This window comes from Lytechinus variegatus, chromosome 10 (assembly GCF_018143015.1).
Source record: "Lytechinus variegatus isolate NC3 chromosome 10, Lvar_3.0, whole genome shotgun sequence".
Taxonomy (NCBI): domain Eukaryota; kingdom Metazoa; phylum Echinodermata; class Echinoidea; order Temnopleuroida; family Toxopneustidae; genus Lytechinus; species Lytechinus variegatus.
In genome coordinates this window covers 13,424,049-13,922,183 of record NC_054749.1, presented here as the reverse complement: position 1 = coordinate 13,922,183, position 498,135 = coordinate 13,424,049, and the positions used below count along the sequence as shown (strand labels likewise).

The 498,135-nt window shown below is 36.7% G+C and overlaps 10 protein-coding genes across 25 annotated transcripts; 4 read left to right on the top strand and 6 right to left on the bottom strand.

Moving 5' to 3' along the window:
* The first annotated feature begins 10,141 nt into the window (after positions 1 to 10,141).
* On the top strand, positions 10,142 to 26,718 carry LOC121422958 (mucin-2-like). The gene is made up of 7 exons (XM_041618208.1): positions 10,142 to 10,486; positions 11,986 to 12,210; positions 16,536 to 17,831; positions 19,905 to 20,135; positions 21,867 to 22,029; positions 25,982 to 26,106; positions 26,442 to 26,718. The coding sequence occupies exons 1-7, from the start codon at positions 10,447 to 10,449 to the stop codon at positions 26,711 to 26,713; spliced, it is 2,352 nt and encodes a 783-aa protein (XP_041474142.1). The 5' UTR covers positions 10,142 to 10,446; the 3' UTR covers positions 26,714 to 26,718.
* Positions 26,719 to 44,774: 18,056 nt separating this feature from the next.
* LOC121423058 (solute carrier family 35 member E3-like) lies at positions 44,775 to 52,604 on the top strand. 2 transcript variants are annotated; one of them, XM_041618334.1, is made up of 6 exons: positions 44,775 to 45,364; positions 47,009 to 47,119; positions 48,179 to 48,337; positions 49,448 to 49,530; positions 50,352 to 50,528; positions 51,566 to 52,604. In XM_041618334.1, the coding sequence occupies exons 1-6, from the start codon at positions 44,969 to 44,971 to the stop codon at positions 51,573 to 51,575; spliced, it is 936 nt and encodes a 311-aa protein (XP_041474268.1). In that variant the 5' UTR covers positions 44,775 to 44,968; the 3' UTR covers positions 51,576 to 52,604. The 2 variants fall into 2 exon arrangements, with proteins under 2 accessions (XP_041474268.1, XP_041474266.1); XM_041618332.1 differs by lacking the exon at positions 51,566 to 52,604 and adding an exon at positions 51,048 to 51,558.
* Positions 52,605 to 64,290: 11,686 nt separating this feature from the next.
* On the bottom strand, positions 64,291 to 71,995 carry LOC121422831 (germ cell-specific gene 1 protein-like). The gene is made up of 3 exons (XM_041618044.1): positions 71,930 to 71,995; positions 68,225 to 68,362; positions 64,291 to 65,518 (listed from the first exon to the last, which is right to left on the bottom strand). The coding sequence occupies exons 1-3, from the start codon at positions 71,961 to 71,963 to the stop codon at positions 65,241 to 65,243; spliced, it is 450 nt and encodes a 149-aa protein (XP_041473978.1). The 5' UTR covers positions 71,964 to 71,995; the 3' UTR covers positions 64,291 to 65,240.
* A 79,125-nt stretch (positions 71,996 to 151,120) lies between these two features.
* LOC121422412 (WASH complex subunit 2-like) lies at positions 151,121 to 302,747 on the bottom strand. Of its 11 annotated transcripts, XM_041617435.1 has the most exons (34): positions 302,599 to 302,746; positions 277,424 to 277,585; positions 272,571 to 272,735; positions 268,255 to 268,320; positions 265,819 to 265,998; positions 253,947 to 254,040; positions 252,502 to 252,572; positions 250,651 to 250,734; positions 248,040 to 248,111; positions 246,618 to 246,705; positions 245,776 to 245,919; positions 243,470 to 243,591; positions 236,949 to 237,024; positions 217,208 to 217,329; positions 213,302 to 213,349; positions 211,784 to 211,837; positions 207,154 to 207,189; positions 204,574 to 204,673; positions 202,646 to 202,749; positions 199,669 to 199,883; positions 199,058 to 199,169; positions 198,303 to 198,317; positions 195,390 to 195,481; positions 194,684 to 194,777; positions 193,571 to 193,732; positions 189,462 to 189,587; positions 185,474 to 185,917; positions 182,950 to 183,096; positions 181,948 to 182,136; positions 170,059 to 170,187; positions 162,969 to 163,686; positions 160,457 to 160,584; positions 154,467 to 154,650; positions 151,121 to 152,307 (listed from the first exon to the last, which is right to left on the bottom strand). In XM_041617435.1, the coding sequence occupies exons 1-34, from the start codon at positions 302,704 to 302,706 to the stop codon at positions 152,162 to 152,164; spliced, it is 4,797 nt and encodes a 1,598-aa protein (XP_041473369.1). In that variant the 5' UTR covers positions 302,707 to 302,746; the 3' UTR covers positions 151,121 to 152,161. The 11 variants fall into 11 exon arrangements, with proteins under 11 accessions (XP_041473369.1, XP_041473372.1, XP_041473360.1 ...); XM_041617438.1 differs by lacking the exon at positions 181,948 to 182,136; XM_041617426.1 differs by lacking the exons at positions 181,948 to 182,136; positions 182,950 to 183,096; positions 185,474 to 185,917 and adding an exon at positions 175,900 to 179,028 and having other exon boundaries at positions 302,599 to 302,747.
* Positions 302,748 to 308,579: 5,832 nt separating this feature from the next.
* On the top strand, positions 308,580 to 315,176 carry LOC121423014 (18S rRNA aminocarboxypropyltransferase-like). Of its 2 annotated transcripts, none has more exons than XM_041618283.1 (5): positions 308,580 to 308,778; positions 311,293 to 311,521; positions 312,466 to 312,659; positions 313,151 to 313,330; positions 314,331 to 315,176. In XM_041618283.1, the coding sequence occupies exons 1-5, from the start codon at positions 308,670 to 308,672 to the stop codon at positions 314,810 to 314,812; spliced, it is 1,194 nt and encodes a 397-aa protein (XP_041474217.1). In that variant the 5' UTR covers positions 308,580 to 308,669; the 3' UTR covers positions 314,813 to 315,176. The 2 variants fall into 2 exon arrangements, with proteins under 2 accessions (XP_041474217.1, XP_041474218.1); XM_041618284.1 differs by lacking the exon at positions 308,580 to 308,778 and adding an exon at positions 308,857 to 308,877.
* A 5,047-nt stretch (positions 315,177 to 320,223) lies between these two features.
* On the bottom strand, positions 320,224 to 335,412 carry LOC121422209 (DNA excision repair protein ERCC-1-like). Its single transcript, XM_041617113.1, has 10 exons — positions 335,228 to 335,412; positions 332,353 to 332,924; positions 331,915 to 332,002; positions 329,995 to 330,098; positions 328,415 to 328,514; positions 326,607 to 326,683; positions 324,964 to 325,063; positions 321,929 to 322,000; positions 320,951 to 321,019; positions 320,224 to 320,543 (listed from the first exon to the last, which is right to left on the bottom strand). The coding sequence occupies exons 1-10, from the start codon at positions 335,318 to 335,320 to the stop codon at positions 320,448 to 320,450; spliced, it is 1,371 nt and encodes a 456-aa protein (XP_041473047.1). The 5' UTR covers positions 335,321 to 335,412; the 3' UTR covers positions 320,224 to 320,447.
* An 86-nt stretch (positions 335,413 to 335,498) lies between these two features.
* On the top strand, positions 335,499 to 384,865 carry LOC121422211. The gene is made up of 4 exons (XM_041617117.1): positions 335,499 to 336,028; positions 351,470 to 351,553; positions 353,728 to 353,865; positions 381,958 to 384,865. Exons 1-4 carry the CDS (start codon positions 335,731 to 335,733, stop codon positions 382,248 to 382,250), a joined length of 813 nt encoding a protein of 270 aa, XP_041473051.1. The 5' UTR covers positions 335,499 to 335,730; the 3' UTR covers positions 382,251 to 384,865.
* On the bottom strand, positions 355,189 to 363,177 carry LOC121422210 (thiosulfate sulfurtransferase-like). Of its 2 annotated transcripts, XM_041617114.1 has the most exons (3): positions 362,648 to 363,177; positions 358,117 to 358,715; positions 355,189 to 356,418 (listed from the first exon to the last, which is right to left on the bottom strand). In XM_041617114.1, the coding sequence occupies exons 2-3, from the start codon at positions 358,697 to 358,699 to the stop codon at positions 356,120 to 356,122; spliced, it is 882 nt and encodes a 293-aa protein (XP_041473048.1). In that variant the 5' UTR covers positions 358,700 to 358,715; positions 362,648 to 363,177; the 3' UTR covers positions 355,189 to 356,119. The 2 variants fall into 2 exon arrangements, with proteins under 2 accessions (XP_041473048.1, XP_041473049.1); XM_041617115.1 differs by lacking the exon at positions 362,648 to 363,177 and having other exon boundaries at positions 358,117 to 358,746.
* Positions 384,866 to 396,389: 11,524 nt separating the features above from the next.
* On the bottom strand, positions 396,390 to 404,861 carry LOC121422630. The gene is made up of 7 exons (XM_041617792.1): positions 404,852 to 404,861; positions 403,397 to 403,624; positions 401,158 to 402,006; positions 399,345 to 399,575; positions 398,689 to 398,851; positions 397,509 to 397,645; positions 396,390 to 397,071 (listed from the first exon to the last, which is right to left on the bottom strand). The coding sequence occupies exons 1-7, from the start codon at positions 404,859 to 404,861 to the stop codon at positions 396,782 to 396,784; spliced, it is 1,908 nt and encodes a 635-aa protein (XP_041473726.1). The 3' UTR covers positions 396,390 to 396,781.
* A 9,207-nt stretch (positions 404,862 to 414,068) lies between these two features.
* On the bottom strand, positions 414,069 to 455,575 carry LOC121422428 (trinucleotide repeat-containing gene 18 protein-like). 3 transcript variants are annotated; one of them, XM_041617464.1, is made up of 23 exons: positions 454,796 to 455,575; positions 448,658 to 448,783; positions 447,616 to 447,744; positions 445,275 to 446,288; positions 432,971 to 434,284; positions 432,539 to 432,707; positions 431,321 to 431,409; positions 430,713 to 431,009; positions 428,705 to 430,174; positions 428,068 to 428,274; positions 426,349 to 426,505; positions 425,481 to 425,648; positions 424,604 to 424,802; positions 423,420 to 423,591; positions 423,090 to 423,224; positions 421,971 to 422,291; positions 421,248 to 421,580; positions 419,419 to 420,681; positions 418,483 to 419,066; positions 417,408 to 417,486; positions 416,802 to 416,926; positions 415,956 to 416,120; positions 414,069 to 414,826 (listed from the first exon to the last, which is right to left on the bottom strand). In XM_041617464.1, exons 1-23 carry the CDS (start codon positions 455,358 to 455,360, stop codon positions 414,626 to 414,628), a joined length of 9,282 nt encoding a protein of 3,093 aa, XP_041473398.1. In that variant the 5' UTR covers positions 455,361 to 455,575; the 3' UTR covers positions 414,069 to 414,625. The 3 variants fall into 3 exon arrangements, with proteins under 3 accessions (XP_041473398.1, XP_041473399.1, XP_041473400.1); XM_041617465.1 differs by having other exon boundaries at positions 419,431 to 420,681; XM_041617466.1 differs by lacking the exon at positions 447,616 to 447,744.
* Positions 455,576 to 498,135: the final 42,560 nt, after the last annotated feature.

Here is a 498,135-nt window from a genome sequence, read left to right as displayed (position 1 = left end):
AGATGTAGAAGAAATAGACATAAATGTAGAAGTAGAAGTAGACGTAGAAGTATAGAAGTAGAAGTAGATGTAAGAAAATAGATGTAAAATGTAGAAGTAGATGTAGAATGTATAGAATCATATGAAGCCTAGATGTAGAAGTAGATGTCAATGTAGCTGTAGAAATATAGGAGTAGATGTAGAAGAAAATTGACGTAAATGTAGAAGTATATGTAGCCTAGATATAGATATAGAAGTAGAGGTAGAAATAGATGTAGAATTAACTGTAGATGTAGAAGTATATAATAGAACAAGGAGTAGAAATGTAGAAAGAAGTAAGAAATATAAAGAACTAAAAGAAGAACTATAAAAGTAGCTAGAAGCTTAAAAGTAGAAATAATAGAAGTTGAAGCTAGTGTAGATATAAATCAAAGTGAATGTAGGCATACAGAAGTACAAGCAACATAATTGAGAAAGTAAAAGTAGACATAAATTAAGTAGAATTAGTATTAAAAGTGCAATTAATAGAAACATGCAGAAGTAGATGTACAAGGAGATGTAAAAGTAGAAGTATAAAAGTAGATGTATAGAAATAGATGTTAAAGTAAAAGTAGAAGTAGATATACAAGTCAATGTAGAAGTAGATGTAAAAGTAGGAGTAGATGTAGAAGTATATGTATATAGGAGTAGATGTAGAAGTAGATGCATATAGGAGTAGATGTAGAAGTACATGTATATAGGAGTAGATGTAGAAGTAGATGTATATAGGAGTAGATGTAGAGGCAGATGTATATAGGAGTAAATGTAAAAGTAGAAGTAGATGTATATAGATGTAGATATAGATGTAGATGTAGAAGTAGATGTATATAGGAGTAAATGTAGATATAGATGTATATAGATGTAGATGTAGAAGCAGATGTAGAAGTAGATGTATATAGGAGTAGATGTAGAAGTAGATGTAGATGTATATAGATGTAGATGTAGAAGTAGATGTAAAAGTAGATGTAGAAGTAGGAGTAGATGTAGAAGTAGATGTATAGAGGAGTAGATGTAGATGTAGAAGTAGCTGTAGAAGTAGAAGTAGATGTAGATGTATATAGGAGTAGATGTAGAAGTAGATGTAGATGTATATAGATGTAGCTGTAGAAGTAGATGTATATAGATGTAGAAATAGATGTATATAGATGTAGATGTAGATGTAGAAGTAGATGTAGAAGTAGATGTATATAGATATAGATGTAGAAGTAGATGTAGAAGTAGATGTATATAGATGTAGATGTAGGAGCAAATGTAGGAGTAGATGTAGAAGTAGATGTATATAGGAGTAGATGTAGAAGTAGATGTATATAGATGTAGATGTAGAAGTAGATGTAGATGTATATAGGAGTAGATGTAGATGTAGATGTATATAGATGTAGATGTAGAAGTAGATGTATATATGAGTAGCTGTAGAATTAGATGTATATAGATGTAGAAGTAGGAGTAGATGTAGAAGTAGATGTATATAGATGTAGATGTAAAAGTAGATGTATATAGATGTAGGAGTAGATGTACAAGTAGATGTAGAAGTAGATGTAGAAGTTGATGTATATAGATGTAGATGTAGATATATATATAGACGTAGATGTAGAAATAGATGTATATAGGTGTAGATGTAGAAGTATATAGGAGTAGATGTAGAAGTAGATGTAGATGTATATAGATGTAGATGTAGATGAAGATGTATATAGGAGTAGGCCTAGCTGTAGAATTAGATGTATATAGATGTAGAAGTATGAGTAGATGTAGAAGTAGATGTAGATGTATATAGATGTAGATGTAGAAGTAATTGTATATAGATGTAGATGTAGAAATAGATGTATATAGATGTAGATGTAGAAGTAAATATAGATGTAGAAGTAGAGGTATATAGATGTAGATGTAGAAGTAGATGTATATAGGAGTATGATGTAGAAGTAGATGTAGAAGTAGATGTATATAGATGTAGATGTAGAAGTAGATGTATATATGAGTAGCTGTAGAATTAGATGTATATAGATGTAGAAGGAGTAGATGTAGAAGTAGATGTAGAAGTAGATGTATATAGATGTAGATGTAAAAGTAGATGTAGATGTATATAGATGTAGGAGTAGATGTAGAAGTAGATGTAGAAGTAGATGTATATAGATGTAGATGTAAAAGTAGATGTAGATGTATATAGATGTATATAGATGTAGGAGTAGATGTAGAAGTAGATGTAGAAGTAGATGTATATAGATGTAGATGTAGAGGTAGATATATTATCTGGACGTAGATGTAGAAATAGATGTATATAGATGTATATAGGAGTAGATGTAGATGTAGAAGTAGATGTAGATGTATATAGATTTATATAGAAGAAGATGTAGAAGTAGATGTAGATGTAGAAGTAGATGTAGATGTACCTGGGTTGAGTGCAGCGCATTGTGGATCAATTTCTTGCTGAAGGAAATTACGCCATGGTTGGGATTCGAACCCATGACCCTGTGTTTCATAGACCGGAGACTAATCTACTGGGCCACAACGCTCCTCGTATATGTATATGTAAATAGGAGTACATGTAGAAGTAGATGTATATAGGAGTAGATGTAGAAGTAAATTTAGAAGTAGATGTAGAAGTAAATGTAGAAGTAGATTTATATAGGAGTAAATGTAGATGTAGAAGTAGATGTATATAGGAGTAGATGTAGAAGTAGATATATATAGATGTAGAAATAGATGTTTATAGGAGTAGATGTAGAAGTAGATTTATATAGGAGTAGATGTAGAAGTAGATGTATATAGGAGTCGATGTATATAGATGTAGATGTAGAAGTAGACGTATATAGATGTAGATATGGAAGTAGATGTAGATGTATATAGGAGTAGATGTATATAGATGTAGATGTAGAAGTAGACGTATTTAGATGTAGATGTAGAAGTAGATGTATATAGATGTAGATGTAGAAGTAGATGTATATAGATGTAGATGTAGAAGTAGATGTAGATAGATGTAGATGTATATAGATGTAGATGTAGAAGTAGATGTATATAGATGTAGATGTAGATGTATATAGATGTAGAAGTAGATGTATAATTACCCTGGCTTTAGCAGTGCAGCTGTTACGCGCGCTGCGTTTCAAGGAATAAATACCCATTTACCTCACCTGGGTTGAGTGCAGCGCATCGTGGATCAATTTCTTGCTGAAGGAAATTACGCCATGGTTGGGATTCGAACCCATGACCCTGTGTTTCATAGACCGGAGACTAATCTACTGGGCCACAACGCTCCTCGTTTATGTATATGTAAATAGGAGTACATGTAGAAGTAGATGTATATAGGAGTAGATGTAGAAGTAGATGTATATAGGAGTAGATGTAGAAGTAAATTTAGAAGTATATTTAAATGTATATTTCTATATACACCTACATCTACTTCTACATATACTTCTACATCTACTCCTATATACATCTACGTTTACATCTATATACATCTACTTCTACATCAAAATACATCAACTTCTACATGTACTCCTATATACATCTACTTCTACATCTATATACATCTATTCTACATCTACTTCTACATCTACATCTTCTCCTATATACATGTATATACATCTATTTCTACATTTACTTCTACATCTAAATCTATATATCTATTTTTACATCTACTTCTACATCTACATATACTTCTATATACATCTATTTCTACATCTACATCTATATATATCTACCTCTACATCTATTTCTACATCTACGTCTATATATATCTACCTCTACATCTACATCTATATACATCTACTTCTACATCTACTTCTACATCTACTCCTACTTCTACATCTATATACATCTACTTCTACATCTACTTCTACATCTACTCTTACTTCTACATCTATCTACATCTACTTTTACTTCTACATCTATATACATCTATATCTACTTTTACATCTACATCTATATACATCTACTTCTACATCTACCCCTACTTCTACATCTATATACATCTAATTCTACAGCTACTCCTATATACATCTACTTCTACATCTACATACATCTACATCTACTTCTACATCTACTCCTATATACATCTACATCTACTTCTACATCTACTCCTATATACATCTATATACATCTACTTCTACATCTACTCCTATATACATCTATATACATCTATTTCTACATCTACGTCTATATATATCTACCTCTACATCTACATCTATATACATCTACTTCCACATCTACTCCTACTTCTACATCTACATCTATATACATCTACTCCTATATACATCCCCTTCTACATCTACTTCTACATCTATATACATCTAAATCTACTTCTACATCTATATACATCTAAATCTACTTCTACATCTACTTTTATATACATCTACATCTACTTCTATATACATCTACTTCTACATCTACATCTATATACATCTACTTCTACATCTACTTCTATATACATCTACTTCTACATCTACTCCTATATACATCTACGTTTACATCTACATCTATATACATCTACTTCTACATCTACTCCTACTTCTACATCTATATACATCTACTTCTACAGCTACTCTTATATACATCTACTTCTACATCTACATCTATATACATCTTCATCTACTTCTACATCTACTTCTACATCTACATCTATATCTACTTCTACATCTACTCCTATATACATCTACTTCTACATCTATATACATCTTTTCTACATCTACTTCTACATCTACATCTACTCCTATATACATCTTTTCTACATCTATTTCTACATCTACGTCTATACATGTCTTCATCTACATCTATATACATCTACATCTACTTCTCTATCTACTCATACTTCTACATCTATATACATCTAATTCTACAGCTAGGCCTACTCCTATAAACATCTATTTCTACATCTACGTCTATATATATCTACCTCTACATCTACATCTATATACATCTACTTCTACATCTACTTCTACATCTACTCCTACATCTTATACATCTACATCTTCTTTTACATCTATAAACATCGACTTCTACATCTACTTCTACATCTACCTCTGTTTCTACATCTATATACATCTACTTCTACATCTACTCCTATATACATCTACTTCTACATCTACATCTCCTATATACATCTATATACATCTAATTCTACATCTACATCTACTCCTATAAACATCTATATACATCTATTTCTACATCTACGTCTATATATATCTACCTCTACATCTACATCTATATACATCTACTTCTACATCTACTTCTACATCTACTCCTACATCTTATACATCTACATCTTCTTTTACATCTATAAACATCTACTTCTACATCTACTTCTACATCTACTCCTACTTCTACATCTATATACATCTAATTCTACAGCTACTCATATATACATCTACTTCTACATCTACATCTATATACATCTACTTCTACATCTACTTCTACATCTACTTCTATATACATCTACTTCTACATCTAAATCTACATCTTCTCCTACATTTGCTTCTACATTTATATACATCTACTTCTTCATCTACTTCTACATCATACTCCTATATACATCTACTTCTACATCTATATCTACTTCTACATCTATATCTACATACATCTACTTCTACATCTACATCTATATACATCTATTTCTACATCTATATACATCTACTTCTACATCTATATACATCTACTTCTACATCTACTCATACTTCTATAGCTATATACATCTAATTCTACAGCTAGGCCTACTCCTATATACATCTACTTCTACATCTACATCTATATACATCTACATCTACTTCTACATCTACTCCTATATACATCCACATCTACTTCTATACATCTTTATACATCTACTTCTACATATACTTCTACATCTACATCTTCTCCTATATACATCTACATCTACATCTACTCCTATATACATCTATATACATCTATTTCTACATCTACGTCTATATATATCTACCTCTACATCTACATCTATATACATCTACTTCTACATCTACTCCTACCTCTACATCTACATCTATATACATCTACTTCCACATCTACTCCTACTTCTACATCTACATCTATATACATCTACTCCTATATATACATCCCCTTCTACATCTACTTCTACATCTATATACATCTACTCCTATATACATCTACTTCTACACCTACTTCTACATCTATATACATCTAAATCTACTTCTACATCTTCTTCTATATACATCTACATCTACTCCTATATACATCTACTTCTACATCTACTTCTATATACATCTACTTCTACATCTACTTCTATATACATCTACTTCTACATCTACTCCTATATACATCTACGTTTACATCTACATCTATATACATCTACTTCTACATCTACTCCTACTTCTACATCTATATACATCTACTTCTACATCTACATCTTTATACATCTACTTCTACATCTACTTCTACATCTATATACATCTACTTCTACATCTACTTCTACATCTATATACATCTATTTCTTCATCTACGTCTACATCTACTCCTATATACATCTACTCCTACTTCTACATCTACATACATCTACATTTACTTCTACATCTACTCCTATATACATCTACTTCTACATCTACTTCTACACCTACATCTACTCCTTTATACATCTACTTCTACATCTACTCCTACATCTATATACATCTACATCTACTTTTACATCTACTTCTAGAAGTAGATGTAGATGTATATAGGAGTAGATGTAGAAGTAGATGTAGATGTATATAGATGTAGATGTAGAAGTATATGTATATAGGAGTAGGCCTAGCTGTAGAATTAGATGTATATATATATATATATGTAGAAGTATGAGTTGATGTAGAAGTAGATGTAGATGTATATAGATGTAGATGTAGACATATATAGACGTAGATGTAGAAATAGATGTATATAGGAGAAGATATAGATGTATAAGTAGATGTATATAAGAGTAGCTGTAGAAGTAGATATAGATGTATATAGATGTAGATGTAGAAGTAGATGTATATATAGATGTAGATGTAGAAGGGGATGTATATAGATGTAGATGTAGAAGTAGATGTATAAAGATGTAGATGTAGAAGTAGATGTAGATGTATGTAGATGTAGAAGTAGGAGTAGATGTATATAGGAGTAGATGTATATAGATATAGATGTAGAAGTAGATGTATATAGATGTAGAAGGGGATGTATATAGATGTAGATGTAGAAGTAGATGTATATAGATGTAGATGTAGAAGTAGAAGAGAATGTATACAGATGTAGAAGAAGATGTAGAAGGGGATGTAGATGTAGACGTAGATAAGACTAGCAGTAGAAGTATTGTAAAAGTAAATAAAGTATAGAAGTAGATGTAGAAGTAGATGTAGAAGTAGAAGTAGTAGTAGATGTAGAAGTAGATGTAGATGTAGAAGTAGATGTAGAAGTAGATGTAGAAGTAGATGTAGAAGTAGATGTAGATGTAGAAGTAGATGTAGAAGTAGATGTAGATGTAGATGTAGAAGTAGATGTAGTAGTAGATGTAGAAGTAGATGTAGATGTAGAAGTAGATGTAGAAGGATGTAGTAGTAGATGTAGAAGTAGATGTAGATGTAGAAGTAGATGTAGAAGTAGAAGTAGGAGTAGATGTAGAAGTAGGAGTAGATGTAGAAGTAGGAGTAGATGTAGTAGTAGATGTAGAAGTAGAAGAGGTAGAAGTAGATGTAAAAGTATAGATATTAAAGTAGATGTATATAGAAGCATATAGATGTAAATGTAGAAGTAGATGTAGAAAAATGGATGCAAATGTATAGAAATAGAATGTAGAAGTAGAGGTAGAAGTAGAGGTCGATGTAGAAGTATAGAGGTAGAGGTAGAAATAGATGTAAATGCAAAAGTTGATGTAGAAATAGATGCAGACGTCAGGCACTGAAAAAAATGTTATTTTTACACAAAGAACATCCCCCTCGCGAACGTGTACTGTGCCCCTTTCATCGAAAGAGGACCCTATTTAGGTGTTACCAAGTGCCCTTTCTCGTAAATAAGTGCCATTTGTTTTTCAAAAATGCCCCCTCACGGACATGTTTTGCGCCTTTTTCAACTGAGAATGACCCGTTTTATGTGTTAGCGACTGCCATATCTCGCATCATAGCCATAGGCGGCGGAAGCAGGGGGGGACCGGGGGGACACTGGTCCCCCCTAAATTTGGAGTGGGGGACGGCCCCCCCCCTAAATTTTTAGTTGATAAACTTTTTTTTCTTGTCAAATTTTTTACCTGTGTCCATCACAAAATTTCAAGTGGACCCCTCCCTAAATTTTTTGGCTTCCGCCGCCAATAATCAGTGCCAACTTTTACCCACCAAAAAAATTTCCTCACGCACGTGTTCTGTGCCCCTTTCACATGAGAATGATCCGTTTTATGCCGTTAGCAAGTTCCCCTTTGCCATCTTATAGGTGCCTGTTCTTCATGTCAGATAAGTTGTCCTGAAAAAACCCATTCTTTTCGTGGCCGACGAGCGCCCGGTTTCTTTATTTATCGTCGTTCTGCTTCCTTCTGTAAGTGCATAATGAATAAAAAAAAACTTGTTAAAATAATCCTATGTGTCTTAAGTTTCATGAGTCATGTGAGTTGGGTAGATAAGTATTTTTTTTCTTTGTTTTAACATCATGGCCGTACGCAGCGGGGGAAGGGGAGTTGACCCCCACCGAAATTTTGAAAACTCATATTATTTTACTGCAGATTTTCACAAAATTCACCAAAAGTATGCACAAAATACATTTTCACTTAAAAAAATGCAAAAGCCCCTCAATTATAAGCTTGGTCGCTTTGTTGAATCGCTTTCGATTTTTTTCTCCAAAAAATGCTTGCTCCGCCTCCCCTCCCCTGCAAAAAAAATCTGCATAAGGCCATATTTACGATAGTGCTCTTACGAAAGAAAAGGTGCCCTTTTTTCTTGTGCCTTCCCTTTTAACTTCGTTCCGCCGCCCCCCCCCCTAGAAGTATATGTAGAAGGAAGTAGATATAGATGTAGAAGAAGATGTAGAAGTAGAAGTAGTTGTAAATGTAGGCCTAGTAGATGTAGATACAGAATTAGATGTCAAAATAGACGTACACGTGGAAGAAAAAGTAAAAGTAGAAGTGCATGTGGTGTAGATGTAGTAGAGTAGTAGTTTAAAAAAATGTTAAAAAGGAGGTAGAATAATAAGCAGATGAATAGATTGAGAAGCAGAAATCAATATAGAAGTAGAAGTAGGAATAAAAGTAGAAATAGAAGCAGATGTATTATAAGAGGAAGAGGAATTATCAATCAATCAATATTGCTATTTAGTAAACGTCTATGTAGCAGAATAAAGAGGCATAATGGTTTTTAATGTATTCTTGATGATATATCGCATCTGTCAATCATGTCAATGTCTTTCTGTTTATTCACTCTTTTGAAACATTCGAGAGAAAAAAGAACATGAAATGGATATATGATGACACGATCAATATTTGAGGTATAATTCCCGCTCTTTTAATTAAAACAGCAATCAAAATCACTTACGTTCACCAGGGAGCGTAATCGCAATTTATGACATGTCTTTGAAATAAAAAGAAATGAGGACGTATTTCGTGATTTTGTTTCCTTTTGCCCAACCTATATTATTTCATGAAATATTCATAACAGGTTTTTCGTTGCTATGACGACTGTCATAGAATCGACCATTACCAGCGATTTTGCCAGACAGATACGACGCTGTCAATAATACGCCATCCATTATACGTTATTATAATTCTGCCATTTTCATTTTCTGAATATATAAACAAAATAAAAGCATGTAAATTCTTCTACGTTGTTTCTCTCAAGCAAGGCTGAAACCAGGGCTGGCAGAAAAAAAATCGCTAAAATTTTCCTTAATTGCTCGCTTATGCATCATTAATAACTTTCTGATCGTACTTTTTTGGGGCATAAAAGAAAACAGGGATAAAAATCATACATCTTTGATGTATTTGATTTGTGTATTCACTCTCTTTTTTCGCTCTTTCCTATTAAAAAAAAAGGTTTACTCTCATTTTCATTTTCAAACGGAGGTGGTGACTCCTCGACCGGGATTTGTTCGTCTTCTGAGATATCTGCTTTAGGTGTTTTGGCGATCTAGTCTTCATTTTCAAAGATTTCACCTTTTTAGAATTCAGATCCTTATATGAAATTCATCGTGAGTATAGGGATATAGGCCTATATATAATCCTGAAGTTTTATTATCTGATTATAGGACTTAACTAAAAAACAGATTTTTTTTCCATGAAGGGAGACGAATTACAAGCCCGACGAACGGTTAATATCAATACAAATTCCTTTTGATTATCTTATGGATGTTTTCGACAAGCAACATTGTCGAGTTTGTTAACCTGTATACGATTCGTCATCATCGTTATTGCTGTTGTTTTTGTCGTCGTCGTCTTCGTCACCAAGCTCTGATTTATGAGAGAAAATCCGACCTTACACAATGAAAACTTTTTCTGAGACTTGCACCATCCTTATAATGGGTACGTATCGCTCCTTTTTTAAAGGTTTATATTCTAACAGGCGGATCCAGGGGAGGGGCACAGTCGGCCCGTGCCTGCCCCCCCCCCCTTTGAGATGCACAATTAAAATTTGGAATGTAAAACAAAATTTTACTCGGCAAAATATGTCCCCCTCCCTTTGAAAAATCCTGGATTCGCCCCTGGATATAGGCCTATTCTGTACTTTGTTTCTGTGATTTTTTTCTATTTCATGAATTAATATTCTTTGACAGGTAGAGAATACAAGAATGAAGTAGGGAGGGATAGAGAAATAATCTATATGAAAATGTCAGGGGAAATGGGGCGAGGAGGGGGCATGTGACTTAAATAGACAGATAGATGGAGTGAGGAAGATGCTACTGTTCCCGCCGCGTAGCCAGAAGCGATGGGGCGGTCGTCCCCCCAAAACAAAAGGAAGTAAAAGGAGAAGGGAAAACCAAAGTGAAATTTTGAATGTAAAAATGGCGTTAAAACAGAAGTGTGCCCTCCCCCCTTTTGAAACTGAAGACTTTTCTTTTGCTTGTCAAACTTTTTCGTGGACGAAATACCCTCAATTTTTGGTTTCCCCCGTCCCCTTTTTTTTTGCTTGTCAATTATTTCCGTGGACGAAATCCCCTTAATTTTTGGTTAAACATTTTTTTGCTTGTCAAAATTTTCATCGGGAAAATGTGCCCTCACCTTTTGAAAAATCCTGAATCCGCCCCTGGATATAAATCTATTCTGTACTTTGTTTCTGTGATTTTTTTTGCAGAAACCGCAGCCATCAAAGTGGTAGGCAATAGATGATACTTTTGAGTACAAATCATGTATTGATATAAATTGTTATTATTGCTAGGTTTGATTTTTGACCTTTAGTGTTCTTTGATTGATACTATTCACCCTATAAATCAGAATGATTCCTGTTTCTAACCTTCACCTCAGTGGAAGATCCAGGGGCACATCCGGCCTCTGCCCCCTTTTGAGAGCCATAATCAATTTTTTAAATGTAAATATGGTGTTTCTTAAACAAGCGTCCCCCTTCTTTGAAAGTCGCAGCGGCTTATATGTCGTTCATGCAAAGCCGAGGACCCTTTTTTTTTGCTTGTCAAATTAAAAAAAAAAATCCTCGGGAAAATGTGCCCCCTTTTTAAAAAAAATCCTGGATCCGCCCCTGGTTCTACTTCTTAGATATCAAACACATGTCGATAATGCTCATTGTTCAATGGAGGAGGAGAAGAAGGTACACTGGAAAAGGAGGAGGAGGGAAATATAAGAAAACATATATGTTCATATACCCTGACGTAGAAATTAGAATATGCCTGCACTTTCTTGTATTTCTTTGTTCCATAGGACAATGCAGAGACAATTACGCAGCTACGCTTTTTTTTAAAGAGATCAACCAATAACAGAATGAATGCAAAAATAGTGATAAAAGCACAATATTAAACCTAAACTCCTCTTGGATAATACTCTTGCCAATTTCTTTTTTCAAACATTTTCAGTTGGAACTGCATTCATTAACCCCTCGGATGGGACGCATACGAGTTGCAACAAAGAGCTTACGATACCAACATTTTCCCCGTGCGGTCATGTGAAGGACGGTCGCGGTGAACTCGTCCAGACCATCCAGGTTCTAGTCCCCATCTCATCGTACATGACTAGCAGGTGCGGAGGGGGGCGGAGAATGTTTGGCGTTGAATGGGGGCATAGAATTTGCCGATTTAAAGGTGCGTAAAATAACTTCATTTCATATACATTATGTTTTGAACGGTATCATTGATTTGCGCAATTTATATGAAAATATCAATATTGGAAGGAAAAAAAATAAATGCTTTCTTGGATCACGTGGATTGAAGTGAATTAAATAAAGTGATTCAGTAATAATGGGAGTTTATGAGAATAATTTGTTACGAAATTTCCAGAGAAGATTATTACTATTTTTTTTTAATGGGGGCGGAGACGACAAAGCACTCAATTGATTTTGTATTGTAGTAGTTCAAGGCGAAGTTTTTAGGGGAAATTGGGAAGAGAAATGGAGTGATAGGGGGCTGGGGTTGGATCACTATAAATGAATTAGGAGGGAGATATCCATGCCCATGCAGACAGGAAGAGAATACAAGAATAAAGTAGGGAGGGATAGAAAAAAAGTATTTATATGAAAATGTCAGGGGGCGAGGAGGGGGCATATGACTGAAATAGATGGAGTGAGGGGTGGAATGAAGGAGGAGATGTTAATATTCCCAGCGCGTAGCCAGAAACGGTAGGGCGGTCGCCCCCCCCAAAAAAAAAGGAAGGAAGAAAAGAAAGAAGGGGGTAGCTTTGTGGGTGTTCCTATTTTCCTCAAAAGCGTAAAACCAAAGTGAAATGTTCCCACTGTCTGTACGTTCATTTAAAAAAATAGCTTCTGCGCTTCGCGTGAGAAGAAGTAATCATCATACATCTTATCCCTTGTTTGCTCATTTATAACTTCGAACACGAGTTTCATTATCACAGCACGTCAAATGAATTCGAGATATAGCTACGTGTACTAGAAATGCGCTCTTCTTTTGTTTAAAGTTTCATGAAACATGACAAATTCGCATTTCGTGCTTCGCCCAGAGGTTGGGGGAGAACCTCTACCCCCCTATACCTCCCTTCACCTTCTTAAATTGTATGCATTTATAACTTCAAACACGAGTTTCATTATCACAGCAAGTCAATCGAATTCGAGATATAGGTACATGTACTAGAAATGCGCTCTTCTTTTGTTTAAAGTTTGATGGAATATGACAAAATTCGCATTTCGTGCTTCGCCCAGAGGTTGGGGGAGAACCTCCACCCCACCTCCACCTCCCTACACCTTCTAAAATTGTATCCTGGCTACGCGGTTGACATGCACCATTGCTATATCGGTACTATTGTGTTTAGCCAAATAGAAAAAAATATATGAATATGATGAGAAATCAATTTTTAATTAATTTTCATAACATTTTTTGTGGTCTGCTGTTTTTTTATTATGATGTCACGTAGAGAGTTCGATAGTAGAAACTATCGCTTCATGAAAACAAAAGAAAAATCAATTGCATGAGGCCTTTTTAAAAAGGTATTTTTGTCATCGAATGTCTATATTATATCAACATCATTTGCGGAAAATGTGATATAGCAATACATCACTTGACATTGATGACAATTGAAAACTAAAACGCAAAGGGAAAGGTCTGTCATATCAAAATATTTATTGATAGTAGTTGTCAGTAGTTACAACAGGTCTACGTTTTGTTACCTTTTTTGTAAATTAAAACGACACACCAAACTACACAATCTCAGTGAGGTTTGGCCTGTAAATATCCCCAACAATATATATTCTTATCAAGAATTAAATATTACCTTGTTAATTTTGATGGAATTTTAAATTCATTTTATTGTGATGCTGTATAGAAAAAAAATCTTAAATGTTTTAGATGTTTTCTGAAAAAAAAAAAATTCATTGACATTTAAAGATCTTACATCAATGTTTATTATTCCCGTTTTTTCACGGGTTCGGATGATCATTATACGCCTATCCACCCCAGTTTATTTAATGGATAATAAGGAGCATTTAACGGAAGTAACATACTAAAAAAATTACGAGTACGAAATTCAAATGAATAGATGGATAAATCAGATAAGAGAGTAAATGGAATTACAAAGTCCAGAGCTGCACATTTTCATAATTTTCACCGATAGACGAGTATATACTCCTTGTTTTAACTGTAAAAATAAATTTCAATTTGAATGTGAAAACAATTAAACTAATTATATATCTCTTTATTTATTTAAAGAGGATTCTTAATGCAGGGAACACACACATAGTTTCTGTCGTGTCATGCTCGTGTATTTATAATCTAGGCTATTGGTGCAAAAAATAGCCAATTTTGTTAATTCAGTTCCAACCTTTTAGCACTTTTCTTAGCAACGGTTACTAGGTAACAAATTTACCCTAACAACGGGCATTTTGAGGGCAGCTTCTACCCTGGAAACCCCTATACCTCTGTTTGCCACTTTAGAAATAAACCAGACACAACAAAAATGCCCCTACAAAAAATATAAAGTATTTCCTTTTACATGTTTTAAATGCATTATTGCAACATAAATATCAGTGGTGAACTCCGGATGAGCAGTAGGCGATAACAGCATTATATAGAACTGAAATTACAAATATCGGGGGCACCCACACATCAAGTTCCATGTATACGGTGGTGATCAAATACGTACATAGGACCTAAAGCTATTATCTGTCATATTTGTGGTGACATTGAATACGTGAGCGCGAAGCGCGAGCTGAATTTTTTTCATTTTCAGACCTAAAAAGGTACGTTTTTGAAGGTTACACTTCGTAATTCCAAAGGTTCTTTATTCCGAAAGTTCGTAGTTCCGGAACACGTAAATTACCTATACCTCGATGTTCGTTTATCCGAAAACGTAAAAGGGTTCATTAATCCGAACATTTGTGGCGTTATTCCGAAGGCTCGTTATTCCGAAGGTTCGATAATCCGAAAACGAAATAAGGTTCGATGTTCCGAAGGTTCGATAGTCCGAAAACGAAATAAGGTTCATTAATCATTTAGTTATCGGACAAACAAACCTTCGGAATTACGAACCTTGTTTCGTTTTCGGATTAACAAACCTTCGGAATTACGAACCTCACTTCGTTTTCGGACTAAGGAACCTTCAGAGTTACGACTAATTTCGTTCGTTTTCGGACTGAACCTTCGGGATTACGAACCTTCGGAAATACGAACCTTCGGAATAAGGAACCTTCGGAATATCCGAAGCTTCGGAATAACCGAAGCTTCGGAATAACGAATGTATGCGGTTTTTTAAATGGATCTATTTCATGGAATTTAGACATACATGTAGAATCGATGAAGATACTACCCGAGAGTGAGGTCACACGATCAAGGTAAAATGTCATTTCGGCTCGGTGAACTTTGAACATGTTTGACGAGTCAACATCGGAATGTTAACCTAAATTAAAGGTTAAGTTTTTGAATTGCCGTCATTACTCTCAAGGTATATAGAAGACAAAAGGGAAATCAAGATTCACTGATTGTCTTGCATGAAATTCAGGTCACATGACCAAGGTCGAATTCATTTAAGGTTCGATGAAGTTTTTTTTTATTATCATATGAATGGTGCTATTTGTGAATAATAACTCATCTTATCAAAGACAGTGTTGAATGATGTAATACAGACAAGACTGTCAGAGGCGTTCCACTTGTCTCCTTGTCACCTTGGTCGTAACTCCACCCCCCCATATGTACTCCAGTGTCTAGGCCCAATCTCATTGTAAATTTCACTTGAAGTATGGGATAGGCCCTTGTACAAAATATCCCCCTCCCCAAAGGTGCGCGGTTGCAAAGGAAACTGGAAACACTATCAATAACAACATCAAAGAATACCCAAGCTTGAACTCCTTTATATTTAAATTCAAATAGTTTCTCCAAGATAATCACTAATCGATTTAACTCTTCATCACTCAAACACCAATACTTTGGATACCCTTATCGTACGCCAAGCATTCCCTTTGTTTTCCTGTAGATTCCTGCTGATCAGCGGGTTCCGTTGTGAGTGCCGGAGCATGATTCTGGAGACCTTTCATCTGTCTCTTTACCATTTCCTATTTCTATTTTAATATTTTTTATTCCTAATTTTCCCTTTTAACTGGTTTTATGCTCAAGTTTTCATGGAAATATAACGTGATTTAGAGGGGGTAGCCTGGCCTGGGAAAGAAACCGGGGCTCCCTTTTGAGTAATCTAGGACCAGTATATACAGCTGACTAAATGGATGTAATTAGTAAAGAAGTGGAAAGTTGACTGTATGACTAACTTTTTAGGGTAATTTTTTTTTTCTCTTCCTCTCTTTCTTTGGTTCTTTCTTTCTTTCTTTCCTTTCGTTCTTTCTTTCTTTCTTTTCTTCTTTAATCTTCTTCTCCTCCTCCTCCTCCTTCTTCTTCTTCTTCTCCTCCTCCTTCTTCTTCTTCTTGTCCTTCTTCTTCCTTTTCTTTTTCTTCTTCTTTTACTGTGTTTTCAGGCAAATCAGAAGAAAACACTACCATGCAAATGACATCAACCGATTCTTCTTCGGCAGAATCGGTGACATTTGTCGTTGGATCAACCACAGCAGAAACAACACCTGCAACATCAAATATTCTGGACACCGATAAACCACAGACAAAAAGTTCAAATGTTACCGAATTCACCTCTGGAAAAGACGTTGCATCGGCAACCCCACTCCCCAATTCAGCGCAGGCAACATCTCGATCTGTGTCATCAACCCACTCTAAGATGATTTCATCTGCCGCAAACAAAATAACTGGGGACTTTGCTACAACTGAAATATCCACACCAACTCCAACCTCTCAACAACAAATACCAAAATCCACCGGTCCAAAGTTGACAGGAGCAGACACGTCGCAAACTCCTGACGGATTTACCACAAATGGAACACCGATAATTACAACCGAAAAACCATCAACTACAGCCACTGATACACCAGTTACAGCTCAAACAACAGCGCTAACATCAGAAACTGCAACTGATGCGCCGATAATGACTGTGACAGCACAAACGCCAACAACAGTTTCAAATCAAATATCATCGGTCATTACAACTGAAGAATCGTTATCAACCACAACTGAAGCATCTACAGCACTAGCCACAACTACAATACCTACAGTGTTGACAACTCCAACACACAAAACAACCACCACCACTACCAAAAGTGAATCACTTACAACTGTCACTACTCCAACACAGATAGCAACAACCACAACCGAACCATCTATAACACCAGTCACAACTCCAATACCTACAGCTGACACAAATCCTACAACGGCAACAGCAGCTACAACAACCACAACAAAACCACCTACAATTGTCACAACTCCAACACAAATAGCAACAACCACAACTGAATCTCCTACAGCACCAGTCACAACTCCAATACCTACAGCTGACACAAATCCTACAACGGCAACAGCAGCTACAACAACCACAACAAAACCACCTACAATTGTCACAACTCCAACACAAATAGCAACAACCACAACTGAATCTCCTACAGCACCAGTCACAACTCCAATACCTACAGCTGACACAAGTCCTACAAGAGCAACCACAACAAAACCACCTACAACTGTCACGACTCCAACACATATAGCAACAACCACAACTGTATCCCCTACAACACCTGTCACAACTCCAATACCTACAGCTGCCACAAGTCCTACAACGCCAACTACGCCAACTACAATGACTGGAACAACCCAAATAACAACGGTGGGCTCAACTGAGATGAAATGTGCAACAGTACACGACAATTGTAAAGGTAAGTACATCTATCCAACGCCACCCGCCCTTGATTCGTCTTAAAGTCTGGTGACGCTCTTCACAGTGTTGAATTGTTTAATCAGGGACTTCCCTGGTTTAATATTCCCGAATTCCTAGAGTTTTGTTTTTCAACAATTATCTGGGGTGGACTTGACCTTTAAAGAGATTGTCTCCTTTTAAAGTCTTAATATAAAACATTCCGAGACAGTGCTTACGTTCACATCAGTGGATTGGTGAGATAGGTATGCTCTTTATGAATTCCTGAAAACGGTCCTTAAAATTTTCCCTTTACTGGTCTGAATACTTTATCAGAAATTTTCAGCTTGCGCTTCGCGCTCGCATCATTTAGTAAGTGAAATGCGTATGGTCTTAGTAAATTTTTACAAACAAGCCTGAGAATGCCCCTCTTCAGGTCTGAACTTCAAAAATTTCAGCTCACGCTTCGCGCTCGCAGTATTTGTTTAGTGAGATATATATATATCATGTTCATGGTTACAATGAGTACAAAAAGTGCTTCATGTGTTTAAGGTGTAATTCTTACAAAATCAGCAAGCGCTTGACGCACGCAAAAGATGACTGGTGAGATATGTATGCTCTTCATTAATTCCTAAAAATTAGTCCTTTTGTCCCTGTTTGGGTTAATATCTACAAAAATTTTACCTCACGCTTCGCGCTCGCATTGTTGGTTAAGTGAGACAGGTACGTATCATGATTACAAAAAATGCTTATCTCCTTTTTTAGGTCTGAATTTCAAAACTTTTCAGCTTGCGCTTCGTGCTCGCATTATTTAATAAGTGAGATGCATATCTGTTTAATGACACAGTCCTTAAAATACTTCTATCAGTATACCTGGCAATTGAGCGCCAAATGCCGTGCCCCACGGTACGCCACTGTTTCCGGATAAACCAAATAAATGGATATGCTATATACATTTTGCTATACTTGATTGTATAACAACAAAAACAAACAAACAAACAACCAAAGCAGTTACACGACCTGCGAGTCAAGTTACTTTGCTATCTCGTGGTCGTGTCTCACGCCTTGTAATCAAGGGATCATTTCATGAAAGGACATATCAGACGTTTTATCCGACATCCGACAGTTACCATAGCTACAGTGCTTCTCAGCCAATCAAAATCAAGGAAAGATGTCAGATCTGACAACTTGTCGGACAAAATATGTTGATGAAACGCCCCCGAGATGGTCGTGTGATCGATTTCCCATCGAGGCCAAGCGTCCTTTGACAAATAAGGCATTAATCCTTCCTTTGTCAATCTCCCGGGGGGGGGGGCCACTTCCATTCACGAGTGGATACCATGCGCGACCATGAGGTCTCGAAAAGCACCCTAAAAACGTAATTACCATATTCTCAAAATGCACCCCTTAACAAGTATTGGCGTGTGAAACACTACCCTTAACAAGTATTGGAAACAAAACGATGCTCTTCAGTTGGCAAATATTCCCTGAAATGAACCCCTAAACAAGTACAGGAATGTTTTATTGTTACGGGTCCTTCGGTCGTCGGCTTTACCTTATAGTGGTTTAGTACGACCCCACCTTCTACACCTCGCGCAAATCGGACTCTAAACACGAAGTTTTGGGGCAAAAAAAGTCATTCTTTATAAAACATTTTAATTTTGTTTAATCATCCCCGCAAATTCGACCCTAAACACGTAATTTTCCAAGCGAAATAGATACCCTTTTTTCATTATTTTTGTGTTTTTGACACCCTTATCACGTTACGTACGTAACGTGCCCTATCGTGAAAAAGACATCCTTTTTACGTGTTTTTTTGGTCGCGCGTGGTATCCACTCGCCAATGTAAGTGGCCCCCCCGGGGTCAATCTCCACCCAGCCTCGAGACTGGTTGGTATACTCCCCGGGGAGTGGATGGTGTGCATGCATCGTGTGCGAGGATGGCTGAATGAATCCGATGATGCACATGTCTAATGCACTTTATTAACCGGAATATGAAGCAAATTTTCAGCCTACCCCCAAATATCAAAATTCCCAATTTAAAAGATGTATTTATAAATACCTCCTTCAACCATTTCATTTTGTTTTATCTCAGTGTTCGTTACTGACCATCAAGACAAGCGTATCCTCTGGGCCGATCTACACGGACTACAGAGACTCAAGTTTTCGGTCTTCAAGACTCTTTCTGGAAAACCTTCGGATGTTAATTTTGACACGGTAGAACAAAAGTTGTACTGGTCGGACAACGATAATAAAAGGATCTGGCGTGCTGATCCTCTACCAGACTCCATTCCGGAACACGTTACTATGGAAAATACGGATGATAGTAAGTAGAATGCGACGAGCGAGTTTTCGCACGGCTACGCAAAACGCTTTCAAGAACTCAGAAAATGTATTGTCAAATTCTCTTCATGACAATGGGCAACCAAGAAATCTTTGTCGAAAATTGCTGAATTAAAACAGATCAGTTTTGTCCTGGACTGTAGACATACGACATATTTGAAACTTTTCGTCATCTCCAAAATTAAGGACGAACTGCTGTTACGGTTTACCTATTTTCGACAAAGACCACGACAGTTCTTATTAGACAGGCATTTTCATTATATTTACTGTGTTCTAGACTTCGTTCTTCGTGGCGGTGAGAAAACTAGTTTTATCTCTTCCTCGTTTTCAATTACTACGATCGTCGTACGATGGGTTTTGGGTTGCATTGTAAGAGGCTGTGGGGTAGAAGTTTTGTGTTCACATTGTTCACGGTCATCATACGGATATCTTTCGTTAAAGCGACCACACACCTTACGATTGGTCTGCGATCCGATTTCAAAATAAAATGTAGAATTCGATGGAATATCTACTGTGTATTGTTTTAAATCATCGTACGAATACCCATGTTCAAATCTGTGACTATGCTATCATCCTTCTTAGAATAAAAGCGAAATTAATATCTAGTCGTAATGACGTTATAGCAGTCGTACGATTGGCTACGATTTGAAACTAATTTGGCCTTATATTCCAAAATAAACGCTTGGAATCTTTAAAAATGGTTATATTAGTATTCTTTCAATTAATTTTAACCTCAAATAAAATGATATGTTAAATTCACATTTTCAGAAAATGAGCAAAATGCGATTTGTTCCAAAATCGGATCGCGAACAGTCGTAAGGTGTGCGGTGGCCTTTAGGCATCGTGGAGGGCAAAGAGAAATACACACAGAGGCACGCACTGCGGAGTTTTTACGATGACCGTATGCTGATCGTATGGTAACCCTGCGCTGATTTTCATTCAGTATACACCGTTTCATGCCCCTTCATTGATCATACGAATTCTGTATATTGAACGACATGATATAATGGGGGCCGACAAAATCAAGTCCTAATTTCTGTACGAGAATACAGGCTTACAAACGGCAATGCATGCAGTCATATTTGATAAGATTGATGATAATGATGATGATGAGGAGGAGGAAGACGATCAGCACCTGGGATATCGTACAATGTATGGGCATTATTATGATTAGCACGAAAAAAAAAGATTATTGTACGGACATCCCACTATCACCGCAAGAACATCGTACGGCATCTTCATCTTTGGCCCTCTTTGATGACCGATCAACACATATTGTCATACGATGGTCTCTAATAACGAAAACACAACCATGCGTCTACGATAGATACCAAAAGCCGTACACTACTCCATCGATGATCGTGTCGTGATGCCACATGGCTACTTACGGTACCTCCGGATGCTAATACTGCATGGTTCCCTCTGTCATGCACGATTGACGCCACGATTAAAACGGCGGTCTTGATCGTGGAGTAATCGTAGTGATCCTATCAGATCACTCGTGGCAATCGTGTTAATCGTAGAAAAAATTTCAAAGGTTCAAAAATTTTCGCGGTCAGCTACGAAAGGCAAATCAATCGTCGGAAAATCGTAACAGCGGGAACTAGGTATTAGCATGCGCAGCTACCGTAAGTAACCGCATGGCCGAAGCATAAACGAAGCATTACATGCGGACAGTTTCATACAATATATCACCCTGGATCCCTTTTCACAGAACCTCTTGGGATTGTTATCGCTGAGCAGGCCCGTTATTTGTACTGCACCTACGAGAGCAAAGGATGGATTCATCGTGTGACGCTTGGAGATCCGAACAGTGAGACACCATTTGAGGAAAATATAGACAAAGCCAGGGCCTTGGCCATCGACGAAGTTAACGGGTATGCTGGCTATTGTAGGCCGGGGGGGGGCGCACTTCCATTGACGAGTGGATCGTGACCATGGGGTTTCAAAAAGCACCCTAAATGAGTATTTACCATGTTCTGAAAATGCAATCCTTCGCAAGTATTGGCGTGTGAAACCCTACCCTCAGGGGCCGCGGAACGATTTTCAAAGTGTGTGTGTGTGTGTGTGTGGGGAGGGGGCTGAGCATTAAAAAAAATCACAATTATAATCATTTTTACGTTTTTGTACACGGTTTTGAAAAAGAGGGGGGCTTGCTTCCACGGCCCCTGACCCTTAACAAGTATTGGATACAAAACGGAACCCTTGACAAGTTTTCCCTGAAATGACACCCTATAAACAGCATCTTCGCTGCGATCTGCTGAAACTAATCCTTCGATCCGAGGGATTTGTCAAAATGAGGGAAACAAGTACAACGATATCTTAATTGTTATGTGATCACGGACGTCGGCTTTACTTTTACTTTCATTGGGTTTAGTACCACCCCTGGCCATACACCTCGCTCAAATCGGACCATAAACACTTATATCCGTTATAAAGTATTTCAGTATTTTTTTACCCTCGCAAATTGCCCGTAAATACATAGTTTTCCTAAATACACCCTGCTTACGTTACGTACGAAACGTGCCCTATATCGTGAAAAGAGATAATTTTTACGTTTTTTTTTTTTTGGGGGGGGGGTCACGCATTGTTATTGCATCCACTCGTCAATGGAAGTGGCCCCCTGGTATTCTAAGCATATTTTTTCTCGTTCAAAAGTTATTCACCAGGTTATTTTACAAAATTAAATAATGTCTGATAAACAATTGTTTTGTGCAATGGTTATAGCCAATAAAGTGTATTTTCCATTTTTATTACCAAACACACTTCTCACATTTATATTAGAAATGCAAAAAGTTGCTGTAGTTTTATATAATCAATCAATCAACCATGGTACCAATCAATATATATCAATCAATCAATCTAGCAATTAATCAAGCAATCAACGAATCAATCGATTCAGGCAAAATTTAACTAATCTTATAACTTGCTTGTCAGTAATTGTATTCACACATTTCAACATGCATTAGAAAAACCGGAGTATTTGGATCAACACTCGGTGCTCAGTGAAAATCTGAACTATTTTTGAACTAATCTTTACTAGTTTTTATTCGCACACTTAAATGTTTTGAAAACCCATCCAGAATATGCGTAAACATACAATTCTTGTTTAACATACGATGATAAAATATCAATTAATCTAGCAATAGTCAAGCTCAAGCTTTCATTCAAAAAATCATTCAATCAATCAATGAATCAGTCAATTATTTAGTCATCCATTCAATAAATAAATAAATCTAGCAATCATTCATTCTTTCATTCATTAAATCAATCAATCAAGCAAGCAATAAATTCAGCAATCAATCAATCAGGCAATCAGTCAATTAATTAATTAATCTATCAATCAATCATTCATGCATTCATTCATTCAATCAATCAATCAATAAATCAACCAATCAATCACTCATCCATTCATTCATTCATTCAATCAATCAATCTAGCAAACAAGCAAGCAATTAATCAATCTAGCAATCAAGCAAGCAAGCAAGCAGTCAATCAAGCAATAAATCTAGAAAATCAATCAATCAGGCAATCAATTAATTAATCAATCAATCATTCATTCATGCATTTATTCAATCAATCAATCAACCAATCAATCACTCATCCATTCATTCAATTAATCTAGGAATCAGCCAATCAACCAACCAGTCAATCAATTAATCATTCATTCTTTCATTCATTAAATCAATCAATCAATCTAGCAAGCAAGCAGGCAAGCAATAAATCTAGCAATCAATTAATCAATCAATCAATCAATCTAAGCAATAAATCAAACAATCAATGAATGAATGAATATATTAATTAGTTAATCAATCAATCAATCAATCAATCTAGCAATCAATCAAGCTTTCATTCAATCAATCATTCAATGAATCAATGAATCAGTCAATCATTTAGTCATCCATTTATTCAATAAATAAATCAATAATCAATCAATTAATTATTCAATCAATCAATCTAGCAATCAGTCAATTAAGCAAGCAATCAATCAATCAAGCAAGCAAGCAATCAATCAATCTAGCAATCGATCAATCAATCAATCTAGCAATCAATCAAGCATTCAATCAATCAATCAATCAATAAATCAGGCAATCAATCAGTCAATTTATCATTCATCCTTTCATTCATTAAATCAATCAAGCAAGCAAGCAATAAATCTAGCAATTAATCAATCAGACAATCAATCAATTAATCTATCTATCACTCAATCAATCATTCAATCATTCATTCATGCATTCATTCAATCAATCTAGTAATCAGCCAATCAACCAATCAATCAATCAATTAATCATTCATTCTTTCTTTCATTCATTAACTCAATCAATCAATCAATCAATTAATCATTCATTCTTTCATTCATTAAATCAATCTAGCAATTAAACAATCCATCAAGCAATCAATCATCCAGGCAATATTCAACCAATATCATAATTTCTTTGTCAGTAACTGTATTCACACATTTTAATATACATTAGAAATGACGGAGTATGGTGGATTAAGACTCGGCGCTCAGTGAAAATCTAACTATTCTTAATTAATTTTAAGTCGCAAACTTTAATGCTTTGATAAACCGTCTAGAATATGCGTACTCTCACAATTCTTTTTAACATACAAGTATAAAATATAAATTGAATGAAATGTCATGCGGTCAATCTTCTGCTGTTTAAGTTAATCCAAGGAGTAATTAATTTTAAATTGCAGATAGGCCTTCGTTCGCTTCCTCAACTTTTCCTTCATTCTCATCCCACAAGGATTAGTCTTACTTCGTCTACTAACCATTTGGTCTAATTTCAAATTTAAGACATTTGCCATTTTGATTCACAATTTCGTCTGATATTCATCAGGGGCCCGTTTCATTATACTGTTGTAACTTTGCTATAAAGGCAACTACCATGGAATCCTTGATTCTGATTGGCTGCTGAGCCCTGCTGCCATGGTAGTTGCCATTATGGCAAAGTTACAACTATTGCAAGTACTTTATGAAACCGAACGGGCCCCTGATCTATCATCACTCGGTTTATACACTGTAAAAAAAATATTGGGTAAAATTTTAACCAGCATGGGGGTAATATGTGTCCATCCAATTTGGGGCAGTATTTTACCCAATGCGGAAGCATCTTGTCCAGTAAGGTTAAAAAATAAGCAGCAATTACTTTAGAATGGGCAAATTTTTCATCACGCTGGATAAATAAAAATTCCCAAAAGAAATGCCCAATTTTGGCTGGACATAATAATTACCTCATAGAACATTTTTACCCAATACTTTTTACAGTGTATGGTTAAATGAACAGTTATGAACAAAGTTTTACAAGGTTGAAAAAAATAATGATAAGGTAAACGAAATGGAAATTAGGCAAATTAGACTAATTGGAAATAAGACTGTGGGGATATTTTTAGACTACGTGTAAAGTAGACTAAACGATAACTAGACTAAATTGATACGAGGCTAATGGCTGCCAAAGCAGTATTAGATGATAATTGAGAAATAAACCAACTTAAAAAGCAAGTGAATATAGTAGGGGTAATAAGAATACTAGCATGTTTGGCAGGGTCCACAGGGAGAATAATTTACGGAACTCAAGTGGCTACCCTTGGTAAATCATTTTTATTATTATTATTTTTATTATCATTATTATTGTTTTTATTATCATTATCATGATTATTATATTATATTATTATCATTATCATGATTATTATCATTATCCATATTATTATTATTATCATTATCATCATTATTATTAGTAGTAGCAGCAGCAGTAGTAGTATATTATCATCATCATTTTTATTAGTATTAACCGTAATTAATTGATTAATCGGTATTAATGACAGGTACCTCTATTGGAGCCGACATGAAGGAATTGATCGAAAACGATTGGATGGTTCTGGTAGCAAACAAGTGGTTTTAGCATTGCCAGAATTCTCCAAGTTATTTGGACTAACGATCAACACTGAAGGTAATATTAAGCATTTGCCAGTTTTTGTATGTAAAAAAATATTATTTTGATGAAGGGGCGGAAGGGCTTAGCAATGAAACAAATCACCAACGTTATCATGCACAAATAGGGTGAACAAAAAAGCTTTGCTTTTTAGTGGATCCCCTCATTTCCATTTATGCTCTATCTTATACTGTTTTTTTCTGTTTTACGAAGTAAGAATGCCCTATAAAATTGTACTTGATTTGTATTGCTTTATATTACTTTGTATTATGTTTTGAATTGAAATGAAATAAAAGAATTGAAAAAAAAAATGAAATTGAAAACATTAAACTTTCCTTTCTCTCTCGCGATAGGATCTCGACTTTTCTTCTGCGATGAAAATTCGAAAAAAGCTCTGTATGTGGATCTGTGGACTAGTGATCCCCCCGTCTTACTGATTGGTTCCCAGCATAGCATGGTCTTACGTGACGTCAGCATGGACGGCAATGGAGTTCTCTACTGGCTGCAGTCTGGCTATAAACGTATTGTTGTGATGGTTGACTATCTAACGAGCACGGAATTGCTTTTTGATGCACTGGATGCATTTGTCAACCCGCAACGAATGCATATCGCCCGTATCGCATAGGCAGATCAAGGGGGGGGGCGTGCCCTTAAAAAGAAGAAGAAGAAAAAGAAGAAGGGGGAATAAAAATGAGAAAAACTCGAAAACATTCATAGGGATGGAACTTTATACCTTTATACATTCCCGGGGGGGGGGGGCACTTCCATTGACGAGATACCATGCGCGACCATGGGGTCTCGAAAAGCCGCATACATTCGTAATTCCGAAGCTTCATAATTCCGAAGGTTCGGATATTCCGTAGATTCGTTTTTCCGATGGTTCGTATTGCCGAAGTTTCGTAATTCCGAAGGTTCGTCATAGGCGGCGGAAGCGGGGGGGGGGGGACGTGCCCCCCTAAAATTTTTTTTGATAACCTTTTTTTTTTTTTTTTTTTTGCTTGTCAACTTTTTTTCCTGCGTCCCCCCTAAATTCACGTGGACCCCCCCTGAAACGTGTGCTGTCCCCCCTAAAATGTAGGTTGATGACCTTTTTGGGGGGCGCTTGTCAAATTTTTTACCTGTGTCCATCCCAAAATTTCAGGTGGACACCCCCTAAATTTTTTGGCTTCCGCCGCCAATGAGATTCGTAATTCCGAAGGTTTGTTAATCCGAAAACGAATTGAGGTTCGTTAGTCCGAAATTGTAATGATTAACGAACCTTATTCGTTTTCAGAGTAACGAGTCTTCAGAACAACGAACCTTATTTCGTTTTCGGATTAACGAACCTTCGGAACAACCTTATTTCGTTTTCGGACTAACGAACCTTCGGAACCTCGATTCTTATTTCGTTTTCGGATTATTGAAGCTTTGGAATAACGAACCTTCGGAATAACCCCACAAATGTTCGAATTAACGAACCCTTCTACGTTTTCGGATTAACGAACATCGAGGTATAGGCAATATACGTGTTTTTTTTTGGAATTACGAACCTTCGGAATAAAGAATCTTCGAAATTACGAACCTTCGGAATTACGAAGTGTAACCTCGAAAAGCACCCTAAACACGTATTTTCCATATTCTGAAAATGCACCCCTTAACAAGTATGGCATGTTAAACCCTACCCTTAACAAGTATTGGAAACAAAACGATACTCTTGGCAAGTATTCCCTGAAATGAACCCCTTAACAAGAAAAGCGATATATGTCACGAGTCCGTCGGTCGTCGGTTTTACCTTTACACATTATGGTTTAGTACGGCTCCACCTTCTACACCTCGCGCAAATCGGACTCTAAACACGAAGTGTTGGCGCAAAAAGGACATCCTTTATAAAATATTTTAATTTTGTTTTATCATCCCCGCAAATCTGGCCCTAAAAACGTATATTTCCTAGCGAAATAGATACACCTTTTTCCACTATTTTTCGTGTTTTTGACACCCTTATCACGTTACATACGTAACGTGCCCTATCTTGAAAAACACATCCTTTTATACGTGTTTTTTTTTTGTCGCGCATGGTATCCACTCGTCAATGTAAGTGGCCCCCGGAACGAGCGAGCCAATTTTCAGTAATTGGAAGACTGATTGGTGTCCAAAAATGTCTTTCAAGGATGTGTAGTATGGGAGAGCCTTATAGATTGCGTCGAATATGCATAGTGGGTGAGCCTCGATAAAGTTGCACCAGATGTTAAAAAGTATAAGGGTCATTTTTCGATAATAGGAAAATTCAACTTCAGAAGAAAATGAAAGTTTTCAGAGTGTGTCACGCCTGAATATTTTGTTTAGCTAGCGAGTGTCGACGTACATTGCACGGAAAGTCATTAGTGTAAAGATGAGGGGGGGGGGGCTCAGGGAGCCAGACATGGGTTCCATGACATTTACTCCGGCGACAATAACTCCGCTCCACATTCAACACACAAATGGAATGACCAACTTCAACCCTGGAATGCCCGGAGCAATTGTCACCGGAGAAAATATCGCGTTACCCAGGACATGGCATAATGAGGCAACACAAAAAAAAACAAGCGGAATGCCTCTGGCCGTCTCACCTGCATCACGCGGTTCAATATAGTAGCAGTGCTGACTTTGAAAACTACTCTTATTCGCACAAGATGTTCAGTGATACATGGTTACTCTTATGTCCACTTTTTATGAACTAAACCAATAAACTTACAGAGATATGGTTATTCAACAAAAAAACAAACAACATGGCCAAAGTTCATTGACCTTACATGACCTTTGACCTTGATCATGTGACCTGAAACTCGCGCAGGATGTTCAGTGATACATGGTTACTCTTATATCCAAGTTTCATGAATCAGATCCATAAACATTCAAAGTTATGATGGGAATTCAACAGATACCCCCAATTCGGCCAAAGTTCATTGACCCTAAATGACCTTTGACCTTGATCATGTGACATAAAACTCATGCAGGATGTTCAGTGATACTTGATTAACCTTATGTTTAATTTTTATGAACTAGGTCTATATATTTTCTAAGTTATGATGACATTTCAAAAACTTAACCTCAGGTTAGGATTTTGATGTTGATTCCTCCAACATGGTCTAAGTTCATTGACCCTAAATGACCTTTGACCTTGGTCATGTGACATGAATGTCTAATAGCATGTTCAGTAATACTTGATTAATTTTATGGCCAAGTTTCATGAACTAGGTCCATATACTTTCTAAGTTATGATATCATTTCAAAAACTTAACCATAGGTTAAGATTTGATGTTGACGCCGCCGCCGCCGCCGCGGCGTCGGAAAAGCAGCGCCTATAGTCTCACTCTGCTATGCAAAAACTTCCTTTAAAAAATAATTTTGTGATAACATTACCCTTTCCTTTTATTTCCGTTCCTTTTCACTTTTTTCTCGGTCTGGGTTTTGTTTTCGACCGAAAAAAGATGAGTATGGATACTAAACATTGCAACTTTCCTCTGTTAACGGGTTTCAATTTCTGATTTGGAGGAATGTCAAGGCTGGCCTTTAAACGCTTTAACTTAAAGGGGAATGAAACCTTTGGAACAAGTATGCTTGTTTCGAAACAGCAAAATCGAATAATAAGAAAAAAGAAAGTTTGAGAAATATCTGACAAATAATGAGAAAGATATGAGCATTTGAATATTGCAATCACTAATGCCATGGAGATCCTCCCATTGACAATGCAACAAGAATGTGTGATGTCCATAGAGATATATACTTAATAATTAGTATACATCTCTATGGTGATGTCACATATGAACAACTTTCCCTTTGATGGACTACAAAATACCGTCAAAATGTCTCTTTTTGCTATTTCTTATTTGTATTTGTATTTGTATTTATTTAGACAAGTAAAACATACAAAGTAAAACATGTCAAGGGATACAAAAAAAGGTTTGAAAAACCCGTACAAGTTTGGATCCCAAATATAAAGTAACATCAAGATAAAAACATAAATTAAACAATCGGAAAAGTAAAATGTGAATTACCATAGAAAAGGACATAGAAATCAATAATAGATTTATGTAACGTTAAAAATATTTAAAAATGTGATACAAGAACCAAATAATAAAATATGGATAAGATAACATAATATAACAAGTATAGTAAAATATAATACAATAAAAAAATTGATGAAAAATCTTAATGAGTTGTGGTGTGATTCAAAATTATACATAATATGGAAAGAATGATAATAATTAGTTGTGAGGCATCATCATAGAAAGGAAAAGTGAAATTATTTAGTATCATAGAAATTACATAAGAAGGTGAGCCTTGAGTAGGTTTTTAAAAGTCGAGATAGATGTGCTATTTGTTACATTACTAGGGAGCATGTTCCAATCTTTGGAGGTTCTAACATAAAAAGAGTTTTTGAAGTAATCTGTTTTTGCAAAGGGCGTGATTACCTTCTTATCGTGATCGTTTCTACCTATTCTGTGGGCTACTTTAATCATTACATTGACATGAGCTAAATTATTAGTGAGCTTATAAAACATAACAAGTCTATGGTACTTTCGTCTTGTTTCCAAAGTTGGCATATTCAAATTTTGTAAAAGTACGTTGTAACTTGTTTGCCAATCCCGGCACATCATTCTCACGTATCTATTCTGTATACGCTCGAGTAATTTTATATGGGCTGCCCGATACGGGTCCCATGCTATACAGCAATACTCTAAGCATGGTCGAATGAGTGACTCGTAAAGGGTCTTAAAAACTGATCTTTGACAGTTCATAAAGTTTCTTTTTACAATACCGATAATTTTATTACATTTAGTATATGTTTCTTCACAATGATCTTTCCAATTTAATGTGTCATTAATTAAAATGCCTAAATACCTTTCAGACTTAGTTATGGTTAAGTCGTTCCCATCCATTTTGTATGCATAGTCTATTTTTGAAACTTTTCGGGACATTTTCATTATTTTACATTTTGACACATTAAAATCAAGAAACCATTTATTTGACCATTTCTTTAACGTGTCGAGATCATTTTGCAGAATTTCACAATCTTGCGTAGAATTTACTGGTCTATATAAGATACAATCATCGGCATAGAGTTTCATTTCAGAGACAATTCCATCGGATATGTCACATATAAAACATAGAAAAAGTATGGGGCCAAGGATGGTCCCTTGAGGCACACCTGATTTCACGTCAATCCATTTTGAATATTCTCCATTTAATACCACTCGTTGTGTTCGCAATTTCAAAAAATTCATTATCCATTTCAAATTTGAGCCCTTAATACCACAGCGTTTGAGCTTGAACTCTAAATGTGCGTGTGACACGCTATCAAAGGCTTTAGCGAAGTCTAAAAACGCTATGTGAACATTGCTACCCGAGTCCATCCATTTACTCCAGTCTTGAATGACCTCAATCAATTGAGTTTCGCATGATCGCTTTTCACGAAACCCATGTTGATTGTCGTGTAAGATATTGTTATCATTTAAATGACGAACAAGTTGTTTACAAACTATTCTTTCTAGGAGCTTACAAACGTGCGAAGTTAGGGATATGGGTCGATAATTACTTGGGTCTTCTTTATTTCCCCTTTTAAAAATGGGACACACATTAGCACAGCGCCAATCTAAAGGCAAATCTCCAGTTGAAAGAGATCTATTAAAGAGATCACAAAGCGACGGTGCGAGTTCAACGGCACCTTCTTTAAGAATACATGGGGCTAATCCGTCTGGACCAACAGACTTTGTAGAATCAATATTCTTGAGTAATTTTCGTACATTTTCGACATCACAGTTAATATCGTCCATATCAAATATATTACTGTTTTCTGTGCATTCAGGAATATGTATGTTACTGGGCAATCGAAACACGGATTCAAATTGTCTATTCAAAGCATCTGCCTTTTCCTTGTCGTCAGTTAAAACACCATCCTTTACCCGTAAACACGGGATTGGATTGTGACTTTTCTTCTTTGTTTTCACAAAATTCCAACAAGTGGAATGCCTCTGGCCGTCTCACCTGCATCACGCGGTTCAATATAGCAGCAGTGCTGACTTTGAATACTACTCTAACTCGCACAAGATGTTCAGTGATACATGGTTACTCTTATGTCCACTTTTTATGAACTAGACCAATAAACTTACAGAGATATGATGGTTATTCAACAAAAAACCCAACATGGCCAAAGTTCATTGACCTTACATGACCTTTGACCTTGATCATGTGACCTGAAACTCGCACAGGATGTTCAGTGATACTTGATTACTCTTATGTACAAGTTTCATGAATGAGATCCATAAACTTTCAAAGTTATGATGGTAATTCAACAGATACACCCAATTCGGCCAAAGTTCATTGACCTTTGACCTTGGTCATGTGACCTGAAACTCGCACAGGATGTTCAGTGATACTTAATTACTCTAATGTCCAAGTTTAATGAACTAGACCAATAAACTTTCAAAGTTATGATGGTAATTCAACAGATACCCCCGATTCGGCCAAAGTTCATTGACCCTAAATGACCTTTGACCTTAATCATGAGACCTGAAACTTGCACAAAATGTTCAGCGATGCTTGATTACTATTATGTCCAAGTTTCATGAATCAGATCCATAAACTTTTAAAGTTATGATGGGAATTCAACAGATATCCCCAATTCGGCCAAAGTTCATTGACCCTAAATGACCTTTGACCTTGGTCATGTGACGTGAAACTCATGCAGGATGTTCAGTGATACTTTATTAACCTTATGTCCAAGTTTCATGAACTAGGTCCATATATTTTCTAAGTTATGATGACATTTCAAAAACTTAACCTCAGGTTAAGATTTCGATGTTGATTCCTCCAACATGGTCTAAGTTCATTGACCCTAAATGACCTTTGACCTTGGTCATGTGACATGAAACTCTAATAGGATGTTCAGTAATACTTGATTAACCTTATGGCCAAGTTTTATTAACTAGGTCCATATACTTTCTAAGTTATGACGTCATTTCAAAAACTTAACCTCAGGTTAAGATTTGATGTTGACGCCGCCGCCGCCGCCGCCGTCGGAAAAGCGGCGCCTATAGTCTCACTTTGCTTCGCAGGTGAGACAAAAACGTTTAGGATTTCTTTTAATATCTTTACAAACGTTATTTTCCAAGTAATTTTTATATTTTACCTTCAGCATCTTTTTTATATTCCGTCTCAGATTACGGAATTTGTACCATTGAGCCTTAGAATTAGACTTCTTTGCCAAGTTAAATATACTATTTCTTTTGCGCAGTTGGTTTCTAGTTTCCCTATCGACCCATGGAAGGTGAGAAAATTTGACAACTTTACGACGTGGTACATTTTTATTTACAATATCGATTACAATGCTTTTCCAGGACTGCCATGAAACCTCCATATTCTCGCCCCAACAAGAATCCATTAGTGGAGCATTTGTAAAATCACGTCTTATTTTATCAAAATTTGCTTTTGAATATAGATAGGACATTTTCGGTTTACATGTTATTTTCTTAAGACTATCAATCGTAAAAGCAATTGCATTATGGTCGCTTATACCAGGAATGGTGTGTACGTCATCAACTATAGAGGGGTCTGATGAAAATAACAAATCTAAAGTTGTACTTGTGGTGTCGGTTACTCTTGTTGCTTCTGATACATGTTGGTATAACGAATTCTCTTCTATTATAGAAAGCATAATTTGTGTTAGAGAAGAGTCATCAATTTCTTTGATATAGCCATCGCACCACTTTAATTTAGGAAGATTGAAATCGCCAGTTAAGATAATACTTCTACTTTTCTTACCTTTTTTTGATAACAACGACATAGATTTCTTTAATTCATTCATAATTTCGAATTTACTATTTGGTGGTCTATAAAACACCCCAATAAACAAAACTTTATCATTGGGACACAATACTTCTGTCCAGAGAATTTCACAACTGGTCTCAAGATCGGGCCTATATAATACAGAGTAAGTATTCTTATGGGCTATCAAAAGACCTCCACCGTGCCTATTCCTGTCTTTCCTAAGAACACAATAGTTTTGGGGGAAAATTTCATTTGATTTAATGTCACCATCTAAATGTGTTTCCGTACATAATATGAAATCAGGATCTTCAACAGAAATAATTGTTTGGATATCCACGATTTTGTTGACAACACTCCTTGCATTCAGAGATATACATTTGATAATTTTTTGAGCACCATGGACGAAAGACTGAGGGTTAGATGCTTTACAAAGATTAGGATCAGGTAATTCTGTAGACTGTTTTGTACTGTCCTCATTAATTTTTAAATCTTCAAAAAAGCTTTCAGTAGCAGAACTTTCGGTAGTCTTTGTTAGGCTTTCTTCAGAAAGGCTTTTCAGTCGGGCACTCTCTTCTTGGCCAAGTTGCTAATAGTAGAAGGGACATGATTTAGCTTTGTGGCCATACTGCATGCAGTACCGACATTGTAGCTGCATTCCGTGTCGACAAGATCGAGATCTGTGGTTTGCTTCGCCACAATTTTCACAACCAAAGAAATATGCATCATCATTGAGTGGGGGGTAAGGTTCGGGTGGGGCACGAAGAACAGATGCATATGAGGGCCTTTCACTCATATTCATTGATTGATAGTAAGGGTAATTTTCCATAGGGTAGGCCGTTCGGGGCTGTGGGTCAGCTGATGTGTACATAGAAGAAAATTGGTATGGCCGACTTGCGGGAAGGAAAGTTTGCCGAGGTTGGAGGGGGGTTTAGGTGGGAGGGGGCGTTGGGGTAGGGGAGGACGTTGGTACTGGGGCTGTGGATTTGATGAAGCCATCTGGTAGCGAGGTACGTCAGAGCGTTGCTGGACCAATGATGGAGTAGGCGTCTGTTGACGATTGACCGACTGCTGACGAGTAACTGGTTGGAGTTGGGATGGTAGAGGGCGTTGGTACTGGGTCTGCGGCTGAAGAAGACCTGGGACCGTCTGGTAGCGAGGGACGTCTGTCCGTTTCTGGTTCGGTGGTGGTGTATACACCTGCGCCGACTGCTGACGATCGACCTGATGAAATTGAGAGGTCCCATCCAAACGAGGGCGCCGAGATGGGGCACGAGTTGTCCCAGGTGGGGTAGGCTGTAAACCAGGTGAAGCATTATCCTTTTGTGTCTGGGGCTTAGCAGACAAAGAGGACTTAGAGGACAAAGGGTGATCATCATTTGGGAAGTCTGACAAAGCTTTAATTACATTTTGGATCTTCTTCACATCCCTTGATAGCTCATCCAGACGTATAGGAATGCATTTACATTGCATACAAACGTTTCCACTGGCGTCACACTTGAGATCACAAAGTACACATTGATTGGTAGAACCATTGTTTGAAGGTACTTGACTGACAATGGATTCACCATCGTTATCACTGTCACTGACATTGACATGACCTGCGTTACGTATGCAGACAAAATGGCGACAAATTTCAGGGTTCAAACTAGGGTAAATAAGGATGAGATTGTTTTTAATATCGTCATTTTCAAGATCAGTATCCTTATGTAAGATGTGGGATGTGCAGATGATATTAATAGCGTGACGAATACTGGTTACAGTGATACCTTTAGGGAGTTTGTAACGAAAATTGTCAGTTCCGGGTGTCCCCTTATATTTATTACATCTTACAGACATTGTTCAGACGCTAAGAAAATAGCAAAACGTACAGAATATGAAGGAAAATGATTTGTACGTATATAAAATGTTCAAGAAATGGACTCACGCTAAAGTTCATTGGTATTGAAGATGAACACAAATACTGATAAATACATGTATCACCGATGCGCTTGTACTATATATGTTCCGGTAGTATATGGGACTAATCATTCTACACGTAGAAGGAATGATGACGATGTTCGCTCACATATTGTGGAAGAGAGTCACATCAAATCCATTCACAATTGACGAAAAATAAACAGTAATGTAGACAAAACACAACATGCACATGAAAATGTGATAATATGATCAGGAATAACAGGATTCACTGTCAGAAAAGCAGGAAAACCATAAATTTCTTGAGATAGATCTTGAGATAAATCAGCGGGGGTCGTATCGTATGGCGATACAAACTCTTTGTCGACGATGTATTCTTTAAAAATGTGTATTACATGACCTCCTATAGAAAGAACACATAATCTACTGATAGATGTGATAAAAGAGGCAGTTTAAGTGAAATATATACTAAAGTAATGGGGAGAGTTGTTCACAAGTGACACCACACATCTTTGTCGCATTCCCAACATGAGGATCTCTACAGCATTAGTGCTCGCAATATTCAAATGCTCATAACTTTCTCATTATTTGTCTGATTTTTCTCAAACTTTCGTTGATCTCTTTCTTTGATTTTTCTGTTTTCACACAGGCTATCTTGTTCCAAATGTTTCATTCTCCTTTAACCTAATAATCTGGGGAGCGTTTCATGAAAGGACTTGTCGGACGTTTTATCCGACAAGTCCCATTTCATCCGACGGTTACCATAGGAACAGTGCCTCTCAGCCAATCAAAATCATGGAAAGATGTCAGATCTGACAACTTGTCAGATGAAAATAATGATGAAACGCTCCCCAGGAGTGGCGCTATATGGGGTGGGGCATGGGGTGACTCCCAACCATTTAGTGTGTTTATGAAGTGGGGGACATAATGGGTGATTTCAAGTCCGGTGTTGGCCTCGGTGTTGGTGTTGGCGTTGAAATTTGGATTGCTTCCCCTGGCTCCAAAACTTATTCAGAGTTTACAAAACTGATCCAGTTCACATTATTAACACCTCAACAACTAGTGACTTACTTTTCAGGACCATCTTCATTTTATGTTTGGAGTTATAAACGTGTAAAAATTGACCTAACACCAACACCAAAAGGTCAACACCGTACTTGATATCACCCAATGTGCTCGATCCCAGTGATCTCATATATAGATTTCTCAAAGACTGACAACTGCAAAATGGCGAACAGCCCCATCTCCTCTAATCCTCTTTTTCACTTACTCATGTTCGTTTATACATGTATTGCATATGACTATGAAAATAATGTTTTCACTTTGCATGTTTGTTTTGAATGAATATTTTGTGCATGTATATGTATATGGTTCTCTGGTAGAAATGTGAACAAATGGGGACGGAGTTATATGAAATACGAAATGTTATCAGGCACCCCCCCCCCCCCGAAGTCGCACTGTGTGAGTTTCCATTGGAGCCAGTTTAAAGTATTTGGGTCGGAATTTTGATGTTTTCCGACAGAGTATACTCTCCCCTATTTACTATAGAAATTTGGATGTACCAATCAAACCCTAAGTTTAGATTTTTAGTGTTTCTATTTGACATATTTTTGTCTTTTTGAGTTAACTGTAATCATGTTTTGTTTTCACAAAAACCTGAATATTCATCTCTTTTTAAACTATCAATTTAAAATTGATACTTCTTCGAACTAATGGACAGGATGTACCTAATTAGTGTGTGAACTTTGGAGGCAATCTGATAATTCCTTCTATCGAAATTCTATTGACTTAATCTTCCTCATATTTTGTCTACAATGGAAGAGTAAGCGTGTTGGCTCAGTTGGTAGAGCGTCTGTCTCACAGCCGGGAGGTCGGGGGTTCAAACCCCGGCCACGTCAGACCAAAAGACTTTTAAAGATGGGAGTTGCTGCTACCCTGTTTGGCGTTCAACGATTTAAAGGGATTAGAGCCTCGTCGATCGGGCGCTGCACAGTGGCTGCCGGGCCCACGATCAATAGGGTAAAGCAAATTTTCGGAGTATTTCATATGTCTATTCCGAACAATGAAATATGGATTTTCATCATTTTCATCACTAGTAATTCTTAACCCCCCCCCCCCTTTGTCAACAGGAGTGTTCCGTGGTAGTGAATATTCTTCTATACTTGAATGGGTTTAGATCAATCATTGTTAACGTATCAAAAAAGTTTACACTTTGAAAAAGCCCTATATATAGGAAAAAAGAAATTTATACAACATGTGGGTAAATTTTTGCACCTATATTTTTGGGTTTAGGTCTCATCTATCCAATTAAAGTAAAAGGTATGACAGAATGTTACACTTGACATGCTTGAGTGTGCACTGTCCATTTTTGTAAAGCTCGCAGAGATCTGTTTGCGCAGAAATGCTCGTTTTCATGCTGTGTCAAGGGGAAAAGGCGAAATCAAACTTACCCTACGAAAGATTTATCATACATTTCCCTTGCACTTTTAGTCCATTGAAACGGATACATTCAAGCATTTTGTAAAGCAAATTGACATTTCAACACTTAGACAGCACAACCTTTACCCTGTTTGTGCCAGTTGGATCCGAGGACATAACCAAATCTGAACATAAGTTTATGTCAGACATCACTAGCATTTTTTCACTAAGTTTTTATCATTTAAAGTGGGTTTACATTTCATTTTTAATTTAATGCTTGTTTCTCCACACTTTTCTCAATCTTGACAATGATTAACAAAATGAAAAATTAATCCTAAACAATTTCATGCAAATCACAGCTCAATGTAAAGCAAATATCGTCACGATGGCCTCGGTGTGTGGGGGAGTGGGGTGAGGCGCAATGCACTCTTCGAAGTGTTTTGGGCAAGGAAACGAGTTAAAAAATGTAAAAGATATCTTCAAATCAATTTTACTAGCTAAATTCCACATGTTCTTCATGATTAAGGTCTAATTTTATTCGCATAACTATTTCAAAGTTCTGCGCAAATCATTTTTCACTAATTTTTCAAAAGTAAGCGGTGCTCACTCAAGCAGAAATATTTTTCGACGCTTACAATATTGTCATTTGCTTAAATGGATCTGTACCAATGTTAAAATGTGGCAAAATCTTCAGGATAATACATATGTATAATGTTACAGGATTTTTTTTCTAAGCGTAAACTTTTTTTTGATACGCACTGCCTCATTAGCTTTTCTTAGAATCTCCTATTTAACTAACATTTCCTTTCTGGCGACTTTTTGTGAGTTTTGTGGTGCCTGGTCACAAAAAGTCTGAAATTATATTTCGTAATAATCGGAAATTGATGCTAAACAATATGTAATTTGAATTTATAGAAAATTCTGGCGCATAGGCCTATTTTTTCTCGACTGCATTATTTTTCAAAAAACTGCTGAATAGGCCTATACATAGAGCCTATTAATTGGACATATCTGTGTCACATTTTGTATTATTATTTTTTAATTACCTACATGTATTTGATATGGACAGAGGTTAGCCTATCAGATAAAAGAAAATCGTCAACATAATATTTCTATCTCGTTTCGGGGCGGTAAAATTAGTAAATCTGAAAGAACTTATTCAAGGTGGTATGTGGAGGTGTCGTGGTTTAGTGGTTCGGTCACTTGACTCTTAAACCAAGGGTCGAGGGTTCGAATCCCATGCACCCGGCGCTAATGTCCTTTGGCAAGCACTTATCCACGTTTGTCACTCTCCACCCAGGTGTTCAATGGGGACCCGGTAGGATGTGAAGGTAAATGTGATTAGATTGGCACCTGTGCCGCTGACCGATAAACGGTTGCCTGGCCAGGATACTCCCAGGGAGTGGAGATGGTGTACTTTATGTGTGGAACAGTGATGGATCCTACCGACCGGGGTGGTAGTAATTACAATGTAAAGCACTGACAAACCAATACTATGAAGCGCTGTATAATGTAACTATTAGTATATTATTATCGTTATTATTATTATGTAAAAAGAACAGCTAGATTCAAACGAAAACTTTTATTTAAAAGTACCACAGATTTGTGATACATTCATCCAAAAATGAGCAAAACTTTTTTTTTTAATATACGATGGAGGCCTATATATTGTTTAAATTTGTTGTGTCGAATTCAAACCTTTAAAGTCCAGTGTTTTTTCTTTATATGAACCATCTTCTGCTAAATAAAAGCATGTGATGCGATTGTCCCCATCACTTTGTTTCGTTTGATTCTTTATCATCGTGTACAAACAGTAGCATAAGACTAAAAAAAAGAAATTTGGGAACCAGACATGACGTATGGGGCAACAATTTTTATCAAGCTGTGAGAGAGTTAAGCGAGTGAGCACAAAAATTGTTATTTTTCAATTCATCTAATTTTGAGATATATTTTGACAAAATATTCGGAAAATAATATATTCCCCCCTTTTCTCTCCCTTCCCCATTTTTTTCGTCGTGAAATTTTTGGGGTCAATGGGCCCAATTGCAAGCCCCCCGCCCTCCCCCAATCAGATCTGTACGCCACTGGTGTAAAACACACATTGGCATTACATAATTGTCGATCGGCAAATACTCTCTACTTTTATCTCATCTGAAATGGTGTTTTTCACTTCTATCATAAGCAGTTCGTCTACTACAAGCATTATTTGGTCAAACTGCCATTTAGTTAGTCCATTCACCGATTCGTCTAATTTTCAGTTGTACGATGTTGGTCCGTTTCGTTTAATATATAGTCACTTGGTCTATCACCACTTATATACCTATATGGATTAGATGACTTTTCATGATTCATTATACCACGGTCACATTTGCTCTATGGCCGCGGCCGTACGGCGAGTCGAAAAGAGTCGTTTTAATATGTTAATTGTGTACCTGCTACATAATAGACATGATATATGGTTTGAATAAGAATTAATAAAACGGTTCACGGTTTTCGACTCGCCGTACGGCCGCTGTAGAGCAAATGTGTCCGAGGTTTTATAAAACAAAGTAGAAATTTTGACCAACTGGCCAACTGGGTATCACACTAAATAAGGGTTAGCCTTGGATAGGGACCACATCAGCCCGCACATCAGTGATCGTAGGCCTACGCCAATTATTGGGCTGGGTTGGCTCATGTGGTGTCAGTCCCGACCTTTCGTTTGAGGACGCGTACGCTTATTTAGAACGGTAGTTCATTGTGGAAGAGACTTTTGGGCCCGTCGTCATGGTCGTAAAACTCCGTCCTGTAATGCAAATTGTGTGACATGAGATTTTTTTTTCGTTTCGCATCTGGAACGGAAACATTCAATTTGCGTTTCGTGTGCAAAATTCTGGTTGCTACTATGGTAACAGCGATATATCTGATTTAGCACGACTTTCCAAATCCAAATTTGGTTCCTCCCAGAGCTAGAGGCCGCCCGGGGGACCCACTTCCATTGAATGGTGGATACCAGGCGCGACCACACGTAAAAGCGAAAGAGTGGGTATACGTATAGGCCTATATTATGTAGCTTTATGAGGGTGTGAGAAACAATGATTAAACTACTGAAAAGGGATATATTTCCACTAGCTTGTAGGGTGTCACAACCCAAATACTTCTAGAGAGATTCATTTTCATAATCTGGAAAAGACCTTCCTTTGTTTAGGCCCGGTGTTTAGGGTGCTTTTCGAAACCCCACGGTCGCGCCTGGTATCCACTCATCAATGGAAGTGTACCCCCCGGCAAACCCCCCATTTCTGCGGAAAAGTAAAACATACTGCCCATTACATTGTGCGCTAGAGGCATATTGTTTATGTAGAAGGTGCTGGCAAAGGAAAAAAAAACTCCGCAAATTTAGACGGTTTATGGCCTGTTGCATGCTGTGTACATGCCAACGCATGGGAAATGATTCGGCTTGAGAGGTGATTGGACCGATGGAATCAATTGCCAGTGATCCACAAATAATGCACATTAAATGCAATATTGATTCGATCGACTGTAATGATCTATATCTAAGCCTTAATTCGGTAAGTTTTTCCTTACTGAATATGTACTCGATTTGTTTGAAAAACCACTTTCTTATCCATGTCATAATCTACATTTCGCGTATCACCCGCCAGCTGGAGTCATAGCCATGATACAGGTACAGTCCCGCCGCGAGCTTAGGCAGGCGAATGGCATGGCATGCTGGTATCGTATGAAAGAGCTTTGCACACGAAAAGCAAGATCTATAGGGCCTGTAACACAAAGCTTGGCAATGATTGTAAAACAGTTTTCTACGTTTGATTGGCATTGACTGTAATGTATAATCAATCTAGAAATTCGAGTCTATGATTAATCGTTTAACTTTTGAGTTACCCGACTCTAATCTCGCGTTGTAGAGATTTGCGAAAGGTGCCTATTATCTCGGGAGCCGAACCTGTCCGACCGTGACTATTATACACACGGGTGAAAGAATAAGAAAAATTCCAGTTTTGATAATTTATGGGTGCAGAGGCGTCGATCCTTGGGGCAGGGGGGAGGGGGCGATCGCCCCACCAATGAAAATTCGGGAGGCAAACATATCGTCCCCCCCAATAATTCCACATGTGCAAAAATAAAATAAGATTGTAAAGTTACACAGAAATCGGCAAGTGAGATTGAGATACACAACTGGTTCTTTATTAAAAATCGTGCTCAAAATGTCCGCTTTTCAGATAGGAATATAACAATTTTCAGCTCGCGCTTCGCGCTCGCATCATTTCTGTAGCAATAACCCATATGTTTCATGATTAAATAGCTCAATAGAATGTCCCATTTTCAGTTCTAAACCCCAAAAGAACTCCTGCTTCGATTTGCAATAATCTTTTATTGGATCTTGTTCTTATTAAAAATGTCCATTAAAATGTCATTTTTTTTCAGATCGAAATAGCAAAATTTTAAAGCTTCGCTCTCGCATGTATTGTTCTTTTAGATACCCATCCAAAATGCTTAGAATATCAAGCTCTCAGGTCAGAATATAAAAAAAAATTAAGCTAGCTCTCGGCACTCGCATTATCTGTGTAGTGAGATGTGTATCCTCATGAGTTACTACAAACAGGAAGGAACCCTTTTCCTGTTTTCAGGTCAGTATACTAAAAAATTTGAGCTCGCGCTTCGCGCTCGCTTTTATTTGTTGGTGTAATATGTGTCTCTTTCTCATGAGTCATATATATACATATGCCTATGTGTGTGTGTGGGTGAGTTTGTTTATTTTGTGTGATCGAGCGCCTTTGGAACGTTGATTTTGCCCCCCCCCCATCTGAAAAATGGATCGACGCCTCTGGATGGTGTATCAATTATGGGTCTGCACCACAGCCGTCTCTGCCCCGGATCTCCGCTTTGCCCCAATAAAATAAAATATGGGACGAAAATGTACAAAGCACGGTGGCGTAATATGACGGGGGGGGGGGGGGGGCGGCATGCCATTCTACAAATTTGTCAGTTTTGTGTGTAGGGTGTGTGAGTCAGGATGGTGGCGGTGGTGGTACTGGTGTGTGCACATGGCTAAACTTTGTGTTAAAAAAAGAAAGATGTCTTTTCACTATTCATGATCTTTTTACTTCATAATTACGTGATGGGGGGGGGGAGATTACCATCCCTAAATCCCCCATCAATGGCGTACCGTGGGTCACGGCATTTGGGGGGCACCACTAACCAGCAACAAATTTGAGTCACTTAATGAGCGCGCGAAGCGCGCTTAGTTGCCAGGTATACTGACCTAATAGATACATTTTAAGGACAGTGCCATTAAACGGATATGTATCTCACTGGTCAAATAATGCGAGCGCGAATCGCGAGCTAAAAATGTTTGATATTCAGAGCTGAATAGGGATATTATAATCAAATTTTTGGAATCATAATACGTACCTGTCTCGCTAAATAATGCGAGCGCGAGCTGAATTTTTTGTATACATTGACCCCAAACAAGAACATTTTAAGGAAGATATTTTAGGAATCCATTAAGAGTATACACGTACATATCTCACGATAGTCATCTAATGCGAGTGCCAAGTGCTTGCTGATTTTGTAAAAATTACAACTAAACACATGAAGCACTTGTAGTCATTGTGATCATAATTAATGCATATCACTAATCAAATATTGCGAGAGCAAAACGCGAGCTGAAAATTTAGGAAATTCAAACCCGAAGATGGTCATTCTAAGGCTTGTTTGCAGGAATTCACCAAGGCAAATTCACTAACCAAATAATGCGAGAGCGAAACGCGAGCTGAAAAAAAAATTGATACTCAGATTTTAGGAATTCATGGAGAGCAGACATATCTCACCAATTCACTAATGCGAACGTAAGCACGGACAGGAAACAGGAAATGTTTTATATTAGGACCTTAAAATGGGGCATTAAGCAGTCATGAAAAAGAAGCATATGTCACTATACAAGTGGGAGGAAATACATTTGATGTATATTGACTAGAAAACGGGAGGTTTATAGTACAACAGGACTATATATCTCCTTAAACAGACAATGCGAGCACCAGGAACATTGAAGACATAGGCCCCAAACAAATTATATTTCATAAAGTTATGAAAAAAAAATGTTTCTTATGTAATATAAAATATCATAATATAATATAACATTATAATGAACAATAATTTCTTTTTCCCACTACGTTCCTCTTCCTTTCTTCTTTTTTCTCCTTTTCCCCCGTTTTTTTTGTCAGCCGATGGGGGGGGGGACGTGCCCCCCATGCCACTGTCACGCATTCCCCAATATGATCTTGCCCTCCGAAATTTCGATGTGCCACTCTCGATCCCGCACAAAACCAATTGGCGTTCCATAAGCATTGTTTTGTTTGGGATTTTTTACATCTTGTCATCCAATCAGATAAACAAATTATCTGATACCTTTTTTTATTCCATCATGAAGCAATGAACAAAGGATGCCCCATCCCACTAATTTAAGTTAAAAGCGTCCCCCCCCCCCCCCCCTCCGTCCATATTGAGATGCTATTTGAAGATCACGTACAACTTGGCGTTCCATAAACAAAGTTTTTGTTTGGATAGCCAAGGATGCCCATCCCATTTCGATGTGTACGTGGCGCGTGGTGTACAGGTACGCGAACTAGGGTCGAGTACAGTACACAGCGATATACTTCGCCGAAACTCCGGGGGCGAAGAATCATAGAAGTCCGCTAATATCCATATTATATAGTCAGCAGCAGTACTACAACTCTCTTCCTGACGTTACGATAACATCTTCAAGATGTTGGACTCTAGCAAGCCAAGTCGAACTCTCGTCATAATTTCACTCGTCATCAACCTCTGCTCGTCAATTCTCATCGTTTTCCTGAACAAGTGGCTGTATCGAAATTATGGATTTCCAAATATCACGCTAACTTTCCTGCATTTTCTCATGACGGGCCTCGGCCTGGCTGCCTGCCTGAGATTCGGCTTGTTCAACAGGAAGAGCATCCCCATCATGAACGTATTGCCTCTCAGCTTGACTTTCTGTGGGTTTGTCGTGTTCACGAACTTATCTTTGCAGAATAATACCGTAGGCACGTACCAGTTGGCCAAGTCAATGACAACACCTTGCATTCTCCTCATTCAAACTGTAATGTACCAGAAAACATATTCAACAAGAGTAAAATTTACATTGGTGAGTATGATTTGCATGATTCATGTTGGGTAAACAGGAATACAATTTGAGACTTTGGCTGGGGTGCTGTTTGGGGATTTATTTTTAGGATCTGTTTAATCTGTTTATATCGGTACAGAGAGAATGAAGATTTTGGTCAAACGTAGACACTAAGGAATAACCGTCGTTCCTGAGGATTTCAACAATTTTTGACATTTTACTATCATCCCCATTGTATTGGTGAGTGAGCCAACGCAGTTCAGTGGAACAACCAAAATACAGAGACTGAAGCTTTTGGTCTAGGTCTAACGTTCCTTTTAGTTTTCCCAAGTATGAGAGTATTTTTATGATTTTATAATTGATACTAATATAATGTAGTTTTATAATTTGTCGAGAGCTCTATACAATGCCAATCATGCTAAAAAAATTTGAAGTTTAAGAATAGATCTGTTACTGAAAAATAATATTAGCTCCCCTTTTCTTTGATTACTTTCTTTTCTTTGTTTTCTATTCTGAGCTATAGCAATAATTAATCATTCATGCATGAATGCATTGTTTTGCCCTCTCCCTCGTTTATTTTTACAGAACTTTGAGATTACAGATAAAAATATTTTCCCAACAATTAGAGATTAAACAACCAACACAAAAAGTCATTAAAATATTTTAGTAATGGGAAAAATCTTTACTGCGATAATAATGATGGGAGTTAAAATTTGCTTTTTCATTCAGTTGAGATTTAGATATATTGTGGTGATTATTATTTTTTTTACCTGATCGCTAAGTGCTGAGAAAACATGAATGCTTTATGGGTGTCGATTTGTGTTGTGAATCTTTCGTTCAAGGACTGAAGGCTTAAAGGGGAATGAAACCTTTGGAACAAAGAGGCTTGTGTAGAAACAGAAAAATCAAAGTATAAAGAAAGTTTGAGAAAAATCGGACAAATAATGAGAAAGTTATGAGCATTTGAATATTGCAATCACTAATGCTATGGAGATCCTCCCATTGGCAATGCGACAAGGATGTGTGATGTCACTGATGAACAACTTTCACATTGGTGGACTATAAAATACCCTCAAAATGTCTCTTTTTACTTTTTCTTATGATGATACAAACTCTTTATCCAAGATGTATTCTTAAAAAATATGTATTACATGCCCTCATGTAGAAAGAACACATGATCTATGGATAGATGTGATAAAAGAGGCAATTCAAGTGAAATATATATACTAAAGTAATGGGGAGAGTTGTTCACAAGTGACATCACACATCTTTGTCGCATTGCCAATTTGCTATCTCCATAGCATTAGTGATCGCAATATTCAAATGCTCATAACTTTCTCATTATTTGTCCGATTTTTCTCAAACTTTTGTTCATCTTTTTCTTTGATTTTTCTGTTTTCACACAAGCTATCTTGTTCCAGTTGTTTCATTCTCCTTTAAGGTCCTATGAATGACCAGGTATTTGTAATGAGGATAAACACCTTAGCACTTGCACACCATGTGGCAATCGAATAGGATGAACCTGGGTCGCTGGTTTGTCAAACCGCTGCTTTACCGACTGAGCTATCATGCCTCCATATTGGCTCATTGCCTGGGTGAATACACTTTCTCATAGAACCTTGAAGCTTTAATTTCTTTTATTTTTTTATTTCCTTTCTTCCCCAGATTCCCATTACTATCGGAGTCATTGTGAATTCAGTTTATGATGTCAAGTTCAACATAATAGGAACACTTTTTGCTACTGCTGGAGTGCTTGTAACATCGGTGTACCAAGTTGTAAGTTGCATGAATATGTTTGGTATATGAACAGAGAAGTTAATTTGTTCAGTTATCTTTTGGTAATCAGTATACTGATCAAGCCAGAGATTTATATTTTAAATTTCCCATGCAGATGGTCAAAGCCTGCTCTAGTTCCACCTGTACTGTTATGTGATGATAAGACATATCATTCTCACGTATTCAATTATATATCAATACATAATTTCAATTTTCAATTTCAATTTACACCATTATTGCATTATTACGTTTTCTTCATTTGACTGGTTGAAAATTAAGTGCAATAGATCCCAACGAAAACATAACCGTACATTCCAAATAATTTGCTTGGAAAATCCCAAGGGTCAATATAAATTCTGTTCAACCCCCCTCCAAAAAAAAAGAAAAAGAAAGGAAAACCTGGTAATTATAAGTGGAATTGTGGAAATAAAGTTTTTGGCACGAGTGATGCCGAAATGTGTTTTATGATTGTTTAAACTGGAAATAGCTTTGGATCTGGCATTATGAATTTTCATATGAATGACATGAATTTCAATATAAATATACTTAATATATTTATAAAATGGTATCGAGTTTCGTGAATCACTGTGTCCGTTTTTAGAGAAAATATCTTCTGAAATATAATAGGGAAGAAGAATGAATTGTGAGAATATGATTAGAGCATTTAGAAATATATTGGTTGGTAGCCTAATACACAGTAATAATTTTTTTACCAAACTTTGGCTCAATTATCAGTGTCTGCTAGTTGTAGCAGTTTCCTAATCAAAGTGGCTACTCTGGATGACTAAAATTATTTTTTTTTTGTTATGATTAGTAGAAAAATTACCATGATGTATAAAAGACCTATTCAATAGTTTTCTTCTTTTCTTTTGTATTCCTTTGTTTCATTTTGTGCATTTCATATAAGACAGTGGTCTCACAAGTACAGATATACATGATTAGTCGTCCTTGGTCATTAATTTTTCAAGATAATGAAATATAAACTAAACATTCTTTTTAATCTCATGTTTGTTTGTTTCCCTATTTACATTGATCGCTATCTTTTCTATTCTCGTCCAGTGGGTAGGGAGGAAGCAGCATGAATTTCAGGTGAACTCGATGCAGCTCCTTTATTTTCAGGCGCCTCTATCAGCCTTCCTGCTCTTATTCATTATCCCATTCCTAGAACCGGTCATTGGGGAAGGGGGTTTGTTTAGCAGCTGGCCTCCTCAAGTATACGTAAGTTGTGCTCTCACATGGTTACACGGCATTTCGTCGTGTCGGTGCAGGAACTTCCGTAACACCACATTTTTGGCGCGCCACCTGCACGCAAAAACTCCCTAAGCAGCATGGATGAGTGTATTGCGTAAGGGTGTTCCTCCACTGATGCGGTGTGTGAAAGTGTTTCGTTAAAGGCATTCTTGCACCGACACAATAATTTGTTCTTGTGACGATTGCTCCTACTGAACATCCACGTATTAAGCCAAACCCAAATCTGACCTTCAACTCTTACTTTAAACTTAATCTTCAAATGATTCCGAACCAAAAACCATAAACCTTATCCTAACCCTCACCTTACTTCTTGGATATTTTCAGGTATTGCCCAGGGGGGTGTTTCACAAAGATTTAAGTATGACTTAGGTCGCACTTAAATGTCGACGCGTACATGATATGCAACGCGCAATCTTATTGATCAATACGCAGTTGTGCGCGTCCTCTTGGCATGATCTGACCAATGCTGTCATGCCTTTTATACTGCGCGTAACTAGACATTTAAGTGCGACTCTAAGTCATACTTAAATCTTTGTGAAACACCCCCCAGGTGTTTCTCAAGCATAATCTAGCATTTCCTTTGTACCTCCCTGTAACCCTACTTCCCAGCATTTACAATTATTTTTCCCCCAGTATTTTCCTGGGAAATTGTCAGTCCTGTGGGGGAATCATATGGGGGGGGGGTCATTCCACGAGGCAGGGGGTTACACTCGTCTGGATCAAACTTATTTTCTGCTTTGCCTCATCATCTTATGGCCCTTGCTTTTTTGGGGTTTTGTGCATGGTTAGAGTGACTGCATCGTTTTCTTGGGATAAACCATCGAAGATCAGGCTGGGCAGAAAACCATGTGATGTAATGTATAGGTCGACATACGTAACTGTCGCACCCTCCCTGTTTATGGTCAGTACGAGAAGCTCCATCTCGGAGGAATTGTCTTCATTCTTTCGATTCCCAAAAGAGAGAGAGAGAGGGAATTTCTTTAATTTCCATTCACTATCCCTGATGTAGTTTCCATGGAAGTAAGTTTTATTATTTTTTAAAAATTCAGAGTTCTCTACATTTTTTCTCCTTTGCAGGCCCTTGTATTAGCATCCTGCTGTGTGGCTTTCTCTGTAAATCTATCAATCTACTGGATTATAGGAAATACATCTCCAATAACGTATCCTTTGTATGATATCGATTGTGGTGTACATGTAGTCAGAACTTTTCGGGCAATTGGTATTAAAGATAAATACCAGTTGTGGAAAAGATATCAAATGATTTCAGACAGAATCTAATAAATTGACCAATGACCCAAGTGTTTGTATGTATAAATTAAAAATATTTAAAATAGAGGGTCATGGGGTATGATTCCCAGCCATGGCGTAATTCCCTTCTGCAAGAAATTGATCCACAATGTGCTGCCCTTAACGCAGGTGAGGTAAATGGGTACCAGGCGGGATTTAATTCTTGAAACGCAGTACATTAAATAGCTGCTCTGCTAAAGCCAGGAAAATTATTCTCTATTGGAGAGCGCTTATTAACAGATTAATATCAGATTGAAGGATTTCGGTAGCTTTTTGACTGTTATTGCAAACTTGTGATTATTATTATTTGTTTGGCATCACCTGTGCCTGGGAGGCGAAAAGCGAACTGAATCACTATGACCCGTAGGTCTCTCCTCCCGATATAACTGATTGGGGGGAATGCAGGTGGACCACTACACCGGGGTTTCCCTCTACTCTTATACGAATAGTGCAGTTGGTTCTTAACGTGCAAAAGTGGCGACTCTCCTCTACACGGGGCCTCCATTTAACGTCCTATCCGAGGGATGGAGTGTTTTCCATTGTAACATAGCCTGCATCTATGAAATATGGGAGAGACGTTTACACACAACGCACTGGCTTCAGTCATCCGCCCGGGGTGGACTCAAACCCACGAGTATAGTATAATGATTATTTGTTATCATGTTTGCATTCCTTAATTATTGTAATGTCATAGATACAATATGGTAGGCCACGGGAAGTTTTGTTTCACACTCCTTGGGGGGTACTTTCTGTTCCAAGATCCTCTATCAATTTTTCAGCTTGGTGGAATCGTTCTGACACTAGGTGGTATCATCCTTTATACACACTTCAAAGTGAAGGAACAAGAAAAACCAACTCCTGGTAAATCAGTGTAAGTATTCATGACATAGATCATTTTCCCGGAGAAGTGGTGGGGGCGGCATTGCCACCTTCATCATACATGTAATTCAAAATAAAATTCATGTTTCTTTATGTAGCTTAAAAAGCCAAGTCATGACTTAATTGCAGAATAAACTAGAATATCTCTTTCATATAAGCTAATTTTCTTACTTTTCAGTTTTGAAATCCAAAAATGACTCTTCTAGAGTATTGCAGAGAACAAATCCTGACAACTTGTCTCCACTTTTAGCTAAAATGAAATGTTGAATATTTTGTTTTTATATGAAACGACCATTGGCCAAACTTCTGGAATGTCTCCCTCACTTGTTTATATTTTATATAATTATTTTCTGATACGTATGCACTGTATTTTGATACCACAGATTGACTCTATGAGCATTGGACTTATTTTGAAATATCTGAGATTTTATATGATTTCTGTTTATTGCTATTCAATGATTGATTTTCATATATTTGCATGATTTTTATTAACTTATCGATTCATTTACAGAGAGGAGAACTCAGCGAACAGCCTTGCTGTGACATGTCCGGCCCCAAATAAAGTCCCTAATGAAGTCTAAACAATAACGATGATGTAGAACTTTATATGTGTGGTGGGTTTCGTGGTACACCATGTATCTTTCTTGGGCAATGGGCATTCTCCTGAAGACAACAAGAACACACTTGTCGAAATGTCGAGTTTTGATGGTCCTTTTCAGGACCAATAATTGCCCAAGAAAGATACATGATGTACCGTGAAATGCACTACACATCTTTTTTCTTTACCATGGAAACCTTCAAAGTTACATCATCATGAGAATTTTAATATTCACCCCACATTTTCTTCTCGAACAAATCAGCTTAAGAATTATCATTGCCAATTTCCAAAAAATTCCATGTTTTACATTTTCCTTGTTTCTTTTCCCACATTTAGCTTAGAGCATCATAATTGTCTTCAGATTTCCTGTAATAGCATCAATTTATAGCCACATCCATCTTTCTCTTGTCTTTCTTTTATATGCTATATAGGTCTGCCTAAATCATAGAGATGTTCTTACCAATCCTTCTCCACATCACTTCCTTTTTCAAGATTTTTTCTCTTCACTACGCAAGCATCATATATCATATTTACATATACAACAGTATTGCCTTCTCTTCTTCAGATGACATTTTCAAAATGAAACCAAAATCATTGCTTTATATTGTATGTTATGACATAGGTTATGTAGATTTGACTCAATGATAGGTTAATATGCCATCACGTGATCATAGCCGCAAGGTCCGCATTTGTTATATTCTAGGTTTTTACGTCACCTCAGTGAATGTTACTGTGTTGGATTATGAACTGCGACGTTATTATGCCCTGAGGTGACGTCACTCGCTGCTTATAAGTTGCATAGTCGGGTAGTTTACCTGTTGTACACGCTCTACGCGTTGATTGCATAAAGCATGCGCTTGCTGTATTTCCCTAAACTTTTCTATTATGACGTAGATGGATCAGAGCTGCATTTTGAGTTTATCATAAAGCCAAATTACAAACGAAGACTCTGATGGTTAATCCACATAGACTATATAATATAATAGATATTGCCTGATCTATCTTTTTAACTCCCCTCCGAAGCTATATTTTTCCCTCGAGACAATATTTTCTCTCATAGCTTTGGGTAAAATACAAACCACTTGGGAAAACTATAACTCCGTTTTGGGAAATGAATTGTTAAATTCAAACTCTAGTTAGGTAAAAAAAAAATATCTGTATAATATCGCATCTTTGTAGCAGTAATTTATTATAGACTTCTATGAGTCAGACAGTACTGCGCTTGACTGGCTCTATGTAGATGCCGCGACATTTTGACAGTTTCAGTGATTGGTTTGTTTCATTATAAAGACTGCTTTGGCCGAGGTTCATGGGTTATTAAGAATAAGCCACGGTTTTGAAACCCTAATTTGTATGTATGTATATGTCATTGTTCTTATGCAAAAGAGGCTGGTTTTTTAAATTTTATTTATTCATATCATGATTTTTCTCCTTTTCCTTCTTCTTCCTATTGTTCTCATCATCTCTTCTTCCTCTGTATTTTTTCTTTCTCCTCTTTTCTCTTCTCTCCTCATCTTCTTCCTCCTCATCATCTCTTTTTCTTCATCTCATTTTTCTCCTTTTCCTTATTGAATAAAGAGAATCATTATTGTCTCAATTGATATTATAATTATTTAGGAAAAAAAGCAAAATGGACTATGAATTCCTTCAAGTGCAGGTGGTAATGAAATTTAATTCGCTAAATCCAATGTCCAACAAGGTTTGTTAGCATGCAGGGTAACTCCAAACTATAGCAGATTGTCTTGGGTGATTGACATTTATATTAATTTACAGTCAAACCTTACATACCGTAATCACTGTTTTTTTTAGACCAGGGGGTGTTTCACAAAGATTTAAGTATGACTAAGTGTCACACTTAAATGCATACAATACAATACATGCAACGCACATCTCATTGATCAATCTCATTGATCAATATGCAGTAGTACCATGATCTGACCAATGCGGTCATGCCTTTAATAAATCCAAACTAGGCATTTAAGTCTTAAATCTTTGTGAAACACCCCCCAGATTATACAAAGCATGTGTTGTTACTTACCTTCTGCTAGTCAAAATTTCTCCTAAAGGGGGTTTCACAATCCCTCTTGCGATCGTTGGGAATCGTTTGGTCACAATATATGTTGCACACAATTGCAACGGTTGTTAGCAGTTGCACCACCAATTGTGAAAGGGGCTTAAGTCGAACAGATTCCTATGGCCCATATTCTGAAGTCAGTTTTAACTTAAACTCAGGTTTAAACTTTTGGTTTAAGTATGGGAAGCCTAAAGTATCAAAATTTTCATTAAGTCGTCCGTTTCATATGTTTACTCTGCTCTTTCCTGATTCATTGATGGTGAAGACAATCATCTATTTATCCTTCCTAGATAATTATGAATGATTTAAGAGCCAAATGAGCTGAAATATGATATCTCTACTGTTGGTGATTTATGTAACAATTGGCTGTCCATACTTAAACCACAACTTTAAACCTGAGTTTAAGTTAAACCCGACTTCAGAATAGGGGCCTATGATTCCAAGTGATTCTACTTGGGCAGAGTTTCCTGAATATTTCTTGTGGAATCCATAGAAAGCTGAAAGCACAAGTGAGAATGTTGCGCTTATTTTTTTATTTTTTATTTTTGGTGGTGGTTGGAGGGTGATGGGAGGGGTGGTAGTGTTCCCACAGTCCTGGAAAAAACTTGTAGACATGGAAAGTCAGGGAATTTGAAAAATTTGTAAAAAGGCATGAAAAAAGTATTGGAATTGCTTTTTTCCAGTTTGTTGTGTCTCACAACTCTCATACCCTGTGATCATACTCTGCTGTTATGATTGGTGTTCATGATTTCCATTTCTCCCAGTTTTGTGACATCCCAACTCCCTGGACGTCATGGGAAGTCATGGAAAGCAGCAATTCAGTCGTGGAAAAGTCATGGAATTCTGTTTTCAGATTTGTGTGGGAACCCTGGGGTGGTATAATGATATCTCTTTTATGCCCATGAGTTTATTTCTCTGCTGTATGAGCTGAACAGCTATATGGGCAATAGACACTCAATCTTACAATAGATTAGTTTTTTTTAGTGGATCGATTTCCACACACTTTTTGATTGTCACTGACTGTATGTTACAAGCTACTGAAATCCTTGCATCTGATTGGCTTAGAGGAAGTGTGTCAGGGGAAATCACCAACAAGACCATTCATGAAACATTCCCCTGGCTGGGTTTCCCTTTCAATAATTAGAGGGGGAGAAAGTTCATAAAAGGTATTTATAGTCAAATAAAAATATTGATTTAATTGTGCAATGAACAACCAAATTAGCTTATGGTATTACAAGTTTGAAAAAATGACTTTAAATCTTCAGTGTTCAGTGATGGGAGGGGTACAATTTTTAGCACTTGCCCCCCCCACACCAAAATATTTTGCTTTATACAGGTAAACTTTAATAAGTCGACCTTCATGAGTCAAATATTTACCCAATCAAAGCTATTTTTCATACCACATTATGCAAAACTTACTAAATACCTCTTCTAAATCAAATTCCTTTTGTCAAACAAATTTCTGTAGCCCTTAAAGAATCTACTTGGGTTTTTTTGGTTTTGGAGGGCATTGGTAAATATATATTTTAAGGGTCCATTTCTGTGTGATGCCCTTTGAAGTATAAAGTAAATAGTAAAGTACTTACAAAGCTGGTGCTGATGAAATTTTTCACAATATTTATGACTGAAGGTCCAACAAGAATAGTGTATTTATTTTAGATAGAGAATAGTTATGAGCCCACCATATTTTGATAGTATGATAATTAAGTATCATGTATTTCATTATCTTTTTTCAAAGTACGGTACAAATGATTTTGTAATTGGACAATATGCAGGTCACAAAGGAGGTCTATTAATGCCAATTTCTGTAAAGTCCCTGTTTATGACCCATTAGAATTTATTGTATTTTTAAAGTAATTTATTTTATATGTTTCTATTTCTCATTTTAAATGGAACACTAATATATAAGTAAGTATTTATATGTAAAGAGAAGTTCAGCATTAGTGGCAGGACAAAAGGTCTGTGTGTTGTGATGGTGCGAGTGGGTGTGTGTATGTGTGAGTGCGAGGGTATAGTCACTGATCAAGTGTCTGTTTCTATGTTTTTGCAGTATTATATTAGGAAAACGCCCAAGATATCTTTCAGTAATATATTAAATAAGGTTATAGGCCTTAATAACTACTGCAGCAGAAAATGCTGTTGCATATAGGGTTACAGAGGTTTGCCATTTATAAATAACATTGAATAAATATATACCGGTAGTCAATGTTTAGAGTAGACACCTTGCAAACATATTTTCTATGAATTTTGCAGAAAATAGTAAAAAGATTTGTAGTTGAAGTTATAATGAGTTATGTATTTTTTTTCTAGATTTGATGCAAGTATATCTTTAAAAAAATGAGTAAAATATTTACCCAATATTAGGTAAAAAGAAACGTGTGTATAATGGGTAGGATTTTGTCTTATATTTGGCAAAAGCAGGGTTCATGGGTAAATTTTAACACAACATTGGGTAAAATTTACACAATATTTGGTATCATTTTACCCAACAAACCTACATTTTCCTTTGTTTATCCAATATTGTGTAAACTTATTAAAGAGTGCTTTGGAACTTTTTTTTAATTTGTATATTGTCTCATTGCCGATATCCTTCATAAAAGATTTCTTTCTCTCTGTTCATTAGAAAGCAAAGAATAAAATGAATATTTGACGGCGAGTCCTTATACCTCAGTCACATTTTTTTCCGCGGCGAAAACAGCTGTTTCAACATTTTTTAATAGCTACATACATGTAGAGTTGGTTTGAATAAAATCTTGATAAAACGGCCCTTTAGACTCGCCGTACGGCCACCTTAGAACAAATGTGACTGAGATATTTAAGGTTTCATCTGGTTCCACTTTATTGAAAGCCAAGTGAGTATAAATCAGATGTTTATTATGCAACATATCGTAACCATGTCTCATGATGATTTCAAATGCATACTGTTCTCAAATGCATGAATTAATGACAGAGCACAAATTAGAAAAGTATGTATTGGGTTCTCCCAAAATCATCTTACCTCTAAAATGTTATCGAATGTGAAGAAAAAAAGAGTATTGTATGTAATGACAATGATTATGTACAGTATGACACCACATGTATTAATTTTGTAATAAATATTTGCACTATTAAAATGTGATGCAATGCATAAGTATTCGTCTTGGGTTTTTTGTGTGTGTGATGTAGTATTAGATCTCTTGTTATCATTTGCATGTAAATTGTACATGCACTTTGCGGGGGGGGGGGGGGTTACCAAGTCTAAAGATAAGATTTAAAAGTAAAGTCCCCTGATGCCCATTTTACACAGGATTTTCTTAACCCCGGACTATCGCTAACCCCGTACTATCCTTAACCCCGTACTATTTTTTTTCCTTTTCACGCATGCCAAATTGTTAATGCTAACCCCGGATAAGGAATGTTGCTTTTTACACACGAAACTCGCTAACCCGGACTATTGCTTTTTGTCGATCATTCGTAGTACAAGTGCTTCACTCGTACACTTTTTACACACGCTACAATTTCCTTAACACCGTACTATAGGTGGGGCCAAATTGCCATTTAGCCCCACCTATAGTACGGGGTTAAGCTTAGCCCACTTTCGTTTTACACATGCGATCTTAACCCCGTACTATTGCTCTTAGCACCGCAATTGGTGGGATAACCCTGCTTTTTTGCAGGGCCAAATAATCCCGTACTATAGGTGGGGTTAGCCCACTTTGCAAAAACGCTGTGTAAAACGAAAGTGGGCTAAGCTTAACCCCGTACTATAGGTGGGGCTAAATTGCCATTTAGCCCCACCAATAGTACGGGGTTAAGGAAATTTTAGCCTGTCTAAAAAGGGTATGAATGTACATGCCCAAGAGCAAGCCAATATTTTTTGATTGCCCAAATCATGTTGCACCCATTACGCTACCTGGTCGCCCTGACAAGGCCATTGGGTTGTCTGGTGGCCCCTTCAAAAAAAATACTTATTTTTCAAAAAAAAATGTATTTTATGTCATTAATAATTTGGGCCCTCTCAAATGTGGATACACCGGGACAAGCCAATTAATGTTTTTCTTCATGTCCGAGTCGTGCACTACCCGTCAGTCTACCTGGTTTCCCCGGTTAAGCCGTCGGAATATCAATGGGGGCCTCTTGAGGATTTTTTTTTCTCAAAAAAGTTAATATTTGTCCTTTTAATTTTAACAGTCAAGCTAGTGTTTTTTCTGGTCGCCCGAGTAGCGCTCTACCCGCTACGCTATCTGGTTGCCTCGGATATGCCATCGGTCTATCCCGGGGGCCACATAAATATACCTATTTTGCAAAAAAAAGAATATACATTAAAATGTCCTTTTGATTTTTATGATTTGGGGCTTCTGAACATATGCATGCGCCGGAACAAGCCAGTGTTTATCTGGTTGCCCGGGTTGTGCTACACCCTTCAGGTTGCCTGGTTGCCCCGGCTAGGACGTTTATCTCTCATTCTCTGGCTCCATACCCCTCTCTCTTCCCCCCCCCCCCGCTTCCTCTCACCAGCTCTCCCTCTCTCTCTCTTTCCCTATTTCTCTTCTGCCTTTCATCTTGATTTTATTTTCATTACTTCTTCTTTTATCCTATAATCCTATTCCCCTATACAATTCCATCTTATCCCTTTTTCTCTACAGGTGTAATTCTCGAGACACAAACTTCAAATTTGGACTAAAATAAACCCTTTTATCATGAATAATGTGATTTTAATGTAATATTCATCATCTTTCGTAACATGTCATCACTTTCCACAATAATAACCATTTTTGTTTAGTAACATCACGACTCAATTATAAAAACAAAATTACTTGTACGTTCATAACTACTGAGAAGGGAAATATCTTTTCGCACTTTTTACTAGTATTTTCTTTAAAAAAAAAAAATTGACTCTATGACGTCACAGATGAGCAGCTCTTACATATGCCATGTGATATGAATTTCCCAAAATGCAAATTTCTCCAAAAAAAATCGAGAATGGTTTTGTTTGTGCTGTTCATGATTAAACTCATAATAACCATTCACTATCAAAACTATTCACGTTCATAAAATTCTATTGCAAAAATTTAATTTATGGAAATATAATTACTGAGAAGCTGCTTGCATTATGACGTCATGAATTGAAAACTTTAAATATTCATAACCCTCTTATTCTTTGATGGATTTTCAGAAAACCTTGACTAAAGATCTTCTTAAGATTTCTCCTTACAAAAATAGATAAATAAAAACGCTGGGGTGAACTTCCCCTTTAAAAGTCCTAAGGTTTAAAAAAGAAAATAACAGTCAAATATTTGAGCCATAATGTATCATAAGCTACCGGATATAACATATCATAAATCACATTTAAAAAATAATCAATGTTTATTTACTCCAGAAAAATGAGATTGATATATTCAAGTAACGTCGATGACTTAGACACACAATATTCAATTTTTTTTCAATGTTGCAGAAAGAAATGAACTCACGCCCTCAACGAGTGGATAAATACAATTCGACATGACCAGAAGACAAGTTATAAACGATCAACATTCATTGTATTGTATATACAATGACAGTAATAATACACCTGTATCAAAAATATAAATAATACATTTCTGTGCGCTATATACTATAATAATTTGTGTGATGTAATTACAGCGGTGCTACAATATAAGAAAATCCCAAATTAGACAAGGATGAAAACATTTAGATAATTATATATATACAGGAAAGAAGTACTTTGAAGGACCAGAATAAAGGCAAAAATTTACATTCGTTGCCTTTTAAGATATTCATGTAAAAAAAGGCCACAAACTGTACAACGGGAAAATATCGAAATATAAAACACACGATCTTATTTAAGTATCGTTCTTCATGCGAACGGTCATAAAATGTCTCGTGAATGATGCGCGGAGAGAAATTACGACAAATGCGATTTCACTTTCCCGCCGATTTTGGAGAATGCTACATTCTTATTTACTCCCCCCCCCCACCAACCAACCCTTCCATCTCCACAAAAAATTGCAGTCGTCATATCGATCAAATGTCGTACTCTTAATTATTCATTCATGTTTGCGTACACGCATGGCATCAAGGGCGCCGGAAGCGTGGGGGCACTTGCCCCCCCAAGTAAAATTTTGGGGGGGCAAAACGAGATTTTACCCCCCCCATGTGCCCCCCTGAAAGTAGAAAAATGATAAATTATTTAAGGACAAAAGTAAACGAAGGCACTTTTCTGCCTGAAAATTGTCATTTCCATTGTCAAAAATAAAAAAAATTTGCCCCTGACGGGGCAAATACATTATCATAGTAAGCCTCGCGTCTTTTGACGAACAGTTCCTCTGTGAAACATACCTTTGATAAGCCCCTTTTCCATCTTATTACAGTGTGAAAACGTTTAACCTTTAATGAATACATTTCAGACTAAAAGCGAATGGCCAATTGATAGTGGTCCACCAATTATAAGGTTTATAACTATGATGCTGGCTGTGTCGTCTAACAAACGCGCGGTCGCCCAGAAACGCTCAGACCGGACCCGATATCACTAACGCGCGTGAACACTAGTTACTCGAGCAACATATGGAATCTATGTGATTGGTGATTGATTGGTGGTGATTTTTACCTGATTGCTAAGAAAGCATGAATGCTTGTAAGCAAGAAACCAGAGGACCGACGGCTTAAGGTCCTCTCCGAAGGACCTGGTACTGAGGATTAATGCCTTACCAAAGGGCACTAGCGCACCAAGTGGGAATCGAACCGGGTCACCGGAATACGAATCCCCCGCTCTACCGACTGAGCTATCGCGCCTCCATATGTCATATAGCTGTCAAGACCAGAAACCATAACATCTCGAGAAACTTGTTTCAAAAATTCTATTAATACAGTGATTACAAGTCAGTGCCCTAAAGAAAACATCAAGGTCATTTCAACTCAATATAGACATGTTATCAGAAAATTACACACAGAATAATTATGTGTAGAGAATTATAATTTATAATTTGTGAAAATGGTGAATCCCACTCGAAAGCAACTTTGAGATAATGTTTAGACATGATAAAACTAAAATCATCTGTAAAAGTGTCTTCTTGACCGGACTCATATTATCCGAGATATGAATAAAAATGTAAATAAAGACTATAAAAGAAAAAAATAAGCGTTACAGTACTGCTCTACTATAAAAAATATCTTAAGATATTTTCACAGCCCCGTATTTTCCTCTATTCGATCCTTTTCATTGGCATGATTGGAAGGCGTTTTGTCTGATACTATTTCAGCTCATATGATATAGCACTTATATGTATTTTAGATTCCAAAACTTCTTCGCTATGTTCTCTGGTTCATCCCAGCTTTTGCTATTCATGGACGTTTGCAAAAAAAAATACAATCCGGGAGTGGGTGGGGCTGCAAGACCTAAATTTTCGAAGAAACTTAAGAGCGAGGGGGTTTGTGATGGGGGAGCTTTTGCATTTTAGAATAAAATTGAAGGATTTCGTTCACACTTTTGGTGGTGAATTTTGCCCTCTCGATCGGCGGCCCCCGGCTGCGTACGGTCATGTTTGTCATAAGTCTTTAAAAGGCCTACATTACATTGGATTTGAAACAATTTCGTTTGCAATAAGGCTCGTCATTTGCTGGAACTGGGACCCTGATCATGAAGAAACACCATTCTGGGTCAGAAGGGAGGAAACAGAATGAGCAAAAAACTCCAAGACTGTTTAATTCTCAAGAAATTTATTTTTGGATGCTCTTAGAAATGCAACTTTTATACTCCATTTTTACACAAAGTCCTTACCGGGGGGGGGGGTCCCACAGCCTCTCCCGCTCGATCGCTTCGGTATCTCACGCTGTCAAAAATATTGTGCCCCCTTCGGGATTTTGCCCCCCCAAAACTGAAAGTGTTCCGGCGCGCCTGCATGGCATTCAATATTGAACGCATATCAGAGAGAAAGGAAGGGGAAAGAGAGGAGGGAGAGAGGAAGAAAAGAAGGTCGGGAGAGGAGGATGTGGAAGAAGAAGAGGATAAGGAAAAGGAAGGGGGGGTTGCAAATGTTCATGGTGAATCAGGCCAGTACTCAGCACGACCACTTGGGGATATTTTCACATCCGCTCTTTAAAAAATCAGTTTTTGAAATGGGAATGATCACGCTATATTTCCCGCCGCCCAAAATAATTGCTTTCGTTACACCCAAACCGAATTCTCCCGAATAAATTCGGACCTATTGTGCCCGTATATGGCCTAATTTGGATTGATTCGGGTGGATTCAGAACCGACAGGTTCGTCTCCGATTCGGGAAGCTCCCCGAATAGGTCCCAAAGACAGAGCAGAATCACCAAGAATTGACTGCCAAGAATAGCCGAATGCGAATACATCCCGAATGTGACCCGAATGAAATTTGTCATGGTCTCATTCGGAAGTATTTTGGAGGGTATTCGGTTGAGTTTGAACAAAACAAAACGAGCCGAACCCCTCCACGAATTTTCCCGAATCCTTTCCAATTTTTTTTTTCGCATTCGGGGAGATTCTCCCGAAATCCCCCCCCCCCCCGATTACGTGTATTCGGATGGATTCGCATTGCTGATTCGCATCCGGTGTAAAATAGGCTTTACAAGCCAACCCCCAACAGATAGTTGATTTGAATATAAAAAGAGAAAAATCCAACAAACATAACACTAAAAATTCATTAAATCGGATGTAAAATAAGAAAGTTATGACAATTTTAAATCTCACTTAATTTCATCAATCAGTCATATGCACATCCCGATCGGTGTGCAAATGAGGCGACTGATGATAATGTTCCCCTCACTATCTCTTTTGTATTTTATTATATGAAATGTGAAATATTCTATTTTTCTCCTCATTGTCAAGTAAAATAACGATTGATTCCTCCATGAACATGTGGAATTACCATTGTTTTTAACATTTTTTGGTTCAGTCAAGTTGGTTGTTTTTGTCAAATTTGTAAAAAAAAATATTGTATAATTCAAACAATAAAAATTTGGAATAAACATGCCTGACAAGATGAGTCAAGATCCGATACTAATTTTTAGAGCACATATTTAGCCTTCGCGTTATTTATTTACACATTTTGTTTGAGTGCAACTGTACCAACGGCCAACGCAGCGCAGTAAATATTTAGCATTACATGTAGCTCGACAGGCCTAAAGCGAGAGTAGGACTAGGTTCGGCAACGTTAGATTTAGTCATAGGCGGCGGAAGCGGGGGATGGGGGGGGGACAGTTCCCCCCAAAAAAAATTGAGGTGGGGGGGGGGGGACGGTCCCCCTAAATTTTTAGTTGATAACCTTTTTTTTTTTGCTTGTCAATTTTGTTTCCTGTGTCCCCCCTAAATTCTGGTAGACCCCCCTTAAAATGTCTCTTGTCCCCCCTTGGAATTTAGGTCGATGACCTTTTTTTGTTTTTTGCTTGTCAATTTTTTTTACATGTGTCCATCCCGGTGTCCATCACCAAATTACAGGTAGACCCCCCTATTTTTCTTGGCTTCCGCCGCCAATGGATTTGGTCTAGATTGGTTAAACATCAGAAAGGACTAGATCCACAAGTTAAAGAGGGATATAAAATAAATACATCAGGCGTTTCTTTCGAAACCATAGTGGCAATTATCAATCCTCGGTTGGACTTGCAATGTAACTATTTCCCCCTCGAGGAAAAAAAGGCAGTCCAACAGAGGATAAATACTGTCCACTATATTTTCTCAAAGCCTGATGTATATTATTATGGGCGGTTGGTTCGCGGGCGGTGCCACAAAAGTGCATGGGGGCTTGGTTGCCCCGCCCCCCCCAAAAAAAAGTGAAAAGGGGTGGGGTGGAAGAAGATGATAGCAAGAAGGGAGAATGGTACAGAAAAGAGAGGTCTGGTCTTGTAATCCTAAAACGGCCATAATACCCATGTAAGCGAGTCGCCCTGCCCCCACCTCACATGCCGCCGCTCCTGGGATGGCATGCAGTATAAAAACTCTATTATGTGGAAAGTTGCAAGAATATTATTTTTTATTCAATCTCATTATCAGATTAACCCGTTTCCTTGTTATACACCATGATATTCATTATATCAATTTTTACTTTATTCCCAATTTACTATCGCCTTTATACCCTTTTGTCCCATTCATGCACTATTTTCGTCGCGGAGATTATATACATGCCAAGTCCCTTGCTAATTTGATGAGACGCGGGAAGAGGGGTTTCCATGACAACCCTTATGCTCCCCCACCCCCCTTCAGGAAGTAATTGTCGCCTGGCGTGATATTGTTATTGATTGCCAATTAAAGGATAGTTTGGACGTGTTGAAATTCCCGCTGGAAATGTATCAATGGTTCATTTTCTTTCCAGAGCTGTGTCTACCCCAGTTTCTCCCCTTCTCGAATCTGATCTTCTCGTCTCTTACTTTTCGCAATTCACCCCCCCCCCCTCCTTACTTAAGTCTTCAATCCCCTCTCATCTTCTTTGTCTTCTTATTAACAGAGCAGGAGCCGCAATTCACATTGCAGATCAGATTTCACTAAAGTGCCGGGTTACACCAAAACCAAATTCTCTCGAATAAATTCGGACCGATTCTGCTCGAATACGGCCCGATTCGGTGGATTTGAATGTTGCCGAATCCCTCCCGAATTTTCTCGCAGGGAGAACATAATACTCCCGAAAACACCCGAATACGTGTATTCGGGTGGATTCGCAGTCGATTCGGTTCCGGTGTAACCCAGGCCTAATTCAAATTGATTAAGAGGGGGAGGGAGAATGTCTGACCAGAATAACAAAATGAAAATAATTATGAGGTCAATTTGGGCAGTTTGAGAGTTGACACACTTACTTAATTGATCGATCGATGTATAAGGTGGCAAGTTAATAGTGTATCTCCCCTACCATAATCCCCCTTCATAGCGTGGAGTGTTGTGACCCAGCAGATTAGTCTTCTGACAATGAAACAGAGGGTCGTGAGTTCGAATCCCAGCCATGGCGTAATTTCCTTAAGTAAGAAATTTATCCACACATTGTGCTGCACTCAACCCAGGTGAGGTACATGGGTACCCGGCAGGATTAATTCCTTGAATGCGCTGAGCGCTGAAAGGCAGCTCGAGCTAAAGTCGGGGTAATAAAAATAATAAACACTGTGCCTCGGAATAGATTATTTCTAGATAGATGGCGCTATATAAAATGCCTATTATTATTAATCGTTACTATAGCCAACCATACCAACACCTTCAAGCTTGGGAAACTGGTTTTGACAATCACATATTTTTAAGGGATTACGTTCAGCTTCATCTTCCTGCATGCATATACTATTTGAATATATCTATTTGAATTATGATTTATGATACCAACATATTCCGTTTCGATATGAGCATATGGAGCGGGGGTATAGAGTTTAGCGTGCAAAGTGTTTTTTTCTGGGGGATTTATGTTATTATTAGGAAGGTCCCCCCAAATATTTATATTTAGAAAGGTCCCCAAATAATAATTATATTGAATAAATTTTTATTCTGACATCCATATTCTTTCATGTTTTAATTTGCCCAGTAACTTATGGTAAGGCACTTAAGTTTCAGTCTCACTATCCGGTCAACCTGTATCACAATAAACCACCAACACTCAGTGAGGACTTAGATTGCTTTTTAAAGAAAACCCTTATCTAAAATCATTAATACTTTACTCTACAGTCTGAACGATTTCTACATTTAATGTCTTAAAAAAATATTTCAATTCATATATTCAGTATCCTTCAAGCAATATTTATTTGTTAACCATCTCCTTTCATTTCATAAACTAAAAAATGCTGCTCTTCCTCAAGTTATATGGCGTCTTTATCGAAGATAATTATGTTTTCAGAGATTCAATATCATATATACACAAAATTTCTCATAAAAAACTTTGCACATAATCCATATTCAAAAAGGATTGTTTGCACAAGATCATGGTATCTCTCAATTACCATGAGAATCGTTTGGGTCAATCTGATTTTATAAAAAATACAAAGGTCGGCCTATCTCATAAAAAATACCGACCATGCATGGCTCTACATTCCTATATAAACAACGAATATTCTGGTGTAACATTTCATATCGTTGGACCGATGTTGACGGGTGTTTGTCTTTGCATGTACTTGACGCGAGAGGGCGTGTTGTGAAGCTCATCCGTGATCTTCCGGAAGTTGCGGTAGACGAGGAAGTCGGTGATGCCGGCCGTGACGCACAGGATGAAGGATATCCAGGCGACCACGAAGGACCAACCGTAGCGGGACGAGGAGACGTCCTTGAAGAGGGATACGTTGTCCATGTCGCCCGTTTCTTGGTGGGCTGTCAACATCATCAGATGCCCCACCAGCATAAAGAGACCTGCAACGATCAGAAATTGATTGATTGCATTTATTCTTTTTCATTCCAAAATTTAACAAAAGTTACAATGTAAAGCATGACACAGAAATATCATATACAGAAATGAAAAAAAAAACACTGGAAAGCAAAGCTTGTTAGTATGGGTTCCCTGCAATAAATAGTTAATTAAAGTATATCTTTGATCAATGAAATTCAATTCGTAAATTAAAAAGGGTTGTTCAATGAAAAAGAATACCAATGGGGTCAAGCTTTTCATGTTCACTCACTAAGTTACAATTAACAGAAAAAAATATTATATCATACCCCTGCTGTATAAAAATATCCCAAACAAACCTGAGTTCAGGAGTGTGTGAACAGACAATCACTAATCTTGGACAAGACAGGACGAATACTAAAAACAAAACAAATACAAAAACAAAAACGGCGCACACACACAAACAAAAACAAATAGAACAGGACAAGACAGCAAAAAAGAAAGGAAAAGAAACAAAACAAAACACACTACAAAACGTAGACGGACAGAAAGATTATAAAATCAATAGAACTAGACATTAAAATGATAGGAAGAGAGAGAGAAAAAAAAAGAAATGTGAGAGGAGAGGGAGAATGAGAAGAAGGAAGAAAATAAGAAGGGAAGAAGAACAAAAGAGGTGGTAGCTGCTTACACAGAAATGTTTGAGTTCTGGGGTTTATACCCAAGGATAAAAATTTTCTTTGACCCTCGAATGAAACTTAAATGTGTTGGTTTGTTACGTAATGATTCTATAAGGGAGTTCCATAGTTTGATACCTGTAAAAATAAATGTTTTATTCAAGAGGATGGTTCTAGCTCTTGGTGGATGAAAGAGCCCGGCGGACCTAGATGGATAATGATGAATATCGACATTTTTAGTAAACATGGAATAAAACATATTTGGAAGTTCATTTTTATCTAAACTATACATGAGTTTCCCGAGTTTCCGAGATTGTATCGATACAAGTCACCAATCTTCCAAATATTATATTGATAGAAAAGTTCGTCAGTGTGTGAACGAAAATCAGCATGACAAATAATACGAATAGCCTTTTTCTGCAAAAGTAAAATTCTGTTCAGGTGGCAGTCAGCACAATACCTCCATGCAGTTATACCATAGTTTAAATGAGGCAGGATCAAAGTTGAATACAAATTAAATAGTATATGAGTGGGGAAAGAAAAAATTTACTTTGTTTATGATACCAATGTTTCTCGAAATAATTTTACAAATGTGATCTACGTGTTATTTCCAGGAGAGATTATCATCAATAGTTACCCCAAGAAATTTAGTACTGCCAAATCTTTGTTAATTAGTATTTTTGAAAATTATATTACCTGGAAGTTCATCTATGATATTACTAAAGAGCATATAAGCTGTTTTTTAGATTAAGGGATAATTTATTAGCTTTGATCCATTCAGAGACATGGACTAGTTCGTGATTAATGGTGGCAAGCAAATTGCGTGGATCCTTACGGGAGAAAAAATATTAAAATCGTCAGCAAACAGAATAAAGGATAAATTATTGGAGGACTTACAAAAATCATTTATGTATATAAGAAAAGGTAGGGGACACAAAATAGAGCCTTGCGGAACCCCACAAGTAACAAGTTTTGTTTCGGAGTTAAAGTTTTCGACAGAGACAAATTGTTTTCTATTGTCTAGGTAGTTCCTGAACCACTCCAAGGCTATTCCCCTGATTCCATATTAATTAATTTTGTGTAATAAAATTTCATGATTAATGGTATCAAAAGCCTCGGAGAAGTCCAGGAACACTCCAACAGTATGATGAAACTTGTCGATTCCGCTGGCAATCTTATCAACTATTGTTAACAATGCATGTGTAGTATTATGATTTTCATGAAAACCAAATTGCAAGGGATAAAATAAGTCATGCAAATTAAAGAATTTAGTCGTCCAAACAAATATCAATTTTTCAAGTACTTTAGACAAACAGGTCAGCAGTGATATGGGTCGATAATTACCTAACGCATGCAGTACTGTCACCTTTTTTAAATACAGGTATAACCCGAGCTAGTTTCAGAGTTGAAGGAACAATCCCAGTAGACATACATAAATTATAGATATATGCCAAGGGTTTAACAATGGTATTACAATTTTTGTTTAACAAAATGTTATTGATGCCATCATGCCCCGAGCTTTGCTTATTTTAAAGCCATGAATTATATCCGCAATTTCTGCCTCATCTGTAGTAGAAAAATATAATGAATTTGGGTTGGGGTCATGAAGAAAATCAGTAAAGTGTTTTGTATAGTCTGGAATGAGTCCGGCAAGATTTGGGCCTATACTGGAAAAATAATTATTGAAAATGTTTGCCAAAGTAAGTGGATTTCTATAAATTCGCCATCAACATTTATTTTTGAAACAATAGATTTTTTTGAATTACCATGCAAAACATTCTTAATTATTTTCCAGGAATTTTGTATATCATTTTTGAATAATTGAAACTGATTATAAAAATACTTTTTTTTACTTCTCCTAATGTTCTTGTAATCTTTGGACTTTTTCTTGTTGTTATCACATGGTCTAACAATTTCTCTCTTTTTTTCCCGTCATCCAACAAGTTAGTCATCACATATTAGAAGCTTTAGGAAACGAGGCCCCGAAGACATGTATACCCCCCCCCCAGGTCACACGCTCGCATCCACGGTGTAAATAACAGAAAATATACAAACCTGAAAATAGCATGGTAAATCCCGCGACTAACATAGCTAAGGGTTGCTGGTGTAACATGGCTATTATGGCTACCGTGCATCCAGTAAACGTTGCTGCTGTACTTATAACTTCAAATGCTCCTAGCGATTGGAAGAAGGCTAGATAATACAAAGAAAAAACAAAGAATAAAATTAAATCAGACAAAAACAAGGCAAAAGCGATTTTGTGTCTCGCCCACTTAACCAGAAATGCGAGGGCACGCAACAGAATTGTATTAAAACTTCATTGTAAAATGACTGGGATGGAATAACACTTGACATAAGAGCCTTGCACATAAACTTTAATGTTGACCTGAAAATGACCTTTGACCTTACCATGTGACCTCCAACTGCAGCATAACATGCAGGAACCCAAGTTCATCTACCATCCAAGTTTGGTTGAAAAGAGACTTACGGTTGCGGAGTTATGTGTCATAAGAGAGTCTTGCATGTAAACTTTAACGTTAACCTTAAAATGACCTTTGACCTTATCATGTGATATCCGACTGCAGCATAACATGCGAATCCCCCATCTACCTTCCAAGTTTGGTTGAAAAGCGACTTACGGTTGCGGAGTTAGGTGTCATAAGAGAATCTTGCGTGAAAAATTTAACGTTGACCTGAAAATTGACCTTACTATGTGATATCCGACTGCAGCATAATTTGCAGGTCCCCCAAATCCATCTACCATCCAAGTTTGGTTGAAAAGCGGCTTACGGTTGTGGAGTTATGTGTCACTCCCGACCTTTCGTTTGAGGACGCGCACGCTTATTTACGACGGGAGTTGATTTTGGAAGAGACTTTTTGGGCCCGTCATCATGGTCGTAAAACTCTGTCCTGCAATGCAACTTGTGTGACATGAGATTTTTTTTCGTTTCGCATCTGCGACGGAAACATTCAATATGCGTTTCGTGTAAAAAATTCTAGTTGCTACTATGGTGACAGCGATATATCCGATTGAGGACGACTTTCCAAAGCCACATTTTACTCCTCTCTTAGAGCTCGAGAGGCCGCCCGGGGGCTTACTTCCATTGATTGGTGGATACCAGGGGCGACCACGCGTAAAAGGGGACAGAGTGGGCAGGTACGTTACGTATAGGCCTATGTAACGTTATAAGGGTGTCAAAACGATGATTAAAATGCTGAAAAAGGGGATATGAAATATCCAATACTTGTAGGGCTTCACAAGCCAAATACTTGTTAAGAGATGCATTTTCATAATCTGGAAAAGAATTGCTTCCCTTGTTTAGGGTACTTTTCAAAGCCCCATGGTCGTGCCTCAATGGAAGTGGTCGCCCGGAATTTGAATCTAATCCCCCATTTCTGGGGAGAGTAAAACATAATGCCCATTACATCGTGTGCGAGAGGCATATCGTTTGTGTAGAAGGAGCTAACAAAAGAAACAAAAAGAAACGAGTTCAAACGTATTGTATATGCTGTATACATATCAACGCATGCGAAATGTTCGGCTGGAGAGGTTGCTCTGACCCATGAAATCAATTGCCAGTGATCCACCAATAATCCACATTAAATGCAATATCGATTCGATGGACTGTAATGATCTAAATCTAAGCCTTCATTCAGTAAGTTTTTCCTCATTCAATATGTACTCGATTTGTTTGAAAAACCACTTTCTTATCCGTGTCATAATCTATTTTAGGTCCTGCATTTCGAATATCTCCAGCCATCAGTCGTAATATACATGCATGTATGGTGCGGGTGTCGCGGAAAAGGATTTTGCACACGAAAAACAGCTCTGTAGGGCCTGTAACCCCCCCCTGTAACACAACACATTGATTGTTGAGCAGTTTTTTTTTTCTATTGATTATAATGCACAATCAATCTTAAAAATCAAGTGTATGATTAAGCGTTAACTTTTGTGTTAGGGGACCCTAATATTAGCGTCCGTGAGGATTGCGAAAGGTCCCAATTATGTTTGTGACGGACGGACGACGAACGGATGACATTTGGATCCCTAAGTCTCGCCTTCACCTCCTTTGGGCGAGACAATAAGCATTATTTTACCCAACTGTTTATATTAGGAAGCATCTGCATAGAACTTGATATCCATTTTACATAACGCAATAGAATTCACACCGACTTGTAACCCTAAAGTTCCAAAGAAATATGAAATTTACTATACGTAGGTGATAATACTATTTTGATAACTTAAATTAAGTATGTCATTTTGATAACTTACATAAAAAATTTGCTCTTCGTTATTGCCTCCAAGTTACCTTTGATACTGTGATGTACAGATGCGAGTGCATCGGTATGTTTTGTGAGCATAAGGTAACTATGGATCTGTTTGTTAAACCCACGAGGCGCAGCCGATTGAGTTTAGACTAGTTTCCATAGTTACCGCATGCTCACTAGTCCTACCGATGCACGAACAAACCTGTGTATCATTTGTTTTATAGAATGGTGGAATTCTTTTTGCTAAACATCAATTTGTTTACAACCATGAATGAGTAATTACCGACGCATGGCTAGCCACGCATCCGGTAAATTTGCCATACATAAGTATTAATACCGGACGCATGGCATATTTACCGGATGCATAGCCAGTCATGCGTTAGTAATAATTCAATATAATGATGAGTGCATGATAAAAGAAATTAGAAAATAAAGAGGGAATCCGGTCAGAATTAAGAATTGAATAAATGTACATCTTAAGTCAGTTGCCATTGAAAGTAATCTTCCCTTAAATAATGCGTTATTGTGATTGTACTCTGTTCAGAATCGTATGTACATGGCTTGAGAAGAGCATTAAGCATTTTGAATTTCAAAATGAATGTACATGTAGTTGTTGCAATGGAACTTTTATATGAAGTTTATGTCAAGCCACAGCCAGTCGTGTAGAATATTATTTCAATAGCTTATATCTTGACATAAGAGACATAATGGTAGAGATGGGGGGGGGGAGTAGGAAGACTTGGAGGGAAAAGAAAGGGAAGTAGAGAGGATTGGGAGGCAGAGGGAAGGAACACGAGAAAGATAAAGATAGATAGATAGACATATAGATAGATAGATAGACAGACAAGTAGATAGATAGACAGACAGGCAGATATATAGATAGATAGAGATAGAGAGACAGACAGATAGATACAAACAGACAGACAGATAGATAGATATATAGATAGATGCAGACAGACAGACAGACAGATAGATAGATGGTTGGATGGATGGAGATAGATATATTGATGGATGGATAGGTGTATAGAGAGGCACAGAAACCCAAGGGAGGGAGAAAGAGAGGAGTAGAATTCAAAGAGAGGAAGAGAGTAGTGTGTGTTTGGATGGGTGTGTGTGTGTGTGAGAGAGAGAGAGAGGGGGGGTGGTGGGGGGAGAGAGTGAGAAAAGAGAGAGCGAGGGTGAGAAAGATTCAAACAAGAACGGACAGAGGAGAGAGAGAGATGAAAAGTAGGCAAGTTTGCATCTTTTGTAAATGAAAGAAGATATAACAATCGGTGAGAGAATGCAGAGAGGAATTAAAGTGATTATAGCCCAAAGAAAAACTAAACTACAATGTGTGTTGCAGTTTTCATGCAACGACGCCTATTTCATCTATTTCGATATTTATAACAAGAATTATGTTTTAGAGTGTGGGGCGATTTATAAAGGTGAGTTAAGAGCTAAAACAAAACAAAAAACCCTGGTTATTATTAATTTTGATCGTATACTTACTTCTGTGAGTTTCATCCTGTAGAGCTCGTAACATATTATTTATCGAATGACACCCGGCCTCTGCTGTATATAGGAAAGGATGGTAGAAAGAAAACAGAGAAAGAACGATATTGTAACTTGGAATATCCTGAATAACTTAATGATCAGAGGCTGTATGAACGCACAAATCAATCACTAAATTGTTTTCACATTTTCTATGACTATAGACCCCGTACACGCAATCGAACTTATGAACATGAATACAATTCTTATGAAAAAAGGTGAGCAAATCTTTGAAAATACAATGATTTTTACACTGTGTATTTTGAACAACAACATCAATTTTAAAGATTTTTTCCCGATAGAACAAATTGGTGAAGTCTGTGTTTAAAGGGCAAGACGATCATGCCATGTCGTCATCCCCTTCACAAAAATCCTATTTAAATATATTTCTCAATCCTCTCCCCTTTCCCTTATTTTTCTTCCTCTCCCTCTCCCCTACTTTCGCTCTCTTTTTTCTCTCATATCTCTTTCTTTCCTCTGTAATCTTCGATTTTTATTTCTATATGTTATTTTCAAATCTCTTTCTCTATACAGACCGACATAGAGAAATGTCATTATTTCCAAATCATCCTCTAATCAAAAAGTTGTGCGTAAAAAAATCATCGTCTTTTCACTCTGCATTTTGCAATGATGGAATCAGTCGGTGTTTGGCTCTTTCTTCAAACAAAATCGATATTTTTCTCTAACAATGATGCAGGCAGTTTTCGAATTTCCTTTCACATTTCATTTGATTTCTTGTGGGTATAGGTTTTTATGAATAAATGCATTTCGTAATATTTAAGAAAAGCTTTTGTAAAACACTGCAGTAGGTTTTAAATCACGAACAGTCGCTCATGGCGATTTTTGCTACTGATATCTTACATAATTATTTTGAATATTTGGGTAATATGATGATGAACGTATAAAGTGACATAAGGATGATTATAGTAGTGATAATGGTAGCGGTATAATTGTAGTAGTAGCATAATCAGTAGCAGCAGCTGCTTTTTATAAAAATATGGAAAATAAACTTTGAACTTCTACTTTTTTCTATCATTCCCTATACCCACCCCCCTCTCTCTCTCACACACAAACACACACACCCACGCTTTTTGCGTAAAATACAGGCATTAAATAGATTTTTTTTTATATATAAGTTGTCTCTTTCTGTAGGTTGTTTGTGTTCGTTATAAGCAGTTTATGGAAGTGAGTCCAAGTTTTGACATTTCAAGGAATATCTCATATTCAGAGTATTAGCAGTACTTTTGTTCGATATACAAATTCAAACCATGGGTACATTAATTCTTCTAAATGGGGTAATTCCTGGTCAAGGCTTCCAGCCGATGTTAATTGCAATCATTGTTTGCAAGTCACGTCGTCCATGATAAACATCGTGAAACACACATGAAGTTTATCGTCAACTAAATAAAAGAAAACGTGATTTAATGTGCGTTCTCTCCAATTACAAATATATACTCGGGCTAAAGAAGAAAGAAATCGTATATTGAATTACAAAATGCCCGTTTCAAACACTCAACATAAAGAAGTTTGCGACCCCCCCCCCCCGTCCCGAAAACAAAAACAAAACACCCACACACAATTTATGTATATAATAACAGTTGAATTCCACCGCGGTCTGGCGTCCTTTGGTAAGGCGTTAAATCACATTTTACCACTCTCGACCAGGTGCCAAATGGGTACCCGGTAGGATGTGAAAGTCGTTGTAGCTTGTTCAGTATTGTGTGCGCCTCAACGGCGACTGACTGGAATATTCCACAGGGAGTGGAGGATGTGCACACATTGTGTGCGGGAATGACTTATTGAATCTGATGACCGGGGTAATGATGTATCTGTAAAGCGCTTTGACACGTCGCTCTGATGTATCTAGCGCAATAATATAATTAACATTGTTAAATCAACGCCAATTTCTATACTGATAGGCGATGATCAGTAATGATATACAGTTGGTATTCGTTAATTCATCATCCTAATTCCTGCAGTGTTCGATACGAATATGACTGAAATGTAGCAGAATTCAAGGTCATTATTTTGAATGAAGCTACTATATTTGCAAGTCTATTTCTTTCTGCGGTAGACTACATAACAAATTACCATCAGCCTATTATATTACATCTTTACGGCCTCGGGTGAGATCATTTTGACCATCTATCTCGTTTTTTTAATTCCGGCGGGAAAACCATCCCAATTATCTGCCATGGAGGAAATCGCTTTATCTTTAAGTAGGAAAGAAGATATCCCTTTATAATTACAGGATTTGAATTGAGAAGTGAAATTATACGCGAACTCGGAATAATATTGTGATACGTTCAATACAATCACAGAAATGAACATTGTGTTCGTGGGTAATGTACACAAAAATAAGTTTTTGTCTCCTTCAAATACCGAATCGTACATGTTTTTATCCTCCATGGTATCCGTAGTGACCTTCAGAAATTGAATACAAAATATATATTCATTAATAAAGGTTTTACTCGTGTTTTCTTTCTATTAAATGTATCATAATTCGTTCTCTCGAAAATGGAAGCAGAAAACGGTTGTATGATATAGGTATGGGTTTCTTGTAGGGACTTCAAATATTCGTCATGAAAAAAAAAAACGCCCCTAACCAACATTCTCTTCAAAACACTGACACATCAATTTCGTAACGAAAACTGCTTATCGCATTATGGCGTCTTATAAATTTATGGTAATTGAAAACAATATCAAGGAATTTTCCTTCCAAAGTTTACATTATAATTCACAGGTAATCGGGTGACACTTTCAAAAACCACAATTTCTCGCGGTAGAATAGAAATTATTACGGATAGATGAATTATGGAGGAGGCAAAAAGTATGCTAGAATTCATTTAATCTATTAGCCGTATCATAATCATTGTATACCATAATACAAAGTTTTAAGTAGACTATATTCAAACCGCATCTTAAACCACGCTTTTGATTGGTTTAAATTCATAAGGAAAATATAATCATGCTTCAAAAACAAATTAACTTAAAGGGAATGTGATTTTTTTAGTGCAGGAATTAAAGATATAAGAAAATACAGAATTTACTGTAGAGTAGATGACATTTTATGTTGTGCAGTCATTCGTTATCATTGAACTATATAAAAATTATATATATTTATGTAAACAAAAAAATATGGAATATGGAAATATTATCTCGGGCTTCTTAACACACAATACAATTAAGCTCTTTTTAAATTAAAGAAGTATAGAAGTAAAAAGAAAGAAATGAATATAAATTAAACTTATTTCATCAAAATGATATCAAAAGAAACAAGATATCGTTTAAACTGCCGATCATAAACACGTTTCTTTGTCATCAAAATTAGCAGTTATGTAACAAAAATGTCATAGATAGTTGTCACTTTTGATGTTCACAATGACCATTCACATAAATACACACACGCACACACACACACACACACACACACATATATATATATATATATATATATAGCATCGCCTTCAGAACAGAGAGGGTCAAGTTTCAATTAAAAATCATAAAATAAAAACAACGCTTGGCTCATATTTTCCTGAACTTGCGGTAAATGGATGGATAAAACGGCTTCTTGGCTTATTAACAGTCAAGTCTAAATCGTACATTTAAATACTAACACGGCCCATTTAACATCGAACCACAGAATATGGCTCACGGTCGTGAGCGCATAATTGAGTGGATTTAATCGTCAAAACCCGTCATTATAGCCGAACCCTTCCGCAAATTCTATTTCATGGTCAAGTTCATTAGTTTCTACCATTCAAATAAAAGACCGATAAGGAAAAGGTGTTTTTTAAATATATATTGTGAAATGATTGAATATACACATGCTAGATAACATATTATTTGGGGCAATTAGATTTATGTTGCAGATTCTACATTTAAATTAAACTATGGATTTAAACATTTACAGGAAAATTCTCTAGTAAAAAAAAGGGCAAATGCAGTACAGAAAAATAATAATAAAATCAAGGAGAATAAATTCGAGGGAAAAAAATATAACATAAAAATATTACTTAAGTGATACAGCAGGACGAAGAATAAAAGGGAAAAGGTAGGAGATATGAAGAAGGGGGAAAAGGAAGAACGGTAGGAGGAAAAACAAAATGAAGGACTAGAAAAAGAGAAAGGAGTAATATGAGATCTCAAAGTGATGTCGTAATCCTGAAAAATAATGTTTTTTTAATGCAATGGCCTTTTCAGAATAAAATCGACTACACAATCTGTTTTCAAATGCTAACCTACTCATTCGGCAAAGTTTCTGTCTTAAAAGAAATAAAATTATGGTGAAAAAATAAATGCCAGGGAAAATTGATCGTTGACAAGTTCTGGAGAAAAAAAATATTTTGCTGTCGTTTGCGTAATATTATTTCATATATTTATCATGTTTGCAAGGCAACATCATCACCTCTCTCCCTGTCTTCCCCTTTCTTTACTGTTTCCTCCCTCTTTCTTTTTTTATTCAAAATCGTCAGGACACGTTCAACTGTACTTCACATAAAAGCTGTCTGTGACCTTTAAGTGATGACACCTAAACAATTCGTAAACATAGAAATTTTCTTCCTGTTTAACTTTTTTACCCGCCTTTTCCGTTTCCCTTCAATGTGTGCATTGTCTCGATCGTCTCCACGCTAATTTTTAAATAAAATAATGATGGAATAAGCACCTGCTATGAAAATGCTTAGAAAACAAAAAATAAATCGGTTAAAACGCTTTATCTTGGGAGGAAGGAACGGGCTACGTGCGCAGATGTTAAACATCACACATTATAAACAAAGAAAATCAAAATCGACGCCTTTTAGGTTTGGAGATCAGAACAAATAAAATATCAATATTTTCACGCATATTTGTTCTACTTTCATTTCGAGTGCTCTTTGCCATTACTGGCACTACAAACCCCCCATCGTGCCGACTACTCATCATCATCGTCGTCATCTCTCCCTCTCACTCATACGCACCCACACACTCTCTCTCACCTACCAAGGCCGGATGCGATTGATTTTACACACCATTTCTTCTCTGAAAGTTCTTGATGTAATAAGTTTTGAAAGACAAATAAGTTTGATCAAAGTGACCTCGAAGGCCTCCCGAATCAATCATTATTCTTACAGGTGTTTTGAAAGGTAACTTCCCACACTTTCTCTCTGCAAATAGTTTATTTTTTATCTTTATTTTCTTTATTTGACGTTTTGTTCACAAATCTCAAAGTCATGATTAATATCTTCTCATCGTTCTCCATCCAAACTCTTTATTTTTATTCTTTCTCTCCTTCACACACACACACGCACACACACCCACCAATACAATTTCGTTTTCGCAGTTTTCTTTTTTTCACTCTCCCCATCTTAAGTCTTTATGATTCATTGCAGAAGTGTTTGCAAGTGAAGCATTAGATTTAACGTGAAATGAAGTGAACATGGTGAAAGTTCGTCTCATCTTCGAATCTTTCAAGAACACGCAAAACTTTCAAATTTAATCGCCTTTTATCTTTCATGCTTATTAAGCAACGGAAACACAGAGAAAAAATATAATGGGGAGGCAAGACGACCTAACTTTCATTTATTTTCAATTAAAGTACAGTGGTAATATAAAGTTACAGGCATAAATACCTTGTTACAGCATATTTTTGGCAAATCACCCAAATGCGTAGTTACCAAAATCTGCCGCAACATACCTTTTTTTATCTTGTATACTTCCTTTTCTCTCATTTTCTTCTTTTTGACTCCTCGATTTTTCCCCACTGTCTGAAAACTCAAAGGGATTTCCGCAACCCTTCCCCCTCTTGTTATTTGATTTTTATTTAATCAAACAATGCAACAAGAATAAAACTTTCCGATCTATATTTCCAAAGCACGTTTACTAATTATCCATCGATTTGCATTTAGGTATGATGCTGACCTGTTTCATTAGATACTGTTAGTTTTTAACTGCATTTCGTGGGATAGGAGCATGATATTTCCAATGCATTAGAAACATCCCGACTACATGCTGCGGCACATATTCGTATGTAGGAAATGCTAAATCACAGATAAACCTCAGCTCCTGGTTTGGAAATCAAACTACCGAGGCGATAAGAAATTACCTCTTGTCTTCTGAGTCTCACATTGCGCACAGAAATGAATGGATGTGACTAATGATCGACTTAAAAAAAAACTGTTTGGGGCTATGCATGGTTTCAATGTAGAATGTCCTAAGAAGATGTAATATTATTACATTATTAAAATAAAAATACATGGTTTTCATGTTCTCTCCATTTTTAGAGAAATAATGCTTAGGTACACAAAAAATACAACCCATATTTATCAACCCAAATATCATCTGTACTTTTTAGACTGTACAACTAATTTATTGAAACGATTAATATGTTTCATTGGTTTTCTTTTTTGTACTATATATTTTGTTTACGTCGTTAAAAAAAATGCAGGGCTCTCTGAATAAGAGAGTAAAAAGAGAAGTGGAGACGACCTCATGCCTTAGCAATTATTCCAGTAGAAACACACAAAAAGTCAGTTAAATAACGATGAAATCATACACACCGCTGATCTTGTCATCTGGGCCCTGTCTTACAAAGAGTTACGATTGATCCGATCAACCTCAAGTATATGGAAATCCATCAATGTCATATTTTTTTTTAAAGGAAACTTTCACTATATCCCTTGAAAACAAAGAGAAGCATACTAAATTTGTCAAGAAAACAGTGAATGTATGAATATACATCATATCTAGAAATATATTTTGAAGAAACGTGTATTTCAGATGTTGACGTTGCTGGCTTTCCATAGTTGTGATTGATTGGTTCAATCGTAACCCTTTGTAAGGCGGGCCCCTGATCTTTATGGTGTAAGACCATACTCGTAATTCGTTCTTCTGCAATAATGATGCATATACTCTTGGTTGACCAATACACAGCTTCGTAAATAAGCGGTTAGAGCCTTAAAGAGAAATGCCAGTAGTTGCAGTAAACACTAATTTCATGAGAAAGTCTGTAAAACCAGGCTTAATTGTCAGTGCGAGGATCTAGATCTGGTAAAGTTACATAAACTGAACTTTCTGAAATTTTGAAATCTACGCTGAAAATGTTCACACTGAAGATCACCAACACAGATAGGCACACGTGGGACAGTGTATTATTATTGCTGGAATATAGACCCGACGGAAGTGACCGAATCCGCGCTTATTTCTCAGCAATTACACAATTTATTCCAGAATCCTTAGACACATATTCTTATTCATACAAACAGACACTTGGGTGGTCATTATATTAGATTCTGTAAAAAGTAATTTTGAGATCGTTACCAATACTGGAATTTATCTTTAAAATATCATTATTTGTCTACTCCCCCCCCCCCCCACCCCTCCTTCAACCTTAAATATCAATGAAATCGATAACACAGAGGAAGGAGCATTTTTCAAGCACGGGTCGTATTTTGCGCTGGAAAAGGTTTCTATATGTCGTTGCTTTGCTGTCGATTTTTTTATATATTTTTTTTTGCAGCATTTAGTTGCCATGGCGAATGTATTTAATATTTCATTGATCCAATACTGTGTAGGGCGAGAGAGAGAGAAAAAAGAGGGGGAGAGACCGAGAGAGTTTGGCGATGAAAGGTTATTCGTCATTTTGTTTGCCAGAGCTTCAGAGCATTATAGCGTGGATGAAAATGCCTTGTATAGTATCGAACAATTACATTGAGCAAAGAATTAAGCAGTGCTGCAGGGGGTAACGAAACAGCGATAAATATGAAGACACTTAATATAGTGAACATGTGAAAAAAAAATGACGACAACGACGGCGGCGATGATGAACTTGAACATGATGACGGTGATTATACGTTGAGGAGCTACGGGTTAAAAGTGATAATAATGAAAAGCGCATGTCTTATTTCGCTTACAAGGTGCACTTTTAAAATACAAAAGCGGAAAGGATGGAAAAGAGCAGAGAGGGTAAGGGGTAACAGAGTGGCCAACCCCTTTTTTTAAACAAGTGCACACCTAGTTACCAATAATGCATATAGCATTTCCATTTATTTGAAAGCAGGATAAAATAGCATTGCAGATTAAATGCCTTGCTCACGGGCATAGGTGCCGCGGCCGGGGATCGAACCCCGGACTTTCCATGTCATAGCCAGGCGCCTTAGACCACTCGGCCACGGCACCTTTTTAGGATGCTTTGAATCCTACGAAGGGCGATTCACCCCTTTCCACCCTTCCATTTCAGAATACATAGAGGCCTTCACCTAGAGAATGAAAATACCCCGGTAAAAGTCCCGCTCAAAATGCCAACATCTATAATAAAGCAATGTACATTATTTTGTAAGCACCTGTAAGAAATAGAAGGGATTCTAAAAAAAATTGAAATTTATGAATTATGAATTGAACTAGATTGATGTATTTGATTTCCCGTTTTGCCAGGTAATCTGTCTTTGACAGTGTGAATTATTCAATTAAATGCTACTTCGGGAAATGGATTGTTTTTCATAACACGTCACCCACGCTCTGTATATCATAAATACATGCTGCATCGCTGCATGCTTTGAATATAAATGCGACATTAAAGAAATTATGTTCAAGCATCAATAAAAATAAAAGTATCGGCAGTATAACAAAGGAGTAAACAATCGTTCTTTGGCATGCCGTCAGGAAGTGACATAATAACAAGTTTGAACCAAACATTTTCTCAAATTATGAAAGTAAAGCGTTTGGCATTCAGACATTGGAATATTAATCAACGTATAGCACAACTAGGAGGAATGAAACATACCTTGCTTTTACAATAACTTAGATAAAATGACGGAAAGGGGGAGGTGGGTGTTTGATTTGAATTAAATCCATCAATTTAGTGAAGACTTGAAAATTTAGTGAAGAGTTGAAATGATGTATCAACCAAAATAGTGTCAGATTAGACGTATCTGCTTATTCCTCCAGAACGAAAAAGGGAACATGTATAATGTGAAATTCTGATCCTAATCATTATAGATCAACGTCAACGTAACGTAACAAAAACTTCTTTGAATAAACGACACCTGTGGCTTAAAATTGTTACTCCAAACCCTCTTCTTCTTGCATGCCTATCTGTTTCTCTCTCTCTCTTGCTATTATTTTCACGCCATCTAAATGTCCCGAAGGACAACTCTGTTCCGTTTAGACAGATTCCATTACTCAGTTGGTCTTCTCAGGTAACTCAGACGTAAGACAATACGCAAGTGTCGTTTTTGTAATGCTAACAATCATGCAGCATTCCACGTTTGTTTGCAGAAACAACGGAAGAGAATCCTCTGACATCGACGATTTCCGACTTATCTAATCATTTAAAATCACCCTCTTTTCCGATTCTAAAACATAAAATATAAGATTTTTTTGGTAAAAAGTCATGATATTGCAGGCTGTATACACTGCAAAAACGCCGGTGTTAATTCAACACCAGACTGGTATCTATATCGGAACACACCAAAAAGGTGTTGAAACAGCACCGGTTTGGCGTCAGGCCAACGCCAATTCAGCATGTTATAAGCAACACAAATTAGTGTTAAGCCAACATCGGTTTGATTCTAAAGTGGTGTTGTTTCAAGACTTCTCTTGTGCGTTCCCATAGATACCGTGTTGGTATTAAATTGACACCGTTTAGCAGTGTATGACACATAATACATAATTCAATTCAGATTCGGAATCGCAGGTACGTACTACCCCCCCTCCCCACGCACACACACATACATAATAACGTATCGTTATTTGAAAATCGGGGATTAATTTGACATTAATAACCAAAGTTGGGACGTGTGTTTGCGATCTCATACACTCGAAATATTTAATTCAATCTACTAACCGCGTTAATTTTCTGACATATATACCTAATAAAAAACATCACACATATTATTCGTAAAACAGGGAATCTCCCCTACCGCCTACACAATGTGACACACAACTCTCGAGTTTAATGGGCTTAACAGGATCTTTTTTCTACAAACAGTCAGTTTACTATAAATATTAAACGACTTAATGTGATGAGAATTTTATTGGCATCGTCATCTCAACCAAGGACGTCCTCAGTGGTCGGACGTCCCCGATTGGCGGGTAAAATGTATATTAATGTCCCCAGAAGTAGCTCACTACAAACACACATAGCAACAAACTTTTTATCATCCTTCATTCCAACTCTCTATCACAGTAATCCCTCTTATTTCCTACTCCCTCCGGAACTTCTTCCCTATACCTGCATGTGTGTTTCACTCAATCAGATTAATATTGATATCACGAACTGATATCTTATGAAGATGTTAAACGTATTGACTTGTATAAACAGATTCTCACTTTCTCTCTCTTCCTGACTCCATCCATCACTGTCTTTCTCTTTCTTTCTCTCTCGTTTTCTCTCATCTACATGCCTCTCTGCTCTCCTTTGTTGTATTGAATCTTTTTTGTATGTTTAACAATCATATCGAAACAAGTGTTATCTTATGAAGATGTAAAAGTATTGACCTGTATCATCATCCTTTTTCTCTGTCACCTTCCATCATTTTCTCTTCCCCACTCTCTCTATATATCTCTTTCTCTCCTCTGTTAGGTCTCTTTGCTCTCCTTGTTGTTTCGATTAATCTTTTTACTTTTAACATCGTATAGCGGCAAATGATATCTTATGAAGATGTGAAAGTATTATTGCTGCCATTCCCCTCTTTCTCTCTCTTACTCTCAGTCCTCCGCCCCTTTCTCTCCCAAAATGTTCCTATCTTCTCTCTATATCTCTTTGCTCCCTGGTGCATTTCTTTATCAACCTTTTGACTTTTATCAATCAAATTGCGACAAATGATATCTTATGAAGATGTAAAAGTATTGGTCTTGTTCTACCCCTCTCTCTCTCTTTCTTCCGTCTCTATATCCTTTTCTCTCCCTCTTTTCTTAACACCCATACGATTGCATCAATCTTGTTATTTTTTTAATATAATGGAGTAATTTCATGTGGAGATGTGAAAGTATTGGTTTTTAATTCTCTCCATTCCCCTTTCTGTCTTCCTTTCCTCTTGTTCTCTCATAATACCTTTCAGAGTTTTTCTCTAAGTAATCTTTTCATACATAACTAGGATCTAGGCCCTGTCCTACAGAGAGTTGGGATTGATTGATTCAATTTTAACTCTACGGAAATCCATCAGTGTCATAATTTTTGCTACTAAAAACAATGACCTTTATATGCAAGAAGCACATCGAATTTTCAAGAAAAGAACAATGAATGCATGAATATACACCATAGAAAATATTTTGAACAGGCATATAAATGTTGATGTTCCTGGCTTTCCATAGTTGCGATTGATTGGATCAATCGCAACTCTTTGTAAGACGGGGCCTTGGTGGGTGTTTCATAAAGCTGTTCGTAATTTAAGAGTGACTCTGAGAACGACTGGTGATCCGAGCTTTGTAGGTTTGCATGGTGGTAAGACTGGATGGTGGGATTTGCGGTTACACCCTGTAAGTTAGTCCTGAAAAGGACTGTTGGTTTATATTTCTGATAATAGCTCTTAAAAAAAGAACTATTATCCTCGACATTCCGGCGACTGGTGATGCCTTTTTTGTGGTGAATGATATTCAACTTGACATGTTCATCGGTGATTATTTAGCGCGTAGGAAAGGATCAGTCGTTCTTAAGGTCAAACGTTGAATACGAACAGCTTTATGAAACGGCCCCCTGGTCAGTATTCAGAGGGAGTGGGGGTGGGGTAATCATTTTCGGGATTCAAATGTAATGAAAACAGGAATGAAGAGAGACAGGTACAAAGAAAGAGCAAGTATTGATATATTGTAAACGAAATCGTGGTTGATATTGATGCATTTAGAGGGATTTACCTTTGTGAGGGGGAGGGGTATTTGAAAGCAACCTATAGGGAAAATTGTAAATGAATAAAGGAAAGAAATACGGGGAGAATGCTGGGGAAAGAATATCAAGAAACTCGTCAAAGTCACTACTTTATCTATTCACTCCTTATAAAGTTATGATTAAAATATGAGGAAATAAAATGGGACTGATAGGCAAATTATGTGCCCACAAACCGTACCTGAAACCTGAAACTGGAGCGAAAAAGACGGATTGATAGAAGAGGTGCAAAGAAGAAGCGGACGACCTAAAACCCGTTTAAATGATCAAAGTCTGAGAAATTAAAATACCTAACTATTCTGCTTTTCATGGCAAGGGTGGCCTTGGGGATATCAGGTTAATACTCTGGCAAATTGCCCCGATTGCGAGAACCAGGTATCAAATATTTATCTTCATAACTTGATTTGCTACTCATCTTTTTCCTTCATCTCTTTTACTGCCCAGACAGCATTTTATATTTCTTGTACTCTTCAGACTTTCAAAGGACACTTAGTGAAGACGAGTCCTCGAAATTTGAGATCATCGCACTGTTCGTTGCACTTTCCATAGCTGTTACCACGGTGACGACCTATTTGTTATCAAGTGACCTAAGACGTAAGGTCACCAAGCAATCCAAAAGGACGTAAGGATATCTTCAAATATCTTCTTCAAAGGAATCGTCTTACCTTGCGTTGGATATCAAGAGGCGATTGCAAGGAAATTGTGCTTTTTGAGAGATAATATCATACAGGAAATCCCTAATACCTCGTTATCAGAGTTTGTTGAAGTAGTCAAGGTTTCACTTAGAAGTGGCTCTGATGCAGTGGGATGTCGTTACAGATTGGTCCTCCAATTGTCCTCCAGGATAATTAAAACTCGATCCATTATACTACAGTCACACCAACTCGACCGCCCCCAACTCGACCGATCGTGTACTCTTAAAACGGTTGGACAAATAATGCCCAACTTTTAACCATCCCTGGGCAACATGCTGTCCACACAACTATTAGTCAAAATCTATCCAAATTGGGTAATAAAAATAATAATTCAGTAATCAATTGGTTCAATAGGATAATAATTGCCCAGAATATATTTACGTATATATTTTTACCAGTGGCGTACCTAGGATTTTCAAGGTCTTCAAGCTCGTCGGGGGGGGGGGGGCAGGGATACGTCCTTTGCATGGGTTGTGACTCGTTAGGGGGGCAGACTGCCCCCCTGCCCCTCCCAGTAGGTCTATTTTTACCAACATACATTATCCACCACAGAGGACAGTATGTTGCTCAACATTTTAAGTGTGAGTGTAACTGGTGATAACGTAAAAGCTTCAATGGTTCAGGGGCCAGTTTCACTGGAGGTGGTGTCATTTTAGCTATCACTTCTCAGACGGTTTGTATAACGCTAATAATCTATTGTCACTAACCATTCATCACCAAGCAGCCTTTGTCGAAAATCGGTGAATTAAAAAAAAAAGCAGTGTCGTCTTGGATTCTGGACTAACGACAAAATTTGCAATTTTTCGTCCGGTCCGAATTTTAAAGACACAATGTGCGCTCCCGGTCCACCAATGATTTTCGATAATGACCTCATAGCTGTCCACAATGTTGTGATGGGCGATTTCAATACTAGTCGCTTTTGAACGTTCCGGAAAGCACTTGCAAAGTGGATGATAAAACACTATAGTTACACCAATGAAACCGACTCCAGACCGATCAAAGCTAATATGGCATTTCCAAGGGTATATTATTTGTTTGGAATCGGGTTTGTTCGTGGACTTTAATACAATGAATCTTTTACGGATTGAGGTTCCATTAGCAGATCCAGGGTGTATTTTGAATATTCAATAAATAAGGGGAGGTGATAAGTTCACAAAAAAGGCCCCTAAAAACAACCCTAAATCAATCGAATATGAATTATGAGGACTGCAGTACTGCTAAGTCAATATCAAAACATTTGTCTGAGCGAGTCCTGAAACTCAGTAATTTATTTCTTACATTCAACTTTATTTCTCCCTTTTTTTTGCTTGTAAGGTAGTGCTGTATGGTGCTGGTGTAACAAGTATGCATGCACACGACGATCAATGATGCAGTTGTTTGTTGTCTGTCTACACTCTAATCAAATAGCAAACGACTATTGGGTATTGTATCAGCTCTTCGTAGAAGAACGAATTTTATGATGACAGAGGTACATGTACGGTAAACGATTCAGGTTGGTACAATAAATTTAATCACATTTACAATCGACCAATTAATATAAAAAAAACATTAAACCGGAAAAAATAATGGCTGAAATTAAGAGTACGTAACACTAATAATTGTAATTTTCAGTGCAATTTACAAAGTATCGGGCACAACTTTTGGTTCTCATTCTGGTATTCCAATCTCTCATACATGTACATCAATCACTTGGAACTTAAAAAAATATAGTAATGAAATAGACCCAGACTACCTTTTCGCTAGTCTTATTACCCAAGTTACCGATAATGATTACTTTGATAAACTACAAGCAAAATGCACTTTCTTCCTAACAGTATTTTTAGAACGAATTATGCTTATTATATCTGATTAAGGATTACAGAACCTTACATTTGTTTTAAGTTTTTATATTCGTAACTATTTGTTAAATTTGTATACAAAAAATACAATACTAACGCATAAAAGCCTTACATCGGATTATACGAGCATCACGGCAATACACGCTGTTTTACGTGTTCTACCATAAAATCCACTTTGGATTAAATATAGCAATCGATACCGACTTGGATTCGTTTCTGGGCTATTGCCAGATTACAGTTTATTTATCAGCGATAAAAAATACATTTCAAAATTCTTTTTTTCGAAGGTAATTCAAATTAATCTAACACTTATTCAAGAGGAAATTAATATCGAGGCTTGATTGTTTATGAAGGCTCAATCCATGATTAAACAATGCGAGCGACAACAGCGATTTATTTTTTTCATTTTTTCCCCAAAAGCCGAGAATTCGGTGTCATGATTTGTGTGTGTGTAATTTTGGTGAGTATAGACCTTTGGTAGTGACCTACTTCATAATTACAAGAAGCGATGATTTACAAACCACTTTTCACTCTCAGAAAAGGGATACGTGTTGGAACTTTTGTGTCAACTATTTTCCCCAAAAGGATTTTGAAAGGGTCTGGTATTACTGTTCTGACTAATCACAATCTACCTACTTACCTGTATATTTATCACTCCACCTCTTTATCTACCAACTTATATATCCACCTAAGTATCTATCTATCTATCTATTTACATTTATCTATATATCTGTCTGTCATATACATCTATCTATTCATCCGTCTTTCTTTCTTTTTTCTCTCCATCTTTCTCTCTTTCTTTCTATCTATCTACATGTATCTAGGCCTATATATCTGTCTGTCTGTACCTCTATCTACCTATCCATCCGTCTTTCTTTCTTTCTTTCTTTCCTTCTTTCTTTCTTTCTATCTCTCTCTTTCCTTCTTTCTTTACTTCTTTTCTTCTTTCTTTATTTCTTTCTCTTTACTACACCCTCCCCCCTCTATAATGCAGCAGCACGAGCGTATATCCACAACGATACCTTCCTCCTGGCAATGGTGACGTCATGGATATCTGCAGGTAAGCCTCACTCTTCTTGGACGACAAAAGGAAGTCGGATTCACATCAAATTATCTCGCCTAATCCCTCACCTGGAGATGTAAGGGACACGGTGGGAGATCAGAGCCGTCTTCGACTCGTGATTCGAGATTTATCCCCCCGTTACGACACAATGTAAAATGCCGCCTTTACTGCATCGTCGCGAGCACTTGTATAATACTGTACGCGAGGGTCGCGATCGTGATGGGTAGGTTCTCTTTTCACCTCAGATCTACATTTTTTTAAAAACGATTTCACGTTTGTTTTATTATTCTCTCTCTCTCTCGTTCGTTGTACGCAGCATAAGTAATATTATGTCCTTTTTTAATCTCCTATGCTTTGATAAAAATCGAAATTTCAGAGAGAGTGAGAGGAGAGACACAGTGGGACAGAGAGCGAGAGAGAGGGGGGGGGGGGTGAATCAGTTTTATTCCAGAAGAAAAACATGCATATAAAGAAACTACAAATTAACCCGAGCAATAAATACATGCATACGCATTACACAATGTAATGAGTATCCAAGCAACAATGAAACAACTGTTTTCTGTACACTTTATATAGGGCCTAGATGGCGGTAATGATGTCTTACCCAGTCACATCCGCAAAACAGACACCTGACCAACGAATATCATTACGTTATTACCAATGACAATCCATCGGTCGGTTAGAAGTCGGTTGTGTTAAGTGTGACTGTGACTACAGCATTGAGATGAAATTAGATACCGAATCAAGATGTTATTTTGATCATTCTGAATTGTATCTTGATCTATTTCCATCCGTTCTTTCCCTCGCGTGTTTATCACTCATCCATGAATGTTCCAATAATCTTTTGTTTTCTCCGACGAACCTCCGGGCTGCCACACCCGAGGGCCTGTATCATGAAACTTGTTACGGATGGGAAGAAATTGGCAACATCAGTTTAAAGTTACTGAAATAATTTGATTTGATTGGCTGATAGCTTGTCGTTATAACAAGTCTTCATGATTATTCCTCGGGGTCGTTTTTAGCTTAATCAAATCCTATTCAAAACGGGCATAGATTAATTATATCCTATCAGTCTAAGATGGACATACATAGGCATACAGTAGTTTTACCTCCCATTTTTAAAATAAATCTTACGGCATATACTAATACATGTGAAAGTTTCATGCTTTAGTCAAAATTTGCACAATTGTTGTGATTTTTGGAGCTTATCCGCTCTACTAACAGTAGTTTAATCAAAATGCTATCAGTTCACTGCAAAAATAATGGTGTTAATTTAACACCAGCTCGGTATTTACACAGGAAACACCGGGATGGTGTTGAAACAACACCACTTCGGCTTTAGGCTAACACCAGATAGGCATTTCCAACAACTCTGCGGGTGTTTTCCGATATAGACACCGGACCGGCTGCTTACAACATGATCGCAAACGATCGTACGAGCAATTTTGAAAGCCCCTTAACATTGCTATGAGTTCGAATTGGTCTATACCAATCACACGAACACTCACACTGGTTTCATTCAAACCTACGAGCAATCTCATTGTCTCATGTCGACTCTCAGGATTATGCAATCAGTCGTGCAGCTATTGAGACTGATATGAAACCACTCGCAATCCCTCGTGCAACACTCGCATGTGATCGCACGAGCACAATGCGAACATAATTTTATGTGACTTACTCGTGCACGGGGTTTACTGGTTGCTTTTGTTGTATTTGTAAAAGCCTCTGAGCGATCTTATGCATGAATAGCGATTGATGCCTGTTGCAGCCTGTCGCGCGACCAAAAGGTCGCAAATTGTCGTATGTCCATTGTGAAAGGGGCTTAAAGTGCATGCAGTTCCTAGCTATATGAAAATCCAAAGAAACTGAGATGGATGTTGATGAAAATACACAAATGGGTTGATGAAAATTAGGTTTCCATTTTGCTTTGCATCAGTTATCAAATCAAATAACTCAAGTAGGGTGCGGGTGATTTTCAAGATGCTATCGCGGTGTTACGTCACGGACCGCGTCGCTTAGAAACTGTCTTGATTATTTTGCGATAGCTCTCCCATATCACGAGTTACCTGAAAAGATGCATGATTTATTCATCAAGTAAAATATCAAATACGAAAACCCATGTTTATGGAATTCGTGCCAGTGAGTTCGAAGAGGTGAGTATAGGCCGACTGGTTGTGCAAATACCGTGAGAGAATTGTTATAGCTATGCATGATAATTGATAGCAATATAATTTACAAGGGTGGGGTCGTACTATAATTGTCTCCAAGATGCATTCGTGTGAGCTTTTTGTTGCTAGAATATTATCACGAGCATGATCAATAATAAGTCACCGAATCGACAAAAAAAGCGCACACATAATCATCAAGAGCATATAGCATTTCATATATTAATTCTATTAATTTTCATTCATTTTGATACGATAAAAGAGCAATGTCGATTGAATACCTTGACCACAGGCACAATGTGTCGTGACCGGGAATTGAACCCCGAGATTTCAAGCGTCCCGCCAGTCAGGCGCCCTAGTCCATTTGGCTACGGCACCTCTACAATGTCTGAGATAAAAAAAAAGTTCTCTCTCCTCCTCTCTTCCAAACACAGATACACACACCCACACCAATGCATCCTTTCTCTCTCTCTTTCAAACAAAGACACACACGCACACCCACACTCCCCTTCACTCTATTTCTCTCTCTCCCCCTCTCTTTCTCTGCTTAGTAATTTGATTAGGCTTCATTACTGCCATTATCATCCTGAAAACTTGTGGTAGGGGTATCGATTTATCACAAAGCACGTATACCACAAGAATGATATGGTGGAATGTTTAAGCCTAACTGCATGAAATAATTCTCATCCCCGCTGTTACCCCTCCCCTCCCCTCTCTCCTCTTTCCTCTACTCTCCATTGGAAACATTAAACAAATGGAATGCCTCTGCGGTCTCACCTGCATCACGCGATTTAATATAGCAGCAGTGCTACTATAAAATAATTAATCACAAAAACACAATTCATATAATGATACAATACTACGTTCATTGATATTTGACCTTGATCATGTGATCTAAAACTTGTCAGTGATACCTGATTACCCCTAAAACCACATTTTATACACTATATATATAGATTTTGAAAGTTATGACAGCAATCTAATAATTATCTCTAAAATGACCAAAGTTCAATGACCTTAAATGACCTTTGACTTTCGTCATGTGACCTGAAACTCCCATGAGATGTTTAGTGATACTTGATGACTCTTATGTCCAAGTTTTATGAACTAGACCAATATACTTACAGAGTTATGATGGTAATTCAACAAATACCCCCAACATGGCCAATGTCCATTGACCTTTGACCTTGGTCATATGACCTGAAACTCGCACAAGATGTTCAGTGTACTCGGTTACTCTTATGTCCACGTTTTATGAACTAGACCAATACACTTACACGGATATGATGGTAATTCAACAAATACCCCCAACATGACCAAAGTTCATTGACCTTAAATGACATTTGACCTTGATCATGTGACCTGAAACTCGGACGGGATGTTCAAAGATACTTGATTACTCTTTTGTCCAAGTTTCATGAATCAGATTCATAAACTTTTGAAGTTATGATGGTAAATCAACAGATACCAAAGTTCATTGACATTTGACGTAGGTCATGTGACCTGAAATTCCCACATGATGTTAAGTGATATTTGATTACTCTTATGTCTAATTTTCATGAATCAGATCTATAAACATTCAAAGTTATGATGGTAATTCAAAAGATACCCCCAATTTGGCCAAAGTTCATTGACCCTAAATGACCTTTGACCTTGGTTATGTGACGTAAAAGGATGTTTAGTAATACTTGATTAACCTTATGTGCAGGTTTCATGAACTAGGTTCATATATTTTCTAAGATATGATGACATTTCAAAAACTTAACCTTAGGTTAAGTTTTTGATGTTGATTCCCCACATGGTCTAAGTTCATTGACCCCAAATGAAGTTTGACCTTGGTCATGTGACCTGAAACTAAGACAAGATGTTCAGTAATACTTGATTAAGCTTATGGTCAAGTTTCATGAACTAGGTCCATATAATTTCTACGTTATGCTGTCATTTCAAAAACTTTACCTTCGGCTAAGATTTGGTGTTGACGCCGCCGCCGCCGTCGGAAAGTGGCGCCTATACAGTATAGTCTCACTCTGCTTCGCAGGTGAGACAAAAAATTATTCCAATATGTTCTGGGATTTGTATTTGAAATCTATATTGAATGCCGTTAAATAGTTTAAGTCCATCTATCTTGCCCCCCCCCCCCCCCCTCTCTCTCTCTCTCTATATATATATATGTTTGTTTCCCTATAGCGCTATAATTTTTTTGTCGATCTAGAGTCTGTGTCATATGTGTGACTGTCCCATAACTCTACCATCCTTTTTCTCTCCTTTATTATTTTTTGTTATACCGAGTGATAAAACACTTGACACCTCACAAATCCCCAATTCAATGGAAAAATACGTCATGAACGCATAGTCATTATATGAGGCTGGAAAGATTATCTTCTCCAAAATAATTTGATACCATATTTATGATTATGTCTTCAAGCTTGGATGATCAGCACGTATTCTTTGCAGGAAGGTAAATTTTGATTTGCGCCAAAGTAAGGCATGACTGCAGCTAATGAAACCAGATGCCAATGATGTCTTAATCATACATCATGATAATAAACGTATTTGGAAATCCATTTTAATGAAATTAAGTTGAGAATTGATACTAAAAAGTATTTATTATTAAACAATTATAATGTAAATTATTGTAAAGGTATTTGAAATGGATTTTAATGCCACCGCTGGAGGATTTTCACATCACGGACATCTGGAGCCCGTTGCAGAAAGAGTTGAAATCAATTGCAACTCTAAAAATCACGCGTAATTTGATTTTCGACCAATCAACAACGCGCATTCGGGACTTGCGCATGATTTTTAGAGTTGCGATTGATTGCAACTCTTTCTGCAACGGGCCCCAGGATTCATTCATTACAGCCATGTCTTACTTTGGCACAAATCAAACTTTACGTCACTGCTAAGGATACCTCCTGATCATCCAAGCGCTAACACATACCAATATGGTATCAAACTATTCGGCAGAACATACTCTTTCAAGTCATATATAATAATTATGTGTTCATGATATACATTTCCCTTAAATTGGAGATTTGTGAGGTGTCAAGTTTTTTTTTGTATTACTCACACGGCATATACATGTATATATCTGAAGGACCAACTTATCGGTAAAGATGTTCCAATGAATGTCATAGCTGTCAGGGAGTAACGGCAATACGGCTGCGGTGGCGACTCCAGAAAATGTCGAAATTGCTTGCACTCAAGACGGCGACACGTCTTCAGAAAAGGAGGCAACAGCAAATTAAAGAAGAGATTCTAAAGGATGCCTCTTCCAAATGGGAATATGCATATAAAAGTAATTTATGAACACCACATCGTTATCAAAACTTCATCTATCAATAACATCTATATCATTACATTCAGTAGTAAATTACGGATTGCGAAATGGAGAATTTATTATGATATAATTTGTTCTCAGCTTACATTAAATGGGCAAAATCATCACAGGCATACATACATGAATGTCATTTTGATTTAAGCTCTGAACGACGCCCTGATCTGGTTATTATGTTTCATGAACTTGGCTGGCGAGTACGTTTCCAGACTTGGATTTCATTCTAAAGTAGGTCTTAAGCAGTCTATGAAACCTTCTCCTGTGAGAAGTTAATGCTGTAGATTTGTGATTGCTGATCAGTTACGGGGCCGTGTCGAGGGGCTGGATTCTTTAAAGACTTGAACTAGACTGGCGAGTGTTTCAAATAGGCCAACGATATCTGACAGTAGAAATCATCATGGAATCTATTACATGAAGTTATTTCAAAGAAGTATTTACTCATTATACAGGTTCATATAATAGGGTCAATAATAATATGCATTTGCTCCTCAAATCGGAAACGATCCTTACTTAAGTTTTCAATTCATTTTCCTACTCTGAAAAAACAACGATACAACAAGAGTGAAAATAGATGTTGATAGCAAGAATCAACGCAAAATTTATAATTTGCATTTTTAAAGGGATATGTTTTCAATATGAGGTCAATTTTGTGTGTGTAATGATAACCTTAAGGGTTAAATGCTTTTGAAATTATACCAAAATGTTCAGTGTATATATTTTTTGCAATTCATATTTTATGTGTGATTGTCATCATTCATAATGCAAAGACACTTCAAAGGTGTCGCCTAAGTGCGATAATGCATATAGGTTAAATATGGACAGTGGGTTTGAAATCAGACAAAATAATCATGACAAGACACTTATCAGGATTTCAATCGATCTATTCTTTTTTACTGAATCAAGAATGATACATTGGCCTGATTTATCTTAGGGCTTAACAAACATGTACCAGGCATCGAAAATGGTAATCAATTCTGGCACTAAGGATCTCTTGCAGACACAATAATTGTAAGCATTAATTTCAAGGTGTTTTGTCTAATGCGATGCTCAGTGGAGATCGTAAAGAGGATATTATCTGAGTCTCATGTCGTATATTTCCCATTTCTAGTTTCCTTTTTTTTGGGGGGGGGGGGGGGGTATCTTCTCGTACCCCTACCCGCTTCGCAATCGCACTAAAACAGCTCGCCCTTGCTCAGTCTGACCAGCGAAACCTACGGAAGACCGATAAAAAGATATTGTGTTGTTGCCGACGGAACGCTATCGGTCGGTTCGGAATAGTGTCCGTTTTGTGACTGGAGCAAATGCAGGTTGCTGATGTTTTAATTCCCGCGGGGTTAAACAGCGAATAGGCTCAACCGATGCACATCACCGGTTGTCGACATCACCAAAACAATATCGCCTCAAGACCCAGAGCCCCAGGGAGGACAAGTGCGATTCGAGAGCGATACACCCAGGCCTATATGCGATACTTCATCCCGATGAAGTCCTGCATGGTGTTTTCCCTGCTTAAACTCTTTGTAAAGCAACGGTTATAGTCTCCGGGGCAATTCCATATCAGGTTCGACTTTGCGATGAAGATAAACTCCACTAAGCCGATAGTTTTGGCAATAAATGCCAAAATCTCGATACAGTATCAAAACCAAGAGATCACAAATGCTTCTTTTGACATTCTTTAACATAAAAGCCTCTCTGAAAAACAAGGTCTATCAAAAATATAAACGTTGTCAGATTTAAAACTGTTATAGTAAAAGGTTTATTTATAAACCATTTCGCGTGAATATAATAATTCATTAGCAATGTTTTTTTTAAAAGAACAATGAACTTTCCTCAATTCTCGACAACAATGTATCCCATCATTATTCATACTGTGTGTAATAATCATGTCATGTTGTATCCATAACGACGGCACCTCTTTTTATAGCTATCGAGATCCCATATTCATTTCATTAACAAAATAATACAAAAAAATCTTTTCATAACAGACAGGCATACCATTCTCCGCAGAGGTACGAGCTCAGCAACTGGTAGAGCACAAGAAAAGTTTTAGGGTGTGTGTGCGTGAGACCAAGGAGTACTCCTTGGTGAGACAGAGAGAGAGAAGACGAATGCAGGTTTGTACTTTACTGGCAACCGAGGAATTACACAATAACTTAACACTTTAAAACGAGAATACCCAGCAAGCTGACGATGTCCTTTGTATGCATATGGTATATATTGACCATTGGAAATAGTCTAAACTCGTATATCGTTTGGCATTTGGAGCTACTTTAAGAACAATCAAGTCCTCGGCTGAATAGCGAAATTTCATGTTGTCCCAAGTTCATCACATTTCTACAGATTTTGGAAAAAAAGGTCCCCGATTTCCACAGTAGGGGAGTAGGTGTGTGCGCGCGAGTGTATGTGGGGCCATGTATTTACAATGTGCAATTTACAAACCGATGTGCATGGGAGATATTTTTCAAGACATGAATTAATAGGCCTTCAATGCTGTAGGGGACGTATGAATTTATTTGTACAACCTTCTTTTCAACATGCCAAAACTTAACAAAAAGATATGTCGAGATTATAATAAAAAAGGAATTATGGGTGGGCGCGTCGTGGTCTAGTGGTTCTGACTCTCGCCTTTCAAACAGAGGGTCGTGGGTTTGAATCCTAGCCTTGGCGTGTTTTCCTTCAGCAAGAAATTTATCCACACTGTGCTGCACTCGACCCAGGTGAGGTAAATGAGTACCGGCAGGAAATAATTCCTCAAAAAGCTAAGCGCACCAGAATCGGTAGACTAGCTTAGCCGGGGTAACATAGGAGCGCCTCGAGCACCTAGCAAGGTGGATACGTGCGCTATACAAATCCTATATTATTTATTATCATTGATTATATAAAAACAGGTAATTGAATGCTAAAGGAAATAAGCCAATAGATACATAAATCAAAGAGGATATTAATTAAAATGTTTATGAATATATTACAGATTAAAGTGTCACTTTTGATATTCTATAATTAGTTTTAGTTCTTATATTTTACACATTGATCAGAGAATTAACATAATACACTGAATGTATTTGTCGCAGTGCCGACCAGTTCTTGGCCCCGTTGCAGAAAGAGTTGCGTTTAAACGCAAGCCAAAAAACAATCGTAAGTCCCGAATGCGCGCTGTTGATTGGTTGAAAATGTAGTTGCGCATGATTTTTAGAGTTGCAATCGATTGCAACTCTTTCTGCAACAGGCCCCTTACCATTTTCTCTCTTAAATTGAAATTCTTCCGATTTTACCCCTTGAAGGTATGTACTATATTCTTATAAGCTAATCATTCTACAATGGGTGCAGCTGCTAAAATTGTGGGGGCAACGGATAGCGATTTATAAAGGATTTGTGGACAGATTTAGGATAGAATGTATGAATATGAATCATGGATGACATATTGCATAAAGGAATTTTTTGAATGATAAATTAATGAGATGGGGTGAAAAGTTTAACATCAATCATGTTATCACAAGATCAATTCCTGTAATTATACACTTCAAATCTCTCTCTCTCTCTAACTTGTAGGGATGATCCGGGCTGAAAATATTTATATCTTAGTACATAGAGTAGAATTCACTGAGCAGAAATGCTGAATATTTCATCAAAATCGGATAACAAATAATTAAGTTATTGAAATTTAAAGTTTAGCAATATTTTGTGAAAACAGTCGTCATGAATATTCATTAGGTGGGCTGATGATGTCACATCTCCACTTTTCGTTTTCTTATGTAATTACATAAAATCACATTTTTTTTCATTATTTCATACTTGTGTGAATATTGTCTCCCTTATAATGAAATAAGTTGCAGCAATAAATATCTAATGCACTAAATTAGTTGTCGATCCAGTTTTTCTAGTTCTTGGAGGAAAAAATTGAATAAACCTAATATCATATAGTAAAATACAAAAGAACAAGTGGAGATGATTGTGACATCATCAGCCCTTCTAATGAATATTCATGACGACTGTTTTCACAAAATATTGCACTTTGTCATCTGTTATCCGATTTTGATGAAATTTTCGGCATTTTGCTCAGTGAATTCTACTCTATTTAATACGCTAGAAATACTTTCAGCCCGGACCATCCCTTTAAGAGTTTGAGGGATGATGAACTACGTATTGAATAGAAGATGACGCTTCAATGATTTGCCCTTTGGAAAAGAGTATGATTTACGTCATCCATATTGATTATTATATCAATTCATTAAATAATTCATCAGAAATAATTTACAGGAGGATAAGTGTACACAAAACATTCCACGTTGAGTTTTTAATTCATCTTTGGACTACTCTGTGCCTCATTCAGGCATTATGGAAGTGATACCAGTACTCTTTCTTTTTACTACTAATAATTGGTTATTTCTTATTGATTTTAATATCCTCTTGCTTACTTTCCAATGTTTGATAAAATCAGCTCCAGTCTATCTTCAACAATTAATATCAGAATACTCACCCTCCCGCAACTTGCGCTCATGCAAAAATATCAATCTTAGAAGTTCCTGCCATCAAAACCCAGTCTTATGGTTCCCGATCTTTTTGTTCAGCATCCCCTCAACTTTGGAACAACCTACCTCAGAGCATAAAACAGGCAGACTCAACTGACAAATTCAAATCTATGTTAAAAACTCACCTTTTCGTTAGATAGATCGTCCTTAGCATATGCAGCTTCAACTGAATACTTTCAACTGTCAACATGTATAATTTTAGCTGAAATTTCTTGTCTTCCTATTTATTATCCTTAAGCGCTTAGAGACATTCTTTGTGATAAGCGCTATATAAATGATGTTAATTATTATATCATTAATATTCGTTTAAAGATAAAGGGATATGACCGATTTCCATCAATCGATGTGATAACAAATAATTCCGGATGTAACCAAGAACACAATTTTTATCTAAAAATTAATTTTACTACGCATCTTTAAAATTGTTATCTTATTACACAGTCTATACAACTTCTTTTAAGAACTGAAAAGAACTGGGAAATTCCTTATTTTCTAGCGGAGCGACATGTTGTTTTGCATATATAGAGCATATTCTATTTTTCACGCACCACTTAAGAATGGCTTAGGGTGACAAAGGATCTACAATGCAAGTTAATTTCCGAAACTTAAGGTGAAACTTAGTTCCCAAAAAAGGTCGCTCCATCTAATTTGGCGGTCACACCGACGAAATCGGTTTCAAGATGATCGATATTGCATAATTCTTAACAACACAATCGCTTCGTTCGGCTAGAGGTCGGCTCGCTTGGTGTGGCAACGATATCAATCATGATCGAGTTTCATTATTCGATACCTAATGTTCATCGATCGACGTTTAACTGGGGCAAAAGTCATTATCTGTGCGTACGGGAGTTGAAACAAGCGAGAAAAAAAACATGAACAGGGGTGCAGCCAGAAAAAAGAGGTGGAAGGGTTGCAGCCCTGGCACGCCCCCCTTCGATCCTGACATGTTCTTTGCATTAAACTGTACGAATCTTCAGCAAATATTGACCTCTGGAATGCATGAGCATGTCTGATAAATTCGATTATGATGCCGGTTTTGTCTTTTTATATATTTTTCTCTTTTCGTTCAGTCCTCCTCAAATGCTATAGTTAATTTACACCAACGAAACTGACTCTAAACTGAACGATATTCGCAAGCACCCAACAAGAGAGAATTGTAAAAAGGTGACGGAAAAGATGACAGAATGCATTTACTGAAAAAGAAAAAAAAAAAAAAAAAAACCACTCGTACTCTTTGGAATAGTCAATACTGTCTAGAACACCCCTTGCATAACAGTTTCTATTATTGGACCTTTGACATCCAATGGCAACTGCCAAGGTTGCGATGATCAATAGCTAATCAAATCAAGGATCCCATTAAAGTTACAATTGGATGGTAAAGTAACCACACTGTCAGAAACTTTATCCTTAAAATAAAAGAAGTTCCTGCACCAGAGTCTCGAGAGCACCTGCAATCTTACCAGATTGCGTAATCTTACAGGAAATTGCATGTATTTGGTGTATGGAACCTTACAAATTTCCTTTAATAAAACACCTATTTCCCCTTTTTAAACAGACCTGTTCTATATATGAATTTACAGAATGATTCTGTTATTGCTTTTTGCTAAATCTTCTTTCTTTTTTTTCTGAAAAATCAGGGATTTTAACAGTGCATGATGGTAATTTTTTTTGCAACGGGGCCCTGCCTTTACCTTTTCTTAACATACTGATATATACGTCAAAACGTCAAAATGTAAACAATGACAATTTCTAGTTCATTAGCGCATCTGTTTATTCGACTCACATAATTTTTGTCAACTTCATCTGGTGATATTCTGATCAATCAAATAACAGTAACACACCGTTGGTCAATGACCGTAAATTTATTGATCTACAAAAGTGACATCACTTTATAGCTGTCATTCTGACCTAGGATGACAAAATAGATTATATCGAACAAGTTTATTTTTTCATAATCTAATATTTCACCAGGAACGCAATTTTGTTGCAGGACACTATATCGTACTATCCACACTAAGAAAAAGAAGGTTCAAGTGTGCACCCCAAAACTAGTAGCCGTTGCTGGATGCAATTATGCACCCTATCTATTGAAAAGAGTGCCGATATGTTTAATCTTGTGTTTGAACCAAGAAATGCCGTTTACATCATAAAAGGAGCAACTTTGCATCTTTTACCCTAAAGTGGTGAAAATTGTATAGGTAACTAAGCCTTTGAATATGGAAAACCTATCTCAGGGTGCATGCTTGCACCCAGTGTTGCATTCAAAAGGGTGCAAAATTGTTTTTTCTTACTGTGATCCTTCGGGTGAAAATATGGCATTGCATTGGCATCAACGATCCGTTTGAGTGACAGACATGTTTGCTCTTTTTCACAAATAGATAATGTGTTATATCGACCAAGTTTACTTTTTCATAATCTAATATTTCACCAGGTACTTTTTTTGCAGGGCACTATATATCGTACTATCCACACTAAGAAAACTAAGATGCAAAAGAGGATTCAAGTATGCACCCTCAAAAGATGTAGCCGCTATTTGGGAGCAATCCTGCACCCTATAGAGTGAAAAGGGTGCCAATAAGTTTAATCTTGTGTGTTTGAACCCAGAAATGCCAGTTTACATCATGAAATGTGCAACTTTGTATCTTTTAGGATGCATGAATTTACCCTAGAGGGTGCAAAATATATAGATAAATGAGCCCTGGAAGATGCGAAAACTATCTCAGGGTGCATGCTTGCACCTAGTATCTTGCATTTAAAAGGGTGCAAAATTGATTTTTTTTTTCTTACTGTGATCCTTCGGGTGGGAATTTGGCATTGTACTGACATCGGCGATCCGTTTGAGTGACTGACAGAAAGACAGACATATTTGTTCTTTTCTGAATTTATTTCTTTTAAAAAAAAAAACAAGTTCACACCTAGTTACCATTAATGCATATAGCATTTCCATTTATTTGAAAGCAGGATAAAAGAGCATTGTAGATTAAATGTCTTGCTCACGGGCATAGCTGCCGCGGCCGGGAATCGAACCCGGACTTTTTGATGTATAGCCAGGTGCCTTAGACCACCCGGCCACGGCACCTCCTGAAAATGCACTGTAAAATATCGATCAATTGCATTACCTTAAAATATGTCTGTATACTTAAATAAGAAGGCCCACCGAGATTTCCATTCCTCATTTCTCTTTAAACTTAGTTTGTAAACATCCTGTTCTGGGCATTCTCAGAACATAAGAACCAAACATCCTATAAAAAGTAGAGAACTGGAATGACCGACGCCCTTAAATGTCACCATTACCCCTCCCCTCCCTGGCATATCCCTCTGAAAATGATCATTATCAGTCTTGATCCTATTTCTTATCGAATATGCATTCCAGGATGTGAGGTACATATCCCTGCTCCTCACCCCCACAGAAACAAAAACAAACAAAACAACAACAAAATGGATGGGCTAGTGTCTTTCTTCAAGCCAATAAAAATGTCAATGACCATTATGACGTCAATGTACGTAATAAATGATTATAATCATAGTGTGAGTGATCAATATGATTGTGTTAGTGCGATGCCATATGGATGCATACCCCAAGCATGCTAATGAGGCGCCTTCTAATGAGAGAGAAAACACAAAACAATTCGTGTTATCACATAAAACAGGCGTGGAGCATGCATGTCTGAAAGACAGAGCCAGACAAATTAATGAATAAACGGAAGACCCCTAACAACATTGGAGAAGACATTGGTGCATACTAATGAAGGTGCATCATACGCATTGGCGCACAATGGGGGGGGGGTTCCATCGACCAATAAGCGTTCAGCCGTAGGGGCCATGGACCCCCCCCCCCAGAAAGCGAGGAATAAAGGTAATGATACTATCTTTTTCTTCAAATCATGTCAAAAATAATGTACAACAAAATTTGTTGTGTTAAAAAGTCAAAATCATTGCTCTTTCGCATTTTAAAAAGAATCCTTCAATACCCCATGCCTGGCCCCTCAAAATTTTGAATCATTACGTCGCTAATTATAATTATGTACATTCTAAAACAAGAAATCGGGTGAATAATACAATCATTGAATGAATTCACTAGATTAAGAATGACTTTCACTTCTTGTTGATTTTTACTCCTTTTAAGGTGAGATTTGTGTGAAATGTTTGTGCTTCTAATAAAATTTCAATTCGGATTGAGTCACCCGTGACGTCACCACCATGGGAAGGGGGGGGGGGTGAAAAAATCCATTCAATTTATAAGCGAGTGGGTTCAGGGTTATTGTATAGTTCGACGACATATTCAAGATCTTTTCGTATCATGATTTGGATATCACATTAAGAGCTTAACCCCAGGGGTTGGTTTTATTTTATTGCACTTTAATTTCAGCATGTTCAGAATAAGTAATGAGATACATCAGTTCAAATCATTTCACTTGTGCGACGGTTGGTATACATAAATGGATGTGAAATGACACATCTCCTCTGTATCTTGATTCAATGGAAAATATTATATTAAATTTAAAACGAATCAATCAATATTAAATAATAGGTAAATAAATTCAAAATGTATTGAATTTAAGAAAATTATCATAGGTAGCATACTAAAAAAAGGACAGATGATAGAGAAAAAAAATCAAATTATAAATCAAATGACAAACGAATGCCGCTTCAGCGTGTATTATGGTAAATTACCCTCCGTCGCTTTAAATCAATTACTAACATGATCATGGAAAAGAAATAATGAAAAGATAGAAAGGAGAACAATTAATTCATTCTTTCTATAGTTATTTATCGATAAATTAAAAGGATAAAGGATAATATAGAAAGAGAAGAATAACAAAGTGGAAATAACATTGCATTCAAGAAAATTTCACCTTTATTTCATCCATGAATTAAAAAACGTACACCCTCATAATAATAATAACAATAATAATGATAATAATAATAATCAGATTTTATAAATAGCGCTTAATACATCGCAACGACGTGTCTAAGCGCTTTATAGGTATATCATTACCCCGTCATCGGATTCAATCAGTCATTCACGCACACAATGTGTGCACATCCTCCACTCCCGGGGGAGCATTCCAGTCAGTCGCTGGTGAGGCACACACAGTACTGGACAAGCTACAATGACTTTCAGATCCTATACCGGGTACCCATTTAGCGCCTGGGTCGAGACTCGAGAGTGGATTATCGCCTTGCCAAAGGGCGCCAGGCCATGGTGGGATTCGAACACACGACCCTCTATTTTACAATGCGAGAGTCAGAACCACTACACCACGGATCTTCCACTCCTATAGCATCAACATCCCTCTCAATGCCTGCAAATAATCATCAATATCCCCTAATCGCTGATACTGCTTGCCTTTAATCAAATCAACACGGAATCGGTAAAAAAGACATCAATTTATTCATGCGTTGGAGTTGATCGCGAATCCACTTCTTAACGTGTGATGAATGAATTCAATCCATTAATTCTACATTTCCACCTCCTTTGCGATTTATTCAAGGAGACAGACGATCAATTCTATTTACAGAAAATGAGCCCCCGCAGGGGTGACTGTCACGTCGGAATGTTGCTTAAAAATTATACTTGTTTTTTTTTTTAAACATCTGCGTCTTATTTTTGTCAGTCGATAGGGAATTTTAGCAACCACTATACATGCTATACAGACACCTTCTATAACGTAAATAATCTTTTGTCAAAAGCCCTTCGTGACAAAGCAGTCTTTGTCGAAATTCGGTGAATCAAATCAGCAGTATCTTCCTGGACTATGGGCAAACGACATACGGTTTTTTTTCCAGTCCGAATCTTAAGACGAAATGCTGTCCCGGTCCACCAACTTTCGACAATGGCCTCTTATCTGTCCATTGTGGTTTGACGAGAATTTTCAATAGATTCTCAAAGTTGCAGAAAGTGTCTGTGAAATAGATGCTAAATACGCTTATGCTGTCCCTTATACCTTGGTCACATTTGATCTACGGCGGCCGTACGGCGAGTCGACAACAGCCGTTTTATCAACTTTATTTCAAACCACCTATATATAATTGGTACAAAAAATGTTGAAACGGCTGTTTTCGACTCGCCGTACGGCCGCCGTAGATCAAATGTGACCATGGTATTACTCACTTGACTGATTCACGTTACAATAGTCCATATACATTATTTTGATAAATGATGACACAGGTGCGAAAGAAAATACTGTGTTGTGACACAGTCACCTAGTCTTAGATGGATCGCTTGCATCATGATTGCGTATATACACTCATTCTGTTGTATTCCAATAATTGTTATGGTAATGTGATAAGCCATTTCTAAACATCATTGCACGCATCTGCATTCATCCTATCTGTCTGTCTTAACCAACCATTTTTTTAACTCTACCAATAATTCCAAATTGACTTATGATATATATGTATGTATGCGTGACTAATATGTTCAATTGTTTTCTTATATATATATATATATATATATATATATATATATATATATTGTAAAGAAATGGATGAAGAGAACAATGGTATATAGGCGTAGCTTAAATCAAGGTTCCCCAGAGCTATCTACCCTTTGGAAAAATTGATGATGCCGAAAAAATGTCTCTGCCGGGAATCGAACCCGGGCCCCCAGCTTTGAACGCCGGTGCCTTAACCACTAGACCACAGAGACGGTTAGTAGCTAGGGCGAGCCCGATCCGATTGACCGTCAGATAGACAGATTTTCGACACTATTATATATTCCTCTGTCGGGTGAAGGTGAGTTTTGAACAATGACAAGCCGCCATATATATATATATATATATATATATATAAACAATTGAATAGTAGTTTCTCTTTAGGCCAGAAAATATTATTTTACAATATGTTTAATGCAACCGATATCATAGGTCTGAACAAAGTATTCGAACTATGAACTTCAAGAAACTTTTTTAACTTTTCTGATTTTTGACCTTCACAAGTGACATCTGACACCAGTATGATGGTTCCCCTGATACCCAAGTTTAGTTGAAAACGAGCAAGTAAACTGTAACATTTGACCTCAAATGACCTTTGACCTCTCTTTCTGATATTCCTGTCGACCAAGTTTGATAGCAACTGGACCATGTTGCGAAGTTATGTGTCATAAGGAAGACTTGTAGGTATACTTGAACGTTTGAAACAAAATGACCTTTGACCTTACTATGTGACATCCGATGCCACTGTTATATAACGGTCTCTCATGCAAGCGCATCTATGACAAAGGTTCAGTTAAAAACAAAGGAGCAAAGGTTGAAAAGTTACTGTTATAAGAGTGTTTTGCCAGTGACTTAAATTGACCTTTGCCCTCACCATGTGACCTCCGACAGTACGGGGATGTGAGTCAAAACTAATTAACAGGAAGTGAAGTTCGAGAATGGCGCCGCAGGAACATCATGTTTTCTTTCCACAAAATACCTGTTTATTTTCCAGTAAATCGCGTCTTAATCATGAGCAAATTTGAAATTAAAATGCATTTGAATTTTCTTCATAATAAGCGGAGCACGTCGTAATAAAAAGACATGATAGTAAAAAGAATTTAGAGAGACGGTGTCAGTAATAGTTTCTGTGAAATAAACATCTCTTCTTTTATCATGATATACATAAATGTTAATGAGAATCAAAAGATAAACAAAGAAAAAGAACAATCAAGGGATGTACGAAGGGGCAAACAAAAATTGCTGTTCAGTACTTCTACGATATAATTCATAGGCAAAATAACAACCGGAGCTACTGATCAACATCATTTGTCTCAACAAATTACTTTTCTTGTCATTTTAGAGCCACTGCTGAACAGTAATTTGTCTTAACAAATTACGTCTCTTCCATTTTCAGAACATGAAAATGTCATAACTGTCGATATTAAACATTTCGTAGACAGATATATTGGTTTAAAAAATGACAAGTTCGTCCAATATTCTCTTTTGTGAACAATAATTCTTAGCTCTCCACTGAAACCAAATTAGAGCGTGCTACAACACAGTCGTGCGTGATTAATAATAATAATAGTCAAAAGGAAACAAAACACACGCTAAATTATATTGACATGTAATTTGGTTGTTACAAATTACTCTCTATTTTTGAACGATAGGTCAGTATGTCAGGTTTCATTCCTAAAATAGTTAATATTATATTCATATAATACAGATTAACATTATCACGTACTAGCATTAGAAGAAAATACAGAGACATATCATGCATTCATTTACATTTAAGTAATTCTGGAAAATCAAGCTCGTTTGAGTTTGGTGCTTGCAACTGTCATAAAACAAAAAAAATGTATTGCTTTCGACTATATGTGTTTATGTATTACCTTTTTTAGCTTAAATACATGACAATGAATTAATTGAGGGAATATTTTGGAAATGAAGAACTAAATGCAAGAGGAGAACATGCTGATCTTATTCAACTCTGGCTCAAAAACAGAATAGTTGAAAATCTTCTAATATTTCATTAAAAGAATACTTCTAAATATAGATTGATCTTTTTAAGAATACAAATACAGCATAAACTGCTAGTACGTCCCCTGAATATCATATTGACTGTCATAAAACACAAATGCATTTCTTTCGACTATCTGTGTCTTTGTATTGCTTGTTGTATATTGTTTTTAGCTTAATATATATGACAATAAATAAAGAGGGTTCAACTCTGGCTCAGAATTGAATAGATTAAAAAAAACTATTTCAGTAAAAGAATACTTCCGAATATAACTTGAGTGTGTTAAAATAATACAAACACATACAGCAGAAATGGCTAGCACGTCCCCTGAATATCATAATGACTGTCATAAAACACAAATGTCTTACTTTCGACTATCTGTGTCTGTGTATTACTTGTTTCATATTGCTTTTAGCTTAAATACATGATAATAAATGAAGAGGATTCAAATTTGTCTGAAAACTCAGTAGATGAACATTTTCTAATATTTCAGTTAAAAAATACCTCCAATTATAACTCGAGTGTTCTAAAAGAATGCAAATACAGCATAAATTACTAGCACGTCCTCTGATATCATAATGACTTTGCACTTTTGATGCTTAATGGGTAGAAAAAAATGATCGATTACTGTGGTAACCATTAATAAGACGCCATGATCGCGTAAATGAACCATGTTGCATTCTCTGTGAGCTCGCTTTTAAAATAATCATGTAATTATGTAGAACGCCATCGATGCGTCCTCATAATAATGTACCCAAGAAATTGCTTCGAATCGATTGCTAGATTCGTTCGATAGCAAACCCATGTCGCGTTGGCGACCGGGGAGAAAGGTCTATTTCAAAGGCGGACTCTTCGAAGACCTAAGTGAAAATTTGCAGTATAAGACATGATAGCGAAAGAGGCCTACGTGTATATCGAGAAAAAAATACGAATACATAAATGTACAAAAAAAATATCTGTAATAAGAATTGAAATGAAATAAAAGGGCCTCTACAGAACATTTCAAATTTTGTTACAAAAAACATGAAAATTTACTTTATATCATTGAGTTTTTCCAGACGTATATCAATCATGATATCTGAATAACAAATATATATCTAAATAATGTAAAACATGACCCCCACATTATTCAATAATAATGCGATTTATTTACCTGAATGTTAGTACTTGTTAGAGAGTGTGCAGCGAAGAGCTACCAAGCTAATCCCTCGACTGAGGAACTTGTCCTATTCAGAGCGAATGCAACACCTGAAACTACCATCGCTTCTTCGCAGACGTAGAAGAAGAGATATGATAGATGTCTATAAGTTTATGCATGGTGTATATGACACTAGCACAGATCTGCTTGTACAAAGATTGGAAGGAAGGACTAGAGGCCACTCACAGAAACTTGAGAAACAGTATGCAAGGCTTGATGTAAGGAAGTTCTTCTTTTCATATCGAGTTATTAGTTCTTTGAACAGTCTAATAGTAATAATAATAATTGGCATTTATATAGCGCTTTATCAATCTACGACTGTTCAAAGCGCTTCACAATTATTATTACCCGGTCACTGGATTCATAGCATTCCAAGCAGCCTGTTAGGCGCAAACTTGCTAAACCAACCACAATGACGGTTGTTTCCTATATACCGGTACCCAATTAGCACCTGGGTGAGAGTGGCAAAGTGTGGATTGACGCCTTGCCAAAGGGCGCTAGGCCATGGTGGGATTCGAACACACGACCCTCTGATTACAAGGCGAGAGTCAGAACCGCTACACCACGGCGAATTCTACGGCAGAAGCAGTCTACCAGAAGATGCGATTTCAGCACCAGCTGGAAATTCCTTCAAGAATCGGCTTGATAATCACTGGAAGGGTATTGCTGTTGTGTACAACTACGGGTAGTGGATTTTATATCTTGCCACATGTAACTACTTGCCACATGCAACCACTTGCCACTTGCAACTAATTGAAACTGATAGTGTGGAGCGTACAGTTCATTCCCTTGCACCGATGATCAGGGGGGCGTTTCATCAATATTTTTGTCCGACAAGTTGTCAGATCTGACAACTTTCCTGGATTGTGATTGGTTGAGAAGCACTGTTACTATAGTAACTGTCGGATAAAACAGGACTTGTCGGATAAAACGTCTGACAAGTCCTTTCATGAAACGCTCCCCAGGCATAAAATGTAGTCCTACTAAAAATAAGTGAGTGATTTGTTAAGTTTGAAAGACGAAGGGGCTCATACTTCTTGTTCAACCATGATATTGATTTTGACCAGGGTACTGTGAATATCAATCATTTCAAAGTGCATTAAATTAATATAAAGAAAAAATACATAGGCCTTTTCACACGTAAATCTTGAATCATCACTGTAATGATGATTGCTATTGTAATCGTGACTGTGATTAGCGTTTGTGATTCGAATCCATTGGCGGCGGAAGCCAAAAAATTTAGGGGGTGTCCAATTTTGGGATGGACACAGGTAAAAAATTTGACAAGTGCCCCAAAAAAAGGTTATCTACCTAAATTTTAGGAGTTGCTATCCAAAAATTTTGACAAGCAAAAAAAAAAAAAAAAGGTCAACCTAAATTTTAGGGGGGGACAACACACGTTTCAGGGGGGTCCACGTGAATTTAGGGGGGACGCAGGAAAAAAATTGACAAGCAAAAAAAAAAAAAAGAAGGTTATCAAAAAAAAAATTTAGGGCAGATAAACATGTTAATGGATGGATGAATGAAGGGGTAGCCTCATTTCATGCCAGATATCAAAGGGGACGGGTACACGATTGTTACCTTTCTGAACTGAAAAAAAATACGAAAACAATTGTTTTAATGGGAGTTATGCATGATGCTTCGCCATTTTAATTCCTACATGACTTCATCCACCACGCCCCTTCGTCCACTATCAGGCTTCAGTCAAACCATCATAACCGACTACATTATCGATCAAAGCTATCACGTTTATTTCGAATAACATATCGGACGGTTTCGTTTTTGCGACCGACTGTAGCACCGGATCGATGCTTTTCGACCCGCTCATATGCAGATCATAGGGCGTTTTGCTAGTGTGCGATGTTAATGAGGCAATTGCAAAAAAATCGATCGCGATATATCATCGGATACTCATAAAATAAGCAGCGAATAACGTGTTATGACCTTCTCACCAGACTATGGTCCCGAAGGACGCCATATTTTGCTGAATTTCTACATTAATTACCATGGAAACCATCAAGTTCATCACACTGAAAAGCAGCAAAGTTTGCTTTAAGATTTTTTTAATGGAATATGTTCCTCCTTAATTTGAGTTGTCAAGGTAACAGAGTGACATAGGTTCCACAACATAAAACAAATAAATCAATAAAATAGTTTCTTTTGTTTGAATAAAAAACGCACAGAACAATCTCAACATTATGAATATTTTTCATCAAGACAAAAGATCTAAAATAAGAAAGACTTCAAATTATCATTACGTCAATGCCCGATTTGCTTCATGACCAAAACTCATTTTCTCCTTCCCTCTAATTATTGTCGATCCAAGCATTTTTTTTTTAATATCATGTAATAATTTCTTTCCAGCCATCAAACGTTATTAAGCGGCATCCGTTCTTCCTGACGAGAACAATGGCTAATGTTGAATAAAGAATTATTGGTAAATGGCTTACTTCAAAAGATAATAGGCGGTATCCCTTTGCCCTTAATCAGGAGAGAAAAGAATATTCATCTGTGTCTGGTAATTTTCTCCGAATCTTATTTTAAGAAAATTATTGCAACAATCAATTTTTTGTCTCCATATTAAACGTACTTAACTGCGATTGCAATTTTTATTATATTGATTTGATTGATTGCCTTCACATGTAAAAAGTAACGAAATTATCCATACAAATTCTGATATGAAAAAAAGCCTGTGGAGTTTTGAGGGAATATTTTGGAAAATGAAGAACTAAATGCAAGAGGGGAACATGTTGTTATTTAAGTGTAAACAATACATTGAACAACGGCCACATCACACCATGATCCATCATCATTATTGTTTGATAATTAGCAAACTAATCACACGAGATACACGGTATACATTAGAGGTATTGTTAGTGCAAATAATTTGATAACGACATGACAACATGAGTGAACGCTTCTTCCTAATTACATAGCTAATTACAGAAAATGAACGATTCGATCTGTTGGCAAACAGACGCCATGGTTGTGAATGATTGATGATGGAAGTGAAACATATGTATTATGTGTCACTGCATTCAATAATTTCGATATGATTATAAATTAATATGAAATAATATACAGTTTGATATTTAAATGGTGAATTATGCATAATTTCAAACACTACTAGCCAAAACCGGATCTATTTAAAAAGGCCAAATAAATATATGTTAACCAATATGGAATCTAATTTGTACATGTAATCTTAATGTTATTGATCATCATAATAATCACGATTATTCATTACATCTGCTATTTTTGTCGCAATTACTTCAAAATCACTGTAATCATCGTTATTATCACCATCATCGATACCATTATCATTACTATCATTATTGGAAATTGATTTTCTTAATGTCAGTGTTATCATTATATTTCCCCGTTCTCCTTATCTTTTCTTTTCTCTTTTCTGTTTTTTAGGGGTCGTTGGACCACCTCCCCCAATCTGAACGCCAAAGCTCCCAACATGACGATAAATGCAGAATAATACATTTTGATTGGTAAAACAAGATAGCATATAATAGACCTCTCATACATTTAGTGGTTTTTATAAATCGCCATGGGCCCATTGTGGTTGTGGTACTGAGATGTATGGAGTAATCCCACGACTACAAGGGCCGTCCACGAATCCTTTTAAAAAGAAATTTGATACAAAACATACCGATCATTAAACAAGGCATAATATTTTTTTAAAGGAAATTTATTCCCGAACTGACTGAAAGATTGTGATTTCAAATTCAACAAAATTTATCGTTCTTTTAATATTTTGTGTATAAAAGCTTCGGGAAAATTATCACGAGCTTTTAGAGTGTTTTTATTTGCAAAGATATCGTCTTGAAGCAATGAAAGTATTTGACCCTAGTATTGTAATTTAGATAAGCACCGGTTGTTATTCAACAACTACTTTGATTTCCTCTTCATTTTGGAAGAAAATGAAAATCTCCCATTTCTTCTCGTTCAAACAAGCTGTAATGGATTGTTTACATGAGAGAGAAAATAATTCTGATGGGGTTATGACTATAATATTCTATTACACATGCCACTGTCGCCACTTACATTAGTAATGATTCGATAAGGTCATTAAGAGCTAAGTTTGATAGATATCCGAAAATAAAACATTCTGCTCGTGTAATGAAGTGAAAAGTTATAAAACCGGAAGGAAAACCACGTTCGGCAACCAAGTTTTCTTTTTAACATTTACATGTAACTAAATCAGAATGCAAATCTAAGACCGTGCTGAGCATATTTCAAGTTTAGAAGGAGAAAAAACATTTCAACATAGAAATCCTGAGCTGAAAGTGAATACAGAAGTGTGTAAGCTCTTCCATTGTACAAGTCTCTGGACAAGGTTTGTTTCAATGTTTCTTCGTTGATATAACATTCAATTCGCTTGGCTGCCTTGGCAACGAGAGAATAAGAACATTCGCAAATAATCAAGGTGTTTCTCACTATCGTTTGCCCTTTTCATTAGCTCCCTTGAAACAAAAATTATCTTGAAGAATCGAAAGCAACAAAATCGCTCGGGAGTAATAAAGATTGTATAACAAACGATTTCACTGGGGGGCAATAAAGAATGTGTAAATAAATTGAGTGTTATTTTGAGAGAATGGAAGTGGGAGCTATCTGGTTAAATCCAGATATTTGATAATGCGATATAAAAAAAATCCTAGAAGTTTAAATTTTACCAGTTGGTTCCCATGTAAGGGAATACATCCTATCTTAAATTATACATTATAAAGTTTGCATATAACACCAAAGATAGCTAAAATGATAACTAACGGTTTTAAACACCATCGGATGTTTGAGTAAAGTAGCTGATGTGGCTATCGATGGACACCGGTTAACACAACAGTTTTTGGAGAATTAAAATGCAGTTTAATTCCATACATTTCCCCTTTATTTATAATTTCATTAAGATAATTTTTTAAAAGCATTCACCCACCGTAATGACAGTAGCTACATGTAAGATTCTGTTATATGATTTACGATGAAAATATGTTCTATTTGGGGCATCGTGGTCTAATGCTAAGGACTCCCTTCTTTCAGTCTGAGGGACATGGATTCGATTCCAAGCCACGGCGCGCTTTTCTTCAGCATGAAATTTACTCACATCGTGCTGCACTCAACACAGGTGAGGTGAATGGGTACATCGTAGGAATTCATTCCTTGAAACGCAGCGCGCGTAAGTTTTGCTGCTCTGCTAAAGCCATGCAGGGCAATTATGCTGCATTGCTGTATAGAGCGCTTATAGAGACTTCAGATAATGTGTGTGTATTTGAGTTTTGTCAGACGTGTATCAATCATATATGATTTTTTTACGTCTGGGACCGACCTTTAACGTCACCATCCGAAAGACGTGACCAGGGCTTGAACCTCGAACTTCTGCATCAATTTGTAACTTCCCCACATAGCTCAGCTTGGATTCCAGGCGCACGCCACAACGCCTAGTTGACTTCAGATAAACCATGTGTTAAGCACTATATAATCAAATATAATTATGATGATGGTGATGGTGATTATTATTATAGGTTTTCCCGTCCAATTTCATCAGAGTTGCATTTTGATTAATGGAAGGACGTTCAAATTCGATATATTTTGTCCACCCTCTGCACACATGGTTAATTTTCATTTATTTTGCATTCAATTCCATTCTATATCATTCCTTTGAATTTTGAAGAAATTCAAATTAGAGAGAAATACGTTCCAATTAATGTCCCAAGGTGTCATTTCATTTCGCGACGACGAACTGATCATTTAATTTCGCCTAAAATACCATTTTCAATTTCATATATCGGCACACATAATCCAAATTTAGATAGCATGTTTCTGTGTTAATTTTTTTTCATTACGTTACACAATTTTTTTTATTAAAATAATTTTATTCCATTATGTTTGATAAAGACGTAATTCATGTAACACTTATAGGATATGGTTGTAAACGCTTATTCTTTTAGTGATTGATGAGTGGGTGCAGGGGTGGACTCAGGATTTCCCAAAAAGGGGGAGGCACATTTTCCCGAGGAATTTGACGAGCAAGATTAAAAACGTTTTTAACCAAAGAATAAGGGTATTTCCTCCACGAAAAAATTAATTGTGCCAAAAAGGGGGAGGGGCACGAGTCGGCTTTGCGACTCTCCCCCCTCCCCCTGGATCCGTCAGTGAGTAGGTGGATGACCTATGCCAATGGCAGGTATTTTTCTTACATAATTGTAATTTATATCGTTTTGGGGAAGGGATAAGAAACATGGTATTGAAAGTGGCACATAAACGAGTTGTTGTTCTGATGATGGTTTGTCAGATGGATGATACATTTCAGTAAAATTGTGAACATCCAATCTAGGAGTAAAATCCATTTCTATATTAATTCAAAAAAGTAAACCACAACAACAACGAAAAACACTGTCCATAAAGTGATTGCATATTAATGATTTCGAATTCCTAAACGTTCGCAAGGTACCGGTGCGAATTTGAAAACACTTCTTCAGCTATCTTAATTTGATCGTGATTTATACATGTTTCAGTGAGATAACCATGAAATCGCGTGCTAATAGAATTAAATTGAATCAAGTATTTGGATATTTAAATGCTGATCTCATAGTTCGTTCACATTAGTTGCAAATTGAATTATTACATCATTAATTAGAGGTGCTGTGGCTCAGTGGATAAGTCTCCGGACTGTGAACCACAAGGTCCGGGGTTCAAATCCCATCACAGCAGTAGCGTCCTTTGGCAAGGCGTTTATCTACATTTGCCACTCTCGACCCAGGTGTAGTAAATGGGTACCCGGTAGGAAATAATTCCTTGAATGCTTGATGCGCCCAATCAGGGTAGCCGTGCTAAAGCCGGGGTAATAGTATGCAGCGCTTAGAAACATTTGTATTAAGCGCTATATAAAAAATGCATATTATTATTATTATTAATTCGGTTGAAATTTTGACGAAATTGGACGGGAAAACTTATATTATTATCATTATCCCGATACCATCCAAACCCATTATACATTTACGTAAAAAGGGTTTTTCTTGCAATGATATGATCGTAATGGATGATATAGGCCACTAAAATCATACTTTTATTTTCATATTTAATTATGTTAGCGCATAAATTGAAAATATTGTACTGACCAGTGTGGATTCTCCATTCGGGGTAAATCGTCTTATGTTTTTCCCAAAATATATTTTCTCGATTGACGGTGAAATATAAATCTGGTGAATAACATGGATTACTATTCGATGAAATGCATTGTGAGAAGAGTTCTGGAAATCTAGAACAACGAGATTGTTTGTGCTTTTTAGGGTAATGGATTCTCGTTAACAATCTATACTGCCCTAGGGCAATTCTATCGATCGGAAATAAGATATATGATTCCACCAAGCATGGCTATAACGCAAGTATACTATCGATTTCCGTGTTATGGTTCTGTCTAATGCGGTCTGCAATGACTTAAATCAACCGTACTCATTTCAATTTGTAATTCAAGGAAGACGACCATGTCAGGAAGTAAACGATATATCATCATCCTCATCAATTCGCCTTTTCTATGATGATTTTTCACAAATATCATCCTGTGTAAACATCACTTTGATGAAATCTAACCTTCTTTAACTATACCTTTATATTCAATGATTATTATTCGCATGGAATCGGAATAGAGAAATTAGGTAATCGGCATCGTCCGATATGGGTGTAAGCTACAAATGGTATATGCTTGTGAAATAAGACTGATATATTTAATATATATATAGGAAATTATAATTGGTATAGTGTCGAAAATCTGTCTATCTGACGGTCAATCGGATCGGGGTCGCTCTAGCCACTAACCCGTCTCTGTGGTCTAGTGGTTAAGGCACCTGTGTTCAAAGCTGGGGCCCCGGGTTCGATTCCAGGCAGAGACATTTTTTCGGCATCTCCAAAGGGTAAATAGCTCTGGGGAACCTTTAATTAAGCTACGCCTACCATTGTTCTCTTCATCCATTTCTTTACAATATTTAAATAAAAGAGTTGCTACATGTATAACTTCACACATTGATATATTTATTTGAACACTTGAAAGTATGTTCATTTTCTGGTGGGATTCGCAAACTTTATAGCACCACTGTAATCCCTTTTTTGCTCCCTCCATTGTCTCTCCTCCTACATTTTTCTGTCCTTCTTCCCCCTCCCTCTTGTTCTTATAATTTGTTCTTCTTCTACTGGTTCGACCTCTTCATCTTATTCTAATCCCCCTTTTCTTTTTCCTCACTCTACTGAACCATTAGTCTGTTTCGCATCCCCCCCCCCCCCCTTTTGCCTGTCCCTTCATCACTCCCTTTCTCGCCATGATGCTACCACACTCTAAAGATAGAGAGTAAAAATTACCAAATATTGAGTAGAAAGGGAACGTGCATGTTTGCTGGGTCAATTTCAACGCAACATTGCGTAAAATGTACATATTTTTACCCAACAAAATTGCATGTTCCCATTTTACCCAATATTGGGTAAACTTTTTCTTAGAGTGCAAGTATATAAGTGGGTGCGTTTAATATATGCTTCAACGTCTTACAATAATGTTAAGTAAGGTACGACGAGTTGTTTGTTCTTACACTATTCGTTTCTCTAGAAGCTCTCTCTCTCTTTGACAATGTGTCCTTGTTTTGTTTCGGGGAATACAAAATATGTGTTTGTGCTTAGTGACTGAGCTGCTCTACTCAGTTATAGCAGCACTCACAGTCTAGCTTCCATTATACCAATATCAGTCTTGATTTTCCTCAGAAGTTCTCTAACAAACATTTCCGGAAAGCTACATACTTATTACGAAGGTTGGTCACTGTTTTTTGCCCTGTGTTTGACCAAGCTGAATAAATACTCTCGAGAAACCTGCATCAAAAGTTGTCTTCATTTTCTTCTCTTACATAATTCTCCTCCTCGGTCTCCTCTCCTCTTCTTCTTCTTCTTCAACATCATCATCATCTTCTTTATCTACTCCTACTTCCCCCCCTCTCTCTCTCTCTCTCTAACGCATCCTCTTTTTCATGGAAATCCTATGATATGCCTTCGCCTGGTGTTTGAGCATCCAATACCAGGGGATCGGTAGGAGGGGAACATTAAACACTTTTATGTAGACGGTTCCCGGGCGGCTCGGTGCAGCCTGGTCAAGAGGCCACTGAGAGCATGTCTTCATTACACAGACAAGAAATTGTCCTTGAGCACTTAAGAGAGACAGAAACACGAGAAACGAAGAAATTAGAAAACAGACACCGTCAGCATCTATGATTTTTGCATTATTTTCGATATTTCGCTTTCTTCGTCACCACCTTCTTTATAATCTTATAAGACATTTTGGAATGACTTTTTTTTATTCCCCCACTGCCTTTCTTTATTTTTGAAAGAAATTAATGAGACAGTCATGAAAACCAAGAGGAAAAAAGTACAGTAGGTTTGCATATAAAGATGGAAAAAGAACAAGGTTAATTAGATATTATCGAGTCATACGCGTCAGATACATGTACATCGACATCTTGCGATGATCACGCTTTATATGATTTTTTTTTAATTCAAGAAATTCCTACTTTTTACTTTATCGAGGAAAGATAGAACTCCATCAATCTAAACCGAGTGCCAACGACCCATCTTGTTTTTAAAGATATAATTTGAGCAAAAGATAGAATAGCAGTATCAAAACCTTTTAAATGTGCATATTTTCCGGAAGATGACTTCTCAATTACGTCTATTATCTGGACTTAACTCTGATAGGCAGCATGAGAAGCATAGAATTCCCTACCGATTTGTTAGACCTATATACTTCTTTTTGATTGTTGCCATATGCAGATGCTTCTGAGTATCACATCGCCGCTTATCTCTTGTAAGATACGAAAGTTTGGATTGGCATTGCTATTAAAAGGAATAACATTATTTTAATCCAAACCCTGATCTTACGAGACTGAATCATGCCTTAATATCTGGTACCTAAATCTCAACCAATCTCTCGGCATCGAAAAGAACTTCCAAAAACTTTTTTTCCTCATAACGAATTGAGAGCCCGTTTAAAAGTCGAATTCCCCTTTCTCCAATGTGACATTTACACAGCGCATCGCACAAGCCCGCTACCCGGCATCTATGCTAATTAGACAATGCCACGCTCAACTTCCCTGAATCGTCCCTCGTGGAGTCGGGATAGGACGAGAGATGGGTCACGTGACGAGAGAGGGGTCACGTGGTGGCATCTAATGACGTCAAATCAAAGTCATGTATATTATACATCCACTAAAGGGTAACGATATTTGAAAGTTTGATGTGGAGTCCTCCACCAAGGGACCATCCCTTTGGGGGTTCATCAAGGGTGTATCGTTGCACCATTCTACTTTATTAGGAGATCTTCGGATGATAACCGGAGAAGATGAGTTAGGCTTGCGATGTTAGGTTTGCCATCGGCTCATTTTACAATTACCTCTGTACTTGTAACTTATTGATGGATTGAGTTGGTAATAGTGGACAGGAAATATTCGGTGGTGTCACATTTCTTCGACATCGTGTAAAAATCTCTTGCCAAGCTTTATGGATGAATGTAGTTTTAAGAATGACATTTCACCAGCAAAAAAGTCACTCCCAGGTAATGCCACTGTAAAAACTGAGGTGTTAAAACTAACACCAGTTGGTGTCATTAGAGGACCACATTCTAAAGTGTTAAAATTACACTATAGAGTTTGAAAATAATAGTAAATAGTCTTGCCTCAGCTTGAATAAGGGTTTCAGACGTACCCTAACACTATCAACAGAATAATTTTTACTTCTTGCAGCGTGCTAGAGAGATAACTCTACTTCCAGAATACCACAATCATCAAATATTTCATAATACCCCACCCCGTCCCCAGTGGCATACTTTACATTACTCCATTCATCAAGGACATCCCGAAGGAACGTAAGACGTGAAACCACCCCCGGCGATCGGTAAGGGTAACCGCTAATAGCCCTATAATGGATATCGTGCGATGTCAGTCACATTAATATTGCAACGATAATGTACTAAATGTACTCTCAAATGTCACCCATTACGTTAAGTACATCATAAGTAATGTGTCATTTTTAATGGTGTTATCAAAATATTCTAATGGAAGTGTATCATTAATTGAGTAAGCCAAACAATTACTCTGCCCTCTTTTCACCACTTGATGTTTAAGTGGCACTTCTTACAATCTTCCTCGAAACGCGCAAGCGACACTTAGTTCACGTAGGGTAACTTACAAAATGATTTATATTGTGTACACTCAGCAAGGGAAATTTGATTCTTATCGTTGTTTTATATTTTGGAGATAGGACCCCATTTTATGAAGTCTTTTTTTAATACTTTTTATCACAGGCGTAAACAGATGGGGGCTGTGGCACCGGATACCCGAAGTTTCACGACCGAAAGAAAGAAAAGAAGGGACTAGAAAGAACAGGAAAGAAAGTGTGAAAGAACATTTCCTTTTCTAAATATAAAGCAAAACTCTATCACAAGATTAGAGTCTTTTAAAAAAAGGGTAAACATTTTCGCTCGATCGCAACTTTTTACAAGTATTGTTCGATACCCAACGTTTTCACTTCTCATTTTGTTTTGCTATTTGGCCGCTGCCTTATTGATCAACCTTCTTTTCTTAATGTTTTCCTTGAGACGCCATTAGTGGTTCTGAAAACGGTTTCTGAAAAGGTTAAAGCTAAAAACGAACTTAATATGCATTATCCGAGCTTCAAAAGTTAAATTAAGAATGTATCTTGAGTATAACCATCCACTCTAAATATAGATGTGAAATTCACAAGTGACGAACTATCAGGGATGCTCCTTACCTGGGCCCATTTTAGAAAGAGTTACGTTTAAACGCAACTAAAAAAATCAAGTGCAAGTCCCCAATAAGCGTGTTGAATTGGTCCTACCGTTTGATTTTTCCAGTAGCGTTTGAACGCCACATTTCTGCAACGGACCACTGAAGAAATGGTAACTTGCCGATTCGTCCACTCACCACATTGTCTACCTTCATTTAGTCTATTGTCATTCCGTTCATCAACATTTCGTCTAACAACCATTTGGTATAACCATTTGGTCCAATCATCACCTCGTCTAATCACTAGTTCGTCTCTGATCATTTCGTCTCACAACCAGTTGGTGTAATATTCGTTTTATTTTCATTCATTTTGCCTAATTAATGGTGTATATGGACTAAATGGCTATTGGACCAACTGCTTATTAGACGAAAAGGTGAATGAACGAAATGGCAATTAGACCAATTGGATATTGGACGAACTGATGGTAGACCAAATGACAGTATACGAGAAGAATTTGTATTGGACAAAATGAAATAAACCGAATAAACATCTTTGTTCATCTTGTGAAGATGTGAACACACCGCCCGTCTCAAGTTATACCTTCTAATGGCGAACGAGAAATGAATCCGTTATCCGATTCCTTAGCGCTGCAGTCACACTGGTTGGATCGACTCCAAACCGACCGATAATCTGTCATTGGTGATAGCGTAATAACTTTGGTCGGACTGGGGTCGGTATCGTTGGTGTGACTGAGCATTAATCAAGTATCAGTTGGGATATGTAGACTCGCCTTCATCACTATCATCATCATCCACTAGCAAATCGATCCGGTGGTTACATGCTGCAAGCATCGTGTCTCAGACAAGCAAGAGGTCACTCAAGGTCACGTCACCTTCTTGTAATGTGCTCCAAGTGAAATACATCGTGGAGCGGAATGTGTAGACACGGGTAATTCATCACTTTCTTCATTATCACGTCGACGGACCGACTTCAGACTGTTAATTGAACCGACAGAAAATAGCAAGTCGGCAAAGAGATAAATTTTGTTTGATTGTTTTTACAGCACTTTAATCCGAATTCCCCATCTTCTCGGTTTGCTTTATCTTGTCGACGCTTCTTTTCTTCATTTTTCTTCATGTAATTCATTTCATATTCGTTTTGCTCGCATTCACTTTCTTCTGAACCTTAAACACTTGAACTTCTCTGATTCCAGTACATATCACTTAATTTCTAGTCCCATCTCTTTAGGTGTGAATTAATGGGGGATTATTATCGTAAGGATGCAAACTTCAGTTCACTTTACAATGAAATAATCTAAAGATAAATACACAAAAAACTAAGGGGTGATCCAATAAAAGGCCCTACACAACTCTATTATCTAAAATTACTTATTAACAACAACAACAAAGACTCCATCAACTTTTAAATTACAGTGATGCGGGGGGGGGGGGGTCCATGCCACTACCAACACTGCAGAGAATTTGAAATGCAACACCACAACTATACGTCTTCGTCTGATTGTAAGATTTTAGGTTTCAAAATAAGACCGCATTTCCAAAATGAAGAATAACTCCGCAGGCAGTATACTTGTTTGTTATATTGTAACTGATTTGTGTGATCAAGGTTTCGCATCGGAAGAGGAAACTATTGGAAAGGGTCTTTTGTTTCCTTGGAGTGGAAGATAGTCCACCCTGGTCGAGTTTCCCTCTCGTAAGACTTCCTGATTCCTCGACTATCATTACTCTAGTCCGGGAATGCCGGGGAGCGTTTCATGAAAGGACTTTTCGGATGTTTTATCCGGCAAAGACTGGTTTATCCGACAGTTACTATAGTAACAGCCAGAAAACTGTGCTTCTCAGCCAATCAAAATCAAGAAAAGTGGTCAGATCCGATAACCGGTCAGACGAGAAATTTTGGTGAAACGCTTTACTGATGTAACAAGCATTAAGCCATCACACTGTGCGATTCGTTGCGATTTGATTTTCAAAGAAATAATAACATTTGACAAGAACATTCCAACCAATAAAATCTCAGTGATCCAGGTTAGAATAGTTGTAGGACTACTGAATAAAAAAAAAACAGTGTAGGCCTAGTTTGAGCCTCAATGTAGGAATAAAAGCAAATTCAATTCAAAATCGTAATGACGTCATCATCGGCTGCGACATGAAGCCGATTTCGACTTTACTCCGACAACGGGACTTGCCGCAAAGGAAAATCACGATTTTATTATTCCTAACACTATGTCGAACTTCAAATAAAGTAATTTTTCTTTTTGGAACTTTTATTCTTAATGCAAACTGTGATTTATTAAAAGTAGTGTCGCACTGTGTGAGACGGGCTATATTCATGTTAGTGGCGCCACACAAGGAACACTGACCCTTTAATTATCTTCATCTTCCTTTCTATATACCTCCCCCCCTCTCCTCTGTTCCCATCAATTTCTCTCTCACACTCTCTCTTCTTCTTTTTTTAACACCCGTAGGAACTCGGCAGGACAGCATTTTGCTGGTATATGCCAAGCTGGTACATAATTACCTAGGAAACGTTTTACGTCTAGGTTAATCAGTCATAATGGCTGACCTTATGGACGACATATATTACTCTCGGGCCTTTTTATCAAAGTGGAGACATTGGCAGAGTGGGAAATTGAACTCACAACCTTGCGATTATAATTCATGCTCTAACCACTGGACCACATGATCCCTCCTTCTCCCCCTCCCTGCAGCTCTCTCCCCCCCCCCCCTCTCTCTTGTTCTGGAATACGGAAAATACACGTCTTTTTGGCGACCATGCTTGTGATCATCATATTTCAGGAAATGATGGAGAAAAAACATCAAACTTCAGAACCAAGTCATATTTTCCAGAAAGTGTGGGGGGATAAGTTTTAGTAGGTGATACAAAACTTTCGATATCCATTCAGAGCCAAGGGTTGGAGAAAATGAGGTCAGATTAAATGGGTCTCAATAAGAATTGCGTAAAAACACAACCCAAATGAAGCTAGATTGAGACAGCATTAATCCTTTAAGTTACTGAAGACAAGACTCACTCCCTCCAAACGAGGGGAAAGGTGAAAGGGAATGGTCGTCACAATTTTTCTTGATTTCAAAATCTGAAGGACATTATTAACGAATTATAGTAAAGAAGATCAAAGTGGAATATTCTGAAAGGAAAGATCTCCATGGGGCTCCTTCCCAGTCGCATAATGGACGAGATATAGAAGGGAGCACGCATTCTATTCAGTCTCTGTCATCATTTCCTGCCTCTGTCTCAGCGGGCTTGGGAAGAAGAAAAGCCAAAGATAATTACGTCATATGACCAGAGGTGATCTATTTTATCTGACCTGCTTTTTTTTTCTTCTCCACCACCGCCTTTTCATTCTCATCATTTGTGGCTCTTACAAAATGAGATCTTATCCTGGAAAATCTGATCTTCTGTTAACCGACGCCAAACCCGCATCTTCCGTTGCTATTGGGGTCCGACCGCAGCAAATGGTGAGGTCTTTCGTCATTGACAGCATTGTGGGATAGAAGATCCCCAAAACAGAAAGAAGATTCGCATTGTGCAGTGACAATTCATTATGGTCTGCAACAATATCATCAAATTGCACTAATTCCCCCCTCCCCCAACTCGCGCCATAACCATCAGTCTACAGACAAAAAAATGAAGTTCGTCATCATACAATCTTCCCAAACATTTTCAGGAATGACAGAGACAAAGCCAACATGAAAATGCCTAATGGTATCCTCGATGATACATGTTTCCTTCGGGCGAACAAGAAATCTTCAACCTTGATGCGAAATATTTTGCCTATAGGTTTGTTTACTCATCTTCTAAGTTATGGAATAGCCTCCCTCAAAACATCAAAAAGTGCTTGACCTCAGAGTGGATTTGGCGCGATATAAGTCGAATTATTATTATTATTAAGTGAAAGCAGTAGCTGTTTTGACAAAGACATATGAACGAATCGGGAAAATGACATGGGGAGCGTTTCATAAAAGGACTTGTCAGACGTTTTATCCGACAAGTCCCATTTTATCCGAAAGTTACTGTAGTAACAGTGCCTCTCAGCCAATCAGAATCAAGGAAAGATGTCAGATCTGACAACTTGTCTGACAAAAATGTTGAGGAAACAGTCCCCTGTTCTGTAGAGAATGCGTCGGCCGCACTGAACAGGCCGTAGTTCACATGTGACGCGCTTGCCGTCTTTATTTGATAGGCCGACCCAGAGAGAGTGACAAGTACAATGCGAGAATTCTCTTTCTAATTAGTGTAAATTGATTAATCCGACGCATTCTTGTCGACGGCAGAAGTGAGAGTGGAAAGTGCATATTTAATCGATGTCAGTGTTTGATAGATTACACGTGGGTGATGCTGAATGTGAGGTGTCGCTGTTGTTCACTGTTGTGAACACTGCACTGTTAGAAAAAAATAAAAGAAGTTCCTGCAGCAGAGTCTCGAGAACACCTGTAATCTTACCGAATTGCGTAATAATCATTCTGTAAATTCATAAAACAAGAATTTTTCTGCAATTTAACAGAACAGGTCTGTTTAAAAAGGGGAAAAGGGTGTTTTATTCAAGGAAATTTGTAAGATTCCATACATCAAATACCAATTTCCTGTAAGATTACGCAATTCGGTAAGATTACAGGTGTTCTCGAGACTCTGCTGCAGGAACTTCTTTTATTTTTTCTAACAGTGTGAACAGACCCTTTCATATCAATGCTGAGCTTTCTATGGCCAGGTAGCATAAAGATGGGTGATTGGGGATGATTTTACGTTTAATCGTACACAACAACGTATGTAGTTATTCGTCTTTGGCATGACTCGACCGGGGCTCGAACCCATGACCTCCCGTTCGTGCGGACACTCTACCAATGAGCAATCGTGCCCGGTAGAGCAATAAAAATTAATTTGTTTAAATGCCAATTATTTCACAAAATTTTATTGATATACCAATCAGTAGGGTATTTCCGAACAAAAGCTGCCAATCTTATGCAGCCTAAAATGGCAAAAAAGGGATTCCCAACGAAAATGGGAATGGTTAACACGATCCTTTAAACCAGATTTACCATCTGTTTTTGGATCCCCCAAATAAAATAGTTTTGTGGATCACCAAATACTGACCCCAAATGACCATTGACCTTGATCAAGTTACCTGGAATTGAATTCATTCAGCTGCCTCGACCTGTGTATTTTTAAAATAGAAATATAAAGAGGTGATAAATCTAAATTTATGCTATATTTTAATATGTTTCTTTTTAAATTTGAGAAAATCGTAAGTTATGAAGTAAAACCGTAGCGCCGAAATTAGGTCGCAACAACGTAATAATTACGCAAAAACCTACTGGTTAGTAGCTCTCTTTCTATACAGTACGTTTTTTGATTATTTGAAAATGAAAACAAAAATTTATTGATTTGAATTGAAATGAGAAAATAAGGGAACAAAGAACGGGAAACAGATATATATAGAGAGAGGGGGAATATCTAAGAGGGCATATATTGTACAAGTTAATGCCAGTCATTCATCATGTTGATAAAAGTGAAAATGCTTTGCTGACTTGGGGCTATTTCATAAACCTGTTCGTAAATTAAGCGCGACTTTAGGAACGACTGGTGAACCTTTCTTACGCGCTATTTATCGTCAATAATCCATTTTGTACATATCATTTACCCCAAGAAAGGATCACCAGTCGTTCTTAACTTACGAACAGCTTTATGAAACACCCGCCTGGTATGACATTGGTAATGGAATATGTGATCAAATAATATAGCACTCGGAGGCGGCAATTGTTCCCAACCCCTAAAGAGCTTTTTATGTCATCCATAACGAAAAGGAACACACCATTAGCAAATACACCGAGCATATAGCCAACTTAACACTCGCAATAAGGGATCAGCTAATAGATGGAATTATTTTCCACGAGGACTGGGCTAATTGACAGAAGATTAAATGCCAGTGGGCATAGGATAATACTTAAGTCTCTCTCTCACACACACACACACGAACACACTCTCACTCATTCACTCACTTACACACACACACACCCCATCTCTCTCTATTTCCCTCTTTCTTTTTCAACCTTCGCCTCGTCGCTACTCGATATCGGCTTATTGACTCCAGTCTGTCGGGGAATATGTTCATTATGCGTTTATTGTGTAATTTTCTTTTTTAAAAAAAAAAACAAGGAATTGCAAAACGAAGAGCTCTTTTCTTCCCAAGGCTCAAGCCATCTATATTTAAATATACATGTTAACAAAATGTTCTTTATAACCAGTAGGAAATCGCTTTCTTTTCCGTAAAATAAAGCTGGTATTTCGTAGGCCTACAATCATCATAATCAAAGATGAACTTTGAATTCTGAGATGAGACGCGGGAAAATCTTGAATTTTACCTATCAAAAATATCCTGAAATTCACAACAATGCACAACGTCGTATAGACGTCTATCGAATGTGGACTTTTTAATGTTTTTTTGAGAATCAAACTCCGCACTAGATGAGAAAGATATGCTCCAGTCACAATAATGAAACCGTCTCCAATTCGACCGATAGTATGCCATTCGGAGTAATGTAATAGCATTGACTGGTATGGAGTCGGTTTTGTAGTGTGACTGAGTACAAGCCTAACGATAAGTAAATGCACCACGAAATCAATCCCCTAACATGGCTGAGAATCTCGTCTTACATTTATTTTGGAGGGAACACAATATAACGATACCCTAGCAAGTAATGATATCGTCTGCCCGCCGGTGAGGCACTGCAATGACCTCGCATGAGGCGCACTGACCTAGTCATTGTTTGGAATGCAGCAAGTGTTTCTGACCTAAGATTCTTTGTTCCAAATCAGTATACCTCGGGCAATGTGTTTCATTTGTCTTCACGATATGTTACAGTCACACCAACGAAACCGACTCCAGACCGATCAAATCTATATCGAATGTCATATCACCGGTCGGTTTGAGGTTCTTTTCTTTGATGTGTATCTAGTGATGCTTCATACCATCTGCAGACATCCACACCAACCCCAGGTCATGCGCCGAGGCTACCACCACGGCTTAACTTTTCACCCTCTAAAAACCGCAGAAAGATCCTGAAGGGTGTGATAATCAACTGCAACGGCCTCAAAAGCCCTGCCAAGTACACTCAGTTCCAAGCCACAATCAATCAAAACAAACCAGATGTAATTCTTGGCTGCGAATCCAAGCTTGATGAAGCAACTTCGACATATAGTGTATTCCCATGTAACTACATGATATTTAGAAAGGATCGAAATGAACATGGAGGTGGTGTTTTCGTAGCGGTCCACGAGTCTCTCATATTGTCCAGCTGCCCTGAATTTGACTCTCAAAGTGAAATCATTTGGTGTAATTTGCAGTTCACAAATGCAAAGCCGCTTTTCATCGCAAGTTTCTATCGTCCTCCAACAAATGGAAGGCGGGATCTTGAGGAACTCCAACTCTCTATATCTAAGGTGGTTTCCAAACACAGGAGAAGTCATCCTAATATCATCATTGGAGGAGACTTCAACCTTTCGGATATTGATTGGGAATCCTGCATATTGAGCAGTATGAACCTTGCAAGCATCTACCAACTCCTGCTCGATACACTTTTGGAATTTTCGCAGGTGTAACTTGTTATGGATGTAAATCACCCCTGCATCGGGTAACACCCTGGATCTTCTCCTGACATCTAACCCAAGTCTTATTACAGATGTACAAGTACTTCCAGGCATATCTGACCACAATGTTGTATCTTTTGTCTTCTCGGGTAACCCTAAGACAGGCTGCACCCCTTCCAGGAAGATTTACCAATTCAACAGAGCAGATGAGGAAGCCATCAAAGATGCTGTTGCAAAGATCTGTTCATATTTCCTCCTTTCAAATCCAGAGCTTGAATCTGTTGATGAGAACTGGAAGAAGATAGCTGTCTTCCTCAAGAAATGCATGGAAGATCTGATATATCATCCAAGTTCAGCAAGTCCCGAAGACACCTTCCATGGATCACCACTGACCTGAAAAGGAAAACGGGACAGGCTCTTCAAGAAAGCCGTAGGAGCCCTAGTACGATAAGATGTAAGGCCTACAGACATCACCGAAATTTGGTTGCGAAGCTTGTTCACCAGGCACACCACAATTATGTTAACAACATCATAGGAGACAGCCTACAAGAAAATCCTAAGATGTTCTGGTCTTACGTCAAATGCTGCAGGTCTGAAAACATCAGCATTCCATCTCTGAAATCTGGCAGGGATATCCACATGACTAGCAATGTCACTACTCACCAACCGACAAAAAGCAGTTGTTAATCAGGGATCACGGTCATCCTAGATGCCAGTGACATCTGGGGTGCCTCAAGGATCAGTGATCGGCCCTGCCCTTTTCTTGCTTTACATCAACGACATCAATGCACATATCCAGTCCAGGATGCGCCTCTTTGCATACGACACAGTGGCTTATGGCTTTTGATGTCAAGAAGTGTGCTTCCCTTACCATTACTAGGAAGCGAGCTCCCATACAGCACAGCTTCAGGCTTTCCAATGAGGTAATAGCAAAGGTCGACCGATACAAATACCTTGGAGTCATCAACTCCAAAGACCTCCGATGGAACACGCACTGTCAACTTATTGCGAACAATGCCAGCAAAACCCTTGGATAGTGCTGAGAACTCTCTCACCTTGTTCTGAAAAGGCCAAATCAAATGCGTATATGGCCTTGGTTCGACCGCAGTTTGAGTATGGTGCTGAAGCCAGGAATCCCCACACCTCTACTACGGCTGCAAGCCTGGAAAGGATACAGAAAACAGCTGCTCGCTTTGTCACCCGCCACTATAGAAAATCTACATCAGCCTCAGGACTTGTCCCAAAGTTGGGATGGGACCAGCTGCACACACGTCGTCTCCTTGCACAAAGCACCATGCTCTATCAAATACACCACCAGCTTGTGAATATCCAGCTTCCACACTTCATAACCAAGGCTCCATACACCAGTAGAAGAGATCTATGCTAAAACTCTCTGTACCACAAGCAACGATTGATGCATAAAAATTCTCACATTATCCCCGTACCATTCGTATCTGGAATCATCTACTAGCTAAAGCACTTACTGCCCCGTCAGTTGCTGTCTTCCGGGGGCTGCATGTCCTTCCTGTCATCAGAGGGTTAAAGCCTCCTGTAGGTTCCAGGATGCTGTAAGCACTAGGAGCATGATTTTTACTTGCACTTCACCAATTTTATTGTAAATAGAATTCCAACAAAATTGTCTGCACCATCACCTTCTATCACAGCACATCCCATCTCAATTTAGCTTGGAAGAGCATGCTTAAGGGATTATTCTTTCAAGGTTCAAGGTAGCATAATGTTGATTGTAACCCCTCCCCTGCCCGCTTCATTTTGATTCGAAGGTCAACTCTAGATTTCCTCGAATCTCTCTCATTTTCCATCAACACTTTCATTTTCATTTTGTATCTCTTCCTTTGTTTTCTTCTGTCACCCATTCTGGATAACCAAAGAGAAATTATTACTTTTTTCTGATGTTATCTCCCGTCAAAAGAATGCAAAATCACAGGAAGGTTACTGCCCGTAACTGTCATGTGATTTTTTAAATATTGTTTTAACATTCCTCTATTTTATGTCCAGCATTTTGACAGTTTGTCACGTATCAGTTGTAATCTTTATAAAAATAGCTTCACACAGTTGTATATTTCATTGTTACGATTCACATTTCTTTTCAACCGCAGGAAAAAAAAACATTGATAGCTGGATATATTAACCTCCTGTCCTATAAGGAATTATTTCTCTCAAAAGAGAATAAACAAACATGCAAATAATAAGGATTGAATTTTTAAAGGTATATTTTCTGCTTACGTCATAATCCTAAAACTTAAGTATAAGAGCGAGACCAGCGGTGACCATGGAGATACTCCCGCAATAGCCAAAATGGCGATATTCTCAAGTTCTTAAATATTTGATTAAAAAAAAAAGAAAATAATTCCAAAGACATATCATTATAGGGCTTCTTACTGCACGACAGACTATCATTAACACAATTTCCACCCAATAAAGTACAGAACAGGTCGTTAATATTAGTTGCTCGTTTTCAGTGATCTTGTCATAGTACAGTAGTTATGGTAGTAGTAGTAGTAGTAGTAGTACTACTCATAGGCGGATCCTCGGCCGCCCCCTATTGGCGAAGCAAAAAAAAAGAAGGGGAAAGAAAGGAAAAGAATGAAAACGAGAGGAGAAAAAGAAGGGGAAACATAAGAGGAGGAAGACGAGTGAATAAGATGAGGGGAAGACTTGTAAAATTTTTTTTTAATCTTTCATGTCACTATACAGTATATATTCCACGCTCGCATTTCCTTTTAGGTGATTTATGTATCTTGCTCTATATGGAGCTTAAATATCAAATTTTGAAGTCAATATACATAACATATTTCAGCTCGGAAATCGAACTTTCAATTTTTTGTTTGATTTACATATTGATTTGTAATATCATTTGAATATTAATATTTTCTGCTCGCGCTGCGCGCTCGCAAACTTTGATTATTTTGTCAGGTACCTATTATTTTCCTGTATTCCATAAAGTTTTTATTTTGCGGGGGGGGAGGGGAGGGGCAGGACGCGTAAACTAAACTAAAAAAAAAACTTCGAAAGCAATCTATTGATTTCGTGTATTACTCTTTGTGAATTTCGTAAAAAAAATTCAGTAAACAAATTAGATTTTCAACAGTTCTGGGGGCAATTGACCCCTGACAGCTGGTACGTACGGCCATGGGTAGCGTGTAAAAATCTAGCAGTAGGCATGGTAGGCCTACGGCATATTGTGCATCATACTCTAGTCTAAGCTACAAACGAATGATAAACATTTATAGAACAATGAATTATCTACAAATGCTAAATAATCGAAATGATACAAAGTTCAAACAGATTAGTAAAAAATACAGACAGGTGTTCACATCCACTCTAGATCATACTCTCTTAAAGAGACATATTAGTCAAAGTGACTAGATTATGTAGTCAGGTAGGTGCAAGATATATTTCTAGTCATATTCCTTAATCTATTCTAGTCAGAAACGAATTTTCTGGTCAAATTTGACCAGAAATAGTTTAATGTGACTGAAATGACTGTTGCATCCGGCGGAGCCTGTCATTTTAAACTAGCTGGTTTTAAAGAGTACATAAAAAACCTTACTTTACAAATCAAATTGTTCTCTTCATCTTCGTTTTACACTAGATTCTGGTCGTCGCCAGTTTTTGTTTGTTCCTCAGAAACAGTGAAAATCGATCCTTCCTTGGGCAAAGCTCTTGTATTACCCCCCAGTTTGGAATCCGTTCATAATTGATAAAAGTACTTCCTCGACTGCAGTGGCACAAAACAAGGTGTTTGTGATATCACCATAGCAACGCGGAGGCAGTGAAATGGCGTGAACTGATGAAACAAACTTGGTATGAATGGAAGGGTTGATATCCGTAATTACAGTACACGGAACAAATAAATAGGCAATGGATAAGTACCTTTACGATATAAATCCAACATGAATCAGATTACACAATAATGTATAATCGCAATCAGCAAGAAATATGACAAAAAAGACTGGCAATAAAATACAACCAATGAACTCCAAAAACATAGGCAATGATAAAGGAGAAAAGATCGAGTATGGCATACAAATCATGACATTTTGTAGAGATATGTCACTAATAACCATCTAGTATCTGAATAAATATCGAAATCACAGGTTATGTTCCAGTATTCCCTTGAAGTATGTTAATCATAAGTGCCCTCCCGACATTGACTGTTTGCAAAAATAACATGAAATAATCTCGAGTGCGACAAGCGGTTGCTGAATCACATTTTTAATTCCATTAGTGCTAACCTCGTAACTCCATATCTCTCTATTCCATTCCTCACCCTTTACCCATGTCTCTCTGTCTCATATACGTCTCCATCTCTACGTATTACATTCCTGTGATTTCATTCTTTGCCTCTTTCTCTTCATGTATCTACCGGTACACCGATTCTTAAGGGACAAGTCCACCCCAACAAAAAAGTTGATTTGAATGAAAAGAGAACAATCCAACGAGCATGACACTGAAAATTTCATCAAAATCGGATGTAAAATAAGAAAGTTATGATATTTAAACATATCGCTTAATTTAACAAAACGGGTATATATTTCATCCTGGTCGGTGTGCATATGAGGAGGCTGATGACGTCATGCACTCACTATTTTTTGTAATTTTATTATAATATGAAATATTCTCATTTTCTCCTAATTTTCAAGTGAAACAAAGATTAATTCTTCCCTGAACATGTCATGGAATTGGCATTATTTCAATACTATATGGTTCAGTCAAGTTGGCCCCTATTGTCAAATCTGTAAGAAATTAAATATTTCATAATTCAATAAGAAACGGTGAGGGAATTCATCGTCTTTCTCATTTGCATGTCACTGAGTTGTGCATATAATTGTTTTGTGAAAATAAACGAACCTTTAAAATGTCATGACTTTCTTATTTTACATCCGATTTTGATGAAAAAATTGTCAGTATTATGCTTGTTGGATTTTTCTCTTTTTATCCAAATCATTCTGTTGGGGTGGACTTGTCTTAAGTTTAAACTCACGGTAACATCACGCTTCTGAGACTCTCTTCGTATTAATTTATTTGTTCCTATTTTACACACATCTATTATACACTCGGAAAAATAAAGTGCTATATCAACATAAAACACTTTTCCAGTAGTCTATTTGCTACTAGTACACAGCACCAGTATATACTTATCACTATGACACATCAGGTGTTGTTTTTATCACCAGAAGTCAAAATGTAAAAATAAGCATCCAGAAGTGTTCTCTCGGATCTTATAAAGTGCCGAATTTAGCACTTTATATTTTAAAATGCATTTTATACATCTCTCACACCTTTATCTATCTGTCTATCTATCTATTTATCTATCTATTTATCTTTCAACCTATTTAGTGACACGACACTGCTCCTACCACAATTGCTACGGGATTTATTTCGTTTTAGATGTAGGGTTAAGTTAAGGTGAGGGTTGCAATAGGGTTTCAGGTCTGGGGTTGGTTTTCGGGTAGGGTGTAGTTTTAAATCCAGGACGGAAGTTACTCTTTGAATCAAATTAGTGTGTGGATTTCAAAGCACATGCAGTAATTGCCGGCAGACTAGAATAATGTCTTGGAACCATCTATCGATTTACTTAAATCTGTATTATCTCTGTTAGGCCTATACCTGCTTTTCTAATCCCCTTTATTTTCACCTCACCCCTCTCTCTCTCTCTCTCGGTGATTCATCATGTAGTCAATAATCAACTAACACCTTATTTTGATCTATCATCATGATCATCCATGATTTTACTTTTTGTAAACTCCTCAAAATAATCTGCATTATTTCCATGGACATGCATAGTCGGGTCTTGCCCCAATACACTGTAAACACTGTGGTGTTAAAACTGACGCCAGTTGGTGTTAATAGAGGACTACACCCTGAGGTGTTAAAATTACACCCTAGAGATTGAACGTAACACCAAAGAGTAATAATGTAACAACCAAAGGTGTTGTAATGTCAGACACCTATAAGTGTTAAACTAGCACCGTCTAATGAACACCGGAGTAAAATAACTGGTGTGGTCCAATATTTACACCGGTTAACACCACAGTTTTTGCTGTGTATATACTACCGACTATGTCTCAAGGTGACCTAATTCACATGCAGACAAGCAGACAGGCATAACATAGTAAGAGTGATCGGTGACGTAATAGAATCAGATCATGACAGTAAGCTTTCTGCGTGGTCAGAAGCCTCCGTCTAGACTTTTATTAAAAATCCCAGATTATCATAAAAAAAGTGTGAATCTATCGAGCAAATGATTGATAGTTGTTTTCATTTCAACGCCTTGAACTCCAAAATCATATTCAATAAACCGTAAGAAAAAAAATGACGTACGCTTTTACATTTTCCGCGAAGATGGAGCGACGTATACATAGTAACAGACATCGGTAAGATTTTGACAGAAGACTTTCATAACTGATGCATAATAGTGCTGAATCATGCATAGGGAGTCATGTAAAGGGCGTTGGTACGAAGGAGTGAACTAAATTCTTGAAAAGATCGTCGAATTAATGAAGGCGTATTATTCTTGCTCTAAAAGCATTCTATTCCACTCAAAGAGGCATACTTATAGTCCAGGATAGGCCCCATAGAAAATTGACCAAACCTTGTTTTTTTATATATACAATGTTTTTTTATGGTTTCTTGTCAATTCGAGGGTGCTGATTACGAATCTGGATGATGCCACTCGTGCAACCTTGAGCATTTTCCGCAAATTGGCAAAATCCAATATGGCCGCCAAAATATGCAAATTACCCATGAAAATCATAAAATTGTCCACACATTGGCTGTGAAATGCATGAAATTGCATGGCAGGAGTGAAATACAATCTTAAGAAATAATTTTTGAAGAAATATTTATTTTCCTGACATTCAAAATGGCCGCCATAGGCCATTGTATACACTATCATGTACAATACGAATGGGGAATCTAACTTTCACAAAAATTAGCACTAAACTGCAAAAATCGCGATGTAAGAACGAAGTAATATATGCAAATCATCATTACTAATGAGATATATTATTTATTATGTCAAATATGGGAACATTGCTGTATTTTGATATCTAAAATAGCCGCCACTGGCCCAAAGAGTATTATGTACAATGGCAATGGCCGGGGCCAAAAAATGACAAGATTGAGCATTAAAATGCTTATTATTAAGATAAACGAGTGGAATACGGACTAAAAACATTATTGTAAATATGCCATTTATGTGATAAATGGTGTATTTTGAAATTCAAAATGGCCGCCATAGCCCCTATATTCATCATGTACAATGCGAATTGAGAAACTAATTTTCACACGAGTAAGAAACATAAAATGCATGTAATTGTGATCTATGAGTAAAATATTGCCTGACAACATGTTTTATAGCAAGATATATCATTTCTTTAGTCATACATGAGATAAATACTGTATTATGAAATTCAAAATGGCCCATATATGCCCTAACAGTATTATTTACAATGTGAATTGGGACATATAATTTGGATTATGCTAGACTATGACATCCATATAATCCTGTTGTATGAGTAACACGTTATTTGAAAACCTTTTTTTTTAATCATCGCATTTCTTCTTCCATATAGATGATAAATACTTTTTTGACATTCAAAATAACCTCTACTAGCCCTAACTAAATTACGTAACATGCGAACAGGGAAACTAATTTTCACAAGAGTGAGAATCATTAAATGCATATAACTGTGATGTACGAGTAAAGATATTGTCTTAAACATTATTTCTAACTAAAAACATCACATATGGGTCGTGGACATGGTGGAGGTATGATAAATTCTGTACTTTGAAATCCAAAATGCCTGCCATAGGTCCTAAAAGTATTACATTGTAACATGGGACATATAATTTTGACAGAATTTGGCTTTGCTCGACTCTAAATATTGCATATAATTGTTCATTGTGATGTAAGGTGAATTATTGTCTAAAACCATGGTTTCTAACGAGATATATCATAATGTTGTGTAATTAAGCTGATAAATGCTGCATTTTTAAAATTGAAAATGGCCACCATATGCACTTATCGTATAATATACAATTTGGGTGGAGACAAATAATGTTCACAAAATGGGCATATGGCAGCCATTTTGAATGTTGAAATACAGTATTTATCACCTAAATTACATAAGATATGATATATTTTGTTATAAATCATGTTTTCAGACAACATTCCACTCATACATCACCATTTGACCAAGCAAAGCTAAATTCTGTTGAAATGATTTGTTCCCATTCATATTGTGCATAAAAACGTAAGGGACTGTAGCGGCCATTTTGACTTTAAAATAACCGTATTTATCAGCTAACTGGCAGAATAAATGATATATCTTAATAGGAATTATGCTTTCAGACAATATTTTACTCATAGATCACTGTTACGTGCATTATGGTGCTCACTCCTGTGAATATTGGTTTCCCACTTTGCATTGTACATAATACAGTTAATGTCGATGGCGGCCATTTTGAAAGTCGAAATACAGTATTTTACACAAACTTGAAACCTGAATGATATATTTCGTTAGAAAATACGTTTTTAGACAGTATCCAGTTAATTTATCACATATATATGCATTTTAGCGCTCACTCTTGTGATTTCCTTTTTACCATTTCTCAGTGTGCATTATACTTTTAGGGCCTTTGGCAGCCATTTTGAATATCAAAATACAACATTCACCACATACATGGCATATAAATAATATATTTCGTTAATAATTATGTTTATAGTCAGTATTCCACCTGTTTAATCTTTATAATAAGCATTTCAGTGATCACTCTTGTGAATTTTTTGGCCCCCATTACCATTGTGCGCAATACTGTTTGGGCCAGTGGCGGCTATTTTAGATATCAAAATACAGCAATGTTCTCATATATGACATTATAAATGATATATCTCGTTAGTAATAATGATATGCATATATTACTCTGTTCATACATCGCGATTTTTTGGAGTTTAGTGCTCATTTTTGTGAAAATTCGTTTTCCCTATTCATATTGTACAAAATAAGGTATACAATGACCTATTATTAATATTATAAATTATTTTTTCAGAGAGTATTTCACTCCTGCCACACAATTGCATGCATTTCACAGCCAATGTGCGGACAATTTTATGATTTTCATGGGTAATTTGCATATTTTGGCGGCCATATTGGATTTTGCCAATTTGCGGAAAATGCTCAAGGTTACACGAGTGGCATCATCCAGATTCGTAATCAGCACCCTCGAATTGACACGAAATCATAAAAAAATATTGTATATATAAAAAAACAAGGTTATGCCTCTTCTATCCTGGACTATTATTTTTTTTCTTAAAAAGAAGGACTCAAAAAAAAAAGAAAAAAGATTAGATTCTACACTCTGTTGTTGGTTTGTTACCAGCCCGAAATCTATATATGTCCACACCAGAGAAGTATTGAAACAACATCAGCTTTGGAATCGAACTGATACACTTATTAGTATCAAAACAGCATCGGTTCGATTAAAAACTGGTGTTGTTTCAATATTTCTCTGGTGTGGACATAATATATAGATTACGGGCTGGTGTTAAATCAACACCGGAGTTTTTGCAGTGTCTTTTTTTTCAATGAAAATCTGGCTTTTCGTTTTGACAAGAAACTATTCATAATTTATGTAATTTTATAAAGTTCCTGGTAAGGCAGGTCTGTTGTAGAAATAGACTCATTATTATCGGAAAGTTGGACGAATGACAAGCTGTTCTAAATGTTGCATTTCCACTTAATGGTTCAACCTAACTCTTAAATTGTTGGATTGAGTTTTATGCAAGGTTAGACACAGCATTTGGAAAGGTTGTCACTCACCCAATTAACCTTTCAATTATTGATTTAACATTCCAATTTTTTTAGATTGCACAATAAATTACAGACTGATGAAGAAATACCTATCAAAAGAAAGAGGGGGGGGGGGGGGGTTTCGTGAAACAAAATAACAGTCAGCGATTTTTTACTAACAAACTCAAATCCCTAAACCTGCGTAGCTCAGTAAGAGCAAAATTACCAGTGAAAAGTAGGTTTTGATATAGAATACTGTAATTACCTTTTCGTGCATGTTCTTTACTGTTTGGTTGTATCGTGCTTCATGATTATTTTTGGTGTAAATTGACCCTTTCAGCATGTACTGCTGGTACTTTTTTTAAATCTAGATACCAATGAATAAATAAATGAAAATATATAAAAATCGCATGGATGGTCGCCCATCCCCCCCCCCCCACACCCCCGCTGTGCTACCAAACCATACAAACTTAGGACTTGCCCAAGTTTGTGTTTGACAGCCTGAAACGCGCCTGCTATACCAACAAAAACAAAAATAAACAAACTAACATCGATAATTTGATATTGTAGCTCGCTTCCATTGATATACAATCTAGTAGTAAGCCTATTCTTTCATACAGAATGAATACAATCCAAAATCCGTTTCACCCCAAAATGCAATATTCATAGTGATCTTCCCTCCTTCCGTATTGCATCGTGAAATGAATATAAAATGCTGCAATTATACATCTGATACATGTTCATATCCCCTGACAACCTGGTGGTGTAACTTTATATATATATATATATATATATATATATATATATATATATATATATATGAAAACATTTTGTTCTTGACGGCCACTCATATACAGACACGAAGGCTGTTGTAAATTCAAAGCCTTTCCGAAATGTTATTAATAACCATCGTATAAAAAGGGGAAACCGATGCGATTGGATTAATTTTCCATCACTCAAAGAAGGGATCACAATTCTAGCATTACTATGAGAACAAGAGGATATATGTTCTGCTCAGGTAAAAAAAATACTTTGGGAGATGAATCTTGAACCGAGCTCCGGCTATGCGCTTCATCATGAATTACATGAATTATCACATAAACATTCATGCATCAACCTTTTCCCTTTGTCCATTTTCTTAACATCACCATACTCTATCATCAGTTCTGTATGTCTCTTTCCTCTTATTTTCTTTCTAAAAATAATACTTAACAATTCCCCCCTCTCTCTCATTCCCTCTCTCCTCTTATGCTTTCGATTTTTTTATATTCAATTCCATGCACTGTTTTTTTTAATACAACACCGCCCCCCCCCCCCGCCTCGTTCCCCCTCTTTCTTCATTTCCCTCCCTCTCTCTCTCTCTCTTTATTTCATCGTCGAAAATGATCATGACTTTGTAATTGATACCTTTTCCCCAACATTCCCACCGTTAAATGGATTGCATGATTTAGTACTGAGTCCAGCATCACGGGTAAATTAGGAGATGATTACATTACAAAATTCATGGTGGGGGAAAGTCAGCCATGTTAACGTCTATGGCATTGGAAATGATAATCCGAAGGCCATTATTACTGTATTCATTTTCTCCTGTTCATGGCGGAGTTGAAACGGAGCTGCGATAAATGCGTGTGGATCAAGACATAATACTGAGCTTAACTATCAACTCCAATTAAAAATATTGCGCAGATTATTGTGTAATATATAGAAAAGTGGTTAAATAATGTATATAAATATCAAGTTTGCTTAAATAACAGTGGAATTTACTTTTTAAAGTATTCACAAATATTTCAGGGCAGTATCACTCTTTCAACTTTTTGAGTGGGTAGATTCACTCGATCAACCTTTTAAGAATGGAAATCCATTCCCAAAAAGTTTCGACATAATTACATTATTTCACTCTTAATTTCAAGGATTTGAGAAAAATCATGGTCAGCTATGAATAGTTACCAGCCGAACCTTCGATTTAAATTCAAACCCTTTAGATTTGAATTAAAAGCTAAAACGTTTTGAATTCAAATGTTTTTAGATTTAAAAGTTAATCCTTATACGATTAGAAATATGTCAAAATATTCAGCCGGTCACTATCAACGGTGGATCTGAATTTATTTTAAATCCTTGACATTAAGAATGAAGGCCTGCCCATGCAATCTTCTTGGAGTGATTTTCATTTTTAAAGCATAATATTGATTGTTGTTTTAAATTCAAAAGTGGTTGTTGAACCTCCTGAGAGAGCATATCCCCCCCCCCCCATTTCGTATATCATATCGGATCATTCTATACCCCATGCAAACGCTTGAGAATGATTTCTACTACTTTAATATATCAAGAATCAAATACTGTTACACTTCTTGACCATTGGGTGATATCAAGTCCGGTGTTGGCCTTGCTGTTGGTGTTGAAATTTGGATTCCCCTAGCTCCAAAACTTATTCAGAGTTTGTAAAACTGATCCAGATCACATTATTGACATTATTGACCAAAAGGTCAACACTGAACTTGAAATCACCCCTTGTGTAATCAGTAATTTTTTCAATCAATAGTATTTTTGAGGGCGCTGTCAAGCAGTGCCGAAGAAAGAAAAGTGCTCCTAAAATTCCTATATTAGAAGCAACACTTTGGAGTTAGAATGTCGTTTTCTTCACTGACCATATTGAGAATTTTGATAGTTTTGACAGTGATTGAATGCATGCTTCAGTTTTGATCATTACATGCAGTATAGGATTGTCATAATTTCATGTAAAGTATATTTTGGGTCATTTTCGCGGTGCTCTTTGGATGAATATATTAAGGTTCGGGTCCCCCCCCCCCCCCCCCCCTCTTGATGGAAGCCTGGATTCCTGAATGCACCACGGAAGTGACCTTATGCCTTAAAATGGTATTGGTATATTCAACAATATCTGATTCATATTCAATTCAGTTTTGTACTACTACAAGACGTGGTGTGTTTAATACAATCCATTTATCTATAGATCTATCTTATCTATCTGGTTCATAAGCGGGCAATAGTCCAAATACAGGAAGTTTTACCAATTATTCTCAGTGAAATAATATTCATTTTTCTTTCAAGATCTTTTCTTTACAAGTGCATGTGGTTCCATCCCAAATTAAGAGTTCCCAGTATACATGGTACATTACAGAGTCCTATTACATGGAGAATTGTATTGAAAGAAGTGAATGCATTTGCAAATGGAAACATAAAATCGCGATTTGTGTACTTACTTATAACTCCTTCCTCGAACTTCTCAAAGCAAAAGTTCCATATTCCCGTTGACATTCTTTCACCTCGGGTGATTGTACTGTTTTCTCCTCGAGTATCATTCACGTTTACATTAGGCACTTCATAGATGAGTTCAGTCTGTAGCCACTGGTCCGTTGCTATGGCAATTATACTGAGAATAAAAGAAATCGTTCCAAGGAGGACGCCGGCGCCGCACAAGAATTTGAAGTATCTAGCGGCGAAGAGTTTGATAGCGGTCGGGCACCTGTCTCGACTTCCGCCCCCACTTCCGTTGCTGTTGCTGCCGCTGGTGCCTGGACCGGATCCATCCGCGGTACTTCCATTGATGGTGGTCCCACCGCCACCACCACCACCTGTTCCGCCGCTGCTCTCCGGCATGTCTTGCGGCTCTAGGACGGGGTCTTCGCTGTCTCGTGTTCGGCCAAGACGACCGTTCATTTGTCGCCTTCCCGCCTCCTTTTCGTCTCGCCTGTAGCGTCTACTCCGGCGGAGCCTTCGCAGATAACCCACCACACTGCTGAGCGAGATGGTAATACCGTGGCGCTGATCGTGAGCTGACATCGAGGCGACCGTCACAATACCAACCGCGTTCAGTCAGGCATGTATTCCAAACTGGAATTGTTCTAAAAACGTTAGTGATCGACTAATCCCCTAATGGAAGAATTGATTGGATTTTCTCTCTCATCCACTCTCTTGTTAGTCTCTGATTCCACGCACGAGCCTATTGATTCCGCGGTGAAGTTAATTACTCTCAATCGAGATGAAACAACACCAGAACAGTTGGACGGAATCCACTCACTGCTGTAACCCCGAAAAAGAGATGCACGAGATTAGATGTCCATTATAAAAATTGGTGTAATTTATGACAGGCATCCACGCTCCACTGATCCGCCAAGGAAGGAAAATGAAATACAAATCTAATCAGACAAATTATGATTACGAAACTGCGTGCAGCTTGTCATTCATCTGGCCGCGGTAAATATTTAAAAAAAGATGTTCAATGACAATGCAATGTTTCTTCCAGTTCCACTGTCACTTCCATTCCATTTACATTCAGATACATCACCCTGTTCGTCGATTTTACAAGGCAACTTTTTCCCTCCACTGCCTGCCACGCTCTTTCTCGCTATCCTCGACTTAATGTGATGATGGTTTGATCAATTACACACTGTTTGCTTGCTTTATGGACTCTCTAGCTTGTAACCTAGCCCGGTGAAACTTGTCCGCTATAATGATTTATGAAGTCGCCATGAAATCTACAAACACAGACGTTTGTACGCGATCACTGTGTGCGAATCTAACACCTGTTGCGTTCAAATGCAAACTAAAACTTTGCTAAAGATAGGCCGACCACACGACACTCGAGTAATAAAATTATTCATCCTATGGAAACAGTGTCAATAAAGAAGAAACGTGAACGCAACACGACCTCAATCGATAGAATAATTTAAAGAAAAACCTGCATATATTTCATTCTTCAAATCTATCACGAAACCCTCATTTTGTCTCGACAAACCCACTAAGCTCATTCATGAGGTAGATGTCTGGAGTGAACTCCAATCTCACGGCGCCGTCAGGTGAGTGCTAGACTGACACGGTGATTGTCCGGCCCACGCTGTTTCTCAGAGATGACAGACGACTCATTCAAGTTTTGAGCAAATTGGCGGCAAATTATCGTCATTTTCGCACCTCGGCACCCGCGCAAGTTCGCCAGCGAACTCGCGCGACAGGAGCGCATTAATTTCCACTTACCCCCATTGACGATGCCGTACCATCTCGTACCGGTGATCATTGTATACAATACACACACATAGCGTGTCGAGCATGGATGACCGTACGCACATTTTGCTCCTTTCTCTCATCTCTCTTTTAAACCCTTATTTCTCAGGATGCAGCGCACTACTAGAGATGGCAAACCCCCGCCATGCATACTTACTCGTATTTGCCGAGCAGTCGTTATTGCATTCATCAAGGCTATCAAAAGCACTACAAAAAGAAATTACACTCACACCACTTATCCCCTTAGCGGAAGACTTATGTAATTCAAATGAATTTTGAAGACCACGACAAACACACCACGCCCATACTCTGCTTGATTATATAAAATGCTATGATAAATATTCTGTATGGAGTTAGGATATCGCTTCAAATCCATCGACTTCATTATGCATTCTATGAATAGACATATCCAGGGTTTGCAAATTTTCTTAAGATAGTGGAAGAGTCTGTCTACTCCTCACAATGATTCGAATATTAGCGTAGGAGATGATCTGACGCCAAAGCAAGACGGGGGGGGGGGGGGCGTTGTAAGAAAAAAGTAAACACTATGATTCATGCACTAAGCCAGGTGCGTTGCGATGACAGTACACGACTTATTACGAATAATACATAGGATATTCATATTCCAGTATACGAAAACTTGATTTAACAGTAAGATTAGTGAGATAAGACCCTTTAGCTATAATGCTTAACAAAAATTCGTTTGGCATGTCGTAGCCAAGCTGATAGTCGTTCTTACTGCAATAGTAATACTCTGCTTTGTGAACGGGACGTGGAGTCTGTTTCATACAAAGACTTGCGATTGTGGTAAATTTGCCATTATTTTATGATCTACTGTGGTAAAAGGCTCAGTAACCCACCCCCCCCAAAAAATATGTGAATTAATAAATAGATTATAAATAAATAAGTAAACAATAATACTACTGCTATTAATAATAAAATTAACAATAAATAGAAAAATCAAGGTTTACATGGTTGTTACCGCAATGGCAAAGTCATCGTAATTCTGTATATGAAACGGGTCACTGAATGAAATCGCACTACCTCCCCCCCATCCCTCTATAGTACTTTAAAGGACACCAGCAATAAAGCACATTACCATTCTAAATTGAGGGGGAGTCCCATACTGGAAGACTTCTCTCCAGAAAAGATGCAATTCGCGATCGACGATCTTCGTTTATATTATTCACATTGTTTTGGTAAATAAACAATGCACTTCGGGTGTAGTGGGGAAGTCGGGGTTTCTTTGGGGAATTATTCATCATCGGTCGGTCGTCTCTCCGTAATTTCTCCCTCACCTTCCTCAAGTAAGAAATATGAATGATTTATATTCCCTGTCCTACCACGTTAACACTCAACCGCATACAGCCCCTCCGTCCGTGTATGTCAAATAACACACAAAGTTGAATAGATTGGTCACAGGTGCCCAGATGATATTTTTGGCGCGCTTTTCCTTTCTTTCTGTGCAGTATTAAAAACAAAAACATAAAGCACAACACCCATAGATGATGGTGTTATACCATGGCATATATAATCCTACAGACGTACGAAAAATATTGTCAAAATCGGAAATGATTATAACCAATTATTCTATCAAAACACGGTTCCAAAACACTTTTTACTTTCAATTGTGTACGATTCCCTAAACACTAGCGTACCTACGGGCTTTTTTTTTGCTTGTCATTTTTTTCTGGTACGAAATCCTATATTTGTGGTTGAAGACCTTTTTTTTGCTTGTAGAATTTTTTGGGCGGACGAATTAACCCCTCCCCCCCCCTGTGAATAATCCTAGGTACGCAACTGTCCCCAACCCACTTAGTCTCATTCTCATTTTGTCTAATGCTCAGTTGTTATAATTCCACTTTCTCTACTTTTTATATATTATCATTATCTTTATTTCTTTTCAAACTAAATTTGTTTCATAATCTATTGATCTAACCTATACAGAATAAGTAGCATTCTGAAGTCGGATTTAACTTAGACCATGGTCTAACTCTGTACTAAAATTATGGGAAGCCAAACGTTTCAAAATTTTGTTTACAGTGAATGCTTTTCATGTTTACTGTGCTCTTTACTAATTCTTTAACGGTGAAGATAACTGCCATACTTATCCTTCCCAGGCAGTTAATGATGTTTTGGGAGTCAAGTGAGCTGATACATTGAACTTATACTGTTAGAGATTTATGTAAGAACTGGCTTTTAATAGTTATAAACCACAACTTAAAACCAGAGTTTAAACATAGAGTTATAACTCACTGGCCCGTAATCTGAAGTCGGGTTAAAGTTAAACTCAGGTTTAAAGTTGTGCTTTAAGTATGGATGGCCAATTGTTACATAAATCACTAACATTAGATATTTCAGCTCATTTTGCTCTTAAATCATTCATAATTATCTAGGAAGTATAAATATATGATTGTTTTCACCATCGATGAATCAGGAAAGAGCAGAATAAACATAAGAAAAGTACAACTTAATAAAAACTTTGATACTTTTGGCTACCCATACTTAAACCACAACTTACAACCAGAGTTTAAATTAAACCCGACTTAAGAATACGGGACTAAGGGATAACACACAAATGGAAATTAGACAAAGTGGATGTAGACCAATCAGCAATTACCCTTTTAAACACCTCTAACGATGATCATGAGCCTTAATGCATTGTCTATGTGTGTGTCAGACTGCACCATCTAAAGAAGATATGAACACATTATATAAGTTAGTCTAATGTTATGGTCTGGGGAGCGTTTCATGAAAGGACTTGTCCGACGTTTTATCCGACAAGTCCTGTTTTATCCGACATTTACTATAGTAACATGTCGGCCAAAATGTTGATGAAACGCTCCCCAGATCTTGATAAGCCATTGGATATAATGACTACTTCTTGCCAGTAGCGTAAACCCCCCCCCTAATAAAATTGAGGGGGCCAGTCATGGCATTACGGGCCAAAATTTTTCACATTGCTGCAAGCGAGCATATCCAGCAAGGAATTTTTTTTTTAATAACAAAAATCATAATTTTGTGATAGATTTTAACATAAAATTCAGAAAAGATATCATATTTCACACCTCTTCCTTTCATTGCCTTTCTTTTTTATTACGAAGGTCGAATTTTCCTTTTTAAAATAATAAAAAGGTATATTTTTTATTTATTTTATTTATTAATTTTATTTAATTCATTTTCTATTCATTTTTTTTTTTGGGGGGGGTCTTTAGGCTACTAGAAATAAGTAGTCACTATCAAGATCACACTATATAATATTATATCAACCAGTGAGAGCAGTTTCTTCTTTTTTTTTCTTTGTCGTGAAATTTGTTTGGGTTCATGGGGTCAGTTTAGTAGGTGCCAGGTAAAAATGGCAATGGCAGAAGTAAATATGGCAGAGATAAAAATGGCAGAGGAAAGAAATTACAGAGGCCGTAAAAATGGCAGAAGTATAGGTGACAAACTAAGAATCTCAAACATTTTCTTGCCAAACCGACTTCAAAAAGACAAACGTCAAACCACTTTCACGAGTTCCATTTATGACATTTTTACCTCTGCCATTTTTACCTTTGCCATTTTTACCTCTGCCATTTTTACACTGAACCGTTTAGTACGTGTGATGTAGCGGCATAACAAGGGCGTAGGTCGAAGGGGGGGGGTGCACGTGCAACCTCCCGCCGAGGCAGAGGAGTTCCGACACTGGCAGGAAAAACGAAATTGGTATACCCCTTCTTCTGCTTTCCACACACGATTTTCAAAACTTTAGTTCCACCTCCCAAGATGTGCACCCCCATACGAATTTAGTTCCACCTCCCCAGCATGCTCAAACCAGTCTACGCCCTTGCATAAGCTTTAAAAATGAAATGAAATTTAAATGCTACAAAGAATGACTCGATCAGGGATTATTGTAGTAAGAATTACGTTTAAATACAACTTAAAAAAAGAAGAGCTTTCATTGTTTGAAAATCAAGTAGTGAATGATTTTTTGAAGTTGGGTTAGATCACAAATCTTCCTTCAAGGGGGCCTTGTATCGTATATTCCAATTTTACATCATGGAAAATGAGTGATTATACAGATAATTATGTTCATTGTATAAACGGGGCCAGGGAACGATTTGGGAATATAGGGGGTGCTGGTTTGGAAACAAATTTTTCGCTCTAATGCGATTATGATCGTATGATTGTCGCTTTTATCCTTCATAAAGATCAAACCATTAAATTGGCATTGTAATTATACTTTAGTCCAGAATTTCCACTCCAATTTCTAATATTTCATCAGTATTCTGTTTACAAAATATTGTTTTATAGCGGAAAACGTAATAGATGCAATATAACATCACGTTTTCATGGAAAAAGAACAAAATATAGACGTAATTTTGATAAGAAATCGTGAAATAAATGTCAAACATGATATATATTTCCTGTCGAAAGCGAGAAGCTGTGATTATATTAGGATATGTCGTGGTCAGTAAACTCTGGAATGGAACTCCGCCTTGTTTAACAAGGTATTTAAACCGAGAAGAAGCATTATAACATGTTTAAAGATAAAGTTCGCCTCAGAAAATTTTGATTTGAGTAAATAGAAAAAATCAAACTAGCATAATACTGAGGATGTCATCAAAATCTGATGTAAAATAAGAAAGTTATGACAGAAAGCTTTTTTCCCCCACCAAACAGTGATATACACAATGCAGTGACATGCAAATCAGACAGTCGATGATGTCCTTCACTCACTGTTCTTTTTTATTGTTTGAATTATACAATATTTCATTCTATGCAGACAGACAATAAGGACCAACTTGACGGAAACATATATAATAGTATTAAACAATGCTATTATAATTCCACATGTTCAGGGAGGAATCAATTGTTGTTTCACTTGACAATGAAGAGAAAATTAGAATATTTCATATAATAAAATACAAAAGAAATAGTTACTGGATGACGTCATCAGTCTCCTCATTTGCATACCGACCAGGATGTGCATATAGCTATTTTGTGAAATTAGGCAAAATTTTAAAATGTCATAACTTTCTTATTTTACATCCGATTTTGATGAAATTTTCAGTATTTACTTGTTGGATTTTCTCTCTCTTTTCAATCAATTTTTTTTTTGTTGAGGTGGACTTGTCCATGAAAGCTTTGAAAGATTGTTTTATGATGATAATCGAGAAATCAAACTCATCGATAACCCTTTATACTGTCTTCCTCGTTTCCCCCTCCCCCTCTCTGTAATACTTCAAATATCATACAGGGGAAGTCGCTCTATGCCCCCCCCCCCCATTTCATGATAGGCATTGTGTTTCTTTTACAGTGAAATGTTACATTTTAGAAGCAAGAGTATAAGAGGTAAGAAAAATACACCGGAACATTGCTTTTATTCACGTGGGTGATCATTTCCTCGGGTGCTCTCCGCGCCTGACCAAGTCTTTCGGCATATAAGGCAGTGAATACATTGGAAGTGAACAAAATGTAAAAAAAAGTTATATGAAAATGAGGGAGGGGGGAGGGAATCATATGATAAAAGGAACAGACTTAAAGTTGTCATGGTAACGTTGCCTTTCACCTCTTTGTCATGACGTGACGTCGAAGCGAGAATAAGAGTCAATAATGTTTTATTTGCACATCAATTTACAGTGGAGATGAACACCTATCGCTACCTATTTTCTAATAGAGACAGCCATTCAGGATGCGAGCAGGAAGAAGAGGAGGGGGAAAGTGGGGGAAATGGTAACTTGCGCGACGGGACGTGAGGATGCGTAGGAAGGTAGGTTTAAGTTGGGATAACGTGAGTTTGGGAGCGTATAAGCATAGAATCGAAGCTAATTGGAATAAACGATGACGACGGGAACGTGTTGGTGGTGGTAGGGTGGGGAGGGGCCGGCTGAACAACTTTTCGAGGGCGGAAGTATACCCCGAGCAAAAATGATTTCTTGTTTCTCTATTTTCCTTTGTATTCTAAACACTTCTTGTGTGTGCCACACAGGGGCTTTTTCAGGGGTTTGAAAGGACCCGATGTCTTTTTTTCTTTCGATTTTCACTTTAAAAAAAAATGTTATATGGGGGTGATTTTCGACCTCTTTTTTGTCTACCTCTGGTTAATCCTGGACCCACTTCTGATGTCATAATGGTGGCCCACCCTTTCAGACAAAGGGCGATTATAAAGGCATTTCCACTCTCCTTCCTCAGTACTTATGCATTTTTCTCCTCAACACATGCAACTTGTAACAAATGTTGGATCACTTTTACTAAAATAGCTTTAAAAGGGAATTTAAATGAAAAAAAAATTTAGCTTGTTTGTAGAAATCGTGTCACATAGGCTTCAAAATATACAGATGAAGTACAGCATATTTTACTATAATCATTGGTAAACTGTCATTAGGGATATTAATTCATTCCAAGTGTCAAATTTATCTAAAGAATGTGCAGTCTTAGGGCCTTTTCACACGTGAATCTTGAATTGTAATTGTGACTGTGGTTAGCGTTCGTGATTCTAATCATGTTCTAGTTTGGGTTCACACGTGCTAAATATTCGTCATTAGCCTTATTTTATACTGGAATCATTAAAATTACGATTTTTTTACCATACGAAAGGGTGGTAAGAGGATGCTTGGAATTAGTTAGAAATCAAATACAAATATCATTTACAAGTTTTTAATTGTTTATAAGTCTGTTCCAAATATCAAGAGTAAATCAGCCTTCTTGCAAGAATCAAACCAATAATAGTAATCATTTCTAAATTTGCAGTTAATAGACCAGTTCGTAGTTACCTCAGGGACAATTTTGGTCAAATGACCTTTAATTTCTTTCATGATGATGATCGATATTACGTCAGCATGCCTTACATAGCAGGACGAAGAAATTGAATGGACCAGGTGACTAGAATAGCACACCAATGAACACTTTATGAAGGTATTTGTTGTATTCCTATTTTGAATGCATATCATAGCATGTTGCACAATGTACTTGGCAAACTGTGAAATACCAGTCGTTCGTGGACGCAGTTGTTTTTTGTGGATGTACATGAAAAAACAAAATTCAAAAGAATATATGCATAATCCAGACATCAAAGTTGGTGCTTATCTCATTAGATTTTAAACCACCATGTCACTTTAGTACAAATGACCTTCCTCTGATTATGCGCAGAATCTTTTGATCATGCGCAGAAAGGAACTACGAACTGGCTTATTGCCAGACGTATAAAGGTAAGGTTGATTTTGAGACATAAAAATCAACTTGAGATTGAATACAAATTTCTTTCATTCTTCAGCCTCGAGACACGACCAAGCCATTGACACGACAAGGCCTTTGTTACTTGCAGGTGTGTGAGTGGTCACAAATAAAAAGATCTGAAAAAAAAGATGAAGAGAGTTGGAAAAAACTGAAACAGAAAGAGCTCCCACAGTTTTTGTACAGAGGAAAACAAAAATTTGAAATCAAACTGAAAACAATCTGAAATCAGCTAAAAAGCTGAACTCTCACATCCCTGTACTTGTAAATATCATCAGTGTATATTTCTTCAACAAACAGGTAACGAAAATATATTTCATTTTAAAGATCTTTTCAAATCAGTTCAAAACCCTACTCAAAACCTACCTGTTTAACAGATAATTCACAGTTGTGGGTCGGTCAATTGAGGTGCACACCAGTTTTGAGTTTTGATTATTACAATAGTTGTATTACCTGTTTCATTATCCCCTGCCACTCTTTTTTTTTTTTTTTTTTTTAAACCCAAGTACAAACCATAAAGAGAACACAGTGCGCTTAGAAACAACAGTAGTAAGCGCGTTGTAAATGTTATGTATTATTATTATTATTATTATCACAGATGTTTTTTAACAAACAGGAAAAAAACAGATCTTTCAACCGCAGATCTTTTATTTTCTAACAGATCTTTTTATCACAGATCGTCTTCTTTATCAAACGGGAAAAGCAGATATCTTTTTTTAAAAACAAACTTTCAATCGGAGATCTTTCAACCACTCATCACAAATGAATATGAAACTCATACAAATCGGATTCAGATATACCAATCAATAGTTTTCTTTATTAATATAGAACCTTTAGATCTCTTTTATCTTATCAAAACATCAATAACTATTCCAAGACACATTATGAATCTATACATCAAACTTGGCTGCATTGAAAATGCAAAGAAAGAATTAGAAAAAAAAATCAAGTTTGCCACATTCACATTGCATAATAGCAGCTTATTGTGAAAGGAATGCGAGAGAGAAGATACAAGGTAAAATTTAGCAGGAAATAACATGTATACCATGCACAAATTTCTTTTGATGTAAATGTCATGTGAATTTTTTATAGCCAAAACTAAACAAATTTCCCCCACTTTTTGATATCCCTTGTCTGGGTTGAACTGCATTGTCTGAGAGGATTGCGTGAGAAAATTCCAGTACAAGACTGAAAGCACTGTCCTTATACTATCTACAAAGGGGTTTATGTGCATTATTGTTACACTGGAAAGCTCTTTTATTCAAGAAGTAAGGAGAAGAAATATGCATTGCTTACGAAAACTGGAGAGTTATGGTGTATATATACGTATATATATATATATACATATATATATATATGTATATATATATATATATATATATATATATATATATATATATATATATATATATATACATATATATATATATATATATAATATAAATACCAGGTGGGTGTTTCATAAAGCTGTTCGTAAGTTAAGAGCGACTTTAAGAACAACTGGTGATCTTTTTTATGCTAAAATGGTATATTCAATGGCGATGGTCTAGCGCGTAAAAAAGGATCACCAATCGTTCTTAAAGTCGCTCTTACGAACAACTTTATGAAACGGCCCCCAGTTGTGGTAACAATCTCAAAATGAGTTCGAACAGAATCCAATAAAATTACCACCGAAGGGTTTGTATGTATGAATAAAAAAATGTGACAAAGTGGCTCTGGAAGAAAATGCGTAATTGCTGAGAAATCAGCAAAATAAGCATGGAATTCCATCAAATGTCGGGTATTTTTCCGAGCAATAATTGTCCCACATATGCTTTTCTGTGCTTTTCAGAATTATCGATTTTTGAGCTAAGATTTCATGATTTCCCATTAAAGACTTTCTCATGAAATAACTACTATCTGTTACCTTTAAGTGTGGAAATATCTTCTTGGCATGCATGTGGAGATTACATGAATGCCCCTTTCCAATTCATTATATATGGAAAACTGATGAAGGGATTAAAATATGAGAGAGCTGGATAAAGATGGAGAGAGAGAGGGGGTAGATGGAGAGGGGGAGAATGATAAAGAAAGGGAAAGAGAGAGGGAGAGAAGTGGAATGAGAGAGAAAGGGAAGGATTAAAGAGAAAGAGAGGGAAAGAGGAAAAAAATGTAAAGAAATAAAAGCATAAGAAAAGTATTATAGATGAAATGAGCAGAAACTGAAATGAAAAGATTAGATTTCTACCAAATTTAAGGCCCATTCTACAATACACATTATGGGAGAAATTGATTTTATCCAAGTATTATCATGTGAGAAAACATCTGACAGAAATCAATATCAACGCAAAGAATATATCCAGATTTTGTGAGTAAACATAATCTTCATAACAGAGTGAAACCACGGACTATACCTTTAATTATCAAGAACATTTTAGATTTGGTCAGTTACACGAAACATGATACAATGCATACAAAAACAAAACAAGTAAAATACACAAACAAAATGGAATTTGTGATGATTAAAGACTAACTGCATCTAAAAAAAATATTTTCGCTTGCTGCTAGAACAGATAGAAATAGTAGTCATTTCACACTGCCATCTTCAAAAGAAAATGGAAATAAAATTTATTTCATGACAATTCGAAAAGTTACAATAAACTTTTAATTTCTAACTCTTGTATGTACATTATTCTATCCTCTTTACTATACATGGAATCATATACATATTGCATTTCAAGGACATCAAGTAGCCAAACGATTTCTGTACATTTGTACAACATTTTGTTTGATAATTTTCATAGTATTGATGTAAAAATTTAGAATGAATAAAGAAAGAACAGAGTATATAATTGATATTTCCCAGATGTTCATCTGACCAAGTTATTCTCATTTAAAAACTTGGATATTTACATGCTTCTAAATCATAGTAAAGCTCATGATCCATATAAAGTGTTCATACACACATATATCCAATAACTGAAAATATATTGACAAAATTAGATACATTTTCACTACTTATATAAATAAATCTTCTTACTATTAAGATCATCACAGATTTAAGGTTAATACAAGAGAATCAATTCTAATTTACAGTAAATATTTGCTACAAAAGGGAAGCTTTACCTTCAAAAAGGTTACATACTGTACAAATAGTAAATATTTTACATCTTATAAAGCACTATGTCATACACATCTAAAGTAAAGTAAAGTAAATAAAATTAACATTTCAAATGATTCACAAATCTATCAGTACAGGTATAATGATATCTGATTTAATTTTTTTTCTTGAAAATAACTACATAAACATAATCTTTTTATAATCTGTATTTCAGCTTTGAACAGTCATGGGTGCCAAAATATTTGTGACCAAAAGGCAGAGTTTAAGCACCTAGAATTAATATAACATTCTTATCTTCACCAAGTTATAGCATTCCTGATAAACATTACAATTCAATGTTTATAGTTTCTAAGGTGAAAGGCAACACTTTCCCTCACTGTGCAAATTCCTAATAAGGGGTTTGGAGTAAATACATCATATTGTATGCACAGTCGAACTGCAATTAAAAGCACACACGTATATATGGAATGAGTTGTATTCAAGCTGAAGAAGCCTTTGTAATCAGAGACATGAATCCAAGGCTTTGGGTCTTTAATTATTCATCGCGTTCAGAGGATCGTCAAATATATTTGGTGCGTCGGTGTCGAATATGGAATCGGAAGCCTCCTTTGTTGTCTTTTTCTTGGCTTTCGTCTTTTTGGGTTTACTCGAGGGTGAGGGCTCGGCGAAAATGTCATCTATTCAAGAGAATTGATTCAAAACATGAAAAAAAAGAACATTCAGTGTAAAAAACGATGGTTGATCTCATGATATTGGTATAGTACCACCTGATTAGAATGAGTGATTTATTTGCTCACATTGTAATTGGCAGTCAATCAATATTAATGAGTGTATTAAGGCCATGTGAAAATGAAATAACTAAATAATGAACCAATGAAAGGCTCAATAGCTTCAGATCACAATAATGTCAATTGCATTATTTCTTGGTGTTAATTAGACAAGCAATAGCATCCTGAAAATTATGTAATGCTTGTAAAATGGACGGGACTTCAATGACCAACAAAATCAAGATCAGCTTTAAAAAAAAAATGGTGAAATCTGTGGTATACTGGCCGCCAAATGTTTCATGAAAATTTAACAAAAAATAATTTTTATTTGCATGTTGGTATGTGATCAAGATATTTATTTTAAATATGAAGAACAAAAGCAATATTTTACCATTCAAAGCATGAAACCAGACATCCAGTTTGAGGCTTACAAATAAAATACTAATCTACAGAATACAAGTTTTAAATCAAACTGTTTTTTCAGAATTCAATGCATATATTAAGTTTAAACCACACTGTAATGGCTGTTATTAATATTGTGATTTGACAGTTTTAAGGAACATGGTTTCTACTACCTCATCGACGATATCAAATTCTTGATGAATACCATAAAAGCTTTACATGGAAGGACCAATTAAAAACAATTAGAGGTGGGAAAAAACAGGCAAGAAACAATTTGAACATTAATGTTGTTCTAGCATGCCTGCAGACTACAGATGCATGAAGTGAATACTTCATAATTGTGAGGGAGATCACAACATAATATACAAATTGAAGAGAACAAATTCACATGGTGACCTACATCTGCATTTACTGGTTCATATAAAGGCCATTTCAAACTTGAAAAATTATGCATGTCACTTTATGATCGAGCATTTACCCCATAAAGATGAAATACATTCTTCCCACTTTAGATTTTTGTTAAAAGCCCCCAAATGCTCTGCTGCAATCAGACCGGATCGTATTTATGTGATCCCACTGTGGGAGACAGGCATGTATCAAAAGAAAGAGGAGAGATGTGAAAATAAGGAGACTTTGCAGACCCGTTAACACAAGCTCAGTGATTGTTCACCAAGCTAAAACTTGCGATTGATTGTACACAATGACCGATGCAATCAATCGTAGAAATCAGACTCATGATGAATCGCTGGGGTTTATGACACCGAGCCCTGGAAGCAACCAGAGCAAGGTTCTGAAGCACCTTGGGTGATGTATGTGTATATAGATAGAAGTAACTGGTGCATCATTTATTGACATGCAATGCATGATGTCGTTTCGAGCCTTCGGAGGAGAGCCATTTAGGAGCATTTAGAGTCCGCCAGGGACAGAGCGAGACACATTTATACCTTGGAGGGGAGGATTGGGGATCCTGGTAAATATTATATGATGTTTCTTTTTCATAACTGCAATGAAGTTAAAGTGAATGGGAAGAGGGGTGAGAGGGAGAGAGAGAAATAGATGGATGATTAGGGAATGAGAGGGGGGGGGTTGAGGGAAAGGTGTGGAAGAGGAGAGAGAGATTAAGAGAGAGATAGACAAAGTAAAAGACAAAGAGAGGGAGAGAGAAATACATGGATGATAAGGGAATGAGGGGAGGGAGTGTGGAAGAGGAGAAATAGACAGAGAGGGAGAAAGAAATAAAAAAAGATAGAGACATAAAGACAGCCCGAGAGAGAGAGAAACAGAGATAGGGAAAGAAACAGACAGAGAAGGAAAGAGAAGGGAAGACAGAGATTGACGACAGGGAACAATAGAGAGAGACAGACAGAGGTGCGATATAGTGAGAGAGACGGGAAAAGACTGACAGAGAGAAAGGGAAAGAGAGAGAGATGAACAGGCGACGACAGAAAAAGAGAGCAATACATAGACTGAGAGACAAGTAAACAGAGAGAAAGAGACTGAGACAAGGAAAGAGAAACATACAGAGAGACAGACAATGACAAAAAAAAGAAAGAGGTGTAGGATGACAGGATTCAAGACAAACAGACAGAGCCACACATACACACACACACAAATATGAAGAGGGATTAACGAACCTGACATGCGTCAAGTCTTTCCAATTAACCTACCTCCTCCGATATCTTTGAAGATGGCATCTTGAGCATGTGCTGTGGTCTTCTTCTTTTTCTCCTTAGGCTTGGAGGCAGGAAGATCAGAGAAGATATCAGAATTGCCAAAGAGATCATCATCGGTGGCCTTTACAGGTTTGGATTTTGTTTTCTTTGGCTTCTCTGCAAACAGATCATCATCATCCTGTTAATTAGAAAGACAATGATACTATTAAATAACAAGTGGAATGCCTCTGGCGGTCTCACCTGCATCACGCGATTCAATATAGCAGCAGTGCTGACTTTGCAAAAAAACTATAAAATAATTATTCACAAAAAACACCATTCATATAATGATACAATACTACGTTCATTGATATTTGACCTTGATCATGTGACCTAAAACCTGTCAGTGATACTTGATTACCCCTATATCAGCAATCAGCAAAGTTATGACAGCAATCTACCTCTAAAATGGCCAAAGTTCAATGACTTTAAATGGCCTTTGACTTTCGGAACAATGTGACACCATCTTAATATTAAACATTGTCATCTCGTTCATCTAATATGTCATAATCATAATGACCAAACTGACTCCAGACCATCCAAAGCTTGATTTTTGTTTGTGTGTGTAGCTGTAGCATACAGAAGAAGAGTCTTCACCAATTTCACCATCCCAAAGGGCACTCATTCCTCTTCTCATGAGCAAATACTGTGAGCCAATTATTGACAATCGACTTGTGCAATGGCATGAAGGAGCAGTGTTGGTTATGTGGTACTTGTTCACTTTAGGTTCATTCTTGTTTTGCCAATTAGGAGGAACAATCACGGTATCCACATTCTCCAAAAGGGTTCTGAATCCACTCTCTTTGAGCAAATATTGCTAATCCACCAGTGCAATGGCATAATAGAACAGACGGTTTTGTTGGAATTGCTTTTGTTTCTATTCACTGTGTTCAATTACTAGTTTCATTCTTGTCAAGTCAATTAGGAGGAACGATCGCCATATCCGCATTCTCCGAGAGGATTCTCATTTTTCTCTCGTGAGTAAATAGTGTAGGGGATATTGACTATCTACCTGTGCTATGGCATAACAAAAACAGTGAGTTTGTCATAGCTGTTGTTGCGATCAAAGGGGAATCCACCCTCATGTAAAGTTTGATTTAATAAAAGCAGAAAAACAACACAAACAATTGTAGTAAAGGTTTGGGGAAGAAACTATTAAGGAGTTTAGTCATGCCATATTTGAGCTCCATAAAATGCCATTTTCTCAAAAAATTGAATTTAAATTTATGTGAACATTCAATGTATCAAAAAATGCATCATTGCATATCCAGTGAGCTTCTGTAATAAATATTTTTTAGTCCTCAAAAACCAACAAAGAATAGGAATTCATGGCTTTTATATTAAATGACATACGGAGCAGCTGCTCTCACATAAAGTCACAATTCTAAACAAAAAAGTTATAAATATCTCACTCATTGATAGATTTGTCATCAAACCTACATCAATATTTTTCTATTTTTTTATACCTAATCAAAACTAAATAATCGTTTTGGTGAACTCCCTCTTCAACAATGTTCAGTAAGTTTCATTCTTGTGTGGGTAGCCTATCATGATTGCAGATTCCAACAGGTCTCCAAAAGGGCTCTTGCTCTAATGAGTCAATGTTTACAAATGTAAGCAAGCCTCAAAGGGCACACAAGTTGTTTTCATCTGCTTCAAGGAAGATTGATCTGTTTTCCTCGGTGACTACTTCCACCCCAAGTTCAAATTTCACCAGAGCACTTCAGGTTCTACTCTTGCAAAGAGTTACGATTGATCAAATCAATCGCAACTATGGATGGCCAGCAATGTCAACATCTATTATGCGTGCTTGTTCAAAATATTTTCTAGCTTTAAGTATATTCATGCATTAAGTGTTTTTCTTGAAAATTCACTGTGCTTCTCTTTGTTTATGATTGATTGGATCAATCGTAACTCTTTTTAAGACGGTTCCTGGGCCCTGTCTTACAAAGTTATGATTTACAAGTTATGATTTGTCCTCTCAACCTCAACTATATATAACAATCCATCATTGTCATAATTTTTTTAAACAGAAATTTGCACAATGTCCTTTGCAAACAAAGAGGAAGCACACTGAATTGTCAAGACAGCAATGAAAGCAATGAGGATACATCATATCCAGAAAACATTTTGCACAAACATGCATTCTAGATGTTGGTGTTGCTGGCTTTCGCAACTCTTTGTAAGACAGGGCCCAATTATCATTACCAGCAGCAACAATAGTGTTATGCTACAGCTACTCCGATGGAACCGACTCCAAACCTGAGGGGGTAGTTTCATGGAAGGACTTATCAGACGTCTCATCCAACACCACCATAGTAACAGTGCTTCTAAGCAAGTAACAAGGCATAAGCAATTTTGTGTGTCGCCCACTTATGAAAATCTCATCATCCCATGACTCAAATATTGTGATATGCGAGGGCACGCAACAGAATTGTACCAAAACTTCATTGTGAAATAACTGGGATGGAATAACATTTGTCATAAGAGTCTTGCATATAACATTTTTTTACCTCAAAATAAACTTTGACCTTACTATGTGACCTCCGCTCCGAACACAATAACGTGCATGTCCCCTAAGTACACCTCCAACCCAAGTTTGGTTTAAAAGTGACTTACAGTTGCATAGTGATGTGTCTGAACATTGATCTCTAATGACCTTTGACCTTACCATGTGACCTCTAATTGCGTCATGACATGCAGGTCTCCTCAGTACATCTACAACCCAAGTTTGGGTGAAAAGTGACTTACGGTTGCGTAGTTATGTGTCATAATGTTTGTGACGGACAGACAACGGACGACATTGGGATCCCTAAGTCTCGCCTTCACCTCTGGTGGGCGAGACAAAAATCAAGGAACGTTCTTGGATCAGATAACTTTTCAGACAACAAATGTGGATTAAATGCTATTCAAGGTGAAAAATTAAATAAAATCTTTGGTAAGTCTGGGGCTAGGATTCGTTAGTATGACTCTGGCTCCCATTTCACAAAGGCTTGTTATAACAAATGCACAATTTCTATAACAAATTAACTTTTGACCAGCCCCCCAAAATCGAATAATATCAGTAGGTTCAAGCTGTCTACTGCAAATTTGTTATCATTAGGATTTATGAAACGGGGGCCCCTGGATGGGAGAATAGGAGTCAAACACACCTCTGAGAGTGAGTGGTCTCATGAAAATTGGAGAAGAAAGCAGCCTGGAAACCTGTTAATTTATGACTGGACTGTGATCCTGGCCAAGAAGATGGATAGGGAGTTCCATGGGAATACAGCAGAATGTGCGATAGTGATCGCTTCATGTGAAATTTACAAATGACTAATATGCTTTTCACACTGCACTTTTTTTCCCTTGACCCCAGGAAATTGGTGGGGCTAAGGGGGAGGGGTCTTAGCCCCACCAATTTCCCGGGGTTAAGCTTAGCCCACTTTGTTTTCACACTACGTTTTAGCAAAGTGGGTTAGCACGGTAAATAGTCGGTACAATCTGGCCCTGCCAGCTTATCGTTGTGCTAGCACAATTGCGGTGCTAAGAGATGCAGTGTGAAACAAAGCTGGGCTAAGGAAAAGTAGGGCTAAGCATTAGCCAATCACAGAAGTAAAAACTGCACGTTAATTGCGCTCTGTATGGTAAAATCAATATTCATGAGCTGTGTTTTAGTCCGGGGTTAAGGCGTTAAGCAAATAGTATGGGGTTAAGAAAGACAGTGTGAATCCAAAAATAGATAGTATGGGGTTAAGGATAGTCCGGGTTAAGGAAATACAGTGTGAAAAGCATAGTGATGTGGCAAGAAATACCATCAATCCCAAATACTCGAGGCTGTGCAAACGGAGGGGCATGGGGATCCGTCCCTGTGGGAATGCTAATACCCCCAAAGAGGAAAAGATCAACTGTTCTTGACTTTAATAAAGAAACAAAAACAACACAGGGTACTTATACTACACATACATGTACAAGGCACTCCTATACAAATAATGATAATAATAATAACATGATCCACTTACATAGCCCAGCTACTATAATTGCATATACTCTACTGTGCTTGATGCCTGGTATCACTATCATTTTATTACCCCGGCTGTAGCTGAGCCGCCATATAGGTGCTAAAGCATTCAAGGAATTAATCCTGCCGGGTACCCATTCACCTCACCTGGGTCAAGTGCAGCACAGTGTGGGTAAATTTATTGCTGAAGGAAAACATGCCATGGCTGGGATTCGAACCCACGTCCCTCTGATTGAAAGACAAGAGTCATAACAACTAGACCTCAAATACCACATCCACCCTTATGTAAATTTCTTGAGGAACATGTTAAAAGTTTCTGTATATTGCAACCTTTTATTTCTCACTAGAGCCATGTTGTTGTTGTTTTTTTTTGCTTGTCAAATTCACAAGGAGGTAAATGAAGATCCATTCTATCTGCATGGTCGACCACTTTTGTCAACAAGAATCACATTTTTGACAATATGATTCCCCATAGAAAAGCTATTACAGGCTTAAAGAGAAATTCCAGTAGTTGCAGTGAACACTGATTTCATGAGAAAGTCTGTAAAACAAGGCTTAATTGTCAATTTATCATCGAGGATCTAGATCTGGTACAGTTACATAAACTGAACTTTGTGAAATCTTGAAATCTACGCTGAAAAATGTTCAGACTGAAGATCCCCAACACAGATAAGCGCACGTGGGACAGTGTATAATTATTGCTTTGAATGTCGGGCCCGACGCTCTACCCTGTTCTATCCTGTGCTTATTTGCTGATTTCTCAGCAATTACACTATTTCTTCCAGAATCCTTTGGCACAAACGTTTCATTTATACAAACAGACACTTTGGTGGTCATTTCATTGGATTCTGTATGAACTCATTTTGATATCGTTACCAAAACTAGCATTTACCTTTAATACTGACCCTCTTTATAGTAAATACCACTTCCGTACCTCACAAAAATAAAAATCTTAAACAAAGTAAAGAGTTGTAGATATATACAGTTGTATAAATTTGCATGTCATTTCCTTGTGATCAGTTAAAAATTAAATTAAATATTAATATCCTGCTTTTTAACAACAAAAAAAAACTTTTTTTATTTTGAATAAGTATATCTCTTGGACTTGTTCCATGGGATTTATTCCTTGAATGCTTTAGTGCCTATACGGCAGCTCAGCTACAGCCAGGGTACTAATATGATACCAGGTATCAAGCGCAGTAGCGTACATGCAATTATAGTAGCTGTGCTATATACATGGAACATATTACTATTGTTATCATACAAAAAGTTATGCCAAACCTACTGAAATACTGTTGTGTACATGGCAATTCAAGACTACAAAACATAATAATTCCTTCCAATTTCACTTCTATAGCTTCTATAGGGTAGGAATAATGAATGTGATATGATAGGTAGGAACAAATATATATTATTAAATGTCATGTTTTTCTGCTTTTAAAAATTAATTCATTAATAATTATATATCTATATAACTTGTATCCATTCATTCTCTATTCTATTTGTGAATGGCCAGCCAGACTTTGGATAGACACTAGGCAGGGGGGGGGGGGGGGGCGGCATCACTGCATCTCAAGATGAGAATCAACTGACATAGGAAAAAAAAAAAAAAAACAATCATGCTCACCAGTTATTTAATATCATTTCCTATAGCAACTCTAAAAGCCAAATTCTCCAAAATATAACAAACAATGTGTATGGGTCTTTTAGATGGGGTAATAATTTTATTTCATTTACAGAAGTACATATAGGTACTCATAATTATAGAAAACTAACTATCCGTACATTGAAAATAATCATCTATACAATATTATTGTAAATACATATCAAAAGACAAAGAAAATACACACAGACAGAAACAAACCAAGAAACTACCAATTACTCTTTGATTCAGTTGATAATGAAAAGGCATGATAAATAATTGATGGCTGTGAAATGGGCTTACCTCTATGACATGTGTCTTCTTGGCTGATTTCTTCTTCTTTGGTTTTGTGGTGGTTGCGGTGGCTGGTGCGGCTGAGGATGATAAAGGCCCGCTAAACAGATCTTCATCAATAGACACAGCACTCGTATCTAGACAGGGAGAAACGCCACAGAATGAATTTACAACTCCATCTTTGTTTATTCCTGGTGGGTGCTTCATGAAGCTGTAGGTTACCGGTACTGGGCGCCGTAATACAAAGGTTAGCGATTAATCGCTAAATGAAATGACCGATCAAGATCCTTGTTGCATGCGCAATTTGCTAAGTACACTGACTATGAACCAATCAGAACTATTCTATGAAATTAGCGATCAATCGCTAACCTTTGTGTTACAGGACCCAGGTGAACCTTTTATAAGGCCCTATCACATCGTTCCGTGCAAGCCTCGTGTGTGACTATTTTTTATACCTGCAGGTCGTTCACATTGACAGTATCTCTCACGCATCTCACATGCAGAAGCGCACGCAAGTCTGAGTCTGGTTTGCACGCAGAAAAGTTTTGAACATGCTCAAGACTTCCTTGCAGGCAGTCACCCGCAACTCGCCGCAAGGCTTGCATGGAACGATGTGACAGGGCTTTCAGGAACTACATCAACACCCATGAATGTCTGGGGCCCGTAACACAAAGCTTAGCAATCATCGTAGAACATTTTCTATAATTGATTCCATTGACTACAATGTACAATCAATCGTGAAAATCAAGCGTATGATCAATCACTATCCTTTGTGTTACGTGACCCTGGTGAGTATCATTTTACCACAAGAAAGGGTCACCAGTCGTTCATAAAGTTGCTCGTAACTTACGAAACAGCTTTATGAAATACACAAGTGAAGGAAAACTGGAGGTGTTTCACAAAGATTTAAGTACGTTTTAGAGTCGGACTTAAATACCAAATTGCGTGCGGTATGAAAGGCTTGACTGCATTGGTTAGATCGTGTTATAAGGACGTGCACTTCTGTGTATCTATCAATAAGATCGCGCGTTGCATATCATATACGCATCGGCATTTAAGTGCAACTTAAGTCATACTTGAATTTTTGTGAAAGACCCCCCAGAAGGAAGTTAATCAAATTGATGGATGCTTCTTTTGAAGGACAGCAAAACATTCAGTTAAAGGTAAAGTCAACCCCAGAAAAATGTTGATTTGAATCAATAGAGAAATATCAAACTAGCATAACTTTGAAAATTTCATCAAAATCGGATGTAGAATAAGAAATTTATGACATTTTTAAGTTTCGTTTATTTTTCACAAAGCAGTGATATACACAACTCAGTGACACGCACATGAGACGGTGACGGTCGATGATGTCCCTCACTCGCAATTTCTTTTGTTTTCTATTGTTTGAATGATTCTATATTTCATTTTTTACAGATTTTAAGGAGCGACTTCACTGAATCATATGGTATAAAACAAGGCTAATTCCACATAATCATGAAGGAATAAATCTTTGTTTCACTTCACAATGAGAAATTATAATATTTCAGATAATAGAAATAGAAAGAAATAGTAAGTGGATGATGTCAGTCTCCTCATTTGCATACCGACCAGGATTGTAGTATAGCTTTTTTGTGAAATTATACAAAAACTTTAAAATGTCATAACTTTATTTTACAACTGATTTTGATGACATTTTCAGTGTTATGCTTGATGGACTTTTCTCTTTTTATTAAAACAACTTTTTGTTGAGGTGGACTTGTCCTTCATCCGAAATAAAAGATATCTATGAAATTTAGGGGAGTGTGTTAAAAAGGATCACATCAATGATTTTCACTGAGAAACTTGTTCTGAGCCAATCAGATGCAAGGATTTCAATAGCTTGTAATAACACATGCCAGTTGAAATCACAGACCATTTGTATTCATCTAATGCTCCCCAGTACCATCATTCCATATGGTATGTCCATATTAAAACTTTTCCCTTTGTATTCACCTACTTTCATATTTCCTGCAAAACTTCAAAAAATAAATAGTATTGGGACCAACATTTTATTCCTTGTACATTTAAACCCCAAAATATATTTTCAAGATAATATTTAAGCTATTTGTGCTACATTCTGATTACTGCCCCAGGGGAATATGTACTTGTGTGAAACAAGAATTTTCCAAAGGGAGGGGGGGGGCAATTTTCCCTAGATTTGACAAGCAAAAAAAAGGCCCTTGCTTTCAAAGGGGGGGGGGCACACTTGTTTACAACAGCAAATTGACATTCAAAATGTTTATACCCCTTAAAAGGGGGGCACAGACTGGATGTGTCCCCCCCCCTTGGTTCACCAAGCGCAAAACAAAAAAATCCCTGGGACACCCCCCCCCCTCTTTAATAGCAAAAAAGCTAGATCCACTAATGACTAGTAATCCCATTTTGTGCAACAGCCATACTTCCCATTATCAGCCCAGGCCAATAGAATAATTTCACTGTAATAATGATTTTAGCTGAGGGTGGGCCTTCTTTCAAACAGAATTAGACTAAATCTTACCTTTTGACTTTTTATTTCCTAGGTCTCCGAATAAGTCCTCATCAACAGCAAGATCAGTCAAAGTCGACCTTTTATTGTTCGTGTTTGCTTTTGAGGCAAAGATATCCTCGTACGTTGGATCTGCTTCCAAGGAGCTTTGCTTGCTACTATGTCCAAGAACAGGAGGGGTGGCAAAAATATCATCGATGGAGGCATCAAGATCCACCTTCAGAGGTTTGTTAAATAAATCATCCCCATTGTCATGAGTCCTACTTGGTTGCTTCTTAGCAGCAGCAGCAAATAATTCACTATCACCTTCTATCGAGAATGGCCGTTCCTCTTTTGAGTTACTGACAGTCCGATTGGAAGAGGCACTGCTGGAGCCATTGGTCATTCCTGAAAAGGGATCATCACCAAAGATATCATCCGAAGGTGTTGGTTTCTTTGGTTTGACTCCCGCTGCTGGAGGAAGCGGCGGTGGTCCATCCATGTGGTCTTCACGCATCCTGGACGTAGGTTTCTTGGCGGGTGGAGGGGCTGCAGTGGAAGCAGCTGCAAGAGCAGCAGGTGCTGAAGCAGATGCCCCAAGGTCGGGTTGGTCGCTGGCTATGTTTTGGTAAACCTCATCGGCCCCTTTGGAGTTGTCACTCAGAAGGGCAGGGTTGGAAGCGGATGCTGCGGCTGCTTGAAGGCTTCTCCTTGAGGGAGGTCTTCGTTTGGCAGATATTCTTGCTCTTGTCTGCAGGGAATAAAGAGGAAGGCTCTCCTTATTGAACAAATTCAGAGACGTAATGTACCATTATCAGAATATTTCCTTAAAACACTTTAATGATTGACAATATTAATTTCCCAAATCACAATCATCTCATCCTTTACAACAAATAGAGTAATAACAGATCTAAATAAATCTATAGGCATGTTTTTTTCATTGTAAATATTTCAAGCTTTGTTAAATCAAATGTACTGAATTAATGTTTTATTATAAAATCAGGCAAATGCTTCAAGAATGATATTCAATCTATCCAATCCATATATACACTCAAGGTCTTCCTGTGGCCTGTCACTTCAATTTGCCAGGACACACCATAGTATCTTGCAAAGGAGGTTATGAGGACAGAATGCTTCTGGAAGAGATTATCCATCGCCACGGATGTCTCCAACCCTATGAACTCAATGTATCATTCCACTCATTTCGTCTGACGTAGGTATTTTCTTTTACTTTCTTTCCTTGTCTTTCTTTCCTTTTCTTTTTCTTTCTTTCTTTTTCTGTCTCCCTATCTCCCTCCTTCTCACCCGCTCTCTCATTCTTTCTTTGTCTCACGCGCTCTCTCTCTCTTCCTCACTTTCTCATTTTCTCTCTATCTACCTCTCCTATTGTTTTCTTTTGTTTCCTCTTTATGACGTATCCTTTTCGTCATCCTTTGTGTGATTTGCTCAGTTTTGGATACGCGCATCTTTATCATGCATTATTTTGACGCAATCTAATAAATTTGTCATAACTTGACAAAGCCCTATGGGCAAAAATCTATCAAAATATTATTGTCCACAGGGTTTTGATACTTTTCTTTGTTTAAACCAATCCATATTATGTAAGTCTAGTTTTACATAGCCACAGAATATCACAGTAATCAGGCCGTCTTGAATCAACAAGAAAAATAGAATCACTCTAACACACAAATATAAACATATATTTTTTCAATAAAATTAACAACAAAAACTTGGGGAAGCTCCATCGCAAGGAGAGAATGAGAGCACTAGACAAATCTGGGCCCCTTCTTACAAAGAGTTATGATTGATCCAATCAATCGTAACTCTATGGAAATCCATCAGTATCACAATTTTGTCTAGAAAAAATTTGCACACTGTCCTTTGTAAAGAAAGAGAAGGACAATGAATTTTCATGAAAACAATGAATGCTTGAATATACATCATAGTTCGAAAATATTTTGAATTAACATGCATAATAGATGTTGACGTTGCTGGCCGTCCATAGCTGTGATTGATGGGATCAATCGCAATTCTTTGTAAGACGGGGCCATGAAGTTATATAAGTAGACCAGTTCGTAGTTACTTCATGGGCAATTTTGGTCAAATGACCTTTCATTTCTTTCATCATGATAGGCATATTTCAAAGCAAGATATTACGTAAGCTTGCCTTACATAGCAGGATGAAGAAATTGAATAGACCAGGTGACTAGAATAGCACACCAATGAACACTTAATGAAGGTATTTGTTGCATTCCTACTTTGAATGCATATCTATAGCATGTTGCACAATGTACTTGACAAACTGTGAAATACCAGTCGTTCATGGAAGCATTGTTGTTTTTTTTTTTATGTAAATGAAAACGACAATTCAAAAGAATACATGAATAATCAAGATATCAAAATTGGTGCTTATCTCATTAGATCTTAAAGCACCATGTCACTTTAATACAAATGACCTTCTTCTGATCATGCGTAGAATCTTTTGATCATGCGCAGAAAGGAACTACGAACTGGCTTATTATGAGACCTAGACAGATCTCAAGCTATGACAATGAGATGAAAAATACCATATAACAGAGCAAAGAAGGTCACAGAACAATACAGGTCATATCTTTTACCTTCATCTCTATCAAAATAAAAGAATAATTGGGAAGACTTGAAAATGGGAGAGGTTGTTATCCAGATCTAGGTCTCTGTCTAATGATGGCAATCATCACTCCTCCATTTCGTAGCCAGAGGAATACTTAATTGCCCTTCTAGCCACTTACTTTTGTATTGCAGACTGAAGATGTACTTTGTGACTATTAGTTTGTCACATTTTCTGGGGCAAGTATGATGACTTTTCCACAATTAAATGGGAAGGTCACCATGAAGATGAGCTTGGTTCTGATAAAAGCAGAAAATTAATTTGAGAAAATATTGAAAGTTTTGTGGAATTATATCAAAGAAGAGCCAGGATATGAATTTTTGAATGCTTGTTTTTAGGACGTCATGTACGAGCAACTCGTCCATACATTGTGTGATATAATTCCACAAAATCCATTTCTTCCCGGAAATTTTAAAGTTGACTTTCTTAATGCGGTGAAAATATAATAAAATCATTCCATAGCTAGTACCCCCTTTTGTAAGAAAAATATCTTTAATTCATCAAATTAGAATGCATGGAATTTATATTACATGATACAGAGGGGAGCTGAGTGCAAACAACGTCACAAATTAAAAACTTTAAAAATTCATAACTCTTCCAATTCTTTTATGGATTTTCAACAAACCTTCACTTTTATTTTTCTTTAATTTTTCTGGTTTGATTAGAGCTAACTTATCTTAAGAGCAATTTTCCCCTATAATGTGAAGCTACACTGATGGTAATGTACATCTTCTTCTTAGACAGAAATGTACTTTAGTTGGATAATTCAAATTGTCCTTCATAAATCATTTATTTTATTTCCAGGCAAAAGACAAAAAGAATATGTACAAGAGGAAGAAATTACCACCGACTAGTGCCTGAGGATGACTCAAAGAAAAACTATTTTTTATTATGAAGCTCTCCTCACTAGTCGGGGTTTACAAATATACAAAAATAAAATCAATAAATTTTTAAAATGGCAATATATGTTTAGATGCATTACATATTAAAACAAAGAACTTAATAATAGAGTGTTTGTGTTCATGTGTAATTATAATATACCGTCAATATGAAACGTTCATGTATTTAAATAAACGACGTTATGCTATCATCAGATAGTAAAGCCTGAGGAGATGGAGTTACATATATTGTGAGAACTTAAATGTTACTATATCAGAGAATACGCAATAGACAAATTTGACATCAGGGTTTTGTTGCATAAAATATCCTGTTACATTAAGTGTGCCATCCAATAATGATTCCAATAAAATATATTATTTTGAATTTTTGACAGACTGTTGAGCACTGTTAACATGGTAGTTACAATAAGCCAGTTCGTAGTTCTTTTCTGCGCATGATAAATGATTCTACGCATGATCAGAGGAAGGTCATTTGTATTCAAGTGACATGGTGGTTTAAAATCTAATGGAATAAGCACCAACTTTGATGTCTTGATTATTCATATATTCTTTTGAATAGTGGTTTTCATTTACATCCACAAAAAAAACAATGCGTCCATCAACGACTGGTATTTCACAGTTTGCCAAGCATATTGTGCAACATGCTATGATATGCATTTAAAGTAGGAATGCAACAAATACCTTCATAAATTGTTCATTGGTGTGCTATTCTAGTCACCTGGTCTATCCAATTTCTTTATCCTGCTATGTAAACAAGCTTACGTAATATCTTGCTTTGAAATCTGCCTATCATAAAGAAAGAAATGAAAGGTCATTTGACCAAAATTGTCCATGAAGTAACTACGAACTGGTCTATTGGATTGCAAAATCATCAAATTGTTACTGTACAGCTATTGAAGTTTCTAAATTACGTTTTTCACTTTAACAAATTCATGTTACTTCGTTCAGGATCTAAAAATATATTTTCTCTTGTCGCCAATGACGTAATCATAATTGCACACCACTAAGGTCGACAGGAATCACCCGAGGTTTTGGGGGCTAATCGGTCTTGTAATTGCTGTGGTAATAATGACTACAGTCATAAGCGTCCATATGGTCGTCAAAGTTATTACTGTAGGCTATGGAGGGAAAATAATTATTTTTTTCTCTACTTATTCAGAGCTGCCAACCTGTAAAGGAACATTTCAGTATTTTTTAAGCTGACAATCACTATTTCGGTGAGGAAATCAGTATTTTCAAAAACTACCATAGGACCACACATACAACAGAAACTTTAGAAATCAGTATTTTACCTGAAACTATCAGTATTCTTCTCACTATTCAGTACTAAATACTGAAAATCAGTACTACTTGGCAGCTCTGCTTATTATGAAGTATGTAATGATGCTCAGTGATGGACCGTGACCCGGAGGAGACAAAGCATTGGAGGGGCACAGCATTGTTCTCAAACAATACAGTGCCCCTCCAATGCGTTGTCTCCTCCGGGTCACTGTCCGCCACTGATGAAGCTCATGAAATGACATCAATGCTTGCACTGATGAAGCTCATGAAATGACATCAATGCTTGCACTGATGAAGCTCATGAAATGACATCAATGCTTGCACTGATGAAGCTCATGAAATGACATCAATGCTTGCACTGACATCATGAAGGGCCTTCATAGTTCTTATTTTTTTTGTAAACCTCCCTTTCAGCCTCTTCCCAAAGATTGTTATTCTGGGAATACAGACTCTACTGCAATAGTGACATAGGTGATGTCTTGAAGCATTTCACATATTGTAATAATGAAATGTCATACATTTTATTGTCAAATATATACAAAACAAGAGAAAATGATCCCAAAATAATATTTTTTGCATGAGAAATTGTACCAAATGTCTTTTCATATGCACATGATGGGAATGAGAGAAATACAGATGTGAGGTCAAAGGTCACCAGTCAGACCGCAGGTCCCTATGCTAATGAGCAAAAAGGCCAGATTCATCCAAATCATCTCGTGGCTGAATCCTCCTCCTTGCAAAATCTCGTGATTCGTGAGATTTTCTTTCTCTAAGAATTTACCTGTTTTAACCTCAAGTTAAATGAAAATATTATTGCACCATCAGATAGATTAAAGTTACTCTTTCATAATAGTCAATTATTTTGTATACAATATTTTGTTAAATAAGTAAATTTCTGGCCTGAAAGTGTGCCTCAAAACTGAATTTTCTTCCTCTGTTTTCTTTTGCAAATTGTGCAAAACTTTTTATTTTGAGCCTCAATGATATCAATATCACCATAAAGCTGAACTTCTGTACTTTCTCACAATGCCACTCTTGATATGCGGCACCTTTTAATCGGGTCAAGATCACACTTTTCCCACCAAGGTACAAGACGAGATTTCTGAAATTTTGTACTTGCATGAAATCCAGAGTCCTGATTGGCTGGATAAGGTTCACAGAACAACAGGCGCGGGGTATTTCAGGAGATTACCACATGGGAAGTGTGACCTTCCCACGAACCCAGGCACTGGAACAGTTGGAATTTGCCACGGGGTGGTCTCTTTGACCAATCAGAATGCAGTATTCTCGTTTTCAAACTGCTTTATGTATATGGCAAATGAAAAGTGTGATCTTGACCCGATTAAACCAATTCTTATTTTGAAACCTATATCATTTTAAAGCATAAATATTCAGCTTTATCATGATATAAAAATCTTTTGGGCTCAAACATAAATAAAGTGTGAAAATAGCAGCTTTTGTCAGGTGAAAATATTTATTTTGTAGCATATTTTAGATCAAAATTTTAACCTATATTACAAAATCTTTGAATAAATCCAAACACATGACCTAAAGGAATGATTCTTCTTCTTCGCAATGGTACCAAATTCATGAAATTCGATGCACAATTAGAGCAGCAATGACCGAATGAAAAGAGGTGTTTTGGTCCGCATCAAGCTCATTAAATATGCAAAACAACTCAAGTCATGAATATCACTTGGATGAAAGAAGCCACTTTCTTGGGACCTGCAGTCTGACTGTCACCAAACAAAGATATCTTCCATGAAAGATCTGACAATACAATCTTACAATTTCTAGAATATATTCTGTGCTCAGTAATTCCATGTTGGATAAACAATGGAAAGGTATAATCAGCTAATGGAATCTCTCAATTCGTCCATACAAAACTGAATTTGCAGTCTTATATTTCAAGCTGGGCAATTACATCAAACATGTATATCTGATTCCCCCTACATGTATATTTGGCACCTTCCTGAATGATTTCTCTCTGCTTTCTGGTGACATAAGAAAGTGGATGATCTCCTGAAATTGTACCAGCTTTTTAATAAACAAAAATACAATGTCCTGCACTGGGAAAATATTACATAAAGGCTCAGGGCAATTTCGCCCCGAGCCCTGGGGAAAAACAACTTCTGAAACTCCTCATTCACTGCAATGTTAAAACTTATCCAAAGAGAAAGATTTAGGCAGTATGTTGAGAAAAGCAGCATCCCCCAGGAAAAATATTTTAAAAATAAAGATAAAAAATTAAAACTTTATTTTTGAAGACGTCTATGATTATGGCAGTTTGAATTACCTTTGTTGGATTGACATCTAACGTCTTGGCGACAGCGGGTTGGTCGAAGCCAACGGCCGGTGAGTCTACCACCCTCTCTGGCGGAGCTGCACCAGGTCTGAGCGTCTTTGGGTCAATATTCATACTAGCCTGCAAAATAAAAATGACATTTTTTTTTTAATTAGAGACGAATAACAAGTTTAAAACTATAATTATATTTGGATATCAAGATGTAGTTAATGTACTTTTATGGAGAGACATGACATTTGTTACGGCAACAATTGCACTAGGCTTTATTTCATCTAAGATGTAGGGTTTAGGGTTGCAATCGGGTTCTATGTTGGGTTGATGGTTAGGTTTAGGGTAGGGTATATAGTGGTTAATCCAGGGTTGAAGTGAGTCATAAGATTAGTGTGTGGAATTTACAGCGGAGCAATTAATGCCGGTGCAAATGTCATGGTATCGCTTAGGGAGCTCATGTACCCAGATCAGCCCACTTTCTGAACTCTGATGGGCGTTTCATAAAGCTGTTCGTAAAGTTACGAAAGACTTGAACATATTTTTGACCATAACTCAATTACATAGGGACATTACATGGCAAAGGGAAGGATCACCAGTCGTGCGGAAAGTCATTCTTATCTTACAATCAGCTTTATGAAACACCCAACAAGTGCATAGAACATGCAGTAATTTTAGCCCAGAGTTACACCATGGTTCAACCATGGTTGAGAATATGGTCCATTGAAGGTTTATAATTTTATTTAGACACCTTTCCCACGTCTTTCTTTTACAATACTAGTTTCACTGGCGGGGGGGGGGGGGATCCTTGTGTAACACCTATTGTTGGGGGGTGATCTATTATTCCACCCCCCCCAAACAATAGGTGTGACGCAAGGATCGACGTCAGTGACTTGTTTCAGGAGGCTTTTCTTCATAAACAGGGAGTGAAAATCATGATAAATTTATGAACACATGCATCAAACCACAAAAATAAAAAGCAGAGATTTTTCACTTCTCATACACTAAAATGAGGCTTTGGGCAAAGTATCCTGAAGGAAAATAAACATAAAAACCATAGAGAAATTCTTTAGCTGAGTTAACTGTATGTTGACCGAGAACAAAAAATACCTTTTGTCCTTTCTACACAGACACTGGTAAGAAACAAATGATACTGGGATAACAATGGCATTGTTATGGGAGAAAAGGTATGGAGATTAATGGCATGGACACTAATAGTTAATTGATTAATTAGTTGGTTTCAAGTCGTACAGAATATAAACAGGAGATGTGCAACAGGCGTCAAGCACACAATAACAGACAAGTTTCTTTCTTTGACAGCAAGACAATCAGGCAATGCTTAGGCATCAGTCACACTTATCCCACGGCGGCGATATAGCAAGTCGCAAACAGCTGTTTCAACATATAGGTGGTTTGAATAAAAATGAATGAAAGGGCTGTTCTCGACTCACCGTACGACCGCCGTAGGGGAAATGTGACTGGGGTATTATTCTGCCTTCCAATGAAAAAGGAAACAACTCTGTGATTTTTTCTTCGAAATTGATGTTTTCCTTGCTTAGGGATATCTTTTTTATTCTCTACATGATGCTAAAGGAATTAGAGTCACGTAGCCCCCAATTTCTGGAAATATAGATGTTTCAAAAGGCAAGTAACTCTATGTATTTCCATATAAAACGATGACACATTTTCTTCGTTTACTCTCATTTCACAGAGCTGCTTCATTTTGTCATGGGATGACAGTAGCGTTGTTAGAATTGCAAACTGATTAGAGTATGAAGGACTATATACTGAATGAATAAGAAACATGAAACAAATCAGACTACAATTACGATAATCATATTATTACACACAGAATAAGAAAGCAATAATAATTGAAAAGACAATAACCAAAAGGAAGAAAATCAAACAAAATTATTAAGTCTTTTCAAGCAATGATGATGCAAAGCCTCTTTCCAAGTATGTGTCTTGTAATAGATAAGAAGTGATGATAAAGAAAAGGCTAAGAATAAATCAAGATGAAAAAATTATATACATACAATTGAGACCAAAAGTTTACATAAACCCATAGAATTCAGTGAAATTTGTTTGCTTGCCACACATCGTAAAAATTTACTATATCTTCAAAAACATAAATGCTACCATGACGAATTTGGTATCAAATGAAAGAGTGGAATTAGGCTCTTCCACATGATTGGGATGCCATTGGGATTAAAGTATACTTCAGGTGGAATTTTCTTTAGAGGAAAAAAGTAATATTCGTGCCAAATGTATTCTATTGTTTGTTATTATATTTTAAAACACTGTTTCATAGAAATAGATAAGTGTCATATCTATAATTAATATTACATTTTCTATCATATGTCACCACTGAACAAAAAAGTGTAATCTGAAATGTCTGTGTTGAGAAGCAACTAGCACAGATATGAAATGTTTTGATTTTTAATTAATCTAAAATATGAAGATTTTTTTGGGGAAAATGACACATAAATATTTTTGGCTCCTGATGATAATAAAGCAATGCGATGGACGGGCATGAATATACTCATTTGTTTGATATCAAATTCATCATGATAGCAAATTCATCATGATAGCACAAATATTTTATAAGATACAGTAAATTTTATGTTTGGCAAGTGTCAACTTTTGTTTGAATTTCCTAGGTGTATGTAAACTTCTGGCCTCAACTGTATATATTATCCTTAACCCCCCCCCAACAAAAAATAATAATTGCAGGAGAGAATCAAATGGTTCTTTTCCACTGCTCAAGAAGGATTTTGCTACATAATAAAAAAAACTTTCTTTGTCATCTCGTTTCACGAAACAGGTATTTGAAAGACCAGAATTTTAGTTATTTTAGGTTCTTTAAAACAAAGACTGACTGATATCATTATAAAAGCAAATGTTGTGTATCAAAGTAAAAAAAAATGGGTGAAAATACCCTTTGGTATAAAACGTAACTACTTCAAAAGCATAAAGTACAGGACACAGACTATAAATTACTTGAAGTAAGCAAAACATATAAAAGTCTCAAACAGTCTTGTTCAATAAGCAACCTAACATACCAGGGTAGACATTTGTGTCTTTCCCACTAGATGTCACTGTATGGTAGAAAATCATTCTTGTATCACATAATACATCTCTTTTAAAGGACAAGTCCACCCCAACAAAAAATTGATTTGAATAAAAAGAGAAAAATTCAACAAGCATAACACTGAAAATTTCATCAAAATTTGATGTAAACTAAGAAAGTGACGACGTTTTAAAGTTTCGCTTCATTTCACAAAACAGTGTTATGCACATCTCGGTTGGTATGCAAATGAGAAACTGATGACATCACTCACTATTTCTTTGGTATTTTATTATATGAAATATTTTTGTTTTCTTGTCATTGTCATGTGAAATGAAGTTTCATTCCTCCCTGAACACGTGGAATTCCATTATTTTGACATTTTATGCTTCAGGCAAGGAGGTCCTAATCGTCAAATTCGTAAAATTGAAATATTGTACAATTCAAACAATAAAAAACAAAAGAAATAGTGAGTGAGTGACATCATTGACTCTCTCATTTGGATGTAACTGGCTCGTTCATATAAGTTCTATTTTGTTATAAATAAGCGAAACTTTGAAATGTCATAACTTTTTTATTTTACATCCGATTTTGATGAAATTTTCAGCATTGTGCTTGTCTGATTTTTCTTTATTGATTCAAATCAACATTTTTCTGAGGTGGACCTGACCTTTAAAAGGATAATAATGCATTCACCTCCAATTATTCATTGTTTTCATAATACAGTCTCAATGTTAAGCTATCTTTGCCTCATGTTGGAGAGTGCAATTGCATGTTAATTCCGGCATGATGGCTTACGCCACGATGCATATATTTACTATTGTGGACTGTAATTGAATTTGAAGCTATTTTAGTTTTCTATTTTTACCCCGCATCTATGCAGTCCCTTCGTGCCCAGATAATAGAAATCTTTTCTTTCACCTAAAATCAATCTATATGCAGGGGAAATTCAAGGCTCTCTGATGTCAATCTCTGAAATAATCTACATTTGAAGTATTATATCAATGTTATACATATACGTTTAGGAAAAGGGCAAATGGGGGAAGGAACTCTCTGGAATTTTTCATGAAGCACCTTGACACTGATTTTGACTATTTCGCTCTGAGCCAATCAAATGCAAGGATTTCAGTAGCTTATAACAGCTGCCGGTGAAAATCAACGACTACATATAAAACTTATCATGCCTGAGACTTGCTGTTGGGGTAACTACAGCCAACACTATTGTATACGCACACATTGAAAGGGCAAGTGTTAAAAAGCAATCACGTTTGAGGAAAAATTGCTGCCAGAGTTTGGGTCCACTTGGCGTGTCACATTTGGCCTTTTCACACATGAATATTGAATCATCATTGTAATGATGATTGCAGTTTCGTCTTTACATGTAGAATCAATGGACCTTTTACACTGAAAATTTGTAACGTAAATTTGAGTGAAAATTAACTGGATTTCACCTCCGGAATAGAATTTGAATTCGTGATTGTGATTAGCATTCGTGATTCTAGTTTGAATTCACACGTGCTAAAATTTATCATTATCCTTATTTTTCACCGGAATCATCATTAAATTACAAAAAACATTTGCCGTGTGAAAAGGTGGTAAATCAATGCAATGAAAAAAAAAAGTTGGTTGTTTTCTTTCTTTGCCAAATTAAGCACTACCGTATGTTTTGGCCGCTGGACCTGGTTGCATAAAACTTACTGTTAGTCAACTTAGTCATGATTCTACCACAATGCTATATTACAATGGTGTTTGTGAAAACAGTCATTATCAATGTTAAGCGTTGAATGAAGGGGTATAGGTTTAATATGAATCAAGAGCAGAAATAAATATTATGAACCTTCTACAATCAACATGTCATAGTCACAAACAACATTCAAACATTCATGCAATGATGATAATGAAAGCATTCCTTTAAAAACATACGCATTCTGGTCAAGAATAAATGAAGTTTAGGAGAAAAAAAGAATCAATAATGATATCATAAAATCACGTTTTTCTCAGGAAGTCATACATTCCAATTTTTAGAGTGTCGTACTGACCCTTTAAAAAGAAAGCAATGAGTATCTTTGCTTGAAAGCAAATATTCCAGCTATAGAGATTGCATCTGATACATTTTATGGACAAAAAAGAAATCACATTGCAAGTATGCAATCTTATCCTATGAAACACAAAATAGAACATCTTCAATTTTGTTTAACAAATACCTAGGCCCGTATTCTGAAGTCGGGTTTAACTTAAACTCAGGTTTAAAGATGTGGTTTAAGTATGGATAGCCAATTGTTAAATAAATCACTAACAGTAGAGATATCATATTTCGGCTGATTTGGCTCTCAAATTATTCATAATTGTCTAGGAAGTATAAATAGATGACTACCTTTGCCATCGATGAATCAGGAAGAGCACAGTAAACCTATGAAACATACAACTTGATAAAAATTTTGACACATTTGGCTTCCCATAATTTTAGCACAGAGTTAGACCATGGTCTTAGTTGAACCTGACTTCAGAATACGGGCCCTATCTGAGATGCAATTAATCTGGGTCACATCATCTACAGTCGATTCAATTTTGCAATTTAATCTAGATTTTCTGCGGAGTTTAGAATATACTATCATTTACTGTCACAACCTCAAATATAATAATGAAATAAAAGTAAGGTTTATTAATACACAAAATCATAAGAAACTATCTCAGATCAAGTTGGACATGCGAGTCATGCAGGCAGGTTCCTTGATGCACCCAAGAGGCTTCATCATGCAGAGCATACCACACCACACCTTGAAAAGCTCTGCCTTCCGCCAAACTGATCCTACGGAGGATGACGCCATGCCTGACGGGGTGTACGATATCGATGATGAAGCGGATGATGATGGACATGATGATGATGATGTGGGTGGTGGAGCGTCTGGGAGCCTGGCTGGCACTTTTTGAGGATTCTTGGAAGGTTTTGGAAGAGGCTTTGGAGGTTCTTTGATACTGCGCTTAGACACCAATCCCCTGGTACCCACAGGATGAGGGGGTGAGTTGGATGAGTTGGAGTTAGAGTTGGTGTTCTCATGGGGTAAGGGTACCCTCCCCTTCTGTTTCTTGATCTTACTTGGCCTGGGGAAGGTGAACCCTCCAGAGAAGGACGTTTCAGAGTCACTCTTCTCTGTGGAGGAGGAGGATGGTGTCCGACTGACGGTCCTCTTGCAGGAAAAGGAATAGGATGGTGTCCGTCGGATGCAAGCTTCGAACTGTTCCGAGACAGCAGCAACAGGAGGCCTCTTCCATTCTACATCACTGGTTCCTCTGGGACTGGAGGGACGCTGGATGAGTGGGGTGTCATGGTAGTGCTGATCGGCAGGGGGTGTCTTCATGGAAGGGATGGGCGAAGCAGCTTTACGGCCCCATTTGGGACTGACTGGTTGCTTCTGATTGTTCTCAGCCTCAAGATTTGACAGGCTGATATTGGATTTTGCGTCAGTGTTCTTTGGGAATTTGTGCTGTGGTCCTGGACTACCCTTTCTAGAGGATTTAGGAGATGATGGGGGTGAGGGACGATCTTTCTTATGGCTAAAGAGAGCTATCTTTTGAATAAGAGACATTTTGCACAACTCATTGGGTGGGCAGTGGTCATTTTGATTGGAATCTTCCTTGGTTGTTTTCGAATGACCGTTCTCGGTGCTATTCTCAAAGGAAGCTATTTTCTGAGAAGTTACCGACGAGTTTGAATTTGAGGAGTTGGAGGAGATCATAGAGATATTATGGGGATTGTAAGTGTTGGTAGAACTGACAGTGGTGAAAGAATCGTGGGAATTGGCAGAGATGTTGGAGAGATTGAGGGAATTCATTGAGAATTGAGAGCATGTTGAGGAGTTGGAGATGATGGACATGTGTGCATTGATCATGACATTGTTAGAGTTGGTGGTGTTGGACGATTTTGGATAGGTAGGAGGTGATGATGAGAATCTGGATGCTATATGACCATTTTGTTCTCTGGAAGGTGTACTTCTACCAGGGCAATGGGATCCCTTTGGGGGCTTGGCAAGGACAGGGGGTGGTATGGGGGCCTTTGCTGGTTTCTGCGCAGGTGCAGGAGGTTGTTTCTTACCAGCTTTAGATTTCCGTGCCAGCATGGGTGATATTGGTGGGGCATGGGGAGGAGCTTGCTTGGTACCACTCTCATGGTTTCCATTAACATGGATGTTATTTTCATGTGTTACTTTAGGTGCATGTCTTAGGTGATGATCTCTAATTTTATCAATTACCAAGTTATCATCATAGCCATCAACTTCAGCCTCAATATCTCTAGCAAAATTTACCTCACTATCAATACCATTGCCTGTTCGATGATTCCCGTTGACCCTTTGCCCATTTGTTCGATACGATGGAGGAGGAGGGGGCGGTGGTAAATCTGCATCCCATCTGTAATGCCCGTCCCGGTGATGATGGGACGGACTACCAGCTGGAGAATCCCTTCTTGGACTCTGCCTGTTTGCATGCAAGACATCGTGTGACTTGCCAATTGCTCTTGGAGACGTTTGCTTCCTGTAGCCGTTCTTCAGGACTTGAGCACTAAAGATGGGCATATCGTCCTTCTCAAAGTCAAGGGACTTGTCAGACAAAGGGCTTCCTACAGGAGAGGCACCCGGGGATACATGTCTCCTGTCCCCATGAACAACAAAGGCAGACTGACCATTGGCTTTCAGAGCCCCTGAGTGGAGACCTTTGGGGCTTAGTGGTTCTGAAATGATAGGTCTGCTCTTGGAGTTTGGTGGAGAGGAAGAAACTTTGGATGTCAGGAATTTGAGTGGCGGTGGTCTTGCTGGCACCCTCTTCATTGGCTTGTCTTCACGCATTAGTTTATTGCTGATGCCATTCTTGGCTGTAGTCTTGTTCTCACTAGCATGGTTCACTGTCCATTCTGCACCGTTTGAATTTGTCTTCCTGATCGGGGCAAACCGGGATTGAAAGACACCGTTGGGAACACTGGATCCATCCTCAGTACTGTGAGATCGTAACCGCCTAAGCAGCTTTGGGCTGGATGATGAAGGAATGTTGTTGTTCATGTTGGATGGGTATCCATTCTGAACTTTGGCAGGAGGGCTTGGGTATCGTTGAGAGTTGTCCGATGCAGGATGCTCTTCAGCTTTGGACTTTTTTGAGAGAACATCCGGAGGTGGAGGAGGGAAGCCTTCCTGGTTGGGATTATCTAGAAAGGAAGGTGGTCTTGGGAATTCTGCAGGACTGGGTAGTCTACCGACGGAAGGGGGAGGAGGGGGAGGAAGGTCATTGTTTTGGTGGGTGCTTCTTGGGAGAGTAGGTGGTCCCTTCGCTTTGTGAGTCTTGGGTTCAAAGTCGGGAGGAGGAACATTTGGTGGACTTGGAAACTTGGGTAATGTTGGAGGTGGGATGGTGTTGAATACCTTAGGAGGCGGAGGAGGGTCGCTCGGAGGACTCGGAAATTTGGGGAAGGTAGGCGGTGGTTCATGGGAATTTGTGTGATACTTTGGGTATGTGGGTGGGGGAGGATCTTGGGGTGGACTCGGGAACCGAGGGAAAGTCGGAGGTGGTTCTTTAGGTGGGCTGGGGAACTTCGGAAGTGTTGGGGGAGGTTCTTGGTGGAACTTGTCAGTGTTGTGATTTCTATAATTTTGCTGAGGAGGTTTGAGAGCTTTCTGAGGAATTCTGTTCATAATGTTTGAAGAGACACCACCTTCATCTCCAATGGGTGAGTTAGGTCTGTAACGCCGCGGTTGACTCCGAAGCTCATTATTCTTCTGAATGGCGATAGGTGGGCTGGGCTTCGCTTTAGTCTGTGGAGGCTGCTTGCCAGGGCTAGCTTTAGTTGGTATTGGGCTCAAGTCGGGGAAAGACGACTTGACTGGCATAATGACCTCTATACAATTTGGAAGGAATCCAGCCTAGACGTGATAATCGGAAGTGAAACAAGCACAAGTTTCCATTACAATTTCACAAAAAGATCACAGGAAATCATTGAGCAAAAAACTATCAAGTTTCATTCAATGTGAATACTTAATTGGCATAAGCACTTTAATTAATGATACACAGATACTTTCAAGCAACAAATACAGAATCACCTATACTGATCTGAATACAAAGAACAAAAGAAAAAATTACCAAAAAGTAAATACCATTGAGTAAAATGATTTCTGACATACCATCTACTTTTAAAAGATCATGCACTGCCAACATGCATAGATTACTTAAAGCTTTACTATCCAATCCTTAATAATAATGGAAACAGTTCTGACAGAAATCCAAATAAAGTAAATGAAATCATCAGAGACTATTCTCATGCACTACAGATACAGTAAAACATATAGAATGAGCAATTTATCATAATAAATCCTAACTATGACATGCATGCCATGCAAATTGTATCATAAAAATAATCACATATCTATGCTCAGTATACCTCATCGACGTTGATTCTTACACAAAATTTCTTAATGTGAGAGGATTAAACAGCACCAATATTCCTGAAATCTCATAGAACAATTAGGAAAGAGAAGATCTATCAACATATCAATAATCAACAGCGGTACACTAAAAATGTCATTACACACAAACATCATTTACCATTTACGCATTTGAAATATAACATTTATTGGGGAATTTCCCTTATATTTCAGATAGCATAATTCATTTACAGGGATTCAGTGTCTTGCGTTTTCCACAGTTCAATACACCCTAGCATGCTTTATACCGGTAGTTTAATCTTCAAAGCTTATCAACTACACATGTACAATACAGGCACATACTTCTTAAAATGCTACCTCGAGATAATAAAAACTCACATATTCACGTTAAAGTCAACTGGTTTATTCATAGAACAACTTTCATACATGCAAACATACCATGATCAACTTTACATCATACCTATAACATCTTAAACATCATTTGATTAAAAGCATACATGTATATCTACTTAAAAAATTTATGACATCAAATTACTTCATAGAGCTTTTCATTTGGGAAAACCCTTCTCTTTGAAGAGCTCTTTTCCCTTGAACCAATTCACAGCACCTACTTTAATACTACAAGCAGCAACGCTCAGGGTGCAAGTTACTTTTATTCCCTACAAAATCTAAACTTAATGGTCCGAATTCACAACGGTGATTTTAAAAACCCACGGTTGAGTCCATGGTTTCGATAAACTATTTCATTCATGAGTCCACTGTTTGGAAGAATGGACTCATGAATAAACACAGTGGACTCATGAATAAAATAGCGTTGCTAACCACGCCAACAGGCCTCAATTCGGCGCACTGTGACAAAACCGTGCATCGGAATTGGAATTATTTATACACAAGCCAGATACGCGCTAAATTAAGCATAATTTATACAGGAAATCTGCATAAACCATGGACTCATTCGTGGGTTTTCACAACCACCTTTGTGAATTCGGGCCAATGAGCTTGATACATCAAAATACAATTACAATATAATCAGATCCTCGTGAACAATGATTGTGAATTCATACTAGCCCAATGAAAGAATGTGAAAATATATCACAACATGGACAAATAGACCATTTTTTCCAAATGCAAAAAATATGTAAATGCATTTCAATATTAGGATTTCAAAATAATATATATATCCACATATAGGATGGAAAAGTCACCTCAGCAGAAAAATGTGTATTTTTAAAGAATGAGATCATATATAAAATTGTATACATTCGCACAATCAAGCATCAACTCAAGGCACACATAGAATGGAATATAATGAAAGAGATAGTAAATACACTTTTCTGCATGCTTCAATTAAAATTGCATATCGAATACATGGATTATTGAACAAAATGGCTAAATAAATGGCTGAGAAAATACTGTGATGGTGCAGAAACACAGCAGTGTTCATATTGAATATATATCTTACACATTTTTTTACACATAAATGTCAGCATGTCACACACGAACTTGTGTTTATATTTTGAATAAAGACATAACATACAAAAACAAAATCAAGAACTCAGCGAACCCACAAGCAAAATGGTGATTATTAAATACTGAAAGGGAATTAAGATGAATACTAGAAAAAATGATAAGTAAAAAAATAAAATACCATAAAGATATAGAAGTGATTTAAGGTGAGTTGCGCTTTACATTATATTTAGAACAATTGAGCAGAGAAGGACGTGAAAGTGAATGGAAAGGACTGAGAAGGGAGTTAATGGGTTAAGTGATGAAAAAAGCTACACTCCACCAAAACACAAAATCTGAAAAGGAATCATTAGAGAACATTATCATGTCACATTAAACAGAGAACACAAACACAACGTGAAGATGAGAATTATATTGAAAAAAAGGCACAGCAGAGCACACTAAAATGTGGTGAGTTGCAAATGTATATACACATAAGAGTAATATACATGAATTTCAATTATTTATTATTATTTTTCTTTTAAGATGGAGGTATATTTGAAAATGAAAAAGAAAATCACCCCCAGCAGTTAAGTAAAAAGATAATTGTTTTAATTTTTCTTTTAAATTTCTTGGAGGGGAGGGGGGCAAAGTCACCCTGCTTCCCTTCATGCTGCGTGTGGTAATTTATATTTTAGAAATCTTAAAAGATACCATAACATGCAGATTCTTTCCAAAAATATGAAATGCATATAAATAAGTGAGAATGTCTTTAGAAATTCAAACTGACATATTGAAAATATGGGAAATTTGGTATGAAATTTCTTGATCTGCAAGGCAAAATAAAATTATGATGAAAGTTTCTTGAAAATATATAAAGCTAGACGCACAAACACATACACACACACAACGGCATGAAATCAGACTAAATGACGTAAACATTGAAAATGGCACCTTAAGTTTGCCGACCGCAGACGTGCTCTTGCCTTTCGGTGCAGCTACCGGTTTGAAGCGTGGCTTCACCGAGGCGTAGTCGGGCGTGTCCTCCGAAGGGGGAGGCGCAGAACCAAAGAGAGGAGTAGGGGTAACGTAGGAGGCAGAAGAGGAGGAAGATGAGGTAAGAGGATTTGGAGGGGTGGGGGACTATTTGAGTAGAAAAAAATAAACATTATGTTGGTATTTTTCAGATGATATATAATATATGCAATGGAAAGAATGGGAATAAAAGTAAAAAAAATTATGAGCAAAAAATCAACAAAAGTGAACATGATCAATAAAAGAAATAAAATGATAAATTCATGAACAAAACTATTACATATATGGGAAGAATAAATCAGCAAGGAAGATGATCATTTGGTACATACATGTAAATGTACTTACAGTTGATTGGACAAATACAACTCATACTTAAAATGAACTTTATTACATAAGCAGAAACAGACAGCATAATGTGTACATATGATATTCAATGAAATAAGGACTTTGGAAAATATTGATGGGACAATAAGCTTTCAGGTGTTTTCTTCATTATTATCATTGAGCCTTACAATTGAGAAGGCAAGCTCTTGAAATATCCCAATGATGACAATGACATCATAGCCTCCCTAGTGAAATTATGTGTCAATGTAGAATGACACAAAATCATATACAATGCTTCTTTTTCATAATTCGAAACAAAAAAAGGACAATAAAACAAATATAACTTTTGGGATGATGTGTAAAATGAGAGACAAAAATACACAGTGGATTTCAAATTTCAATAATGGATAGTAGAATACATACATATATTTTAAACATTACTGTCCATTTCATGAGTATGATATAGCAAAGAAGTGTTGAATTAATTACGCTCATTCATAGGATCATTTTGAAACGAAAGATATTGCCGGATGTCGTTCGATAAATGCCCATTCACAGGTCATTTATCATCCCGTTCACGTCGCCGTAAATTCCTACCTTGCTCTCGAAGGCGAGGTCGTCGTCGACCTCCGGTTCCTTTTTCTTTTTCTTGGTGAGTTTGGATGGATCCATGCCCCCGAACATGGAGACGGCTCCTGCAGGAGGCTTCTTGCTTGATCTGGTGGCCGCCAGCGAGGGTGGATCCTGGTGGAGTTGAAAGGAGAGAGAAAAAGAAAGAAAAAAAAAGAGGGACATTGGAAATGGGGATGGACATATTAGTGGGGATAGAAATCTACGACACTGTCATGAAATAACTTGCAGTAACGTATCAAGGTAAGCACTATCAAAAGACATATTGGCCCCGATTCACAAAGGTGGTGATGAAAACCCACGGTTGAATCCATGGTTTATGCAGATTTATTGTATAAATTACGCTTAATTTTGCGCGTATCGGGCGAGCGTATAAAAATTGTCCAATGCCGATGCAAGCTTTGGCCACAGAGTTCCAAATTGATGCCTGTTACCATGGTCAGATACGCTATATTATTCATGAGTCCACTGTTTGAGGAGTGGACTCATGAATAAAAATGGTGGACTCGAATAAAATAGCGTGGATAACCATGGCAACAGGCGTCAACTTGGCACACTGTGACAAAACCCCGCATCAGCATTGGACAATTTTTAGTATACGCAGTAAATTAAGCGTATTTCATACAGGATATCTGCATAAACCATGGACTCAACCGTGGGTTTCCAAAACCACCTTTGTGAATTCGGGCCAGTATGTTTTCATTCTACCTACACAAAATCATCGCTTTTATGTAGTAAAAAAAAACAACCTGTGAAATAATGGCAGATTCTAGGACTGCTTCATGAAAATTGTCAGCAGTGAAAAGGACAAATGTAATCATTACCAAACAGACACCTGTGCTTCTAAGCCAATAAAATCAAAGGTAGCTGTCGATCTGAAAATATGTCAGATAACAAATGGTGATAACAACACCCTCCCCCCCCCTGGTTCATCAAAAAGATGGTGCTATTCACCAGGCGACAAAAGACACATTTGAAAATGAAATCTATGTGGGTTGATGTGACATTATAATTGACATTACTGACCAAACTCTACAACATGAACTCTCAGCTGCTCATCTGCAAATTGCACACAAATCAATCAGACTGAAATGTAACAATTTTTTACAACTAAGTAATTTAATGAAATAATCCTTTCATTACTAACTGCAAGTCAAAGAAAGGCTATTTTCAACTGCTTCTATAATAACAGATTATAGACCAACATGATTTTGGACAATGTGATACATTTTGTTTTCTTTGCTAATGCAGATGATATCATGAGATATCAATGATACACGCATGCATCTTCACGTTCTGCTAAACCAATAATAATACTAATATTGGGTATTTGTATAGCGCACATATTAACCATGTAATGCAGTCAAGGCGCTAATATATTACCCCGGCTATTAAGCTAGTCTACCGATTCCGGTGCTCACAGCTTTTTGAGGATTTCCTTCATGCCAGTACCCGTTTACCTCACCTTGGTTGAGTGCAGCAAAATGTGGGTCAATTTCTTGCTGAAGGGAATTACGCTGTGGCTGGGACTTGAACCCACGACCCTGTTTCGAAGTCCTGAGACTAATCCAGTGGGCCACAATGCTACATGCATGCAGATATGTTAGGCCTCAGTCATGCCAGTGAAGCTGACTCTAGGGCCCGTCTTACAAAGAGTTACGATTGATCCAATCAACCACAACTATGGAAAGCCAGCAATGTCACCATCTAAAATGCATGTTTGTTCAAAATGTTTTCTAGATCGGATGTATATTCATACATTCATAGTTTTCTTGAAAATTCAGTGTGCTTCTTTTGGTTTTCCAAGGACATTGTGTGTATTTCCTAAAGAAAAAATTATGACACTGATGGATTTCCATATACTTGAGATTGATCGGATCAATCTTGATTCTTTGTAAAACGGGGCCCAGATCAACCAAATCTATTACATTATTTCCAGTGACATTTGGAGTTGGTTTTATTGGTGTTGACTGAAGCATAAGCGGGATATACAATCCCCTTTATAATACCATAAACAAGAAAGCCTGCTGGTTACTGGGGCAACCTATACATTCTGTGCATGAGTTCTTGAGTTTGCAAATAACAACTCAATGAAAAACTATTATGTGTAGTGCCTTTGTTTGTTTTTTTCAGGTGGGGGGGGGGGGCATTCAAGAAATTTAAAAAAAAGTTAAAATTCAACTTGGATCGACTTTAATGGGTGAGTACCCTTTTGAGTTACCCCCTCTCCCCAAAAAGAGAATAACAATTAATAAATGAAAACAACAACAATAACAACACATGTGAAGACAGTACATTTATGAATAAAAATATATGACAAACAAAATTCAAGGAAATAAAGTTTTTTTGTGTGTGGATGAGTTGTTTTTAGTTTTATATTTGTTTGTAGATTTCGGGTGGTTAAAGGTTAATCCCAGAACTAATGAATGAAAGAAAATTTTGAATTCTAACAATAAGATAAAATCAAATATGATGGCAAAAACTGACTTACCTCTTTAGGTGGTTCTGGAGGGGTATCAGTCTCAGCTCCTTGTGCTGCAAGACCGACGCCACCCAATGGATCCACCGCACCAGACGACTCCTCAACCACCTTCTTCTCCGCATCTTTCTTTTCCTCCTTCTCTTCCTTCTTCTTCTCCTTCTTCTTCTCTTCTTTCTTCTTCTCCTTCTTTGGCTTTGACTCTCCAAAGAGATCGTCCTCATCGTCGTCATCGAAGAGACCTCCTTTGGGGGGCACAGCAGGCTGCTGCTTCTTCTTCTTCTCCTTCTTGGAGGCAACGGCGGCCTTGACGCCGGAGGAGCGGGATGTTGTTTTGCTGGCGGTGGAGGCGAAGAGGTCATCCTCCCCCTCGTCCTCCTCCCCGAATAGCCCCTTGCTCCCCGAGGTAGCTCGTTTGCGGGGTGTTCCTGACTTTTCGTCCGTTTCTGACTGATCCTGATGTGATGAGGCATAAGAGAAGTTAATGCCTGTTCATATAACAAAGCTAGAAAAACCTCCGGAGCCCTACTCCATAGCGGAGAGTGCACATTGCATAATATACTAACATGTCTTCAGCCATATGTGACCTGCCACCGGAAAACCAACAATAAGTCATCCAAAATTAATTTTGAGATTTTCATTGACCCTGAAAAGCACATCCTAAGCTTTAAAATTAAATATACCTTGACAAAACTGATCAAAAAATAATCATAACCAGTACAATCAAAGTAAAAGAAATCCAAAAAATATAAAGGGACAAACAAGGTTTGGAATTCGGGTTCACTCAAACATGAGAATTGAACACAGTGCAAGCTCGGTGAAACTTCCATTTCGTCCAGAAAAGGGGTGTTAAAAATCATTTATCTTGTCTATAATTGAAAAATTCAAATTTTATAATATGTAGTAGTGTTACTCTACCTGATCAAATCATTTTCTAAGTATTGCTTTTTGGAGACAAAATTATGATTTTAGCTATATACAGAGAACCTTACCTAGCAACTCATTGTTGGTTTGGGTGGCGGGTCACATACTAGTATAACTATTCATTTATATTCAAGTACATAGGGGACGATACAGATTATAACATCAGGAAAATCAAGTCTGGAGAGAAACAAATTTTTGAATTCATTTGGAGAAAACAATGTCACATTAACAAGGGATCGAAAGTACAAATTCACAGATACATCATGTCTTTGAAAACTAATTTCCCGTTTGAAAAATCTGTAAATATATCTAGACATGAATAATCAGTCTCACTTACTTGAGATATTTTCCTTGAAAATGGGAATATTAAAGGATCCATTACCATATACAGGGGTGAGTTCATGAAAGTGCAATGGTTTTCCTTTATGCATTATGTGGGAGGTATTGCCCTCATATATCTGAGGCAAATATCGGAACAAAGCATTATCTCATGGTCCTGTTGTGTAGCGAATTTATTTCTCTCCAGTTCTTTTTAAGTCGTTTACATCAATGTAAATAGCAACAACAACTAGCAAACTGTAAACATGTATTGAATCTACTAACACATAGCTTATTAAAAAAATTCATCAAAATTTGTGATTTCTTACAAAATATTATTATAATCACAGGCATTATACAACACACAAGGTCTTTGAAAACGATGTTGTGTAATTCTAGAAACTTTGAACTATATCTGCAGTAATTACATGTTCAAGGATCTGAAGAACACTTGAAAAGTTGTTGAAAATGTTATGTGATGAGGTATACTGAACGACGTACAAAACAAAATCTCTGTTTTCTTTTTTCTCATGCAATGTCATCATCAAAATAGCAGAAATCATACTTGTTTTGCCTGTGGCATCATAATATCTCAGCAATCCTCAAACACATAATGACCTCATAAAGACTTACATGAAGCAGATATTCAATAGATAAAATCGACTTGAAATTTTCGAATTTCACAGAGTACAAGACTGAAGGACTATTTTTTTCTTTAAGCTTTGGAGGTGCTTCATTTCACTGTATTTCTATCCATCCAAAAGACAGTGTAGCTCTTATGATTGAGTATGAATTTTCATTCAAACCAAGTACTTATCAAACAATCATTAAAAATCTAATAAATCATGAATTACGAGCCATCTCCACTCAACGTAACATCAAAAGATTTTCCTTATTCCAACTATGAATATCCAAAAATAACCACCCATAATATTTCTCAAACCCATTCCTGCAATACGATTATAAAAGATTAACACCCAATAGAAGAATTTATGTCATGACCACAGTGGTTTGAGCCATGCAATAGTTTATACTATCGCACTGCAACAAGTAAGCACAGACGGTAGCAGATAACACAGGAAAGACAAGTATGATTATCTCGAGTGCATTTGACACAAGAAAGAACAGGCCCCCATCCATACAAAAACTGCCTCACGTAATCACCCTAATTTGCTATCAGTGCGTCTATAATCAGAAATAGAAATGGACAAACCAAAATACACTCTCATTCCGCCCACTCCCAAATTCAAATCAAATTACGCTAAAGAGAGCATGGTTGCATGACTAGGGGCTGGGAATGTCCGGCAATTCCCACTTGCTACCCCTTCCCAAGTTGCGTATTGAGCCCCCGTCTCGAAGATAAGCCCGAGGCTTTAATACAGCAGACGCAAAGTACATTGTACATGTAAGACAAATCAGGGAATATTACAGAAGACAATCTTAATGAGCAACCTGGTTCTATCTTGTTTCATCTCTCTCTAGCAAACATCATCTTCACCACAGAAAACCTAGTCTGTAAATCACACCTCAAGGTTTTTCCACAGCATTATAATACCCCATTTGTTCTTTCCATTGTTATAACAAACGTATTGAGCAATCAAAGCTTTTATGCTGGAAAACCCCAAAACCACCCGATTGCTAGATGTACCTTCCCATTCGGCCTTGGGACAATGCAGAATACAAAATTTTCAGCCAGCCCTTGCAGTAATCCCTCGCAGGTACACCCCTCAGTGGAGCACTGCAATTGTTTGAAAAATCACCTAAGAACCACTGTCAGTTAAAGGGGAATTTAGAGGACACCAAGTCACTGCCTTGGGTTAAGTCTAGCCCTGTTTAACTGACATGCTTCAAACCATTATGAAGTCTATGAAAAAGAGGAAATACGAGCCAATTGTACTACATCATAAGTGTTTTATCAGAATGAATTTTCTTCTTTTTTTTTAATCTTCCCTAAAAGAGGAAAACTAGCCTCATTTGTGTGAAATGCAACATTTAGGAATTCTGTGTTGAATAGACAATAGTGCTCTTTGTCTGCTAAGGTATAGTAACATACATGCATTACAAGGAACACAGCTGATACATCCTTCATACATGTAATGACCACAAAATAAAATATACACTATGGCTTTTAACAGGCCAAATCTATTCTTTCTTGTATGATTGATCAATGAAATATGAAAAAAAAATGACACACAGAGCATCATTTAAAGTATTATAAATACTTCTTATATGTACTATTTTTTTAAATTACATTGAATATATATGTTTCTCATGAATTTGAATACAATTTCTGTAATTTCAAATATGAAAGTGTAATCTACTGTTCAAGTCAACTTATTTTGAGAAAAAAAAGATGCTACATGAACTTCATGGTAACTTCAACTTTTTCATTCAGTTTATTTTTCCTTCTGATTTTATAATTGTTACCAATCAAAATAACTTTGTTGTCGTGACAACAAGAAGCACCCCTGAAAGTGTACCAGCTCTGAACCTTGGGCGATATCATCCAGGCAGATGCAACAACGAAGAAGGCATGCTTTTTCTTTAACCCACTGACCACCAAACTCCTGAATTACCATAGGGTTAATACAGGAGGAACCAGGGTTCAGAAGTCTATGGGTTATGCTGCAAGTCACACCAACAAAGCTGACTCCAGACCGATCAAAGCTGCTACATTATTACCATTTACATATTATTGATTGATCTGTGAGTTGGTTTCGTCGGCATGACTGGAGCATCAGGAGGAACGGTTTCTTACCTTTGTCTGAGGGACCGGTGTGTCGGAGCCGAAGAGATCTACCCCGGGATTCTCCTCGTTCTTGAGACCAAACAGGATGGCTTCATCATCAAAGATACTCTTGCTCTTGGTTCTCCTTCTTGACATCTGGTGTTTTTCAGAGAGAAATGGGAGAGTGGTGTTGGAAAAGGTCAAACTGCCCCTAGGTCAACCTCTGGGGCCCGTTTCATAAAGAGTTTCAACTGTTGTTACTTTGCCATTATGGCAACTACCAAGGCAACCTTGATTTTGATTGCCTGCTGGGCCCTGTTGCCATGGTAGTTGCCATTATGGCAAAGTTAAAACAGTTGGCAAGTCCTTTATGAAACAAGCCACTGGTGTTGTCCAATGAGAAGAGAGTGTTAGAAAAAAAAGGTAAATTGCCATATGGTCTAAACATGATGTGATAGAAATGGAACTATTGTCATAATTGATATTAATTGCTAACCAATATCAATTGAACGCACTTACCTCAACAGGTAACCTGCCAGGCATTGTGTACTCATATGGTCAGGTAGTAATAGAAACAATATCAACTTTGACTTCCCAGGTGGCTGAGAATGCAAGAGCAAGTTGTGTAACTCCATACACTCTTCAAAACAAAATTCTGACACTACAGCCTGGTGTAGCACTCTACTGACCAATCAACATGCATACATCTTGTGAGATTAAAAACTAAGGGATTTCCCCTAATTCATTGTGCTTCGGGTGGAGTAACTTTATCTCTTATTTCCTCCCCAGCATGGAGCAAAGTCTTTTTGGACGATATTACCCTCTGAATAACCCTTAGGGATATCCTACCAAACATACATATATCCTGATTCAAATAGAGGCAGGAACATGTGTTATGATTAAGTGCAGCAGGTCTTAAATCAAGATATAAAGGAAAAGGCCATTTTTCTTCAGGCCGGCCACATGGACACGAATCTCTATGCCTAATGAACGGGGGAAGTGAGGTCAGTGAACTATGGCCTTCCGTTATTGTAAGATCAGGGGGGTGTTTCACAAAGATTTAAGTGTGACTTAGAGTCGCAGTTAAATGCCTAGTCGCGTTGTGTGGTATATATGGCATGCATGGATTGGTCAGTCATATCATGCCAAGAGAACGCGCACTGCAGCGTATTGATCAATAAGATTGCGCATTTCATATCATGTTCGCGCCGGCATTTAAGTGCAACTCTAAGTTATACTTAAATCTTTGTTTAACACCCCCCCCACAGGATGAGTATATTTCAAAGTTGGAGGGCAAGTGTTCAAACATTAGCTCTGAATCAATAGTCATTGCTTTCCATAAGTATATGTAATGTCTAAGCCTGAGTCATATCGATTATTTTGAAAACCGGTGTTCGACAGCTCTAATTCGATCGAACATCGATGCATCGAATACAGTATTAAAGGCGGGGAAAATGTAATCTTGTTTTTGCGTCGATGCGATGCGCTTTGCATATGCACTACTACGCACTGACGGTATGCGCTGCTATGCTGGCGTTGGCCGGGTGAGCGTTGCACAAGCAGATGACAGCTAGAGCAAAGTTCGTTTGTATTTTCCATGATCACAAAACACACAAAAAAGGCCGGGACCAAAGCAGAATTCTTCCCAAAATATCTTCAACAATGATATTTGCAGATGACAACATATAAGTTTAAAATGAAACAATAATAAAGACATGAATCACGCAGAGTCGATCCGAATGATTTTCGGTCAACTAGCATTCGCAGTCCATTCACCAGCCCCGTCCGCAGCTAGCTAGCTCCGTACACTCACTCACCCGAAACGACAGGCGTGCTTGACGTCAGCGCCAGCAAACAAGTGCAATCAACGGAGAGCGCTGTAACTTGCCTGAGATTGTGTAGTTGGATCCAAAATGAGCTCCAAATAAATTTATGGGAATAAATATGTAATTTTCTCTGGATGGTCATTTGAATTGCTATTCAATGCTGATATAACGATTGTGAGGAAAGATTGTGGAATATGAGTTATGACGATGTTCGAGAATTAATCCTGATAATGACAATCCAGTTTTTTAGACGCAATTGAGCATGCGATCAAAATAAATACGAATGTTTCGAATCGAGCCCTAAATTCATCTAAATTATTACGATTTAACAAGATTTTATGGTCATACTAAGAATATTGACGATGTCAGCAAAGTATGTTATGTTCATATGGAAGAATTAATACTGGGATTATTTCTATTGTTATTCCATCTCTGGACGTCTCTCCATAAAGCTCCGAGAAAATAAGCACAATGCGCATGCGTGTTCGATGACGTATGACATATTTTCCCATTCATGAAATCAGAGCCCAAAGTTGGGCACAAACTAGCTTCAAATTGATGGGAAAAAAATCAAACGCAATTTTCTCTTTTTTGTCATGTAAAATGTTATTATATGGTGATATTACGAACTTGAACAGAGTTTTTGCATGTAGACAATGTTCGAGAATCAATCCTGACGTGATGATTATTTTTTTTAGACAAGTGCACTAGCTCGACTCAAGAAGTCAAGTCGATCGTCATGAGATGTCCGCCATTGAAAATTGAAACGAAATACAAACGTTTCACATTAAGCTCTAAATTCATATTAATGATTATCATATGCAAATTATTGTTAAATATTACGATTAAATAATGTTCTATGGTCATGATATTAATATTGTTCATGAAAGCAAGATTTATTTTACGTTGATCGCGTCAATTTCCGGCCATTTTCTGGTTTGATTAAAGAACAGTACTGCGCATGCACGATCGATGGCCATGACTTCCATTCATGAATTCATCGTGCATAAATTATCTCGGCACGAGCAGACGAGTAAGACTCGAACTATGATCGAAATAAACTTCAAATTAATGGTGAATAGCATCATAATTACTCAATCGGTTTCATTTTGGGGGCAATAGAAATCAAGTAGTAGTAAAGTTGGACATTACTGATATTTTGATGATTGATTGTGTAAACCAAACGAATCGGCCGGCCGACGTATTTTTTATTATTTTTTTCGATGCACCGATTTTGCAAAATCTGCACCGGTGTTCGATGACATCGATCGAACACCGATTTTAAAATCGATTCGGCTCAGGCTTAGTAATGTCACATAGACAAATTTTGTTTCATCTTTAGAGATTACATGTTACGTGTAACTTTTTCACAGATTTGTATGCATTTATGCATTTTTTAAGAAGATTCTCTTGTTCAAGGGGTGAAACTTTCAATTTTCAATAAAGCTTGCAAAAATGCTTGAACAGGGTTTAAATGAGACCAATTGATCAAATGCATTTTGCGGGAGTTTAAAAACCCAAACATCTGTCTGTTCAGCAAGTCTATGAAAGACATAGGGTTCTTATTTGTTCTTCTTTGCTTGGATTTAGGTACAACTAATCTTTGTAAGGGGGAAAGGTAGGGGGTGACAAAGACATCCTTGTTCTTACTACCTATATAAAGACAAATGCGCTTTGGGGTTGTTATAAAAAAAAAATGTGACCAAGCCTGTTATCACCTGTGTGTATTTTACTAAATTTGAGAGGTCTTTTGGGAAAACGACTCCCTATTTTTGGAAGACAAGGGTATTCACCTGTTATTCTTTGCTTGGATTGAGGTCCAACTAATATTTTTAAGGGGGTAAGGTCGGGGCAAGGTAAACACATCCCTGTCCTTATTAACTAGATGGTGAATGTGCTTTAGGGTGGTTTGGAAAACCTGTGATCACATGTGTGTACAGCAATAAAGTTTAGTGATCCCTAGGCAAAATAACTCCTTATTTTTTTAAGACCAGGGCTACTCTTGTTCTTCTTTGCTTGGGTTGAAGTCCAACTAATCCTTCTAAGGGGGAAAGGTAGGGGGCATGACAAACAGATCCCTATCCTTATTAATATCTAATAGATAAATGTGCTTTGGGGAAAACAGCTCCTTATTCTTTTAACATTAAGGGGTACTCATTTGTTCTTTCCTTGGGTTGAAGTCCAACTGATCTTTCTTACGGGGTAAGGTGGGGGCAGGACAAATATATTCTTGTCATTATTCTCATGATCTAATATATAAATGTGCTTGTGGGAAAGCGATTCCCTCTTCTAATAAGAGGAAGGGGTACTCACTTGTTCTTCTTTGCTTGGATTGGGGTCAAGCTGATCTTTCTTAGGGGGTAAGGCAGGGGGCGTGGCAAAGAGATTCTCGTCCTTATCCTCCTCATCGTGGAAGAGACTAAGGGTGTTCTGAGACCGGTTGGCCTTCGCTTGTGGCGACAACTGCTCCGGCTTCTGATGATCAGATTTAATGGGACAGAGCATAAGAGACAGGGAAGAGAGATGGAGAAAGGAATCACAAAATTTACAATAAAAAAAATAACCTGAAAATTGACACATTATATTTCATGAGATAAACAAAAAATAGTTTTCAAACAAGAATTTCCTTCTTGAAAAATCTAAAAAAAAAAACACAAACTTATTCCATTTCCTATACGACGAACAACAAAAAGAAAAATGAGTGTAGGACATCATCAGTTCTCTCACTTGCATACCAACTAGGCTGTGCACCTAGTTCTCTTGTGATATTTTATTTTTTTAATGCCATGACAATGCTTCCCGAAATCTGAATATGACTAAATATTATACTTAAAGTTGAGTCTTGCAAACAACAAATCACTATATTAGTCAGATTACACAGAGTTGCGATTGATCCGATCAATCGCAACTATGGAAAGCAAGCAAAGTCAACATATAAAATGCATGTTTGTTCATTTTTTTTCTATGATGTATATTCATAAATTCATTGTTTTCTTGACAATTTGGTGTGTTCTCCTTTGTTTTCAAAGGACATGTTGCAAATTTCCTTTAAAAAAAAATTATGACACTGATGGATTTCCATCGAGGTACGATTGATTTGACCAATCGTAAGTCTTTGTTAGAATGGCCCCTGGGGCCCGTTGCAGAATGAGTTGCAATCGATCGCAACTCTAAAAATCATGCGCAACTTGATTTTCAACCAATCAACAGCGCGCATTCGGGACTTACAATTGATTTTTTGGCTTGCGTTTAAACGCAACCCTTTCTGCAACGGGCCCCTGATGTGTTGTACCATGTCTTATTGATTAATGAAATGACGCTTAATATAACATTTAATACTTAAGTTGGATGTAAGCCAGTCTTTGTAAAACAACCCCCCCCCCCCATTTAGTAAGCAATTTATGACAAGTCATCATTAAATGTTACCTTTTGTGGGGGCTCTGCCTCTGTCTTAGGGGGGCTTCCAAATATATCTGCCCCTTCAAAGAGGGCTACGCCACCAGGGGGCTTCTTTTTAGGTCTGCGAATAAAAAGTAGATATAAAATGATAATTTAGATATGAAAAACATCCACTTCATAGACAAGAACAAAAAAAAACAAGGAGGGATTTCACTTCGAATTAGCCATTGGGGGCAAGCTTCCTTAAAAAATAGAATTCAAAGGGGTCCAATCAAGTTGGACTATTAATATTTTTAGCAATTTGCAGATGCATACTATAGACAGGGCTACAAAATGGTTTTGAAAGTGGGGTCCTTGCTAAAATCCATATTTTTGGGAGGGTACACGATTGAAAAAAACTCCCCCCCCCCCCCCCTTCATTACGCAGCCCCCGATAGATTGTATTGTTTCAAGTACTGCACAAAAATGACATATTATCATAACAACTGCTATTGTTCTTAAGGTTTTTACATCAAGTAACAATAAGGGATATTTATACACTTTCATATCACAAATTGAATTACTGTATGAATAACTCAATCATTATTGTCATAATCCCTTAATCTATTTTTATTTCTCTCTTATATCTACCCATCCATCCATCCATCTACCCATCTTTAAATTATTATATCACTACCAGTAATCCATTCGCAGCATCATATGTATATTATAAAAGTCAATGGAAGGCACTCACTGTTCTTTGGGTTTGGCTTCACCTCCAAAGAAATCTTCTTCTCCTTCTCCTTCGATATCATCAAACAATCCTTGATTCTTCTTTGCAGCAGCCTTTCAAATAGATAAATGAATAAATAAACTATCATTCATGTTTCCCAAACATCATACATGTAATACATTTCACTTTTAAAGGCACTGCTCAGCACTGATTTGACTTTTAAAAATTTGAGCAATATATATAATAATATAGGATATTTATATTGCGCACATATCCAGTGCTCAAGGCGCTCCTATATTACCCGGCTAAGCTGGGGCTTCACAGCGCACACAGCTTCTTGAGGAATTGTTTCCTACCAGTACCCATTTACCTCACCTGGGTTGAGTGCAGCACATTGTGGATCAGTTTCTTGCTGAAGGAAACTACGCCATGGCTGGGATTCGAACCCAGGACCCTCTGTTTCAAAGTCCGGAGACTAATCCACTGGGCCACAATGCTCCACCATGTCAACAAGCAATGTGTTGTTACCCATGTAGTGAGATGTAAAAATGAAGCCCTGAAAATATGCTACTGAAAAATCCATATTTAGTGCTTTAAGAAGTGAAAATGCACAACTGGCAGAAACACCATCCCAAATTTATTTGGTAATAATACTTGTATATAAGTTACCTTCCTTTTTTGTGTGTATATGAACAATACATGTACAACACATATAAAAATTTTAAGATTTTCAGCAAGGCATGCACACCCTTAACCAATGTCTTTTAGGTCAAATTCAGTTGCCTCAGCCAAAATAAATTAGTCTTACTGCAGAAAAGTTTACATACTATAAATGATTATATGGTGCGAAGGGCATTCCTGCACTGATGCAACGCGCTCCAGCGCTGATGCAAAAGTTTCATATGATTTTAAGGTTATTTGTAAGAGATTCCGTATAAAATTACATTGGCAGTGAATGCAAACATTGCGAAAAAAATTGAGAGGAAGAATGGAGATAATGGGCAAAAAGACAATTACAGTCTATTTAGAGATAAAGGCGATTCATCATTACTCATGCATGCTTTCATAACATTTAATAGTGCAAAATTTGCCATCAATATATTTGTTAGCAGTTAAATCACTCCATACACAAACATACGTTTCTTCACCAATAGTTGTCTTTCCTGTAATTATTAAATGTTGATTAATATCATGAGCCAATTAATGGATGTTTTTGTTTTACACAGGCGGATTCTTTTGAAACAAACAAAAAATAACAAAGGATACAAATAACTTTGGAAGTGATTACTGAAAATGTTTAAAGCCTGTGTATAGCTTTGGTAAAGAGTCAATAATGTGATTGATAATCGAATATCATCTAATATGACAGTCTTACTGAAGTGTAGAGACCGTTAGATATTTTTCCAACTGCACTTCTCTGAGAAAATTTCAAATATTCAAATCTTGGATATATAGCGCCCTCTCTCGGCGATGCTTGTTTTAAATTTAAAAAATGGGCATTCAAGCACTTATCTTATAAATTTAGTGATTAGATATCCAAAAGTTACAAAGAACATATCTTGAAAGTTTCAGCCCATTCCATGATTTGAAATAGGATTTAATTGAAAGACAAAAACACACAGATATTTTAATTTGATCGGGTGACCCGATAGAGTTAAATTTCCATGTAAAATTGCAAAATTTATCCTGTAAAAACACATTTTCATTTCATATCCTCCACATCTTAACTGTTATAGGGCATATCCATTCATATTAGCTAGCAATGAATTGGGATAGTGATAAGTGCATTTTGGTGGATTTACCAAAACTATACACAAGCTTTAAAGTTAGCAATATCAAGTGTTAAATAACGTACATATTCATGCATTTTGGTAAATCATACTCTTTGCCTTCCAACATTATAGAATAAATACTTAGTGTAAGCCTCAACAAACCCAACAGCAGAAAAACATAAATAACATTAACAGATAATTGTTGAAATAGAAAAGTTACGATTACAGTGTGAGATGGTAAATATTCTATTTTTGGAGATGTGTTAGCTTGTAAATGACTCCGTACAAAACCTTGTGTCATTAAACATGTTTGAAAATTTTAATCTAAATTTTTCCTCAGAGAAACTTGCAATTAATGCAAGTCAATTAGAGGTCCTAAAATTGATCACAAGTACTGAAATAAATTGCAAGTTTGAACCTAATCACTTGTTTGCTTCTTGAAACCGAAATGACAAAGTGATTGGTTATAGATCTACACATACATATGTGTCAACCATAAATTTACAACCCAAAGTCGCAACTGATGGCTTATAATTTTTAAGCAAACCCCCCATAGAATTATACGATGATATCACTAAAAAATTATGGAACACTATTTACAGAAAGTTCTAATAATATCTCTGGATTTCATGTACTAGTAATTGGTGACAGTTTTCTATTAGTATGTGACAGAAATAGACTTCACATTGCAAAGTATGTGGTGTAATTACATTCCTATGTGCAGTGCACAATTACTGAAATAAAATACATGTCCAATATTGAAGATTTCTACTGCTGTACTGTGGCAAAAGGAGGCAAGTTACAAAAGTATAATTTGTTGTAAATAAGCAATGTGTGTTCGTCATTTACATAGGCGTCAATGCAATTTAACGGCATATCATATCTTCCCCAAATTTTGCCTGAACGTGCAACATACAAAGGGTGTTTCAGAAACAACAATAACTCAAATTTGACTGATGTGTCACTTGCTTCCTTTTGCAAAGTTGGGCAGTCTAGTATTGAAACTGGTTAATATAAAATGTTAGTGAACTGTCATCAACACCCACAACTGACAGAAAACAAGACAGACCAAAACAAAACAAAAACAAAAAAAAAAAAAGAACAACAAAAATAGTCTTGCTTAACACCAAGTCATAATAGGTTCTATGAATTAATATCTTACCTTTTTAGGTTTTGTCTTTGAAAGCATTAGAATGAAAGCCAAGAAATACAATTTCATACGTAATTATCAAACATGAAGCAGCATGCAGGGTACATTAGTCATACTATTTCATTTAAGACTTAAATTGGTCATGAATTTGCCACGGAACTATCAAGTACACAGCTTATTCAAAACTTGAAAGTGATTACGCTGGAAATAATTTCACATCAAAATGAATGATTGGTATGATGCAATTCAATCTACTTTTAAAGCTTTGTTTACATAAACAAAGAGTAAGTGGAAGGGAAATTTTAAAATTAATCATCTTTTTCAAAGGAACATCAAAACAAAATGAATACACTTTTATTTGACATACAATGGTATAAAGGCTTAATAACACATTGATTCAGATTTATTTATATAAAAACACTCATAACAATAACTACAATTTACTGCTACAAAATGTCATAATGATAATATACCATGTAGGATTTGTAGAGCGCACGTATCCACCTTGCTAGGGGCTCAAGGTGCTCCTATATTACCCCGGCTAAGCTACTGATTCCGGTGCGCACAGCTTTTTGAGAAATTACTTCCTGCCGGTACCCAATTATATCACCTGGATTGAGTGCAGCACAGTGTGGATAAATTTCTTGCTGAAGGAAAACATGCCATGGCTAGGATTCGAACTCACGACCCTCTGTTTGAAAGGCGAGAGTCAGAACCACTAGACCACGACGCGCCCACATATCATCAAAATATTGAAATAATAATACCTTAGTTCCGTCTTTCGGCAATGGTGGTGGTGCTGCGAACAAGTCGTTATCATCGTCGTCATCTGCAAACAGCTTGTCGCCATCCACTTTAATGGTGGGCTTCTCCACAGGCCTGTGGTCATGAAAAAACCACGGAAAGGACAGCATTTTTAAAAATAAAATCCTGAAGCATTTTTCTTCCAAAAATTAAAAGGTATCGGCAGATGCACTCTAGATTGTAATAAGCACTAAACTAAGAATACATGTATGTATGATTACAATTCTTTTACAATCTTTAGAAACAAAGTATTTTCAGTTATTTGGCTGCTTTGCAAGGAGGTTAAACATACTATGGTTTGATAAAATGCCATGAAATCAATAACAGATGTGGAAATAAACAAAGTGAGTCATTCTTTTAATCTACATGTAAATAGCCTTGAAAATAAGAACAAAAATATGAAATATTCATGGCCCTGCAATATCAAGTGAAGGTTATCAATGGGCAGCAAGGGAGAAAAGAAAAATTAGGAATATTATTCACACAACGCGATCCTTTTTAGATACGAGTACAAGGGTTAAATGAAATGTTAATCACATCTTTGGTCAAACCACCGATCAGAATTGTCAATTACCTTGGAGGTGGTGCACCGAACAGATCCTCATCAACATTATCAAAGAGGCCTCCTCCTCCTCCTAACCCAGCCTGCTTGCTCCTCCCTGCTCCCGCTGCTCCCACCATAGTGTTAACATACATGCCTTCATCCCCGCCGTCGTCAAGGGGAGGGGGTTCCGTCTGACCTCCGACGGGCCCAGCGTTACCAAAAACATTCACAGCACCGGCCGGAATCTGCAAAGGATTCGTGGTAGTCGACGCGTCAATGTCCAATGTCGCCATCACACATTGATAAATCTTTGATGTGGAATGGAATCTACTCGAGGTATGTATGATTTTCCTGACAGATTTTCAAAACATCGGGGCCCTGTTTCACCAGCTTAGCGATTGATCGTAAAGCTGATTTTTTACAATTGATCATACACAATGATCAATGAACTCAATCATAGAAATAGCCCCTGTGATCAATTACTTAAGCTTTATGAAAACAGGGTCATGGTCTACATTGAAATGGGAAGTAATGAAGATATATGTATCCATTCATCTTGTACCTTTAGAAGAGATATTTTATAACATCCTAAATAAATATTCAAGGATATTAAATCCAGTAATCAATACGTTATTTTTTGTCTTGTAACTGGCGCTGCATGAATCTATGTTCAAGTTCCTCATCAGAGTTCCAAAGGTCCTATACTTCCCCCTTTATTCGTACCTAGTCAAACTATCCACATCTCAATTTGTTTATCCTATCAACAAAATTAAAGGGCACTCCAAGTAGAAAATTATGTCAATTAAAGAGATGAAGTAAAATCAGGCAAAAAGAAAAAACACAATTTCATCAAACTTGGATGAGGAATAAAAAGTTTTGACAATTCAGAATTTTGGTGAAACAGTTCGATGCATGTATTTGTGAATATGCAATGAGCAAGATCATGATGGAATCTCTCTGTTTATACTTTTGAATGTCATTATATGAAATTATGATTCATATTTTTTCCTAAAAGAATGTAAAAATATAATTGGCAACTGATTGAGGTAAAGATAATCATTGCTGAAACTTATCTTTGTTAGGCAGACATGCTTTTTATGAATGAAAAAAAAATGATTTGGTGAAACAGTTCTATGCATGTCTTCATGAATATGAAATAAGCAAGCTGATGATTTCATATCCCAACTTATACTTTTTTATGTTTTAGTATGAAATTATGTTTCACATTTTGTCCTTAAAGAATGTAAAAAATTCAATTTAAAACTGATTTATATAAGCGAATACTTATCTTATTACAAGGGAGACATGGTTTTATACAATTGTATGAAAAAAATTGATTCAGTGAACAGTTCTATGCATGTCTTATGAATATGCAATAAGCATGCTGATGATGGAATCTCCGTATTTAAACTTTTGAATGTCATTATATGAAATTATGTTTCACATTTTGTCCTCAAGTGTAAAAATATATTTGACAACTGATTTAAATAAGCTTAATCATTGATGAAACTTATCTTGTTACAAGTGAGACATGCTTTTATACAATTGTATGAAAAAAAATTGATTAAAGGTAACAAAGTATCGAAGAAAAAGGAAAGTGGGGACATGACATCATCAGCCCACCTAATGAATATTCATGATGGCGTGCATGTAACTATTAGCACAGATTATTACTGAAATTCAAAATTCAATAGCTTCATTATTTCTAATCAGATTTTGTTGAAATTTTCATCATTTTGCCCACTGAAATTTACTCTATTTAAATAGACATTTATAATTTTTAGCCTGGAGTACCCCTTCAATAATTAACAATTGTCTAGGAGTTGACACATCACACAACAGTCCATTTACACGCAAGTTACCAGATCACGCAAAGCCATATTTTCTATCAATTTGGCAGTTATTCAAAAATATGAGATTTATTTTTCATGAAAGGTTTTTGTGGAAAGTCACAGCTAATCTGTTCTAAAATTAGCCCACGTCTACGGCCGAAAGCTGTGAGTTTGCCGGTGTTGGTGAGTGCGATGAAGGAAATGAGGAAATTAAAATTGGAAAGGGTCTGGGTGAAAGAAGCTGGTCAGAGGAAGGGAGGGAGAGAGGATGTAGTGAAGGAAAAAACAACTCTTCAAATTTTCAGGTCTATGAAAAGAGCACTGGTTTGCAACAAGGTACAATGCTTACACTGCATAACAGCAAGATATGTAAGTATAATGTCAATGGAAAGAGATTGTAACATTAAGAATTGTTAGGAGAGAGGAATTTTACTTCCAAAATTAGATATGTAAACATCATTCATTCCTAAATCTAACATCAAGTTAATTGTGATCATACATTTCATTTTTTGTTGACTTTAAATTTCATTAAAAAAGGAGAAAAACAGACTTAAATCAAACTTCTTTATCACATTATCGAACATTGTAGAATTACTATCATTATCATTACAACAACCCCATTGTCTTTACATACACTCCCTATATATCTAGTACAGTATGGTCGCACGGCTGTCAGTAGGGCGCACACACTAAATTCCATCTATCCTATAATTCATTAACTTACTTCAGATCAAATTTACTATGCATGTTCCATTTCATCCCTATATTCAGTCATTTAAGTTTGGACAGAAACAAGTTGATGTTTTATAGGTTAGATGGGAGTTAGCGTGTGCACCCTCTGCCAGCCATGCAACAATATTTGGTCTCTATTGTCTAATTCATATGAAATTTTACATCCTGGCTTGAAGAGTTCTTTAAGAGAAGTTGAAGTTAAGAAAATTGGGGGAAAATGTACAAGGTTGATCATTTCATTTCTGGAAGTGCTCATTATCAGAGGTGTGAGCAAAGAACAAATTAAAATAGCTGAAATTACAAAAGCTCCTATACTTTTGTACAGACAAAAAACAAAGAATGCTGAAATAAGCTGAAAATTAAGAATAAATATAGCTCAAATCAGCTAAACAGCTGAACTCTCACACCTCTGTTTTAATGTTATTAGATTGTGGTTTCCTTACCTTCTTCTTGGGCTGCTGCTGAGGTTTGTTCTCTCCAAACAGGTCACTGTCATTCTCTCCACCAAACAGATCCACCTGCTTCTTAGCCTTGGGCTTGCCTGTTTCTATAGTAACAATAATCAAAATAATAATTTTATTTTATTCTATTTATTTCTGCATTCAAGGTAATATATGCATTTAAGTATTACAAAGCAATAATCATAATAAAGCAATGAAAAATAAATATCAACAAGAAGCAATATTCAATTAAAAGAAAATAACACTTTAAATGAATGCAGGAGACCGTCATCATGAGCAGTTAAGCTTGAAAATGATGGCAGCCTCGTAAAATAATAACAATACTACTACTTCTAATAATAATAACAATAATATTACTAATAGTAATAATAATGATAATACAAAAATTATAACAATAACATCAACAATAATAAGAGTAATTATGATAATAAAAATACTATTAATGATAACACAGACAACAACAATAATAGTAATAATAATAATGATAATGATAACGATAATGGTAGCAATAATAATAATAATAATAATGATCATCATCACAATAATAATCATCATTGATCATCATCATCACCATCATATTCATCATCTTCATCATCAAAATTAGATACTCAAGCATTAGAATCTATGGAATAAAAATGCAATGCTACATGTATAATATTGCCAAATCGTGTAGTAAATTGTGTTAAAAAGTGGGGAATTACTATTAACTAACATATGACTGTAAAGACAATTTTCATATAACTTTAACAGGTTTTGAAGATTGATAGTAGGCATTCTTTTTTCGTAAATTGTTATTATACATGATGGTTTAAAATTACAGGAACCTTACCACTCATAGTTGGGAGCGTCTATCTTATTGTGTCACAAAGGCAGTCCAAAAACACACGCATCGCAGATGGTGCATTTAAGGCGCACTAGATAACTTACGTAACTTACCTCATGCGTACCTCCGCCTATGGGAATTTATGTGCAACAAACCATGCCTATGAAAATATTTGTATATCCCATGGTTGTGGCCATAGAATGAATTGCGCAATGAACGGAGAGAGAGAGCGTATGTGACCAGATATCTTGTTTCATATGACCTGTATTGCATGAATTCATACAGGGTTCCAAGCATTTCAAGGAAACACAATTCCTTGATTTTCCAGGAATGTTCCCCTTATAAAGTCTCAAAATTCCATGAAAAGTATTCTTCGTTTTCAGTTTCACATGTGTGGCACTACTCTCTTTTCGCTTATTAGCGTGCACAATCATGTCTAAAGTTAGGGGCATTATCAGTTTAGGTCACGCGCTACAGCTACTTGTACTGCAGTCTATGGCCCGTATTCTGAAGTCAGATTTAACTTAGACCACGGTCTAACTCTGCTAAAATCATGGGGAGCCAAAAATTAAAAAAATCTGTTAATATTGTAAATTTCTTATGTTTACTATTTTGTTTCCTTTTGCTTTCATTATGAAGAAAAATACTTCAGTTATCATTTAGACAATTTGAATGTCACATGAGCAACTAAATTGAATGTGTATTGTGAGGGAATTGTGCTCCCATTGGCTCTCCATAGATAAACCACAACTTTAAACCAGGGTTTAATTTAAACCCGAGTTCAGAATACGGGCCAAAAGGCTACATTAAAAATAAAAAAAATTGAAAAAATAAAAATAAACACAAGCCCTCATCCAATGGATGTTACTTTGATATGCAACAAATAGCTGAGTCTGACCGATTACTCTCCCTTTTTGGGCCATTCAAAGTTTCTCTGACTTCTCCATGGTTAGAGGTTTTTCATCAAATTCCATGACCTTTTCCCTGACTGGAAAAAAAAGGAAAATAATCTTCCCCCATTTCTTTGATGAGCTGAAAACCCTTGTATAGAAGTTCTTGATAGGCCTATATGAGGTTTTGAAGGTACCTTTCTTGGGAGCTGGTTTAGAAGACTCTGAGAACAGTTTATCGTCTCCCTGGCTATCAAACAAACCACCGGAAGATGAATCGTCTTGTTTAGAAGATTCCTGCCAAGAAAACAGAAAAAAACACATTTCTCATAAAATTGGGAATTCGATCATACTTGAGCGGGTTTTGTAATTTTCCGGGAAGTTTAGGTATTTCCTGTCCAGGTGGGAAATACTAGGAAAAACTTGTAAATGTGGTAAAGTACTAAAGACGAACAGGGAGGTATAGGGAAATGCTAGAATATGCTTGAGAATCACCTGGACAATACAGGAAAATATTCAAGAAGTATTTTTTTGGTGGTATTTTCCAGTATTTCCAAGTATTTCACATTTTTATAGAAAATTATTGACAAGGTATATACAGGCATTAACCACCAGTATTTCCCATTCCGTCCAACCCTGTTAAAGTAGTAAAAATAACAATTTTGCAACAATTGCAAGTTCTTGCGAGCTCGATCAGCAAGGAGCCCTTACGTCGGCCTGCCGAAGCTCCCCGCTCCCGCAGCTAGCTTGCGCTGGCCCGATATGAACCTAGCAAGAAGCATGCAAGTTTTTTACATTGCCGCTATACCAATTACCCCTTCGATCTATTGAGTTCCGGCAACCCCCTCCCCCCTTTTTATGTGGTCCGTTCCAGAGCATTGCATTTTTAGCAATCATTGATCCAAGAGCCGCTCCAGAGACCCTCATTTTAAAGGGATGGTCCGGGCTGAAAGTATTTATGGCTTAATAAATAGAGTAGAATTCACTGAGCAAAATGCCGAAAATTTTTATCAAAATTGGATAACAAATAACAAAGTTATTGAATTTTAAAGTTTAGCAAAATTTTGTGAAAACAGTCATCATGAATATTCATTAGGTGGGTTGATGATGTCACATCCCAACTTGTTCTTTTGTATTATTATATGAAATAAGGTTTATTCAAATTTCTTCCTCCAAGAACTAGAAAAATTGGATTGAAAACTGATTTAGTGCACTAGATATTTATTGCTGCAACTTATTTCATTATAAGGGAGGCATATTATTCACACAAGTACGAAATAGTGAAAATATTATGATTTTAAGTATAATGTAAGTAAACGGAAAGTGGAGATGTGACATCATCAGCCAACCAATTGAATATTGATGACGACTGTTTTCACAAAATATTGCTTAACTTTAAACTTCAATAACTTCATTATTTATCTGATTTTGATGAAATTTTTGGCATTTTGCTCAGTGAATTCTACTCTATGTATTAAGATATAAATATTTTCAGCCCCGACCATCCCTTTAAGAGCAAGATTTAGTTCCAGAGCCCCCTATTTTCGAGTTGGCGTGGCACATAGGTATCGTGTTAGAATTCAAGTACACTTGTGACAACAGGCCTGCTGCTCAGACCACTATACCCCTTATGTGAAAAGGAATCTTAAACCAAAAGTTTTTGAGAAAATTTAAAGGGGGGAGGGGGGCTTGTTGCTCGCTTTTCATATTTTCCGTGGACAATATGACCTTCAAATTTTTTTGCTTGTCAAATTTTCATCAGGAAAATGTGCCCCCCCCATGGGAAAATCCTGGATCCGCCCCTGAATCAGATGAATTTTGATGTACCGTACCACCCGCAAAGCTTTCTGCTTCTTAGTACTTCATCTTTTTCAATTTTCAGTTATCAAAGGGTCAGCTTTAATATTTTCATCACAGATGAAATGTATACTTTAACAAATATCTAACATGGTATACATACGTGTAATTGTAAAGCACAGAGAACTACATATATACTAGGTATTATGCTCTTAATCAAAATCCTGTATTAGTATCAATACGGACAAATAACCATATATCCAAATGCCACAAATGCTGTACTGTACATGTTTCTCAACAAACACACATATTTCTTTGTCAATTGTTTCTTTTTCAAATCTTTCCCCTTTTCTACGGTTCCTTTACATTAAATCATTCAAAAAAATCCTAATAAAAAAAATCTATCACTACCTATAGAGTCATAATACAGATGAGGAGGTTGTGTGTCAATTTTGGGGGCAAAATCTGCCCAAATTGACAACCATTTTCCTTGTGACGCACGCCCTTGTGAGAGGCGATGATGATCCATGGACTAATTACTCCGGCTCAGAATTTAATCCTAGTCTAATTAGGGATTAGAGAATTCTTCTACTTTTAATAAAAAAAAGTTCCCCCTAAATGATGGAAGGGGGGAAATATCCAATAGTGAAGTTGAATTCCTGAAAGTTTCTATGCCAATGTGGACATTAACCAAAAAAAAATTATTCCAAGTAGTAGTATATTATATATCTATCTATATCTATAGTATCTATATTGTCATTATAGTACTGAGTACTTAATGTCTGGGAAAACAATTTTGAAGAAAAAAAACACGATTTACTTTTGAGTGATAGTTAATTTCATTATTCACATTTTTTATACTTGAAGGATTAAAATTGTAATAATTTTCTCTTCACAATTATGGTTTTATTCTAATTAGATGTATATATTCAAATGATATTATTCATGATTTAAGAGAAGTCAAATAAGGAAATGCAAACCTTTTGGCCTATATCTTCAGCAATAGCATCTTCGGGCTGTTAAAGTAGAAATATATTGAAAATCGTAAAACTGGAGAATCATATATCACAATAAAGGAGAAAATAAGGAGAACACGATGGTGTACATCATTTATCATAGAGACGGATGAAACTCAGTTAATTGATAGTTTAAAGTTCTCTCTCTGAATGCTTCAAACACGCAGAATTACGTCCGCGAAATTGGGGATTTTTTATGACGTCACTGTCTGTACGAGAGGCGTGATTGGCTCTCCCACGTGAAGCTCCACTTGCATGCAAAACCTGTTGCAAGGGTACATTTTCTCCACATTGTCACTGAATACTTCGATCCCGAAATGATCGAAAGAAAACCCAGAATTTTATCTAGATTTGGATTCTCAAATTGATGATTTTGAGATGAAGAGAATGATGATGAAGTGAAACAACACAGTGACGTAGTTGGAGGTAAATTGGGGGAATTACGCCGATGATGATGATGATGAAAATTCAACTTGCAACACAATCACAAGTAAAGTCATGTACATACCGATTCGCTACCAATTAATGCTGCTGGAAGTGCTAGCTATACACCGCGCGGGCCAAATTGAATTCATGCTGAACATGAATAACCACATCCAGACAGTCTATCATAAGAAGGAAAATGATGTAACTGTACTTACAAACATGTGAATAATCCGAACCTGAAGGCAAATCAACTCAACGAATAGTACCAGACGATATGGCATATACACTGACGATAAACTTCATGTGACTGGATAGATTGTCACTCGTTCTGTTAGATGTAACTTTTATCTCATTAATTTGACAAAATTACGAAACTCGGGGAATTATTATTCTATATAAAAATATAGTAACATCTCTTATCATTTTTTGAATTATGATAAAACCTGTTTGGAAGGAAAACGTCGGGGTAAATTAAAATTAGATGTAAAAGATCATCCCATCATGCGTAGCATTATGTGATCGTAAACAAACCATCACAACAACACATGCCGTATTGTTTGCTCGCCTTGGCTGAGACTGAGAGAATAGATCTATGCACGTGTTGCACAGCTCTCAATCAGCAAGGAAGGAATACGTGCATGTTTGCGATGGTTTGTTTGCAATGACATACAAGCTACGCATGTTGGGGGGGGGGATTTAAAAGTAATTTTAGTTTATCTCAACGTTTTCCTTCAAAAGAGGTTTTATCGTAATACAAAAAATAATAAGAGATGTTACTATATTTTTATATATATAAATGATTCCCCGAGTTTCGTAATTTTGTCAAATTAATGAGTTACAAATTACATCTAACAGAACGAGTGACAATCTATCCCAGCCACATGAAGTTTATGGTCGGTGCATATCGTCTGCTGCTATTCGTTGAGTTGATTTGCTTTCAGGTTAATTCGGATTATTCACTTGTTTGTAAGTACAGTTATATCATTATTTTCCTTCTTATGATAGACTCTCTCTGATGTGGTTATTCATTTTCATGGATTTAATTTGGCCCGCGCGGTGTACGTATAGCTACCACTTGTAGCAGCAGCTGCATGAGTTGGTAGCGAATCGGCATGTACATGACTTTACTTGTGATCGTCAGGCAAGTTGAATTTTCATCATAATCATCGGAATTGTTCCCCCATTATTTACCTCCAACTACCTCACTGTGTTGTTCACTGATCTCTTCATCTTTAAAATCATCAATTTGAAAATCCAAATCTAGATAAAATTCTGGGTTTTCTTTCATTTCGTGATAGAAGTATTCAGTGACAGTGTGGAGAAAACGTACCCACGCAACAGGTTTTGCATGCAAGTGGAGCTTCACGTGGGAGAGCCAATCACGCCTCTCGTACAGACAGTGACGTCATCAAATTCCAGTCAATTCAGAGACCGATGCGAGGCATATTTCGGAGGGGCATTTTAGCGTTTTTTAATCGGCGATTTTCACCTTTTTGTATTATTTTCGGTATTTTTGAATGACCCACTGATGATCCCCACATCATTACCTTTCCATTGATATATAATAAGACCACATTCATAATCAATATATTTCTCCTTTAAGTATACATAGCGCAAGAAAAAGCCATGTAGGGTATTGATTTGATAAAAAAACAAAAACCAATGTGCATGTATACAGAGAAAATGAAGAGTAGACAAATGAATGGAAGTGTGGCTTGAGAGAGAAAAGGGATTACAATCGAGAGAGTTATGGTAGAAAGCAATGTTAAATTGAGGGCACATTGTAAAGAAAACAAGAAAGGAAAGAAGGAAAGATAACAGAGAGAAGAGGGGAGAAAAAGACAATGGGAGAGGCAGAGAGATATGAAAGAAGGAAGCAAAGAAGGAAAGAAAGAAGAAAAGAAAGAAAAAGAAAGAAAGAAAGAAATAGAAGAAAGAAAGAACAGAAGAAAGGAAGGGGAAAAGGAATAAAAAGAAAAGAAGGGAAGGAAGAAAGGAAGGGAAAAAGTTGGAAATATAAGAAATGAAAAGAAGGAAAGGTAGAAAGGGAGAGAAAGGTTAGAAATAAAAGAAAACAAAACAAAGAAATAAAAAATTAACGATCACAAACAGTGAATGAAAAGATCAAGAGGTTTATAACATCAAAGAATTATGATTGAAGTGAAAATACACCAATCATGGACAAGTTACATAAATAGAATCAAGAAGTAGATATTGAAGGAAAATTTGAACAATTATGGATTAAAGATATCAAGAGGATGAATGTTGGAAAGAGGTTTATTATCATAAAGGAATGACATGATATGCAATATTTGATGAGAAAGAAAAAGAGAGAAAAAGGAAAAGGGGGAAGGAGAGAAAAACAAAAATAGATTAATATTCCAGGAAGCCCACAAATCATGCTCATGCATACTAAAACAAAATCATCGAATTGTATAGCTTTCTGTTGTAATATTACAACTTCTTTCCTCAAAAAAAAAAGCGGGCATACTCAAATCTTTCAAAATCACAATAAATTGGACAAGTCTTTTTTAATACTGAATTTCTGTTAATTCATTGCCAAACAACAAGATCCTTTGTGATTACAGGAAAAATCCAAATCAGCTTGACTGAATATCTTTTCATAAAAATAAAATGGTGGTATTCATCGAACCATGGTTAAACGGCTATAAAAGACATAGTACATGCAAGTACACATGTCTAATTGGAACAATGACTACAAGTATTCATCATGCAAACTCACACACCAAGTTACATGTAAGATGCTATTACAATGTACATGAACTAAAAAAAAAAGAAATCTAGGTATTTGTTAAATGAACATTTCCCTTCCCTGATTTAGAATCCCTCGACTGACAACTTGATACTGTTAACCAGTAATCAAAATCGCAGGCCTTTCTTTTTCATTTTGCATTCTATTCAAAACATCTCATCATTATCAAGATATCATTTTGGATTTTGTGAGGGTTTATTTTCCTACAAACTAAAAATCATGCAAAAATTGAAAATATAAGTTAAAACCCATCTGAAAATGCCAATAATAAAAAAGAGATTGAAGAAGAAAAGAAAAAAAATAATTACGTTAAGATTGGTATGAGAGGTTTAATATAAAAAAGGGGAAGATCTAAAACTAAAAGTAACTGTTACGGTGGCTAGACAGCATAAGTGAAAAGATGATCAACCATTAAGAAACATCTTGAAGTTTTGAAAGAATAATGTCAATTTTTAAGCACTTTAAACTTTCCTTAACAGATATTGTCATTAACTATCTCAATTATTAAGATAAATAAGATTGAGTTTACCACAACTTAAATCTTTCATTGAAATGTAACTTCTGTTAAATATTGTTTATAGGGGGATTATGAATTTTAATTTGATAATATATGTGATTAAAATTGAAATGGATATTAACATGCAAATTTGATTTTTATGATTAATGAATCAAGATTGCCAATTCAGGTGAGCTCATGACTGCCCAGCCATGCAAGAGATTAATAATAATAAACATGAATATTAATGTCATGAATATTTAGCGGTTAATGAGGATGATTTGTAATGAGTCAATTTTTGTGACAAGTGCAATATAGGCAGATGGCATCAGGTCTTAGGGTGCGTTAATGCGCCACTTTTCTTACCCTACAATCATGATTCGAATCATGATTAAAATCACGATTCTGCAGAATCACAATTGGATTTAGTCAGAAGTGAAAATAAATGCCTTTCAAATCACAAACATGAAACACGGAAAAAGGGGCATTTGGAAAGACGTTTCTGTAGAATCATGAACGAAAAAGGTCGTATAAACGCAATCGTGATTTGAATCATGATTCTATGATGTCACTGTGTCGGGCTACTTTCGGCTTGACTCTTGCCAAGCTCAAGGCGTGCGCTGGATCGGCCCGAATCCGAGGAGAAACAGCACTAAAATGAAGGTCGTCTAAACGCTGATTCTGTGGTATTGTGATTCATGTTTGTGTATTGATTCACGATTCAAATCATGATTCTGGCTTGTGGTCGCATAAACGCATCCATAAAAACGATCCTTCCCAGACCTTGGCGATTGGTAAAGAATTCAGTACTTGTAGGAGCGACAAAATACTGCGTGAGGTTGCATGTGTGATGGCGTGCTTCGTTCATGTCATCCACATGCCAAGATACGTGAACTCACCGCACTGCCTCTGCGGGTCATAGCCGCGGAGCAAGCGCGCAGCAAAAGGGTTTTCTGGAAGAGGGGAAATGGTATGATTTTGATAGACGGTATATTAACATTTGAAATTTACAACTTTTGCTCATTTTAATACATATCACCAATCGCACTGTGCATAAAGTATCTTCGCAATAGCATCTGTATACAAAATAATGACATGATCTGCTATTCCTATTGCTGGAAACTACAAATTAATTGCTTTTCTATTTGACAACCTTAGGGTATATTACTTTCATTGAAAGTATACAAAAGCACAAGTTTGCTGATGCCCAGTACGGGAGTGGTTTGTAAATGAGATCGGTTAGTATTCTTCAAGAACTCTTTGATTTCAGTATTTTCACGAAAAACTTCAGACCCTAGAAATTTCATATCAATTATTCAGCCTGTCATTCCTTTGTCTTTTCAATTGAAAGCCAATCTGAACAATTCTTCGGCTTTATATCTAAATCCAAGAAATCTGGTAACAATGACTACTCAAGATTTCCCAAGAGAACATCATGATTGCACAAATCTCAGGAGAAAATTCCTAGTAGGCATTGTATTTAAAATAAAAAAAAACATATTGAAAGTCACCATAAAATCCAAAACCTAATAAAAAATTATAGTTAAGAGTCATTTCAACTTGGTGGTTTTAATACTTAAGTTTGGGTTGACTATGAAGTAGGAGTCTTCCGTAAAATTAAACTTATTTCTAGTAGTTCTACTGCTAATATCTCTTATTTTATAAAGTATATATTTTATCACAAAATATTCCAATATGAATAGAAATTTTTGTTTGAATCATTAATGGTGAATAATAAAAGAAAATTTTACGGATTCACATATCATGCACATTTAGAATACCCGAGGGAGTGGAGTGACATGAGAGGACTGATCACTATCATGTTTGAAATTAATTCAGAAAAAAAGGTCTACAATCCCCCCCCCCTCCCACCGGCCCAAAAAATGAAAAGAAAGTGAACAATCATAAGTAAATTTAGTGTCATTTCTCTTTGGGATACAAGTTGGAGGGGGGGGATTCATCTTTATCGTTTGAAAGGACCAGACAATAATATCCAAACCATTGATAATTTCTCACAGTTGGATGTCTGTTTCTAGGCTATTTTACAGATTATGTGGTACCAAACATCTATTTTAATACAGTTGGATTTCTAAAAGTTGAATTTCTTGGGACCAGAGAAATCTGTTTGACTTAGGGAAAATTTGAATTAAAAGAGGACTATAACACACGTTTTGAATAATCTGGTCTCAAAAAATGCTTCGACTTATGGAAGGTCGACTTAGGCAGAGTAAACTGTATGAAATATTTTTTTTTAATGACCACAAACTTCTGGCAAAAATCAACACTTGTTTTAAAAATGGTTTTCTGGATAAACTAAACTGAATATCCCTAGCTAATCAATGATAGATCAGATATTCTCATTCTCTGCCACTCTGGTGTCCCACAGGGTTACATCTTGTCATCTCTAGAATCCATACCTGGGTATCTCGTTTACAGTTGCCACGGTTACGCACTAGACTTCTTTGCTATTGGTTGAGAAGGGGATAAAGGAGGAGAGGTGGGGGAGCAAGTGAAATGTGAATGAGTGGAATAGGAGTGGGTGACAGATATATTATGCAATGCAAGAGTAATTTTGATTAGTATAGGAGTTTAAAGCAAAGATAACAAGAGAAAGATCTAAATACAGGACTACAAATGAGGAGGTGGGCATATATTCCATGATTTTGATGCCAAATAAAGTTAAAGTTCTTGGTAAATAGATCAGGAAAGAGAACATGAAGAAAAAAGGAATAGCGAGAAAACACTACATGAGAAGTTCTCTTGGGCAATTACCAAAATCATTTACATATGTACAATGTATTCCTAGCATTCTTTTTTTATCAATATGACTGTAAAATTGGAATACAAGTCTTACACTTTAAATACACATTGACAAGAAAACTTCAGCCGGGGGGGGGGGGATTTCATAAATCTGTTTGTAAGTTAAGAGCGACTTTAAGGACGATTGGAGATCCATTCTTGTGTTAAATGGTATACACCAAAATGTTCATTGGTTTAGCACGTAAGAAAGGGTCACCAGTCCTTCTTAAAGTCGCTCTTAACTTACATGTACATGTATGAACAGCTGTGTGAAATGGCCCCCAGGATTTCCTAATAAAATTCCTATCTTCACATGGGACCATAGACAAAGAATCATGCAACAAGGGACCCGTTTCATAATACAACTATTGTAACTTGCCCTTAAGGTAATTGTCATAGAATCCTTGATTGTGATTGGCTGCTGAGTCATGTTTCCATGATAGTTGCCACAATGGCAAAGTTACAACAGTTCTAACTCCTTTATGAAATGGCCCCAGGGCTGCTATTCTCATGATCAGTATTCTGTATCTCTCGAATAAGCATTATTCTATCAATATTGTGTTTCTCAACTGATCCCCATCCCCAAAATATATATAAACATTTTTTTTGCTAGATCTACCACCCCACCCCTCCCCCCAAAAAAAAATTAAACAGTGGAAGAGGGTGTTTCATTTTCTTCATATTTTAAAGAAAATGAGGCAATACTGGTGAACTGTATATTTAAATAACGCAGATGTACATGTATATGCATTCAATAGCTTTGACAGTACCCTTGCAATTTTAAGCGTTTTAAACTCTTCAGTCCAAATGCACAGAGGTGGTCTTGAAAGCCATCGGTTGAACCCATGGTTTATGTAGATTTCTTGTATAAATCACACTTAAAAAATATACTGCATAAACTGAAAAGTTTCCAATAATGATGCGCGCCTTTGTCAGTGTACCATATTGACGCCTGTTGCCATGGTTAAGTATGCTATTTTATTCACTGTTCACTGTTTTTAAAGAGTGGACTCATTAATTCAAAGCAGTGGACTCATGAATAAAATAGCGTACTTAACCGGGTTCATATGGTTCACTGTGACAGAGGAGCACATCAGTATATAAGACACTTATCAGTATACGCGGTAAATTAGGCGTAATTTATACAAGAAATCTGCACAAACCATGGATTCAATTGACGGTTTTCAAAACCACCTTCGTGAATTTTCGGGCCTATGGGTTCAGCAAGAAATGTGTCAAAGCATATGCTCTAGGTGACTGCATTACCCTGGCCATACAACAATGGGTTCCACCTAGCCTACACCTGGACCATCTACTGGAGTCACAAGGGCATCATACAGATGATCCAGGCGAACGTTTCATGAATCTGACAACTGTTATAAGCTACTGAAATCCTTGCATCCCATTGGCCCAGAACAAGTCAGAAAGTGAAAATCACTGACTAAACATTTTCATGAAATGCTTCCCAGGTGTCCATTGTCCAGCTATAAGCTCGACAGACAAACCTTCCCAACAGATACCGAATCAGAGCTTACAAGAGCAGCCTTCATCTATCTTTCTAGAAAGGCCTAATGATGCCTTTGAGCATGTTTCCCTGGGTAATTGGTTTGTAAGCCTCTGCCTGATGCGAATCTCAAGCCTCCATGTGAAAGACAAGCCTGAATCGTAAGCCATGTCTCATCAATACCAGGGCCCTGTCACATGAAGCTTAGCAATTGATCGTAATGCTGATTTTTTTACAATTGATTATACATAACCACTGTAATCAATCATAGAAATTGGTCCTATGATCGATTGTTAAGTTTTGTGTTACAGGGCCCTGACCAATCCTATGGCTATGATTTCAGATGAACAAATACAAGGGACCTTTAAACCCAGAAGTTAATGGAATTTTTTACTTGTCATACATGTATGATAAACGGTCACGTGCTGCCTTCTCTAACATGCTCATACATGTGATTTGCCCGTTGCTTGATAAGTACATGCATCTGATATAAATCTTAATAGGCAGTTGTGTTAAGGAGGTGCCTGGATGTGACCACAATTCGTCGGAGTGTCTTTAAGAGATTAGAATATTAGCGTTCTCTGGGTAGCATTTCATAAAACAAGTAATGTAGTCAGTGATTTTCAATTAACAAATGTTACAAGCTACTGAATTCCTTGCATCTGATTGGCTCAGATCAAAAAGATAAGTGATATTCAATGACAAATGTATCAAGAAACACTCCTGATAATGATCATAGTTGCATTTGTTGCTCATTGCTAAACAAAGCAGTTGACTAAATTTAACATCGAATATTGGTGCATGTTCGCACATAGCAGTTCAACACGAGAAATTGTATACTAGGCAAGACGCAAGAAACTGTCTTCTACTTCTACCAAGAAAGGTAAAGAGGCCCCTTCACAAAATTTTAATTGCAGCTTCCTGGAGTTCGCACTGGCTACATGACTCGATTGCACCAATTTGTTTCTCCTATACAGAAATAAAGTAACTGGTTCCTTGTAAAGCCTTATTAGACTATTACCAATGTATCTCATAGAAAGATGGTAGCAATTAATAGCATATGATGTGTTTATCTGAGGAGCAATTTGTGAATCACTTTGTAACCACAATGAAGAGCTACATATAAAGCAGTTACAGATTGCTCGCATGATGTTGGCGTGATTGATGTCGGACCAATGCTGTTCCTAAGTTATGCAAGACGTAATGTACATCTGATGATGTGCTTGAGAAAGGTTTCAGATCAAATTATATATTTTCTAAAATTCCAATGAAACATCTCATCGACAACCATGGGCCTGTTGCAGAAAGAGTTGCATTCACACGCAAGTGAAAATATCAAGTGCAAGTCCTGAATACGGGTGCTTCGTTCGCTGAAAATCAAGTTGCGCAAGATTTTTTGAGTTGCGTTTGATAGCAACTCTTTTTTGCAACGGGCCCCATGTCAAGCACCTTACATATTACAAGGACCTTTCCTGAGTGTTCTGTAAATGGATCTTAAACAAGAGATGGACTTGCACTGCAAAGTATAATAGCTTCATGACAGTTTAGAATGATACATGTATGGGGTGTCTGTAGATGTAGATGTACAAATGACAGTGTTGTACTCCTCAAGGCCAGCCTTGGAGACAGTTCAGCACTCTGGGCCCCATTGCACAAAAGTAACTGTTGTGGTAACTTCAACATCCAATGGTAGGGTGAGTAGCGGCACTACTACCATGGTAACGCTGATCAATAGCCAATCAAAATCAAGGATTCCATGCAAGTTACCATTAGATGGCAAGGTTACTACAATGGTAACTTTTATGCAATGGGATACTCTGCAGCCGGAGCTTTGGAGGTTTGAAGTCCTTGACCTTGGCCTTGGATCAGTAGTCTGACCTACAACCTTAACATTGGCTTTCTGGCCTTAAGCACAGCATTGAGAAATTACAATATTTCTGAGGAAAAATGAAAGCACCAGATTTCCATAAGGACAAGGAGGAGAGAACCTTGCATTTTTTCTGATCAATGTTCAACTTACCGCGTCTTGACTCGATTTAGAAGAGCTTCCAAAGAGCTCGTCCTCGTTGGCAACACCAGCACCGAAGAGAGGCACGCCTCCTGGAGGTGCTTTTCTGCTAGGCTTGACTTCTTCAGGGTTGGCTGTAGAAAATGAAAGAAAAAAGGAGGAACAAAGGGTAAGAAAATATAGGGCTGGTCTTTCTCAAAAGTTTCCACGGCGGAAAAAATATGGTAATGTTTTAAGTACAAAATTTAATATTTGAACTGGGAAAATAAGTGGTCCTTTAAAGAGGATTGTAGTATGTAGACTTTGATCTTCAAGAGGATAGTGGATGGTGAAAACATGTTACCAAGAGTTGAGATGGAGCAGACCTACATAGTAAATTGCCAATTTGTCTACTGCCAACTCGTCCACTCACCACATGGTCTACCTTCAGTCTAATGCCATTTGGTCCAGCAACATTTCGTCTTACAACCATTTGGTCCAATCATCACTTCATCTAATCACCAGTTCGTTTATGACCATTTCGTCTCATAACCAGTTGGTCTAATATCCGATATATTTTCATTCATTTTGCCCAATTAACACTTAGTCCAATTAGACCAAATGGTATGGACGAAATGGCTATTGGACCAACTGGTAATTAGACGAAATGGTGAATGGACAAAAAAGTGAATGGCAATTTGACCATGTGGATATTGGACGAACTGATGGTAGACCAAATGATAGTGGACGAGTTGGCAATTGGACGAAATGGCATTAGACCAAATGAAAATAAACTGACCTACACCACTCAATTTCCAAGTCCTAGGAATTTTGTAGTGTACCATACAAGTCCTTTACCTTAATACTAATGAAGATTAACTAGATCAACCATCCTCCAAGTTTTAAACTGGCAATTCCGTAGCTTACATGAATTATGTCTACAATCCTAGAATATAAAACTAATCACCTACAGAGCATCTCAAAGTTACTTTCAAATCCAGAATTATAGTTGCATGATGCTCCGATGGCACCGATGGACCAAAGAGAATTCAATTCATGTAAACTGCAAGTTCTGCAGTTGCTGCCACAAAAAATAACTGGAACAACCTAGATTTATGCCATGTTTTACAGACTCTTTGGTGCAATATTCTATTAACTGTTTTACAGAGCCAAGGGGTTGATAACTATAATTTTCATATGACATGTAAGTCTTAGACACCATTAAAAAAAATTAAATTAAAGTTCAGAGTTGAAAGAAAATCACCAAAGAATTATTTTTAATAATTACACTTCATGATATAGAACAATGTTTATGAGATATGAATAAGGAAGAAAAAAAAGACTTCCACGTCTTCAGTAGAAAGTAAAACATCCTGCTCAAGAAGGTCCAAGAAATTATTATGATTCAAATGATAGAGAGACAGAGAAAGAGACGGAGGAAAGAGTAAAGACCTGAGTAGATTCTTACGATAACGGTAAGGGAATTCACAATAGAATGAGGACGTCGAGAAGCGTTCCAGGGGAACAGTTTTCTTCCGAAGGTTCAGATTCCCCATTGCCCATGCAAGCAGAGAAACCATTTACATCCAAGAATTGAAAGAAAACTGAGAGAAGACTGAAACATGAGATATTGGAAGCTAGTTTCTTCCTCAACAAGCTAGTGTCTGAGGCACCATCCAAAGATGAAAATGGTTCATTACAAAGCGTAAAGTAATATTCTCAAGGGTGGTTCTATGATATGATCCATGGTGATGTGGCGATAAGTGGCCAACCCAGTGTGAGATACATCCTAAGGTGACAGAGAATCCTAGGGTACTTCCACTTCTCCTTGGAAGCGACGACGGTGACAGACGACCCAGTCCAGGACAAACTTGTCACTCAAATGTTCCACCAAAAAGGATTCACCCAAAATTACACTCTTCCTGACTGAAACGCATGAATATCAGCAAGAGAGTTCTCCTAAATACATCAGTCGTTTGTTTAACTGAAAGATAATACAATGACATGTCAGTATGTCATTGGGAAACCATGAAACGCTAGTCAGAAACATGATCATGAGCATGCATATGATTGAATTTGAGACACCGATGTGTTTAGGCATTAAAGAGTTCATGGTGCAGAGTTTCATCAAGGGACATTACGACAAAACTAATCCCAGATTTCGTCGCTTCTCATATCTCGTCTATCAATCAACGACCCTCCCACAATTCGCTTATGCTCTCTTTAACACTAACCCCCTGGTATGTATTCATGAACCTTAAAGGCCACTAGTTGGAAATCACAGGTTCATAGCCCTTCTTCAGTGAGTCTAGGAGAGGGGGGTTGTTCAGGGATTAAGGAACATGGCTACTCAATTTGGTATCCTATTCTTAGGAGTTATACATGATCTTCAGCAATTATGAGTCATTAGAAATGTCAGGTTTTATTGTCCAAATGTCAGCTGATTCTTCAGGGATCGATGCACAATGTAAGAAGCTAAACTGGAAGCTTCTGGTAACATGAATGGGTCATATTTATATCTTGGCAAGTAAGTGTGACATTACTCAGTCTGTAAGTATTCCACTTGCTATAAAGAAACTATAGTCATCAGGATTTCAAGACAGGGCTGTTTAGTGAGTTATCATTTGGATGCCTTTAACAGCTAGGATATCAACCAGAATTAGACAAGTTATCTCACATATCATCTATTGAGATGAGAGTAATCCTTGGTAAGATTTGCACAGCGTTATTCCTTTAATCTAGATTACTTCAACTCAGCCTTCACTTTTTTTAATAAGTGGTAACATCATTTCCCCTTCCTCCTAATTCCTACAATGTTAGTTTTTGAAGAATGTTAATTCTTTGAATATTTAAACAAAACAACAAACTAACTGAATGCATATGTAAGAACATTTCTTATACTTTTAACATAAAATGATTATCTGAAAAAATAAAATAGTTTCTTAATACAGGTAAGCTCTATATCAGTCAGTTAAATTCATATTATTGCATTCATGCTATCTAACCCGATCTATCCAATAAACTACACTTAAATGTTGATCAAAAAGTATAATATACTGTACTCCAAATTCCATCAATATATATAATTTAAAAAATTTCAATTTAAGTTGAAATAAAAATGAAAATAAAAGTTTGAAACAAAGGAAGGGGAAAAAAATCTTAAAGACAAAGGGCCTACATGTATCACTGTAAATTAATGACAGGGCAGTCATAACCTATCTGCCAACTACAGAGATGTCCCCAATTTTCTTAAACTCATTTCACGAAAGTATCCTAGATATGCTTGATGATAATCTTAAATTACTTAAACTGGTACTAATGGAGCAGGGATACACCAATTTATGCCCTCTTCTCTATTAAGTTTCTCCTTAGAAATAATATAAAGAAATAATTATAACTTTTTTGACACTATTACCAAACATTTTTTTATATGTTGAATTACATTAACTGGTTCCTACATGTATGTAGCAATATACACCTTTTCTCTACATTTTCCTATGAAAGGAAATTACAACCTTTTGAACGCCAAATCTGTGTAATAATTTTCAATTACTTAACATACATAAATTATGCAGGAATACTTTTTATATACAAATTTACGAAAGATAATGATAAATATAAGAAAATGAGAAATGTATAAAAGAAAATGAGACATATAAAAGAAAATAAGATATATAAGACAGAAAATAATGATAAACTTTGGAGTTCTGCGAATACAAGCAATGACTAATATAGGAAATGAGTGAAGCAGTATGCCAGCTGGCTGCTGACAAACTCACCTCCAGAGCTTGCATTGAATCTCGCACGCTATGGTGTGAGAGGGGAGATCGATTAATATCTGGGGTAAAAGACAGAGGGGAAATTAGGGCAAGAACTATGGGGATCTTGCAACAGGTTTAGAGGAGCAGCAAAGGGTATGCACTAATTGAATTGGACATGAATGTTCACAGAGGAATTCACTGCTGAGATTACCTATCAAAAATTAGAACCCCCCCCAAAAAAAAAAAATCACCATTTCAAGAACAATGGTTTGACAAATAATTGGCAGGCAAAGTTTTCTTTAAAATGGAAAAATACATTGTTTTATAATAAAAAATAATAATAGTTACATTCATATCTATACAGTATAGCACTTATTACACTTTGTTTTTAAGCACTTGACATCGCAATTATTATCCCCCCGGTCATCGCATCCTGATATGCCCTAACACAATGTACATGTATGCACTTTCTCCACTCCCTGGGGAGCATTCCAAAATGAGTTCCAAGACTCAATCGCTAGGCATACTAGGCTTTTACATCTTACCGGGTACCCATTTAACTCCTGGGTGGAGAGTGGCAAAGTATGGATTAACGCCTTGCTAAAGGACGTTAGGCCGTAGTGGGATTCGAACACACGACCCTCTAATTGCAAGGCGAGAGTCAGAACCGCTACATATTTATGCACTGATTAATGACCTTATATGTGCTGTTATATTTATTGTTTTATGATTTTGTATTGTGAGGAAAAATAAGAATAAAATATCAGCATGAATTACTGACAATGATTCACCTATTTTCAACATTCAAAATTTCCTAAAATCTGTGAGTTAGTGGTGATTGCCATGTTTCATAGAACTGCACTCAACAGTGTGTTGTTTTATTGTAGCAGGTGTCATTCAAATGAGTCAAACACTGCCCAATTAATCAATACACATGGGGCATCAATCTGATTCCACACTGACAAGTAATAAGAATGTTTTACACTTTTAAGAGCTACATCAACATTAAAGGAAAAGTTTTAAACAAGAGGGAGAACCTAGGCATTGTCTTAGGAGGAAAGTGCGCTTTTCCTTGAATGATCCAATACTTCAACAAGATCGAGTGCAGCTTTCAAGAGGCTGCATCGATTATCCTAATTCCTGTTGCTCCCTGGGAAATCCGAGCCAAGTCCCCGCAACCCTCGCACACTACTCCCACAGGTGAGCCAAGGGCTTTGAATCAGCCTTCCATAGGAAGACGCCAAAGCCTTCACGTGGGACTACGCTCTGCACGTGCCACTGACGGACATGGACTAGCATCTCACGTTGTGTGAAGGGCCTCCCAGGTCCTCCTTCTTTTCTCGATCTCATCGAGCTCATTATCAGTGCAGGACATTTGCTTGATGGGAGATCACAAGATAAGCAAACTAATTGGCACATATATATAAATCTATATAGATGTTCAAGATAACAACTTACACAGAAATTCCTTAGAAGATCTCTTAATTGACAATGTCTCATGTGAGATATAAATGGTTTAGTTTGGAGTCATCAAGAGCATATTACATTTTGTTCTTTTCCTCTGATAAGAGATGATATACAAGAGTACACTCAACCTTGGCCAATATCATCAATATTTGTAAGGTCATCATCAGAAATGACTCGTAATATGATCCTCTTCTCAAAAAGTTTGGCAGTATATACACTATGGACTATAACAGACCAAGTTTGTGCACTGAATATAAGCTTAAATTGGAAAAGAAAGGAAAGCCCCCTACATCTACAGGACATCTAAATCATATCCTTTACGTACATGTATCTCATCGAACTAAAGCAAAGCTGTGCAGAAATGAAACATCAGTCTGCTTCATTGATTTGAGTCAATGAGTTGATGCGGTTGTGTCATTGTGCCGGAGTCCACTGCATCGTGGCAGTATGGGGAATAGCCCCCTGCATGCACAGGATACATAACTCATATCCTTTACGTATATCTCCTTAAAAATAAAAAACTATTCTTTTAGAAAACACTACATGATTGCAAAGACAGAATAACATTTTCAGAAAATTTTTGAAAATTTCATTATTGTTGATTCAGCAGCAAACTACTGGGCAATGTCAATGTCATTTTACAGGAACACACAGCAGCTGCTCTCCTAAAGCCATGGTCATTATATGGCATTATTTTAGAGAGCTTTGGAGAGACCAGTGGTAAAGTGACAATAAATTGAATTGTCACTTATCATGATTGCGCTCAATCCAAACTGCACAACTGGGAATGCAAGAAAACCCTTGATTTTGTGGGAAGCTGTAAAGCCCTATTACTCTGGCAGTTATTATTAACAGAAAACCCCTACAGAAATTTTCAAGCTTGCGGCAAGTGTGCGACTAGCTTGCGCAAGCTTGCAGCATGCTGGTGACTAGCATGCGGCTAGCTTAATAAGCGTGTAATATGCGTGCAGAGTAATAGTTAAGCGATCTTTTAGCGAGCAGGGACTGTTCGCTAGCATGCACTCGCTTATTAAGCGAGCGCCCTGCTAGTCGCATGCTAGTTACTAGCAAGTGGCATGCTTCAAATATCTGTAGGGGAAGTTACAGTTTCCATAGTAGTCAGTCCTTGTATGAAACGAGCCCTTGGTATGAAATTCTAAAGCATTGTAAGAGTGACATCAGAAACAAGGCTCTACAATGTTGCGTAGCCGATTTCTATTCAAGCAAAATTCTGGTCTGAATAGTGAACTTACACTGAAATGAGAGAGGGTCTATCCCTAATATCAATCGATAAAATGACTTTGGGCCTTTACACATGTGAATCTTGAATCATCATTGTCATAATGATTGCTATTGTAATCGTGACTGTAATTAACGTTTGTGATTCTAATCATGTTCTAGTTTGGTTTCACACATGCTAAATCTTCGTCATTAGCCTTATTTTTCACTGGAATCATTCAAACCACTGTAAATCACTGTAGATGAGCAGCATAGGCACCAAAGTTTTTAACGAATCAATCCTAAAGGGCACCCATTCACTTCACCTGGGTCGAGTGCAGCACAATTTGAGAAATTTCAGCAATTCTATTGACATGAATGGACTTTTTGGGGGGACATACATATTAAATCTCCTGGAAAAAAGGGGGGTACTAACCCCCTACAGATAAATGTTTTCTAATTTCACATCCTCTCCACATATCCCTGTCAATCAATGAAATATTACAATATGACATCTTGAAATATTGTTCCTAAATATAAACGAGAGTTGAACTAGGGCATGCTGGGAAGGGGAAGAGCCCCCTGCAGACACAGGATCTTGAATTCATATCCTCCAAGGGGATATCTCTTTCAACCTCAAAAACCTTTCAAAACACTGGCTTCGCTACAGGATATCAGCTCAAAGACAGGGCTTTATTCCATACAGAAGTTAAAAAACTATGAAAAACGATCATGAGGATATATCATTATAAAGGGATATGATTGATATTACAAGTAATTGTATATTTTGCAGTAAATCTTTACATACTGTTTTCCATAAATGTCAAGTTGTGCTAAATGGCGACAATTGATTGTGTTTTTACACAATTACACTTAATAATTGCATAATTGCTTGTATATTTTATATTACAGGGCTCACATTTATTTTGAAGGATTTCTTTTGCATGGGACTGATACTTAAACTCAATACAACTTTGCAATTTAAGAAACAATGCATTGGTTTGCTAGAATATGGACGTGTTTCTGTGACCATCAAGTGATAATTTACACACCAAGCACTGAGGTTTTCACAAAAAATAAAGAGCTGAAAAAATATCAACAGCCACTTAACTTTGGTTGAATTTAAATGATACTAGAGTATAATTATATAATATTGACTGGCCTTGAGGGTAACGTTAAATCTATTACCAGCAAAAGAATCATATTGGCCCGAGTCTTTAAGACGAGGGCAATATGGTTATTTTAAGGGCAATATATTTGATGTTCCACGAAAATGGAGCCCGTCAATATTTTTATCATCATCCAAATCAGATATCCAGAGCAAAAATCATGAATATTGAGATATTTCTTTGAAGAATAGATTTCTATTGTGTCATGTTTATATTAGGGTCTAGGCTCAGCACTTCACCATTATAATGTACTTGTAAGTGCCCGGATCTAGCATTGTCTTTATTATGACGTAAATTGATGGTGCACGGATCATTATAAAGCGTTATCTATTTACACGCAACGTCAAATGCCTGGATGCGAGACCAGGGAAAAAACAAAGGTACATTTTGCGCCGTCTCTGCATGCAAAGTCAATACGCGGATAGAGACCGAGTAAAATCCCTTCCCGATATTCAGAAAATCTTGGGCAATACAGTTTTATAAATGACCAGCCAGACTTCTGATATGGGTGATTATTCAAAATATTGACCAAAGCTTAAGATGGGCTACAAGGAATCTGATAGGTCAAAAATGCAAAATGGAAACTGCTACTGGGCAGTATAACAAAAACTAAACTGACATTACATTTCATTAATCATTAAGTGCAATTACTAGCTATGCCTTGTGATAAAGCACCAGAAAACTTTAAAGCACATTTTGAACTTCACCCCTGTCAACTACAAATGACAATTAGCTCAAAGATGCATATAGTTATAAAACAGTAAACTTAGAAAACTCAAAATCAAATTTGGAATTACATGTATTGTTATCAAATTACTTGACAGTCATATGAAATATTAATGGTAAGTCTCTATTGAAAGATAATATCAACATACGAATCATGCTTACCTGAAAAGCGAATTTGTATCTTTACCTTGAACACGCAGGAAATATGAATGTATGAAATATTCCTCTAATTACAAGCCAGATAGTACTTGAACAAAAACGGAAAGATATCTTCCAATGGTAAAACCATAAACATCTGCGAGGGAAGATCGAGTTGGGAGTGAGACGCCCCTGACAAGTCTTTGACGGGCCTTGCCCCGGCTTTGGAACTGGCTTTGGAACACTTGTAATCCTCCGCACAGCCACGAAGAACCTCACCCCAAATAGATCCCCCTCAAACCAGAGCTATGCCATGGACAGGTTGCCAAGACCACAAATGCCGGCTCTGTCATCGGAGCAAAGTTTCACCTCTCTATATCCCCCCTCTCTCTCTCTCTCTCTCTTCTCTTCTCTCAATCCGACTTGCCGAAAGTTTCCTCCCTTTCTCTCTCACTCTTTTCTTTCTCTCCCTAAACTCTTAATCGATTTCCTCTCCTCATTTGGCGGTCAATATTTTTTCAGTTCTCAAGTCTGACAAGAGTAAATATGGTCTTCCTCCCAGTTTAATGGTATAATTTTTATTGTACACAAATGTCCATATATCTTCCACACTATTGTTTAAAGTTGAAAACATACTATTTTGTTTCAGTAACTTATCTCATTAAAAAAATCCTATAAAGTTTTTCGAATTTTCCCAGGTACCTGGCAAATCCTTGATCCTCTTAACCCTTTCCGCACTAATGTCGCAATTTTGCACATTCGTACAATTAAATTCAACAATCGTAATAATTACTTTTCTCCCCTACCTTCAAATTAGATAAGCTAATAAAAGGCAACAGTTCTTGGATTACATCTATATATAATAATAATAATTATCAATGGTCCAATATGGATATCTTCAACTGAAGAAAATAACATGGAAACAATTAATTCAGTTTGCAAAGAGTTAATATATTCATCAGAAAACTCTTGTTAATATCACATTCTATAAAATGATTTCATGATTTTAATTACCCCTTAATTTCATCTTGATAATGTTCCATCTCTCTCCCTTTTTCTCTCTCTTTTTGTCTCTCTCCCTCTCTCATATCTTCTCTCACTCCCCCTCTCCCTCTCCCCATTCCTAGACCCCCTTTGTCCCCTCCATCTGTTGTGCCTTTACCCCCTTCCCGGCCGGCTGACTCACCCTATTCATTTCCATGGGCAATGTTTTTTCATGACTACATTCACACCTAGACGCTGCAGTCACACGGGCAAAATCGACTCCAGATTGACAAAAGCAAAGACACCGTTCTCACTACCTTCCTAAAACTAGTTTAGTGGAAACTAGTTTAACGTGTAATGAGAACGGTCGAAGCGATCTTCCAAACCGGTTCATAAAGCCACCTCGCTAGTGGTGAGGACACAACTGTTCTTCGGGAAGCGATCTTTGCACATTTTGAGCGCGCTACTCCACATACTCATGTAGAAAGCCTACGCTGCAATTCCGAATTTCCGGCGAAAAGTGTCACCCCACTAAGAGCATTCCCATAGCAACAAGATCACTTTACGTGAAGTGATTTTGAAAAACCACTTGAAAAAACTAGTTTTTTTAATCGGTTTCCAGTAAACTAGTTTTAAAAAGTGTTATGAGAACGGGGTCTAATACACTATCAGCAATGACAGACCATCGGTCCGTTTTGGAACCAGCTTCATCGATGTGACTGTGTACCCCAACAAACATTGAAACATTCCAAAACCTCTCACCCTTCTCGCCTCTGATCCTGTCAAAGCTGCAGACAGAATGTATAAATCTAATATTTTAATGTTTGCATGACAATGTACGGAGCAAATTGAGTTGTCCATTGTCTCTGTTGTTTTGTTCTTTGATACTTCACCAATTTACAGTGCGTCCCACAAAAAAAAGGAAACCTGTTTTGAGAGATAGATTTCACAACTATTGAACATGTTTTTGCTATGAAGTTGATACTCATGGTAGGCGTGGAATCTCAACTTTAATTTGAGACCAACAGATAAGCAAATCATTCACGCATGGCAGATTAGAGACAATAAATAAAAAGGCCTATCAGAAACGATTTGCACAGAAACTCATGTGTTAATCTGAATCCACTCTCATATCGGGGATCAGTGAGAGAAACATGGTACTACAGAAATGCTAATGAGCCAATCGTCGAATAAGCATGGTTGTCGTATCACGAACCAATCTTGTCCAATTTTTCTGCGCAAACCGATATTGACATTTAAATTTCAAACTCGTCTTGCTCATTACTGCGTGAAGTATTCGTCACAGATTATTGTAGGTATAAAAATGAAGAGGACTAAATGGATTGTATGATGGTTTGAATGAAATATCATAATTAATTTGCCTTTGAAGAAAAAAGATGCATCCCGGTTTCCTTTTTTTCTTGGACACACTGTATATAAACAGGCAAAGGCAAGGACGTTTGGTTCCCATATCTCATCTATATGTATGTTCCTTTGGTGATGTGTAGGTGTACATGTACATCTGTATCTCCTGCACAATAATCATCATTATCATCTATATAGACCATTTTAGCAAATGCCTATTTTTTGAGCGTATCCTCTGAAAAGAACCAAAATCCGACCAATATCCCATAGGCTCCTGTACAGATTTTGCCATTGAATTTAAAGGTCAAGTCCACCTCAGAAAAATGTTGATTTGAATCAATAGAGAAAAATCAGACAAGCAAAATGCTGAAGATTTCATCAAAATCGGATGTAAAATAAGAAAGTTATGACATTTCAAAGTTTTGCTTATTATTAACAAAATAGTTATATGAACGAGCCAGTTACATCCAAATGAGAGAGTTGATGATGTCACTCACTCACTATTTCTTTAGCTTTTTATTGTTTGAATTATACAATATTTCAATTTTTACGAATTTGACAATTAGGACTTCCTTGCCTGAAGCACAAAATGTTAAAATAATGGAATTCCACGTGTTCAGGGAGGAATGAAACTTCATTTCACATGACAATGACGAGAAAATCAAAATATTTCATATTTCAAACAATAAAAAACAAAAGAAATAGTGAGTGAATGACATCATCGACTCTCTCATTTGGATGTAGCTGACTCATTCATATTTACTTTTTTTGTGAAATGAAGCGAAATTTTGAAATGTCATAACTTTCTTATTTTACATCCGATTTTGATGAAATTTTCAGTGTTATGCTTGTTGAATTTTTCTCTTTTTATTCAAATCAAGTTTTTGTTGGGGTGGACTTGTCCTTTAAGACCGTTTTCAACAGTTTAATGCACATGTGAGAATGCGTGAAATATGCAACACGTACAACAATGAAAGCAATGTGATGCGCAACATAGAGCGCAATAACACTCACTGACATCATAATGTGATAAGTGATATGACTTGTTCAATCAAAGTTCTCCCTCTTTTTTTGGGGGGGGGGGGAGAGGGGTGGGATAGATAATAATGATTATATCGGATGGCTTTATTTCATGGAATACCAAAAATATTCCACGCGTTAGGGCCAATATTCCACGAATCGCAGATGAGTGGAATATTTGCCCAAACTCTTGGAATATTTCTGGTATTCCATTCTGAGCCATCTAATATAATACAATTATCATTAATTATCATTAATCATTAATGAAATCATCAATGTTATCATAAACATCAGCGAGATCTTCACAATGTACTGAATAAACAAATGCAAGTAAAAAAAAAATCAGCTCATAAAAGAGCAGGGAATATTGATACCGGCAACACTTCGACTTATTTCAGATAAAGTTTGTTGCTTCTTTGTTTGTAATAAAAGTTTTCATTTCTTATTTAGTTACCAAGACCTACACAATATACTGAATAAACAAATGCAAGTAAAAAAATCAACTCATAAAAGAGCAAGGAATATTAATACCAGCAACACTTTAACTTATTTCAGATAAAGTTTGTTGCTTCTTTGTTTGTAATAAAAGTTTGCATTTCTTATTTAGTGACCAAGACCTACACAAAATAAAAAGATGCTAGTAAAAAAAATATCAACTGATAAAAGAGCAAGGAATATTAATACCAGGAACACTTTAACTTATTTCAGATAAAGTTTGTTGTTTCTTTGTTTGTAATAAAAGTTTGCATTTCTTATTTAGTGACCAAGACCTACACAATTACTGAATAAACAAATGCTAGTAAAAAAAAATCAACTCATAAAAGAGCAAGGAATATTAATACCAGGAACACTTTAACTTATTTCAGATAAATTTTTGTGTTTCTTTGTTTGTAATAAAAGTTTGCATTTCTTATATAGTAACATGACTCACATCAGCATGATGTGGACATGTGACATATTAATAGTCACCCATGGTTTACTTGTTAATATAACAGGGCTTGCAATTAATTTGATTTCAAACATTGGTTAATACTTTGACCAAGTCCTTGTATCGAGTCCACATTTGGTTGAATGCCAAGAGATGCCAATGTGCTCTTCTACAGAAAGTGATCTAGTGATCACCATTATGAGGGATAAAATGTTAATCATTTTTCGCTGGCTTGCCAATTCTTATCTCTCTGATTCTCATATGAAAGCAGTTGCAAGCTCTCTTTTATAAGTTTATTTACTGAATTCATCTGATGTAAAGCATTTAGAGAATCTCTATGATCTCTAAAAATGAAATGTATCATCTTTAATATTCTAAATCCATTGGTTTTAATGAAAAGTTGGAAACTTTACTTTTGAATGAAGGCTACTTTCAAAACTGATGTTATTCATTTAAAATGTTCACTTTTCACCTTCAAAATCTAAGTCGAAGCACTTAACTAAGTAGTAAAGGTAATGAGAGGAAGTACAATAGTATATAAATTTTGCTCATGAGAGCATTAATTAGTAAAAAAATTTAACCTAAAGTGATCTTGGTACGAAAGGCCTACTATTTTCCTAAGACCGAAGGTTGAGGGAAAATAGTCGGTATATAAAGATTCTTGAAGGGTGACAGTTCTTATTACAACCTGAATAAAAGAGCAGTCAATACTTGTTTTATATCAATAGTAATTTGAGCAGGGCAATAGTAAAAATCATTGCCCCGCTCGCTCAAATCGTTGCAATTGTTATATAATCATAACTAGTACTGCAACATTTTAACTGAAAAGACAACAAACTGTTAATCCTTGGAGGTTCAGAAAGCGGAGGTGGAGGCGAAGAAGGACCATTCACAACAGCAATAAACTATTGAAGTACTGGTATTCATTTTGCAAAATACATCTTTGAGCTTTAGAGAAAGCGGCCTTTGAGCATCCAGAATCTCCTGTTTTTGTTTCTCTGACAGGATGGGTTTATGAGAGAGGGAATTAGATGGGAAATGGGGGTAAAGAGAGGAGTTTCCTGCGCGAGACCTGAGAACCTCCTGACAAGGGCAGTTCAACATCAAGGTTGGTGCTTCTCCCAGGGAAGTCGTCAATTGACAATGATGGTAGGTTTGTGATGGGGAAGAAGAGGATGAGGAGGACATTGACTCATACATGGTGTAAAGGGGGGTGGGGGAATATGGGGGAGGGGGTGTGATCAGTAATTGTACCAATGGGGATGAGACAGACAGACAGGCAGATAGACAGACAGACAGACAGATAAACAAACATGTATACAGTCAGAAAGACAGACACATACATGTTTGTCAAGTTGACACACAGTGAGAGGAGAGAGAGAGAGAAAAAAAAGGCTCTGAGGAAGTAGGGCAGAAATAACATGAGAAAAAAATTGAAATACACATCTTTACATTAGGGTAAATGAACAAAAATATTAATATGACAAATATTTTGTCAGGAGAATTATCCACAACGACTCTACACATTCAAACCTCTATCAAAACCAAACAATAATCAAAGTATGATGTATGAGGACTAGGCATTTATATCACTGTCTGATGAAGTCTGATAGAGATCAATCAAGTCATCAATTAGCATTAAGAGATTAAAGACGAACCTCCAGATAATCCCCTTGTGCACTGTTCTCAAAATAAGAGTAACATCACAATGTGAACATAGTTATATCTAATGACCACTCATTACGTCAAACAAATACCGACTTCCAACTCAATCAGGAAGCACTCAATACAACCAATTTCCTGATAATCATGTTCTCAGTGTTCATTACATTCATGTGTGCAGTCTATGTAAATCTCTATCACTTTCATGACCACCATGGTTAGCATTATCTTCATAATCATAATATTAATATCAAAATCAATAGTATTAGCATTATCATCACCATCATCATCATCACCATCGCCATCATTATCATCATCATGATCATCATTGGCATTGTCAGCATCAACATCATCATCATCATCATTATTGGCATTGTCAGCATCATCATCATCATCATTGGCATTGTCAGCATCATCATCATCTATTGTGATTGTAGTTGACATCATCGTCATCACTATCTCCAAAGTCGTCATCATAATAGAATTATTACCAACATCATCATCACTGTCACCACAATCATCATCATAATCCTCAAGAAGAATAAAATGTTTTGAATGAGAATTGTTTTTATTACAAACCAATAAACAGATTACTATGATCAAATACTGACTTTCAAACTTAATCTGGAAGCATTCCTTCTGCTCATATTTACTTATGAATCGAATTCCCTGCAAGAAGATCAATGGTTCCACATTTTATATAAAAAACAATTTCATTAAAGTGGAGAGATTTAGAGCAAAAAATCAGATTTCTTGAAGACAGATATTGTTCTCTTAGATGAAGGTAGTGAAAAACCTTGCCCAAAACAACATTTAATTCATTGAGGTCAAAAATAATAAACAATGAATTTGAGTATATGCAGCGCATTATACGAATGGTTCTTTTAAAGTCAGTGCTACATCTTGGCATTAGCCAACATGCATCTTGCTCACTGACAACAGGATGGTCTAACATTTTGTCATTCTAACCACTTAGGAAAGATAACTAAAGACCTGTCAAACTATAGTACAAGAATAAATTGACTTATGTGTCTAAACAACAGTAAATCTACATTTTTCTTTTAAGAGGAAATTATCTTTCTTCAAACACCTTTCCGCATTTCCTTCCTAATAGTGTCCCCGTTCCACTAAGGACAACTATTCGTGGCACATGAATCATAAGCTATTTCTGGCAGTTCTTCCTAAAAATCTAACCTCCTTTACTTCAGACCCACATATAGTAATATCTGTGGGCGCTTAGGAAACCTTGGCACACCCTAGCAAGTAGTCTGTCAGGGTCATTGTGTATTATATGGAGCACATTCACCTACACATTGGAAAGGAAAGGTAGCCAAAAATCATTGATGTCATCATTTCAAAAAGAGGAACTTGATACTACCGATTCTTAAACTGGCAATGCTTGAACAAATTTGAAATAAAATTTTATATGAAAAGGGGTAATTCATACAATTTCATGATATATTTTTTTGCAATAGCAGAGAAATAAGTTACCACTGTACATGCAGTGAAGGGATTACATATGTTCATTGCCGATATGATTGGACATCCCCCCAAAAAAATGTCTTCTATAATTATAAATAAATCTTGTTGGGAAAGAGGTTAATGGGAATTGAATAGACCCTAGAGCATCTAGAGGTTTGTGTGGTGAATGATTAATTCTCCAGTGATTGCTTTTATGACACACCATGTGAAGAGTCTTCAGATTATTTGGATATAGGTGGTTTGAAAATAAAATTTGAGAGGAAAAGATGGAAATATTTATATCTTGAATAAATCCACCAAGGAGAAAGTCATTAAGAAATTCTCTTTTCATCATTCCCTCAGATGCAAAAGATGACCTTAAGTTGCTAATGCTATGTCTTTGTTTTTTATTTTTGTTTTGTCTTTTGTCATAAATGTCTAATTTTACTTTGATTTTTAAAATTTCATTCCCATTCTTTTTTACGACTAGTTCTTTATGTTTCAAGGGTGCACTCGTTACAAGCTGAACTTTCAGAGTTGACATTCTATTGTTACTTCTATAAATGTCCTAATGTGAACAATACTGGAAATAAATGTTGATGAACTGATAGGACTTGATGGATAGATGGTTGGACAAACGTGTATGATCCGCATATCAGCGTGGGCGCATTGTGTTTCTGACTCTCGCCTTTCAAACAGAGGGTCGTGGGTTTGAATCCTAGCCATGGCATGTTTTCCTTCAGCAAGGAATTTATCCACACTGTGCTGCCCTCGACCCAGGTGAGACGAATGGGTACCCGGCAGGATGAATTCCTTGAATGCAAGAGCGCTGAAAGGCAGCTCAAGCTAAAGCCGGGGTAATGATAATAATAACAATGCGCCTCGGAATAGATTGTTTCTAGAAAGATGGCGCTGTAGAAATGGCTATCATTATCATATTGCATAATCCTTAAAACATTTGCATAGAATCTGAACAAAATGATCTAACCTGATTCCTGGGGCCTGTTGCGTAAAAGACACCATAATGGTAACTTTGCCATCCAATGGTTATTACCATGGTAACAATGCTCCATATCCAATCAGAATCAAGGATTTCAGGCAAGTTACATGCAATATTGGATGGCTGAGGTATCGTAAGAGTAACTTTTAAGCAACAGGACCAAGGGGGGGGGGGGCATTTAATAAATTTGTAATAATACCAACTTACCAACGAGAGTTAAAAGCTATTGAAATCCTTCAATCTGATCGGCTAAAAATAAAACTGAGCATTTATTCATGCACAAGGACCTAAGTTTTTGAAGCACGTTTGTCATCAAGGAATCCCCTAGCTGCCTTCACAAGGAAAGCAAGACCCTTTTCTGCTAACAGCTATTTCATCAACAAGAGCACAGCTCTGTCACCCACCATAAAAATAAATAATGACTGGAAAGAAGATGAAAGAAATCTTAATCCCTGCAGGATATGAATTTATGATTGGGTGTGATTCACATCGTGAAAGTTTGCTCTTAAAGAAATACAAATCACTCTACCATAGAAACCAGGAGCACAGGCAGAAGATAGAGATAAATCAAAGGAAAGGGATAACTCCAAGGGGGGCATTCCCCGCACCCCCCATGTACAGAAGAAAGGAGAGATAAAGAGAGAAAGATACAATATGGGATACGGCAGGAAATTTGAGCTCAGCTCCTTCCGGAAGTATGTCATGAAACAAGACCTCTACAGAGATTACTTCCAACTTGCTACCTGATATCTTGTCACTGTTCCACAATATTAATATCTTTCATTGTTTTTGTATTTTTTTCTAACAGACCTCTTGAATTCTCCCAAGTCGCATGGCATTGGTTTGTAGCGCAAGAAAAGCGATACTTTCTCTCCTGTACTTCCTACTTGTAGTGCGCAATACAGGAAGGAAATGAAGTTATTCTTTGGATGGGATTTTTCTTAAACTGGCCTAATATCCAGGATTTCATTATTTATTTACATATGAATATTGATTACCGTAAGTAACGGTGTATTAACCGCACCCGTGTATTAACCGCACCCCCAACTTTGGACTAAAAAACAAAAAACAAAAAAAATTCTCACATTTACATGCATATTTGAGGTACATGTACGAAGAAACAAAATCTAAGTTTTTAAGATTTCAAAGTATCCAAAGAGATTACCGGTATGCGGAAATAATATGCTGTTCTTGATCAATTCATCTACAAATGTTAGAAAGAAAGAACGGTCCCCGGCCGACAATATTGGCAACTTATACACTCACTCACCTCACAGTCACAGTGTACACACACAGCACTGCCATTACATTGCAAACTACGATACAGTACCAGTCATGCCAGTACATCTTATCAAATTATGATCTGTGTCTTTCCCAGCGTAGGAGGAAGAAACATTCACATTTCTTGCATCACAATCTCACAATCACTTTCAGAAATTTGATGTCTTAGCATGAATTTTGGATACCGGATTACAGGAAGGTTCAAGAAACAAAGAAATTGACATTTTTTCCAGTTGTTTTTTACGGCTTCGTGTCGTCTCTCTCACTGCGTGGTTTACATGGTATCTTATGAAAAGCAAACAGGAAGGAAAAAAAACAAGCTGGCGCGAAATCGAAAAGGGACTTTGAATAGCGCCAGCTTAAGTCGCACTACAACCACATTACAACGCAATAATTAAGCTCACTCAACTCTCGCTCAGCAGTGACAAAATATTACCGAGTATGCTTGGCGTCTCTTTTAAATTAGCCAGGGAACTTCACTACTTTGAATCAAGAATAAAGTCAAAATTAGTGTCATGAAGGTGGGTGCGTTTGTTATGGACAATATTTGATTAAGATCATAATAATTGCTTCCCATTACCCTCGGCTCATACCCCTCTAAACGACATTGCCTGGGCGGCTACGCCCGGCCACTCGATGTGTTGTGATCTGGCAGACATCGTACATGTACGGGAGGGGTTACGGCGGGCTGGCTCAGACCCGTCACCGTGTATAAACCGCACCCCCGACTTTTGCTTCTATCCCGCCGAGAAAAAGGTGCGGTTAATACACCGTTACTTACGGTATTGCATAAGGACATTAGTAATCAATATGAGTAAATTGGAAATTCTATCATTTGAAATAGATATACTTCATAAACAAACTAATAAGTTTGAAATCTAAATAATTTTCCTGTCAACCCAAATGATAAAGAATTAAAATTGATGACATATGATGAAAGATATCTAGACCGATCATTCCGAGGTGTAGAACAGTTGTTTTAGTGGCCAAAACAAATATGGAGTAGTGTGTGTGCACAGCGCTTTGTAACCGAAAGGAAAAGGCGCTATATCAAATGACTTTTGGATTGGATGGATTGGATACAAGATTCTTAAACTTTTAATACATGTACATTAAATTTATGAATATCTACATTGTAAAGTTGGATTATTGATTTCAAGAACATTCATGGTTAGATATCTACCAGGCATGCTTACATCCTATCAAATCAAACATCAAATAACAAAACAAATTTTGGGGTAGAGTGGAAATGAGCAAAAAAAATGACAGAGAAAGATGAAACAAGAAGAGGGCAATAGAGTAGTAGAGTGGAATGGGGGAAAGGATGAATAAGGAACAATGGAATCAACAAGGAGGAGAATCACATTAGTATAAAGTCATGGTGTACATTTCAGTTGGCCTACCTGACCAAATTTCTCATATAAAGAAAAGACTAAGAGAAGTGAAGATAATTAGAAAACGTAGTAACTGACAAAGTCTTTAATTTTTTTTAATATCATATTTGCCTCTATATGTGCAAACATTTGCAAATCATGGATAATTGTTACTGTTTCATTTTGATTTATGAATAAATCAAACTTAAAGGTTGACTTACCGACTATGTCCTCGTAAACATGGTCTGATGTAACGTCCCTCCTGACAGCTGATGGCTTCTCATCAAACAAACCTCCCTGGATTTGAAAATAAGAAACAGAAATACAATGACCTGGATGCATGGCAGATATCCAACTCATTTCAAGATCATATACATTTCTTCGCATGAATACTGTCCTTCCAAACCTGCGAAACCTGAGCAGTTGCAGGAAAATGCATATCTTGGCAGAGCAGTTAGGACTAACACTTCATGTGACAGTGATGTGATACCTTTGAAGGATGTTTCTAAGGGGAAGGACTTTCCAAGGGAACATTCATGATCACATTAGGTTAATCATCTTGATGATGACGGCAGCAATGGTTGACGACACCGTCAAGGTCTTGACGCCCTTCAGGTAGCTGATCGCCTGTTGATACCCTGGAAGGCACTATGCGTCATCCATCAAACAATCATTTTGTCATGATTCCACTTGTGCACACAGGTGATATATCACTTTATAACAACATGAACCACATCATAGCTGAACTAGGCTCTATTAAAAAGCTTGTTTGAAACCACTGATACTGCATCAAGTCATACCTGTTCACAAGATCATTTCATGTAAACCCTATGTGTTGTCAAATTCAATGAATCATGACCGATGATACAGCCTTACGTAGATTTGGAAAGACCGTTCCACATAGACCTAATTCACTTCTTCCCATTTAATGATTACATCTTCAAGATTATTATCTTGTTAACTGACCGAAATGCGAGTGCCCTTCAGGCGTTTGATGGCACCAGGCACACTCCTGCAAGACTTGGACAACCACTTGCGGATAGGCGAGACGTTCTTGTACCCTTCGACCGTCAGAGAGAAATTCCCTTGGTCCAGTCTCATGATGGCGCGACTGTCACCATACGTGGCCAAGCACACAAAAATGTCATCCTTACTGGCATCAGGGGGGAAGGCTATTGCCATATCCCCATAAAGGTGAAAACCCTTCACCAAGAAATTCTTCAGGGTACCGCCCAAGGGGTGTAAGAGAGGTAAAAAAAAATGGCCACACCTAGATGTTAGCACCCATGCTGATGTCTCCACTCCAGAGCTGCTCCGTGGTTTTGACGATGGACGGGGGGCAAGAATGGCGTGCCACGACAAAAGAGACGTCTGTTGGAGCCATGTTTGGATCTTGGTGGAGTCGCACAAAGCTTCTTGCGATCATCATGGAAACCTGGTATATTATCTCTCTCAACACCTCTGAAGATGCATTGGGTAGTCTCATATATTTCATACCCTATAGTAGGTTGCAAAACCATTATTGACAAATCTGTAGGGTTTAACTCTCTTCATATCAACACGAAGAACTCTGAAGGGTTAGTCACACCTGCTTGCTGGTCAAAATATATTTCCCCTCCTTTATCTTGCTGGGGCAATGGTGAAATAAAGCCATAATACAGAAAAAAAGGAAAGTTCCCATTCAATCCTTGCAATGCTTCAGTCACTAGAGTAATCAATCTCTGCGATATGATCAAGAATTTGGTGACCTTGGTTGGAACCACGATAAACTATATACAGCAACCCTCAATAAAACTATCATAACTATTGTTCAACGAGTCTGAAACCGGAGACTAATAAGCGTGGCACCCCAGTAGACAAAGTTCTCTTCTTTCATTCTAACTAAGAACTTACATCCTCTAATCCCTATCAACAACAAGCTTACCCTACTGAGGCTCGTATCATAAAACTTGTTATTACAACTTTGTAATAACATTTAAAAGCTACTGAAATCCTGCAATATGATTGGCTGATGGTAAATTTGTAATAGATGTTGTGCATTTGTTACTATAACAAGTCTTTATGAAACGTGGCCCTGGAGAATATTATTCCTACTACTGTCTAACTTTGAAAGTGTGCACTTGTTTTCTGATGTGTGGACTATTTTTTATCGTACACACAGTATACAAGTACTTGTATTACACCCGACTGGAAAAGACGTAGATTTCCTGAATTTAACACAAATTTCCATTTATTAACTTGAAACTCTCAAGGTAATCAAGGTAAATTCTTACCGAGAACTGTCAATTTTTGGATGACCTGCATGCAGAAAGATGCGTTTTTATTGCATGTTCCCTAGGTTACACTGAAGAAATATTTATGTAACAGACTCACTGAATAGCATGACTTCCAGCCCTGCCCCCATAGAGGTTACACCAGAAACATAATGCTTAATCAGAATTCTTTGAGATATCCCCCCCCCCCTTAAGGATGGAAATCGCAGTTGTTTAAAAGTAAACCTAGCAAAATCAACCCTTAAGGATTGCTTTGTAAAAAAATTCTACAATATTCCTCAGTACAAATATTTCAGGAAGACCTTTTCAATGATTTTTCAAGAATTTTTTTGTTTTTAAAGCCAAGTCCCTAAAAGACAATTCAATTTTTAAAAACTAGAAACGTGCAAATGGTAGAGAATAGATGACCATTTGAGTGGGATGATGGGGGGGGGGGGCTCAAAGCACTCAGATGAATTTAAAATAAAGAGCAAAGAGGAATCTTCACTCGACACTAAAATGTGAACCCTCTTCAGACTCCCTTTGCTATCCACCCAATACAATGCTTTCATGAACTTGATTTTCTTCCAGTGTGAACAGAGCTCGGTAGCTCCTGTGCTACCCAAGTGACACGATACTACCAGATGCAACCAAGAAACAATCATAAACAAGCCCCTCTACAACTTATTTTACAAAGTCGATAATTTCACTTGTCTCTTCATGCCTAATCGAGTTGAATCAGCAACATGAATCACTCCGAGTGGGACTACAGTGAATGCTATACATAGAAGAGTATGTAGAGTAGAGATGGGAGGGAGGGAAGTTATGTCTTAACCGCATTACCAACGGATACAGTCATAGCTCATGTTATTTCACTATTTGTTTATATTTTGTTGGGTATGGTTCAGCCTGGTCGGTATATTTTACTTTCTCATTGGTGTATGCATTGAGAGTCCACAAAATAGCAAAGTAAGTCAAAGTGTATTTGATATTGCAAATCTAGCAACTTTTATATACACATCTTTCATGGAGAAGGTATAAAGAAGGGAAATATATTAATACAGAAAATATTATACAGATATTGACTAATTGGGTGTGTAATATAAACATTCTTTGGACCGCCGGATTTGTATTTTCCAGAGGGGTTATATTTTCCCGAAGCGCGCAGCGCTGAGGGAAAATATGATCACGAGGGAAAATATTAATCCTTTAGGTGGTCCAAAGAATGTTTTTTTTACACATCCCATCAGTCAATATCTGTTATATTAGATAGCCTCTAATTAAAGTTAGGCCTAACGATGCATGCAGCATGTATATGATATTCACAGTGATTGATTGAACTGGTATAGATCTAACGTTAGATCTTGATCTATAGATATCTATAAATAACGTTAGTGTAACCCTTTTCTATTCAAATCAACTTTGTTTAGGCCTAGCCCTAGATTTAAATCCAAGTTCGAGCCCAGGACCCAAGGCAGGCCGATAATGCATGGTAACATCTAATCCACAAGAGGGCGCCATACACGTAGAAAAATATATTCATGGACCGGTTGGTCAATATATTCATCGAAGGTGGACCGGCTGGGAAAATACATTGATTTTGATCATATCACGTGACGCGTAATGGACCAATCGCGCTCGGCTATCTGTCTTGGCTATCTAATATAGTCAATAAATGAAATAATCATGAGAAAACTGAACATCTTGTGGGCGCATTATGGTCGAGTGGTTCTGACTCTCACCTTCCAAACAGAGGGTCGTGGGTTCAAATCATATCCATGGTAGGATTAGGTATGTTTTTCTTCAGCAAGAAATCAACACTGTGCTGCACTTGACCCAGGTTAGGTGAATGGGTGCCAGGCAGGATTAATTCCTCGCATGCACTAATGGTAACTCAAGCTAAAACCGGGTAATAATAGCAGCGCTCTAATCCCCCTATTATTATTATTCATTATAATCTTTCTCCCAATGAATAATAAGTTTTCATTCATCAGGTTACTCTTAAAAGAAGTAATGGTGTCTTTGTATGGTAAAATGACAATGTGTTAAAGAAACACTACTAAAGCTATTTACTTGTAAGTAAGCATACAAAATATGCAATTATCTAATGGACACAAAAAAATGTGAAATATTGAACAGGGGGAGATGGGAGAAAAATAGATGAGTAGGCCTACAGACTAAAACAGAATCCGCAAATGCAAAGTATGTAAATAATCAGAGCGTGAGAGAAACTGACAAACAGACAAAAACAGATTGACAGAGAAAAACAACGAAACACAGAGACAAAGAGACAAACAGTAATAAAATAAATAAATTGTTGGACTTGACTTGTTTTCCAATAGAAAAAAGTGCAGTCTTTAAGTACGTAAAACATACCACATTGAATAATAAATTTCACCTAGAAAATAATTAACCTTCTAAACGATTCACTACAATTTTAAACAATACATATTTGGCACAGGCGCCAATGCATTTTTCAAAGAAATTTCTTAGGTTTTCTATCAGATCAAGGTGTCAAATGCGGCGCCCATTACACCCAAATTGATCCAAATTACTAGAGCACTTTTTATAGATCACAAAGTAAATGTCAAACCTCAACAAACATCCATCAAGTGAAATGTCAACATGGTAATCAAATCTTGAAATGATATCATTCCAATCGTAAACAAAGACTACTCATGCTTACTAAATAACATCTCAATACAGAATTCATAGAAGGGCTATAATAAGGGTGCTTCCATCACGCCATGACGTTGCTTTCTGATCTTGTCATTGAAGTGTTCTGTTCATATGGAAACAACGTATATTTTTAAATTAACTCATGACGCATCCAGTCTCAAACAATAACCCACCAGCAATAAAGGAACTTTTATTTTTGATGACGGCCGTTTCTACGACGATGAAATCTGCGCGCGCATCAAATCAGGATCCCGTTTCATAAAGACTATATATAATAAATGCAAATTTTATATAACAAATTTAATATCAGCGAATCATATTGAAATATTTCAGTAGCTTTTAATTGTTACCACTAAATGGGGCCCTAAGGTTTGGTCCTTCCTCCTCTGTTTTTTTGGGGGGTAGATCATCGTTGTACTATAAACGACAACGTGACCCTAGTCACACTGGTCACATGATATTTCACAGTACTTCATGGTCAATAATATCTTAACCCTTTCCATGCATCTTCCCACCAATGCACACTTGGTGCCGCGCAAACCTCGCGTTTCAAGCTTGAAAAAACACTGCATTGTTTGTAGGGCACGTCATGGTCTAGTGGTTCTGACTCTCGCCTTTCAAACAGAGGGTCATGGGTTCAAATCCTAGCCGTGGCGTGTTTTCCTTTAGCAATGAATTTATCCACAATGTGCTGCACTCAACCCAGGGGAGGTAAATGGGTACCGGCAGGAAATAATTCCTCAAAAAGCTGTGTGCACCTGAATAGGTAGCCTAGCTTAGCCGGGTAATAATAGCAGGGCCCGCTGGGAGAACAGTTTTTGGAACTGAAGTGTAAATATACCGTTATTATTATTATTTCTATTATCATTACTATTATTATTCCCTCCCTGAAAATAATACAGCACAGAGGGGCTCATGGCCTTGCAAATAAAGATTTAAAAATCAAAACTCTCAATTCACTGGACAGAAACACCCTGACAGCACAATTAGAGTTTCGAAAAACCGTAGTTGAAGCATCAACTGTCAAAAGAATTAACTAATAATTCAAGTGCATTAAGACATTCACGCTTGATACAAGGAGGGTAAAATGTCATATCACGAGGCTCGTGTGAACTAAGCCTTTGTTTCATCAAGACCACACAAGGTGACGGTGGAAGATGAGATTATAAGAGTGTCAGACTGGATTGTATTTACCATGATAGAAGGGTCGAACCTTCATTGGTATTGGCAGTTTTCTACTTGTTCTGGTAAATTAAGCTTTTGGCATTCATCCGGAACTAATAATATAAAACCTAGGTTCACACTTTTTTTGTGTTTTGGGTCGTTTTGAAGAGTTATATTTACCAGACGGCTTCACATGTGTCACATCATGGGGGGGTAGAGAGAGATAGAGACAGGAGAAGAAAGAAGAGGAGAAGGATAGGAAAGAGAAGGAGGAGGAAAATGGGAGAAGAGAAAGCGAAGCTTTTATTTTGCTTTTCATCCATATTTTCAATGGAAAAAAAAAAAAATAGTATTGTGCAGGTATCCACCTTGTTAGGTGCTCAAGGCACTCCTATATTACCCCAGCAAGGCTAGTATACTGATCCTGGTGCTCACAGCTTTTTGAGAAATTCCTGCCAGTACCCATTTACCTCAACTGGGTTGAGTGCAGCACAATGTGGGTAAATTTCTTGCTCAAGGAAACACAACATGGTTTGGAATCGAACCCACATCCCTCAGATTAAAGACAAGAGTCTTAACCACTAGGTCACGATGCACCCTGAAATAGCAGGGATTAAAATTATAACCAAATTTAAGACATTTCTTACATCATCTTCCTTGTCATCGTCAAAGAGTCCTCCTCCTGAACTACTGAAAAGTCCTTTTCTTCCAAATGGAGAATCGTCTGCTTCTCCATCTTGGCCAGCCTGCTCACTAAATAGATTATCATCTGAAGATAAAAAAATAATTAAATTATTCTCATTTAAGAGGATTATTGAAGAAAATGTATTTATCTCAATCTCCATAATTTTTCTTCTTGTCTTGCAATGATTTCCATTTTTCTATCGAGAATGTTGACCTTAAAAGCCTGTATTGGTTATCTTTTCATTTTAAAACGACAAATGAAATGGCAACCAAATATCTTAATAAAACAACTGCATTCATGACTAAGAATGCAAAACTTCAAATTATACATTACATATTGTAAATCATAAAGAATAAAACCTTTAAGTTTACAAGGACCTTTAAGTAAGGAAAAGTGTCAGTCACTACAACTACTATGATAAAAATTAAAATAGGTATTACTTTTCAAATTAAACTTATCGACAAATTTTGATATGTAATTGCAATGAAATTTTTCATATTCCTGTATTTCAATATCAACATATACACCATTGCTTTTTTCAAAAATATACTCATTTCCCTCAACATCATAATCCCAACTCTACACTTTCCAAGCTTAATCCAGCTTAATCCCATGGGGTCAGATAGCATGACACACTAACAAATAGATAGCTTCCTCCAGCTGAGGGGGACTGAACCGCTCCCCTCTAAATCCCCTTCCAATGGCCACGCCCACAAAATGTTGTTACTCACACAACATATATCACTGCCAATGAAGCGTTGCTTTAATAGATTCATTCCAGCCTTTATCTCAAGCCAGCAGGTTACTGCTCCTGCTTTTTCCTTCATTAATCCCCCTTAATCCATATTGATATTTCTGGATTAATCCCAACTGAGATTAAGAGGTTTGGATTGTCAGAGTACAGGAGTGCTGCAGTCATTTCTTATCTTCTTCAAAAACTAATTATTGCAGGCAAATACAGCACTATTGTTTGAAGGGAAACAGTAAGCTGAATCCTTATACTTCAGTACCTACTGTATAAGTCCATGAAGCATTAAATTAGAGTTGTAGTATCTTTATTACAGGCTTTTCTGTTGACAACTTTGAAACTATATTGGCAAGCCAATAAATAAAAATTATGATAACCAACTGTTTGTCAGAGCAAAACACTTCTCATCAAACTTGAAATTGACATTTGTATAATTGTGTATATTTACCGTGACAAGACAATTGCTCCGGTCTCAATATCTTAGAGTGCAAAGGGTAAGAGCTAAGACTGTAATCAAGTTTTTAATTCAGAATAATGTAAAGATAAGAATTAGGGTTTGCTTAGTTTTGAAGTTTAGGTTTTGTGTTTGGCTTTAATAACATGCAGATTTTTCATCGGAGCAATAGTCGCTGGAGCAATTGTCATGGAAACCTATTTACGACAGGTCAGATCTGTCAAACCCTCCCCTAACTTCCTCCGTCAACAGGGGGAAGAATGGGAGGAGGGGGCGTCGTCTTCCCCAAGTTCACGTTCATATAATGTACAAATACATGATTAAAGAACAAGCGAGGCAAAAAAAAAAAAGCATTTTTGTGGGGTGTTATAAACTTTGACAGATCCTAACCTTTAAGTGATAAATAACTGATAATTTTTTTTCTCTCTGATACCAGGCTTTGCCTCCAGCTGGCGTCCCTCACTAATTCAATAACTGCTACCAAATTAACCACAGATGTGACTCCTGATAACTCAATCACAGATTAAGAAGAACTTTGTAAAGCTCCCTCTCCAGTTCAAAACACAGCAGATAGAATGCAGTGTTTTCTTCTGTATTAGTCCACGCTCAAAATTTGTAATTTCTTTCCTTTCTGCAGGGTGGTCTACAAATTTAGTAAATTTTGATCCCTAAAAGTTAAAATATTTCTTAGGGTTTTAGAGTTGTGGGTTTTTTTTTGTTGATGTTTTTTATTAATTGTTGGGTAGACATTGGCAATTACAAACATCATCAAATTAAATCAATTCTATCAAGTTGGGGAAAAACATATTATATTTTTAGTCACTATATTTTGTACAAATCTGAAGCTGCAAACATGGAGATTGTGAAATTGGTTTAAAAAGAAAGAAAGGTCACAACTGTTCAGAGCTTTTTACATAAATCCCCTGGAAAAACTCCACCCCTCCTCAGTCTGATTATGCTATAAAAAAAAACCATCTAAAATCTATCTTAACATTGATGAGACTGTTGACTGTAATCATGAGTTTATCTCTAATGAAATGAAGGGGTGATATCATTCAATACATACCTTCAGTCTTAGATGTCGATCTCTTCTTTTTGCTCTTCTTTTCTCTATCCAGGGGAAGTTTCTTTCTTCTCGTTCCTTTCTTGGAGCTTTCCTGAGATGATGCCTTGCTATCTTCTGAGATGGATCGATTCCTGTTAGATTCATCTACAGAGAAAGAAAATATAAAGGGGGTATCACTGTCTGTGGGGGCATCGAGGTCTAGTGGTTAAGACTCTCATCTTTCAATCTGAAGGACAGGGGTTCGATTCCAAGCCATGGCGTATTTTTCTTCAGCAAGAAATTTACCCACATTATGCAGTACTCAACCCAGGTGAGGTAAATGGGTACCGGCAGGAAGTAATTCCTCAAAAGCTATGCGCACCGGAATCGGTAGACTAGCTTAGCCGCGGTATAGGAGTGCCTTGAGCACCTACTAGCAAAGGTGGATACGTGCGCTATACAAATCTTATATTATTAAACCATAACTTAAGAGTTTAAATAAAAATGAGTTCAGAATACTGGTGACAAGGTCCTGTACATTTGCCCCAGCTGTGAGACCCTGTTGTGGTATTCACTTGTAATCCAAGCTTACAAGTTGTAAGTTACATTGATGCAGAGGATGGAGAGCAGAGCCCTGGTAACTTTTTTTTTTTGGATGGTGACATCAATGGTCCTTCTCAGACGTAAATAATGATATTTCATTGATATAAGCCTGTAGAACTTGATTACGCACACATGCTCCATATATGGAAATACAAGTTCGTGTGTGAAACATTCATTTTTTATTCTGTTCAGATATCATCAACAGTAAATCCATGCCATTGGAGGAGAGGGTCAGAAAGAAAAAGGGCGTGGTCGCTCACCTGTCGTCTCCCCTGGTTCCTGGTTGGGTGCACCCCTCTGCATACCACCTCCTAGCTTGGCGGACAACTCATCTTGGAAGTTCATTGGCTGAACAGTAAACAGAGAGGGGAAAAGATTCATGTAAGAACTCTGTAAGCATACATTATCACCAGCACAGGTTGATAAAAAACTGATCCTTGGTGGTATTTCACACAGGGGTGTGAGCGGTCACAAATAAAAAGATCTGAAAAAAGCTGAAGAGTGTTGAAAAATTCTGAAATAGAAAGAGCTCCCATACTTTTGTACAGAGGAAAGCCCAAAATAAGCTGAAATTAAGCTGAAATCAGCTAAAAATTTGAACTCTCACCCCTGTTCACAAACACGAAAATGTGATTAAAATCACATAAATTTCCAATTGCTTGCAAACTGATCAAACACGTGTTTCACCAATATCACTCAACTTAACCCATTGGCTACTGACTTCTAATAACTCCCATAGGCATATTACAAGAGCCACCCGATTTTCGCAGTTGATGTAACCTAAGCTAAACCATGATGAGACGACTACAGATACCTACATCCCATCCCACTAACATCAACAGCTGAATGTATGTACTTGAACATAGCTCATAATAAACAAGGATATGGCATAAAATGACTGAAATAACAAGGATACTGGTACATTGCACATATCATTTTCATTCTATCGTTCTTATGAAGATATCATTGAACTGTATCTAATACAAATGTAAATGTGTAATCAAATTGCATTTTATTGAAATTTGAATCATTGTCAATATTATTATTATTCCATGTAATTCAGCCTTTGGGTGCCATGTGTTTGGTTGTTGAATACATACCATTTTACTACTAAATACCACTTTACTACTACTACTACTACTACTACTACTACTACTACTACTACTACTACTACTACTACTAATATTACTACTACTACTACTGACTACGACTATACTACACCATGCAAGGACTAATGCAGTAAAAACAAAAGGGTATCTGTATAAACAGATGGAGGATATAAAGATGATTTCATGTTCAGTGTTGGTGCTCGATGTCACTGTTGGTGTTGGTGTTAGGAGTAACAATATAACGCAATATTTATATACCAATGTATATAAACCCTACATACTATTACCCTGATGTGGCTTTCAAGCATTCAAGGAATTCCTTCCCACCCAGTACCCATTGGGAATTATTCTGATTCTTGTCCTGAGGTTCAACAACACATTTGTGTTTCCAAAGGTGATCCAAACTCCAAAGCATAAGATTCATCCAAGAACCAACTTGATTTTGGTGTTGGGTGCTGTGCAGATGTACAAAACTAACCAAACACCAACATCATATGGTCGACACCAACACCAAAGGTCAATGCCAACACCGAAGGGTCAACACGGAAATTGAAATCAACCATTGTATTATACCTGTGCTGCGGCCTCCTGGTCCGACGGTTCGTCATCATCAAACAGCCCGGTATCGGACTCCTCGGAATCGCTCTGTTAGTCAAAACGGGGGTCAGGGTTAAGGTCAGGTTAATAACATCATGCAGTACATAACAACACGATCGTGCCTACTGCGTCCCAACACCTTTTTGACACCCTCCCAAAACATATAATAGGGCTTTACGTTAAATGGTGGGTGGTCTGGTGGGTGTTTCATAAAGCTGCTCGGAAGTTACCAGAGACTTTACTTTTGACTGGTGAGCTAAATCCACAGCAATGAAAATTTGGTGCACATGATTCATCACAAGAAAAGATCACCAGTCATTTGCAAAGTCTCTTGTAAATTCCGAACAGCTTTATGAAACTCCCACCTGTTTATACAGAGAATGCCGAATACTGCAATTGCCAGATCGATTCCCTGTCCATGCACTCGGCACAGATGCTTCTGTCTTCTGCATTTTCATGGCGCTTTCCAGAAAAAAAATAACGCAGAAAAAGAGGCAACGCAACCCTTGCCGACCTTCGTACAGGAAATTTTGCATATATATCCTGCATCTGCATGTATGACTGAATTCTACTGCAGTATTCAGCATTCTCTGTAACATTCCTTTCAGGTAATGTAAAATAAGGGACTCAGATTTCAATGCTGAGCAAATATGATTGATAATATGAGTTATAATCGCATGTAATCAGGAATATAAACTTTATAATGTTCAATGATTTTGCATTTATAGCAGGGTGTTACTGTTAATGTATCCAAATTCTATAAACTTTATTGATATATAAAATGCAAAAACTTGTTGTCCCTATATGTATCTACTCAACTCTTATGCAAATGGGGGATCTAATAATCACTAGTCTTCAAATGATGATTTCACTATTGAATAAGGATAATTAAATTCCAACCCCGTCTATTGCTCGTCGGGTGGACTTGATGATAAAAATCACTCTTCAAAAATGCTGTAATTACTGTCCTAGACCATGGGCGGAGAGAGAGAGCGAGCATTGGAGATTTCAGTAATTGCATAATTATAATAGGTCAAGTGTTGATTAGGATCGCATTATTTCAGTCAGACTTGTTAAAAACCCTGTCTCCTTCTGGTATGAAAACCAGAGGTAAATGAACTTTTGGGAAAATGTTCCTGGTAAATCGTAATGCTGCCCTCTATAGTTTGAAATGGTAATTACTGTAGCTAGCATTGTTTTCAGGATAGTTTCCCTCACTTTGAGACTTCGGGAGCATTTCATGAAAAGTTTTATCAGTGATTTTTCTCTGACTTATTGGCTCTTAACCAATTAGGCACAAGGATTTGCAGTAGCTTAAAGGAAACCAAAACCCGAGAAGAGAAGTAATCTTATTGGAAAGAGTAAAATGAGAGGAAAAAATTTAAAAAAAGTTTCATCAAAATCGGTTATGAAATAAGCAAGTTATGGACGTTTAAAAAGTCTTGTTGTACTTACTACGTGGATCCTCAAATTGGCAAACGTGCTTCAAAATGGCTGATTTTGTGGACAACTCTCCTTTTGTTTCGTACACATATTTTCAGATTTTCCCCTTTATTTTACATATTTCATATTATCTCCTCCTGACCTTGGCATATATGGTGTAGATTATATTTTCCCATGACATATGTTGTGCTCAGGAGGCAAGATGCAATTTGAAAGATAATGAGAAAAATCTGAAAATTTGTGTACAAAACAAATGGAGAGTTGTCCACAAAATCAGCAATTTTGAAGCACATTTGCCAATTTGAGGATGCCCATAGAAAGTACAACAAGAGTTTTCAAACTCCCATAACTGCTAATTTCATACCCGATTTTGATGAAACTTTTTTAAATTGTTCCTCTCATTTTACTCTTTCCAATAAGATTACTTCTCTTCTTGGGTTTTGGTTTCCTTTAAAACATCTGTTGATGAAAATCAATGATAAAAATCTTTATGGAATGCTCCCCAGTATATTGAGTTACCTCTACCTGGGACATTCATCAAAGGTGTTATGGGTGGGGCGGGGGGGAGGAGGGGGGACCTCTACTCTATAGACAAGTGCATACTGTGAAGATACGGGTGTTCAACATGCTAATTCAGATCCCATTGATTCTGTGTGGAAGATTCCATAGGAAACCATGGAAAGAGTTCTACCCCCCCCCAAAAAAAAAAAAATTATAAAAATTATAAAAAAATGACAATAATAATTAAATATTTGAATCATTATTATGAAGTCTGTGCTTGACTTTTTTTCAAAATCAAATTAAATCACTTAATTATTTAAAACAATCTTACAGTTTAAATGTTGAGGGTGATAATGAAACGTAAAGCACTTTGAGGATTATTTGCACCATATTAAATTACCACGTTATATATATATATTTGTTCACCCAATTGTTCCTAAAACGATTGTGCAATAAATTGACATGCTAAAAAGGTGGTTTATTTTAAAGAATAGCTCCCATTTTCACCCATTTTTGTCAGTCAATTTATGCAGTTATAATTCTCTACTCAACAGAAAAAGTACAAACCCCTTTCATCTGAATTGTATTTTTGTAATCACTTGTGGGAAACCTAAATGGTTTAATGTAAGTAATGCTAATTTACCCTATTGGTGGATGTTGCGGTTGTATCAGCCGTCATCTTCTGCCTTCCCCCGGTGAACTCAGACTCTGTCTCTGTGTCAGTATACTAAAATAGAATTTTTAAAAAAATCATCAATTAATGACATTTGAAATTTATCAATCCACACTTTATTATATAAGTCCCTAGAACATGATTTTCATGTTTGTCAATAAATATGAAAATCGTTAACATAAAAAGACTAAATTTAGTGAGTCCTTGAAAAAATTACATCATAAGCAGTTATATACTGCTTGATATGGAGGGACTATGAAATGTGTTTAGCAATGTTTCATAAAAATTATTTTATTTTTATTATTATTATTTTAAGTATTTTTTAGTGTTAATGCAAGTTCACCTATTCAGTTTTATTGTATGATTGCTTTTTGTTTGCAATCAATATCTTATGTCTCTGTAATTTTACTTTTTTATGTACATTTCAACCTGCCTTGAACCAGTATAGGTTCATGGACCTGGTTTTGCTTGTTACTCTTTCATAGTTTCACTTTGTTCATTTGTATACTGCTTTTCTATGAAATAAAGAAATGATTACAATCATATAGAATTTCCATTTTAACAGTTTAAAACAACTGAAATCATTTGATTTGATTGGCTGATAATAAACCTATCATAGAAATTGTCCATTTGTTTTCATAACAAGTCTTGTTGAAACATGACAGTTGTCTTTATGGAATTCAACAATTTTTTTATTTTCTAGAATTCAAATGTGAATCATACGAATGATTAAGATATGAGTCTGTGGAATTAAAATATCAACACCCACAAAAGGAGGGATTTTATTTCAAATTACGGTACAAAAGCAAACACGATGTCAACATCTGTCGCTGAACTGATGAAGTTTATAATGAACCCACATAGACTTCACAGTCTCCGCCTTCCTCGGGGGTATACCCAAGATAATTCATCATATAATCACATGAATGATAAATTCATATGATAGACAGCTGGGGTACCCTTCAGAATTAATCAATTAGTGGGATCCATGGGGGGAGACTGCAAAAGGGTTCTAATGACAATGGGCATGGCTCTAATTTCCACTTTAATTGGAAACGAACCGTACGGACGCAACGTCCCTCTCCCATGCACTGCAGGAGGGGGGAAAACTTCAATTAAGACTGTCGCTCGTAATTAAGCATTTGACCCAATGAGAAAATGGACTATTTCCTCGAAGAGGAACCCAACGACCTAGAAGATGACATAGCAGGTTGTCATGGCAATGTATGGCCTTTACCGGTACTTTCAAGAAAGGTAACATTAGAATAAGAGGAAATAATGATGTCCGCTATTATCTCTTTCATAGTAAGACACTTGTCAAATTTTCGGGACGGGAGATATGGCTGGTTGTCACGGCAACTTATGACCTTTATTTAACATATATTTTTGAGAAACAAACATTAAAGAAGAGGTCATTATGAAAGTTATGACCCTCTTCATATCAAAAACTTGTCAAATGTTCAGAGTGAGTTTGAATCTTGTTTCAGCGTGAACAAAACATTACTGCTTAGTCCCAGACCATTCGTACCATGTTTTAATTATGCGAGAGCCTTAAAACCCCATTCCACAGAGTAAAAACTCTGAAAGGCCACTGTATGAAACTTGCTTGATCTTGATCTTTCAAAAGGTCTTTCAAGCAACTTTCAAAGATCTCCAAGGTCTTTCAAGATTTCTGATGGATCTTTCAGTGGTCTTTGTGGTCCTCTTGAGTCCGAAAACTCTTTTGAAACGGTTCAAAACAGTCTTTTAAAGGTCTCCCCTCTGTGGAATGGGGACCTTATAATACAACCACAAAGAAAGGCAATCACAATACTTCCATACCTCAGAATCTGACAACTCCGACTTCTCTGAATCACTGATAGTTTCCACACTTGATTCGTCATCTTCTTCTTCTAGAAGATAAAAAAGAAAAAAAAAGAAAGCAAAATGAGAACTACATTTCAAAGATTACTTCCCAACCTTAACATAATAAGAGAGGAAACAAACAGCTTAAAATCAAAGTTGCTTCTGGGCAATTCCATAAAAAAAGTACACCCGACCCATTATACGTGGGACCTTCATGAAATTTTCTGTCTCTTATTTCTGGTTCTTATGACAGTCTGTAATGTTCATCTGGTAAACCATAAAATGTCTTTTTTAAAAATCAAGGCCTACATTTTATTCTGGCAAAAACAAACATCAACAATTGTTTAATGGAAACAATCATTACTCAGAATTTTTATTGGCAAATACATGTACAACTTTAATTCAAAGCATTATATAAACCAAATACTTGATCAAAATCATTATTTACTCATCCATGCCAACACTATCAACAACTCAGGCCATACAGACGAGAGTAGCAACTATGGAAGAAACAAGCTTTGTGACATTACTAAGCCATTCAGATGGTAGCTTAATCCAAACCTTAATCTTGTGGATTAGCCATGAATGGAGAATATTTTCTCTATTTTGTAGCAAATTTGACATTTTCTTGAGCATGACGGATTAGAATTTCTGTATTCCTGCCGAACAAGAATATTCTTTCTGGAAACCAAGTTAATTCAAGACTTGCCATTAATAGTGTACATGTATACACTCCACTGCGCATTACAATAATAAAAGGTAAAATAGTTAACAAGATAAATACGAAAAACACGTAAGTACGATTAAGTTCAAAATTCTGGAAAAGGGAAGCCTACTATCTCTACAAATTATACAACAAAAAGTGAAATTGCTACGCTCTTGAAAAAGGTAGGTTTTTAGTTTAGTTTTGAAGAAGGTAATAGATAAAGCATTTCTTATTGAGGAAGGGAGACTATTCCAGAAGACAGAATAAAGACAGAATCCCAGCCATGGCGTAATTTCCTTCAGCAAGAAATTTATCCACATTGTGCTGCACTCAACCCAGGTGAGGTGAATGGGTACCTGGCAGGAATTTATTCCTTGAAATGCATGTGCCCTGTAATCATAGTAATTACGGCAGCCAAGCTACAGCTGGGGTAATAATATCCAAGTCCTTTGGAAGCGCATACATGTAGAGACATTATTCATAATTGTAATATGCGCTATACAAGAACTGTTTAATATTATTATTATTATTATTAAGACACATATCATGCACTGATATCTATAGTACTACACCACTACTATTTGTCAATAAAAAACATCTAAAATGTAAATTCAGTTTCTGTCAAAAAAAGAGAAATATTATTATATTTGTATAAAACAAAGCTTTTTGTAGATTTTTCAGGTAATTTTTAGAAAATAACTTTTAAGATACCTACCTTCTTCACTTAAGTCCATCAGCCCGACATCATCGTCTTGCATGAAGGCTGGCGTTCCAATGATGTACGGAAGTGATCTATGGCCATACATGTCCTGTAAGTATAGAACACATGGAAAACAAATTGAGCAAACTGAAAATAAACAATGTTTCATCATTGTTATTAGAAAGTGCAATATAATAATAATGTGATATTTTACCCAGGGTAGCCACTTCAGTTCTGAAAATTGTTCTTGCAGCGGGCCCTGCTTAACACTATAAGGTTATTATCATGTTGCAGATCATTCTGTTTCAGAGTCTTGGAATATTTGGGTTGGCTTGCTATATAATGTATTAATCTATGCACATTCATGTACATGTACAGTATACATGTACATGTATGTATACATGGCAAGGCGTTTATCTACATTTGCCAATCTCAACCCAGAAGTAGTGAATGGGTACCCGGTAGGAAGGAATTCCTTGAATGCTTGTTGCGCCCGATCAGGGTAGCCGTGCTAAAGCCGGGCTAATAGTATACAGCGCTTAGAAACATAAATTTGTATTAAGCGCTATATAAATGTTGTATATTATCATTATTATTATGTTTCAGAAATTTCAATGTCATCAATGTCATGATAACATAAGATCTTCACATTAAACATCAGAGTAGTGCTGTCATCATCATGATTTTGCATTCAATTAGAATACAATCATCATCTTTATCATCATTTTGATTATTCGGATTCACATTGTTTTATTTCATTTTCAATAGACCAAAATTACAATGACATTTGCAAATGAAACTTATACAAACATTATAAATTGAGGTAGGTAAAATATACAATTTTTTTCCATAAGTAAACAAATTATTATATAATCTAGCAAATTATCATAAACAATAATCATTATAAAGATCTGAGAAAATGGATTATCATCAGTCATCAAAACATCCTAATGATCAAGAAGTTGGACCATCGATATTGAGGTCTAGCCAGAATTATACTAATTTGTCCTGGACCCCATGTACTCTAATGCAAGATTGAACTTAATGACCTTTAACGAGACAGGAGAAGGGGGATCAACTGTAAAATAAACAGGTCACAAGACTTCATCCTCGTCTTAAGATTGTCCGATATCTTCAGACCACATCCTAACAACATCAAGGACAATGACAGACTTCCTTTCTGCTCGACTTCCAGACTATTATGACTAGACCTTAAAACACACAATGATCCATCGTTTAAGATCCCAATCGGTCTGTGTACACCGGAGATGAATCCATAGAACCAGTGTCACATAAAGAGTTGTGATCGATCTGATCAATCTCAAGTATGGGAATTTGCCAATGGCAAAATTCTTCATCAAGAACATGTACCTAATGTCAATTTGAAGCTTAGAGCAGCACTAAAACGCTGATACATCTATTTACAAAAAAAATTTGAACAGACAAACTCATTCTTCAAGCACTTGGTGTCCCTGAGCCCCGTCTTACTATGAGTTGCGATATATTCAAATCAAACTCAAATTGAAATGAATCTAATATAGGAGTAAAATTAAAGACATAAAGCTTCAGTTCAGCTTAGATCAATCGCAAAATCTTTGTATAACAGGGCACAGTCACGATTGATCGGATCAATCATAACTATGGACGGTCAGAAACTTCAACATCTATTATGCATTTTTGTTCAAAATATTTTCTATGATGCATATTTCATGCATTCATTTTCTTGAAAATTCACTGCACTTCTCTTTGTTTACAAACAAAATTGTGAAATATCCTGGAGAAAAAATTATGACACTGATTGATTTCCATAGAGTTATGATTGATCGGATCAATCGTAACTCTTTGTAAGACGGGGCCCAGGTCTACATGTACATGTAGTTTACATCCATCAGTAAAATGAAGATCTTTATCCTCAGAGGAGGGTTACATACATGTACTATCAACATTCATCACACATGAACATCCTTTGTATTCTCAAAGTTTCAGATGAGTCAGGATAATCAATCATGGTTGGGTTTTTATTTCAGGAGGAAAGGGGGGCGGGTGCATCGCTGTAACTGAAGATCAAATTAGCAATGTAAGTAGCAATTTTTAAATATTTTTTTTCAAACAAATTCAGTTTCTTTTAGCATGAAACAATTTTCTTTAATGATATTCTTCCCTTCATCTTGAGAAACAATTTTTTTTAATAATGAAGAAAACATCTATTTTGAATAAAGCTATTTTCATGAAAAGTTACAGTGTAGAACATTTCTTCAAAGTTGTTTTGTGCATTCTTCAAGTCATATGCATGGATGATGTACAAATCGACAGTAATTAAAAGACCATAATATATGGGAGCTTAGTAGAAAAGTGGTTTAATAATTATTTCTCAATATGCACACTCAATTATGTTTTGATTTTTCTTTAACGGAAACATTTTGAGCCTAATATAAACAAGTAATTCATCTCCTAATTTCCGTTGAGTCACATAATTATCAAAATTATGGGTTCTTCCTTAATAAAGCCAGAGTTCTCAAGCAATGACTGCACAGGCAATCTTTATATTGCTACGTCTGACACATAAACAAAAAAGGATATCAAAACCTTGACTCCTTGAATAACCTTGACACATATTTCCTCTTAATCATCTTCTCCACTATGAAAGATCCACGGATATGGAATAGCATCTTCAATACAAAATTTGACAATTTTGTTTCAGTGCCAACAATTTCATCAATGCCTGGATGATGAGTTGATTTAATAGCAGTGGTTCGCATAATTTAATAAATCTATTCAGTCTATGTCTGATGGCAAATGAGATGGGGAGGGGCAGTTACAGGAAAGATTTTTTTAAACATAAGCCCTATAACAATTTTTCCCTCTCGCTATGACTCCCCTTGGGGCCCCCACTGCATAAAAGTCACCATCATGGTAACTTTGCGATCAATGCGTTAAATCTTTCATCTTGATTGGTTGTTGAGCATCATTAACATGGTAGTTACCGTTGAAAGACACAGTTACCATAAAAGTAAATTTCACGCTATAAGGCCCAGGACTAGAATAGTCGTATCCAATTTTGAAAACCGTTTATCAAGTCAGTTTTTATGTAGACAGAAATATCAAACAATATATTGAAACATCTCTTTTTGCTATTTCTTATGTCAGTACACACTCTTCATGCATGACACATTTTATGAAGAAAAAAAAAGCTGATCTGTGGATATACTCGAAAAAAGTGGCAATTTTTTTGTTTTGGGGGGGGGGTGACATTACACATATTGGCAACATTGCCAGAGGGAAGATTTCCATATCAATAGTGATGTCAATACTCCTGAATTTCTTATTTTCTGTTTGATTGTTCTCAGAACTTTCACTGATTTGTTTCTTTGAATTTTCTATCTTCACACAAGCCAACTTATTCCCAGGGTTTCTTTCTCAGGGTGTTCATGCAGTAGCCCAGTGCGTCTGATCCTGCATCCTTACTAAGCATTACAAGCAAGAATTTCTTGGTGCAGATTCGACAAAGTTGAAAACCTGGAGGAAAATTTCAAGGTCAAGCAACGAAGATAAGGTTCCGATGAAAAAACATCCATCTTCACCTTCTAAAAAGGGTTTCCAATATTATGATCATGCCAAGTCAGAGAACAGGAAGCCCAGGTGAATGGGCAGTTTTGCTTCTCTGCCGACAAACATTTTTCCCCCATGACGATACGACAATTGCAGGTATGACACCTCCACCCCCAAACAAATATAATGACGATAATGATACTGACAACTACAACAACAAAAATAAACAAACAAATAAGTATATAACTATCAAAAAGGAATAAATTTACAAATAAATACATTTTAAACATTGGTCAAAGAAAGATGCGAACAATAACAAAGAAGATGAAGGAGGGGGAGGAGAAGGGAGGGTTGGAGGAGAAAGAGAAGGTAGGGAAGAAAAGGAAGAGAACAAGGGGTAGGAGGAGAAGGAGAAGAAGAAATAAAGATGACATTAGAGTGAATAATAAGCATAATACATGAATAAAATCTTGAGATTTACAAGTGATACCTGGCTCAAGAGACTGAGAATCCAAAAAGGTACACAAGGCTTTGACGACGAGGAGCAAGCAAAGCTAATAAGTGTCAAAAGGAAGAGAGATAGGGGAATCTAATGCCAAGAAACCCAACTTATATCAAGCTGGAGATCTTGAGGTGTTTACTTGGATTACAGGTTGAAAGCTCGCAAATACATCCTGTAATCCAAGATGAGACTCAACACGAAACAACGATTAGTGGTATATTCAACAAAAATTGACAAGGAACAAGTCCTTTTCAAATCCTTAAAATTCACTGTGTTGACAACCATTTACTAGTAAGAATGAAAATTTTAAAAGGCATGGATCCTTTTATTCTCTTTAACACTCGTTAATTGGAAAATCACACAACTAGCGCTGCAAGAGAGTGATGATGTACACCCAGTTAACAACATTTGAGGTTTTTTCCAGTGAAATAACATCCCGAAATAGTCCAGAAATGTCATCACGTGACGCGAGAGGAAACCGAAGCAGGAAGGGGGGCATCTCTAGTGTTGCCAAGGCTCCCTCTCATCACCCGCTCGTATCGCTCTCAATGGAGACATTCATGGCACAGAAATGAAGAGTCAAGTTTTGTATGATCATCCGTTAATTGATGCTCTTAATGAATTGACGATGGATGCTGTTCTTGGATACCTTTAGTGTGTTATGTGAATGCATCCTTGCAGCATGGCACGACCTTGTGGGTGTACATAGCAGTGCATATAGAATTCTACTGACTTAGTAACATAGTAACATTCTTTAAAGATTCAGGGAGCTCTGTACATGAGATTATATGATTTATATGACTTTTAATGTAAACAAATATGGTACACCCTGTACATGTAAGATAGGACATAAGATGTACGTTGACAATACAAGAACACATCGTTATCCTCTGAAATTTTGTATAAAGTTTAGAGGATAGCACTGATACTGATACCTGCGCCTTGGAATAGTTTACTAGATAGATGGCACATAATAAATGTTGTTTATTACTTTGAAATGCCCTCTATAAAAGAGTCTGTGTCAAAAACTAGCAGAATAATTTCCAGATACAAATACGGTAGGCAATCTATTAAGAATCTGGGTAAAATGACTTTGCTCTGATCGGCATCTTCAACATATCTGCATTCCTTACACTCCTACCATGAATTAATGATGATAACGATCAAGAAGAAAATGGAGATTCTTAACTGAAGGTGAAGGATGTAATAGTCAAGCATTTCACAAAACCAATAGTCAGTGATTTTCATCAACTATTGTTATAAGCTACTGCAAATCCTTGCATGTGATTGGCTGAGTGTAAATATGTCGGTGAAAATCACCTACAAGACTCTTCATGAAACACTCCCTTGATCTTATCTAGCAAGAAGGATGAGATTGAGGATCATGGCGGATATCAGGAGTGGTAAGAGATTCATTCGGAGGAAGTGTAGGTGTATTCCTCAAGTTGATTTTAATTATCATCGAGAGCCTCAGAGGATTTCAGTCAAGAGAACTTGAACTCTTTGAACAAGTCATGGTGATTGGAAATGAAAAGATGAAGAGGAATCACTGATGTGAATCTATCAACACTTTTTCTTCTAACCAATCAGTATGACAACAAATCATTCTCAAGATGATCATCTATCTTTTGATTGCTAAGAATGAATGTTTGTAAAGGAAGCAACTTGAGGACGTAAGGCTGAAAGTCCTCTCCAAGGGACTTGGTAATGATGGTAAATGATCGACCACGGGCACTTGTGCACCAAGTGAAAATTGAACCCGGGTCACCGGAATCCAAAATCCCTGCTCTAACAACTGAGATATCACGCCTTGGTGCTGTCCTCAAGAAAATGACCAGGACCCATGATTGGAAGCTTAGAATTTGATTGTGAAAATTATTTATAAGATTGATCATACATGTACATAATAATCAATGCAACCAATCATAGAAATCAGTCCAATTGTCAATCGCTAAGCTTAATGAAATGGGGCCCAGATCAGAGAGGAAAGGACAGGCTGCAGATCATGTCTGAGTCCCAACAACTGAGGAGCGTATTATGAAGCACTAGGTCAGTGATTTACACTTTTGTTTTGTTCTGAGCCAATCAAATGCAAAGATTTCAGTAGCTTATAACAGTTGTGATGACTATGATTCTGTTTGGTAAATCTCTCCCCAGATTTGCAGAATGTCATCGGCTTCCAACCGTTGGTCAGTCTGATCAGAAGCATCAAATTTCCTGCATGGGAAAGTCTCTAATTTGTCCCTATCAATGGACGAGAATTCTTACAAGGGCAAGGGGTAGTGAATGAAACCTAATGAAAACCATGACTAGTTGCCTGACACGGCTGGGGGAAAGTGCTTCGATTCCCGTGGCTGGATAGCTACAGTTTCGAGTTAGGTGATACAAACAGGAAATTGGGGTGACGTCAAGAATATCTGACCTTTTGGGGGGTTTCTAACCCCCTGGATATCATGTCCCTCTTCATTTGATAGTGGAACAGATGGGTGTCTGTACTGTGTCTTCAGTTTGAGCTCCAATTCTCAAAGAAGAATACATAACAATGGAAGCTCAAATACAGTAGAGACTGAAGATAGTCTATAGACACCCACAGTTCTTGCCTTCTTTCTGCAGGAAATTTCATTCTCTCTTTCTCCTAGGAATTTCACATCTTGTGTTGATTTGCTTTCCACATCGTCAGAAGCTACAGATCAACTTATGAACAAAAGACCTTTGGCAGACATAGACTGAAGAAACCTTGGCTTCAGGATCCTTAAATCCTTCCTGAAGCAGATGGTTTCCTCCGAAGAATATAACAGATTCGGATCCTTCTAAAAGCTGAAAACTGGGGAGCATTTCATGAAAGGAGTTGTCTGATGTTTTATCCAAGTCCTATTTTATCCGACAGTTTATATGTACATGTACCATAGAAATTGCACTTCTCAGCCTGTCAACTTCAAGGAAAGAATAAATTATACAACTGTACATAGAAGTCTGCATTTGTACACACATTTGGACCTGTCAACCACTGATTCAATTCTGAAAATTTGCTTTAATTCAATGAGAACAATTTATTCAGGCTTTATCAAATGAATAATAGCTAATCATATAAACATTGATTCACATACTTACAACAGTTTATGATAATATCACGAACCATGCCCCACATATATACAAGCAACAAGTACTTGATAACTGCCAATTACATCGATCCTCAGGGATCAAGATCATAGAGGTTTCTGAAGTTTGTTGATGATATTCATCTCAGTGAAACTGGAAATGAGATTGCCTTAACTTGTATATCAAGAATGAGTCTTTGAGATCATCAGAATGAGGAAGGCAACGCTGCAATCGCTTTCCTATCAACCTGTTTATTTTCAAACACATCCTCTATGTCCGACACCCTACTTGTGGATTTAGGAATGGGTGGGATTGGGGGAGTGTTTCATGAAGCGAATAGTCAGTGATTTTCAATGACAAATGTTATAAGCTACTGGAATCCTTGCAGCTGATTGGCTGAGAGCAAATTAGTTGTTGAAAATCACTGATGAAACTCTTCGTGAAACTCTCCCCTGGAAGAGGAAGAAGACAAGTATATCACAACAAGAGAAAGAAAAGATCTAAGATCAATATCACTCTACATATTTTAAGGACTTGAAAAAACATTGGTCTGGTAATGCTGGTGTGAAAAAAAACATGGCTCTGGAACAGCATATCAGGATATGACTACATATGTAATGATAATAAACATGATGTTAGATGTCAAAAATGGTAATTAATTCACAAATGATTCTAATATAAAAACAATGTTTTGATAACAAATATCATCTCTAGACGTTCCTTAAAAATCTCAACATACATTTGATTGTCAGGTGCTCTGGAAATTCATAGAAATATGAATGTAAATTGTGATAGAGCTTAATATGCAATAACTGTGTATTATTACAATACTGTCCTTTTAATACAAGTTCTGGGAGTGCACATACATGTGCACTTAACCTATTGCAATTCAATAGTCTCCTTTTTGTGAAGTCTGCAAAAATTGAAACATTAAAAATACGAAGGAAATATTAAGTGTGTGACATCAGTAGCTCAATCATCTGTATACCACCCATGATGTACATGTAACTATTTGGTATCGTGAAATGAAACTTCAAAATGTCCTAAATTTCCTATTTTACATTCGATCATAATCAAAATTTCCAGCATTATGCCGGATTTTTATTTTTTATTTATTCACATTAACTTCTCGCTGGGGTGGAGTTGATCTTCAATTTCTGTAAAGAGCTTTGACAGTCCTTGCAGGTCTGAAATGTGCTATATAAGAACTTCATTATTATTATTAAATAAAGACTTAGATTGCTCAAACAGGCTATACATACATGTATGTGTATCAATGATATCATTAACAGCAAATTTATGCACTAACTTGAGACTATAATTCATCTTCTATGACGTCAAAAGCACAAAAAGAAGATTGAACGTCAGGAGAAGAGGAGAAAGAAGTTGAATTTTCTCCATTTTTCTCTTGAATATATACACAGAACTATCCTCGGGTCTTGAAACTCCAGACACTGCGGAGGAATATGAATTTTGTATACAGCTGCACCCCGACACACATTTCCCCCTTTTTAGTCGATTTAGGAGCAAAACTGATGCATAGATTTATTAAGCCATTAAGCCCTACGCCCACAATAACTGGGCAATGGTCTATGGGAAATGTGTATTAGAGTGATATCGACTTTTGTTCAAAGGGTTAAGGTCAAGGAGAGAAAGAGTGAAAGCTGTGATTGCTGCTGATCTTATCCTAAACAATCTAAGAGGAAATTAATATTGGAGTAGAGATTTTTCCTCAGCTGAGATGAGGAAATGAGATACCTATTCTGCTTTCCATTCAGAGACTGTACAATAACAAGAGAAGATGCCCATACAATATATGTAACTTCAAAATAACGGCTGAGTACAGCAAAAATCAAATTTTGGGGACTTGCTGTCTTTTATATCAAAAGCAATCTTGAGAATGAAAAGACAAATTAAAAATAAGGAAAATGGAAGCTATAGACATTTGCTTTTGATATGTAAATGCAAGACACAAATTTTCATGCAGTCTTTTATTAAACATAACTTTTAGAATGTAAAAAAGAGCTCTTTTCAAATGTATCTTTTAGGATTTTACTCCATAAAATCAAAATACAGCAAGAGAAATACAAAACGACTATTATATTCAATCCCCTTCCCCTATATGATTTCAGAAACAACTAATGAATAAAATCTTACTGGGAGTTTTATCACCTACTTTTGGTATATGATCATGAGTTTGACAATATTAGCAATGTCCTTAAAATTCAGTTATTGATTGTCAATGAATGTGTAATCATCAAAGACCCAACAGAAGTTGTGCTTACACTAAAAGATAATAAAAACCATCCATGAACAGTGTTCAAGTTTGTGCTGGAATGTAGATCTTACAGCCTGAATTGGTGTAATTTTCTGAGCACCTCATTGGATAAATGCACCCCCTCCCCTTCCCATTTAGGAATCTGGGACAGAAAATTGCTAAAATTAAAAAAATAAATGCATTGAATGATGAGTTTATTATTCAAAGCACATTCATGAACCAGCTGGTTTCAGTACAGGCATATTGATAAACCACAGATTTTATCAAAAGGAACAAACAGGCTCCAGTGCATGGCATTTGCATCTGGGGAACACATCCTGGAACAATTTTTCATTTGTTATAAGCTACTGAAATCCTCACGTCCGATTGGCTCAGAGCAGATTTGACAGCAAAAATCAATGACAAGCTGCTTCGTGAGATGCTATGCTGACTTGGACATTTTTATGATCAGTATCAATTCTTGCCCAAAAAGAAAATTATGAGTAGAGCATTGTGAAGTGGGTGTTGAGGGAGACCTTGTATGAATGTAAAGCAGGAAATAGCATTCAGCTGAGCATTTGAGGCAAAGGGGATCATATGAAGTAAAATTTATCACTTTGAAAATCTTCAATAGCAAATACATGTATGTGTTTCTTGCATTGTATCACATGAATGTAAAAAATACTATTTTCGGCTGTATTTTCCATTTGCCAATGCTTTCACATCTAAAGGCCTGGTCACACCGCCCGAGCGTTGTTGGAGCGGTCGTGGAGCGGAGAGAAAAAAATCATCACCGCTCGCTACCGTTCACCATTTTCGATTTCGATTGTTTTTTTTTTTCTTTTTCCCCAATTTTGTGAGCAAAATTCGACCCTCTCTCCCTACCGCTCCACGACAACTCCAACAACGCCCGGGCAGTGTGACCAGGCCTTAAATCTAACCACTCCATAGCACTATTAACTAGTAATACTTTTGTGTACGGTATTTCTTTTTTAGTTCAGCATTATACTCATGTTGCCCTTACAACACAGTGGTTTTTATAATCTTGCTCTTTGCTTTGTTCTTGTTAGAGCTAGTTAGTGTACTTGTCTCTCCTGTTCTAATAGAGCGCTAGCACTCTAAACTCCAATATTATATATTTTGGTAATTGGAAAGCTGTTTTAACAGGACAAGTCAAGGAAAGGATCAGCGACCTTTGAAGTTTGATTTGATTTTAATTTAATCTCAGTAAATATTGCAGTCCCATGTAGTCCCATATGTAGATTTTCATGGCAACACCATGGAAGTCTACATGTGGGACTACAATATTTACCGAGGTAAGTTCAAATCAGAGTCGGGAAAGTGGTGAATATTCTTCATTTTTCTGATAGTTCTCAACTAAATCAAAGTAATTTCAAGGAATTATGGAAAAAAGAAGGCCATTTCATGGATTTAAAGATGTAAAATGTGAAATTTTAGCAATTTTTTTTATTTATTTTTTTATTTTTTTTTAATTATTTTTTTTAGCAGGAGCGCGTACGACATCTTGTAAACGTATTGACGTGACCCAGGCCTAGTTTCACCACAGATTAATTAATAGCTAACACAGCTATTGCATATATACAATGTTAAGAAAAATCTACAATCTATCATACATGTATTGTAATGAATTGATTTGAGCTCCTCACAGAGAGCGATTCTGAGGAGCTCAATTGAGCTCCTCAAAAAAATAAGGAGAGCGATTTATTGAGCTCCACGAAATTATAAACGTGAAGGTCTGATACAGGAAACCAGGGGAATACAGGAGTCAAGTAGCATTTGGCATCAATCAAGAGCTACATCACGAACCAGTTGGTGCCAAGAATATCAAGCCAACGTACTTAACCCTATTCTGTTAAATCTCTTGAAGTTGTCTTCAAGCCATCTTTGACATCCTCAGCCTGCAAGAGATCACTTTTGGCAGTAGCATTCAAAGGAATTCACAAGGAGTACCAGTGTTGTCACATGGTTGAAGCTGATCATCACTGACCACCTCTCAAGATTTCTGACCAGCAATATTACACCCCAAAAAGCAAGCACTAATATCCCCACTGACAAGAAAAATGATAAAACTGACTAGCTTTCATCCCCTTGGGGAGCATTTCATCAACTCTTTCTGCAATGGGCCCCAGATCTGACAACTTTCCCTGATTTTGAATGGCTGAGAAACACAGTTCCTACGGTAACTGTAAGATCAAACAGGACATTTCGGATAAAACGTCCCCACTGACAAAACCATTCACGAAACGCTCCCGAGAACCTGTGACAAGGTGTTGGGTGATTTTCTGGCCACAACGTGAAAACGCTAATAAAGTACAAAGATTTAAAATTTATTATAATAATGATTGTTTTGTCAGCTGTAATTTTAACCCATTTGAAACTGAATACCTTTGCTATAACACATGTTTTCCACAGACTGCAGTCTCCAACAGGTTAAACAGTAAATATTGAAAGATAAATACCTTGGCCTCGAGTATAGGATCGACAGCCTTGTAGGTCGGGTCTTCATCTTCGGAATCCGAGTTTCCGGCGTTAGCGTCCAGGTGCTCAAAGCCGGTGTCCAGGACATTGATGCCTAGCGTCAATGCCTTGATGACACGCGGAATGACCTCTGCTTCCCTCTGCTCCCTCGACTTGGTGGACTGACGGTGACATTGAGATTAAAAGAATACAATGAAGTTATGAAACATTGAATGCATTGGTGTTGAGAGGAACAATCATTGACCTCAGGGCAAAAAACACTTTTTCTCATCTTCACATATTTCCTTGTTTATTTCCTTCCATAACAGCTGGAAATTTAGATGAGATAAGAATTGTTGAATATATTCTCAATAGGTGTGTTCTCGCATCGATGTACATCATGGAACATACAAAAAATCTAGTATGGACTTTAGGGTTGATAAAGCATTATCGACATCTATAGTTTCATACCGCTATTTTCATTTGATTATTTTTCATTTTTGAAAATATATGAAAATAAATGGACATTTATTACCTCCTCCAAAATCACAAGGAAATAATTTTTCTGCAAGCACTATTAAAATAAAAATTCAAATTTTCATGCATAATGTCAATCAAAGTCCTAGAAAATCTTTAGGTGCTTGTTGCATAGTATTACATTAGGTTCTAATGCCTTGTTCATGTTGCTGTTGGCAAAGAGCCAAAACAATCAAATGGTGATGAATGAAGTTCAAAGGCTAATACTGTATTCTCTCCAATACACCTGTTGAACTGTTACGATTGACTGGGGCAGTAAGGTCAAAACTAATGTCAAATCTAACCAAGTTGATTTTTTACTCTGTCTTTGTGGTGAGCACCTGTTTTGTCCAATGCATTGGAGGTGATGTCATCTTAGCCTTGCACCTGAAATCATCTTTTTGTTTGCAGGTCAAATGACAAGACTCAGTAACAAGTGTCCACCTTCCCCCCATTCATTTCCCTAAACCCGATTGTAATACGTCACCAAACCAAGATCTGTTCTTATGAATGAACAATTAATTCTGTTTTAATTAATCCATCGACTTATTCATTGCAAAAGAGATAAAGAAAGAGAAAGATATAGAGAGGGAGGGGGGAGAGAGGCAGAATGAGAAAGAGAGAGAGAAATAATCAACAAAAAGACCACTGATAGTAGACAAAATGACAGAACCTAGGAACATATAAAGAGATACGATCTACATACTGTACCATTCAATGTTGAGTAGCTGTATTGTCAATGGTATACCATGTACACAAAGATATAGTCATTGTAAGTATTACCGGTAATCATATATCTTTATGTGTACACCCCAGAGACGTGTTTCATAAAGCTGTTTGTACATTACAAGTGACTTTACGAAGGACTGGTGATCCTTTCTTGGGCATGAAGCCAACATCAATGACAATTTGGTGTTTATCATTTACCACAAGTCATTTTTACAGTAACTAATACACACAGCTTTAAAAAAAAAACACCCTTCAAATTTGATGGAAATGAAAACAATTAGTAGAAGACAAAGAGAAAGGTTAAAATGACAATGAGTGAAGTTGGGGGTGAACTTCTGAGACTGATATTTGACTCAATTGCTCCTGCACTTTAGATGAAGAACGGAAAAGTAACAGTCGGAATTTGCGTCAAATTGAAACTTTCAACACTAGACCTTATGACATTTCCTCCAAAGACGAGGGGAAATGGAGAAATATGTCATGATAATCTTATTGATTTATTTTCTCCCAATAGAGAGTGGGTTGATACAATGTCTTTGTAAACTGAAAGAAATCATCATTTCAAGAGCCGGAAGATGTGTAACTGGAATTTTTTTTCTTCAAAAATCTATTCAATTTAAAGGGCTGTTTAACTGTCCATGCACGTTTTTTGTTATTCATCTTTATGCAAATACTTAATATTTTACTGCTAAATTACATAATGATCCAAAATTAATTTGTGAAGCAAGAATTCTCTCTTGGTTGTTGATCTTGCACTTTCATTAATAACATTAAAAACTTTGGTCCTGCTAAATTGTGTATCGGAAATTGAAATAAATGATTTGAACTTAATGCAACTCCTTGTAAGATGGGGCCTCATGAGACACACCAGGGCCCAGTCTTACAAAGAGTTACGATTGATCCGATCAATCGCAACTATGGACGGCCAGCAATGTCAACATCTATTATGCATGTTTGTTCATAGTATTTTCTAGCTTTAATGTATATTCATGCATTCATTGTTTTCTTGAAAATTCACTGCGCTTCTCTTTGCATACAATGGACATGGTGCAAATTTTGGAAGAAAAAAATGATGACACTGATGGATTTCCTTAGAGTTACGATTGATCAGATCAATCGTAACTGTTTGTAAGATGGGGGCCCAAACAAACACATGCCATGCATAATACATGGTAAAAGTTCAAAATACCGACCTGTTCTTTCTTATCTTTATCTGATTGTGAGCCTCCGTCTACATCTTCTGAATCATCATACACTCTCTGGGGAAAAAAAATGAAAACTATTGTTTAATTTTTGACATAATGCAACATGTGATATAAGTATCAATATATCTAGGTTATTAACAATTGTAAAGTATAAATATAACAGAGAAAAGGGAGAATGAGGAAATCTGGGGAGAGTTTCATGAAAAGACTTGTCCGTCGTTTTATCGGACAAGTCCCGTTTTATCCGACAATTACCATAGTGACAGTGCTTCTCAGCCAATCAAAATCAAGGAAAGTTGTCAGATCTAACAACTTGTCAATGAAACGCTCCCCAAAAGTGAAAGGTATCTTGACAAGATTATGGGGGGGTGTTTAAGGAGTCAGGGGGAAGGGGGAGAGGGTAAAAAAGGGCGGCACACACATACATGTTGCAACAGAGAGAAAGAGATAATATGCAACATTATACTAAGCACTGCACATTATTACTCCAGCCTTAAAGCTAAATGAAAGTAGTTGCAGTAAAACACTGATTTTGTGAGAAAGTCTGTAAAACCAAGGATAAGTCTTACTATACCATAGTGGATCTAGATCTGGTACAGTTACATAAACTGAACTTTGTGAAATCATAATATCTAAGCTAAAAACAGATCACACTGAAGATCACCAACACAGATAGGCACACGTGGGACAGTGTATTATTATTGCTGGAATAAAGACCCGACGGAAGTGACAGAATCTGCGCTTATTTTGCTTATTTCTCAGCAATTACACAATTTCTTCCAGAATCCTTTGGCACATTTATGAATTTTTATTCATACAAACAGACACTTTGGTGATCATTATATTAAATTCTGTAAAAAGTCATTTTGAGATCGTTCCCACAACTGGAATTTATCTTTAACATGGCTACCCTGGTCAGGCTCTTCAGCATTCATGGAATTCCTTCCACTAGCTTCCCATTTACTACACCTGGGTGGAAAGAGGCAAATGTCAATAAATGAGCTTTGTTGCCGAGTACTGTTGCTTAGCATTGTTGCTGAGCTTCTTAGTGGACCTTTGTCACACCTTGTCTGAATGGCGCTTAAATGTCTCAGACTAAACATCATGAATGACGCACAGGTGAAGACCCTGGATAAACAGGTGTATCACTGATGACAGTAGTCTGGGACCCCGTTCTCATTACAGTTCTAAAACTATTTTAGTGGAAACTAAATTAACGTGTAATAGGAACACTCAAGTTTGGAAAACGACCTTGCAACATGGTTTTGAAGATCGCCACATTAAACTAGTTTAGGTGAGGACACAACTATCCTTCGGGAAGCAATCTTCGCACATGTACAATGTATGTTAGGCGCACTAACCCCACACACTGGCCCGTATTCTGAAGTCAGGTTTAACTTAGACCATGGTCTAACTCTGTGCTAAAATTATTGGAAGCCAAAAGTGTCAAAATTTTTATTATTCTTACTGTACAGTATGTTTAATGTGCTCTCTTCTGATTCATTGATGATGAAGACAATCATCTATGTATACTTCCTAGACAATTATGAATGATTTGAGAGCCAAATGAGCTGAAATATGATATCTCTACCGTTAGTGATTTATGCAACAATTGGCTATCTATACTTAAACCACAAGTTTAAACCTGAGTTTAAGTTAAACCAGACTTCAGAATATGGGACACTGTGTCCAGAATGGCTGCGCTGCTGTTCCAAAGTTTGTGCAAGACATGTGACTCCACTGAGTGCTTCAAATGGGAACGCTAGCAAAGCGAATTTCCAAACTGGTTTCCTGAACCGGTTTCCACTCAACTATTTTTTGGGTTGTAATGAGAACAGGGTCTACGTTCTTATCTTGAAACCTTTCATCTGTCAACACCATCGTCACCTGATATAATAGGCAGAACAATGGAAAGTCAAAATCAAGATTGGTGTCATCGGAGAAGAAACATGATTTGGTGTGTGGTGACTGTCATCGGAGAAGAAACATGATTTGGTGATATCGGCACATAACATTGAAGGTTTGTGTCTGAAACAATTGTGTCCATAAATTGCAGATTGGTCTGTATACGGTACGTCAACTTTCCATTTGGTCTTATCCCACATGGTCTAAGGGTGTGTTAATGCGCCACTTTTTCACCCTAGAATTATGATTTGGAACACATTTAGAAAGACGTTCCTGCAAAATCGCAGTTGCGTTTAGTCAAAAGAAAACGTAAATAGACTAAATCCCTATTCTGCAGTTACTGTGATGTATGTTTGTGTTTTGAATCATGATTCACGTTTGTGAGTCTAGCTTATGAGGTTACATAAACGCAGCCTATTCCTACTTTGTCAACAACTAGTTTGTCTACTTAATAGTAAGAGTTTTGCCTAATTACCATTTAGACTGTTTATGTCTACGCCCCAACAATAAACTTGTCAAAGTACTTACATTTACCCAAAGTTTTGAACGGAAAAGAAACATAATTCCTTTGGTAATCCACATGGTAATAATTATCACGATTAAATCCACTATGTTTATCATCCTCAATGCATACCGGACACCTCTTGCACTTGCACAGTAATCATTTCAATTGATATTGGGCATACACGTACTCCACAGTTTGTTTCACATTAATGAATCAGTTATAGTATTCACTATTATCGGGGTGTTTTTTTATAAAGACGGTCATGTTTACAAAAGAAATAGTAACATGATGGCAGCTTCCCAGCTAAGATATGATAACAAGTTTCTGATATACAGCAACACAAAAATACCGCTGTCTACATGTATTTCTCATCAATACCAATGGCTATTCCATGATAATTTATAACTGACTATTCCATTATAATCCACTAAACTATTCCGCACTACTTCCTATACACTGTACACCAGTATGTACATGTATAGTATCCAGCTATTGCACCACATGCAGTGTATACAGAATGTTACCAAAGTTATACATATACATGTAATTGTGTGATGAATAAATATGATTAATCCATGGATCAGCCTGTTTAAGATGTCTGACAATTTTCTCGATGGTGACCAAGAAATAGGAAGGGGGCGGTAGGAGAGGCCTCCCCCTGGCCACTCCCATAGTGACATGTAAGGCTTTAACATATATACATGACTTGTCTCAATAAAACTGATTGACCGTCCTCGAAAGTGAAAGTTTGATTAGCTCATCAAGCATTCTAATCCCACAATAAACGAGGCTTCACAAAACATGAATTGATGGGAAATAGAGTGTGATTCATCAATGTAATATGATATGTTTCTCAAAGTATGTGACAACCTGAACGTGGATCATTTTGCAGTACATCTATTAGAAGTTTTAGCAGAACACTGCCATTGCCGTAGAGCAATTTCCTTGAGCAAGACATTGATCCACATTGTGCTGCACTCATCCTACGTGTAGGTGAGGTAAATGTGTACCTAGCAGGACTGATTCCCCGAAATTCTTGTGTGCTGTAAAAAGGTTAAAAGGGGTAATAATATCCAAGTCTTTTGGAAGCACATGTACATGCTTTACATCATAGTGTTACATACCCTATACAAGAGCTTTACAAGATCTTCATGTCTTATCATTCATGCTAAAATCATCTCTTCAACCAAGGTTCATGTTGCAACCCTATAAACGATTACCTACTACAAGGTGTTCTGAGGGCCGTTTCACAAAGCTGTAATTTTAAGTTATGCCTGGCTCTACATACGACTGGTGCTCCTTTTTTGTGCTATACGAGATACTGCAAATTTATCCCATTTTAATATAACAGGTTTGAACAATCCATGATTCTCATAAATTCTTGAAAACATCACAAAATTTGCATTCAAACACTTGTCAACAAGAATTCTAATCCAAAGAAATTGGATGAATTTAGGCTACAAAATTGCTGACAATACCAACTAGCTCAAGAAAGGGTCACTAGTCATGCAACAGCTTCATCAAACACCATCGGGATGGGTGTTTCATAATGCTGTTCTTAAAAGTAATACACATCTTTATGCACGACTGGAATATGTTCTCACGTGCAAAGTCAACCACAAATGGATGCATTTTAGCACAAGAAAGAGTCACCAGTCGAGTGTACAGTCTTTAATTTAAGAACAGCTTTATGAAACGGCATCCAGGGAGGTATGCTGTTTCATAAAGCTGTTCGTAAAGTTACGCACAACTTTACGCACGACTGGAACCTGTTCTTGACGCTAAATCAGTTACATAGGGATATCATTTAGAACAAGAAATGGTCACCAGTCGTGCGTAAAGTCATTCGTAAGTTACGAACAGCTTTATGAAACGGGCCCCAGGGCATACGTACGTTTTCAATGAACTGTGTATTGGCAAGCATCAGGAAGTCGTTGAAGGTGTTGTGCACCCTGGAATCGGCGCTCTTGGCGTCGTGGACCAGGCTTTCCATCCTCTTCTCAAGGTCACTTGTCTTTCCCATCATCTTTTTGGAGAAATCCTGCAGATACAGGAGAAGCTGGACAGGAGAGAGAATGAATGAAAGAAGGTTTGAAAGTGTTAGCATCATTTTGGATTTACAAATTAGAGGGGTGTTTCACTGAGAGGACTTAAAATCATGCTTAAAGGTCAAGTCCACCCCAGAAAAATGTTGATTTGAATAAATAGAGAAAAATCAAACTAGCATTACGCTGAAAATTTCATCAAAATCGGATGTAAGATAAGTTATGACATTTTAAAGTTTCGCTTATTTTGAACAAATCAGTGTTATGCACAACTTAGTGACGTGCAAATGAGAGTGTCGATGATGCCCCTCACTCTCTATTTCTTTTGTTTTTTAGCGTTTAAATCATAAAATATTTCATTTTTTACAGAATTGGCGATAATGACCAAGTTGACTGAACCATATAGTATTAAACAATGCTGATTCCACATGTTCAGGGTGAAATTAATTGTTTCACTTGGTAATGAGGAGAAAATTAGAATATTTCATAGTTAGCGAATGATGTAATCAGTCTCCTCACTTGCATACATACCAGGATAGGCATATAGCTTTTATGTAAAATTAAGAAAAACTTTAAAATTTCATAACTTTCCTCTTTTATATCTAATTTTGATTATATTTTCAATATCCTCATCAGATTTTTCTCCTTTTATTCCAATCAATTTTTTGTTGGGATGGATTTGTCCTTTAAGAGCCAAATTCCCAATGCAGGTATAATATTTTCCATTCTGATAAAACTGCAGCACATACATGTATAATAATGCATAATCTCATTAATAAATACAGTATGTGATGTGTAACTTTTGTGTGTTATGTGACTGTGACTGATGTGTTTATATACATGTACCAAACACAAAATTTAGAAATTTTAGTTCTTTTCTGTCAGACATCTTGTGAAATTCTCCTAATCACCAGTGCTAAAAACTGTCTGCACTGTTGTAGAAAGTACTCAAATCAATGAGCTAAAATATTCTTTGACTCAGTTTGTTTTGATCAATATGTTCTAATGATTACACTGAAACTCAAAAAAGATTTGAACACACTTGCCACTGGAAGAGATTGTAAATATCAATTAAGAAACATAAATATAATTCCTTTTATTTAGAGTTCTATAGAGATGACAAGCATTAAAAACAAATAAAATTCCTCTTCAAATAATGTTTACAAAATAATCTGAAGAGTAATATTTTTCTTCAAAATCTAGATTATATGCCAGGGACATGTTTGTTTATAACATAATAATTATTTGATGTCACAAAATGTGATTAAATCCTAGGGTGTTCAGGGCAAAAAAGGCTTCATGCACTTGAAAAGTCTAACTGAGGTCAATGATATGATCTTTTACATCTATGTAAACCCCAATCTCAAATCAGTCGGACCTCAAGCAGATCCTACAATGTATCAAAGGGATTCTGGCAAAGCTCAGGTCTTTGTCAAATCTCATGAATCATGGATTCTGAACTCGATGACACACAAATATGGGAGGGAAAACACACAAAATGGGAGGAAATATCGTCAATAGACGTCAATGTTCTTTAAAAGTTATGTGTCATAATGAAGAGGGAGGATGGGGTTAGGGCTAGACGACAAATACAGAAGCTCACAAGTTAACATGGTTTACAGGAAAATGTGAATTAATATTGTAGTTGTCTCTAAACATGATTTATTCAACCATTACACATACTGTATTAAAGTAATTCTTCCATTTGTCTACTGTAGTCAACATCATCAAAAACTTTTACATATTATTCATGTTAAAAACCATAAATGCACATTGAGATTTGAAAATAAACACAAGGGAAGGACTGAAACATTGCAGAGATCACATGACATCTGATTTACATAAATCACTCGCTGCTTTGTAAGGTCTAGTAAAGTTGATATCAATTAGATAGGTATTAATAGCATACTGGTGAGAAAACATAGTAGCACGTCTCCCATTAAGAAATGGCATAATTCCCCTTGTGCGGTGTATTCACCCCCAAACACACCCCTCATGTGATACACGCCTTGACAATGTGCATGTGATGATAGGACCACATGGTTAATGTCATATGCCATGATGTCAGGAGAAAAGTGGCAATGATTCACCTTCAAGCAGGCAGCAGCCATTAATTTGCCAATTTATCTCAACTTTTCAGGATGGGCTTTGGAATGCCAATAAAAAGTGTTCGTTTAGCGCAATCTAGCCAGCCATTTCCTTCGGTTTTACCTGATAAGAAATGCTCTGATGTTGTATTGTCTACTAGACGTGTACAGAAATGCGTAACATTTAGGTACCTTAATAAAATATATCCTCCTATTCAGCAGCTGAAGGCAAAAAACAAATATTCCAAACACAAACTTTGTGCTTTTGACCATTTTCTGCATTCTTGAAGAGTGTTAAATATTCTAGACCATTCCGTGATTTTAAGTTTGGTGCCGAGTTGTGGTGTTTGGTCTAAAGAAAAAAACACTGGCAACAGCACCAAACTTGAAGGACAAACATTTGGTTTTCAACCTTGCTATACCTTTGTTTATTCTACACCCTAATATTTTTTTAGGATTGTGTTAAATATTATCAGAAAGGATTCTTTGCAAAACACCCCTGATACTCTAAGCACCAAAACAGACTCTCAGAGTGAGCACTTGAAATCAACAAATATAGATTAACATTTTTTCTGAATACCCTGACAGTTAGGAGTTCTTCATTTCATTCTTCATCTGCTATACCTTCTCCAGATTTCAAGTAATAATGTAGGCATAACTTTTGCTTGTTTTGAAGCATAATATATCTGACTTATGAGTTATTCTTGAATCACATCTCTGAGGATGCAGGATAACATACAAGTACCCAAATTCATGTGCCTATTCCTGCTATTGTATAATGCTATACAATTTAACTGTTTCCCCAGGAAAGCACATATACAGGACCAGAAAGATTGTACATTGGCACAGAATCTAAGAAATATGGTCCATCTTGGGAGAAAAGCAAAGCAGTACACTTTCATAACCTAACCAATGTCTTTGACTTCGCAGCATCTGCTTCCAATAATGACTCATGATGTCAAAGCAGAAATTGAGCATGGGATGCCAAGTTACGGTTTGGAAGCATCCTGCACTGGTCCTTCTAAAATCAGCTTTAAAGAGGCTTTTAATTATAGTCAGGGTTTCAAGTCATTTGTTTTGACTGTGACGTGAAATACATACAATATTATTTACTGTACTTACAAGAATACACCAGACAATGGCCTGTATTTATCAAGGAGGAGAGGAGTCCGAAAAGGTGCCAATTGGGGTCAATGGAATGGAAAATGCCAATAATCAGTCAGTCTTCACCAAGGGGGGGGGGGTTTCATGCAAAGTTTTCTCCAGTGATTTTCACTATCAATTTCTTATCAGCCAATCAGAAGCAAGGGCAGCTTTCAACAACACCCAGTGAAAATCACTGATCATTTGCTTCATGAAATGAATTCTCCCAAGGTTAATGAAGTCAAAAATTGTTGACAGCCTGCAATGTCATGAAAGTGTGACAACGGAATGGGCTTAGACTTTGCAAATGTCGAAGGTGACTTTTGGGAAAGCTATATTATCCTTGATCCTTACGAGTACATTTCACACGCTTTAAATCTTTAATGCCTGGGATTATCATTTCTTTGCACATTAGCCAATCCATTTCACAGTTGTTGTTTTTTTTCACACATGACATTGAAAACTAGGTCAACAACAATGTACTTCACATCACCGCCAATTCCATTTTCTACAAAAGCACCAACACCCTTTTTTCGGTCTGTTCATGTGTTTTAAACTTTGATGGTGTACATCGATGGAAGTGGTTACTGTAATATCGATGATGAAATGTAATTGTAAACACTTTAAAGCTGTCTCAGAACCTATACTTTCTTAGACCAGGGCCCTATCTTACAAAGAGTTTCATGATCCAATCAACCACAACTACGGATGGCCAGCAACGTCAACATCTAAAATGCAAATTTGTTCAAAATATGATGTATATTCATACATTCATTGTTCTCTTGAAGACTGTGCAATTCTCCTTGGAAAACAAAAAGCATACTGAACTGTCAAGAATATATGAATCTACATCATATCTAGAAAATATTATGAACAAGCATGTCTTTCATATGTTGATGTTGCTGGCTTTCCATAATTTTGGTTGATTGGATCAATCGTAACTCTTTGTACAATAGGGCCCTGATGTTTTTGTGCACATTCTTGCAAAATTTAGATATCAACAAACCTTGCAAGCTACTTACTCCTGCATCTGATGCGAGAAACCAGTTCTGGCTACCCTGCACATTCTTGCAAATTTTGACGTCAACAAATAAACCTTGCAAGCTACTTATTCCTGCTTCTGATGCAAGAGACCAGTTCTGGCTACTCTGCACATTCTTGCAAATTTTGACGTCAACAAATAAACCTTGCAAGCTACTTATTCCTGCATCTGATGCGAGAGACCAGTTCTGGCTACTCTGCACATTCTTGCAAATTTTGACGTCAACAAATAAACCTTGTGGGCTACTTACTCCTGCATCTGATGCAAGTGACCAGTTCTGGCTACTCTGCACATTCTTGCAAATTTTGATATCAATAAATGAACCTTGTGGGCTACTTACTCCTGCATCTGATGCAAGTGACCAGTTCTGGCTACTCTGCACATTCTTGCAAATTTTGATATCAATAAATGAACCTTGTGGGCTACTTACTCCTGCATCTGATGCAAGTGACCAGTTCTGGCTGCTCTTCCTGATCTCTGGAATGGTCAGCGGTTTCTCCCATGGCTTCTGTTGAGGTGTCTCCACCAATGCTAGCTGACCGTTAGCATCCATTCCATTGCTCTCCGCTGCAAAGGAAGGCAGCCCTGCAGACTGTATGGAAGCGAGACAAGAATAAAATACAGATTTTTAATGGATAAAATAGGAGCGCCTTGAGCACCAACAAGGGGAATATGTCGCTATTCAAATACCTTATAATATTGTAGTTGTTATTGTTGTTGTTGTTATTATCATTATTGCTAAATTATTTTATTTAAAACTCATTCTCTATATCTCTCTTTCTCTTCATTTTTTTCTCTGATTCCCTTCAATAGCATGTTCTTGATGACTCATGAATTCAGCAAGGCTCCACACTAACTACTTTTCTTGGTGGCCTGATCAAAATCATCAATTTCATATTTTGAATGGCCCATAAAGCAAATTTAGTGGCCCTATTAATAGAAAACAAGAGAATTTATAGAACTTTGGTAGCCAAACGGGCCACCAAGTGTTGGCTTTTACAGAATTTTCGTGACCCGACTCTCACTTTTGGTTGCCCCGGGCCACTGCTAATGTCGAGCCATGAATTCAGTCACTCTCTCTATTTATTCTCCACCCTCTTCTCTCGCCTTCATCTACCACACTCTCTCTCCCTTTCTCACCTTTCCCTCCCTCTCTCTCTCTTTCTTTCTTTCCCCCTCACCTTCCCACCCCTAGATGATGATTCACCCTCTTCCAAACACCCAGAATCCAAGATAAACATGTCAAATCCCATGATCTACCTCCTTAAACCTACATCATAAGACACATATCAAGGGAGCATTTCTCTGACAAATATGTTAAAAGCTACCACAATCCTTGGATCTGATTGGCTCGGAACAAATTTTTCAGTGAAAAATCACAGGCTATTCGCTTCATGAAACACTCTCCCCAGACTTTAGTGGATGGGAGGACTTTCAATCTCCTATCCTAAGACCCTTGTAGATTTCTCTTTCCCCAGGGCAGTGATACTCCCAGGTCAGCCTCTGACATTGACATTCACCCTTCCTTGTTGAGGTACTGCACTTTTTTGCACTCACCTTCCTTCATGAATATGTACTGGAATAATAAAAGAGGAAATTGTCTCAAATTGATTTTAAAAAGATGTCTGTGATGTTGGTCAGACACAATTTAAATTGTTTATAGGGGTTATTTTTTTTCTCACGTTGGGGCAATTACTTAATTTGGAGGATTTTTTTTATGTCAGAGCGTGGAACTGGTTAGAGGCTATTTTGGGGCAAAGAACAATGCAAAATCATTATTCTGTCATATGCATTATACTGATTTTCTTTGGGGAAGATCTTGGGGTGACTCTAGAAAAAATGGTCACCCAAATTATTCCATTTGGGAAATCTTAGGGGCAATTCGTGCTGTGATGGGGGGGGGGTCGCCCTCATGCGTTTTCTATGCTGTTAAAAATACACCTGAGAACTAGTGTTTGCTGAATAGCAATTAAATCATCAAAATGATGACAAATTATCTTTCTTCATCTGAAGTTCGTATGCACATGTCAATTTATGGACCACACTCAAATCATCTGCAAAATGTTTCAGCTGTTGATATTTTTAATGTGAAGGCACAGGAAGAAATATTCTTCATTTCAATGTAATGAAAGAAATTTAATAGGTCACGATGATTTGTCTATTTCGATCTTCACCACACCATATGTTTATATTCAAAAGGTAAATACCAGATGTGGTAACAATCTCAAAATGAGTTCAACAGAATCCAATAAAATGACCACCCAAGTGTTTGTACAGTATAGATTAAAAACATACATGTATGTGCCAACTGGCTCTGGAAGAAAAGTGTAATTGCTGAGAAATTAGCAAAATAAGCAAAGTTCCATAAAATGTTGGGTATTTTTCCAAACAATATTAATACACTGTCCCACATATGCCTTTTTGTGTTAGTGATCATCAGAATTATCGGTTTTCAGCTGAGATTTCATGATTTCACAAAAAATGTACCAGAACTAGTAAAGATCTAAATTGCACGATAATAATATGGTGGCATTTCATCTCGATTTGAAAGACTTTCTCATGAAAAAAATTGTTTGCTGCAACTACTTTCTTTTACCTTCAAACATGCATGTATTTTTTTTTCATTTTGATAATGATTTGCAGCTTTTGTTTGTTATGTCCTGTAATTCATTACAACTCTAATCAATCACACTGAACTTAATTGATGCATTTCCTAACAATTTGCTCATGTCCAAATCAAAGCATCTGCCAAAAGATAATACTAGTCAATCCAATATAAATCCTGCTATATTAACAATCTAGGTGAGATTCGTATACATGCCAATTGCTATGACTGTATTACTACACAATTTTCTTATCAACATTCACCAAAGGTAATAAAAACGAAAAATTAGAGCTAAGGTTCTGAACAGTGACCATAAAATTTGGCATTTATCACTCTTGGCAAAGCATTAATACATTAAGGCATGAAAACTGCCATCTAATGTAATAATGTCTCATAATTTCATCGACAAAATGACAAATGACATGTGACAAGTAACTCGTAGCCCTCGCTGTATTAATCATGTTTCAAGATATTTCCAGGCTCTTATCCAAAGTTCAATCTTATGTAGGTCATAGCTGATCTAAGCTTTACACATCAATTAATGGCCTCACAGGTGATATAAGAAGGAAATGGGAGCAAATAAATTTGGCATTATTTTTTTTTAATTATATAAAAAGAATCATGAATGTTTATGTTGTTGGTCATGAAAACATATAAAGCCACAATGATATAACAAACAATGAGTATTGTTATACAAATCTATTGTTAAGTTTAGTGTGGAGCCCCCCCCCCCCCCCCCCTCCCCCTTCAAATTAAATAGGTTCATTTTTAAGTAGGACCTGCAGTGACACCACAGACACTTTAAAATTGATAAAACATATGAATTCCATCCAATAATATTTTGTGCAATCAATTTTCTGACACAGTATATTAAATATTTAAACCACTGTTGACTGTTTTTTAACCTAGATATCACATGGTCAGAAATAGCTTTGCCCCCAAATCAGAATAATTTCTAATTCTGGATCAGGTGGTCTGAGGCATCTGACCACATGCATGAGCAGATGACTGATGAGTGAATGGTGAGAAATGATTCATTTTATAGCTGTGGCTTATATCTCAAAGGCTAAAGTTAACTGTATCTCTGAGCAATTTCTAAAACGTCAGGCACTGTATGAACTATTAAATGTAGAATGGGCCTCCATAAGAATTCAATTTTATAATTACGAGGTCAAGGATCAACATTATATGTTACAACTTCAGTATTTTCATCCTTTGATCCTAGTATTATGTTTAATAATAATAATAATAATCCGCTTTCATATAGCGCTTAATACATCAGAATGACATGTCTAAGCGCTTTACAGATATATTATTACCCCGGTCATCAGATTCAATCAGTCATTCCTGCACACAATGTATGCACATCCTCCACTCCCTGGGGAGCATTCCAGTCAGTCGCCTGTGAGGCGCACACAGTACTGGACAAGCTACAATGACTTTCACATCCTACCGGGTACCCATTTAGTACCTGGGTACAGAGTGTCAAAGTGTGGATTAATGCCTTACCAAAGGACACCAGACCGCGGTGGGATTCAAACACACAACCCTCTGTTTACAAGGCAAGAGGCAGAACCACTACACCAGGGCTCCTCCATGTTTAATCAAATTCTTAACAACAATTCAAACATTGTTTTACTGTCATTTTTTTATGTACAATGGACAATGTATATTATTAAAAGAGATTAATAAATCAACAAAAGCATTTATTAGAGCACATTATTACACACAAAACTGAATATGTTGGGGAGGGTTGGGGTACTTGTAAACTAGAGAGAATTAGATTAATGAAAAGAACATGGAAAATTTCTGAAGTATCACATTGTGGAATCAATGAAATATGATTTCAAAGTATTGGTTTTTGGAAGTTTTAAATTGAATACCGGTACTTTAAAGAATTCATAATAAAGGAATTGCTACATCCGAAACTCATCCGTATCAATTTCTGCATCTGTATCACTTTTCATCACCTCTCCAATATCAACCATCTTTGTGTAACAGTTTCACTCCTCTCCGCTATTATATCCTTCTTCTAAATTTCCTGCACACCAGCAGTATAATTTTACAGAATTTTGATCTGCCATCGGTCCTATTAAAATACATGTCTCAAGCATCCGGTATCATCCGTACTATAGCCTAAGATTGGAAGGCCGTATACAGAGGGACTACACAGAATAGGAGGCATGAATATGGAATACATGTAGCAGATGAAGACGAGAATGAATGGCGTTGATGATGCTGTAGATGATGATGATGGGGGAGGAGGAGGAGGTTGACGAATGATGATCTTAAGGCCTGGTCACACCGCCCAAGTGTTGTTGGAGCGGTCGTGGAGAGGAGAGAAAAAAAAATCATCACCGCTCGCTACCGTTCACCATTTTTTATTTCGATTATTTTTTTTTGTTTTCCCCCCAATTTTGTGAGCGAACTTCGACCCTCTCTCCCTACCGCTCCACGACCGCTCTTACAACGCTCGGGCGGTGTGACCATGCCTTTAATGGTGGTGGTGGTAGTGGTGATAGTACATCCTCAAGACACTTGGATTAATAGATTGATTGATTTGTCCCTTTTATAGTGAATAACACAGAGTCTGAAAGTACATGAGACTACGGTAAAGCTCAATCATAGTGCCCATAGAAACTAAAAACTAGTCTCAGAATCCAACCTTTCCATAATTTACAAGAGGATCTTTAAGATGATTTTGAAGTGCATACGTACTATCATTTCAGCAGTGCTTTACGTGATATTGTGTTTGAAATATAAAAAAAATTCACAACACCGAGAGAGTAATCACTTAACATCTAATGAAGAAAGTACATTGAAGTTCCTTGCCTTGACAAGAACCTGAACAAGATCATATACAGACAAGAGCTACATAGTGTAAATCTATTAAACATGTATGTACCTCCTGGAACAAACTATAAACCCAGGGTAGCATAATTTCATGAAACAAATAGCCAGTGCTTGTCACTGACAATTGTTACAAGCTACTGAAATCCTTGCATATGATTGGTTCAGAACAAATAAGTCAGTGAAACTCATGGACAAAATGCTTTGTGAAACACTCCCCAGCCTGGAAGCATTTCATGATAAAAACAACCAGTGATTTTCATTGACAACTGTTACAAGCTACTGAAATCCAAGCATGTGATTGGCTCAGAGAGTAGTTGTCAGCAAAAGTCACTGACAAGATGCCTTAAAGAAACACCCCCCTGATCTATATCATCTGTCTATCCCTTTAATCTTCCCTTATGTTGATCCACAACTTCCCTTCAAACCGGGGGACCTAGACTCGCCCCTGACAGGCTACCTCATGGTCTACAGTCATGATAGATTATGATGTCCAAGGAAAGTACTCAACGCAAACTCCACATTAAAAATACAAGGTACATCCGGATAAGTTGTTTTTCTGTTTCAGCCATGAAAAAATAAAAAACAGAATTCAGCTCTGTAGTTCTGTTTTTAAAAATGCGAAAAGCAAATCGCAACACGCTTGCTGCTCTGTGATTTTGTTTTCGCATCACAAACATCAAACTTGACGTTGCCTCTCTTTAGTTTTGTTTGGGCGGAGGTCAGTGGCATAATGAGTCTAAAACTTTAGGGGCAAGACACGACATGAAAGGCAAAATCAATTTTAAAATACTGTGAGTGAGCGAAGTGAGTGAGTCAAAAATGACCTTTTTAGTACAAAAATCAATTTTTATATGACATATTTTAACACATTCCAGAGAAACATATTTCATGACAAAATCTCTACTTCTGATCATAGATGAATTCGACTTTTGAGCAATGTAGGCTATGATGGCCAGAACAGGGGGTTCATCAGAAGTACACAACAAGTTTCTATGGATTAACGTATGCAATGAGGTAGGTGAATGATATGTCAGTTCATTAATCATTTTGTTAGGCATATTTGAAGCCTTCCGTTAAAAAAATGACATAAACACACTGCAATTTGTGCAGAAGAAGATACACTTTATAAAATTTCAAACAATGATATATACAAAGCAAAGAAAAAACATCAACACAACATACCTTTAAGATGTACACACAGAGTTTAAACTCAAATATGAAGAGTATTCAAAGCCTTTCTAGGAAAGTGCTTTGTACGCAGGTTTAAATAATCCTCAACAAATAATGAATTTTGACTTCTAATAACAATAACCCTCTTTTAATATAGCACTTTATAATGCATCGGGAAGACGTGTCTAAGGGCTTTACAGATATACCCCGGTCATCGGATTCAATCCGTCATTCCCGCACACAATGTATGCACATCCTCCATTCCCTGGGGAGTATTCCAGTCAGTCGCCGGTGAGGCGCGCACAGTACTGGACAAGCTACCAGGTTGCAAGCTTCAATGACGTTCTGATCCTATCGGGTACCCAAACACAAATGCCATTTAAGTAGGTGGCAAGGATTGCAAATAAAATAAGAAAGCCTTGTCATCCACACGAGTCTTTGCATGGTCACAGTTCTTAGAAACCTTTCAAGACAACTCCCAAAATAAGACAATTTTCATGTGACATCATTTCATAGTTCAAAAATAGCTGTATGGCGATGGATTGCTTTGTCTGATCATATAGACCTCATGACCATCCTTCACAATGATCCGGGATTTACAACAGTGCCTTATCATTTTTAATTATCATAGTTTTCTTGGGGTTTTGTGGCAAGATCATGCAGAAATGTCTTTCAAGAGATGTGCAACCGCCACACTTGTTTTCCCTTTCCTTAATACACATCACATGAATCTAATTGATATTTAGACATAGTTCAGTGAGTATTTACCTTGTGTTCAAGAGAGAGAGAAAAAAAATTAATGAGAATTTGACTAATAGTCAAGTAAAAAAATAAATTTAGGTAAATATACTATGTACATAATACGTACATGTTATAAACATTTCCATTTACATCTTAAATCTTTAGTGCTTCTAAATTTTCAAATATAAAAGCGGTGTCTTGGTAATGACGACAATGACGAGGAGGATGGTGATGGTCATGATATATGGTGATCATGATGATGATGGTGATCATGTCGATGATGACAGACAATAACAATAATGATAATAATCATAAGTTATGATTATTATCATTATTGTTATTGTACAATGAATAAGAATTTGTTAATGCCAAATTAATTTTTCCAAACATACTTTTTACCTGTTTGAATAAATTACTGTATAATCAGTAAGAAAATAATAACTCTACAAACACATTCAGCATTTTACCCCCCAAAAAAAAAAAAAAAACATACATGTAACCTACATTAGGCAAATGCAATGTTAATCACAAAAGTTTAGTTTCAGGAACTTCAATGAGAAAAAAAATGAAAATAAAAATAAACAAATGTGAAAGGGATGTGCATTACTGAAAGGATATTGGGCAATATATTAATTGCTGAGGCAATGGATTGGCATGCATTTAAGTAGAGGCCAAGGCTAACAGCTGACAAACCAAACAAGCAAATCCTTCAAACGAATCTGACTTTATTATTGCTCACAGCTTTTTTAGTAACGAGCGATTGGGGGAATTAATGAGAGGGTGAAAACAATTGAGCTTAATATACAGTGACTAGTTTCTAAATCTGTGACATATTTATAGATCACTGATTGTAAACATGCGGTAGGGTGCAAATACTTTCATATCCAAGCGTACATTCCTACTCCAATACTTCGTAATTTGTTTCATGTGCTAGTAGTAGAAATGAATACAAACTATACAAACATGTCCAGACAGGCACTCTGGCATTTGAGGAATTTCTTCCTACCGGCTACCCATTCACCTCACCTGGGTTGAGTGCAGCACAATGTGGGTCAATTTCTTGCTGAAGGAAAACATGCCATGGTTGGGAATCGGACCCACGTCCCTCAGATTGAAAGACGAGAGTCATTACCACTAGACCACGACGCCCCTACGAGACCACAATACCCACCCCATTGTAGTTTCCATTGGTTGGCAATGTCATATAACAGGGGCCAGCTGATTTGTCATCTGTGTTATCATTTTAATCTCTGAGTCTGTTTATCCCATACAAATCTATTGGCAGAGTTTTCCTTTTCAAAGTTTTGCTGTTGTTTCATAAGGGGGTGTAAGAGAGGTTCAGTGACATTTGCTCTGGACAGCAACAAATGTTACGCTTCCACACACTAATCAAATGACCAACTTCAACCCTGGGTGTTACTCTACAATGTATACCCCACCCTAAACCTAACCCACAGCCAAACATAAAACCTATTGGAACCGTAACCTTACATCTTTTTGATGAAATTAAGCCAGGAGCAGTTGTGTCGCCGTTTTATCTTCTCAAAGGGGTCATTCCATTTGGATTCACCCAGTGGTTGCACCCGACCGTCTCAGAATTAGTTGTAATTTGGTATAAATTAAAGTCGGCATTTTATGATTCAGCAATATATATCATACACATATATATATATACATGTATATATTTTGATGATAAAAGTGAAGACTTTACTACCATGAATATATATGATATATATTGCCGAACATCAAAATGAATATATATTGATGAACATCAAAATGCCTAAACAGATACCTATTCATGAGCATAAAGGTTTAATCTTTTATTTGTGAACTGATTAAGCTTAATTTCTTTTCATGTGCTTGCATACTGTAACTTAAGATGGGAAGAAATCATGTAACTGGTAAACACTTTACTAACATGAATATCAGTGTGTGGGACTAGAGTGAAATTTCATGGTATCTTTGGAAGAGTTTTTAAAGGTGAAGAAATAAAATATCATCATTGATTTTAACATATTTTGTCAATATCATACCAATAATTAACATACATGAAAATCAAGTTAAAAAATTATTTGTCCGGGGGTCAAACTCAAGGTCAAAGTTAAGGTCAAAGGTCATAAATTGCTCCAATACATTATTCGATGCATGTTTTGGATTCCTCTCTGAATTTCCTATCAAATGGTACCAGTTTCATGAAAATTGGTCAACATGTAACGACGCAGTGGCCATTGAAAGTTGAAGGTCATGCCCATTTTTGTCAAAACAAGGAGAAAAGGGCGGGCCGTAGCGCGAGAACCGACGGACCGATTGGACTAATTTTTTTTGTTTTGTGCTTGGGCCATGCTGAATTTTATGTATACCAAATTACAACGAATTCTGAGACGGTCGGGTGCAAAATTGCACATTCATTGGGTGAACTGGCATGGAATGACCCAAAGACTATAAAAAGTACACATGACTGATGTGGAAGACAAGTAATCGCACCCTTTATAGCCATCACCCCCCCCCTCCCCCCAACCCTTGGTCTTGAAAGGCTATGTTGAGAAGGGAGTGGCACGTTAGAATGAGCACAACCATTAGAGACAAGCAGGGGGGGGGCTTTTCTTGAAGCATTGTGTTCGCTGCCAACACAACACTTCAAGATTAAGCCAGAGATACCCACCGTAGAGAATCTGATTCTGTGAATAGAGAGTTTTAGGAGCAGCGAACGAGAACAGAGTAGCAGTCGTCTCATCGTTCGAGTCAATGTCATCTGCCATGGTTCACTACAGATGCGAATACTTTAGATTTCACTCGACTTGTACGTACGTTCACATGAAACAGCGCGATAACCAGAGGGGTCATGACACGCTGCCCGACCGGGAAGATTTGGTGTACCATCGCCTGGCAACCTGGTCGGGTGATGCAAAGGTGCAACTTGTGCACACTTGCCCTTTCACTTGCTCTGATTCCTTTTTACGCGAGTTAAGATATATATCGATATATATTTTGGAGATCAGAAAGCAATTTCAAATATGATAAACATAATAATTATAATAATATTCCGCATTTATATAGCGCTTATTACATCGGAACGACGTCTCTAAGCGCTTTACAGATATATTATTACCCCGGTCATCGGATCCTTGCATGCCCGCATACTATGTATGCACATTCTCCACTCCCTGGGGAGCAATCCAACAAGAGTTCCAAGACTCAATTGCTAGGCATACTACATAGGCTTTCACATCCTATCGGGTACCCATTTAACACCTGGGTCGAGAGTGGCAAAGTGTGGATTAACGCCTTGCCAAAGGACGTTAGGCCATGGTGGGATTCAAACACACGACCCTCTGATTACAAGGCGAGAGTCAGAACTGCTACACCACGGTGCTTCCAGTTGTACAACTTACATTAATTTTGTGAAAAGTCACTGAAAACTGTGTTTTAGTAGGGAAAGATTGATCTTCATACTGAGCTTGAGCGGTTAAAATGACGTCCCTCACGTGCACATCGACTATGATTTAGGAGAAACGCAAAATGGATGTGGCGAGGTTCTTGATTCTGATAGTGGATTTGTGTGAGGACCTGAGGCATATGGCAGGCCAAAAGATAACGTCATCTCATACCTGTCGTCTAATACCCCTTTCATAAACCCAATTAAAATGAATTAGGCGGCTAATAGCAGCATAATTTGGTCGTAAAATTGGAGGAGGACAAGAGTTATCCGCATTACTCTGATGCTGCTATTATCCGCATAATAGCGGCATCGGGATAAGATTTTGAGTTTATGAACGCATTTCCAAATAATGCGGATAATTGCCATGGTGCGGTCACAAGGTCACCCTTTTCCAACACAACCACATCGGAGGGGGCGTGTCCAGTTGTCATGGCGATTATCCACCTTTTTCAGGACGGGCGCTCGTAAAAATAATGCGGCTTATTTTCAGAGTTTATGAACGCAATTTTTATTGAATTATCCGCATTACTCTTAGGCGGCTAATTGGAGGATAAGTTTATGAAAAGGGTATCTGTCGACATACGTATCTAAAAGTGCTCAATATTAGATCTAGGCCTACATGTATGCAACTATGGTTGTTCCATGGTAAGGAAGGAACAGTTGCTGAGCGAAAACCAGTAAAAGGCAAGGGCGACAGTGATGATGATGATGATGGTGACAGTATCATTATAGTCATTAATGGAAAGTCTCATATCTTTGAACTGATGAATACATTAAAACAATAGACCTTTGAACACCTGCTTGGACTCTCCCTAGAAGATGATATCCTCAGTCTGGAGAGATAGATATTGATATCCTAATGGACACCAATTACCACTGCTAGCCTTTTAGTGCTAGGTAATGACCATTTCCTCTCAAGTTCTCTCAGTGTTTCCCCCATCTGGTCACCCGTAGGCTCAACATTGTACATGTATATCAGATTGAACTACCGGGTAAGTTAAAGCATGGACCTACTAGCTAGTAGGTCCATGGTTAAAGTGACCGTATTACAACAAATATCCTTGTTAGTTCTAAAACATTTAAAATGGCAAACCAAATGTCTACTCTTTCATTGTTTCCGAGAAAGAATTGATTTGTTCGCGAAACTTTGAGCTACATTTGAATAGCATCATAATGATATTTATCCTGCCAATAAAATAGAGTTCATCAAACTTTTTATAATGCAGCAGCATTTATAATTTCATTTTTATTTTTATACTGTAGTGATTTTTGTGAACATGTAAAGCAATCTACATGTACATGTAATATGTGACCAAATACGAAATTCATGATACTTAGCAAATGTTCCCGCGACCACCTTGAATGTAACAATATGAGAAATCACTTCACACAAATAGCTGTGCTCATATCCTGGTCCAAACTTACAAAGAACTATAAACCCTAATTTTTTTCAACACTTTGAAGTTCTTAAGGCATGTGTGCTTTTTTGCACTTATTTTAATATGCTTTGCAAATATAGTCGAGAATTTGTTTCCTTGATATTGAAATCATTTTGTTGATTAAAATCGCAATTCTGTCATTTTCAGTTGCAAATATGTAACATAATTTAATTAATATACCAGTCGCTTGGCCCCAATGCCTTATTGCTGGCTTCCAAAGGTTCCCCCTTCCCCCAATAAGTCTGGCATGGAGATGGCAAACTTACATTTGGATGTTTGGATATTAGCAATGTGATTCCAACATGATGTATCATTTAAAAAAGGACAGGCTAAAATAGACTGAAGCATATAGCTGGAAATCATTTGGACTATGGCTACTGGCCAGAAGTTGAACTAAATTTAGGCATGATTTGCTACAGTGTCTGTACATTCAGTCTTTAAAGGAAATTGGTATTGGAGTTTGTTTATTGGCATCAATTTTCTCCTTGTTTGGATTCTCTTTTTTAACATTTCCGTAGGTCTTTGTATTTGTATGCCAAGTTATCATTACATCTCAGTTTCGCAGCTTTTAATATACTGTAAACATATTGCACTATATTTTTTAGCAATCATCAAATAAAACACTTGACGTTACAACTAGTTACAAGCATTATAAATAAACAGTTGCTTCTACAACAAATGAATTACCAAAGAGAAATACAGTTAGAAAAGAGAACTCCCAGCTGAAAAAGAGGCAACCAAAGACATTTCAACAAAGTCAGAAAAGGAATAGATAAGTTGGAGCATATTGGCCCGATTAACAAAGGTGGCTTTGAAATGATTTATGCAGATTTCATGTACAAATTATGCTTAATTTTTAAATACCTGTAATGTCCAATACTGAAGCACTTTTGTCACAGTGCACGAAATTCACGCTTGTTGCCATGATTGAGCATGCTATTTTATTCATGAGTCTACCATTTTGAATTAATGAGTCCACACCTGGGTGGAGAGCAACAAACATGGATAGGTGCCTTGCCAAAGAATATTAGAACTGGACGGAATTTGAACCCTCGACCAATGGTATAAGAGTCAAGTGACTGAACCTCTATACTACGACACCTCCATTCATACAGGAGTGTACTTTTGTCACAATAACCTTTCCAGAACTTTGCAAACCCTGGACCGTTTATAGGCATCTATGAATGCTGAATCTAAAAGGGAACATACGCAGTCATGTGCCATGATAAAGCACAAATGTTAAGACTAAAGAGCAGGTGGGTCTTTGTGAGCCGCTCACAAGAAGAGTTCCAGAAAGGCCTTAACTTGAACCATGGTTAAAACTTGTACCACGGTGAGTGGAACTTGCGCCCTTTTGCTTCTTATCAACATGCACAGGTGTGCATGTACATGGATTAATGATTTAAATAGTGCAACCACACCCATTACTAAGTAGATTATTAGTTTCTTAAAGGTACAGAGAAAACTGAAAATCTCATAACCCTTATTTACACATTAGATAAATTTTAAAGCATATTACTATTTGACTTTGATAAAAAAAAGAAGTAAAAATAACGACATAAATGGATACTGACTGTAAAAATTGCTTTCTAACATTTTAAAGTTGTAGGAAAATTTCCAAAGTTTTTAACCATGTACCTGGACAGTGCAAAGTTGGTCTCAGAAGATCCACTTATACTTAAAGACTTGGAAAAAAAACATGTCTGGACACACTGCAGTTGCCACCTTTTGCACTGAAAAAATATTTCACAATAGCCCCCCCCCCTCCTGGTGGGTGTTTCATAAAGCTGTTCGTAAAGTTACGAACAACTTTACGCACGACTGGAACATGTTCTTAGGTCATACATCAATTACACAGGTATATCATTAAAGCACAAGGGATCACCAGTCGTGCGTAAAGTCATTCGTATCTTACAAACAGCTCTATGAAACATCCACCTGGCCTATCAGGATTTGGTTTTTGATCTGAGAAAAGCACCCATTTTATACTTTGAAGAGGTGAAGTATAGTGGCCTTGCCCTAAAAATATTGAGATCTTATTCATTATAGCATTTTACGCAACATCACTGTGACATCGTACATACATGCTAAAAAATACTTGCATTGGGTTTGTTTGGGAGTTTTTTTGGGGGGTGGTGATGTTAAACATACTTTTAAACTTTTGAACTACATGTATGTTTACCATGATTCAGATCAACTGTTGGGTAGCTGCTCAATAAAGGCAAAGTCACTCAGCATGTTATCAACATCATTACAGTGAACTAATTTTCTCACTCATGCACATTTCTCTCATTACCCCTTTTTCTAGGAGACCTGGGCTCCGTAACACAAAGATTAGCGATCAATCGCTAAATTAACTGACCAATCAACATCAATGTTTCACGCGCAATTGGTTCAAAATACTGACCAGGGACCAATCAGTGTGGTTCTTACACATTTGCAATCCATCGCAAACGTTTGTGTTACTGAGCCCAGGTGGGTGTTTCATAAAGCTGTTCGTAAATTAAGAGCCACTTTAAGAACGACTGGTGATCCTTTCTTATGCGTATAATGGTGAACATCATCTACCACAAGAAAGGATCACCAGTCTTTCTTAAAGTCGCTCTTTACTTACGAACAGCTTTATGAAATGGGCCCCTGTTCATTGCCACAGATTCATTATCAACGGTTCCCCAGGCTTTTATTCCTGTTGAGCAAAGTAACCTCAGTAGTTATATCATGCTAAGTTTCAACACGGACCCGGGGGCCATTTCATAAAGCTGTTCATATAAAGTTAAGAGCGACTTTAAGAACTGGTGATCCTTTCTTACGCACTTAACCATCACCAATGAACATTTTTGTACACCATTTACCACAAGAAATGATAACCTGTCGTTCTTAAAGACACTCTTAACTTATACGAACAGCTTTATGAAACACTCACCTGCTCTAGATCACCAATGAATTTAATCAGGGACCTGGGGGTGTTTCACAAAGATTAAAGATGGCTTAAAGTCGCACTTAAATGCCTAATTATGTGCAGTATAAAAGAAATGACCGCATTGGTCAGAACATGCAAAGAGGTCGCGCACTACTGCGTATCAATCAATAAGATTGTGCGTTGTATATCATGTACGCGTCAGCATTTAAGTGTAACTCTATAAAGTCATACTTATATCTTTGTGAAACACCCTCCTGCTCTAGTCCATCCATGAGATCAATAAGGGACCTGGGGCCCGTTTCATAAAGCACTTGCAAACTGTTGTAACTTTGCCATAATGGTAACTACCATGGCAAGAGGGCTCAGCAGCCAATCAGAATCAAGGTTGCCATGGTAGTTGCCATAATGGCAAAGTTACAACACTTGTAACTCTTTATGAAATGGGTCAAAGGTCCTTGTGAAATAAATCTTTAATTGATCACAGGGATTCAATTGGTCATTGTGTATGACCAACTGTAAAACCAGCCCCACAATCGATCACTAATCGTAATGCGACAGGGCCCTGATCGCTTTTGTCACAATTTCATCTTCTATGTTATTTCTCAGAATCAACATTGATAATTTGTATGGCCATTGAAGATCATGATCAAGCAGAAATCAAAGTACATGTATCTTTAGTTTTGACACTACAAACTATAAAACTGCTTGAAGTCCAATCTCGATATTGTATGTAAAATGTACTAAAATGTACGACATTCTTCTCCGCTAAGTACAGGTCTGATGTCAGGACAGACAACTGGTAGGCATACAGATAGAAAAGAGGAATCCCTGTACATGACAGTAGACTTGCTTTGCAGGGGAAAAATTGGCAACAATTGTTTTTTTCTAATTCTATGGCTCCTTTTTTTCAGCTCACCAGCTGAAATGTGCTACATTGTATTGCAGTTGACAATAGAATGAAAATTTCAGTTTTTAAAAATTTTCAGTGCTTTGGGGGTATTTCAGGCCAAATTCTACCTGTATAACATAGATTTCTTTTTTTTGTGATCAATAATGGACTACAATATACTGTACACACAAACTATTATTTGAGGTTTTATAGCATAATGTAGAATTCAATACAGGTCGACTTACCAAAAAATCAAGACTCATTTTGCTGCTAATTCCCTTGGTCTTGATGCTTCCACAAAATGACACTTTAACTACTCAGGCCTAGATCCAAATCTGATTAACCCACAAACATGTACATATCATTCACTTATCATCCTTTCCTCTCATCCGGGTACTCTCTCTGACGGGCAAAGACCACAGGAATCAAAGGAACATACACTCCCCACGTAAAGAAAACAGTTAAAACAGCACCTAATAGGATTCCTCGACATCACTCGCAGAGTAGGAACAACACGGGCATGTGCGTTTACAAGGGGTACACATGACAAGCTATGAAAGCCGATACGCTTTGGCCTAACAATGCAGGGCTCAACGGCCGACTTTCGTAGTTGCATGCAGAGTCTCTATAGGAGGATGTACGTTAAGCTGGGTGCTGTACACAAGCTTGTGCGTGAGAACTGCGATGGGGTGACTGTGGCGGGGGTACGGGGAGGGGGGCCAGGGAGACGGTCCAAGTGAGTCATTGATGAATAGTGGAAGGGGGACAGCTCCCTGCTTGCCAAGGGGGCACATCCTGTTTCACATGCTAATCACCCATTAAGCTCACTTCCTTACACAGCGTCTACAGCCTATCCCTAATTCTTATTAGTAAATAATTTTTCCATCCCTCTTTCTTTTTTATTTCTCTCACTCCAAAAATTAATGTAATGAACATCTCTCTCTATCCTTATCTAGAACTTCTTTTTTTCAATATGAAATAGTCCAACTCAAAATTTTTCACGATTATTTACTGCTCTTTTTGTTACTACTCCAAACATGTACATGTACATCTCTCTCCTAACTTTATGCAGAATATAGTTTTACCTAAGATTTGATAGCCAAATTGAAGATGGTTCACTTAATAAAAGCAACATTAATAGCACACAAAAAGTGAGGAGATAAATGTATTTTGTTTACTATATTTTATAGTTGACTCCTTTTCTTTTATCCCCTTCACTAACCTGATTGGTCATCTCTACTCACTAATGCCCCTTTTGTCTCCTTGTTTTTAGTGTTGCTGTTGAATGTCTGTGGTCTATATTATGGTTGTTCCACTTTATATGTTTGTCATTTTGCCTCCATAGAAGATTCTGCTAGGATCGAAAGCTTAGGCCCCTTTTGACTCTTTATATTTTATACTCTCTCCATCCATCCATCTATTCTTCAACTGATCTATTTATCTCAATCACCTGTTGTAAGAGTGATATAATGAGTATGATTATGTGTTTAGAGAGGGGATATGATGAATATGATTTATGTGTTTATGTTGACCAGTAGAAGTGCAAAATGAAGAGTGAAAAGATAACTCATCCCTATCCAAAATGAGGAAATGACTATGCGCCCCTGGTCAAGTTCACAAGACTTGGAAATACAAGCTAAATTTTTAAGGCCTACAGTATCAGAGACTACACAGTCACAGAGACATCTCTTTAAAGGTCAAGTCCACCTCAGAAAATTGTTGATTTGAATCAATAGAGAAAAATAAGACAAGCACAATGCTGAAAATTTCATCAAAATCGGATGTACAATAAGAAAATTATGACATTTCAAAGTTCGCTTATTTTCAACAAAATAGTTATATGAACGAGCCAGTTACATCCAAATGAGGCGATGATGTCACTCACTCACTATTTCTTTTGTTTTTTTATTGTCTGAATAATCAATTTTTACGAATTTGACGATTAGGACCTCCTTGCCTGAAGCACAAAATGTTAAAATAATGGAATTCCACGTGTTCAGGGAGGAATGAAACTTCATTTCACATGACAATGATGAGAAAATAAAAGTATTTCATATAATAAAATACAAAAGAAATAGTGAGTGATGTCATCAACTCTCTCATTTGGATGTAACTGGCTCGTTCATGTAACTATTTTGTTGAAAATAAGCGAAACTTTAAAATGCCATAACTTTCTTATTTTACATCCGATTTTGATGAAATTTTCAGAATTATGCATGTTGAATTTTTCTCTTTTTATTCAAATCAAGTTTTTGCTAGGGTGGACTTGTCCTTTAATAACAGTTCCACGGTCTAAAAGGAGACATCTCTGCAACTTCTCAAGACAAGATGGCAAGCACTGTGCCCTACAGTCACAGGGGTGTCGTTGCAGCGTCTCAGAGACTTTTCTTAGTAGCAGCAACTGCCCAGAAATATCTATGAGATGTCCCTTACATCTAACGTTGTACTTGGAGGGTTCCCTGACATTTGCTGCAGCAACAATTGCTCTGCTAGAAAATCTGGACATTAAGCTAAACTAATAAAGCTCAACCTAAAACACTAAATAAACCCCAATACTTATCTCTACATTATTCCGAGCAAGAGAACTATTATTAACACTAACCATATATGCCCTCTGATATATTAACACCGGAGCAAATGTCGAAGGAGCATATGTCGTGTCCCTACTTGAAGACTTTACAGCAAAATCTCCCAACTGTCAGGCAACATGCCTATCACCTTGTCTGGAACATCACTGAGATGTCTCCTTGATTGGTGAACAATATTTGTATTAGTGATTTTTCTGATTTTGATGTATTGAATTCTTTATTTGTATAGAACCTGAAGTTACTCTAACTTTTATGTATATATTGTAATTTTATGTTGAGAGGACCATGCTGGAAAACAGTCAATCTGAGCTTATAATATCCTGTATAAAGATATTTTAATAGATGAATAAATGAATAAATTAGACCAAAGAATTGTTTTGTTTGAGACACTCCCCATATTTTAATATATGAATAAATTAATTAATTACACCAAAGAAACTTGTTTGTTTGAGACATCCCATGACTATAGTCTCTGAGATGTCTCTTCTGGTGAGAAAGGGCCTTTTCTGGTATCCTGGAGGTCTGTGTGAGATCTCTGAGAGGTCTCTCACACTTGCAGCTCTAGACATTGCGGAGAGGTCTCAGCAGTGTGGGGGTTTAATAGTCTCTGCAACTGATGGAGTTGTCTCTGAGACATTGCAGAGACTGGGGAAAAATCCAAAATGTCTTAAAAATTGAGCAGTTTTGATTATCTAGCACCACTTTTTAAAGGAATACATCTACTGTATATGAACCTAAAATATACAAACTAGCATTATTGTTATTTAGAGTACTTTATCCTTTGCGAGTTAGCTCAAGAGTTTGAGATTGTTGCTTCAATATTGTTTCATGGCGAGTTTACCTAGATTTAATTACTAATTGTCTAAACGAAGAAAAACTACATGAGGAACTTAGGATAATATTGATATATGGTTAAGACCTGAAGAAAACAAGCCTCTCACATGTGGAAACACACGAAGATATCAAACATACGAGGAAATACATGTAATTGTAAATGAGGCTTTTTGTCAGATACGGAAATGATTCAATGACAAAAAGCACTGTAGCATAGAGCCGCGTAGTTGGGTGAATGAAACCCCTGAATAGCCTACTTCAAGAACTTGGAATTAACTGATAAACAATAATTGAAATAAAGATAAAAATTAATTCTATCTCCTAGAAATATCACACAGCTGAATGTAACATAATGTTTGTTTTGCTTCTTTACATGTATACAACTGAAAATCAATTTTGCAGAGTGGGATATGAACTCATATGACCCTCTCGATTAAAGGGGAAGTTCACCCTGAAGAAAAGTTTGTGGTAAAAATAGCAGAAAATAATTTTTAAAAAATATTGGTACTCATGACACTACTGATCAACTAGTTCATTCAAAAGATCAGCAATGATCACTCATTCTATCCAAGACTACTCTTGATGCAACCTTTTCAAAATGGACTGTGGATATTAAAAAGACCACTGAGAATTGAACAACTTATAATGTAGTGGTTCGGATTGCACCATGTCATCTGAACAGGGGGACCCATTCATTTGACCTTGTTGGAATGCTCAATGAACAACTTCCTCTTGTTACTCCATCCCTTTCCTCTTGAAAATAGATATCCTTTGGACAGATCCTTTTCTACCTCGACTATGGACAGTCTGAGTCTTGAAGGGAAAGACGGATTCCCGAGAGTTCACTTCAATGTTCCCACATCCACAGGAATTTCATGTGATGCATGACTTGCAAGTCAAAGGCTGCAAAACATAACATTGGCTACATCCACATCATGACAAAGCCATAAGCAAAGTCCTCCCCAGGTTGACATTCAATGGTTAATTGGATTTAAATATTCTTTACATAAATCCTTTTGGTCATTGTCAGTCTAACCAAATAAATTATAAAACTTTTGTCTATTATTACTCATTCAATTTTAGAAGTGACAACACTGACAATTACAAACAGGGGGCCTATCGCAATGCAAATATAACTGAGAAATATGTTTCGTGAAAATCCATCTTGCAGAAAATTCTAATAAATCACAATCAAACTGTTTAAAAGGGCATTTAAATGAAAAGAGAAATGAAAGGGAATTTCAATCAAATAACAATATATAACCCACAGATAAGTGTATAAAGCACAATAGGTTGATCTTTTTTTAATTTTCCTGCTCACTATCATGATCATCATCATAATTACAATTACAATTATTATTACCATTACTATTATCATCATCATCATCATCATCATCATCCATCATCATCATCATCATTATAGCTGTTAGTGCTGTAACATGAAAATTTTGGTTGTAGAGGGTAGGCCTACACAACCTACCATATTATGCTTCTAGTCAAAAGTGTGCTTTTGAAGCTAGACTCTACAATGAGCCCAACACTAATGATTTCCAATTGGTTCCTAATTCAATTGTCATTTCATATTGTTACATCAAAAAAGCCATGTTTACACCACTCCAGGTATCTATTCTATCTCTATTCCCTTTAAAGATCAAATATCAGTTGTGGTAAACATCTCAAAATGAGTTCGAACAGAATCCAATGAAATTACCACCAAAGGGTTTGTATGTATAAATCGAAATCGAAAATATGTGTCAAATGGTTGTGGATAAAATGCATACATGTAATTGCTGAAAAATGAGCAAAATAAGCATGGAATTCAATCAAATGTCAGGTATTTTTCAAAACAACACTGTCTCCCATATGCCTCTTTGTGTTAGTGGTCATCAGAATTATAAGTTCTCAGCTAAGATTTCATGATTTCACAAAGATGAATTTACAATATACCAGAACTTGATCTTTAATAATATGGTGAGATTCAACCATGACTTTAAAGACTTTCTCATGATTAGTTTGTTGCAACTACTTTATTTTACCTTTAACCTGGAGCAGAAGGCAATAGTACATGCCACCTGTTTCTCCAGTGAGTATAAGAAAGTTAATCTCAACATGGCAAGGCAAGGTCCCAGGATTTAAAGGACGAAATCCAGGAAACAATTCCTAAATTATAACATTTCACTATACTTATGAGGAAGTTTGTTTATTAAATCAAAATTGTCATAGGGATTTTTTTTTTAAAAAGGCTGTGACTAAATCTCTCTAACCATTAACTGTATTTGACAAATAATTACTTGAAATTTTCAAATCTTGATGCTGTAATTAAATATAATTTTGTCTAATATAGATTGCAATCCTTTGAAATAAAATGTGTTTTTCTTTTAGTTTAAAGTCATTCAGATAACAGAATTTGAGAATATTCAAATAATTGCAAAGCTTACTGCATTTTTACAAAATATTTTAAATTCACAATAAACTAGATTAATCTAGACCCCAGTGTATTTATTGTAATCAAATCTAAATGTGATTTTTTTTTTATTTACAGTTGATTGATCTATAGGTCAATCTGGAATTAGTGATTTTTTTCTAAATCACAAATTGTGATTTTGAAATCTATGTCAGAAGAGTTCAATAACATACTGAGCAATGTGGCAATTCCATCTACATACAATACAGTATACAAATAATGAATGTTTACGAGTGCAATGGACAGAAAACTTTGTGAGGGGAAAGATGAAATGATCCATTCAACGAGGCGTACATGTAGCCGAGATGAATGGATCATTTCATCTTTCAACGAATGAAGTATTCTGTCCATTGCACAAATAACATTCACAATTTGGTTTAAATGATACCTTAAAATACGTTCTTTTTCATTTGAAATTTATGAATTTTAATGCAAAATATACTCATGCAGTGCGAGCTTGGTCTGTTGACTAATCGCGTACATACAAAATGCACACTGCAAACACAAGTGGTTTTACTTGAGGTGCCTGCAGTCTCGGTGCGCGCATGCAATGGACAAAATCGTTTGGATCCAAAATTACATGATGAATGGATCCAAAATTGCAGTTGATGCCAATATAAAATGGGCTAAATGATTGATATCGAACAACCAATCAAATGACAAGGATCTGTCTACATTGTAGGTGTCTTATGATAGAAAGTGCTTCATAAGACCCTTAGACTGGGTGAATCAGTGAGTACCCCATGGCAGACAGGGCTCTGTACTAATGGGAAGTCCCTCAAGGAGCCCTTCACGATCCCAGGAACCAAATGACTGTCGCAAGGAAGTCCCTTGAAATAGCACAAGGTTGTCTTCAGTTTATCTCATGGTAATGCAGCTAATTCCATTAAAGATGCCGTAAACAACAAAATGTCTGCTTGATTCAGATTCATGAATCAGACTAGAAGCAATTGTAACTTGATATTATCAGGACTACTTGTAGCATTAAAGATAAAAAAAATAATGCACAAATGTTTACTATTGATCATTGCTCCATTTATAGGCAATTAAGCATCAAGACCTTGGATCTATTCCAAGATTTCTATGATTTCATCATCACTTTTATCATCATCATTCATCATCATCATCGTCACACTTGACATTGTCGTAATTGTTTTACATCATGCTTATCAATATCATTGCAACTGATCTGATTTTCTATTTTTTAAAGTTAATACTTTAATCATTCTTTGTCATCCATTCTGCTTATTCAACATGATTATATTATGCAACATATGTTTTGGTTTGTCATATTCTCAAGCATGTTTGCTTACAATAACAATCTGTCATCTGCAAATGATTTCATGTTCAATGATGTATATTTTCTGGTTTACTGTCAAACTATCTGCTATATTTGTAATACCATATTACATTGTTATGCAAAACAATTTTTAATATATCAAATCAAATGAAAGATTAGAATTCTAAATGATCAATTCCAAAAGGCAATCACTGACTTAAGTGTTGAAACTTGAAAGTTAAATGAACAATGTACAAGTGATAACGGGTGAGGGCAGTATTCATGTTTTATGTTATACACCATCAGCCTAACATCAGCAAAAGGGCATCCCATAGCGTGCAATAACTATCACATTTAAACATATGTCTCCTCCTGGATGAAAGAAAAATATATTCACTGTTTCAACCCAAACTGACTTATCACCCTAACAGTGACCCCCTGTATCAAAATTAGTTAACTGTGACTAATATGGTATCAGAAGAGCTACAGATTTTTTTTACGAATGAGCAATATATTGGCGAGAGGAACACACCAGTATATTTTATAGCCTCAGCTAATAAATGAATCATACAGATAGCAATCAAAATCATTAAAATTACAAGTTTTCACCAATTTTTCACAATCTTAATTTGGGAGGGAAGGGGGAGCTATATTTTCCATCCAAGTTAAACAAATAAACTATTCATGTGAGTACTGAAGTATGTAAAAAAATGAGGAGCAGAAAATTTTGTTATTCTTCGTGGGAAATGAACGGTCCCTATCATTTCCCACAATGAAACTACCAAAGTGCAAATTCAATATTGCATAGACTTTATAGTGATCTAATTTTTTGAAATATGATTTTTGAAATTCCATGTCTACCTATATAAAACATAACATTGGTATTGTTGGTATTAGGCATAATGAGGGGGTGGGAGGGTAAAATAATGTCAGTAGACATTATTGATAAAGTAATGGGAAGACTTGTTTTCAGAAAACAAACTTCATTCTGGAAATAGAGAGTATGACACTAAAAAATATTGTCTCATGACATGGACCACAATTAATGAATCTCACTTTATTTTAATTAGTCAAGACTGTGCCAATCAAAAAAATTAAACCTAGAATACACAGTGGCAAATTGTCCATAGGCTGTGTACAACAGATAGACCGTCTCTCACTCTCTGCTCAGCGAATTGGAGACCCTTGATTGGTCAATCGCGCAGATCACGTCACGACTATGTGGTCGCCAAAATAATTCCTTTGGACTGCATGCGGAAGTATCGATAGCGATAACGATATCTGGTCACATTGTCTACACGGAAAATTGTTATGGTTCGTGATTGGATCGCTCTAGTATCGATCAAAAATCGAGATTTGGCAATTTCATGCATATTCAATAATCAATTGACTTTGTGCACGTAGCAAGAGACTCAACAAACTCCAACTAACACGATGCCATATCGACGCTAATTCATAAGATTTTGACGAAAAAGCAAGAAGTAATCGAAATTTACTGTGCAGTATCGGTGAGAAAATAGATCCTCCGAAAATACATTTCATTATTCATATAAAATATAGAAAAGTGAAATTCTTGGTTGATTTTGGTACGAGGTGATAGAGAATTGCACACATGTTTTGGTGGAATATTGTGTGGGACAATGGAAGGCTTGCACTGCGCATGCTTACTATATTTTCATTCATAAATTGGATCTTAGCAGAGGCTGGACGACAACATGTAATAAGCAAAATGTACACGCCCGCTAGCATTGAACGCACTGCTATCTGTTCTATACAGTTTGCCACTGTGATCTAGGCTAACTCACCCAGGCCCACACGGACAAAAATAAAAATCATTGGCAGCTTTGAATAATAAAGATTAAAAGATGGACAAACATGATAATGAGAAATTACTAAGATATGAATTTCATACATCACCCAGAATAATACCACCTTTTAAAAATAATCTTTGTTTGAAAGTTGAACACAAATAAATAAAATACGGAATGAATACGGTGCACCACCCATCATCAGTTGCAACGCCACCGGCGCGGACAGGCCGAAATTTGCAATGCCTCATATATCATCAGCTCATGCCAGGCATGGGAAATGAAGAGATGACTGAGAGACTTTTCATGGCATTTGTGAACAGGTATTGATGATGAGGAATGCTGGTAAACGGCGGGTGCGAAACTGCATAAACGCCGCGACGGGCCCAGGCCCAGAGCTGAGACAGTGCGACAGTTGACGGGTCCATGACCATGGTGCGACCGACCAGGCAGCGCAGGGCGATGGTTCATCGCAGATACGCCTCCCCACCACCAGGGCACTGCGATGCAACTGGCTCCAGCTACTCCACATCTGGCCTGGCGAGCTACACATTAAAAACTTCAATTTTCACAAACCTTATTTCCATCAGAGGCTCCATTAGACAGTCCATCAAGAATTGCATCAAATCCAATCTCATCTGGCAAAGGAGGAGGAGGCGAAGGAGGCGGTGGTGCTGGTGCCATCTTGACAAACTTTAGCTATTGCCAATTTGTTTAGATAAATTGAAATGGAAATTAATAGAAACTCTTTTCAGTTTATAGTGAGAAAAAAATACTATTTTATAATATATATTCATTTATTATCTTTTATATTTACTATTTTCTCTATAAATGACATTTAATTGAATACTTTGACAAATATTCTCCTCTTTGTGACAGATCAAATTGGTTTCACAATCACGAGATTTTGAGTTCATTGACCGCGAATGTATACATCGTTCAAAAGAGATGCACTGTCTCACTCGGGTTAAGAACCCTGTCTCCATCAGTTAAATCTGAAAGTTTGTGAAACCATAAAGGCCAAGCATGAGGCAATGGGCAACTGGTGCAGGCCCATGGCATCGATGAGTTCATTTGAATGGCGAGAGATAAATCCGAACAAACTTAAATCCAATTGCGCTAAAACGTAGAATAGATCTTCCACGTAGTACAGCACTGTACATACCGGTACTCCTGCACAATAATATTCTACAAGTACGATGATACACCAACCTGGTGGACTTACTTTAACGGATGATGATGATGAAATTTCCAAATTATGTTTAATTAAAACTAACAGGCCCTGGGTCGGGGCCAACTTGTCGAACTAAGAGTTCCCAGAAAATAAGACCCAATAGGCCAATTATATTATATAAATAGTGTACAATCTATTGTACAATATACTGGATTATATGTACGACAAATATAAAATTATCCCGAGTGCAGGTTTATTTCACCGAGGCCGAAGGCCGAGGTGAAATAGGCTTGCACGAGGGATAATTTTATATTTGGAGTTCATGTAGTCCAGTAATATTGTATGATAGAAGTTCACTATTTATTATAGTAAATAGATCCCTCAATCTAAGCCCCCCATCATGGATTTTACCATAGTCTAGATCTAGATGGCATACGTTCTTCTTACCTTATATTTGTGAAATTCCAATTGAACACGATGTTCAATTTGTCGTCTGCTGCAAGGGGTTAAACCACGTAAATTTGTATTTCTATCTGCTATCGGAAATTATAAAAATGCTACTTTGGGAAATCGATATACAAATATATCGATTGAAAACAAATTAATCGATATTCTCCCCATTCATTTATATCACGGGTTTTGCCATCCAAAAATCGAAAGTTATATTGTACATATGTACAATATAACTTTTTGAAGGGAGGTCACGTGGTACCAATCCAGCCAATCACAGCTCGTATTTTACTACCACTATTTACTATATAGGCATATTCCCCTCCCGGATTCCCCTTTAGGGAAATACAATAAAGACTGAAGTTGAAATGCCATATAGACTGAAAAAGAGAAGAAGTTCAATAAATTTTTATTTTATAATAAATCTTTGCCTAATTATCTAATTCAAGAGTGAAGTGCGGGCTAGATCATAATCATAAACAATAAAAACGATGCCTGTGAATATTTTATAGTATAGGTCATGTATTTTTCTTTAATGTAGACGATGTGGGGAGTGTTTCATCCAGTGGCGTAGCTACGGGGAGGGGCAGGGGACACCCCCCCCTGAGGTTTGGTCAGTGCCCCCCCCCCCCTGCTGAAAAAAAATGGGGAAAAATAAAAAAAAAAGCCTGAAGAGGAAAATAAGAGGAAGAAAGTGAATGAAATAAGGTGAGGGAAAGACTAAACAAAAAATCTTTCATGTCACTATATAAATTTTTCGCACTCGCTTCGCGCCAGTCTATTCGATGGGATTCATATCTTGATCATTATAGGCTGGTGTGGAGCTTAAAATATCAAGTCATGAAGTCAGTCGAGCTTTCATTATTATTTTTTTAATAAATTGATTTAAGTGCTCTTTAAAATATCCCTTTTCAGATGTGATTGTCAAAACGTATGCCTATCAGCTAGCGTTGCGCCCTCGCATTTTGATTGGTGAATGTATAGGCCTATCTCTATATATTTATTGTATTTTGTAGACCAAGCTACAATTAAAATCCCATTTTCATTACAGTTTATTTTTTTAAAAAATCGGCTCGCAGTTTGCGCTCGCATTAATGTTAAAAATGTATTAACCCATGTGTCCTATTCATAACTACAAAATGCTTAAAATGTCCAGTTTTCAAGCCTTAGTAATCAACAAATTCCACGCTCTCATTAAGTATGATAGACTAATATATAAGCAAATAACATTTTCATGAATTCCTAATGACTAAATATTGTTCATCATGGAATATCGACAAGTTTCATCTCGCGCTTATAAATAATAGGAAGATTGTCATATAGGCCTATGATTACAAAATGTCCTTATATAGAATGTCCCGGTCCTATAGGTTAAAATGATAATAAACTTCAGCTAGCGCTTCGCGCTCCGGCGTCAAGTATGATCCACATCCACTAAAAAATTGTCCTGCACAGTGCTTGAAATAGTGCTTAAATTTACATTTTTTTCAAATTTGAATATAATTTTTTTCCAGCTTGCGCTTCGAGCTGGCATTATTGATCTTCATAAGTAAAAAATGTATACAGAATGTCCAGATCCTACAGTCTAAATCTAAAACAGGTGCACGCATATTCATTGATATAGGCAGCTTGTTTTTTTTATTTAAAACGTGCTCATAATACCCAGTTTCAGATCAGAATATCAATAATTTTCCGCTTCACGCTCGCATTAATAATGTAGGAAGATACTTAATTACCATCCTTTCATGATTTACAAAACATGAATAGAGTTTCCCTTTGAAGGTCTAAAATATAAATTGTCTTCCGCTCGCGCTTCACGCTGGCATCAATTGTTTACATACATATCCCTTTCATGATTACAAAAAGTGCTAAGAATGACAATTTTTTAGGTCGGAATGTCAAAAAATTTCAGCTTCGTGCTCTTATTATTGCTGAGTGTGTAGGCTTGAAAAATTCTGCTCGCGCTTGGCGTTCGCGGAAATTATCTAGTTGCATACGCTTCTTGTTCAAGATCACAAACATTTCCCAGAATGTTAAATTTTCGGGACAAATTGCCTGAAAATTAAAAAAAAATCAGCTCGGCGCACTTCACACTTATTTTACTAGGGCTCATGTGAGATTATTTTAGTCATAGTTTAGTCCGGGAGTTTAGTTTTGTTGTTTTATAAGAATAAAGCTAAGAAGTGACTGTGAGGACTACCCCTTCAAAAAAAAAAAACTTGAGCGGCCGATCAGCCCCACCCCTCTCATTGGCGAAAGTTGGATGCCCCCCACCTGTGACACATACACACACATAAAAAATGTTGCCCCCCCCCCTTAAAAAGCAAGGACTCCATCCCACTGCCCCCCGGAAAAAAATCCTGTTGCTACGTATGTATACCCAACTGGTTTCAAGCTTGGGGTGTTTCATCAATATTTTGGTCCGACAACTATCAGATCCATAGTTCTGATTGGCTGAGAGGCTCCAGCTGCTAAAGGCACGTACTTGCATGGCGCATTCAAGGAATAAATCCCGCCGGCTATCACCTTACCTGGGTTGAGTGCAGCCATGCAAGGCAGTTGCTCTGATTGAAAGGGATCGCAAAATGACATCAGAAGCAGAAGAAAAAAAATTAGTGAAAATAGAACAGTCAAGTGATTTTGTCCCGGGGGCCACTTCCATTGACGAGTGGATACCCACCATGCGCGACCATGAGGTCTCAAAAAGCACCCTATAAACACGTATTTTCATACTCTGAAAATGCACCCCTTAACAAGTCATGAATGGCGTGTGAAACCCTACCCTTATACAAGTATTGGAAAACAAAACGATACTATTGGCAAATATTCCTTGAAATGAACCCCTAAACAAGTACAGGAATGTTTTATTGTTACGGGTCCTTCGGTCGTCGGCTTTACCTTATGTGGTTTAGTACGACCCCACCTTCTACACTTCGCGCAGATCGGACTCTAAATACGAAGTGTTGGGGCATAAAGGACATCTTTTATAAAACATTTTATTTTTGTATTATCATCCCCGCAAATTCGACCATAAACACGTAATTTTCCTAGCGAAATATAAATACCTTTTTTTCATTATTTTTGTGTTTTTGACACCCTTATCACTTTACGTACGTAACGTGCCCGATCGTCACGGTGAAAAAGACACCCTTAATAAGTTTTGTGGTCGCGCATGGTGTGCCCCCCCGGGTGAATGTATTGTCATAGACATAGTTATCCTCTGAAAGGGGACTTTGTGAAATCTAAAGACACCGTGATTGATGCAAATGAAATATTACTACCCTGTTGAAAGGCAAATATGTACAGGCGCGGATCCGGCCAGGAGGCGGGGGGGGGGGGGTGCTCAGTGGCGCGAACCATGACCCTGATTAGACAATGATGGAAGGGCACTGTATTGTTTGTAAACAATGATGTGCCCCTCCAATGCTTTGTCTCCTCCGCTCCTCCGGGTCATGCACGGTCCGCCACTGGAGGTGCTTAATTGTCCGTTAAGCGACTGGCCTAATACTGTACAACCATATGAGCCTGGAGAATACCGCATTTATAATACCCCCCCTACTTGGCGTTGTTTTGATACTTTGATTTGATCAACTTCACATCATCAGTATCTCATTGTCCGGGCTACGGGCTCATATTTTTTTTTGTAGATTTGTACAGGCGCGGATCCAGGAGGGGCCGGGTGCTTGTATTTTTTTTAATAGAGACCCGGTGCGACTGGCCTATATTGTACAAACTAGGAAGAGCATAAACCATATAATTTTCAGCCAGGAAAATATTATGTTGTAATTTTGCAACTGATAGATCAACGTTAGCTGTAGCAAATCAGATAAAACTTCTTGTTTGAAGGAGCAAATTAGCAATCAATCAATAATTTGCAATTAACTGCAAGACATCATGTTTGATTTAGGGACCAAAAATTGACTTGCAATTGATGGCAAGTTTTTTGCAATACCCCATTAGAAACTAGGGTCACAGATAACCGGAAATGATATGACAGATCGATATCGTCTCGGAATCTCGGATATATACATGTATGTGATGACAATAAAATGAATGGTATATATCTGATAAAAAAACTCCAAAACATTAAAATTGAATCATATTAGTCGTATCATGATCAATTAGAAATTAGAAGTTTACCAGCAAAAATTACCATAAACAGAATTAGAAATTCATAAATTTGATTCAAATCGTGAAAGTTGATTTTCAAATGAAGTTTATGAACATAAATCGCGAGGATCGATACCAATTTTTCTTAGAACATGGTTGCATACCTTTTTTGTCTCAACATATTGGTTAGTATTTTTGTATTATCTTGATAATTACTTGACTACTTTTCTTTTTGTTTTTATGGGGTTTGCTTTTGGGGGAATGTTAACATGCAGGGGCAGATCCAGCTCCCGCCAATGGGGGGGGGGGGCGAATTTTTTTAAACCCATGTTTCCCCTGATCGGCCGCTCAAAGTTGATATTTTTTTTTTCTTTGAAAGGGGTTGTCTCAATGGCGTAATGAGCAAAAAAATGAGGGGGCTTTATCCGGCATCACATAAAATTAATAAGAAGTTGGGAGAGAGCAAACATTTTGATATTTTAATTAAAAAATCTAAGTCTATGATAAATTTTGACATAACATTTGAAAAATTCTAGGTCTACATTGTACATTTATCCCTTTTCCTTTTCTCCCCATGTTCTTGGTCATTAATTTTTTTTTTGGGGGGGGGGCAAAACGCCGATGTCCTAGTCTTTTTTTAGCTTTATTCTTATAAAGCAACATAAAAAATATAAAAATCTTAAAGCCCTATTTGAATAATGCTAGCGCGAAGCGCAAGCTAAATTTTTTTTTTGTAATTTCATGTCCTGAAAAATGAAAACTCAGCTGCTGCCAGTACCGTACCGTCGGTTCCAATTCCGTATCGTAGCGATATGATACCGGTGTGCCGAACAGAAATGGTACCGTACTAATACCGTATTTAATAAGCGCGGAGCGAGCTTGGACATCGGGGGATAGTTAATTGTTTGCTGTTATGGGAAAGAAAAAAGGACAAGGAAAGAAGGATCATGGAAAAGGTGGAAAGCAGAAACACGGCAAACAACACAAATTCTTCAAAATCGGCGGCGGTACAGATGAAGGAGGTAAAGTACCGATAATATTAAAGTCTAAACGAGCTCAGCTCAGTTGAGTCCTTATCTATATAGTGTTGTGTGCACAGTTTTACCCACGCAAGTCAATGGGTAATGGCACGTTTCTTTGATTCTTGTATTCGAATAGCACATGAATGAAATTTCATAATGTAATATGCAGGTGGAAAATAAGTATCACAGGGGTGTGAGAGTTCAGCTGTTTAGCTGATTTCAGCTATATTTGTTCTTAATTGTCAGCTTATTTCAGCATTCTTTGTTTTTTGTTTGTACAAAAGTATAGGAGCTTTGTAATTTCAGCTATTTTAATTTGTTCTTGCTCACAGTCACACCCCTGAATTGGTATCGACAAATTTATTTCACTCGTCTCTGGCTGGGTCTGACGTCTGGGAGTGGGAGTAAATGAGCATGCCTAGCGCGGATTGATTGTATTGATCTTATTTTAATGTTCTACTTCTAAGTTCTAGGACCTATGAAATTTTGCATTTTATGACTGTACATGACGAAAGGTATTCAGACTGAATATAATTTTTATAAATAAGGCCTATTATTTTTTTGAATACTTTCCATTCATCGGCTGCCTAGACTAGGCTCAGTATAGTTTATTTGCCTCTCCTTTAAGTTTTGAATTGTTTAAATCATCTATTCAATTTCGATATAAAGTTATTTATTTCCCATTGTCATTTTCTTATGCATTTTAATTCAATAATTTCTTTACTTATAATTTAATACCTCCGTGCTCTGCAGGCAGTCACATTGCTGGAGGCATTTACAGTTTGTCCAATCCATCCATCCTGTTTTTATTTGTGCTAGTATTACTAGATTTATAGTAAAAGAGGATTGTAGTACTCTACACAAGAAGAAGATAAACAAAGAACCGTTTGATGAATTAACTTCAGACATGCTAAAGTGACAGTGATCTGAATAGGCTCTGGGGCTCAATGTCAAAGGTTACAGTGGTCATTATGTATGGTCAGTTCCCCCATGTCTGCGCGGTCTCCCAAGTCTGCGCACCCACGTATCTGCACGATTCTAGTAAAAAAAGATACGCAATGAGCATGAACTTTACACATGCAATACATAGACAGGTATTCATAAAAAAATCTGACTCAAAATGGTGGAAAAATAATGAATTCAGGGCATTTCATGCGAAAGCCTCAAAATGTAGCCTTTGTCATCAAAATCCCCGAAAGGTGTGCAAAGTGAATGAGTGCGCAGACATGGGGTACCATTTTTTTTTTTCAATCTGAAAATGACAGCCCAAGGTTTTTTCCAGGAAAATCATATATTTCTTTCAAATTTTAATGAGATATTTGGCACACTAACTCATGATGTAAGGAATATTATCAACTGAAAGATTTTGTGAAATAAAAAGAAATTCATTTTAAATCTTAACTCAAATCGTTAGGTGCGCAGACTTGGCGCCCATCATATACCCAGTTATTGTGTGTCCGGACGATTTTAGAAAGTCATTTGGAAAAATTTACAAGTGAAGTTTTAACGATATTTGTTACAAAATGTCAGGAAATATTACAGAAAACAAAATAGAAGATGATTTCAATTATTGAATTCGCATTTTTAGTGTAATCTAAAGACAAAAAAGAAGGCTTCAAAAATATAAAGTGTTCGGACACCCGACCCCCCATCCTACCTAAAAATATATTGTTTTCATGATAACTAAAGAACTGTTTGAGTATTCAGCTTCAAACGTGGGTCATGTATGCGCATGGGAAGGTAGATGGTCTGATGGTTAACTGCCGACTCGACTATTGCCAACTTCTCCAATCGTCATATGGTCTGCCTTCATTCAGTCTAATGCCATTCCGTCCGTCAATATTTTATCTAACAGCCATTTGGTCCAATAATCACTTCGCTTAATCACCAGTGTTCGTCTATGACCATTTCGTTTCATATAAACCAGTTGGTCTAATACCAATTTTCTTTTCATTCATTTCGCCCAATTAACACTTCGTCCAATTTATTAGACCAAATGGTATATGGACTAAGTGGCCATTGGACCAACTGGTTATTAGATGAAATGGTGAGTGGACGAAATGGCACTTAGACCATGTGGATAGTGGATTAACTGATGGTAGACCAAATGATAGTAGATAAGTCGGCTATTGGACGAAATGGCATTGGACAAATTGGAAATAGATCAATTTTAGGGCCTTGAGGTCAAAGGTCACAGAGGTTATTATTTGACAAGTTTAGAAGTTACTGATCTGGTATTTGCAGAGGCATAAAGTGAAATCTATAATCCGTCAAGTTTTATTTTAGAAAATGGATTAATATATCAAGGAAGGCTGAAAATATTCTGTAAACAGATTGGAAGAAATTACAATTTTGTACATTACATGTAGGCTTTCTTTCTTTCACCTGTTTGAGGCTGAATGATTTCCATAGACTCCAGCCTGCATAATACAGCCTGGAGACACCGGGTTAACTACCACAATCTGTTGACGTAACTATAATTTGCCTAAAACCCCCTGAATTGTTGATTTTCAGCATCTCTACCAGGGGCGTTCAACGAAGGAGATGATGTTGAGGAAGAGCCAGATCATCTGAAGATCCCCATTCCTCTGGCAATGTGGGACCTAATGCACTGCGACCCCAAGAAGTGTACGGGTCGCAAGCTGGCAAGGAAACGTCTTCTTCGTACTCTGAAGCTCTCCCAGCGCTTTGATGGGATCATCCTATCTCCAATGGGTACCAACTGTGTCTCGCCACAAGATAGGTAAAAGAGTGAAACAAAAGTTGAACCTAGGTCCTGTTATTACATAGATCACTATAAATGGCCTGGGGGTCATTTCATTAAGGTGATTGAATTAAGTTACATGACTATTCGCACAACTGGCACCCGTTTCTTGTACTAAATTTGATCCCAAATTTTCCAAGTATTATTATAAAAAGAGTGCATTCCGTATAACCTCAAATCAATTAAACATTGATAAATACAAAATTTTCCGTTCAGATTGAAAATGAAATGTTTATCTACAAAGTTCGCATTTCAACCACAGCTAATGGGAATCAAATTGATTGAGAAACTGATTGAGAATCTGATTAAGCACCCAACAAAGGTTTACCAACATGTGTAAAGTCATGTGCAACTTATGAACAGCTGTGTGAACCTCCATCCAAAACCTTAATTTTTAAGCAAAAGTTCTGTCAACTTTTACAATAATGGGAAAAGTTCTGAAAGTCTGGAAATCCAAGTCCAAACAGGAGCAATCACTTCAAAATATCAACATTTGTGAAGGTTTAATGCCGAGTGTCAAATTCATAATACTCATTATCGATAGCAATGTAAAAACAAATTGCTGTCAGCCAATCATTTTTTTTTCAGTAGATTTTAAAAGTTTGTGTAAGTTTGATATATTAACATTTTAAATGAGAAAAAGTAATCCCCTTTTTCATCCAGCATCCAATTACAATAGTTATTAAATAATGCATAGGGAAGGGGATGTCTTTAAAGTTCAGTGCTAAGAGATTTTGATTGCAGATGTAGTTGGGTTTCCAATCATGGGGCTTGCTCTAGATGAAGTTAATGATAGTACTTAGTGAAGTACATTTAGTTCAAATTACCACTAAATTAAGTGTTTTTTTCCAAAATGTCTTTGATGAAGTGATTGTATGTCTTGCTGAATTGAACATTTGTCTTTAATAATTTGATGTTGATAGATCAATAGTTGAGAATAACGGTGTGGCTGTGATAGACTGTTCATGGGCGCGGCTGGACGAGACACCTTTCTCCAGGATGAGGGGGAGTTATCCACGTCTCCTGCCGTACCTTGTGGCTGCCAACCCTGTCAACTATGGCAAACCTTGTCAGCTGAGCTGTGTTGAAGCACTGGCTGCCACCCTCTATATCACGGGTGAGATCAGTATGAATTCAACCATTGTTCATGTAGTAATTTGATGTTGCTCTTAACTATGATTGACTCTCTGAGCATTAGAACATCGCAGTAAATGTAGGGGATGGAGGATCCACAAGGATTAGGTACATTTGTTTACATCAAAACTTTTCCGCCGAGCCGGATCTTCGATGTAAACTGAAATTTACACTCAAGAAAACACCATAGATATTTTTTAAATGTAGAAGTCAACTATGTACGATCAGGGCATGTTTTGAAACTGAAAGCAAGGTTTTAATAAGGCTAAGCAGGAAACGGCTTTGATGTAGACAAACGTAACGCTCGACCTTGTGCACACATTGCCTCGTATGTAGACCACTCTCAACAATCGTATTTCTTATAAATTCTGTCTCATACATCTTTTTTGGTTCCGGTTATGATCTCTGACTCATTTTTGCTAAGTTGATTATACACAGGAATCAGCCAACCAATATCTATGTTGCAATTGTCAGGTTTCCAGGAATATTCGCTTCGTCTTCTCAAGCGTTTCAAGTGGGGTCCCGTCTTCATTGACATCAACCATGAACTCCTGGACATCTATGCTGCTTGCAAGACGGGTGCTGACGTGGTCAAGGCCCAGCAAAAATGGATGACCCAACTCAAGCAGGAACAAGAGAGAAGAAATCTTGTTGGTGAGTTCAGGGTTAAGGTGACATTACATTAATATGTCGTGTAATTCATTTTAAAATACCATCATTTGCAAAACGCCACTTGAAAGTTGGGTTTGTATGACTTTCAACTTATTTTACAATGTCTCATGTAGTAATTACATAATTTAATGATTCGGAAGTAAATAAGATATAAAGCAATTGGTAGTGAATTGAAAGTACTATATGAGGTTGAGTTAGGTTATCATCATCCAGAAATATGTCATATTTCTTCATATGCATCATCGTGTTCGGATAGAGTAAAATACCAATCGTAGAATGATTGTCAGGATCACGAAAGACAGTAACATTCCTATTCATTGATTTTGCTCCTTTCATCTTTTCCCTCTTCCACCTCTACTGTTTTTCAGACCCATACAGAAACTGTCAGAATTAATGATGATCATTGGAAATATTCTGTATATGAGTGAATGCAATGAATCTCTTTTACATTGAAAATATAGTGGGGTCATTGGTATCACATTTCTCCATGCATTGTATATACATGTACAAGAAACTCTATTTGAGCGTCCATAAGTGGAATGATGTGTTATGCACCTGTTATAAGTCAAATTCCTCCTATACAGTCGAACTGATTTCTGTTTTACCTGAAGATTCGATGTTGGCAGAGTTACTGGTATTTTTGTATTTATTATTCTGTCGAAATAAAATACCATTGGATTGTTATGTTATTATCATCTTCGACTTTATCTTCCTCATTCACAAATCCTATGATATTGGTATTACATTTCTCCATGCATTGTATATACAAGTAACTCTGACTATTTGAGCTTCCGTGAATGGAATAAGGTGTCATGTACCTGTTATAAGTCAAATTCCATCTATGAAGTCTGATTTCTGTTTTACCTGAAGATTCGATGTTGGCAGAGTTACTGGTATTTTTGTATTTATTATTCTTTCGAAATAAAATACCATTGGATTGTTATGTCATCATAATCTTCGACTTTATCTTCCTCATTCACAGATCCTATGGATATTGACATGAACAGGACAACGTACAACATGAATCGCCAGCCAGAGTATGACATGCCTTCCTCTGAAGGTGAAGATTCTGAAGACTCCGATGATGGGGCGGAGGGAGAAGGTGGCAAGGTTGAAAGCGAAGAGGAAGAAGAGTCCGAGGAAGTGCTTCAGCAGCGTAATTACGACATGCCAGATTTGGAATCATCAAGTGAAAGTGACTGTGAAGACGCTTTGGAAACGAACTTGATGAATGGAGAAGCTACGTCAGAAACAAATATCTCGTTTGGACAAGGTTCCAGTGGCCACAAGGACGGTCTTGATGTAGCTTTAGGGGAAACAGGATTACCTAAGAATGTCAAAGATGTGAATGAGATGGATCAAAGGACTCGTGCAGAGGATGATCTTATATGTAATGGAGATGATGTTCCTGTAGAATGCGACAAGGTCAGCACTGGACTCCAGAAACTTCATATAGACAGTTGATGTTCAAACCAATATTTAAAAAGAACTTATTTAGAGTTTTACAGGTGCCTTTATTATTTAAAGTTTTATTGCTATGATCTCACCTCTCTTTTCCTTAATTGCTTCTTTTTTCTCTCCCTCTCCCCTCTCTTTCTGTCTGTCCTTTTCTCTCTCTCCATCTCTCTCCCTTCCTCCTTTCTATGTTTCTGTCCATTTCTCATTTACTTTCTATTGTGTATCTGTCTTTCTCTCTTATACCTTTCTATATCTTCCAATACTTTACTGTTACCTTACATTTAATCATTTTCCCTCTTAAAACTATCAATGATGGATGCAAATAAAATTCATCACACTTAGAATTAAAAATTAACTTAGAATTAAAAAACAGATTGTTCGATCCTCATTATACGTATACTTATACTTCATAGAGTGAAAATGAGAGATTAACATACTGCAAGTCTGCAAGAATAGTTGGAAGTTTGATTCTAAAGACCCAGACCTGAGCTAAAAGTGAAAATGACAAATAGTGAATATATAAGATATATAGTACAACAATGTAAGTTTTATACATATTCACCCAGTGGCGTACCTAGGATTTTTCACAGGGGGGGGAACAAATTAGTCCGCCCAAAAAATTTGACAAGCAAAAAAAAAGTATTTAAGCTCGTCAGGGGGGGGCAAACTGCCCCCCTCCCCCCCCGTAGGTACGCTAGTGTATTCACCTAAGTATTGTATTTATTAATGGGTGTCGACATGAGGCTTTCTTGTGCTTTTCTCTGGCCTGAATACCATGATTTCATATTGTGTTAAAAGTGCTGTGATTCCATAGAAATTTGTTCACAGGAAACTGGGCGATTATTTTTTTCTGTATTTCAGATTATAAATTTTTTTCTCTTTCACTTTGCAGAAGAAAATAGCAGCTATTTACTGCTCAAGTGGATGAAACCTACAACCCTTAGCTATTTTTTTGGGGGGGGATTTTTTTGTATAGCTCTTACTGGGCCTGAACTGATATGACTTAAATTTTTTTTACACATAATCCGAATGCATACAGAATTGAAAAGCTGCACCAAATAAACAGGAAATAAATTATGGTAAAAACTAGTCTAAATCTGTAGATTTCATCCATTCAAGCTTGTATCAGAATATATTTTTGATATCTCTTTGTGATAAAGGTGAAAAAAATAAAATGCATAATTCGAACAGCAGAAAAATCACCCAGTTTTTCTCTGTATAAACTTGTGGAATCACAACACTCTTTATAGTACAACATGATGACACGGTCTTGGCGCTGGTTTAAAAGCACAGGAAAGTATATTTTTGAAGCCCAATAAATGGAGCTATTCTCAAGCAAAATACTCAGCTGATAAACGGTGAAATGCACAAAATTGCACTGCTGTGTTTAGTGGTTTACAAGCTTTCGATTGGTATATGATTTGTCACTTTTGGGTCTGGTCTGAGTCGTTAATGAAAGCAGAAAAATGGAATGCGTACACCTTATGGCGACCGCACACCTTACGATTGGTCTGTGACTATTTTGGAATAAAACGTAGTAGAATTTGATGCTAATATTGAGACTTGGAATGTCTTACTGTGTAATGTTCAAAATCTTTGTACGAATACCCGTTTTCAAATCTGTGACTATGCTATCATCCTTAGAATAAAAGCAAATTTAATATCTAGTCGTAATGACGTCATAGCAGTCGTACGATTTGAAACTAATTTGGCCTTGACTCCAAAATAAAGGCTTGCAATCTTTCAAAATGGTTATATTAGTATTCTTTCAATTAATTTTAACCTCAAATAAAATATGTTCCATTCACATTTTCAGAAAATGAGAAAATGTGATTTGTTACAAAATTGGATCGCAAACGGTTGTAAGGTGTGCGGTGGCCTTTACCTTTACAGCTGTTCCTTCTCTTTAAGGATGTGTAAATTACAAATGAAGTAAAGTTTCCAACAATAATTGTGGATTTTGAGTAAATTTTGTAAGCTGGATTGCATTCAGTAATTTATTTTCCTCTTCAATTATGGGAAACTTAAAATTTCCACTGAATTGTTCTTTTAATTTCTGCTTTCATTAAAGCAAATGTAACTCTAATGCCAGGCTGGAGATGGAGAATGAGAGTGGGATGTACATGTATATGGGCCAATTTTTCTAGCTTATTTCTTAAGGGACAAGTCCACCCCAACAAAAAGATGATTTGAATAAAACGAGAAAAATCCAACGAGCATAACACAGAAAGTTTTATCAAAATCAGATATAAAATAAGAAAGTTATGACATTTTTAAGTTTCGCTTAATTTCACATAATCGTTATATGTACATGTATATCCTGGTCGGTATGCAAATGAGGGAACTGATGACATCACTCACTTTTTCTTTTGTATTTTATTATTTGAAATATAAAATATTCTAATTTTCTCCTCATTTTCCTGTGAAACAAAAGTTTCATTTCTCACTGAACATGTGGAGTTACCATTGCTTAACATTATATGGTTCAGTCAAGTTGGTCCGTATTGTCAAATCTGTAAAAATTGAAATATTGTATAATTCAAACCATATAAAAAAGAAATAGTGAGGGACATCATCGATTCTCTCATATGCATGTGGGTAAATTGTGCATATAACTATTTTCTGAAAAATGAGTGAAATTTCAAAATGCCATCGCTTTCTTATTTTACATTCGATTTTGATGAATTATTCAGTGTAGTGCTTGTTGGATTTTTCTCTTATTCAAATCAACTTTTTGTTGGGGTGGACTTGTCCTGTAAGTATGATTTCAATAATGCCTCTTAACTATATTGTCCCTTGCTGGCCTACAAATGGGTCCCAATTTGGTCCTATTGAAGACTTGCTCGATTTGGGTAAATGTGGAGTAGTTCTGGTGAAAATATCAGTTTCTCCCAACATTGTAATTGGCAATATGCTTTAGCCATTGTGAACAGATACTTTGTCATGAATGTGACAGAAGTTGTCTGCAGTGATTTCTTATTGTAGGACTTGTTGATCATTTACCTACAGATCTTGCAGTCTTTGCTTTATTTAAGTGCGAAAGAATAGAATAGGGTTTCTGCAGGACGACTGGCAATATCACCACAACAATGCCCCATCAGGCAGTTTTCATTAGAGAAAAAAAGTGCCATGCGGGAACAACCCCCCTATTCACCAGGACTTTCTCTTTTTATTTTACTTTCCCCCAAACCATGAAAATCATCAATATCATTAAAATCAAGTCCACCCCAGAAAAAGGTTGATTTGAATAAATAGAGAAAAATAAAACATGCATTATGCTGAAAATTTCATCCAAATTGGATGTAAAATAAGAAAGCTATGACATCTTAAAGTTTCGCTTATTTTTCACAAAACAGTGATATGCACAACTCAAAGCCATGCAAATTAGACAGTCGATGATCTCCCTCACTATTTTTTTTTTTTGAATTTTACAATAAGGACCAACTTGACTGAACCATATAGTATTAAACAATGCTAATTCCACATGTTCAGGGAGTAATTGTTGTTTCACTTGACAATGAGGAAAAAAAATTAGAATATGCCATATTTCATATAATAAAATACAAAAGAAATAGTGAGTGGATGATGTCATCAAGTCTCATTTGCATACCGACTAGGATGTGCATATAACTTGTGAAATTAAGTACAAGTTTAAAATGTAATAACTTTCTTATTTTACATCCAATTTTGATGAAATTTTCAGTGTAGTGCTTGTTGGATTTTTCTCTTTTTATTGGGGTGGACTTGTCCTTTAATAAAGTGGTAAAGGCCAACAAGAATGCAAAATACATTTAGTTCTCTGAGCAGTGCATAGACGAATGTAAGAGAAGGGTGAAAGTCAATTACTGTATTTGCAGCTGATTTTTAGTGGGTGTGGTAGACACTATTGCTGACATTACCTTTCCTGATACTTTTCATACAATCTCATATTTCGCAGCAAGGTAATCCACAGACTACATGTAGTACACACTAAGTACACAAGCACATTAAACCCATGACATAACTATATAAAACTATTTAATCTTTGATATCAAATCATATACATTATCATTTACAAATAAATTACTCAAGAGATAAATGAATCCTTCAATTTTCAATGACACATCCATGACAATTTTCGGTTGCATTTGGCTAAGAGAAATTTAATTTCTTCTTATTAAATTTTTTTGAAGTACTATGCATTCCACATAGTTGACCAAGCATAGCTTGAAATTATGGATTGTCTTTTTCTCAAGAGGACAAAGAATTAGGTTACATTTCAACTTCTGTGCGTTCGACTTGGAGGAAAATAATTTTCTAGTTTGTTGTAACAGGAGCTCATAAAGAGAGCAGATAGTCAAGAAGCCCGTTTTCTCCATGAAACTTGTTTTCTTGGCTAGATTTAATCAACATTCATCTTTCACTGGTTATGTGAGAATAAGGATTCATTCTAATAGCATCATTTTCTTCAGATGGCAATAGTTTCCAATGCTTGGGTGTGACAAGATTCCAACATCTGCTTCATACATTTAGAGAACAGATGGGCAACTTTATACCAAATTATATTGGATCATCTTAAGTGCAGGTCCTTACAGTTCATCAATATTCATCCCAGCTGCATAAATGTAATAATGACAATATGGATACAAAGTGCTGCTATTATTACCCCGGCTTTAGCTCGAGCTACCATCACCGGCGCTCAGTGCATTCAAGAAAATAATCCTGCCAGGTACCCATTCACCTCACCTGGGTCGGGTGCAGCAGTGTGGATAAATTTCTTGCTGAAGGAAAACACTCAATGGCTAGGATTCGAACCCACGACGTGCCCACTGTAATGCTACTAATTCCATGTTCACAGCATTAAAGCAAATTCCTTTAGCTCTCCCCATTTCCTACTTCGTTTTGAACTTCATCTGGTGTTCCTCCATAGAAATAAAAGGCTCAGTGAGGATAATACTCGATATACACATATCATTTTCAGAACACCTGCAAGAATTGCTTTCTCAGTCTGCTCCATTTTCTTCTTCATTATGTACTTTCCTTTGTAAGAAGGGCTTATTCCCCCACAGGAAGCGCAAAATGAAGATACTACTCTGTTTTTGCACCTATCCATCTTAAGGACACACTAAGAAGATTTGCTTTGCCATTCTTCTCTATTTTCTTCATGATGGACATCCCTTGTCTTGTTCCTTTGTAAGAGCTGGTTACTCCTTAAGAAGTGCCAAGTGAAGATACTGCTCCGTACAGGGGCGGATCCAGGATTTTACAAAAGGAAAAATTTTTGAAAAGAACCCCCCCCCAAATAAAAGGGTTTTTAACCAAAAATTAAGAAGCATAAAAAAGAAAAAAGGTTTTCACTTTCAAAGGGGGGGGGGTCAAAATTCTGTTTTAATGGCATTTTTACATTACAAATTTTAATTTTGCTTCTCAAAGGGGGGGGGGGGGGGAGAGGCACAGGCTGGCTGTGCCCCCCCCTGGATCTGCCAGTGGCTCTGTATATACACCTATCCATCTTATGAACACACTGAGAAGATTTGCTTTCTTAGCACTCTCCATCTTCTCCATTCAGGAGTTTCTTTCTGATTTTCCTCTGTAAGAATGGCTCAGTGAAGATCAATATATGCATCTGCTCATCTCAGGGGTACCTAGAAGATTTTCTTTCTTAGCCTTCACCATTTTCTTCTTCTTCATTCTGAACCTTTCTCCTCTTGTTCCTCCGCAAGAATGGCTCAGTGAAGATACTACTCAGTCTCTGTGCCTGTTGATAAACAAAATATTAAAAAATCATTCCATGTACAACAGCCAAAAATATAGATCAAGTGTTCAAAGCTGATTGTAAAAATAAGGAAGTGCAATAACCATTCCATGCAGTGCACTCACTGGCGGATCCAAATTTCCTCAGGAAAATTTGCTCCCCCCCCTGCACGCACTTCCAAATTTATCAGCCCATTACATACTGTGGGCTCTCCTTTCATAAAACATATAAATTGGTCATTTTACTGTTTGCTGAGTAAGCTAGAAATTTTACCATAGAATTCTCGCATTTGAATGTGATGACAAGCAATACAAAACAGGGTCTAGATGCCCCACAAAACTGACATTTCTACAGTTTGCTTGCTATACTTTCATTTTATCAACAATATCGGGTAAAATAACTTTTCTCACCTTTTGAGGTCCAAATCCTGGTAGTAAAGCCAACTCTTCTTTGCTTGATTCAACAATCTTCTCAAATGTCTGTTAAAAAAAGATCATAGTTTTAGAGAGTTCAAGATTTCTCCAAAATTAAAACACCTATCTCACAGATATACATATGAGAATAGGCCCACAAGAAAATTCAATTTGACATCTAATATGGCATCGTCAGAAGAAAAGTTAGTATCTATACAGAAATCTTCATACCCTCTATGTAAGAAATAACATATCAAAGATAAATACCAGTTTTTAATGCAGTGCGCGTAACAGCTGCACTGCTAAAGCCAGGGTAATTATGCTGCATATACTGTAGAGCGCTTACAGACTTCTGACAAAGTAAGTATTAAGCGCTATATAAGCAAGTATAATTATTATCATTATTATTACCAGTTGTGGTAATGATCTCGAAATGAGTTTGAACAGAACCCAATGAATAGCTCTGGAAGAAAATAAATAACTGCTGAGATATGAACAAAATTAGCGTGGAATTACATCAAAAGTAAGGTATTTTTCGAAGCAATATCAATACACTGTCCCACATAGGCTTTTCTCTGTTGGTCATCATCAGAATTATCGATTTTAAGCTAAGATTTCATGATTTTACAAAGATAAGTTTACATGAATGTACCAGATCTAGCTGTATGATAATATTTTGACAACTAACCTCAAATTAAAAGACTTTCTCATGAAGTAATTGTTTGCAACAACTACTGTGTTTTAACTATCATAAAATCATCTAAAGCAGGGCCAACCGAGAGAACAGTTTTCGGTATGGAAGTGGCTACCCTGGGTACAAATGACGTTATCATCATCCCCATCGTAAAACAAAGCCCAAACTGCAACAACTATACCAACTTGATAACTACAGGTATGCAAATGGCTATTTGATGATTAAGCAGGTGATCTTCAATAAATGGCTGTGTAATGTTAGTTCATGTACAAGGTACTTACCCTGCAATTGGCTAGCAGAGTAGTAACATCTGTCTTGTTCACCGACTTCACTGTTGTTAGACAATCTGTCATCTGAAAAAAATATCAGTGTTAGAAATTTAATAATAATAATGATAATAATAATAGACAGTTCTTATATAGCGCATATCACATTATGAATAACGTCTTTAAACGCTTCCAAAGGACTTTGATATTATTACCCCGGCTGTAGCTCAAGCAGCGCTCAGTGCATGTCGAAGAATAAATTCCTGCCAGGTACCCATTCACCTCACCTGGCTTGAGTGCAGCACAATGTGGATAAATGTCTTGCTGAAGGAAACTACGCCATGGCTGGGATATGAACCCACGACCCTGTTTCAAAGTCTGGAGACTAATCCACTGGGCCACAACGCTCTACATTAATTTAACCTAATATGAAGAAACTCTAAATGCATGCGGGTCTTCCATGAAGTTGGGGCACAAATTGTGACATTTCAGTATACTCAATACTAATGACACTATACATGTATTGTTTGTACATGTAGGCTTTACATTTGTATTAAGACCATACACTTTACTGGAAATTTTGGACCATTTAGACTAATTTTCCATGAAGTTATTAAGCAAACAGTGTATAATGCTGCTTAGTGGACACGGTGTCCGTCTAGCATCGGGATATTTACTATTGGTCCTAAAAATGTTATACTAATGCAATCACACTGACTAAAACTTGAATATGTACATTGACTATATATTTTATAGTCAAACAAAGGGAAAGTTGTTCACATGTGACATCACACATCTTTGTCATTTTGCCAATGGGAGGGTCTCCATGACGTTTGTGATCGCAATATTCAAATGCTCATAACTTTCTGATTTGTCATGATTTTTCTCAAGCTTTCTTTGATCTTATTTTTGGAATTTTCTGTTTCCACACAAGCCCACTTGTTCCAAACTTTCATTCCCCTTTAAAGGTCAAGTCCACCTCAGAAAAATGTTGATTTGAATCAGTAGAGAAAAAACAGACGAGCACAATGCTGAAAATTTCATCAAAATCGGATGTAAAATAAGAAAGTTATGACATTTCAAAGTTTCACTTATTTTCAACAAAATAGTTATATGAACGAGCCAGTTACATCCAAATGAGAGAGTCGATGATGTCACTCCCTCACTATTTCTTTTGTTTTTTATTGTTTGAATTTTTACAATATTTTAATTTTTACGAATTTGACGATTAGGACCTCCATGCCTGAAGCACAACACGTTAAAATAATGGAATTCCACGTGTTCAGGGAGGAATGAAACTCCATTTCACATGACAATGACGAGAAAATAAAAATATTTCATATTTCATATAATAAAATACAAAAGAAATAGTGAGTGAGTGATGTCATAAACTCTCATTTGGATGCAACTGGCTCATTCATATAACTATTTTGTTGAAAATAAGCGAAACCTTAAAATGCCATAACTTTGTTATTTTACATCTGAATTTGATGAAATTTTCAGTATTATGCTTGTTGAATTTTTCTCTTTCTATTCAAATCAAGTTTTTGTTGGGGTGGACTTGTCCTTTAAGTAAAATTTGTTTTTAAGACAAATGGTAATTAGGTGAACTGGGCTGTAAACTAAATGAGAATAAGATCAAGAGGGTTTAAGACTACGTGTATTTCATATGGAGTAAAAAAATGATAGACTAGGTGAAAATTGGACCAACTAATGAGAATTAGACTTGCTATTAGACCAAGTGTAAAGTAGACCAACACTCAGCAAAAAAAACAAACTGATAGTAAACTAAATAGCCCATATTCTGAAGTCAGGTTTAACTTATACCATGGTCTACATCTGTGCTAAACTAATAGGGAGCCAAAAAACTAAACAACTCTGCTTATATTGTATATATGTGATATTTACTATTTTGTTTAATTTTGATTTCATACTGAAGAAAATATTTCAGTTATGATTTCTGAGACAGTTATGAATGATTTTAGTGTCATAACAGTTAATAAATTGAACATATACAGGTACTAATAAAAAATTGTACTGCAATTAGCTCACGCTAGTTAAACTACAACTTGAAACCAGGGTTTAAAGGGGAAGTTCACCCTGACAAAAAGTTCATTGTAAAAATAGTAGAAAAAAAATAATAAGAAATACTGCTGAAGGTTTGAGAAAAATTCATCAAAGAATCAAAAAGTTATTAGAATTTCAATTACTTGATTTGTGACATCATATGCGAGTCGCATTCCTACATAGTGAATGGTAAAAATTCAATGAAATGTCATTTTCTCAGAAAATTGAAAATGGTTTTTCACTGTACCTTTTGTATATCAATAGACAAATCATTTCTCACCCGATCATGAATAGAAAACAAAATTAAGTCATCAGGAACCATGCAAAATTTGAAATTCATGCATTTTACATTACATAACATATGGGGCAGCTGCTCGTTTATGACGTCACAAATCCAAAACTTTGAACTCTAATAACTTTCTTAATCTTGAACAGATTTTCCTCAAACCTTCACCAATATTTTTTATTATTTTTTTTGCTATTTTTACAAAAAGTTTTCTTCAGGGTGAACTTATCCTTTAATTTAAACCGGAGTTCATAATACAGGCCAATGGGTTTAGCCCCCTGTGACATTCTGCTTGATGACCACTGCTGGTAGATCAAGGGAACATATAGACCACTTTTTTTCCTGCACCATTGAAACCATCAGAAGTTATACAAAGATCATAATAATTGGCATTTATATAGCGCTTTATCAATCTACGACTGTTCAAGGCGCTTCACAATTATTATTACCCGGTCACTGGATTCATGGCATTCCATGCAGCCTGTTAGGCGCTTACTTGCTAAACCAACCACAATGACGGTTGTTTCCTACCGGTACCCAATTAGCACCTGGGTGAGAGTGGCAATGTGTGGATTGACGCCTTGCCAAAGGGCGCTAGGCCATGGTGGGATTCGAACACATGACCCTCTGATTACAAGGCGAGAGTCAGAACCACTACACCACGGCGCTTCCACGAGACTGTACATTCTTTACTCACTTTAGAGATATGGTTCTGTTCCACTTTCTCCTTCAGGGCATCGGCTGGTTTGTTCTCGTAAGCTTTGTATGTCTCAAGGTACCTCCCTGCTTCCTCAGCACTGAGATGTAATAGAGATTAATACAATGTGAAGAAAGATTACAAAGGCACGGGAAAGGGTACAAGCTAAATAAATAAATAATATAGGATTTGTATAGCGCACGTATCCACCTTGCTAGGTTAACCATATTACTCCGGCTAAACTAGTCTACCGATTCTGGTGCGCACAGCTTTTTTGGAGGAATTACTTCCTGCCGGTACCCATTTACCTCACCTGGGTCGAGTGCAGCACAGTGTGGATAAATTTCTTGCTGAAGAAAAGCACGCCATGTCTAGGATTCGAACCCATGGTTTGGAAGGCGAGTCAGAATCACTAGACCACAATGCACCCACACAATCTTGATCCAGACTGCCCACAGCCCTGTAACATAAAACATAAAGCTTAACCGGGGGGGGGGGGGGGGGGTGATATGATCCCCTTTGACAAATTTCATCACTAAAGGGGGTATCTCACTGGGCTTGAAACTAGTTCGCGACTACAAATTTTGCTAGTTGCAGAGACGTCTCATGAAAATTACAGAGTCTCCGAGGAGTCGCAAGAAGATTAAACATGTTTAATATTTTTGGAGACTGTTTCTAGTCTCCGCGACGTCTCCGAGAAGTCTCCATCAGTTGCTGCGACGTCTCGGAGACTAATGATATCCGCGACTGCTGAGACGTCGCCGCGATGTCTCCGCGATGTCTCAGAGACGTCTCAGAGACATCGCGAAGACCTGCTGGAGACCAAAAAAAATTATAATATATTGCGGAGACGTCTCCGCGACACTTCTTCACACTGTTTGACCCACTTCAGAAACCACGTGACTGAACGCGTGCTGATATCCCTCCTCCTGCTCCAAGTCAGGTGTATGATCTTTCAAACGTTCCATCGAGACGTCTCCTTGGTGAGAGCGCAAGCCATTTTTGTCTCTGAGACATCTCCGCGACTGCAGCGACTGATAAGCAGACTGTCGCGGCGACGTCTCCGTTTGTGAGATAGGGCCTTTAGCCACTGCGCGAAATATTTAGACCTAGCTTTTCGCTGACTTTTAAATTTCAAGTCTTGCGCACCTTTTTGAGATCAATTTTGTGACACCTGGGTACGTGGTTCCAATATAATTACGCAACAGACTTGAATCCGCACACAGAGTCATTGCTAATTGTGATTTTGAACCAAACATATACTAAATGTATGATTATTTTGACTTGTGTTGGTTTAAGTGGATTTAATTTCATATGCTCCTTTGTACAATTAATTAATAAAAAATATAAACAATTCAGTTCTTGAAAATGTTACTATACAGTCTTGTAGTTTACATCCAGCTCTATGTGCGTGCAATTTTTTTGCTATATAAATACATACTTTATTATATGAGGTCATCTAATTTCCATATGGTGAACATTAAAAAAAAACAGAAGATGATTCCTCATTATACATCTACATCAATGAGGTGTTTGAAACCATTAATACAAAATTACAAATTAAGAGCATATTAAGTATTGAAGCATGTCAGAGTAAATGAAGTTGTGAGAAATATTTTTTCAAAGTTCCTTGAAATACTTACTTCCAAGCTAGCATGAGTGTACAGTCAGTAAGTATTGCTAGCCGGGCCAGTTCCTTCACTGAATGATGAGGGTCTTTCTATTGGAAAAAAAAGATTTACAAAGAGAAAAATACCAATTACAGTAACAGAAATTTCATGGGCTCCACATTTGTGTTTATACGGAGAATCCAAATTTCCGGCGGTAAATTGCCAATTTGTCCACTGCCAACTCGTCCACGCACCACATGGTCTACCTTCATTTAGTTGAATGCCATTCCGTCCATCAACATTTCGTCTAATCACCAGTTCGTCTATTACCATTTCATTTAATAACCAGTTGGTCTAATACCCATTTTCTTTTCATTCATTTTGCACAATGAACACTTTAGTTTAATTAGACTACATGGTATATGGACCAAATGACTATTGGACCAACTGGTTATTAGACGGAACTGCATTAGACTGAATGAAAGTAGACCATGTGGTAAGTGGACGAACTGATGGTAGACCAAAAGATAGTAGATGAGTTGGCAATTGTACGAATTGGCATTAGACGAATTGGAAATAAACCATTTCCAGCAGATACTGGATTATTCTCAAGGACACATGAGGACATCCTAATTTTGTTTTAATGTACAAACAAATATACTGGGGCTTTTCTGTAACCTACATTTAGCTGACGATCATGGTATTCTATAGAAACATCTCAAATGAGCTTGAAATTTGGATTCTCTGTTTAACCAGACAGAGAGACGAGCATAGGCTAGATAGTTCAAGGGGTTCCTATATTATAACAAGCTCAATGAAAAAAGTAAAAATTATTGGTATAGCTCCATGGCAGATTTAGCTGTTATGTAATATGATGTACAAGATGACATGAAATGGCACCATAAATAAACCTGATGGTATATACTTTGGCTGTGTGCTCGCCCGAAATAGCAATCATATTGTAACCAACGTGAACAAATTTATCTCTCATTTATGACACTTGCACCTATCTCTATTTTTTAACTTGATGCGGTGGACTGTTATCTCTTGTTTTCGTTACAGTTCAATAGGCATATACCCAGCATTTATCTGTATCTATCTGTATTCTGTAATGGTCTTCTTTCTTCAGTACCAGGGACTCACTTAAATCATCTCCAGTGTCTCCAGAATTGGGCTGCCCGTCTTGGAAGTCTGCTGTGATACACCGCCTGAACCCGTTACATAATTTACACTGGCTCCCGATTAGACAACGCATCATTTTATACAGATCACTCAATGACCTAGCCCCAAAATATTTGTCTGATTGTTTCGAAATTTATGTCCCAGGTAGAGGAACTAGATCCTATCAAGACCCACTTTAATATATTATCCAACTAAACAAAGTCAGACTGTAGATAGAACCTTCACTGTTGCATCCTCAGTGGAATGGAACAAACTCCCTCTCACATTAAGAAAATCACAATGGTTGAATCTTTTATGAAGTCCCTAAAAACTTTATTGTTCTAGGCAACTGCTTTTGTTTTACATGTTTGTCATTCTGTATTTCTTTTTGTTTTGTTTGTTTGTCTTTTGTATGAATTTGAAATCGTAAACGCTTTGGGCCATTTTGGAAAAGCGTATTTTTTATATTGGGTATTATTATCATAATCTTCTATTTGATGAGATATCAATTTGGTATACTTAGGCATTCAGAAATCGGATCCTCTGTCAAACTGAATTACTGGTTTCCAATGGAAAATGAATGCATCTAATATAAGGTTAATAACTGATCTACCCAATTATGTTTCACAAACGAAAATGCTTTAAATTTTCTTAACAATTGTAGCAAATTCTAAACTTACCACATCCACTTGCACTAGAAGGACCCTGAGGTCAAACTTGTGACCTAGTTCTGTCAGGCGTTCGCTGATGTAGTTTGGGTTGAGGTTGTGATAACGTAAACTACAAAGGAGGGAAAAGGGATTAAACTAATTATGAATTAATAATAATATGCAACATTTAGTGCTTATGTTTCAAAGTACTGCATTCTATTACCCCTAATTTTAACACCACAGGTACCCTTATTGGTAGTCCAGATTGGACCTTGTTGTTTGGAAGTGCCCTTTCCCAAAAGCTGACATAGAGGGCACATGTCTCCCAATCTCTAATCAGCGCCAATCTACTCAACTGGGGAGTCAAGATGAGTAGATTGGCGCTGATTAGAGATTGGGAGACATGTGCCCTCTATGTTAGCTTTTGGGAAAGGGCACTTCCAAACAACAAGGTCCAATCTGGACTACCTTATTGGGTGCTCCAGCATTCAAGGAATTCCACCCATTTTACTACTTAATGTAAGGCCAAACAAAAACATTGTTTACTTGGCGAAACCCATCCAAACCTAGAAACATCGCCGACCCTATGCTTCTTTATTTTTTTGTCCGCTATCAAGTGCGATCGATTGTGTAAATATCAATTTCACAATGTGGAAAAACCCTGGATGTTCTTTGCTTTTAAGATTTCAACAATTTCTGGCTCGTTCTGTGTCCATGTTAGTGTGTGTGTGTGTGGGGGAGTTATTTGAACATATTATGGTCTACCCCTCTCATCAGATTATCCCTAATGTCCGAGGACCTATCTACACCACTGTATGTATGTATGTGTATAAATTGCTACTTTCATGTATGCAAATACAAGCGACAACAACAACCCAAAAAAAAATTCCGCCCTACCTTCCCAAATTTTCATTGGCGTGTTACACCAAGTCAACAATTCCTTTTTTGGCCTAATTCTGTGTAAGAGCGGGGAAGTGTGATCTCACACCTAAGAATTTATGTTTCAAAGTACCAAATACTTTTACTCCTGCTTTTAACAGGTACCCTATTGGGTGCTCCAGCATTCAAGGAATTCCATTCAAGGAATTCCATTCATTTTACTACTCAATGTAATTCTGTTTTAAAGCAGGGGAAGTGTGATCACAAACCTAAGAAATTTATGTCATAGTTTGCCACAAAACAATCAAATTTGTCTCTCTGTGGGGGGCGTCTTGGTCTAGTGGTTTACGACTCCTGTCGTTCAATCAGAGGGACGTGGGTTTGAATCCCAGCCATGGCGTGCTTTCCTTCAGCAAGAAATTTACCCACATTGCGCTGCACTCGACCCAGGTGAGGTGAATGGGTACCCGGTAGGATTTATTCCTTGACGCTTTAGCGCCGACATGGCGTCTAAGCTACGGCCAGGGTAATAATGTGATACCAAGAATCATTTATGGGTGACTTTAAGAACAACTGGTCACCCTCTTTTTACTATGGTAAAAGGTATACACCAAATGTTCATTGGTGATGATTTAGCATGTAGCAAAGATTCACCAGTCTTTCTTAAAGTCGCTCTTAACTTACGAATAGCTTTATGAAACTGCCCCCAGAAATACCCAAGGGGTACTTACCTGAGATAGAAGGCACATGTAGTTCTTCCCATGACATAGTCTGGGACTATATCACCAAACTCCCAAGGAACATTACGAATGTGCTTCAGGATTGGATTACCTCTCTGAAAGAAATTGGAAAGAACGAAAATAAAATACAAAAATAGCAAATACATGTACATTTTGATTTGTGATTTACATTCATTAGCTGTGAAAGTGGCATATTGGTTGCCCCATCAACACAATAGAAATTGGAAAGATTAGGGGTTCTTTTGGCAGAAACACATTCTTGTCAGGTTAACGGGCAGCCATTGATCAATGTACAGGTGAATGTGAAGATTCTGAATTCTTTGCTCTTACAAATTCGCATCTAATGCAGCAGATTACTGTAGGAACACGGGAAATGTATTCATACTTAGACATCCCCAGCTGCATTACTTGATAACCATGGCAGCTGCATTCTGAGCACATTGAAGTTTGTAAAGTTAGTGTGATCTGTGGTAATATAAAAATAAGAGCATTACCAATATCCAAGTGAGATAAAACAAAAAAATTGAAGTGATCATTACACTTTGTCCTGATAAAAAAAAAAATCAAATTTGGTTCTTGAAAATGGGCTAAACATGAGGCTTATGGTGTAAAAACACCATCCCAAAAGTTTGAAAGTATCATATCTACAGGAACCATTCTAAAACTTTGCAGATGTAAACCAAAGTTTGAAAATAATTGGGGGTTGGTTTCGATGACTGTGAAACAGCGAATCTGTACACTACAACACATAAACTCCGGATTAGCCAAGCACGACCTACACACAGTGCTTATAAGGTACACTGAATGTACATTGCGGCTCGTAATAGTGTGTGCATAGGAGATACACATAACAGAAGGCAGTCAACACAGCCAACAGACTTTCCGAATTTGAGAAAAGCTGAATGCATCTTACAGACGGTTCTCAAAATCAGGCTGCTAATAAATTGCTACTTGAGTCTCAATTATAGTTTTTCATCCTATATTGTGGTCTGTTTCAGGGTTTTTTTTATAAGGACAAATACAAGCATTCACACACATTTCATCTTTGTTTGAAAATTGTTAAAATTAACTGAGCATCACAAAGAGAAATGATCCCTTTATTGTATGAATGTTTTTCTCACAATAAAAGAACAAGGAAATCATAATATAACTTGCTGTTGTTAAATATATTTGTAATTTATTGCAATTTTCCAATTAATCGCAAAACTTATGATTGACTTTGAGGACTGTTAGTTGACTTTTAATTGCTTGCAAGTTTCTTATAATACCCCATCCAATCCAATCCAATACACCAGTTCATAGTTACTTCATGGACAATTTTGGTCAAATGACCTTTCGTTTCTTTCATTGAGATAGGCAGATTTCAAAGCAAGATATTACGTAAGCATGCCTTACATAGCAGGATGAAGAAATTGAATAGACCAGGTGACTAGAATAGCACACCAATGAACACTTTATGAAGGTATTTGTTGCATTCCTACTTTGAATGCATATCATAGCATGTTGCACAATGTACTTGGCAAACTGTGAAATACCAGTCGTTCGTGGAGGCATTGTTCTTGTTTTTGGATGTAAATGAAAAACACAAGTCAAAAGAATATATGAATAATCAAGACATCAAAGTTGGTGCTTATTTTATAAGATTTTAAACCACCATGTCATTTTAGTACAAATAACCTTCCTCTGATCATGCGTGGAATCTTTTGATCATGCGCAGAAAGGAACTACGAACTGGCTTATACACATTTGATATACAGCCCAATTTCCTCTCAGTTACAATGTGATTCACACATATACTTCTCCATGTTTGGGCCACTAAAACAATAATTCAACACCTCAGAACGATCAGCTCCGTAAGCAATTTGTCCATATCAATTTTAAAGAGAATTAATATTTTAAAGATCTACTGACCTGCCTGGGATTAACAATTACACTGTTTCCAGATGGAACTTTACTTGAAGCACCAGCTGATGTACCAGGTAAAGAAGAATCGGTTGATCTGAAAAATTAAATGAATAAACAAAAAATTCTGAGAAATATCATCTATCATCATGATCACCCTCATGCAATACATTACTAAATATCATTATTATTATCATCATCATCATCATCATCATCATCATCATCATCATCATCATCGTCATCATCGTCATCATCATCATCATCATTTTTATGATCATTATTATCATTATTATTAATACAAATATCATCATCATTATTAGTTTATTACCATTATCATTATTATTGTTGTTGCTGTACCATTATATCAATATAATTGTTTCATAAGTTTGCATTATTTCATCTCGGGCTGGTCATCAAAGATGGATGTGTATGCAAATACCAACTTACTGCTTTACTGCTGCCTGTGGAATCTTATACTCTTCTGCAGTCCCCAGCATGTGGAACTTGCTTGCGAAGGAAGAGCCGATCTTCCCCCTTCTGGCAATTTCAGAAGCTTGTGGTATTCTATATGGGTTGGATTGCACATTGCTTCTGTCTCCTGCAGATGTGGCACTTGAGGAAGTGGCATTTGATCTTTCATCTAATCTCCTCTTTGGTGCTTCCGCATACCTTGGTCTTTGAGGAGCGGGAGCTTGTGCCCCTGCTTCCAATCTTTCTCTCAGGGCCTCATCGGCTCTTTGGCGTCGCAGCTCTAGACTAGTCCTCATTGCATCTGCGCTTTCACTGGATATTGTTCCCTGACCGATTACAGATGCAGGCTTATCTTGAACCGTTCTACCCGTCTCATCCTGTTCTGTGACCGAAAGTCTTGCGGTGGATGGTGCATGTTTGGTGTCCATCTTCTTGGAGATTGGTTCATGATCTGACAGACCTGAACCTGAGCTAGTTGTAGCGGCCCCATGTTGTAAGGAAGATCCACCATGAGAGGCTGCATTCTTTGACCTGAAGTGTGATTGTACCTATACAGTGCATATAAAAAAAGTATATGTCTAATTTTTATTGACTAAAAGTGCAAGGGAAATGTATGAGAAATGTTTCGCAGGGTAAATTTGATTTTGCCCTTTCTCCTTGACACAGCGTGAAAACGAACATTTCTGTGCAAACAGATTTCTGCGAGCTTTACAAAAATGGACAGTGCTTACTCAAGTGTAACATTCTGTCAAAACTTTTACTTGCATTGGACAGATAAGACCCAAACCTAAGATATGTGAAAAAATTAACCTCATGTTGTATATTTTTTAATTTCCAGGACTTTTTGAAAGTGTAAACTTTTTTTTTGATACGCACTGTAGTACACATAGGAATTTAAAAAAAAATGTTCATACATCATACCATTAATAATTCATCAAAAGTATGTATCAACATAATTTTATAGAAGTACCACTGGCGGATCAGAGGGGGGGGGGGGGGGGTGGGGGACACAGCCTACCCGTTGCCCCCCCTTTTGAGAAGCAAAATTAAATTTTTCAATGTAAAGCTGCCATTAAAAGAGGAGAAGTGTGTCCCCTTTCTTTTTTGCTTGTCATATTTTCCTATGAAATGTGTGCCCCCCCCTCCTTTTGGAAAATCCTGGATCCACCCCTGAGAACTACATATCATGAAGCATTGGAATACTCTAATGAAGTCTTTCCTAATCGAACCCAATCAATGGATGCATCATGACAAAGAAATTAATACATTCAACAGGTGGATTGAATGCATAAATGCAGATAATCCATGGAGGCTGACTGCCATTAGAAAAATGTACCCAACATTGAACCAGCATGCATACATGTACATAATTCTTAAACAATACAAAGCACCATCTACTCAATGTGGGAACACATGGAAGGGAATCAAAAGAAATATCTAGGCCTAGATTCGAAATACCATTACAAGTCTTTTGTTCTTTCTGTCCATTGGGACAAGTGGTCTGTTCTATTAAACTTAGCTGTGTCATTGGCAGTAGATCTCAACTTGAAACTCTTCCCAAACTGTATCAACCATTTTGATCCATTATCTACCAATTCAACTACTTTTGGATGTATTTACATAGGTGACATGTACTTACCACTCATTCTCATTTACATCTCTATGTGTGGCAAAATAAGGTTGACAATGTTTGGATTATTTTCTCTTTTTCTTTTGGACAAATGCTTGATTTTTTTTAAACTGTAATTTTCCATTACAGCTTTTCATTATATAACTTGGCTGTTATGTAAATTTGATTCTTTAAATTATTTTTTCTTTATTAAAACTAGACCTTGAAAAATGAAAATTTACTTGCCATATTACTTTTCACCAATAGAGGGAGTACACAAAAATATGCCCAAAATTCAAGTTTTGGAGCGCTCTGGTCAATACAAAAATTACTCTCAGATACTAATGAAAATTGAATTGCAACTGTATGGAAATTAATAATTTTGGTCGCAAAAGGGATATTTTAATGATTTTTTTAAGTGTGTGCTCAATACAGCATTGGCATACCATAGTCCTACCTGTAGATTCTCCACAGGCAGGATGGTAGCAGTGAACCAGTGAATACCACACGTCACTTCACAGATTTTTCCAGAAATATACAATGCTTCTCATTTTACTTCCTTTGTTATTTATTTTTTTAAACAGTAAATTGAAGGTTTCTTAAACACTTTGAAAGGTAGAAAGGTTCTAAAAATGATCATGAACCTTTCTTGACATTTTACAAACAATGGTAGACAGGTTTGAAAGGTTTTCTGGAAGTCCATGGAATATCCTCAGAACGTTTTGATTATTTTAAAAAAGTTTCTAACGTCTACAATATTCACAAGGTTTGTTTTTCAATTTATCTGTCTGTTTGAAATAGAATAAAAACTTTCCACCATTCACAAATTTATACGTTCTGAAAATGTTTCAACAAACCATTCAAATAACGATGTCGATTGTTTTAATTCAAGTCTTAAGAACATTCATAACACGTCCAAATGTTAGCTGAACATTGTCTTTGCTGTTTGTATTTGATTTTTAATTTAGATTGACTTGGAAGTTGGTGTTGACATGGCAGGGTTAATAAGTCAGAGCTGGGCTTAGAATTCAGCTATCTATTATTTCCCTAAAAATTCCATATATGCTTATTACTTTATAGGTTAGAGAAAGACAAGACAATTATAAATAAAAAACAAATCAATCACATTACTTAGACAACTCAGTAACTGGCCTCAATGAAACTGAACGCATGGGACTATGCACAATATTTGCAGTCACAATTAAACGTCCGTTTATGACTATAAAAAATATTAGATATTACCTTTGGCTTTGCATTCACAAACTGTTCTATTTCATCAGCTGAAGGTATAGTGAATCTTTTTTTAGATGCCCCCGAAGAAGAGGAATCTGCCATTTTATTCGTATCGTCTACTTCAACGGTGGCGCCTCCTTCTGCAGCACAACGTAAGCCCACACAGTTTATTCCCGATTCTGAAAAGAAGTAAATGACACACTTTCATACACGAGCCGTGGACAAAGTCGCATCTCACTGTACGACAAATGCGAAATCAACGTGAAATGGCTGTACTTGGACCCTTCTCTCTGATCTACAGTGAGACTCGTAATCAATGAACGTATCGATTTTGTTGGCAATCTAACATGCCACACAGAGCGTGAAAAGCAACATACCATTACACAGCGAGACCTTCGCCTGGCGGTACGTACTGGAACTCAGCTGAAAATTTGTTGTGTGGTACCAGTGGAATACCCTTTACCAAGCTCCATGCACCTGTCGTCCGAGTACCGACTCCGCAGACAGCAAAAATGGGGAAAACGGCGGTTCTACTTTTGGGACTTTTTACGGGATTAGTTTCTCTGACACTACAAGCAATCTCTCTTGGAACTGAATATTGGTTTGAGGGAACAGTGAGGAATACTAGCCTACATTTAGTGAAAGACTATTACAATGTCACGGTTTTAGAACTACACGAGATTCCAGTTTTACCACAGAAAAGAGGATTGTTTAGTTATTGTGGTTATCATTACGAACATAATGTTTCTTCCACACAAGTGCCTTCTCCATCCAGTGAAAACTTCCAGGAAGGATTCAACCCTTCCGATGGTAAGTCTATTGATAATGAAGGACATGCAGTTTGGTAATAATCTTTGTGAATTAAGATATTTCTGTTTGTTGTATGAGATTGTATTTACAATACATATATTGATTCTATATAATATACTAGGCTTTAAAAAAATTGGAATATCATCCTGACATAACTGGCAGTTACTTAGAGAAACATATTGATGAAAGTTTGTTGAATATCAAAGAATAAGTTTTTAAGGCCTCGGTGTGAACAGTTCCCCGGCCCCCATAGGTCTGTAGACTTTAATGTATGAACATTGAAGTCCATAAAATAGTTATGTTTAAGATTGAGAGAAATTTTTGCTGTACATAGGCCTCTGCATTTTCCTCATTCATTTACATTCCCATTAAGTCATGATCTCATCCACCATTCGAACTCCACTTTACACTGTCATAGCAACACCAGGTTCAGACATATTTGGAACCTTTTCCTTTCCTTATGTTTGAATTCTATTTCTTGTTATTTGTGAAATTTATGAACCTGGTCTTTTATGACACTTGCCCTCAATTTCTTGCTGAAAATCCATATGTTTAGGTCATCTACACGTGAATCCTAGTCCTATATCTCTACTGTATACGTCTACCTTCTCTGACTGACCTCTCTTACAATACATACTTGAGATACATGTACGATGTCTGTGCAGGAACTCTCTGCTGATCTCTGAAGCTAATGGAGGAAGAGAAGAAGGAGGAAAAGTTAGAAATAAAAAGGGTGCTGTTCTGGATTGCATTCAGTGTTCACCCTTCAAAATTTTATGAATATTATTTAAGGTGAAAATCTAAAACAAAGTTCACCCTGACAAAAGGTTTATTAAAAAAAATACCAGAAAAATAAAAATGTTGGTGAATGTTTGAGGAATATCTAACAGAGATGAAAAAAGTTAATAAATAAATTTCATTTTTTTAGTACTATACAAGCAGCTACCCCATTTATGTTGTGTAATAAACATGCATGAATTTTAATTCTTGAATGGTTCATTGTTGACTAAGAAAAATCTTTCAGAAGTGTGAAATGATTTGTTTGTTGATATGAAAGGTACATTAAAAACCCTACATGGGAAAGCTGCTTACATATATGATTTCTGTTAAATATATGTCTGATATTTGTATGAATTTATGTTTACAAAAATTGAAAAATTTGTTAAATTGAAGAAAAATTAGAAAATGAACATTTATTTTGATTGAATTGAAAAACAAATGTCACAAGTAAAAAGAAATAGAATTCTAATAACTTTTTTAATCTTTGATGAATTTTCCTTGAACCTTCACAAATATTTCTTCATTATGTATCCTGTATTTTTACAATAAAATTTTTGTTAATGTGAACTTCCCCTTTAAGGTTGATCAGGAGACAGAATTGGTGATTTTGTTAAGTTTAACAAGTGGTGGCAGCAGTGGGATGGTGAGGGGATGGATTTGCAATGAACCTGAATACCTGATGCTGCTATGTGGAAAATAAAAAAATGAGATCATAAATTGTAATGAACCCTATAGTATGAGCCAAGGTGTTGGAGAGCTTCTTATATCAGTTCGCTGGCGATTCCATAATTATACCCCCAAATATTTGTATTGTATTTGAAGGTAAATAAATGATTATGTTTGATTTTTCAAAGCCTTTTGCATTTCCTAGCTGATGTGTGATTTAAAGGGAATGAATGCAGGAATACTCTGACTGGTATATAGGTCTACATGATGACAGGACTATAATTTGTGAATATTGAGGTGGAGCCTAAAATAGCCTTAACAATTCACATGGTTGTACTTCATCAATTATTAAACTTTACTAGGCTAATCATCGCAATGCTGATGCTTAAGAATATCTTTTATTGTTTATCTACAACACTTCTCCAGGTACATGCACATACCATTCTATACCTTAATGGTGACAATATTTTTTTTCTCAAGTTCAAAAGAACATGTGATATAATAAATCTAAATCTAAAACAAAACTAATGATCTCAATATCATTTGTGCTTGTGACTTTTTTTTTAGAAGTGTTAAAAGTTAAGAATATTTTACATTTTGACAGGACTATATGTAAGTCTAGGAGCAGAACAAGCGATGGGACAGAGACTGAAGATTGCTAGTCCTACTTATTTTTACTTTTCAAATCTAATGTACCATACAAGATGTGACATAAATTTTTTTATGAAGTCCATAAAATTATGATAAATTATCTATAGTAGTACCGGTAACAAAAACAAAACAATTAGACAATGATCTCAATATGCTGGTTCTTGGGAAGTAATTGCATTCTGTTTATGTGCAATACGTCTGCTGGTACTTCAGTAATCATCAAATTGAATGTCCCATACAAGTGTTGGTGATATGATTATTTTTCAAAGTTCAAATCCACATCTGATGTACATGTACCATCAATTAAAAAAAAACAATCATAAAAACTGGGTTCCAAAAGAAACTCATCGAACTTCACGAGTGCACTTCACAAATTCCACTCTGTCAAAATTAACAAAATTTTGACACAGACTACATGTAGCTTCAATAATCTTTACAAAGCACATGTCAATAATTAAGAGTTTGGCTTAATAAGAAAGAGGCTGTAGTCCCTAAAATCAATTGGTTTCGGAATCCAAACTAAAAAAATGGCAAAAGGAAGAACAATGAAAATGAGATTGGATTAAACCAAATGGTCATTGTTTGCTTGACTGCTATTATAGATAAATTCCAGTTTTGGTAACAATCTCAAAATGACTTTTTACAGAATCTAATATAATGACCACCCAAGTATCTGTTTGTATGAATAAAAGATATGTGCCAAAGGATTCTGGGAGAAATTGTGTAATTGCTGAGAAATAAGCAAAATAAGCGCAGATTTGGTCACTTCCGTCTGGTCTTTATTCCAGCAATATTAATACACTGTCCCACGTGTGCCTATCTGTGTTGGTGATCTTCAGTGTGAACATTTTTCAGTGTAGATTTCAAGATTTCACAAAGTTCAGTTTATGTAACGGTACCAGATCTAGATCCTCGATGATATACTGTCAATTAAGCCTTGTTTTACAGACTTTCTCATGAAATCAGTGTTTACTGCAACTACTGGAATTTCTCTTTAAGTCCATTCAAAGCATTATGCTTCTTTGACCTCAATACATGTGTGTTCAAAATGTTAATTCTGACTTCATGTAACTTCTTAGTTATTGAGGAAATCAATTAAACATGCTGATAAACTGGCAAGTTTGTTTAATCACATTTCATTTTCATTGGTCTTTCTTTTGCCATTTTGTGACTTTGGATTCTAGAACCAATTGATTTGAGGGGCTACAGCTTCTTTGTAATTAAACCAATTGCTTAATTATTGACATGTACTGCCTTAGGAAAGATTATTGAAGCTAGCCGGTGTCAAAATTTTGTTCATTTTGACTGTTTTGAATTTGTGAAGTGTGCATGTGAAGTTTGATATAAAGCTTCTTTCGGAACCCAGTTTTTATTTGAAAATTTTAAAACCTTGGCAAAATAACTCATCAAAGTTTAATGTGCATATATAATACAGATCTAGGCCTCTACAATTGTATTTCCTGATTGGAAACAAGTAATGTGCATGCAGATTACCAGTTCTGTTAAAAAAATGATTTACAATTGAATATATGATGAATGACACAAAATAATACTTTTGATTCTTGTTTTGTATATTACTAATCCTCTGTGTACAGTGTGTAGTGTTCGATTTTTTTGAAATGCAGAAATAACAACAAATATAGCCTTAGGTAAAAAATAAGAATTATATTATCATCCTTATATTTATTATTGTTTTTAATATTATTGTTATTATCATTATCATCAATCATCATCATCATCACCATTGTCACGATCATCTACATCATCATCACCAGCATCATCATCATTATCATCATCTACAATCATCAACTTCAGCATCATCATTGTCTACATCATTATCATTATCACCATCATTATCATCATCTACATCATCTTCATCATTTTCAACATAATCATCATCATCTTTAGAAATATTGTAATTACCGGTATTCACTTAATTTCCCCCAAGCTGGAGTTTCTTCTGTCAGACTTGCCGTGAAATCATGATCACCATGTCCAGTGAGAACATCATGGGAGGAAGGGGGTGGAGAAAGATGTGGTGGATTGAACCCCAATGTTTACAGTATCTGATGATTGATGATGAAGATGATCATCAGGGAGGTACTGATCATCAGTGGCACTTGTCGTTGATTGATGGCCCAAGAGTGTGGGGGGATGAGCAACATTGTACTGCAGATTAGGGTTATGTTTCGTGGGGCCAAGAAGATACATCAGGGAATTGTTTGGGGTGTACAAGTACATGTAGTTTCCTTTTTAAAAAAAGTTGTTAACATAGTATTTACAAGCATTTCCCTGGTGATAGCACACTTGTATCACCATCATCATTATCATCATCTACATCATCATCAAAGACAATACCAGCATTGCAGTTATCTTTCTAAAGATTTTGGGAAGAAATGGGTCTGTTACTCAGCCCTTGCCCAGTATCCCCCCTCCTCGTCAACATTGAAATCTTAGCCAAGGTTAAGTTTTTGAAATGTCATCATACATGTAACTTAGAAAGTATATGGACCTAGTTCATGAAACTTGGACATAAGAGTAATCAAGTATTACTGAAGATCCTGCCTGAGTTTCGGGTCACATGACCAATGTCAAAGGTCATTTAGGGACAATGAACTAAGACCATGTTGGGGAATCGATATCGAAATCTTAACCAAGGTTAAGTTTTTGAAATGTTGTCATAACTTCGAAAGTATATAGACCTAGTTCATAAAACGTAGACATAAAGGTAATAGTGTATCACTGAATATCCTGCCTGAGTTTTAGGTCACATGATTAAGGTCAAAGATCACTTATGGTCAACGAACTTTGGCCATGATAGGATTATTTGAGGAATTGTCTTCATAACTTTAAAAGTTTATGGATCTAGTTCATGAAACTTGGACATAAGAGCAACCATGTATCCCTGAATATCATGTGCAAGTTTCCGGTCACATGGCCATGGTCAAAGGTCACTTAGGGTCAATGAACTTTGGCCATGTAAGGGATATATGAGTATTTATCATCATAACTTTGAAATTTTATGGATCTAGTTCATGAAACTTGACATAAGAGCAACCATGTAACCCTGAATATCATGTGTTAGTTTCAGGTCACATGACCAAGGTCAAAGGTAATTTAGGGTCAACAAACTTTGGTAATACTGGGGGTATTTGTGAAATTGTCATCATTCTTTAAAAGTCTATGGATCTAGTTCATGAAACTTGGACATAAGAGCAGCAGTGTATCCTTGAATACCCTGTATGCATTTCAGGAACACGGCCAAATCAAAGGTCATTTAAAGGTCAATGAACTCTGGCCGTGTTGGGAGTATGTGTTGAATTGGCATAACTAAGGAAGATTATGGCTCAAAATGTAGCTCATGAAACATCAACATAAGGATAATCAAGTTTGAATGATTGTTTTGCACATGTCTTAGGTCACATGATCATGGTCAAAGGTCATTTTGGGTCAATGGGCATAATATTTTTTTATCATTTAGTGTTTTCTTCTGTGAATAATATTCATTAGCTATTTTCAAAGGAAGCACTGCTGCTATATCGCATTGCGTAATGCAGGCAAGACTGCCAGAGGCTTTCCACTTGTTATGATATAGGATGATATATTGTGTATTTAAAAATGACAGTTTGCAAATTAGATTCTTTGTTGAAATTCAGGGACTGGAAATGAAGCAATTTGCAAACCCATTTAAGCGTTGAATAAAAAAATTCATTTGTGGAATGAAAATATGAATTTTGCCCCGCATATTTTAGTGCTTATAAATGATGAAATGTTTTTCACACTCTTTTTTTTTTACAAAAGTTTAAATTTAGAGCAAAAGAGAGCATGTGTATCACAATGCTTGCCCTTTATTTTTTTTTCTCTGTCCCTTGATTTACATTTGTTTTTATTGAATTGTTTATAATTGGTTTATAATCTTTGAGATCAGTTTGTACATGTATGTAAGCTGTATTTGCTTTGGTCTCTTCTCATTTAGGCCAACTTTAATACATTAAGGTATATTTTTATTGTACAAAAAAATCTCAATTTCACTTCATTTTGGAAATAATGGCTCAGACTTTTGCATTTTCTAGTCAGTTAAAACCATGTTTTGCTCAAGGAGAAATTTGACATGTATGATTTGTCTTTTGCATTTTACCTCATGTTGAAAATATTTATCACCTTGGTAACGGTACATTTTGTCTCGCCTGCTTATAGCAGAGCGAGACTATAGGTGCCGCTTTTCCGATTGCGGCCGTGTCATCAACATTGAAATCTTAACCAAGGTTAAGTTTTTGAAATGTCATCATAACTTAGAAAGTATATAGACCTAGTTTGTGAAACTTGGGACATAAGAGTAACCATGATCCCTGAATATCTTGTGGTGTTTCAGGTCACATGACCAGAATCAAATGTCACTTTTTAATAGGGGCAATGAACTTTGGCCGTGTTGGAGGTATTTTGTTGAATTCAAGTATGAATGATTGTTTTGCACATGATGTCTGACATGTAGGTCACATGAGCATGGTCAAAGGTCATGTTGGGTCAATGGACATTTATTATCATTTGAGTGTTTTCTTTTGTGAATAATTACTTAATTACATGTACATGTAGCTACATGTACTTTTCAAAGTCAGCATTGCTGCTACAGCATATCGAATCGTGTATTAATGCAGGCAAGACTGCCAGAGGCCTTCCACTTTAACAATTCAGGGGAAAATCTTACATATTTTGTTCTGATTTGGTTAATTTCAATTCAATGTGTTTTTTTTATATTCAAAGCATCAATTATGATAATTTACAATTAGGAATTCCTTGTTTTGTTAATTCATATAGCAAGGCTCCACATTAACTTTTTTTGGTGGTGGCCCGTTCGGGCCACCAAAACCTTCAAATAATTTTTTTTGGTGGCCCATTAGTAAAGTTTGGTGGCCCGAAAAATATAAAGAAAAACATTAATTTAAAATGAATAAAACAAAGTGAAATATTCTGCAGTCACTAACACGTACCACTATTCTTTGTACATCTTGTATGTAAATCGTGCTTGCTGTTATTTTACTTTGCTTATTTTGTGGTAATATACTGTATAAATTGTTCTATCATTGTAAATATGAAATGATTGAAAGAGAATAAAAGAATTGTATTGTTCCCAGGTTGTGCATTTTTAATCTCCGTGTCGACACACACTCATAATGGTAAAGTAAATAAATAGTGCATATAGCAAACTCAGATAGATTTACAAAACAATTATTTTTCCTTTCTTCCTTTTTGATCATAAAACCTAGATTATGCAGGCCCCAAATCCAGTTTATTTTCTCTTTTCCAGCATATTATAGCAGGAGAAAATCACAGAAAAATATGCTGCAGAATTTATAGAACAATGTGTAAAAGGGGGAAATAACAAAAATCATTTTTAGAATAGTATACTGAAAAAAGAAATAAAAAATTGTAAAAAATGAATACCGGTAAGTGAAATAAAACAAAAGGAAAAATGAAGAAAGAAAAAACAAAGAACAGGAAAAAAAAACATTTGAGAAAAAACAAAAGAAAATGTAACTTTGTAAGAAAAATGAATAAGACAAAATTATCAAAAAATGGGGAAAATTATTATTATTCAGTAGAAACATGTTCTTTAATCAGGCATATTCAATGGGAAGGGGTATAACTGGTTTAATCACTTTAAAAAAATAAGGAAAAAAAATGAGAAAACGGCAAAAATTATCTGGAAAAAACGGTGAGAAAATTCTTTCCCTATATTTGACAAAATGATGGAAAAATTCACATTTCATATCAATGAAATGCCTTCCCAAATATTTACTTCCTTAAGAGTGGTTTAAGAAGTCATTTGTAAACAAGAAAGAAAGAAGCTGCCTATTTATTTTTGGCTAGAAGAGACACAGCTTCGAAATAAACCAAATATCAACATACATACAAATGCACATACGGGACTGTGATGTACCGTACTCACCTATGTGTTTTATGTCTATTAATGCATTTGGAAATCGGTCTTTTTGAGTCAAAAGAGAGGTCATAATTCCTCCTTTTAATGCTTGCAGATAATCAGGTTTCAGTAATACGGACTGTAGAAGGGCATTTCATTGGTGTAAAATGTGACTTTGACGTAGATTTTCAGAGTTCTGGGGAAGATTTCTTAGCAGTAACATTTCTTATCACAGCTCCCTGAGTCTGAATAGTCTGCTCGCGCATAGCTAGCTGCAGTGGTTTCATGCACGCAAAGCTCAGCCAGACAGCCGGCGCGGCCGGCTGAATAATAGTTACTGTATGCTAGCGGTAGTAGGCCTACGTACTGTCATGACTATGCAATCTTTGTGTGTGTGTATTTGTGTGTAGATTAACAAAAAAGGCGCATGACGAATTGGCTTGCAATTTGAACTGTAGAAAGTTGATAAATACATGCAAAATCGGGAGAAAAATTGCGCTACTTTGAAAATTATTGGTTGCCCGATTCGGGCCACCAAAACTTAACATTTTTTCAATAATGGTTGCCCGAGATGAATTTTTGGTGGCCCCGGGCCACCGCTAATGTCGAGCCTTGCATATACTCAGTTTCCTTTCGAATCATGTCGGTAATATGTATATGTACATACTACATGTACACTGCATCTTTCATTGTACACTTGCACTGGCAAGCATGCTTGTATTTTTTTTCTGTAGAAGTATGAATACCAACTGTAGGTATGTAGTTCCTATTTTTCAAAGGGATGAGAATGAGGTTATGCAACGGCCGGTACGTACATCTCCGCTAGCCTACATGTATGCCGATTCAGATTAGGAGAGAATGAATCTAAGTGGCAGGAGCTTGTCCGGTGACACGCTCCCTGTACCATCACATTTTCCCCCATTAATAACCCACGTACAGGACGTGGCGGTACTGCTAGTACAGTGTTTGTATTAACAGGTAACCAACCGTCCACTGGATGACTGCCTGTGTGTACGTCAAATGAAGACTATATTGTCGAGTTGCTGTATACAGTGTGCTTTCTATGTCTCACACTAAACCAAAGATCAAGAAATGCATGTATTTTAATATTTTTTGCTGCTTATTTGTATTTCATACTGTATATGGGATAATTACTTGTGGAATATGGACACAAAGGATTAAAATATTAAATAAATCTTATGTTCCAACAGTATTAATGTGTGAATTCAATCCAATACAAACCAAATTTAACATGTCAAAAGAAAATTCAAAATGTATGAAATTTCAAGAAAAAAATAAATCACATGCATCAAAACTAATGTAAAAGAAAAAAAGCCTTCAAGTAAGATAATTGGGTACTTTGATATTTACATGAAAAGTTATTTTCTTTTTTTTATGATAATTGATAGTACATGTACATGTATGTACTTTCTTAGAATGATGATGAGGATTATAATAATGATAAATGATAATAATTGCCATTATTATTATTAGTTTTGTAAAATAAATCATATAATTTCAATTCCACTTTAATGAAACCACTCAGTTAGCTTTAAGAATAATAATATATAAACATTTATGAGGTGCCAATTTATCTAGTTCCTATTCAATGGCACACTATATATTACCCCGGCTGTAGCTCCAGCTGCTAAAGGCGCTTGGTGCTTTCAATGAATTAATCCTACTGGGTAACCATTCACCTCTCCTGGGTTGAGTGCAGCACAATGTGGGTAAATTTTGTGCTGAAGGAAAACACACCGTGGCTGAGATCTGAACCCATGAACCTCTCATTGAAAGATCTATGCGATTCGTAACCACTAGACAACGGCATCCCTGCGAGGGAGACAGAGAGGCAGAAAAAGATAAGGTCTATTGTAAATATCAAATCCATATGTATATTAATTAAAAACCATGTTATTTGCTTTAATAAAAGGTCTATTCAAGTTAAAGCAATAGAAATATCAGAGAAAAATATGAACAAGCTCAGCTGGATTCATTGAACTCTTTAGCTGATGGAGATGAATAGATCTGAGTAGAAGACAGATGTCGAGCATTGATTATTCCCACCAAGCTGTTATGTGTGTTTATAACATTGTGTTTGTTACCACGAATAATTGTATTTCTATTACCATGACTAGATTCTGTGCACCTGGATGTATATGTATGTATTATAAAGCAAACGCACATCAGACTACAGAGGTGTTGTGGTCTAGTGGGTCCATGCAAGTGTTTTGATCAACTTCTGAAGTCTCCAATTATCTAAGTATTAGTTGGAGAAATAAAAGATGAAATTTATGGAGATCTTCCACCTATCTCCACCATGGTAAAACGTAGTATGAGATAAGCTGGTCACTGTTTCCATAGTGAGAAGGAAGTTATTTCTGATGTACTTTTGTCGCGCCTCCCTCATAAAACGAGAGGATGGAGACCTATATTTTGTTGATTACATATATACATGTAGGGGTACAGATAATTTGTTACATGATTTGCCATCTCTCGTGTCAGATCGCGAAGCCAGGGGAGCGTTCCATGAAAGGACTTGTGACAGACGTTTTATCCGACAAGTACCAGTTTATCCGACAGTTACCATAGGAACAGTGCCTCTCAGCCAATCAGAATCAAGGAAAGATGTCAGGGGGGCGTTTCATGAAAGGACTTGTCAGTCATTTTATCCGACAAGTAACAATTTATCCGACAGTTACCATAGGAACAGTGCCTCTCAGCCAATCAGAATCTAGGAAAGATGTCAGATCTGACAACTTGTCGGATGAAAAAATCTGATGAAACGCTCCCCTGGTGTATCATTGTTGATTCATTCTCGGATTCGTCTGATTCGTAGTGTAGTGTCGTGATCTCCAAAATTTACAAAACACAAATCCTAAACTGAAAAAATGGAATCACATATGTACAAAATATATACCTCACTATTCCCCCTTTTTTGTAGGCCACCAACCATGTATCAATGAGTTTGACCCATACGTGTATATGGGGAGTAAAAGTCGACTAAGTAGTGCAAGATAATATGTGTGACACCAAACTGGAAATTCAGCCTTGTGTAGAATCCTGGTTGAGATGTTTGTGGTGTGTACATGCATGCTTGTTCATGGTTCTGTAATATAAAGAGATAAGATAAGATATTTATTCGTCTTTCTGTCTGCACATACATTTATCTTACAAGTGTGATTTCACATTCTACAAATGAAAATCAATTAACCATAAATCAGTAGAGAAAAAAAAAGAAACACAGCAAATAACTAATTACGTATTGAGAGAAAGACAAGGAGAACCCCTGAAAAAGCAAGGCTTGTAAGGCTAGGGTCTCCTTTGTTTCAAGTACATGACTAAATAGTATTCAGTGCATGTGTACATGTAATATCCTTAAAATTACAAGAGAAACAAAACAACTAAAAAAAAGCAACAACAATAAAACACACAAAAAAAGAAAAACTAAAACTAATCAATGACAAAAAACACACTAAAAAAAAATAGAATACATTGCTTGAATGTACAATTATGAAGTCTAATAAAATAACAACAATATGATATAATTAAGGGATACATGATGGAAGAAGAAATAAGTATGGATAACATGGCATGAAAAAAGAGGAAGATCGTATGTAAAATAGTAAAGTAAAAAAACAAAACATGACAAAGGTAAAAGATACACAAGAAAAGAATACAATAGGAAAAAAAAAAAACATGGGCTGACCCTCTGCAGAAGAATCCAGTTAGACAAGATACAAGATAAATAAATATTGATATATCATAACATTCTCCAGTCTTATATACAGTTTTTTTATAGGCTCCAAAATTAAAAAGATAACATAGTATATAAAAGCATATCTAAACCTAGAGCAACTCACAAATAACAATTAAGAAGATAACCTTTAAGTACACGCTGAAAAGTATAAATGCTTACCGATTTTTTAATATTTGAATTGAGAGAGTTCCAGAACCTGGGTCCTGTATTTACAACTGTCCTAAAAGCAAAACTTGTATGTAACTTTGGTAAGTGGAATGCAGAAGCATTTCGTGTATAATAGTTATGTATGTCACTATTTTTCATGAACATTGTGACCAGAGCTGGTGGCATGATGCCTGCATTGTATGCATACATTAGAGTACCAAGTTGAAAATCATAGATATCTTGTAATTTTAGAATTCTATGCTCATAAAAAAGTGGGGTAGTATGCGAGTGATAGTTAACATTACAAACAATTCTTAAAACTCTTTTCTGAATCAAGTACACCCTTTCTAGATTGGTTTTAAGAGAATTACCCCATGCAAGAACACCGTAATTGAGATAAGGGAGAATTAGTGTTGAATACATCATACAAAGAATATCAGTAGAGAAAAAGGATTTCAATTTGTATATTACACCACAATTTTTTGATAATGTCTTACATAGATGATTTATATGGGTTTTCCAAATCAGTTTTTCATCTATATGCAACCCCAGAAATTTGGTCGTCTTTACTCTATCTATTACAACATCATTAAATATAACATCTAATCCTGTTGCTAAAAAGCATGTAATTTGTTTTCTGCAAATTTAGGGATAATTTATTTGCTTGAATCCACAAAGTGACTTTCCTCAGTTCACTATTAACTGTTTTTAAAAGGGTCTCATTAATGCTGCCCTCAGCTTTGCGATATTAGCGGAAGTGTTTTTCCGAATTGATTTGGATTCTTGTCTACAGCCTCTATCCAAGTTTAGACGAGCGAAGATTGGGAAATGATCTGAAATATCTGATACAATGATCGCTGAGGATGGAAAAGGTTGTCTATTACAGAAAATGTTATCTATGAGCGTAGATGAAGCTTCAGTTACCCTTGTTGGTTTAATAATTAATGGCATTAAGGAAAAAGACAGCATCATATTAAGAAATGCATCATAATGATAATTTTCATCACACTGAAGGAGGTTTATGCTATAGTCACCCATTATGAAAATTGTTTTGTATACGAAAAGTGGGTTTGAAAGAATACTATGCATTTCGTTCACAAAACTCTCTAAGTTACTCTGAGGGGGTCTATACACAACTCCAAATAAAACATTTCTTTTTCCTGGAATGAAGCACTCTGCAAATATTGATTCCATATGCTCAGCCATCATATTTAGCTCATCCCTTAATTGAAAGTCCACTGAATCTGGAATATATAAAGCGACTCCACCTCCTTTTTTAGCATATCTATGATTAGACACAAGATTATGACCAGGAATATGATAAAGATTTGAGTCATTATCACTCGAGAACCAGGTTTCAGTGACTCCAATCACTGTTTTACTATCTTCAAATTTGTCAATTAGTGTACTAAATGCATCAAAGTTCCTAGGCATACTTCTCATATTTAAATGCAAGACAGTAGCAATTTCAAGATTGTCTTGAAAACTATTAATAAACTGATTTTCTGAATAGTATTGACAGTTAATTGCAGAAGCATGTCCTAAATCATCAGTATCACTAAGCTCTAGTATTCTTGAATTATTTTCTAAGGAGCTACAAATGGCTTCTTCTATACTAATCATTTGGATGTTGAGTATACAATTTCAAGTGAAATCTAACTGTTTGCGCCATAAAGAACATGTCAGCATGAAAAGGAAGATTGTCAAGATGCACACATAATATATAAGAGAAAAACATACAATAATGTATATAAAATAAAATGAACATATTATATAACTTACAAAAGCAAATGAAAAAAAAAAAAGATGATTAGAGATTGTAATAGAAATAACAATGAAAGAAAAAAAAAAACACAAAGGAAAGTTGAATGGAAAAAGAAAAGTAATTTTGGGTTATCATGGGATTTGGCTTGCAAGGAAATAACCTTTTTTTCAAAGTGGGCATATAGGTCAGCATGATATACAATAGGCATTAATTATAATTCAAAGCTTCAAAATATCATCATCACATGTGATGAGTTTTTTCGTAAGTCCGCCTCCCGTGTTCTTAATTCCAGCGAAAATTTTTCCATCGTTGCTCCAAGACCGCTCAACTTTCGGTGAGTGACGAACATTGAAAAGTAGCTTCTGTCTTGTGGGAGTCAGATCGTCGTTAACAAAGATTTTTGAACCCTTCAACTTTGATCTGGCTCCCATAATACAAGCTCGAGTGCGGAGGCTGGAAAACTCCACTAGCAGTTGACGAGGAGGTTCTCCCAAATCGCTTTAAATAAAACCTCTTTTTTCGGCATTTACTGTAACTTGCATTTTGAAAATTGTTCATTTTGAAGATCACGAAAAATAAGTATTTACGCAACCACAGTTTTAATTATGGTAATCTGAATCCCGTTTCTATGGTAATTTTGTATTGTTGATCGAGCAGAGCCATTCGTTTGCTGGGTGATGGCACAAAAAACGCTCAGAAACAAGATCAATAGAAAGTAATAGGATATGAGGCGTCCGGAAATACTGCAGAGACATTTTGTCGCAATGCCCGAAGCTGCTGTCTAAACAGATTCCTCAGAAATAAACACAAAAATAATTTTTTTCAAAAGAATTTGTGATGTCACATGATTGCCCAGTCCAAAATTTTGGACAATTTTGTTGAGTTTTTCTTTTTTTTTCCTTGAAGTTTTAAGCATACCACTTATTTTACCATGTCTTAACAACATCACTGAACTTTTTTGCACCATGAGTGAGCAAGGCTTTAGTCTCTGGACTGTGATTTACATTATATGAGGTGCAGCAATGGCGGATCTGGGGAGGGGGGGCGTTAGGGGTACCGTTTGAACCCCCATCTTGGGGCTCCCTAAAAATAATGAAAAAAAGGATTGTGGGATCAAACTCTAACACCCCTTCCCTGTTTATGGGAGCCAGGCAAGCAGGACAGTGGCGGATCTGTGGAAGGGGGGGGGGGTAGGATGCATTATGTCACAGCTCATTGTATTTTAGTCAAACCAACTTGTTAAACCTCCCTTTTAGCAAAAAGCTAGATCTGCCACGTGCAGTCCCATTTCTGTATTGGCCTGTAATATAGCAGAGAACTTTATTCTACATGTACAATTGCCACTGGTGACTCGGTTGTTATATGAGGTTAGCTTGGTAAGCAATTTTTAGCTTTGAACTTGAGATTAGGGGCCCATTTCATAAAGGACTTGCGACTGTTGTAACTTTGCCGTTGTGGCAACTACCATGGCAACAGGGCTCAGCAGCCAATCAAAATCAAGGTTGCCATGGTAGTTGCCATAATGGCAAAGTTACAACAGTTGTAACTCTTTATGAAACGGGCCCCTGATGTAGATATTAGTTTGTGTTCGATTGAAATAAAATACAGTTCTTGTAATCATTCTTTTGAAAGAACTACAAACTTTATACAAGTATAGAGTATGTATTTTTTCCTTTTTCTGCCTATTCATATACCTGTACATCATGGATTTAATAATAAGCTGCTTTCTTTCTCCTATTTTCTTCCTTGCAGTTGTAGTCAAATGTGTAACATATAATTTTACACAAAAACCAAATCCTGATCTTCCTGGCTTGGGCTATCACAGAACATTATACTGTAAGTATATCTATAACTTAAAATCAGAATTACATGTTTGAAATGAGAAACAAGGATAGAATTTATCAGGGTGTGGGGTAGTTTTATTTCTAATGTAATAAAGCTGAAACATGTAAACTGGGTCTTAAAGGAGAATGAAACCTTTGAAAACAGAAAAATCAAAGAAACAGATCAATGAAAGTTTGAGAAAAATCGGACAAATAATGAGAAAGTTACAAGCATTTGAATATTGCAATCACTAATGCCATGGAGATCCTCCCATTGGCAATGCGACAAAGATGTGTGATGTCACATGTGAGCAACTTTCCCTTTGATGGACTATAAAATAACACCAAAATGTCAATTTTTTCTTTTTCTTATGGTGATACAAACTCTTTATCCATGATGTATTCTTTAAAGATCTGTTTTACATGCCCTCCTATAAAAATAATACATTATCTGCTGATAGATGTGATAAAGGAGACAGTTTAAGGGAAATATATACTAAAGTAATGCCCAGGGAGAGTTGTTCACAAGTGACATCACATATATTTGTGGCATTGCCAATATGAGGATCTCCATAGCATTAGTGATCGCAATATTCAAATGCTCATAGCTTTCTGATTATTTGCCAGATTTTTCTCAAACTTTCGTTGGTCTGTTTTCATACTAGCTATCTTGTTCCAAAGGTTTCATTCACCTTTAAAGTTCTATTTGATTAGAAGTTTTCTCACTAATATATAAAATTCATATTTCACAGTTGGTGTCAGCAAATCAAATCCCTCTATTTCAGTGGTTGCTGATAGGTATTGTGATTTGTAATTATATTAAATTCAGCTGAGGTTGTTAATTGTATGAGCACCTTGCATTTCAATTCAGTTCTAATAATAATATTATTATTGTAATGCGCAGTTGAGTATATGCATATAGAAATTGCGCAATATACATGTAAATGCACTATTATTATTAATTATATCAATTCTTTATTTTACTCTGAATGAAATGTAATACAGAGTAATATTAGATAGCCAAGACAGATAGCCAAGCGCGATTGGTCAATTGCGCGTCACGTGATATGATCGAAATCCGTGTATTTTCCCAGCCGGTCCACCTTCGATGAATATATTGACCAACCGGTCCGTGAATATATTTTCTACGTGTATGGCGCCCTCTTGTGGATTAGATGTTACCAACTAAACGGAAATAAAATATGTGGGACTAAAGTATCTGAACTGGACTCTAACTGAGATCTAGGGCTAGGCCTAAAACAAACTTGATTTGATTAGAAAAGGGCCATTCACTGCATTAAAGTAGTAGTAGACTAAAGTTACATCTAGATCTATACCAGTTCCATCAATCACTGTGACTATCGTAAACAACAGGTTGCACGCATCGTTAGACCATTTTTATCTTCATCATTAAAGGCTATCTAATATAACAGATATTGACTGATGGGATGTGTAAAAAAAAATCTTTGGACCGCCTAAAGGATTAATATTTTCCCTCGTGATCATATTTTCCCTCAGCGCTGCGCGCTTCGGGAAAATATAAATCCGGCGGTCCAAAGAATGTTTATATTACACACCCCATTAGTCAATATCTGTATAATATCAGATACAAATTTAAGGATTTACATTTTAAAGAAAAGGAGTATAAAATAAAGCAAGTCGTAATAAGGGGCTGCACTATTAAAGTATCGGGCAATACCTTACGTGATCAGATGAGCATTTCATGAAAAAAATAATCAGTGATTTTCAGTGACTATTGTTATAAACTACTGAAATCTTTTCATCTGATTGGCAGATAGCAATATTAGTCAGTGAAAGTCACTGACAAAACTCTCAATGAAACACACTCCAGGTAAACACAGATTACAGGATCTTCCCAACAGTTAAGAGCTTATTTGAATATTAATTTGTTTCTTTATTGAATTAAAAAAAAGGTTTTCTCACACATCGATTATTATCACTTTTCAAATTTATGTTTCATCAAATGCTTTTATTCATGATTTGTCTATTTAATTACTAAACATTATCTATGAGATTAAATTTGTCAAAATCCATTGCATCTTTGATCACTTTGATTTTGCACTTAATAAAACCAAAGAAATTACTTTTCTAACTTTATAATAAGTGCAAACGTGTCTGTCATGTTATGTTTTAAGATTATTATTATTTTATGTTTTTAATTAATAGATTTGGACCGATCAGCAGCCGGTCTAGGATGTGTAATGATGGGTCTTCAGCTATGTGGTGTGTTAACGAGCTGGCAAGCAGCGTGGACAGTCATCACCGTCCTATTCACAGATTGTGGCACCATGTTCATGTTTGGATGTAAGTAGTTGTGGTCTGGGTGTATGTTTTGTAACGTTGTCGCTAACCAATGTTAATCATAATGAATGATGACAAGTAGGCAGGAAGATTTAAAGGTAAAGGCTAGTTTTGGTAACGATATCAAAATGAGTTCGTACAGAATCCAATGAAATGACCACCAAAGTGTCTGTTTGTATAAATAAAACACATGTGCCAAATGATTCTGGAAGAAATTGTGTAATTGCTGAGAAATCAGCAAATAAGCACAGGATTCGGGTAGGGCGTCGGGCCCGACGCTCTAAGCAATAATTATACATTGTCCCACGTGCGCTTATCTGTGTTGGGGATCTTCGGTGTGAACATTTTTCAGCGTAGATTTCAAGATTTCACAAAGTTCAGTTAAAGTAACTGTACCAGATCTAGATCCTCGATGATATACTGACAATTAAGCCTTGTATTACAGACTTTCTCATGAAAGCAGTGTTTACTGCAACTACTGGAATTTCTCTTTAAGTTCTTTTAATGTTTGGTTTGCTGGCAGTTGGACAATGTTGATAGAGAATTTGTCTAGGGCTCTCGTGCTTGAATTTTGTTGTCATTAGTGGTATAGACATTTCTAACAGTAACATTAGGGTGGATCTCAACAGCCAATTGAAAACAAAATTTATTTGGAAACTGTCTGATGGCAAGTCAACATTTGATGATTGAGTCATCATTAAGATGCACTAGACTAGATCAATGCTTAAATGTTTATCATAGCCTCTGATATATGATAAAACAATTTGTCAAGTGGTCTTGACTTAGTTGCAAAGTGAAAATCTCAATAAAAGTATTTTCAGGGCCATCTGCACCAGCCCGAGTTTTCAAATTAGCACGCTATTTCTGATCCGGCAAATTATCCTGATATGAACAATCTCAAGATTATTTGTAATGGAGACGCACTTATCGCGCTAGTTCGCTATATTAATCTCAAGATTGCAATCCCAAGTCAACTTGAGATTATTTGCAAAATAGCTTGCTATTTTACAAATTATCCCACTAATTCGCAGGTGCAGACGCACTCAGGATTATTTATGCACGGCATCAGACCATACACGTAGTGCATCGATGCCTTGGTCAAGCAGCAATCGCTCTTCTTGCGATGGTGGAGATGGGGTTTCTTGAATCTCGAAATTAATCGCGAAGAGGGCCGATCGGGCTAAAGTCTCGAGATTGAGCAAACTCGGGCTGGTGCAGCACCGCCTTTTGTCTATATTTTGCATGACTGAACCTTGGATGGACATGGAGGTTTTGGCACAGGTCTGGACAGTATTTCTTGAAACAAAGAGTGGTTTTCACTGACTCTTTTGCCCTGAGCCTATCAGATGCGAGGGTTTACTGTAGCTTGTACACCTCCCAGTGAAAATCACTACCCTATTTATTTCATGAAATGCTCCCTACATGTACCCAGACCTAGGTCTGATCTGAGCATGGTATGGGTGTGCACACGGAGATGAATATATATGTTTCATAACATTTTTTTTATCATGCCACTGTAGTAAATTGGTACTCATGCACATAAATCCCTCAGATATGCAATTTACAGTGTCAGACACACATTCAACTGGATGCCTGCTCTTGTTGTTGAGCATGGTCTAGAGCAAAGTGTACTTGAATTTATAAGAACCACATGGGTATTTACCGAATAAACCATTAAAAAAATTATTAAATATGTCACAGAAAAACAGACAACATAATCACTTTACCACAGAAATGATGCAATCTATCTTTATTTCAGAGGTATGTCATATTATTGGACCATGTTCAAAATAATGAACTTCATTCGTGACTTTGAAAACACATCCAAGAGCACCACAAATGTAGTCTCAAAAGAAGTGCTTGATTCTAAAAGAAAAGTTGTGAACCATCATGGCGAGTGCTTCTTGCATATTGAGTTAATCACCGAAATGTCTCAGAGGCTGAATCATTTGCCCCGTCTTATATGCCACAGGCATGCTGAAGAAGCCAACTCCGGACCAATCAAAGCTTTTTTGTTATTTTGAATGGATTATCATTGGTCGGTTTAGAGTTGGATGTGTTGGTGTGTCTGCGGCGTTATGTTTAATGGGTTAAAAATCCCAAGATCAAGAAGATTATCTTGTACGGATACACCCCTTGAACACAATGCTATTTCAGTAGTAATACTGCCTCGGTTTTTAAAGATGTTAGGCTGAATTTAATATCAGGCATACATTGTAGGTCTTGAATGGCTAATAAACATCAAGCCTCTTTTCAGCTACTGTTTGTGGTAAATGTTGATACGGAGAAGATCATCGGGGGCTCTCTGGGAGAACTCGTCCCAAGACCCATCAAAGACTGCCACATCCTCCTTCCCTTGGAGGAAAGCAGCCATTGCTACGATACAAGCAGTGACTCCCACGTTACAGGTCGTAGTCACAGGCTTGGAGAGGTCGATGTCCGCTGATGCAAAGACTTCTCGCAGTTCGGCAGCAGTTCTGAATCTGGTGGAATCTTTTGCCATGCAGTCTTCAAAAGTAAGGTGTTTTGCCCTGTGGATGGTTCCGAGCCTGAGATCTGAGAAAAAAAAATCAGGAGAAATGATTACTTCTTGTTGCTAATACAAGGTTGTGTCTGGTGAAGATTTCATGGACTTCCTTGTACAGTCCCCTTCAGCATACTTCAACTCACAACCGCGTAGCCAGGATTTCATTTTGGAGGGGGCGGTAAATGCACGCGAAGCGTGCCAACACTTAAAGAGCGCGCGAAGCGCGCTCCCTAGGGGGTGGGTGCAGGGAGGGGGAGTTTCCCCCTCCCGCGCGAAGCTTTTGGTGTTTCATAAATTAAAATGAAAAGGAGCCGTCTCTCTTGTCTCTAGTGCCTATTTCAGCTCCAATTCATTTGACTCATTGTGATTTTGAACATTGTTTTCATGAACCTTAATTTGTTTTCAAAAAGTGATTGTGAACGCACAAAAAAGGAATACATTGGAGGAAATTGAAATAATAATACCCTCGCGTGAAGCGCGGAAGCTAAAGCGTTTTATCAGTTTTTTTGCCATGAAAAGGGTCCCGACTAAAGGGTTTTCTCAGAGATATATTGAATACTTCCCTTGGAAAGATCAGATTTGATTACAAACAATTTAGCGACAGTGCATATCTTTAACTCGCAAAACAGAGGAGAAGAAGTGTATATATGCCGCGAGAAAGATATTCAGCCCCGCGCAGAGCAATGAAACTGTGAAATTTCAAAGGGCGGACGTTTCATCAAAATAATGCAGATACGTCTAATACCACCATCGGCTCTAATTAAAATGATTTTCTAAGATTATTGAACTTCTTTATGAGGAAATAGTGCGCAGAAAGTTGAAACTTCTGTGATTTATTGAAATTAAATATAAAAAAAAGAGAATTCCTAATTTCTTTGACTTATCCTAAAGTGCTTCATTTTGAATAATAAAGAAACTTAAGTGTCATTCAACATTTCAAACTGAGGTCGCAAAACAGGGCAGGAGATGAATGTGAAGGGAAATGACATGAAGTTTAATAGAATTTGATAAAAAAATTATATTGTACTTCTTTATTTAATACGACGCGAATTTTAGGAACCTGTTTGCCCCAGAATTATGGTTGTTTGGTAATGAGCTGAAAAGCAGGAGAAGTTGACTTTATGGAGGTGGAAATTGATATAAAATTTTACCCGCCCGGAGCCGACCCGACCAGAAGTTGCGCGATCAATTTAAAAAAAGATAACTTCATATACTTTGGCGTAGCCTTACTCTAATTCCATGCCCTAATGGATACATTTAAACTTTAACCGGTAAGAAACACATATACCTGAGGTGGAAAAACAGGGTTAGAGAAAGGGTGGGGGAAACAATGGAGAATTGCAATATTGTCATTTAACCGCGCGCAGCGCGGAAGAAAAATTCATATATAAATTTAGAGCAAGAGTGATGGAGTTTCTCTTTTAAGAAAAAAAAAGAATAAAAAGAAAAAAAAAACACAAAGCTACCTTTCTCCCCTTTCCTCCCTTCCCTTTTTCTTTTCTCCTCTCTTTTTTCCCTTCTTTTTTTTTCTTTTTGGGGACGTTTTGGGGGGGCGACCGCCCCCACCGCCCCCCCTGGCTACGCGCCTATCAACTCACTATATCACTATAAAAGCACAAAACAATAGACTTTGTCACTTTTCTAGTGATGCAGTGAGTTAGAAAGTTGAGAAGGATAGTGTATCTAGAATTATTGTAGATTATATAATTTCTGAAACACATTCTTACCTGGCCACAAGCTAGGCTTAGAACCATCAAACCAGTGTGATGGTCGAGTGTCCACAAGCTGAACAGACCCTTCCTTCAGATCTTCAAGAACTTCATCATAAGTCTTTAGCAGATGCCTCTGTACTGTAGACTTGAACGTGGCTTTGACAGGATCCTCTGTGCTGTCTGAAGTCACAGAAAAGCCATCCTTGACCCATTGCTCAAGACCACCATCCAAAACCGATACCTTGTCATGTCCAAAATACCTGAACATCCACCACACTCTTTCAGAAGTCTTTGCCTTGTAGCGAGGATCATTCTCGTAGATCACGACATGTGTTTGATTTGAAATTCCTAAATTGGAGACATACTTATCAAAGTCATTTGGACTTGGAAGGGTGAACTTGAATGGCGATTCATGGTCTTTGCATTCTTCAAGATTGAAGTAGAGGCTTCCAGGAATATGCTGTTCTTGGTGAAAGTCGTTGCCTGATTTGCCACGTGGGTTCCAGGTAACATCAAGGACAATCAAGGGTTTCTTCTTGGTGCCCAGGTGCTGAGACAACCAGGATGTGGTTACAAGGGGAGGGACTTGATCAGCCATGATTGGAGTAGATTACCTACATGTGCACATAAGGGACAACAACGAGAATGAATAGACAATGACCTTTCATTTCTTTCATTATGATAGGCAGATTTCAAAGCAAGATATTACGTAAGCTTACCTTACATAGCAGGATGAAGAAATTGAATAGACCAGGTGACTAGAATAGCACACCAATGAACACTTTATGAAGGTATTTGTTGCATTTTTACTTTGAATGCATATCGTAGCATGTTGAACAATGTTGTTTTTTGTGGATGTAAATCAAAACCACAATTCAAAAGAATATATGAATAATCAAGAAATCAAAGTTGGTGCTTATCTCATTAGATTTTAAACCACCATGTCACTTTAGTACAAATGACCTTCCTCTGATCATGCGCAGAATATTCTGATCATGCGCAAAGTGGAACTACGAACTGGCTTATTAAGATTTGAGAACCAAGATCAAATACTTTTCATGTCATCTTTTACATCATGCCAGCAGTACAAATGTGGTTTTCACAAATTCACAGCTTTTTGTCTCCTTTCTTCCTTATGCCAAATTATGTCATATTTTGTGATGACTTTCCAGATTCATTTTTTGTCACATTCATGCTTTGTTCAAAAATGTGGGGACAATATGAATTCCTAGATAATGAAATACTCACTATGGACAAAACAAATCAGTAAATCTTAATCTGAACTAGAATACTTAAACACAAAATCTTCTTTATGAATTATGTTTTTGGCATTACGTACAATTTAAACCTTAATCTAGTACAGCAATATACATGTAAGTACAAAACTACAATATATTTTTTTTATGATAATAAAATATGAGTATACTGTTCTTTATAATATGTGCTCTGATTCATCTATATATAATAGGCCCCAAATTTTAAAAATCATTCACAGCCCTATAGAGTACTGTAAAAGTGTTAAAGGAAACCAAAATCCAAGAAAATAAGCAATCTTATTGGAAAGAGTAAAATGAGAGGAACAATTTTTAAAAATTTTCATCAAAATCGGTTATGAAATAAGCAAGTTATGGATGATTAAAGTCTTGTTGTACTTACTATGTGGATCCTCAAATTGGCAAACCTGCTTCAAAATGGATAATTTTGTGGACAACTCTCCATTTGTTTTGTACACATATTTTCAGATTTCCCCCTTTATTTTACATATTTCACATGATCTCCTCCTGACCTTGACATATATGGTGTGGATTATATTTTCCCATGACATATGTTGTGCTCAGAAGGAGGCAAGATGCAATTTGAAAGATAATGAGGAAAATCTGAAAATTTGTGTACAAAACAAATGGAGAGTTGTCCACAAAATCAGCCATTTTGAAGCACGTTTGCCAATTTGAGGATGCCCATAGAAAGTACAAGAGTTTTCAAACTCCCCTAACTTGCTTATTTCATAACCGATTTTGATGAAACTTTTTTTGTTCCTCTCATTTTACTCCTTCCAATATAAGATTACTTCTCTTCTTGGGTTTTGGTTTCCTTTAAAGTGTAGATTCTTTGTATCTAGTTATCATTGCAGTAGGGAATTTCTCTACTACTGATTAGTTAATTGCCCTATATGGGCTTATGTCGAAAGGGTGGGTGCTGTCGCGTTAGGGTGCGTCAACGCGAACGCGAAGATTCGTCCAAAGCCCCCCCGGTTTGGCCGAAAGGGTGCGTTGGGAGCGCCACGTCGCGTCGCGTTCACTGGAACGCGCCCTTTCGTCCAAACCGGGGGGGGGGGGCTTTTGACAAAAGGGTGTGTTTAATAATAATGAATAAATAAATACAAATATTTATAAGAAAGCTGAATATAAGGTATTCTGTCAAACATTGCCAATTTGCACGTAAAATAGTGGATTTTCAATCATTTAAAGCATTGACAATTTGAGGAAAAGAAAGAAAAGTTCAACTAAGAATAATGATAATAATAATAATGATAATAATAATAATGATAATAATAATAATGATAATAATAATAATAATGATAATAAAATCAGATACCCACCCTTGCAATAAGCCACTTGGCGCCAATTTTTCACTCCAAATTCATTTCCATAAATTCACTCTTTGGGGTGAAAATTATTATTATTATCATTATTATAAGTATTATTATTATTATTATTATACACACAACACGCACATATTATTATTATTATTATTATACACACAACACGCACACATACACAACAGATACATCTCACAAAATATACTGAGGCAGGGTCTCAAGTGTAAAATATAGTAAGGTAGGGTCTGAAGAGTTAAACGTTGTGAATGCTGACCCGACATCAATTTTGGCCTTGCCCTTCCAGGACACATCTGCCGTAAGTTTTATAATTTGGGGGACACCAAATATCTCCAGGTATACGAATGTTTTCCTTTGTAATAAATACACACCTGCAAAGTATAAAATTGAAGGTAAGTTACTTTTTTTTTATTTGAAAGAACCTTGAAATCAGTCATAATTTTTACATGTATCAATATTACACCATAAAACATTTCCACCGAAAAATCCTCATGCAGCATGCCGTCATTGTTTTTTACCTTAAAAAGAATGTTTGTGCCATATGATGATTTGTGTTCCTATGCAAACTTCACATATCACTCGTCTTTTTTGTTTGTTCAGCTTTCTTATATTTGTATTTATTTATTCATTATTATTAAACACACCCTTTCGTCCAAACCGGGGGGGCATTGGACGAATCTTCACGTTCGCGTTGACGCACCCTAACGCGACAGCACCCACCCTTTCGAAATAAGCCCCCTATATGTACCATTTCCATAAAGTCCCAATTGCAATGTCTGATTAACTAGTGACTGTATAGATCAATTGAATTGTAAACTTGTTTAATTTACTCTGGTAGCACCTTATACTGTTGGTTCAAATCCCAGCCATGGCATGTTTTTCTTCAGCAAGAAATTCACCCATATTGTGCTCAACCCAGGTGAGGTGAATGGGTACCTGGCAGGATTAATTCCTTGAATATACCAAATATCAAAGAAATGATAATGATACATGGAAATACAGCATGCATAATGTGCAAGATTCTTCAAATCCATGTTTTTATACTTTAGTTTTATCTCCTTGTTTGTACAAATCATGCCTCTGTGCACTCCGACCTACACATCAATACTGCCTTTGATTCCTATTACCTTCTCTAGGGCTATACATTTATATTGTATACATGGACACAATTCATTTGGCCTATATATGTTACTAATCAAAAATAGGCGCAGAGTCCATCGACCTTGTGAACCTTCCTATTCAACCAGAGGAATTAGAGGTAATGGATGGCTGGTTTATTAGCCCAGTAAGCAAATACCTACACTAATGCATATTCCTCATACCCTCTCTACAACATGTGCAGAATATGCATGACGGCATGTTGTTTCACAAAAAGCGAGTCACGGCCACACACCTGACATATTCTTACTAGTTAGATGAGACGTTATTAAGATCAAAAGTTAGGCAAGCCTTCATATTTAATGTTTGCTCTCTGACATTATAAAGATAACATATACAAGACATTTCAGTAATGCAGTGCTGCAGTATACATGTACTACTCATCACTTTCCTTTAAATCTCTTCTTAAAAATTAATCTTTGAATTTTACATGAAATATTTTCATAAATTCCATTTGACCACATTCAAGTTCTGTATATACATGTACATACCCTCTTTGATATTTTTAAAAATGCATGGTGGGTCTTGAGAGATGCGATACCCACTGCAATATTACCAAAGTTGTATAGTTATATATTCATTTCAATATGACGAAAGCTTGCATGCCCTTTCACAAATGACAGGGCAAGTCCGACTCGAGCAATGATCTTTCCAAAGAAAGATCCAAGAAATTCATGACGCAGGTATGCTGTTGCACAGGCCTTGGTATGCATGCCATAAATTGGGATGGATCAAAGCTAATGGGCAGCGTGTATTAAGATTCACGTTTACCTGACTGCTTTCCCGAGCTGAAAAACAATCGAAAGATGCTCGTCTCGTTCTTGTTCTAGTCTGTTCAATTGCCTTGTTGTTAAGGGTGCCCTGCTCCAAAATGCCTTGCTCAGATTGGCAAGTTTACCAGTTGTAAATGGGATATAGGTCAATATTTATTTGATGAGAAATATATTCCAACCGAGCACTGATCCCAGTGCAGCTTGTACCATTTATTTGACAATGTATGTAGACTTTGTACCTGAAAATTCAAAGGGAAGGTTTAGAATCTGAGTAAAATAAACACCAATTAGAAGACAGGTTCAGAATTATATTTTGCTACCCTTGATGGAAAGGTGCTTGTTATCAAGCCCCCTCCCCTATTCTCTCTCTCTCTCTCTCATCCCTCTTGTATTTTTATTTTTTTATTTTCTATGTCTTTCTTTGTCTGTTTTTTGTTTTGTTTCTCTCAGTCTCAATTCAATTTCCTAGTAACTGTAGTTTTCCTGGCTGAATTATTCTATTCAATATATATGCAAAAGGATGTTCAAACAGAATAAGTGGAGCGTTGTGGCCCAGTGGACAAGACGCCTGACTCTGAAACAGAGGGTCGTTGGTTCGAATCCCAGCCATGGCGTAATTTCCTTAAGCAAGAAATTTATCCACATTGTGCTGCACTCGACCCAGGTGAGGTAAATGGGTACCCGGCAGGATTAATTCCTTGAATGCTTGAGCGCCTAGGCAGCTCAGCTAAAGCCGGGGTAATAATAGCAGGGCCCGCTGGTAGAACAGTTTTCGAAACTGAAGTGGCTACCCTGGGTAAATATGCCTATATTATTATATTATTATTATAATTTAGATCCTTTTTAGTTATGACTTTTAGAGTATGAATTGCGTATCCAACTAATGCCTCCAGCAGATCTGATTCACTGGAGAAGGAACACCCTTACACACATGCACATGCAATGTTCCCGATGCAGGGTGAAACTTAGAACCTGATGACTTCCGACCTTACGGGCCGATTAATAATAAACGCACACTCGTCATTCTCAGCATTGTTCACCTGCATGTTGGCAAGAAATTGCCGATAATTTGAACAAACAAGAAGTGCCATTGACAAGTGCGTCTTGCATCAATTAAGCAGGCCGCGTGTTTGCCTCTGTCATTAGCTTCGGCAGTATTGTGTCTGTGCCAGCACAGAAAGTACCCCCTTAATTAGCGTTAACCTTTTCTCACCGTGAGCCAAAGTGGAGTTGCGGATCGGTGCGTTCTTAAGAGCGCGTCCTTGGTGCGTGATGCTCGGTTGGTTTCTAGAGCATTTTGGATGAACAACGCCTTAATGAACGATGTCATTCTCACCTTGAACAAGATAGAGTCTGTTTGTTTATACACTCACTTGCCATATACATATTATTGTCCCATTTGCATTATGAATGCCATGATTTCAAAATGACATGTAAAGAAGTGTGTTTTTTATTGACTTTTTGGTACATGAATTGAGATCGTTTCATCAGGTACATTTTATTAACATGTCAAGCATAATTTTTATCACAACAAAATTGTGACCAAATTTGAATGATTCAGAACCAAATACTGCAACAATTAAGAGTGTTTATTTTACTGAAAATCAACAATCTGTGTATTTAATGGGACAATGTACATCTAGTTGCATTGATAGGGGCGAGATGGTTTTATAGGATTCTAGATGATTTTATGTGCTATATTGTTGTCCGGAACCATATCAAATATATTGCCCCTCATTTAAAACAACTCATCAGAATAAGATTCCAGTTTTATGTGATATCTTGGTAGAAAGATTTCATATAAATTAGAACTTCATATTTTTGTTGAAGGCAACGGAGTTGGTCAATGAAGTTGAACGTAGGTCAATGGACCTAGTCGTTGATCAGCATCAAGTTGATATGTTAACAGTATTCTAAAATACATTACAATGGACAAGGCAATTAGAGGCAAGAGCCTACTTTAATATGGAATGATTAATATTTATCATTAATATTGAGCCATCTGGTTTGAAGAGTATGTTCTGCACAAATACTTTAGATTTCCATCATGCAATCAAAATATCAAAATTCAGACAATATAAGAGAATTGATGAGAAAATCGTTGCAATCTGATTGGTTGAGGGCTATGCATGCATTTTTTACTGGACTGCATTAACAATAGTAATCACAGCAATATCATTGTAAATAAGCTATTGCACACGCATGTACATGTATACTGTTGCGCAGGCTTATTTTTGAAAAAATTGATCATGCGAATTAAATGAGGATGCTACATCTACATGTAATTAAAGTCTACTGTATAATCGGTTTATATTTGGTGTAGATTAGTGTAAATAGAAATGTTGAAATGTTAGATCATTGTTATGGGGTAAGACCCGAGACCAGTTTTTGTGTCCCCCTCCCACCCATTCCTGGACCAGTGAGTAATAATTACAATGTTGTGAATGTACATGTATGTGTGTATGTTTTTTTTCTCAATAAGGAGCTATCACAGGGGCAAATCCAGAATTTTCTGGGGGGGGGGCACATTTTCCCGATAAAAATTTGAAAAGCAAAAAATAAGAAGAAAAATAAAAAAGGTTTTCACCTTAAATTGAGGGTCATTTTGTCCACGGAAAATTTGTCAGGCAAAAAAAAAAGAAAGAAAAAAAGGTCCTCACTTTCAAAGGGGAGGGGAGCGCACTTGAGTAAAAAAAGGTATATTCACATTACAAATTTTGATTATGGATCTCTAATGGGGGGGGGGGGGCACGGCCAGCCGTGCCCCCCTTGATTTGCCACTGAGCTATCATATGTTGATTGATTCATGTTTTCTGTTATCAATAAGGAATTCCCTCCAGTATATCATTGGATCAGGGGCGGATCCCCATGAAAATTTGACAAGCAAAAAAAAAAGCCTGTGGGGTGGGGGCACACTTCCATATGAACGACATACTTATATTGACTTTGACTGTCAAGAGGGGGGGGGGGCAGCACGGACCTGAAATGCCTCCCCCCCCCCGGATCTGCCACTGCTTTAGACCAGCAAATGGTTCCACATCTACTATAGATCGTAAAAATAATCATTCACTTCTCATTTTCTTTAATCAACTTTTTAGTGATTAAAACTGTAGTAGATGCTAAAATACATGTAGCTTGGCAGGAACTTGATTTTATTTTTTATTTTATTTCATTTATCCTTTTTTCTTCTATGTAACAATGTAATATGTCATAAATACAGGGCGCGACAAACCCGCTTGCCCGGGGCAAGTGAAAATGACGTGCGGGCAAGCACTTCTCAAAGTCAATTGCCCGATCGGGCAAGTGGTTGTTGCGTCTTTTTTTCTGTACTGTACCTCGTTTTTCCATAAATCATCCAAAATCCACACTCAAAATCAAATTCCGAAATTGCGTTATTTTTTCTGTACCACGTATTTCCATACACATGGTACCAGGTATGAAAAAAATCAACGCAATGGCCGGGAAACAGTTGAATGTAGTATAGGGGTCCATTATGACTACCACCATGTGCAATTTCTAATTGCACATTTTCCCCCTTCCGATATCACGATTCTGTGATAAAAGAATTAGAATTACACAGGAAATAAATCACAGAGTCGAGTAACCTCGCGTTGGTGAGTTGTCATTCGGCTTTGCTTTTCAAAACGGCCTATTATTAATATCCAAAATAACTAGCCGTATTTGTTAATTATAACTTAAAATTCATTTGTTTCCCTTTTTGAGGGGATTAGGTAAATATCAGACAATAAATCATCAAACAAAGCTCCATCTATTTTACAAGGCCGGCGGGAGGCTCACGCACGTGTGCATACTAGCTAGCCAGTGTGAGCTCTGTCTCTCTGCCAGAGCTCTGGGGGACAATTCGCTCAGTAAAGGCCTCAAATATGGTGATTTTCTGTTTCAGACAGAGTTTACATTTCGGGTATATTATTCAAAACTTCTAATAAAGTTTGATGATTTCTTCATTGTCATGTATATTTAAGTTATTAATGAATACATTCTCACCGAATTTAGACTCCCCCATAGAGAAATGCAATTTTCGTAGAAGTCTGCGTTTTCAAAGAACTTCAGGAAAAGTTAGGGTATGTGGGCCTTTATTACATGGTCGAGTACAGGTTATTGTACTGGAATAGGCGAAGTAGAAATTAGATATTGAATTCATTTATATCAAAGTTCAACTCACAGTCACACCCACACAAACACACCCACACACACACACACCCAAGATTCTAAGCATATAGTGAAAAAAATTACTTAAAAATCGTACAATATTAAACAATGTTAGTAATAATTCATTAATAAGTGAACAGGTATTCCTCAAAATAGAAAAAAAAGTAGCATGTGAAAACATGTAGATAAAAATTATTGACCGAGTGCAACATCATAAAATGATGAAGTAAAGACTTGATGGTTTCCAACTAATTAAGAGCTGAACAATAAAGAGCTGAACAATTTTCACTGGCTTTCTTTATAGTTTCCAACTACGGTAAATGAAAGCAATTCTAAGGAAATATGGTAAGCAGGTAGCCATTTCGTGGATTTAAAGATGCAAAATATGAAATATTAGCAACTTTTGTTGAAGGGTTTTTTAAAACCTTAAGTGCCCATAAAATATCGATTTTTTTTTTCTCCAAAATAAACGTTAAGACTCAGGCCTACGTTGCTGAAAATATCCTTTTCAATGTGTGTTCTTTTATACTGAACATGATTGTCAATTGTTATTTTGTATACCTTAATAAAAATAAGAGTAGTGCCGTCATAATGAAAAAATTATTAAAAAAATTGGGCAAGCAGTTTTTTCTATCGGGCAAGCAAATTTTTTCATCACTTGCCCAACAGGGCAAGTGACAAAAAATTTTTTTGTAGAGGCCTGATAAATATAATAATAAAGACATTTTTACAATAAATCAGACATATATATCATTGAACATAAAATCAGTTGCAGAAGATGGATTGCCGTTGTAAGGAAAAAATGCTTGAAAATATGAGAAACCGAAGCGTATATTGATAATATTCATATTTTGAGCAGAATGGATGGCTACAATTTATTTAAATTTCAACTTTTTTAAGAAAGAAAAACAAAGTCTTACTATAATATATAATTTCTGAAGAAAAACAAAATATGATAATGAAAACGAAGATTAAGATGATGATGATGAATTTCAATTTAAACACCCGCCCCCTTTTTTTGGTAGATCTCCTTACTGGTGACCTCACTCGACACAATATGAAGTAGTCTGACTATGAGGACTTCTGAGCTTTACCTTTGTCCTTATCTGAAAATCTGAAGACTGATTTGACATCCTATCAGACCCATTTCATTCAATGAGGACTTCAGTTTTACCTTATCTCAAACTTAAAAAGATTTGGCGTCGTACATGTACGTGGCCCACATCCTTCAAGTAAAAGGGCTTTTAAGTTTTACCTTATTTCAAAACTTAAAGCTTGATTCAACCTCATACTTGTCCTACACCATTCAGGTATAAATGACCTTACCCCAAAATTCACTTCAATGTTGGCCTACATCATTCAAGCAAGAGTAAATATCCAACCTGAAACTTAGAGATTGACTTGACATTGTACTTGGCCCACATCGTTCAAGTATTAAAGGACTCATTCATTCTTACCGTATGATCTCAAAACTCAAAGATTGATGCGACGTTGTCGTACTTGGCCCACATCATTCAAGGCGAACCTGATGATATGGCTGAATTATTATTTAATGTAATAGGGTTCCCTGTAGTACCTTTGTCTATGATGAACCAATCATTCAATGTCATAGGGCTCTGCCAAGAGGTGTTTGGCATTCTGTCTGACCTTCTCATTGGCCCTCCATTATTAACTTCCTCTTTCCCCCTTGAGGACACCATACCATACCAGAGAGAATCCTGTAGGAGCTTAAATCAGTATGATAAGACAATCAACAGTGAACCGATAGTTACATGTAGCCTACAACATGAAATCTGACATGCATGTGTTTTTATCTCAATTCTACAAAACATTATACATGTCATCGATAAAGTAACAATGGATTACCAATGCTTCAAATATAGAACTGAGGTGATCTATTATCAACCACAACTATGGAAAGCCAGCAACGTTAACATCTAAAATACATGTTTGTTCAAAGTATTTTCTAGATATGATGTATATTCATACATTCATAGTTTTCTTGAAATTTCAGTATGCTTCTCTTGGTTTTCAAAGGACATTGGTTTTGTAAATTTCCTAAAGAAAAAAAAATTATGACATTGATGGATTTCCATATACCTGAGATTGATCTGATCAATAGCAACTCTTGTAAGATGGGGCCCTGGGCAATGTCAACATCTATTATGCATGTTTGTTCAAAATATTTTCTATCTATGATGTATATTCATGCATCCATCGTTGTCTTGAAAATTCACTGTGCTTCTCTTTGTTTACAAAAGAAAATGTGCACATTTCCTGTAGAAAAATTATGACAATGATGGATCTCCATAGAGTTATGATTGACTGGATCAATCGTAACTCTTTGTAAGATGGGGCCTTGGTGTCAGTTTAAAACAAACGATTAATATACCATAGGTAAACTATGAAACGTATATGACAAAAGGAGCTCCTATAAGGTACATTTAAGACCAAAAAAGAATGAATGACTCAGGGCCCTTGGGAACAATTCTTTAAGCAGGAGTGCTGATGTAAATTTGAAAAGCGAAAAAAAAAACTACAAATCGGAGTCATTTTGGTTACATTATTTGATTTATACATATCGTCGCACGCACCATGAACCATCCTCTCTGCGCACTTCGATGCGAAAGTTACTTTTGCAGAAAATGCATTTAAAGAAAAGCTTTTTTTAAAACCAGCAATAAGTGCACCTACAAGGAGAGCAAATTATTCACCTTGTCTTCGTTAAAAAGTTCAGGTTCCAAAGTTTCATCCTGTATCTTTATATTTTCTTGAAGTTAATTATTTACGCCACAGTGGGCAACATAATATAGCAGAGAGGACGGTTCTTGGAATAGAAAAAGTGTGCTATCGTGCCTTGCGATTTCACCACGCGAACCATTCGGTCTGTTACGATGCCCAATGTAGCGTAAATAATTACTTCAAGAAAATATAAAGATACGGGATGAAACTGTGGAACCTGAACTATCGAACGAAGACACCGGTAAATAATTTGCTCTCCTTGTAGGTGCACTTATTGCTGGTTTTAAAAAAAGCTTTTCTTTAAAAATATGCGTTTTCTGCCAAACTAACTTTCATATCGAAGTGCGCAAAGAGGACGGTTCGTGGTGCGTGCGACGATATCTTCTAAAATTCCTGGGGGTGCTGCCTATGGAAAATAATACATGCAGTACCCCCAAGGAAATTTTTTGGGGCCCCCAGCACCCACTTCCTAGGGCCGTAGTATGACTTTAGGCTATTAGCAATGAGTGTAAGATTGATGTGGCACAGAAGACAAAATAATGGGGGGGGGGGGGCAAAACTGACTGTGTGTGATCTCTCATTGACTATGTATTATAAATATTTAGTCTTGAAATATACCTTTTGCAAGGTTCCTGTAGAATAAACATGACAATGATGGATTTTCTTATAGTTGAGATTGATCAGACCAATCGTAACTCTTTGTAAGACCGGGCCCTGAAATCACACAACTGCTCCCAATCCCTCCTCGACTTACTCTAACTAGAAAATCTCCAAGTGGAACTCTAAATCACTGCAATTTAAATAAAAGTTCAGAATTTTAAGCGGGCAATTCCAACATCACAGACAAGTTATCTTGACATTCTTTTGTATTCAGAACATTTCGCATTTGATTTTTCATAAGGATTTTTGAAATTTGCTGTCATATATTGAAATTTGTGACATTTCCTATTTTTGAGCAAGCGCCATGAGCGCCCAGCAGAGGCAGATACCGGCCCTATACAAGAACCGATTGTCATCAGCAGCAGCATCATACCATGTGGGATTGAGAAATTAGATCTATATAAAGTATTAAAATGATCATGTCTCATACCAACATGTATAGGCCTAAATGATCTAATCAATGGCTTTCAAAGGAAAATAGACTAAAGCAGCAATGATGTGTGTCTGTCATGCTTCAGTGCTCCCTAAGGCTTTTCCCTACTGGCTCAGCACTGCCTCGGAACGATGCTAATTTTGAGATTGCTCTGTTTATTTATTCAATGCAATCTGATTCATGTTTGGCATACAACCATAGAGCGCAGACATATACATGTACACAGTCATGTGCTATGTCACATCGAGAAAGAGAAGGGGGAAAATCCTCTGCACGAAACTATGTGCAGTTTATGTGGTGTGCATTGGCAATTCCCGGAAAGAGTGGTATGTATTCCGCTCTTGTGTGGGAAGATTGCGGAATGCATAGATTCATTGCATAGCTTTCGTTTCTTTCTGTTGATAGGGTTGAGTTGGGAGTTCAACCTCAGTATGAATGTGATACTGGTGTTTGTTTGTATAAAATTATACACTAGTCCGTGCTGATCATTCTAGAAATATCTTGGTTGTTTTTTTTTTTAATAAAATGCTAAATTACATAAATTTGTGTTTAAATAGAAACTAAGCTGGAAATTTGGATTATGACAAAAAAATTATAAATACATGACTTTCCAATAGTTTTTGTGAATTATGACTAATATCTTTTATCCTGGAAAAAAAACATCACAGTATTTAGGAAATATATTAACACCTTTTCATTTTCAGTGTTAACTATCCTGTGTTCATGTAGTTCTTGAACTAAATGTAACATCATACATCATCACTTGATTTTAGACAAACATTATATAACAGGGAATAATTTTGCTTTACAAATTTGAATAGCATTTTGGTCATAAGAGGAAAGCTCTCCACTAAGTAATGTACAGTCCTATGTAAAAAAAAATATGCTATACTAAAAGACTTTAATTATGCAAAGCAGTCTCTATACGAATTGCAACACGATACCAGGAAAATTATTCCCTGTATATGGCCTACCTCTGATATTTAAAACCTATTTATGGGAATGAAAATGGAGCCTAAAGAGAAAATCGAAATCATTTTGCTTGTTTATGAATCTCTCAGAGTCAAAGTCTTTCAGTTTGGTTTTAACGTGTATTAACAAAATTGTCCTGATTTTATTAGGTTGGATGTGTCACAGAAATTTGAAGAGATGGACATTCATCGCTTAGACAATGAATTCACTAACAGGTGACTGTTATTATCATCTGAATAACATTATCTTCATACTTGTCTACTTTGGTCCTATGATCGTCACCATGAGAAGGGCCTGAAGCAGTTCTCGATTGGACATAAATATTTCACAGATTGTATGCGCAGTTGATAACAAATCACTGGAATCAATTCCGATGTTCTGTTCTTGTTTACCTTTGGTAATAATCTTAGTTCCATGTGTTTTATTTGGGCAAATGTCTGCATATTTTAATATAGAGGCAATTTTTTGATTGTTTGCCATTTAAAATTCAATTTTCCCAAGTTACTCCATAATATTCCAGATATATACGTGGCACATAACGTGTATCGATCCTGTATCAATGTTTTTGAGGTTCTTATGTGTGAGCGGATCAAATAATATCATGTGTTATATCGCAAAAACGTCTACTTCTCAAGTTAGCTGCTCCAGATATGAAGCATGTTGATTGAAAGGCACATGTATGCTGAAACAGGGTGTCAGCCAACAAAAATCAGGACCAGGGAAACTGTTTTGTCTTTAGGTGATCAGATACACCTTCTTAGTCATGGTTATTGTCACAACAACATGTTCTCATTAAGATGCACATAACAAGGGCTCCGTAACACAGAGATTTGCGATGGATTGCAAATATGAAAGAAGCACACTGATTGGTCCCTGGTCAGTATTTTAAACCAAATACGCATATAACATTGATATTGATTGGTCAGTTCATTTAGCGATTGATCGCTAATCTTTGTGTTACGGAGCCCAGGTGACGGTGACCATCATTGGATCAGAGAAATGCTCACGTTTATCGACCAGCTCTTCATACATGTAGGTCTACGGATGTGGCAAGGATCGTACTCTTAGAAAATCTGTACATAAAATCAAACATTAATACCCCTTCATAAACCCTTCCTCCAATTAGCCGCCTAAGAGTAATGCGGATAATTCAATTAAAATTGCGTTCACAAACCCCGAAAATAATCTGCACTACTTTTAAGAGCGCCTGTCCTGAAAAAGGGGATAATCGTCATGGCAACCGTACACCCCCTCCGATGCAGTTGTGTTGGAAAAGGGTAACCTTGTGACCGCACCATGGCAGTTATCTGCATTACTTTTGAAATGCGTTTATAAAGTCAAAATCTGGTCCCGGTGCCGCTATTATGCGGATAATTGCAGCATCAAAATAATGCGGATAACTCTGGTCTTCCTCCGATTTTACGACCAAATTATGCTGCTATTAGCCGCATAATATACTATACTTTATTTCATTTGTTATCACCCTGTTCCTATATAATGTTGACCCCAATCATAATGCAATCATAAGGCAACCCTGATCCTAACCAGAACCCCAAATCCTATGCCTTGAGAGACGTTAATATTCAGAACACTTGTCATGCGGGGCATATGAAATGTACATGTCATACCAATCGTGCGTTTCAACTTCAAATATTCTAGAAATGGACTGAGTACATAGCCTAGGCTCTGATATTCATGTTTGCAATCCTCTTTGCAAATCCACGGCTGTGCTAGTTGGGTTCATTAAATGAGCCTGACATGCATGGTACATGTACGCATACATGTGCATGACGGCGTGGACTTCTGCATGTATTCTCCTGTCGTTACAGGTTAGCCTTCTCCGAGATTTCTCCAGCTTGTATCTCCTGGTCTTGAATACCTACAGGGGTGTTAAGTCATGTTGATATTTCTTTTGAATATTAAATAAAAAGGATAAATGTCTAAGAGGAGAGTATAGAAATGTACAGGGTTCTGTGAGGGTGAAACAAATGGAGAAAAAAAATATTCAAAGTCATAGTCATTATACTGGTATGAGATATCAACGGTTTTGTGAAGCAGTAAAGGCATCAATTCACATTTACCGCTTTCCACCCAGGTGTTAAATTGGGTACCCGAAAAGATGCGAAAGCCCATTTAGTATGCCTAGCAATTGGGTTTGGAAACTCCCATTGGAATGCTCACCAGGGAGTGGAGAAAGTATATACATGTACATTGTATGAGGGCAAGCCAGGATCCGATGACCTGGGTGATAATATGTCTATAAAGTTATTGGAGACGTGATGTATTAGTCTGTGTGAAAGTGGAATAATGATATTAGTTATTATTATTATTATGAAGGGAGACAATATTCAATTTCTCATAAAAATGACTGCAGTTTCAATTTACTAGTCAAGATCGCGGTCAAGATCTCTTTGGATTCTCCAAAGAGATTATCATACATTACTTTAATGATAATTGTACATGTGTTTATTTTTAGAAGATGAAGAAATATACCTTAATATATATACAAAAATACTGTTAAGAAGAAGTGACAATTCTATTAATCATTGTATGCTTAAAATGAAAAGATGCATAGATGATGGTTCTGAGTTAAAAATAGGAAATTTTGTGTATATTACCTGTAACTTCATGTTGTTTGGGAAATGATTTTTTTTCAGAATGCTTTACAATTGTCCTTGATATTGAATTCATTCATATCAACGTACTTAGCAATTTGTATTGTTTGGAATATGTAAGTAAGATCAGTGAAAGTAAAACAGAAAAGAGAAAGGGCAGGCACTTTTCTTTTTTGCATTCAAATTGAAGGATTACCAACTGTGGAATGGTCTCATTTACCCATGGACAGCCCATCACCATAGCTACAAGAATTCACAGTGATAAAAGTAAATTGAGTGCTCGGATGCCGCACCAGCTAGACTGATGCATCTAGCTGAAATGAGTGTGTGCTTTTGACAGTGTGGGTGCATGCAGCGATGGTGTGTGTGGGCTTCTGCGTGTGTGTGTCTGTGTAGGAGAGCATTGTTTCTTCCCGCTGTGGGTGTATTACCACTAGCAGTAGGGAGCAGGCAGGTGATTTGGGGGGAACCTTGCTTGCTTGCTTGGTCATCGCTGCATGCATGCTGGCAGTGCAGGCCTCGTCAGCCACCGCTACTCAATTGATAGCGCAGACAATGTATGATGAATGCACGATGTGTACATGACATAATTATGCACATGTGTTGATAATAGATTCAACATTCCTTGTAAATATCACCTTGCTGACAGGATTTGGGCAGACAAACACAATCTATTATCATTGTCTTTTTAAGACAAAAAGAAGACAATTTTCTGCAAAACTCCTACCATTCAGCATCAATTGAAAAATGAACTTCTTCTTACACTAAACTCAAATAGCTTAATTGATGATTTGTAATGTAAAATTTAGGATAGATAAATACTGTTCTAGACCCTAGCTGGAGTGTAAACAGCACTTTCTTTGTTTAAGGAAAATAGATACCCAAATATATTGTAGAAATGTAAACCTGTGTACTCATTTATATATTCATTCATTCATTTATTGCTTCAAATGTTTAAGTTCTTAGTAATTTATCTAGATGTTAATCAATTTGTTATTCATAAATCAATTTTATTTTTTAAGTGAGTAATTGTACTAAATTTATACCACAGAGTGCATTTTGAAAATAATGTACATAATCAAACACCTTAAAGATAAATGTCAGTTGTGGTAACGACCTCAAAATGAGTTTGAACAGAATCCAATAAAATTATTTATGTTATCTGTTTTTGGAATATTTATCACTTTGTCTTAGATGTTGGGTCAGCATTTAATAAGACTATCTGCTCTTTTTTATTGGCTTCTCATTCTCATAAATATGTGTTTTTTTGTATGTTGTGACATTAATGTAAATGAAATTGAATTGAATTCAATTTACGTGCCAAATGGCTCTGGAAGAAAATGCGTAATCGTTGAGAAATGAGCAAAATTATCACAGAATTTCATCAATACGTCGGGTATTTTTTCATGCAATATTAATACACTGTCCCATATATCCTTTTCTGTGTTAGTGATCATCAGAATTATTGGTTTTGAGCTAAGATTTCATGATTTCACAAAGATAAGTTGATTTCAATGAACCAGATCTAGATATATGATTATATGGTGACAATTAACCTGGATTTAAAAGACTTTCTCATGAAATAATTGTTTGCTGCAACTACTTTTTTTCCCCTTTAAAACCCAGGCCAAATGTACACCATACAATTGCAGTCATATTTGCACCTCTACAAGTCACAGACATAAGTAGAGCACTTATCAAGTGAGACCTATTCCTCTCTTGTCACTCATATGTCAAATGAATACTTGTACAGAAGAGTCATATAGGGACGAGTGTGTGAAATGTGGAGAAAATTAGAAGATGGTGACCTGTAGTTCATTTTATATTAAGGTGTTGGAAAGATTCTGCAATTTTGTTCATTAAAGGTCAAGTCCACCCCAGAAAAAAATTGATTTGAAAAAAGAGGAAAATCAGACTAGCATAATGCTGAAAATCAAAAACTAAAATCAGATGTAAAATAAGAGAGTTATGACATTTAAAAATTTCGCTTATTTTTCACAAAAACAGTTATATGCACAACTCAGCAACATGCAAATGAGAGAGTCGATGATGTCTCTCACTCACCATTTCTTTTGTTTTTTGTTGTTGGAATTATACAGTATTTCAATTTTTACAGATTTGACAATAAGCACCAACTTGACTGAACCATATAGTATTAAACAATGGTAATTCCACTCGTTTAGGGAAGAATTAATCGTTGCTTCACCTGGCAATGAGGAGAAAATTCTAATATTTCATATGATAAAATGCAAAAGATTATCAATAAATCATACACTTACTTTTTAAGATTGATTGTACATTGTAGCCAATGGAATCAATCGTAGAAATATGTTCTACGATCATTGCTAAGTTTTGTGTTATGTGCCCTGGACCCTGTCTTACAAAAAGTTGCACTTGATCCAATCAACCTCAACTATGGAAAGCCAGCAATGTCAACATCTAAACTGTGTGTTTGTTCAAAATATTTTCTAGATATGATGTATATTCATGCATTCACTGTTTTCTTGAAAATTCAGTGTGCTTCTCTGTACTTGCAAAGGGCGTCATGCAAATTTCCTAAAGAAAAAAAAAATATGACATTGTTAGATTTCCAAATAGTTTATGGCGATGATCAGTCGTAGCCATTTGCAGGACCTGTCATGTATATCACAGCATACAAAATGATACAGATAAATCGAGATAAATCTTGAGGCCAGCCTCATGTTCATGTACATCCCTGATCCTTGCTGTTGCCAGTCTATGGTGGAATAGCTGCCAAATGATGTAGGAAGCTCTTCATTGCTATATAATCTTCAAACCCAGATTGAATACATATATACCGTATCTACTGTAAAATCTTCGCTTTGTAAAATTATGTAAAAAACAAACGGGTCTCAAAACAAACTGGTCTCGGTAGCCAGAGCAGCTGACTATATTCCATATAAAAGCTGCACTTTATAAATTTAGGTTATTATTATTATAATAATTACTAGTAGTAGTAGTAGTAGCAGCAGTAGCAGCAATGGCTGCAGCAGCAGTAGCAGTAGTAGTAGTAGTAGTAGTAGTAGTAGTATTAGTAGTATTAGTAGTAGTAGTAGAAGTAGTAGTAGTAGTAGTAGCAGTAGTAGTAGTAGTAGTAGTAGTAGAAGTAGTAGTAGTAGTAGTAGTAGTAGAAGTAGTAGTAGTAGTAGTAGTAGTAGTAGAAGTAGTATAAAAATGGCATTTACGTGCCATCTACATGTATCCACAAGTAGTCTATCCCAGTTCACAACATTCTAATATTTTAAATGTGCATTTGATAAATTTTAACACCAGCGCATTGTGCACATGGTATAATGACCCTATCTTGTAGGTTAAAGTGATTGTTTAACATTGGTTTGACTTTTAAATAATCTGAGCTAGAAGGTCACACTTTTCATCTGTGTCTGTGATATGTTCCAAAAATTAAGCCCTGAAAAAATTGCGTTCGAAAATAATTATTTAGTGCTTCAAAAATTGAAATATAAAGTGACCGGAAACACCATCTTAGTTTCATCCCATACAGTTATGTGTACTATTTAGGCGTCTATAAGACGCCTATTTACAAAATCAGGATTTGCCTTGTAGTTTTAGCTTTTCATTCTCAATAAAGGTTGTTTTCAGTGTTTATTAGTGCTAATACATGCACTTGTACACATGTTTCATCTTGGTTTGAGAATTTTTTAAATCGGCTGCTCACAAAGTTAAACAATACCTTTAAACTTTGACAAGATGAGCTACTCTACTCATGACATGTAGTTATCGTTGATTGGCCCCCAAGGTTAATGACATTCTGATGGGCTGTCTTGTTATAGATAGCCTTTTCAAGTAAGTCAAACCAGATAGTGATGCAGGATCACTCGGAAGAACAGAAGAGGAAAAGGGAGGGGGGTTGAGTTTGGAGACAGGGTGTATGATATACAAATTTTATTTAGACTTGTCAAGGAAATAAATTGAAATGTCACATTAGACTCATAGTGGGTGTTGCAAGAAAATTTTCGCAATCAATCGCAAATATTCTGTTGCAATTTTACAGTTGATTGATCACTTGTAACTTTAGCAAATCAGATTATTCTCCTTAAAATATTACATGGAGCAGAATAGCAATCAATCGCCAATTTGCATTTAATTGCAAGGCATATGCTTGATTTCAGGAATGAAAATAGACTTGCAATTGATCGCAAGCTTCTTGCAATGCCCCAGTAGTCTTGTAATTCAAACCATGGATACTACTGGAATCCATGTTTTAATTAAAGAAAAATTTCAGAAGTCTGCAATGAAGCAAGTATCGTATGATTTTATCCAATATAGGAAGGACCGGTACACTAAAAATAAAAATAGTTATAAAAGATTTGATAGAGATAAAGATAAACTGGATGTTAAAGTGATTGGTTAACATTGGTTTGACTTTTAAAAAATCTGAGCTAGAAGGTCACACTTGTCACCTGTGTCTGTGATATGTTACAAAAATGAAGCCCAGAAAAAATTGCATTTGAAAATCATTATTTAGTGCTTCAAAAATTGAAATATAAAGTGACCAGAAACACCATCTTAATTTCATCCCATACACTTTTGTGTACTATTTAGGCGTCTATTATATGCCTATTTACAAAATCGAGGATTGCCTTGTAGTTTTAGCTTTTCATTCTCAATAATGGTCGTTTTCAGGGTTTATTAGTTCTAATACATGCACTTGTACACATGTTTCATCTTGGTTTGAGAATTTTTTAAATCGGCTGCTCACAAAGTTAAACAATACCTTTAATGTTTAGCCACATTTTTTTACTTTATTCCAGTCATTGTTCTGTTTAAATGTGATTGGAGAGTAGTTAAATGTGACTTACATAACAGTTACACTCAGCTGACCCATTCATAGACTAATTTTTTTTTCAACTAATTTATTTTAGACTCTAATACTAAGAAAAATAAATTGTCATGTTTCAGGTACTTTGCAGTTTCAGTATCAGAAGTGGGCAATAATCTTGGTTCTACTCAAATAAGAGATGATGGACTACTCTGACAATTCGTCGCATGCACCACGAACCGTCCTCTTCTGCGCACTTCGATGCGAAAGTTAGTTTTGCAGAGAACGCATTTAAAAGAAGGTTTTTTCAAACCAGCAGCAAGTGCACCTGCAAGGAGAGCAAATAATTCTCCGGTGTCTTTGTTCGATAGTTCAGGTTCCAAAGTTTAATCCCATATCTTTACATTTTCTTGAAGTGAATTATTAACGCCACAGTGGGCATCGTAACAGAGAGGACGGTTCGTGGTGAAATCGCGAGGCGTGATAACGCACTGTATCTGCACAGAGAGGACGGTTCGTGGTGCGTGCGACGAATTGTGCTTCGATCTTCTTGAAAATTTTGAGGTCATCAAAAACCTCTTAAAAAATTTTCCAACACAAGCTTGAAAAAAATATGAAATTGACAATAAGATCTTTCTGCTGATACTCAGTAGTACTAACACATAGGCCTATATGTCACACTCTGTATAATGAGTGTATAATGTGTTTCAATGGCAGATTCAGTATTTTGAAGTAAAGGGGATGCAAAGAGCACAGTTTGAAATCAGAGGTGGAGCAGATAACAAGATTTTTTATATTTACCTATAGATCTCGATATGTGTTCATTGGATCAGGGGCCGTTGAACGGTTTTGAAAGTGGCGAGGGGGGCACTGACACAATCAGATGGTGATTTTTTTTTTTAATGTTTTCCTACATGGTTTTGGAAAAAAGTTGGGACTAAAGCCCCCACCCCCGCTTCTACGCCCCCTGTGGATGATTCTTACAATACAGAGGGAGTATATGTCCCTTGCCCCCCCCCCACTGGATCCGCCGCTGTATTTGCATTGCAGAGAATGGACCCGATCTGCATCTCCAAATCCCTGTCATTAGGCCAAGGCCCGTGTGACATACATCTGTCAATGACAGCATAACTTGTTTGGGCTGTGATTTGTTTGGTCAGCCTATACAAGCTTAACGTTCCACTCAATTATAATCTCGTGTAATCTCTCCCGCGGGAGGGTGAAGGTTATCGTCTGAACAGAATTATCCGCCATGACCAGATGATGTAAGTGGGTTGGGGTGACATAGGCATTGTTGATCTACATGTGCTCTTTGTTTTTAATCAGAAAATCATATATTGTGTGCAAGATATTGATGTGTTACAGAGATTTTAAGAATTCAAAATTCAGGACTAAGGTATATGTCATTTTTTGTCCGATGGGAGAAATTTCCTACACATGTGCACCAGTCATGACCAGGTAAATTTGATCAGATGACTCGGGCAGAGTTTATCTGTGCACATTGTTTTGAATCAAAGAAACAAATAAGAACTTGTGTGGAATGAATTAAGGTCTTACAGGAATTTAGGTAATGAATAACTTGAAATCAAGGAATGTGGCAATTTCCATCCAATGAGAGATAAATGAAGATTGCGCGTACTTCTTATGAGAAGGAAGACATATACTACAGTTCTGTGCCAGGCCTTGATCAGTTAAAATGATTCAGGTGCTCTCTGCTCAGGCAGTGCTTATCTTTGCACTTTTGTTTTGAATTAGAAAATAAACCTGAACTTGTGTACATGTACATGGTATTGATGTGTTATAGAGACTACAAAAAATAAAAATATGTCCGTTTCTATCCTCTGGGAGACATTTTGGTGATTCTGTGATTCTACCTGTATACTTTTCACACTGCATTCCCTTAACCTCATGATATCCTTAACCCCATACTATCCTTTTTTTTTGTTTCACACTGCCTTTCTTAATTCTATGCAATTTGCTCTGTTGAGGTTAACGTCATAACCCCAGACTTTTGGTTAAGGAAAATATGTGCAGTGTGAACGCATGCTACTGTATGAAATTCAACACAACTACATGTATGCCAATATTAAACACACACACCTACAACCCCCCCCAAAAAAATGATATAACCACTATACACACACCCTCATACACACCCACAGAACAACAGTAGTTTAGAGATCTCAAGATGATTTGTACTTGTATGTATGTTTATGAATTTCAATTTATATTTCTTCATCAATGTGTCCATATCTTCTATAGATATATATTGTAATGTGTGTGTATGAGATATGTGTGTATTCAATCTTCCTTCTTTTTCTAAAATACAAAAATTACAAGAGTATTTCATCAACATTTATCATCTGACAAGGTGTCAGAGCTGACACCTTTTCTTGGTTTTGACTGACTGGAAAGCAGTTGTCTGACTGTTACTATGGTAACTTGGTTAACGCAGCCTACAAGTCATTTCATGAAGAGCTCTCCTGATAATCCTTGCTCAAACATTTGATTCGAATGTACAAGAATGGCTGTCCAGTGATTGTCAGCACTGGACCCCGTCTTACAAAGAGTTACGATTGATTTAATCCATCGTAACTCTATGGAAATCCATTCGTGTCATAATTTTTTCTAAAGAAAATTTGCAAAATGTCCTTTGTAAACAAAGGAGAACACACCAAATTGTCAAGAAATCAATGAATTGATGGATACACATTTATATCTAGAACTTTTTTTGAAGAAACGTGCATTTTGTATGTTGTCTTTGCTGGCTTTCCATAGTTGCTATCGATGGGATCAATCGTAACTCTTTTGTAAGACGGGGCCCTGGACAGTCTTTTAAGATTTCATCATCTTTTTCTCTTCGGGTTCTTGTTCCTTTCTCTAAACCGATGTTTTGTTCTCTTCTCACCATTCAGCATTGATGGGCCTGACATCACTACTCCTAATCATTGCCAGCCACCAATATGAAATCAACGAGAGACCAAGTGTCCTGCCACCGTACCCCGAAGACTATGTCCTAGACTATTCTTGGTCCTTCTACCTAAGCTGGGCTTCTTTAGGACTCTGCATTGCAAGCGGCATCATGTTCCTTATGGTAGCGCGGCAATGGCATCTGGAGGAGGTCTGGTTTAAGAAGTCGCTGGAGGAGGAGAAGAAACGGTTGCCGCAGCAACGGTATTCCCGGTCGAAGCTGATACCATCGTTCTAATGAAGACCCGCCATTATCAGCTGTGTTTGGTAAAGCAGGGTTTGTACTCATTTAAGATCCAGGAACCGTTAAATAGTCCCTATCTCTTTCATATCCATGATCCCAAAGAAGAGCTTTATAATGATGTACTTATGCTTTGTACGTGATGTAGTACTTCCTACCTAATCTACTTCAAATAATGCAATGCAAAAGATGCATGGAATACAAGTTATATTTTGATAAATCTATTGGATGAAGTTTAAAAATAAAGTTTAAAAAATAAAAATGTTCCCTTTGTCGCTATCGATTATTGCAAAAGTAGTGATGCACTTTGAAGAAATGCAGTTACATAGTTGTTGGTGTATTTTGGCTTTGAAATATTAAATATTAAGTTTAGAGAGTACCAAAGTGATGATGTTGCAGTTTATTTTTGCATTTCACTTTTTTCATAGGGGAGAACCAGGCCATTAATACATTGACTTTAATCAGGTTAATTACACTGTGTATTCAGGGGTTTATTATGTATTCATGTGGTCATATCTCAGGCCTGTTGAACTAATTCCTACCAAATTTTGACTGCAGGTTTTTTTCATCACACCTATGAAAGCTGATATTGAAACTATGAAGTGCAAAATCTGTTGTTTTTTGTTGATGATGCCACACTTTGGAACTCTGGGGTTTTTAGGGAAAAGGAAAAATATTATTTCCATGACTTTTGGTGATACTTTGAGGAACCGAGGTTTTGTCTATTTTACTTAAAAAAAAATTACCAGCTTTCTTATCATATACCAGCTTTCCAAGACTGTTCTTTTTTAAGGAAATCTCAGTTAGAATATTAAGGACATTCAATTATTTCTCATATATGTTCACAAAATATGCAAATATCATCAAGTATAATAATCAGGCTCTTTTCATAACCAACAAGTGTTGATATTATAGCCAATAAGAACAAAATTTTTTAAAAAGGAACAAAAGTTAGAGACCAAGTGCAATGAATTCCATGAATCTTTTATTTTGACAACATAAACTTTCATTGATTTTTTGAAACCATGCCAAATTTCTCAACTTGTGGTTTCAACGTTTAATTACCCCTTTAACATACATGTAAAAATGAATGAGAATTCTCCTTTAAAAATATTTGCTTGAAATACTATTTTAAACTAAAGAATAATTTTTACTTTTTTTTCATTTTTGTATCCACAGAAACATTTCCATGATTTACAACCAGCATTATTATGCAAAGATATTTTTTAACTTTGTGATTCCTGAATTATCACATCCTTATCAGAAGGAAGTATGTTCCAAAACAAGAGTAATACTTGCGCTTTGACAAATACTTAAAACAACAGAAAGTAGGTACTAGTATTTGAATGTTAGCTCTATCCCACCCCAGGTGTGATGTAGTAAAGCATCTAAAGGCCAGCGCACACCTTTCGATTGATCTGCGACCCAATTTTGGAATAAAACATTTGATAGAATGTAGAATAATAGAAGAATAGTAGAATTTGATGCTAATATTGAAACATAGAGTTTATTACCAAGTAGCATTCTAAATCCTCTATGTTCAAATCTTTGACTTTACCATCATCCTTAATAGAATAAATGCAAATTCAATATCAAGGCGTGATGACGTCATAACAGTCCTACGATTGAAACTAATTTGGCCTACACTCCATAATAAAGGCTTGCAATTAACCAAAATTGTTATATTTAGTATTCTTTGAGTTAATTTGCACCTCAAATAAACAGATATTCTCATTCACATTTTCAGAAAATGAGCAAAATGTGATTTGTTCCAAAATGGGATCGTGGACCAGTTGTAAGGTGTTCGGTGGCCTCAGTGCATCGAATGTTTTTACTGGATGATTCGTGTGTTGATACATTGGGAACCAGCCAGATCAGGGAGATGTTTCCTGTTTTATGGCAATTATGTCAACTTTACTTGAATTGTAACCACAGTGGAAACCTTGATTGTGATTGGCTGTTGAGCCCTGTTACCATGGTAATTGCTGTAATTGCAAAGTTACATAACTCTTTATGAAACAGTCCCCAAGGCTCAGTTTCATGACAATTATGGTAACTCTACCAAAATTACAAACTGCCAACAGAAACCCAAATTTTGAGCGGCTGCAAGGCCCCGTTACCATGGTAATTTGATAACCATTCTGGTGTAGCTACAACAATCTTGAGTTTGTTTATGAAACCAGCCCCATTAGTCATTGCGTTAAGCTTTGAACAATGTCACTTTGACCAAGTATTCAAACGTCAATCAGATGTTAGTATTAGATATTCCACATAACCAATGTCTTTCTCTTACGCTGAATTTTTGACAAGATTGTAACCAATGTTGTCATATCGAAAGTTGTGTGATTGCTATTTTGTGTTGTATAAACTTGTTTTGACCTACATGTAGTTAGGGGTACTTTAACAGCAATACCATAGCAGGCTGAAGTAGTGAAGGCAATATAGACATGTTTTTCTATGGAATGGTGTTCGATGATGTACATTTTAAACATTAGTTTAATATCATGATGACTCATGTATCGTGCGAAAGAGGTTAAATACTAAATAAGATTTTGCAGCTGTTTAAATGGTTTTAAAAGACAAAATGTCATTTAGTGCAGATTAATTCTTTTTTTCTAAGAGAGTTAATAAATGATGCCTGTTCAACGACTTGACAAAAATGCTTCAATGTAAGCAGATCATTGATACTACTGTATCGACTCTCGACTAATGTTGATAATGCTTGACATGTTCTGGGAGGGGGTAACTTTATTATAACAATAATGATGATAATGTGTAATTGATGTGTGAAAGAAGGCAACTTTGTGAATTACTCTGTAATGTTTGTTAATTATTTAAAACATGCAACACTTGTGTAAAGTAAAAGAATTTGTGCGTTTCACAGTATATTCATTCAGAACCCACATTCAATATAATGAGAGGCCTATTATTCTTTTATTGGTTGACAACATTTTCCTAGTGTGCCCACCTTTGCCATTGCAGATTGAAAAAAATATTTTAAATATATTTACCGAATGATAGATTGCAAGTGCAGGGAAGAACAGGGATTAATCAATTGAACTTACAATAAAAAAAAATATATAGTGTTTAAGTTTTAACTGAGGTTTTCAATCTCATATGAGATAGAAACATGGTGATTGATGAAAAATCTTGAGCACTGTTTTGGCCAATCTCTCAGGATTAATACAAATGAATATGTAACATTAAAGGTCAAGTCCACCCCAGAAAATTGTTGAATGGAAATGATAGAGAAAAGTCAAACAAGCATAATGCTGAAAATTTTGTCAAAATTGGATGTAAAATAAGAAAGTTATGACATTTTTAAGTTTCGCTTATTTTTCACAAAACAGGGATTTGCACAACCCGATATGCAAGTGAGAGAGTCAATGATGTCCTCACTCACTAATTCTTTTGTTTTTGATTATGCAATATTTAAATTTTTACAGATTTGACAAGGACCAACTTGACTTAATCATAAACTGTTAAAATAATGGTCATTCCACATGTTGAGAGGGGAATAACATTTGTTTCACATGCCAATGAGGACAAACTTAGAATTTTTCATATTTCATATAATAGAATACAAAAGAAATAGTGAGTGGGTGGCATCATCGGTCTGCTCATTTGCATAACGACCAGGATGTGCATAAAACTGTTTTGTAAAATTAATCGAAGCTTTGAAATGTCATAACTTTCTTATTTTACATCCGACTTTGATGAAATTTTCATTGTTATGCTTGTTGGATTTCTTTCTCCTTTTATTCAATTTAACTTAATTATTGGCGTTGACTTTGGTGGAAGGATTGTGAATAGAACAAATGTTTAATTTGGGAATTTTGTGTTTTGATGGTGACTTGTGGAAACTTACAAATATCAAAATTCCTTTTTACCAGGGGTCCGTTTCATAAAGCTGTTCGTAAGTTAAGAGCGACTTTAAGAATGACCAGTGATCCTTTCTTAGCGCTAAACCATCGCCAATGAATCTACCATTTAACCACAAGAAAGGATCACAAGTTGTTCTTAAAGTGGTTCTTAAGTGACAAACAGCTTTATGAAACACTCACCAGGTCTGGATACATGTGTATGTTACATTGGGGATAGCTTACAGCAGAAAGAAGAAATGTACTTATATATTCATTAACCGATTCGTGGTGAAAATAATGATTGCTAAAAATGTATACTGGGAAGCAAAAAGGGTTTCATTAAACATGATTTATAGGAATGCCTGTACCTTATGATCATATGAAAATTCCAATATTTTTTCCTAAATTTTTGCTTGTGGGTGATGATTTTCTCCATGTGCATTTTATTTGGGTTTCTTTTCAGGGTGTTTAGTATGAAGCTTTTTTCTAATACCTTTGTTTTTTAAAATTGTCTTTGTTTTTGAAATATTTTTTTTGGTATATATATGAGATATATGATGGTAGCCATTCCATTGTGGAGAAGTGTGACAACATGCACTTATATCTATTTTAGAAATATTTATGATATATTTGTTGTTTCTTGTGTGTAATATGTTTAAAATGATGTGATAAGTATACTGTTAATGTTTAATTTTGATGTGTTTTATGGAAGGGTTTGCATGTATACATGAATGTATCATTCATTCCGACTGAAGCTTATTTGGAGGTATTATAAATATGAATTGTTTATCGCAACCAATAGTGTGAATGAAATTTTCTGCTAAAGCATTTAGCAACTAGGATGTTTATCACATATATACTATTTACCATTACTTAAACATTTCAGAATGAAATTATTCAATCTTAGATACAATGAAACTGTAATAGATCCTCAAATACGCTAAGATTTTTCACAAGTGGGTGTTCTATCTCCATGAATGGAATTAATTACTTTTTCACAGTAATTAATCTTAGTAGAATAAGTTAACAAGAGATATAAAAATTATGAAGAAAAAAGCGTAAATTTAATCCTAGGTCAAAATAAATTGAGATATATGCAGTAGTCCATGTATGGTCTTCATATTCTGTTTGCTTTATTCAATAAGGAATTTATGAATTAATTATTCTAATTTTAAAGTTGCAATTAACCATTTACTGAGTAATATGGTGTGTGCATGTATTCTTTTGAAATATGAATATGATATTAGTATTCAGGGATATTGTTGGGTTTTTTTTCACCTACCAGATCATTTCTGGGTAGGAAAATATAATTCATTTTGGGGTATTGTCTTTTTCTCTCAGAATACAAACTGCTTCTAATTGTTTCAAGGGAGCAAAAGTTGTTCCAGTAATTGCTATGAGAGCAAAAGTTGTTCCAAATAATGTTTTAGACTGTATTTTGTCACCCCTGGCTTATGTTTGGAATATTTTCAGAAAGTAGATGTATAAATATCCCACATCTATGTATTATATTTTTGCAGTGTATGCCTGTAGAATGAAATGAAATAATTACAGTTTAACCATTTAATATTGGGAATATATCATATTTACTACCAGAGAGACTTATTTTTGTCGATGACTTGAGGACTATTTACTTGAAGTGATAAAGCCCTTTGGTCACTACCAAGCAGTAAATATATAGTTAACTTTGGGGTGTTTGTGCAAGAAGGAATGATACGCTGTTAGGACTATTGTTGAGGAGTATTAGAATTAGATTAAATTAGGTATTCATAGGTCCCGTAACACAAGGATTAGCGATTGATCGTTCACTTGATTTTCACGATTGATTGTACACTGTAGTCAGTGCAATCAATCCCAGAGACATTCTTCTATGATGATTGCTAAAATGTGTGTTACGGGCCACTTTAACAGCTTAAGCAAAATTTATGCAAATATATATATATATTAATACCAATATACCAAGTTGCCTTACATGTTAATTGTGTGTCAATAGCAAGCAGCTGTAGTTTGTATGGGTAGAGTATTAATAATACTAAGCAAATAGAGCAAACATAGATAATCTAGTTTCCTCATCTTAGAAAAGGGTGTAAATATTGGTTACTACATTCATACACGAGTTTTACATTACACTTGTATACTTTCTAAATGTGTATATACTTAAAGCTTGTAATTACAGATAATATATAATGCTGTGAATATCATTATTCTATTGTATTTTGACAGAAGGATCATTACCAAACATGGTTGCGTTTTGAATTCGTAATGCACTTATCAAGTAAGGTGACGATGGATATATTTTAGGCTTGGGTATTTATGATGGCTATTGTGTATACACCCGTCCAATTAAATGTCAAGGCTTTGTAAAGTGATTAACCTGTATCTTCCCCCCCCCCCATCAATTTGTTCCCTCTTCTATAAATTCTGGATATTCTAGATTTTACAGTCCTTTATTTCTTTAACCTTTCTGATTATTTTCTTTCTTCACTAATGCTCCATAGCATATATAGATTCAAGAGTGATAGATATGGTCATGTATAGTAGTTATATATTTCTCAATGAGTTAAGTATGAGGGTTATGTGCAAAATCATCTCGTTAATCAGATATACTCGAATGGAATCACCTGTTGATTTAAGAACCTCTTTTAATAAGTCAATTCATGCTGTCAAGTTATTACTAAGTCTAAAGCATACATCTTTACTGTTATATTAACTTACAAGCACTAAGGCTTTTTTTAAAATAGGCATTGTTTTACATATTTATGACATTCCATGAGATAATAAATGAACCAGGGGATATATATATCACCCTCTAAAGCGCAGTATATATATGGTTCACGTAGAGACCTTGATGTATACAAACATTAGGGTCTTTCACATACATTTTCATACTCATAAATATCATTCCAAATTAGGAGCTCACATTGCTTATAAGCAACATCATTTGCCTCTACAGATGGGTAACTGCTTTTCCAGACCCCCGCATGCGATATTGAAGTAGCAGAAGTCTTGCATTAAGGCAAACGAGTGTACACTGATGAAATGAATTCCCCCGCAAACAGCCGCAGACCCGGCGCACGCAACAGCACACACATGCATGTCTGCGCCCTACAGCTGCCAGATGCGAAACTCGATACTGTCTGTAAATGGATTAACGTCAAATTTGTCATTTAATACAATTGGCAGAGACAAGCGTGGATGATGGAGCTGTCAATGCCATACACAGATGCGGGTTCTATTTATTACACCCGTTTCTACCTGGCCAGCTATGAACGCTGCTAACTTGATTAATATTCCCCTTCTTCATTTAGCAGTAAAATAATTAATAGCTCTTTATCAGTGTTTGTTAATTTTCGAGTGCCCTAGGATTAATTATGTTGATCAGGCATTACCAAAGGAAGAATAGCATAGACCAGTTTGGCCCCTCCCCCAAATAATAATAATAATAATAAATAAATAATGGTAATGAAAAAGAAATAAAAGCTTTTTTTTATTGATAAAGCCCTATCAGTTCCATTTCATAGGTAAGGCTATACCAGGAATATCAGCAAGCATGTCACTAATGGCACAACCGTTAATTCAATCTGGAGGAGTCGTAACAGTTGAGATGTATGCCTGTATCTTTTTACCAGGCTAATAGAATTAGTTGGTAAGGTGGAATATCTCCTTTGAAACGTCTTTTTCCTCGGTGACACGACATTTGCCCCAGATTTAGTATCTCAGAGGACTTAGGGTTTAAAATTTTAAAAATTGTGTAGTTTTGGAAGTTGGGTTTTATATGTGGCTTAAAGTTCAGATTTTCCATCGGAGCAGTTGTAGGAGCAAATGTCATGTAACCTATTCCTCTGCCTATAATGACAGGGGGTTGGGGTAGAGGTAGGGGTTGGGAAGGTGGCAACATCTTGTTTTCTCCTGGAAAAAAAGGAATTTTATTTGGATCTAATCAAGCGAATTAAGTTCTGAATATTACAAGGCTTCAAATTGAAAATAATTAATGTATTCATTTATTTATTCATTTTATTTTGAGGCAATATAATAACAATCATGACAGATTCAATATAAGCATTACAAGAGAAATATGAAATTGAGCACCAGCCAATGCCTGGGGATCACCAAAAAGAATTGGAACAATTTCGTCGGTAAGTCCTCCACATTGGCTGGTGCCTACATACTGTAGAATAACGTAAAATAGAAGTATATGTTAACCTGTAATTTCAATAAAACTTCTAAATAAATCTTCATGGTAGTATTAAGAGAAAGAAATAAAAACATGGTTATTGAATCAAAACAAATCAAATCAATATGTTGACATGTTAACAGAATATGTTGGAGCCAGACTATTGTTGCTCCTAAATTAACCCTGATTGCTGAATTATTTTGGGCACTTATATTTTCATATTACTAGAGGCTGAGTGAAAAAGAGACTATTTATTAAGGGTAATAGAACAGCAATGGAGCTTTGAATTCACATGGGAGAGTGGTTTGGTATATAAGAAGAAATATAAAGCGTATATCACAATATAAGGCAGAATTAGAATTTTATCAGGGTGCATTTTCTTTCTTGGATAATACCATAACAAAAGGTACATGCACTTGCTTGTGTTTAGAGAGGGGCACAAAACGTAGTATTCAAATAATATACTGTGATATGTGTGTGTTATTTTTTAATCCACTATTGATTACTGCTTTGTGCATTGTGACTTAATTTTGTGTTCAAGAAGTAAATGCACTAAACATTTTTCAAACATTTTGTTACAGAATTGGGTTATTTAAGAGAGCTTGCCACAGGAATGAGGATGCTTTCAATACTTTAATTTCAATACTTTAATTGTCTTGTACATTGTTTTCAGATATTGTATGCGTCAAAGAGTTTTTAAAAATGCATATATTTGTCAAATATGATGGTTCCATTCTAGTGTATTCGTTTTAAAAGGGGTACTGAATGTTTACTCACATTCAATTCACTCGTATTAGTCTAGCAAGAGGTAAAGATGGAATTCAACTATGAAGCATATTCTTATTTGTTGATACACTCACCCAATGATGTGAATCCAGCCATTATCTTTGTATAAAAGTATACACATTAATGTCAAGTCAGTCTGTAATTTAAAGAAAGAGGACTGAATTATCCAAAATAGCATATTTCTTATTTCAGAATCAGAACTACAAAAAAATTAATAATGTCCGATGTGAAAGCTCAGGTTTTGGCATATCTAATATCCATCACAGGACACCACTGTTGTGGTGTTAAAGGAAAGAAATGGTGATCTACATGTATATTACCCATGTTATTTAATTTAGAAAAGGGATATTTTTAGGTTGTTTTTGCCTCTCCCCAACAAAATGCCTCGGCTGCTAGTGGGACAGTTGCTGTATATTTATCTGCAGCATATTTTTTCCTTTTCCCTTTGCATATGAATTTATTTAATGTTTTCTTTGTTTCAATGAATTTGCCAGTTCTTGGGTTTCCGAAGAGAATTCCTGAATTAATTGATAATTTGAAACGGTAATGGGCTGATGATTAACTGAATGTTATATTTCATTTATATGTTATGTCAGGTTATTTAAAATCGACATGTTATGTGTTTTTCCTAAAAAGTGCTGTAGTTTTCATCCAAGGTGTTACTTCAATGGATTAACTTGTGGGATACAGCCCATCTTAGAAATAATCTCTTTGAATAACTGTTAATAATGATTAGAAGAGGGCAAGTGATTACTCGAGCAGGCCTGAAACTCTTGAGCTCTTATTGGAATTGGTATTCATAAATGGAACTGTCATATTTAAATTTTTCTTTCAATTTTACAACAGATATTAAAAGAAAAAAAATATACAGAGAAAGAAGATCACTCTATATTGCATGGACTTGAAATGAATCCAGATGAACTGTATTTAGGAACCGATCAAATTTTGAATTTATGTAAAGATTTAGTTCTTAATCCCTTAGGATTTATATTCAAATCCATTAGGATTTAAATTCAAATACCTTAGGATTAAAATTCAAATCCTCAGGATTTCAATTCAAAATCCCCCAGGATTTAAAGGCAAATTCCTCAGGATTTGAATTCAAATCCTTTGAGATTTATGAGTCCCTAACCAGAGTTGATATGGGTTTATTTTCAATCCATACCATTAAAGTGAAGAAAAGGAGTAGCAGGGGAAGAAAAAGTTATTATTCATTAATTTGTATTCTGTTTCTTTACAAGAACGTACTCAAACTTTTATGACTTATTGCTTTCGTTTTTTCTGCTATTCAATAAGATTATTTCATGGGTATACACTTTCATATAAATTCCCACTAATAGGACCTTTAGATAATCATTGTATGTACATGTTCACATATATATTATTGACTTATTCTAACCAAAGCTACTGAGTAGCTACTTGTGTATATTTCTTCTTAGGAAGATGGCTTGTATAACTTTTTTTAAGAATGAGCATAATCTGCATTTTATCATGTATATTGGGTAGAGAGATGTGTGTTTATTTAAAGAAAATATCTTGTAACCTCTTCCAGAAATCATGCAAAAATATCAAGTAATAAAAAATTATGTAGACTGAAAAGGTTCTATGCCAGTATGTTTATTACAGTCAAACCTGTGTTAGTGGCCACCTGTCTATAGTGACCACTAAAACTGATTCCCATGAAGGAAGGTTGTGTGTATAAGAACCTGTCTATAAAGGCCACATTTTGTGTTTCCCTTGGGTGGTCACTCTAGACAAATTTCACTGTATTTGTGCTTGTCAGAGCCCATACTCTAAACAATAATTTCACTTCTAAAGGGGAATCCCAACCTAATCAAATTAGTGTGTAAGAGAGAAGCAAAATCAGAAAGAGATTTTACTGGGAGTTTGAAAGAAATTGGACAAGCAATAAGAGAGCTATGGCTGTTTCAAAAACAAGATCTCTGAGACTGTGTATATTTCAAATTGGCAATGTGGTTAGTAAATTATGACAAGTGGGATGCACAATTTCCCTATAAATTGTACTTAAGTCATCAGGGATTTTTGGTTTTTCCACAAGTACCCAATTCCCTGGGCAGTAATCACAATACAACAAATGTAGCATATTGATAATAATATTCCGCATTTATATAACGCTTAACACATCGGAACGACGTCTCTAAGCGCTTTACAGATATAATTCATATCTGTTGTTTTATGATCTCATTAAAGAAAATGATAATTAGAAATAAACTTGAAAAAGTGACATTTTAGCCATTTTGTGTAATGAAAATTGGAAAAAATCCATGTTTTATAGTTTGAAGCAGATATGAAATGAAATACTCCGAAAAATTTGCTTTGCTCAATTATCGTGGGCCCGGCGTAAAGGAGTAGATGGAAAAGTAGTACCCACCTTACATCACTATGACTTCACCATTAAGGCCAATTTGAAGTCTCTACAAAAAAATACTCCATAGGTATAGTAATTGCATTTTCTTTTTACATTTTTAAAATAAAAACCTTAATTTTTTCAAATTTTCCTCTGTCTAAGCTTGTCACGGTTAAGTTTGGATTTCCCTTTAAAGGGGATTGAAACCTTTGGAATAACTAGGCTTCTGTCGAAACAGAAAAATCAAAGAATAAGAACAAAGAAAGTTTGAGAAAAATCGGACAAATTATGAGAAAGTTATGAGCATTTCAATATTGCAATCAGCTGCTATGGAGATTCTCCCATTGGCAATGCGACAAGAATGTGTGATGTCACATGTGAACAACTTTCCCTTTGATGGACTATAAAATACCCCCAAAATGTATCTTTTTGCTTTTTTTATGGTGATACAAACTCTTCATCCATGATGTATTCTATAAAAATCTGTACTACATGCCCTCCTATAGAAAGAACACATGATCTACCAAAAGATGTGACAATAGAGGCAGTTTAAGTGAAATATATACTAAAGTATTGGGGAGAGTTGTTCACAAGTGACATCACACATTTGTCGCATTGCCAATTTGAGGATCACCATAGCATCGGTGATCGCATTATTCAAATGCTCATTGCAAAAGTATTACAATTTTATTTTAGTATTTACAGTTTTATTCTAATCCTTCATAATAATAATAATAGTGATGTCTTCTTGAGCGCTCACATCGTCCAGAGATGCACATGTCGCTAGCGCAGGAACTGTACATTTGGATATAAATATTTTACACATTTTATACATAAAAACAACTACGAAATATAGATGTAAATGAAGTCGACAAAGTTTTCTTAAATCGACAAATATATCTTAAGTCACTACAAGTTCACTCTTGCATAATCACTCACTGGAATTCCTAGCTACATCCTGGTGGAGTCTGGTGCCCTCGTACTTGCTGCTCCATTCACCCACAGTTTAAGGGGCAGGCTCAGTCAGCTCAGTACTCACAGGAGCTCTAGCAAATAAAGGCACCAGCCCCCATATGCAGCTAGTCAGATCAGTGTGTGATGATAAAAGAGTGTACTCTGCATGTATACAAAACAAATATTATTTCTTTAAAAAAAAGAATAAAAAATATGGTTTTAGTTGTCAAGGTATTAAAAGTTGAACAAATAGGTCTTGAGATGTACTTAAAAAGTGGCATGCAATTTCGATAATACAAGTTCATTTTTTAGAGTATTTGAGTGTATATATATATATATAATTTTTTTTTACTAAACAACGATCGTCTGAGTTTAAACTGATAATATGATACAAGAACGAGATAAAAGGACACCTCATTTCGTTCACATTTACCTGTCATAATATAACGATATCCATATTAAAGACAACTAAAAATCTCGCTACTCTAGAATTCATGTTTCATATTCATATTTTACATAATCTTTCTTTCGAAATATATCCAAATGTACAAATAAATATACAATTTATGACATAAACATGATAAGGTAAAGACGTGTGTTTTTATTGACTGCATGGTTTTCATCAGGTACGAGTCATTTTACCATGACAAGATTTTTTTTCATTTTGAAATAACCTCTATAAGCTTGAATGATTCGGAAAAAGGGCCGGGACAACATAGAAATTATTTTGATTTACCAAAGAGTAACGTATTTATGATCTGTATGTTATCGACAGAAATGATGTCAAATCTTCTGGAACATTAAATATTAGTGTCACAAGATGGCGCCAAATAACTACCATTGAAAACAGTTTGAGTACCTTTGTGGGTGAAAATTGGCATTGGTATACATAAATGGACTAATGGAATTGACAAAATGATCTATTTTTCTTCCAATTTTATATCAGAGATTTACAAAAACACGAAGAGAAAAAAGGACAATCCTCTATATTTCATGGATTTGAAATGAATTCAGATCGACTGTATAAAGGGACACAACGAATGAAAGATTTTATCATAAACTTAATTATAATTCCACTAGATTTAAATTCTAATCCTTCTGGATTTTAAAATAAATACTTAGTTCCTGACAATAGTCGATCTAGGTTTATTTTAAATAGAAGTATTTAGAGTGAAGTCACAAGATGGCGCCCAATTCTAATCCTTTGAGATTTTAAAATGAATATTTGGTTCCTAGCAAGAGTCGATCTGTGTTTATTTCAAATCGATGTACAAGATGGCGCCAAAATTGCGACCATTCAAAACAGTCTTGAGTAACTTCATTGTGAGTCTGAAAATAAAATCGTAGTCTGCGGATATTTGTTTTAAATATTTTCAATATCACATCTAGAAAATACACATTTCCGACCCCTAATATCCATAGGCCTAGTTCATATTTTACTATTCATTCGACCTGCTCTGCATTCAACAGGAAGGAAAACATTTTTTTTTTGTCGTCACACTGTTGAAGATAGTTTAGAGCTTAGTCAGTGCAACACCGTCTTATCCACTTCTTGTACTAGCTTGGCACCTCACTGCCAAACTGATGAAACCAGTCAAGCCTGGGAGATATTTTCGGCCAGGTTTGACCATTCGGCATGCAGTTGTGATCAAGGTCAATTTTCTTGATCATTCCGGGGGGGGCACTTACATTGACGAGCGGATACCATGCGCGACCCCCCCCAAAAAAAAAAAACACGTAAAAATTATGTCTTTTCAAGAAAGGGCACATTAGGTACGTAATGTAATAAGGGTGTCAAAAACACTAAAATACTGAAAAAGGGTAAATATTTCGCTAGGAAAGCTATGTGTTTAGGGTCAAATTTGCGAGGGTATAAAGAAATGTTTTATAAAAGATGTACTTTTTGCCCCAACAGTCAACACTACGTGTTTAGAGTACGATTTGCGCGAGGTGTGGGAGGTGGGTCGGGAGGTGGGGCCGTACCAAACCCAATGATGTAGGTAAAGGTAAAACCGATGTCCGTGACATAACTATTAAAATACTTGTACTTGTTTAGGGGTTCATTCAGGAAATACTTGTCAAGAGTAGCGTTTTGTTTCCAATACTTGTTAAGGGTATAGGTTTAACACGCCATTACTTGTTACGGGGTGCATTATCAGAATATGGAAAAATACTTGTTTAGGGTGCTTTTCGAGACCCCATGGTCGCGCATGGTATCCACTCGTCAATGGAAGTGCCCCCCCCCCCGGCTCTCATTTCATATTTTCTAAATATTGGACTGACTAATCAGAGGTAGACTGACGCTTATCAAGTTTATTTCATTTAATCCATTTATCAACAATATTCACATGTTTACAGGTTATAATGACCCACGTGCATTAGTTTATACGATCACGCGGGCGATATGCATACGTTGAGGGTCACCAAATTCTTGTTGCGCCTCGAAGTGGAATTCACTGCTCAATCGGTAGTCGTCCATCACGACTATGCGTTTTTCACCAGGCTGCAGCCAGTAGAGTGCGCCATCAGACCCCATGCCAACGTCACGGAGAAGGAATCCTTCATCAATGATGTCGATAGCGTTACCCCCGGTGGTAGCTGTGGTATCGTCTCGGGTTATGTCCAAGTACAGAGCTCGTTTTGAATTCTCATCGCAGAAGAAAAGTCTCGTGCCTACAAGAATGGAAATCATCATTCTTAAGTTCCTATAGGTCTAATTAATTCACCTTATTTATAAATTATTACATATATATGGATTATAGTATTCGAGAATGATCTACGCCATTTATGTTTTTATACCAAAATCCTGGGACTGTATATGGCAACTCAGGTAACAGGTGTGATGTTGCTGTTGGTTGGTGTGTGTGGGGCGTTTGAGGGTGTGTGTGTGTGTGTGAGTGGGCGACTTTGCAATGACCTCTTCTGGGGATATTTGCTTACATTTTACCCATAGATTAATGATAAGTGAGTCTCCGTTCGTCGAATCACAAGATTATGTGTGTGTAGGCGGATGTTTGAGTGGGTGTGTGTGTGTGGGTGTGTGTAAGGCAGAGACAGCATACGATATCATATACCTGTCTTATCATTTAATTAGTGTAAAACTTTATTACCATTTCTGTTGATAATAAGTCCATTCATCTCCGAAAATACAGGCAGATCGATGACCTCTTCGACACCATCACCCGATAGAGTGGTCGAATTTAGTCGTTTCCTGTCTATTCCTTCATGACGACTCCAGTACAAATACCTGATAAACAGAATGGAGCAGCAATAGAACAATAGCAACAGTAACAATCACGATTATGCAAAAAAGGGGGACCATCTCCATAACATTGAGCATAATAATGGTGGTGGTGGCAGCAGCTGTATATTGTCGATGATGTTATGGTGATGATGACGGTGGTGGTGGTGGTGTTGCTGATAGTGGTTGGGTGTTGGTGATGATGATTATAAAGAAGATGGTGATGGCAATGGTGTTGTTCGACATGCTGCTGCTGCTGATGATGGTGGTGGAATGGAGGTGGTGATGATGATAATGATGTTGACAATGGATTGCGATGGCGATGATAATGGTGGAATGTTGGTGAAAGTGACGGTGATGATGATTATGAAGAAGAAGATAATGGTAATGGTGACGGTACGACGACATGATGTCGTCAATCAATGGTGGTGATGATGATAATGGTGAAGGTCATAAATGTGATAGTGATGGCGCTGATTATGAATTTAATTTTTTTTATTATTTGTGGTATGCCTACTGAGGCGGCGCCGCGGCGGTAGTGGTAACAGCAATAATTCTAATCACACTCTTAATTCCAACTTTATACCTTATTGATGCAGCAGATATTTTTGTTTCTAAAGTTCTGAATCGTAACAGGGATATGTAGGCTCCCATGATAAACACATTCAGAAAAATGTGTGCGCTCATGATATATCATATTAATTACATGTAATGATGGGCCTAATGTCTGTGTCGCCTACTTTCCCTTTAGTCTCATCCCATATAATCTAATTTTACTATTAACAGTTTGTCTACTCACTATTTGGTCTGATTTTGATAAGCCTGTTTTGTATAATTTCACATTAGGCTTACCTTGTCAAATCCCCATTCGGTCTAACACCAATTAGTCTAGAAGGTTGAATTAAATATTTGTGAACTAGATATATGTAGACCAAATGGCATTGGACCACACTGAGAGTAGACCAAACGAGTTTATCCCATACGGTATAAGACTATCTGAGAAGAAGACCAACCAACTGTTTGTAGATCACGTACGCCAGAATACTTACCCATTGCGTTCATCGATGGCAATGGCTTTAGGTTTAAAGAGACCTTCCGCAAAAAGGGTCTCGGAGTCAGGGTTACCAATCTCAACACGACTGATCCATCCCACACTTTCATATGTACAGTAAAGATGTCGGGAGTGCTCCGCTATAGCAATCCCTAGTGGTTCTGTTTGAGAAGGATTACAAAATGATATCAACTGTTGCTAAAGAACTTCCCACTGGTATCACCACTGGACTCACTGAAGGGCCGCGCATTTACCGATCGAAGTGCATTGTAGTGCGGCAAGGGTGAGGGGTATTTGCCCTTTAGTAAAAAATTGATTAATGTAGTCAATGAAGTGTTAGTTAAAGGGTTGACATAGGCTTCTAATGATGTTTTCAGTCATCAAGTTGATCAATGTTCAAGATTAGAAGATTATAGTTACTACCTTGTTCTCTTGTGAAACAATTCAGGATGAGAAGGCATTGATTTGTGGTGGGGTTCTTTTTGAAGTTGAACGGCTTGAAAATAATGTTCACTGGATTAAGGACCATTCCAGTATTGAATCAGAAGATACGTATCTCTTTATAAAGGTATATGAATCTCCAATCCGGACTGCGATGATCCTGCCGAGTTGGGAGTTGACATCAAATATCGAAAATAAAGAGTAGAAACTTACCGTCTTGGAAATTCTCATTGATTACCGCTTCCTTTTCTAAAACGCCAATCACATCAATTCGCCAGATCCTTTTCTCCTCCTTGCTCGACCAGTAAACCATTTGCTCTACATGATCAAAGGCAATGTCCATAGGCTTGTAGGGAAGGCTCTGGAAGACCGAAAACTCCATTCTCTCTGGACCATGTAGATCTGCCCAAATGATTCTGTTATTCTGGTGATCTGTGACAAATACTTCCCCCCAAGAAGTGAAGAAAGAAACAAGGGAATACATAAAAATCTCCGAATACTACATCGATTGTTCTTGTTTATAGTTTGTCACAGTTCTCCATAGGATTCACTTTTGGCGCAACAGTCATGCTGTCGCATTTGACTCCAAAGCAAATTGAAGAAAGCGCTTCGCGCCACTCCCCTCTTTTCTTAGATAAATTGGAGACAGTGGCGTAACTACGGGGGGGGCACGTGCCCCCCCCCCATCGGCTGACCAAAAAAAAAAAAAACGGGAAAAGGAGAAAAAGAGGAAGAAAGGAAAAGAAACGTAGTGGGAAAGAAGACATTATTGTTCATTATAATGCTATATTATATCATAATTATGTTATGTTATATTACATAAGAAACATTTTTTTCATAACTTTATGAGACATAATTTGCTCAGGGCCTATGTCTTCATTGTTCCTGGTGCTCGCATTGTCTGTTTACCGAGAAATATAATCATGCTATACTAAAGCTCCCGTTTGCAAGTCAACATACACCAAACTGCCAAATATATTTCCTCGCACTTCGAGTTTAATATCATTGTTTTATGTACAATAGTATCATGCTTCTTTTTCATGACTACTTATATAGTGATTGCCCCATTTTAAGGTCTTAATATAAAACATTTCCTGTCCGTGCTCACGTTCGCAGTAGTGGATTGGTGAAATATGTCTGCTCTCCATGAATTCCTAGAATCAGTCCTTAAAATGTCCCTTTTTCTAATCTGAATATCAAAAATTTTCAGCTCGCGCTTCGCGCTCGCATCATTTGGTTAGTAAACTATGTATGGTCTTCGTGGATTCCTACAAACAAGCCTTAAAATGCCCCTCTTCAGTTCTGAATTTCCTAAATTTTCAGCTCGCGCTTCGCGCTCGCAAGATTTGATTAGTGAGATGGGCATGTTAATCATGATTACAAGTGCTTTATGTGCATGTTTAGATGCAATTCTAACAAAATCAGCAAGCGCTTATTGGCACTCGCATTAGATTACTACAGTGAGATGTGTATAATCTTAATGGATTCCTAAAATATAGTCCTTAAAATCTTCCTATTTGGGGGTCAATATTTACAAAAAAAATTCAGCTCGCGCTTCGCGCTCGCATTATTTAGCGAGACAAGTACGTATCATGATTACAAAAGATTGATTACAATATCCTTTTTTTAGGTATGATTATAAAAAATTTTAAGCTCGCGCTTCGCGCTCGCATTATTTGACCAGTGACAGAAATTTCCGTCTAATGGCACTGCCCTTAAAATGTCTCTAATAGGTCAGTATACCCAGCAACTGGGCGCGCTTCGCGCGCTCACTTAGTGACTCAAAATTTTTGCTGGTGCCCCCCAATGCCATGACCCACGGTACGCCACTGATTGGAGATGTGGGGAAGGGTAACGATTAATGTCGGAATTAGGGGAAACAATGACATAATATATGTATATGACCTCTAACTGAAAGGAGAGCTCAACGTTAGGCAATACTTTGTATCGTTATACTGTCAGTCATTCTATCAATTTGTTTCTGTTTGTGAAAGTTATTTTAAAAAAATCAAAGGGGTCAGCATACCTTTGGAGATTCCCGGAGCTACCGTAGTATCTTGTTGAGTAGTTCTTATCGTTGGAGCCGGTTTTGCTGTGGTTGCATTTGTTGTAGCTGAATGCGTTGTTGTTGGTGTTTGTGTTGTGGTTGCTTGTGTTGTAGTCGATTGAGTTGTGGTAGGTCTACCCAGTGTTGCAAGTGTTTGTGTTGTGGTTTCTTGCGTTGTGGGTGATTGCGTTGTAGTAGCTTGTGTTGTGGTACCAAGTGTTGTGGTTGCCCGAGTTATGGCTTCTTGTGTCGTGACTGGTTGTGTTGTGGTTGCCTGAGTTGTGGTTTCTTGCATTACGGGTCCTTGTGTTGAAGTTCCTTGAGTTTCCGTTTCTTGTACTTTGGGTAGTTGTGTAGTAGTTTCTTGAGTTATTGTGTCATGTTTTGATGTTGCGTTTGTTGTGGTCACGTGTCTCGGAGTTGTTTGTGTTGTGGTTACTGACGTCGATGAATGGACTGTGGATTCTGGGACCTTGTATACTGAGGTATGAGGGATCGAAGGTGTAGTCTCATCGTCAGGACTACTTGTTGATGACCGGTCGGCAGGCTCTTCAGAAACTGTTGTCGAAAACTCATCCATCACTGGGGAACTGCCCCTGCCCTTTGGTTGCGTTGTAAATGGCGCCGATGTAGATTGTCGAGTTAGCTCCGTGGTTGCTTCTGGTGTTGAGGTTCTTGGTATGGATGTCATTTCGGTTGTTCCCAATGTAGAAGTTGGTGTCGTACTGGGAGACGTCGTCGGATTCATGGTCATACTTGCCTTTTGTGTCGATGACGTCGATGCCTCAATCGTACCCATAGGTTCCCCAACAGTATTGTTTCCTTCTTCTTTTTTCAGATGATGGATATGAAATTGAATCACAGAATATGCATTTTTTAAATATGAGCAGAACTGCCGTTTCCGAACGGATGAAAATAAATACAAGAAAGGAGATATACGAAAATGGGTAGTAAAAAACCCATTATAAATCGTAAGGCCCAAATTCAGCAATACTTATAGGTCCTTAGGGTCTTGAAGAAAGACAGCGTGCCATACAATTTATAATATGTTACAAGAACGAGGCATTAATTGATCTGGTTCCTTCGTTTCCTTGGCTAAACTTTAACTCGTACATGTACCGTAACATTTCAAATGTTTGCGCCAGAGTGCAATCTTTCAGTAATTTTACCCCTGTCGTTCATCCGAAAAAAACCCCAAGCTATATAAGAATAATAAGATCGGAATAACAAACTCTATTTTATTGTTGGATTAACGAATGCAATTTGAGTGTTTTGTTCCACTCTGTGCATGATAAGAGGAAGATAATTTGTACTAAACTGACATGGTGGTTTAAAATAAAATGCGATAGGCACCAACTTTGATGCCTTGATTATTCATATATTCTTATGAATTGTGTTTTTCATTTACATCCACACAAAAAAACATAATGCGTCCACGAACGACTGGTATTTCACAGTTTGCAATGTACATTGTACAACATGCTATAATTATGCATTTAAAGTAGAAATGCAACAAATACCTTAGAGTGTTATTTGTGTGCTATTCTAGTCACCTGGTCTATTCAATTTCTTCATCCAGCTATGTAAGGCATGCTTATGTAATATCTTGCTTTGAAATCTGCCTATCATAATGAAAGAAATGAAAGGTCATTTGACCAAAATTGTCCACGAAGTAACTCCGCACTGGGTCCCGTAACACAAAGATTAGATATTAAACGTGTGCTTGATTTCTACGATTGATTGTATGTAGTCAATGGAATCAATCGTAGAAAATGTTCTACGAATATTACTAAGCTTTAATTGTGTTCCGGGCCCGGCCAGGTCTATAATAATAATAAGGTATTTATATTGCGCACGTATCCACCTTGTTAGGTGCTCAAGGCGCTCCTATATTACCCGGCTAAGCTAGGCGTTCACAGCGCACACAGCTTCTTGAGGAATTACTTCCTACCGGTAGGTACCCATTTACCTCACCTGGATTGAGTGCAACACATTGTGGATCAGTTTCTTGCTGAAGGAAATTACGCCATGGCTGGGATTCGAACCCACGACCCCCTGTTTCAAAGTCCGAAGACTAATCCACCGGGCCACAGCGCTCCACTTTACAAAATTTCAGAATAAGCGCCCTTCATCAGCATCCTATATACCTGATGCAGGATGTCTATTGAACAACACAAAGGACCCACTATATGTCAAAATGCATCTCCACGGGACATACCTGGGATTCGGCAGATTCTATGGTTCGAAGTAATCCCATATTTGTAATGTCTTCCACATGACATATCTATGAAAGATGAGACCTGAACAATCACTGCAACGGATTGGACCATGTCACCATTAAGGTCCGACCTATGGCCACATGGTTTATATATCGGTATCGTCTGTCCAACACCAGTGATATCACCGCAAGACCCAGGCGTGCCATCCGATGGATGAAACAAGGCCGCTGCAATTGTAAAGCATCCAATTAGATGTACAGTTAGATATGATCATGGATTTATGACTTTGATCAAATGCGATATGATTTTTATTTCTTTTTTTTTATTTTCATTCTCTACCAGTTCACTATTTTATCGTGTTTTGAGTCCAAATGTAGATGATTTAATTCCGTTCGATTCGATTCAATTTGATTCGATTCGAAATCGGTTTGATTCGATTTCTTTCGATTTGATTCGATTCGTTTGGTTTCGAATCAACTCGATTTAATTTGATTTTGATTTGATTTGTTTCAATTTGAATTGATTTGGTGTGATTCTATTCGATTTGACTCAATTTGATTTTATCAGTTTCTATTGATTAGATTTTACATGATTAAATTAGATACGAAAGATTCCATTTGATTTGGCATTATTTGATCTTATGGTTTCGATTTAATTTTGGTTTGACATTCGATTTTCGAGTCGTTTAATCGGGTCTGCTTTTCAGTCAATTTAGTTATTTCATTTCGATTTGATGCGATTTAATTGGGTTTCAATCGATTCAATTCGATTTGATATCATTCTATTTGATTTGATTAATCAATTTTCGTCTATTGTAAATGATATTGTGTACAAAATAAAGGAAACAATGATTTCTGCCACTTAGATGCCATATGGTTTCAGCAGTTAATACCAGTCAGTGAACAACATTGTTAAAAAGCTTCGAGACTTTATTTTCATTTTCATGCAACGATTATACAAAAAAATCAAATATAAAAGGAACGGATGAACGTCATTGCAATTAAATCACGGACTGATCGCTAAATAAAGAGACTAAAGATTGTACATAAAAGATCAATATCAAATAAACCACTATGGAATGGAAATGAGAAAGGTCAGTTAAAAGCAATACCGGTAAAACGCGTTGATTTCCCTGAAAATTAATAGCTTATCGTCGGTTACTTAGATGCATAAAGAAAAAAAGAGGAAAGAATAAAAGAGAGATAAATAAGATTGAGATAAACAGCCCTTTGAATTACAGACCATGCAGTTGCTGGTTCAATCACACAAATAGGTCAGATTGACAGATCACTTCATGAAATGTTTCCGTTAGCATTCAACTTCCCTCGAATACATTTCACTGCGCGAAGCAATAAACATTACAATGTCTTCTAATATCAACTGTGACATTCAATTTTCAAACGGGGAGACATAAAAGAGGGGTGGGAGGGGAGGGGGGGGGGCATGATACAAACCTAAAGCCATGATGACGTGCAGAGACAGCAAAGCCATATTTAGTTATGAATACAGATTCTAGATGAAAAAAAAATGAAAAGCACAATGAATATAAGGTATAATAGTGGTCTACCGTGAAATATGTTGACTATTTTGAAATGGGGTATACAATAAAAATGTTGAAGATACATCGACGAACGACCAACCTTTATACGTAATTATTAGCCTTATTTATCGCAAATTATCGCATAATTTATTTATTTGAATTTAATCAATTATACAGGATAAAAACGATCAGCACAGCTGTTTTTCATCAAGGTCCTGATACAACAGGTTAAAAAATGAATTTTTAAAAAGAATCAAATTTACTATATCGAAAATAATAAATACCTGTTCTTTCTATAATTCTAAATTCGACTACTATATTTACGTAGAGATCTAATTGATCGATCAAAAAGAAAGTATACGTATTATGTACAATTTGTACAATATATATCATTCACATTGTATAGATTTTAACAGTTTGAATTCCCCTTTCGCTGATTTTTTATATTTTTTTTATTCTAGGGACTTAAATGACAGCAGTTTGTATAACTGATGAAGCCAACGTGCTTAATAAAAAAAATGAAATCAATTAAAAGAAACCCGATATCTTCTGTCGCAAGCGAGCGAAAATGTTAACTCTCTTTTAAAATAAAAATCTAATTTTGCAATATATGCTATTCTGAAAATGTAATATTTCACCATTTTCAATTCCCCTTTCCTGTTTTCTTGGTCGTACAACTTTTTATGGGCCCATGGCCTTCCAATTAGGCTCCCAACATACATGTATACGCCACAATAGTCTTAAAATACAAAGTGGGGCTCCCATTTTCTATTTAAAAAAACCGAGAGGGGGGAATAGAGGGAGAAGGGGGGGGTGTAAGTTATGCTTATATTATGCGGCCCGATGGAATGAGAAAAAAAATAGGTTAACGTTTGAAGTTTAATCAATTTACATGCCTGCAATCAATCAAAATTATGAGATTTGTACATTCTACTTTTCCAGTCGAAATAGTCCGATATTCTTTCATGTCTTTAGAAAATTCATGATAAATAATGATGAAATAATAGCATACTTACTATTCCACAGATCGATGCAAATATATATTTATATGATGCAGTGATTTTCCACAGAGATAAACTCTTACAATATCATGTTGGCAATAATTATGGATAGTATTATCAGTATTGACTGCGATGCTACCTCAAAACGATGCAAGGCTAATGAAATATTTAGCTTAATATTAAAGCTAATATACTTTGCAATTCTCATTTCCACATTTTATTTGCATCTGCAGGGGGTCACTTTGAGCTCGAGTCTCCGAATTCGCTTCTTTATTAAAAGAGGCAACACGCAATCGTATTTTTACCTCTTTTTTTTGGAACGGCAATAAAGACTGTTTCAACAAATGTCGCCATAGCGACCAAATATTCCGATGATTCTCATTTAACAATCTAGGTCTCAAACCTTGGAAGGACTCAATCCAAACGATGACTGGAATGAATAGATTGGGTTAATAAAGAAACGCATCATTTCAACGATTCCTATATTTTCCGGAAATCACGACTATATTTAATTGGATAGCCCTATTGTGCGTTCTGAAGTGGTTGCCATTTCTGTAATTTTTACGATTCTAGCTGTTGAATGGGAATTTATGTCTTATTTGCATTACTTGATCCTTCTGTACGATCAAAATAAATTGGTTTCCAAAAGAAATTTATCAAACTTCACACAAGCGCACGACACAAATTCCACTCAGTCAAAATGAAAAAAAAAAGATTGGCATAGGCTAATTTAAATGATCTCTATTAAGCACAAAGAGGCTGATATAGTCCCTCAAATCAATTGGTCCCGGAATCCAAAGTCACAAAATAACAAAAGAAAGACCAATGAAAATGGGATTATTGAAGTTCAAAGTAAGACCATCGGCATGTTTGATTGAGTGCCCCAATAACTAAGAAGTTACAGGAGGTTAAAATAAACATTTTTAATAGGTCGAAGAAGCATAAGCATGAACGGACTCAAAGAATGGCCATTTGGTTTAAATCCCATCTCATTTTCACTGGCCTTTCTTTTGCCATTTTGTGACTTTGGATTCCCGAACCAATGGATTTGAAGGGCAACAACCTCTTTGTTATTAAACCAATTTCTTAATTATTGACATTTGCTTAGTAAAGATTATTGAAGCTAGCCCGTGTGAAGATTTTGTTCATTTTGGATGAACGGAATTTGTGTAATGCGCTTGTGAAGTTTGATAAGTTAATTCATTTTGGAACCCAATTTATTTGTATAGGTAAAAGTCAAAAGTGGCACGTTTATTGCCTGAAATAGCAAATAGTGTGACAAATATCATCATTATCTATATAGATGAATGCTAAAACAAAAGAAAAAAAATGGTAAAAGTTTTTACCAAGATTACGAAAATGATTTATGGCATGAGCTGTGGTATTTTTTTCTTTTGTGCTCAAATGAAAATAAAATTTAATTGTTGTAAATTTTTCTTTTGTGCTCAAACGTAAATAAAATTTATTTGTTTTCGAAGCCGAAGTGCCATTGCCACTTCGGCCAACATCAGCTCAAGTCCTATAACTCAAATAGTCGATGCTGTATTAACCAGAAAAAATGCAACACTTCGATCGTGCACTTGAAGTCTTGCATTGTAAGACTTATCAATAGCATATTTGTCAACGTATTTCTTTACAATTCTCGTAACGTTCGCATGATAATTATGTTAAAGAGAATATATTATGACAATCCTCATAAAAATTAGTAATTGTAAACCTATATGAATTTGTCCTAGTATATCAAATTTGAACAAATCCTCGAAAAAGATTAGATACACGAGGCTATGCAAGTTTTGGATACATTCAACTTCTCAAATTCAAATAAATATGGTTTCAGGAAAAGGTCATTTAACCAACCTCACGTTAACAGATGCCACAAACAATAAAGAACATGTAATAAAGTGTTTATGGAGCTATCAAAGGCCTTTGATACGTTGGACCACCAAATTTTGCTTCAAAAACTGTACTCTCATAGAATCCGTAGTGTTGCTCCTTCCTGGTTTAAAAGATTTTAACCAACAGAAAGCAATATGTGGTTTATAATAATCTTCAACTCTTTTACCAATCAAATGCAGTGTCCCACAAGAATTTATATTAGGTCCGTTATTTTTTTTAAATTATCAATGACTTTTCCAATACAACCTCCCTCTTATCATATATATTATTTGCAATGATAAATTGCAATGAATTGTCCCTCAATATTAGTAAAACTAAATGACTTACATTATGAGATACTTATAAATAATGTATCTCTTAAAAAAAGAAAGCAACAAACAAAGTTTTGGGTGCAGTAACTGACGAAATTTTAAATTGGAACGAACATAAACGTCATAAAACCACATCAATCACCTGGAATGTTGGTATACTCTATAAATTAAAGAACTGTATATCTTAAATAACACTTGTTACTTACTACACTTTATGATCCAATGAATTTAGCGTATGGTATATAACGTACTCCAATCTACTATGGGCTACTACGAACAAAACAAAACTAAATTCTATTTACTTATTCAATTCAAATTCAATTTATTATTGATGATAATAAAAACATCATCAAATTGATTGATTTAATTTATTTTTTCTTCATTTCAAACAAATTGACAAAGTAAGTAGGAACAATACATAATAATTGTACGTTGGTATATAGAAATATCATTACAAGAAAGGAGGGCAACAAAAAGTTTACACTTGAAAATAAGAAGCCACCAAAGAAGCCTCCTTCCATAATACTCGTCCCCCCATCCGTATTCGGGTTGGAAATGGAAACTCAAACCAATTAACACTTGAATAATTAATTATTTTATATATCTGCAATTGTACTTATTCTATTGTATTTGAAATAACGTATACGGCATTTTGTATGTGTAAGCAATCCCACGGTATTGTATTCATTCTGTGTATGTGCATATGTATATTTGTAATTTTGTAAACCCGATGTGAAAGGAATTTCCTACACAGGACAATAAATACATTCAATTCAATTTAATTCAAATTATTGCATAAGAAATCCCTTCGCATTTGTACCAGTTCACAATGCTTGTCTCATACCAGAACATTATTTTACGAATTAAAAACTCTGAAATTATTTTGACAGTAATAAACTTTAAAGTTTATTGTTCATATTTGAATATTCAAATGAGATGCTACCACTTTTATTTAAAAAACCCATTCATTAATCAATACCCCAGCTGTAATTCTTCTAATTTACATTTGAAAAAAATTTGGGAATTTACAAAACTACAAGTTGCCCAGAGACACCATGGTTCTGACCTTTGTGATCCTCTCCCGGACTCAAATAAATCCGTCTGTTCTCTACATTTCTTTTAAAGCGAAAGTAAATTAAGGTCATGTTTCTATTGATTCATGCAAGGTAAACTTTCTGTGTCAGAATATTTTCTCATTCCTTTTCCACAACCACCACCACTACCATCATTATCATTTCCATCATCATCATCATCAGCAGCAGCATCATCATCATCAGCAGCATCATCATCACCATCATCATCACCATCATCATTATCATCATCATCAAGTGTCGGAGCCACTACTTTTCGGATTTGAACAAAAAATAAAAAAATAGAATAAAAAGGTAAAAAAAATAGGGGAAACGGAAGGAAAGATGGAGAATGAAAAGTCAATGAATTAAGAGAAAGATAGGCAGGTGACTTTATAGGTGGATGGACAAAGAAAGGGCTGGGGAAAGTAGATAAGCAAGGAAGAAAAGTGACTAATATTGAGGAGAAAGTGAAAAGAATTAGAAAACGAAAATCAGATTACTGGAGGCCTGTATAAAATATTTGCTCGCATTGACTGGTCAAAGAGACAAAATTGATTTGAAAATATGAGTTCTGGAGTCTAGATACTTAACTGCTAAAGAGAATATTTCTGCTTGCACATCGAACTTTCTTACCTTTGTTTAATTCAGGCATCATGCTCATGATAGAAAACATCTTAACATGTCAGGCCTGAAAAGGGTCGTCGCTGAAGGGGTGTGCGACACCCCAAACCCTCTACTCTGGATATTGTCGGTAAATCTGGGCTCCAAAAAGGAACAAGTGGAATGCCTCAGGCCGTCTCACCTGCATCACGCGATTCAGCATAGCAGCAGTGCTGACTTTGAAAACTACTATAACTCACACAAGATGTTCAGTGATACTTGGTTACTCTTATTTCCATGTTTTATGAATTAGACCAATACACTTACAGAGATAGGATGGTAATTAAACAAATACCCCCAATGCAGCCAAAGTTCATTGATCTCACATGACCTTTGACCTTGATCATGTGACCTGAAACTTGCACAGGATATACAGTGATCCTTGATTACTCTTATGTCCAAGTTTCAAAAGTCAGATCAATAAACTTGCAATGTTATGATAGTAATTCAACAAATACCCCCAATTCGGCCAAAGTTCATTGACCCTAAATGACCTTTGACCTTGATCATGTGACCTGAAACGTGCACAGGATGTTCAGTGATACTTGATTACTATTATGTCCAAGTTTCATGAATCAGATCCAAAAAAAATTAAAGTTTTGATTGTAATTCAACAGATACCCCTAAATCATCCACAGTTCATTGACCCTAAATGACCTTTGACCTTGGTCATGTGACCTGAAACGTGCACAGGATGTTCAGTGATACTTGATTACTATTATGTCCAAGTTTCAGATCCAAAAAAATTAAAAATTTTGATTGCAATTCAACAGATACCCCTAAATCGGCCAAAGTTCATTGACCCTAAATGACATTTGACCTTGGTCATGTGACGTGAAACTCATGCAGGATGTTTGGTGATACTTGATTAACCTTATGTCTAAGTTTAATGAACTAGGTCCATATATTTTCTAAGTTATGATGACATTTCAAAAACTTAACCTCAGGTTAAGATTTGGATGTTGATTCCCCCAACATGGTCTAAGTTCATTGACCCTAAATGACCTTTGACCTTTGTCATGTGACATGAAACTCTAATAGGATGTTCAGTAATACTTGATTAACCTTATGGCCAAGTTTCATGAACTAGGTCCATATACTTTTCAAGTTATGATGTCAAAAACTTAACCTTAGGTTAAGATTTGATGTTGACGCCGCCGCAAAGACCGACAGTAGGTGGAGACATAAGAATGACGTCACAAAGATACAATAAAGAAATTTAACACATTTCACACATGTAAACAGCATCACATTTCAATTTCAAATAGTTTATTTTTTTGTTGCTTAAATCATCTCTCAACATGGTACAGTATTTGTTAAACAATTATTCTCAACAAATATAATCGCATATTCGGTACATTTTCAGCACTGTACACACACAAAAAACAACAAGCCTTTGCTATTTAGATAATATTTTTGGCCACCTCCTTGGCATGTAAAATATATATATTCATATCACTATATACATCTCATCTTATAGACTCAGATACAACACAAAAAACAAAGTAGAATATTCATGTCATTACATTTCACAAATTAAATGATATTTTTTTGCTTGGTTTAAATTTACATTAAAAGCAAAAAAAAAATAATAAAAAAATAATAATTTCAAGAGATCTACACAGTCATTCTGAAAAATAACTTAGAACAAAAAGGACAAACTGATAAACCTGGAACACAATAAGGCATAAAAACAGTTTACAATAATTATAACATCAACAATTAAATGCAATGTTAAAACATATGAAGTCAACTGAAAACACATAATTTCAATAAAAGGTGTAAATATAAATAAAGTGAATTGTAGTACGTTCTCGGTTTAACATATATCCATCTAGTTCCGCTGCCTAGTCATCTGACACGGCATCTTCAAATAATTATATTCCTTCTTTTTCATTCTAGTTGGGTGTTCAGCCCCTAAAGGAACAAGAGAAAAACTTAGCAATATCCAAAGTAGTAATTTCAAGTGAAACGTAAGCACATTACTACAATTACAAACTTCATCGCACCTACTTTGGATGTTGATCATTAAAAAATAAACAAAACCCAAAGTAGGTGCCTGACTGGTCTTTCAAAATCATACATACCACGGGTATGTCTCTCGTATGAGCATGGTTTACAAAGTACTGGCCTTGAGCATATGTGCTAACTTTTTAAAATGAAAAATCTTACTGAACCTCCTCCCCTACCCCCCCCCACCCAACAACAAATAAGGAGGGGCAATAACATTAAAAAAAAAATACTGCACATACTTTAAAAAAACTTTGCTTTTATGCTTTTATTTTTAAATTTTGAATGAAAAAAAATCTGATGGAATCTTACTTTTGGTAGGTATGCTGTATTAAATTATCTTAACATGTCTCCTTTCCCAAACGATTTGCCCTACATACCGTGTTGCACCCCCAAATATCTGGCTTATTAGCCTTCTCTTACTATGTAAGGGACTGTATTTTTACGAATGGAAACTACCACGGATTATGTCTTTATTTTCTCAAATACATGATTCTTTGTTACGAAATTTGATAAGAAAACACATTAATTTTATCAAATCGTGGGCTAACAAACTCAAATCCAGCAAATTTGCTTCATATCTACGAATAATTGATTTGCCATCGTTGACAATGCTCTTCATGAACATATCATTTAAAAACATTACTTTTGGATTTCCATTAAAATCATGATCATTAAAAACATTTAAAATAACCAAAACTATATATAAATAATTAGAAATGAATAAATAACAGAAATGTATCATCAACCTAACCCAAATGAAGTACATATCATGGAATACCAAAATGCTAACACATTGACAGGGCATCATAAGGCAGAAACAAATATGAACATTATCATAAGCTTTCCCAAATACTCACTTGGGTTCTAATAGTAAAAATAGGTCAAACACTTCTGCCTGTGCTAATATTGCACATTTTCTACAAAATACTCTTCATGTCCACAAAAACATGAACTATGTACAAATGACGAATCCTTTACATTTGTACATACGACTATATCCTCATTCTTTGGCGCAGAGAACAAGGGCGTTACCCTACATCCTCTTGCAAAACCTAAATATGTACATAATAATCGCAATATCATTTTCTTGTAGACCTGTTGAGGTTGCTGAAGAAAGAAAGTAAGCTTCATAAAAACTCTATGCAGAATATATCATAATCTCCCATAGAAAGAGTCTCCATTTCAAATTCCAGTGTGGCAAACATTTTTATACATTATCTCGACAAAAAAAAAGAAGCTAACCTATTCACAGTACTGTGATTTATAATCGTAACATAATAATTCATCCATTGCACTACCGTACATAATTTTCATCTGGTGGATACGTGCTTTGGAATTCAAAATTCGACTTCACATAATTGCAACAATACAAATCAACCAATGCATAACATTACAAGAATTCATAATTTGTACACAGGTAAATTGAATTCTTAATCAAAAGCATCAAACATTCTCAGATTTTAAGACATTACTCAATCCTAAGCAACGTGCTTGGTAATTGACTCAATTCACATTAATGAGAAAACATTCATTTGTCAATAACATTCAATGCTCGCACAATCGTGTTTTGAAGAATACATTCCTACATAAATTTCATGACCATCGCAATAAAAATTCCAACAAATACTAGTACTTTCCTTGTAGTAAATACTGTCAAAATTGGTTTTGGTCAAATCGAGTGGCTTGATAAAGACACAAGCAGACTGGGATTGTCGTATCATATTTCGAGGGCAGCTCTATAGGAATTAACTTGGCATTCTGCCATCTACTTGCAATTCATGTATTGCTAAGCTCCCATTCTATTCAGTGCAGTGATTCATTTTGTATCATTTTCTCCCATACAAATCAAGTTTCAATGCCCAAAATTGCCAGGGCCCTCTATCTACCATCTCCAGATAACTTGCAATTGATTATCTGTTCTGGGGCCTGTTGCAGAAAGAGTTGCGCTCAAACGAAAGTCAAAATATCAAGCGCAAGTCCTGAATACGGGTGCTTCATTGGCTGGAAATCAAGTTGCGCAAGATTTTTTGAGTTGCGTTTGATCGCAACTCTTTCTGCAACGGGCCCCAGAGCCAATCAGATGCAAGAATTTCAGTAGCTTATAACAGTTGTCAGTGAAAATCACAAAATGCAGGTGACTCTGCTTATGTTGAATCTTACAAGGAGTTGCATTACAAGGAGTTGCATTAATCCGATCAATTGCAACTATGGAAAGCCAGCGAAGTCAACATATAAAATGCATGTTTGCTCTAAATTTTTCCTAGATATGAATGTATATCCATAAGTTCATCAATTTCTTGACAGTTCGCCTTTGATTACAATGGACATTTTTGCACATTACCTGCAGAAAAAATTATGACACCGATGGATGTCCATAGAGTTACGACTGATTGGATCAATTGTAACTCTTTGTAAGACAGAGCCCTGGACATTGTTTGGCTTGGCCAAATTTGACTTCGATGATTTTATCAACACAAGTTGTGCATATTCAGGGGTCCGTTGAAGAAAGAGTTGCGTTTAAACGAAAGTAAAACAAATCAATCGCAAGTCCCAAATACGCGTTGTTGATTGGTGGAAAATCAAAATGCGCATGATTTTTAGAGTTGCGCTTGATTGCAACTCTTTCTGCAACAGGCCCCTGACAGACATAATGCTTCGAGTCGGGTAATTGATCGACTCCTAGAAGGTTGACTTAGGCAGGATCTACTGCCTTGTTTAATGACAGGCGCCTGGATCAATTGGCTGATACGGTATGGCCACTCCCCGGGTCGTAGGTGCCGGCTAGGTAGTAGATATCACTGGCACGGACTATCGTGTTGAGGTTCTTCTTGCCAGACACATACTGCTTGTAATCGTCTATCGACAGTACCTCGCACTTGTGAGAGATGGTCTGGACGTCATTTTCATCGACGTGTTGGGACAGGTAGAGCGCCATCTGTAGAGGAGGAACAGAAAGGTTCAATTGAAATAGAATGGGAAGTATTCTGAAAAAAAATCTAGTGAAAATTAATCTGGTGTGAACACCTGGGTAGCTCTAATGTGACACAAATCATAATTAGTAGATGTTCAATTTATCAGCATATTAGGCGCTCAAACTATTACAACTGTCTGGGTACAAAAGATAATTAGAATTGCTGCTCGCTTACAAAACTTTCCCCATCTCAAATACTCCCCAAAACACAGTGCTTTGATACGCATACCATACATACAGAACGCAAAATGCCACAAGGAAGTGAGTTTCATAATGGAAGGCTGAAATCCATGTTCCTCCAGTTTTATGGGGTTTGCAGGGAATGCATTTCTTAAGCATTGATTGAAAGAAGATTTTGTGTAAGGTGTCATTTTTCTCTCTAAAAGACCACAAAACAGGGTAACTTAAAGGGGAATGAAACCTTTGGAACAAGTAGGCCTGTGTCAAAACAGAAAAATAAAGGAATAAGAACAAAGAAAGTTTGAGAAAAATCAGACAATAATGAGAAAGTTATGAGCATTTGAATATTGCAATCACTAATGCCATGGAGATCCTCCCATTGGCACTGCGACAAGGATGTGCGATGTCACATGTGAACAACTTTCCCTTTGATGGACTATAAAATACCACCCAAATGTCTCTTTGCTTTCTCTTATGGTGATACAAACTCTTTATCCATGATATATTCTTTAAAAATTACATGCCCTCCTATAAAAAGAACACATGATCTACCGGTACTGATAAATGTGATGAAAGAGGCAGTTTAAGTGATATATATACTAAGGTAATGGGGAGAGTTGTTCACAAGTGACATCACACATCTTTGACGCATTGCCAATGTGAGGATCTCCATAGCATTGGTGTTCACAATATTCAAATGCTCTTTCTTATCATTTGTCCAATTTTTCTCAAACTTTTGTTGATCTGTTTCTTTGATTTTTCTCTTTTCACACATGCTATCTTAATCCAAGGGTTTCATTCCCCTTTAAAGAAACATGCCATGATCCCCACTAGTCAGCATGGTTTATTGCCTTCAAATAACCACAAACCAAATGGATGATCTCCAGGGGCGTGCGCCATCCAGACTACGTACCTTGCCATCATTTGGTTTCCGTCCCCCTTTGGTCTCCTCCGGATGATAAAACCATTTGACACGGACCACCATCATACCTCCCCAAGACTCCCACATACTCTCGATGCGACCGATGTAGGGCAGGTGGGGGCGCCCTGTAGATAGGAAAATGGCACACTCGCCAACCTGCATATGAAAGACACAAGAGATATAATAGCAAAAATGTGGCTTTAGCATAGCTGCCGATTAGGTGCTTCAGCAATGCAAGAAATGAATTCCTGGTGATAATCCATGGACTCAGCTATCTGAGAATGGATAAGCAGCTTGTGTGACATTACAAAATGATAATTATCAGAATTCATAACTCTGTTATTCTGTTGAAAGAATTTTGCATCTGTTTTGGGACTGCCCTGTAACTCAACAATTTATTTAGAACTACCAAACCTCTTTCTTGAACAATGATGTGTATTTGAATAAGAATTTATTCTTGTTTGGTGGCCCTGACGCTCAATACTCTAATGTAAACCGTTATATTCTTCACGCTAAATATTCTCTTTTTTTTTGCACATTGAAAGGGTTCTCAGTCAAAAACATCATAATTTTGTTTTATCATTATGGTAGATAATAGTACGCATGTACAGTTGTCGTAAACAAGTTCGATTCATGGTTTTTCTGTAAATTGAATGATTTGATTTCGAATAACATTTTTCTATGAAAGAAAGAAAAACTCTTTTATTATTAGAGGTTTTTTCGCCAAACCTTTATCAATACTTTCCCGATATTTTTTTCTGCTTTTATCAAGTACCAACTTATCATCAAGGTGAACTTTCCCTTTGAATGTGAAAAAAATTGGACTATGGCACTTACCCTGATGATTTCCTTATCCCTGACGATAGACTTGTAGAAGAGTTTACGTGCTTTACCCTTGCTACCTCTCCTCTGAGTCGCCTTGCCTAACCAACGCCAGAATTGTAGTGGTGGAGAAAACGCAGCTGAAGAAACAAAAACATCAGAAATTATACATATAGATAAATGCCAGTTGTGGTAACCCTCTCAAAGTGAGATAACATTCTCAGTAATCCTCAGGTCATTCATTTAAAAACTAATAAGTCCTAAACCTGCTTCCCTAAAATGAGTAATCTTATTGATATTTGAAAAAAAAAAAAATCTTAGACAAATGAAGGGAAGCACTAAAATAATGGCGGACAAACTTACAAAATTTTCCATCTGATTTGGTTTTTGGTACAAAACGTAAAATGAAGAAATAGAGACAAATTTGATAAGACCTTGTTTGTTCACAAGTTTTCATTATATTTATAATTCTATTTCTTGGTTGTTGCAATTTCAGGCCAGGGCCCCTTTTTATCGTAACACAATTGTAGCACTGAAGTTAATTGGTCATAGTGATTTTGTGATCGATTGCAAATCTTAGTGCAATAGGGCTCTGGTGTACTATTTATTTTTCATCCATACCTTGTACATTGCATGACGATGACAAAGAACCTTTCTTCTTTTTCTTGAGTTTCTTCTTCTTCATCAAGGTGTCGGCACTCTAAACAAGACAACAAAAAAAAGCATTTAATGAAACATACGACAAAATTATTCAGAGCCCATTAGGAATATGACTTACGTGGCTTATAAGAATAGTCAGTGAATGCCACTATTTGTTTTATGAAATGCTACCTTGAAGACATAATCATCACAGACATTTACCATTGGCAAGATAATTCAATGGTGAAAGAGCCGGTGGGAATGTAGTTCCTGAACTCAACAGCCCGTATTCTGACGTTGGGTTTAATTTAAACTCTGGTATAAAGTTGTGGTTTAACTGTGGATAGCCAATAGGACCATAAATCTCTAACAGTTGAGGTTAATAATATCAGCTCAATTGACTCTCACATCATTCATAACTGTCTTGGAGGATAAAAAAGATAACTGTCTTCACCATTGACGAATTTGGAAAGAGCAAAGTAAACCTAAGAAATAAATCATGTGACCAAATTTCGCCATGTTTGGCTGCCCATAATTTTAGCACAGAGTTAGACAGCGTTCTAAGTTAAACCTGAGTTCACAATACGGGCTAATATATTTTAGCCTAATTTGTTTGCAAACCATGAGCTCTTGAGAACTAAGCTTAAGATGCTGCCAAAGTACTGACAATGAGGATCACATGAGGCTTATAGATCCTTGCCTACTATCCATAACATTTTGGACAAGTTTTTATAGAGTAAAATTAAGAATATCCTTTCACCTCTTATCACCCACAATTTGCAGAATTAGTAGAGGTTTAGACGATCGATATGAATTTCTCAAGTACAGTGAAGCCTGTGTTAGAGGCCATCTCTCTACCGCAGCCAGGTTACCTGCCTATAGTGACCACTAAAACTGATTTCCATGGAAGCAGATAGATTATGTGTATAAGAACCTGTCTAAAGCAGCCACCGGGCTGTAAAAGCCATTTTGTGTTTCCCTTGTGTGGTCACTATAGACAGGTTTCACTGTATAAAGTCTTTTCCAAAGATTTAGCAAATAAAGTGACAAAACAAACCTTTGTATAGTGATCACTCTCATCATCACTTGAGTCATCAGAGTCAAAGCTTCCAAGTGTTCCACCCAGACCGTCTGGATAGTCCGGCTCATCAGGGTAAACCTCAGAAGAATAAACCGTTTCGATCTCTACCGTGCACTTGGCTTTACCTCCCAGCTTCTTCTTTGGCCCCTTCTTCTTTGCGCCAACCATTTTCCTGTCAGCCGACAGCCCTGATGGCGAGAGCTTTGATTTCTTGGCTTTCACGGCAAACGACTTCCCCTGGCCCTTCTGCAACATCTTCTGACCAAACTTGGATGTTGATGATACCATCCCCTTCCGCTTCTTCAGCTTGGTGAGCTTTCCCATCTTCTGCTTGAGGGAAGAGCCACCAGACTGCTGAAGCTTGGATCCCTTGGGGATGGAGAGACCCTTCGCTTTGGTCTTGAGTTTGAGCTTGGACTTGTTTTTCTTGGTGAGTACTTTCTTTGATTTCTGATCCCCTGTTTTCTTGAGCTTGGGTGCAGATGGGAGGAAGACATCATTGTCCCCCTCAGAGACGGGATTGATGTCATCCTTGCTGCTTTGGGACCTCCAGGAATATTCTAAATGGATAAAGAAAAAGTGGCAACCCTCATGATATTCCAAAAAAACTTAGATAACTAATGATGATCAAACTGTAGTCCTGTAGTCCTAATTCCAAGCAGAGTGTATACACTAAAAACAATATGCACAAAAGCATCATAATGTACTGTCAATGGACAAGTTTGTTTTGTGTGGTTAATTGAAACAAAGGGGTCCAAGTTCCTTCCTATTTACTGTGCTCATTTGATCATCTAAAACTCAAGACTAGAAAGAACATACTGAGAAGAAATTGTGATTCAGTATCATATTCCTGTATAGGTTGATTCAAGAAAAGTTTATGGTTGCAGCAACTAGATCACATTTAGGACATACCTCGTCTCTTACCATCCAATCTATCATCCATATCATCTGCCTTAACAAGTTCCATCTTCCATTCTGTGGTCGAACTAGTCTCAGAAGGTCTTCTCCTCCGTTTCCGTTGCACCATGATAGGAGATGGCTCAAAGTCCACCAATGGAAAGTCTTGTGGAAGCATTCGGATATGATCCAGAGGGATTCGTCCAGAGTCCCCATCGTCAAACTCCACGGTGGTGAAGTTGGCATCGAGGGTGGGATTTGGGGAGCCCTTGACCACCGTGCCCGGGTAGAGGTATTTGTACTGTTGGCTCCAGTAGGCACAGATGCGGGTTCCCTCTGGAAGGTACCTGGTGGAAGATGGCTTGACATCAGCGATAGCTTCCTGCAGGATCTGCTCTTGAGAAAAGACATGCGGTCGACTGCCCCGCCCACCTTCAATCACAACGCCATAAACATCAGGTGGCTGGATTGCTCGTACATTTCCTGCATGGAAGAGACCATCGATGGGTATAAGAACCCGAAGGCCATCCTTGAGTTCATCAACAGAAAGCACACAATTACGTGGGGCTGGGGTTGATGGCCTCTCCACCAAGGAGCTAAGTGGAACATTTTCTCCATCACTGTCACTACTGTCTGTAGATTCCTGTTCTAAGGCCCTCAGAGCCATTTCCAAAGGATTTAACTTGTCTTGAGTCGGTGTCTTGTCCTTCTTCTTGGCTTTCTTCTTCAGCTTCTTCCGCCTTGTTTCATCTTGGGGTTGACCGTCGTCACCCTCTTCATCCTCTTGGGCACTAAGTCGGATCAGTTTCTTCCTCATCTGTAGAGGATCAGTCTTGAGGGCATCCAGAACACTTCCAATCTGGTTCACCATCCCACCCTGGTTGGACCCTGCTGCACTTGCTGCATTTTGTCCAGGACCTGAAGGCTCCTTCTTCATCCCCGGAGATTGCAGAATCTTTCTCTTGGCTGGCTCCGCCAATTCCATTTTCCGCTGTGGGCTGATATCCCGAGACTGTACCGGACTTATGTCGCTCAAGAAGATCCTTTCACTCCTGCGTCGACACCAGCTCCTCTCATCAAACTGCGGGGCAGGTGCTGAAGATACAGAAGGACCTGGATGATTGGGTGATTGCCTTTGATTCGTTTTGCTCTCATTCTTGTTGGTGTTTTTGTTGGTGATCTGTTTGACCTTCTTTGGCTTCTCACCCTTGGAAGACGTACTTGATGACTTGAAGGATTTCTCTGCCTTATTCACTTTCTTAATTTTCTTAACAGTCCCTGTAAAGATACAGGATAAAATGGAAGCATTGTATCTATTGTCCATTTTGAGGTTTGAGTTTATGCAGTTTGCTTGAAAATGTAGTGTTGTTGTAACTATCATTTCATATAAAACTTTAATTTTTTTATTAATAGGGGTAATATTGACTTCTCTTCTTATCACCTTTTCGTCCTCTTTTTCTTCATTTTATCCTTTTATTTTCACTACTTAAAAATCACAGGGGAGAGCAGTTGTCACCCCCATCACCCCAACCCGCTGGGTGGGACTCCTATGCATAATGATAAAGTAAATTTTCTTGAATGAGACAGTGAACTGGCTCAAGCAATCAGACAGTGAATTATTTCGAGATAACTCCAAAACTTGCACCCTTTCACTTCGAACGTATGAAAATGGGGATATCAAGGTTTGTGGAATGGATTGTCCCAAGATTTGATTGAATCCTTGTTTAGGGTGTGCAAATCTGGGACACCTGTACAAATCCGTAAGCAGTCTTTCATTCACTGTAAATATATAACATAAATCAAACAAAACCAATCTGATATGGAGAACAATAAAGAACACTTACTCTTCTCACCATTTGCAGAAATCAGTTTCTTCTTCATGACTTTGATCTTCTTGCCCCCAACCTTGACTGCACCGGACCCTTTCAACCGAGCCACTCCTTTGACCTTCTTGGTGGCACCGTGAAGCGATGACAACGTCAGAGTCTTGGACTTGTCCTTGATCTTCTTCTTCTTGACTTTGGTGGGCGTGGCACAGCACGAGGAGGACTGGTTGGAGGAGAGTTCGGCAAGGAGAGCAAGGCCTTTGTGATTGCTCCAGCTGGTTCCGCTGGGTTGGGAGGAAGTGGTGGTTGTTGCCGTGCTGCCGTCCTCCAGGGTAGAATCACTGTCCTCTCCTGATGGAAACACAGGAATATGGTTCAAACGGTTTCATTACAGTTTTCATGTGTTCTAAAATAGTCTTATGCCACATGGGCTAAAACCAATTTAGTCATCTAGCAAATCAAATATCACAATTTCAGTAGTAACATGGTCAAAATCTGTCCAACTATTCAATTGCTCTATCAATGAAACAACATAAGTTCCTTTAAAGTGGTTTTAAAGGGGCATGTGAATGTTTTGCAAAGGTTTTGTAAAGGATGCGAATGTACAAAAATGGCAATTTTTAACATTTTATGCCATAAAAGTGCACTAAACGGGTACATAATTTAAGTACATTCTCTAATACATGTAATTAACAAAATGTAATCAAATCCATTTGCTAACACCATTATTCATCAGCTTACCATATACATGGGAGATCAACAAGCCTGGTTTCAGTTTGTTCTCTGCAGCGAAGGCATCAAGCTTTGAAGATGGCGGTGGTGGTGGTGCTACGTTAGCGCTGGCAGCGGGAGACGTTGCCCCCGCGAGCGCAACCTTGGACTTGCTCTTCTTCTTCTTCCCAGAATGCATGCCCATCTTTCCTTCTTTGTTCTTCAGCTTCTTGGTCTTGGTCTTGACCTTGGGCGATTTGAGCGGCTTGACAGAAGCAGAAGATGGGGAAGTGGGTGTGGTCTTGATGGGCGTGGCCTTACTGGGCCAAATGACACTACCGGAGTCTGTGTCTGAGAGGGGGGGTGGATGAAACGCAAATTATTATAATGATAATAATGATGATAATGAGGGTGATTATTTTAATAATACAATCATCATTTAATTATAATAATAAACATTAATAATATACATTCATATAGTGCTTATACAATTTTTCTAGCATGGTGCACTATTAACCTGGCATTAGCATGGCTACATTTATAAGGAGCTCGAGCATTCCAGGACTTCAATCAGGTACCTAATTACTACACCTGGGTGGAGGAAGGCAAAAGTAGATTATAATGATGATGTCAGATGATAACAATAACATAAATGTTCATGTTTGTAGTGCATACACCCATTAGATAATGCTGCCCACCTTACCAGGTAAATATTTCAGCTTTAGGAATATGCAAGGTTTCTTTATGAAATTCATGTCCATAACCTTTACTGCAAGAGGGATTTCCAAGTGCTTTTTCCACTCTCCCATTGCTGTGTCAATGCAGGAGCCGGGGAACATTTCATGAAAGTTTTCATTGACTAATTTATTCTCAGCCAATCGGATGCACGGATTTACAGTAGCTTATAACAATAGTCAGTGAAAATCACTGAAGAAACTGAAATGCTCCTGGTTAACTGGAAAGTGAAGATGCTGAACAAGATAACTTTGTTTTATGCCATGGTTAAAAGGGGCTAAGCCTAAAAAAGACTGAAATAAGATGACAGATATCATTATCACAATCATCTTCATCATGTGACAAACTCCTTATAATGCAATGATAGAACACTAATTCATCGATCAAACCTCAATATTCTTTCTCGTTTAATACCTGATGTGAATGAGTCGTGACTGGCAAGATTTGAAAAATGGAGTTTCTTCGAGGCCGACTTTGAGATGTGCTGCTTCTTGGTGGGGACATCGGATCTGACGGGTGAGCCAGTACGCTTCTTACCACTCTTAGAACCTGTGACAATAAGGCCATAAGAAAATATGGTAAGAATAAAAATGTGACACCAAAATAGCACATACAAAGTATAATCTCTAAAGAAAAATTAAGCTTCAAATATTTCTATCAACACATACCATCTACAAGTGATATTCTGAAAGGCTTTTAATCTTTTATCTGAATGTTATTTTTTCAACATTTTCAGTCACTTACTTTTGACCTTCAAAGCAGTAAATTGTCCTTCAGTTCCCGACTTCAGAGAAAGATTTTTTGAGCCAGATTTGTCCTTCTTCTTCTTAATGAGGGGTTTTGAGTCACCGGAGCCTGGGACCAGAAGAGAGCCACCGGAACCGGTCTTGCTCTTCAACTTCTTGGTCTTCTTAACCTGAGGGTAAACACAAATTCTGTTACAGTAACTCCCACAGGAACTCGGCAGGACAGCTTTTTGCTGGTATAACAACAAGCTGATATATAAACTAATGCATAGAAAAGATTTTACGTCTACGCCTAGCTTAGCCGGGTAATAATAATAGCAAGGCCTGCTGGGAGAACAGTTGTAGGAACTGAAGTGGCTACCCTGGGTAAATATACCGTTATTATTATTTCAAGTTAATCAGGCATAGTGGCTGACCTTGTAGATGACAGAAATTAATCTTGGGTCTGGAGACAATGGTAGAGCGGGGATTCAAATCTCAATGTTAAAGGTATTGTTTAACTTTGTGAGCAGCCGATTTAAAAAATTCTCAAACCAAGATGAAACATGTGTACAAGTGCATGTATTAGAACTAATAAACCCTGAAAACAACCATTATTGAGAATGAAAAGCTAAAACTACAAGGCAAACCCCGATTTTGTAAATAGGCGTCTTATAGACACCTAAATAGTACACATAAGTGTATGGGATGAAATTAAGATGGTGTTTCCGGTCACTTTATATTTCAATTTTTGAAGCACTAAATAATCATTTTCGAATGCAATTTTTTCTGGGCTTCATTTTTGGAACATATCACAGACACAGGAGACAAGTGTGACCTTCTAGCTCAGATTTTTTAAAAGTCAAACCAATGTTAACCAATCACTTTAATACAAACTGTGGACCAATGATATTTTATATAGACATAGGGGGTGTTGTAACAAATAAATTACAATCAATTGCAAATTTCCATTTCAATTTTACAACTGATTGATTAATTTTAGTGGGAGCAAATTAATTTCATTCTTATTGGAAAAGTGAAGTTGATAGGAAATTAAAATGGAAGTGGTCGAGTTGGAACAGAAGGGCCTCTCCTACATTCTCTGTATCACCATGCAAACAACCTTTGAAGATCATCATCATCATCATCATCCTCTTCATCATCATCATCATTATCATCATCATCATCACCATCATCACATACCAGTTTGGTGGTCTTGTCTTTTGGCTCCTTCACTCCCTTTGTTTCTTTCATCTGTTCCTTGGATTCTTTAGATTCCTTAGATTCCTTCTTGGTCTTGTGTTCTTTCTTCTTTTTCTTCTTGGGCACCACCACGGGTTCTTCCAATGATGCAGCAGCTTCCAAGAGAACTTTGGCAGATGAATGCAGACTCTTTACTTCCCTATTGAAGAGTAAGAAACACACTGGTGGTGATTTTCTAGCTTGACTGCTAAGAAGAAATGAATGCTTGTACACAAGTAATGCAAGGACCCAAGGGTTGAGATCCTTTCCACGGGAAGTGGTAAATGAGAATAAATGCTTACCATACGGCACCATCACATAAAATGAGAATCGAACCCTGGGTCCTGTAACACAATAGTTAGCAATTAATCGTAAGCTTGATTTACACTATTACTTGTATTTGTCTTCAATGCAATCGATTGTAAATCGACGATTGCTATTAAAGCTTTGTGACTGCGTAACCACTGCTCTGGGTGAGCTATCATGCTTCATGAAATGATTGAAAGTGTGACCTCTAAGAAATATATCCTCATCCTTTTTGTACAAGTTTGGCTGCTTCAGTAGAATGTTTCCTCTTGTAAAACGTGCAGTTAAGGACTTTCTAGTATCCTTTTTTACCTTGTTTTGTTTGTAATATATTTCAGGTCAGAGTTATGTGCCATAATTAGATATCATTTCAACTTGACCATTCCAAAACGGTAGAGAACCCATGAATACCTTTAAGCATTACAATTAACTTGAACCAGCTTCATTAAAAATGGGTTTAATTTAGATTATGCCTTTAGGTATTTTTTCCCATGGGGATATTCATCTATCTTCAAGTGTGGCATTAGCTTACTTTTCCTTGGGACTTTCTTTCGGAACCGCTTTTGGAGCCTCTTTCGTAGCTTCTTCTTGTGTCTCTGTGCTGGATTTGCTGCTGAACTTTCTTTTCCTAGGCCGTCCCCTCCCTCGTCTCTTCTCTGTAGATGTAGGGCTACTAGTGTTCTTAGAGTCCTCTCTTGCTCTTTTGAACCAAAAATAAAAAAAGTTTTTTTTCAATTAAAGAGAAATGCCAGTAGTTGCAGGAAACACTGATTTCATGAGAAAGTCTGTAAAGCCAGGCTTAATTGTCAGAATATCATCGAGGATCTAGATCTGGTACAGTTACATAAACTGAACTTGAATCTTGAAATCTACGCTGAAAAACGTTCACACTGAAGATCCCCAACACAGATAGGCACACATGGGACAGTGTATTATTATTGCTGGAATAAAGACCCGACGGAAGTGACCGAATCCGCGCTTATTTTACTTATTTTACTTATTTCTCAGCAATTACACAATTTCTCGCAGAATCCTTTGGCACACATTTTTTATTCATACAAACAGACACTTGGGTGGTCATTATATTAGATTCTGTAAAAAGTCATTTTGAGATCGTTACCAAAACTGGAATTTATCTTTAATAAGGTAATTATATTAGTATAACTGTATCAGTGTCATGGTTACCTAGGAGTACAGCTAAAGTTAAGTAGAACTTGCCTGAACTGTTGTTCCTCTCTTGTATAGATTAAATGAATGGTTTTAATGCTGCCATATTATTATGAGTCAGACATACATTATCATCTTCTGGAATTGCCATATATAAGAAGTGTTACCTATGGGGACCATCTTAATGCAATTCTGTAAATAGGGAATTAATTTAGACACAATAATTAACTCACTTCTTGTCCTTTTTCTTTTGTAGTTTGTCTAGTTCCTTCTTCTTCTCCTTGTATTTCCTCTGAAGTTCTGCTAGTTTCATCCTCATCTCTAGTTCCATTGGGTTCATATTCTCTGCTGATCCCAGAGGGGTTCCACATGCCGATACTTCACTCCGCCCTGCGAGGTCAAAGGTGAAAGAGTAGCGAGTTCAAAGATTAAAGGTTAAAGAGTAGTGTGGTCTCATCCCACACTGATTATCCTAGGTTGTCTGCAATCAGTTCATCTATTCACCATCTTTTACAATTGCCATTTAGCCCCTCTACCATTTTGTCTAATATCCAGTTAGGCGATATCCATTTTGTCTGACACCCAATTGGTCTATTAAACACCATACATTCTATACAGCATTCAATTAATATGGTTAGATGAACTGTTTATGGATCAAATTTTCAATGCCAAATTATCAGATGATGCAAGTAAGTAGACAAAGTGAATATAGACTAAATAAGCAGAGACAAAATGAAAATTAGACTAATTTGGTATTATCAGAGTATAGTGTAGACCAAATGGAAATAAGACAAAATTGAAAGACCAAATGGAAATGAGACAAAATTGATAGACCAAATGGAAATAAGACAAAATTGAAAGACCAAATGGAAATAAGACAAAATTGATAGACCAAATGGAAATGAGACAAAATTGAAAGACCAAATGGAAATGAGACAAAATTGATAGACCAAATGGAAATAAGACAAAATTGAAAGACCAAATGGAAATAAGACAAAATTGAAAGACAAAATTGAAAGACAAAATGGAAATAAGACAAAATTGAAAGACCAAATGGAAATAAGACAAAATTGAAAGACCAAATGGAAATAAGACAAAATTGAAAGACCAAATGGAAATGAGACAAAATTGAAAGACCAAATGGAAATAAGACAAAATTGAAAGACCAAATGGAAATGAGACAAAATTGAAAGACCAAATGGAAATGAGACAAAATTGAAAGACCAAATGGAAATAAGACAAAATTGATAGACCAAATGGGGTAAGTACATGTGGTATTACACTATTTGAGAAATAGACAAGCCTAAATAAAAGCCTACATAGAAAACTTAATACTTTGAAATGATGAAAAAGACATCAATTGTTATCACATTTGGGTGTAATGACCTTGACCCAATGACCTTACAAGGACAATATACCTGTACTTGCCTCATTGTTCATAATTGATAACCAATATATCTAAATCATAATTTCAAAAGTATCTCAAAAATTCCAAATCTTAACCTTGATTTAATTTTTTTTTTCTTTTATAGTGATACCACCACATGTTCAAATTTCATTGACCTTTGACCCTATGATCTATTGCTGATAATTGATAGCCATAAGACATGGTAATGACATAAGAACTTATAGTTCAATATCTTGAAAATTCAAAATTTTGACCTTTGGTTGAAGTTGAACTTGATACCAATATATGGGCAAAGTTCCTTGACCCCAGTTGACCTTTGACTTTGACATTGTGACCTGAAATTCGTTCCAAGTGGCACTTGATTACATTACGCCCAAGTATAAAAAAGTAGAACTTTATACATACAAACTTATGGTGACATTTCAAAAACTTAACCTCAGGTTAATCATTTAATAATGACTAAGTCACCGTAGGGAAAATGGCGAATTAACTTGCTTAAGTTATTGGACAAGGCTTGAGTAAAAATACAGACAAGAATTCATACCATTTGCCTCTTTCTTGATAGTGATTGGGCATCGTATCTTGAGACTGAGTTCACCCGGGGAAATACCAGTTAGGTCGTCATTATCCAGGTCGCAGCCTCCGTTCGAGGTCATGGCACTGACAGAATTGCCTTGGAGGGGAACATTGGATTCTGTCGTCGTTGATTCGGTTTCATCCAGCTCATCAGAATTTTCTGTCCGATGTTGCTCTGTTTCATGGAGGGGACAGGAAACCATTATCATTCATTTGTTCAGGTGAACTGTTGTTTCTACCTTAATTATGTACCAAATGACAATATGCCAACTGCTATGTTCCCCAGCTTCTTATTTTTTTATTTCCAATGTTCAGTTTGTCATTGCAGGATTTCTAATAAGTTTTCATTTACAACAAACAACCCAACTACGAAGGTACATAATGTAGATATGATTCCCTTACTTAGAGAGTGTAAAATTTTAAATGAATTAATCAAATTTGAAGCTGAGTTTACATCGCTGATGTTCGCTGAATGATAATATCCAAAAAGCAAAAGCTAATCTTTTATATCAACTACCTCAATCGCAGTAATTTTGTAAATTTCACTTCTGATCTGTTTTATTTTCTGGCGTTAACATTACTTCCTTAGTTGATGGAAATCTTACCAGCGACGCAGTTCCAAAATTCTGCTCTAGATGCCAATGCTTTTCGCTCTGCAACTTCACTGAGAAGAGCGATGCCTTCAATGGCAGCGATTTGATCCTGATCCAGTCCATCCACATTAGTAGCAAAAGTCTGCATTGTTGTCAGGACGTTGGTGATTAGAGTTTCCCGACTGGTCGTTGGAACAGACATGCTTGTGCTTTCGGTTAACAGCGATGTAACCGCACTTTTACTTTCCGTTACCACCACCATTGGTGGGGTCGCAATGCTGGGCACTGCTCCAGCGTCTGAAGGTAGATTGTCGGTATCCTCCCGCACTCCTTCACATTGCATTGTTTCCTCATTCTGCGATTCGCTCAAGGTTTGAAGAACAATCTCCTCATTCTCAGTTTGCAGATTACTGTCTTTGATCTCTTCTTCTTTCACGCTCATTACATCAGTACTATTTATGTCACTTTGAATACTTGTTTGCTTAAAATGTTCATACAAACTCTCTTCTTCGCGCTCCACGTCGTCTTCCGTCTTCGTTTGAGCAATAGTGATTTCTGAAGACAAAGGGGTTGATGGAGTCCTAGAAACCTCGGGAGAATCCACCGTTACCACATCAATATTGGGTTCTATTAAAAGTTTATTTTGGTTCATCTCAGTTTGTTGCGTACGTGAGACTTTGGCACTTGGGCTATTAACATTGGCGTCATTTTCTTCCTCCCGATCCACTTCAATTTTCGCCGCTGGTGCCGGCGGCGTTTCGGCGGGAGACGTTTGCACGCTAGTACTTTTTAAAACACCTTCTTTCTTGTCCTTGTTCGGCCGCAAAGGCGGGATTTGTGTTTGGATCGCATGAGACCTATCAGGTAAAAATTCTTTCTTGTCCTTTGTGTCTTGATTTGCCCGTGAGCATGGCGTTTGTGGTCCTGAAACGGATGGGGGATTCTCATAAAGATAGGGTACTGAGGGAGGGTACATGAAAGGAAGAGATGGGTGTTGCGATGCCGCGACAGGAATTGCTTGCAAGAATGGTGATGGCGGATGGTGGATGGAATGTTTGATGTCCAGAGGTTCTTGCGATCCCGTTCTACACCTCTCTGACTGCCTGCTCTCTGGTCGTACCTCTCCTTTCACGTCACCTGATTCTCGTCGGTTCCTGTGATGACCACTCCCACATTTTAGTGATTCAGACGAGAGTTTCAAACTGCTTGGGTCGTTACTCGGAGGCTTGGGTTGTTCTTTCCTATTCCGATCTTGCTGCTCGGCCTGACGGTACATGTTTGCAATGGCCTCATGCTGTTGCTGGAGGAAGGCCTGAACTTCTGAACTGCCTCCCGCCCCCGGTATGTGCTGGAGAAGACCCGGATGTTGGGAGGGATGAGCCGGGCCCGGAATCGGACCGTATGGGAACTGGTTTAACATCAGCTGCTGGAGTTGGTGACTGTGAGGCTGAAGGTGAGGAGGGACTAAATATCGTGGCCAGACTGTGAAAATGGAAACAAAAAGTCAAACAACAACTGATATTAATGTCTTATAGACAATAGGAATGGCAGGAGAACAATCAGATACTCGCATTTTTCACGGGAGCCCGTGAACGTTGAGGGAAGGATGTAAATGCTAAAAAAGCGAAGTCTCAACAGTGGCATTTCATACAGGTGAAAGTGCGCTACACTAAGTGCATTTAAATTCGGAACCTTTGCCAATCCTTCATGAGAGTTGTTTTATGTTCGGCGCGAACATTTAAAAAGTGTTAGAGAGGGCGACACTGACAAATTTTGCTCCCGTATTCTTTGTGACTGTTGGCTAACTTTAACTTTTCGATGTACAAACAACATCCGCGCACAAACCTCGTGAGAAATTTGCACTAACTTCGCAAGAATTGCCAGTCGTCTGCAAAAAGTTCATATGAGCCCCGAGAAAACTTAACTGCCCTAAATCTAAGAACGAACGCTTCTGAATTTCAACATAATTGAATCCAATGGGAGGACATCATTTAAAAAGATGACAGCAAGACTGACATACCAAGGTTTGACAGAGGACTGTCCGGGTGAACCGGGTGTGGCGGAACCAACATAAGTTGGCCCGTCGTTGGATCTTGTGCCCAGTGCATTCCGCCCGGTCCGACAGGAAAGGGAGATCCGCGTGGAGACGCTTCTAGGGTGCTGGAGCTCATCGGTGATGACGATGAAGGTATCCCGTACGGCCACAGGGGTGAGGGCGTCCCACTTGCGTGGCTTGGAGGACGGGGTAACCAGTGGTGGGGCGTGGCTGGCAGATGAGGGTGGATGGTGGTATCGGGCCGACCAATAGTTCCGCCACCTGGATGATTAAACATGAAAATTTACTCGGTCTTACAGTATTTAACAAATAAAAGAAAACCCTACAGAAAACAATCGCTCACAACGGTAACTCTAATACCTATCAGAAATCATTATTTTTGGAGTATGCAAAAGCAGTCATAACAAATAGCAAGAAGTTTGAAGAGCATGATACTCCATAGAGTGTAAATTTCTTTTCTCTCTTTAAAAAAAAAAACTATTCATTCGAGCTATTTGCGCACAATGCATGGTTCACAATTCACATGTTAATGCCAAATTCAAGCAGTCACTTCAAGAGCATCATTTACATACCTGTCACAACCAGATTGGCACTCAGGTCATGCTGGTATCTTCGATGTGGGCCGACATGAAAAGGTACTTCACTGTTCGAGCGGGATTCCCTGTTCAAACAAAATGATTGTTTACATCTGGCAATAAAAAGCAATTCAAGAAAAATACTGGAAATTCTAAAATATGACACTGTGGTCGCTTGGGGAAATTAATTTCTGGTTAATCACAATTCATTTTTTTTTCAGCAGAGTTTGAGCATTGTCTTTGATGATAAAAAAAAACAATTCAGATTAGTTGTCAAAAAAGAATTTCTACAGAAGAAATTTCCAATTCGCTCGCTATGGATAGTTTGTGAATTTGTGAGGGAAAGGTGGGTAGGCGGTGATATGAAAACAAAGTCAACAACGGCATGTCACTTTAATATTCATCTTTTAATAGACAAAAACGTCGCAAAAATGAATGCTCTAAAATTTCATGAAACGGGTAACAATTTCAAATTAGGCATCTACATGGGCAAGGTAACGATGCCATTCCCTGGTGAAAGAGTATATATTATACAACTCATACAAAGTTTCTTGTAATTTGATTGGTTGAAAGCCATTCAATATTTGATCCATTTTGTGCTGCATGCAAATTTTATTTTTCATTGCACGGCGACCGTGCATTTTTTATTTTTCCATTGCACGGTTGAGCTTTCTCCTTCAGTGTGTACAGCTAAGCATTTTGTATGTGTGTGCGTTTGCGCGCATCAAAGTAAGCGCATCAACAAGGCTGGCTGTGCACATTGAGATTCATGAATCAAAGTGCATCACAAAAGAACACAAACAATTAACTGCTTTCATAAAACGGGAAAACAAAAATATTTTCAGAGAAAAGGAAGTGTCAGACAAAGGCAAAATATGTCTTAATTCCATCTGTTTTTGTTGATTTTTTTCTATCTATTGTGTAATTACAAAATCTAGAAAATTTGTTGTATAAACCAAATAAAGGATGCCTTCATTCGTCCATTATGCGACCTATCCACTCTCGTTGAGGCTGTGTTCACCCCATTGCACGAATCGTGCAATGGATTGAACAAAGCCTCAACTCGCGTGATGATAGATTGCCTAATGAACTCATGTGCATGCATCATTTGTATAATGTACAAAAGGACAAACAAGTTCGTAGGGGTGAGGGGTGCTAGCAGTCTGGAAAAGTGCTGAGGACATTGCCATAGAAACAGACTCAGACATTTGCTACCTTGGTGACTGATCTCTGGCCATTCTTTGTTCCCGGTCGCTCAGTCTGCTATGTCCCCCGCTTCCTGTGTCCCGATTCCTCCCGAGCCGTTCATCATCGGGCTCTCGTTTGTCACTTAACGACGATGAAGAAGGCAAGACACGGCTGATATGAGGGCTAGAACTAGCACCTGTCAGAATAAAGAAGTCAGGATTTAAGAGAGTATCAAGACATTCGGATCTTCCGAGGAAAGATCGGCACTGAATAAATGGCAAGCATATTATTGTGGCTAGCTATTTCATGGAACACACTTCTGAAATCAAAACAGAATGCTTATACATGTACATCACTTCTCAGAGCTTTGCATTTATTAGATCGCGTGTTCCTTAAAAAAATACATGCTCATGATGAATTTAGTACTTAGTAAATGTTTTTACACAAGCATAAACTTACTTCTAGAATTCGAACGAGGCGGATGCCTTCCTTGTGTTCCTGTGTTATCACCATCTTGTCTCTGCTGCGCCACAGCAATTCCGATCGGTGGACACCTCCCATCCGAAACCTTGATCCCTGGTGTCCCACGTCCTTGAAGACCAGTCCCTTCGCTGCTAGATCCGACTGTCTTTTTGCTACTTGAAGGTGTGTGTGAGTTCGAGACTGAAGTGGCATGACTGGAAACGAACGGTTGCGAACTCGGCGAAGATACCAGGGGAGTGCCGGTGGGTACGCGGTGAGCGCTTCCCATGAGAGCTGTCCGAAGCATGCTTTCATGCCTTGCTAGCGCTGCTTCATGAGCTGCAGAGGATGGCGTGAAACATTCGCCATGGTAAGTGGGCAACGGGAGGGTTGTGTCTGTCCTTGACCTGTCGCTGGCCATAGTCATGTCGTAATAGAGACTGGGATGACCAACCCTCCCAGTCACCAGGTCCATACTCCGGCGGTGTTCTTCAAGGGATTTGTCTATTGCGTGTCTGTCACTATGCCTTGAGCTGTATTCCCGAGGTGAAGATAAACCTGCAACCCCAGTGTCGGGTCCAGATATACTCCGTGCACGATTGCTGTGTTTCCCACTGCTGTGACTACCACTAGTCCTGTCAGGTTTATTTTCACTTCTAGAATCGTATTTTGAACTGCTTGAGTTGCCACTAAGGTGTCTTTTCTTTCCATGTGAATCTCTTCTTTCGTCATCATGTTTGGAATGCATATCATCCTTTGAATCAGAACCTACAGAAGTTCCTTTCCCGCTGTCCGTAAAATCACTACCAGGTGACTTACTGGATGTTTTCTTATCGTCCAGTCGACTACTTCCATCGCATTTCTCCCCTGTGTTCTGGGCTATATTCTTTGGCGCACCCCAAGTCTTCGGTGATTCCTTTTTCCCATTGGCATCACTGCTCTTACTCTTGCCTAGATGGGAAGTTGGGGATTTCCCATTTGAATTCACAGGCAGCGACGGTGATGTTTTACATTTTGCGTCTTTCCCTGATGATACTCCGGCGGTTGCGTTGGTGGCCGGACCGGGTATGAATTCCCCCGGGGCCGGTACAAACGTGGTGGCATGTACTTTTGTTCCACTCTTCGGCGCATCTTTGTTCGTTTCTTTATCTAGACTCAGCTGACATGTGTTTGGCAAATACATTGGCATATACCCCAAGTGAACAGGAGCGTTGGTGTTGGATGGTGATATAGTGGGTGCAGCTTGAGTAGGGGATGGATCACTAACCGATGCCGCCGAGACTTGTGGGCTGACCTTAGAAGGTGGTGCACCTGCATATGCAAAAATAATAAAATAGAAAATATATCAGATGTATATACCATATCTTGAGATAGGTTTATGACTTATTAGGATTGCAATTAAAATAGTTACATCCTAAGTCCTTGTGAATTACTAAAATCTTCATGGACAATTAAGTACGTCTGTGTAGAAGGAGCAGTATGAAAATTAAAAAAATCATGTTTAAACAAAATGCAGTTTCTTGAAAATAATCCCCCAAATCCAAAATACCGATCATACTGATTGATGATTTCTTTGAAAGTCATTGATCAAGTATGTTTAGTGTTCATGATTATTTACAAATGAGGACATATGAGGGCGTAATTCAAATTGGCAAACTACCAACTAAATTTTATGACAATCAATACACATGCACCAATGTTAATATTACAGATAACAGATCTCTTTCAGTATGCTCATATTCTGGTGTCTGGGAAAAAAATCATCAGCTATTGTATGAATAATCATAATTATGTATCTCACAAAATTGATTTAAGACAACAAAAAAATCATCACGAGCTTCAATTCTTATTTCTCACAAAATATAAGGGCCATCGATGAAATGCATGGAAGTATGTGTACACAAATTGATAAGATAACCCTTAACACATTACAGGTAAAGCCTTCCCTACATCCCAGTGTAGCAGGATATCAATAACAAGTGTAATGCCTCTGACGGTCTCACCTGCATCATGCGATTCATTACAGCAGCAGTGCTGACTTTGAAAACTACTATAACTCGCACAAGATGTTCAGTGATACTTGGTTACTCGTATTTCATTTTTTTATGAACTAGACCAATACACTTACAGAGATATGATGGTAATTTAACAAATACCCCCAACGTGGCCAAAGTTCATTGACCTTACATGACCTTTGACCTAGGTCATGTGAACTGAAACTCGCATAGGATGTTCAGTGATACTTGATTACTCTTATGTCCAAGATTCATGAGTCAGATCCATAAACATTCAAAGTTATGATGGTAATTCAACAGATACCCCCATTATGGCCAAAGTTCATTGACCTTTGACCTTGGTCATGTGACCTAAAATGCGCACAGGATGTTCAGTGATACTTGATTACTCTTATGTCCAATTTTTATGAACTAGACCAACATACTTTCAAAGTAATGATGGTAATTCAACAAATACCCCCAATTTGGCCAAAGTTCATTGACCCTAAATGACCTTTGACTTTGATCATGTGACCTGAAACTTGCATAGGATGTTTATTGATATTTGATTACTGTTATGTCCAAGTTTTATGAATCATATCCATTAACTTTCAAAGTTATGATTGTAATTCGACAGATGACCCCAATTCGGCCAAAGTTCATTGACCCTAAATGACCTTTGACCTTGGTCATGTGACATGAAACTCATGCAGGATGTTTGGTGATACTTGATTAAGCTTATGTCCAAGTTTCATGAACTAGGTCCATATATTTTCTAAGTTATGCTGTCTTTTCAAAAACTTTTCCACCGCCGCCGCCGTCGGAAAAGCGGCGCCTATAGTCTCACTCTGCTATCATCAATCTATTTCAGCAATTTAGAAACGGTAGCGAAAGGGGAGGTTGTGTTTTAGAGGTAAGAAGGCGGGGCATCTGAATCTATCCTCTGTTGTCGAGGAAACTGAGCTAAGTGTCCGGTCAACGAATGACGGGCTTTAAATGCGCTATGTATCAATCCTGAAAAGGGTGACGTCGCCATCTATGTTTTCAGGGCTTTTATCAATTATTATTTATAACATGTTGAGAACAGAGGCGAAAGGGGCGGGTGTGTTTCGAAAGGAAAGAGGTCTGAAGATCTTGATATATCCCCCTTTTTGTTAAGGAAACTAAGATAAAAGCAAAGTCAACAAAAGAAAGGCATTAAATATTCTAATGCTCTATGAATTATAATTATAAGAATGACTTCGCCATCTCCCTGTTTTCATGAGTACATATATATCGATCATTAATTTTACCATTTCAAGGGCAGTAGCAATAGGGGTGGGTGCGTTTTAAAAAGAAAGAAGTAGGAATATCTTAATCTTTCCTCCTTAAAGAAGTAGGAATATCTTAATCTTTCCTCCTTTGCTAAGAAGAATCCGGTCAACGAATAATTGGCTTCAAAATAATATATATATCAATCCCGAAAAGGATGTCGTCGCATTCTATGTTCTCATGGTTTTATCTATCATTAATTTTCACATTTTAGTAACAATGGCGAGAGGAAGGAGGGTGCATTTCTAAATGAAGAATGCGGAACATCTGAAATATATCTCCCGATTTGTTGTGAAGGCAATTAGCAGAAAGAGAAGAGTCCAGTCGACGAATGATGGGCATCAAATGTTCCATGTATCAATCCTGAAAAGGGTTAATTCGCCATCATGTAATCGTGTCTTTTTCTATCAATAATTTTAACACTTCAAGAGCATTTGCCAAAGGGGTGGGTGTGTTTTTAAAGGTAAGAAGGCAGGGCATCTGTTATCTATCCTCTTTGTCGAGGAAACTGAGATAAGAGTCCAGTCAACGAATAACGGGCTTTAAATGCGCTATGTATCATTCCTGAAAAGGATGACGTCGCCATCTCCGCGTATGCATTCATGTCCTTTTATATCATTAATTTTTAACATTTCAAGAGCATTTGCGAAAGGGGAGGGTGCGTTTTGAAAGGAACGAAGTCGGAACATCTGACTCTCTCCTCTTTCGCCAAGGAAACTAAGATAAGAGTCCAGTCAACGAATGATGAGCTTCCAATGCTCTCCATGTATCGATCGTGACAAGGATGTATCCATCACGGAAGCAATTATGAATTTTAAACGCAGAGGAAGGAAGAAAGTTAGGCCTTGGATGAACGGATTATATTACAAGATTCCTCCTATATCAACAACGTAAAAACAACTTACATACAGGAGGAATTAGTCACAGGGCTCATTAAAAATAAGCTTAATGTGTACTCCAGTTCATACAATCAGTTTCAGCGGGCCTACAACACAAGACAAAGGTATAATCTACTAATGGATATTTACATTGTTGGTTTTCATAAAATGCAAAACAGATCGATGTGACGGAACTTAATAAAATTAAAAGATAAACAAATTATCAAAAAAGACATGAAAACAAACATAAAGATCACAAGGTCATTTTTACAGACGGGTATGAACATAAAAGCATGTTAATTATGAGCAATTCATTTAAGAATCAAGCAATGTCGCCATAGAAACGAAGAATCCATGCTTAGGAGTACACAATGTGAAAATATATTAGGCATTTAAATATCTTATTCTCTTGACCACTACTTAGACGTTTTTAGAAAAAAAATATGAAAGAGGAAGAGTAAAGAGATAGGCAATTGCGTCCTTGTCGTCTAGAGTAGTTCCTTATTGCTTCCAAACATTCTTTCATGATCGTATTGATTAATTGAATAATTTGAAAATGATATTGAAACACTTATCGCGCTTCCGAGCGATTGCAATCGCACAATAGGAAGGATTTGAAGAAAAATGTTTCCCATATTTGGACCGTAGTTTCTCACGCAAGCTGGAATTTCGTGGAATATTATTTTTCATAATGGACGTTTTACAAGAATATTCTTGTTGGTATGGTTTCCTCACTAATCTGTTTGGGCTGTGTTCATATTACTGTAGTTTTCTTCTCCTCCCAACTTCGCCTCTCATTACTCTCATTAAAAACACGATTGTTGTCTTTCATGGCCCACACGACACTCGTACGCGCGCGCACACAGACACACACACGCATTTTCACACAATAGTGTGGACACACACCCATGCACACAAACGCTTTCTTTCACTGACGCTTACTATAAACATCCGCTATTGCTGATATTCGACCCATCCTGTGTTATATAATTTAATTGCCGTCTGAATGATTTCAATCGAATATTTTCATGTTTTTTTTTAATCCTCTTCTAATGTCCCCTGGTAACACAATTTCTGAAAAATGACGTAAATCACAAGACCCCCCCCCCCTATATTTGCAGAATTAACGACGAATAGGAAGGAATTTTAGGAGAGGGGAAGACGGCAGCAGGATAAGCATGACGAGGGATGAAAAGAGAAACAAGGAGAGATAGAAGAGGGAAGAGAGGGAAAGAGAGAAGCGAAACGAAGGGAGAGAGATAGAAATCTTGCGCATAAAATAATGAAAACCTAATACCGCCCTCAGGTGTTATTTCAGAGCAAAGAGTTTGGAGAATTTGCATCAAATTTAGGAAGCCGTGTTTCACGGGGGAGTCCAGATGGTAGATAATAACCCAAGAAGAAGAAATCGACGTGAAATAGGAAACACCCGTATCCTGGAGACAGAGGCAGCGGCAGCTAGCGGGCTGATGATTGTCAGCTGCCCGTGTGCGGTGCCACCGTATATCTTCGCAAGGGCTTCGGCGAGAGAGACTCACTGCTTGACAATCACCAGGGAATCGCCCATTATTTTTAAAGGGACAGTATCTTCAGTTTGTTTTTAGTCCACCATCTTAAATCCTACCCCCCCCCCCCTTTCTCTTCTGACAAAATTATTTTTTCTCCCGATCATCGGTAAATCTTTTTTGTCTCGGTATTCTATCTGAACGCTAATCCAATTCACCCATATTTATGGTAGCCTGAAGCATACAAATATTCACATGAACTGAGAAAACCGGAGTCGTGGAAACCAGACAACAAATATCCCATACTTCATATTAACATAACAATAGAATCTACATACTCCATTGCCAAGTTTGAGATGAAATACATTATAGGAATGATCATATGCAAACGACATGATTTCCCCTTGGCATTTGGCACGTGATAATATGTCGAAAAATAATTAATGTAATAACGAACTAGTGAAATAGAATTTGAATTGCGGAACTGCGGAGAAGAGAAATGGAGGATTAAATTATTTATTATCATTCGGAATAGAAATGCATTAGAGCCTATACATTATGCTAGGGGTAGAGTAAACAACCTTAGTAAAAAAAAATGAGACTTGAGAATTTTAGTAGAATCACGGGGGAGAGGTACTAAATATTTCATGAAAAATTATAAATATTGTGTAAACTTACTGTGTCAGTGACTTTGAAGGAGTGTTATATAAAGTTGGCTTCGGCAAATGGGAAAATATATATATAAGGCAGGAATGTCGAGTGGGCAAACAAATAAACTTTATATAATGATCCCAGTGTTGGAAAGAACAGTGTCCCATAGTGCATGTGTTCACCGTGTGGAACAACGTAAAAGTATCTTCACACTGTTGAATTTGAGTGTGTGTATCAGTATCACATCGTTGCATAGTCCACTATGTGAACACACAGTGTGCACCCACACTCCATAGCGCGAAATTATCTCCACACTGTTAAATTTTAGTATTGGAACAGTGTGTATCACATCTTTACACAGTCCATTATGTGGAAATCGTGGACACACACAATGTGTGAAATCATTTTCCACACTGTTAAAGGGGAATCCAACCCAAATGACTACTTGTTTTCAGAGGATAAAGAAAAATCAGGCAAGTTGATTGGAGAAAGTTCGAACAATATCAGACAAACAATGAGACAGTAACGAATTTGTAAAAGTTGTACCCTCGGATACTTCAAATTGGTTGCATAATTATGTGATATCATAGTGATGTAAGGCAAGTACTACTCTTTCATGTACTCAAATATATGAAATGGTTAAAATGTATTTTTTTTTCAAAAGTTTTATTTCAAATCATATATTTCTTTCATGAGGGCATACACAATATACTATCTGGGTTATAGTTAGATTTCTGCGCCAGGGGAATGTGTACTTCCCATTCCCCTGGAAAAAACCCTACAAATTCCTGATAATTAAGCACATGGCCTGTGGGAATGCCCCTTGTCATAATTCACTTACCCAGTTGCCAATTTGAATTCTACATTATTTTAGCAATATAGGGATCTCAATTCTAAAGCAGTCATAACTTTCTTATTGCTGGTCCGATTTCTTTCAAACTTTCACCATTCTGTTTTATTTGTTTTCCTCCTTTCCAACACAACATTGTTCATGACCAGGGCTGGATTCCCCTGTAAATAAATGAGCGTTTTAACAGTGTGGATCACATTTTCACATCGTCCATCATGTGAAAACACTGAATACACAATGTGACCCAGTGGTCTTTCCAGCAGAGCTGATGGGCCCCATCTTACAAAGAGTTACGATTGATCCGACCAATCGTAACTATGGACAGCCAGCAACAACAACATTATATGCATGTTTGTTAAAAATATTTTCTAGCTATGATGTATATTCGTGCATTCATTGTTTTCTTGAAAATTCACTGCGCTTCTCTTTGCATACAAAGGACATTGTGCATATTTTTCATAGAAAAAAAATATGACACTGATGGATTTCCATAGAGTTACGATTGATTGGATCAATCGTATTTATTTGTAAGACGGGGCCCTGATCGCAATATCAGTACGTGAATGATACCACAATACACAAATCATGTAAACTATTCAATTCAAATTTCAGCAAGTTCACGATTGGAATGTTATGGCCCTTTCCCCTACCAAAGTAGACGATTTTCATAATTTGAATACAGGCAAACGATTCCGTCGGGGTGCATTAATTCCCTTATAATCGTAAACAATGAAGATTCCATTAAAATTATTATTTCATATGATAATAAACATTTCAATATTCATGAGGTAAGAAGTTAGACTGTTATTGATAATCATTGATCAAATTGTTGCTAGTACATTGAAATGCTGTGCGCGAACAGATCTTGCAGGATTTACTTTAAATTCATGGAACCCTCAAGGTAAAAATGTTTACATCCTTCTACTAAACTAACAATTTGACCTATATTTCGCCATGTCTGTTGGTATAAGGGAAGATTCAAGCCTATCAAATTTTAGAATCCATCGCTAATCTCGAGAAATCAGAACTGCACAGAAAACGATGTTACCAGTCCAGATTCTTTAGCAAGATATGTAAAATCGAAAAGATTACCCTCGTGCGATAAGTGGAATATTTTACTCTGGAATAGCGATTTTAAAAGGTCAATCCAACTTCATGGGAATTTAACTAAAAAAAAATACATAACTAAAAAATATACATATGTATATTATTCTTGTTTTATCTGCAAAAAGTTACGTTAAACTTTTGAATTGATTTAAAATATATATTCATACCGGAGATCAACATCGTGTTCTGCCACTTTATATAGGTTGCTTATACACCAGCTCCCTAATTAACCTTCTGCCATCCATAGTCAATGCGAATCCGTAAAAAAGAAATATTCTAAGAATATATCCTGGATAGAACTATGGCTTCCGATGTAATAATAGATTTCATGAAGGTCTCGGCGATTTAGAATTTCCTCAATAACATACACTGAAGTACAATTCTATACTTCAAAAATTATTATATGCTATAAACTAATTACGTTACATTACTTTTTGAAAGCCTACGGCGGTTTGCTTCGCTTCTTCGTAATTTCGAAATGTCAGGCATGGTTGAGAACTAGGTAGAGTGTTTCATGACGCAAATAGTAAGAGATTTTCACTGACGAATTTGCTCAGGGCCAATCAAATGCAACGATTTTAGTAGCTTATAACAATTGTCAGCGAAAGCCGCTGAATATTTGTTGTATGAAAATGCTCCCGATGAGGAAGGGGTTATTTGAAAGATGCGTGCATGTGACAACCTTCACCTTCTTGACTGACGTTTGTCCGATTGATCAAGTTTATTGCTCGTTATACCGATCGGAGCTATCGTATGGGGACATCGCATGCAAGGCGGCTGCTTAATGATTAATAGTATCGCCATGTTGATGTCTCGGTCACACCTACGAAACGGACTCCAAACCGACCGATGGTATGTCATTTGGGAAATAATGTTACAGCTCTGATCGGTCTGGAGTCGGTTTCGAAGGTGTGACAGTAGCATCGGGTATTGAATGACGCCAATATAGCATAGTCTGAAAGTCGATGTGGGAATCCATTTGTTTTCCTAAAAAATATGTTGAAAAGTCAGAATTTTCTCGACATTCAGATTATCATCGTCTCTTATGTAATCTGCATCATATATATTCCTTTTAGGGGCTATAATATATTTGATTCATCCAGTATTTTACAAGAACAAATATGTGATATGTGTGGTATAAAAAGACCTATGGCCTATAAAAGTAGGTCTTTGTGGCCCGTATCCACAAGGGCAGTTTTTTATCCGTGGTTTGAATGTCGGATCTTGGCTTATGTAGATTTTTATTGCACTATAAACTATAAATTAATTCAGAACCGACATGTATATCAAGAAAGCATCCAGTCTTACATGTATCATTATACACGTCTTTCTACCTTTGTCACAGTTGAATATCCTCACCATGAACGGAATTGTGAATATAATTTGGATAGAGGCACATGCAACACCCCAGGTCATCATATGAAAAAACAAAGAAACACACAAACGGAGAATAATTTCGAAGAGTAAAGTTGTAACAAGCAGGAGAATTCTTCAAATACCAGCTGTGCACGTTGTAAACATGTGACGCGAAAGGATCTAGAAAGCCCTTGCCACGTTACCTAAGCAAAAAGACTTTGAAAAAAATGATTTACCTGCTTCAAAATTCATCTTGTAACTCAAAAAAAAAATAATCATGCTGACGATGATGAGTGTTTGAGATATTTTGACACCCATTAAGAAAAATACATCATAGGAGTTTTCCTTCCCGAAAAACTCGTCTTTCCTCAAAATTTAAAACACAATTTGCATCGCACACGCGTTACATTGAATTCCCGAATGATTGAATAACGTTGGTGTTCATTTTGAATATTTGTTTTGAAATAAACACTGGGGAATTTTATCACAATAAACAAATTTCTCTCCCAAATCCCTGTATACATTAAAGCTATAGAATAAATTGCATTCTTAAATCTAAAGCACATTTAGGTCAAGGTGTTTAAAGTATGAATAATAGAAGCGGCGAATTTTCGCACCCTATTTGCCTATATTCTCGTAAACATATGCGAGAAACTTTCCCTATACTTGCATGGGGAAACAAAATCACTACTAAATAAGCATAAAAATCACTAAACAAAGATTTCCCCAACGGATAACAATATAAAGAGTAGTCATGAAATTAATATTTTCGTTAGAAATCCTAGGCCCCATCTTACAAAGAGTTACGCGTAACTCTATGGAAATCCATCAGTATCATATTTTTTTTCTACAGGAACTTTGCACGTCATTTGTAAACAAAGAGAAGCACTGTGAATTTTCAAGAAAACAATGAATGTATGAATATATATATCCTCGTTAGAAAATATTTTGAACAAACATGCATATAAGATGTTGACGTTGCTGGCCGTCCATAGTTGTGATTGATCGGATCAATCGCAACTCATTCTAAGACGGAGCCCTGATCTACAACTGCCTTTACCATGATTATATGAACGAAATATCGGCGATTATGAGGCTTTATATGACTGGTGATGCTCTAGTGTTACATATATATTTAAAGGACAAGTCCACTCCACAAAAAAGTTGATTTGAATAAAAAGAGAAAAATCCAACAAGCATAACACTGAAAATTTCATCAAAATCGGATTTAAATTAGAAAGTTATGGCATTTTAAAGTTTCGCTTAATTTCACAAAACAGTTATATGCACATCCTGGTCTGTATGCAAATGAGGAGACTGATGACATCATCCACTCACTATTTCTTTTGTATTTTATTATATGAAACATGAAATATTCTAATTTTCTTCTCATTGCCAAGTGAAACAACGATTAATTCCTCCCTGAACATGGGGAATTTGCATTGTTTAATACTATATGGTTCAGTCAAGTTGGTCCTTATTGTCAAATCTGTAAAAAATGAAATATTGTATAATTCAAACAATAAAAAACAAAAGAAATAGTGAGTGAGTGACATCATCGACTCTCTCATTTGCATGTAACTGACTCGTTCATATAACTATTTTGTGAAAAATAAGCGAAACTTTAAAATGTCATAACTTTCTTATTTTAAATCCGATTTTGGTGAAATTTTCATTGTTGTGCTAGTTTGATTTTTCTCTATTTATTCAAATGAATATTTTTATGGGGTGGACTTGACCTTTAACTATCCACATTTAAGCCACTTCAGTCCAGAGTTTGAATCAAACCTAAGTTCAGAATATGGGTCTTAGGGGTTGTCGCAAGAAAATATTTGCAATCAATTTGCAATTTCAGAAGTAAATTTCAAGTGATAAATATAATTTTTAACTTAAGTATATCAATTTCGACTCGTCGATGCTACAGGAAGGCCATCAATCAATTGCCAATTTGAAATGAAATGCATGGCTTTCAATCAATTTAGGGACCTACAATTGACTTGCGATCAATTGCAAGTTTCCTGAAACACCCCATTCGATTGTGCGTCATGGGTACATGCATAAGGGTTCAACATGTTTTGACTGAAGCCATCCAGGATGAAACAGTTGGGACCTTTTATCAGGAAGTCCATGCGTGATTCCTCTAAGCCCAAACGACCTATATGCTGTCTCGAAAGCTTTTGAGGTCCAGGGAGAGTCATGCGGGGTTTCGGAAAATGTAGTCACGGACGTGTAATTTGTTCGTTTTGAAATTTATTGTGTCAGTAGTCATTCTTTTCTCTACAGTCCCAGTCAAAAATATTGGTGTGGTGTTAGAGAATGGATGAGTATTAAGAAGAATAAGACAAATATGAACTTGACAGATTTCAATGTAGAAGATCACTTTCGATTTTTCATAGACTTTTCAATATATTTTTGCATGCAATGACCATTTTTGAAGAATCAAAAAGCAATTGCAAGTTAGTAACGAATCCGAAAGTAGAAAATGTAGGGCGGCAAAACTGATGATATTCAATACAATTGCATAGTGATATAAAAATCATGAATGAGAATGAAAGTTCTATCTAAAAAGGTGAAATGAAATTAGTGCAAAAACAAAGAATGGTTTACTTAAGGGTACAACATGCTGTCACAAGAATTTAGATTATTTACCTGAAGGTGGGCTCACAAGTTTCTCTCCAGTTGATAGCAAGTCTTTAGTAAACTTGTCATCTTTCTTCCCTTCTTTTCCTTGCTTTGACCCTCCAATATCTGAAGTCTTTTTTGAAATATCCTTTGGTGAGTGTCTTCTCATATGAGTTAGTGAAGACGTATCTCCTGATGGACTGAGTGCAGGACTAAGTCCAGGAGATGCTTTCTGCAGTTGCTTAGACCCTTCTGTAAGGCTACCAGGGACAGTCAACGGTGGTGACACTGTCTTTAATAGTGATGCTGTGTGGTGAATATCTCCTGGGATGGCGTATGGTTCCACACCTACAGATAATACAGTCCCCATGCTGTTCATTAACCCAATTCCTGGGGCAGACCCCTTTCCACCCTCTGATGGACTTCCTAACCTCTCTGACAATGTCTTTCCTGTAGCAACTGCTTTACCATCGTTCGTTTTTAATGAATTGCCATTCTCATCGGCATGCTCAAACTTCTTCTTTGAGCTCTTCTTTTTCCTCTCATGCCCATCGACGGTTCCGCTGCTCTCGCGTTTCTCCTTACTCTGCGAGGACGATGACGGCGGGGAATTCCCCTTCCCACCATCCGGACCACCCTGCCCCGCCCTTTTATGCGTCCTGCTCTCGACACCGCCTTCCCATCCCGCGCTGGATGGATTTTTTGAGGCACCGCTCTCCACGTGCGGCGGATGCGTCTCCTCTTTGACGTGCCTCTTTCCGCTCGTTTGATGCTGATTTTGTCGGGATTGCGAGTCATTGCCATGTCCTTCCCTGGAAACCGATTTATCATGTTTTCCTGGCCTCATCGCCGCGCTGACATCACTTTCCATTTTGGGAGGGAGCAGTGTGGTATGCCGCTGCTTGCCCACGGTGACGGTGTGATGTTTCGGACTATCCAGCAGCCCGTCTTTCTCCTTCATCGCTGAGAGGTGATGGTGGGAGATCATGCCCTTGCTGTCCGTTTGCGGCGGATGAATAGTGGCTGGTACAGGTTGACCATCTACACAATACATAAAGAATAGAAACAGAAAGAAACAAAAAGAAATAATAAAAATGTCCAAATACGCTGCAATATGACAGGCTTATATCTTGTCGCAATCGATAGGCATGATACATAGCTCCGCTCAAACTCAGTTAGGGTCACTATCGCAAGATAGGAAATACAGTAAAAGATTTAATTTGGTTTCGGTAGTAAGGTAATATGACTGTTGCTACATTAATTCACAATTATATTCATGCAATGAAATTTAAAGGGATTGGGCAAAAACATGTAAAGATGTATTTTGATTGATTTTTTTGTTTTTAGAGGGAAATTCAATATTACAAGACTGCTCACATCAAATGATTCATTCAAAGTTTGAAAAATGAAAAAAATACCATAGATGGATTCTCATGTGTACGCATTATCTGCACCTGTTTGCTTATCTCTTACAAACATTGTACATGTAGCCGATACGACCAAACAACCACGTTCATTATGAATATACACATTTTTATCAAATTATTTGTCCTTAGCATAAAATTATGAAACACAAACGAGCATAATTTTTCCTTCAAGAAAAACCTATTGGACATTCTTATCTATACTAATGTGATGAAATGAAAAATCCCATTTAAATTTCAACCATGTGTCTCTTGATAAAGTCCCCAAGAGGAATTGGCAATATGCAATATCCCATGACTAAAATGCTGTTGTATCGAATTTTCATAATCCCTTGCGTCATTGCTTAGTGCGCCGACAAGGGAGAGAGGGAGAGAGACCTGCGAATTAAGGTATGATCATTAGACCCGAATGATGGAGCAGCTTATGTTACAGGCCCATGCGAATGGAACCGAGCCGTGTAAAGCGTTGGTGAGGTAATTAAGAATGGATCTTCACAGTTTTTATTACAATCCACGGGAAAACGTCATGTACACTTGAACCCAACCCGCCCATGTAACATTTGCCGACATAAATGCGATACTCCTGTTCAATTACCAACACTCTAGAATAAATTTAATCGACCTCGTAGTGGAGCTTCGGGGGGTCACAACGCATTCAAGTTTTGGGTCTCCATTCTGCAATTCTGTTCCTGTCTAACCCTTTTCCTTACTTCATTCACTGCTCTTTGTGTCGAGCGCGCACACACGTGTGCGTTGTGCGTGCGGGTTGTGTGAGCGCGCGTGTGCGTTATATGTGTGCATTATGTGTGGGTAGTACGTAATCAGTGTGAGTGTGTGGGTTCGTTATCCATGTGCGTGCGTGGGTGGACCGTGGACAAGAGCGTCTGTACGTGAAGGTAAAATGTAATTTGGTAATACGGACGGAGTGAGTGTTGTGGTGGTACCTGAGCTGTGCATTGAGGACTGTGGCAGAAACGAGACCCCACCAAGAGGAGCAGCCGATGGCGACAAACCACTCAACGACAGGTACGGTGGGTAGAGAGAAGAGGCTCCGACAGGCAGGCTCGCATAGCCTGTCAACACAAAAGGGGAGACGAAAAAGAATGCATCATTTCTTGCTCTCCCTTTCTCTCTCTCAATTCCGAAAGAAATTACAGAGGGTAAAAGAAAAATTTACCAATTGAATTAAGAAAGATTGAAATACACAAACTAGGGTGGTATAGAATGATAGAATTCTTCCGTCAACAGAAAAGGGCAAGAAAACGGAAGGATAATGGGCAGGGAAATGTGAATGAAAATTGTGAAAAAGATTTGGATACAAGATCCAAATGATTTTAAAAGTTTATGTACCAGAATTCATTTCCAGCTTTTTAATAAATTTTCTGTAAGGGTGAATGAAAATAGACTGGAAGGCCATGTTGGTAAATTTATACAATTAAATCAACCCACACCAAAGACAGTTATAATATACATGGTCTAGGAATGAAATAAACAATTTCCACGAATTTCTCTAATTAATTCGTATCGGACCACTGAAGTAAAAATGAAGTACCGGTATATTTCAAACACAATACCCATGGAGAAATAACATAATTATGAATATACCCTAAAATAGCCTATCTTTTGATTATCCTTCTTAAAAATTGCAGAAGAATGACAATCAAAATATTTCTTTAGAAGACGTGAACAATGAAAATTCCAGCCTGAAGTATACTCAAACAAGAGATAAAATACACAAAAAAAGATTTTACATAGCACCCTTCGAGGAAAACTAACAAACACAACATAAAAAATTACCCCTTTTCAAAACAATAGGCATTTATGGGCAAGAGTCAAAGGTGTGAAGATAAATAACGTGTCATCAATAAATCTAGATAATAGAGAATACCAAAGAAATTTATGAAGGATTGTTTAATGTATACATGAAATGCGATAAGAGTATAATTTTGAATACAATATTCCTAAAAGATAATTCACACTTCGCACCTTCGATATGTGGCGGGGGCCAGGGTCCACGGAGATGTAACTGCGGAGGGGGCATATTTCCACCGGGTTTGTAGGCCGCTGCGTTGGCGGGAACCATGAAGGAGGCGCCGTACGGATACCCCGATCCTGGGGATAAATAAAATGGATCATAATAAATTATAAAAAAGGAATATACATACCGTATAATAAAATTAAATCTCAGGAGCTCCCGAAGAGAACATGAAAATCTTTCCAACCTCTATTTTCTAAATTCTTCTTTTTTTACAGGTTGGCAGATTTGTTAATGTTGTTTTGTTATCATTTATTTAATCTCATCAAGACTTGCGATGGATGACCCATCCCCTCTCTCTTCAAGTCCCGCCCTTTTCTTTTTCGTTCTCTCTCTCTATCTCTCTCAAACCCACTCAACATGCAAAACTCGTGTTATCGACTGGAGTCATTTAAGTGTTCACTGAACGTATTCATGGTATATGATTAGGATGATACTCATGAAGGATTGCTGAGGTAATCAAAACCTTTTTCGCAAAAATTCGCTACTTTTTCATGAAATAAACATTCAAAATCACGGAAAATGGAAATTATGCAAATTGACACACGGGCACGTGCACAGCCGAATAAATGACAACTCAAATACTAAATAGAAATTAAAAACAAATAAAAACATAATAGATCCCTAAAAATCCCATAAACTAACGACATCACCCCTCCCATGATGCCCTAATAAAAACCACACCCTCACAGTGACGTCCACACAAGAGACAGATGATTATATATACACATATATATATATATATAGGCTATATAGGCCTATATATATATATATATATATATATATATATATATATATATATATATATATATATATATATACATATACATATATAGGCCTATTACATGCACCAAAAACGTATTGTTGAATGAATTTGTCATCAGGTTTATCATCACATACTAAAACAAATATCTGTATGGTTTCAATGATTAATGAGATAACGCCTCATGAAATGTATGAAGGGAAATAACGATGATAAACAAAGTTCTCGAGCGAATATAAGCTGATAGAGATAAAAAATAAACATTAAGAAAAAAAAAGATGAAATGGAAACTCGGCATTAGCAATAACCTGCATGCAACAAATGGGGATGATATGAGTGGATACTATAGATTTTGATCCACCCACGGATTTTATGTCATTCTCAGGCCAGCGGGACTCATGTACAGTGAAATAGCTCTTCTCGTCAGCACTTAACCAGGAAGGGTGATGTAACAGATTCATGTCACAATGAGGAAGAATACGGAAAGGGGAGATAACTCGCACCCAGTTATGATAATATGGACCACTTGTAAACAATATCGTATGCAGAATAAAATACCAGCCTTTTCACATAGAACTATTTGAATACAGCGGTAGAACATGGCGATGAACAGTTCAATGATGATCGAAATTTAAATTCCTTTATTTGATTGCATCAAAGAAATTACGGAACAAATTTGAGAATACTCGTCATGACAATACTCGATATGCTGGAGTACAAAAGCGCAGACAAATATGATGAATAAGGTAACATAATGTAATCTTCAGAAGATTGGAGCTCTTTTCCGCTTTAACTTCAGCACTGATGTATTATTTGTGCCTTTTTTTTAAATGTATACGAAAGTAGTTGCAGCAAACAATTATTTATTGAGAAAGTCGTTAAATTCAAAGATAATTGTCACTATATTATAATTATATCTAGATCTGGTACAGTAATGTAAAGTTATCTGTGTAAAATAATAAAATCTTACCTCAAAACCGATAATTTTGATGGTCACTAACACAGAAAGCATATGTGGGACAACGTATTAATATTGCTAGGAACAATAACCGACATTTGACGGAATTCTGTGTTTATTTTGCTCATTTCTTGACAATTACTAATTTTCTTCCTGAGTCATTTGGCAAATATTTTTCATTTATACATTACACTTGGGCGGTAATTTTATTGGATTTTTTTCGAACTCATTTTGAGATCGTTACCACAACTGGTATTTATCTTTTAAATATTGTTTACATCATAATGTAATTACTAAGACTAAACAATTTTCCTGAAATAAAAAAGGAATTATTAAATTTCAATCGGTATAAATAAGGAAAGGGCCTATATGACAAATTAAACTCCTTCAAAAAAAAATATAGAGTGCGTATCAAAAAAAGTTTACACTTAGAAAAAGTCCTGTAAAATTACACATTTGTAATATCCTGAAGATTTTTCGACATTTCAACATTGGTACAGATCTATTTAAGCAAATGACGTTATAACTGTCGAAAAATATTTCCGCTTGAGTGAGCACCACTTACTTTTGAAAAGTTAGTGAAAAATGATTTGCGCAGAACTTTGAAATAGTTATTATGCGAATAAAAGTAGACCTTACTCATGAGGAACACATGGAATTTAGCTAGTGAAATTGATTTGAAGAAATCTTTTACCCTCTTTTAACTTGTTTCCTTGCCCAAAACACTTCGAAGAGTGCCATTGCACCCCACCCCACTCCCCACACACCGAGGCTTTACACTCAGCTGTGATTTTCATGAAATGGCTTAGGCCTGATTTTCATTTTGTTAATCATTGTCAAGCTTGGGAAAAGTGTGGAGAAACAAGTATGAAATGAAAAATGAGATGTCAACCCACTTTAAATGATAAAAACTTAGTGAAGAAAAATGTTGGAGATGTCTGATATAAGCTTTTGTTTAGATTTAGTTATGTCCTCAGATCTAGCGGGCACAAAAAGGGTAAAGGTTGTGCTTACTAAGTTTTAAAAAATTATTTTGGTGGCAAATTGTTACAAAATGCTTCCATGTATTTTTTTTTTATTTCAATTGACTCAAAGTGCAAGGAAAATGTATGAGAAATGTTTCGCAGGCCCCTTGACACAGCGTGAAAACGAGCATTTCTGCGCAGATTTCTGCGAGGTTTACAAAAATGGACAGTGCTCATTCAAGTGTAACATTCTGTCAAAAGTTTTACTTTCATTGGATAGATGAGACCAAAACCCAAGAATATAAGTGAAAAAATTACCCACATGTTGTACATTTTTCAATTCCCAGGGATTTTTCAAAGTGTAAACTTTTTTTATACGAACTGTATAGGCCTATATCCTCTGGTATTGACATCAATGAGCACATGCAGTGATCGGCATATATTTTACACTTTCTAAAAAAAAATCGTGATTCCAGAGTAAAACTACAATTTTCACTATAATAGGAAGTGGCATACAAGTACATGTAAATAGAAATTCATCGTTCTATATCGTGATCACTCTACGTTTCCTATGCTTGGATGAGTTCATAAGATACTGCTTCCAGTTTTACTCTGGTCCTTAAATTAAGATGCAAAGTCTTTGATCCTGTAATAGAGTTTCAAAGTTACAGCCAAAATAACTTCATGCAGAAGTTTGAAAGATATCCATGTTTTCGTCGCTTCAATTACTTATTCATTTATTTAAGATATAAAAAATGAAATTCATTAATGTCAGTTACAAAAGACCCTATCAAAAGATAAAAACAACATGGATAACACATTATAACTTTGCTATAACTGGCACCCCAAAGCGACCTTCTACATCAGCCAATATTTTCACCCTTTGTCTGAGAACCCTGTATACTCTGCCACTTTTCGGAGAAAATCACATTTGGATAGCACCTATTTTGCATGATTTAGCATCCGTCCCTGAGAGACACGTCTTCATACATCAAACAGTTTCTTCATAAAATATTGACTAAAAGTCTATCGATCATTTCACGATTGACGACTTATCGGGTTCAATGTCGTTATTTCTCTTCCTCCGTACCCGGTCACTACCGCCATCGATCACAACCTGTGTCATCAGATACAATGAAAACGATGATGTGCAAGGTCATTCCCAAACGCAGAATATTAGTTAACTATTGACGATTATGACGTATGCCACCAGTAAATAGCAGTTTCATATACGTTTCGCAGATACTCGGCTGACCCTAAGTACCACTACTGGGATGGTCACTGACAACGTAAACTCTAAAAGCTAAATTCAATTCAAATTAAGAATAGGGGATATTGATAACTGTACCCTATAAAGAGGTATGGCCCCCAGCAAATAGCAACTTTATACTACATGTTCCTAACGCAGATATCCGGCTGACTCTCGATCCATCCCACTATTGGATGGTCAATGTCTCAGTGACATGTAAACTCTCAAATCTATATGAAATTTAAATCAAGAATGGCCCAATGATTTTGAATTAGCTCGTTGGACAAACAGCTTTTCTCACACTCTAATCCTAAGTATTTTGATCTTTATCGAAACATATAGACTAAGATCCAAGGTAGAATCGTAAGTATAATAAGCAAAAGAATTCGTTACGTTAAAAAATCAGTTAAATTTTTTTTGTTTTCATAGAAAATCATATGAAAAAGAATACACACTTTGTGGCTTCAACTCATGAAAATAAAAAGGGGGTGGTGAAAATATACCATGAACTTGATAAAGAGGCATTTTATTATTCGGTCGGGTAAAACGTCGTATACACCTGACTTCAAGAAAATATGCATAAAATTACAGCGACAGCCAGTAAGTTTTCATATATATGCATCCATCCAATTCTATTGCCATTTCAAGGAATTATTCGTCTGGACAACATCTTGCCGGTCAAAATACCCGTCTCTTTGCAAGTGACTTTCTCATCGTGTGTTTATAATTAGCCTGACGGATGTTTGATGCGAACGTCATTATCCTTGACATTGTCTTGCCAGGGTCTGCACGGTCTACATTATCATTATTGTTTCATGTAAATTATTTCATTTACAGGTCAGTCCAAAATTCATTTCAAAACACTAGTTGTCCGACCTCCTGCCCATTCTTTCCTATGTCACTTCCATTCATGCACCACAAAGCCGGTTTTTAATGAATTCTTATTAATTAAGTGCAGCTGTGTATCTTCTCTTCATATTATATTGTTTCCCTTCTCTCTACCTCTCTCTTTCCCCCGTTCCCTTTTTTCCCCTTTCTCCCTTCCCTTTCTTTACTTGCCACTCTATGTCTCAATTTTTCTATCCAGTTCACTTCTTTCTTCTCGCTTATACTTGGTCTCTTCCATCCTTTCTCCTCTGTAATCTCTCTCCACTCGTTTTTCATTCTGTCGTATATATAAGTAATTATTTTGCCAATTTCTTTTTATTGTATTGCAATACATGTTCATTTATATTCCTTCAATGTTAAATATTTGTACATACATACGTCACTAGTGTTTATTTATGTGTTTACACTGTACTGCCAATGGAGGACAAATTTCTATGTTTTTAATATGGACCAATAAATGAATCTGAATCCGAATCATTAATACTTCATCCCAAACATAACTTGACATTTCACCAACTACCATTTATGCGTGTAAAATTGCGTTTCCCTCCTGTTACAAAATGCAAAGAGTAAAGTTTGAATCCATTTGTCCCGCGAACACACAATTCATTGCAGTGACTGTGTTTTCCCATTTCCTAATTCAGCGACATTTTGCAATTGGTAGGAGATAATTTCATCCGTTTCTCCAAAGATCGGCGTCAGACTGCCGCAATAATACCAACGTCAAAACGCATTCAAAGTAATCTCTATAATGCTCCTTTTTGTTTCTATCACTTGCCGTTATTTGTCAAAGTGGCTATGATTAATGAGTCAGCATATTTCCAGATGTCTATTAATGCTTTATTAAATCAGCTTATGTGGTAAATCGTAGTGTGACATATACACGCAGTCTGCATGTGGTCATGCCATAGTCGACATCACGCTCCCACTTCTTGATCTTCCCCTACCATGACTATCTATATCCATGCTAATTACGGACATGAACATCGCAAAGGAATTAATAAATTCATATAGTTTTTAAGATTTATATAAAAAAGTTCTTTTTATTATACAAAATACGTCATTCTGGATACATACCTGTATGTATCCTCTGGAAAAAGGGTGCAATATTTGCGAGCAATAAACTTGCACTTGTACGAATTTTGCACTAGGAATTTTTTGGTCAATATTTGTCCATAAGAATGACTAATATTTTCGGTCAACAGGAAGTATGAAATGCTGTATTTTCTTCATAGTTCACAGAGAGCAACTTAGAGCAACACTCACCTCCTAAAGCTTCCATTCTGTCATATGTTGGCTTCCCTTTAGTTGTGATTGTTATGGTAGAGTTATGAATACCGCTACTGGTACCAACATTGATTCCTCGTAATTTCGATCCCCCAAGTTTGGGGTGTGATGTTTCGTTGATCTTGGAGGATGACGCCGATGATACAGGAAGATCAGCAAAGACTGGACTACGAAGAGAATGCTTGCTTGATACGGAAAGTGATACAGGGGCTGCCGCTGGTGTCGCTGCTACTGCTTCTGCAGAGGTTGCTGAAGCCGGTAAGGTTACTTGGCGGTACGTAGGCTGTCGATCATTCACCGTTTCCGGTTTATCAGGGTTGTGTTCTTGTCTTGGAGAAGATGAAGTGTCTTTTGGTAATTGTTGTTGCTGATTTGGTGCTGACGGATTGTCTTGAGGTTGTCCCTTTTCTAGGTGCTCCTTTGGCTGCTTCTGCTCTTCCAGTGGTTTCAGAGAGGTCTCTGGTTCTTCCTTCTCTCGTTGGTGATCGAAGCTGGTTGGTGATGCTGCACCGTGCCCTTGCCGAATGCAAGGCGATTGTGCCATTGGCCAGTGAAGATCCCGTTCGAATTGAGGAGCCGAATCTAGCCTCCAATGCCTAGGCTTTCCCGGGTTAACACCCGGTTAGCCTAGACAAACGGAAACCCTAGCAAAACGCTAGATGATTTATAGCTTACTGTTTATAAGTTCCATGGTGAGGTCTCTGGCATCAGAGCCATTATCTTCCGAGTTCCTGTAAATAACCAAATGAAATGAGACTGGTAAGTATTTTGCCTATGTTTGAGCGCCTACGCCTACATACAATTTGAAAAGACTTTGAAGCATTTAAACGTACTACTCATTTATTTATTTATTCATTCATTCATGTATCGGGAGGTGCAAACATACAGGAATGCGAGTTCTTTTCTATCGATGCTTCGAAAAGGGAGCCACATCTATATTGTGTTTTTTTTTAAATATTAAGCAAACCGAGAGGAATATACAAGAATGTAAGAGGTTAGATAATACAGTACACGTATATAGTTTCCTGATGTGAAAATCATTATCCACACCTTTCTCAAAATATCACTTTCCCGATTGGAAATTTGTGCACCATTGGCCAAGATCGATATTTTGAGCATTGTCACGCAAAGATGATAGGCCTAAACATCGAGGAAATTATTTTTCCTTCTTTTGGGGTTAAAATATTTCTTCCCTTCATAAGTTCAGACGAATTTCATTATCGCTGTCCGCTCACTAAGTTTCTATTCTATTATTCTCTGTTTTTACACACACACACACCCACGCGCACATTTACCCCCTTTTTCTTCCCCTCTAAACTCACTTTAGTCGCATATTCTTTTTCTTTGATAATAATACCAGCCCTCAACCACCTCCTATTGTGCCTGGCTTATTTTCTATGCAATGAATTCTCCTCCGCTTTCGCGCATGCATGAGGGGACGAATTGAGGCGACTCAATTCATGCTATTCTCCAGGCCTACCGGGGACACCGCTGCTTTCCTCCCTCTCTCCTATAGTTTTCTACTTTCGAAAGCAAGCGTGACATAGCTGCTGCTTGCAAAGTCCCTCACCGTGTTTGCATTTGTGAAAACGCACAAGAAAATTAACATGAATTGGGCGATTATGTCTCGCGAGGAAAACAGCATTCAAGACGACAAAACCAAATAGAAACTTGTGTGTGCAGAGCGAGACGTAGACAAATTCGCCAGGTTAGCAGCAGCTATTCTCACGACCACCGTAGTGTTCATTTATCGGGATTTTCATCCTCTCCAGCGCTCCCTTTACCCACATCAGGTATCATCTGCGCGCGCATTTTAAATGCACGCATCAGAATTGGTATGCCTCTGGCAATGTGTTCAAAGGTTCTTCTGCATATCAAGATAAAGGGCATGCATAAACATGGACACATCATTTCATGTCCACGACTTGCTATTTGAGCTTTAGTGATCTCAATCAAGCTTACTTGATAGAAGGCACACAGGAACGACTGCATCGGTTGTAATAAATAGACTTGGTATCTTGATTGCCGCGTGGTGATTAGATAGAAAAGGGTCATCGCCAAAAGCACATACGAAATGCGATTCTATACTGCAACCACGAGCATTATGCTTCAGACAGTTGTCCATCAGAAATCCAAGAAGGCCTAGACTCCGACTTGTACAAATTCTCCCTAAACATGCTAAACATATCACAAAATCCTTTCAAAATGATACCGGATAACAGTTCGCCGACACTGCCATATAAATCTTAAATATTTCAATAGGGTTCAATATCGTGGCATTATATATATGTATATATGTGTGTGTGTATGTGTGTGAGGGTGTGTGTGAGGGTGTGTGTAGCTTTAGAATATAAACTTCATTATAGAATTAGCAGCTTTTCGTTCAATAATGGCATAAAATCTGACTTAACATTTTCAAACCTCCTCCCTTCACAATACATTTAATTATTTATTTGATTAGAATTTCAGTTTAAGTGAACTAGAACTGTGATATTTTGTCCCCATTTGAGGTAACATGTCTGACGATAACTCTTCCTTCTCCATAACATCATTCACCGCGAATTTTAATGAAGTAGCACGGATCCCCTCGTCAATACGAGTGCCGACTTTTCTCAAGCTCACAAATAAAATCATTCAAAAGAATAGAAAATGGGGGCGGCTTTGCCCACGATGGGACGAAGAAAGTGGAAAACAAGGCCTTGACGTTCATGACTACTATGACTACATAGTAGATTACGCTTCACATGCAATGTCCCCGACATCGGTTTTAAGTGCTGCGGGAAAAGGGCTTTGACCCCGTTCATGTTGCATGTTTCTTATAGTTGATGCTGATTGAGTCTAGCATCTCATTTCGGTGATAGGCTTACAGGTGTATCAACATCATCGTGGGCGCGCTTACCAGAAAAGCACACTGAACGACACAGTAGGAGAATCAATGTATCATTTATTTCGTCTCCTCTTATGAGCTGACCATCAGACGACAACCCAAGAGTGTTTTGACGACGATATTGAATTTACTTGGGTAAATCGCAAAGGGTGAGCGATATGGATTAAGCAGAACCATGGTCCTCCATGAGCAGCATTACGTATGCTTTTGCCATTAACACACCAAGAAGATGGTGAGTTTTTATTCGGTGTAGGGGATATCTTCCACCATCCTTGGAAAGGCCTATTCTTAAATTGGAAAAAAAATTAAATCCATACTTTATACCATCATACACACTGCCAAGCTAATCCTCGGATTGTTAATTTATATACATCATCCCAACACGTGTGATGTGTTGTCAATGGATTTCAAATTATAAAGTTGGCTCGGCGCCAATTCATAATAGGGTAACAACACCGATTCTGGGTCACGTGATACAAACTTGACCCTCAAGCACCTAGAGCATGGAGGCGAGTTCATATTCATTCTTCCCGAGTGATCCCGTCCGATATAGCGGCGTGCATGTGAGTGAAGAGTGGCTCATACATTTTAGCAAGGTGTGTACGTTGTCTGGCAGTGAATTTGGTTCATCTGGGGCCCCGTTTCATAAAACTTGGTAAATTTGCAATACAAGTGAAAAGCGACTGAAATCCTTTGCTTTGATTGGCTGATAGTAACTTTGTTTATGAAGATTGTGAATCTGTTATCCTAGCAAGTCTTTACGAAACAGGTCTTTAAAGTTCTCTCTTTTCATGGAGACAGAAGTTTACTTTTATGTTTTTATCATGACCATTTCTACATGACAGTTCTGAGTCTCCGAGACTTGCCGAAGTATAACACGAGAGGAATGGGCGGGGTGAGAGATATCGATACATATACATTTTCGAGAAATGATATTAAACAAAATAAAATATTTCATATATTTATAATACAGAATAAATGATTATATATATATATTAGGAGATGGGATGGCTAAGTTTATTTTGAAAAAAATATATGTTATAGTAAATGCACTGTTGATACCCCCATGGTAATGATGAATTTCACGTTCTTGATTTCGTGCAATCTGATCTGCGCATTTTACAACAGGAAGGCAGTATAGAATTCTCTTTAAATTGCTAGGATGTTTTTCTCCATTGGAAAATTCCTTCATATATCTCTGCTTTTTACTTCGAAACTTGTGATCCATCGCTAAATGTTTAAGTACAAACTGCAAATCTTTTTTGTTCGTTCTATAAATTGCTTTGCATGCATTCATTTTAAGCAACACTTTGATTACCAAACAATTTAGGTTAGATCTTATAGGGGTACACCTAAATAAATAAGTAAAATTCACCAAGCAATATGTTTGAAATTTCATAAAAATCTGATAATAACGAAGTTATTGAATTTTTAAATTTAGCAATATTTTGAGAAATCAATTTTATACATGCTGTCACGAAAATTCATTGAGTGGGCTGATGATATCACATCCCCAGTTTCCATTTTCTAATGGTATTAAATGAAATCATAATAAATTTATTTTTTCATACATGTGACTGTGTGCATGATTTGTCCCCTATTATAACAAAATCAGATGAAGGAATGAAAATCTTGTTTTCAATCCAATTTATTTAGTTCTTGAAGGACAAAATTTGAGTATTAATGATTTCATGTAATAGAATACATTGGAACAAGTAGGGATTTCAGTTTGGACATCAGTTTGCCAATTTTTTTATTCTTTTTTTTTGCTTTTATTTTAAATTCAAGGGGTCAAAATTAACCATGCAATAATTTTAAGCATATATTTTTTTTTTTGGGGGGGGGGAGTCACTATCATTATTTTAAGATTTCACTTTCTATCGTGCGTCATGCATCCTAAGAAATACAAAATCGCAATGTTTCTAGAAAAAACTTACGCTTACGTGAAAAAGGGTGAATTTCTTTATTTTTGTTTTAAGAAGTCAAACCTGCCTGTCATTTTTTATTCTCCCTATGCTCACTTTTTTCCCTCTCTAATCACCCTCTCCCCAAACACACACACACGTCATCCAAATAAACTTTTCTCTGGTGACTAGAAGCTTTCTTAGATCACCTGTTATGGATGAACTAAACAGATCACATAACATTTTTTTGTCTGTGCGTGGGTGTGTGTGAGGGAGGGAAGGTGTACGTGGACTGGTAGAGGTGGGCGTTGGTGTGGGGTCACTACCAAGACTCGATGTGAGCGTGTACCACCCCCAACCCATCGAACCTCATGTAAAGAATAGACAAGCATATAACGCTGTCGAAACTCGAGAGGGCACGCATTTTTCCTCTGATTTTGATTCGATGTTGCCACCGAGTACTGTGGAGAGCTCCCTTGAAATCGGGTGAGGTCACCGCGGTTTATTGCGTGAGAGCGTCTACTGCTTGTTCTGGTTCTTGGCACGATAACCGCACCTCTGATGACATTGACCAAGCTTACAACTTACTTAGCCTCAATCTTTGGCTGAACTTTTGAAGGAATCTTCTTCAAAAAAAAAATACAAACTATTCTAAATCATGTAAATCAAGTCTTGGAGTGAACTTCTACTCCCTGGGTTTCAACTCTATTTTACCATCCGCCTTCAAGATAATCGCCGAAAAAATAGGTACATCCAAATTTCTAATTCATAGTTTTAAAAACCGATATGTATACACCTTTTTCGGACTTGAAAAAGATAGGGGTTTATTTCCAAGGACCAAAATAGGAATGATTTACTGCTATTCTACAGGACACAGTAATTAACACGGTGAAATTTCTGAAATTGCTTGAATTTCCTTCCTAACTAATTGACATAAGGTTAACCACGGCGATGTTGTTCGTCACTGGTCGCCTTCCATATATAAATCAGAAATTAAAAATAGATATGATATAATAGATCAAGACTCTATACAATTATGGAAAATTCCACTTTCAAAATTAAAGTTTTCAAACAGCAAGGCAGATCTTGCAGAATCCACCATATTTTGATATTCTGTTGCATCACCCATTGCTGTCCGGTACGCGACACAACACACTGTTTTTAATTGCGTATGTAACTGAATGTTAAATGTGTCTAGACTGTTTGAATAAACTCTAAATTTTCAGAGTGTGTTGTTTTGAAAATTTTGAATGCCATTTCCACAAGCTGGAATTGCCCATCCATAGTGATCATAACAATTCAGGTATACTATAATGTAACTTCAAGAGGAAATACACGATGACGTCATGGATCGAAATTAAAAACACACCTTTTACATATGTAAATCATCAGGTAGGTTTAATACTTGTGTTACCCATGCAGTTTGAAAAATCATGTATTTTGTGTAAGACAAAAATACATTCATGACGAGACATTGACAGACGTCTCTCAAACTTAGAATCAATACCAAATCTCAAAATCCACTCAATCATCAAATAAAAAGAACACACGACAATTAAGACTCAAACTTGAATGACAGTCGACAAGAACAAAAATCGTAAACCCTTGTGAAACTTTGACGAAAGAGGGACGACTAAAGAGAAAAAAAATGGAAATGAACATAAAAATGGACATGACCCTTTCTTTTATCTTTGTTTTTTCTTCTTTTTTTAGATCGCTATCAAATGTTGTCAACTTTTAAGGAAATCCTACAATCATCTCAGTGAATGTCTGATAAAAAATGGAAAATATAGGGGAAAGTGATATTATCGTAAAAATAAAAACATTTTTTTTTCTAAAATTTGCAACCAACTGCTGTAAAATTTTAATGCTAATAACTTACTGACATTTTCAGGTATATATCGAATCAAAATATGAATTTCACCTTTTAAGAGTATCTGCTGTTCGTGGGAAAGATGAAAATACCCGACTTGTTAAAAAAGGTAGAAATGTCCTCGCAGGTGATTTTTTTACATGCTTTAAAATTTACTATATGATAACCCCCCCCCAAAAAAAATAATCCCTGGTATGTTTGAGTCGGAAATTTGTGTGTCGTCCAACATGTAAGGTTGCAACACATGTGACTATCAGAAAAATAGTCTATTTGCGATTTTTTTTTCGTGTGAGTACAAAATGTATTACATTAACTTTTCCCATTTACTTTGAGACAGTTCCACATTTTATATATATATATATATATATATATATATATATATATATATATATATATATATATATATATATATGTATATAAATATATATGTATGTATTATATTAACTTAGCATTTCTTTTTTTTTTTGGGGGGGGGGCAATGAATATATATGTATGTATTATATAAATTTATCACCACTATGTTTGACATAGTTTGTTTGGAAATAGTACCTATACAGTACAATGCTTAAAAATAATTATTCAAGAACAGATTTCATAAATAAAATATTTCCTTATAAATGTAACGTGTATTCAGGCAACTGAAATTTGGTCCCAATGATATCACGTAGCATCTATAGGCAAAGGACATTGCCTATAGCGTCCTTTGGAAAGGCGTCAATCCACAATTTGCCACTCTCCACCCAGGTGTTAAATGGGTACCCGGTAGGATGCGAAAGCCTATGTAATATGCCTAAAGCATATGAGTCTTGGAACTCTTGTTGGAATACTCCCCAGTGAGTGGAGAAGGTGCATGCATTGTATGCGGGCATGCAAGGATCCGATGACCGGGGTAATAATATATCTGTAAAGCACTTAGAGACGTCGTTCCGATGTATTAAGCGCAATATAAAGAAGGAATATTAATATCATTATCATCATTAAAGAACCTCAATACATTTTAGTAATTTGGGATTAAGACCGATGATGACAATAATGAAAAAAAATGCTGATGATGACGATGATAACGAGGGTGATGAAGATGATAGTAATTGTAATAATGATGGTATTAATTACACCAGATTGTCAAAAGGTAATGTAGGAATGAAATTGGATGGCATATTTTGTTGCACGAGTCACTATAGCCAAAACCGGGTCTTTTTGTGCCATCAGATACATGATTTTCCTTGCTGATACAAATAAAAAAATACAGAAGGAAATTCTTCATCCGCCAAAGTGACGTAGGCCTATCTATCGAGAGCATACAGCTTTCTCACTCGAAACCAAAAGCGGTAGGACATAATTAAATGTAGCCAGGTTCGATGTATACAAGAGCAGTTTCTTTTCTTGATATCATTAGTAAGGGTATCGTAGAGCCAGGGTCAACATTAAATGCAACTTCCATTGCCCTGCTGGCTCGTGAGGGGCACACCTTGGTAAAGTACATTCGCACCCATTGGACTGAAACGAACTCGGCTTGAGGGCATCGGAGCAAAAGTACGACGAGTTGAGCCATCGGACCGCCTGCTTTCCCCCTAACTCATGCACGAACGCCTGACGATATAATGCTCAGGCTTTCGATAGCTCCGGGGGTGTTCAGATGAAAAACTGTACTATATCAACCACTCAAGTAAGCGCCTATTACTCAGCCCTACTACATTGCAAAACCCTTTTTTTTTTGGGGGGGGGGCGGTGTTAATGACCCTTCAAGAAATAACTAGGCCTATATCTGGTCGCTACAGAAGTGCTCCCTCTCATAATTATGTGAAGCCTTTGTGTAAAACGTAGGAACATTTTGCGAAATAAATTCTTTCAGGTAATTCAAATGAGGATTATTCAATTTCTGTACGATGTCGACATATTTTCAATTTTAAGCCCCTAGTATTATCTTTTATTTAGCGTTCAAGACATATCACTTGGGGACAACATGTGATTGTTATGGTCGTATCTACTAAAGATATGAATATTTGCCTAAAAGTAATCAATAGATGATGGATACCCGTCATTGAATGACTGACCATTGATCTCACAAACGATGAATCATTATAAAGACTCAAAGTCTTATGCTTGGAATTTGAACCCAATTACTTATTCTGACGACATGTGAACGGCCCCGGCTGCAAGATTAAAATGAGAATATGACGAATCATTCTTTTCATGTTCAGATTTGATTTGAGATGATATTGTGGAGTCTGAATGACAAACTCCTGGGACAAACTGGTTACTGGGGATCCCAAGTAAAAAGGCGAGCGGTCGGTACTACTCCGTGTTAAGCGCGAGACCGATGTTTGAGAAAATGTGGGTGTATCGCGTGTGCGGACTTGTGGGTGTGTCTGCGTGTCGCTGTGTGTAAGCATGGACCCTAAATATGTGTGCGTCTGCAAAACACGATGAACATTCATGTGGGTGTGGGCGAGCGAGCGAGAGGTGGGTGCGCGTGCGCGCGTGTTGTGCGATAACAGACAACGCCGATGCGGTTTTCCAGTTTCTCTCAGCAATCTCAGTCGGCTTCTCGTATGTTCAGCTTTTTTTCCTGGACAGTCGATAAATAAATTTGTGGGTTTTCTCTTTCATCTCTTCTTTTGCATGGAACGCCGAGCAACGTCAATTACTCTATTCAGAAACAGATTTTAATCTAACGCACGGACAATGAAAGGCCATTGAACGAGTTACCTTTTGTTCCGCAAAAACGGGGAACTCGCACTCAGTTCAACGATTTAAACCCGGGAAAGTTGGGGGGGGGGAATTCACATTATTTGGGGGACATGACATGGCGGCAAGTATGTTTTGATGACAAAACGATTATCTCGCATATCATGAAGTAATCACATTAAAAGGAATGGATTTCACAAGATGTAAAAAATTAACTGCTTTAATTAAATCTTGCATATTAATGGACCAATTGATATATGGGAGATGCAATGTGCATATTCGCTCTTCTCATGCTGTGAAAACATACTTGAATCATGTAGGCCATGCTTAAATCAACAGCTTGCTTGACGAATGGTTGTAACTGAATGGAAGGACTTTTTTCATATTTTTAGAGGGGTAGGGTGTAAAACCTGTTGTAATTTTCCCTTGAATTTCTACGAGTTCCAATCCTTGCTGATCTATTGATTATCAGTCAATTGTAAATGTGTTTTCGTTCAGTCGACATTACATGCCCTAATCACAAAAAATACAATTACAAAAGATTGGAGTAATATAATTTTCAAAAATACAAACATAAATGTCAAACAATAGAGGGTTTATCATTAAGTGCTGTCACTTTTTTTTACGGTTAACCGTAGACTTAAAAGTTAAGCCTAATTATATTTGCATGGAGTTATAAATGTGCTATGATTTATTTTCAAATATATATATATATATTTCTTTCGTCAAATCATGGGCACTGACGAAGAGTGACTATACCCTTTCATTTTTGAGAGCTATGCTCCTTTTAAAATCTATGATTTTATTTCTACGGCATAATACTTTACCATTTATATGTATATATATATATATATATTTTTTTTTTTTTTGGGGGGGGGTAGGTAATTCGCTTACGTGCGTGTTCCTATTTCTTTTTTTTATCGTCGGGCTACATCTTGTGGGGGGGGGGTATGAAGGGTGTGAACATCGAAGAAATATTCAGGAGGCCTTCTGTGAAGTCGTATAAGCTGGTATACTTCCAAACAAGCCATGCACATGCACGGAGAGTGATCCCAGACCACAGAATTCTTTAAAGCTTTAGTATAGCCGGTATGCATGCCAGCGCGGCAGGCTTCCCGAGCGGCCCCGGGGGCGACGTTTTTCAACCTCTGGAGACACTTTCACGTGCTTGGCGAAGATCAAGCACGGTTTTTGGAGTTGCTATATGACATTTCCTACTCGACCTCACAACCAACGGTAAATATAAACTAAATATGTACCTAGGACCTAGGTACATGTAAAACATTTACGTCTTCGACTTGTCAAATTGCATCGACTAACAACTATAGGGGGAATCCGAACGAAGAATAGGGCACTAAATGACTACATGTAATATGATTTTATTAGTAAAGATTTCCTTCCCGTGAAATAAAATTACTTTTTATCTAGCACTAATGAATATAAATGAAATATAAATTACCTAGCACATGAAATTTATGAAGACGTATTGATTGCAGTGAAATAATAATAAGTAAAACGTGAAAAATTGTGTGAGTGTCGTAGGCCAATTTATGAATAGAATTATACAAGTAGGCCCCTTAAGCTTGACAGTTGAACTCTGTCGATTGCCTGCTCCAATCTAAGTGCTAAGAATATTTTTCTCGGTAACAGAAGTTTACCATTTGAATGTATACTCTGTGTACATCGTATTCTTAAGTTCTGACATCAGATGTTTTGTTAGAGTTTTACACCAAGCCATATGCTACGTCAAATTATGTTGTGTTTTTATCATGTTCGACCTATGTTAAGTTTTTGCAAAGCGCTGTAACATTCGAGACTTTGAATATTGAGAGCTTTATAATGCCGACATTGTACAAATACTGTTAAAAATGAATAAGACGCTTAACGCATTTTACCACATTATCTCTCACGAGCAGACATTTAAACGACTATTCACTTAAAAAAAAAACATTTTGCTCAGTTTTCAGCATTTAAATTCGCTTCTCTTCAGATAATTCATTTTAATCACAAATAATAATTTGCTAGGGTGTTTTGAAGAAAGAACATTTTCTTAAAAAAAATATTTTTACTAGGAAATTTAAACTGATAAAAGATTGATATACTTTTTGCATATTGTCAAGTATTGAGTTCAAATTTCATTTAAGTATTTCCAAACTAACTTTTCTATCCATATTCGATAGGCAACATTGGCATCTAGTGTCTTTGACATCACAAGGTATATCACCCCCGTTAAAAAGAAAGACGAAGAAACATAAACATTCATGAGATTACAAAAAATACAAGAAAAAGAATGCGTCAGAAAGTTGTTTGTACTGCCATTCAAAAGTATCAGGCTATACATGTATAGGTCAAACTAGTTAGTGATCACGTAGATTGAATATAATACACAAAATTTAATACCATTACAGATTTGATAGCTTTTATGAACTATAACAGTTATCTTGCAATTATACTAACATGATTTTTCGAATCTTTGGTATACTTCTTTTTCCTCTTTTTAAAGGAAACATTTTGCCATCATGTTCATAATCCATCAACGTTGTATTTTTTGAGGGAAACGCTTTCTTTGGCTCTCGAAGCACTGAGAGCAGACGTAAAGACGTGGAGACAGCATTAGGAATGATGAGTGTTAATGTGCCCTGGTCGCTAAGGGAAACACCATTAACGAGTCAGTCACCCGAGTCCAAAAGTTCACTCGAGGTCATCACGAAATCGACACAGGAACGGATCACAGGAATGGTTACTTCGATTTCCGGCATAATATATGCCTGCATGAATATCAATCCCGACATCAAAACCGAGGGATAAGGTAGGCTCCGTTTTGATAATTTTTACCAATGGTCTGATAGTTCCTTTACAGGGCCTATACTGTACAGAAATGGAACTGCATGAAATAATATCGGCAGCCGGCAAATTTTCACTCTACTAAACTTGATCATATTATAACAATAGTAATTAATACTACTATAATAATGAACTATTACTAATACTTCTACTAATAATAATGATTATACGAACATAATTAAATAAAACCAAAATTAATGATAAAAGAGCCTACATATTTTGCAAATCAGTCAGAAATGACTAGTTAATAGGGTCAGCTTGGTGCAACTGTTATTCTATTCATATTTGACTATTTTCTAGTCGCATTTTACGAGAACAAAGTTATTTCTGACTAGAACGTATGTCAGAAATGTGACTATCAATGATTGTCATATCAGTTGCACCCAGCTGACTACTGGTCTGGTCAATTTGACTGATTTGTTTTAAAAGTGTGGGTCAGATTGAATTAGGTCAGTTTGTACTGTTTGTAAAGTGTCCCAGGCTCCTAGGACCACTTAACACAAGTTAAAAGTAAACCAGTTTCATGCATGCGATTTGCTTGAATATTGCAGCAACATCAAGCAGTAAATAATTAAGAGATGGTTTAGAATAATCATGATGATGAATAGCATGGGCAGCAGAAAGTAATATCTTGCCTATAAATAAAATTCATTAAATATATATTTAAATTTTATAAAACAAAAGAAACAAAAATGAAATTGCGTAAATAAAGGGAACGAGATTAATTAAGTTGGAAATTCAAACCGAGAACAAGAAAAAATGTCGACTTGATTTCAGGTTTGTCATTGAGATATTGCGTTCTAAATAAAAAAAAAATTGTATTCATGGTATTGCACGTATACATTGTAACTACTGAGCACGCCATTGCATATTTGCATTTTCTTTAAAAAACGTATATAATTAGTAAAATGAAAGAAAAATCATCTTCCGCATAGTCATCGTATGACCCTAATGAATTTTCATTCCAGCTGCATTTCTAATTAGGTATCAATCATATTAACGGGAGAACATAAAATGTCTTCATAAACATGTTAAACTCCGAACAATGCTATTGCAATATCCACTGGTGCAAACTGAACGGTTAGTTTCCAATCCAGTGGATGGATGTGAAGTGGGAGTGGGTGAGTGGTTGTGTGCGTGCGTATAAAGAGGACATTCAAATAAGTGTTTAAAAAGACACATTTTAAAATCAGCATAAGATCATAAATGACATACCTTTAAACATCTTAAACGACCAGGATCCCTCGCTAAAACTTAGATATATTTTTAAGACCAATCGCAATCATATCCACCTTATAATTATTAGTCTCTTAGCCTGGTTTAGAAGAATAACATATTTTTATACGTATAAATGATATTAAAAATCTAAAATATTTATGAAAGAATAAGCTTTACTTATTGGAGCAAAGCGAGCAAAGCAAACCGATTCCCAGATCAATATTGTTTCAGAGTATTTAAAAAAAAGAAAATATATTACGCTAAAACGATGTTAAAAAACGAAATTAACTAGTCATTTCTTGTGAAAATCTATGAATTTATTCAATTCAAAACCCATTATGTGTCACACGAATCTTTAAAATGTTTCTAAAAATCAGTTGCAACGTCACTATTTGACAAATCGTCATGCATCACAAAACATGAAGCTTTATTTTCCGATAACGGTTAAGATGATTGTCAAAAAAATAGTCTGATTGTGGCTGTCATTTAAAAACATGTCATATTAAGGGTGGTAAATTGTTCATTTACTTTGAAAGACACTAACCTTCACTCATCAGTTTTTGACAAGAATTTTCCGCCATATCCTTACGAATAAAAATCATAATCATACCATGAAGATAAAAGTAACAAAATTCTTTTTTATTTAAGTTCCTGTCGGCAAGGTTCAAACCTATTCATACATAGAACCGTGTTGTGATACACTATCTTAATGCATTTCAAATAAGGTATTTTGAATAAGTAAATTTTATATCACAAATTAAAGTGGTTTCCTAATTAGAGTAGGTTATTTTCTGTCATTGCAGAATGCAGATACTATATAGCGTGTCTTGATTGCTGTCTATAAATGAGACACATCTCGGTAATCGCCACGTCACAAACTGTCCATTCTAAATTAGTTTTACCATTTGAATAGGAGAAAATATTCATTTTCATAAAAAAATACTCTAATTTCTGTTTTAAGAAAAAAAATCTTAAGAAATGAAACAACCCAAATACATATTTTGCCAAAAATCTAGGCAATATCTGGGAAAGAGTACAAATGTATGTTGTAATGCACATTCGAAGTTTACCGTCCACATATGCAGATTCATACTTTTGCGATTCTAAAAGAAATCCATGTAAAGTGTTCTAACATGGAATATTAAAATATACGAAAAACAGCCCTATATCATGCATATCATCATATGAAATCAATTATTACCAGAACTTTGAAAAAAAAAAATAGATATTGGGCATGCAGATAGGACGTCTCGCACGCGCACTCTCCTATATTACGTTCGTTGACATAATATTCTTAGCTTAAAAAATGAACAGAGTTTGCATCAACATTTAGTCAGCATCGAGTAAACATACAACGCATTATGATTAAGGTATGAATAATATTCTGATAATGTATTTCAAAAATGGAATACAAACATAATCATTATGGAAATATTCAGAATGAATCTCCAACATTTGAATTTTTAAGATACTTCCTTTAGAGTAACCTGTATCGTCCAATGTTTTATTTTGATTTATGTCACCCTTTTTATTTTTTTTTCCATTTATTTTTTTTATTTCATCTTTGTTTTGTGATTTTACTGCTTTTGAACTGTTTCAAATCATTCCAATTACCTGTAAATATTGTGATTATATGTGATTTTGAATACCAATAAAACACATAATTAGAAATGAAGATACTTCGAAAAAATCAGGATCAATGGAAAGAGAGAGCAATGACTAAGTAACAAGCCAAAACTTTGCTTATAATACCGACCAAGACAGATCTCAACATTTTGCCGAGTAAAACATGCCAGGCATGCACGATCCCAAGTCATGCAAATTCGCCACAGCTTTGCATTATTTCAGAATTAAAATATTGCTCAAAGACCCTCAAACACCGGGCGGAGTTACGGTTGCTTGATTATCAGCTTAAAGGGCAATGAATTTTGCATACATCGGCTCCATCGGAGATGGGATTGAGAGGTGGGTTTTGGAGGGACGAAGGTGACCTAAGGAACAAGAGAGGCTGAACAATCCCCATCATCGGGGTTGAAATACGAAAGGGGATTTCATGATTTGCTGTGGTGGTTGCAGAGAGAATATACATCACACTTCAACAACAAAAATTTCAAGTACGAAAGAAGTAAAGACAGGGATACCGAAAACGTGTGTGCGCGCCTGTGTGCGTATTTCAACGTGTGCCGAAATTGTTTCAAGGAATTAAGAAGAGGCAAAAATAAATGAAAAAGAAGGATATTTTTAAAATACATTAAGAGATTCCTACGAGCGATGAGAATTTTCATGTTTCCTCTTCAACCATTTCTTGTCGATTATTTCAAATCAAATAGGATTTAGGCCATTGCAATTGTTAGGTTTGATCATCGTTGGACTATATTATGGCAAAACAAAAAACGTCGTCATCGACAAAAATAATACATTAGTCATGCGCGGTATATGATTGTTGGGCTATATCCAATCTCATCTCAAGATAAACTATCACCGGCAATATAGACGGAATTATATAACGTGGGAAGTATAAGGGAGATATAAAGTAAATCAAGCGTGGTCGTTGTTGCTTCTTGAAAATTGACTAGCAGGGATTCATAATGCACAGACGACACCCAATTGGGTTCTATTGCCATGGTAACTTCCATTAAAATACCCCACAATATACTTGGAATGTACTTTTCACCGACTTGGTGAACTTATTTTTTTTATATATAAGCTTGGTGAATGTCTGCATTGATATTGGAAGATATTCTTCACATCTACTGACCGCCAATTCGCTTGGACATTCCCCCGGTTCCGAAGATGCAATTTTCATGTGCATTTATATACGACTGCACACTGATTGCTCAGACCGGACGAGAAGGGCAGATAGAGAAGTTCCTCTCTTATAAATGACGAGCAGGAGGTAAACAATGTTCATCTAAAATTCAAAATGACCAGTACTTAGGAAGCATGCACCCACTTTATGAAATAAGGTATAGTTAACGGGTTGATATCGGTATTAAACAATATGGGGAGAAATGTCAGAGCAAGTAATAGATTGGGGGTTCTGTTCAATGTACACGGAAAAGTTTTGTCAAGATTTTAATTCAATTATAAGTAAACATGATGGCATTTTGACCCATGTTTTTATCATGTGATTGGAAAAATGAGCCATAGAAACAAAATAAAACTTGTCTTTTCCGAAAAAAAAGTATAAAATCACTTTCATTTCAGTTAACAAAACAGGTGTTATTATGGGTAAGATAATATCTCCATTTAAATGAAAATGAATCAGATGATAATTCATATTTTTTTCTTGTCAGTCAACACTAACAGAATGATTATCAATAAAATATCGGAGATATTAATGCAGTAATTCAAATTCAATGTGACGACGTAGACTCGTCACCTAAGGCTCATGTCACGTGACTGAAGAAGGACGGGTGCACCCCGGCAGGTAATATCCAGTAGGAAAAGAAAAACATCTCACAAATTACCAGAGCCGTTGGTATACGATCAACTGGGACAGGATGTCAAAATAGGCATTTCTTCTCCTCCACCAAGCTGGCAGAGAGCGAGCCTGGCTTTGAAAACAATATCGATATGCAATGTGATATGGAAACGAATGCACAGAACAGCAATGATTGCACAATTTGGCGGGTATTAGCGGGACGATTCCGCATCCGAGTGTCCATTAGCTGCAATAATGCCATACGTATGTATAATATTAGATGTTGCTGATCAATCCAGGCTCTTAAACTTCTAACGCAATGGTGTACATGCCTGATATTAGTGACATAAATTTTGCGATTAGGTTTCTATATGCGCCTGATACATTTTGTGATTTCAGGGGGGGGGGGTTAACAGAGATTTAAAGATATGACAAAGCATCGAATCAAAACTGCGGGAAAAAGGGGAAAATACATTGATTGGAAATGAACCGAATTGTTCCATTACTGCCAAACAAATCTTTTGTCAATTTGTCGCTGGACAAAGTGGGCATGTAAGATATTCCTTTGACTGTTTGAGAATATATGTTATGTTATCACAATTTATAACATTCTTTCCATGCATTTCCAACATTGTACTCTATACAAAGACATCACACATTGGTAGAGTAAAATGATTATGCAAATATCATCTCCACTCCAAAGTTCCAAACACAAGTATACTCAACGAAAAATACATAATAACCACGATGTAGGCCCTATCGCCAATTTGCCATACCAACAACACATTTATTAAGTCATTTAATATTCACCTGCAACAATTCATTTATAGACTGTTTTCTGTAAGAAAACAGTACCATGATTATTTTTCGTTACATTCAAAGAGGGGATGTATCACTATCATGATCATCTGATATTAGCTCCATGGTTATATGTAAATGTACGGCGCCACTTTGGCTGTTATCATTCGAGACCAGCAATTTATATCTATAGGCAAAACACAAAGCCAATGGTAGCCTTATGAGTTGAAACTATTCAAACGCTTTTTTATTTCATGAAGTTTATCGACCAAATGCATTCATTGACGGCACATAGTATTCTACCAGTCATTCGAAGTTTCAGACGTAGAAAATTACCATGGTAATATTGTGCACAGTTCAAAAGAGGGACCCAATTCATACAGAACGTGAACGTCTCCCCATATTCTTGTGAATCTAAGGCAAATGAAATCGCTCTGAAATTAGAAAGATTCTGTCATTTCAAAGGTAAATATGCACATCTGTTAGTATATATTTTCCTTAAGATCCCATGCATGTTGTTGGCCATGTTGGCATACTGAAAGTAGAAAGAATGTAAATACATTTATCCTTTACAACTCTGTCTTTACAATGAAAAGTCTTTGTGGAAAAACAGAAATATAGTTCATCATAAAGGTAGATCTATGTATACAAGACCGTGAAGACGAGAAGGTAAGCTCTTTGCTTTCCTTCCATTCAACAAAACAAAAAGGCATAATTCCGTACTAGTACAGCGACAAACCATCGATGTTTTTGAAAATATGTGTATTAGCTTATATCTCCGGCAATATATGAATATGATTAATGTAGATGAATAAAAAATTGATTCATTTTGTTAGCACATTTGTTTGAAGGTTAGCCGATCATATGAACTGTGTGTTGCCCAAATTATCCACCTAAAAGCCTATAGGACAGAGTTATTTCGATAATAGCATATAAAACAAACGCGAGAGTCACATATGAAATAAAAGCACATTTCTCTGTTCGGCCATAAAATGGGTAACGAGTAGCTTTTTCTCAACAAGCTCACCCCCCTCCTCCATATCGAACAGGCTCATAATGATAAAAACGACCTTAATAATAATTTAAGACTTGAATGCCATCGTACTTTCCATTCCTGTTTTAGAATTCTTTCCCCGTCAAAATATGGTGGAGAAAAGGAATCACTGAGCAAAGCAGTGCTTGCACTTGACTGGACGTGCATGCCGACGAGTGACCTTTTAAGGTCGTCTAAATGTCAAAGGTCATCAGAGGATTTTAGAGGGTTTTTCTCTTTTCGTTTTCCCCCCTCAATTTACATTTCAGCAGGACTGTGAGAGTATACATACTTAAATTACAAACTATGCCAAGTTTTACGACTTTATTTACTGCAGTCTTCATCAAAGCAATGTAGCATAATAGGAAAGCTATTGTGAGGGCGGTGAGGGAAAACATACGGAAAGACGACAAATATTCTTTATTTCTGTTTGAAAATCATTAAATGCTGTTTGCATGTACCATATTTGAAAATCAAGACAATTGATAAGGCAGTGATACATTTTTCAATAACTACATTGACTGTGCAATTATATAAATATTTCCCCTCATTAATGGACAAACAGATATGTCGTGAAACTCGTGATTATAAATCATAAATTGGGATGAGTGCTGAAACTGAAATTCGGAAATGAACTCGGACACTTCTGAAATCTGGCGAATCCAGGAACATATCGATATCAAAAGACTAAATTGTGTTTGTGTTCGAACTGGCATCTGTTGTTACATTGATAAAGATTGTTTTTTAAGGGCGTGAAGTTTTACCCGTACATGTAGTTACATTGCATTAAAATATGACTGTTGACCTAAAAGTAAAACAGAATGACGTAATGATCACGTGACATATATACCGAAGCGAAGACAGCATACTCGAGGGAGGAAAACTGAATAGAACAGCCGGGAAATACAAATCAACAATAATAGATACTTCCCGAATATAAGTTTCTCAGTTCTAACATCCGATGTAATATGTTTCTGTATTTATGTTAGCCACCACCGTCCGCTTGGCACAAATCCATCTGAACTAAGCATAAAAAGTATTCGAAACTGATTTAAGGAACCCATACCAAGATATGTTTAAGTTTAATTTTCTTGCGATTTCTGCATAATTTTATGTAAACATTTCAAAAAGTAAACAAATACACACGAAAACACACGCGTACAGGTATGTATAACAGTGATATGAATTTACGAAATTCATCATAAGGAAACAATAATCGGCCATTGGTTTGAAGTTGAAGTTGGCCTATGTATAGCCTACAATATAATACGCACCTTCGGAAATTTTTACATTTCAATATCACTGTCTTACTCTTAGCAATACATTATATGGAAACTACATGCAATTTACTGGACTATGGTGTCCGCATTCGTATAATTTACGCACAGTACATCTACGTAGGCCTAAATTTACTACAATACAGGCCTACACGGCTTTTTTTCAATGACATATTCCAGCAATCTTTATTCTTTACCCTTTCATTATCAATTAAGAACGGAATTAATGATTGAATATCATTATACACTTCATTCGCAGGCGCGCACGAACACACACCCACATACACGATCTCCCACAAATAGCACACACACACTGCACACACGATGTCCTGCTCCCCTATATTCAAAGACACACTGCATTGTGCGTTTACTTTTCAAGTCCGTGTATGTGCTACAATGCGAAATTCTTAAAGGGAATCATCAGCAGAGGGGGGTGGGGTGATGAAGACCAGGTACTGTGACTTTTCGATATTTTTCGTAACAAGTCAAAATTAAATAGAAAAGACATCTCCGAACAAATTAATGCTAATGTCCCAACATTTCAAAACACCACAATCTCAGCAGAATAAAATGTGAGAGATGGAAGGGACGGACATTGTGTCGGCCTACGTAGCGGCATATGAATTTGAATTTTTGGTTTGCAGTGTACTACACTTGTCCATGAGTAGAATGGAGTTGTGGATAAATTTGCGAGGATCGAAAAAGAAAAGGTAAAATATGATAAACATTTCGCAATGATATTTAAACATGTCTTCCAAGAAAGAGGCAGCAAATATTTTATTATCATTAAATATGATACACACACCCTAATAACAAAATAAGATGAAAATCGTTTAAACGGATACTCAAAATGAAAACCTGTTTAATTCGAATAAGCAAAGAAAGTAAATTATAGAAAAAATACCATAACAAAATACTATTACCATGTATATTACTGCAATATATCACATATTGGTTTTATACGTACGTAGGCCCTATATATTGTGTTTGCAAAACAGCCGTCCATTGGAGAATTGACCTACCCTGCAGCGGAAATTCAGTCATCTCAACCGCGAAAGCTCTGGCGTACGAGAGAGCAAACATTCGGCTACCACCTCGTATACCTACACGACAACATGCATATGCCAATGCATACTTTCGTACTCCTACAATACTTGGTGAAGGCATATTATGGACAAATATTTCACCCAGGTATGAACCCAATATCATATGCCTTGCTTCATTGCTTGTTATGTATAATTGTAATTATTATGTGGGGGGGGGGTAAAAATTAAGATGCCATACTACATTGTACGTCGAATCACTTTATCAACAGGACTACGTCAAGGGCCAACTGAAGTGAAATTGATAATTCTGCCAATCACTTTTGAGAAGGAATATCTCATACACTGTGTGCCATTCATGTGAATCATATTATGCCTATATCATAATACAGATTTGCTTGGGATGTTTCTCTTCATCGTCGTATAATAAAAAGGCTTTTTTTCATTGCATTGACGTGGTTTTTTTTTATTAAAAACACTTAAAAATCTAAGCAGGTATGTTATTCATATAAATTACATTTTTTACAGTATAAGTCTATCAGTAGTATCCATGTTTATGTGTAAAAACTGACTGAAATGTTCTGATCTATCATATCGGTTTCTATATAAATGTATGAACTTTTAACATTTCCTCCCGTAACATTCATTCCATTTACGGCCTTTATAGAGCTAATATAATGTCAATGCTTATTCCTTTATGTATTTTCCATCTGGGATTCGTTCGGTAGCGAATGACTGTTTTTCCCCAAAACAGATCCATATAGACACAAAGCATTACAAAGAGACCACATTTTGTAAGTGAGGATCCACTAGAAATATTTACGCATCGATTCAGTGCATTCATGTTTCGAGAAGAGCATCATGAAAATCCCACCATAGTAGCTCCATGTTCTCGCCTCACCCACCAGCTTGTGCCATTTTATGTTGTCAAGCCTCCCACATTCTTATCCAATGAGAGTGAAAGTGGCAACCATCAAATACAAGTGCGTCATGGGCGGATGTTCCAACTTCAGGGTCCCTCCACAAGACAAGGGCATATTCTTATCTGAATATACCGTTCCTACATGTAGGTAGAAATGCTAGATGTGTATTGCACAGCAACAACAAAATCCTCATATAGTGAGAAGTCTTCATGTTAAATAGTGTTGATCTGCGCTAGTATATGGCAAGCACTAAAAAGATTAACGTAGCTATAACGTGCCACGAAATTTTCATTTATGATTTTAAAACTGTATTCTTTGTTACAGGGTATCTAACAGTTTGCTTTAATGAGGCGATACGAGTGGATTTCCGATACCTACATACACACGCGCTCACACTACATGTAATTAAAACACGAAAAACACGCGCGCGCGTACGCATTTCGCTTAAACAAAATAAGCAGATGATTTTCCTGATCTTCGTATTACATACAATTCAATTAATACACATATAACAGTTATCGTGTTTTCTGCTAATATAGTAAACACAGTCTTTTCGCGCTTAGAGAATCGGTATAATGTCAGGATTATTTTAAACAAAAAAAAACATCTAGGCCTTACATACATGTAAATATTACCTTGTATCGTTAGATATCAGATTTTTCAAAAAACCGGCACACAAATTCATTTGCATCAATACAATTTTTCGAAGCAAGGAGGAGTCTTTCGGACATTTTCAAGGAAAGTTTTGCTTCTCTAAACATTGTTAAACAAATCGATTACAAAAAAGTCAGTAGAACAATACCATGAATACAGCAGTAAAAAGAGACCATATTTATTTGATAGTTGTGGATTATAATTTTGTTGGCAGTGTATAGGGCCTACCTACATGACAAATGACAATGAATCATTTCAATCTTGGTAAAAAGAAACTTCCGAGAAGTTACCTACTCTACCTCGTTCAAAAAAGGATATCCCAGCTTTTCAAGTTTCTTGTTGACATTTCAAGAGCTATAGACTCGACAATATTACTCCTTACTGCTTCTTTCAGGAATGGCACGAGGCAAGGCTACAAAAAAAAGTGTTCGCCCCTCCTTATTGTCCTCGTCTTAGCACACAAAGGCGACAATTGATGTAATGAAAGACTGAAATCATTTCTATATGCTAGATAATGGGCGTACATGTACCACGGTGAGATGTTCGAGTATGCTAGCTGCACCGGACTAAATGTCGAAGGATTCATGTTGCCTGGTTTTTATTTCAGGGTGCATTCTTTCAGGATATCACTTCCAAGATCGCGATAAATCATTAAAAAAGGGTTACATTATTTATACAGAGTAGAAGATAATACTCGAAGATGTCACTATTTTTTTATTTTCAGTGATTACACATAGGCCCTTTGTAATAAAATTATGGATACTCTTCGTGCAATGCAGGCAATTCAAGATGCCATGTTTATGTAAAAACAAAAATACTAAAACATACAATAATCATCTGGTACTACCAATTTACAAGAAACCAGGCGGAAACGCAGTAAGAACAAGACACACTCTGTTCATACCTCACAGTATTTAGGCCTAAGTGTAATTCTTTTCCATAACAACACGTGATGTGTCCCTTTAAAAAGAGACAGAAAACACGCAAATGGATGACAACTGAACTGTACACATCGTACTTCCGTGCGTGCAGATATACACAATCGTCCTTCTACTTTTGTACGAAGAGAGAGATGCTGTATATGGAAAGCTGCTATTTCCTATGAACAGAATGGACAAGCATGAAGCACAAGAAAGAGGGCATATATTTCGGACTGAACTGCACCCGCGTGGATTGATTGACCGGAATAAAGCATTCAACTGTCGCCTCCATCCAGGCGATGGTCATCAACATAAAATCGGCCATAACCTCCTTCGGATCGACCCGAACGGACATTCGAACGGACCGGCCAAATTGCCTCGTTTGTCTTTCAAGGATGATCCCACACTTCGACTTCGTGCACTTATTGCTGCTATACCTTTCCAAAGGTTGTTCAATCACAACTTCGTGTACCAGGCCAGACCAAGAAAAAGATAGGTCGGGCAACACCTCCTTGTAAATTGTTTGTGGTGCTGATTCCAATCAAAGTGTTTCAAGTTCCTTGTTTTCATGAAGAGAGCTCAGAGTTTCTCAAAGAGCAGGTCTTCCATGCACTCTAGAATGTAGCCTACACAATAAACAGTACAATATGAAACACAACTTATTCGGGGCATTACTCTTCCATGCAAAGATCTTTTGGCAACTACATGTACCTGCCGGTCGCATGCCTTCTATGAAAATGGCAATTAGTAAAAATACAATCATTGAAGCCCAAATATCATCCCTTATGAAAAACTAAATTACAAAAGGATTTTGTATTTTGGTTAATAAAGGAGTTTTTGCCATGAACAAACTCAACAAAGATAATGGCCAGTAGTATTGCTTGGTTTACAACCAAAATTTTAAAAAGTTGAAAGCTTCGCAGCTCCGTTTCAGTCAAGCACAGCAACTTACAGGCTAATAAAAAAAATTCTTTGTCTCTTTCAGAAACGGTGGTCGTAGTGAATCTAAAAAGAAATGGAAAAGGACAACAATTTCCATTGAGGTGGTTTTTTTTTCGTTTGCTGGTAACCCTCTTCAACACACACATGATTACAGCTTTGGGAAAAAGATGAAAGTCCGAATGACCCTCATTAAAAATTCTGCAGGCTTGTAAATTTCTTCCTGAAAATACTTTTCTAAGGAAGCTTTATTTCATTGTTATTATTATTGTAATGAACTATGTATGAAATAATGCCTAATGCGATGCAGTGGATGTGAAGACTTCCACTGTGGCACATTTGCGGCGACCTGCATGAATATACAAAAGCGAATTCTTCTTCAGGCCTACACGTATGCCTCGTTCCGTACAACCTGTTATGTTGAAGATAATTAGATATCAGTATTACGTAACTTGAAATTCAGCCAAAATATCACAAAATGATTTGTCTAAATCTCATTGGATGTGCTCTGGCTTGCTTCATAAAATGAAAGGAAACTAATTCACCAGACGACAAATTCAATATGATCTAGAACATGCAGGAGCACGTTTACCATAATTATGATTGGAACATCAAATAACTTTACATAATATCGGCATAATTAGTTATCAATCCATACGATCATATCGTGAATTCTAATTCCAAGAATACTATTCACTACACATACGACCGTCCATTAAAGGGATGGTCCGGGCTTATATCTTAATAGAGTAAAATTCACAGAGCAAAATGCTGAAAATTTCATCCAAATCGGATAACAAATAACTAAATTATTGAATTTTAAAATTTATCAATATTTTAACAGTTATATGCACATCATCATTAATGTTCATCAGGTGGGCTGATGATGTCACATCCCCACTTTTATTTTTATGTTATTACATTAAATCATAAATGCTTCATTTTTCATACATATAGATGATGTTTCTCCATTATGATGAAATAAGTTGCGGCAATAAATAACTAATGTAATGAAGTAGTTGTCAATCCAATTGTTTTAGTTCTTGGAAGAAAAAAAACTTGAATAAACCTTATTTTATATAATAAAATACAAAAGAACAAGTGGGGATATTAAATCATCAGCCCACCTAATGAATATTCATGAAGACATGCCTACAACGGTTTCACCGGAATAATGCAAATCTTTAAAATTCAATAACTTCGTTATTTGTGATCCGATTTTTATAACATTTTCAGAATTTTGCTCTGTAAATTTTACTTTATTTATTGAGATACACTCATTTCCAGTCTGGGCTATCCCTTTAATGCATGGCGTTTAAGCAATGGAAAATGTACATAGGGCCTTCATGCACTTGAGGCAACACAATAACGATGCGTCAGAATTCGATGTGATGTTGAAAGCGCCAGTTAGATCAAGAGAATAATTCCAGCGGAAGGGGAGACAATATTTTCTCATCTCTGGTTCTGCCACAAGGTGAAATGCCCATGGTGTCCCTGACAATTCCAGACTTCCAGTGGTCGGACAAAATCGTGTTTCAAAGTTATTCATTGTCAAATGTGGATACTTCAATTCTACATAATTATAACCTTCACAATTATCTCAAAATACAAATGAAATCACCCAACTCGAAAATAAAGGTGATGTATATAGATCGTTTACAATGAAAACAGTTAACATGTTTGTAAGTTGCCATTGTAAAATGGCAACTTTATCATACATGTAGGCCTACAGTTTTTTTTTTTTTCTATATAGATAACAAGTTCAGTCTTTAGAATATCAAACAGATATCCATCCATTGGATCAACATTCACATTGTTATTAAATGCCACATATTTCTTCAAAAGTAGGACTTATTCCGTGGCTGTGCGATTTCCAGAATTGACGGATTTCTCTGAAAAGACTGCGTTGCCATGGTTACCATGGAAATTTCGAGCTCGGAATATTGACCCGATAGAAAGGACCAAGTGTCAAAAAAAATTCTAACACATAGGAGCGGTACCACAAAACAATGGCGGTAAATACGGACTAAACCATGACTGTGGGACAAGAGAAACAAGCATGTGCCACATTAGACGTTCCTTGACCAACATGCATGCAGGTCTTGCAGGATGTACAATATTCGACAGAATCACGTAAGTCTTTCTTTGCTTCAGTTCTGAAGACACGGCAAAGACGTCTGTTTTGGTTGCATATTCAGATATGCGATTTAAATTTTGGTATCATGAACTACACCTGATATAATAATAACGGTATATTTACCCAGGGTAGCCACTTCAGTTCCGAAAACTGTTCTCCCAGCGGGCCCTGGTATTATTATATGTTATGGAGATTGTTTATGACTATAGCCCAGTATTTCATTTCCATATCAGTTTGCGAGAACGTCCATGAGAGGCGAGCAACTGAGTCATCTGCTCCTTGGAAGCACATAGGCTACCTACGATCTATCTTTAGGCCTACAGGAAGATTATTAACAGGAACGACTGAACTGTGTACGAAAAGCTATAATGGCAGGATTGCACACATCGTAGTAAACAATCAATCATAGTATAAAGAATCTGGTTTAAACATGGCCCGATGAATCTGCATATTTGGACACTGTAACCATGGACCTATAGGACCATGCTGTAACAAATTTCACAAGTGAGCCATAAGAAAAAATAGTCGAATGATAAAAATGAAATTTTGAAAACATCTGAATACTACCATAGCACATTCGACAGAGTAACAAATGTCACTCTGAGACTGAGTACATGGGAGGAGAGAGGAGGGGGTTCATAACAATTTCACTTGTCACCTCTGAATTTCAGTGAATTCCTGGGGTTTGATTGGCTGATTGACTGTAAACTGTCACGTACATGTATGTTAAAAACTCAGAGAACAACCTGTCTGTGCTTACAAGCTTCATGAAGTAGTGTCCAGATTTTTCTTTTTTCAAACGATTCTAACGAAACACTGTCGTGTCCCGCACGTAGAAATCAAGTACAACCGGACTACACATCGTTTATAATAATGATAATAATAATGCAAAATCTTGTAGAAGTAAACACTGATTTCTCAGAGTAGGCCCTATAGTGTCTGTAGACATAGGAGCTTTTTCTGAGCATTCTGACCTCGTCTTGCTCTGACCCATAACACATTCTAGTAGACCAAAGGGAAGACGCCTACACTTTCCTACTGGGTACCCACTGCGGACTCCACGGCTGCAGAATGCCGTCTGTAAATTGCTCTCGCCTCAGTCCGTCGTGTGCATGGCATATGCCAATGCATTCTGCTATTGTCTTCGTCAATTGTCATGATATTGATTGTTCTGTACAATGTCTATACTCGTTCGACCTGTCGGGGCTCCTTGCACCGGGTGAGGCCTGACCAGCGAGATTAGACCTTTCCCTGTGTACAGTACAATATATGACAAGGCTGGATCTTCAACAAGCAAACACCAGAGAAACGGAACGGGGTATTTGACTAATTTAATTTCCTCCTCATATTTTATTCGGGGTATTACGTTGGATCATGAGCAGAACGTTTGTCCCCCACTCTCTGGAGATTATCGAAGGACAAATGATACGCTCTTCTTTACCAGATTTTCCTACATGGCGCTATCACTAATATCGTCTGTGATGCCCACCAGTAACCCTTTGGCTTATTTCCATACTGCATAATTATCCACATTAAGAGCTTAGAGATTAAAAATAAAACCGATTCCTCCACGAACACGTCAGCACGCGACTTCAGTAGAACACTGCTCACTCCATTGCTTCATTCATTTTAACAAACGAAAAATGGGCTATTTGGGATTTAAGTACCTTGGTTGAACAATTTTTGTAATAGGCCTGTGAGGCCAAAATTACACATATCGCGTACATGGGGACCATCTATATCACAGTCCATCGCAAGTGCCAATCGCCATGTCATATGGTCATATCCAGTTAGCTCTTTAGGAAGTTCTATACAAGATAAGCTCAGGGATTGGGGTTAAAAGTGTTATTAATTTTTTTTAAAATGTCGTTTGCAATAAAACAAACTGCAGAATAATTTGTAACTCTTAGTCAAACATATGCCCAGAACGTTTCAAATTATACAGGCAAAATTTGATATATAATATATATATATTATATATATATATTATATATATATATATTATATATATATATTATATATATATATATTATATATATATATATTCTTAATGCGTGTATAAACACTAACACCATGGAGCTATCATAGCTCCATGCTTGCATGTACCATTATTGAGGACTTCAGGTGCATGAATGGTTTCGGAACATGACTTATGTGAAGTCAAAGGTTAAACATACATGTAGGCCCTATGTCAACGGTCTCATTGCATCTTACAAGATAACAAAATATACAACTTCTGTATTCATTCTACCAACATTCCTATAAATGTTACACAACGGAATACATAAATTGATTACATGGATATGCCTACATTACATCATACACTGAAGTTCGAATAATAAATCAAGTTCGAGGTTTTAACTTCATAATTTTTTGGTTGGACTTGTGCTTGCTATGTGTTTCGACATCTATTTTTTGATACCGTTATAGATCAGATTTAACTGGCATCTGATGCAGTCAGCCTGATTTTTATAGGGTTGCTGGATGAAGTACATGCTTGTGCTATGACATAATTTCCTTTTTTTTTGGGGGGGTTATCATGAATCAAGATGGGTCGATAGATCCCCCTCCCCAAGGAATCTCTGTATTTCTCAAAGGGTGAATTCTTCTTACTTCGTACTGCATAGACTTTATAACCTCTTTCGTACAGTATATATAGAGCCAAATACCTGATTTTTGTTTGCGGCATATTCCTGATGTTGGCATATATGACAATAAATATGTCGTTAAGCTTAATCTTGGTTTGCATGTCTGTCTTTTGAAAACCGTTCAGAACAGTATAGGTCACTCCCAGGCTGGACTTTATCAGAAAGTCCATCGTATATTACAGGTATATTTGCAGACGACGAAGGAATGTTTGCACGAGCATGGACCTACATGGCACGAGTGTGTAGCTGTTCACAACAAAGTAGACCTACATGTACAGCACGCATCTAGTCCTAGTGTTTTACTGAATAAGCGGGTCCGTAATTTCAGAAGAAAAACACCAAGGCCTGAAGGCAATCTGCAGCAAAGGACATAAATAAGGGGATACTACATTTTCGTGCAGTATTTATGAGCATTTCTTAAAAGTAATCACTAGATTTATACTGATACACATGTAGATTTACATGTAGAATTGTTTCCTCCCCAATAAACACATCAATATCTCAATTTATATTCTGCACACCCGCCCCTCGATTTTAGTCATGTTTTAATCATTATCGGCTATATTTTTACCAGATCTAGACTCATACAGTAAGATTAGTTTGCGAAACGAACACACAATACAATTTCACACAATTCAATATTGGCAAGACACAAGGTAATGCATGACCGTATGATAAATGGAAGGTAAAGTAGTCGTGTTACAAAATTCAACATAAAAAGGGATTGCTGAGGGTGCATGCTCCTATAAATGGCAATGCAGAACAACCGTATCTTACAAGTACGGGTCCACGATCTTACGATAGTGGAGCAGCAGTGGTGGACATTTAATCTAACCATGTAACCCCAAACTGTTGACTCTCATTAATTATTCACTTCGTGATTAATGATCCTCTGCGAGAAAATGACTTATTTCTGGGTCATTTGTGCCAGTTTGTAAAACGTTCAGAACCGAACCGACAGTGTATTGTCGTGGGTATTATCGCAACAATGGTCCATTTCTGTCGATCTTTTGGGTTTACCAAAGAGCATTAAAATAAAGAGGTAGGAGGTAGGGGAAACACATTATCAAATCGAACCCCTCACTATATAACTGCACAAATATATGATAAATAAAAAAGACTTAAACCAAGGGACGCCTAAATTTTCTGGAAAAAATACAACCCCCCCCCCCCCCCCTTCAAGACCAAATAGGCCGATACGAATAAACAAAGTAAACGAATAAAAGGAATTATTACGACATGGAAAATGTTTTATGGCCGGTATTCTGACCTCGTGTAATGTCTATGGTATAGCCTTTAGGACTACGTGTAACAGTAAAGGGGTGGCAATTGGAACTGATGATGATTTTAGATCCGCTTTTCAAAATACTCATTTTCAATGAAACCTGATATCGAAGAAAAATATCTAATAAATATGAGGTAGAAAAAATTATTCAAGTTCACTTCAACATAGTTCTATCCATTCTGTCATTTCTATGCGTTCTATAAGCAATCGAGCGAGCAGTGGAAACAGGGAGGACAACGCGATAATTTTATGCACGCATACGGCCTCTGCGACCCCAGTGCTTCCATGGGGTACCGTGGTCACTGGGAAACCGCGGGTGCTTGCGGCGAGGAGGGCTGCACGAGCTTCGCTACTTCGATTCTACAGTAAGGGGGCTGGCGGCAGGACCTCTTGCTCTCAATTCGTATTGTACGGGTGCGCTAGGTACGGGCGACGTATGCAAACAGACTCAAGTTTTTGTTCATATAGAGCGATTGAAGGAAATACGGATAGAATGTGTTTCCCTGGCTACAATAGACTATAGTTCACCGAACAATAGCCAATTTCCACCATTTCAAAGGGCCAGTTGGGTCTGGAGCAGGCTTCTTGAAAATCCTTGAACATTTATGAAGTGTCGGTTTTTAGCGGCATTACGAAAGCTGTGAGGTTTGTGAAGTTGCTTTCATCGGAGCTTGAAACTTCATGCGCTTTCATCGGGGCATGCACGCAATGTTTGCTCCCATTTTCTACATAGAGAAGAAAACCTAGAAGGAAAATAGTGATTGTTGGGTTTCTTTAATTCATCATCAAAAGCAAATGTAAAATATATGATTTTTTTTTCTTTCATTTTTAAGGCTGAAAATTCTTTAGAGATGGATGGAAAGAGAAGTAAGCAAGTCTCTTTTGTGAGGCTGGCCCTAGTCCAGATTGGACCTTGTTGTTTGGAAGTGCCCTTTCCCAAAAGCTAACATAGAGGGCACATGTCTCCCAATCTCTAATCAGCGACAATCCACTCATCTTCGCTCCCCACCAAGGTCCAGTACAAAACTTTGCTGCATCAGAAAAGCTAAGCGTCAATCAAACAAGTTACACGGTAGGGGGTCAGGTGCCCTAGTCTCACACACCAAACAAGACACATTTTTACCCAAACAACTTCACCTCAAACAGGATGAAAAATGCAAAGTTGTGTGTTTTTTTACACTGTAATCATAAGACTTCGTGTTCATGCACTTGAGAAATATCTATTCAGCGCCTAATTTCTCCCTCGCCAAAAGATTCCTCCCATGAACCAAGTATTAAAGTTTGAATAAGTAGACTACACCAGTTGCAAGGAGACACCAGCTGGTAAACGTCTCTGGCTCAGGCAGTAATCAAGAGATGCTGACCCCCTCCCCCATCGTGGTCAATGGGCAGTGGAGGGTCAGGGGAAACCAGACCAGTGGCCTACAGGTACGACTAGTCTCTTGTACCAAACTTTTGCTTCCACTCAAATACAAGTTTACCCCCAAGGACGATGAAAATACACAGATGTGACCGATGTTCTTCAGAATGGACATATACCGCCAATGATTATTTGATATTCAAATTTTGTTCTATTGAAATGTTCTCTTACCCAATGATTTCATCCCTTGAATAAGTATTACAGTTTATATGACTAGACTACAAAAACCAGGACCCTGTGGCTTCCATGAAATGACCTCCTGACCTCCATGATAAGGGGCAGTCAGTGTAATGTAATTCATACATGCACTGAATGTATGGACTCCATAATTGGAGTCCTATAGTATTTCTCATTCATCTAAATGCCAATTCGTCCATTTGCCAACTTTCTATTTGGTCTACCATCAATACGTCCTCTCACCACATGGTCTAGTTTGATGTCATTCCGTCTTATAACCAGTTGGCCAATAGCCATTTGGTCCATTTACCATTTGGTCTAATTAGACTAAGTGTTGTGAAAAATGAATGAAAATAAAGTGGAAATCAAGCAATTATTATATTAGACCGATGTGACACAAAATGGTCACAAACGGAATGGTGAGTAGACGTGGTGATGGACCAAATCAAGTAAGTTTTTTCATCATCAAGAGATCGAAAATGATATAAATAATTCCAGCAACTACCAATTCTGTTCAAATTTGATAAACTTCATCCTTCCTTGAGCTATTCAATTTGATGGAAAATTGTATAAGTTAGCAACTAGATCTAACTATCAACAGTGCATTCAGTAATCATTTAATAAGTGATATCAATGAAGGAAAATGAATTGTGATTGAATTACACATTATTAAACGAATATACAATTAATTGCGAAACCATGCCCTGAGCTGAAAAAGAGATTCGCTGGAAAACTGAACATGTCTCCATGGTAATAAAAACGGCTCTAATTGTGTTTTCTTCTAAAATGCCCCCTCCCCCAAGTATTTTTTACCGTTACATATGTAATGTAGAATAATGTTTAAATCATTCACTTGACATTAATAATTATACTTGCTTATATAGCGCTTAACACTTACTGTGTCAGAAGTCTCTAAGCGCTCTACAGTATATGCAGCATAATTACCCTGGCTTTAGCAGTGCAGCTATTATACGCGCGCTGCGTTTCAAGGAATAATTTCCTGCTAGGTACCCATTTACCTCACCTGAGTTGAGTGCAGCACATTGTGGATCAATTTCTTGCTGAAGGAAATTACGCCATGGTTGGGATTCGAACCCACAATCCTCTGTTTGAACAGAGTCTGGAGACTAATCCACTGGGCCACATATATATATATATTTATATATATATATATATATATATATATATATATATATGGTCATGCGTCATGAGGTCGCCCCCCCCCCAAAAAAAAAAAAAAAGAGTGGTGCTGTTACACATTTTGGCTACGTGCTATAGTAATTCTTAATTATTTTCAAAAGCATAGAGGCTATTCCAACAAATTTAGTATCATTTTAAAGCTGAATTAATAAGGCAATAGCCTGGAAAGTTTCATTGCTGTAGACTTTATAGAACTTAGTCAGGACACCAGAGGTGATGAGGGGTGGTGCCGGAAGCGGCGCCGCCTGTACTGGGAAAACGCATTTTTTGTGCAAATTTTGGGAAAACATCAATATTTTTGTCAAAACTTGGCCTAAACCTACAAACTTAGTATCAAATTAAAGCTAACATACTCTACTTTCTAATGATTGAAATATAGATTTGACCATGTCATAGACCTGTGTGATAAGGTTGAAACATAAAAATCTGATAAATTTGCAATGTCTTAATTTTGACATTTCTTCCAGATTGACACATTGTTAGCACTATTACAAAAAAAACCACTTCCTACAATTCTGAGGGGATGAAAATACTGCTAAGTATTAAGGCAAATCATCCAAATTATTAACTGAAAAAGGTCAATGAACTTTAAACATCCAGAAAATGTGTTCCAAATTTTAGAAGCCTCTTGACTGATGTATTATTACACATTCATGTATACATATTTCACTAAATACACACATTGACATTAATAAGTGTCTGTGTGAAATGGTCAAATGGACATAGCCTACCTTAAATGCTATCATACCAAAGGACTGCATACTATATTTTGACTTTGAACTCATCAAAACCCGCCATGTACTTTCAAGGTGAAGTTCACCCGACTTTATCCCACTGATAAAATATTTTATCCCATTCTAATCCTATCCTAATCTTAAACCTAATATCATTCTATATCTTCACCTATCCACTGAAACCTGTTGATTCCTATATGAGACAACTTTCCGATACCTGGCAGAATAACATTTTCCATATATTACCTTGAAAATTATATGTTAATCAGGCTCCATTTGTGAAACTTTAAACAGGTACGTAAACATAATCACGTATATTATATAAGCTGAAATTTTGGTCATTCTCTAGTTAATGAATATGTCCAGATGGCCAAACGTTTTCCCAATGTTGAATGTTTTCCCAACGTTGGCATAACGTAATTTATCTAACAACCCAGGAACAAACTACATTCCAACGTTGTACCATCGTCACAATTGTGTGGTTTTAGCGGCGCTCTCATATAAAAAAGTATATGTGCCAATCAAAATTATTCTATCACATCAAAAAATTTTTTTCTTTTATTATTTTCAGTAGATATTATACCTTTAAATTTAAGAATAGAGAAATATAAGGGCGTTCATTGGATAGAAAAGATTTCGCAAGCGCACGCAAGCTTTGTCATGTTACATTTAATACAAGTCAAAAATATGGTATAACTCGAAAAAATATCAGCATCATTTCGCATTGGTAAACACCAGATGATGGCGGAAAGTGCAGTGCAATTATAGATATAATATATGATTTAACATTAATGGTGATGTCTATGAATTAGAAGACATGTCTCATTATAGTTTTGTGTATAGTAATGTGTGTTGTACATTCATTCGCACTTCAGGAAAACCTTTTTTTTTCAAAATGTTGTTATTTGAAAAAAAAAATGTATTATCATAATTTTGTGAGAAAGTTTTCTGTTTCGACACCCATTGCATGATAATTATCTGTTGCTTAAAGGACAAGTCCGCCCCATAAAAAGTTGATTTGAATAAAATGAGAAAAAAATAAGAATACTGGAAAATTAAATCAAAATCAGATGCACAATAAGAAAGACATTTTTAAATCTCGCTTTACAATGTTCATAAAACAGTTTTATTCACATCCTGGACGGTATGCAAATGAGGGGACTGATGACATCACTCAACTTTGTATTTTATTATATGAAATATTAAATATTCCAATTATATCCCTGTTGTCTTGTGAGTGTTCCTCCCTGAACATATGGTATTACCATTGACTTAACAATTGGTTCGATCTACTCGGTCCTTATTGTCAAATCTGTTTAAAAAATTGACATATATTTTATAATTCAAACAATATACATGTAATACAAAAATGGTGAGTGAGGGACATCATCAATAAAACTCTCTCATTTGCATGTCCGAGTTGAGCATATATCTCTTTTGTTAAAACTAATGAAAAGTAACTATCAGATTTTGATGACATTTTCACCGCCTTGTGCTTGTTAGAGTTTTTCGCTATTAAAAATCAACAATTTTCTGGGGTGGACTTGTCCTTTAAAAATGATATCATAAAAATATCAAAATTAGGATGTTTCTGATTCATTTTTAAAACGTTCAACAAATGAATGCATATTTTTTTTGTGAGTTTTGAAAATATATAAATTTGCATATTTAATGAGTTTCAAAATTCTGTGTTGACATTTTGTATCACCACCTAAAGTGATCATATAAAGCAAATTAAAATTGATCAACAAATGATGTAGCCTATAAGTTTAGTGAACCTCATGTATCTCTACCAGATGGAAAAAAATCAAAATCGGTCAACAAATAAAGAAGAAGAAGCATTTCCTGTGATTTATGAATAAATTTCGCATAAATTGGCATAACTAATTTTCTACTGAAAATTTCAAAATTCTGTGCAGAAGTTAATGGGTGAACCTCATAAATTTCTACCACAAGGAAGGAAAAAAAAATCGATCAACAATTATGAAGAAGCATTTTATGTGGGTTTTAAAAAATACTCATAAATAAGCATAAAAATGTTTCTGGTCAAAATTCTGTGTAGAAATCTGGTGCACCTCATGAAGTGCTACCAGAACGAAGTCAAAATATCAAAATTGGTCAACAAATAACGAAGGAGAGGCATTTCTTTGTGAATTTTAAAAAATGCGCATAGATTAGCATATTGAATGAGTTTCAGAATTCTGTGTAGAAGTTTTGATTCCCCCACCTAGTGCTATCATATAAAGCAAACTGAATTGAAATTATACTTGAAATGACAAAGAATTAAGCAGCGTTTTGAAATCCAGTCAACAAATAAAGAAGAGGCATTTTCTGTGATTTATGATTGAATTTCGCACTTAGCATAGATAATTTTCTACTCCAAACTTCAAAATTCTGTGTAGAAGTTTGGTGACCTTCATGAAGCTCTACCAGATGGAAGCAAAAATTCAAAATTGGTCAACAGAAATAAAGAAGAATGCATTTTTTGTGAATTTTGAAAAATGCGCATAAATTAGCATATTAAATGAGTTTCAAAATTCTGTGTAGACATTTTGAATCCCCCACCTAGTGCTATCATAATAATATAAAGCAAACAATATTGAAATCGGCGGACTTGAAATGGCGAAGAAGCATTTTGAAATTGTGGACGGACGACAGCCACGGCAAAAGCTCATCTAACATATTTTCATAACATTCATTATCACATCCAATGTACGTACATGTATTAACATTATAAACTCGATATCTGTTTTAATTTGTTTCTCAAAATGACAATTTATGTTAAAATCTTCAGGATGTTTCTAATATATTTTTGAAAAACACTTTTTGGAAAACACTTCGAAAATACTCTTCAAGAATTCAATTCAAGTTTAGTAACATTCTAACAACATTTTTGAAAATGCTATTTTACATCCAATTAAGGTACATGTAGATGTCAATAAAAATAAAATGTTATTGTGTTCCTATCAAAAAATCAGAACAATATTATGAAAAAAAATTGTCGAAATATTTTGAAAACAAACATGACTTTTTTATCATCATATCATGGTTATAACATCGAACGTTTTAAAAAAAAATCATATTAATTATGTAACATTATTAAATCGTTAGAAAAATATCATTTTGTGTCTTAATGTTTTTTTAATGTCAAGTATGGGTAAAGATATTTAAATACCATTTAGGAAAATATATCTGCTTGGCATAATAAAAATAAGGTTTATTGCATGTTTAACATAAGGGAAATATTGTTTCATTAATGTTATACAATGTTTTTAAAACTTTCTTTTGAAACCATGTCTAGGATCTTTTATGAATGTTATTATATAATTATAGCAACTAGCTGGATGTCCGTAGTATGGAATACACTGTGACTGCATAACAAACCACGTCCAAACCATGAGCTATTAATAGCTCCAAAAACCATTGACTGTCCCTTATCATGGAGGTCAGGAGGTCATTTCATGGAAGCCACAGGGTCCTGGTTTTTGTAGTCTAGTCATATAAACTGTAATACTTATTCAAGGGATGAAATCATTGGGTAAGAGAACATTTCAATAGAACAAAATTTGAATATCAAATAATCATTGGCGGTATATGTCCATTCTGAAGAACATCGGTCACATCTGTGTATTTTCATCGTCCTTGGGGGTAAACTTGTATTTGAGTGGAAGCAAAAGTTTGGTACAAGAGACTAGTCGTACCTGTAGGCCACTGGTCTGGTTTCCCCTGACCCTCCACTGCCCATTGACCACGATGGGGGAGGGGGTCAGCATCTCTTGATTACTGCCTGAGCCAGAGACGTTTACCAGCTGGTGTCTCCTTGCAACTGGTGTAGTCTACTTATTCAAACTTTAATACTTGGTTCATGGGAGGAATCTTTTGGCGAGGGAGAAATTAGGCGCTGAATAGATATTTCTTAAGTGCATGAACACGAAGTCTTATGATTACAGTGTAAAAAAACACACAACTTTGCATTTTTCATCCTGTTTGAGGTGAAGTTGTTTGGGTAAAAATGTGTCTTGTTTGGTGTGTGAGACTAGGGCACCTGACCCCCTACCGTGTAACTTGTTTGATTGACGCTTAGCTTTTCTGATGCAGCAAAGTTTTGTACTGGACCTTGGTGGGGAGCGAAGATGAGTGGATTGTCGCTGATTAGAGATTGGGAGACATGTGCCCTCTATGTTAGCTTTTGGGAAAGGGCACTTCCAAACAACAAGGTCCAATCTGGACTAGGCTGGCCCTTGCATGGGCGAAGCCTCAACTGTACATGGTGTACAAAACAGGCAAACATACTATGCCATTAGATCCTACACAACATTATTTCCCTATCGATAGTGGACACAAAAATTTATAATCTATTAATAAAGACAAGGGCTACAATTTTCATTTCCCATCGTGAATAAAGGATTCGGCTATTGTCCAGTCTCGATACAGGAGAGAACTCACTTGTACACGAGTCGAGTGTTTGCTCTTTCAAACGGTAGATGAATTTCAAGGTCATTTCCGAACCATAAGTGGACACCGAACAATTGAGTATATACTAATGCTAAAACCTAATACTCATTTTAAGACGGATTATTTCCATGCTAAAGCGAAATGCAGAATTACGTTCCAACTGTAATTTACCATAACATTTCAAAGCGTATAACAGTCATTGCATGTTCAAGAGTATTTTTGTTTCCTGTTTAGTTATTGCCAATTGCCAGTCCGGTGTGTTGTTGCATCGGTGACGAAGCGGTCCATAATGCATGTGGATTAGCGATTCTCTCATGAGGTAATCTACAACCGTCGGTGATCACCGAACTTTTAGATTGGCACTAACATTGATCAGAGCATGGATGGACCTACAAGAGAATTCATAATGAGGTCTATACACTCTATCTCTCTCTCTCTCCCTGAGCAGACTCTGTGATCTTCCACAAATCATTTACAACCACACGAGTCGGAAAAGCTAAATCATCCTGAGCAGTATTCCATTATTGTGCTTGTATACGCCCTATGATCATCGACAGCAAAAAACAGGGTGATAAATCGCGTCGAAATCATCAGCATATGTTTGTTCTTCTTCTTTCAAAAACACTCACTAATCACTTTGGACTCAACCAAATCTTCCATCGAAAGTTGGGTTCCTCTCGAATTCCGGAACTCCTCCCTGTGCTAAGTTCTTCTCTCTACGACGTAGTTCCACCAAGTATACAAGCTTGATAAACGCGGGATGGTTCAGAATATTGAAATGCGCAGACGCGCCGCGCAGATGTTCCACACAACGGAAGCTGGGAATATGAAATGTGATGAGAGAGATGAATATCGAAGCACAGAAAAAAGAAAAGAAGAAAAACTGCGTGATTAATCCTTAATGGATTTGAATACACAGATAGTCATTTCCTCCCTCGAAATCTATCGACAGCAATTAAAACTGTACGCTGGATTCGAGTGATTAGTGATATACCCCTAACATGAATGACACTGCACTGTTGGGCCCATATAAACTTATTCAGTAATGAAACTACTGCCATTAGCAATAATTGACATCAGTTTCATATAATTACTGAAAGAGGGATAAATATTTCAATATAAAGGATTAAAATATAAAAACCATATAGTACTTGTGCAAATTTATATTCATCTATAGAAGACATGGCTATATCATAATAGTTCTATAATTATATATTACCATGATTTTTGACATCGATTTTTGATTGTCCATGTCAATATTCGAAAGCTTCAGCAAAACCCGTGGGTCAACACATTACCATTATTCGAAAAACTTATAACACTACACGGAGTGACGTCATTCTAATTTAAGCATGGACTGAAACATTTCGGTAATTGATTACTGTACATCGTAACCGAATGAAATGAAATCCATATGTCACGCTTCCCAAGTATATTCATTTTCAGGCTTGTATGGCTTCATTATTTGAACAAAACATAAACATTGATTGAAAGGCTAAAAATCGTCATGTTCATTCACGGTTCAATGTGATTAACTTCACTTTGTTTATAGGAAATGGACTCTTGCGAATGTAAGCTCCTGTGGCAGTATAATCACATTTCATTCTATCTATTAATGAATAGCAAAACACCATATTCAACCTTTTATAAAATCCGTTGTCGTTTTATTGGTGTATTTGATGTTTTTTACTGGGTATTCTTTACTTATGCCGGGGAAAATCCGTAACGTTCATACTAAAGCCGCTTCATGTAACGATAAACACACAATATTACCATTGTTTCACCAAGTTGAAAAGAGAGATGAATGAATGACTACAATGCCTTTTCAAATCGTCGAATACCTGTTTTTCCATATCAGGTGGCTGTGCGAATGTACAGTATATGCCACGAAGGAAGACGAGAATACTCGTTCAATTTTTACCGTTTCCAACGGAGACACAAAATGTAATGAATGAGCGCAAATACATCAAGAGTCGCTTCTGCACCGCAAATGTATGGCCGAGTCTGTCTCCAAATGCTTGTTCTGTTTTCTCTGCAATAACTCTTCTGTCTCGTACATTATATAGGCCTGATATCTTTCCAGTTTAATATTACATGGTAAGATGACATTATTAGTGTGCTATGGCGATTGATTTATCCCTCTCTGAGAAAAAGTAAATTTGATGTATTACCGATTCATTCATGTCGACCTAACTTTGAGGACACATCATGAGTTCATGTTCAGTCACATTCATTCATTCATACTCTCTTTAGTTTCTCTTTAAAAATAACGATTTCCAAAAATGTCAGGGAATTACACAAACTCGAAATAACGATGATCCGAACACATATTAACTTAATTGTACATCGTACCAAATCAATGTCATGTTTTGGAGTATCAGATTTGTTACTGGTTACTTTGTATCAAAGAGAGAAATGTTTGAACTAGAATTGAATGTAAAATGTACAATGATCGACAAAAAGAATCAGAACACATAGGCCTACTTAGTACAGCCGGGAACCATGTACAGTTCAATGAGAACACGTACTTTCACTCTTTCATCTGGATGCCCATGTGGTTTGTTTGCTGATTTTTATGAATTACAGAAACCCCGGGAATATAATAATCGCCAGCTCATGGTTTAAAACTATGAACATGTTAAAACAAGGATACAAATTTACGTCGCGGTCGAGAACACTGTAGTCGCAAAACTCACTAGTTTCAAAAGCGCTCTACTCCTGATCAAAATAATGCAACAAATCATCTGATAACAATGAAATGCTTGAAATTATGTATTTGCTTATTATAACTGGCTGGTGAAAAAGAAAGTCGCGGCGAATGAAACGCTAATATGGGTAATAGTTCCGAGGCCCGTTGCAGAAAGAGTTGCAATCAAACGCAACTTTAAAAAATCACGCGCAACTTGATTTTCAACCAATCAACAGCGCGCATTTGGGACTTGCGATTGATATTTTGACTTACGTTTAAACGCAACTCTTTCTGCAACGGACCCCAGAGCACACTATTCGCCGCGGAGCGAAGAGGCAACACACTAGTATGTCCCTGTATAAACCATCGAAGGCTGTAGGAGTCTTCGTGTATAAACAATTCAAGTTAAAGGTGTACATCAGCTAATTCAACTTAAAAAAAATACAACTCATATTCCTCTTCTGGACGACAATAAGCATCTAATCTTGATCTCAATATCTCATCCTACTGTAAAAGTCATTTTGGTATCAAAAATTATTAAAAGCAAAAGGAATTAGATAATAATTTTACGAACAATTCGCTGGATAACGTTTATTCTTGGCCGACTGCATCAAAACTTCAGTCTCAATGTCGACTTGGAAACACCTGCGATTTATTTACTCTCTCTTCACAAGATGATGCAGTTTTCTCATAGGATGCGGGATTTTTACAGCACTATCCGTAGGCCTATATGTACAGTGTAAATGGATATATATTCCTGCATATTCACAAACAACATGAAATCATTATTTTGTCACATGTGGCTAATTACGGGGCCCCGTAATTCGGCTTTGCTCACGTTCATCGTCAAATGTGGAGCTTCATTACTTCGGTATTAATAATTCCAACATGTGTGCCACGCAGCAATGCATCTGACTTTTATACAGCCAAGTGAAACGAAGGGGGGGGGGGGTATGTGACTTTTGCGTATGTCATTAATCGTAACACATTTCGGCTTATGTTTTGACCCGAAATCATGTATTAGTACATATGTTGTTGTGTACAACATCTATCTACATGTACGGGCCGATTGTTTTTCAATAACATTTTCATCATTTATACAGCTACTCATTATGTAGGGCCTACTATTGAAGCGTGACTACATAGGCTTATATCGATAATAATAATAAAGTTGAAGCCCGAGTTATAGCCGGCGAAATAATATTAATAATTGCACTTTGTATCCTCTGGCAAAAAGTGCTATATAAATCCAGCTATTATGATAATTATTGTTGTTGTTGTCATTGTTATTTTTACATTACCGTCTTAATATAGTCTGCATTCATGGAAAAAATTGAACAGTACGTAAATTAAACACAAAGAACAAAATAACTCTAATTAAAACAAACAAATTAATAACGAATAATTATAAGCAAAACAACCAACAAACGAAAACCAAAACAAAGAATAAGAATACAAACAAAAAGAAAGGAAAAAACAAAAAGTCGTAATACTTCATATTAGAAACATTTTGCTTTTCACAATTTAAAAAAAAACATTCACAATCTGATATGTTTACACGTCCATTGTATGAGATGAAATATCGATTGAACATTCTATCCGTAAATTAAATACAACACTGGTCTCGGAGTAAAATACGTAAGATAAATGTCTAGATGCCCAACATGGCAACTGTAGCACAGGGAACAGAACATTATACACAAATAAATATAAAAGCTTAAGTTAGGTGCGGTTGCTCAACAGGGGGAAAAATGGTTACATTAAATGTTCTTCACTCAATGCCAAACTAAAAGAATGAGTAATGAAACGACTAAAAAATAACATCACGGTGTATTACGAAAAAAATAAATTTCACGAAACACCAACTGATTAAAATCTCCGTAATTAACGGCACGCTTCGAAATACCGTACTAGTGGATTTTTCAAAAGTGACCGTGAAAAAAATGACCGCAAACTGGCTTGCGATCTTTGATACCGCACAGAAATATTCGCTTCAAAATTCAGTGACCGGATCTCAATGCGGAAAGAAAGGAAGGGGGGGGGGGGGCTAGAGAAACCAAACAGAAGGGTTCATCTTCAGATGAATACAATAATACAAATTCATACTACATGATGAAGTACTGGTACTCATTAATCGGACATTATCTCT

What these genes read in the sequence shown, in the direction of transcription:
- LOC121422958 (XM_041618208.1), top strand. Translation starts at nt 10,447, where the DNA reads ATGAAAACTTTTTCTGAGACTTGCACCATCCTTATAATGG. An exon ending in AGTACACGACAATTGTAAAG is followed by an intron (nt 17,832 to 19,904) that starts GTAAGTACATCT and finishes GTTTTATCTCAG; the next exon opens with TGTTCGTTACTGACCATCAA. An exon ending in TATGGAAAATACGGATGATA is followed by an intron (nt 20,136 to 21,866) that starts GTAAGTAGAATG and finishes CCCTTTTCACAG; the next exon opens with AACCTCTTGGGATTGTTATC.
- LOC121423058 (XM_041618332.1), top strand. Translation starts at nt 44,969, where the DNA reads ATGTTGGACTCTAGCAAGCCAAGTCGAACTCTCGTCATAATTTCACTC. An exon ending in TAACATCGGTGTACCAAGTT is followed by an intron (nt 47,120 to 48,178) that starts GTAAGTTGCATG and finishes ATTCTCGTCCAG; the next exon opens with TGGGTAGGGAGGAAGCAGCA. An exon ending in CCAACTCCTGGTAAATCAGT is followed by an intron (nt 50,529 to 51,047) that starts GTAAGTATTCAT and finishes ATTCATTTACAG; the next exon opens with AGAGGAGAACTCAGCGAACA.
- LOC121422831 (XM_041618044.1), bottom strand. Translation starts at nt 71,963, where the DNA reads ATGTTACGAGCTCTACAGGATGAAACTCACAGAA. An exon ending in ACAGGATGAAACTCACAGAA is followed by an intron (nt 68,363 to 71,929) that starts GTAAGTATACGA and finishes TGTATTATCTAG; the next exon opens with CCTTCTTCCAATCGCTAGGA. An exon ending in ATTTACCATGCTATTTTCAG is followed by an intron (nt 65,519 to 68,224) that starts GTTTGTATATTT and finishes TGATCGTTGCAG; the next exon opens with GTCTCTTTATGCTGGTGGGG.
- LOC121422412 (XM_041617426.1), bottom strand. Translation starts at nt 302,706, where the DNA reads ATGGCACCAGCACCACCGCCTCCTTCGCCTCCTCCTCCTTTGCCAGAT. An exon ending in ATCCTATACTCGAGGCCAAG is followed by an intron (nt 254,041 to 265,818) that starts GTATTTATCTTT and finishes CTATACTTACAG; the next exon opens with GACATGTATGGCCATAGATC. An exon ending in AGGCAGAGCCCCCACAAAAG is followed by an intron (nt 193,733 to 194,683) that starts GTAACATTTAAT and finishes TCTGATCATCAG; the next exon opens with AAGCCGGAGCAGTTGTCGCC.
- LOC121423014 (XM_041618283.1), top strand. Translation starts at nt 308,670, where the DNA reads ATGGGAAAGAAAAAAGGACAAGGAAAGAAGGATCATGGAAAAGGTGGA. An exon ending in TGCCACCCTCTATATCACGG is followed by an intron (nt 312,660 to 313,150) that starts GTGAGATCAGTA and finishes TGCAATTGTCAG; the next exon opens with GTTTCCAGGAATATTCGCTT. An exon ending in AGAGAGAAGAAATCTTGTTG is followed by an intron (nt 313,331 to 314,330) that starts GTGAGTTCAGGG and finishes CCTCATTCACAG; the next exon opens with ATCCTATGGATATTGACATG.
- LOC121422209 (XM_041617113.1), bottom strand. Translation starts at nt 335,320, where the DNA reads ATGGCAGATTCCTCTTCTTCGGGGGCATCTAAAAAAAGATTCACTATA. An exon ending in CCACAGGCAGCAGTAAAGCA is followed by an intron (nt 332,003 to 332,352) that starts GTAAGTTGGTAT and finishes TTAATTTTTCAG; the next exon opens with ATCAACCGATTCTTCTTTAC. An exon ending in ACACTCATGCTAGCTTGGAA is followed by an intron (nt 325,064 to 326,606) that starts GTAAGTATTTCA and finishes ATTACATCTCAG; the next exon opens with TGCTGAGGAAGCAGGGAGGT.
- LOC121422211 (XM_041617117.1), top strand. Translation starts at nt 335,731, where the DNA reads ATGGGGAAAACGGCGGTTCTACTTTTGGGACTTTTTACGGGATTAGTT. An exon ending in CTATCACAGAACATTATACT is followed by an intron (nt 351,554 to 353,727) that starts GTAAGTATATCT and finishes TTTAATTAATAG; the next exon opens with ATTTGGACCGATCAGCAGCC. An exon ending in CACCATGTTCATGTTTGGAT is followed by an intron (nt 353,866 to 381,957) that starts GTAAGTAGTTGT and finishes CTCACCATTCAG; the next exon opens with CATTGATGGGCCTGACATCA.
- LOC121422210 (XM_041617114.1), bottom strand. Translation starts at nt 358,699, where the DNA reads ATGGCTGATCAAGTCCCTCCCCTTGTAACCACATCCTGGTTGTCTCAG. An exon ending in TAAGCCTAGCTTGTGGCCAG is followed by an intron (nt 356,419 to 358,116) that starts GTAAGAATGTGT and finishes TTTTTTTCTCAG; the next exon opens with ATCTCAGGCTCGGAACCATC.
- LOC121422630 (XM_041617792.1), bottom strand. An exon ending in AGCTCCGGGAATCTCCAAAG is followed by an intron (nt 399,576 to 401,157) that starts GTATGCTGACCC and finishes CTTGGGGGGAAG; the next exon opens with TATTTGTCACAGATCACCAG. An exon ending in GCCATCGATGAACGCAATGG is followed by an intron (nt 397,646 to 398,688) that starts GTAAGTATTCTG and finishes TCTGTTTATCAG; the next exon opens with GTATTTGTACTGGAGTCGTC.
- LOC121422428 (XM_041617464.1), bottom strand. Translation starts at nt 455,360, where the DNA reads ATGGCACAATCGCCTTGCATTCGGCAAGGGCACGGTGCAGCATCACCA. An exon ending in TTCTGCAAATGGTGAGAAGA is followed by an intron (nt 420,682 to 421,247) that starts GTAAGTGTTCTT and finishes GTATCTTTACAG; the next exon opens with GGACTGTTAAGAAAATTAAG. An exon ending in GGGATAAGGAAATCATCAGG is followed by an intron (nt 416,121 to 416,801) that starts GTAAGTGCCATA and finishes TTTCATATGCAG; the next exon opens with GTTGGCGAGTGTGCCATTTT.